The sequence below is a fragment of the Drosophila biarmipes genome, chromosome 2R (genome assembly GCF_025231255.1).
Source record: "Drosophila biarmipes strain raj3 chromosome 2R, RU_DBia_V1.1, whole genome shotgun sequence".
In the NCBI taxonomy this organism is placed as follows: Eukaryota; Metazoa; Arthropoda; class Insecta; order Diptera; family Drosophilidae; genus Drosophila; species Drosophila biarmipes.
The window spans coordinates 5,096,123-5,644,502 of NC_066615.1; the positions used below are offsets into that span (position 1 = coordinate 5,096,123).

At 45.3% G+C, this 548,380-nt stretch overlaps 72 protein-coding genes, 4 long non-coding RNA genes, 1 other non-coding gene and 3 pseudogenes across 129 annotated transcripts in view; 48 read left to right on the forward strand and 32 right to left on the reverse strand.

Annotated features, from left to right (window-relative positions):
- The first annotated feature begins 588 nt into the window (after window positions 1–588).
- LOC108029659 (protein patched) lies at window positions 589–16,569 on the forward strand. Its single transcript, XM_017102086.3, has 6 exons — window positions 589–1,455; window positions 10,947–11,500; window positions 11,987–13,916; window positions 14,091–14,298; window positions 14,363–14,634; window positions 14,878–16,569. Exons 1-6 carry the CDS (start codon window positions 1,327–1,329, stop codon window positions 15,640–15,642), a joined length of 3,858 nt encoding a protein of 1,285 aa, XP_016957575.2. The 5' UTR covers window positions 589–1,326; the 3' UTR covers window positions 15,643–16,569.
- Window positions 16,570–21,083: 4,514 nt separating this feature from the next.
- LOC108029348 (uncharacterized) lies at window positions 21,084–21,475 on the forward strand (annotated as a pseudogene).
- Window positions 21,476–23,074: 1,599 nt separating this feature from the next.
- Window positions 23,075–39,424, forward strand: LOC108029595 (fatty acid CoA ligase Acsl3). Of its 5 annotated transcripts, XM_044092519.2 has the most exons (11): window positions 23,075–23,262; window positions 23,670–23,702; window positions 31,226–31,465; window positions 33,047–33,182; window positions 35,056–35,494; window positions 35,554–35,760; window positions 36,639–37,113; window positions 37,176–37,348; window positions 37,413–37,676; window positions 37,734–38,009; window positions 38,075–39,424. In XM_044092519.2, the coding sequence occupies exons 3-11, from the start codon at window positions 31,443–31,445 to the stop codon at window positions 38,227–38,229; spliced, it is 2,148 nt and encodes a 715-aa protein (XP_043948454.1). In that variant the 5' UTR covers window positions 23,075–23,262; window positions 23,670–23,702; window positions 31,226–31,442; the 3' UTR covers window positions 38,230–39,424. The 5 variants fall into 5 exon arrangements, with proteins under 5 accessions (XP_043948454.1, XP_043948456.1, XP_016957454.1 ...); XM_044092521.2 differs by lacking the exon at window positions 31,226–31,465; XM_017101965.3 differs by lacking the exon at window positions 23,670–23,702.
- Window positions 24,082–30,916, reverse strand: LOC127011060 (uncharacterized). Its single transcript, XR_007764095.1, has 2 exons — window positions 27,925–30,916; window positions 24,082–27,867 (listed from the first exon to the last, which is right to left on the reverse strand). It is a non-coding gene; the product is annotated as an uncharacterized LOC127011060 (long non-coding RNA).
- LOC108029597 (cytochrome b-c1 complex subunit 6, mitochondrial) lies at window positions 33,812–34,258 on the forward strand. Its single transcript, XM_017101969.3, has one exon. It carries the CDS (start codon window positions 33,933–33,935, stop codon window positions 34,191–34,193), a length of 261 nt encoding a protein of 86 aa, XP_016957458.1. The 5' UTR covers window positions 33,812–33,932; the 3' UTR covers window positions 34,194–34,258.
- LOC108029596 (uncharacterized) lies at window positions 35,768–36,582 on the reverse strand. The gene is made up of 2 exons (XM_017101968.3): window positions 36,133–36,582; window positions 35,768–36,079 (listed from the first exon to the last, which is right to left on the reverse strand). Exons 1-2 carry the CDS (start codon window positions 36,465–36,467, stop codon window positions 35,842–35,844), a joined length of 573 nt encoding a protein of 190 aa, XP_016957457.1. The 5' UTR covers window positions 36,468–36,582; the 3' UTR covers window positions 35,768–35,841.
- A 418-nt stretch (window positions 39,425–39,842) lies between the features above and the next one.
- On the forward strand, window positions 39,843–39,925 carry Trnal-cag (transfer RNA leucine (anticodon CAG)). Its single transcript has one exon. It is a non-coding gene; the product is annotated as a tRNA-Leu (tRNA).
- A 13,281-nt stretch (window positions 39,926–53,206) lies between these two features.
- Window positions 53,207–54,064, forward strand: LOC108029358 (serine protease 1). Its single transcript, XM_017101580.2, has one exon. It carries the CDS (start codon window positions 53,210–53,212, stop codon window positions 54,023–54,025), a length of 816 nt encoding a protein of 271 aa, XP_016957069.1. The 5' UTR covers window positions 53,207–53,209; the 3' UTR covers window positions 54,026–54,064.
- Window positions 54,065–56,455: 2,391 nt separating this feature from the next.
- Window positions 56,456–58,766, reverse strand: LOC108029678 (phenoloxidase-activating factor 2). Of its 2 annotated transcripts, XM_044091876.2 has the most exons (4): window positions 58,644–58,756; window positions 58,451–58,584; window positions 57,595–58,055; window positions 56,456–57,391 (listed from the first exon to the last, which is right to left on the reverse strand). In XM_044091876.2, the coding sequence occupies exons 3-4, from the start codon at window positions 58,051–58,053 to the stop codon at window positions 56,516–56,518; spliced, it is 1,335 nt and encodes a 444-aa protein (XP_043947811.1). In that variant the 5' UTR covers window positions 58,054–58,055; window positions 58,451–58,584; window positions 58,644–58,756; the 3' UTR covers window positions 56,456–56,515. The 2 variants fall into 2 exon arrangements, with proteins under 2 accessions (XP_043947811.1, XP_016957617.1); XM_017102128.3 differs by lacking the exon at window positions 58,451–58,584 and having other exon boundaries at window positions 58,644–58,766.
- A 926-nt stretch (window positions 58,767–59,692) lies between these two features.
- On the forward strand, window positions 59,693–61,894 carry LOC108029680 (phenoloxidase-activating factor 2). The gene is made up of 2 exons (XM_017102130.3): window positions 59,693–60,379; window positions 60,967–61,894. The coding sequence occupies exons 1-2, from the start codon at window positions 59,879–59,881 to the stop codon at window positions 61,840–61,842; spliced, it is 1,377 nt and encodes a 458-aa protein (XP_016957619.1). The 5' UTR covers window positions 59,693–59,878; the 3' UTR covers window positions 61,843–61,894.
- A 402-nt stretch (window positions 61,895–62,296) lies between these two features.
- LOC108029679 (hydroxysteroid dehydrogenase-like protein 2) lies at window positions 62,297–63,609 on the forward strand. Its single transcript, XM_017102129.3, has 4 exons — window positions 62,297–62,459; window positions 62,514–62,677; window positions 62,740–62,953; window positions 63,025–63,609. Exons 1-4 carry the CDS (start codon window positions 62,446–62,448, stop codon window positions 63,491–63,493), a joined length of 861 nt encoding a protein of 286 aa, XP_016957618.1. The 5' UTR covers window positions 62,297–62,445; the 3' UTR covers window positions 63,494–63,609.
- Window positions 63,610–66,893: 3,284 nt separating this feature from the next.
- On the reverse strand, window positions 66,894–68,023 carry LOC108029805 (CTD nuclear envelope phosphatase 1). Its single transcript, XM_017102323.3, has one exon. It carries the CDS (start codon window positions 67,875–67,877, stop codon window positions 66,993–66,995), a length of 885 nt encoding a protein of 294 aa, XP_016957812.1. The 5' UTR covers window positions 67,878–68,023; the 3' UTR covers window positions 66,894–66,992.
- Window positions 68,024–68,068: 45 nt separating this feature from the next.
- Window positions 68,069–72,120, forward strand: LOC108029804 (mitochondrial sodium/calcium exchanger protein). Of its 3 annotated transcripts, XM_017102321.3 has the most exons (8): window positions 68,069–68,449; window positions 69,241–69,566; window positions 69,620–69,694; window positions 69,747–70,232; window positions 70,296–70,444; window positions 70,503–70,737; window positions 70,791–70,991; window positions 71,049–71,137. In XM_017102321.3, the coding sequence occupies exons 1-8, from the start codon at window positions 68,163–68,165 to the stop codon at window positions 71,084–71,086; spliced, it is 1,797 nt and encodes a 598-aa protein (XP_016957810.1). In that variant the 5' UTR covers window positions 68,069–68,162; the 3' UTR covers window positions 71,087–71,137. The 3 variants fall into 3 exon arrangements, with proteins under 3 accessions (XP_016957810.1, XP_016957811.1, XP_016957808.1); XM_017102322.3 differs by lacking the exons at window positions 70,791–70,991; window positions 71,049–71,137 and adding an exon at window positions 71,529–72,120; XM_017102319.3 differs by having other exon boundaries at window positions 70,791–71,137.
- A 1,892-nt stretch (window positions 72,121–74,012) lies between these two features.
- LOC108029444 (mitochondrial sodium/calcium exchanger protein) lies at window positions 74,013–76,417 on the reverse strand. 3 transcript variants are annotated; one of them, XM_050887490.1, is made up of 9 exons: window positions 76,271–76,417; window positions 75,993–76,213; window positions 75,607–75,932; window positions 75,476–75,550; window positions 74,915–75,421; window positions 74,716–74,855; window positions 74,414–74,648; window positions 74,251–74,360; window positions 74,013–74,183 (listed from the first exon to the last, which is right to left on the reverse strand). In XM_050887490.1, the coding sequence occupies exons 1-9, from the start codon at window positions 76,343–76,345 to the stop codon at window positions 74,055–74,057; spliced, it is 1,818 nt and encodes a 605-aa protein (XP_050743447.1). In that variant the 5' UTR covers window positions 76,346–76,417; the 3' UTR covers window positions 74,013–74,054. The 3 variants fall into 3 exon arrangements, 2 of the variants coding, with proteins under 2 accessions (XP_050743447.1, XP_016957182.1); XM_017101693.2 differs by having other exon boundaries at window positions 74,013–74,360; XR_007763979.1 differs by lacking the exon at window positions 74,013–74,183 and having other exon boundaries at window positions 74,255–74,360; window positions 74,911–75,421.
- A 271-nt stretch (window positions 76,418–76,688) lies between these two features.
- Window positions 76,689–77,334, forward strand: LOC108029781 (peptidoglycan-recognition protein SC1a). The gene has a single exon (XM_017102290.3). The coding sequence runs from the start codon at window positions 76,731–76,733 to the stop codon at window positions 77,286–77,288; it is 558 nt and encodes a 185-aa protein (XP_016957779.1). The 5' UTR covers window positions 76,689–76,730; the 3' UTR covers window positions 77,289–77,334.
- LOC108029778 (mitochondrial sodium/calcium exchanger protein) lies at window positions 77,324–81,043 on the reverse strand. Its single transcript, XM_017102288.3, has 9 exons — window positions 80,951–81,043; window positions 80,864–80,895; window positions 80,589–80,809; window positions 80,207–80,532; window positions 80,061–80,135; window positions 79,498–79,983; window positions 78,315–78,454; window positions 78,029–78,263; window positions 77,324–77,661 (listed from the first exon to the last, which is right to left on the reverse strand). Exons 1-9 carry the CDS (start codon window positions 80,973–80,975, stop codon window positions 77,375–77,377), a joined length of 1,827 nt encoding a protein of 608 aa, XP_016957777.1. The 5' UTR covers window positions 80,976–81,043; the 3' UTR covers window positions 77,324–77,374.
- A 431-nt stretch (window positions 81,044–81,474) lies between these two features.
- On the forward strand, window positions 81,475–87,495 carry LOC108029406 (uncharacterized). The gene is made up of 2 exons (XM_050887226.1): window positions 81,475–82,079; window positions 86,814–87,495. The coding sequence occupies exons 1-2, from the start codon at window positions 81,525–81,527 to the stop codon at window positions 87,408–87,410; spliced, it is 1,152 nt and encodes a 383-aa protein (XP_050743183.1). The 5' UTR covers window positions 81,475–81,524; the 3' UTR covers window positions 87,411–87,495.
- Window positions 87,496–88,251: 756 nt separating this feature from the next.
- Window positions 88,252–93,880, reverse strand: LOC108029695 (tetraspanning orphan receptor). 2 transcript variants are annotated; one of them, XM_017102158.3, is made up of 5 exons: window positions 93,736–93,880; window positions 93,314–93,509; window positions 90,035–90,212; window positions 89,827–89,965; window positions 88,252–89,725 (listed from the first exon to the last, which is right to left on the reverse strand). In XM_017102158.3, exons 2-5 carry the CDS (start codon window positions 93,485–93,487, stop codon window positions 88,930–88,932), a joined length of 1,287 nt encoding a protein of 428 aa, XP_016957647.1. In that variant the 5' UTR covers window positions 93,488–93,509; window positions 93,736–93,880; the 3' UTR covers window positions 88,252–88,929. The 2 variants fall into 2 exon arrangements, with proteins under 2 accessions (XP_016957647.1, XP_016957646.1); XM_017102157.3 differs by having other exon boundaries at window positions 90,023–90,212.
- On the reverse strand, window positions 90,377–92,562 carry LOC108029694 (uncharacterized). Its single transcript, XM_017102156.3, has one exon. It carries the CDS (start codon window positions 91,795–91,797, stop codon window positions 90,442–90,444), a length of 1,356 nt encoding a protein of 451 aa, XP_016957645.1. The 5' UTR covers window positions 91,798–92,562; the 3' UTR covers window positions 90,377–90,441.
- A 753-nt stretch (window positions 93,881–94,633) lies between the features above and the next one.
- LOC108029607 (protein germ cell-less) lies at window positions 94,634–99,560 on the forward strand. 2 transcript variants are annotated; one of them, XM_017101986.3, is made up of 4 exons: window positions 94,634–94,834; window positions 97,180–97,336; window positions 97,391–98,338; window positions 98,416–99,560. In XM_017101986.3, exons 2-4 carry the CDS (start codon window positions 97,203–97,205, stop codon window positions 99,041–99,043), a joined length of 1,710 nt encoding a protein of 569 aa, XP_016957475.1. In that variant the 5' UTR covers window positions 94,634–94,834; window positions 97,180–97,202; the 3' UTR covers window positions 99,044–99,560. The 2 variants fall into 2 exon arrangements, with proteins under 2 accessions (XP_016957475.1, XP_050743070.1); XM_050887113.1 differs by lacking the exon at window positions 94,634–94,834 and having other exon boundaries at window positions 97,095–97,336.
- On the reverse strand, window positions 99,514–100,022 carry LOC108029609 (uncharacterized). The gene has a single exon (XM_017101989.3). The coding sequence runs from the start codon at window positions 100,020–100,022 to the stop codon at window positions 99,573–99,575; it is 450 nt and encodes a 149-aa protein (XP_016957478.1). The 3' UTR covers window positions 99,514–99,572.
- Window positions 100,023–100,084: 62 nt separating this feature from the next.
- Window positions 100,085–107,375, reverse strand: LOC108029606 (protein EFR3 homolog cmp44E). Of its 4 annotated transcripts, none has more exons than XM_050887112.1 (9): window positions 106,437–106,461; window positions 105,151–105,355; window positions 104,937–105,090; window positions 104,633–104,878; window positions 104,395–104,436; window positions 104,155–104,285; window positions 103,227–104,090; window positions 102,542–103,166; window positions 100,085–100,434 (listed from the first exon to the last, which is right to left on the reverse strand). In XM_050887112.1, the coding sequence occupies exons 1-9, from the start codon at window positions 106,444–106,446 to the stop codon at window positions 100,282–100,284; spliced, it is 2,430 nt and encodes an 809-aa protein (XP_050743069.1). In that variant the 5' UTR covers window positions 106,447–106,461; the 3' UTR covers window positions 100,085–100,281. The 4 variants fall into 4 exon arrangements, with proteins under 4 accessions (XP_050743069.1, XP_016957474.1, XP_016957470.1 ...); XM_017101985.3 differs by lacking the exon at window positions 106,437–106,461 and adding an exon at window positions 105,785–105,929; XM_017101980.3 differs by lacking the exon at window positions 106,437–106,461 and adding an exon at window positions 106,874–107,375 and having other exon boundaries at window positions 100,101–100,434.
- Window positions 101,506–102,548, forward strand: LOC108029608 (ficolin-1-A-like). The gene is made up of 2 exons (XM_017101988.3): window positions 101,506–102,281; window positions 102,340–102,548. The coding sequence occupies exons 1-2, from the start codon at window positions 101,869–101,871 to the stop codon at window positions 102,479–102,481; spliced, it is 555 nt and encodes a 184-aa protein (XP_016957477.1). The 5' UTR covers window positions 101,506–101,868; the 3' UTR covers window positions 102,482–102,548.
- A 1,500-nt stretch (window positions 107,376–108,875) lies between the features above and the next one.
- Window positions 108,876–133,342, forward strand: LOC108029568 (trichohyalin). Of its 2 annotated transcripts, XM_050888304.1 has the most exons (10): window positions 108,876–109,437; window positions 114,265–114,323; window positions 118,699–118,968; window positions 125,466–127,317; window positions 127,564–128,158; window positions 130,741–130,926; window positions 130,990–131,147; window positions 131,485–131,934; window positions 132,000–132,306; window positions 132,859–133,342. In XM_050888304.1, exons 3-10 carry the CDS (start codon window positions 118,899–118,901, stop codon window positions 133,045–133,047), a joined length of 3,807 nt encoding a protein of 1,268 aa, XP_050744261.1. In that variant the 5' UTR covers window positions 108,876–109,437; window positions 114,265–114,323; window positions 118,699–118,898; the 3' UTR covers window positions 133,048–133,342. The 2 variants fall into 2 exon arrangements, with proteins under 2 accessions (XP_050744261.1, XP_016957413.1); XM_017101924.3 differs by lacking the exon at window positions 114,265–114,323.
- On the forward strand, window positions 110,351–110,981 carry LOC108029569 (uncharacterized). The gene is made up of 2 exons (XM_017101925.3): window positions 110,351–110,785; window positions 110,849–110,981. Exon 1 carries the CDS (start codon window positions 110,449–110,451, stop codon window positions 110,650–110,652), a length of 204 nt encoding a protein of 67 aa, XP_016957414.1. The 5' UTR covers window positions 110,351–110,448; the 3' UTR covers window positions 110,653–110,785; window positions 110,849–110,981.
- A 28,505-nt stretch (window positions 133,343–161,847) lies between the features above and the next one.
- LOC108029409 (uncharacterized) lies at window positions 161,848–163,485 on the forward strand. Its single transcript, XM_017101642.2, has one exon. It carries the CDS (start codon window positions 162,310–162,312, stop codon window positions 163,375–163,377), a length of 1,068 nt encoding a protein of 355 aa, XP_016957131.1. The 5' UTR covers window positions 161,848–162,309; the 3' UTR covers window positions 163,378–163,485.
- Window positions 163,486–168,959: 5,474 nt separating this feature from the next.
- On the forward strand, window positions 168,960–227,696 carry LOC108029570 (nephrin). Of its 3 annotated transcripts, XM_017101928.3 has the most exons (22): window positions 168,960–169,610; window positions 182,413–182,763; window positions 189,483–189,635; window positions 192,028–192,201; window positions 193,872–194,025; window positions 194,396–194,532; window positions 196,352–196,519; window positions 196,587–196,718; window positions 199,600–199,736; window positions 200,453–200,606; window positions 201,095–201,232; window positions 201,558–201,722; window positions 202,175–202,453; window positions 202,521–202,802; window positions 202,874–203,297; window positions 203,765–203,931; window positions 204,925–205,113; window positions 206,026–206,175; window positions 212,624–212,778; window positions 214,422–214,533; window positions 218,488–218,669; window positions 223,716–227,696. In XM_017101928.3, the coding sequence occupies exons 1-22, from the start codon at window positions 169,454–169,456 to the stop codon at window positions 224,340–224,342; spliced, it is 4,587 nt and encodes a 1,528-aa protein (XP_016957417.1). In that variant the 5' UTR covers window positions 168,960–169,453; the 3' UTR covers window positions 224,343–227,696. The 3 variants fall into 3 exon arrangements, with proteins under 3 accessions (XP_016957417.1, XP_016957415.1, XP_016957416.1); XM_017101926.3 differs by lacking the exon at window positions 206,026–206,175; XM_017101927.3 differs by lacking the exon at window positions 204,925–205,113.
- On the forward strand, window positions 196,954–198,362 carry LOC108029571 (uncharacterized). Its single transcript, XM_017101929.3, has one exon. It carries the CDS (start codon window positions 197,081–197,083, stop codon window positions 198,188–198,190), a length of 1,110 nt encoding a protein of 369 aa, XP_016957418.1. The 5' UTR covers window positions 196,954–197,080; the 3' UTR covers window positions 198,191–198,362.
- Window positions 214,020–214,598, reverse strand: LOC127011084 (uncharacterized). Its single transcript, XR_007764139.1, has 2 exons — window positions 214,367–214,598; window positions 214,020–214,280 (listed from the first exon to the last, which is right to left on the reverse strand). It is a non-coding gene; the product is annotated as an uncharacterized LOC127011084 (long non-coding RNA).
- A 6,684-nt stretch (window positions 227,697–234,380) lies between the features above and the next one.
- Window positions 234,381–261,345, forward strand: LOC108029478 (ryanodine receptor). Of its 15 annotated transcripts, none has more exons than XM_044091902.2 (27): window positions 234,381–234,548; window positions 238,053–238,256; window positions 238,547–238,558; window positions 239,165–239,242; window positions 239,305–239,693; window positions 239,750–240,274; window positions 240,329–240,453; window positions 240,513–241,935; window positions 241,992–242,595; window positions 242,736–242,835; window positions 244,417–244,621; window positions 244,689–245,445; window positions 245,499–246,658; window positions 246,890–247,084; window positions 247,152–247,267; window positions 248,428–250,700; window positions 251,589–252,068; window positions 252,536–252,673; window positions 252,828–253,114; window positions 253,174–255,271; window positions 255,995–256,104; window positions 256,311–256,656; window positions 256,913–257,213; window positions 257,489–257,599; window positions 257,655–258,074; window positions 258,134–258,335; window positions 258,393–261,345. In XM_044091902.2, the coding sequence occupies exons 1-27, from the start codon at window positions 234,495–234,497 to the stop codon at window positions 261,070–261,072; spliced, it is 15,393 nt and encodes a 5,130-aa protein (XP_043947837.1). In that variant the 5' UTR covers window positions 234,381–234,494; the 3' UTR covers window positions 261,073–261,345. The 15 variants fall into 15 exon arrangements, with proteins under 15 accessions (XP_043947837.1, XP_016957227.1, XP_016957226.1 ...); XM_017101738.3 differs by lacking the exon at window positions 255,995–256,104 and adding an exon at window positions 255,599–255,711 and having other exon boundaries at window positions 246,932–247,084; XM_017101737.3 differs by lacking the exons at window positions 242,736–242,835; window positions 255,995–256,104 and adding exons at window positions 243,104–243,203; window positions 255,599–255,711 and having other exon boundaries at window positions 246,932–247,084.
- Window positions 261,346–261,595: 250 nt separating this feature from the next.
- On the reverse strand, window positions 261,596–264,600 carry LOC108029479 (F-box/LRR-repeat protein 2). Its single transcript, XM_017101743.3, has 3 exons — window positions 264,453–264,600; window positions 263,062–264,321; window positions 261,596–263,000 (listed from the first exon to the last, which is right to left on the reverse strand). Exons 1-3 carry the CDS (start codon window positions 264,501–264,503, stop codon window positions 262,242–262,244), a joined length of 2,070 nt encoding a protein of 689 aa, XP_016957232.1. The 5' UTR covers window positions 264,504–264,600; the 3' UTR covers window positions 261,596–262,241.
- A 305-nt stretch (window positions 264,601–264,905) lies between these two features.
- On the forward strand, window positions 264,906–266,415 carry LOC108029801 (dynactin subunit 2). Its single transcript, XM_017102316.3, has 3 exons — window positions 264,906–265,085; window positions 265,162–266,083; window positions 266,146–266,415. Exons 1-3 carry the CDS (start codon window positions 265,050–265,052, stop codon window positions 266,328–266,330), a joined length of 1,143 nt encoding a protein of 380 aa, XP_016957805.1. The 5' UTR covers window positions 264,906–265,049; the 3' UTR covers window positions 266,331–266,415.
- A 3,171-nt stretch (window positions 266,416–269,586) lies between these two features.
- LOC108029393 (protein germ cell-less-like) lies at window positions 269,587–270,997 on the forward strand (annotated as a pseudogene).
- Window positions 270,998–274,046: 3,049 nt separating this feature from the next.
- Window positions 274,047–279,178, forward strand: LOC108029546 (protein transport protein Sec31A). Of its 3 annotated transcripts, XM_017101860.3 has the most exons (12): window positions 274,047–274,173; window positions 274,362–274,577; window positions 274,640–275,603; window positions 275,664–275,907; window positions 275,964–276,076; window positions 276,210–276,266; window positions 276,377–276,476; window positions 276,630–278,050; window positions 278,109–278,216; window positions 278,274–278,603; window positions 278,681–278,752; window positions 278,810–279,178. In XM_017101860.3, the coding sequence occupies exons 2-12, from the start codon at window positions 274,381–274,383 to the stop codon at window positions 278,996–278,998; spliced, it is 3,795 nt and encodes a 1,264-aa protein (XP_016957349.1). In that variant the 5' UTR covers window positions 274,047–274,173; window positions 274,362–274,380; the 3' UTR covers window positions 278,999–279,178. The 3 variants fall into 3 exon arrangements, with proteins under 3 accessions (XP_016957349.1, XP_016957350.1, XP_016957351.1); XM_017101861.3 differs by lacking the exon at window positions 276,210–276,266 and having other exon boundaries at window positions 276,374–276,476; XM_017101862.3 differs by lacking the exon at window positions 276,210–276,266.
- On the reverse strand, window positions 279,065–280,637 carry LOC108029548 (uncharacterized). Of its 2 annotated transcripts, none has more exons than XM_017101866.2 (2): window positions 279,781–280,637; window positions 279,065–279,726 (listed from the first exon to the last, which is right to left on the reverse strand). In XM_017101866.2, exons 1-2 carry the CDS (start codon window positions 280,523–280,525, stop codon window positions 279,221–279,223), a joined length of 1,251 nt encoding a protein of 416 aa, XP_016957355.1. In that variant the 5' UTR covers window positions 280,526–280,637; the 3' UTR covers window positions 279,065–279,220. The 2 variants fall into 2 exon arrangements, with proteins under 2 accessions (XP_016957355.1, XP_016957354.1); XM_017101865.2 differs by having other exon boundaries at window positions 279,065–279,729; window positions 279,781–280,635.
- A 37-nt stretch (window positions 280,638–280,674) lies between these two features.
- Window positions 280,675–281,076, forward strand: LOC108029550 (uncharacterized). The gene has a single exon (XM_017101868.3). It carries the CDS (start codon window positions 280,781–280,783, stop codon window positions 281,021–281,023), a length of 243 nt encoding a protein of 80 aa, XP_016957357.1. The 5' UTR covers window positions 280,675–280,780; the 3' UTR covers window positions 281,024–281,076.
- Window positions 281,012–281,851, reverse strand: LOC108029549 (MRG/MORF4L-binding protein). The gene is made up of 2 exons (XM_017101867.3): window positions 281,341–281,851; window positions 281,012–281,286 (listed from the first exon to the last, which is right to left on the reverse strand). The coding sequence occupies exons 1-2, from the start codon at window positions 281,753–281,755 to the stop codon at window positions 281,099–281,101; spliced, it is 603 nt and encodes a 200-aa protein (XP_016957356.1). The 5' UTR covers window positions 281,756–281,851; the 3' UTR covers window positions 281,012–281,098.
- LOC108029551 (guanine nucleotide-binding protein subunit gamma-1) lies at window positions 281,835–283,532 on the forward strand. 2 transcript variants are annotated; one of them, XM_044092439.2, is made up of 2 exons: window positions 281,835–281,963; window positions 282,563–283,532. In XM_044092439.2, the coding sequence occupies exon 2, from the start codon at window positions 282,747–282,749 to the stop codon at window positions 282,957–282,959; it is 213 nt and encodes a 70-aa protein (XP_043948374.1). In that variant the 5' UTR covers window positions 281,835–281,963; window positions 282,563–282,746; the 3' UTR covers window positions 282,960–283,532. The 2 variants fall into 2 exon arrangements, with proteins under 2 accessions (XP_043948374.1, XP_016957358.1); XM_017101869.3 differs by having other exon boundaries at window positions 281,842–281,963; window positions 282,727–283,532.
- A 1,712-nt stretch (window positions 283,533–285,244) lies between these two features.
- LOC108029547 (T-complex protein 1 subunit theta) lies at window positions 285,245–287,406 on the reverse strand. The gene is made up of 3 exons (XM_017101863.3): window positions 287,251–287,406; window positions 286,040–287,070; window positions 285,245–285,977 (listed from the first exon to the last, which is right to left on the reverse strand). The coding sequence occupies exons 1-3, from the start codon at window positions 287,308–287,310 to the stop codon at window positions 285,428–285,430; spliced, it is 1,641 nt and encodes a 546-aa protein (XP_016957352.1). The 5' UTR covers window positions 287,311–287,406; the 3' UTR covers window positions 285,245–285,427.
- Window positions 287,407–287,846: 440 nt separating this feature from the next.
- LOC108029535 (WD repeat-containing protein 43) lies at window positions 287,847–291,239 on the forward strand. The gene is made up of 7 exons (XM_050888305.1): window positions 287,847–288,141; window positions 288,204–288,733; window positions 288,787–289,272; window positions 289,329–289,457; window positions 289,531–289,680; window positions 290,755–290,852; window positions 290,910–291,239. The coding sequence occupies exons 1-7, from the start codon at window positions 287,863–287,865 to the stop codon at window positions 291,155–291,157; spliced, it is 1,920 nt and encodes a 639-aa protein (XP_050744262.1). The 5' UTR covers window positions 287,847–287,862; the 3' UTR covers window positions 291,158–291,239.
- Window positions 289,459–290,747, reverse strand: LOC108029537 (uncharacterized). The gene has a single exon (XM_050888306.1). The coding sequence runs from the start codon at window positions 290,645–290,647 to the stop codon at window positions 289,736–289,738; it is 912 nt and encodes a 303-aa protein (XP_050744263.1). The 5' UTR covers window positions 290,648–290,747; the 3' UTR covers window positions 289,459–289,735.
- On the reverse strand, window positions 291,209–294,705 carry LOC108029536 (glucose-6-phosphate isomerase). The gene is made up of 5 exons (XM_017101845.3): window positions 294,209–294,705; window positions 293,385–293,967; window positions 292,349–292,588; window positions 291,757–292,285; window positions 291,209–291,702 (listed from the first exon to the last, which is right to left on the reverse strand). The coding sequence occupies exons 1-5, from the start codon at window positions 294,340–294,342 to the stop codon at window positions 291,512–291,514; spliced, it is 1,677 nt and encodes a 558-aa protein (XP_016957334.1). The 5' UTR covers window positions 294,343–294,705; the 3' UTR covers window positions 291,209–291,511.
- Window positions 294,706–295,184: 479 nt separating this feature from the next.
- On the forward strand, window positions 295,185–301,547 carry LOC108029708 (Fanconi anemia group I protein homolog). 2 transcript variants are annotated; one of them, XM_050887594.1, is made up of 14 exons: window positions 295,185–295,356; window positions 295,420–295,874; window positions 295,933–296,168; window positions 296,227–296,336; window positions 296,393–296,843; window positions 296,897–296,985; window positions 297,049–297,161; window positions 297,219–297,484; window positions 297,553–297,896; window positions 297,950–298,290; window positions 298,356–298,687; window positions 298,746–299,517; window positions 299,583–300,312; window positions 301,527–301,547. In XM_050887594.1, exons 1-14 carry the CDS (start codon window positions 295,258–295,260, stop codon window positions 301,530–301,532), a joined length of 4,344 nt encoding a protein of 1,447 aa, XP_050743551.1. In that variant the 5' UTR covers window positions 295,185–295,257; the 3' UTR covers window positions 301,533–301,547. The 2 variants fall into 2 exon arrangements, with proteins under 2 accessions (XP_050743551.1, XP_016957671.2); XM_017102182.3 differs by lacking the exon at window positions 301,527–301,547 and having other exon boundaries at window positions 295,186–295,356; window positions 299,583–300,729.
- Window positions 301,548–301,848: 301 nt separating this feature from the next.
- On the reverse strand, window positions 301,849–306,722 carry LOC108029349 (xanthine dehydrogenase-like; annotated as a pseudogene).
- A 526-nt stretch (window positions 306,723–307,248) lies between these two features.
- LOC108029599 (protein lines) lies at window positions 307,249–310,909 on the forward strand. 2 transcript variants are annotated; one of them, XM_017101971.3, is made up of 2 exons: window positions 307,249–307,694; window positions 307,753–310,909. In XM_017101971.3, exon 2 carries the CDS (start codon window positions 307,810–307,812, stop codon window positions 310,372–310,374), a length of 2,565 nt encoding a protein of 854 aa, XP_016957460.1. In that variant the 5' UTR covers window positions 307,249–307,694; window positions 307,753–307,809; the 3' UTR covers window positions 310,375–310,909. The 2 variants fall into 2 exon arrangements, with proteins under 2 accessions (XP_016957460.1, XP_016957461.1); XM_017101972.3 differs by having other exon boundaries at window positions 307,249–307,682.
- Window positions 310,910–310,935: 26 nt separating this feature from the next.
- LOC108029602 (uncharacterized) lies at window positions 310,936–312,735 on the reverse strand. 2 transcript variants are annotated; one of them, XM_044091706.2, is made up of 4 exons: window positions 312,167–312,735; window positions 312,030–312,111; window positions 311,246–311,458; window positions 310,936–311,188 (listed from the first exon to the last, which is right to left on the reverse strand). In XM_044091706.2, the coding sequence occupies exons 1-4, from the start codon at window positions 312,593–312,595 to the stop codon at window positions 310,992–310,994; spliced, it is 921 nt and encodes a 306-aa protein (XP_043947641.1). In that variant the 5' UTR covers window positions 312,596–312,735; the 3' UTR covers window positions 310,936–310,991. The 2 variants fall into 2 exon arrangements, with proteins under 2 accessions (XP_043947641.1, XP_043947640.1); XM_044091705.2 differs by having other exon boundaries at window positions 312,030–312,114.
- A 146-nt stretch (window positions 312,736–312,881) lies between these two features.
- On the reverse strand, window positions 312,882–315,335 carry LOC108029600 (serendipity locus protein alpha). Its single transcript, XM_017101973.3, has 7 exons — window positions 315,197–315,335; window positions 314,967–315,134; window positions 314,577–314,909; window positions 314,197–314,518; window positions 313,405–314,136; window positions 313,246–313,347; window positions 312,882–313,184 (listed from the first exon to the last, which is right to left on the reverse strand). The coding sequence occupies exons 1-7, from the start codon at window positions 315,275–315,277 to the stop codon at window positions 313,135–313,137; spliced, it is 1,788 nt and encodes a 595-aa protein (XP_016957462.1). The 5' UTR covers window positions 315,278–315,335; the 3' UTR covers window positions 312,882–313,134.
- Window positions 315,336–315,430: 95 nt separating this feature from the next.
- Window positions 315,431–317,953, forward strand: LOC108029601 (stromal membrane-associated protein 2). Its single transcript, XM_017101974.3, has 2 exons — window positions 315,431–315,744; window positions 315,904–317,953. Exons 1-2 carry the CDS (start codon window positions 315,627–315,629, stop codon window positions 317,322–317,324), a joined length of 1,539 nt encoding a protein of 512 aa, XP_016957463.1. The 5' UTR covers window positions 315,431–315,626; the 3' UTR covers window positions 317,325–317,953.
- A 340-nt stretch (window positions 317,954–318,293) lies between these two features.
- Window positions 318,294–319,560, forward strand: LOC108029613 (protein FAM8A1). The gene has a single exon (XM_017101998.3). The coding sequence runs from the start codon at window positions 318,397–318,399 to the stop codon at window positions 319,390–319,392; it is 996 nt and encodes a 331-aa protein (XP_016957487.1). The 5' UTR covers window positions 318,294–318,396; the 3' UTR covers window positions 319,393–319,560.
- A 159-nt stretch (window positions 319,561–319,719) lies between these two features.
- On the reverse strand, window positions 319,720–321,040 carry LOC108029615 (aminoacyl tRNA synthase complex-interacting multifunctional protein 1). Its single transcript, XM_017102000.3, has 2 exons — window positions 320,776–321,040; window positions 319,720–320,719 (listed from the first exon to the last, which is right to left on the reverse strand). The coding sequence occupies exons 1-2, from the start codon at window positions 320,932–320,934 to the stop codon at window positions 319,916–319,918; spliced, it is 963 nt and encodes a 320-aa protein (XP_016957489.1). The 5' UTR covers window positions 320,935–321,040; the 3' UTR covers window positions 319,720–319,915.
- Window positions 321,041–321,043: 3 nt separating this feature from the next.
- On the forward strand, window positions 321,044–325,995 carry LOC108029614 (PAN2-PAN3 deadenylation complex catalytic subunit PAN2). The gene is made up of 16 exons (XM_017101999.3): window positions 321,044–321,186; window positions 321,285–321,475; window positions 321,530–321,699; window positions 321,755–322,901; window positions 322,959–323,073; window positions 323,146–323,267; window positions 323,321–323,420; window positions 323,477–323,536; window positions 323,599–323,888; window positions 323,953–324,149; window positions 324,214–324,576; window positions 324,638–324,836; window positions 324,893–325,098; window positions 325,160–325,381; window positions 325,440–325,549; window positions 325,616–325,995. Exons 1-16 carry the CDS (start codon window positions 321,132–321,134, stop codon window positions 325,780–325,782), a joined length of 3,714 nt encoding a protein of 1,237 aa, XP_016957488.1. The 5' UTR covers window positions 321,044–321,131; the 3' UTR covers window positions 325,783–325,995.
- A 203-nt stretch (window positions 325,996–326,198) lies between these two features.
- On the forward strand, window positions 326,199–327,368 carry LOC108029616 (baramicin A1). The gene is made up of 4 exons (XM_017102001.3): window positions 326,199–326,362; window positions 326,428–326,640; window positions 326,697–327,211; window positions 327,266–327,368. Exons 1-4 carry the CDS (start codon window positions 326,311–326,313, stop codon window positions 327,269–327,271), a joined length of 786 nt encoding a protein of 261 aa, XP_016957490.1. The 5' UTR covers window positions 326,199–326,310; the 3' UTR covers window positions 327,272–327,368.
- A 2,397-nt stretch (window positions 327,369–329,765) lies between these two features.
- LOC108029564 (hillarin) lies at window positions 329,766–341,538 on the forward strand. 2 transcript variants are annotated; one of them, XM_017101918.3, is made up of 9 exons: window positions 329,766–329,868; window positions 333,052–333,499; window positions 334,541–334,682; window positions 334,750–334,946; window positions 338,645–339,639; window positions 339,702–340,188; window positions 340,357–340,470; window positions 340,532–340,695; window positions 340,777–341,538. In XM_017101918.3, the coding sequence occupies exons 2-9, from the start codon at window positions 333,311–333,313 to the stop codon at window positions 340,940–340,942; spliced, it is 2,454 nt and encodes an 817-aa protein (XP_016957407.1). In that variant the 5' UTR covers window positions 329,766–329,868; window positions 333,052–333,310; the 3' UTR covers window positions 340,943–341,538. The 2 variants fall into 2 exon arrangements, with proteins under 2 accessions (XP_016957407.1, XP_016957406.1); XM_017101917.3 differs by having other exon boundaries at window positions 329,772–329,916.
- LOC108029565 (heterogeneous nuclear ribonucleoprotein K) lies at window positions 341,519–361,298 on the reverse strand. Of its 4 annotated transcripts, none has more exons than XM_017101920.3 (9): window positions 361,107–361,298; window positions 352,964–353,070; window positions 352,816–352,872; window positions 351,208–351,251; window positions 350,334–350,406; window positions 350,173–350,268; window positions 342,810–343,745; window positions 342,522–342,716; window positions 341,519–341,914 (listed from the first exon to the last, which is right to left on the reverse strand). In XM_017101920.3, the coding sequence occupies exons 2-8, from the start codon at window positions 353,057–353,059 to the stop codon at window positions 342,525–342,527; spliced, it is 1,494 nt and encodes a 497-aa protein (XP_016957409.1). In that variant the 5' UTR covers window positions 353,060–353,070; window positions 361,107–361,298; the 3' UTR covers window positions 341,519–341,914; window positions 342,522–342,524. The 4 variants fall into 4 exon arrangements, with proteins under 4 accessions (XP_016957409.1, XP_016957408.1, XP_043948381.1 ...); XM_017101919.3 differs by having other exon boundaries at window positions 342,547–342,716; window positions 361,107–361,295; XM_044092446.2 differs by lacking the exon at window positions 361,107–361,298 and adding an exon at window positions 354,845–354,981 and having other exon boundaries at window positions 342,547–342,716.
- On the forward strand, window positions 355,038–356,886 carry LOC108029567 (uncharacterized). Its single transcript, XR_001768453.3, has 3 exons — window positions 355,038–356,326; window positions 356,380–356,510; window positions 356,571–356,886. It is a non-coding gene; the product is annotated as an uncharacterized LOC108029567 (long non-coding RNA).
- Window positions 361,299–361,783: 485 nt separating the features above from the next.
- Window positions 361,784–362,688, forward strand: LOC108029566 (uncharacterized). The gene is made up of 4 exons (XM_017101923.3): window positions 361,784–361,955; window positions 362,012–362,230; window positions 362,290–362,404; window positions 362,496–362,688. The coding sequence occupies exons 1-4, from the start codon at window positions 361,849–361,851 to the stop codon at window positions 362,679–362,681; spliced, it is 627 nt and encodes a 208-aa protein (XP_016957412.1). The 5' UTR covers window positions 361,784–361,848; the 3' UTR covers window positions 362,682–362,688.
- Window positions 362,689–365,543: 2,855 nt separating this feature from the next.
- On the forward strand, window positions 365,544–366,786 carry LOC127011047 (uncharacterized). Its single transcript, XR_007764073.1, has 3 exons — window positions 365,544–365,670; window positions 365,748–365,995; window positions 366,067–366,786. It is a non-coding gene; the product is annotated as an uncharacterized LOC127011047 (long non-coding RNA).
- A 753-nt stretch (window positions 366,787–367,539) lies between these two features.
- LOC108029723 (uncharacterized) lies at window positions 367,540–388,749 on the forward strand. Of its 2 annotated transcripts, none has more exons than XM_017102200.3 (8): window positions 367,540–367,635; window positions 367,982–368,073; window positions 385,693–385,916; window positions 385,972–386,180; window positions 386,749–386,857; window positions 387,184–387,305; window positions 387,368–387,642; window positions 388,062–388,749. In XM_017102200.3, exons 2-8 carry the CDS (start codon window positions 368,001–368,003, stop codon window positions 388,295–388,297), a joined length of 1,248 nt encoding a protein of 415 aa, XP_016957689.1. In that variant the 5' UTR covers window positions 367,540–367,635; window positions 367,982–368,000; the 3' UTR covers window positions 388,298–388,749. The 2 variants fall into 2 exon arrangements, with proteins under 2 accessions (XP_016957689.1, XP_016957690.1); XM_017102201.3 differs by having other exon boundaries at window positions 367,561–367,675.
- A 1,103-nt stretch (window positions 388,750–389,852) lies between these two features.
- LOC108029700 (alpha-1,3-mannosyl-glycoprotein 2-beta-N-acetylglucosaminyltransferase) lies at window positions 389,853–393,543 on the forward strand. The gene is made up of 7 exons (XM_017102166.3): window positions 389,853–391,111; window positions 391,171–391,601; window positions 391,661–391,765; window positions 391,842–391,932; window positions 391,988–392,070; window positions 392,430–392,517; window positions 392,577–393,543. Exons 1-7 carry the CDS (start codon window positions 390,647–390,649, stop codon window positions 392,688–392,690), a joined length of 1,377 nt encoding a protein of 458 aa, XP_016957655.1. The 5' UTR covers window positions 389,853–390,646; the 3' UTR covers window positions 392,691–393,543.
- Window positions 393,544–393,557: 14 nt separating this feature from the next.
- On the reverse strand, window positions 393,558–397,229 carry LOC108029701 (ventral anterior homeobox 1). The gene is made up of 3 exons (XM_017102168.3): window positions 396,755–397,229; window positions 395,172–395,320; window positions 393,558–394,304 (listed from the first exon to the last, which is right to left on the reverse strand). The coding sequence occupies exons 1-3, from the start codon at window positions 396,990–396,992 to the stop codon at window positions 393,558–393,560; spliced, it is 1,134 nt and encodes a 377-aa protein (XP_016957657.1). The 5' UTR covers window positions 396,993–397,229.
- A 6,647-nt stretch (window positions 397,230–403,876) lies between these two features.
- On the forward strand, window positions 403,877–404,409 carry LOC108029766 (uncharacterized). The gene is made up of 3 exons (XM_017102272.3): window positions 403,877–404,063; window positions 404,126–404,169; window positions 404,230–404,409. The coding sequence occupies exons 1-3, from the start codon at window positions 403,970–403,972 to the stop codon at window positions 404,407–404,409; spliced, it is 318 nt and encodes a 105-aa protein (XP_016957761.1). The 5' UTR covers window positions 403,877–403,969.
- Window positions 404,410–404,637: 228 nt separating this feature from the next.
- Window positions 404,638–405,641, forward strand: LOC108029765 (trypsin 3A1). The gene has a single exon (XM_017102271.3). The coding sequence runs from the start codon at window positions 404,650–404,652 to the stop codon at window positions 405,454–405,456; it is 807 nt and encodes a 268-aa protein (XP_016957760.1). The 5' UTR covers window positions 404,638–404,649; the 3' UTR covers window positions 405,457–405,641.
- A 110-nt stretch (window positions 405,642–405,751) lies between these two features.
- Window positions 405,752–406,774, forward strand: LOC108029402 (cuticle protein 8). Its single transcript, XM_017101634.3, has 3 exons — window positions 405,752–405,880; window positions 405,958–406,314; window positions 406,382–406,774. Exons 1-3 carry the CDS (start codon window positions 405,860–405,862, stop codon window positions 406,562–406,564), a joined length of 561 nt encoding a protein of 186 aa, XP_016957123.1. The 5' UTR covers window positions 405,752–405,859; the 3' UTR covers window positions 406,565–406,774.
- A 123-nt stretch (window positions 406,775–406,897) lies between these two features.
- Window positions 406,898–407,476, forward strand: LOC108029350 (general odorant-binding protein 57d). The gene is made up of 2 exons (XM_017101540.3): window positions 406,898–407,006; window positions 407,067–407,476. The coding sequence occupies exons 1-2, from the start codon at window positions 406,923–406,925 to the stop codon at window positions 407,406–407,408; spliced, it is 426 nt and encodes a 141-aa protein (XP_016957029.2). The 5' UTR covers window positions 406,898–406,922; the 3' UTR covers window positions 407,409–407,476.
- Window positions 407,477–408,536: 1,060 nt separating this feature from the next.
- Window positions 408,537–409,092, forward strand: LOC122818181 (general odorant-binding protein 57d-like). The gene is made up of 2 exons (XM_044092103.2): window positions 408,537–408,652; window positions 408,704–409,092. Exons 1-2 carry the CDS (start codon window positions 408,563–408,565, stop codon window positions 409,055–409,057), a joined length of 444 nt encoding a protein of 147 aa, XP_043948038.1. The 5' UTR covers window positions 408,537–408,562; the 3' UTR covers window positions 409,058–409,092.
- A 2,257-nt stretch (window positions 409,093–411,349) lies between these two features.
- On the forward strand, window positions 411,350–411,968 carry LOC108029351 (general odorant-binding protein 57e). The gene is made up of 2 exons (XM_017101541.2): window positions 411,350–411,421; window positions 411,475–411,968. Exons 1-2 carry the CDS (start codon window positions 411,365–411,367, stop codon window positions 411,817–411,819), a joined length of 402 nt encoding a protein of 133 aa, XP_016957030.1. The 5' UTR covers window positions 411,350–411,364; the 3' UTR covers window positions 411,820–411,968.
- A 456-nt stretch (window positions 411,969–412,424) lies between these two features.
- Window positions 412,425–412,875, forward strand: LOC108029421 (gram-negative bacteria-binding protein 3). The gene has a single exon (XM_017101664.3). The coding sequence runs from the start codon at window positions 412,457–412,459 to the stop codon at window positions 412,829–412,831; it is 375 nt and encodes a 124-aa protein (XP_016957153.1). The 5' UTR covers window positions 412,425–412,456; the 3' UTR covers window positions 412,832–412,875.
- An 8,093-nt stretch (window positions 412,876–420,968) lies between these two features.
- LOC108029391 (uncharacterized) lies at window positions 420,969–422,016 on the forward strand. Of its 2 annotated transcripts, XM_017101619.3 has the most exons (5): window positions 420,969–421,153; window positions 421,216–421,245; window positions 421,413–421,487; window positions 421,702–421,770; window positions 421,842–422,016. In XM_017101619.3, exons 1-5 carry the CDS (start codon window positions 421,058–421,060, stop codon window positions 421,914–421,916), a joined length of 345 nt encoding a protein of 114 aa, XP_016957108.1. In that variant the 5' UTR covers window positions 420,969–421,057; the 3' UTR covers window positions 421,917–422,016. The 2 variants fall into 2 exon arrangements, with proteins under 2 accessions (XP_016957108.1, XP_016957109.1); XM_017101620.3 differs by lacking the exon at window positions 421,413–421,487 and having other exon boundaries at window positions 420,970–421,153.
- A 198-nt stretch (window positions 422,017–422,214) lies between these two features.
- LOC108029390 (uncharacterized) lies at window positions 422,215–422,623 on the forward strand. Its single transcript, XM_017101617.3, has one exon. It carries the CDS (start codon window positions 422,225–422,227, stop codon window positions 422,558–422,560), a length of 336 nt encoding a protein of 111 aa, XP_016957106.1. The 5' UTR covers window positions 422,215–422,224; the 3' UTR covers window positions 422,561–422,623.
- A 704-nt stretch (window positions 422,624–423,327) lies between these two features.
- LOC108029419 (bleomycin hydrolase) lies at window positions 423,328–425,259 on the reverse strand. The gene is made up of 2 exons (XM_017101660.3): window positions 424,476–425,259; window positions 423,328–424,421 (listed from the first exon to the last, which is right to left on the reverse strand). Exons 1-2 carry the CDS (start codon window positions 425,046–425,048, stop codon window positions 423,525–423,527), a joined length of 1,470 nt encoding a protein of 489 aa, XP_016957149.1. The 5' UTR covers window positions 425,049–425,259; the 3' UTR covers window positions 423,328–423,524.
- A 794-nt stretch (window positions 425,260–426,053) lies between these two features.
- On the reverse strand, window positions 426,054–427,127 carry LOC108029380 (uncharacterized). The gene is made up of 2 exons (XM_017101608.3): window positions 426,960–427,127; window positions 426,054–426,770 (listed from the first exon to the last, which is right to left on the reverse strand). Exons 1-2 carry the CDS (start codon window positions 427,024–427,026, stop codon window positions 426,103–426,105), a joined length of 735 nt encoding a protein of 244 aa, XP_016957097.1. The 5' UTR covers window positions 427,027–427,127; the 3' UTR covers window positions 426,054–426,102.
- An 867-nt stretch (window positions 427,128–427,994) lies between these two features.
- On the reverse strand, window positions 427,995–428,523 carry LOC108029434 (uncharacterized). Its single transcript, XM_017101680.3, has 2 exons — window positions 428,387–428,523; window positions 427,995–428,321 (listed from the first exon to the last, which is right to left on the reverse strand). The coding sequence occupies exons 1-2, from the start codon at window positions 428,445–428,447 to the stop codon at window positions 428,185–428,187; spliced, it is 198 nt and encodes a 65-aa protein (XP_016957169.1). The 5' UTR covers window positions 428,448–428,523; the 3' UTR covers window positions 427,995–428,184.
- A 4,466-nt stretch (window positions 428,524–432,989) lies between these two features.
- On the forward strand, window positions 432,990–434,214 carry LOC108029808 (uncharacterized transmembrane protein DDB_G0289901). Its single transcript, XM_017102326.3, has one exon. It carries the CDS (start codon window positions 433,084–433,086, stop codon window positions 434,044–434,046), a length of 963 nt encoding a protein of 320 aa, XP_016957815.1. The 5' UTR covers window positions 432,990–433,083; the 3' UTR covers window positions 434,047–434,214.
- Window positions 434,215–436,107: 1,893 nt separating this feature from the next.
- Window positions 436,108–436,975, reverse strand: LOC108029436 (gram-negative bacteria-binding protein 3). The gene is given in 3 exon segments (XM_050887227.1): window positions 436,108–436,786; window positions 436,788–436,883; window positions 436,938–436,975. Coding segments are annotated over 3 exon segments (558 nt in total). The 3' UTR covers window positions 436,108–436,362.
- Window positions 436,976–437,559: 584 nt separating this feature from the next.
- Window positions 437,560–438,132, reverse strand: LOC108029411 (gram-negative bacteria-binding protein 3). The gene has a single exon (XM_017101644.3). It carries the CDS (start codon window positions 438,082–438,084, stop codon window positions 437,590–437,592), a length of 495 nt encoding a protein of 164 aa, XP_016957133.1. The 5' UTR covers window positions 438,085–438,132; the 3' UTR covers window positions 437,560–437,589.
- Window positions 438,133–451,915: 13,783 nt separating this feature from the next.
- LOC108029441 (protein transport protein Sec61 subunit gamma) lies at window positions 451,916–452,449 on the forward strand. Its single transcript, XM_017101689.3, has 2 exons — window positions 451,916–452,078; window positions 452,135–452,449. The coding sequence occupies exons 1-2, from the start codon at window positions 452,026–452,028 to the stop codon at window positions 452,397–452,399; spliced, it is 318 nt and encodes a 105-aa protein (XP_016957178.1). The 5' UTR covers window positions 451,916–452,025; the 3' UTR covers window positions 452,400–452,449.
- Window positions 452,450–460,312: 7,863 nt separating this feature from the next.
- On the reverse strand, window positions 460,313–462,844 carry LOC108029745 (general odorant-binding protein 57a). Its single transcript, XM_017102238.3, has 2 exons — window positions 462,208–462,844; window positions 460,313–462,149 (listed from the first exon to the last, which is right to left on the reverse strand). Exons 1-2 carry the CDS (start codon window positions 462,268–462,270, stop codon window positions 461,718–461,720), a joined length of 495 nt encoding a protein of 164 aa, XP_016957727.1. The 5' UTR covers window positions 462,271–462,844; the 3' UTR covers window positions 460,313–461,717.
- A 107-nt stretch (window positions 462,845–462,951) lies between these two features.
- LOC108029747 (general odorant-binding protein 57b-like) lies at window positions 462,952–463,578 on the reverse strand. Its single transcript, XM_017102240.2, has 2 exons — window positions 463,450–463,578; window positions 462,952–463,392 (listed from the first exon to the last, which is right to left on the reverse strand). The coding sequence occupies exons 1-2, from the start codon at window positions 463,510–463,512 to the stop codon at window positions 463,027–463,029; spliced, it is 429 nt and encodes a 142-aa protein (XP_016957729.1). The 5' UTR covers window positions 463,513–463,578; the 3' UTR covers window positions 462,952–463,026.
- LOC108029746 (general odorant-binding protein 57c) lies at window positions 463,571–464,197 on the reverse strand. The gene is made up of 2 exons (XM_017102239.3): window positions 464,052–464,197; window positions 463,571–463,992 (listed from the first exon to the last, which is right to left on the reverse strand). The coding sequence occupies exons 1-2, from the start codon at window positions 464,103–464,105 to the stop codon at window positions 463,600–463,602; spliced, it is 447 nt and encodes a 148-aa protein (XP_016957728.1). The 5' UTR covers window positions 464,106–464,197; the 3' UTR covers window positions 463,571–463,599.
- A 25,830-nt stretch (window positions 464,198–490,027) lies between these two features.
- LOC108029676 (nephrin) overlaps window positions 490,028–548,380 on the reverse strand; it is a 65,786-nt gene continuing 7,433 nt past the window's right edge. For 2 of the 9 annotated variants that reach the window (XM_050887496.1, XM_044092034.2), the window contains exons 2-21: window positions 545,820–546,171; window positions 543,731–543,751; window positions 515,461–515,593; window positions 512,950–513,155; window positions 511,088–511,201; window positions 510,214–510,423; window positions 509,971–510,122; window positions 504,046–504,190; window positions 502,909–503,039; window positions 502,110–502,269; window positions 501,461–501,675; window positions 501,002–501,083; window positions 499,986–500,145; window positions 499,504–499,640; window positions 499,036–499,200; window positions 497,415–497,858; window positions 497,065–497,324; window positions 495,009–495,155; window positions 492,628–492,975; window positions 490,028–491,067 (exon numbers count right to left, since the gene is read on the reverse strand). In XM_050887496.1, the coding sequence (XP_050743453.1) occupies window positions 490,957–491,067; window positions 492,628–492,975; window positions 495,009–495,155; window positions 497,065–497,324; window positions 497,415–497,858; window positions 499,036–499,200; window positions 499,504–499,640; window positions 499,986–500,145; window positions 501,002–501,083; window positions 501,461–501,675; window positions 502,110–502,269; window positions 502,909–503,039; window positions 504,046–504,190; window positions 509,971–510,122; window positions 510,214–510,423; window positions 511,088–511,201; window positions 512,950–513,155; window positions 515,461–515,593; window positions 543,731–543,751; window positions 545,820–545,961 (3,483 nt within the window). In that variant the 5' untranslated portion in view covers window positions 545,962–546,171 and the 3' untranslated portion in view covers window positions 490,028–490,956. Of the gene's footprint in view, window positions 491,068–492,627; window positions 492,976–494,798; window positions 495,156–497,064; window positions 497,325–497,414; window positions 497,859–498,648; window positions 498,968–499,035; window positions 499,201–499,503; window positions 499,641–499,985; window positions 500,146–501,001; window positions 501,084–501,460; window positions 501,676–502,109; window positions 502,270–502,908; window positions 503,040–504,045; window positions 504,191–509,970; window positions 510,123–510,213; window positions 510,424–511,087; window positions 511,202–512,949; window positions 513,156–515,460; window positions 515,594–543,730; window positions 543,752–545,819; window positions 546,172–548,380 lie in introns of those variants that run through there. The other 7 variants (XM_044092035.2, XM_044092039.2, XM_017102121.3 and 4 more) reach the window with 7 other exon arrangements.

Genomic DNA, 548,380 nt, shown 5'->3' on the forward strand with positions numbered 1-548,380 from the left:
AAGTTGTGAGTATATCCTAATGTTAAGAGGAAGTTTAAGAGTAGTTCCTAAGATTAATTAAAATTTACAAATAAAATGTAATTATAACTTTTATTTATAACTTCAAGTTGCTCTAACTTTATCTTAACAAATTTTAGATTTATTATGCGACTTATTATTTGCACGAACAGTGGATGTAAATAATTTTGCATATACATAGTGTTAACAAATTCAGTGCACAAATAAAATCAAATGAATACATTCGTTAAACAGTTCTTAACGAAATTTGTCTATGCTCTTCAAATTAAAACTGGGATTTTTTAAACTCTTTGAACAACCCTCGGTATTTTCGGCGTGGACATACCATTTGATCAGCCCTCGCAGGGAGCGTACTCAAACCAAAATGGCCGCAGACTGTTCAAGAGCGAAAAAGACTTTGGGAGAGCAGAACACCGTCTGTGAATGGGTCGCCCACGCACACATGCACGGATTGAGAGAGAGAGCGTGGCGTGCGCTCGGCTCGCCTAATGAAGTTGTTGGCCTGGCATGGACTGGCTGGCGTGCCGCATCCACGAGATACAGATACATCTCTCAGACTGCGTGCGATCCTCGAACGAAACGGTTGTGAGTGCGGAGCGCGGCGACTTGGAATTTTTGTATTTTCGACTGCTGGCACTCTCGGTGTGTGGTATACCAACTAGATAAATAGCACAGAACTCGTGGAAAAGCCAAGATATTGTATCTCACGGATGCGAGGCGCAGTTCGTGGATTAAATGCCAGGCAGCAACAACAGCCAGCCATCCAGTGTTCAAGTGTGTGTGCGTCGCAGAGTGTAAAGTAAAGTAAAGGTAAAAGAGCGGAGGGCGAGAGAAAACCGAAAACATGAGGCGTCCGTCAGTCGCTTTTCCATGTGTAATTGATGTGTGAAAATTCTGTCAAATTCCCCCGACAAATAGTGTCCAAGATAAATCCCAAAAACCGCGTTTAAATCGTCGAAAAAAAACCCAGCAAAAGCGAAGCCATCAATCACAACAAAACCAAACAACACAAAGAGAGCTCAGATACACAGCGTGCGAGCGCCAGGGAGAGCGAGCGGAGAGAGCGTCTCTTCTTCAAAAAAAGTAAAGTAAAAATGCAGACTGCAGTGCAAAATGCAGCCAAACAAAGTACGAGCTCCCAATAACAATTGATCGAACCGAAAGTCCACGAACAATCCGCACACTGCCTCCCAAGTCTCACTTCCCGGACGCAGACGAACGGCAGGCACTGCAGAAAGAACCGATTCCCGACTCCCAGCACACTCCCCACTCGAGTCCGTCCGGAATCCGGCTATAAACATAACCATAATGGACCGCGACAGCCTCCCACGCGTTCCGGACACACACGGTGATGTGGTCGATGAGAAATTATTCTCGGATCTTTACATACGCACCAGCTGGGTGGACGCCCAAGTGGCGCTCGATCAGATAGATAAGGTGAGTGCCCAACTACAGTGGAAGCCCCATGAACGAACCCAAACTGGGTAATGGCGGATTTATGTTCCAAAACATCCTTACTTTTCTAGCCCCCTTTTAAGGATCCTTAAAAAATTCTCATGCTTTTAGTCCCCTGAAGTTGAAGAGTATTCAAGATTTGCAAGACGTCCTGCAAATAAAGTTACAGATTTTTTACGATACCTCCACTTAGGTTCGACTGTAAGACCGAAGCGCAGCGGCTTTTGTTTAATGCGGCCATTAAGTCGCCGGGACAGATTTCAATAAATTTTATTGCCAATATCTCTCGCAATAATTTTCGCATTTTTCGTCGTCGACGTCTTCTTTGGCAGTCGTTTCGATTTCATTTCGTTTCGTTTTCTTTTGCCCGCTTCTCTGGTTAATAGAGTTGTCTGATGTTGGTTCGCCAGGCACAGGCAGCCAATTAATTACAGTGATTAGCTAGAATCTACGTCCATTATGTGGCTAATTTTGCTATTTTACTCTTAAACCGAAAGAGCGTGCCCGCTAAATATGGGCATTTGTTTACAGTATACGTCTTTTATAGCTCCTTCTCTAAATGTTGCCATGGTAGATTGACCTTTCACACAGCAAACTTTCAAATGTGATACCGTGTTGCTGGCCATTTTTCTCTGTGCACTGCCTTCAATCCCCAACTATTTTCGCTGGGCCCAGATGGGTAGACACACAGCAGGACTTGGTACTCGTACTCGTACTCGATACCGCGATCGAGACCCGCCGGTCCGATTCGATGGCAGACGGACATATCCACAGACAACTTCATTACTTTGGCGCTACTGTGCGGAGTTGGCCCGACCGCAAGCAGAAACAGTAACAACTGCAACTGCAGCAAGCGCCAAAAACAGCGGAAAAGACTGGGCAGCAAGGCGGCAGCAGCAGGAGATCCAGTAGTGGAAAGCAGCCGAAAAGGCGAACGGCAAAAGCTTCGGCAGCCGCAGCAGAAAACAATAAACAACGCCAGCCACAACTTGCCTGAGTGCTGTTGGTGTTGGTTCGTATCTGTGTGCGGGTCCGTCCGACATGGGTGGGCGCCGAGGTCTCCGCGAGAGTCATTTCGTACGTGCTGCCGGGCTGGCCTGCCACCGCCTCCTCCGCCATCCCCAAGACCCCTCTTGCGAAAGCCCCAACATTTCTCAGATGCTCTGTGATACGGCTGTAGGGCGGCCTTTTCTTCGCAGATTGATTAGAAGCTTGCGTGACGTAATGCGCAATCTACATAAGCCTAAAACAATTTGTTCAAGTAGTTTTTATGACCACTTGAAGGTATATTTAAATAAATAATAATATAAAAAGGTTTTGAGACACGGTACGGCTGTTTACCATAAACTTTGAATTTAAATTTAATATTTAAAAAGATACTATTCTCTTTAAAGTATTTATTTGGCCTCGCCTTCATTTAACAGCAACAACAGTGGCATGCAAGGCCTGTATAATTCTTATAAATTCCACTAATAGGTTTACTAAACCTATGCTTGCCTGCAGAGCATCCGAATGTCGTATCTCCTTCAGGTTTCTAACTCAAAAAAAACAGTAAGCAATCATTTTACCCCTTGTCGTCGCCGATAGATTTTTGTTTGCTGTTGTTATTGCCACCGATGCAAATGAAGCAGGCAGATATCGTTTTTCGGGTTTGGTTCGGGCCATCGAATGCGGGTGGCCCAAAAAGCGGAACAAAATCGAGGCAAGGGAAAAATTTCACTGACGCACGCGTTTTGTTTTTGCTGCCTGCGCCTGGGCAGTGACTGCCAAACTGTGTGCCACTGCACTGAAAGGCAAATAAATAGTTAAGACTAATTTTAAAACTGAAGTGCTACATTTGTTTTCAAATATAAAGACACATGGGAGCGTATTTTGGAAAATCGCGGAAACTTTAACATTAATCGTTAGCAGCTTCCAAGTATTCCAAGTATCTTTGCCAAAGAAGGTATTAGAAACCTGCCCCTAAACGATTACCGGGCACAGCACGCCTTCAAAAGACTCTATTTTTCTGTGTGGACCTCAAGTTTTCTCGTCGGTTCTCTGGTGCTTTTTACAGCTTGATGTCTTCATCATTGTTGCAGCTTCAGATGCAGTTCCTTGGCGACCGCGTGGCGTGTCTTGCTCTGTTGTTGTTCCCCCTTTTGTTCCCGCTTTTCCCCTCCGAGTCGGTTTTCCCCTTGTTTTTGCCCTCCCGTGTGTGTGTGCATCTCAATTATTTCTCGTAAAGTCTCTCGGGGCTCGGTTGTAACGTGCTTTCGACTGTGCCCCATCCTGAACTCCTCTGGAAAGTTGTGGCAAACGATCGATCGTGATGGCGCCGACATCGTCAGCGTCTTTTGTGGTCGTCGTCGTCGTCATCATCATCGTCGATGGCGATTTATTTTAATGACTCAATTTAACGAAATATATTAAGACATTAAAATCATCTAACGAAGCTGGCGAGGGAGCGCAGTGAGTTAACTTCGCTTTTTTGGCGACTATGCAAATTACCCAATGCGATTATTATTATTACCTTTGTTTATTTACTTCTCTGGAAAAATTTCATTTTTTCTGTTGCTGGGAGGTCTGCGTTGTCTTCGAAAGGATGACGTTTTTATTCGTGATATGAATGCAAAATGAAGCTGAGAAATACTTACTCAGCGGAGATGATCTTCTAGGGGGTACGATGAATATTCGGCAAAGCTGAGCATTTTCTAACGTTTTTAACTGACGGCTGGACGGTCTAATAAGATAACTTAAATTCTGTACGTTTCGGATTAAATTTAAAAATATTTTACTAAAGTCTTTTATATATTTATTTTAAATATCCATTTTCTGACTTAAACATATGGAAACGCATTAGTGCCCGATAGCCTGTAATAACGTATCTTCGGGTATCTGTCGACTTTGTTTACGGAATTTGTCCATAAATCAAATGCATTTACAAAGAAAACACTTTCTTCTATTTTTACCAGCAGAAATGTGTTTGCATGTGTGCACCACAAATCATCCAATGTTTGTATCTTATAGTTTTGACTTAGAGTATCTCTCAGTTGCATCGAGCTGCCCGCTAGGCCTGTCCATCGATATTTATTTATTATTTACCCTAAGTCCGGCGACTGAAAATCACACAAGCTGAAATCTCATTTATGGCAATGCCGCACTATCGATGCAGGCCATGTACTCGCCCGACGCTCGTTGTATCTATAAGATACATATGAATTCATGAATGAAATCGCTTGTCCCTCCCCTCCCCTTCGCCCTGCCCATCCCCCACTATCTTTTCCCCGTTTGCTGTGCCAATTGTAAGGCAAACATACTGAACGCACACACTTTGCACAGGAAGTTGAGCAACATTGGCGGCATTTTGAAGAAGTCTTCGCTGGCAGTGGGCAATAAATTTGTTTAGTCATGCCGAGAGATGTCCGGCGATCCCATGTCCGTCTCGCTTTTTTCACAACTGCTCACGAAAAGCAAACACAAACACAAATATTGCTGGCATCCACACAGACAAGGGGCAAACATTTATTAAATTGAGATAGCAAAAACTCAGAGGAAAACATCTTCAAAAACAAAAACCAGTAGCACGTTGGCACAAACTTTGAAATTGACCAGAAGCGGGAGGATCTTAATTAATGGAGTAAACAAGAAAATTGAACTAAGGTATTATTGCCCTATTGGATAAACAATAAATTAATTAAATAATCAATAAATAATAAATTAATTGAAGAAAATCATTGATTGTATTTTTAACAACATTTTAAATTGTTCGGTCTCAATGGAAAATTACAAAAGTTACCTTACTAAAGATCGTTATAGAAATGGGAAAATACCTGCTCTATTATTTAAGTAAACAGTATATTTTTATTGTAGGATAGGCATTCCTTACCTTGTAGGTTATGAAGCAATCGTCTCCAAATATCATGTTTTTTGGGACACCAGCGCTCTTCTTTCCTTTACAAATCAACACAGTTCGGAGACTAAATATTTAATCAAGACCCCAACCTATGCCAGATAACACTGCCTATTGACTTTCAGACCGTAAGTCAAATATTATAATTTTCAGATCGTTATCTGCTTGATAAGATCTCGACCGCGGTAGGCGTAAGGCAAATAAATCATTGTCACACTCGCGATCAATATTGGTTATTCGATATTTTCAAGTGGCGGGGGGAGATCAGAGGTCCGTGGCCCCACGCGAAATACACTTCTGGGATATACAATTAATACTTTGAGATATTTACGAGCACGGCGTACCGAAAAATAAAAATGAGGACGGGAAGGAAGATCAAAGGCATTGGACCGCAAGGAAGGGCGGGGGTGAGTCTGGATCTCAAGTGGAGAGTGGAGGGCAATCCTTGAGCAAACTCCCCCGAGGAGTGACACAGATAGGAGCGGAGAGATACCTGCATAAATTGCCATTCCCGTTCAGAGGGTAGCATAGATCCATCGATGGGTTTTCGCTTCCCAGAAGGCCGCCGAACAATGTCGATGAAGATATCTCACGCCTACAGGCGTTTCCGGCTTAGGGTTTCGAGAGGGAATGGGACCTCGGCGGAGAAGGAGAGGAAGTGCTTAACAAGTTAGCTGTAATTTGACATGCTGGGCATGTTGAAAGCAAAACAAGATAAGGTGTGTACGCCTAGAAATTGTCCACTTCTGGGAAATGGCATCTCCTGTACAAGGATATTTCGAGTGCGCCTGGGGAAAACACTCAGGATCATATTAGAAAACAACAGTCCGCTATGCCTTCTTGTAAAAGCCAAATAACTTTTAAGCCAATTATTTCTGAGAGATATATATGACATCATAGGTCTGCTTTCGACCCTGTTCCTATACATTCTGCGACCATTTAATCGGATTCCAGGGGTCGCTCGCTCCACCCCACTCCTAAACAGCGCTGCAGTCTCGCTTTACATAATCCTCTGACCCACTATGCGGGGCTTGAACTCATTCCCCCGAACGAGCCCAATGGCCCACATAACTCCCACTCGGTGATCCCACAATTGACAGCTTCATCTGCCGGGCCGCACACACTCGACGCACCAACGTGGCCGACTTGACTCGATCTGCCATCTGCCGCTGGCGCGGGGAACTGGAACTCGCAAGTAAGGAAAACAAAAACCCACAAAAAGTGAGGGAAAAAATGAAAATAAACCGAGAAAAAACACGAAACGCTGTTGTACAGACGGCCACGGCTTGGGCTTCATTAGGGACGGGACGGCAACGACTTTGGCCGAGAGACGAGCCGCACATAAAACTGTTATTGTCTTCATCAGTCTGAGGTCTCGGCGAAGCAAGACATAACAACGGCCGACAGAGAGAGAGAAGAAAATCAGGAGAATTATGAAGACATTAACTCGACCACACAGCACGCGGCCGAACCTATACCTACATACACCCGTACCCAGGCCCAGGCCCAGGCCCGAAACCCCGAAACCCCAGAGAGGGGCTTACTTGCGATCAAGACCTAGAGCCGGACCAGAAACAAAAAGGTATTCTGCGGGGACACAGTGACAGAGAGCGAATACCGGAAAGAAACATTCGAGCAATAATCACGGAATTCACTGAAAAAGCAGTTAACGGACAGACGGACAAGACTCCGCTGAGCGGACGCGAGCTCGAGCTCGAACTCGAGCTCGGAGCGACCCGATACGATACCAGACGAAAACGATCGGGAGTGGAATGGAGTGCGTGTGTACCTGTGAGGGCCGGCGGCCAGGTAGGCTGCGTTTTCGATTTTCGGGCGAAGTAATAAAGAAATTAAAATTGTTCGGCCTCTGCGGATCGCAGCGCAGGTGAACTTTGCTTTGCTTCAGTTGAAATCGCAGTGATTACAAAACTTTCCTGACGTCCTGACAGACTGCCGGAGGAGAGAGGGTACATGATAGGGAGCTATGTCGGTGGTCCTCGGCTCTTTGCACCTGGCGCTTCTGGAGTTAACTGTAAACCGTCTGCAGGCCGCTCACCTGAGCCGCACTGTGACCTTCAAACCTTTTTTAACGATTTTTTTACGGGTATGCAAATGTATCTTTTTCGGGCTCGGTGCAAAAGTGAAGAGCATAAAATGGTAATAAATGCGGCAGGGTTTGCTAGTCACGTTTCGGGGCGCCATAAATTGGCGACAACGATTGGCGTTCAACGGTTTCACATTCGTTTGGGCCTCATTTTTAATTGCCTCGGAAACAATTTACCTTTTTGCAGCCAGCCATCTCGGCCATGCCAATGCGGCGGCCGTGTGTGGTCCTCCGAGGCGGCAAATGGTCGGGTAATTTTGTTCGGGGCGGTACAATAATGAACTCCGTGTCCTGCTAAAAATAAACATGAAGTCCCAGCGCTGACGCGGTATATCCATTTCCTTGGCTATTTTGTTTGACAGCCTCCGCAGCTGTGTGATGGCATGTGAAAATAAAATCAGAGCTCCATTTAAAGGCCGGGCGGGCGAGATGGGAAAAGTAAAAAACAAGATACCCGCGAGATCGGATGTGGCAATCCGCGAGATTTCGTATTCAAAAACGTTATCAAGTGGCGTATAACTTTAATGGTAGCTACAAGTTTTATGGCACACGCTTACGTGAGAAACATGGGAAAGCTGCGGCACTCGCACAGGCCCAGCGGATCGGAGATCCCAATTCCAATCCCATATATAGAGCAGTAATCCCTTGAGCTGGCATCGAAAGATCTCAAAAGATTCCCCGCAAGTGATTCACGCGCTCCATAAATTTGGCTGGCAACGGAATCGCCTGTCCATATACACAATTCCACAGATGCCCTATTCATATGCGATGTGTCTGGGTGGTCTGCCATATTGAATTTCATTTATGCTAAAAATGTTTTTTGTGGTTTTGCATTCGATTTTTATTGCGGCACAACTGGGTGCGCTCATACTTTATGGCCCACCGCACCATATACGAGCCGGGCCTCAAGTGGTTTTCAGATTTCCAAATGGCACGGAAAAGATTCTTTCATATTTAGAGTGCTTTCCGAAGCGGGCCGAGTAATTAAGTAGTCAAGCGCTGTGGGGGGCCCCAGGAAATTCGGTTTTTGGTGTTGCCCGCCGGTCGATGTGTCGGATCTTTTGATTGATTGATGCGTGATGCGGAGGCTCCGAGACTGTTTACAGAAGAACCAGATAGATCTAAACAAAATATTTGTTGTTTTACTTTGAAGAAAGCTCTGGCGCTGGAGAACGCATTCAGAAAGAAATGTGGGCATTTGTTTAAACATGCGAATGAAAAATAAATCATGCAAATGTGTCATATTTGTAAGATTTTTCTATGTAATTCGTCATTATTGCTTTGAGGGTCCTACTGAAAGTGCCTGCTTATGCATTTCTAACTTTAAAAATCGAAAAACCAAAAAAATGCCAAATATATCATGTTCTCGTTGACCTGATCATTTTAAATTGGTATTTTTCTCGGTGTACTCCTGATACATTTTACCGAAATCTCCGCTCTACCTGCACCTGCTGTTCCCAACTGCTGTCCTCTTTTTAGGCCACCATTCGTCAAGGGACGGGTCTTCGGAGCTTGTCTTCATCTATCCGTTTCTGGGCAGCGGATTAGCAGGCTGGAGTCCTCCAGTATGCTGTGTGTGCGCATTTCTAATGAAGCTGTCGCAACAGCAGCACAAAAGCGAAGTAACATTTTCATCTTAAAATGCAGCACGGAAACCCCGGGCAGGATCATAAATCAATGCGTGACACTTCCTCACAGCGAGCAGGGCTGCGGGGTGGGCGGACACGGAAAAAAAAACAAGAGGAGAAAATGCAGGGAAAGAGGCGCGCTAGGCAAAAACAGCCAGGATTGATGGTGTGTCACACGGATCGGGCAGCCGAGGTTTGGGAGGCTCCGAGAGGGACGGCTGCCGCTGACAGGCGCTGATGGCTCACTTTTGAGCCGAACAGTTGGCAAGCCACTGGAATGCCGGCCAAATCTAGATCAAGCTTATTTTTAGGCCCTGCCGCCCCAGGGGCCAGTGCAAAGGCACGGGCCGAGGCAGGGGCAACAATGTTTGTGGCAAGGATTCCTAGAATTTTGTGCATCTTTTGTTTGCGCACCTTGGCCGGGCACGGGGAGGGGGCACAGTGGTGGAGGAATTCCACGAACAGGTCGCCGCGGGCAGTCTCAAAGTGGATGTGCCGCCAACGACTTAATTAATGGCGACAAAGTTGGGCGCTCCGCGTTTGATGTTTCGTTTTCCCGCCCTTCCATTGCGGAAACGGAGCCAACTGGGCTGCATGGCAAGCAGCAGGAAGTGCAGGCATCGGAAGAGATCCCGTCCCACGCATACTGTGTACGCTTGTGCCCGGTCCTAGGCAAACAAAGACATTAGGCGGTGCATTATTTACGAGTGACTCCCGCTCTATCTTAACGGTAGTCGCAAAGCGCTCGAGAGACCAAACAATAAAGCCATTTCGGGGGCCCAGCTTTTGCTCCACTCTTTCGCCGGCGTTGGCCAGGGCCACAACCTGACTGGGCCCGGGAAAAATCTGGGAAAAGCGATAACAGGCGGGCGCAGCGCAGAGACGCCAGAGCGCAGAGCGCGGCTTCGAGAAGATTCGAGCTTGGGTCTGTGTGGAATGCGTTGTTTGGATGCCTGGGTTCCCGGCTTAGCTGGGTGCGCCTCACTCGCTGCACAGTGGGACCGAGGGGCTTTACCACTGCCTGAGTTCTTCATATTCAGAAAGAAACCCAGTGATGCTTCACAAGGGTACTTCCATGCTAACATGCCCTGTCGAACATTATATGAGTATTTGTCTATATTATAATGTAGTTTAGCTAAACATTATAAATTCAGTTTAAGCTCTTAAGCCTGTTTCCACTGTTTCTCTGACTGCTGGACTAAGCCTTCGATTGAGACGTTAGCGTTAGCGCGAGCCTCATTATTATTTTTTTCATGGTTCTTTTTGTTTTGGGAAAGGGGCTCAATTTCCGTGCAGCGCTGCAGCAGCTGGGGAGTGGAGAAAAGGCACGAAACTGGAGGTGGTTGGTCCGGAGGGAGCGGAGCGGAGTGGAGGGAGCCCAGTTCGAGCCAGGCCCAAAGCCGGGGCAGCGATCGATCCAATTGCCCAAGCAGGCGATTATAGGTTCGCCTTTTTTCGGCCCGCCAATGACGACAGCGGTGTCTTGTGTTGTTTTTGTGGTTCCATGTTCTGGCTCTGGGATCGGGCCTTTGGGTGGGGTCCCGAAGCATGGACGTAGCAAAGGGGGAGCCAATTCCAAAGGGAGCAACTTGTTAAAGCATTTTCGTACAGATTCAAATGAGCTGTTATATGTTTGAAATGGCAAAATCACAATAGCTGCCCCTTTTCACCACGCCCATGTGCGGATGGGTTGGCGGTCTGGCTTCGTTGGGAGCCGCACATATAAATTATATGGCCCCACGCTGTTTCGTTATAATTTTAATGCTTTATTTATGGCAGCGGAGGAGTGGGGAAATCCAAAAAAAACCCGAGTTCTAAATGTCAATTCGCTATTCCGTTGCATTTGCAGGGCAAGGCGCGCGGCAGCCGAACGGCGATCTATCTGCGATCAGTATTCCAGTCCCACCTCGAAACACTCGGCAGCTCCGTGCAGAAGCACGCGGGCAAGGTGCTGTTCGTGGCGATCCTGGTGCTGAGCACCTTCTGCGTCGGCCTGAAGAGCGCCCAGATCCACTCCAAGGTGCACCAGCTGTGGATCCAGGAGGGCGGCCGGCTGGAGGCGGAGATGGCCTACACGCAGAAGACGATCGGCGAGGACGAGGCGGCCACGCACCAGCTGCTCATCCAGACGACCCACGACCCGAACGCCTCGGTCCTGCACCCGCAGGCGCTGCTCGCCCACCTGGAGGTCCTGGTCAAGGCCACCGCCGTCAAGGTGCACCTGTACGACACCGAGTGGGGCCTGCGCGACATGTGCAACATGCCGAGCACGCCCTCCTTCGAGGGCATCTACTACATCGAGCAGATCCTGCGCCACCTCATCCCGTGCTCGATCATCACGCCGCTAGACTGCTTCTGGGAGGGCAGCCAGCTCCTGGGACCCGAGTCGGCAGTCGTCATACCGTAAGTGACCAGCTACTTCTACTACCAACAACTAGCACACTACCTTAACTACTTCATCGTTAACCTTCGTGGTTTGAACTCGCGTTTTCTCGGTTATCTTTATCCTATCTTGACTGCCTTAGTTTATGTAAATCATATCTCTTTTTCCGAATCGCTTGAAGGTAATTTTAACCCAAGGTTAATCTTATCCTCCCTAGTAGAGATTATCTACACCTAGAGTAGCTTTGTATCTACCAATCTTTACAAATCTTATTTCTGTTGAAGGCTTATCTTTTAAATTATATCTTATTTACTTGGTAAACCTTTCCTTGAGATCTACTCTTCAGAAATTAAAAGCTTATATACGCCAAATATAAGCTTTTAATCTCCGGCTTATTGTCGGAAGTTTTGTATTTTATTGACTTATTAAATCCTTAAAATCCTATCTTTATAACAAGACAACGATTATTTTATCCTAAAATTGTTTTACTCTTTTTCCCCTCGCAGAGGCCTCAACCAGCGACTGCTGTGGACCACCCTGAACCCCGCCTCGGTGATGCAGTACATGAAGCAGAAGATGTCCGAGGAGAAGATCAGCTTCGACTTCGAGACCGTGGAGCAGTACATGAAGCGGGCGGCCATCGGCAGTGGCTACATGGAGAAGCCCTGCCTGAACCCGCTGAACCCCAACTGCCCGGACACGGCGCCGAACAAGAACAGCAGCCAGCCGCCGGACGTGGGAGCCATCCTGTCCGGCGGGTGCTACGGCTACGCCGCCAAGCACATGCACTGGCCGGAGGAGTTGATCGTGGGCGGGGCGAAGAGGAACCGCAGCGGGCACCTGAGGAAGGCGCGGGCCCTGCAGTCGGTGGTGCAGCTGATGACCGAGAAGGAGATGTTCGACCAGTGGCAGGATAACTACAAGGTGCACCACCTCGGCTGGACGCAGGAAAAGGCCGCCGAGGTGCTGAACGCCTGGCAGCGCAACTTCTCCAGGGAGGTGGAGCAGCTGCTCCGCAAGCAATCGAGGATCGCCACCAACTACGATATCTACGTGTTTAGCTCGGCGGCTCTGGACGATATCCTGGCCAAGTTCTCGCATCCCAGCGCCCTGTCCATTGTGATTGGAGTGGCCGTCACCGTTCTCTACGCCTTCTGCACCCTCCTTCGCTGGCGGGATCCCGTCCGCGGGCAGAGCAGTGTGGGCGTGGCGGGAGTACTGCTCATGTGCTTCAGCACCGCCGCCGGACTGGGTTTGTCCGCCCTCCTGGGCATCGTCTTCAACGCCGCCAGCACCCAGGTGGTTCCGTTCCTGGCCCTGGGGCTGGGTGTGGACCACATCTTCATGCTGACGGCCGCCTACGCGGAGAGCAATCGGCGGGAGCAGACCAAGCTGATCCTGAAGAAGGTGGGCCCGAGCATCCTCTTCAGCGCCTGCAGCACGGCGGGGTCCTTCTTTGCGGCTGCCTTCATCCCGGTACCGGCCCTCAAGGTGTTCTGCCTGCAAGCCGCCATCGTCATGTGCTCCAATTTGGCCGCGGCTCTGCTGGTGTTTCCGGCCATGATTTCGCTGGATCTGCGCAGGCGCACCGCCGGCAGGGCGGACATCTTCTGCTGCTGCTTTCCGGTGTGGAAGGAGCAGTCCAAGGTGGCTCATCCGGTGCTACCCCTGAACAACAACAACAGCGGGCGAGGAGCCAGGCACCCAAAGGGCTGCAACAGCAACAGGGTGCCGCTGCCCGCCCAGAATCCTCTGCTGGAACAGAGGACGGTTAGTTCTAGCAGCGGCCCCTCCCTGGCGTCCTTTTCGCTGGCCAACTTTGCCTTCGAGCACTACACCCCCTTCCTCATGCGCAGCTGGGTGAAGTTCCTGACCGTAATGGGCTTCCTGGCGGCCCTCATCTGCAGCCTGTATGCCTCGACGCGCCTGCAGGACGGCCTGGACATCATCGACCTGGTGCCCAAGGACAGCAACGAGCACAAGTTCCTGGATGCCCAGACGCGGCTCTTCGGATTCTACAGCATGTTCGCGGTCACCCAGGGGAACTTCGAGTACCCCACCCAGCAGCAGTTGCTGCGGGACTACCACGACTCCTTCGTCCGGGTGCCTCACGTGATCAAGAACGACAACGGGGGCCTGCCCGACTTCTGGCTGCTGCTCTTCAGCGAGTGGCTGAGCAACCTGCAGAAGATCTTCGACGAGGAGATCCGCGACGGACGGCTGACCAAGGAGTGCTGGTTCCCCAATGCCAGCAGCGACGCCATCCTGGCCTACAAGCTGATCGTGCAGACGGGCCACGTGGACAACCCGGTGGACAAGGATCTGGTGCTGACCAACCGGCTGGTCAGCAGCGATGGCATCATCAACCAGAAGGCCTTCTACAACTACCTGTCGGCATGGGCCACCAACGACGTCTTCGCCTTCGGAGCCTCTCAGGTGGGTCCCCTTAAGGAGCTGTAATACAGATACTTACATTTTAAGTAATTTTAAAATGTTAACTTTATCACTTCATGCTTATAATTTAAACACGATAATGCATTTTAAAATTACAATTTAAATCTCTTACACGATTATTAACAAACTATTGTTCCGGACATTTCATTGCTACAGGGCAAACTGTATCCGGAACCGCGCCAGTATTTTCACCAACCCCACGAGTACGAGCTCAAGATCCCCAAGAGTCTGCCGCTGGTCTACGCTCAGATGCCCTTTTACCTGCACGGACTGACGGACACCTCGCAGATCAAGACCCTGATAGGCCACATTCGCGACCTGAGCGTCAAGTTCGAGGGCTTCGGCCTCCCCAACTACCCATCGGGTGAGTCCATAAATATGAACCACTTAAGTTTGCCCTAACTAATGATTCATTTTTATATCCCCAGGCATTCCATTCATCTTCTGGGAGCAGTACATGACCCTGCGCTCCTCCCTGGCCATGATCATGGCCTGCGTTCTGCTGGCCGCCCTGGTGTTGGTCTCCCTGCTCCTGCTCTCCGTTTGGGCAGCAGTCTTGGTGATCCTCAGCGTCCTGGCCTCGCTGGCCCAGATCTTTGGGGCCATGACCCTGCTGGGCATCAAACTGTCGGCCATTCCAGCAGTCATACTCATCCTCAGCGTGGGCATGATGCTCTGCTCCAATGTGCTGATATCACTGGTGAGCATTCCTAAACTAATTTGAACTCATAAGAATCCTAGTTTTTTGAATGTGTCTAAAAGTATGCAACAATACATTTTGAACTGGGAAATACAAAGAATACATTCAGGGTGACGATTATCCTATATTCACTGCATACTCTTAGACACCTTGAATTGTATACCTTTAGTGAGTAGAATGACTCTCCCAATCTCACATTTAACCTTCCAACATTTTACTTATCCATCATCTTTCTATTTCCAGGGCTTCATGACCTCCGTGGGCAACCGCCAGCGCCGCGTACAGCTGGCCATGCAGATGTCCATGGGACCACTGGTCCACGGGATGCTGACCTCGGGAGTGGCTGTGTTCATGCTCTCGACCTCGCCCTTCGAGTTCGTCATCCGGCACTTCTGCTGGCTCTTGCTGGTGGTGCTCTGCGTGGGCGCCTGCAACAGCCTGGTGGTCTTCCCCATCCTCTTGAGTATGCTGGGACCGGAGGCGGAGCTGGTGCCGCTGGAGCACCCGGACAGGATATCCACGCCCTCGCCGCAGCCCGTGCGCAGCAGCAAGAGATCGGGCAAATCGTATGTGGTGCAGGGCTCGCGATCCTCGCGCGGCAGCTGCCAGAAGTCGCATCACCATCACCACAAGGACGTGAACGATCCGTCACTGACCACGATCACGGAGGAGCCGCAGTCCTGGAAGTCCAGCAACTCGTCCATCCAGATGCCCAACGACTGGACCTACCAGCCGCGGGAGTCGCGCCCCGCCTCCTACGCTGCCCCGCCGCCCGCCTACCACAAGGCCGCCGCCCAGCAGCAGCACCAGGGGCCCCCCACCACGCCACCGCCCCCCTTTCCCGCGGCGTATCCACCGGAGCTGCAGAGCATCGTGGTGCAGCCGGAGGTGACGGTGGAGACGACGCACTCGGACAGCAATACCACCAAGGTGACGGCCACGGCCAACATCAAGGTGGAGCTGGTGACGCCCGGCCGGGCGGTGCGCAGCTACAACTTTTCGAGTTAGCACTAGCACTAGTTCCTGTAGCCGTAAGCCCGTATCTGTAGGATTTAGCCTAAGCCGTAACCCTACTTGTATCTGTAAAATCCATTTGTCCAGCGGGTCAGCTGGGGACTTCACTTTCTGGGAGTTCAAACCACTGACAATAGAAATCACTTTGGAAGTTTAAGATCGCATTCCCCTAGTGTTCCTGACTTGCATTTCAATCATTTATATTTAAGACTCTAAAGCCTATTTGAAAGAAGGAATTATATTCGAGTAACACTATAGATAAACACCAAGCTAAGAAATGTATTTTAATCTCGAGAACCATCTTTATTAGATCAGAAGCAATCCAAGAAAAGTGAAAAGCCCAGCCGACCTGTGTGTATGTATATGTGTATGCATGTTAGTTAATCTCCCGAAGCCCGGTATTTGTAGAGCTGCCTTCCCCGCCCCTCCCTTCAAGAACGCCCGACTCCCTCGCACCACGCCCGCCGCCCCTCTGCCTAGCAGCTTTGTATGTATGTAGCCTAGCACCTAAGGAATACTTAAACTTAGAGATATTTATTGTAACACACGCCACACTCAAACACCCTCTGTACTTACATATAGGATTCAAAGCGAGATTCACCCACACAAACACACAAACTAGTAATTTGTAGCTCGTAATTTAGTTTAAATATGTACATAAAACACAAGGACTTGAACCAAAATAGTATCGCTTAACGGAAACGAAAGGAACGAAAACAAACCTTACCTTTACTAAATCAAACACAAAAGAAATCCCCTAAAAAAGGTACTTACAACCAAAATAAAACGAGAGTATAACAATGGAAACCGAAGCGAGGAACGATTGTAAACGCGGCATTTATCCATGTACATTTGTTGCACAAAGACTGACTGTCTTTTTTAAATAAAAATATATATTATACAGTTTTTTAAAAGCGAAAATCCTAATTTTTTCTAAACTTTTGGGAATAACATTTACGTTTGGGCGAATGTTTATTTTTTTAACAACAGGTAAAAAATGTAATTGTCAAAATCCTTCAGTTTTCCACGGATTTGGTGATTAGGAAATCGTACTTAACATTGTCTGAATATTATAATATTTCTAAGTGTTTTGACAACCCGATTTTTATCACAGAGGACTCAAATATAACGCTTTTCAACTCTATATAAAAATTTCTACCCTTGTCGAAGTACATTAAGTAGGATTTTTATTAAAGGCGATAGTTCGGAAGAGAGATAGACTTTAAAATCACTGTGAACGGCAGTCCGCGTAGTGACGAAGCGCATTCGTAGGGTGTGCAAAGGCGGTTACAATATATACACGAAGAACTCAAAGTCAAGTCAATCTACCGATTGTCAAAATGATTGCATACCAAAACTTAAAAAATGAATTTGTTTTGGGGAAAGAGCGGTGAAAGTATAAAAGCAAAAATTAGAAAATTTATTTGATTTTAATCAAGATTTTGGGGGACTTCTCATTATGTAAATTGTAGTTTGTTTGTCAGATTGTCCCAAAACGTCAAACAGCTCAAAACAACAAAAGATTTAGTAGATTCTATACATTTTCTTCACAATAGTTGATATCAGAACTTTTGTTTATTGTTAAGGTGTTAAGAGGTGTTTTTGCTTGATATTTTATTCATTTAAAAAATGCTCTTAAGCTTGTTTTGATGATTTCAATGAGAATCATAATCAATATGGTTAGCTGCATAACAGTTAAAATAATTCATAACGACTAGATTATAACCCTAACTTATGGTACATCAAGGAACGCCACAACCGAAGGCCTCGACAAACCTCTAACAATCGTTACTGAGGAAGCGCTAGGAAGTAGGCAAATATTTTAGCTTTTAAGATGTGATTTAAGATGTTACCTTTAAACGCACAATAAGAAGTGGAGAAGTCCAAGCCCTTAGAACGGAAAAAAAACTACTTTGGCTTCCAGGTAGATTTCATTAATATAACAGATTTCAAGAATAGTGCTTTAGTGGATTTTTGAGTACTTATACTTACTTATAGGATTAATTGTAAGTTCAATATTTTTATACATTAGTGAGCCACCCTGACACACATCGATACTATTTACTTAGCCAAGACATACGCCATAGTTGACGACCTTTGTAAATAAGTAAAACACGCATATTTTTATCAGTGTCTTTGGAAATTAGCGAGTACACCCTCCCTAGAGCTAGTTCCGTAAACTGGCGCTAGATGTCGCCCAAATGATTTTGTTAAGAAATTTAAGTGTTGCTTACAAATAAAAGAACACTTTAGAAAAATGTTTCAAAGCATGTTGCGCTTTTAAAAAACCTTATGTGATTTTCATTTTCGAATTCATTGGACCGAATTCGGGGCGATATCGATATCGAGCAACAACCTAAACATATTTATGTTTACTTTATCGATAGCCATGCCGTCCATCGAGTATCGAATATGGTTTTTCTCGCGTCCTGGTACCGAATACAGTATCGGTATCGGCATTCGCCGCAGTCTTAGTTTTGTGAATAGACTTCCACCGTACATTTTTTAAATTTTGAATCTACTGCCGTAAGTATCGATATATGTTATTTGTTATATATAAATATAGAATTCAATAAATATTTCTTTCCCGAAAAACGTCGATACACATTTTTTGTGTTAATAATACTATTTTGTCAAAAAGAACGTAATAAATTATTGTATTTCAAACTATTCTGGAATGTCGAGAGTTTTTTGGAAGAAGTGCTACAACTGTCTTGAGATATTATTTGTTTAGGCTGCGATATTAGCATATAACAAATTATTTTTAAATGCACTTATAGTTTATTAATTTTACTGAAAAATTATGATCTACATTTTCACGCAATTTTTAAAAATTCAGTTGGGCCGAAAAGCTGTGAAAGTACCGAGGTTTTAAGAATTAAATTCTATTCTTTGTTCCGCTTTTTGGCAAGCGTGAGGATGAAATATTATAAATTAAATTAGTTTAAAAAAGAAACACAATATATTACATTGCCTCCTTTATCGGCCTCTCCAGGATAGCCAGGGAGATCTGGGTCACTAGGAACGTAACTTGGTCACCGACAGAAGCCTTGTGCTTACGCCTCTGGTCGGACGGGGGACATAAAAAAAGGGTCTGTTCTAGTGACCAGCGCGTTTAAATCCATTATTAACAACGCGCAGCCGTTTTTCCTAATTTTTGATGAATACCATTTGAAACAAGAAAGGATGCTAACTTCGGCAAGCTGAAGTTCGTATATATAATCAACTTAGTAAATAATTTGTATACCCTTACAGAGGGTATAATGATTTCAGTCAGAAATTTTCAACGCATAAAGTATATATGTATCTTGATCATTATTTTAACATTTTATTAGTTCTTTAAGCTTCTTTACTTTGTTTCTTGGGGCAGTCTATTTATTTTTTATTTATTAAATATCATAGATGAAACTTGAAATTAAAGACGGGGTTCGAGAAGTGTTCTACTTTTAAAAGCAGAACAGTCTGCAAGAGTTTTTACTGCCAGCCGTCTGTGATGGGAACTCGGCCCATGAGGAGGCCTCCCAGTGGCTCCTCGGAAAAGGGGTCCCCACCAGAGGTGCAAAAACATCGATGTATGGAGATGTATGGATGTTTTTAAAAATTTAAAAAAATATTTTTGAAATAGATAAATAGACATACGGTTTTAATAAAATTAAAAAACAAATATTTATTTCTTTTGCCTTAAATTAATAACAACAAATGAGATCATTGGTTATTCAGATATTGGTGATTTTTGTTGATAAACATTAATTTATCAACAATATCCGGGTTAAGGCGGGTCCTGCGGTCGGAAATAATTTGTCCAGCTTTGCTAAAGGCTCTTTCAGACTCGCAGGACGTGGCAGGCACACACATACATTTTTTTACTACCTCTTTGAAGGCCGCCATACTGTTCGAAGACTCCTGAAAGTATAAATAATAAATAAAAAAATAATGGCAACACAATTTTGAAACTTACATTCCAATGGCTCGCAGACTTCAGGTTCGTTCGCAGTTTCCATATGACGCCTGAGCTCACAATGGCTTCAGAACGAGCTGTACCTGTTTTGGAATGCAATTTCGCTTGCAAGTTTTGGAAAAAAGCAGAAGATTCGGCCGGATTTGGTGGTGCTATTTTGAGCCACCTTAAACTTGAGGCTGAAGAATATCCATTTCAAGGATTTCTTGCACAAGCAAATTTATAGTATGAGCAAAACATGGTAGGTGTTTTAGAGCCATATCATCGCAAGCCTTTTTCATCGTCGCATCATTATCAGTAACGATACTTACAACTTTTTGCTGCAGCCCCCACTCAGATAAAACTTGCGAAAGTGTTGCAGCTACGTTCGCCGCCGAGTGATTTGTGGGTGTTGTAAGTGTTGCCGTTGACAAAACTGCTGTAACTAGCCCAAAGTTCGTGGTAACGAAATGGCACGTTACTGTTCATACGCTTCATTCGCCCGGGAAGTCCATCCGTCTGTTGTGATTGCCACATAATTGACCACTTTGAGTTCGCTTTCAAGATATAGTTTTATTTGATCGTACAACTTGGGGAGCATTGTGTCGCGGAAGTATATGCGGCTCGGCAGATTGTACTTTGGGTCCATTTGTTTCATAAGGTCACGGGGACTCCCACACTGTACGACCACAGACACTTGTGCGGGCGCCTTGCTCGGCTGGGGGTTGCAGACGGCCTGCTGAGGCGCTCATATAGGCATATAAAATTCCGCGAAGGTACCTACGTTTTTGTATATTTAATTTTAGTTTTTATTTCAATTTTATAATTTTAATTAGATATATAAGCATTAACAGTAAAAAAGAAAAAGTTAAACTTTTTGGTGTAATTAACAGGAGGGAGCGGGGTGGCATGATTTCGGGTGACAGGAAGAATGAGCAGAATAACACAATTCATTAAAACTTTAAAAAATGTACAAGAACACACCACCTCAGAGTAGGTGAGAAACCTTTTTATTTATTTCTTTGTAGATATTAACTTTAAGCCCCCCAATGTTTACCGTGAATTTATCTATCCCATTCCCACTCCCTTACCCAACCCATTCCCAAGCCCCCTGTTCCCAACCAACTCATTCCTTTCCCCATACTCCCACTGATCAGCCTCAGCCCGCGCAGGCTGCTGATGGATCTCCAGCTGCCCTGCACTTACCGCTGAGCTGCTCGCAGCGGTGCAGCCAGGGCTGAGGAGCAGCCGTCAGCGCCTGCTCCACCGCCGCCAGCAGCTGCTGCTGCTGCACCACCACCACCAAGAGCAGCAGCAGCAGAAGGAGCCGATGCACCACCACCGCCAGTGCTGCCGCGGCCATCAGCAGGGCTAAGGAGTCCTGCCGCACCTAGACCACGCGTCCACGTCGTCCATCCCAGTGTCCACAGGTGGCTAGCTGGGTGGGACAGTTTCCTACTGTCCCACCAGTTAGTCACTTGGACGGCACTGGCAGACAATGGACGATGGCGCCGCATCCGTGCTGGATGTGCTGCACAAGTGCGCAACACAAAAAAAGTCCATAGCCCACAACTGCTTGGCCACGTCCGTCACCTACTTCTGCCCTTTTAGCCCATTCGCTGCGGTAAGGAAAAACCCCAGTCGGCACAGAAAGCACTGTCCAGAGGAGGAGGCTACGGCCTACGCTCACGACTCGGCCAAGTCGAACCTCTTCCGGCCGTACTCCGGGCGTCAGCGGAGGGACACGGATCCCCAGAAGCTGGACCGTCTTCGCACGGCCATCTCCCTCCCGCCCTTGTTCGTCTACAAGCAGCAGGAGATCCGCCGGCAGGAGAACAAGGACAGGCAGGCCGAGGGCGTCACGATCTCAACCGCCTGCAGCGGTTGTAGTCCTCTCCCCCAAGGACTTGGCCCCAGCCCACTCCAATCCAGTGTCCATCCAGCCAACCCGCGATGCTGGCCTTCTACAGTACTAGCACTTAGCCACTTCCACTGTGTCCTAGCCTTAAGAAAAGCACTGCTGCGCACGAGAGAGCACTCATCTTTAGATATATTATACTGTTCCATTCGCACCGCCACCCACAACCCACATCTTCGTAGGCTAAGCCCAGATGTTTGTTACGCCCCTGTTATCGCGATATTATAATTATATTATTATTTAATAAAGCTGACAAAACTGATTTTGAATGAGATGAGGCTAAAGTTCTTTGCGAGCGGGATTTGCCCAAGCTGTTATCAGAATTATCCGATAAACAAAGTATGTAAGTATCTCATGGGACCGGCTTGGGATCTAGTCTTACCGTGATCGCATTCCAGAGGCTATTAACCGGATCTTTGATGGCTCTTTTATCACTTAACCATACAAGTTTGTATTTTTGACTTGATTTGCAAACGGATTTTGGGTGTTTTTTATTTTAATAGAGTAAAATACTTTAGAAGCGCTAGATAAATTAGGTTTTAATGTTTATACCAACACTTCGGTGTAAAATTAACTTATATAGTAGGTAAATGGTCCCAACCCACCGACTTGTAAATTTTAACAACGAAATAGTTTCTCCACAAAAAACAAATTACACACATTTATAGTAGTTTATAGTAATTTTACCATTAAATAGTAACCAAGCAACTTAAATATTTTTATAAGATATTAGCTTGATATTAACCTTTTAATTTTCAGGTAAAATTGGGCAATATAATAGCTAAATGGTTCCAAACCATCAACTTGTAAATTCTACCAACAAAATACTAATAATAATAATAATAATACAAATAATAATAACAAAGAAACACTTACATTTAATAAGTAATAGATATTAACCCTTTTTAATTTATTTATTTGTATTAATTTATTTTAAACAGTTAGGTAAACATACAATTCATTTGTGTACATGTCGATACCAGATGATACCTTTAAAATATTTAGAAAATGTATGCTGCTAATAATATAAGTATATAAGAAACAACTGATAAATATCAGAATAATTCAGCTTAGGGAAAAACTTAATTGAAAAACTCCTTAATAATATTTCTTTGAAATTTGCTATTATTAACTGACTTTTAAATCACCTGCTTACTAGTTCTTTGGTTCCGATAATATCGGTTCTTAGAAGTGTCGGCGATGACTGAACTCTCGATGTATCGATATCACAGAGTCGATATCGTTGTAGTTCCACCTCTGCTAAAATGCAAATAGATTTCGAAAAGTAAGTCTGCAAAACCGCTAAGGAGAGCGAATTAGCCCGAAAAAGGTGCAGCCAAGTGCGAGTGGGGTGATGTGAGTCAATATGCAGCCGGCGCAATGAGAATAAAAATGAACTGCAACTAAGATTGATTGAAATCGCCAGAACAACACGCACAGAACGGAGTCATCATCGGCATTTGACGGCTGCGAGTGTGTGCGGGAGCGTGAGAGAGGGGCCGAGAGAAAGAGAGCGGGAGAGCGCTGCGGCGAAGGAGAAAGAAATTAATCTCGTGGCAAAAGCGAACGGCGAAAAGTTCAGAAACAAATTCCAATTGGGACTCAGCGAGTGAGTTTCGTTCGCGGATGAAAAGTGAGCAGCGGCGCCACATTTATTGTTCTTTGTGCGTCCTTCCGTCACTTGCGCGGGCGCCAAACTAACTAAGGCAGAAAGTCACAAGAGACACTAAAACGCAATTTAAAATACAACTCGCTGTGTGTAAGTAGAAAAGTGATTGCGAGTGGCGTGATAAACACACCGACACACGCACACGTGCGCCGCTGCCCTGGCGTGTGCCTGTGTGAGTGCCAGCGAGCATTTGTGCAGTTTTGTGAAAGTTTTGCGAAAGTTTTATCAATTAAGGCGCAGACTATCTGAAGGAAAAGTCCGAAGGTGCCGAGAACGAGTATCTGTAGGGTCGAATGGGAAAACGTGTCGACGCCAACGCATGTCTTGTGCTGGTGTTACGTGTGCGTCCGCCTGCGTGTGTGCGTGCGTTCTGCTGGCAAAACGTCATTTTATATAATCTGTGATTTATTTCGATCCGTGATCCGCAGCCTTATTCTGTATTTTGTTCTGAAAATCGTTGCATGTGCGCCCTCGAAAATCCCGCCTCCGCCGTCTAGAACTGAGAACAAAGCTCTCTGAAGCACTCGTAGGTAAGTCTGGATGTGCTCCTCTCGCGCCGGCTTCCTTTCCTCCTCCTACTTTTCGGATGTCACGCCACCTTATCTGTTTACCCAACAAATTCGGCTGGCCAGCCAATCTCCCTTGACCCAATTCGGAAGTCAAAGTGCTGGTGCAGCGCTACTGCACTTTCCTTATGCAATGGTTGCCATTGGCAGCCCAGACTTATTTTGTTTGCCGCTTGTTTATTGATTTGTTTGGCTTTCGCCACCCGGCTACAGTCGGGCCTCCCAAAGTGGCCCCAATCAAGTCTTCCGTTTCCCGAAAAATAATAATAAACTGGTAGAGAGTGTCCAGATTATATAGGCATTGACTTTTTCGGTTCAAAAGGATTATTCGATGGGCAAATAATTGTATTAGTACAGTTTAGTTTATTTCTCTTTTTGTTTCATGCTTTGACCTTATTAATAAACATTATAGTTTTTATCGTGTGCGTTTGTACTTAATGTAATCAAAATCCCTTTAGAACTGTATAGACTGAAATGTATCTTCCTCACTCTGAATTTTCAGTTGGAGTAGTTCTACTTCTCGAAGTCCAACTGCATTCGACGACTGCCTTACCGTTATTCTTAACCTGTTAATTGCATTCTTTCCCAAGGCAGTTTAAATTGTAATTAGATGCGAGCGAAGGGTCCCGTTCCACTTCAGGCCTACGCACATAAACAAAACCGCTCTCCTGCGCTCTCTCTCTCGCGCTCTTGGCGGATTCCCCTACTTGGCTCGCACGTGTAATCTTCTTGTAACGCGTTCTGCGCAAGCTCGCTCTTGGCCCTCGCACTGGATGTGTCCCTCTCTTTGTCTCGGCTTGTTATACCAACTGAAAATCAGGCGAGTTTTATCTCCGTGGGCGCCGTGTGTCATCTGTTTTCCATACCTCGCGACCAGCTGAGCGGTGGGCGGTGGGTGGTGGGGCTGGTGGGTGGCCGGTGGGTGGGTAGGTTGCACTTTTCCTGCCACGCCGTTGTTTCTGGGGCGCGGCTTCCACTGTGGCCGGAAACGCGCCTCAGACAGCCGAGGTGGAAGCACTTAATAATCGGAATATCGCTCACATCGTCGCTGCCGGTAGTAGTTTTCTGCTAGGCGGGGGCACGTTGGGCCGCCCATCAAGCTGCGAGCGATCCAAAAGTTCAGATAGTCCTGCGGTTAGCAAGCTGAAGGTCCACGTCCGAAAGTAGGTCTAGTCCGGGCCAAAAAGGTAGTATTTAAATAATTATTTAGCAGTGAAGAGGGAGCCAATGAAGGCATCTGATTTTAAGAAGTGCAATGTGGCAGCTTTAGCGAGGTAATAATAAAATACTTAGCTAGCAAAGACTACAATATAAAAGCGGGTAAAACATAGTTGTCTAAGTTTATGTAGGCACCTACAACTTTCGATGCTTTTGGATGGAACTAATGTTTGGATGCAGACAATGTTTACACTAAGAAGCTCTTTACTGTTCTTATTCTATTACATTTTTCGAGTCAATTCAAAATTTAAAAATATGTTTGGTAGATATCATTTATAATTAAGCCTTTTTGTGAAACTGAAAATATAGGTTGAGCAGAAGGAACACCGTCCGGAAGAAAGTTGGCTGGTGAAGCGCCCATTGTTCCACCACCTGCGACGACGCCCTCCCACACGGAAGGCGTTCGCCCCGTGGGCGGGCCACGTTTGCCGGTCTCAGCTTTCATTCATGGCCAGACCGCCCAGTTTTCCATCGCCTCTCGTCGCGGTTGCCTCATGTAAACAGTTTGCTCTTTGACCTTTCACCCTTTGCCCCTGGGTCCCTGCCCCGGCTTTCTCTCTCGCTCAAGCGCTCTTCGCCCTGAGACACAGTACAGTACTCTCGCACTCACATGCCTCATTTCCCTCTCTTCGCCGCATTATTTTTGTACTTTGTTTTAGGCTCGCGGCGGCAACGTTTCCCCTGAAACTCATACGATTTTCAGCTGGTATATCGAGGAAAAACGTGCCACAGTGCTGCCGCTTGCCACCCAACCACCCAAAGTGCCACCCTCCTTTCGCCCAGTGCCTCGTGACTTTTCCCGTAGCCGCACTGAACTGAAACTGTATTGCACTTGTACACTGAAAAACTTCAGTAGATTGAACTGGTATATGATCTCTCAGCCAAAAAAATTTAAAAGGACCTCTACTGATCTAAAAAAATTAGGAACTTTTAAAAATTGTGTCGCAAAGTAGTCAAAATACCGCAAAATAGTATGTTTTGTGTATAGTATGTGTTGGGCCCATTTTACTATTATATTGGGCAACTTGACCCACAAGATTTTGTGTGCAGTAACGTTCTGGTTTGTTTCTAATCCCACCGCAGTATATAATATACAGTGTAAAATAAAATTCAATGTTTCTGCCTTTTGTAATTTTAATCGATACCCTAGAAAAGTTTACAGTGCAGCTGCAGTTTCGGATTCTCGTTTTCCATTCCACAATACTCCTTGTCTCACCGGGCGCAGAGTCAAAAATAGTCACGCGATGTCTGGGCACGTCGTCTGAACCACACCCCACATCCCATGTCCCGCCCGCCTCGGTCGTGGGCCACCCCTGGAATTCGGGTTGTAACGACAATCTGTAATCGGCCTGTTGCCCAACCCCTGGATTTGGCAGTTCACCCGATGCAACAGCTGCGGTTGCGCTACATCTCTCCTCCTTAATTCTCGCTCTGTTGGTTTTAATAATTCGATTTGGTGCATAAGGACTGACTTCAAATAATGGAGGATGCAATTTGATAGCATTGACCGAGAACTATTGCTATCCAATGGTGTTCTTTTATGGAAATAAAGTGGGAGTATTCATTTCTGGTTTCTTTGAGTACTTTGATTTCTCTCAATTCGACCAAAAAATAGTTAGCCAATAACAAAACTCATTCAATTTACAAACTTGTAGGTTTACTGTTAAATAGTGTCCAAAGAAACAATAATTTTTTAATAACATAAACTGCCTAATTTACCTTTAATCTTTCGCAAGCTTTAATTCTGGAATCGTTGCTTTGTTTCCGTTTCTATTTCTGGTTGGCATGCCAACCAATTTTCGTATCTCGTTTGCGATTTAAAAATGTTCTATGTTTGGCAAGTGGCAGGTTAGAAAACAAGTCAGTGGCTTGGAGAGCAGGGGATCGAGAAGAGGTAAGGCCCACAGCGATTGTCAGCACGAGCGCTAGTAGAAACCCCTGCGATCTACGCCCCTGGATCGCTTGAGCATTATTTGTGTTTGTTTTAGTCATGACTTTGGTAGATTTTCTAACCGGTTTCGCGCAGTACCGCTTCGATTAAACCGGGCTTTGACTTTGCCAGCGGCCCCCGCCCCTCACGATCATTGCCAAAGTTTGTTTTCCTCTGGAAAATTTCACTCGAGCACGTGCTCCGCGCTCGATGGTCACTCTAGAGATAAGTACGCGCTTGTCTAGGTCATTTATTTTAGCGCTACGCGGCTGCCTTACTTTCACACACACACCGTCGCGTTCGTATCTCGAGCATTCATGCGAAGTGAGCGAGTGCAAAAGAGAGTCCGCCGATCTCCTTTCCCCCCGCGGGTGAGTGGGTGTAGTTCACCCTCCTTTCTCTCTTTCTCCCAGGCGTAATCAAATTTATTTTCAGTTCGCCCCAACACACCCACCCACACGGCCACTCGCTTGTTTGTTTGCCATGTTTGCTACTCTTTCTCTGAGGCTCGTTTTCATTCAATGAAGCATCCAACGCCCCGTGCAAGTGTGCTTCTCACTGGCCGATGCTGCGGAGGCCACACAGGAAACTATTCTAGATTGTACGGGGAAAATATACAGAATAGCAAGTAAACTGATCTACGAAACATTGGATTTGGAGTTATTATCTGTGGGATGAGGACCCGATGTTTCAACATAATTCGACTTTGGCTATGCAGGTTTTCATACTCTGTGTCTCATAGATCTTAAAATGTGATTCCTAATGATCCAAGTCAGATGCTCTTTTAGTAGAATGAGCATTCAAAGCCCTTTTCGGAATCCCTATCTGCCGAATCATATTTGCCATTATAAAGTCATTGATCCTATTGTGGATCCTTCAAATAAGATGCCCAATGAGCAATGCTTTCGCTCTGTGTAGTATTGTTGTCTTTATTGCAATCTCGTTTGAGCACTTTTTCCCGTTTTTATGTGTGTACTGCGACTGCAAAAAAGTATTTTTATTTTGGACTTTGACACAGTCATACGATGATTTTGTTACCCCATTATTCGTTGGAGAACGACCGCTCGGTGGAGCGGGCTGTCGGAGATATAGCAGACACTCACGTAATGCCGCCCGTATGAAAATAAATGAATCAAATGTTGCAGTTTAATTTAAATTTTGCATTATGCGCACTCGCGGCGGGCAGAGTAATGTCGCGTTCTCACATTTTACTTCACACCACCGCCTGTCCCGGTCAATGTCAAGGCAATCAGTGCCCCCTGCTATTTCCCATAAGCCGGCACCTTGGCCAAAGTTCAAGTAATATTTACGGGAGCGTTGTAGCAGCGTCGACTGTCAACGATGAAGCGCTGATCGAGGGAGAATTGATCAATACAGGTGGCGACCACTGGGGCTGAGAAAGTATTTCACAAACAAAAACAGCTGAAAGTTGAGTCACTCGTATTTTCTGCTGCGCAACTCCGCACAGCAGAGGGAAGTGCACCAAATATTTGTGCGATAAACGCAACTGAGGTCCACGTAAGTGGACACGTCTATGTCAGGGGCATTTCTGGTGACGTGTTCTTTGCGGGCTTAGTTTTCTTTGATGCCATTCTATACAATTAATGTCGAGCGCTTTATTTTGGCATTGCTTGGCGGTTTCGTAATGTCTGAGTTGGAGCTCGAAGCGATCTTGGACTTTGGCAGCTCGTTTTTTGGCTTTCCGTCTTGTAAAGTTGCAGTGCCATCGAAAACAGTCTGCAGGCACCACCAAAAGAGGTTTTCAAGTTCGAGGCTTGCTCCACTTGTTTCTCTTTATTTCCGTGGCGTTTCCAGGTGTGTTTTGTGATTTAATCAAGCACAACGTGCTGTTCGTTTGCACAATGCCTTTCAGCCGGTTGCAGTCTGACGTGCAGTTCGCCAGCAATAATAGCAATCAATACGAAAACCAAACAAGCCTGTGTATTCTAGCACCCCAGCAGTTGAGAAAAACAGTTACAAGTACCCACCTTTGTCAGTCGTAATTAATACAAGGTTTGTGCCTTTGTTTTAATAGAAGCAATTAGGCGAGTTTCCCCCTCAAATTAGAAACAGTTTTGCGTTGTACAATCGCTTAAGTGTGACTGGAGAAATATTGAACAGAAATCTAAAATAACACTTCGTATTTTTGTGTGGATTATCAGATAATCTACCTGATTTTATTTCAAACTGCACTTAGCCGAACCGTAACGCGTGCTAATATATGAACCCATTGAACCGAAACACCCACAATTACCCCGAGCCTGTTCTGGATTCTACTGTTTACTTAAAATATTTATATATAAACGTTATTATAAAGCGATTATAAGCAGCAAACCTTTTCGGACATGGCATTTCAGTCTACCCATTTATCTCTACTGGATCGGCAATTAGTTAAAGTATTTCTGAATGTGTGTAATGTAAATTACGATTTGTTTTAATTTTTCGGCCGATGCTGTCAACCTTCTCCACCGCTTAAAGCAATCATCGTGAGACATACGCATACGCCGGGTGTGTGCCACTAGCCCCAAGGTTTACGAATCTGATTCAATCAGTTTTTAGAGAAGTGCTTGTTTAGGCGCAACCACCAATTTTCCCCCATGTGCGACATCGCGTCCAAAGTACGGACTACAGTAATCACAGGCTTAATGCGCACAATTTCCTTATTGTTTTCAGCCGGACAGTGATTGCTTAGTTAGAGAGAACACTCGACATAACCTTTGCTTCCAGCACGCCACTCGCGCGTTCTCATTCATAAGTACGTCTCTTTTTGTGTACTTAGGGTTGAAACTTTGGAGTTCGAATTCCGGGTAGCACAGTAGTGAACTGTGTTGAATTGTTGTCCCGACCTATAGTGTTACTCCAAGCGATCTGATATTATTTTTCATGTCATTTCCATTCATTAACCTGCAACGGCAGCTAATCAACTTTCGCCTATGTTTTGCGCCACTTGAACACTTGAGCTGTGCACAGTGGTAGTCGAAATAAAATGTTGAACGCCAATAGCTTTCCATATACTTAGCTAAACCTCTTCTGTTTCATTTTCTTAGTAAAATCAATTGAAGGACAATTTATGCATTCAAAATTGCATCCCTTATTCAGAGGCTAATTAAGTCTGAAACTCAAAGTTCGACTAATAGAAGCTTTCTACTGTACATTGGAGGTTTTACCAAAAAAATATTCTAAAAATAAAAGATGTCTGCCAGTATAAGCCACCTTAAACCCACTGTGCCGGTTGTTTCGCAAACTTTTTCCATTTTGCATATATTTAAATACCGAATCGAGTTGTTTGCGCAGTCTTCGTTATGTTTTCATGTTATCTTTCTTCGCAAACAAAACACGTATTCACAGTTTACGCTTACGACTCTTCTGCTCCGAGGGATGACCGACCAGAAGATCTGTATTTTGGGGCCAGTTCAATGCACTCCGCCGAAGCGGACTGAAACAAAGCTTCACATCTGTATGCCCTTAATATCACCCGCATATCACATGAGCTGTGAGTTTGGGCGATTGCATAACTAGTGAACTTTGGGCTCTTGGACTGGTGCTCTTCGTTGTTTATCAGGGACGGCAGATTCTAAGGAACCCATTTGATATGGGCTTTCGAAACGGATAAACCTTGGCGGAGTGGACTTCGGCCTTGCCTTCAGCTTTTGTTCATGAATAAAGTAAAAACGAGAATGTGTTCTTTCGTTGTTGCGTAAATTAATGCCAACGGATTCGAATAGTTTCTACTGATGTCCCCGACCTATTCCAATGTTTATCTACCTTCACTAATGGGTGGTATAAGAGAGAGAGAAAGTGAATGTGTGAACTAGAGAGTCCGGTTACGCAACCGCTCTCTGGCTTTTCATTTCGGACTGCCCGTCTAATTTTAATTTGGTCTATATATACACTTCTATTTGTTGATATTATCTTTAATCAGTTTTCATGTTCTTATTATCAGCATTTTGGTTTTTGGCAAATACTCAGAAAAACGAATGCACAGCAGAAACATGTTTGGGCTTCAACTTCTGATTTGATTATAATATCAATGAAGGTCAGAATGTTGTCTAACTGAAGGAATATATTTCTTGATTTGATAAATATTATCTGTTTAAAGAGTGGAAATGGAAATTGCTTTGTGCACCGATATTTTGTTCAACGATAGTATGTCATATCCCGACTTTTGGTTCCTATTGGTTGGGTTAAGTTATTTTTGTTATTGTGTCACTAAAAATTTTGGTAACGGTCTATGCAATCAAGAAAATTCCATGCTTTCCTCGTACTTGTATTTTCACCACTTGATGTCTTCTCATTTTCACTACATAAATGCATTTGTTCGTTCTCTTTCCGGTTGCAGGTGAAAACAACAAACAGAAGATCATCTGGCGAGGGGCACCTGACATCATTGTTTTATTGTAGCATCCACTGTTTGTTCGTTCTTGCCATCAACCAGAGCCAAGCTCCCTTGGAGGATATCCCCAAATAACAGAGAGCATCACTCCTCTCACTTGTTCCCACCACCCATCAAGAAAACCCATTGAACTCAAAGATCGGACAAACAAAAAACAAGCAAGATGTTCATCGAAGATGATGCGCAGTAAGTATATATTCGATAAATATGCTTCTCATTTTATGCTTGCTTCTATTGCATTCCCTGTGCTATTACTAGCTTTTGGTTGTGGATTTTTTTCGGCTACGGAGAAAAGTATTATTATATGCTATGTATTTCATTAAGAAACACTGTCTTCCATTCAAATTTGTGCTTCAAAAATAAAAACTAAAAGTGACGAGCTAAATTTCCAGCTAGATCTGAGTTTATGTAACCGAGCTATGAATAAATAGAAATGATAGGAAGTGCCCTATAATATTTCCTGTGAAATACTGCAACCTTATAAGCTCGTTGGTCCAGGAAACTGACGTCATGCGCAATCGAAGTTCAAGGCTGTCGTTTGATTTGCTTATCAGGCCAACACTCACTCACAATGTCTTTATCAAGTGTGCAGTCTTCAACTACATTTTGCACGATGGATTATAAAAAGTCACATATGCCAGTACATAATATTGTATTATATATATGATTAAATGCGAGTCTCAGCATGACTCGTTTAAAAGATAGCTAGCTTCGGCTTGACTTATGTTACTAACTGGTTTTCAATTAACCCAACCACGGGCGATAATCAGTTTTGGATAAGCGGAATTCCTAGTAAAGAGCCTTTCAGTGTTCTAAAACGAAAGCTGTACTATTTTAATTAATTTGGAGGCCACAATAAGTTTATCTAGTGTTCTGGTGACAAGCGGTCAAATTTTTAATGAGAAAACAAAATTTCAAAATATTTGGCATGAGTTTTTTGTCTAAATGCAACTAAAAGAATCGATAAGAAACCGACATAATGGCGGCAGTCCTAATGGAATTGCAAAGAAAGTGAGATTTGCTGACAAAATGTTGGGATATTTTCGGGTGTTGATAAGTACAAAAATAAACTCTAGATAGCCGTGTAGAAGAAATAGCTCAGTGAGCTACTTTGATTCCCAACAAAAAGTCAATGTTTTTAACGTAAAAGTGTAAAGCAGTACGACCCCATAAATTAGGTCAACATTTTGTGAAGTATTTCACATCGTAAAGATAACTCGATGATTAATGAAATATTGCGAATATCCTTGGTTTTAGAAACGTTTTATGGGGTACTTGTTAACCAAACTAGTTGTTCGTGGATTGCTTTTAGATGGTCGATAAGAAGTCAGACTATAGAAGGGTCCAGACGAGTGCCAGACATATGTACACTTCAGATGTGGTTCATTACAATAGCGTACTCGGGTGGGGCATTACTTGCGATTCGGGCCTCGACAATCTCTAGCTGATAAAAAGCCGAACCCCAGAGCCCTCCACTGGTTATCGCCGTTTGAAAAGCGTTTTCTGAGCACCTAGAATCGAAGTGAGCGTGAGAGTGTCTACCCCTTTCCGCCTTCGGACTTTCAAGACCTGCTAACTAACAGTGGCAGCAGCGGCAGGTGGTGATATCAGTTGGTTTTCGGCTTGCGACGGCGCTACAACGAGTGGGTGGGTGCAGTGGAATAAACCGGGGCCTATACGTGACGGGCCGTGGAAACCAATAGTTCTAACCTACTCAAATTTGCATACGAATTGGTCACTAATTTGCATTCTTTATTGCCATTCCAGAATGGACAGCTTCTGGGTGCAGAGCGCCATCGGCGCGATCAAGGCGATTGCCTTCATGTACGACATCATCACGCTGCCGGTTTACCTGGTACTGCAGAAACCCTGGAAACGCCGACAGGACTCGCGCCGGGTGAAGGTGAGTACTGTGGCAGCCACCCGGATTCCGGACTCACTTTTCTAGTCGAATAAAAGCTTAATAAATAGTGGAAAATCCACTCACTTGCACGGCCAATCAGTGCGTCGGCTGTAACTATCTCTAGAATCGTGTAGTTGAAATGCGTTCGACTTTGCCCTGGCCGTTCCAAAGTACAGATACTAGGCTACCTGGCTACAATCGCAACCTTTAGTTTCGTAAATGTTTTTTCTAAACTGCACCCTTATCAGTTTGATTTAGTTGTTTTCCCACTTAATTTCCTTTACCTCGAAGCTTGCTCTAGGCAGGTGCCTCTATTATTTCATTTATTTTTCCTATCCAAATATGTGCATGTCGGCTTTTGATTTATTGACCAGGTCCACTTATTCCACTATCTAATGTCTCTATCAGTGATTCGCTTTTTATACGAAAGTTAGCGCCAGCGATTTTCTTGCCTTCGTTTCGCTTTCTTAATTCGCGAATGTTGGGACACCCAATAATGGCTGTGAATGATAACTGCCCAGGTCGCCATATAGACAACGCAGGTGGTTCTGATAAGGGAACCGTGTAGAGTAAGACAATAAATGTTCTTCTAAGTTGCAAAAAAGCTAGGAAGTTCGTTTATATAGTAAGCCATGATAGTGTGGACTCCCTCAGCCGTCAGTCTCGGAACAATAGAAATATTTCTGAACAAGAGTCAACAGGAAACGTTCCCCGGCCAATATATTATCCACATTTTTCAAAACTTTAAACATGGCATTTAAAAGCTGGACCTCGCTGCCTACCGTCAAAGCCGAGAATGACGAGGAGGAGTTAGTCGATCCGCAAGCAGCCCTTAGGGAGAAATGCCAAGCTAAAGGTCACATTGATTCCCTTTACAAAAAGTATCAAGAGTGCAATGATCGCGTAAACGGCAAATCCAAAACAACTGAGACGTGCATGGAGGAGTTATTCGACTTCGTTGCCGAATTGGACCATTGCGTGGCCCACAGTCTTTTCAAAAAGCTAAAGTAACTAAATGCACTGCGCGAAAATTAAATTAGCAATTAAATAAACAAGCATATATAATAGAACAAAAATGCAATTATTTCCAGCTGTAACTCGTTTAGGAAAAGCCCCAGCTGCGGGACTTTTTATCTGATTTTTCACTATCTAAATGGAGCGCTTTTTGGCTGGCCTTTCAGTCGGCTGATAAGGTTTATGGGTTTCGGTTATGTTAACGGCCAAACTGGTACCACTTGCATCATAATTTAGTGTGCAACTGCTATAAACCTTTTAACAACTAATAGCTAGACATTGCTTTTGGTCAAATCCGATTTATGGATCATAAATTAGAAGGGTAAGAGGTATAAGGTGCACCAGGCACTAGGAAATCTTTATCAATACTATGGCTAAACCAGCTTCTCATCGCATATCTCAACTCCTCCTTCCTCTACAGGCAAAGCCCATTAACCAGAAAATGTTGGTCGATGAGTCCAAGTACGCGCCGGATGACATTGAGGTTTAACTTTTGCAAATGTGTTTTAATAATCTAATAATACTATCTGTTATGGAACGTACACACATTACACAAACATACACACTTGGGGCACCCCCATACAACACACACATACACACTACACACGCACACTAAATGTTCCAAGGGCTGGTGATCGTACCCAGAGTTGATTCCCCTGTCTGGAGACTCTTTTGGTGTTGGTCAACGAAACATGATCTCCTGAGTTATGGCCCTCACCTCAACAAACCCCCGAAATCCCACATGTCTGTTATCTCTCTGTCGATTTTACTCTGTGGTCCCTCCCCTAATCTGGCGTTTTTTCAAATCGCAACCTCTGGCACGACCTGAAAGTAATCGGCTATTTTGCACACTTTTCAGGCGAAGATCGTGCGGAACGATGACAATGAGCTGACCTACCGGACTACGGATCCGCCGCGTGATGTGCACGTAAAGATGCTGCAGGAGAACATCGACACGCTGGAAAAGGTATTCAACTATGTGGCCAAGACGTACACGTCTAAGCGCTGCCTGGGCACCCGCCAGATCCTCAGCGAGGAGGACGAAGTGCAGCCGAACGGCCGTGTCTTCAAGAAGTACAACTTGGGCGACTACAAGTGGAAAACGTTCACCGAGGCGGAGCGCACGGCGGCTAATTTCGGACGCGGTCTGCGGGAACTGGGACAGAAGCCCCGCGAGAACATTGTCATCTTCGCCGAAACGCGGGCCGAGTGGATGATCGCTGCCCACGGATGCTTCAAGCAGGCTATGCCCATAGTCACCGTTTACGCCACACTGGGCGATGATGGAGTAGCCCATTGTGAGTACACTACCTTATCGAGTTTGCGCTCCCGCAATAACATTCGAATCTGTTGCCAGGCATCACCGAAACGGAGGTCACCACGGTTATCACTTCCCACGACCTGCTGCCCAAGTTCAAGACTCTGCTGGACAAGTGCCCGCTGGTGAAGACCATCATATACATCGAGGATCAGCTGCAAAAGACAGAGACCACTGGCTTCAAGGATGGCGTCAAGATCTTGCCTTTCAGCCAGGTGGTTAAGACCGGGCAGGAAAGCAAATTCGGTACGTGTAAAGAGGGTGTTAGGATGATTTATTTCGTTCTTGATCGAATGATAAATTAGTTAGCCAATGAGCATTAGGCCATCACACCGAAAAGGTTTTAGCCTCGGCATGTTCCCCATCGACAATGTCCTCGTGCGTGCGCGACATTGCCCTCGATGTGGATGTGGCCACTGCTACATCGGACGCCTCGAGTTCATCGTTATCCCCCACATCACTTATTTGATCGAATTCATCTTGGCCATTTTTCTCGGGTACTTCTTCATCACTATTCGGCCCTTGTTTAAGATCTGCTTGAGGCAAGTGGTTGCAGTAGCGCCATCTGTTTGAAGGCCGGGTGTGTCAACTGATCTTAAGGCACCTAACTCGTCTTACCTCATGTCCGTGCTGGAGAACTCGATAGGCTGCAACAGGATCGGCTTCGCATGATCCACAAATTCTTTCACTGGGCTCGGACCTGGTTCTACGTTTAGGTCATCCACTTTTGCCGAAAGTGTAACTCCCTCTGGTATCTTCTCACCATCGCCTCCTTGTTTCGAAGAATATGTTCGATATGCACGAAAGACGAGGACGCCGCAGTAGACTCCAAAAAGAGTGAAAAATAAAAAGCAGCTTCTCGGTTTTCCTGATGTGGCGCCTAGCAAAGCATTGCACTGTTGCACACAAGTCAAGGGCGTCAGGGTGATGAACTCTTCCAAGACTTCGGCCATTCTAATTCGTGTCTTTAATTTAAAATATTACCCTAAACAATTTTGAAAAAATTTTTCTTCTATAGCGAAATGGTTCGGTACTTAATAAAAACTTAGGTAGAGGTGACAGGATCGGTAAAGCATGCTCGGCTTTATAATTTTGCCTGTTTTTAATGAGTTGATTTCCCACAGAGAACGTGCCACCCAAGGGCGACGACATTGCCATCATCATGTACACTTCCGGCTCCACGGGCACACCCAAGGGTGTCCTGCTGTCCCACAAGAACTGCATTGCTACGATGAAGGGCTTCGTTGACATGGTTCCTATCTATCCGGATGATGTTCTGATCGGATTCCTGCCCCTGGCCCACGTTTTTGAACTGGTTGCGGAGAGCGTGTGTCTGATGACCGGTGTTCCCATTGGCTACTCGACCCCACTGACCCTGATCGACACCAGCAGCAAGATCAGACGCGGCTGCAAGGGCGACGCCACCGTGCTGAAGCCCACCTGCATGACCTCGGTGCCGCTGATTCTGGATCGTATCTCCAAGGGCATTAACGACAAGGTCAACTCTGGCTCGGCGTTCAGGAAATCGCTCTTCAAATTCCTTTACCAGTACAAAGTGAAGTGGGTGCAGAGGGGCTACAAGACGCCGCTTATTGACAAGTAAGAAGAGTGCACTTGTCACGGTCGTAAGTTGGTTACTAAGTCTACTAACTCACTTGCAGGTTGGTGTTCAAGAAGGTGGCAAAGTTGATGGGCGGCAAAGTGCGCATTATCATGTCCGGTGGAGCGCCTCTGTCAGCAGACACCCATGAGCAAATCAAGACCTGCCTGTGCTTGGAGCTGATTCAGGGCTATGGTCTCACGGAAACCACGTCCGGAGCCACAGTAATGGATTGTGAGTGATTGCAGATAACGCTTATCTTTAATAGCTTTACTAATTGTCTCCAACCCAACTTAAGACCGCGATATGACCTATGGACGCACTGGAGGACCGTTGACTGTTTGCGACATCCGCCTGGTCAACTGGGAGGAAGGCAACTACCGCGTCACAAATAAGCCGTATCCTCAGGGCGAGGTTCTCATTGGCGGTGAATGCGTGTCCCAGGGCTATTACAAGCTGCCGGGCAAGACCAACGAGGATTTCTTCGAGGAGGACGGGCAAAGGTGGTTCAAAACCGGCGACATTGGCGAAATACAAGCTGACGGCGTACTTAAGATAATAGGTAAGCTTACTTGTCCAAAGGTATTCGGATCTGTTTCTGAAGTTCCGCTTCGTGCAGATCGTAAGAAGGACCTGGTTAAGCTGCAAGCGGGCGAATATGTCTCCCTTGGCAAGGTTGAATCTGAATTGAAAACGTGCGGAATTATCGAAAATATTTGCGTATACGGAGATCCCACAAAGCAGTTCACAGTGGCGCTGGTCGTCCCCAACCAAAATCATCTGGAGGAACTGGCACAGAAACATGGACTGGGTGACAAGTCATTCGAGGAGCTGTGCTCATCGCCCATCATAGAAAAGGCTATACTCAAGGAAATTGCCGAACATGCGCGGAAATGTAAGCTATTATGGAGAATTGAACATCATTCGGAAGTACTTATATCGAATATCTTTATCCTGCAGGCAAACTACAAAAGTACGAGGTCCCCGCCGCCATCACGTTATGCAAGGAGGTTTGGTCTCCTGACATGGGACTGGTAACGGCCGCATTCAAACTGAAGCGCAAGGATATCCAGGACAGATATCAGCATGATATTAACCGCATGTACGCCTCATGAAAGTCAATGTACTAAATGAGAGCTATCAGATGCAGCAACGACAACAACACGGAGACAACTACATTAGTGGAGCAGCGGCAATGAAGCTAGTGTGAACTAATGGCGAATTAGTAGCACCCCCACGGCATAGGCATGCAAACCAAATCTAAAACCAACCTAGCTTAAGTCCTAAAAGATCTAAAACCCGAGCAAAACGTACGAGAAAACGATAAGTCATATTGTGCATGTTATGACAAAAGTTCTCAGTTTCCTATTGGTTTTGTTTCCTTTCATTTGCTAGAATTTTGAAAATTACTCGTTTCGCATCCTAATAAAGTACAGTTCGTTGAAGTTTTGATGGTACATAGCTGCAGCTGGGTTTGGTTTGAAAATGCGCTGTGCATGTGCTTAGAATGCTGTTGAACAGATTGACAATGATAAAGATTATGATAACTGATTGCCGATGATGAGAATGAATATTGTAAACTGTACAGTTTTCGGTTTTTAGTACATTTTGTGGCAAATGAATATTGCATAAAAAATACTTATTTTTATATTAAGCTTAAGTGGTTGCCTATTAATTATGTACATACGATATATACACACATCTATATAAATGCATATATGTGTATAATAAATCTAATATTTAGTGTACTTCTTAATGCTAAGTTTATTGTACGGAAATTTTGAAGTAATGAAATGTTAAAGAAGAAAAGGAGGCGACTTGATAATGAATTAAAAGCAACAACTGTAAAGTGAAGAACTTAAGAATTTCCCTTTCGAATGCTTCTTTTTGGCGCAGAAGAAGCATCTAAACACAAATGGAACCATCCAAAAATTATTTTTAATTACACAAAAACAAAAAGGTTACAAAGGCAAATGTAAAATATATTTTAGCTCAATTTAGTTAAAGAAAAACCATCAAATGAATTTTATTAAATACACAATGTCGAACACGTAACGAGAAAAGTCAAAATTAATATGCAACAAATAAAAGACTTAGTACCAAAATATTAAAGCGATGGTAAAGGCTAGTAGGCCAACAAAAATGCCTAAATTAAAGATCTAAAAAATAAAAACAATTGTTTTAGATGTGCAAGGACTTTTTGAATAAATTGTAGTCATATTTTTAGTTAAACTATGTATATTTAGAAAACGTTTAGCAATTTTTTGTGGAAATGCGTTTCTTTAAAATAAAATTCAACTGGTAAAAACACGTTTTCGATTTCAGAACAATGTACGAGGGAAGAAGTTGGTGCTCGTATCTCAGATTTCGAAATTGAACACTTATCACGCTGATCAAATACATAATTTTAGTAAAAACGAAATGAGTTATAAATAAATAAAGATGTAAGACAATTATTACAAATAAGTATCAATGCATTATTATATTTTTGATCGTATGAAATACTGGATAAATCAATAAATGAAACTATTTTCTAGTTTTACTTGAGCGGTAAGCGATGAAATTTATTTGGAAAGGGACTTTCGATTTTTAATTTCCGATAAAAATGTATCGATAAGTCTATCGATCAGTGGCCAGTTGATCTGTCCTTCATTCTGAAAGTTCTCGACAGATGGCGTTAGAATATTGTGTTAGAAACGTCATGATATTTGGGACGATGTGTGATCAAGTCAGGATGGCCGAGTGGTCTAAGGCGCTGCGTTCAGGTCGCAGTCTACTCTGTAGGCGTGGGTTCGAATCCCACTTCTGACAAGACTTTTTTCCTCCCTATTTGTTTTTACTTGTGACCGCTGTTCTCTTAAATTAATTATTTGCATGTCTTGCCGGCTCCTCGGTCGCCGTTAATTGCACTGTGCAAAGAGCGCTGCTGATGCGCTCAGCCGCATTAATTTGTTTGAGCCTTTGACTTGTTCGCTCGCACTTGTTTGCCGATGTAAATGACACAATTAGCACGCCTGGCTGGTTTCACTTGCTGCAGTGTTTACTGTAGTGCCATTGCCCCACTGTGGCATGTTTGTTTGCGCCCGTGTCTCTGTTTGTTTACTCCACTGACTTTGAGCATTTTTAAAGCGGTAAAACAACAGGGAGTTGATAATGTCCTGCTGACCAAATGTTAAGCTCTTCGGGTCTTTAAGTCTAAAATGGCTTAAAACAGAATTTTTGCAACTTTGTCCTTTATTTTCTCAGAACCCTTCTGCTAGGGAACTTTTTTAAGGTTATTCATAAGGGTCCCATTAAATTGTTAAAAGTTCGAAAGAATAAAAGATATTTTAATTACAAAGAAGTACAAAAATATATAACTTAGGTATTACACCGTGTCTCCAAAGGTCGAAAACACTTTGGGTTTTATGATTTTGATTAAAACAGGCAAGAGTTGACACAGACACTCTGAAGTTAGCACTTGTAGCTGGTGACAGTGACATTCATGATTGCAACATAAAATCATAAATAAATCATGCCGCTTGGTGGAAAAGAATTTTTGTGTCAAAGCTGCAACCTAAACGAATAAAATTCTTTCTGAGAAGTTTTCTTAGTTTATAAATATCATGGCTTGAACATTTTTTGTGGCCTTATGAATTTACTGCACTTCTTTGCACATGCCACTCAAGAATAGCAGGAAACTAAATGAGAGTACCACCCAAAAAAAAAAGCGCTTTCTCAAAGCTTCAGCAAAGCTGATTCAGAATACGAGACTGAATATGCGATGGCACTAGTAAAATTAATAGACCATATCTGCCTGCAGTGAGGAAGGGAATATGGAACAAAACATTCCACACAAACCCTAAGCATTCCATACTCATACTTCACGCTCAATGGATTTTGGATGACACACTATTTCTAAGGAGGGCTAAATGATGCATATGAAAAACGTCAACATCGAAGTCTTAATAGGTCAACGAATACATTACACAGCCAATGGAAGCAACAAATAACGGTAAGGTTTTATAAATGCAAACACATATAAAATATTTATTTTTAAATTGATTGTTGTTTAAAGGAGAATACAGTAAATAATTAAAAAAGGAAAATATCTGTAAGCTTATCAAAGGCATAGAGAGATCGAAAACATTTCTTAAAACAGATCCTATGCTAAATCAAAACGAAGTTCAAATGTATCTACAAGTGGAAGTGCAACTGCCTCTTTTGAGTATGCCGCGTGATTCTGTGTTTTCCTTCGTTTGATGCATCTGACAAAACGAAACTTGGTCAACTGGGAATTTGCATCTGGGAGGGGCTCTGACCTCTCATGCCATCTGAGTTGGGTTACATCTCTGTTTGGAGCGACGGCCAAACAATGGGCAGTGCATTGACTGCGTTTTATTGGCTTGCAGCAATGCTGAGTATATTTGTTTGGAAATTTATCTAGTCAATTTTGTAATCTCAATACTTTTGCCCAGCGTTCGATTTCCGCACGGGCTTCTCGAACATGTCCGCCCGATATGACGTCTGATTTCCGCCTTGCGCATCAGCGAACAGTCGATGATGGACTGGGACTGGCAACCCGTCTATGTCAGTGGGTTGTTCCTGTGTCCTTCGAAGTGAATGTGGGTTCCGCACTCTAGACTTTCACCGTTCAGCAATTGCAATTCCTTTTGATAGTATTGAAAGCATACCTTTGTGGCGGGTTTTCCTGATGCTTTAAATAATAAATTTTTCGTATCATTCATTGCGTACCATTTCGTTCAAAATATGTACAGCTGAAGATAGATATGTTTCTAATTTGTCTACGCAACCAATTTTAGGTGCCTTTTGTAACCGGAAAATTTAATTTGTAACACTTATTTACACGTGTCTTTAAATATTAAAATATTAAAAATGATCACATTTGCGATTTCAGATAAACATTTTGTTTGCGACGATACATTTCTCGGTTTTTGACAAAACGAAAGATTTGCTACTTAGGGATATATTTTGGGGCACACTTTTGGAAGGGTCAGAAAATATTTAACTTTAAAAAATATATACAAGCAATAGCTTCTGTGATGGTGGCAAATTAATGTTATTGAACCAATGAGCAATCCGTATTTTTAGTTATGCAACTAAGAACGATTTAGGGCGACGTAGCACGCAATACATTACTGTACATTACTTTAAAATTAGTTATATTCGAATGCATCTGCATAGTAAAGTTTATTTGGATGGGACTGATGCCTCGTCGAAAGCTAACTGATGCGCCTAAGAATTATTAATTTTTCAAACGGCTGTGAAAATGCACATGCTTTTCTCTGGAGGAGAGGTTCATGGGGAGTATTTCTAGCACAACACCAATTTGATAAGCATCACTGGCAGTAGTCATCCGATCGACGACAAAATGTCGCACGTGTTGCAAGTAAGAAAACTTAAAAAACTCAAAAACTTTCTTTGTTGTCTGGGGTATTAATAATGTATGGAATGACGATATAGGGTATGGCGGTGGACTCTGGGTGGATGGTATGTTACGTCTTGAGTTCCTAAGAGGCGATTCGTTAAAAGGGAAATATGATTTTTATAGTCGTGGCACTCGAATATATGGTCTTAAAATAAGCGTACTTTATTATGAATATATAGATAAAGAAATATAACCTTCATAGGGAGAATTCTGACGTTCTTAACTGAATTGAAAATGTACTTAAAAATAGAACGTCACTTGTTGAGTGCAAAATGTTGAGCTGAATCGGTTCCAAAATGTGCTCAATATAAGAACATAATCAACTTATTTGATGTTGCTTTTTGGTTCAAACTTTTTGTTTTTGAGTTTTTGTCTAGTGAGTCCAAATCTTCTGCTTAACGATCATGAGTTTAGAAAAAAGTTATACCAAATTTTTAAGAAAAAACGGAAAGGTAAAGAAAACAACTAGGTGTTTTACTTCTCCGATGATACTTTGCTTTCGCACACATTTTTTACAGGAACATGACCGGTGCTGCTCGTCTATACTGCGGGCAGGATCCTTGATCAGGCAACTTACATTTGTGAGATCGAACATTGATTTAAATCGATTGGGCGCTTGATCAGCTTGAGTATGCAGGTGCCCGACAGACGTAACAGAAAACCTGTTACCATTCACTATTCACTTTTGTGGCATAATAACGTAAAAACAAAGCAATATTTAAAAATATCGTTTTTGAATTAGAATATAAAATTTAAAAAAAAATAAAAAAATAAACATAAACGTGATCCCGCAATTTTATTTTTACTACCATAATAATTCTTAAAAAGATACTAAAATCCTTTATATCTACGTTAAGTAAGTGATATGATGTTGTAAAATATTGTTAAAAGAATTAATATTTAATTAAAAAGAAAGTTGCGCACTGTTATGTTTAAGCTAACATTGGAAGTGAAACTTACCAGACAAAAATGCGGGAAATATACAGTTAAGGTCTTAAAAGCCAAGTTTTAGAGAATTAAATGCTCTACAAGATAAAAAGATTTTAGCTCTTTTTAAAAATAAAAATTAACTTTAAGATTTTGTTTTTTTTAGGTTAGAACTTACACACGAATTTACGAGCACCACAATCGATAAATACAATATCAAGGTCAAATACACAAGTTACGAGCCCCTCTGATTAAATAGCATTAGCAACGGCAGTCTTTTGCTTAGTTTAACACATTGGAGATTGATGTTACCTTAATCCATTCTGATAGACAAAATCAATTTCAAACCACTTTTGAAAAATGGGTTTGGGCGAAACAAAAGTGGTAAAATTTCCCATATATATCTACTATCTCTACCTGAGGGATACCTTCAAATAGTTATCTGGCGTCAAGTGGAAAAATTTTATAAAGTAAACTAATACTTGTTGCAAATCATCACGATGTTGGGGAAGTGGAACCTCTGGCGCTACAGGAGCTTCCTAATCATCTTCAGCTGGTAATCTCTTCGCATACCAGGGTCAACTTGCTGAGTGACTCCCTGTGAAAGGAATCGTATTTCCAAGGAACCTTAGCGTGGTCCTAATCATAATATCTATTGCTTAATGCCAAGCCTTTATTTCAATCCGATCCCCAGATTACCGTAGAAGTTGCGATAAACTAAGTTAGTTATAAATAAAAGCCCATCATTTAACGAAAAACGTCAAAATTAAATGCCACAAATAAAAGACTTGGTACCAAGTGATGTTAAGGTATATTATTTCAACAAAAATCACTAAATTAAAAATCTAAATAATAAAAACATTTATTTTTGATGTGTAAGAAATTTTTAAATAAATTGTAGCTTATTTATACCCTTGCAAAGGGTATAATAATTTCAGTCAGAAGTTTGCAACGCAGTGAAGCAGACGTTTCCGACCCCATAAAGTATTTATTTATTTATTCTTGATCAGCGTCACTAAACGAGTCGATATAGCCATGTCTGTCTGTCCGTCTGCCTGTCCGTTTCTACGCAAACTAGTCTCACAGTTTTGAAGCTATCGGGCTCCAAAAAGTCTTCTTTCTATTGCATGTAGTATATGAGTATAACTATACCTTATAGTAGACGACTATATCATATAGCTGCCATATGAACGATCGGAAAATTAGTAGTAAAATAATATGAAAAAATCATATCTTCGGTGTTTTTTAACATATAACCTTCTAAGCTTAGAAATAAATTTTTTTAATTATATACTATATCTACTATATATATCATATAGCTGCCAAAGAAAAGATCGGAAAATTGGTGGGAAAATAATATATAGCAAGTTATAGCTTTGGTGCTTTTTAACATATAACATTCCCAGCTTGGAAATATCATTTTTTAATTAGTTCTGAATTTCGAATTAAATTTTATAAAAATCGGACGACTATATCATATAGCTGTCATAGGAACAATCGGGAAATTAGTGGGAAAATAGTATGAAATAAAAATTACTTACTAAAGTTGTTTATTTCTTTAACTGCAAGGGTGTAAAAACTACGGCTTGCCGTAGTTAACTTTCTTGTTTTAATTGAAATATGTATATTTAGAAATCGGGTAGCAATGATTTTTTAAACTGTTGCTTTCTCAGATTCCTTTTCTCTAGGAAATCCACCGAGGACTTTTAATAAATAATTAAAAGTTTGGAAGAATTAAGGATATTTTAATTAAAAGAGAAAATAAGCAGTAGCTCCAAATTTTGGGTTATTTAATAAAGTACACACTGAAACGGCCGCCAGTATTTGGTGCGAGATTCAACAAATTGGTGCAACAAATAAATCATAAAACACTGTTTTGAGTCAACGCTGCAACCTGAACGAAACAGTTCCTAACAGAGAGGTCTTCTGTTCTTTTTTTTTGAGCCCTTCTGAAATTTACTGCACTTTTTCTCGCAAGCCACTCAAGAATAGCAGGAAATGGGAGCTCCCCCCAAAAAACAGCGATTCCTTAGCAAAGTTGATGAGGAATCCGGTAATTGCGGTATGCACGACACCAATAAAATTAAAACCATCTCTGACTGACAGTGAGGATAGGGTATGTGGAACAACATTTTCATACTCACACATCACGCTCAATGGATTTTGAAGGACGACGAGAAAAGGCAGATGAAACCGACATCTAGTAGGTTTAGAAGCACATTACCAAGCCTATGGGAGCAAAAGATATTACCCTATTTAAAAATTTAACCAGAATCGGTGCACAAATACCAAATTAGCTTTTTTCTTAGCCGAGACAAGGTTTATATACCCTTGCAGTTAAAAGAAATCGTCAACACTAGTAACACCATCTTAAATTGTTAAGGATTGTTGCTAACTTCAGTGATATATACAAAAAAATGCATTATTCTCGGACCGTTTCTTTGACATCTATATGTTAGAGTCGTCCGGTTTTTGTTTAATTTAATTCGAAATTCTTTAAAATATAAAAATGATAGTCCCAATATTGTAAGACAATATGTCAAAAAATACCGAAGCTATAGTTTGATTCATATTATTTTCCCACCAATATGATACAATTAAATTCAAAATTCAGAACAAATTAAAAAATGTTATTTCCAAGCGTAGAAGGTTATAAGTTAGAACACGGACAGTCGGACGGACAGGGACGGACGACCGACGGACAGACGGACATGGCTAAATCGACTCGTCTAGCGATGATGATCAAGAATATATACACTTTATGGATAAGAAACGTCTCCTGCACTGCGTTGCAAACTTCTGACTGAAATCATTATACTCTAGAGGGTATAATCAAAACGAAATCGTTCCAGTTACACCTCTTAGTACATACGTTTCTGGACTGCAACCGAAAACGAAACTGCAAAAGTATCTAGAGCTTCGTCATTTGCGTATGCTGCGTGATTCTGTGTTTTGCTCCGTTTGATGCATCCGACAAAACGAAACTTAGGCAACTGGGAATTTGCATCTGGGAGGGGCTCTGACCTCTCATGCCACTTCTCCATATCCGAAGTTTGCATTTTTACTGCAAATTCGAAATCGATTGTGATGTTCCCTCATCTGACTTGGCTTACATCTCTGTTTGGAACGACAGTGCATTGACTGCGTTTTATTGGCCTGCAGTAATGCTGAGTATATATGTTTGGCAATTTATCTAGTCGATTTTGTAATCTCAATACTTTTGCCCAGCGTTCGATTTCCGCACGGGCTTGTCGAACATGTCCGCCCGATATGGCGTCTGATTTCCGCTTTGCGCATCAGCGAACAGTCGATGATGGACTGGGACTGGCAACCCGTCTATGTCAGTGGGTTGTTCCTGTGTCCTTCGAAGTGAAAGTGGGTTCCGTACTCTAGACTTTCACCGTTCAGCAATTGCAGTTGCTTTCGATGGCATTGAAAGCCTTTGTTGCTCTTTTTCCTGATTCTTTAAATAATAGATACAAGTTGCAGGCACCATTCGTAACACTCCATAACACCAGTTTAAATCGTTAAAAATCTCCAACTTATAAAGTTAGGGCAACCAATATAACCAGCTAAATTTAAATAAATTTGATCCAGATCTGTCCATTAGAACTTATGTTTGCATATGTGACGAAACATATAACGGCTTTTGACCAAACGAATCAATCATTGCTTTGAAATATATTCGACCTAGAATTGAGGTAGGGTCAGAAAATGTACGTACGAAAATGTATTAATAATAAGGAACAAAGGATTAATGCGTATATTTTGCTTGAGCAACTTAAAACCATTTTAGTTTAAACAAATTTCCTTGGGCTTTTTATGACGCAGAGATAAATTTATCGTTTACAAAATGGAAAAGAATGTATTTTGCGTACACGAAAAAACCAATTTTTGGGCTTTGTGAAAGCGAAAACCGGAGCCCGGCTAGTTGTTTATGCTTTAAGGTAATTGGGTAATTAGATCTGATGTAAAAAAGAAAGTAAGATTTTTTTTTTAACTTTTTAGAAGCTATTAGTTGTTAATGTTAATGTTTACTCTTTAAAGTGGAAGTGCAAAATGTAATTCACAAAAGTTAAAAAAGTGCCGACACATCACACATAAAATCCATTTAAGCTTTTGTATTAAGCATTACTTTAAATCTAAAATTAAGTTTAATAAAGTTGCTTAGGCGGTGTGCTAGTTTTTAAGAGAGTACGCTATTTATTTCGAATGCATTTCCGCAGATGCAAAGTAAAGTTTTTCGGCCGGGACTGAAGCTTCCTCGAAAGCTAACTGCTGCGCTTAACACGAATTCGTTACGCCATGTTGCACATTTTGCGAATGTTGGCAAGTTCAAACGGCTGTGAAAATGCACACGCATTTCTCTGGAGGAGAGGTTCATGGGGTACTCCCCTTTTTAGCACAACAGCCATTTGATAAGCATCACTGGCAGTATATAGCCATCTGAACGACAACAAAATGCCGCACGTGTTGCAAGTTAGAAAACTTAAAAAATACTGAACAACTTTTTTTGAAAGCTGGAGCATTAATAAGCCGTTATGTACCTTTGGTCATTTGGATACAGCAGAGAATAGCCATGGCTTGCTACGTCTCAGTGAGATTGTGCTTTTGATAGTCATGTCACTATGGATATGGATAAAAGTACGGTTGCTTATGGGCATTTATTGAAGTATATTTTCAGTAGCATAGATTTTGGGGCAGATAATAAAAAGTAAAAGTTAGTAGCATTACTTTGTTAAAATCTATTGCTATATATAATCAGAATCATTCTTTTTATAGAAGCAAAAATATGAAAATATTTTTTTAACAGGCACTATTTTTTTTGGTGCCAATTTAAAGTGTTTTTACTGGAAAGTAGTTAACAAGTCACAAATTTAAAGTAAGTTTCGTTCATTTGTACCTCTTTAAGATTTTATATTCCTATCAGATCGGAAAACATCGCACACCTTTCTCCTCCGTTTATCTTTCACTGCTTTCACTCCCCTCCTCCCAGAGAGATACCGGTAAAGTTGGGACGCCATGTACTGCGCAGACTCACTGAGAGGAGGGAAAGCTCCCCTCAAAATGCAACTAATTTTAATCAAAACATTCTGCCCGCTTTCACCCTCCGAGGCCAGCCTCTTCTCACCTACACGAGTACTGCTGCTTGTTCCCATTCGAAGATTTCCATAGACGAGCAGGGCGCACATTTGATTGAATTGTTATTGTTACGAGGGCTTGGGCGTAGCCGTTTGTTGTTTGTACAGATTTGTACCTGTCCTCTGGCCGCACTTTTCCTCTTTGCCCAGCATTGTCTTCTTTTCGGGCTTTTCCAATGCCGTTTGGAAAAGTGCACAATTCGGGCTGCTTGTTTGTTTTGTTCAATAACTAGTGCAACGATTGTACGTGAGTTGATTTTTGTAGCCAGGAGTCTCGCCGGTGTACTGGTGTGCATCTGGAATGTTTGGTCGAGCGAATCGGTCTACATAATGCTCGAGTAGCCATGGTTATTCCACACAGAACCAATGTGACCCTGACCTGTTTTATGCATCGGATAGCCTGTTTCTTTTGCCTCCTTCCATTGTGAAACGGTCGGCTGAATTGAACCGTCTGTTGTCTAAAACCTATTTCCATATTAAGTCCTTCACACGCACTTACACACCCACACGTGCACAAGTCACTGCCATGCCCCATTTTGTGTCATCATTGGAAAAGGAATGCACAGCAAAAATAATAAGCCATTTCATAAATATCATGAGTAACATTTCAATATTGGCTTGTGTGCTACTTTAGTGCTACATTATACAGAATCGATTTGGCGTCTATAAATTATTAATTTCAAAAGTAATAAATTGAAATTGGTTTAAAAATAACGCTACAAATCATGGACCTTTTATTATAGAACTAAAACTGTACAGAATGTATTGAATCCACACTTTAGGTCGTATGTCGTATGCTTTAATGCAACCGTTGTTAAACGTACTCATATTAAAGTAGTTCCTAAATTGTTAAAAATCACCGTTGCCGTGATGATTTTTGAGATTGTCAAGTACTGAATATTCTATTTCTAACATATTAGTTTACCTAACTGAAATATTATTTTGATTTTTATGCCTACAAACCATTTTGATAGGTGTATTGGTTTTCCAGTTGTTGCATCCTTTTGACATGCAGAAAACCAAGCCGTCATAGTGAGTTGGTTGGGTGTCACGACCGGAAAACGTCGGGCACAAACGTTTAATTGACATAATTAGCTGGCTGTCTTCTGGCACACAAACGCACGTCTGTCACAAACTGAACCTGTCTGTTTTGATTACCCAAGCGGGGAAGTGCTTTGTCTGGCTTACTTGGGTATTTCGCAAATATAAAAGTACGTACAACTTTTGTAAAAGTGATTCCATTAAAATTTGTAATTACGTCACAAAATTTAAACAATACTAAGGGTCTTAGTTTACATTTAACACTTTAATATATTCGTTCACAAACATTTGAACTTTAATGTTCTTGAATTGCCCTAATCTGATAAAAAGTGGAGAATTTTCATTTTATTTTACATAATTTTGAGTAATGAGCTTTTTTGGTAGTCGGCTGTTAGGCCTTTAAGCTTTAAGTTTTGCCTTTCAAGAGCACCTGCAGCGAAATTGGTCGAATGAAACATTTTCCAGGCATGTTGTCGACATTTTTATGGCTGCCACGTTTGCTAACTGTCCCGCTCTGCATCCTCCCTGCTCGCCCGCCAGCCACTTGGCTGCCCAATTAAAAGTTTTAGCACATTTTCACTTGAAATTAATTGTCGGTAAACGTAATTCATGTCCGAGACACGATTGCGCTGAAGGAGAGCAGCGGAGGACCCGGGACACACAATAGCAACAATGCATTGCAGTGCAAGGGAACAGGTCCTGCAAATGTGGCCAAAGGCACCGCTACCAATGAGGAGAAGGGAGGGCGGGAGATAGCCAAAAGTATTTAGGGCTTGTGCTACTTTGTAGTTGCTAGCTGTTGCATACTTATGTGCGCTAATGCCAGGACATTTCAACTAACTGCCCCATATTGCAGCTTCCAGGCAGGAAACTACAAGTCGCGTTGCTGCGGATAGTCATCTACGAAATAAAACCGGAAAGTGGAGGAAAGGCGGGTGTTCGAAAGGGAAAACCCCACCGGTTTTGATTATTTTTCCTTAATTTAACTAACCTTTTGCATACCTGTTGAAAGCGTTCATTAAAAAGCAACTATGTTATGTAAATTAAAAGAAACCCCGTTTTGACCTTTAAAAGGGTAATTAAATTTGGCGAGAACAATGGGAAACATCATTAAAGTGAAACTGCACAAATCATGCCCAGCCAGCGAGGTTGGGCTGGAGGGTCGATGGTTATTGGGCCAGTTTCCCGGCGAAAGCCATAAATAACAGCTCACCGCCATTTAGCAGGAGCAAAATGAAATTTTTCAATTAAGTTAAAGGCCAGTGTCGATAGCGAGCCAATGTCATTAGCAGGTAAAGGAGCCGAAGTTTCAGCAGCAGCAGGAGCAGATGCAGGAGGAGGAACTGCAGCAGCACTGGAAGCAGGACATAAATAAAATCGAAGCCGGGCAATTTTATGTCCATTTAATGGCAGTCGGTGGCCATAAAATGACATAAAACTGGACGGGTAAATGTTTAAATAATGCCTGAAATTGCATTTAGAAGCTCTCCGGCAGGTGGGAATCGGCTTGGTTGTGGCTCGGGTTTTTGGCCGCCGCACTAATTGACAATTCAAAATGTTTGGGGCGGCCGAGTGGAGCTGGCGTGCCGGTCATAAAGTTAATAAGCAATTTGCATAACAAATTGTCTAAACGCTGACAACATGACGCATAGAACTGCCGAGTGAGAGTCGAATGGGACCGAGAGTGCAGCACTGCTAGCAGTGCATGGTGCTTGCTGCCTGGCTAATTTCCATTCGCTCATGTTGCGTATACGCAGTGTGGACCTCCCAGTGGGCCGCGCGGGCATGCATTTAATTGTTTCAAACCGGACATCATCCCATTTTCGGCCCTCCCAGTCCCTCCGGTCATGACACTCGTGCGCTTCGGATTTTTGCAAATGCATGCTCGTAATTTATTCTCGGCGTGTTAATTAGCGCGACTACATTCGAGGGGAAAAAGTTAGAAGGCCAATCGACTTGGGGATTACCTTTTAGGGACAGGATTCAACTGATCTTCGGACCATTTAATGTGCCGCTTTACTTATTATATGTCTTATATACTAATAATGAGAATAATTGAATAAATATGCATGATTTCTGAAAGGAAAATCAAAAAGTATAGGTACTGTTCAGAAAACCTTCCTTGACTATGCTGAGTTTAGTTAGAGTATAAGTGCCATTGAAAATATCAGAAAACTTAAATTTATGACCAATAGTGATCGTATTGAATTGTGTGGGCGGCCAATGCTGATAGCTCCGGGAATCATTATTCCCATCCTAATTTCTGGCCCACCTTCCGGTCTCTCAACATTAGTTTGAGTTTCCTGGCTCCACATACGGCCCTTCCTGGACGGGGTATCTGAATAACATGCTTATGGGGCTTTGGCGGACCTTCCACGGCAATTAGCCAGTGTCAATTGTTCATGCTGCCGAGTGTGAGCGCGTGCGTGGGACATTAGTGGAATGCTTTTTTGTTCCACGTCGGAACAACCTATATGCATAACGAGCATACATGCATTTGTGTATGTGGCAGGGACTGAGCTAACTGCCATTTGCAGCTGTTTCTATTTCCGTTTACTGGCCGCAGAGTGCAGCCCTCCCCAGTCCAGCCCGTCCATTCCATTTTCCCCTGGGCACTACATCATTTGTAATTTGATGGCATGCTCGGCGGAAGAGGAGGAGCAGCAGGAGGGCGGGAGGGCAGGTAGGGCAGGGAGAGCAGGGGAGGATGGAAGGACAGATGGCAAGGAACTGTGCCTCAAAGTATGCAACACAATTGCGGCCAGGGCCATTATAATTGCAAACACACATTGCAACACAATCCCTATCCCTCAAACATGCACACGGCCAGCCCATCTGCCATCCGAGATACATTTGATGTTAGCAGTTGCATTTTGCATTATGCTTTGTTATAATTAAATGATTATCAATTTGGCAAATATTTGATTGGGCTGGCTTGCGAAAGGAGAGCTAATCAAGCGTAAATTGATCTCAGTTTGCACAGATGAATGACCAGGACGAACAGTCGAAGGTCCCAAGGCTTACTCCATGGCAAAGGAAAATTGTTCTTACTGCCATAAAGTTTATAATTTATACGTATAAAGGGAAGCACATAATGGGTAGTCGTTGGATTCGCTTTGTAATCGATAAATTCATCTCCTAAATCCGTAATCAGTTTAAAATCACACTCGAATATTATAAAAAAAATATAATCTGTCCTAAGTTTTTAGATTCGAATATTGATAGAATTCTCTATATTTGTCGAAGGGACGGTAAAAATCATATCAAGATAAACCTTATTTTGAGGCTGACTCTTTTCTGTTCATTCCTATGTGAAAAAACTCAGTAATTCTTTACTAAATTTAAATTAAAGAGATGGTGCCCCTGAAAGGTAAACTCTTTGACCTATTGGCGCATGTAAGATAGCAGCCGATAGCTTATCTAATCCTTTTAAAAAATCACAATAAATAAAATTTATGAGTGCGAATAAAAGCGAGGCAGACTTTCGCCGAGCACCGATAAGGCAGCCTTATAAAGGGGGTGTTGGGATGATTGCTTGCCAGTTGTTGATTGACCAACATGAAGCTGTTTGTATTCCTAGCCTGCCTGGCAGTGGCCACGGCCAGTGTCATCCCCGCCGAGCCCGCCAAGGCGGTGGCCGTGAAGGACCTGCCCCGCTCCGGAAAGGTCGAGGGTCGCATCACCAACGGCTACCCAGCTTACGCGGGCAAGGTGCCCTACATCGTGGGCCTGAGCTTCAACGACGGAGGATACTGGTGCAGCGGCTCCATCATCGGCAACACCTGGGTTCTGACCGCTGCCCACTGCACCAACAGCGCCAGCCATGTGCTCATCTACTTCGGAGCCAGCTTCCGCCACGAGGCCCAGTACACCCACTGGGTTAGCCGCAGCGACATGATCCAGCACCCCGACTGGAACGACTATCTGAACAACGACATCGCCCTGATCCGCATTCCCCACGTGGACTTCTGGAGCCTGGTCAACAAGGTGGAGCTGCCCAGCTACAACGACCGCTACAACAGCTTCTCCGGCTGGTGGGCTGTGGCCTCCGGATGGGGTCGCACCGACAACGACAGTGGCTTGTCCAACTACCTGAACTGCGTGGACGTCCAGATCCTGGACAACAACGACTGCCGCAACTACTACGGTGGCAACTACGTCATCGACAACACCATCTGCATCAACACCGACGGCGGCAAGTCCTCCTGTAGCGGCGACTCCGGCGGTCCTCTGGTTCTGCACGAGGGCAACCGCATCGTGGGCATCGTGTCCTTCGGCAGCGGGGAAGGGTGCACTGCCGGCAGGCCCGCCGGCTTCACCCGCGTCACCGGATACCTGGACTGGATCCGCGACCACACCGGCATTTCCTACTAAGAACTCCAATTAAATAAAGCAATGGTATGAAATCGAAAAGCGCAGTTTAATTTATTGCACAAAATCTGAAAAAAAGTATGAAGGTATTCCAGATATAATTTTTTTTCTATTATTTTAAATTATGCATGTATTGTAAGAGAAAACAAGTAAGAACGTTAGAATCCAGTCCCTCGACTATCAGATACCTTTCACTCAGCTTGAGGGAGCAATAGGAAAGTGGAGATATATAAGCAGCAAAGCAATATTGTAAAGCGCCACCTAACGGCTGTTACGGTATATGTCATGTGGGCGGCAGACAGTTTGGGATCGGCGCACTTTTATAACCTTGCAGAGGGTATACCGATTTCAGTCAGAAGTTTGCAACGTATATATTCTTGATCAGCGTCAGTAGACGAGTCGATCTAGCCATGTCCGTCTGTCTGTCTGTCCGTCCGTCTGTCCGTCCGTTTCTACGCAAACTAGTCTCTCAGTTTTAAAGCTATCGTGCTGAAACTTTCCCAAAAGTCTTCTTTCTATTGCAGGTAGTATACAAGTCGGAACCAGCCGGATCGGACAACTAAATCTTATAGCACCCTTAACTATCGGGGGAAAAATTAAAAATGAAATTATATCTTCGGTGTTTTTAAACATATCACATTCTTAGCTTGGAAATAACATTTTTTAATTAGTTCTGAATTTCGAATTAAATTTGATCAAAATCTGAGACTATATCATATAGCTGCCATAGAAACGATCGAAAAATTAGTCGGAAAATGTGAAAACATTTCATTCTTTGGTGTTTTTCAACGTATAACCTTCTAAGTTTGGAAATAACATTTTTTAATTAGTTCTGTATTTCGTATTAAAATCCGAAGACTATATCATATAGCTGTCATAGGAACGATCGGAAAATTGGTGAGAAACTGATATATAACAATTTATAGCTTTGGTGCTTTTTGACATATAACCTTCTTAGCTTGGAAATGCTGATTATTTCTTATAACTGCAAGGGTATACAAACTTCGGCTTGCCGAAGCTAACTTGCTTTCTTGTTTTTTTTTCTACAGACTGCGGGCGTTAAAATGGGCGTGTCACCCCACTGTTTCCGAGATCTTAGCGTTCATACGGACGGACGGGCAGACGGACATGGCTAGATCGACTCGGCTAGTGATCTTGACCAAGAATATATATACTAGTTTACCATGTTACTCTACAAGTAACGGAAGTTAAGATTGCAGATAAGAAAACAACAATATAAAATCAGTTCTTTGGTGATTCTACCCGATAAGCGCGCCCCTAAGTTATAAGCGATAAGTTCAATTTGAGTACTGAAAGTAAAACTAAATATATGATCGTGCTTACAACGAATTGTTTACGAGCAGTGATCGTACACTTTCCTAAACACGCCACCTTTGAATTCTTTGTTTTGTGATCGTACTTTTTCACTATCTTATCCAAAAAAAATGTATAGAAAAAATATTACCAGCTTTTCGTTTTTAAATTTGAATTTCCAATTGAGATAGTGAAGATAGTTCGAGTTTATATTTTTTACGAAAGAGTGTGATTACCTTGTTTAATCGCCAAGTTTGAGGTATTCATTTTGCAATCATCTTTAGTTCAGGGTAAAAACCATCTCTTAAGAGATATTTAGTTAATATAACCCATTAAAAGTGCACTATATCTATCGCAAACTACACTTTCTAGTTGCTAAATTGAACCAACAAAATCAATACCAATCGCGGGGGCCGGAAAAATGGCCAATAAATTACAAGAACGTAAGACAAAACAAAAACTGTTTAAACAATTTACTTGAGAAATGAGTTTGCAGGCCGGCTCCTTGCCAGGGAGCCGAGGAGCCTGTTGTGGAGGAGGAACAGCAGGCAGCCTGAAAACCAATTCGCTCAGCCATTTGCCCGGCCCAGCGTGTAGTTTCTCAATTTTTGGCCAAGCGGTGTGCTGTTTCTGTTGTCCTCCCATCCCGATGGCCTCCTGGTTAATTTGGTTCCCCAGCCGCGATGCAAAAGTGGGGCACTGATGGGGGTGTAAAGTGGCGGATAGTCCACATAGCCATCTGCCAAGTCCCGACAATTTATAAGCTTCTGCCATGAAGACGCTGTGCTCCTTGCTCCGCTTTTCCCAGCACCGCGCTCCTTTTGTTCGGGGATTGCAATAAATCGAGTGACTTGGAGGTACGTTCGAGTTAAGTGCCTGGATGGAAAACTATCCCGGCGTTTCAGCTCGAGGTGGCACGGATAAATAGCGGATATAGAAGATGTACGATAGCGGATAATGTTGGTAGATGATAAGAGTTCGAAGGAATATTAAAAGGGGTGGGTGCTGCTCTAAGGAGGCACAATCTATTGTTTTTACTGAGGAATGGCATTGCCACAAAAGACCAAACTCATAGTGCGATGGCTACTTTGTTGTACAAAGAGTAAATTGTGTTAGGGATAGAAATTATAAAACGTTTTTTATTCACTTATTTTTCAGATTGCACAGAGGTGTTTCAGCTCATTGCGCCTGCAGCGTGATGCCGAGTCCCCTGATCTTCTCATCGATCCAGTTGCGCAGGTGGGGCACATTGGCGTACACGGCGGGAATGTCCTCGACGCCACACTCGACGCCCCAGGACACGATGCCCACTAGCTGGTAGCGATCCATCTCGCCGGGCATGGTGCAGAACAGGGGTGAGCCGCCGTCGCCCTTGCAGGTGTCCTTGCCATCTCCGCCAGCACAGATGAAGCTGGGCCGCAGCCGGAATCGAGCCTCCAGGCGCGTGTTCCTCAGCTTCGCCTGGCATTCCTCGTGCTCCACCAGCGGCAAGTTGAGCCGCTTGAGCACGTTCTCCAGCTTGTCGCTGCCCGCCTCCTTGGCGCCCCAGCCGGTGGAGAAACAGGTGGCCGAGAGCAGCTGGTTGATCACCTCCGGCGACTCCGGAGGTGGCAGGCACAGGGGCTGGATATGCGGGGCCAGCTTGATGGGCTCGTCCAGGAGCAGCAGGGCAATGTCGTTGAACAGGGAGTCCGGGTCGAATTCCGAGTGCATGATGATCTCCTTGATGCGGCTCCCCTGGTGCGGATACGGTTCGTTGAGGCTGTTCAGATCCCAGTCGCCAGCCCTGGCCACCAAGGTGTCCACCGTTTCGTTGATCAGGTTGTGCGACGAGGTCACGACCAGCCGCGGATGAATCAGGGTGCCGCCGCAAAGGAACGACTGCCGCCCGGTGAAGATGCCTACCATCCAGGGGAACTCGCCGAAGATGGAGACGTCCTCGGTGTAGTTAAATTTGTCGTTGTCGGGGATCAAGCCCTGGGGATTGCTATATCCGCAGTTCCTGTACTTGAAGTTGGCCTGCTTCTCCACATAGGGGCTGTTAGTTTCATCTACCTGGAATGTTGCAAGAGGTTATTGGGGATGTCTCACATAGAATTTGTATTAAGTATGTATGAAATAAGATGTGTTAAATTGCATGATTTACTTTTAAAATATTTAGGAATAGTAAAGTTCACCCTAAAATTTAATTTAAGATTTTTTGTTAAGTTTGATATTGAACAATATTTAATATCTTGAATATGAAATATTGGGCTCACCTGCTGGTCCACAGCGCAACAGCGGTAGAGGGACTTGCTGCACTGAATCGTGCTGATCCTGGGGTTGATCAGGCTCACGCCGGAGTCGTTGATGACATTGTCGCGACACAGCTTCCTTGGCACGCACTCCATATTGAGGCCGCAGCTCTCGTTCGGCGGCGGCTCCAAGATGTGGGAGGCCTTATCTCGGATCGAGGAGGAGACGGCGCGGGTCTTTGAGCTCTGCAGTCTGTCCCAGCTCTCCAGCTGGGCCTTTTCGCAGCAGACCCTTCGGGTGCCGCAGAAGCGGGAGCTGCGCGGACCAATGCCCATGCGGCCGGAGTCGTCCGAGTCCTCGCAACGCTTCACCGCGGTGCACAGCTCGTCCGTGTGGCACATTGCCGAAATCGTGTCCTGGGCCTCCGATCCCGGGCTGAGGGCCAGCAGGAGGAGCACCGCCCAGATCAGCCAGCTCGCCATCGCTTTTGGGGAACAAAGATCAGAAGAATAAGACCGATAAGTGGAACCCTAATCTCAACGCACAATGGAGGTTATCATGCCTCACAGAATTGCATTCATGTGCAAAGCAAAACATAAAAGCAACGGGCCCTTAAAAACCTTTTAAAAAATTATTCTTTTTAATTATTATTAGTTTATTATTCGTGTTGAATGGCTTTACAAACACGTTTTGAAAACCAGCTCTACACTGCGGTACATCCGTTTACCAATTATGCACATTATTAAACTAAATCGACTAATCAAACAAAATCTCATCGCAAAGTCAATAAAACCATCAGGCTTTTACTGGGTAAATTGTAAAACCTGTAGGCAAACACTTATTTTATAACAATAATGACAAATTTAACTGTCACTCAACTTTTAGTTTTCACAAACACTTTTACAAAATCGTCTTGAAACGGAACTGCGAAGACAATTTATTTATGTGCACTTTCAAATCTGGTTCCATCGTTTTTCATTGAAACTGTTTTATTATCGGCTACTGGCTTCGCGCTATATTTATAGATTACAATAAATGCACTTATGTCGGCGTATATATTCGCATTATATACCTATAGTGAGATTAAATGTAGATGTCACCGATCTAAGCAATCTTACAGCTCGAGATTCTCAAAGTCGACTGAACGGCTACAGTTGAATCCGAAGCATTTATAGAACCTGCTTGGGAGATTCTGAGCAGCGCTTATTAAAAGAGAATTAAGCGAAGACAAAGAGAGCGGCCTGTAATGAAAGTGAAAAAGTATGGCTTTTCCCAACCCTACCTATCGTTTGATTTATTCGGCGAACCGGTGTTCATGGGATATTTTATGACATGACCCTGGAGCAAAATAAAACACGTTTTTCTGAATGCAATTCAATATTATACAAACACTTTACATTTTCCGTATTATAACTCGCTTTCCATATACTTAAGACTTGACTTGCTCTGATATGGACTCATCCTGCAAGGATTCAAGCAGTTTGTGAAGGCTTTGAAAATATATGTCGGATTACACACCTGCTCCACAGAACAGCAGCGTTGCAGGGGCAAGCACTCGCCGTCCGTGTTGCCGATCCGAGGCGCGAGCAACTCGAATCCCGGATCCTTTATTAACCCTTCGTTGCACAGCCTCCTAGGCACGCACTCCTTGCCAGGACCGCAGCTCCTGTATCCGTTTCCTGGCTCTGAGGCCTCCGACTCGGGAGCAAGACTCAGCAGTAGTAACAGTGCTGTGATCATCCAGCTCCTTCTGACCAGTGAACTCATCATCGCTTTTCTGGAAAGTTGGAATACGCATGTAAACCTCTAATTTAAAGTACATTTTACCATAATTTTGATTAGAGATAAATAATGAGAGCCGCAGTGAGTTTATGCGTACTAAGGATATATATCACCGATCCGAAAGCAATGCTATAGTTGGGGCTTACAAAGCCTACTGAGCGTCTAGAGTTGAGTTTCATCATTTATAGAACCGGCTTCCGAGTTTCTGAGAACTGCAGGTCGGCAGAGAGTCCAAAAATCTAATTTGTTGAGAGCTATATGATTGGGAGCAATTAGATGATTTTGCTAGTCTCCGGAGAGCAGATTTTCTCTATCCGATAATACGGGCGACCGTTTCGAGGGCACCGTCAGTCGAAAACGCGTCGCGGCTCTCGAACGTAACTCGAAAAGTATATTGCGCATTGATCCGCTTGAAGTCGTAGGCTGTGACTCGGATTTGTTCTGATTTCCCAGCGATTGTGTTTGGTTTTGTTTGCCGCAGCTGAACTGTGTGAACAAGTGCAGTACCCCATTCCAGCCATCGCTATGAATGCGGAGTTTGTGGTGCTGGTCAGTCTGGCTCTGGTTTGCCTCATTCCGGTGGGTCTTTCGGTCACCTGCGAGAGCCACGAGATCTGCATTAGCAAAAAGCGGTGCGATGAGACGGACGACTCCGGCAAGGGAATACTGGTCAAGCGTGTACTCGAAAAAAGCTGCGGGCGCGGACTAGTTTGTTGCGATAAGGTGCAGGTGGAGACCTTTGACGCCCATGAGGCCGAAATCGAGTACCGGAACCAGCGCCGGGGAAATCCCTGGGGCTCTTCGGAAAGTCCGGTGGAAGCCGCTGCAAAAGAGAGGCCAACTGTGCCCGAGAAGCATGATGAGGGTTACAAAAGTTGTGGCGCGAGGCGGGAGTGTGTGCCCCGCCACCTGTGCACCACCGGAGTGGTCAACGAGGATGGACGGTACATCATCAAGCCGCGAATAAATGACGACAGCAACTTCGGCTGCCGCTCCGTGGAGCAGTGCTGTCCGCTAGACGATCGGGTGAGAGGTCATTTTGGATGCCGAGACCCTAACTTGAGCATTACCTAATCAAGTAAACATACATATTCCTAGTGCAAGATAATATTAAAGCATAAGCACAGAAAACGATATTGAAATGATATGATGATCGTTCTGATACAATTTAGTATCAATTCTATCTTGAAATCTTCCTTAAGTAATTTAGATATGTGTTCTTAGCTAGGTCGCTTCGAGTATCAAGCGTTGATAATTATAGTTTTTGATTGGGCTTGAAGAAATGTGGAATTTGCAGTTTGTCTTCGTACTGTGAACTTTATATTTTCCAGTGATAACTTATAAAACAACCAAGACGGATATTCCAGAACATCTAAAAAAAATAGCAAGCAGTATAAACAAAATAAATAAGTATTTTTATTTGCTTAAAAAGACAATAAGAAATGTTTTAAACTTCCATGTACTACATATTTCATTATGCTTTAAATTATTTTGTTAGGTTCAATTTTTGGGCCCACACATATTTTGTTGCAAAAAATGTTATGTTAAATATAAAGAATTTATTTATAATAATTTATAATTTTTTTTTTCTCTATTTAATTTACCTGTTCCAGATCGAGGAGGGTCATAATGCCATCCAACGCAACGTGAGGGATTTCCAGTCTAAGGGCTGCGGCTACAGCAACGTCAACGGGCTGTTTTACAAGCTGGAGGGATATAACGGCGGGGAGTCTGTCTTCGCCGAGTTCCCCTGGATGGTGGTGCTGATGGACCTGGAGGGCAAGTACATCTGCGGCGGCACGCTGATCCACCCGCAGCTGGTGCTGACCAGCGCCCACAACGTGGCCAACCACAGTGAAGACACGATGGTGGTTCGGGCTGGCGAGTGGGACCTCAACAGCCAGACAGAGCTGCTCCCCTACCAGATGCGTCCTATCAGCGAGTTGCACCGCCACGAGGGCTTCTACAACCTGACCTTTTACAACGACATAGCGCTGGTGGTGCTGGACCGTCCTTTCCACCTGGCGCCGCACATCCAGCCCATCTGCCTGCCGCCGACGGAGACGCCCCAGCTGGAGCAGGACCTGCAGAATGCCCACTGCCTGGCCACTGGGTGGGGGCACAAGACCTTTACGTCCCTCAAAATGGAACATCTGCTAAAGCGAATCGAGCTGCCGGTGGTGGACCACAAGTCCTGCCAGCGTCTGTTGCGCAGAACGATCCTCGGGCGCCACTTTAATCTCGATGCGAGCTTCATTTGTGCCGGCGGTGAGGAGGGCAAGGACACCTGCAACTACGACGGAGGATCGCCATTGTTTTGCACAATGCCCGGACAAAGGGATCGCTACCAGCTGGTGGGCATCGTGTCGTGGGGCATCGAATGTGGCGAAAAGGACGTGCCCGCGGCCTACACCAATGTGGCCCACCTGAGGAGCTGGATAGATCGGCAGGTGGTGAAGAGCGGGTTCCCTTTGATTGAGATCCCCTAGGTTAGATAATAACTATGCTCAAATAAAACTAATGTAAATTATGCCCGAACTACGCACAATGTTCCTTTACAGTTCTGCAATGGGTTCCTTGGAACTGAATTGTGTGGTGATTTCTTAAGATTTGCAAAATGTATTAACGAAACGCCAAAGCCAAATAATTTTTTGGTAACTAATCAAACAAACTAGTCTGATTGTAAGAAAAGCACAAAATTACATTACTTTCCCGCTTATTTTCAAAATAAAAGTCATCGTTGGAACTCCCCATTCCATTGATTATTTATCGGTCAGACACTATCGATAGCACGTTTATAAATATCGATGAGGCCCATTGAAATAGAGAAGCAATAGAATACTTTAAATGTACAATAAGATAATACATTAAAATTGCCAAACGAAATATTGTAAAGAACAATCGCTCTCGCTCTAATGGAACCCGGCTAAAACTACGGCAAAACGACTTCAAAAACTAAGATTCAAAATTGAAATGTTCCATCACTATTATCTAGCATTTGTGATTAGTATGCGCAGGTAGTTGTCAAATAGCCTAATCAAAGCTAGCATTCAGCTCAGCACCAGCAGTTGAGATCGCCAGCAGCAGTCATCATGAAGAACACCGGGTGAGTCCTGGCCAGTAAGAGAGAAAGACCCATAACAGAATCCGTCGTCCTCAGGAAACTGAAGGGAAAGACTCTGTTTATCACCGGCGCATCCAGAGGAATCGGAAAGGCGATTGCCCTGAAGGCGGCCCGCGATGGAGCCAACGTAGTCATAGCAGCCAAGACCGCCGAGCCCCATCCCAAGCTGCCCGGGACCATATACACGGCCGCGGAAGAGAGTAAGTGACCGTCGAACCTTCGATCGCTTTTGTTCCCTCCTTGACCTTTGCTCCCCGACCAGTCGAGCGGGCCGGTGGGCGAGCCCTTCCTTGCATCGTGGACGTGCGCGACGAGCGGCAGGTGCAGCAGGCCGTGCAGGCGGCGGTGGCCAAGTTTGGGGGCATCGACATCGTGGTGAACAACGCCAGCGCCATCTCCATTACGGGCACCCTGGAGACGGAAATGAAGCGCTACGATCTTATGCAGAACATCAACACCCGGGGAACCTTCCTAGTGTAAGGCGGCCAGAGTGGCGTCTTATCTTTTCGAACCTATATGTGTAACCGCGTCCGATCAAACTCCACAGATCAAAGACATGCCTGCCTTATCTGCTGAAAAGCGAGAACCCTCACATTCTGAACCTTGCGCCCCCGCTGAACATGAGTGCTAAATGGTTCGCCAACCACACCGCCTACACCATCGCCAAGTACGGCATGTCCATGTGCGTGCTGGGCATGGCGGAGGAGTTCCGCGCCCAGGGCGTGGCCGTGAATGCCCTCTGGCCCCGCACCACCATCCACACGGCGGCTGTCGAGATGCTCCACGGATCGGAGGGAGCTCTGTTCTCCCGGACGCCCGAGATCATGGCCGATGCGGCCTACGTTATTTTCTGCCGCGACTCCCGGGAGTACACTGGCAATTTCTTTGTGGACGACGAGGTGTTAATGGACGTGGGCGTGAGGGATCTCGCCAAGTACGCCTGCTACCCGGAGAATATTCACCTTTTGGCCACAGATATATTCCTAGATGAAGCTGGCCCCTTGGCCAAACTTTAAGATAAGTCCCATGGGTAGTTATGCTTACTTTAAGCGTGACCAGAAGGGCATTGGGTTGTATATATGTTGAAATGTATTTAGTAAATAAAGGTACTTACCCTACGTTTAAACCAAAATGTCCGAATGTGCCTCATTGACAAAAGCCCGTAACGTCAGGGTGAGCTTAGCGAGCATGTTTTTAATGCTAAAAGGATAAAAATGTAATATTCAGATATTACTAGTGCCTATAAATTCCAAGTTTTCTTTATCCACTCTTTATCCACTCGTAGAGTGAAAGGGTATACTAGATTCGTCGGAAAGTATGTAACAGGTAGAAGGATGCGTTTCCGACCCCATAAAGTAAACTTCTGACCTCTGCAACGGTAAAAAAATTATATCTTAGGTGTTTTTTTAAACATAACCTTCTAACTTTTTTTTTTATCAAAATCGCACTACTATATCATATAGCTGTCGCAGGAACGATCGGAAAATTGGTGGAAAAATAATATGAAACAATTTATAGCTTTGGGGATTTTAGACATTATCTTATAATATTGGGAATATAATTGTTTATATTTTGAAGAATTTCGAATTCAATTTAATAAAAATCGGACTACATGTTAAAGTAGTAGAGTATAGATGTAAAAAAAATGGTCTGAAAAAAAAAATTAAAATTTTTTTTTAGTATCACTGAAGTCAGCAACAATCCTTAAAAATTGCATATGGTGTTACTAAAATTGTTTATTTCTTATAACTGCAAGGGTATACACTTTCCTTTCTTCTTCTTTTTTTGGGACGAGAAAATAAGTTAAAATAAGTTAAGTTAGAGTGCCTCGACTATCAGATACCCGTTACTCAGCTTAAGGGAGCAAAAGGGGAATAGAGATATATAAGCAGCAAAGCTATATTTTAGGGCGTCGCCTATCGGCTATTTCGGTACATGTTATGTGGGCGGCAGTCAGATTTAAGCGTTTTGGCTGTTTGTGGGCGTTAGAGTGGGCGTGGCACAATTTTTTAGGTCAGTCGATAAGTATTGTTGAGTCAAACACATTTCAGCTAGAGTGGGCGTGGCACACCACAACTATTGCTAAATGGGTTAAGTCTCATGTTATTGTAACGAAATGAAATGACTTTTTCGTTGGTGCAGCATGTACATGAAGTAACTTCAAATTATGTATACAATTAACTTTTGTATATTAAAATACTTGTTCCCTCTTGTGTATATTATTGAACTACATAATTGTGCATATTACTATTAAAATCAAGGGCCATTACTCTTTTACGTCATTTAAGTTTCTTATGTTATTTTACTAATAGTAGTACTACTATAGGGTCTTTAGTTACAGAGTAGTAGATATGCACACAAAGATGTCCTGAAAATTGTAGTTTAGAAATCGTCATTGAAATTTAGGTTGCTATCCCCATTTAAAAGTTGTGTGCGTTACCAAATTGATAGCCTTATTTTGATCGACGTGCTGAGACAATGAGACCCAAAGCCAACGAAATGGGAACTACTCTATTCGTTTTCACTAAATCGATGTCGCTGAATAGTCGGACGTTTAAGCCATACTGAGTGGTGGAATTGGAAATGAAAATTTATGGCGGAGCAGGTGAAAGTTCTCCTGCCATTCAGTGCAAGATTTATGCGCAGCTTAAGCCCCCGATTCTGATTGCATGGGGTCTTCCGAGCGACTTGGGTTTCGGCTTAAGGGATAAATGAATTCAAGGGGGGGTACTCCGTGCCTCGTCGTATCAATTTGCATTGTTAATTGTTCTTGGGCCAAACCGAAAAACCTCAACGAACAATCAACTATTTCCAGTGACTCAGTCAATTAGAGTGAGCTACATATAGTTCACGACCGGGTTCCCTGGCCTGTTTATTTTGACAGGAGCTTAGTTTCATTTGCAATGCAAAAAGCTAATTAGTGAGCCACTTTTTCTCGATTTGCAAGTTACCACATTTTCCGGCTAATAAGCAAACAAGAAGACCTAAGGGACGGCAAGAATAATTACAACCGCAGGATATCAGACACCGGAGGCTAGGCAAACCGTAGCCTCTGTGTAAAATATACATAATTATTAGTCGCAACTGAAAGATAGCTGTGGCCTTGCTTTAAATCCATACCCGTTGGACCACTTAAAGACCTGCCTGGAAAGCGTTTAAAGTTTGTGTTGGACCTGCGGCAAATTCACACTAGGCGAAGCATAAAAAATGCAGATATCGGTAGCTAACTGACTCACTGACTGGCTGACTGATTGCTCATACGCACCGTTGGCTGCCCGAAACTGGGCAGGGCCTGCTCCTGCGCCAAGTTATCTGCTGGATTCAATAACCAACTCTGCCGTAGCTACTGTTCCCTGGAATTCGGCTCGTTTTGCTCGTCTGCCTGCTGAAACATTTTATGGAGCTACAAATCAAAATTTGCCGGGCACACGTTCACATAAATCAGCCGGGGCCAGCATGAATCTCTTTGATCCCCAAAAAAGGCGAAAAACAAAGTTATCATGTGACTCGCTGTGCGCATTTGACAATTTGCAGGAAAACTGAATTATTATCTAAACATTTTGGTCAGCCCCGCTCCCCGAAATGTGTGCATTAAAAGTGCAGCCTCGTGTGGCGCAATAATTAAGAATTCAATTTCAACTTTGGGAACTTTCCGCCACGACAGGCGGCAGGATGGCACAGAGGCATCAGGTGGCTCAGAGTTCCGGCTTCCACTGTGGCCGTGTAAAGTCAAAAAGCCGCAACATCATTACGCTCCTGCATTTGCATGCAGCTGGTGTGCCCGAACTTCTGCTAGCACACACGGAAATCACAAAAAACACAGCCGGGCCACCTGGCGTATGAGCAATAAAGTGCATCTGTGCTGAGGTGGGTCCATATATGGCTGCCTTTGGCCGGGTCTCAAACGGCCGGCTAGATTAAAGGATAAACAGCTGCAATTAGCCTGCACCGCAATGAACTGGGGTCTTTAATATTAATGTACAACGGAGCTCGGAACAATAATGCTGGTTGGTTGCTTTTAAAATGCGAACGAAGGCAAGGGATACGGATATGAATGTGAAATTATTTTTAATAACTAGGAGTTATTATGGGGCTTTGTCCGAATGTTCTAGTAGTCCTAATTACTAATAGCAGTATTTCCTAAAATTCATTTGGCAGTTAAAATGTACATTCTACCTATTACATATTTATTTATAATAATACATTTCCATTTTATAATACTCTCTTTGTACCTTTTAGCTAAACACCTATAGCTTTTCCACCATAAAGAAGTCGAGCCAGTAGTTAAAAAAAGTAACATCAAAAATATTAAATATATTTGTTTTATAACTCAATAAGAACTTTTAAGAAATAAATACATGTATTATCGTTAGAAACAGTAGTAAACAAAAAACAATAATTGCAACTCCAAACATATACAAATACAACGGGTCGGCTTTATTTAGTAATGCTTAATTTTTGTAGACAAACTTGCCACTTTAAGAAATTTTTTAAAAAGGAAGAAGCCGTTCGGTTTCATCGATATGTTGATGAAGTCGTGGAGCGGACAATCGTAGAGCGGGTAACTCGCCGACCGAGAATCGATCGCACGTCCTTGGTAAAGCGCAGGGCATCGAGGAAGGGCAGCAGCTTGAGCAGCTCCGTGTCCTCGGGATCGTAGATGAACGTCTTGATGGGCAGGGCATTGTCCGGGAAATCGCGGTACGCATACGGCGAGTTGTCGATGATCAAGGTGCCGCTCATGTCCGGATTGACCAGGGTGAGATCCTTGGCGATTAACGGCGTGGAGTTGCGGCAGTGCTGCCGGTAGAAGCGGCGCGGGATAATGCCCCGACCCGCGTCCAGAAGGTCCACCACCTGGGCGGCATAGACCTCCAGGCTGGCCGTGTAGATCACCACGTCGTACCACTTGGACACAAAGTCCAGGAACTCATCCACATGCGGTCGCTTGAAGACCCGGAAGGAGATCGGCTCGACACCCTCAATCGACACGCTTAGCACATAATCAGGCTTCGCGCCCTCGGGCAACATGTTGCATCCCACGTTGTCGTGGGTATCCGGATCGCTGTAGCAGGAGTGCACCAGAGTCTCGTCTAGGTCGAGGATCAGCGTCTTCCGGCCTACCGCGGCCAGTCTCTGGGCCATTACCGGAGACACGGCCACATCCTTGTAGGTGAGCCCGAGGTCCGGGCGAAAGAGCGCACAGAACTTCCTCGCCACGTGGGCCAACAGGCGTCTAACGTAGGTGCCCAGGTCGCTGGCGAACAAGGCCGAGATTAGCCTCCGGCGGGCGGAGCTCGAACTGGATCTCTGGAGGTTAGTGACCACGGCAACGGCCACCTGGTCGGCGGGAGCGAGCTTGACTAGATGAGCGGACTGCGCGGGCAGCTGGCTGACCATTTTGCACAGGAGTCCTTTCCAATTCGATGCCACGGAGTGAACGGTGGATGGGACAGGCTCTCTCTTTTACATTATATATTTGGCGTCACGTTGAGTAAATTTTCAAGATTTGCTGGCTTATTGGGCCGAATGGGAAGTGTCAGTGATGGCAAGGGTTGTTTACTTGAATATTTCTCAAAACTCCTTACTTGGTCAAATACGTAGTAGTCTTTTGAAGCCCTGAGGTCGCCGAGAATCAGTTAGTTGTTTTCCACATTTCGATTTGTCGACACACACAACACAACAATGGCCACAAAAGAGGAATATGTGCGCAATGACCTGGATGCGGAGTTCGAAAACTTTTGGGACACGGTCAGTTGCTTTGCAGCCAACTCCTTTCCCTTCGAGGAGCGCTGTGCCTTTGTGCGGAAGGCCAAGGACTGCAACCGGAGCACCAATGTGCTGCCCTACATGAGGATCCTGGCCTGCGATCTGAATTGCGTCAACGAATTCGAGCAGTTGATCTTCCTCACAATGTTTTTGGGGCTCTGTTTTGTGATTCTGCTCCTGCTGATCCACGTCTGCACCAAGTAGTGAGTACTTGGGCAGAAATATATCTAAGCAGGATTGTATTTCATGATCTGACATTAGGATCATCATCAGTGGTGTAGCCGTTGTTCAACACTGATAAGGCTGATCATAATTTTAATGCCATTCTGTTGCCCATCGAGTAAAAGAGTATACTAGAATCGAGGAAAAGTATGTAATAGGTAGAATTTTGTGTTTTAAACCCCAAAGGGACTAGATCAGGATCACTAGCCGACGACTAGCAATGTCCGCCTGTCCGTTTGTCTACCCGTCCGTATGAACGCTGAGATCTCGAAAACTATAAAAGCTTGAAATAAGGGGTTTTGGCCTGCAGGTTCTTAAACTTCTTTCGCTGCGCAAGTTTTGCTTTAGCTGGGTGCCATACCCTCTCTAACGCCCACAAACGACCATTATACTAGAACCTATCTAGGGTCCATATTTTTTAATATTTTGTACAAATTTAAGCAGGTATGTGTTGTTATAGTCAATACCCATCTTTATTAAAAAGTTAAAACCAAATATTAACAATTACTTTTCAAATTTAATTGAGATGACAATCAGCTACTCTTTATTTTTAGGATTTTAAAAATTTCTGGCTGCTTTCACTTCATCTTTCACTTTCAGACATTTTTAAAAGAGTGAAAATGTTAATTGGTAAATGTACCATCCGAGCATCAAAATTATCCTAATGCTTTTTTGTTTGTGTAAGAGAATATGGTATGAATCTTCTCTAAAAGAATATAATAATAACATAAAATGTATTTGATTTTTGTTCGGTGTATTTTGCTTCTTTCAGCTACAGTCCGGCCCTGAAGGCCGTGTCGAAATTCATGCGTATGAACGAGCACTTGGCGGGCGTGACCTTGTTGGCCTTTGGGAACAGCTCCGCCGACCTCTTCTCCAACCTGGCCAGCGTAAATGCGGATGTGCCCGTGTTTGCCAATAGCTTGTCCGCTGCCCTGTTTGTGTCCATGGTTTCAGGTGGGTTGATCTGCTACATGTATCCCTTCAAGATGAATGCCTACGAGAGTGTCCGGGACATTTTGTTCCTTATCCTGGGAACGACGTTGCTGCAATACTTTCTGGAGACCGATAACCAGGTTTCCGAATCGGAATTCATATGCAAGTTTTTAAATACACTAAAAGAGTACATTATAATTTACCCATACATTTAGGTATGTTTTTCGTATACATATTTTACATAGTGGTGAATGTGGTAGATGTGTACCTAATTCGGCGGGCTCTAATAAGTTAGTAGTTCACTTATAAGTTTATAAAGCTATCCTTTCAGCCTAATTTCAGCAACAAATGCTCAAATCGATGCCATTTTGGAGGGCGAACTGACCCCGTCAAAAAGAAAGCGGCTGAGCGAACTGGAGAAGCAACAGCAGGGTTACACCCGTGACATGGAAGTTGAGATTTTCGAGAAGAAGAACTCGGATCCCAACATAAACAAAGTGCGGTACACAACCCTGCGAATGACCCGAAACACTCGCATTAGCGTGGACAAAAAGCATACTCGAAATGTGAGGCACAACAGGACGCTGGGAAAGAACTGGGGACTATGTAAGGACTTCTTCTTGGCCTTGAGACCCTTTACTTGCGAGAAGTGGCGGAAAGCCTTCATGGTCGAGCGGGCCATCATGTTATTGCAGATTCCGGGTGTGATGCTGTGCAGCATCTACATCCCCCTGGTGGACTACGAAATGGAAAAACATGGCTGGAACAAGCTCTTGAACTGCATTCAAGTGATGCTCAATCCGGCGATGTCCATTATAGTCATCAAAGGTGAGAGAGCTAGGCTGTACTTTCCCAAAACTGTGCCTCTAACCACTTGCCCGAACTTTACAGCCCTGATAAGCTCCAGGGGCAACTCGTTGTGGTACGTCGCCATAAGCGAGGAATACATTTACGGAGTATACTCGCTTCCCATAACCTTGCCCATAGCCATTTTTATGTTCTTCCAATCCCGAACCGATGTGCCACCATTTTACCATTCGGTGAGATAGAGGCGTGGGATGTTGCGGAGTAATCGAAAGTCGTAATTCACATACACAGGTTTTTACTGTAATGAATCTGACCGGCTCCATGCTCATGATCTTTATTTGCGCCACTGAAATAGACAAGGTCCTGGAGGTGATGGGTCATATTTTGGAGGTCGAGGAGGACTTCATGGGCGCCACGGTGAAGGCCTGCACAGGGAGCCTCGGTCCTCTGATCGCCAACATCGCAATGGCCCTGCACGGCTATCCAAAGATGGCCTACGCCTCTGCCATCGGAGGACCCTTCTTCAGTGAGTATCCGCCAGATACCAATGAGGGCTTCCTTTTGATTCGAAACTCTCAGCCGTCGTCTTGTCCGCCACCACCGTGCTCCACGTGAGAAACCTAGTTGGCTTCAAGGTCACGAACGTGAGCCAGCAAGGCAACTACGGCGGAAATGCTTTTATTTTTCTTAATTTGGGACTATTTCTAACGCTCCTCTGGTCCACAACGTTGGGTTTTTTCGCCCGACGGTCCGTCGGCATCTTTTGTATCGTCTTCTACGGTGTCTATCTGGCCTTTGCTATACTGATTCATAAGAAAGTCATACATTCCTTTTCAGCGGACATGCCAGTTCACGCCGCTTTCGGAGATATTTAGCCGGCAAAAGCCTGACAGTGTGAATAAAAATAGAAATTATGGGTATTGACATTCACGTGTGTTCTTTTTAAAATAGAAAACTTTATTTTCTATTCCTTTTTGGGCTTAAGTGCCAAAAGGAACTTCCCAGCTGTGCTGTGTACTGATTTTCTTGACCAGCTTTCTGAAGTTTCTTGTGATCACGACGCTATAAATGCCAACCGACTTTATTGTTTGGAGGATGGCATCCGTGCCATTGCCGTGGAAGTTAGCAAAAATCTGTGCTGATAGTTCTTTGGTAACTCCCCTTGGCATTAAACTTCTCAAATAGCAAAAAGGTCGCTCTAACTAATCAAACATTTGTTTTTCTGTCTTCTCATTTTGAATAATAAAAAAAAATTTGTATTGAAGGCCGGAAAGGCAAAAAATGTAAACAAAATAATTATAAAAGTGCACTTTGCAGGAATAAAAAACGGATCAACGGATTTCGTTATACTCGTACATGCTCGACTTGTAAGCAATGAATCCACCGGATTGCGCATCCGCCGTGTTGCTTTCAAGCTGCGGCTCTTCACACCTCTGCGATGACAAGGCGGCTAAGTCAAATGTGAGTCGGCGCTAATTGCAGGAAAGCCGCAGACACGAGGGCAAGACTCCTGGCAGCCGATTCATTAGCCCCCACAAGAGCACACAGCCACGCCCCACGGCTTTGCAGACATGGGCGGGAAGTGACCTACAATGGCTGCAGCAACTGCAACACACAGAAACTGGGCTCTCCTGGCACTTGACATTAATTAGGGCTTGCATAATTCACTGGTACACCTGTAAATGTTACTGTTTCGGCTGGACAACTTGGCGTATACGCACTCGCAGCCCGTCCACTGGCTAATTGAGTTATAATGCTAAGCGGCAATTTATGGCCAGCTGTATTAGCAGGGTCCAGAACTGCAGACCGTCTCCAGGCATAAATCTTCCTCCTCGAGCTATTTAATATGGTGTGCACTCGGTCCATAAATAAATGTTGCCCTCGCCGGTCTGAAATATTTTCCATTTAACCAACTGACAACTGCAGCGCAAAGTTTTACTGCGGAAATAACTGGTTGCGAGCTGCAACGTGAAATATGTTTGCAATCTTCTTGGTATTTTTTGTTGTTTATTAAGAAATGATGAGGTTTTCCCGTTTCTTTAAGATTTTATAAATAGTTTGCAAGAAACTTTTGGTCTTCTTGGTTGAGAGAGCGAATAATTCGATCTATAACAGAGTAACGCAATAAGTTTGTTTCTGAAAACAAGCTGTTTTTGAAGTTTTATTTTGTATCCACCAAGGAAGAATGATTTTCCTAAATGTAAATCATGTTTTACTGGCACGACCCTATAAACACCAAATTATATGACAACAGTAAAAAAGTCATGGTCGATAAGGCGCGGCACTATAAATAAATTCATTCATGAGCGATAGTAAATGAACACGCAAGCGGAGGCCTGTCGGTCGAAATTAATCTGTAAAAATAATAACGAGAACTGCTGATACCGAAGAGCTTTTTGACAATCAAATGCCTCGAAATTAAATACCTTTTAGGTATGAAAACTATTCCAATGACACATCATCCGAAATCAATTTCCCCTCTTGCATAAACCATCGCTGGCAGTCTGGATGCGATTCCGCCCTTGTGCTTTAAATATTTGATGACTTTCGCACCGAATCATGGCAAGACCAAGCCAATTGCATAGAAAAGGAATCTCTTCTCGTTTTTGCATTCAACCCGGCACTGCAAGGCTGTGTAAAAACGTGAAGGAAAATGCAAAACAATTTGGTAACAAGCAAAATGCATCAAATCTCATGGCCATGGAGCTTCCCTCCGGCCCGGGAATCGGATTCTCGAGTGGCGAAAGGAGAAACCAAAGCGGTTGCAAAAACATGTCACATTAAGTGCACAGATAGAGGGTCTGGCGGATGCACAGATGGACAGATAGACGGGAAGTCTAAGGGAAGTTGAGTGCTTTTATTGCTGCCGGAATTCTGCGTGCCATTTGCCTTAGAAGTTGGAGCTGCCAGTTGGCTTTCGCTCACTCCTTCTTCCCTACACTTGAGCCAGCACTTCTTGTTTATGCAATTGTACTTAAACCTAATGGTTATGTCTCAGCTGCAGTCACCATAATAGCCGGAATCAAGTGAAATTTACATCTGCAGTCAATATTGAAGTCGTGTTGGGCTATTGCTCGGCTCACGATGATTTTAAAAATGTTAGGAGCTGTTGAATTGGATTTAAGATCTGAATAGTTGGCACATTAATAAAGATATTTGTTTTACATTTAGTAAGTGTAGGCATTCTGAAAGATTTGAAGCCCCGTCAAGTCAATATAATAAAGATTCTGGTGTATCCATTTAGCTTACACCCTTAATAATGCTTGGTCAACAAGCGAGGACTTCTTTCAGATGAATTGCATCAGTTAATCAGAGTCTTGCACTCGCGGATCGATTACAGTGCTCCATCCACAAAGTCACTCGTCTGAGCTGAATCCCCCGTATCATTGTCGCACAAATCACTGGCCCCTTGAACGCTGACAGGACACCAACCTCCAGCCACTTGAACCCTAATTAACGAGAAGCTTTTCCCATCGCTGCCACCAGTTTTCCTTCATTATGCAATACGCTTTTCATGCAGTGGAACTGGAGCGTCGGGACAGGGCAGTTCGCTGGGAGGGTTCTTCGCTGCATTTCAATGGACCGCCGTCAGTTATTTGGCCCCGCCGCCGACGCCTTCCGAAAGCATTTCCCTCGCGAATGTTTTAATCACGATACTTCATTAACTTAATTAGTCACGGCGACGGCTGACGCAAAACGCTAAAGAACAGTTATGTGGGTGAGTTCGCAACGAGATTATATTTGATTAAAGGTCCTTGAAAAGGATTAATTTAAGAAGCTGCAGCTTTATGAAGATGTGAGGTGTGGTATTTAAAAATACATTTCAATACAAAACCAAATTATTTAAGAAAAACCAATTATAAAATCATATTGGGTCAATGTATTCATCCCTAGAAAACGGGTGAACGAGTTCCCACTCCACGCAAACCGCATATATAAGGAACAGCAAGTAGATGAGCCACAGGAAAACTCCTGCGGATCGTCGGGCGTAAAAGTTGTAGGTTACGCACCACCACAACGTGGTCACGATGGTTATTACCAGAAAAATGTGGCAGTTATCACCCAGGTCGCCATACACCCACAAATTAGCGCCAACCTCGCGGACTCTGAGATTGAAGATGAAGGTCAAACTCATGGTGACTAAGATCGCTGGAATGGACATGTATGGGTATCGATGATGTGGGAACTAAGGTCTGCATTACCAAAAACTGGTCCTCCAATAATGGCCGCGAAGGCCATTCGGCCGTAGCCCTGCATGGCCAGCTGGGAATTGGCTATAATGTCGGGGGTGGCATTCGAAATGGCCTCAAAGGTGACCGCCATGAAGGTCTCGGACAGATCGAACACAGTGCCCACGATCTCGGAGAGGACTTCCAGTTCGGTGACAGCAATCCAGAGGGTCACCATGGAACTGAGAAAGGTAAGGATAATAAACAGCTAGGAAGGCAGGGTAGGACCAATCCGAGTTTTATCGAACAGAAGGGGTGACGGGAGTCCCGCTTACTTGGTGATAGAACGGCGGCACATCCGTCCGAGAGTGCAGGAAGATCACTATGGCCAGTGGGATGGTTAGACACGGCGACCACATCGAGATGCTGATGTCGAGGGTTAAGTACCAGGTATGGTACACACTGGCCACGGCAGCTGAAGGTCACCAGGTCTATGAGATCAAATGCAGCGGCAAGGAGCTCTCGCATACCTACAATGCACCAGGGTGATGATCACAAACGGGTTCGTCACAATCTGCGTGCAATTGAGTAGCTTGCTCCAACCGTGCTTGTCCTTCTCGTAGTCCACCACGGGAATGAAGAGCAGCATAACGAAGACCAGGGGGCACCTGGCAACCAGGTATACTCGATTGCACTTACCGCCCAGCTGCCAGGCCTCCCCATCAATGGGGTTGAGGGCCTGGAAGAACTCCCTAAAGAGCATGAGATTCTTGGGGTTTTCCGAATTGTGCATGTTGGTGCGATTGGCTTCATGGTCAATTTTTTCGGGTCGTTCCTTCGGTCTGGGGGTGACAAAGTAGCCGGTCCTCGTCGAATCGGAGAAGTGGGTACCCGAAGCTCTGGACCGACGATACTTGGTTGTATCGTTGATCTGTATGTCGTTCTCCATTTCCAATGAAGTCAGAGTCCGCAGCTTAGCCTGCAGTTCTTTCGTCGGTGGCGGACTCAAGTTCTCCAAGTCGTCCACTTCCTTCCGAAGCTCTGAATGGTAAGCGAGATCAGATACTCTTCCAAAAACATAAGAGGTTTACTTACTTTTGATGTAGAAGCGCATTATAACCAAATCGGCGATGTTAATGGCCACGTAGAGGACGTAAATTAGGAACAGCCCTAAGGAAGCGTTTTTGGATCAGTAAAGTTTGGAGCAACTTGAGCTAGATCCTTACCCATTCCCTCCCACATGGTCACTGCTCCCTCCTTGATCATAACAAACCGGAGGACCTCAACACCCAGCAGCAGGAACAAAAGATCTCGCAGTGTGCAGTGTCCGTTCATTTTGAACGGCCTGAGAAAACAAACTGTGCCGCCACTCAGCAGGATGATGGCCAGGGTGTTACCCACAGCTATGGTGAAGATCGGGGCATCCGCTCTCACGGGCATCAGATTAGCAATAATTTCGGGACTGCAGTTGCCGAATGCTAGGAGGGTAACTCCCGCCAGGTACTCGTTCATGCCCAGCTTCAGGGAGATAATCTTGAGAACCGGAGAAAAGCTGCGGGTTCTCAAAGGGGTGAATAAGGGTTTTGGACAATGCAGGCATCCACGAACTTACTAGGCTCCAATGTTGAAGGACATCAGCCACAGGAAGGCCACACAAATGAACGAAAACAGAAACATGAACAGCACCTCTGTTACTTTGTTATCAATGTGGATGGTGCAGTACATCATCCTGAAGTAGTTAAATAAGTTTATTATGCGTTCGCAATCGCCGACTTGTTTGGCCATCTCACAACGGTAGGAATAGGGAAGTCTCATCACGGCTCTGCAGCTCATCTGTTATTCCCGAAAAGAAAGTAGTTGCAATTTAAACCAAATTATCTGCGAACTTACATTCCTAATAAAGTAATGAAATTCGTAGTCTAGTTCTGTTAGGTTCAATTCACGACGTCTTTTGTGCGCACCCATAGTAGTTATTTCCTTTATCCAAGTCAGAATATTTTTTTTTGGAAAATATGGTTACTACTGACGGAAATCGAACAACACACCTGTCGATTACACTTTTTCTTGAAAATCAGGCTCGCCAGCCAATGTGTCGGCTGAATCCCATTGATAAAGAACAGAACCAACCTTATAGCATGTTGAATAAATCAACATCAGGAGATTGCGACGGGGTTCACGCCTAGGGTATTCCCCTAATACGAATCAAAGCATGTGCCACTGAGCAGCGCTGTAAATCAGCCATCGCCAACCGATAAGATGCCAAGCCATTTGGACCGCGGATTGCTATAAAAGCGCCCCCACCAGACCACGTTCTTCATCAAGCGATCGTCAACTATTACAGCTGGTAATCATGGTTTCCAAAGTGGCTCTCCTCCTCGCTGTCCTGGTCTGCAGCCAGTACCTGGCCCAGGGCGTGTACGTCGTCTCCAAGGCGGAGTGGGGTGGTCGCGGCGCCAAGTGGACCGTGGGCCTGGGCAACTACCTCAGCTACGCCATCATCCACCACACCGCCGGCTCCTACTGCGAGACCCGCGCCCAGTGCAACGCCGTGCTGCAGGGCGTCCAGAACTACCACATGGACTCCCTGGGCTGGCCCGACATCGGCTACAACTTCCTGATCGGCGGCGACGGCAACGTCTACGAGGGCCGTGGCTGGAACAACATGGGCGCCCACGCCGCCGAGTGGAACCCCTACAGCATTGGCATCAGCTTCCTGGGCAACTACAACTGGGACACCCTGGAGCCGAACATGATCTCCGCCGCCCAGCAGCTGCTCAACGACGCCGTCAACCGGGGCCAGCTCAGCTCCGGCTACATCCTGTACGGCCATCGCCAGGTCAGCGCCACCGAGTGCCCCGGCACCCACATCTGGAACGAGATCCGCGGCTGGTCCCACTGGTCTGGCTAGGTCCTTGACAAAAACCCCACCAAATAAATTCCATTCGCAAAGAAAACATGTGCTTTTTCTACGCAGTATACGCTGCATCTTGTGTTTTAATAAGACTTCACTTCAATGAACTGCTTGTCTTGGAAACCATGGATCCACCGAAACTCAATGGCAGTCGAGTAAATGATGAACAGTATGAATAGGCACCACAGGAACACGCCAGCGGATCGGCGGGCAACGAAGTTAAAGGTCAAGCACCACCACATTGTGAATATGATGGTCATCAGCAGGAACAGAAAGATGGTTTCACCATCTTCTCCGAACAACTGCACTTGGCCCTGCGAGTTGAGCTTTGTCTGCACCACCAATTCGATGCCCACGTTGACAACCATGTCTACGGGAGATAATATCATTTATTCACATCTGTTTTGTTGAATCGAAAAAGCCAAGGAAAGGGACTATTTGGAATGGTCCGAGGATTGGAAAACTCGTTGGTATAAGTGTATTTTATCTGGAGGGGATTACTTTGAAGGGAGTGAAATTGATTTTGAAAAATAAATATCTTTGATACTTTTTGCCCAAAGTTGTACTGGTCAGTATTTAGTAAATGTAAAGAAAGAAACGCCATCTACACGAATGTTCAAGAATGTAGGACAATTCAGGAAGTTTTGAAAGTTGTATGTTATTTAAAATTAAATATTCTCGACACAGATTAGACTTTCAGGCATTAAATGATTGATCAATATTTGTTGGCAACTTACTGAAAACTGTACCCCCAATGATGGCTCCAAAGGCCATCTTTCCATAGCCGTGTTCGGCCAGATGAGCATAGGAAATAAAGTCAGCCGTTGCAGCGGACACCGAGTTGAAGGTGATGGCCATAAAATACGGCGATAGTTGAAACACAATGCCGATTATCGAAATCAGCACGTCCATTTCCCAGGCACAAATCCAAGTGAATATAATCACAGTGCAAATTGTAAGCACGCAATATAACTAAGGAAATAATGGGAGTTCCAAATGGTTTAAGCAAGGTAGTGGTCTTACGGGATGATAGAAAGGCGGAATGTCAGTGCGCGAGTGCAAGAAAACCACTACGGCCAAGGGCGTCGTTGCCAATATAGACCACAGTGCTATTGTGAACTTAGGAATGTTGTACCAATTATAGTAGTTGTCGGCTATGCTAGCTGAAAGTAGAAAAAATTAGGTTTTTATATTTGATAAACAAATGAAAAATATTTCTGGATCAAAAGGTACTTATACACAATTCACTCGTAATGAAAGAATAAGTTAACCATCACTCTGTTAACGGGTTAACCTTCAAAGAGCGCCAGATAGCTATGCTAACCGTTTAATTATTGATGCTAACTTTTATTTCTTAAAATAATTAAAAACAAGAAAGGAAGTTAATTTCGGCAAGCCGGAGTTTGTAAACCCTTGCTGGTAACATCATATTAAATTTGTACGAGTATGCCATTGTTGTGTAAAATTAAATTCGATATTCTTAAAAGTTAAAATATTCTGTATCCCAAAATAAAATAAAAATACAATAAAAATAAAAGAAGCCAAATTTTTTTAAAAATAATTATTTGAATATTTCTCTGACCGCTTCTTTGACAGATACACGTTATATTCATCGGGTTTTTATTGAATTTAATTTAAATCTTAAGAATACGAAAAAAACATATTGCCAATAGGGTAAGACAATATGTCAAAAAACACCAAATATATAATTATTTATTTTATTTTTCCACCAATTTTGGATCGGTTATATGGCATCTAAATTATATAATCGTTCGATTTCGATAAAATTAAATTCAAAATTCACAAATAACTAAAACATTTTATTTCCAAAAGTAGGAGGATATATGTTAAAAATCACCAAGGATATAATTTAAAAATGTTTCCTACGATTATTCCTATGGGAGCTATAAGATACAGTTAACTGATCTAGTTCCGACTTATATAACAAGACTTTTAGAAAGTTTCAGCACGGTAGCTTTAAATCTGAGTTACTAGTTTGCGTAGAAACGGACGGGCAGGCGGACATGGATAGATCGACTCGTCTAGTGATGCTGATCAACAATATATATCTCATGGGGTTGGGAACGCTTCCTCTTCAAGCGTATAACGATGTCAAAGGAACCAATTCTTGTTTGTTTCATTTAAAGTAAGACATTTTTAAGTTTCTGAAAATTGCTACGTTTCTTATTTTTCTGCGTATACGTACTTTCAACCAGTGTAATGATCACGAAAGGGGTGATCACTACTTGTAAGCTATTTAGCAACTTGCTCCACCCATGCTTGGCCTTCTGGGTGTCCACAAACGGAATTACCAGCTTCAGCAAAAATCGAACTGGGGCCATTAGGACCATTGTAATGCGTACACATGTACCACTCAATAGCCAAGCGTCCGCGTCAATGGGATTGACTGATTGAAAAAACTCGCTGAATAGGAACAGATTTTTTGGATTGGATTTGTTATGGAGAATCGTTCGGTTGCTTTCCACGTCGACTTCCTTATGTCGAATAAGTGGCTTGGGGGTAACAAAGAATCCTGCGTCGTACGATCTTTTGCTGTATACTTTTGATTCAAAGATTTGAACCTCATCGTCTTCTTCGAGACTAGTCAAAAGAATAATTTTCTCAGCCAATTTACGATCGTGATCTTGAGATGATGGTGAGTGCCTCATATGCTCAATATCTTTCTGAAGCTCTTTAAAAATAAAACAAAAATATAAATTTTAATAAAACAAGCCGACTTATGAAAACAATATTACGTTTCGCACTCACTTTTTATAGTGTATCGTTGAAGAACAACATCGACTATATTAACAAGCAAGTATATGGGATAAATACTCAGTACAACTAGAACGGGTAAACCAGATATTACTTAAATAAGGGTTCATTTTGGCTTAAATTCAATAAGTTTAACTTACCGGTACCCTTTACCCATGGCTTTTGATGAGTATCATCAGCTAAAAATCGCACCAGCTCTACGATGAGCAAGAGAAAGAGAAGATCCCGGAAAACACTGTGACCATTCATCCTGAAAGGACGGATGAAGCACACCGCACCACCGCTCAAACATATGATGGTTAGGGCGTTGGCCATGGCTATGTTGAAGGTAAGGGACTCCCGCCTGACTGGGGATAGGTTGACCAGGAGATCGGGAGTTGAATTGGCCACGCCCACGAGCATTACGCCAGCCATGTACTCGTTTATTCGCATCTTATGAGCAGCGATCTTCAGCGTTGGTGAAAAGCTGCACGGGTCGGGATAAGAAAGGCTTCAGCTGGTGTCATATCTTTGTCAACTCACTAGTGGTTGATGCTCAGGTAGAGGATGCACAGGAAGAGGCAGTAGATTATTCCAAACAGCAGCATCACCGTTATTTCAGTCATTTTATTATCGATCTCGAAGGTACAATACATCATCACGTAATAGTTAAAAAAGTTGGTGATATATCTGCAGTCGGCTAAGTGTCTGGCCATAAGGCAGCGATGGCTGAAATGCAAGTTCATCACGGCCAAGCAACTCACCTGAAACGCCGTATAGTAAGGGATACATTCGTATACATCGCTGACAATACTCACGTTCGCCATAAAACTACTCGAATTATGAAAGGCTGACGGAAGTGCGTTAGTTCAATACGAAAGGTTATTGCAGGACCTCCTACTTACCAAAGACATCCGGTATCGGTTCCATTCTCAGAGAAATCGTGGGTGAAAACCAGTCTGTCCTTTGGACTATTTTTTCAGACTGAAAAGATAGCCTGACATAGTTTGAACAACTAACTCGTAATATTTTATTCATTCGGTCTACATCCAATCAGGACAAAAGAATTAGCCATCTTAAAATCCATCAAAATGTGTCTCAGGTAAGCTACAATACAACTCATATCCTTAACATTTACATCTATCTGTAAAATATATGAAGTGAGGTTGCAGTTTTTAACTGGCTGATGTTGTTAGACGCTTCACAGCTGTAAACGTAAACTATGCGCTAGCCAACGATCGGACTTGATAAGGACCCACCGGAATGGCCGATCGAATAAATCAAAATCAGCAGATTGTGACGAGGCTCTTGGTAAGGTGCTTCCCCCAACACGAATCTGGGCAAATGCCATCGATTAGCGTTGTAAATCAGTTATATGCGACCCGATAAGGTGCGATTTTCGACGGCAGTTTGCTATATAAGCGCCCCACCAGATCACATTCTCCATCAAGCGATCGTCGACTATTACAGCTGGTAATCATGGTTTCCAAAGTGGCTCTCCTCCTCGCCGTCCTGGTCTGCAGCCAGTACCTGGCCCAGGGCGTGTACGTCGTCTCCAAGGCGGAGTGGGGTGGTCGCGGCGCCAAGTGGACCGTGGGCCTGGGCAACTACCTCAGCTACGCCATCATCCACCACACCGCCGGCTCCTACTGCGAGACCCGCGCCCAGTGCAACGCCGTGCTGCAGGGCGTCCAGAACTACCACATGGACTCCCTGGGCTGGCCCGACATCGGCTACAACTTCCTGATCGGCGGCGACGGCAACGTCTACGAGGGCCGTGGCTGGAACAACATGGGCGCCCACGCCGCCGAGTGGAACCCCTACAGCATTGGCATCAGCTTCTTGGGCAACTACAACTGGGACACCCTGGAGCCGAACATGATCTCCGCCGCCCAGCAGCTGCTCAACGACGCCGTCAACCGGGGCCAGCTCAGCTCCGGCTACATCTTGTACGGCCATCGCCAGGTCAGCGCCACCGAGTGCCCCGGCACCCACATCTGGAACGAGATCCGCGGCTGGTCCCACTGGTCTGGCTAGATTTCTTCTCCGCAAAATAAATAAAACTGTTTAAAAAAATTAAACACAGTTCATCTTTTTGTGTGATCCTCGGAGATTGATTCCAGTGCAGTCTTCTAAGTGGCAGGCAACGGGAAATCCAATTGAAAACTCCGTTCTATTATCTGTCTTCATTTTCAGTCGAACTCTCACGCTTCAGCTGTCAAAGAATTTGCTCCCCCCGTTTTACGAAAACTTTTCAAATTTATAGAAATAGGAGGATGTGTGCATGGCAAACTTGCAGAATATCATTCGGTCGGGGCGTTCTTTGAGGAATAGACGAGTGCAACTAAATGCTGAACAAAAATGTAGAATTAACTTTGAAGCCTTAACTGCGACATTAACTGCAGCCAGGACAGCGGGAAACTGCGCAATCACAATCGGTCACTGACCAAAGCAAAGTACGAGTATCCGCCACTTGAACCGCAGACTCATTAACGACATCCTCGTTAACAAAGTAGTTCTGAGTGAGTTTCAGTTGTTTTTGTGCTTAATAACTAGCTTAAGCTTTCAGTTTCGCGATTCACCTCCTTCCTGCCAAAAGGAAAAGCACTTGGTGGCACTCGGAGGGCTGGACAAGGCGGGTCCATCCCACCTTCCTGCCAGGATCTGCTCCTGCGATTTCCCGATTATTACAGTATTTTTATGTCCGTGATTACTTTACTTATCAAGATTTACGAGTGCATCTGTCTGCGGCGACTATTGAATAGGGAAATGTAAGCTACAGCCTTGAATTTAGAAGCACCTTACATTAATTCTTTAATGACCAATCACTAATAAATTTTAAAGATACAAGTTACTATCCTCGTAAGAGAGTGTTTTTAATGCAGGCCTATAAGCATTTCACTTTTGTACACTTGTTATACCCTTGCAGAGGGTATAATGATTTCAGTCTGAAGTTTGCAACGCAGTGAAGAAGACGTTTCCGATCCCATAAAGTATATATATTCTTGATCAGCGTCATTACACGAGTCGATCTAGCCATGTCCGTCTGTCTGTCTGTCTGTCCGTCTGTCCGACCGTCTGTCCGTCCGTCTGTCCGTCCGTTTCTACTCAAAATAGTCTCTCAGTTTTAAAGCTATCGAGCTGAAACTTTCCCAAAAGTCTTCTTTCTATTGCAGGAAGTATATAAGTCGGAACCAGCCGAATCGGACAACTATATCTTATAGCTCTTATAGGAACTATCGGGCAAAAAATTTTAAAAAATTATATCTTCGGAGTTTTTTAACATATAACCTTCTAAGCTTCTAAGCATTTTTAAATTAGTTCTGAATTTCGAATTAAATTTTATCAAAATCGGACGACTATATCATATAGCTCCCATAGGAACAATCGGAAAATTAGTGGTAAAATAATATTGAAAAATTTTATCTTCGGTGTTTTTCTACATATAACCTCCTACGCTTGGAAACAACAAATTTTTTTTGGTTTAGAATTTCGAATTAAATTTTATCAGAATCGGACGACTTTATCATATAGCTGCCATAGAAACGATCGAAAAATTAGTCGGATAATATGAAATAAAAATTATGTCTTCGGAGTTTTTTAACATATGAACTTATAAGCTTGAAAATAACATTTTTAAATAGTTCTTAATTTCGAATTAAATTTTATTAAAATCTGTCTAAAAGCTGTCATAGGAACGATTGGATAATTGTTGGGAAATAATATGAAACGAACTATAGCTTTGGGGCTTTTTGACATATTATCTTATAATATTGGGAATATAAATTTTTATATTTTTAAGAATTTCGAATTCCATTTAATAAAATTATTGATTATTTTTTATAGCTGCAAGGGTATACAAACTTCGGCTTGCCGAAGTTAACTTCCTTTCTGTTTTTTTTTTTAACATTTAATGTTAGCTACATCTTCGAGAAAATTTCCTTGGTTTCGTTATATTAATTACCATTCAATTTTTAATCATATTTTATGTAATGTAAGTTATTTCTTTTCTCAATTCCTTTGAAAGGCATACAGGTATGGATCGTATTTTAATAGGGGAGTACACAAGTGTACATATCATTCCATTTTCCTTAATATGTAAGTAATGTAATTTATATATTTATTTATTCCTTTCCTGTAAAAGCCATGACACTTTTTTCTACGCACACACGAATTCTAAATTCCATATCTTGTGGATCGCATTTGAAGCATACATTTACGACAAGTCATTCCACTGAAGAGTAATCTAATCAACAAGTTCAGTAACCATTTTTATGCGCCTCTCATTGGCAAAATTATAATAATATTTTGGTTCACGTCTTTCATCGATCCATATCAGCCACTTAAAGTACTTATAATTTTTAAAACAATTATAAATAAAATTGGAAAACCATACCACTTGCGATAAGAGAACTACAAAGTAAGTGGTTGCTATTTATAAAAACTTCTGCTTTAATCTAAAATTTAAAAAAAAAAATGGAACTTTGTTTTGTATTTTATTAAGTTTTAATAATGTGGATCCGTTTCTAAAATAGAAAAGGAAGAACGCTATAGTTTAGCAAATGGAGATATATATATAAAGCGTCATGGGCGACTGTCGGCCTTAAAGTGGGGGTGGCAAACCTTTTTAGGGTCAATCTATAGGCATTGACGACACCGATACATGCCAGTTAAATTTTGAATTCTACCATGAAAACTGTTGGCGCCGCAGTTTTGCTCGGTATGTGAGCATAGGAAAAAGCAAAAATCGTCCATAAACTGGTATTGAGTAATATACCAGTTGTAGGAGCCACAGTTTTGGGTGGTTTTTCCGCGTCAGAGTGGGCGTGGCATTTTGCTCGGTATGTGAGCATAAGAAAAAGCGTCCCTAAATTGGTATTGAATAAACCACTAATATATTAGTTGTAGGAGCCACAGTCTTGAGTGGTTTTTTCGTATCAGAGTGGCGTGGCATATTGGGATTTTTTTTTAGATCAAAGCGTTCAAACGAACAGACGGTCATGGCTTGATCGACCCGGCCAGAGAAAATATTTTTTTAATTTGGGGGGTAAGGTCTAACCATACAAAAATTCAATGCTTTTGCCATTTCTTTTCCTGACGACTCAGTTTAAATGTAATTATTCAACAAATGATACATTTAATTATGACTTTCGAAGAATGTCTTTTCCAATTTTTACAAAGAAATATTCAAAAATATGCTATTGTTCGGACTTGTCTCGAAAGAAAGTTGAATTTCGGCGTCGCCCATAACTCGGCGCTGGATTATCAGAAATCCAAAAATTGAAGTTCATTCGTTAGGTAATAGTTAGCCACAGGTAACGCTGTGGAGTTTTTTTTTAAATTCCAAATTTTGAATTTATTTAAAAAAATTTATTTCGAAAAAAAATCGATGCTTTGTCATTGAAAATTAAAATTATGAACAAAACGAAAAATAAGTCGACAGCGGTATTTTGTAAAATATTTACAAAAATAGTGTTAAATTTTAAAAGGGTTGGAGCAGTATTTTAGATGTTATGATGGGCACCGACTTTGAAAACGTGAGTTGTGGGGAAAACGCTTTAAAGCATTTTACACAAAAAAATTCAGTGTAAAACGAAAATCCGGCAGATTTATAACTTCGACAATTTGCTTAAACTGACATTTTGACACAATATTCTTTAAAAATTATGTATTCAATTTAAGAACAACAACATATCCATTTTTCTTTTTTCCACACTCAATGTTCCTCTCCAGCACCAAATAAATTTTTGGTGTGCAAACATCGAAGTTTTTGCTTTTTGATTGGTGTATCACTCGTTACGGTCGGACCATCATAGCAAATGTTTAGCCCTGGCAGAGGGTATATTGATTCCAGTCAGAAGTTTGCTACGCAGTGAAGGAGACGTTTCCGACTACTACAGCCCCACTATAAGGTTCTTTCTTGTTTCTTATAACTGCAAGGGTATACAAACTTCGTCTTGCCGAAGTTAAATTCAATTCTTGTTAATTCTGCGGTCACCTTCGCATTCTCATCTGGTGCGCGTTCGTCGTGTACTGTACTCGCCAAATTATCATTATAGCAGCGAGCTTTATCGTTTGGCATTTACGTTTCCAAATTATCGAAAAAATATCCCAGGTCATTTTATCCGTTTTCAAAAAAGCTTGAAAGCTTCATAATTTTTATAGAAGCCAACTCTTCTTTATAGAAATTTTCGTTTCGAATTTATTGAAAGTTTATCTAAGAACGTGTTACTGTCTCCACAAATGTTTTATTTTCTAAAATGACCTGCCCAGATTCCATAATTTTTCCTTTCACCACACAAGCTCTGTTACAAAATCTTTAAGCTTAAAGTTGTTTAGCTTAAAGTTTTTTGAGCTTTTATGGAGATTACCACAGAAGGGAAGAGTATATTGTATTCGTTGAGAAGTTTGCACTTTGAGTCTAATATCTAGATAAATTTGTTATAGTTAGAAATGTAATGTGGGTCGTAACATAAGTCTAAAACATCTTTTAGATGAGGGCAAAGTAAAACGATAATAGAATAAACTCGAGTCTGGAAATCCCAGTCCTGACAGATATTCGCAATGTTGTGATAGGGGTTAGGCTGCACAATATACAGCCACCTCTTAGACAAATTAATTAATGCCACTTGGCCTGATTAGAAGCCCGATAGCTCCATCGTCATCGCAGTATCAGGATCTTCCAGCAGATAGCACCCTATCAGATGGAAGCACACGACCCGGCCCGCAACCCCCTCGCAGGCGATAAGCTAAGGCGGGGTATAAAAGATCCGATCGAACGACAGGCCGCACAATCAATCCGCAACCATGGCAAACAAAGCTCTCGTCCTTCTGGCCGTGCTCCTCTGCGCCCAGGCCGTCTTCGGAGTGACCATCATCTCCAAGTCGGAGTGGGGCGGCCGTTCCGCCACGAGCAAGACCACGCTGGCGAGCTCGCTGGGCTACGCCGTGATCCACCACACCGCTGGAAACTACTGCTCCACCAAGGCCGCCTGCATCACCCAGCTGAAGAACATCCAGGCCTACCACATGGACTCACTGGGTTGGGCCGATATCGGCTATAATTTCCTGATCGGCGGCGACGGAAACGTGTACGAGGGTCGTGGTTGGAACGTGATGGGCGCTCACGCCACCAACTGGAACTCCAAGTCCATCGGCATTTCCTTCCTGGGCAACTACAACACCAACATCCTCACCTCTGCCCAGATCACCGCTGCCAAGGGTCTGCTCTCCGACGCCGTCTCCCGCGGCCAAATCACTTCCGGCTACATCCTCTACGGACATCGCCAGGTGGGCTCCACCGAGTGCCCCGGCACCAACATCTGGAACGAGATCCGGACCTGGTCCAACTGGAAGAGCGTTTAGCCTTTTAAAATCCCATTTATAAAAAAAATAAAAAAAAAATTATTTAAATAAATCAATAAAAGTACAATCGCATACAATAATATAATCTCGGGTACTTTTTCCGCGGGGGATTATTTCTCAGATTGACTTTGATTCATATTAACGACTTAGTCATCGCCTAATGATCGAAAGTTTTCAGTCAGTGACAACTGTATAAAAAAGGAAAAGAGGTGTCTTGATGATGTTGAAATCGTTCTTTGTTTAATCCCAATAAATAAAAAACTAAACTAAACGAAATAAAAAAGATAGTCGTTGCTCTGTTGACGATCTTTCCATCAGCAGTTCCAACAATGCCTTTGAACTTAAGGGGACTCCCGTCCAGCGCAATGAAAAATACCGGAATTTTTTATAATTTTTTTTTTTTATGAAATTCATTTTAATATCTAAAGAAGTTCTGAAAATAAAGGAAAATATCCCAACTAGTTTTGCGCAGAAAATTAACTTTAATAACGCTTTTGCCAAAAGGATTCCTTTTTAAAGCTTTCAAAATTAAATTGATTACAAAGCTTAAGCCAAATTGGGGAAAATACAGCTTTAAGGGTAGTGAACGGAAATGATAATATTTTAAACGATGGAAACGTTGGAAAGTAAAAACAACTTCAAAACACACCTAAAAACTCCGGTAGTATGCAGGCTGATCCTGCGCTTTCGTCTACAAGTAACGTAAAAGTCATGTTAAATGTTGAACACCAAAGTATGCAATGTTAATGCATTGCATTTTAGACAACAATATTCAAAATCTGTTAACAATATTGTTTAAAAGGCACCGATAGTTTGCAAAAATCAAAACCCAACAACAAACTTAATATAAACTAATTTTATTCGAATATCTGCATATTTAGTACACAGTATACATTTAGATATTGTACACACATAAAACTTTACTGTTGCTGATAATATCATCATAATTAATAGATTATGTCTGCCGGCGATGTTATTTCAGTACTCGGTATTCAATATGCATAGTCTTACAAGATAGCTTAAAACAAAGAACATCGTAAAGGTGTCTACAATGCCAGCGACACTCTGTGGTAACAACTACTTGGGCCTACACTATCCGAAATGCTCAGGCTAACTCGGGCCAAATAAAAACGTTCTAACAAATTGTTGCAGCTACGTTCGGGTCAGATGCGGCCGAAAAGGAATTGAAGCTTTCCTTGCCAGCATCGCAAAATGTTTTTGGTTTTAATGCTTGTTCAGGTTGCTAAATGAGCAGCAACTAGAGCATCTTAATTGTACGTTAAACAACAATAATGAGCGACGCCTAAAAGCGAATACTTGTTTGCGTTTCGTTTCTCTAAAAACACTGATCAATACATTGAAGCAACCATTAAGACCGTGTATGTGTGCCTGGGAATGATAGCTGTGGGATGAGAGACCAGAAACCAGATCATCTGGGCAAGAGGAGGATGTGGGGAGGGGTGGTAACCGATGATCACAACCCACTCGCCATGAGAAGCAAACTAATCCAAACTAAAACTTAGGCCTGGCTCTCGTCGCGCCCACCGCATACTTGTCCCGGGATGTTGGGTTGGTGGTGCAGCGGCGACTGCGATGGCACCTGCACCTGTGCATCGGCCACGTCGTTGTAGGGCGGCGGAGGTGGAATGCCCCCGATAACATCAACGCCAGCGTCGATCACCTCCAGGTCGTCATCATCCTCGTCGACATTGACACTCACAGCGGCATCACTACGTCGCATTGGTGGGGTATTGGCGTTGACATGCATTGTGTTGTTGTTGTTCGGCTGATCGTTGTTGTTATCCATATTGTCATCCGTGTTAGAGGCTGCGTTCGCGGTGGTGGCTGCTCCAAGGGCAACAAAAAGGGGAGCAACCGACGGATTGACCTCTGCCCCCTCAGCCGTTGCATCCTCGGCCTCCTCGTAATTAGACATGGCCACCTGGTACGACGGCGGTGGTGCCTGCTTCAAGTACTGGGCAATCGCTTCATCATAGTTCGGCAACAAGGTAGAGTAAGAGCGCTCCTCGGCACCAAAGGTGCCACCCACACTGTGAACACCAGTTGGCGGCTCCAAGAACGGGAAAAGGGTGCGAACGTGTTGCTGACGGAGTGTCAAGTACTTATAGCAGCGCCAAACGATACCAATGCAATAGGCTTTGAGAAAAACGATGCAAATGAAGACGACCAGGACCACCACAACCAACTCCTCAGGCGGCAGTTCCAGCAGCTTCTCGCGCCACGGCAAGCGATGCGACTCGGCAATGATGCTGTGGATGGCCTGCAGGTAGCACAGATATCCAGCGGCGGTCAGACTGTCATAAACAACAAAATTCAACCATAAGTACATTAATCTTAAAGAATAATCCCTATTCAGGGATTAATAGAAACCGCCATTTATAAATGATATACTCACGTGGTAATGGCGAAGTCAAACAACTGCAGGCAAAAGAATGGCAGCAGGTGCGAGGGCTTTCCCTTGATGGTGCCGTAGATCATCATCAGCGTGATGGCTATCATGCAGGTGCATACCAAGCCGCCCATGTCAAAGTTCTCTGCGGGAGGACACATCAATCAAATGCATTGCAAAAACTGCTCTCTCCACTGCTTACGGTAACGCTTACGATAGTTGAAGGAGTGGTCACGGTAGGCGTATGGCGGTTCGACCTTGCTCAGAGGCGTGGGTAGGGCAGGTGCACTCAGGTCGACAGTGTAGTCGTGGGTGCCACCTTCCAGTTCGTCCATCATCTCGGGATTGCGCCATATGACTGCCAGAACACTCAATGCCAAGATGTTCAAAAACTGAAAGTAGAGTTTTAGATAGCTGATCATTGGATGTTAGGATAGCAATCAAGATAAAGACATCGAAGTGTATTTGTAGACCAGCAAAACCTTGCGAAACACCAAGCTAGCAAACCCTCCCTATTATTTGCCTATGCCTATATTTCGAGAAATAAACTGTTCAGTTTCAGAGTAAGGCATAGATAAGTATCAAGATATATTTCACAATTTCTTCAACCAACATCTAAACTCAACTAATGGGCTTAGTTCGATCCAGATTTTTGGCCTGGCAACTGAAACAGACGTTGCTGGTCTCTGCCTGCTCCATAGACTGCCAGTAGTCCCGGTGCTGCATCTGCAGATAGTTCAGGTATTCCACGAAAGTCTCGTATGTTAGGTCCAGCGTAATCTTGCATTGCATGCGATGATGATGGCGGCACTTCCGGTCGTATATCCAGTAGCGTTGCATGGGCGGCTTGACATTAGTCTTGTGCAAATGTTGCATAAAAGCCTCGCGGTCTGCTCCATAAAAGAGCCGCGTGGTGGTATATGCGATGCCATCGTGAATGGCTTGACGAACCTCTGGTTCGGATACGATTCTCCTCACTTCCACAGCGGTTACATCCGGCTTTTGCAACTGGATGAGCAACCACGGCGGAATGAGTCCAAAACGAATGCTGGATGTAACAGCAGTTATGTTTGTCTGTCTTTGGGGCCAGTGGTGGTTTAACCAGCGAGCCGCCGCCATGAACACCTCCAGCTCCATATTGACGCCAATGCTGTTAGAAGCAATTAGCATGAGCAATGGTTTAAGCGGGAGGCGCAGGAACTCTTGAGAGGCTACCAGAGTGAGAAAAAACTTAGAGACGCGCATTAGACATTCCCGGTGAGTCTCCTCCAACTTGAGAATCTTAGCCTCAAAGTACAGTATCGCCGCGGAGTCCTCCTTGAATCCATTCTCCAGACAATACTGGCACTGACTAACAAGTTGCGGCATGTCCAAGAAACTGGCGGCCTGGAGAACCTCCAGAAGACCGAGGCGCGGTAGGATCGGCGTGTCCTCAATCATCCAGTCGTATATAAGGCAAAAGGAGCGAGGCGTGATCTTCTCCTCAGGCAGGTCCACGCTCAAGTCGTTGCTCATATCGCGAAACATTCGGGAAAAGCTCTGCAAGGCCATCAAGTGCACGGGATGCCGACTCTTTCCGATGGTGACCTCGGAATTGGTCTGAGCGCGCCGCTTTACACGGCTAACAATCTCCTGGTAAAGATTAGTCTTTTGGTCAAATGATTTACTGGTTTCCCGTTTCTTTAAGGAATCGGCTACCGAGTACCCCAATGAGGACAAAGAACGCTCGCTCAGAGTGTTGAAGACCCCAGCCTGAATGCTTAGCACAGTGGAGGAAGAGCAATGGATGGCAGCTGAATTGTCGTACAGGGGCTTCAGGTCATTGTCCTCCTCTGTGTCCTCTGCTTCCTCCTCTGCCGTTTCGCTATCGTCCGCCACCTTAACTGCATGGGGGCGTAGGATGGATGTTGGATGGGAACTAGTACTAAGCCCGCAACCCGAATGGTGTTCAGGATTTGTGACGTCCGCTTTGGGCATTGCATTCGAATCTTGCAGACGCCTTCACCACTCGGACAGCTGCCTCGGGAAGCGCTTTCATTGGAAATAAGCAATGGGAAAATGTGTGCTGCCTGTAATATTAATAAACAATTTCTGAATAAGTTTCCAAGGATCACGAGTGGGAAATTCAGAGATATATCAACATCTAAAAGTATTTCAAGTGCGTTTAGCAGGTGTGTGAGTCCGCTCATCAAGATAAGGCGGCCAGAATAGATAAGGGAGCTTCGCTTCATTTGATTTGCAACCTGTGTGCTGATAGGTGGCAGCTGAATTAACAATTCTCGGATTTATGGCAGTCCACTTCAGAAGGCTGCTTCAGAAGAAAGATATACACCGAAAAGCAAGAGTAAACGCCCTGAAGAGTAAATATTTTCGCATCATCTGTCCAGTACGTGTAGTTCTTAAAAATAACCGAATCGCTCATGGAAGTCTTTGGTTGCTGTTTGCTCAGATGGCCGCGGTTAAATATCCGATTCGGTATCTAAGTATCTCTGGTTGAAGCCTGTACTGTGATGACGTCTCGACCTTAGATGCGGCAGTTTGCCATCATTTGGCTTATTCATCATCGGTATGAAATTTAATCTGCGGTGAGCCATTGCTTATCTGAATTCATTGGTGCATCATGATGATGATGATGAGTCATATTCATAGATTTGTTGAATTGCTTTGTTTTTTCAGGCCTCTAATGCTATGCTTATCTGTAAAATGTAAACAAAGGAACCCTTGAGATTGGCCAGATTAGGGCAGATAGCTTCAGTGCTGCCCAAACCGTGGTTACTAAGGCAACGCATGTGACGGAGTTTGCAGCTGCAAAACGTGACCTGAGCGGTAATAAACACCAGGTATCATAGGGAAATGCATGATGAAAGTAGTTGCGGGCGGATTGTCGATACACACGTACATTGGGTGCACTGGGAGAAGCCCCTAAGTTGGTAGCTTCTGTTCACAGCCTTTATCGGGTTCGGAATTGGTCTTAATCTGTTGCAACCACCGGAGTATTTTGAAATTTTCGAAAAGAAAACCGCAGTTCAAGAGTATGTCAAAGAAATATCGATTTAGCTAAAATTTTAAATATTTGAAATATCATTACATCAATTTGTATTATACAAATGTTTTTTCCCAGTGTGGCAATTGCTTATGCGAAGTCAGGGGCTTGTGAAAGGTTAGTTTCGGACAATGGACGGGGGATTTGGAAACTTCCGCAGTGACGATAGCCAAAATATCCAATGGCCAAAACCCCCTACGCCACAGTCGTATCAATTTGATCAGCTGACACCGCGGCGGCCAATCAGCCCCATTGACGTCACAGGCGGGGAAAGTGCAGAGTTGGCTCGTCTCGAATCGCAAAGTTTTGCAGCCATTGGCTGATTGATTTTTCCCCTGAGTGACACTGAGCGGGGTCAAAAGTTTTTCGCACAATCCGCCGGATTGCACGCGTGGGTGTCGCTGGGTACACATACCCCCAGAAAGGTCAAAGGGTCTTCGATGCACTTACCAAATGCCACAGTCCGATCATCAAGGTGGCCGTGTGGACGTGCAGGCCGAAGCAGCAGGTAAACTCCTTCAGGTGCCGATTTCCGGCGCTGCTGCTCCCGGTGGCCCCATTGTTGTTGTTGTTGCTGTGCAGCTGGTTGCGTTGCGGACCCATCTTGAGGTGGATCCTGAACATTGCACGCCCCACGAAACAGCGACTGCGGAAAATAGGTGCGAAAGAAAAGCGATAACGATAACGAGTGCAGAGCATCAGTAATTGTGGCTGTTTTTATGCCTCCCACGGGTGGGTGGGTGTGTGTGAGTGTGTGTGTCAGTGTGCATCCGAGTGTGTATTTGTTTTTGTGTGCCACTTTTCACGGCTGCCACTTTGACCTTTTGCACTACCGATTCGGCAGTTGTTTTCGCCCCAGTCAGTGGACGTACCTTCGGTTTGCGGGCCTATGCAACCTTTCAACTCTGATTTGTATCCGCAGCTTGGTTTTCGGCCTCGATGTATTCAATTTAATTCAACTGCTGCGCAGCACAGAAAATCAAAAACACTAATATGTCGCTAGTCGCAAAATACCGCGGGACGAGGTCACACTAAGTGTGGTCGTTTTGCAACACTGATTGCGTTCATACGAGCAATATTCAAGAATATGGGTTAGCACCTGTTTGTTAATTATCTCTTATTATTATTAAGCCTTAATATTATACGTTTATAAATTTAATTTACAAAATTATACTGTTGGCGATACATTGATTTTGTTGGATGATTCAATATGTTGATCTTTTTTTAAGCAAAAAGTTGATAGTGGCAAAACCTTATAATAACTTGTTGAAAAAATTAAATTTTTTCGAAAGAAAAGGAAAACGTATCTCAATTTTTTTTAATTATTGCAAATATGTATAAAATACAACTTTTTTCTTTCAAAGAAAATAATTCGTGTTTCATTTAAAAAGTTGAAAGATCATTTATGTTGATGAATTCCTGAAACTACCGAAAACAGAGATTGTATAGAACATGACCAAATTCAATAATTCAGAAACTCGCCATCTTATAGCTGTAAATACACGCATTGTAACTTCATTTTTTAGAATTATTATAATTTGTTTAAGCAGAGCAGAATTTATTATATAAATTAATGAAATTATTATAAGTCGCTTTCATATTTATAAAACTAATCCTAAAAAAATAAATAGTTCCTTACTTAAAAATTTAAACTAAGAAACTAACCGACCGACTATGTTATCACGCGCGCGTTTAAAAGTTCCGCACTCCTTTTTAGCGTGACCGTTCTCTCGATGTTTGGTGTATTTGAGTCAGGAACTCGCTGTCACACTGTCGGAGAGGCCTGAGCTGAACTGCAGCAAAACAGAAAACATTTGCCAGCGAAAGACTTGAAATGGTTAAAATCGCACGCACATTCACACTCGCGTAGAATCCTAGACGGTGTTTATTTTTTTTACTTGTAGTCACGCTAGTGTCGTGGAGTGCAAGTGCAGTTATATAAAATTGCGGAACTGTAACTGCATATTTACAGTAAGTTTCGTTTATCAGTTCCCCTTTGTGTACCTCGTTTCCCCCTGATTTGCGTCGTTCATCAGCGCTCTCTCTCGGTTCCTTCTCCACCTCTCTTCCTCGCTTCCACCCCTCGCTTTTCCCAACTACGTCACCCACCGAATTCACTTTTGTTTGCTATTTATAGCTGCAGATTAACTGCACTCCGCAGCCAGGAAAATGGGGAGAGGAAAGTGTAAAAAGTTGGTGGTCTGGTGGTCCGTTTTCCGTATCTGTAGGCGCGCTGTTATCAGGGCCAACAACAGCCAATCGTAAATAGTGCGAATAAACATGCTTTTTGCGCTGCCAATCAGCTGATCTGCCACCATAAATCAGTGAGCGGGCGGTTTGGCCCTTTCCGAGTGTTTGCCAAACGTCTTAACCAGCACCACACAGCTATACTCGAACTCTGCCGCTCCCAACTTTCCAGCTGCGGTGGCTCTGTCGTCTAAGGCGACCGGAATTCCCTACGAACTGCGTGCGCGAGCTCGGGTTCGAGTCTCCGCCCATGCTTGTTGGCTTCTTTCGACGATCACCCACGTTATTTAGCCGTTAACTCCTTGGGCAACATTAACTTTTTTTCAATCTTACGGTTAAAACAAAGGTTACAAAGGGCCCACTTTAAAAATAAAAACTATAACGCAGAGTGATATCATTCCTTGCTATATACACATGTTTACAGTGGATCTTCCAGTCGAACGAATAGTGTTTCTGAGACCAATCAAGTGGGTTTTCCAAAGGAAATACCATCTAACAACAAGAAAACTTTCTGTATACCTATGAAAAGAGAAAAGAAGCCGAATAAGGTGTTCGTTTAACATAAACGTTTGATTTTGGAGGGCACAGAGTAGTACAACATGGAAAATAGAATACCTACATTTTTAGTTAACTCCAAAATGGTGTTCTCCGGCAGTTATCTTTTTATTGCTGTGTAGCCACCAGTGGAAAATGGAGTTGCACTTTGAAGTCCGCCTGTAGTTGGTGGTCTTTTGTCCCACCCCCTTCTGCGTGTTCCTCTCTCTGCCTCCAATTCTCTTCGCTCTCTGGCTTCAACCGGTGACGTAATTTAAAGCGCTGCAATCGTCTTGTTTTGGTCTTATAAGAAGCACTCGCTGGGGAACCGGTTTTGATAGTTTACTTTTGTTTTCGAAACTGCGCCACACCAAAACAAACCCGTCATCTGCTGGTGGACCCAACAAACCTTTCCCAACTGGACTCAACAGTCTACCTTTAAGATGGGTCTGAGTATGCATAGACAGATAGTCATCGGACGAGTATTATCGAGCCCGGCTGTCTGGTCGTCCATATCAATGAGGTGACGAAAGCGCTCATTCGTCGTTAATGGGCAGCAGCAACAATATATGAGCACATTGTAGCTTCCGCCGCGGCCTTGACATGGTTACAACAGCCCGTCCAGCTCCAGCAATTGGCGGCGGAGCATAAACAAAGCATAAAAACGCACATGGAATCGATCTCGTTTGATCTCATTCTAATTATAGAGACCCGCCCCTTAGATATTATCAAAAAATGTTCGTGACTACACTGCGGATCAGGTATTTAAGGCCACATCGAAACCGACTAGTGTTTATGGGCAGCACCTTTTTGTATTAATAATTTTCCAATCGAATTAGCAGTATTACTATGCGTAAATTAGTTAAAACAGAGGGGATTATTTAGAGTAAAGGTAAATCGTTTAACTAAAATTTTGTCTCTTAAGGCTTTACCCCGCAGATGTATGTGTATTACAACACATAAATTTTTATGTTTCTGATTCACACAAATTAAAACTAATGGGTCGTTAAGTTAACGATTATATGGCTACTTTGAATTCTAAAAAATAATAAACTATCTAGTCATGAAATCTATCTAATATGACAATGGCAAAATTCATACAACATAGAATTTCTTCAAGTGATTAAGTCGCTTAATTTCCTAGCTAAACATAAAGTACCTATCTTTTGCAATCTGGCAATGCTTTTAAAGTTCTCCGACCCTTCTCGAGGGGGGTTTGCTTACAGCTGACTTATCACGCTTTAGATGTCTGATGTCATTACAATCATTGATTGAGGCGCGCTTTCCGTTGTTTTTAGGGTCTTAAAAGCCACCCACACGAATGTTCGCCCACCCGGGAAGGGTTTCCCCACCGTTACAGCGGCTGGCGTTGCAGTTTGGCGGAACGAAAGTGGGTCAACCGGTTTCATTTGGGGGCACTATCAACACGCAACATGTCAGATCGATAAAGGGCCCCCATCTTTCCTGTTGACCTGAATCTGTTATGAAAAACTGAATATAAACAAAATTTTGTGTACAAATTGCTGTCCTTTCAGACTGAGGTATCCTGCGCTGAGCCATGGGTCAGATCGTGGGCTCCATGCAAATGAACGTGGCGGAGGTGTTCAGCAACCGACGGAAACGGAAGCGAAGCACGGATTCCACGCTGGGCAAAGATGAACAGACCCAGCTAGACACCACGCAACCCAAGAAGTAGGTGGTTACCTTCTTAGAACCAACCATTACATAATATCTCCTTCCCCGCAGAAAAAAGCTTCTTACCACCACCCAGTACATATACAAGGCGCTCTTTAAGGAGGAAAAGAACTCTGATGTAGCTGTCATGGCTCTGGATAAAGTGTGGCACCTGCACAAGGTCTATCTGAGCCAGAGTCCTTACTTCTACACCATGTTTAACGGGAGTTGGAGGGAGGCGCAACAGAACTTTATTCAGATCGCGATCCTCGACGAACGGATAACCGTGGCTAGCCTGGACGCCGTCTTCGGATCCATGTACTCCGATGAAATCGAGATCGAGTCAGCCGATGTGATCTCGGTCCTGGCCACGGCCACCCTTTTCCATCTGGACGGGATCATCGATAAGTGTGCCGAGGTTATGGTGGACAACATCAGTCCGGAGACCGCCATCCAGTACTACGAGGCCGCCTGCCAATACGGTGTGGTGGCTGTAAAGAAGTCTACCTTCCAGTGGTTCCAGATTAACCTGCTAAGCATCTACAGTAAGCAGCCAAATCTGCTGAGGCAGATCTCTATCGAGCTGATGAGTGCTCTGACTGCCAGCCCCGATTTGTATGTGATGCAGACGGAGTTCTCGCTATACACATTACTGCGGACTTGGATGTTCCTCTGCCTGCATCCCGACTACGATCCAGAGGACCCTGTGCAGCGGGCGGAAGCTGTGAAGGCGCAGGAGCGGTTGGTCAATGCCGGCGTCGAGACTCACACCCCCAGCGGAGATGTTGTCCAGTGGACGTACTTCACCAGCCGCATGGAGGAGCGCTCGTTCCTGGCCACACCCGAGGGGCAGCCGTATATCAAGGTCTTCCAAAAGCTCCGAACGCAGTACCTGACCAACCACTACATGGATCTGAAAATCATCTACAATGACAACATCATACCGAAGGAGTGGCTCTATCGGCACATCCACAACCACTGGGACGCCCTACTGCGGATCGACCACGGGCAGGAGGATTGGTGAGTATTTTTAGAAGTTTGCTAGTAAAAGGAAAGATTTTAATAATTAAAATCTGTGTTGTGTTCCGCACCCACAGCAGTCCCCAGCAGCTGGACGACGACCAATTCTTTGAGAGTTGCATGCGATGTGGACGTATGTTGCTGGAGCCTGGCTACCAGAAGTGGCGCTGGACGGGCTTCAACTACGGCATGGATCTCATACTGATAATGGACTCCCGCAGACTGAACATTCGTCGCCATCATAGGCACGAGCACGAGCGCGTGCTTAGCCTGCAGACGAAGCGCAAGTTCATGGTCCGCACTACAGTGACCTCGATAAACGCCCAGCGACAGCCAATCTTTACTCAGACGTCCGAGATCTGTTCCCTTAGCCTCGAAAAGAACGAGGAGGTACCGCTGATGGTCCTCGACCCGAAGCTGGTACACCCACTGCTAATCTCTATAAATATGCTGGTGGTGATGCCGCCGAACCAGAGCTTCAAGGAGATTGTGCCGCTCAGCGAGGAGGCGACCACGTCGCTGTCCATACCCATTTCAGAGATCGGAGCGAACAGCGAGCGACCGCTAACCCCGTCCAGCTCCGATGATTCGGCGGTCTTTATTGGCGACTCTGAGCCCTCAACGCCATCCTCTCCGGCTCCGCGGCCGAGGATCGTTTGGCCGGTCAACGAGACGGAGGGCATCTGCGGCCAACTGGCGTGCTGAGCACGATCATCGAAGCAGTCCGCCATTACCAGTACCACCACAACCACCATTTTTTGTTCATTTACCCGCTAAGGCCGGTACTCGTTGTAGTTCTAATTGTAAATTCGTTTTTCGCCATCGCGATTTGCTACGGCTGATCAATCTTATCAGTGCATTGAGCATGAGCATATCCGCGATCGTGTTGGTATGCGCAAATCTATATTTTTGTATATCGTTTACATCATTAGTATCTTGTAATAACGCTTTACGTCATCTACTTGTTTAGGGTAGACGCATGCTCTAGTGCCCTCGCACAAGGTAGATGTTGCATGTAGTTTTTAAATTCGAAGTTTTAAGAATAATTGTTATGTTTAAATAACAAGAAACGCGGCAAAGAAACTATGATTTAAGCGTCTTCGAATCCTGCAAGTTCAATTCATATACTTACTGTCCCTAACACAGTTTAACTCGCTACATGTACGCACAGTAACTTATCGTAAGAGATCATTTATTAAAATTACAGTCAATTTAAACCGCACTCAAGTGTTCTTCAGTTGTTATGCACGTCTAGAAAACCGTTCAGCACGCATTGCTCCCAGGACTTGATGCCACGCATCAAAATCCACAGTGCCTTGGTCTGGCACTCTGCACCAGCAGCGGATTCCCGAAGTTTCCCCAGAACCCAGTTGACTTGTTTGCTACGCGATCGGAACGTGTAGTTAAATCTTCGGGCAGCAGCGATGAAGGGTTTCTTCTCCTCAGGACTCATGCAATTCCATACACGGCTGGCCATTAGAGTTACCTGACCCAAGGGCAAATGGTAGAGCCAGGCCCTGAAACATTTTCTGAAGTGGGCCAAAAACCGGAAGAATGGATTGCGCCCATTACCATTGTCATTGTGCTTCACTATCGAATGTCCACTGATTGACGTCGCCTTGGAGACATGTCCGCAAGATGCCGGCCTTACCACCCTCTTTCTTTCAGAACGTCCCATGTACATAGGTCAACAATTTTAAAGGAATGTGAATACAATAATCTGAAAAATGCTTGTATACATATATATTTTTATAACAATTAATTCAAAGTATGTATACAAGGTGGTTTAACAATTGAATTGCTTGCATTTAACAACAGAAAATTTAATTAAATTTACCTAGTTCCATACAGACGCCAAACAAATTCGCAATTAGGGCTATATATATAAGTGAATTGAGTACGGAATATTCGCCGGATGAGGGTTCCGGATCGAGGAATACGGTTTAGTAGTAAAAGAGTTCGGGGAAGTTCGTTTCGTAGATGGGCTTCTCGTTGCTAGCTTGCAACTGAGCGGCCTTGGTGTCGCTCTGCGTGATCTGACGTTCAACGGCCAGCGAGTTGAAAAGCTCGTTTAGGCGGTTCTGGATGAGATCGTGCTGGAAATGCAAGAAAGCAGCGAAATCAAGGTTTTTATACGTATAAAATTAGTTTAAGTGTCCTTAAATCAAAATAATTGTTACTGCTTGTTTTTTTATGTATACACTTTTTATGCTTATTTAAGCATAATGTGCACCAAAACCGAAAGTTGTACTTGTTGTACCCTTGCAGAGGGTATTATGATTTAATTCCAAAGTAAGTAAGCCTTAATTCTTTAAATATTTACTGCCTGAAAAACGTCGTATAAAGATTTCAGTCAGAAGTTCGCAACGCAATGAAGGGGACGTTTCCGACGTCATAAGGTTTAAGTATATATTCTTGATCAGTATCTCTAGACGAGTCGATCTATCCATGTCTGTCTGTCCGTCCGTCCGTTTCTACGCCAAATAAAAAGTCTTCTATCTTTTGCAGGTATAAGTCCGAACCGGATCGGACAAATAAGTCTTATAACTCCCATAGGAATAATCGGAAAAAATTTTTTTTAATTATATCTTTGGTGGTTTTTTAACTATAATTCAATTTTATCAAAATCGGATGACTAAATCATATAGCTTCCATAGGAACGATCGGAAAATTGAAAAGAATATGAAACACATTACAGCTTCGGTGTTTTTTGACGTATTATCTTATACTATTGGCAATATCACTTTTTGTAAAGAATTAAAGAATTTTGAATTAAATTTAATAAAAATCGGACGACTCTATCACTGAAGCATGCAACAATCTCTAAAAATTTAGCATGGCGTTACTCACATTGACTATTTCTAAGAACTGTAAGGGTATACAAACTCCGACTTGCCGAAGCTAGCTTCCTTTCTTGTTTATGATTGTTCTATGACAGCATTATATTCATTATGTGCAGGAATCAAGCGACTTTGAATCTTCAACAGCAAAGTCTCATCGACCAGTAATCAGTACAGCTTCAAAGTGATAGCGTTAAAGTCATGTTTAATTTTTGTTCGTTCGGGTTCAAGGCAATATTTTGCTTCACGCAGACCCATCGAGCAGCGACAAAACACCGACTCTTAATGATCAGTCCAATGGCTTTTGTTATGCAGTTTTTAAGCCCCTTCTCGATCCCTTAGTCAAAAGCATAAATGATGCTGAATTAAGTTAAACGCGTAATGAAAGGGTGATTCTTTTGGAAGCCACTGTTAAGGATTTGCACAGACAACTAAAGAATACGAAAACACAACTCATTGACAAAGAAATTCAACTAAAAGATAAGGATACACACATCAAAGACCTGAGGGATGCAACCAATTGAATCATTGACATAAATAAACACCTCCAAACTCAAAAAGACAATATTTAAATACAATAGACTAACAATGAAATTTGTATGGAAGATAAGGATAGACAAGTTAAAAACCTTAGAAATACGACAAAATCTATCCAAGAAATAAGTGAACAGCTTAAAACTCAGCTAAACAATGTTAAATCAGAACTTGCCGACAACAAAAATTCTTTTGAAAGATAAGGATAGACAAATCGCAGATTTGAGGGATGCGACAAGTTTGTTCAAAGATATAAATGAACAGCTCAAAGCCCAACGGGATGAGAACCTCCCGGACTTTTGCCCTAGTGGAAGACCAAATGGCATTTACCAGATAAAAGTTAAGTTAAGCGATGTTAATGGGAATACTAGGTACGATCTCTACGATGATTTTAGTGTTGGCAGTGAGGACGAATCCTACAAGCTAAACACGGTTGGAAAATTTTCCGGAACCGCAGGGGACTCGCTAACACAGCTCAAATGGAATAATTTCACTACATCCGATCGAGGCAACCTGTGTGAAGCTGCTCATTTTGGTGGATGGTGGCGAGATACGAGCTGTGTGTTAAGGTACATAAATGACATACTAAGAAAGAAACATATAACAAGTTGTCACTTAAAATTACAGCCTGCTCAATGGCAAATACTACAAATCTGGCCAAATGCAGGAGGACAGGAATACGGCATTTATTGGGGATATTTCTGGGTCGTCCGGGATCGCTGAGTTTCGTTCAGATGATGGTGAAGCCAAAATAATAAGGATTATGTGATTAAACTGAACTTAAAACTGCCAAGCATTGGATCAAACTACGTAACAGGGCACTACTCACCTTGGGTTCTGTACGTCTCATCAGATCGTCAAACTCGCCCTCGCGGAATGTGCGAACGATTTGCATCTGGCGCTCACGCTGCTCCCGCTTGGCAGCCTCAGTTGGCTCAGCCAGTGCCCTCTTCATGGCATCGAAGTTAAACTCCGGCGCCAGGAGCTTCTTGCATACGCCCGGCGAGCTGCTAACGCTGTCCACATCGCCGTTGTAGACGGTCAGATCCGCCGAGCTGTTGCGCTGAGTCAGCTGGTTGCTTACAGACTCCACCCAGGAGTGGCGGTGGCCCGGATGATCCGTCTGGTTAAGCGAGTACGGAGCTCCGGAGTTGAGCCTCTGGGCATCCATGCCCGCATTCTGCAGGCACTCTCCCAGCGCCAACTTGTCGATGGCAAGATGCGGCAGCGACAGATTAAAGGTCCTCCCGGACATCTTCTTGGGCTCAAGCAGAGGTGGTAGGTAGTGGGTGGCCTCCTCGCGCCGTGCGTCCACGATCTTTTGAGCATACTCCAGTAGGTTGTTGATGCAACTAACCCGTGAGATGAGCACGAGCAGGCCGATGGCGATGGCGTGCAAACTGCACTTGTGCACGGTACCCAGGGTGTCCACGGTGCTGGCCACCTGTTGGATTCTACAAGAGGAACCAAATCATTTATAATAATTTCTTAGTTTGTAGCCCAAGACACCTTACCCCAGAATAAACAGAAGGAATTCCTGCACGGTCTCGTTGCACGACATCTCGACGATGAGCAGGGCGGCGGTGTTGAAACTGAAGGACAGGGCGTCTACGCGATCCGACAGCGCCATAGAGTCTATCAGCGCCTGCATGATGTTGGCGCCGTACTTGTGCGTAAAAATAATGTCAGAACGCGATGGCGGCTCCTGGGAGAGCGCCGCGTATGGCTTCACACTGACGTTGCTGAGCACCTGCTGATTCTGGTGCCTATCGAGTAGGGCCTGCAAAATCTGCATCACAACCATGCGAGTGGGATCGTGTGGCGCTCGGGCCATCTTAAGCAGCGGCTGCAGGAAGGAAGCGGGGAAGGCCTTCTCGAAGGAGACGGTGCTGTACTGGGTGCCCACCTTGAGGAGCGACTTGAGCAGAATGTTTTGCAGCATCTGGTCGCCCTTGCTCTTCTTGGATAGGTCCGGCACCGTGTTCATGATGAACAGCATGATCTCGATTTTTTGGTAGTCAGGGTGATGATTTGCGAACTCGCCCAGCGCGTTAATCAGCGCTTCCTGGTACTGCGATTCCTCGGGTGTGATCTCGGTGGTAGTGCTCACACTAGTCCGCAGGTGGGTCAGCAGGTTGTTGATAATGTCCAGGGCAGAGGGCCCGACACTCTCACCCGCTGCTATGGCGATAATCTTTGACAGAACGACTGCCAACGAGGTCCGTGTTTTGGGAGACGACTTGAAGTTGCTGTCCAGATGCTGCATCAGGGTCTCCACCACGGTATACGAGTACTGCGGCTGAATGGAAATCATCACGATGCGGAATGTATGAATCGCAAACGTGTTGGGCACCCACAGCTCATGTCGGTCCAGGTGGCTGTAGATTAGAAAGAAACCTCTGGTTAGAAAGGGGTGGCCATGCTTCCGGGGGTGCTACTTACGTCAGCAGCGGCTTCAGAACGCTGCGAATGTGTCCAAAGGAGGCGCGACCCACCAGCTCACGGAGTACTTCCTCGGCCAAGGCCGGAGGCGTCACATTAGTGGCATCCTCAACAGGCGTTAGATCCCCGGACTGCAGTAATAAAAAATATGTTAATATCAAGATCTAATAAGTGGTCTTGGTGACTAATCAGCGTTCACTAATATGCTTATGTAAAGGAACGATTCGATTTAATCATTACCGCCAGTAAATTTTTCTTCACGAACATAACGTTTACACAAAACTGTTTGGTTATTGTTGTGTGTTGGTTGTGTTGTGGTTGGTTTGGGTTTGGTTTGCATTAACAAAATACACGAAAACGAAATGCAAAATACATCGAAATTAGTAAAATAATTCGCCAATGGGACAGACAACTGGGATGGATGGCTGCATCCATCTCCGAACGGCTGGGCAGGGCGCGAAACCCTGCGAATACCCACCTGCATGTTAAAAAGGAGCGAGGGCACAATCTTCTCCATGTGCTCCGCCGCCCAGATGTTCTCCACCAGATCGTCGGAAACTGTTTTCCGGATGACGCCCTGCAAGCCCTTGATTCCCGCCAGTCGCAGACTGTCCCGCATGCTGGCCGCATCGCTGTGGCACATCGAAGAGAACTTCGAAATGAAGAAGTCGTAGCGTCGATGGTAGGACGGAGTGTCCTCGTTAATGTTGGCGAACTTCACAAACTGCAAGCATAGCAATGTAAGTGAAGACTGATACGCTATTTTTAGAGAATGGTTTTACCGAATTGGTGGCCATTATCTTCAGGTTGGGGTTTGAGTCCTCCAGCAGCTTCTGCACCATGTGCAGGAAGGATTCCACGAAGAGATTGAGCGTAGTTTGGGCGTGACAAGCCTGGAGCAGCAGGTCCATGGCTTCCATGGCAATTTCGGCCAGCCTGGGGTTATCAACAAAATAAGTTGGCCAATAGGAACTCTTTACTTTCTGACCCACTTACTTGTAGCGTTTTCTGTTGATATCCTTGGTGGCCTTCTGGTAGAGGTACTCGCCAATCCGGTCCAGCTTGTCAGGCGAGCTCAGTGAGTAGAAGGTCAGCTTCTCCATGTTGGATTTGACCAGCCCGTCCTCCGGATTCACAGGGAATATGTTGTCCACCAGGCGCTTGTAGCGCGGCCTGAGTGCCGAGCAGCATCCGCAGCAGCCTAGAAGAGCGCAGGGAAAGGCACAGCGGTTAGAGGGATTAGGCAAGCAGAGGTGTATGCAGCGGTAGGTGAACATGGCGCCTCCGCTCCACTGCTGAGAGTGATGGAGGTGGTGGTAGTGAAAACCGACTCGGGTCGACTGGGTGCGACCACCATTTTCCGCTTAATCTTATCGCGATAATTGCCCTTGTGGACTATAGTTTTGCTGTTTGAGTGATTGGACGGCTCATCGCTCGCTGGTTGATGGCTTCCGCCACCCGCATCGCACCGCGTCGCCCGTCCTGCCCCTTTAAACACCGCCCAACTCCGCGCCAGTCCATCGATTTGTCGGTGTCGTCATTCCTGGCCAATTGCCTGGTGACGAGGTCATCTAGCTCAATGGCCCGTAGCGCGCCAAGCGAATGACACCTGTGCCCGCCTTCCGCTTACCAGGCATTTTGGCGTCGCGATTCGCTTCTTGGGGCCTTTATCGCGGCATTAGATAATAAAACTGCGATAAAAGAGCGCAGCTCAACTTTTCTTTTGTTTTCTTTAGTGTGAGACACTATTGGCCGACTTATCGATAGGCCCGCGGTGTGACCGTGCGAGGCATGCATGCAAATACCGTGTAGAGGGTTGTAAGAACACTGTCATACTGTAAAATAATAATTCTAACTGGGAACTTGCCATTTATGCCCACTGTGCAGAATCCACTTGAAATCTTATTGTCAAGATGCAGTAATCTCGCAATTTCCTAATTCTAAGCAAACCCCAAGCAGTAGAGTGTAGCGACCCTATTTTATATAATTTTGACTCCGTATCCTTTTCTTTATTTTCTTATAAAAATAAAATGTTTAATATTCGTTTTAATTCAGAAAAAGGACATTGTTTTATGAATTATATGTTAATATTGAATCAGAAAAAGGACATTGTTAAATGTCTTATATGTTTATATTGATAAAAATAAAAAGAATTTTTTTTTTTATTTCAGAAGTGTTTGTAACTTGCATTATTACTTGGTATATGGAGGTTCCTGTTATGAAATGATTGTGTTTTAAGGTGTACGTCCTTGCAAGGACATGTAGTAAGAATAAAAACTTACATAAACGCATGGTCCTAACTGTAAAATTTTAAAGTCATCTAGGACCTTCGTTTTTGCATTTCAATACGTTAAAGGTTATTCTCAAAGAAATTCCATTAATCTATAACAATAAAACCGGTACTTTAATTCTACAATTCTGCCCGATGGCGGATAAATCTGCAGCCTACCTGGGTTTTTATTTGAAAAAATATGGGCTAGAATATATTATATGCCAGACTCTTTATTATTTTTTTATTTCGAGCTATGTATATAGTATATATGTTTGTACTACAACTTCAGTTTTGAAATTATTTCTAAATATAAAGCATCGACTTTAAAGTCGTATTACCTTCTCTATGTAAGTATCTTTCTTTCATATGCAGAGAAGGCTTACTTGTTTTGGTGACTACTTCTATATGATGCATTTGCGAGCTTATGTAAAGTTTGGGGATACTTACAACTCGGATCCGTGCACTTCTGCACGAAACTGTCGAAGAACTCGGGGAGCTCTGGCGGCTCAAAGCAGCAGCGAATGAGGGCCATGTTGGGATGCGAATATCACGGACTGAGTCTCCCACTCCGCTCCAGGACGTTGACCATGAACTTTGGTTATTTTTAGCGCGAAACTTTCTCCTCCGCACAGGTTGTTGTTGCTCCGGGTCAGCTGATGGCGCGACTAACGGGACGAAAGCTCGCATTCACTGGTCAGGGAGCTTTTCTGCGGCCATTGCGACCAGCTTATATCACAGGGGCTTTACTTTTGGCCTGGCCAAATGATGCCATTCGCACATTTTTGGGATGACACTCGGACTTGAATATTAATTCAGCAACTTATGCGTACTATCCTATGCCCGCTACTGTTACTTTCGAAAGGCAAGCTTCTTTACAAAAAATAATTGATTTTAAAGCCTACAAACTCGTGACAAATAAAACACAAACCGCACGCAGCGAGAACAACAAACAGAATGGAAAATGTGCTTGATGAAAATGTGTTTTTCGCACCAAAGCTCCGCGCATTTTTGGGGTTTCCTCCACAAAGCTCCCCGGAGGCCATAGGCAAAGCTCAGGGGATAAGTCGAGCTTTCACATCCCGCTTTTCATTCATAAAGTGCGTACTTCCATGGGCCCAAGGGGGATGTCCGAATCTCTGGCCTTCGCTCGGTTTACCGTTAGGGGGCGCACAATTAAACACTCGAAGGCGAAATGCTCTCGACAACCCAGGAGAAGTACACTGAAAAAATGGAGCATTGACTTCTTTTAAAATAGATTTAAAAACTTAAAATTAAAAAGTGTTGAATAGGCACTGCCCATGCACATTCCAGTTTTAGTAAAGTGAAAGAACGATATAATTAATTTGAAGTGACCATTTTTCTCGCTGTGTGTAGAGCGCTTCACACGCCAGTATCGAGGGTTGACAACTTTATTAAAGCGAAATGGGTTCCTTCGACTCGGAATGAGGGGTTCGGGGGTTGGGAGGGCGGAGTGGACGTGCTTTATAGTTTCTTGACCGACGATGACGATCGATGATTTATTTGTATGTGCTGCTTATTTCTCTGACTTTTTGATTAATTACTGTGATATTCAAATTTTCAAGTGTGTGGCTATAAACGCGCAAAGGTATGAACGTGTGAATACAGAGGGAATTCAAAAAGCAGAACCCGCAGTCAAAAAATCGGAGGCTTCTTACAAGCTTTATAATTATTTAAATTAATTTTTAGGAATATTATAAAGCAAGACCTGAAGGAAACTGTCAGTATCTATTTAAGCCAACTAACAATACACATATGTAGATGGTTTAAGCTTATTAGTTCTGGGAGACATTTCAGTTATAATGCTTAAATTACCTTCCGTATTCATGAACACATCCACAACTGGGAAAAGTATACTCAAAGATATTCAAGTAAAAGTTAAGCTTTTTACTTTGAGAAACGGAAGAGGCACTAGTGCTATGTTTTGGTCACATTTTACGCTTTGTTTACCTTGTGGCCCGGGATTAGCGCCTGCTCGGTCGTATCTAGAAGATGAATTAATTAGTGCCCGGCTTTAATGACCAGTGATTGATGAGTGGGAGTGGCCTGGGGCAGGGGCGGGGGGAACTGCGCAGATGAGCAGCTGGCAGAGGGTCAGCGAACAGAAGCCAGTGGAAACTGGTTGACAGTCGGAACAGGCAGGAACATCATTTTCATATTGGCCAGCGCGTAGGAAAACATCCCAAGAATGTTTGGGCGATCTGGTTTCACTTGTTTTCGAGTGAGTACTCGAACCTTGATTTGATTCATATTCGCCAAACGAAAGACTCCAGAACACGAACTTGCTGCCGAGCGCTCTCCGCAAACACCGGCTACTTGTTGCTGCGCCACTTGCTAGCCCGCTTTAAGCTCCCTCGCTCTCTTCGGGTTCTCGGCTCCGAGCTTTGGCAGCGATCTTGGCCAAAACGCTGGACCCGGACTTCAGTCGGCTCTCAGACGTACTCGCGATCACTTCGGCCGGAGGAAGGCCCGCGATTCAGCTGTGAAACAACCGAAACTGCGTCGCGTTCGCTCACCAGCAATTAATTACAAATATAAAAAACAAACGAACTGGCCAGCGCCCATCTGCCACCGAGGATACATCGCTCGATCCTCCCTGCCAATACCATAAAAAGTTAAGCAACCAACGACCATCGGCACGTACATTCAACCGCTCAGCGAAGCCCACGCAAAACGACAAAAAATCTCAAACACAAATCGTGATAAATTTTCGCTAAATTGTGCAAACATTTTTCGACTAATTAAAATTTGACGTGCATACCAAACTCCAACTTCGACAGCCCGAAAAGCGAAATATATAAATTGCAAATAAGCAACTGTTTCGCGACGACACTTGGCAAGTGAAAAAATAAAAAATAAATAAAAGGGGAACAAAGCCGCAAAAACGAACCCACATCAAATACAAAATAAACGTAATTAGAACTGCGCAAATTACTTAGAACTGCAAAGCATTTGTTCTCCCCACACCAACGCACGAGGAATGCTGTTTTGAGGTGAGTCGACGATCGCTTGTACAGTAGAGCCACCCTAAAACCGCCAGCTAACGCCGTAGATGCTTTGCCCTGATAACCAACTGAAACCGAATCGGATCTCCGGACCTTCCATACTAAACCCAAGCTCTGGGAGATTCTGGCAGCTATCGCTGCTCTACTCTTGAATAATTCAGCCTCGGATCCTAATCGCAACAGCGATCTGTAGTGGGCTTTTCGACCCCCGAATAGTGTCCCAGTTACACACTTATGTGGGTGGGTGTGTGACTGTTCCATATCCGAATATAGAATAGAGTCGGCCAACGCATTAGCGCCGACTGTGAGTCAGACTGTAGGTGAAGTTTCTGATTGATCCGCTCAACCTTTCGCCGATCTGGTTAATTGGAAGTCATTCTCGGGTTCAGCAAGAAGATCTCCTCGCCGTCTACTTTCTTCGTCGCTTCGTTTCGCCTCTTTTCCCGAAAAACATTAACATTTACTTCACAAATACACTTAACGACGTTCGGCGGGTCTTTGAATGGGGATGCAAATTAATAACCAATGGCCAATTCTAATGTTAATAGAAACTCGACCGAGTCCGCAAATGCGAGCGTCTTTATTGTTTTGGGCGGAAATAGAATTCTGAAGGCCTCGCTCAACAGAAAGCAAACATTTTTCAGCGATGACTGCCCCGAGTTGAGTGAAAGTTTTGGCGTTTTCGAAACGAGAATCGTGGAAATCTGCTTGCTCTCAGCAATCTATATATTGGTTCTTAAAAATTAGCCTTTCAAATGCGGAGTCTACATTAGCTTTGCTTTTAATACGATTAGGAATTTTATATATATGGGTGTTGTGCGGATTTCGGCAAAATATACATAAGTAATTGGCCAGAGTCGGCGCGTTTTTAGTCAGGCTCAAGCTATTCGTTATTCATTAGCTAATCAGAATCGAATAACCTGTCGCCAGGGAGATAGTGCTCATTTCGAAGTAGTTTTCAGGCTGATATATTCTAAGGTCTGGAGATAACCCGAAAAAATGGATTCGAAGAAAACGTTAGCCTGGTTCTTTGGGCTGCCATCGGTGCGCTACGCCCAGATCTTTATGGCCATGGCGGGCGATCTGCTGGCCCTGACCAACCTGTACCCCAAGCACTCGAGGTACATTTCGAGTCCTTTTCTGCTGTGGCAGGATCTGCAGGAGGAGAAAACCCCCCGGACTAGGCCGTCTCTCCACATCTAACACATTTATATTTACTTATGCACGTGGGAGACGACTTTTTTGACCCGTCCAACCTTGAGATTCAATGCCAATGCCAGGCCCATGACTTCACTTGTATCTGGATGCTCGGTGCTGGTTAAATATACTTCATGTTGTATGTATACGTCGCTGTGTCTCTGTAGGTGCCTTGGTAAACACCTCGTTCTCGTTTTGTTAGCTGCAGCTCAGGACCCGAGCGCCTCGTGAGCCTCTTCAAATGCCCGGCCACATTAACTCGACTCCTCATTAAAGTCCAAAAATTCGAAAGTTTCGACCGCCGTCGTCTGGAAATAAACGTCAATTTAAGCGAAGCCCCCGACCGGGGACGCATTCAGGCTGGGGGATGGCGGCTGAAAAAATTGAAAATTCTCAAAAAGCCGCTTTTGTTGATGTGGCCAAAAAAGGTCTACAGCCTTGCCTTGTATGCAGTCCTACGGCCTGTTTCAGTTTCGTTTTTGGGAGTTGCGTTGCCTCCGTATTATCTTGTTTTCAGTTTCCAGCTCCGATATTTTCGCTCGGCTTTGTTTTCTGTTTTTCGACTGCCGTTTTTGGTGTGCATGCGTCAAGGATGATTTGTACTTGTGCATAAGGCGATGCCAGCATTTCGATTTTCGTACTTAGTTTGTATTCGATTTCGTTTGTGACCCGGCCGGGGAGCTTCCTGCTTTGAGTCAGGGTCCGTGTCCGGCTTTTAACACGTACTCCTACATAGTAATTAGTCACCGAGATCAAAGACCGCGCCGACAGAGCTCATTCTCGAAACTAATGCAACTGTTTGCTTAGCACCAACAAGCGAGCTTGGTTCTTAGATACGTCGGAAAACGTTTGTTTCAACACGCGACCTAGTCATCGTTTGCTTAGTCCCCTTCGAGATAAAAAGCAAATAAAATTGGTGTTTTTATTACACTATAGTACATTTGATGGCTTGTTTTTATTTTTTAGGTCAGCCTTGGTACTATTATCTTGAACTTTTAGCGATTTATTTTTTAGGGAATTTATATTATGTTACCCCTCGCATAGGTCAACATTTGTATCTCCTGTGGTGAAGAACTCGCGTTTGATTTTTATGAAGAGAGGTGGACAAGGACCACGGAAATAACGTCATCGTGTGAATATCACAATTTATTACTAATCAAAAGCCACAAATATGAATTAAATTGCGAACTGACTTAATACGTTCAAAGAGCGCATATCACAGTCCAATAGCGCTTTTGTAAGGCCTAACTTAAGGATTGTATTAGATCACACACTTGATTCCCGATTCGCTGGAGTCGGCCGGGTTTCCGTAACCCACTCCCAGGTGACCTTACGCGATCGATTGGAAGTGCGAAGCGCTCCTCGCAGCTCGCCGCACATTCACTTTGGCATCGTGCAGCTTTAATTGCCCATGGGGGTTCAACAGCCAAACAAAAGCCGGGCAAAAACACAAAATGGCTTTAAAAATCAATGTCTGTCAATGTCTGTGGCGCAATCGGCCTGAAAGCGCCGTCGATCGCTGATTGTTTAACTGTTGACTTAAGCGGCAGTGTTAACAAATTATTTGATTTGGTCGCATTCGATTTAAAAGCCCAAACATCGCCGGCTGGCATTGAGGCTCTTCGCCGGAAGTTGGATCGCGGGAATTGAATCAAATCAAGTCGGATCGGGTCGGTCGAAACGGTATTTGGCATACGACACTCCACAGAGCGCTGCGGAAGTACTTGGGGCTCAATTGGGTTTATTTCTGCCTCTTTCCCCGCCAATCAGCGGCATTTGACACGCTCGTTTGGCTTAATTCGGTTTTCTCGGGCCCAGAGTTCGAAGCCTGACCTTTCTGGGGGATATCAAGTGTCGCCGGGCCAAAAGCAGGTGCAACTCGACGCCCTGGGAAACAGGTAAACGGCTACGTCAGCGGCAACGGCAACTCTGGGAAGCTGGAGGAGCCCCGGTCCGAAATGTGTTTGGGGCTCTTCTTTTTTGGGGTTCGAGAGGGCTTTCAATGAAGTCATTAAATTGATGTATTGGCCGATAGTTTCGCCTGTTTCGCTCTGTTTGGGGCGCTTTCATCTCCGAGCCAATTACGAATTTCTAAGAATCGGATCGCCCCCAAGACGTGGGCCGTTCATCATGATATCATTTGGCCGAGCCACACTGCTGCAAGCACATAAATTAGATGTAAAGCAAGCCAGCTCAGCCTTAGCTGAATCGATTATGGCCCAAATGTTAATGAGACGCGATTTGGTCTATGACGGGTCGTCATCACCATCATTGCCTTATCACGTACGGAGCGGCCCCATCTGAAGTGGCCTGTAGTGGACTGTGGTGGAGTGTCGTACTCAAAGCCAAGATTTGTAACGCTTTCATAACGCCAAAAGAGCCGTGCCCCCATCCACCCCCGAATTACCCAATGAGGGGCACAAAACATTGCCCACGAACGTTCGAAAAGGCCGTGTTGAAAGCGTACTTTGTATGCCAGTCCGACGAGTAAGCGACTTTGATTCGCGGTCAACAGCACTGGGATCCAGGCAATGGAACCGAATCGAACCGCATATCAATGAACCCGCTGGCCAGCCGCCAGTCGAAGCCCCTGCGAAATCGAATCTAACGCGGATCAATTAAACGATCTGCGAGTGGAATTAGCATAAATTACGATTTCAGCTACCGCTAGCCGGACGATCGGCTTAATTACCCGGGAAAGTGAAACCATCCGGGGCTCTTATGCAAGGCGGAAGATGGCGCATGCACCGTTGGTTATGACATGCACTACAGACCCAAAGAAGGCAGCGTTGGATTCGGCTAAAAACAGCCTTCCCGTCCAGCTCCCATCCCACCCGGCATCGCGTGCATGTTCGCCCTTTTCCCACTCAGCGAGACACTCGATTTCCTTGGCTCCAGGCCGTCTTTTTGCTTTCTGCCTCTGAGATGAGCTGGCTGACCTTTGCCACCGCGCTTGAGTCGTTGCCGGAAACTTTTGACGCTGCCTCCTTTATTGATTTCCCAGGGAAAGCTTCGTGTTTCGTGGTCTGCCAGGCCAATAATTGCGCACAATTGTTGGCGAATTCAGCGATAACGAGCGGAGAATTCGACAGTCGGCTGGAGGAATTCGGAGTGACGAGGATCAAGGAGTGGCGCCAGGGGTTGCCCGAAAAATGAGAACGTTCCAAACAGGCGTGAGAGCTAAGCAGTACTTTAAAATCATCGAAGCCTTATTTGATCTGCTAACAAACGTTCATCATAACAAGAATCTGAGTCAGGTTTCTCCCTTGGATGACACCAATATGTTAAAAAATCAAAAGTAAAACCCCTCTGACATTTACGTCGGTCCAAATCTTTCTGAATACATCTACATATTTTGCTGGCTGCTTACCACATCCCATCCGATCGCGTTTTAAGCGATTGTTGACTTATGATCGATCGATCGCTCTGAACTCTCTACTGTCCACTCGCCGCGGTGCCTAATTGATTTCCGTGCAGGTTAGGAGTCGCACCGCCACCAGCTATGACATGGATAGAATCCATCGCACCGTCGCTCCGTAGGTCCATCACCTCCGATATACTTACCCTCCCAGGGCTAATTATGAGTTCGAAAAGTGAAATCTCTTGTCTTCTTTCCAGCCCTGCGGCGATCCCAGGCCTCCCGGCCATTATTAATCATGCAAAAAACAGCCAGACATGTAAGCGAAGAAATTGATTTACATTTTCGCTGGCTGGGAACAGCTTGCAATTATGCTATCGACACTTGCCGCACGGCACGAAAAGTTGCCACGTAATGCCGCACAGATTAACCTTCTAACACACATAGTGGCCCCAGTCCGACGGTCCGAGTGTGAGATACTAGCACAAAGGGAAGCTTCCTCGGATTCGGATACAGATACAGTTTAGCTGGCTAACAAAGCGTGAAAACGACAGCGGAGCGGCAACAAAACGCTGACAGACAATGTGACCAAGTTTGGCATTGGTGGGCAGGGCGAGAGGCGTGGGCCAAAGGGGGTTAAAGAACGTTCACCCAAAGTATTTAATCCATTGGAATTCAGGAAAAGCTACACTATCTGAGGTCAAACTTCAATGAATTATATGCTGGTGTGAATTGGTAGTTCAATCCTTAACAGTACTCCGAAATTTTGAAATCGTATTAGAGTTGTTTATTATCTCAATGAATTTCTGATTTTTTTGATTGAGTTGGATATTATCTTGTGGTGGATATTCTCTAACACTTATATTTTATCTTTAAGCACCTATAATTATGAACCCAAAGTTCTATTGCAATTCCGACCCCCCGCTTTGCCGCCCATGTGCGCGATTGTGAGTGGGCGCTGGACAATCGCCAGACAATCTCCGAGCGGGGAACTTGTCATCGTCATCATCTGGCGAATGCCACACGTACATAGAAGCCCGCATAGATGTCTCTAAATGGGAGTAGCAATTACTAATTTCCTTAGTAAAGCGCTCGGCTCAAGGGGAATTTAGTTGTAAGACCTGACAATACCCACAACGCCCGTCGCCAGGGTCTCAGGCCAGCTAGTCCAGATCCAGACCGAACCGAACGCACTGGCATTGGCCTGGCCCAAACCCTCGATACGCGATTCCCCCCTCGATTTGCGACTCCTGGCCCAAACAAAGACAGCGCCGGCGCGTTCCTTGGCTGTCCGCCCGTCCCCGACGTCTGGAGCACTGGGTATTGGGCATTGAGCTCTGGGTATTGGGTATTGGGTATTGGCCAGTCGGCCCGCTGAGGCAGCAGCGGCATTCACTCACAGATGCCTCGGCATAGATATCGAAATGCAATTAAGTATTTGCCAAAGTCGAAGACGCGAACGAGCGCCACCAACAAAGCGGCGGAGCGGCGAGGCACGCATGGAAAAATGTTTCCATCGCTAGACAACGTCCATTGGGCCGGCTCCTCCGCTCCAGAGGGAGTAGTAGGATCCAGAATTCAGCATTCCGGGCGCGGTGGGCAGGGGGCGAGGGGCTGCTCTGATCTTTGCATAACATGGACTTTGAATGGCCACAGGGCTTGGCCATACTTACAAATTGGACTACACCTTCATTTTCACTTCTATGCGAAAGGCCGCTCCGGCTGGCACACTGGGGAAAAAGGGTAGTCGGCTTATAGTTGAAAACGCAAAGGTGGTATGGACCTTAAGAGTTGGTTGTAAGCATGGGCGTATCTTGGAACGTTTGAAATATAATACTTTTAACATTATCTTTTCTTGAATTAAACGTGTAGACTCAACATGCCTTTAAGTACATATAGTCTTTTTTATTTAAATTGGGAATCATTGAGGTTCAATATAAATTTAGAAAAAAGTTGAAATTTTTAGGTCGCAAGAGCTTAAGAAAACTTTTTTATGAAATTGCATTCCTGCCACATACCATTTGTTTCCTTTTAGTTAAAGAAACCTTTTTTAATAGTCTGAAAATTACAAAATAAATTATGTATGAAAAAACACACATGGGGACAAGAAAATTTAATTTATATTTAAAAAAAAACAAGTGAATTACACTGTGGTTCCAGACACAAAACAAATCAAATTTCAAATTAAGCAAAGTTACAAACTAAACCTGCTCCCGCGTTGTTGGTCAGTGGACGGGCCACAGCGTGCAGCTTGTTTGGCCGGCTCTGTTCTCCCAGTGGACCTGGCCGATCTCCCTTGGCTGGCTGAACCCCAGAGGTCAGATCGACTCCGCGGCGCTGAGAACACACGCAAAGTGGGCAAAAGTCGAGGCGTTTTGTTTGCTTTGCCGCGCACTTTTGGTTTCACTTGCCGGGGCGGCGGAGCGAGGGACTCGCCAGACTTGGGTGGAGTTCTGATTCGCACTCGGATGCGGAGTCTGGCTCCGGGGTTCCATGGTTTCCTATCATTACCGCCGTGTTAGAGTTCAAGTTCAGAACGATTGCTGCTCGGGGGATGGAGAGCAGCGCGGGGGAAGCTTAAGTTGTTTACTCTGCGCGCTAATCTAATCCCATTCCCACATGTACGGGCGTAATTCGTATAATTTCGCATAATTCCGCCTGAAATTAGCTACTCCCCAGACGCATGCAAATGCGAGCTGTGAATGGAGTGGCTGGACACCCCGGCTTTTTAGTTTAATTGAAAGATGTGCGGCCAGGACGGCGGGGCGAGGTGCCCAATTGCGATTGCCGGCTGCAGCGCCGCGCCGACTCCAAGGTCCGCCAAGCGATACAAATTTTATGTTTATTACACCTTAATAATGCGTGTTTACAAACAAATCACGTTCATGGCGCAATCAACGCTCGGCAATCGGCATCGGGAATCAGACATTGGCATCTGGCGTAGCATTGCGCATAAGCGCCTGCGTTCCAGCCATTCCCATTCCATCCCGTGCGATCCCAGCTCGCTCGGCAATGGCCTGGCCTGGACTCGCACTCGAGCGCGGCTCCCATCAACGTCAGGGCGCACGCATGCGCACTCAAATTATATGGTAAAGGATTTTTATTGGCAGCTCGCAGCGTTTTCCCCTGCGAACGGACTGCATCGGTGCCCGCGATCAGACAGACGACGTGGCCATTGATGTCTAGCCGGGCGATTGTGCTCGTTAGAGCGTGAAGCCAGCTCCAGAGCCTGGTCGGCGGTCGGGGAGTGGGAGCGCGACTAGGACTGCGACTGTATCTGGGTCTGGGCTGAGCCTGAAGGACCGCGGACTGTAAGTAAGCCAGTAAGTGAATGAGCAGCGGCCTCGTCCTTGTCCAGGTGCCGCAATGGACAGGCATTTTCCACACATTACAGAGCTCCTTGTTATACTCTATGAGAGTAATGCGGAAATATTTCCGCGGTCTATCCCATCCCTATTTTGATGTCTATCAAAGGTACTTATTTTATGGATGTACTTATTCTAAAACGAATTAAACACATTTTACAGTTCCTTAAACTAGCAATTAATTTGGTAAATTCCAGTCATAATAGAAAAATATAAGAAATCAACACTTCACATATTGAAAAAACAACGATCTACTCGTAAAATAAGTTCTATATTAAAATACTGAAAGATCACAAAACAAGCCAGCCACCTAAGGAGGGTATCCAACATTTCCAAAGTCCAAAGATCCCTCAAAAGTCTCTCCTTTCGCAGTCTTTGCATGTGTTGGCTTGGGTGGGTGCGTGTCCATGTGTCCATGGAGCGGTCGTCAAAACTGGAGGTTCTTTCTGGGGCCCTGGGAGACCACTCGGGTCGGGGGACGGCCCAGACAGGAGCGGCGCGGTCCGAGTGTCCTCGGGCATTATGCATTGTTTAAATAGAGTTTGCACTCTCGTATTCAAATATGAATATTATCGCGTTTGCTTAATCACAATCAATATTTCTACAGTTTTCTCCTCCCAGGCACTGTCGACTCGCCTCCACCGCGTTCCCTCAGAATTTGAATCTCGTATGCAGCCCAAGCACCCTCGTCGTGTGTCTATTTTCGTAATTGTCCGAGAAAACGAAAATACAGAAAAAATCACATCGATTGTGCCCACTCCCGAAACTGGGGAATCAGTCAGACTGAGCGTGGAAGTTGGACTCAGAATCGAAATAAGAATAAGAATTAATTGGCAATTATTCTTTTGGCTGCTGTCATGTTCATACTCTTTAGAGAGGTATGACCCATGCGACACGTTAAAAGCGCTTTTATTTAAACAAATCAGATGGATTTAAAAACATAGTATACTTTTGGTTTGGTGACTACAATAGTTAAACCTTAAATTCCCTGAGCAAGACTACGATAGGGTAAATCAAAAGTACTCAACGCTTACACAAAATATCTTTCCATTACAATTAATATTTCTTCCTTGAAATCTGTTAACTCTAGAGTAAACTAATTTATTTTTAATAATACTTTCTCTCACCAAACCTACACTCGCATGAGTACAGTACATAAAGATTAATAACGAGCTAAAAAACCTAAAATAAGGCAAACACACGGCTGAAATCAGGGCTAACTGGAGAGCTGCAAACTAAACTCGTGCTGGCTAATCGCAAAAAAAAAAACAAATAACACAAATAATCCAAGAAAACGAGGTTAACTCAGAGAATTATTTCTTCTTGCAGCTGAAGTCCATTTAAAGTGTCTAGCTTTAATGGAAAATGCGCAGAGTTCAAACAGTTCGATGAGACTGTCACACAAAGAATTTACTTAGGGTTGCGATTCTTCCGAGAGAAGACCCGACAGGAGAGAGAAAAACAAAGACAGGACCCACGAAGCAGCCCCAAGACCATCCCAAGGATACATTCCCAATCCCTGAGATAAGATGCAAGCGGCAGCCGCGAACGGAGGACCACGGGTCAGCTTCAATCGGGATGTGCACGTGAAGCGGATAGGTCAGTGCGTTGTTAAGGAACCACCTCCCCCGACAGCCGTAACCCCAATTCACCACAAAACCAAAACCAGAAATTAAAAACAAATAACCAACACGCGGAGCCGCCAAATGAGAGCGGCGAGCACGAACTCACAAGATCTCTAATGACAAACTAAGAAAAACCAGCCATAGAAACCTCATCAATAACCAGCTAACAAAAAACACTAACCAAGTGGCATCTGAAACGTACCCGCATACTTTTGTGAGTAGGCCAATTTTGGTCAATCAATGACGGACGCTAACAACCCACGCGAATGCAACTCATTAACCTGGCCAGCCAGTTCTGGCCAAAGGCTTTCCACCGTCGATTGCATAACTGCCGTGCGGAGACGCTCTTCAGTTTTCTAGCTTTTCAGATTCGGCCAAGAATATGGAAGACAAACAAGTAGCTGTTCACATGTGGCAAAGGAAGGAAAAACAAAGAGAAACCTCGCGCTGGTGGGCGAATAAGCCAGAACGAATGCCAAAAGCAATAAAAATAATAATAACAAAGCCGCCCCAACAATAAAATGTAGTTTACCTTGAGAATAATCGCACACAGACTCGGGCGTAAAGTGGAGAGCTCCCATATAACTATTTAAAATAAGTTGATATTTTATAAGGCTTGCAAGTCGCAGCGAGAGATGCTCGCTCTCGCCGCCCGGGTATGGGTATCACTTTGCACATCATCTCTGCAAGGAGGGGCTGGGGCAGGGGACCCACTGCATCTGGACGCTTTGTCCTCGCAGCTTCGAGTATATTATTATTGTTATGATTATGTCTGGCAGCCGCGACAGCAACGACTTGGGATTTATTTCATAGCCGGATTGAATTTATGGCCACTGTCGCGAATGAAGAAATTCAAAATTGATTATGACTAAACCGGCGCAAACGTTAATTTTTTAGACGGTCCCCCCAATTTAGAACTGCCAGTCTCTGGCGTTTCCTTATGGTGCGGCCATCGGCCACTGGCCATCCGTGGCTAATTAACGGCAAGTCCTTTTGGCCAGCTGCCGAGTGCGTGGATCTAAAATGGTTATGAACCAGATTTGCCGTCGCGTAATTGCATCAAATGGCTGCCATTTCGGTTAACTCGTTTAGTGGACGTAAGCGAACTTAATTGCAATTTCTGAATTGGCTTAGGCAAATGCAACAAGTCGAGGTCGCCGAAATGTAACGTGATTAGGTAATCTGCCGGCCGGGCACGATTCATTACCTTTGTGATTTCTGTGTGGTTGCGAGGTCGCCGAAAACATAAGGGGATTGTGACTTGAGGACTGATTAAAATTGTACAAGTCAATTTGAGCCAAGTTCCAAGCTATATTTTGTTAGAAGGGTCAGATTCAGTGTTCCAAATTTAAATCTTACTATTCTGTTAGAAAGACCTTATTGAATTTCTTCGAAGAACATAGTTTGTCGCTACAATTAGGAGGGTAGTCCCCCAAGTAACTTATTATCTCCGCAGACACAAGCGCTTAGAGTAATTTAACCCGGAGTCGAAAATGAATTTCAGCCTCTACCTCGCTGTCTTCGCATGCAAATTAAAGCAATTATGTGTAAAGCACGGATTTAATAATGATTTAATTTTTGACGCAACAAAGTAGGGAGAGATGAAGCGCCGAAGACCGCAATCTGGCGGCTTGTGGAAAATGATTCGCCCGCTGGGCACAAGGCAACATTTTTCATCCGCAGTTAACATGTGAATTTTCTGCTAAATTACAGTGCAGTCAAAAGTCAAAGTTGTTGACTGTAAAAAATCAACTAAAAGACGACTAATTTCAGCCAATTTGAGGCAGCGCGCGGCTACAGGTGAGCCTCGCTGGCGCGACTGCGGCGTGATCAACCTTGCGGAGCGACAAATTTGGCCAAGACGAGTCGGGTCGGCAGCTGTTCTGCCTTGGGCCTGGTGGATGCACTTAGGCAGCTTCTCGAAGGCGGACAGGTGACGAAAGGCAAGGGAGCGCTGCCAAATCGGGGCTCCTTTGTTCGAAATCTGGCGATCGGGCCAAGTCGACGTCCTTCTGATCTGTGCGTCCGTCCGTTCGGTTCCCCCTGTGTAGCACGTTCGTGTGCTGATGACATAATTTTAGATGGCCGATTAAAAAGGCGTTACGAGAACAAGTCCACCTTAACTGCCCGAAAGCGTAGGCCCCTCCCGATTGCGCAACGCTGCCCTCGCCCCGCCCTACCAGCCATTTCCCCACTATCCGTGCTCTCTAATGAGCCCGTACACCTCTAATTAATTAATTTAATTAGGCAAAGGCAAGTCATTATTATGGGATTTGCTACGTTTCCTACTCTCCATAATTTGAGTGCGCAGCCGAGCCAGCTCCACATTTGATTCGCTCTCGAGTGCGAACTTTGTCAAAGCCCGACTGGTTTCTGTTTGCTCTCGTGCCATCTTTGGGTCTTCTGGGCTGGGGCTGGGTCTGGGGCTGAGGCTTGGAAGACCACTATTAAAATGCCATTTATGCTTTTTATTAATTCATCATTTGCATATGTTTTGTCTTACTTCATTTGCCTTTTTGCGTTGCGGAGGAAACCTAATTAATAAGTCTCGTTTTTGGCTTGCCTGCCCACAAATTTCGCACTATTTCTCGCTGCTATTTCTGCTTTTGTTGTGTTTTTACTATTTTAGCCAAGTGACATTGGCGTAGGCAGTCGCAGTTGTCGACTGGTTGCCCGTTCGCCGGAGATTGCTTTCAGTCGCTTTTCATATTGGACTCAGTCAGGTTCTTGGTCGCCTGTCATTATCGTTCTAAAACCGAAGTGTTTGTGCTCTGTGACAAGTTATTCGGAGGAAGAGAGGGACGCCTCGGGGAGTCCACATCGAGAACCCGGGTAAATTCGGCTAAAAGGAGTTGTCGATCATCCACTTGCCCTCGCCTACAAGTCCTCGTGTGCCCAACTTCAATTGTCGCAACAGAAATCACCTGGAATTGCAGACGATTGCGTCATTTGTTTATCGAAATGTGTATTGAAATGAGTCGCAGATTATTTTTAGAGCTCTTTAACTCTTTTCGCCGAATGGTTCGGTCTGCCTTTACTTTGTTTTATTTTCGGTGATTTGTTATTTGTTTATCCGCTCTCGCCCGACCATAGCTTGGGCTGTAGCTGTTGCTGTTGACAGCCGCTTAGGGGGAGAAACAAGTTTGTCGCCTCAGTCTTTTGAATCGCCCCATTCTTTAGCGAAAGCTCCCATTGGTATTTGTTTTGAAAGCCATGCTGGAATGGCCAGCGCGCAATTTTAATTGGCCACGGCCGCAGTTGCACTGGCTGAGACCGCGCAACACGCTGATTTGCATACCTGGGCTGCCCAAGGACGCGGCGCCGCTTTTGAAGTGATTAGGTCCTGGGCCCTGGACACCGGCTCCGCGGCCCCGATTAGCCGGGCAGCATTAAATTATTTTCATACGCAAAATAAATGCGCCCTGTCCGTGGACCTGCCCAGATAAAGCCGAACGTCAGCTCGGCGATCTAGGCCCTTAAATGAAATCGAAAGTGCGCCCGGTTAATTGAAATACCCCATGGCAACCTACGCAGACCCTTAGCATGCCAGGCCTAGACATGCACTGGAAAAAGTATGGTAAATCGGTCTTTAAGGAATATTTCTACCAGTTAAAATTACTGGTTTTTTCTTTGTACATTGGTCATGGTTTTTGTAAGGTCGGATCTTTTTTAAAAACAAATAGGAAGTTATACAGAACCCCAAGGTATTAAAAGATACTTGGGATTTAAGAAATAGGTATATTCAGAAGAATTATAATTAAATCGATGTTCAATCAAGGACTATAATGCTAGTGTGGAAAGTTTTATCAGTGAATAGACAATAGAGTCTTGAATTAAATGAGGCGATATATTATAAAAAGGTGACAGTAATCTTTTTATGGTTTTACTCAGCTTAGAAAATTTCGTTATATTTTTATGATTGAGTTTAAAGTTAACATTGACTCAAAGTAGTAGTAAAAGTATTTTACAAATACCTAAATTTATAAGTTTCCATCTGTTCGAGCTTCATAAGCGATTAATGGATTTTTTTGAGTGCAGACCTAGACCAGTAGCGAGAGGAGGCAGGAATGCGGGTGAGCTCCCATTTAGCCAACTTGGCTCGACCTTATCTTGTCACTGACATGGCCAGCGGGGGATAAAGCATTTTTGCCAACTAAAACGTTTTGCTGTCGACGGGAAAGGAGAAGGGGCGAAAGGAGGAGGTGGCTCTCCGACTCTGTGGTTGTGGTTGCCTTAATGAAGCGGACTGGAGGTCGCGACTGGAGCATCACCATCTTCGCCAGACAATTACCGACTGGTATCATTAAACTAAAGCAAAACCATAACTACAACCATCGACCTGCTCCTGGAAGCATTTGCGGCAAGTGAAAGTCTTGCCACAAAACGTCGAGACTTCATTATTTATATGAGCTGATTCCGACGGCTTTCTGTGGTGCGTGGCTCCGAAGTTGGTCAGTGTGTTCGAGGCAAAGTCGCCAAGCTATCACGAGAGTCAAATTATGTGCAGCTACCCAAAACTGAACAAAAACCGGAACCGAATCCGAAACTTGCAACTGGAAGGCGCCCAGGGGCAGACCAGTCGGAAAAGTGGATCAGATGCTTTATCGCCAGCTTTTCCATGAGCAGAAAAGGTTATTAAAATTCGCAGCTCCTTCTGGCCCCTCGCATCAGATCGCCTTTCATGGAACTGCCCTGGATGGTCTTGCAAATCACAGAGCCCGCTGGAGCTGGCGTGGCCACATTAAGTGGATCAATGATTAGATTAATGAATGGCTCTCAGCGTCTGGTAATCAATCAAATGCTGCCCTCGCCCCGAGATCATTGTCTTAGGGTCTTGGCAACCTGGTACTGTTTACGGTTAGCCGACATTGATGCTGTCGCCTAGTGCGAATTTATGTTTTCCTGTTGCCTCCAAAAAAGCAACGAGAAAGATACAAAACGCCGCCGGCTGGCAAACGAAACCTCGTAAGTTGGCCAAGACTAGTGAGCCATCATGATGGTGCAGCGGCCAACTTTTCACCTTGACACATATCGCATGACAGCTGATTGCAGCTGGAGATGGAGATGCGACGGTGACGGCGATGAAGTCAGAGAAACACAGTCTCGTAGAGGCCCCAAGAATGCTCCCTTATCCCAATCCCCAGTCCCCAGTCCCCAGTACCTCTCTCAATCCCATTTCCAATCCCATTCCGCTAAACCAATTTGGCACACGACACGCCCAGCTCTGTCATTATTCATTGTTGTTTGAATTTCGATTAGACATCGGTGTCACTTTGCCATTTTGCAGCACGAATCAAGCGAATGTGGGAGCGGTTCTTGCCTCGTGGTCCGCGAATGTGACAGGTTGTGCAGGTGAATGGACAACGCTCCACCGGAGGAGGGCCGGGGGGTGGGGCCAGGTGGGGCAACAGAAGTCCAGTTGATCTCGGGGCAAGGTCAGCGCAGAAGAGAGATGCCTCCGATGATCTGAGATCTCCACACTGGGCGTTAGGTTTAGGAATGTGTGAGCTACACGCACACAAATTTGTTGTTAACTATTTTATTATGTTTTTTTGTTTCATATAAAATTTTTTTACTCGCCAATGGGTTTTACAAATTAAGAGGGTTTTACTGAAAATAACCTTTCGAGATAATTGCGTAGAAATGTTTAGGATCTTGCCAGGTATGTTTCTTAGAAAATAAATAAAAGATGGAATTTCTATTTCTCATTTAGTGATTAAGCTATATAGTTTTCTTCTGTATAGCTTAATTCCTGATAAATGCTCGTGAAAAATGAAAGTACAGATTACTCCCATTTCTTCCTGTGTATATTGGATAGAGCTGGCCGGAAAGGGGCTGACTGCTGACTGGAGAGATCACGCATCTCGGCTAGCACATCTTGTTCTGGCCACGATGATGATGCTCGTTTCGGCACGTTTTCCTTGACGTTTCTGTTTTGTTCTCGTGCCCCCTTTGCTGTTGTTTTCGGCGCATTAAATAATAATGATTATGAAAAAGTGAGGAAGTGGAGGAATCTTTATGAGAGATAGATCAACTGGGACCGCAGCAGCCCCGGCCTCTTCAATGGCCATTAGCGCTTACAGCGTCCGATTACAGAGCAGGCGTTCCACGAGATATCTCGGGCACTCGGGGTAGTGGGGCAGCGGAGTAGCGGAGTATCGGGGTCCAGGTCCAGCGAGGCAAGAGCATCTCGGATCGAGCGACAGACGTGGGCCAGATCCATTGTCAGACGGCCAGTCTCGCAACTCTTGAGTCGAATTGGTCTGGACGGGACGGGCTGCCTTATTTAGCGAGCAGCAGCTAGCAGCCAGCAGCTGTCAAGTGTGAATTGGCCACAGCTGGCTGCCAGATATTACATCATCGGCGGGCTAATGTGCTAATTTGTCTTTACATGAATGCCAACTAGTTCGCGGAACAGCCTGTGCAGTTGTATGTTAATCCCGGGTCTTTACTCTTCCATGTAATCCACAGGCAAGCATCCCAGAGAGTACGAGTCGGCGGGAAACCAGCCGAGTTACCACCAGCTGCCCAAGGACATCGATCCCTCGGACATCCGCAAGGAGGCTGCCCTGGTGATCGCCCAGGCGGGCAGGCACCACAGCAAGGCCGAGAACGGCGACCACATCCCCAACTTCCGGGCCAGGCAGAGGCGCCAAAGCCAGCCCAGTGACTTCAACTCCCTGCCCACGCGGCGCAAGAAGAGCAAGCCCGTGACCCGAAGCGCGAGCGACGCCTCCACCAAGAAGCCGACCAGCAAGCGGCCCTCGATCTTCGGACTCTTCAGCCGCAGGAGCGACTCGAATGTCAGCCAGTTGGACAGGGATCCGCGATTCGAGGACGGCGGCGCCAGGCGTCTAGTGCGCAGCAAGAGTGATGTGGGCAGCAGCAAGCTAGCCAGGAGAGTCAACCAGGAAGACAGGGACAAGGACAAGAGCAGTCAGTCCAAGCAGCAGCTGAGTCCCATCATCGAGCAGGCGCAGCGGGAGGACTTCTTCGAGAGGGATTACTTCCGGGAGCGGGAGCGCCGCAAATCAGACGCCGTCACGCCGCGCGAAAAGGATGAAAGTGGTCGCGGTCTGAGCGAACTGTTGGCCCGCAGTCGCTCCCAGGCGGAACTAGACGGATCGCTCCTCCAGTCGCCGGGAGGGGGAGGAGGTCCTTCCATTTCGGCGGGCATCCGCGACAGGATCGAGACGTTGCAGGCCAAGTCAGGCGAGAATATGCACAGCTCCCAGCAGCCGGCTGAGCGTCTGCCGCTGACCAAGGGTCGAACCGTGGACGGCCTGGTCAAGCGGCTGTCCATGGAGCGCTTCTCCCCGCAGCCGGTGATCAGCCAGCCGGCGTTCTCTTACATAAGGCCCAACGAGGGCATCACTTATGCCCAGCTGGACCTGGGCGAGGATCAGGTGCGTCGATCGTCGCCCCTCGATCGGGATGTACGCACTCCCCAGAGGGAGTTCGCTCCGGCCAGGCCGCCGAGGGCCAGCGATGTGCGGCCCAGTTACTCACCCACCTCCAATGGGGTTCCCCTGGTCAACAGGCCCAGTCATTCGCCCTCGCCCTGGCAGCAGCTGAGTCCACGCAACCTCAGCGATGAGGATGAGGGCCTGGGCTATGAGCCCAGGAAGGTCTACTACGAGGAGGAGTTCCCCCGCAGGGCAGAACCCCCGATAGTGCCAGTCATCCGAAGCGTCAGTCCATCGCCCTACCTGGACGAGTTGGGCTACAGAAGAGCTCAGCTGGAGACGCGCATTCTCACGCGGCGTTTTGGGGAGGGAGCCACTCTGGAGCGTCAGCCGGACAGGAATCGGGAGGTGGGCAGACCCACTCCCGAACGGGAGCCAGAGCGCTTCCACCGTCCTGTGCGCCAGGAGCTGTCCAACGAGTATCCGGTGGAGCGAACCCACGTAGACAGTGGCTCCACGCTGCCCAAAATGGAGAAGACCTCCCGCTACCGGCACACCAAGTACTACGACGACGGGCACGGAGGCGTGAAGGAGACCTATGTGCGGGAGACCCAGCGGGATGGTCAGGTGCGGGAGTCGCGGCATCGCGAGCGCATCGGGGAACGCGAGCGGGACTACAACTCGGCGGATCGGTTGGAGCATGAGCCCAAGAGCCTGGACTCGCAGCTGACGGACCAGTACCGATCCTCGCCAGAGCTTCGAGCCCAGCAGACGCAGCAGCAGCGAGATCACCGGGAGGACTACTGGCAGAGCAGCCTGAAGCGGGACAAGCTGCAGCAGCGCAGCTTCGACAAGGGCGACTCCGGAATCGAGAACGATTTCCGCAAGGAGTCGTTCAACGGAGACTTGACCACAAGGTAGGGAGCCCTTTATAATAAGCTTTCTAATAGTTTTCCCTAAGGACAATCGGACTTTACGTACAAGTCATTCAGAACATTTGGTCTATGCGAGCTTTGTTACAAATGTAATGTATTCTAGAACGAATTTAAAGTATTTTACGTCTTCGTAAAAGAGTTAATATCTTTTAAAATGTGCAATATCAGTGAAAATCTGATGTTAAACAACTTTATTTTGCTTTAAAAATCCAAATTTTTCCTATTTAGATGGCGCAAACGCACAATCTTGGACGACATAAGGGCCTGCGAGTCCTTCCTCCGCAGGGAGCGAAGGGATAGCGCCCAGCAGCGCCAGTTGCAACGGCAGGCGGTACCGTCGCGCCTGCGCCGCGAGCACAGCTACGTTTACAGGGAAAGATCCATCGACGATGGCTCGCACTTCGATCCACATCTGGACAAGTATCCGGTGGCCACCAGCACTCTGCGCCGTCGGGAGCAGCACTCCCAGTCACAGAGCCAATCCCAGGGCCAGAAGAGCGAGGACTCCAGCACCCTGAAGCGGAACAAGAAGCTGGGTGGCTTCGAGAAGGTCAAGCAGCTGTTCACGGGCGCCGGAGGAAGCGCCAGCAACGGGGGCAGTGGGCGCAGCAGTGGCAGCAACGTGTCTAGTGGCAAGAAGGAGCGGATGAGCAACGGGAACAGTAGCACCCTAAGCCGTCGCGACAAGGACAAGGAGCGGGAGAGGGAGAAGGAACGGGAATGGGAACGGGAGAGGGAGCGCTACATGGTCAGAGAGGAGGAGATGCGGTCGCGCTACCGCGAGCATCACACCTCAGCCCAGGAGACCTCACGCGAACCAAAGGTAAGAGCTCCGCATCCAATTAAAAGGATCAAAATGTATATCTATTTCAATATATCAAATTATCATCGAGTCATGGTAGAAAAGCCATTTTTAGTTTTTTTTTTTCACACAGTCAAAGATAGGAAATGTATAAGGATTCAGAGATTCACTATCAAGATCGAATACCTTAACCTATTGTCTACCAAATTAGAGTGTTTAAAAATTCAACAAACTTGTATATTGGTTTTAAGAGTGACGCAAGCGAAACAAAGTGTTTTTCACCTAAATTTTTTTCCCCTTAGTGGAATATCCAATAAATTACAAATGTTTGGTTAGCAGCAGAATGATATGTAAAAATTATGCCATGCTATAAAAACATGTGAGTTTTTGCTGTGCAACTGCGAGCCCCTTTGGCCTAATGCCCAATTGATGGCGCCAGCCGGCGGTCATTAACCCGGGTCATAGATGGCCAAGATCACGGAGCACTTCGGAATCCAGACCCTCGGCGGCTCATTTGGTCATGGTCGGCTATTATTAATTTCGAATTAATCAAGACTTGCGTCGATGGGTCTTACATTTTGGGGGAGTAGCAGTAGGAGTGAGGGTCCGAGTACCAGCCGATGTTCGGCCAATTGTTCAGCCCCGATGCGATCCCCAGAGATCCACTTCCTGCTCCGGTCAGCAGTCTCTTAGCGAGCCGGGTGGGCGTCGGAGGCCAGCCGAAAATGGTGCCAGACCTAGAAGACAAGACGTCACGTCCACTTTGGGGCACATCTCTTCTGGGGATGCTGGGGCCTCTTGGGGTCTTGGGGGATCAAGCTGCCAAGACCATAAAGAACCACTCGCGACTACGCTTAAGTAATAAACGACAACTGGCCAAATAGAGTTGCAAACGGAACGAAAAGCGCTAACGAAAAAAGCTAAACAATTCAGCGACGAGGCGTCGTATAAATTTCGAGCAAGAACAAAAGCGTCGAGGGTCGCGCATCGGGGAGATACACATAGATATACAAATATGTGTGCAGATATAGAAGTGGAAGACCCACGCAGCTGCTGTCACTCTGCCATTCAGGCAGTCAGTCAGTTTGTCAGTTTGTCACTCTGTCAGTCCGTTTGTCAGTGCGCTCGCAAATTAAGAAAGCTGACAGCGAAACGACAAACGCCGGGGCGGGGAAATTGAATAAACTGGGCTTAGATTCGGATTCGAATTCGGTTGGGCCCAGATTCCGATGCAAAACGGTTTGCAGCTACTGTTGCCGAGGTGTTGCTGCCTATTGCGCAACGTGCAACTGCAACAGTTGCTGCTGCCGCTGCTGCTGCTGCTGCGTGCCGCAAGCCAATTTGCAATGCTTCGGCGGATTTCTTGGCCAAGTCTAAGGGGGCTAGAGGATGTTGCCACTTTTCGTTCTGCCGGATGTTCCAAGTGGGCGGCCGAAAACGCTATAGTCAGCCGGCTTCAGGGGAGCGTTATGAGGGGAGGCAGGGCGGGAACGGGCCCATCCTGCAGGAGGTTCGGCCCGAGGTGTGGCCGCCGCCTCGGACCGTTGTCAAAAATTATGCTTGCGTGATAGAGGTATTTATAAGGCCCGATCTCCGGGACTCGGCCTCTTCCCGGGACAATGTGCTGCCATTATTCATGAGGCATGGGCATCCAATAAAACATGCCGCCCGAAGTGTTCCGCAGAAATCTTTAAGTGCTTGCCATTCATTCCAGAGGTTCTACATGCCCAAAAACACACACGCGAAAGAGAAACCGCAGAGATTTGTGTAAATAATTCTGTTAGCTTATTTATTGGCCCCCAACTTGGTCATAAACTATATTGGGAGTCGCAGTCGCGTTCTGGGCACACATTTGAATTCGTAATTATTTAGTGGGTGCGTAATTCCTGGCTATTGTCAGGTGCCACAAAATAGATCTGGTTCGGGGGTTGGGCACCTGCAGCCTCACCGCTATTTGAAATCCAATACTCGGCCTGTGGGGCCGAAAACCCAATGCTATTACAGTTTCAACCGCAAGTGGGCCAAAGTTGCATTGGGCCGGCCAAATCGAGCCGACTCGCAGTCGCATTCACAAAAGGCAAAACAAGTTTACTGGCCGGCCCCACTCCCCCACTCGGCTACGCGCATAAAGGCCACCTGCCCCACATTCGCAACCTGTTGCGCGGCTGTGGGAGAAGCCGACCTTTGACCCGAAAGCGAAAGCAAGCCGCCCACCGAGGCAACTTGTGCTGCATGGGGAAAAATATCAATCAAAGTGGTCGTGCAAATCAGAGTCTGTGGGAATTCTTGTAATAGATCCCGAAAAAATTATAAGAAAATGTTTAGGTGTTACATTTGGTCATGTGTTACCAAGGAAGATATAGGATTGTCCGTTTTTTCGATGTTTTTAGCCAAGCTAATCACAGCTGTTTACAAATTTAAATGAAACCATTTAATGCCCATTCCTATTTTACCGAACTGTTCTGATTATTTTTTGACAGCTCGGCAATTTAAAAGTTTAGGAAATATCCAAAAGGGTATTTAATTTCTAAATAATTAGGCTTAGTTAAATTATTTGTGTTTTCAATTGAACTTCACCAAAATAAATATTTTCTTCTGTCTAGACTATCGATATCTCGATGCGACGCCGACTGTCCACTCCCAAAGCTAGTCCCCTGTTGGTGAAGCGCAGTCCAGCGGACAAGCCGCCCAAAAAGCAGCCAAAGGCTAAGGAGTCGCCGCTCGCGAAGGTCGAGAAGACGAGCTGGTTCAGATCGCTGGACCGCCGGGCCAAGAGTAGTCCCAAGGAGGTGAGAGTCGAAAGATACCTATCTAACGAGGTTCTTGTAATCCGTTCCAATACTTCTCTTCAGCTCAATGTATCCGTCAACGGACACAGTGAGACCACTTCGAGCCTGAAGCGGGCCAAACGCAACCCGGCAGCTGCTCCAGCCAAGAATCTGCGCTTCTTCGGCGACACCGACCTGGACTCGAATCCGCCGACCATTTCCAAGGCCACCAGCATGCCCAGGTGGGGACCATTTGGATAAGCGTTTAATAACTTAAATTTAAGTTATTGGGTTTTTTAAAGTATTAACTATGAAAATGTTCAGTTTAAGTTAAAATTAAAATTAACAATTAGGGCAAGTTAGTTATTGATTAAATGTGAAATTATTTTTAATTACGCTAAGAGTGCTTTAAGTTGTTTTTAAGTTTATTTTGGTACAAGCATTTTCAAGGTTAATCAATTTTGTAATTAGTATTCCAAAACGAAATACTACATTTGGAATTCTACCTCCCCTACCTTTTATCATTTTACATTTTGAAGCCATCAACTGATAAATTTATATTTTGCTAACGCTCTGCAGGAGTCGTCCGTCACTGGGCCAGTCGAAGCACTCGCAGAGTGCCTACCACCTGGACCGCAGTCCTCCTCCGCCAGCCCGCGACTACCGGCATACGCTGGCTGGGCAGACTCAGGTCCAAAACCAGAGCGGCGGCAGTCGTCAGCGGGCCAGCTCCATGCAGCACCTGGACAACGGCAGCGACGAGGTGGACTTCCGGAAGAGGCGCCACTACTCGCGCTCCCGCGAACTGCACGACATCTCGGAGAGCGGCTCGGAGCCGGAGCCAGCGGAGCGGCACAAGCGGAGCAGCACGGCGGGACAGCGGGCCATGTCGCTGGAGAGGACGGTGGATGGACCGCGCAGCCAGCGGATCGAGGATCGTCCGCTGCTGGGACCACCAAAGCCGGCCAGGAGTGCCGAACGGCGCGGGCTGCTCAACAGTTTGGGCCAGGAGAATGTGGGCTACGGCAGGTGGGTTGCACATGCAAATTAGCCTCTAGTAACTCTGAGTAACTGAATCCCCCATTTCCTAACAGGGATCGCTATCCGGCGGAGAGTTCCGGCACCGAGGGCGAGTCCAGCCTGCACAGCCAGCGCAGCGTGGTCTATCTGCACGCCACCACGGTGGGCGACATTCCACAGCCATACAACCTGCGCCGGCGGTCCATGTCACGCGACGACCTTCGCAAGGGCAAGCAGCAGGCCCCGGGCCCCCAGCAACCGCCACCCCTCCAGCCCATGACCCGCACCGTCTCCAGGTCCGTCTCCATGCTGGCCCCCTGGAAGCCCAAGCACATCAGCGAGGGCTACGAGATCAACTACTCGCAGGAGCAGAACAAGCGGGTGCGTTGAGAAAACCATAATTTAGTTGCCTCCAATCGTAATATTTCCCTAAGCTTTAAAAGCTCTAAAATGGTATTATATTTTCCCTTGGGATATTATTATTCACTATCAGAACGTTTGAGGAAATTAAGATTCAAAATCGCGAAAGATCTGTGAAAGCGAAAATCAAGTTAGATTATTCATTAAATGATAATTTTAGTTTTCTGCTCGCTAATACCCCACGATTTCAAACTGGTTTTGCCTGGAGAATCACTGAGCAAAGGTGATCAACACGAATTAAATCCGAACAAATTTGTTGAAATATTTAATGGGTTTTTGACATACCATTGAATATATATGGCTTTTAGGCAAAGCCACGACTCTTTGTATTGTTTCTTTCATATAATTATGGAAACAAAAAACTACTTTTAAAGTAAGAACTTTGTATAAAATCCGGCGGTATAAAAAATGTAAGGCAAGAATTTTCCTGACTTATGGATGGGGTAGTTGAGAACCTTATTTGGAGGGTGCAAAATTTTATTGAGCTCCTTCTCTGTTTTTGATAACCTATAGATGTCCACACTGCCGCGAAAGCCTCCACCACATAATGGAGCCACCAGTGCCAGCACCTTGAGCCGGCTGGGCCGCAAGAACGAGTCTTCCACGTCGACGCGACGCTACCACATGGACAATCTGGAGCGCCCGCCACCCCCGCGGTCGGTGCTCTCAGCATCGAATTTACGCAGCACCAGGACGAAGTGAGAAGATGACCCACGACGCCTCCACCCGGTGCTCCCCTGTGGAGGTCCCGAACCCAACCACACCTAGTTGCTAGTTGTAATCATTAATGCGAACTCGAACGTAATTCTAATCAATTCAAACGATGGAGGAGGAGGATTGGCATCCGGATGCGATGCGATGTCCTCGCTTAGTTGCGTAGGATTCTTTAACCTTTGTTGCAATTCTCGTCATATCTTAAATGTGAAATGTATTCGTACTCCAGTAATAATTATAAATTAATAAAATATCAGACTTAACTTAAAAACTCGATAAGCTATTTTGCGACTTTTGATGTACCAATGACGATGATGGTTTATAAGGAATACTTTTGTTTTATAAAAAAGGCTGGTTAAAAATAAAACCAAGAAAAAACGGTTCAACCCGAATTACGGTTTTGAAGCGCACTGTATTCTACATTCTACATTCACTCTACATATTTTATACACAAACTCACAGTCCAGAGCATGCAAAACTGCACCTAGTCGAGTTAGCCACCCCACCAGTGGCTCTGTAACTTCGAGCAGTGCTGCCAGAACTGGCAGTCAGATTGTTCAATTTAGAAGAACTGCATCTGTTGACCGATTGCCCATCCAAAGCTGAACCCCAGCCGCCGTTCCCGCCCACCGACTGCATGCTGTGTGCAGCAGGAAAATAAATAAAAAACATAAAAGCAGAGGGGAAAACTCAACATAAATTATTTTTCACGCAGCTAATAAATTATTCGCAGTCACTCAACACCCAGCAAAAACACATTTCCGCCGGCACGCTCCTGCCACTGCAACTTTCGGGCTGCAGTCCCTCAGCTGACTCGCCTCGTCTCGATGCTGCGTTTTCAAGGATAATTGCGAAAAATACAGGCTCCCAGTCAACTTTTCGCCGGCGGCGAAGTGTTAAGGGGCAAGTGGCTGCGGCTTGGTATTTTAAAGTTCAGCAATAAATTTATAGCTTCGCCGAGGGCGTCTGTTTTTATATGGAAATCCGCCGGCGTGCCCCCACCTAAAACTATGCAAAATATAAGCAGCAGTCGGTAATGAAAAAATTGCTTGAGAATATTTTCTTCTCGGCGTAAACAAGATTTATTTGAAAAATTTCGCTTCACTTTTCGCTCAGCGAGTAATAGCGTAAGCCCTGGCCGTTGTTATTAATCTCCGTGGCAGCCATTTAATCAGCACCTGTTCCACCTGTCGCATATATATGCACATCCCTTCCCTGCAGTGCTTATGCGCTGACACAAAGTGGACACAATGCGAGTGGATGTTTATTGTCCCCGTGAAGACAATCATCATCTGTCATCCAATGGGTGCAGTTTTGCCATAATTAATTTCCCGCCCACTCACGTGTTCGTTCGTTAAATGGGGAAAATTGTAGCGTTTTTAATTTTACTAAGTAATCGCAGTGCGTAGCCCAGTTGACAGTGCGAAGTGGAGCAGCAAATGGTGCAAGAAAAGTGATAAGGGGATCACACTTCAGTAAATTACACACTGCAATCACCAACAGCAGGGGATAAAAATCGAGGAAAATGGGCAAGTCCAAGGGACTCGGTAAATTGATTAATTAAACGTTCAGTCCAACTATAGGGCAAAGGGAATGCATCAAATCGATGGCTTGTCGAGTGGATTTCAATTAGCCGATTCTTCTAACTCACGGCACTTAATTAAAGCCCTCGAAATTTCCAATTAATTAAATCGTTTTGAGGCAAGCAGTAACTGTCATTTAATGGGGCACACAAATATCACATTTTAATTGGCTTCGTATCGCCAGCAAATGAGATGCCTAATTTATTTGCTGTCTACCATGCGGCAGATTTAGTGCAAAACTTAAATTAATTGATTTTGCCGGTGATGGGTGCAGCGTAGAATTCATCAATGTAATTCTGAAATATTGAAGAGAAATAAATAGCAAATTAACTCTTAGCTGGGTGTTTTTACATCGGCATCCATCAGATAAATATGCAAATTATGGATTATTGAACATTAAGTATTTGACTTTCCCGCCATGATTAAATACAAACCTAACAAAAAACGCGAATTGTGGCAGCAATTATTATTTCGCATTTTTTCGAAAGAGAGAGTGAAATTACATTTAAAAATATTTATTATATTTATTATGGCCACAAACAGAAGCAGAGGCGGCGTAGTGGTTTTATACCCTTTATATTTCAATTTATGGCTTTAAATTAATCCAGGCAAATAATGCTGACAGTTATGGATTAAATGTGTCAATAATGCAAGTGTTAACAAATTGCTTTCGGCCCGGGAGTGTCCGGTGCCAGGCGTCTCCCAGGGACTCGACTGCGGAAGCTAGAGCTGAATCTGGAAACTGGAGCCGGGATGCAGGACTCAGGACCTTCACCTGCAGCCGCCTGAGCGACCCTTAATTAATGCCCAAACATTTTTAGAATTAATGCCCACTTGTCAGCGTGCCATCCGAGATAAATGGTCGCCCAGAGGTCAGTGGCGGAGCAGACCGCACCGAAGCCACTGACTTGGGTTTGGCATGGGATTTGGTTTGGGATTCGGTTTGGGAGCCGGCATCCGACGGATGCGGGTGCGTGTGTGCATACCGTGCGGTTGAGCTGCAACTGCAGTTGCAAGTCGCCTGCCTATAACAATAATTGCAATTCGGTTGTGTTCGCATTTCAATGCAAATATTTACGTATGCATGAGCGTAAATTGGTTTTGCACAAATCGCAGACGCAAAATGCTGTATTGTGTGAATAATTAATTTTTGAAAATGTAATTACTCCAATCGATACCGAGTAGGGAAGCAGGAAGGTAAGAAAGTGGGGAGCTTAAGCCGCACAGCCAAGGGAGTATATTTACGATGCCTTATCTGCCGATCCGCACAAACAACGGGCTGCGGAAAAACCTTTGAGAAATTTGCATATGTCGGGAGCAGGCAATCGCCCCCTTAGAAAACAACCATTTATCAATTAACCGGCAGCGGGAATCGTCTGCATCGGGGCGCCAATTAATTTTCGCTTTTGGGAATCAACAAACACAGCAGCGGGGAAAAAACCAAAAAGTTGATTAAGGACACGCCGAGGGGACGCAGGGGCAGCATTCAAATGCGGAAGCGATAAAAGTGGTAGCAAGCGCTTATGTAATGCCCCTCCTACGCAGGAGGGGACGCAGTAGTTGCTCCAAGTTCGCCGCCTCCACGGCTAATTAATCATTGACGTTTATCCGACTTGATGCAGAACTAAACAAATCGTTTCAAATTATTAAAATCATTTATAATGCGAACGATGACGATGAGCCACGCAATCCGGCGGACTCGGCGGCGGAGGGCGAAGCATGAAGGATGTGCCGCGTGCGTCTGGCGCCGGCTACTGAGATGGCCACGTCCGTGGCGTGTAGCAACTGCTCCTGCCCCGGTCCCGGGGTCTGTTTCTGTTTCTGTTTCTGCTGTTGCCGAACATAAATCAGCTGCCCATATTAACCTCCTCGCCGGCAGCGTGAGATAGTGGCGAAGGAGGAGGAAGCCAGGACACTCCACTCCGTCGGGGATGTGCTCGTGCTCACCAGTCATTTTCCATAATTGGTGGTGATAGACGGGAAGGGCCTCGGAAAAGAAAAAGTTACTAGGTTACATCAACGTGTTTGTCCCACTTTAAAGCTACAATTGTGATGAAAGGAAGTGGTTTAAAAATTCGATTAAGTTGATGAGATGAACCAAAAATGCTATTGTAAGTACAAAATTACACAAACTGCACATATTTGTTCCTTATGGAATGCCTTTACATTTGAGGTCACCTTTCACCTGATATACTAAGGCCCTTAAGGATTATTAATGTTAATTGTAAAATCCTCATTAATTCTTTATGTACTTCTGTATTCTATATTTAACCCACTCATTATGTGGGATAGTTTATGTGGCACAAGTTCCAAAGTTTTCATTGCACTACACATTCCTGCATTAATTCCTTCGTTTTCCTCTTGCTACTTGAAGACCTTTAGAGTCACTTAGGATCAGATATAAGCTTTCGCCGCTTAGGTACCATCTCTATCTGGACCCACTATCTATTCGCAGTTTGAGTCGCGCTCTCGTTTGCTTTCCCATTCGCATTCTCTTATGGACCGGCGTGACCAATTAAAGTCGATGTTGTGCGTTTTATTTATGTCCTCTTGTGGCGAGCGAGACGGGGCGCGAGGGGAGGGCAGGGGGCGGGGCGGGGAGGTCCTGCAGGGGCGCCGCACTCGGTACGCCTTCCATTTCCTCATTATTCGCACATTCGTTAGGGAGCGGGCACATATTTCTCGCAGTCAGCTTATCTCGCAGGCGCTGACAGGCAGGAATGCGGGGCAGAAGGACCCCAGCCCCTCCCCAGAAGGACCTCCAGCCCCTCCGCCGCACACACGCAGACAAAGCACGGAGGACATCGCAGCCGAAATAAATTATGGGTCCGTCGCGCCCAGCTGAAAACGTAAACAAAGTTCCAGGGAGGTGGAGCAGCCGGGCAGAAGTTTGCGAGCCGGGAAGGAGCTCTGTTGACCGTGGTCAGGATTTCGGGCAGGTTAACCTTGAGCCGCTGGCCAGCGCGTGGTACTCTCGATTTGATTATCCCGATTTGTGTTTGCCCCGGGCAGCTGCAATTGCCGCCATTAAATCCAAAAACCAAACACTCGAACAGAAGGCTAAGCAAATACGTGCCGAACATATAAATTTCAATAAATCCATTTATGCCCGCCCCGCAAACTGTGGCTGCAAAGTGTCCAGACACTCGAAACTAATTTGCGGTCGACTGGGCGAGACTGTAGCCGAGCACACATAAATCCACTATATATGTGCATAGATATCGTGTCAATGGGTCACTGAGCTCACCGGGTCTGACACTCGGCGGAGGAGGAGGGCCAGAGCAACTCCAGTCAACTGCTGCAAGAGCAGCTCAAGTTTTTGGCATAATCAGGGGTGGTGGTAGTGGGGTGGCTCGGGGCGCACGTCTGCCGCACATGCATGCCCCAATCCGTGCCCCAATCCGAGAGCTCCAATCCGAATGCGAACCTGTTACGCCTGCGATGTGTTTCTGCTCCGCTGAGTTTTTCAATCAAATTGCTGCCCAGCCAGAGATCACAGACCCTGGGATGCCATGCGGAAGCGGGAAGGTCGCTATTCGCTTAGATGATGGCTTGGCCAGGCACTTTAAAAATATCTCTGGATGTTTCCTTAAGGTTTTAGTAATGGTTTCAAAAATGTTTCAATCACATAACCTACGTGTAAAAACATAATAAAAGTTTTAGTTGGCTAGCTTTTCAAATAAGTAGTTATATATTTGCAACTGCTGTGCCCTTTTTCGCAGTGCACACACTCCTCGAGCTTTTGGCCAGGCAGTGCCAATGGCAGCATATTTGAAAAGTTTCTAAATCACGCCTGAAAAGCCAGATTCTGAAAGGCAGAAGGCGACTGCAAATATTTCTCCAATGAAAATGTGTGGCAGCCAGAGACAAGCACAAACATGGCTTAATAACTCATCCGTGAGCCAGTGTGTGCGTGTCCCCAATTCCCCAATAAAGCAGTCAATGGCAGCGGCAGCCCCGGCCAACTATTTACCATCGTTGACCCTCCCCAGCTGCTCCGCCCCGTTCCCCCGCATATCTCGAGTCCCCCGGATCCCCGCACCGCCCGGCCCGATGGATCCCAGAGATTGCGGTGCAAAGTGTCAGTTTGAAGTTGAGCTGTTGACTCGTACTCATTAAATAAAAGATTGCATGTTTCCAGCCCTTTGTTCGGCAGCTCAGCAGCTCAGCAGCTCAGCAGCTCAACAGTTCGGCAGAAGGACACCAGCTAATCCCGGCCCCATCCGCAACCCTTCTCCGTCCGTGATTTTAGGCAAATATATCACATGTCACTGGGCCAGGCCCTCCGTCCGCCTGCCTCTGCAGTAGGGAGTTTGACTCGAGTTAAGTGCTGGGCCAATGTCGTTTTCAAATAACTTTTGGTATCGAATATTCAGCCAAAACTTTCTGACATCGTCTGCGGTGCAGGCGGAGGGCGGGATCCTGTCTCTCCCCGTTTTTTCGGCCTTCCCTTCTGCTTCAATTAACACCGACTGGCAGTCGGAAGTGGAACTCAGCAGTGGCTTCAAAATTAACTGAAAATAATTCATTGTTTGTTCCATTTTGTATTTTACCTTTCTCCAAACCGTAATGGCCGTAAACCAGTATGTGAGCAATTTTACGAGCCCTGGTTGTTGCGGTGGCTTTTGGCTTCCTTGCCACAAAAACTATTCAATAGATGAGCAGCATAATCGGTTGTTAGGAGTAACAAAACAGCTCACATTCAGTCATCTTAACGTTGTTTTTATTATATTTTGGGATTAGGTTTATTTTTAAAAACTACATTGTGCTGTGTGTAATTTTCTTCAACTATTTTGTTACTCATCTTGCATTTTATATAGCCGGTTGTCTGTCGCCCTGTCCAGTGGACAGAACACCCCTTCTGACAAAGGAATCTCGGCAGATGCGGCTGCTCTTATTGACTGCGGTTGTCTAGTTAAGTATGTTGGCCGAGTGTGGGCAACATACTTGCTGCAGCTTGCCGGCCGTTGTTTAGGAGCCGCAAAAACTTTATAATGTGCCACAAGATGCAAGCAGGCAGTTAGGAAAACACACCTTGATATTCATTCCATTCGCCAGCACATTAGCTTCGGCTCCGTTCTTGGGCTCCGTCCTGTTAATTATGCATGCCAGCTGCTGCAGATGCAAATGCCGTTGCCTACTTTCGGGGCATCGTTAATTTGGAGTGCTTAAATTTGAACAACGCCGGAGAAAGCCCCCGGCTGGTGTCAGTGGCTGGGCCCCGACACGAGTTGTGTATATTTTCACTGGGTATATTTTCACTGGCCCAACACCTCTGCCGGATGCCAGGATGCCGGATGACGGCTGTCGGAGTGGGCCGCCTCGCAGGTGGGGATTTTGATTTTTGGTAATCACATTGAGATACATATGTACTCCGGTTAACCCCGGCCGGCGATTGTTTGACTAGGCAGCCGCACACTCTCCCTAATTTCCATGTGTTGTCTCATTAATATTCATGGAAATCGCTCACGCCAGACTGGGCCGAGAAAAAGCAGCCCCAGAAATTTGCATAAATTCGGTTCAGTTGAGTTGCCAGCCAGCCTGCTGCTTTACGGGCGCAGACGGCGGGAGTTGGCTCTTGAAAAACTCTCTTAAATAGTCGCACTCAAATAAATTTGCAAAAGTGTTCGCCTGCGAATTGACAACCGCAGGGATGCGGCCCACGTAACGCGGAGCAGGCCAGGCGGACGGCCGGCGGAAGCAATAATCAATTATTGGTCGAAATCAACTCAACGGGATTATTGAGTTATAAATGATTCATAAAATGTTCTGCGGCACCTGTCCCAGCCAGGCCCTTTCAGTACGCTGGCCACTTTGGCTTTTGCGGTTTCAACTGACAAATGCCGTGAATAAAACAAGTCCATCTGCGTGCGTACTGCACCCCGACGCCCGCCCACAAAGGCATTCAAGGCGAGCTGTTGGCGCTGGGCTCGCACTAATTAAATTTTGTCACTTCGCCACAAAACTGACCATAAATAGCCGGAAATACGGTCGGGTTTTGTTGCAAAACAAGGGCTGGCCTTTGCTGTGCACCTAAAATAGAAGGGGTCCCTAGATCTACAAGTGTTTTGAACATTCAAACATATTTTTGGGGGCTGTAACTTTAGTCTTCAATAAATAAAATAAGTTGAATTAAAAATGGTAATACATTTTAGAATAGTCCTTGTAACATTCAACTGAACTCGCAGTTCTCTCCCTTTAACCTGAATTTGCAATCGTAACGGCTTTAATGTGTTACGTACGTTTCTGAAATGTAATATTGCTTGTTCAAGTGCCGAGAGCGGAATAAATGAAGGCCCCGCCACGGCAAAGATCAAATCGGAGGCAGCAATTAAAACGTCATGAGGCCGCTACTTTAAAATTTCAGATATCACTCATTACGCATACGCCCTGTGTGCGGCCGTCAGGCGAGCGGTGGGAAATAATTGTCAGCTGTCGTTCGTTCGCAGTTCGCAGTGCGCCGTTGCCGCCGCCGTCCGTCGACTCTTTCCCATTCGGGTTTCGGGTCACTGAACAGCCGGAAAATAAATAAAAGACGCAATTAAAAAGAAAGTAGGAACAGCCACCGCCGCTGCCGCCGCCGTCGCCGCCGCCCGGACTCAACTCAATTTGTTCATTTAACTGCTTTTATTTTTATTATATTTACATTTGCTTCACGCTCGCTACACGCTCAAGAGATAATTACGACAATAATAAGGACACATTGTCCCTGTTGCCTGTCAGCGCTGTTGCCCGGCATCTCCCTCCGCACACGAGCGTACAGAAGGACGTCCAGCGACACACAGACGGGCACGAAGAGTCAGGGACGGCGGACAGCAGACAGGACACAGAACCCGGGACACATGCTGCTGCATCCTTGTCTCTCTCCTGACCCCTTCTCCTCCCTGCCCTCGTGCGATGCCAAATTCGCAGCAAATTGCACAACAAATTGCTGCTGGTCAATGCTGGCGAAAGCCGCCAATTGGTGGGTGGGCCTGGGAGGTCCTGGGAGGTGGCCAGGAGCCGAGGTCACGCCTTGAAGCCGGCGGCAAAGGGCAGGCGGGCGGGGAATAAAGTTATTCAAAAGGTTGCTGCTGCCTTGTGAGTAAAAAACGCGCCAAAGTTGCCAACTATGTGGGGGTGGTGTGGAAAAAGCGAGTTAAGAAGGGCTGGGTGGGCTGAGTCTCCTGCTAGCACATTACACACTTTGTTCGTGCCACCCGGGAATCGGTGCTCGACCTTGACATTACCCAGCTAGGGGCTGACAGATAGCTGATTCGGTAAACTCAATCCCCACCTCGGGGCCACCCACCCAGAGCCCATTTGCCAACTTCAAACCCGCTCGCCGAGACTCTCGAGTTGCCGGCATTCCCAAATTTGACTGAAACGCATACGCCCCGTGTGCTCGAGAGACGAGGGCAGGGAGTAGTGTGAGCAAAAACTTTACAACTTTTTCGCATGTGAAATAAAGCAAATTTGTAGCATATTCTTCTTATTATTATTCCTCGCCTGCAACTGTTGCAAGCGCTCTGCATTCCGTTCCATAAATTTCATTGTCTGCCGACGAAAGTTCTTTCTGCATTGTGCATAAGTAATGGGCTCCAATATACGATATGGTATAAGGTAATATACAAATTGAAATTTGCGCAAACAAGACGTGCGACTCCGTCGGGGACGTACATATGAGTAGATATATCACAGACTTCCCTTTTATGACTTTGCGCGGGGAAAGCGTGTGCGGGGGAAAGTTAAAGCGATTTATTGATCATCAGATTGCTAGCGCAGGATGTACGAATACAAGTTAGGGTTATTAGCTGCTTGAATTGATTTATAGTGATTTCCAGCTACTGTGGATATTTTACTTGAGTAAGCATTGATTTAAATATTTCAAATAATCTATTTTAGCAAAAAGGGTTTACATATCATGTCTGGTAAATTCACAATTCTTAAACCTATAATTACGACAACATTTTGGCACAGTAAACAATTTTGGCTATCGATAATGGCCACCATCGATATTATCGATACATGTTTAGCTTACTAAAAAATATATGTCAAACTGGTCGAAAAACAAAAATACTGTTTTGATAAAAACTTAATGACTAATAATAATGTTCATAAGAACAGATCATAGCATAATTACAAATAAAATGAAACAAAGTTCAATGTTTAATTGCTGGTGGTGGTGGTAAGCAATCGATGTGTGGGGAATGATGTATATTATCGATATGCAATCGATATTATCCGTAGAGACATCGTATGTTTTACCACGACTATTACGGATTTCTTATAATAGGCCACCCAGCCACTTGAACTTACCTGTTTGTCTCCCGCATTCCCTTTGTAGTTCTCGTATCTTTTTCATCTTTGCACGCCCCACATGACACAATTAATATGTTCAACCCCGAGTTTGGATACCTAGTGACCTCGACTCCTCTTCCCGACGCCCCTCCGCGCCCGCACCCACACCCATGCCGGTGTCATTACACCGTTTGCTATTTGTCGTCGCCGAGCGCTTTGTTGTTTTGTCAAAACGCGCTGTCAAAACAAATGCTCAACAATTTTTCAGCGCCCGGCGGACACAATTGTTTGCCTTCCGTCTCATAGTTGTTCTCCCGGGCTGTCCCTGTCCCCCAGTTGTTGGTGCCGCTGACAGTTGACAGTTGTCAGGTTTGTATCTTTAAGGCTGAAGCTTCTTTGCCAGGGAGACGGTGTTCATCTGGGCGCGGGCTTTTCATCACCATCGATGCAGTCGGGAGTCGCGGCGGCAGAAGGGTTCAAACCTCCTTGATAAATGGATAACGACAGGCGAATTGCTTTGTTCAAACAAATTACTTGATTGCCCCGCGTTATGAGTTATAAATGTGACTGATTTATGACAGCCTTTCAGATGCTTTTCAGGCTGCTGAGTTTATCTGGAAGTTCACTTCGTTTGCGCGTGTTTGGGCCCTGGCCAAAGTGAAGTGTGCAGCGCATAATGGCTGAAGCATGCACTAACTACTGCACAGCGAATAAATCTTTGTATTTTTTGTACTTTACTTTTGAAAAATTACAAGTATAAATTAAACATTTTGAAAAAATCATATAATATTACTGATTCTATTAGAAAAAACTGAATCGTTGTGTTTCCTTTGAGTTTATTTGTATACAAGAAGTAAATGCACTCTTCCATCACAAAAATGATTTTGTTGAGATTAGAAATATAATAATTTAAATTATCTTGTAAAAACTCAAAATTAAAAAGAATTGTAAATGTTTTTAACACCTGAAATATCGTTTCGGTAGAGCACATGGGTGCAAGCTTATGCATTTTTTTTCTGTGTGCCCCCTCTCTGCCACCCCCTGGGGCATTCCTTTTAACAAATGCCGAGGCATGCGCGGCTTATCCCCCACCGAAACCCACGAGGCAATTAGCAGAATCATGAAGCTGTCTTGGATATCAACACAAGGCTCACACACTCATCCGCCCGCTGGAAGCGCTTTTCAGCAACTGCCACCCTTGAACCCGAGTACCCCGTCCACTTTCCACTTTCTCCTTTCTCCAGACCATTCACACGCACAGCTTAATCGTCTGGCAGCTGGTTAGCCCATCTCGTCTTCGCCTCGTCGCCACCCCGCATATTTATGAACTTATTTGCTTTAAAATAAATATTGTCGCTGGCCTCGTTGGCCGGCTTCCCGCTTTCGCCCGCTCGCACTCTCTCCAGCGAAGGGTCGAGGTCGGACTTAAGGGATTTGGTCTTAAAAAGGGGTTTTCCGCTCATAAATTGATATGGAGGCGAAAAGATGCCACCGCTTTCGCAGCTATCTTGTTTTTGCGCCAGTGCATTTCCTAAGCAGCTTACTGTTTATGAGCCGATTTGCCAACACCACCGACATCCAGGCCCAGGAGCACCACTCCACGGCCATGTCGATTGGGGCACTGCTCTCGGAAACGAAGGCGGCGGCAGGTGGAACTGGAATGAGGCGCTGGTAAATGCTTGAAATGTGTCGTCACTTGTTGTTTGGCTCCCAGACAACTTGCGCCATGTGCAACCTGCAGCGCAAGAGCACAGAAAAGTTTCTCGCACAATGTGTGGCAGGCGGCACCAAGGAAATAGGAGCCCTGCCACCCGGAGGCCCGCCCACAATTGCAGATACAAAATGCTCTTTTGTGGCAGCTCCAGTAGCACTAGCAGTAGCAACAACAGCAGCTGCAAAATGGAAAAGTAAGCAAGTTAGCAACGAAAGTAAGTTGGAGCAAGAAACAAACTCCTCGGCGCACGTTTCATGCATTTTCACTTTGTAAAACATTTTTGATGCGTACGTGCTGCACCCGAAATTCTATTTAAAGTTTGATTAGCCGCACAAACACTACACCGCCCACATGTATACACAAATAATTAAGCAGACACACAAGTTTGTGCTGCTCATGTCGGAAGATAATTTTCCCAAGCGGCACACCTGGCGTATGAGCAATGGGCGGGTGGCGGTGGCACGGGCAGGGGGAGTGGCAGGTGCCCGGGGCGGAGCGGGTGTAATTAATTTTAGGTTGTTTGCAATTAATTGCCACAATGCAATTATGAGCAATGCTCTCGCCACGAACGCCGGGCTCCGCTGACCTTGTTAGCCAAATTATTCTCAGTGCACTTTCACTCACCCGAAAATGGGACAGAGCAATTTTCCAGCACATGCAAAAAGGGGTTACAGATATTCCTTTTGAAACGTATCCAAAAGAGAAAACTTTCAATTGCAGTTGAACGGCCGAATAATTAAATTTATGCAAGGATTCACTTAATATAAAGCACTTTTCGTTTCCCAGAAACTGAATTGTAATAAACCCTATTTGGTTACTATTCATCAGGGACTTTGACAGCGATCCCTTCTTAAGTAATCACAATCTTCAAGAGTTGTTTTTTTAATTTTGTCTAATTTTGAAGGGGAGGATTATAAATAAATCCCAGTTCAAACTGCGATAAAATCATTTGCACTTAGAGGTCTTCATCAGGAGTTACATTGTTGCCACTATAATTCCCAAAATTAAAAATCACTGATTTTTCTAATTCCGTCATCCTTTTTTTGAGACTTTCATTACAGTAGAACAGCCAAAAAGAGAGCCCGTAATAACTTTAAGTTAAGTTTACAAAATTCTCTGTTTCGTCTGTTAGGAAGTTCTATCTACTTTCTTTTATATTTAACTTTAAACTTAATTTATATAAATTGCAGGGATCCAAAACCTCTTATTACTATATAATTATATATTCTGCAATTTACAGAAATTAACATTAAATTTAAGAAGACAAATAATACAACCAACCTAAGTTCATTCATATTTTGAGATAGAAATCCCTAGATGGGATTAAACTAAGGCGACCCGCCAAACCCCCAATTAACCACTGTCCTCAGTAATGCCCGCTCAAAGGACCCCAGTTTCTTTTACTGCACTGTTTACATCTCCGTAGCCAAACATGTGTGTCAGTGCCCAACTGTGCCAAGAAACGTCGGCAAAATGTCAGGCTGCCCGTGGCGAGGCGACATGGAGGCAAACCGAAGATGTAAGCCACAAAAATACTTGACAATTTGTTTGCAATACATTTTCCGCTTCAAACCCTCTCGGGGCCCGCCCTCCTCTCTCTGCGTCCTGCAGCATCAGCATTTGCTCAGCTCGATAATTTTTTATTCTGTCGAGTGAAACTATTATGGCTGCAAGACCCCATCGACAATCTGGCCAAGATAAAAGCAAGAGCGGCGAAGAGAGCAATAAGTTCATAAAACAATTGGCTCCATTGGCTCCGATTTTCATTGCCTGCCGTTTTGTGTGACCTGCGATGACCGGCCAGAGGTCGGGGACGAGGACGAGGCGGGGTCGAGGCCCCAAGTGACACATGGGATCCGGCTGGCAGTGCCGTTGCCGGTCTGTGATTGAAACTCGCCTGCTGGTCGGCACTTGAGCCCTAATTGGTTTGTTTATATTGGCGCCCCCGGATAGATGCAATCAATTGCACACAATGACGCCAATTACACCCACTGCCTGTGGGGCATGCCACGCCCATCACCCCCAAAACACTCACATATAATTAATAATTTTTGCCTTTTATGCTGGGTAATTGCTCTGGCATTCGTAGGCAATTTACTATTTACCAAATGATAACGAGACACAGCAACAACATCAAGAACTACACTCTGGAGTGCACTCAAACAATCACCACACCACTCCGCTCGGCCCCCAGCCCACCGCCGGCAGGACCCACAACCACCCACAGCCACCCACCCCGCGTCCACACCGCATCTGAACGTACCAACATTTTCTGGCTTCAGCCTCATTGCATATTCAGTTGGCTGTGTATGTGCACTGGAAAACCCAAGTACCCATTTGTTAACTAGAGGGAATTATGCTCTTAAAAAACATATTCAATGTATTTCATTTTAATGTGTTTTATTCTTTTATAATAAACGTCTTCCCTGCGATTGTCTTCATTTTCATACTTACTGAATGAGAATTGATAGGTATGAAGAACATATGAAGAAAACATTTATTCAGCAAACACCTCAAATATTTATATTACTCCATGTAATTTAAAGGTTCCTCTTAGAAGAATTGTGAGAAAATCTATCTTTCTGAAAATTTTTTGTTTTTTTTTTTTTGTTAATTTATTTTTAATTTAACGGAAGAGTCCACTAGAGTCTGAAGATGTTTGTACCTAAGAAATGGAAAATAAAATGCCAGGAAATATATAGTTTAGTAGTGTAAGCAGAGTAAAACAAAGACGAGGACCCATATTTTCCCTCAGTGCAGACCGAAGCTGGCTATTAAATCTAAGAAATGGAAAATAAAATGCCAGGAAATATGTAATTTAGTAGTGTAAGCAGAGTAAAACAAAGACGAGGACCCATATTTTCTCTCAATGCAGACCGAAGCTAAGCGAGATGCTGCAGCTACTTGATTTCTCAATACCTGCGTGTGTGCGAATGTGTCTGGCTGCGGATGTGTGGATGTGCCGATTGCAATCCGGCATTACAACTGCAGATGCTGCAGAGACAGGTGGTAATGACTGCAGGCGGGGGCGGGGCTATCGGCGGGGGACGGCTTAGATGCTCGCCGTAATTAGCAGGGAATTCTGCTGGCAAAGCCAAGCTCCAATCCGGCTGAAAGCGATGCATTAAGCTCAAGTGGCGAGGCAATCACGGCAATGGGGAAAGCGAGAGCACTAAATGCGAGTAATTAATAATTGCCAGCTGAACGGTGGCGAAAGCTTGATGTTTGAGCGCTCCCCAAGACGATTGCCGGCGGAGATTTGTCCGTGCGCTTAAATCAGCCAAATGAGCTGTTTATGCAAATGTGTATATCAAATTAAAAGCCATAAAGCCGGGCACCGGACACCGGACACCGCAGGACCGTCCGTCCGTTTTATGGCATGACTTCATTGCCCCGAACCGACTGGCGACATAAAAAGTCGGAACTGAATTTGATGGTCCTGCATAAATCTCTTCTAATTGCGAGGACACGGAGCTCCTCGGCAGCCACTTCATATTTCGAGAGTTTGTCGAAGCCACTAATTGAGCCAGGCACCGAGTTGGATGAGCACACACAGCCAGGACCGCTGCCAATGAATCAATGCCCGAATGAATCACTGATTCCCGAGATTTCCCGGCTGGACGTGGACTGGACTTGGACTGGATCGGACTGGACTGCCGCGGGCGGCTGAAACGTAACAGGTTTTTATGCACTACGTGACCATACAAAGTTGGCGAAACTGTTTCTGGGTCGGGGAGTCGCGCATAAAATAACAATCCACCCTTCCAGCGAGCCGGCTGTCGGCCTATATCAAATAATTACCGGAACTCGAACGTATAACCAACAGTTTCCGTCGCCGCGGCAGGAGCAGGTGAGCCGGGCCTGCAAAGTGGGCCAGCCCACACACGCGGAAAAGCCTGGACATGCACATGTCCGTTTATAATAATTCACATGCAATGAAAATGTCAATAATTGTTGCTCCCGCCGTCGCACGGTGAAATTTATTGAATTACATTTAAAGCCTCGTTTCCGAGCCATTGCGAAAGTTTCGGTTTTTTGCCACATATGAAATATATATCTGCCTGGGAATACTCGGGGCGAATTATGCAAATGTCTTGGCCATTAGCATAAAGTGATTTTGATGAGGCACCAAAAGTGGACTTTATGCTCGGCCAGCTCTGGACACTGATTAGGGTTATGGTCTACGATGGATGCGCATTCCCAGGCCCCGGCAGCCAGTTTGTTTTCCAGTTTTGGCCAAACCACTTTCACGGTCAGCCAACTTTCTCTTCGGCCTCCGCTCTTTCCGGCCAACAACTACGGCATTCAGCGTACGGCGTATAAGAGAGGCTTCTGCAGGATAACGCCTCTCTTCGGGGACCCAGTCTTTCAGTGGCGTTGTGGTCTGGTCGGCGAGTGCCACCGGGTAAGCCTTCTGGAGTGCTCCTGACGTCACCGTTCCTTGGTCGAAGGGGGATAACATGACAAACTAGTTACGTGCATAAATTATAGGAGGGCTCTCCACCTGCCCGTGGTCGGGCGACGTGTGTGCGTGACCCACTCCTCGTGATGGATGAACATTTTCTGGTGGAAGTGGCAGTCATCGGATGATGATGATGTTATGCATAAATATTACCGGCGGGTGGGCGGCGGACTGAAAATGCAATAAGTTAATGATATCAACACGGACCACGACCAGGACCAGGAACAGGAGCAGGACCAGGACCCCTCTTGGCCACCATAGCGCCGGAAAACCTAATCCCGGCTAAGTGTTCGGGGCGGGGACGCAGACTAATGAACGTTGTGAAGAAATTATGCAGTACTAAAAGCTCGCAGGACACGATGGCTACACTCAAGGACCCCAACTCGACACGAGTGTCCTGCACATCCTTGTAACAACTCGGTCTGTTTTTGACAATAATTGTTTGCACTTGTTCAATGCTTTTTTATACACCACACACATTTCTCCGGACAGTTTTTGCCGTTGCCGCTCGGGCCAAACAGGATTTTTATGCATCACAAGCAGCCCGCACAAAAACAATTTCAATTTCCAATATGCTGCAAAAAAGTGCCTCGGTTTTGTTGGAATTAAATGAAATGACCTCTCGGCCCGGCGATAAAAAAGGGAATCGATCATTCCCCTGCACAATTAGGCCCTGACTAATTTGCGCTTTGCTGATGTCGTGTAAATCTTACTACTACCGCCGAATGCAGCACGTGACGTCCATACATCACGGGTGTGACATGGAAGTCCGTATTCGGACTACGGCAATAGGCGCACGACACACGCTAATTGCATTTCGATGGACTCGCCGTCTGCCAGCGGTTCGATCCCAAGTCCAGATAATGGACTAAAATGGGCGAATAATTAACTACGGCGAATGCGGAAACGAGCGCGGCCGGGATGCGAATGGATCTGGGACAGGGTCTGCGACAGGGCAAATGGCAGGCCCAAATGTCACATCTGTTTTCGGAGCGGGCACGGGGCACAGGTGGAACCTGTCAAGGCCGCACGCAAAATTCTATTCCCCTACACTACGCACAAATGAAGAGGCTTTGAATACCTATAAATCGTTAAACTACGGGAAAAAAGAAGAATATCATAGAGCTAGTCAACACTTTTAGGCTTTAAAATTATGGTAATATATATGTAAGCCAGTGACTCTTCTAAATTACTGTTAGTGATTTTTCCCTTTATTAAAGGAATAGTAATTCCATTTTGGTTGTTTTGTCGTCTCTGTACACTCAAGTTCCGTGCTCCTGTACCTCGGTGTACGCGTCGTGTACAAGTTAGGAAAACGCAACTTGACAGGTGACATATGACGCAGATAGGAAGTGCGGCGCACCACCCAATCACCCATCTGGCCGCAAGGTGCGACAGGATCCAGGATCCAGGACACGGCACCCAGGAGCCAGGAGCCAGGAGCCGGGGACATCAATTTGTATGCATCTCAACTCCGTCAATACGGCGAAAGCAACAAAGAAGAGGCTAAGACAAGCCGAAGGCGAACGATAAATGCGCAAGACACGCTAAAAAATAAGAAAGGGCGCAGAACTTGAATGCAAATTGCCGGCGTTTCGCCTGCAATTTGTAGCACTTTTGCCGAACGCCGAACGGGGGACTTTTGGGCCACTTTGGGCCTTGTTGACAACTGCAAGGGTTGGGCTGAAGGCAGCTCCCGCTCTAAGCCAACCTGCAAAGGCAACCTCTGATATAAACAAAGGCGTATTTTATCATTGCCAGAGCTGCTCTTTGAGGGGCGGCAGCGCTTTGAGCTGGACCCAGATAAAGCCAAGAGCAGAGGCAGAAAGCCCGGACAATGCGGCGTATGTGCAATATTTATGGCTGAGCAACGTCGGGCCAAGTGGCAGGTGGCAACGAGCTACCTGTGTGGGTTCTTCTAATTACCACACAGAATTTGAGCGAGCGTGTTGCTGGGCTGCAGAAAATAAATTACAGTTTATGGCAGCTGGGAGACCACAAAGAAAAGCAGCAAGAGTCAACAAATTAAATCCGCAGAACCGAATCGCATCGGAGTCGCAATTGTCTGGGATACGCTCCACCATATAGGATGGAAATAAATTTCACCGCAGAATAAACAAATAAATATTTGCAGGACTGGCAGGAGGGCAAATAAGCTGGAAAATCCCTGCAGAAACTTGAATTTAATAATAAACCGACTGATTGGTTTTCCCTCACTAACGTACCGAATGTCCTTCACCGAAAATAGTGTGCGGCATGTGCGAGTGTGTGCTTTGGAAAATGCTCGCAAATTATTCGTGTAGAAAAGTGGCAACATATTTGGAAAGTTTTCCAATCAATGCCAGGGCTATTAATAATTTATTGGCTTCTTTAAACTCTCGCACACTTGCTTGGCGAGGTGTGGGTGTGTGCCTGTTTTAGTGTTTGGCCATAACGTCGATCAGAACTTTGGTAATTTCAATATAAATTAGGTTTATGTATTTGGCTAAAGAGGGCGGAGCGCCGAGCAGTCCAAATAAAAGGTTAACGAGTAACATCAATGAATTTCAGATACTCCTCAGCATCCCGAGCCAGGGAGATAAATGGTTATCTTGAAAGTGTTTCCCTTAAGGGACCATCGAGTACGCCAAATCGAAGTGAGTTGTGCAGACACAGGGTTTTACAGCACCAATCTTATTATTGTGCTTGAAATAATCCAGGAAAACTAAACAACTCTTAAGCTGAGCAATCGAATCATTTTTAACAGTTTTAAACACAGCTCTCCCGCTTTGACGCCAGTGACGAATTAACCAAAGCCAATAAATGCTGGCGGATGGAACAGCGCCGGGAATATTCGATATAACATGTATGCCTGCCGTAGAGCTGAAAATATCAGTAAAGCCAGTAGGACTGCCGCAGGCAGCTGTATTGCAGTTATTCAATTAAAAAAACCCGCCAACAACTTCGACGGGCAAAAGAGACGTAAACAAAAAATGCAAATTCTATTAGGACACAAGCCCCAAGGCCGAAGGGGGTTTTTCTGGCCGGCTTTACGTTGAGTGAAGCAGCCGGACGTTGTGTGTTTTAGATCAACGGACATGCCAGCATAGTTTGTGCGCTTCCTCCCCTTTTTTGTCAAATTTGTAGGCTTAACTTTGTTGGTAAATTAAAGTTTGGTTCATAAAAACTAGTCCGATGGCAGGGAGGCAGAGAATTGCACCCATTCGCCTTAAAGAGCACGAATACTCCTAGATTTTCTAAACACAATACTTAGATTCGCAAAAAACATTACATTAAATTCACTTCATCAATTTAATATTGCACATTACGGCACATTCATATAACTCTTTTGAGATTAGGGTTTTCTTTTATGTAACGAAAGTTATTTTTTTATGTATAGATTTCCGATATATATATATTTAAATTTTAAACTTAAACAGCCATAGTTGCTAGGACTTTCGGACATACTAAATTGATTAAGATTAATAATTTAAGTATGTTAAGGAGGGTTAGTTGATTTGAGGAAGTTAAGGATTTGCCGCATGTTTTCAAATGAAGGGGTATTTCAATTACTAGGACTATGTGTTTGAAAAGCGTGCAGTCCTTGAGAATGATATAATATTTTTGGTGCAGAATTGGCACTGGCTGTTTATTGGCTGGGAGAATCGGTACTCGTGGGTCAGTTTTGTGCCTCCTAGGCGAAGCCCAATGATCTGGCAAGGTTCAAACTGGTGCGTTTTTGGCGTGACTCCGGGTTAATGGCTTGGTCCCAAAAGGATGTTTTTTGTTGAAGGTTAGTATTATTTGGCAGTATGTGGGTTTTTAAAAGTTCGTTAATATCGGAGCGGTTTAGATTTGGAATGGAGATAGGAACCATAGCAACATGGTTATTGGGGCGTGTTTTATGATTAAGTCCGGATCGGTGTTACGTAAAAGTCGCGCCCATGTATATTATTATACTGATTCAAATGAGTAAACAAATTAAATTAAATTCACTTCGTCGTCTTAAATATTCCGACTGCACAAAACGGCATAATTTAATAACGTTACTGTAGTGAAAAAACTTACATTTCACAGCACGAAAGCAGAATTCCTAAATTATCACCTAATATAATCTTGAGAAATATGAAATGAATGAATTTAGTGGTGTTCGTACGTGTTATACTATGCAGATTCTTACTAGATCTAATTAAATGAAGTTCCAATCATCCATTCCAATAGTTATTTCATACCTTAGCTTTGGTTCTGTGGTGTATAAATTTGCCTTTCACACGATGGTACAGATTTCATAAATTTGTTGGTTTCTCTTGATTTATTCTTGCGAGATATGAAATGAATCTACAATTTAGTTATATTCGTACCAACTATTCTATACTGATTATCAAAACTAATTACATCAAATCCACATTTTCGCTTTCAGTGTTACTTCACAATTTCATATCTTACCTTAGCTTCGTAAGAGTAGCAGGGAATTATATAAGGTTGCCTTTCACAGCACGACAGTAGAGTTCCTAGGCACAGCACATGATATATTTTTGCGAAATAAAGTATTAAATGCTTCCAAAACGTAGTGATATTCGTATCTCAGAGCTAATTACATTAAATTCGCATCATCGCCTTCGATATTGCGCTTGCACATTACGGCATAATTTCAAAACCTATCTGTGAATCGGCGCTGGTTATATGATTGACCTCCTGTAATGAATGCATTTGCTGGGTGCAGTTTATTATTCTGCCATCTGTTCTGCAATATGCTCGATCTTGCGTAATAACTCCAAATTATTGCACCCTGTGTCTGGGACTTCATGTTCGCTCCAGTTCGTTTGGAGTGGCGATTGCAACAAGCAGATATTTCCGAGTGCATAGTGCGCAAGGGACTGTCTTAAATTGGGAAAGGGCACGGAAGTCGGTTGTCAACGAGGGGCGGCGCTGTCTCTGGACCCTGGACTCCCCGTCTCTGCTGGCTGCCGGTTCTAGTCCAGCGATTATGCTGCTTAAGATTTTAATGCAGCTTCTTTGCTGGGAGGAGAGACCGTCCTGCATATGTGCATCCACTTGGAGTCGGAGTTGTCCGTCGCCCGATAGCATGGCTCCTTCCCCATCAGCCCGCTGCGCTGTTGCCAATTGTTGCCATTTCCCGTATCCAATACATTGAAGCGTCCGCTTCCAACGTTTGCCGGAAGTTTCCTCCGCTTGGCTGGGATTACATTTTCCTGCTACTTGCGCCGTCTTCTGCCTTCTGTTTTGTCCAGATACACAGATACAAAGATACATGCTCACAGAAAAAGGGGCTCCGGCCCTCCCCGGCCGGTGTTATGTAAATGCATTTTCATGTTCTTGCCCTGGCTTATCCTTAAAGTCTATAAATACATCGCATTGAGCGGCAAAATGAGGAATATCTCTTATTTCACTCCGCTGCGAGAAAACAATTCCGAAATGCTCTAGCCCCATTGCTGGCTGGCAGTGTGGGTTTGCATACCGAGCAAGTGCTAATAAAAATATACAAATTGTACATAAAATTTGTTCGATTTTATGGCCGAAACACAAGACAGGCAGTTTCGCAGACAACATGGGGACGAATTGCTTTTCAATGCCTGCAAATCGGCCATTAAAGCTGGTTCATTAAAATGCTGCCCGCCCTTCGGCAGCAGATGAAATTATTTTTAATGCGTTTGCAAATGCACTCAAACGCAGCCCAGCCAACCAGCCAACCAGCCAGCCCACCGCCCCACACATCGCCCACCCACGGACAGAATCATAAATTGTTAATTAATGCGTGAACAGTTTTCCCAGCTAAGCGGCCGCGCCCGCCCGCCACCGGCATCCATATTCATGCCCAGCCGCCCCGCTTCAGCCATAAGCCGCTGCAAAGTAAGCGTCAACTGCGGATTGAGCCGCTCGTTGGGGAGTGGGAAAGTAGCAGAGGAGTGCAGATGGAGGAGGAAGCGGAAATGGACATGGACATGGAAGGTCAAATTGACGTCACTCAGGCTCCGGGGCGAACGCCGTTTGCGGGCGGCATTAGGGGATTGAGTGCCTGAGACGCAAATGGAAGGCAAACACTTAAAGCCGCAAAAGGACAGGCTGGGTTTTTGGATGGGGGTTGGGTGGTTGGATGGCTGGGTGGCTGGGTTGGGCGGGAAGGGGTGCCCGTGCTCGTGCTCTGATGTATGCCGGAGTTTTCTACGTTGAAAATCCTCATTTAGCAGTGGTGCAGCAGCCGCAGCAGGAAGGAAAGCAGAGGGAAAAGAACTTCGTTTTGCAAACACATTTTAACCTAATTTACAGTTAAACATTAAATATGTAAAGCACGTCAGTTTCTGTGTGAACGCGTTTTCCTTAACCATCCCCAGGTTTCCCTTCCCCTCTGTGTGTCTCCGTCGTCCTGGTGAAAGGGTTTGCCGCTGGCTCCTGGCCATGTCCCTCCCTTCTCCTTTTCCCCTTCTCTGCTCTCCTCTCTCCTTTCTGTGTGTGAAAAAGTTACCTTATTAAATTGCCAATCGAACCATGTAACTGTAAATTTGCATTGTGATGGTAACAGAGAGCACATATAAGCCGCCTGGCAGAGGAGTGGGGCGAATGTTGCTTAGGCAGCACAGCCACACATCCCGAAAGCCATTACCCATACGCACTGTTGCACATTGGCAAGGGCGTGGCAGGCAGCGGGAGCGGGCCTAATCGAAATTACATATGCAAAAAGTTAACAATCACGTTCGAGCCTAATCAATTATTTCCCTCGCAACTCGGCTGAAGTTTTCCACCCCACAGGCTGGCTGGGCCACGCCCTGCTGCATATGTGCCTGGCCTACTCCCTACGTATATACAATATTTATGATCTGTTTTGTCTCTCAGCTGGTCGTACGGGCCCACTTAGGCCCCACTCTGCCGGCAATTAGCAGGAATCATCTGCCAGGGCCCGAAATCGTGCAGAATTGAATTAACCCAAAGTCCGGTCAAAGGAGTCCACGAGGGGAGGCATGTAATTGAAGGTGGTTTCACTCTGCTGCCCTCTTGTGGCCCAGTTGAGCTTGAAGGAAAAGTGAGTACATAAAGGCACTGCCTTAGTCCCATAGTCCCTAGTCTAAATCAACATCGCATTTCCAAGCGATTATGTAACATTTTAGTTTTAATATTTATTTCTTGTATGGCTATCTTTGGTATGCATAGGTGCACATACGTGTCTATAATAAGACTTCCTACTCTAATACATTTATTGGTAAATAATTTTTTGAAACTTAGTTGCTTTTTTAGGCCCTTGTTCCACATATGCTGGTCACTCGCCTGGGTAAGTTTGCCGGCTTGGGCCTTAAATAAAAAACGTGCCAGTGTGGAAGGCCAATGATGTGAAGTAAGTGAGGCAGGTTTATTGAATTTCATGGCTTGCCTGCCCCAAAGATGCACATAAATATGAAACACGACCGGGGTGCGGGCATCGAGGTGGTCACCTCTGCGTCCTGAACAAGATTTACGCGCATTTGCGTAGTGGGAGTTCGATTTACGCCCGAATGATGAAGTGGCGCCGGGGCTGCCCCGTTCCCACCCACTTGGCCACGTGGCCGAACCCACCCCACCATCCACCACCACCCACCCACGACCCACCTGCCAACTGTCGTAAGTACCCTTAACTTGCAGCCGACTACCCCCTTCCGCCGTCAACTTAGGCACTCAAGTGCAACTTTAAAAGTTTCCAAAAAATAACACAAAGGAAATGTATCGCTTCTCAGTTGGGCGTGCCTCCTAACCGCCCCTTCCAGCCCCTCCTCCCCCACCTGGTGGGCGGGTGGGCGCGTTCGGGGCTGAGGCGTCACCGTCGTGCGTAGCACATTTTCCGCATCAATGCGCGTTTATTTTACTGCTAAAGCCTTTACGAATGAATGAATGAGTGCTTCGAAAAAAGGCAGTAACTGCCAGCATCTCGCCCGTTTTTTCCCCTGAACACTCTAAACTTTCAAGTAGCTTACGCCTCCAGCTGCCTTTTTCCTTTTCGTTTTTTCGTTATTTTGTGATGTTTTTGTTTTAGTTGAAAAGGAAATAGGGGACAGAAAAATAAAAAGGCAAGATGCACATTTCCTCAGTGGGGAAATCCCTTTCGAAAAAAGACGGGCACAGCGAAGATAATATTAAGGAGCTAGTGTTTCGGCCGAGACTGTCTGAACATATTTATTGATTTCCGGCTCCAGTTCCCGCTTTTGTCATTTTCCGTCCGGCGAGTTGAGCGGGTAGTTAAAAATAGGACTCAAGGCTGGAGCCGCTTCCTCTGCAAGTTAAAGTGCGAGGCTGTCAGTCTAGATTGTGGCAATTAAATTATTTAGTCGGCACTTCAGCCGTTTTCCGCGAAGAACTTCGAGCCAGAGGTACCAGAGGGTACCTGCTCCAGTGGCGAGTTTAACGAAGGACTTCGGTCCTATAGAGCTAACCTCGCCGATGTCTAACACCCATAGACTATTCTTAGGAGATTTCTAAGTTTGTATGGTTAATCATGGTCATATTAGTTTGTAAAATGTTGGAATCCTAGAAGGTTTAGTGTTTATTTTCTCAACAAAGTAGGCAGCCCTATTTACGGCTTTATTATCGAAATCTTTTATAAATGGCTTCAGAAATTCAAGGACCTTAACCCCGTCACTGAGCCAGGAAGCCTCGCTCACTCATTACAAGCTCTTGGCTACATCTTGAACATTTCCAGATAATATTTCAGGAATTAGCTTACAAATCGAATTAAATAAGCGACTGAGCAGCGGCAAAAACACAAACAACAAACAACCGACAACACGACCTACTTGTGCGTTTTTCAACTTGACTGCACCGCAGCAACAAAAACACGAGCAGCATTCTCAGCACTCGCAGCAACAACAACAATTGCTCTCGCAAGAACAATAAATTTATGGCTTTTAAAAATGTTTAACTCAAACTTCCCGCCCGACGACCGAAATGCTAGCCATGTTTGCGGTGGTTGCTTTTGCTTCTGTGTCACAGATTTATGGCCGCCAAAAGTGGGGAGGGGGGAAGTGGCCAAGGAAAACTTCACAGTGGCAGCGGCAAATAAACTTTACGATTTCTAGGCAGTCAAATTGAATAAATGTTAAGACAATTGCCGACTGTACCTGGGGCAGAGCTGCCTGCGGTCCATTCGGAGATCCGCATCCAAAGGATTGCCTTTTCACCTGACGCCCACGCCCTCCCGGGTTGCGGGACCAACAATCAAACATGAGACCCAACTCCAAACTTCCGGCTGAAACAATCCCCCCCTGGCTTTTGTGCGCCATCAAATGTCGGTGCGAATTTCATTAAAATAAACTTTTTCTACAAAACTCTCGCGCACTCAGCGAGTACATTTTCATTTTATTTGCCCGGGCAAACGACACCGAGAAAAAAATCGAAATCACGGCCCGGCACTTTTGGCCCTACCCAAGCCCCTCCTCCCCTCCAATTGGCTTGGTTTTTATGGTCGTCGGCGCTTTTTACGGCCACCAGGACCAGTGGCATTTGGCTCATTTCACTCCTGAGCGAGATCTCTCTAATTTGAATACCTGGCTGAGGAGGAGAATCTGCTCGGTAATTTCTGCCGGAGCTACGCCGCCAGTTTGCCGATAACATTTGCATCGCTCTTTATTGCTTTTAAATGTCTGCCGGCCGCCCCGCCCCCGCCCGCGAAAGCCTTTCGCCATAAAAACTAGACACGGGGCAGCGAGGGGCATTGAAATTTTGATATACGAATTGTTTTTACTGCCGCAGGCATCGGCAAACTTTTGGCCCAGATTCCGCCCACTCAAGGCCCGCGGCAAAAGCCCCCAATTACTTATCAGCGAGTGTAGTCATCCTCCGGAGGGAGTGGAGTGCACCTGACCCGCCAGCGGATGATGAACTGGAGGTGGGCAGGAGGACGGTACGGCAGGGGGTACAGAGTGCGAGTGCCAAGAGCTAAGTGCCGCTTCCGGTGGTCGCTGGCCCACAAAAAAGCTGCAGGTCCGAGCCATAAATTTGCAGGCAAAAAGCTGAAAGACTTACGGTGCCCCCATTACCGGACCTCCGGCTGAAGTTCACTCCGGGTGCAGTGAGAGAAACGCGGTGCTTAGGGAACAGGAGCTCCCGAAAGTAAATCTGCATTTCGAAGGAGATAAATAACAATGCTGTCGAAGCCTTATTGCTTTGTTTCCATTCAGGAGCATGCTCAATAAGCAATAAATGTAATAAAGAAATGAGCGTAGGGGATTTCTAAAAAATGGTTGTCGGTAAGGAGTCTGTACATTTTTTATTATTGAACAAATAATATTGCACTCATTTGGGCTCCCAAAAAGGTAGATTTTAATGAGAATTACCTTAATATAGCCTTGTACTCTCATTTATGTCGGAAGTTTGCAACGCGGTAAAGGAGACATTTTCGACCCCATTCCCGATCAGCTTCAGGGCACTTCTACGAAAACTAGACTTTGAGTTTTACAGCAAACGCAAAAAGGTTTTTCAAAAGTGTTTGAAGGTAGTAAATAATTTGGAATGCATTCACAATTGTTGTTTAATTGGACGACTCATCATTAGCTGTCACAGAAAGAACCATAATGTTCATTAAAAAGTATATTGTTTTTATCATTTATGGTTGGTAGCAGTGTAAGTTCGCAAAATTCCTATTTTTTAATGCATGTATAATAGCTATTGAAGGAACTATCGGTTCCTTGAGTAAATTTATTATGTTAGTTGCACGATGAGTCTGTTTTCCTAGTTTTATTTTAATTTAAAGATCTCTTAGTTTGGATGACTCTTTGGGGTTTTCTCTGAGTGCAGACTAGACCCCGCCTCCCACAAAGCGCCATAACATCGTCGCCTGGGCCCCAGTTATTGTTGCAATTAATAAGGACGTCGCCAGCGGCAAAAAGCGACCGGCGTCTGCCGTGCGTTGCCTCTTGGATGGCGAATGGCGAGTGGCGGACGGCGAGGGGTGGAGGGGTGGACGGGTGGTGGCCACTCATCAGCGGATGCAGGAGGCTGACCCCTGGACACCCAAGGCCCCTTCCTGCAGCCCGGCGCAGAGCGAATATTTACTGCCGAAGGAGAGGCGCGTGGAGCAGGATGAGCAACTGCAGCAGCCGAGTAAAATGTCCCTTGCACATTACATTTGCATTGCAGTTACAAGCATTTCGCATTTATCGCAGCAGCGGCGGCAGCAACAACCAGCCGGAGAGATGGCGGCGGAGACGAAGATGCAGGATCCTTCGGATCCTGAGCCGGGGAGGTGCAGATGGGGCGGAGTCCAACAATGGACGGGCAGAAATCTCGTCGCCAGCGTCGCTAACAACTCGTAGCATTGCAGCTGCCAGATGTGGTAAGAATAGAGATGTGACGTAGAGTGGGAGGTCGGGGTTGGGTGGTTCTTTGTTGGGTGGTGGGGTGGTGCGGGGACAGGGATGGGGCAGGTCGAGAGCAACATTTATTGTTTGCAAAGCCTTGTTTATTATTTTACGTGCATTTCTCTTGCCAGCTTCAGATCCAGCTTCAGCGCGGCAAGGACTCTTTATGATTCACTCGGTCGCTCCTTTTGGTCGAGGACATTTCGTAAATAGCAATGCAGAGCCTGGCCGCCTGACTTGGCCCGCCATCCGCCCCTCCTCGAGTCGCGGCTGCGATTTTATTCACTCGCCGCTGTTTATGTGACCCGGATCATCCAGGCTCCCGGGCTGGTGCACCTCGTCTTGGTCTTGGTCTTGGTCTTGGGTTGGTTTCGGTCCTGCTCCCCGATGCGGTTGCTTTATGTTTTTAATGCCGTGCGCCAAAAGTCCTTTTGTTTGTACACTTGTACTTTATGTACCGAGCGAAATTTATGCGCCGCTAAGTGGATTCGTGGATTCTTGGATTCGCGGATCCGTGGACCACTTCGCCCCGCGCCCTGGCATCTTGGCTCTCCCGTTTCCTGTTCCTGCATTGCTGCCTGCCAAACAGGAAATGCAATCCGCGCCATCCATAAAACTTGTCCAAAATCTGGCGAGCTCCCCCGGGCCCCCTCCCCCGGGCCCCCTCCCCCGGCTGCACCCAAGACGAGAGGGCATTACAATTATCCTGCGCGTGTCCGAGTCCTTGACTGCCTCCTTATCCGTCCATTTATTGCGCCATCGAAGTAGAAAAGAAATTTGCGTTTGCACGATGGAAACTTGGCCCTCGCCAACGAACATAAAGTCGTGGCAAGTGCAAATCCTCAATTAACACAGGAACAAAACGGAACAACACGAGTCGCCCGGCCAAAGGACGGAAAGGTGATTTCTGCTGCTAATTGGAGAGGGAGGGGAGCGGACAACCGGATGAGACAGACACTGACCCGCCCAGGACGACCCAAGAAACGTCACAAATGTTTGTTCTTTTGCAGGAAATTAAGGCGAAATGTAACAATCGAATTAGGCCCAGTCGGGGGCGAAGGATAGGCCAGGACCACGACCCGATACAAACCGATTCGCCACGTTTCGTTGGCTCTGCTATGCTGGCATTTTGGCATTAAAGGCCCGAAACAAGCGTTTGACCTTCAGTGTCGGGGCCCGAACATCAAATTGATTTTTCATATTCATTGGCATACGGCTCAGGGCGGCGGGGCATGTGGGGATGTGGGGTTGGGCCCAGGAAGGGGACCGGCAATACTCATAAATTAAACATGCTCCACATAAACTAAAGTGAAAAATGCGAGGGCAGCGCAAAAAAGAAGGGGAAGCCGAGCATTTAACTGTATATTTGAAATATTTTAAATATAAATTTCAATATTTAACTGCGCCCGCCGACAGGAAACGGTTGCCGGACAGCACGGCAGCGACTGCGGATACGGAACATGGGAGCGGAAAAGGGACCCGGACTCCGAGCAGGGACACGAGCCAGGAGAGCGGAAATGATCCATCGACCCTCGTGCTGTCGTCCCAAAACGGCTCTGGCCCAAAAAAGGTTTCCTTTGCCGCAGCGCGGGCCCGACCACAAAAACGTTGAAAATATTTGTGTTTCCACTTATTTGCATTAATGCCACGAACCGATTTACTGTCTGTCCATCTGTGGGAGGCCGGTTTGTGGGTTCAGGCCCTCGCCCAAAAAAACACACAGAACGCAGCCACCGAGTGCCGAACATGGGGTCAGGCCAATAAATAAGTGTGACTTTCGCTGGCATCGCGTCTCCTTTCATTTAAACTTCTATCTACCATTTGGATCGTGTTTTTAGATTTTATAAAAAAGTAGAGCCACACCCTTTTCGAAAATCAAAACGTTGGCTATGCATGCGGCCCCATCGAACTGAACCAAAATTAAGTGTGAACAAACGCAGTATGGCGAACTCGAGACCGTTGAAGACCAGCAACTGGCCCGGCATCCTGGACTCCAAGCACGCGCTCAGGAAGTATTGTGCTCCGCATCCCAAAATGACCCCGTTGAGGGCCGCTCTCCAGGACAGGCAGACCACCCTTGCCCCTCCAGGCTTCCTAGGAGCCGAGGCCATGCAGCGACCTTGGATGAATGCAGCCTGGCAGCTGGCCAGAGATCCCTCCAATCTCTCGGACGTCCATTACCCCAAGAAGATCAAGGGATTAAGGGACCGGGAACGAAAGAGGTTGGAGCGCAAGGTTTGGGCCAGGCCGGCGAGGATCGACCTGGCTCAGCGGGCCGCGAGATTAAGTTCGAGAAACCTGGAGAAGCCTGAGCGGCAGGAGAAGGTTGTGCCACCCCCAAAGGCCGTGAGCCGCGCTACTAACCAGCGGAAGAAGGTGAAGTCGCCGGCGCAGCACTCGCGGAAGCGACCAGCCCAAGCGATCACCCACCTTCACGCACCGCGGCGCAAGGACATCCTGATCGTGGACGCCAAGAGGTCGCCTGGAGTGGAGCGGCATGCCCACCTGGCTGGCGGAGCGGAGCAGCCCCAGATGAACTCTGCACCTGGCAGGGAAATGGACGGACAGCGTCCTCGGCTCAAGATGAGCGGTAGGTCGAAGAAGTCCTACCATGTGCCCTTGTGCAGTCGCCCCACCGAGCTCATGGGCGTGGGCCTTCCCTACTCCCGCCAGGTGTGGATGCGCCAGCAGAAGCTTTGCCAGCAGCCGGAGTACCACGACCAGTACATGCGCATGTTGTGCCAGCAGCAGCGCCACCAGCAGATGTGCCAGCAGGAGCAGCTGCAGCAGGACTTCGCCCGGCAGCAGTCGGAGATGGCCCAGCATCCCTACTCCTCCCTCCTCCAGGACGCCATGTCCGAGGAGCAGCGGCAGGCTCACGTGTACTCCGTGCCCTCCAAGTCGCCGCTCAAGCGCCTGAGGGACGGGAAGCGGCTGTGCGGCAACTTTTACTACAATTAGAGCAGCAAAATGATCAATAAACAAGTTCCAGAAGCCAAACTGTAATAGGGCATTTTAAGGGGCATCGAACTTGGAATTAATAAAATGCAGACTACCCTGCCCACGAAATATTTATACTTTAACTTACATTTTAGAGCATAAAATCTTGAACTCCAAACCGACTTATCAATCGCGCGTCACATATTCTAGGCCATCGTTTAGGTCCCCAAAATAGGCAATGCCATTATGTACAACAGCTCTACGCATATTTATAGAACATAATATATTAAGGACTTGATTCACCAGGATTCTTCTAATTTAAGACTTAATACCGAATAATTTTGTTGCGTTTAATGACAAGCAACTGGTTATAACTTTCCTGAATTTAGCCAGACTTGATAAGATAAGTATTTGTAGAAAGGTCGAAATTGGTTTTAATCTCAAAACATTTCAGTTATACATGCCGATCCAGTTTGGGATTGGATTTCTCATTAAACTGGCTTGTAGTGAAAATGATAAGTCTTGGGCTCATTTATTTATTGATTTAATTTAATCACTTGTGCGTCTGTGTTTTCTTCTCATAACTGACTCGAGTTCAAGTTGCATATCCTCAGGCGAAACGCTTGATTTTGTAACCGGTACACACTTTCCGAACTCACCTGCTTAGCCAACACCCCTGCCGTTTTCCATGACCGCTTGCCCTTCATTGACCTGAGAACTTTCCGGTATTTAATATACTCGCAGGTACTTGGGGTGGGGCGGCGGAGGCTATAAGGTGGGTGGCTGGGCGGCTGGAGGTGGTGGTGGCCTCTGCACGCAGATACAATTAAAATCGAAACGAGCCAACAATGCAAACTGGCGAACAAACAGGCAAACACAAGCCAAACAGCGAAACAACGCAATGGAAACGAGCAAATAATGAAGTGGATAAAGTTTGCTGAAACACTGAGTTTTCGAACCGAGTCCCAAATACGAAATTGAACCAGACCGAACAGGAGCCGTGTGAACAGGAGGGGCAAGGAGCAGGAGCAGCTACGTGGATGTGGATGTGGCTGTGGATGCGGAGAGAAACCTATTTTGTGTATAATTCAAGGTATCAGGGCATCGAAAGAGGGTCGCAGGGGTGAAAGCGTGGCAAAACAACAGGGGAAAACTTTTGTAATTACAATAAAATTTTCACAAATAACTTGCAATTGTTTGCGTTGGGCCAAGTTGGGTGGAGTTAGGAGTGGGTCCTTGAGTCGCAACGAATGTGTTAATTTTGTTGTGTATACCGGTTAGACGGTTAGACGCCCGCCCCACATTCTGCGAGATGCAAAAGTGCCAAAGAAAATGAAAAGAAAACACCGCAAAATGTCTCCTCAAGGAGGTTGTGCCCGCGCCGAAATAAATTAAAATATAATTAAAAAGAGAGCAAACAAAAAATGAACTGAAACGTGGACCGGAATCGAAATCCGTCCGCCTGAGAGCTCCCCAGAACCGGAGATTGCGTGCCTGGCCAATCCAGAATTGTATATGGAACATTGTTTGCAAATTAATCTTCGAAAATGTCTGAGCTATGCGGACGGGAATGGGACTCAGGAGTTGGCTAAGTATTCGGTTCGGCTCTTCCTTGTTCTGTAGTATCTTATTTATGGCCAACGAGTGGATAGCTCATTTTTCAAACAAATATTTATGCTTCACTTGTACGGTATGCGTGCGGAAATATTTGCTTTTCATTTTTATAAAAGTGCCGAGTGAGAGGCGAGAGCGTTTAGACGGTATGTGCAGGGCATTAAATTAAGGAATAAATACGGAATGCATTCTGCAGTTAATCCAGTTACTGACAGGGAAATTGAGTTGTGGAAGTGCAAAGCCAACGAGCAAGCAGCCAGGTACGGCAAAGGGAATCCACAGCAGTGGGCAAATATTGGCAGCAACAATGAGGAAAATCTAGTTAAACCGACCGGTCTCACAAGGAAAACCCCGCCCCAAACCGATGGCAAACAACGTAGGCTGAGGGCCCTCAAAGAAAATGGAGGGCCGTCGAGGCGGGAGGCAAATGAAACTGAAGATTACGAATGTCTGTGTTCGGGGCCCCATCTCCGAAAATAAGAATAACGCAATACACAAGCAGGAAAAACAAGCGAAGTGCGGGGGAGGGGCACACACGGAGAAACTCGACCCATATCCATGTTTGCATTTCCTAGTTCATTGAATTTTCATGCTGTTTCTGTTATATATTCATTTTTTTACTTTAAACACTTTAAAAGTACATGTGTTTAAGCTTACAACTAAATTAGAAACTAACTTTGAGAATGAACTGTCCCTAAAATAGGCGTACTGCCCCAGTTTACAAATTTTTCTCAGTGTGGAGAAAGGGAAGTGCTTTCGGGACAGGGGAGAGTGAGGTGTATATGCAGACCTCGATTCACGATTGATGTGGCGGATCCTGCCAGCGAACGGGAATGCGAGGAGCCGAGGGTCTTCGAGCCTTGATGGATGGATGGAGGCTTAGCTTAGAAGCGATGTAGCTTAAGCCCGACGCTCCCAATTGGAGCTTTAGGGGGAGGGGAAGGAGCAGGACTGGGGGCAGGAGCTGGGGCGTATTCACTGCCTTGGGTACATAACTCTCGTTGTCGTTTATTGATTTGTTGGGGCAACCCAGCCAGCAGCCCAAGGCGGGTGATACATAGCCCAAAAGGAGAACCGCCGAAGGTGCCGACTGGCAAGGACACCCCTCATCCGTTGCATCTGGCGAAAGCGGAAGAACTAGAAGATTCGAGGACACAGAATGACGTGCAGAAAGATGAGGAGGATGAACTCATCGGCGTTTTCCTAGGGTCACTGCTTTTTCTCTGTCTCTATTTTCTGGTTTTTTGTTTCAAGGACATCTACCAAACACTTTCTTTGCTTTCGGTTTTGCTCGAATAAAGCTCTGTTGCTTTTCGAATCTTACTATTTTTACTATTTTGTAAATCGACAATTGATCATAATTTTCAGGAGTGAGGTATCTCACTCCGACCTATTTATTTTGCTTTTGAAGGAAAGCATTTGAGATCCTCGAATTTGGATTTACGCTTCAACTAGCTCTGAGTGAACACTCAGCATAAGGATTAAAGATCCTGGGTTAAATATATGCACTGGAGACACACCAAAAAAGTTATTTTTGAATGATTCGCTTGGTTTCTTGTCCGGTGTATATAACTTTTTTTGACTGAAAGCTTCTCCTGTGTGCGGTTCCTTTGATGGTAAATACTGCTACTGTAATGGAAAAAACATTTTCAATACGGAGTACAAGTGTACTGGTCTGATTGACTTTAAGAAAGAAACAAACCAATTAAAATGCATTAAGAGTTGCGTTTGTTACGAGAAGCATGTAAGTCATTATTAAAATGTTCCTACCTCAAATTGGCATCCGATTTAAGTACAATTTTTGCTTATTGCTTATTTAATGAATAACTAAGTTTTAGACGCATTTGGTCGAAGGGAATACTGTGCTTAAAGTTCTAAGGCACTCCTAGACGGTTATTAGACCTTCCATCACATTTGAACACATCCTAAGTTTGGCTTGGCCGTCGATATTTAACAGGTACTTATGTAGCCATACATATAAGTAAGAATTTATTTAAATACCTTAAAATTATTGAACAAGCGAAAAACTGTAATGCAATTAAATTCAAAGGAATTAAGTCTCTAAGGCGCAGGGATTCTTCCTTCCTTCCATTTTCAATAAGAAGATTTTGAAGTCAACACCCACATTCAGTATTCACATTATTACGAATGAATATTCCCCTTTATTTATTTTTTGAAGATGTTTTGAACACGTTTTTGCGTTTTAGATTGTCCTGTTGTGTTCCCAGGAACTCGATTGAGTTTCCTTAACAGTAAAAGTATTTTTATCAAGATTGTTTTCCTTCTGACATCTATCTCGAGCGCTAAGGAGATTAGCGCGCACTTACGAATTGAAGAAGCAGGAATAATTGGGCAGGATTATTGAATTGCTTAATAGGCTCCGCGAGTTCCCACGAATATTCCACCATAGATTTAATTTGGGTTTTATTGGGGACCCTCGTTTACTCCTACTCGTGCATAATGAACTGCCACCCCACTTTTCAGACCTAGGACGGTCGTACACATAATTCTGTAATTTTGAACAAGAAATTCCCTGAAATTCGCATCTTATGTTTCGCGAAATAGCATTAACCGGGAAAATTGCCAGGGAAGCGATCCCAGGGGACTCTCAGCATTGCGTGTAACAAGTGTTTGGAGGCCGCGTTCCACTCATATGGGTAAATGCTAGTATATAAGGTGATTCCCGTGCAAATGATATGAAAATTGCTGTTGTAAAGGGCGGGGGCGTGGCAGGGGCTGGTGCACGCGAAGGAAACGCAGATTAAAACTGCGAGTGGGTATGACGAAACACAATTGCCCAGACATATTTAGCAATTAGGGAATAACCCCGAAGCCCAAACTCGGAAGCCACTCAAATGGCACACAAAACAAAAACAAACAGCCGGGAAATCACTCGAACCTTCCAACTCCTACGGAACACTGGCTTATACGGCCTGTGTATAACAGTTTCATAGCCTTTCTTATACGACGCCTGGTTCCATGACTTATACAAATTGGCGTTGTACCAGCCTTATACGATTTTAGCTGAAAGCATACTTTATCTTATACTTATACAGAAACGGGTAGCTTCTGCAGACGAAGTTCTTATACTCCTTGGGATTTGGTCTTAACTTATATTTATACCAAAACAACAGCTTATACTGGCTTATAAGCTGTCGCATACGGTTTAGGCAAGTGAACAATATTTAATTATTTAAAAAGGACTTTGAAGTATGGAAAAGAAGTTGGGTTTTATATTTCTTTTCTAAAAAATATCTCTTGAAATATGAATTAAAAAATGGTGTTTCATTTGTTTTAATGCTACGAGAGCAACTTCTAGTATAAGTTATCACTTCTACTAGCTTTGTAGATTCTTATATGGTAAAAAACAGCTCTTCCTTCAAAATAATTTGTATCCCCAAAAAGATTAAAGCACCTTAACGTAGTTACCTTAATTATTGTGACTGTTACCCCTTTAAAAAAATTGTTTTGAAATTGTTAGGTATTCAATGGTTTTTGCTTATACGCATACGCCTACTTCTACTCTTTGCTGGCAATAGGGGAGGTCTCGCACGATTAGAAGACCGAATGTATCTCACGGGTATGCGAACCAGTTGAACGGTAAGCCCTCCTCGGCAGTCTTCTACGTTGTAAATCCGTCTTCTCTTCGGCACACTGGTGCTCAAGCGACATCCACCCCCGGAACAGATGGAGTGCCCCAGTATAAGCGAACGGGCATAACCGGCTTGGTTTCGCACGGCAGCAACAACACCACGCACCGTTCGGGGCAACAACAAACAACGTGCTCGAGCGGAGTGTTTACAGACCGCTCTGGTGGATGTAGATACTCTCTTATATGAGCAAATACATCTGGACACATGTATCTCTCTGCACGACTCTCACTCGCCTCCTGCTGCACGCAGCCGATGTGGAGATGTACTTCACAGATACTCGTTCTGTGGCGCTCGGCGCGGCGCGAGCTTCGAGGTTTTAGTTCGGTTTTAGCTCTGATTCCGTGAGGACGCTCGCCAGGCGCACCGCTCCGCGTTCCGTTCCGTTATTCGACCGCCTCGCACGGAGCCTACCGCTCACCCACACCCCTGCAAAGCCAAGGGAAACACACACACAGAGCACTCGTCGTGCCGCGATAACAACGCCAAATTATCGAGTCTGCGCCAACATCCAGCGGATGGCAAGTGCGAATCTTAAAGTGGCCAAGCGGCAGTCCTAGAAGTAGAGCCCCCGCCCCCGGTTCTATTGCCCCTGCTCCAGCGGTCATGTGAACAGCCGCCACAATGCGGCGCTAACCCAATCCCGTTTCCGATTTCGATCCCGGTTCAGAAACAAAAAGTGTTCCGAGTGGTGACCCCAAGCAAATGTGTCGCAGTGACAGCTGGTGTGGCAGCAACGGCAACTGCTGCACTTCATAGTGCAACGTCGGGTTTTCCCCAGCTCCCAGAACAGTCCGCTTATAGCCAACAACGCGAGCATAACGGCCAGAGAAATGGCTTTGCAGCAAAATCATCACAATCATCGAAACCATCGGAACCATCAGAATCATCAGCAGCACCAGCAGCAACACGTCAAGTGGCAGCAACATGCAACGAAGCGACGACGCTGCCGTCAACTTTGGATTAAACATCTTCAGCTCCTGGGCCTGGGTGAGTTGACATCTTGACCGGGACGCAATAACGGACAATGGGTATAGGCAGTGCAACAGCTGTGGTTCATTAGTAGGCTTTGCATGTTGCAGACCGTGTTTGTATCCTTTTAATGGATCTTGCGGTCTGCTCGAGCAGGAAACCGGGGGATCCGCTCCAGGGCGAAGCCACCTTGGGGCGTGGCAGAGCGCCTGTGATTGCTGATGACTCGGGTGGGGGTCCAGAATAGTAAACTAATTAATAATTACACATTATGCAAGCCAAGAAGCACCGGACACACGTACCACAACAGCGCTCCACTTCCGCTGCAATCAAACGCATTATCGTCGAACAGGTTGAGGAGCTGGGAATCAATGGGTGTGGAGCTGGAGACTGGGAGCTCGGAGCTCTGCGCTGGCAACCGGTACCTGTGTGTCATGCACTTGCGGTCTTATCGGGCTTCCGCCCCTCAATCCCAGAGCAGCTTTGGACCCCCGCCCCCTATACCGAGAAAAAACAGACAACCAAACAATCGAATATAATTTACAAAATATTGTGGCGACGCCCACAGTTTGGCTTTGGCTTTGGCTCGCTGGGGGAGCAGGTTTGCTGCCTTTTCTCATGACATTTGTGGGCGTGTGTGGGGCTTGAAGTCGGAATGGAAGCGGGTTTACGGAGAACGCCCATCATTAAAAGCCTAATAAACCAGGGATGGCAGTGGAAGAGCCAGACCAATTAGTTGGGGAGCACCTGGCCCAAGCCAGGCCACGCCCCCTGGGAAACGAGGCAGAATCAGGCACGAATCGGAATCGGAATCGAAATCAAAATCAGAATCAGAGTCGGAAGTCTATCTAGATGTAGGCTTCTGTGCAGATACACATCGCTGTGTGGCAAAAGGAAAAGCATGTATTTGTCAGCACAAAATAATCAAGGATCATAATATGTCAACAAACAGACAGGCCAGGCTAAGGCGACCAAAAAACAAGCACAAGGACACACGAACGCAGGGAAGTTGCGTCTGTCTGTCAGCTGGGCATGTGTGAGTGCTGGGCTGGGGTGTGGGTGGGTCCGCATCCGTGTGGGGACACAGAAATGTATGCCACCAGAGCAGAGCAACTGAAGCAGAAGCAGCAGGAGCTGAAAGTGTAGGACAAACACGCCGTAATAGATATACAGCGGGCATGTGTTGGTGCAGTTAGAAAGGCGGGAAAACCAGGGAAAGAAGGGAAAAACGTGGTCGGAAGGGGTCCGGGAGTGCGGAAAGTCGTCGCGACTTGTCGTTTTTGTCTCTGACAGTTGGCAAATGTAGTGAAGTGCATTGACAATACCACGACCCAAGTACAGCTTGACCAGAGCGCCATCAATGGGGCTGCTGCAGGCGGAGGAGGTGGTGGCCGCCACTTGAGGGGCTGCGCTTCCTTCTGCTTCTGCTTTAGCTCCTGCTGAAAGGCCGGAGTGTTAAGCACACTGGGCACGGGTTCGAGCACATAGATTATATCGGGCTGCTATCTCCAGGAAGCATCGCACTGCAGCTGACTTGTGTGCGGCTGTCATCTTCGAGCTGGTTCAAAGTTAATTGCGCTGCCCCCTCCAAAAAAAGGCGAATCTCTGCCCAGATTGCGGACGCAAGTGTGGGCAGCTGAGCGAAAAGAAACTGGAAAACGCCCATGTTTGGCCCAGACTCGGCTACTTGGCTTAACGAGCCACGGGCCACCACAGTCCGCACCCCGCCGACCAATGGACAGCTCAGATTTTCGCCCCAGCAGCACCTTGAGTCCGCTAACCAGTTCAATATTGACTCAGGTCGCCCACACGCCCCGAAAAACCACCGACTGAAGCCAGGGTCCGAGCGTGGGCTAAGCGAACTTACGCAATTGTTGATCAAAAGTGGTCTCCCCTCCCTCGCACCCAGCACAGCCAAGAAATATCGTCGGAATTGGTCTGCAATCTTAAACGAAATTGAAAGTGTTGGGGGACAAAAACTATCAGAGCTTATACCTCGTCATTAATTCAATGCTGGAAGTAGAATTCGGGTTTGCAGACATGTCAACAGTGACTGAGATTGCATTTACTCTGGTTCCTCTGTTACCCATTTACCAGGAATTATTTATTTCACATTTGTGTTTTTCACCGAGCTATAGCTCGACATATGTTAGTGGCCTTGATATTTGAAGCCGTTTTGTTTTCTTTAAAGTACAAAGAAGTGTGTTTTCGTTCTTGAAATTTAATTTATTTTGAACATTTAAATTAAATTTGAAAAACCAAGAAAATACTATTGTGTATAGTGTCAATTCTTAAGTATTACAATAACTTCAAAAAGTGTCACTGCTATTCAGTGAGCATATACCTTATATACTTCAGGATATTTGACTAGTAAAAGGATTTAAATTCGGAAAATCAGCCTCTCTATGGAATTTTCTTTGTCAGGCTTGTATTATGGAAACGGTAAAACAGTAGTTTTAAAGAGCGAGAAACCCATAGCCATTCGATACTATTTTCCTTCTGCTCAGTGTGTGTTTGTCCTCGGCAGGGTAAATTTATCCCGGACCGAAATAGACATTGCATTGGCCATATTTCGACTGCTTGTTGACAGAAAGATGAGACTAAATTAAACTCGCACATAGCGAGGGAGTGCATAAATAAATCGGCAGCATGTGGCAAGGTGGAAGGCCGGAGTGCGGGAGTAGGAAATGTCAAAGGAAAACAATCGCAGAGGCCTGCCTCTTGAAGTCGCCACCGAGAGCGAACTCCCGCTGCGCCGCCGGATCGTGGCATGTGGTAATTGCCCCGGGTCCCGGGTACATGTGTGGGGATATCTATCAGATATAGTTCTACCTAGCCGCGATTTATGGCCTTCCACGCATGTGAAGATGCGAGATGCGACCCCTTGCCATGGTTCACCGAGTTCGATGGAGTTTCGGCTAAGCGAAAATTGGATTTTGTACAAGTTTAAAGAACAGGGATGGGCGCCAGCTCGCTTTTCTGGTTTTGGCAGATTGAGAATGAATTTCAATTAGTAGGATACCCATATGTGTGCGCTCAAGGGGAGGGGAAGCTGCGGCAGGATATTAGCAATGTGCAGCCTGGCGTGCTTCCTACGCAGAAAATTCCCACCGAAGGATGCGGCGGATGGATGGCATAGATGATTGCTGCTCCTCCACCCCTGCGACCCACTCCGCTCCCTCCACTCCCACGTCGATGACTGACTTTGATGGGTTTGCTCGATATTGATGCGAATTGATTTGGTTAGTCAGCTGTCGGACAGCCGGATGGCCACCGCCTCCTCCTCCGCCCCGCAAACAGACAGTTGAATGAATAAATAAAAACGGCAAATCAAGCAAGATGCCAAATGAGGCTCGTCATAGACAGGAAAATGAGGTTGCAGGCTGCGTTCTCGAAATGGAATACATTTAATGGTCCTCAGATAGCTCGGCACTCGGCGCTCGGCCTGGGCTCTCGGCTCGGTGGAGTAATTGAAAAACCATTTCAAGGTGGGCCGGTGCCAGGGGGCCAGGCACTAGATGGCTTCATCATCCAGCCGAACCGCTCACTGCTAATTTAAATTTATGAATTTTTGGAAACATCTCAATGCGGGCGCTTTTCAGGCGGCGCAGGCAGCTTCCTTCCACGCACTTTCACTTTTCTTGAGTATTTAATCAAGTGTGAATAATTGCATCATTCTGCTCAAAGGGAGTCGATATCCTTTGTGTTTGTGCGTCGGCAGATACGAGCCCCCAGCCGGGCTGCGAGTGTGTGAGTGTGGGGCGAAGGACCTGTTATCGATATGTGGGCCAGGAAACCACACGCACCCCGCACACCAGGAACCACTATTCTTCAGACGGCAGGGAAATCAAATTCAAAGGAGGCCGGCCGAGCTTTCGCTTATTGTGGCGGCAACTTGCATATTTCAACTTGCTGGTGAAGTTGCGATATTGAAAATGAATAATTTTATCGGATCCGGCGAGTATTTCTTGATGTCTTTCTGCGGCCTTCAATCTTTCGCCTAATTGAGGTGGCAGCTGTTGCGCAACTGGAAGTGCAACATCCTCGGCCTCCAACCTCAGCATCTGCCTAATTTCGCTCACTTTCGAGGCGCATGTCTAACCGGTTGCCCATTAGCTCGTGGCGGCTTTAAATCCAGACCGAGCATTTCGAATCGACAGCTGCAAGTGCCACAAGTTGCAGTGCCCTCAGAAGTTGTGGCTCTCGGACACCAGTCCCATCGCCGCAGGCTGCAAACCTCCGAGTGCACCGCATTTAAGTTTCAGGTCAATATCCGATCTGTAAATAAAGGTATAATATGCTTTTAAAATCCTTAATGATAGAACTAGATATTATAATTTTAGTAATGTTTTGTTACAAGGAGGTGGATATTATAATAAGGTGAATCGATACCAAATTCAAAAAATTTATCAAGTGACATATTTACTTGCGTTTTATTTATTTCCCTGAAAATAGTACACCGAAACAACTTCCCTCTTCAATTTAAATCACACTTGGTTCTTATTTATAAGTGTTATGATATCTCACGAATCAAATGATTAAGGCCATGTGCTCCCCGGCTCCATCTGCAGCGTGTGAACTTCTGGTGGTCGTCCATGTCCACTGCACGCTTCAGTAATCCTCCCAGCGGAGAGTCACCTTCGCACACACCTCTGGCTCGGTTTGGCTCGGTCTGGATGCGAGATGGGCGTCCAGTTGGCCGGTTGACGTGTGGTTCCGCTCCGGCGATTTTTCCTTCTCTGTCTCTCTTCGGCGCGCCGGGAAATCTGTGACGCGGCATTTGGCCGCTGCTGGGAAAACTTTAACTTTAAACTTTGCTGTAACTTTAACGACTTCACTTGGTTTAATTGCGACAGGGAAAGATTCGTTTTCCCTTGCAACAATTTCGCTGGGAATCGCAGGGTTCTTCGGCTGCTGCTCCTCCGCCTCCTTGGAAATATCGCGTTTCATGCGCAGACATGCCTCATTGGACCCCGAAGCCCCTGATCACCGGGGCTTTGTCATTCGATTGCGCAAACATTATTCCACGAGCAAGAAAGCATTTGCATTCCTCATCCCTCGACTGGTAATTCGAGTGTTTTGCTTAACCCAGCATACCAGCAGCCCCCGAAAGACCAGGCCGGGCATTGTTGTGCCAACAGGGCGGCGTTGCTGTCTTGGCCAAACAATGCCCAACGCCAGTGCGAGTGCGAATGCAAATGGAGGTGCATGTGCCAATGCGACTGCGATTTGCACCAAGAGTGGGCCTGGGGTAGGAGTGCGAGTGCCAGTGCCAGTGCGACACACGCGTCCGCAGTTCAAACGGCAATTAAGCCAAACAATAAGCCGGCAAACACTCGGCTGCCAGAGTGGATGAAGATCCCGATCCAGGCAGTCCCTGTCTCAGCTTCTAATTCGCCCGCTCATGTCTGCCCGCCGAAGTCCTGCGCCGCACCACCCTGCACCACTTAGCCACTCATCGCATCCACGCCCATTGAATACCATTCCTTCCAGTGCCACCCCATCCCCTGCACCGCACAACAATGGAGGGGTATTCATCCCGAATTCGGGAAGTGCACACCCTTCGACTCCCCATAGATGCTCAGATGCTCCACCTGTAAGGGTGGGGTTGCATGGCCAGATATTTCGCCACTCTTTATAAAACCCTTCCTGTATGTTTGTGTAAATAGATAGAAAAGAGATATTGATTACTTTGTCGACGTTTTCTAATTAATAAATAAGAACTGGGAAAATAATTGGCATTTAATTCAGCTTGATGTACAAATTGTACCATAAAATGCTTACTCTAATTTAAAGCAAGGCATTTTGCTGGTAAATCAAATCCTTTTCCCAGCAAAAGCAATCCTTACATGCCGTGCTTGAAGCAAAAATCGAAATATCCGAGTCGAGCTGCATTTTAAAGTTGAATTGTGCCTACCTTGCAGTTATTTCTGCCCATAACTTCTGGGCCTCGTCTGCAGAGGGCTCCTTGGCTGGCCAGGAGTAGTTTGGCCCTCGGTAATGAAGCAACTGTCGCATACTCGATTCCCAGGCTCCGACTTCAAAAATATCAAAAGGAAAAATGTGCAGAGTTGTGGGGGAAGCGCTACCATGGCTGAAGAAAATATATGAATATTCGAGAATGAAATTTGCTTCCTAGAATGCTGCCGAGCTCGGAGCAGGGTCGGGGGAGGGGACATTCTTCTTGAGTAGCCATTGGCTCCCGGAGATAGCGTTCGAGTGGCGGGGGTGGCACCACTGTCGCACCACGCACCACTTTCACTCGGTCCGGAAATTTGCTGCATCAGCGTATAGGAATTTCTGGTTTATGTCCGCACAGGCACACAGGGTACTTCGAAGGTTTGACCCACCTCAAGGCTGAAAAGAGCCACACCACTCCACTCCACACACACTGACTTGTATTAGCCATGTGAGTTTATTTGGGCAACGGATATTTCGGTCTGGCCGAAATGTGTTGGTGTGTCGTTCGAGGCTTTCGAATATAAAATTTATTCAAGTCACTCTGGTTTAATGTTTGGAAATGGACAGCAAATAACTTTGCAAGCGTTTACAATGGCAACTGGGGAATTGTCTCGGCCAGGTCCCTAATTCGCCTCAGTTTCATAACGATCCTGGCCATGATGATGATGGTCATTTCACTGGCAAAATGCCGTCCAAACGCCACCCCCACAAACACGCACGCATCATCGGAAAAGGAATCCTTTTCGGCTCGCCTTCTATTTTCACTTCAATTTCGATTCTTACCGAAATGATTTTTTAAAGATAATATTACGAAAAACCCATCAAAGCAAAGGAAAATCCCGAAAGCCTCCGCCCCCAGCCAGCACTTCCAATTATCCGTTTTCCAATATCTAACCCACTTGGGTCCGCCGCCCAGGAGACATTGGCGCATAAATTGATTGGATGATGTCGCTTTTTATGTCGTTTGTGCCCCCGCTACCCCAAAGAAAAAACCCACCCACCGAAAGCGATGTTGCCATTGGCTTCTCGTGATTTGGCGAATTCCATAAGTTGATGCGATGCGTAGCATGTGTTATAAATAAATCAAGCGTACTGGGTGGCAATCTCTTAGAGTCCGCCACTTCCCTCTTCTGTTTATTTTTTAGGCTGCTCTCGAGTTGTCGTTTAATTCAAATGGTGCTTGGGTTCGATTGGGAAACTCTACCTTCCCTGGATACCAGCCACTCAGGGGAAGGATGTGCTGCGCACCCAGTGAATGCAGCGGCGTGTACTTTGCATCCATGTCGCAATCGGTGGGAGGTCAACCCGAAAACAATGGTCTAAAGGTTCCCACCGGCGGCGAACCGCAAGTCATGGGGCGAAAGACTTGGAGCCGAAGCCCCCCGCGCCATCGCCTAATTGGGGCTACTCACCTACGCAACAGCAATTGCGTGTGCTTGGGCCTGGGAATCGGCCAACAATTAGGGCCCAGAGCAACGACCAACAACTGAGCCGGCAACAGGTTACCCCAACCCTCCGCCCTATCCAAATGCTGACCAACCACTTGACGCTGCAACAGAACCACCACCAACATTCACCACACTTCACTCGTCAACAACTTTTGCAGCCTCGCAGTTCTCACAGCATTTCAATTGCAGCAGTGACCAAAATCCAAGCAAAAGTTCGCACTTGTCATGGCGCAGTTCCCCCACCAACAACCACCCACCGACTCCGCACCATCGCACCACCGCACCACCCATCGCCCACCATCCGCCACCAAAAAAGTAATCAACCAATTCGCTGGGAAAGCCCCAGTGCTGGGTACTTTCAGGCTGTCGGTCGAATGTCAGGAGTGGCGGGGAATAGAATGAATGGGTTACAAATATGGGTTAGTTGCTATATATTTCATCATTTGTCCTGTTTGAGTTTACTATTTTTGGTTTTTTAGCGTTTGACACTGTTGGTTTTACAGCTCTGGGAATATATTTATTGCATCTGCTTAATGCACAGAACATTAGATTGGTGCTTACACAATTTATTCAAAGTTTTTATCAACAAACGTGTATTTTTCGTACGGAATTTCATAACGTTCGTATGGTTTAGTTTGAGGTATTTACACTTTTAGTTGGAAATGTAATGCATTTTACCGAATTTGAATTTTCTGTCAATCATTTTCATTTCGCCCTCAAATTCTCTACAGACTAATTTGATCTCCTTTACATCCAACTTGTCGTTCCTTTTTTATTTGAAATCTTTTGTTAAAAAGTTTCTCCCTTTCTAATTAAAGTAATACTGATACCCAGATCTGGTTACCGAGTTTCGGAAGATGGTTTCAATGCTTCACCAATCCCAGTTGCCACAAAATCCATGCCGCAGAGACCGGTTAGGTTATTTTCCGACTTAATTACAGTTTTACAGTCACTCTGCAATTTAATGCGCTCTATAAATGCGAATTTGTTGCACTATTAACAAGAATTTACTCTCTACGCGAGTTGCAACACATCTAGGGCTTGCGTTTTCTGCGTTTGGTCCACGAACTTGGTCCTGCGGCAGGCCTGGGGTCCTGGAGGACTTGGGTGTCCTTGGGTCGGCAGGTGGCACGAGTGGAGTGGAGTTGCCATGCCGACCAGCAGGTGGCGCCAGGGCCTTTTACTCGATTTTAATAACGCTCGCCTTGATGATGTTAATAATGTTGCTGGGTGATTACCATTTACTGCGCTTGTTGTTGCCCTCCGCCGTTGCCGTGGCTGCCACTCCTCCAGGTCCTGCCGCATTGTTAATGGAGATGTAGATGAAGCTGCAGCTGCAGCCGGAGTTAAAGTTGGAGTTCGGGAACGGCTGCCCGCGGTGCGCAGCAAAGTGGGACAAGTAATTGCAATTTGTTGCCCCTGCCGCAGCAATCTAAGTTGGATTCTCATTAGAGCCAACGGACAAGTCTGCGCTCCGTTGCTCAAAGCTTCAGCCCGGACCCTCGGCATGTCCCTAATCGAAGTCCTGTCAATCGAAGACAGGAACACACAACCGCAATAAAGCGAAGCGCTTGCGACTCGCAAATTCAATTAGTTAATCCCCAATGGTGGATTCCCCCGATAAGGAGGAGCCCAAGGAGGAGCACGTAGCCACTGCAGGATGACTTGGCATGTGGCATGCGTCATGCTCTGTGCACCATGCACCATCCGACTATTGTTATATCGTATTTGAGCAAACGCTGCCAACTGCAGCGCCCCGAAAATCGTTATAAAACATTCGCCTTCGACTTTGACAGCTTGTATTCCCTGCCATGCAAATGCCAGGCACGTTGCTGACAAGGGGGCGTGGCAGCCAGCCAGGCCCGGAGCCCAAGCCAAAAAGGATGCGCCGGCGAAAGGTGCCACGGATGTTCGATTGATGGTGGCACCTCCCAGCTCCGAGTTTCCAGTTTCCAGTGTTCAGCTCCGAGCTGAGTCGCCGGAGCGGATGTGCTACGACAATATGCTGAAGCAGCGCTAATTTTTTCTTATATTTCTGGCAGCTTACGTGCCACAGGCCACGCCCACCAAAAAAGTAGGAGGCTCCTGAGTACACCAAGAAAAAGCCATGACGCAATAAATGTTTATTTTTGTTACTGTACCACATCAAATCAAAAGCCAAAAGCCATCTTAAAAATGTTGGGTAATCAGGAGACGTTAAAAAATGCCCTAATATGATATGTTTGATTTGATAGAAAATATAATCTGTATTTGTGACTGTTAACGTTTGTGCTAATGCAGATATGAACCTTGGGGTGTCTAACGTTAACTGTTTTTTTGTTTGTTTTTTGTTCCTTCAGTTCTTTTGGATTTATTGGTAACATTCAAAATGTTGTATCCCTTTAGACATTTAAAAAATTGGTAAGAAACTATTCTTTACAGGCTTATTCTAAATACAGGCATTTCTGTAGAAGCGAGGAATTTATTACCATTTTACGCTATGAGTGCGAATGAAGAACTAAATCAAGAAACTTTTTATTTGATTTCAAAAATATATGATATTACCATCTAATATCACGCCACCAAGGCGTTCGGATCTGCGGGATGGCTGTTGTATATAGTAAAAACTGACTTAAAAGAAACATAAGTGGTTTCCAGATTTTCCTCGGTGCACCATAACCATAAAGCACAGCTAAGCTGCGAGCGTGTGAGCGGAAATCATAATCGTCAAATTAATACGCGTCGGGAATTTCGCAAGGCTCCAAAACGCCGCTTGGCAACCCTGGAGGCTTCGTCCGACCCGACAAATCCCGAGTACGTGCGAGCATTTAAAGCAAAAACAAATAAAACTTAAGTGCTGCATGTGTGAAAATGTTCTCTGGGTGGCTGGGCTCGGGGCTCCGGGTTCTGGGAATCGAAACCGGCCCACTCAGGTGTCCCGCCAGCCTATGGTTAATCCGATCCCCGGCTGCTTAATCAGCTCCGGCTGCTTGGCCAAGATAACGGGGTGAAACGAATCTTGGAATCTGGGGCAGCAGGGGGACGGGGTCCTTGGGACACGGACACACATACATCACTTCGCCCGAAAAGCGGTCGGGGCCATCAAATTTCAGTCATAACAATAACACTGATAGTCCCCCGCTCGTAAAATAAGACCCGGCCAACCCTTTTTGGGGATCTGACCGGGATTTGTTGCTGTCCTCATGTGTCTCGCTGGCCGGGCATGCGGATGGGGATGGCGATGTGGATGCGCTGTTGTTTCAGCCCGAGCTTGGAAAACAATCAAGAGAACGCGACACTAAAAACCACGCACGTTTTGGCCCTCATCCCCGGGCGGAGACACAGAAATTCGACAATGGCACTTGACGTTCCTCGGAGTAGAAGGGGTGGATGCCGAGGAGGGGTCATATGCGGCGGAGGGCAGGTCAAAAGGCGACGCCTAAAGCACTTAAATCCTTTTCGCACTTTCGGCTGTCAGGCGCTGCCTCTGCTCGTGCTCCTGATCCTGCCCTTTCCTCCCAGCTCCGCCAGCTTGTTGCGTGTGAATTTCCATTTCGACTATTTCCGGGGACCACACTGCGTATGACGTATGGAATGAAGAGGATTTCGGCGAGCATGGCCCTGGAGTTGGGGCGTCACGCTTAATTTTTGGCCTCGTCGTTTTTAGTGGGGCATAAGGCCGTAAAATAGGAATTTGCTTTATTAAAATTTTTCGCTTGAAAAATATGAGACAGCGCAGAGCGATGAAAACAGCGAAAATTCGTACGCACCCAAGGACTTTGGCAGGGGCTCCTTCGACCCCGGAACGAGGTAAAAATGTACTCAACTATGAACTTCCCGAGCCCCACATGTGTGTGTATGTGGTGTGCGGTGTGTGGTGTGTGCGTGCGGGAAAATAGGCAGAAATTTGCGACAGGCCGAAGGTTATGTTGATCCTTGTCTGCCGGGGCTGCTCCTGGCACCCTGGCATCCGGCATCCTGGCAAGGGTTTGGTTTTGGGAGCTAGCTCTCGTCTGGGGCTGACAGATGCCAGCCCCGTGCAGCCGAGGCCCCTCGTGTAACAACGAAATTTATATAAATTGCCCGTAATGCTGCTGGCTGTTCGACAACAACAGCAACATCGATCTGGAGGCGGGGGATGGGTAAATTGTTGTTGATTCCCGGCTTGTTCCTTCCACATTCCTTGCCAAACAAATTATGTACGAAAAGGAAAATAATGAAATCGTAAAGAGTTTGGCAACGAATGAGTTCCTAACCCGGCTGCTCTGTGATATTTTTCTTATTTAAAATTCATTTCTGTCCTGAAGCTCCCGCCGCCCTGTCCCAACCCATCCCTTAGCCACCCGCAGCAGCCCACCCCATCGTATCCTATTTTAGCCACCCCCTTCCCCAGTTCAGACATGATGCGTATGCAAATTGCTGGCCATATTAATCATTGCCAGTTGGTAGCGCCAGAGCTAAGTTTTATTTCATTCCCATTTTTCCCTCAGCGAGAAAGTGCCAGCGGGAAGGGGCAGGGCGAGTGGCGTGCCCAGATTTAAAACTGCATTTCGTTGCTTATAAATAAACAGAGCTGGGCGGGCGCAAGAAATAGTCTCTGCTGGAAAATTTATGAAAGCGCGAATAAAATGCTCGTTTCACGGGACGCCAGTGGGCGGGTGGACAAGCTTTTTTGGGGGGTTTTGGACACTAAAAACAAGTGCAGCTGCAGTTGCCTCGACTGACGACCGTCGCGTTAAATGCTTTTGTTGATTTTAGATGCGCGACTGCCTCGGGAAAGCCAGTGCCACCGCCCCCTCCTTTTTTCACCCTCCAACTCGCAGAATTTAATAGTTTCGGCGGCAAGAAATGAACTCCACAACTGCAGCAGTCTGCAATGTGTCTTGGCAAACAGACACGGACAGCGGACCACGGACCAAGGACAACGGACAACGGACAACGGACGGAGGACTACGGTCTGCGGACTGCGGATACGGACCACACCCACAATTGGCTTTTGTGGCACGGCAAACGCGCTTTTTCGTTTTGGGTCGGGGAAATGTGTTTGTTTTTCATTAAAAAAGAACCGAACGGAGGGGCTCTGGCCAAGTTTTTGTCAGTTCTTTTTTAAGGCAGCTGGAAACGGTCAAAGTTCGGCCGGGCAGCCCGGGGCTCCGGCGGGAAGAGCTTTGCGGAATGTCCTGTTTTATTGCGGTCGGGATTCGCTTTGACTGGGCTTTGGGCTTCGGACCCGGGCTCCGAGCCATGAGCACTGGGATCGCGGACTTTGAGTAAACACATATTTCATAATTCATCATTCGGCGCTGCGATAGAAAGTCACGTTTTTAATAGGGGACCCGACGGACGCACAGACCGGAGACAACAAATGGCCGCGAGGACAATTAATTAAGTGCATTGCTAATGAATCACCCTGCCTTTTCTCCTCCTTTCAGCTGTCATCGTCATCCTGGCCAGCGCGCCCGCCCCCGGCCACGCCCAGCAGCAGAAGTTCCGCACCACGCCGCACGACCTGCAGGTCCTGGAGGGGGCCGAGGCCATGATGCGCTGCGAGGTGGCCAACGTGGCCGGCGCCGTCCAGTGGACCAAGGACGGCTTCGCGCTGGGCTTCTCGGCGGTTATCCCCGGCTACCCGCGCTACTCCGTGCTGGGCGACCGCAAGCAGGGCATCTACAATCTGCGCATCTCGAACGCCTCGATCAACGACGACGCCGACTACCAGTGCCAGGTGGGTCCGGCGCGGCTCAACAGCGCGATCCGAGCGAACGCCAAGCTGACCGTCATATGTGAGTATCTTGGTCTAAGCTAATATCCCACTTCCATGGGTTGAAGCATCAGCTGGCACCAAACAGTACGAGTTCTGGCGACTTCTATTTTCGTGCACATTTGATGAACTATCTCCGTCTTTTCTTATATATTATTTTCTTATATATATTACATTGCAAAGCATTACAATAGCCGTGACGTCACAACTAAATGCACAGAAACTCGGATGGATCTTCATCGTCCTACCAATTTTAATTTGACTTGCTTTTACTTTGACTTGCATTTACTTTGACTTCCATTAACAACTCAGCCTGAACAATATCAGACTGTTTTCCTATTCAGAGACCCGAGAGCTCTAGAGTATGAGGCACCACACCAAATCCTACAATTGGAAACCCCTTCGAAACCCTCCATATGCCTCATCTTTGAGCCACCCACTCAATTGAATTCCCCCTTGCCGGGCTCGCCTTTTCTGGGGGCTGCAATTAATTTAAGTAATAAATACAAATGAATTTGTCACCGGGGGCGCCACACAAATACGTACATACATCCGTGGCACACATTCCTGCTGTTTCCTGCTCATTGCACCTATGGAATTCTACTAGTGAAATTTAAATGCGGGTCCCCCATCTATCTGTATCTGTACCTGGGCCCGACCCACCCCACTTCTGGCGTCCCTCTCGCTGCCAACATTTATTGTCAGCAATTTGCAAAACAACAGCAGCAACAGCATCGCCGGGCTGAGCTGAATTTAGCGCAGTTTATTGCTCCAAGGAGCCGGAGTGGGCGGAAAAGGAAGGCCAGGCGGTGGGCGGTGGGTGGTGGGCGGAGTTGTTGGTGAACGGGGCTGTAGCTCCACTGCAGGCGAAGCGATGTGAAATGAATTCCTCTTTGTTTCAGCCTCTCGTTTCGCCTCGTTTTCGGCTGTTGCATTGTCGTCTAGCAATCACTTTGAATGCTCTGCTGCTGCTTCTGCTGTAATTGTAATCACTCAAGGAATTGCGCTACATTTGATGACAGCGATTTTCATTTGGCCCGCTTCGCTGGGCCTTCCCGGGAATTTTTCCTAGACATCAAGAGGCTCCATGGCTACCACTCACTATGTGTACATGGTACAAATGTGTAGCACACATTCCGGGGCCCAAGGCCCACGCACACACGCGCGCACGCCTAATGACGTTTGTTTAGTTAATTACGCGCCATGAGCTGTGACAACGGCGATGTGTGCGTTCGAGGCCATGGGGGCTGAAAAGAAGAAGGGAAGCAGAGCGGCCAGACTTGGGGATACCCAGAAGGTATCTCAAGTCTTTGGCTCGGGAGCCGTCAGAAATACGCCGTGTCTTAACTTTCCCGGAATAGTCCCTAGGATCCTAGGATATTTGTTATTATTTTTCAAACTAAGGAGGGCAAAGCTTTCTATAATTTTTTTGCTCGATGCTTATTGCAGCTTGTCCCTTTCAGTTATTTTTATTTAATACAATATTATTTAGCGATTTTGTATCTAAATATTTTGGTTTGATACCCAAAGCCTTCTAAAGTCCCCTTACACCCTTTATTTCTGCGAATACCCTGTATAAAAAATAAAATAAAATAAGGAAAAAACCCAGCCATTCTGGGGCTGCTGGGGAGGAGTGGGAGTTGGGCTCTCGACCGAGCTTGTTAGTGCCTGCGAGTTGTTGTTGGAGTGGCGAAAGGTCGGTCGTCACATGACATGTTTGTCATAATTGTGGATGCTTGTGTGGGTGCCGCCCGAAACTCCCCTTCAGCCACTCCACCCTAGCCCACCCACGGTCTTGCAATGGCATCTTCGTCTTGGCTTTTACAAATGACAAGTGTCTGTGCCCCCAGTCCAAGGTATTCGGGCCACCAGGCGTAGGTGTGTGTGGGTGGGAGGCACGTGCGACATTATTGCTGCAATTAGCCAAAGGGAGATGTGGACAAAGGCCCAATAATTCAATTAAGTTCGAGTTACATCTATTTGATTTGTGCCAAAAAGTGACTGTCGCTATTTATCTGCCTAGTAATTTATGCAGGACATACGCTTGGGAAAAGCAGTTGAGCAGGAGTAACGTCCAAGAATAGAAGGTCTCAAAATGTTTTACAACTTTTTCAGTTACTAATTCGTGTAATTATTATGTTTTGATCTTACATTTTTGCGGGGTCAGAGCGTACCAAAAACACTTCTAAAATTAATTCTGTAGTCCAACCAAAATTTTAAATTCAGGACAACAAAAATTTTGCCACAATTTACCAACAGACATCATATATTGTTTGGGGCCTTAACATTTTACCTACGAAAACTCTTCTTCTTGCCACACCTTCCGCTAAATACCCTAAATATAGCAATTATTATTAAAGAAGAAGATTTCCAATAAATATTTTATAACTTGCCTAAACTTTATCGAGAATGCCAGATATTAGGGCAAGCTATTAAGTTCTTACCAGGGCTTCTCTGTATGCAATCTCTACTTGGAAGATATGATTTAATTAAAACTTTCTGCAGATAGTCCATTAAAAATTAATAGCCCCACCTTTTGTACTGCTGAAATTAAATTTGCAGTCTCCGTTACAAAGTTTTGAAGCAATTTGGCTGTAACACTGGCCGTGCTTATGTTAAAGTTCCAAAAATTATTCCGCACTCCCACCGGCACACACATCTACCTCAGTATATACGTGGCATACATAGTACGGGTAAAAATAAACGTGAGGGCGCAATTAGATTATAAGTTGGGCAAAGCAAAGAACTTTTGCACACAAAAGTCCACGTGCAAATTTATGGAAATTCCCAGAAAATTTTCGCATGCCATTAATTTGGAATACAAAAAAATAGGACCAAAAGCGAAATAATGGAGCCAAAAACACATATGCCGCAAGGCAACTGCAAGGTCCGTGTCCATGTCGGGGTCCGAGTCCAAGAGCCAAAACTTTTTGCCGGGCGGCGGACAATGGCAAACGGCAATGGGAATAGCCAGAAAATGGAGAGCACTTGCAGCAGCCACCTCGAGCGTTTATAAATTTTTGACTACAATGCAGCCCGAATTTAAGTTGGACTTCCTTCCCGGCCAATAGACGCACTTCATTGATTTTCAAATGTCCGCACATTTTTCACTGGCGCACAGGCACCCCCACTCCGCCCCACCGCCTTTGTAATTGAAGTGCAAATGAGGAAAGTTTTCATCTGCCGGCATTCCCGGGAAATATCGCCCGACATTTGTTATGTGAGGCTGACCTTAAAGTCGGCCCCGAGCGCCTTGGGTCGCACTCCGGGTGTGACTGGGCCTGATGGCTCAACTTACATCACAGCCAGTCAGCCAGCTCCCTGGCCCAAAGCGAAAAAAACGGCCAATCTTGCCTTCGCCTTGGATTGGGATTGGGCTGCAGTGGGTGGCTCCAGCCTCGGCTCTGGCTGGTGGAAAAGGGCAGGCAAAGTATTCCGGCGCATAAAACTTTTATGAGGCGTACTATTAGTGGGTTAGCCGGGTGTCGCTGCCCGAGGGGCGGCTGCAGGGGCGGAGTGGTCCAGTGTTCATGGCAAATTGCACTTTGTGTACTCGCTCGCCAGGAATCCAGCAACTGGAGCTGGCTGGAGCTCAAGCTCTGCCGCCGCCAGAGCCGTTATTGCAGCCATTGTTGCATAAATTATTTGATGCCAGCCAGCAGTGCACTCAAAGAAGCACCCACCCACCGGGAACCACCCACATCCCACCACTGTCATGTGGGGGCGCGGCTTATGCATAAAATTTAATCAACATTTAACCTTAGCCAGGCGAGCTCAGTTGGCCGAATTCGCACCTGATGGGGCAGCAATATAAACTGGGACACCCCAGCTAAGCTGGAACTTATCATGGGTTTTCCATACGAAACACTTTTAACATTGCTGCAATTACTATTATAAATTAATTTTAATTTCGTTTACAAGTTATGTTTTTCATAAGCCTTCTAATATCACGTTATGCAGAGTGCCTATTTGACATTTGAGCACAAAATAGTTGTATTCAATACATCATAACCTTTATTATTTAACTTATTGACAAGTTAAGCGCACATTCTAAATTTCTTATCAAAAGGAACATGTTTTGCTTTCACATTTGCACAGTTGCATTAGAAACACCTAAGATCCAACAGGGTTGTCCATATTAATTTTGAAATGAGCTATAGATAATATTGAATTTAAATAATATTTTTAATAAAAAGATGTCCCTGCATTGTGTGAATAAAATTTGATGACAAGTTTTCGCACGACCTTAATTTCTTTTAAATAAGACTGGGAAGAAAGACTAAGAAAGGATTCAATTCCCAATCATACGCTCTCTGCCGTACTGCATTTACAGCGACAGTTCGGTTGCCTAGCAGCTTTTGTTAGACTGCCTTTCGACCACTGAGCCCTCTTATTGTTCCCCTTGAAACGGCTCCACCTGCGCGTTCGTCAATAATCAAATACAATATGCATTCCAATCAACAATGCACATAGCCCACGTTCCATCCACACGCACACCCATACCAGACGTACCTAAGCACAGATATAGATGTAGAGTATCTGCAGGATGGCAGGCCACGCTTCGGCATAAATCGAGTTGCATGCACCAGGACTGGGCGCTAAAAAATCATAAAATGTGCATATATTTCGCATTTTAACCATGCAACACGCGCAGGGCCGCGCCCCTCCCAGTGCGCCCCCCAAAGCCCTGCCACGGCGTGCCGAATATTATGAATTTTCAATGCACGTACCGCCCCTCGAAGCCCCGAAAGCCCACGGACAATCTGTACAGCCGGCGGTGGCACGGCGACACCAATTTCGGCTCACAAAGCCTTTAGTCAAGGTTGACGCTGGGTGCCGGCTGCTGGCTGCGGATGATCTAGGGCCGCCACTGGCGTTTCCTCGGGCAAAGGGTTGCGCCCGGCATAACAAGCAAGGCAGCGGCGGCCTTGGACAACTAAAAAGGAACATCTAGTCTGGTTGGGAATGTTATATTTAGGCAAAAGGATGGCAAGTTAATTTGAGAAGAAGGTGGAAAGCCTTCCCTCAGTTCCATTCAACAACATTTAATTATGTGATGAATTGGTAAGGTCCTCCCGTATTTCGAGTTGCAGTGGCGACACCTCAGGGTATCGTTATTTTAGTGTTTCTTCATACGTAAATTAACGAAAGAGGATCAATATTTATAGAACAGTTCTGCCTAGCCTGAAGGCGCATTCCGTAATTTAATCAATAGCCAATTGTTCACTTTTTTCTTTGGTGACCTAAATAACTGCCAGAAGTATATATTATGCCGTCGCACCTCTGGGTGTGCTTGTTAATAAACCGGAAAATCATCGGCTTTACCGCACAGTGACGCCATTGAAAAGAGCAGTATTACGGGAGTGAAAGGGAACACCTGAGCTCCTGATTTGGAAATTACATTCGTGGGTTTGATTTGTTGCATAATGTGCGCTGCTGGCGGCGATGCCAAACTAAATCTAATCAAGGGAAAGGGACACCGTCCTTGCGGTGTTGATTTCATTTGTGCCGCAACAAAAGCAATTACCTCTGCGCAGAATGACGTCGCAGACATCCCGCACCCTCCACACTCCAGCCAAACCCAAACCCCAACCCCAGCCCCTGCTCCTGGGAGCCGGGGGAGTCCTTGTGCGACATTAAGCATTCATTTTGCATGCAACAACTTCTGGAGCAGTTCGCGGAGCAGACGGCAACATATGTTGCATGTCAAATGCAGGACTCCCTAAGCCAACTCCTTTGCGCGGATGGTCGGGAGTGTAGGCTCCCGCTCCTGCGCCCGCTTAGTGCAATGGCAATGGCAGCCAAACTCCTTCAGGTGGCATTAAAATAATGCACACGTGCACTTAACTTTATCCACGTTCCTCGCTGTTTGTTTCGCTGCACGCTCGTCTTTCGTTGGTTCGCCTGTTTGTTTCTGCATCTCCGACTGCTGCACTCATGCACCGCCCAGCGTGCACCGCCCACCCACTCGGCACCACCCGGCGTCACTCAGCCATTGTTTCGCCGGTGGCTCGTGTATATTTCAACAGTTTGCCAAGGCATGCCGGCTCAGTTATGCCATGTTCCATCCCCATGCCCGCCCCATTGCCGTCGCATCGTCGTCCTCTCGAGCGCAAATATTGAAACTCATATTTGAGCACATTAACGAGGGAACTGCCTACACGGGGAAAAACAAAGGGAAATGTGGAATTCAAAAAATTCAATCACATTGGTTTTATATAGTTTTATTTGAAACACTTACTTACAGGATTTTATATAGTGATTCAAAAGATAGTCATATCAAAAGTAAAGCAATAGCATTGGAAAGTATAGAGAATGACATATTTGTAGATTGTTGAACAAATGCCAGCCAGGCACTTGACTTTCTTAGAGTGCTTCAGGGGACGGAGCTGGCGAAGTGGGTGGTTAACAAGGACGGAATGCTGCGTTCTTGGCGCATTCTTCCTGGCCTCCGCTCCCCAGATCCAGCTGCTGTTTCTGTTTCTGTGGCTGTTTCTGCATCGGCGGCCATTCAACCTGGGCCTTCAGCAACAATGTCGTCTGTCGTCGCATACACACAATGCATTAGGCCGTGCCACGCCCTCGCCGCCGACCGACGCCCAGGAATGCCATTGTGGCCCATAATGAGCAGAGCTTCCCTGGCAGCCATTAGCTTTTGTTTCGACCCGCGCCCACCGCCCACCGCCCGCGAACTTCCTTTGTGGCCCGCCCCTAATCGCTCCAACTGCCTCTCTCTTCCAGCTCCGCCGGCCTCGATCGAGATCAAAGGTTACAGCCACAACTCCAAGGTGGAGGTGCGCGAGAACCAGGACCTGCAGCTCAAGTGCATCGTGGCCAATGCTAAGCCGGCGGCTCAAATCGTCTGGTATCGCGGCAACGTGGAATTCAAACCAGGTTAGTAGCTTCTTGGTCATTACATTTAACGTCCATCCAGCACCATCAAGCCGCGGGATGGGTTTTATCACGCACCTGTCACTATGGCTTAGGAACATGTAGCTAATATCACTGAGGAAAAAGACATGTCTTGAAAACATTAGTCATGGGACCAAAAGTAGGAATTAATTTTAATGTGCATTGATGTTTAAGTTAAAGTAAGCTGAAAAATACCAAATAAACAAACGAGAGACATAAAATATACTCACACTGCCAAATAAAGTAACAAGAAAGGCTAATAATATTTTATAACAAAACCTTTTTCAAATTGCAGGAGAAAAACTGTCCGAGATATCCCAGCGATATTAAACCGCCTAAAACAACATAGGTTGTACGAACATAACAATATACATTTTCTCTTCGAAGGCATTATGCAGAACACAAAAAGTGTAAATGGGTTTTGGCCAGGCCCTTTTTAGCCGGGATAAGTGCGGATGCGGATGAGGATGAGCCGGGGCCGTGAAGGTGGCAAATGGGAAGTGTATGGGGGTGGGGGTGTGGGTGAGGACGACGGCAGTGCAGATGGAGATGGGCAAAGTGACGCCTGTCAACCGTTTGGCCATCGCACATGTGATATGATGGAACGGGGGCGGCAGGACCGGGATGCGAGGGTCTGACAGGCTGCGGGCGACCGGGAAATGGACGTCGACTTTCGGCCTGATGACGGCGCTTAAATAATAATTTTATACTCCAACGAAGCGCCGACTGTCGATGTTTGGCCCTTATCTGCCCTGTGTTTCGCTGTCCTGTTCTGCGCTCTTCCGTCCAAGGTCCCGAGTCCTGGATCCTGGTCGCTGGTCCCTGGTCCCTGGTCGCTGTGTTTGTGCCTTGTCATTTGGCCGCTGCTGGGCAGTCAGCAAATTGGAAAACAGAGCTGCTGGAAAATATGGAAAAATGCAAATGTCAATGGGTAACGGGCTAAGCGGATAGGGGCCGATCCCATCACACGGCGCTTAGCCGCCTTCACGACTTTTAATTTTCATAATGATTATGGCCCCCATACAGCCGCACGTGTGGGTGGCCCAGGCGTTCGTCCGTCGGCCGTCGGGCGTCGCCCTGTGCCCTTTGCCCCTTTCCGGGTGGAGGATTTTCCGCTCTTTTCCCGCCATTTGGCCAGTAACGAACGAAATCATTTTAGCACAACTGGCGCGTTAAAAATGCTTAAAATGTGAAACGCACGGCGACAGCGACGATGATGATGGAAATTTTTCGGGTAAACATATAAAAAACCAAAAACAAAGAGGCGAAAACAACACAACGAGCCAGGAGGGGGAAGAAAATTCGCAAAGCGGCGTTAAAATGTAGGAAAATCCGCAAGGAAATGTGGACAGCGGAAGGAAGCTGCATGATGAATTATGTTTATGACGCAATATGTTGCGGCAGGACTCGGCCGGACCCCACACCCACCCATAAGTAACCCGGAGAGCCCGGTCCAGGGTTTACGAGAATGGCCAGTTTCGGTCTGGGTTTTGTATCATTTGCAAGCTGTCAGGGGCGTGTGTGTGTCAGGGGCTGGGTGGCGGGGACGCGTAAATGGCGGTTAATGTGGGCAGGCGGCCATCTTGGTGATTACCCTCGAGTAAAACGGCGGTTGGGTGATGCTGGTGCCCCTCCACGATAGTTGGGGGCCGGGGCACATTTTTTAGGCCACACTTTTCGGCGCAGATGAGGCTCGTTCAAAATTTATAAATGAAAATGATGTCACAAAATGCTCTGCTGGTGGGGGATTGATGGCAGTTGAGAAATACTTGTTTCCCAAGGCAGTAAACTTTGGCACTTTCTTGCCAAATGCAGTAAACTCAGATCGATTGGGGTAGTATTCCGAATGGAAATGTTTATTATTAGGTCAACGACATCACTGTAGATGAGCGCTCCTTAGATGTACTTTTTAAAACGATAATAAGTTTACCTTAAAGGGCAGGGTAAAGTTCTATAAAATCATTCTAAGATTATAATATGATCTTTCAATTCCATACTTGTAGGCAGAACTTAAGCAAATTGTTAAAACGATCATTAAGGCCATACCTGTTAGTCTCTTAACCAGGTTCAAGACAAATTTTCGTTGGTGAGAGAAGAAGAAAGATCCGCATTTACATTTGCTTCTAAAGTTTTAATACTTTTTGTGGGTAGTTTCCTATTTTAAACATAGCTTATTAACTAAGGTTGAGATACCGAATGAGTATATAACATGAGAAATACTCTGAAATAGAAACGCGCTGCGTAGAATCTGCAACTTTGTAGCTTAGATAATTTGCGAGATATCAGCCCCTTTACCCCACGAGTAACGTCTACACGCATTGTTCTGGCAAAGCACACACCTGTTAAATAATGTATATCCTCGGTTTCCTTGCAGAAAAACGCGAGGACAACGTGGAGGAGTCGACGGCCAAGCGGTTCACGACCACCTCGAGCCTCAAGCTGAAGCCGGGCCCCGACGACGACTACACGGAGTACACGTGCCAGGCGAAGCACAAGGCCCTCTCGCCGGACATGCCCATGCGGGCCACCGTTCAACTGTCCGTGTTGTGTGAGTAGCTTCTCAGCCTTTCCAGCCGCCATCTGTCGGAGGCGAAGTGGTCCGACAACGACCCCGGCAATCGAAGAACCGGGAGGTCGAGTGGGTGACCTCATTAGCCGGCTCAATTTGCTATACAATTGAACGTGCGTGCCGGGGAGGATGTATGTGAGTGTGGGGGAGTCCCCAAAGAGGGACAGGCTGCTACATTTGATGCATTGAGAAAAATATCATGAAGCCTTTTGTCCGATTTCCAATTTTAATGGCTTATGACTCAATGCAATCCAGGTGGTAATAGTTTTCAGTAAGCTTTAAATTCAATACAATTTATTTGGATATATTTTTAGTAAGCCGGTAGCAACTGAATTCAAAGCAACGCAGTACATTCAACTTTTTTCCCCGTGCAGCCAATGAATTTTTTGCAGCACTCTCCATCGGCCTGGCCCGATGCGGATGCCATTTGCCATCACGGCCGCTAATTGCGCGATTCGGGCGCGTATTAATTAGTTTTTAAATTCTAATGTGCCGCGCAGCTGCCACTGCCAATGCGAATGTGAATCGGAACGCGATGGCGAATTGCGCTGCTGCACGGAGCGCGGCCATTGCGAATGCCAAAAGTCCCCTTATTGATTGTTGCCATCGGCAGTGGAGGCACTGGGGGCTCTGGTGGTGCCAGTGGTTGCCTCCGGGCACCTGCCCTGGGCCCCTGGCTGGGGGTGGCCGAAGCAGCTCCACCTGCACACGCACATTCAAATTAATTATGTTTGTTATTTATGCATAGGCAGCTGGCAAATGGCGGCCCAACTGCCGCAGTTCGTTGGCCATTTCCAGTGCCCGTCGCGATGTAATTGGCAAAAAGCGAAAAAAAGCTGAGAGTCGAGCGGCGCTATCTGCGAGCTCAGCCGGGAAAGGGTGTATATCCCCCTTCACTCGGCCTTCCTGTGGGGGCTTAATTATGGCGCTATTATTGCTTCCTCACCGCCTCAACTCGGAGCGGGTCGTACCATATTTCAAGTGATTTTAATTTAATTTTCCGTTGCACGCCTGCAGGGAATGCATGTGTGCGCCACGTGTGTATGGCTGCATTTATATGTAAAGTGCGTGTGCTTGGCAGCTTTTATGCCTCACCTGATCGCTGCTGTTGATTCAATACGGTTGACCGCTTGTCAAAGTGTGATAAAGGAAATATATTACAGACCCAGAGCAGGCCGATAAAAGTTAATGTTTGTGCAAAGTTTTCCCCGTGGAACACGGAGCAGCGATGGGCGTCGGCCGGGTTCGCCTCTTTTCTAGTTGATACCAATTATTTTCCATCCGCTGATAATTTCCAAATGTATTTAACGCGCTCTGTCACAGCCTGCGGTATTTTACACTATTATTAATCGCCCAGTGCGACGCCCACAACAAGGGACATTACCGACGCCCCCGGGTCGGGGGTCAGAAAAGGAGAAATCGGAAAATAATGCATATGACCGCATAAACGATTTGCATGCAAACACTTCAATTAAAAACTGTACGAATTTCAGCTGCATGTGCGCTCCCCGCACTTTACCTTAGTGTAAATTGAATTTATTTGCGGATGGCAGTGCAATTAAATATGCGAACTGTAAACACTGCAAACTACCGCCATTCAGTGGAGTTTTTCAAGCCGGGCTCTCCCGCCCTCTGTTCTAATCCCGCAGATCCCCCAGGACCGCCGTACATAGAGGGCTACTCGCCGGGCGAGACCCTACGCCGAGGCCAGACGGTGGAGCTCATGTGCCGCAGTCGCGGCGGCAACCCGCCTGCCCAGCTCATCTGGTACAAGAACGGATCGCAGATACGCATGGCCTACAGGTAAAGATACTGTGCAACTATTAAATAGTCGTAAGCTACTATTCTTGTTGAGAAGCATAAGTGTGTTTTGCTAAGTCATCAACTGAAGCTCTCGATCCACTAATAAATAACTCTAAAACCATTTGTAGCAATACAAACAGTTTTATTTATATTTAAATACTTAATCTAGTACTTAAAATGATCCTAAGATTGTTTCAAAGATCTTAAAAGTTAAAAAATACTTAGTATGTCAAAAACCATTCTACGTTCTTAATCAATATAATAATCTTGAATACGTTCATATTCATTAAAGTTTTTTCAAAAGATTTCAACAAAGCTTTTTTGAATTTCGAAATTCGAAAACATTTATGCTGATGTAATATCCTTCCAGGACCTCTGGCCGACTGTCCGAGAACATCTACACCTTCACCGCCGAGGCGGGCGACAACAAAGCGCGATTCCGCTGCGAGGCGAGCAACGTGATGTCTCAGAACCCGCTGAAGGCGGAAGTGGAGCTGGCTGTGCTGTGTAAGTGGAGATCCAATGGATTCCTGGTGGCTCCGCCTCCGATTCGCGCCTCTAATTGCGCGTTTTTCATATTTATGCATGCATCCCGGGCCGAGTAGCATATCAGATTTAATGGGTGTCTAGATTACACGCGGGAAGCGGGATGGGAGTCGCAGTACAGGCACTCTGCGATGCGAGACTGGATTGTGTCGACAGCCTGGCTTGGCTGCGACATCTTCCAAATTCCACAGAGCCAGCAGCTCTTGGCAGGCGGCTCACACACAGACTGGAGTCGAGTCCCCTGAAATAAGCCTGGCAACTCGCTCCCTGGCTGGCTGTTGCTTTCTTTTGCAATTAAGCTTAAGTTTGCACTTTGAAAGCCTCTCCAGTCTCCGTCCCACTTGGCTTTGTCAAATCAAGCAATGCAAATTCTTTTCAAGTGCCAAATAGCGCAGAGCCCCGTCCCCCAGTGCCCCGACCTCTGAACCCAGCCGTTGCAGCTTGTTAGAGTTACAACAATTGCAATCAGGCACACAAAGCCGACGGGCGGAACGACGCGGTGCCAAAGTCGTTAGCGACACTTGGACGGACGGAGGAGACCAGCAAACATTTGCATGCCACATCCCACCAGCCCGAGACCCCACTTCCTCTTCCCACCTTCCACTACTTACTTGCTCATGTGTCTCACATGCAAATGGATGAGGCGGCCGCTCAGCGAGGCGTATGCGCGATATTTAAATTCAAGTGCTCGGCAGTCCGCTGAAATTGGCATCTTTTACCTGAAGCGGGCTTTAAGTGCGCGGAGGGTGCGCCACTCCCGCCCTCCATGGGGCAAAACTCGTTTAGCTGGCAGCATCCAGTTTATGCGCATACCAATCAAAGCGCCATACAGGTCAGGCCTGCCCACACGGCCCATCTTGCCCCAATAAGTATGCCACATTGAGTGGCCAGCACAAACGAATGTGCGAGCAGTCGCACACTAACACTGCACTGGGAGAAATGGTGCTGGGTTAGTAAATCGCAGGCACTTCATTTCTTTATGCCAGCTCTAGTTTCCGAGGAAATATTCAGGGAAATGCCACAGAAATGCCTGGAGTTTTAACCAGTTTCGCCCCGTGTACCGGATAGATAGCAGATGTGGCCTCAGCTGGCGGCCGGGCTCTTAGCACACGCATTATTTATGTATAACGAATGTGGAACAACAAAAGTGAAGACGTAGCAGGAATACATTCGGCATCAGCATTCTTTTGCCCCTACGAGTGTGCCATGGTGTGTGCCCGGAATGAAGATGTATGGCTAAGACGGACCGACGAAAGAAGCTAGAAGTTAAGAATTCATAATGTTTATTTATATGCGAAACATATCGAGTCGAAAGTTTCGTATTCCCCGCGCGCCATTCCCAGTCCCAGTCCCAGTCCCTTGCCCACGCCCCTGCCCTTGCCCCGCCCAAAGTGGAGGCCAAGACAACGCTGCGTATGCGTAATGTATGCACTTATCCATCAAGCCAGCGGCAGCTGCAGCTGCTCCTGCTCCTGCTACTCCGCTTCGATGGCATTAGGTAATAGCTCCGCAGACGGACGGACTGTCAGTCACTCAGTCATCATTTGCATGGAGGCGGCATCAGGAGCCGACATTCCTCCCCGAGGCTATTAGGGAATCGGGAAACGGGAAGCCAGGGGCGTTGGGTTGCAAGCCGGCGGATAGGAGAGACTCGTGTGTGCCTGCCTCGAGTGAGCTCGCCGCAAACCTATTACATATTAATGCCTCCTTCATTATGCGTCCCCCGGTAACTGGAATCAACCGAAAACCCTCTCATCCCCGTCTCCTCTGCTCTCCCCAGTCGCACCCACCCACGTCACCGTAATGGGACCCACAGAGGCGCGCGTCGGCGATATTGTGCCGCTGACATGCACCACGGCGCCATCGAATCCGCCCGCCGAGATCAAGTGGATGGTGGGCGGGCGGCAGGTGCGCAACGCCACCTCAAAGACGATTGTCAGTCCCGAGGGTAAGTGCCGAGCCGGTGTGACATAATCCCCCGACTAATCCATTTCCATCTCTGTCCGTCATCGCAGGCGGTTGGACGACCACCTCGAACATCACCGCCACCGTGGAGCCCAACAAGCGCTCGCTGGTCGTCATCTGTCACGGACTCAACATGCAGCTGACCGAAAACGTCGTCTCCACCCACACGATCAATGTCCTGTGTAAGTAGTCCCGAAGTCAGTCACTTCCTTTTAGTGGAAACAGTATGACAAATGCGCCAAGCCGGGAGATATTTACGAATTTATGAATGAAATACACAAGGTTTTACGGTGGAGAAATTTGATTAGACGAGTCCCTAAGGCAGACATGGGTTATCAAAATGATTAAAGATTTGCGAATTTATTGGTAGTTATTACATTAATATTTTTAACTTTATTTTCCGGAGAAGTAACATTCAAAAGTTAAGTCTGTCTTCGGCCTAAGTTCAGTTTTACGTTTCTATTATTTCGGTTGATAGATTCAAGTGAAAAATTCTCGATTCAACTAGTTTTATTTCTTGATACTCGCTTTTCCGCATTTGGCAATGGCGGAGTTTCCGATCTGCACATCCGCGTCGCAGCGTGAGCTGGCCCGACTGACGGAGGAGGAGCGCCTGACCGCCCAGCTGCAGGTGAAGGAGCGCAAGAAGGCGGCGAAGGCCAAGCCGAAGAAGATCCTTGGCGGTCCCCTAATGGTGAACCGCATGAAGATGTGGCGCCAGCACCGAGAACGGGTCAAGGAGGCGATCAGCTCGGTGGACGCGGAGGCGCCCAACTTCCAGGCGGCCCGCATCACCGGAGTGAACAACCTGCGCGACGAGGCGCAGGTGTTTATGAAGCGGACCAAGGCCAACATCCAGCTGCTGGTGGAGATCTCCCGCACCATGCGCACCCACGGGGCCATCAATCCCTTTCGCTACGAGGTGGTGCGCGCCGTGTCCAGCATTCCGCTGGCCCTGCTCAGCCTGGAGCAACTGGAGCGGGACAACCGCGACTTCGGGCGACGCATCATGGAGGTGAACAGCGAGGTGGACTCCGGTCTGTCGGACAAGCGGATGCTAGAGGGCAGGAACGCGGCCCCGGTGGCTCCGCTGGAGCTGCCTCCCCAGGCGATGGCCAAGTACGAGGCTTTTAACATCCCGCTGCCCGAGTCGGATGCCGAGTTGCGTCGCCTCTTCCGACCGCGCATCTACTTTGACATTTACCTGAAGGACGCCCGACCGTTGGGCAGGATTGTGATCCAGCTGTATACGGAGGCAGCTCCCCTCGTGGTGTTGCAGCTGGTCAAGTCCTGTATGTGCAATCAGCACGCCAAGTTCCTGGTCAAACGGCTGTTCCCGAACCTATGGCTGGAAACGGACCTGCTGTTGTCGGCGGACTCACTGCTGCACCAGCCTTTGGAATACGACGCCAAGGTTATTGACCACGGAGTCTCCAGCTACGTGTTATCCTTCAGCAAGGCTTATGTCAAAGGATTCACCCAGCACCTCTCGTTCGCCATCTCGTTCAAGCCGCTTACCGTGGTCAATGGATCCCGAGTGGGATTCGGCCGGATTGTGAAGGGCAGTAAGATATGCGAGTGCATCCAGAGTTACGGCACCAAGAACGGAAAGCTCAGCCGTGGCCTGCTGTTCACCAGCTGCGGATTACTTTAAATTCTTTTCATGTGCAAGGAATCTTTTCTGTGTCTGTAAATCGTAGCAGGTTTTCAAAAAGGCATGGGATCATATTTTTCGTAGAAAGAGCCGTATACTTTAAATCTTTAAATAGTTTTGGGAAGAAAGATAAAAACCTTGAATAATATACTTCTAATTTCATGTAAATGACCACGTAAAGTCTTATTTTCAGGTAAAACTTTTCGGTTTATAAAACAAAACCGAATGAATTGCGTAAGGGTTTTGGCTCGTAAATTAATTTCACACTGAAAACTAGTTTGTGCTGCCGAGCAATTTGACTTTATGCTTACATCCTCCGGCAGATAGCAAACTATAACCTTTGTGGCATATAGAAGTAGGCCCTATAAATAACCTTGAAAGAACGTTTTGGTAGATTAATCCACTTGAAATTGATTTTATTTTTGAGGACTGGCGTGAAAAGCTAGCGATGTTCCATCTCTCCTACGCCCACGCTATTTTAGTGACCCCCGTAAAGGTCCAATTGGATGTACGCATCCGAGGTCTTGACACCACCCCCTTTTGCCGCCGCAGAGTGACACTTCTCCGCCAGCGACAACTGCAAGTGCCGTAAACTCCATTATCCGATGTTCGGTGTCAGTCTTCATTTGACTCAATTATAAGCGAAGGCAGTGACAAAAAACACGCAGGAAAAAATGTCTGTTGGGGGGTGCGCTATGCATCCTACTAGGATTGGGGCTTTCTGGAAGGATGAAAGGACTGACAGGCAAAGTCACTCGATAACAGGTGGATCGGGGTTGGTTCGGGTTGGCTTATTAATAATTGCGATTTCTAGTTTCGGCTCATCCGGCCAGAGCTCGTGCTCCACTCGTGGAGGAGCTCCACCCCACCCGCCGGCCCTCTGCTGGGTTGGATGTCCTTTGTGAGCGCTCTCCTGCAGCGCTAATTAATTTTTCTGACCAACATCACAGGAAAAGCGGCGGGAGGAGGCGGCGGGGGATTTACATTTATTACCCATACCATGAGCACTGAAAATGACTAACGGACCCCCAAGGTAATGAGCCACCCCCGGAATCCACCCACCAATCAAGGACGAGGCGCTGGTATGTGCATGGTCATGCCTTGAGGATGCGGACGCCCTGCGGATATTTTTACTTTATGCGCGCAAATTAAATAATTTTAATTTTTATTGTTCGGCCGCTCTTGGCAGCTCTCGCGGAGGACACAGCGGTTGGTCCTGGTCCTGGTTCTCGTCGTGGTCCTTGTCGAGGTCCTAGTCCTTTGCTGTTATTGTTGTAGGCCATAATTTGCTGGCTCGTGGCTAAGTTTTTGGGGCCACAATTCGCTGGCCCATTTCCCCGGCTTGGCGCTCCTTTGTTTGTCTTTTTTCGGAACGTTTTTCTTATCCTCCGAACGTCTCTGCCCCACAGATCCGCCCGCGCCGCCATTAGTTTCTGGCTATATGGAGGGACAAATTATCCCAGCTGGCTCGGTGCAAAAACTGCTTTGCGTTTCATCAGGCGGCAATCCGTTGGCGACGCTAACATGGTACAAAAACGACAAAAGGGTGAGTGCGAAATTTCCCTCTTTTTGCCTCCTTTGTTTGCATTTTCCGCAGAAACCCAACTCACACACAGATACACACACACGCACACACACACAGTGAACAATGAGCGAGCGAGAGGCAGCACACTATCAACGGCAGGCAGCAAACATCCGCAAAACAATAATGGCGCTTTTGTTGACCATTTCCGCTTCCGCTTTATGGGCTTAAAGTGCTAATGAGCCACTGCAGCCGTGCGCCTGTGATGCCAGAACGATTTCGGGTTTCACACCTTCCACCTACCAATAATCGAGAGCAAAACTATCGTTAGAACTTTGAACAAAAGGTGGTAAATACGGTGGAAAAATAGAACAAGTCACCCCCAACCGCAGCTCATCAGCCCACACACTTATACGTCGGTCTGGTGCTGATGGTTGCGATGGGTTGTGGGTGGTGGGTGGTGGGTGGTGGGTGGTTGGTGGTTGGTGGCTGCACGGCGCGGGGCAGGTGCACCTGCAGTTTCAGGTGCGGCTTCCTGTTTTACCGTTTCCCATTTGTTGCGGTGTCAGAGTTTTCCTCTCCGCCCCTCGGGGGACTCATCTGTGCCCCGTGTTTGCTCGCCAGTTCGCTCGCTCGCCCAGATTAGACGACGTTTTATCAGCGAAATTAAAATGCATCCGCCAGCTGTGCTCTGAGGAGACGTTTTCCGACCGAAAAATAAGCACTCTCTCCCCCCGCAGATAAACTCGGTCATACGGGCGGCGGACAAATCGGTGTCGGCCGAGATCACCATTCTGGCCAACGTGTCCGACAACCAGGCCCAGTACCGGTGCGAGGCCTCCAACAGCGCCACTGAAATCCCGCTCTTCCAGTCCACCACCCTCAGCGTCCACTGTAAGTACACTCAAGATACATATTAGGCCTTGCCTAATTTAATTAATTTGCTTATTTATGCTTACTTATTTGATGAATTATATTTCAAGTATAATTTTATCGCCACCTAATACTCAAAATATGAATTTAAGTTACCCTTACCAACTATAAATAAATCCAGAAAAACGTCCTTAAAAATGATTTATAAGAGGCAACTAACATTATTAAAAATCTAATATTTCAATTTTTTTAAATGTAACGTTTATTTGTGGTTTAAAAATTCAAAGAAAAATCATTTATTTTGGTAAATTTGAAGATTACAAAGTTTTCTTTAACTTTATCAATGGGGTAAAGTATTAATAAAAGTCCCAAATAACATATATCTCATAAAAGATTTTAAATTATTAATATTATACTGCCAGTGCAGTACAGTGCTTAAAATACTTGGTTCGGGGGACTTACCGGCTCCTGGGTCCTTTCTTAATATTCATTGGTGTGTGCTCTTTCAGTTGCCCCGGAGACGGTCAAAATACGCATTGAACCGGAAGAACTGCGACCTGGCATGGAGGCAGCCATCATCTGCGACTCCAGCTCCAGCAATCCGCCGGCGAAGCTGTCCTGGTGGAAGGACGGCATCCCCATCGAAGGTACGTACGAAATGGCTTGGCCTGCTTGGCTCTTTGGGCCTGGCCAAGCGATTTGGCAATTGGAAGTTTGCCCATCGCAATTCGCCATTCGCCATGGACTTTCCGGCGCCGCCATTGCACTTTGTTGGTGCGAGGCGTTTCCACGACAACATCCGGTTCGCTTGCCAGTCACTAAAATTACGCCCATTTCTTCTCTGCCCCCACTCCCATTCACATTCCCATTCCCTCTGCCACTGCCCCGCCCGTTCCTGATCCTGATCCGAATCCCGTATCCCTGTCCGCTCACCGGAACCGCCGGCATTCCATTCCCTTGCCCGACCCACAGGCATTAATAACACGTCCAAGCCGGGTCTCTGGGGCGGCACGGTCTCCACCCTGGAGTTCAGAGTGAACGTCACACAGGAAATGAACGGCCAGGTCTACACCTGCCAGAGCGCCAACCAAGCTCTCCAGCGGAGCGTCCACGAAGCGGTCAGCCTGGATGTCCTGTGTAAGTACCTCCCGCCTAATTGCTCAATTAGACGGATCTGCAATCGCCAGTCGAATCTATAAGTTACGTTGTCCTCCTAGCTTAATTCTTTTTCTTTGCACGAGCACTTTGTTAGGTTTGAAAACCAAAAACTTTAACTGAGATTTCAATACAAATGTTAATTTATCAAATTTAAATAACTGCAAAATATTTAAGAATATTTTAGAATTATCAGTTATACTATGTTAGTTAGTCAGTTATACTATGTGTTCAAAGTATTCTTAAAAAGAGTTTTTGAATTTTATGAACTAACTTTAATCAAAAGTTAATAACAACTTTTCTAAAAAATTTAATGCCGTTGTAAACCCTAAAACGTTAACATATTTTGACAAAATAGATTGAAGAGTGTCAGAGATATCGATCTTTCAGCTAGAAAGAGATTTGTTTGACCCGCCAATAATTTTAACCCCCAGATCGACCCAAGTTCGTGCCGCCGCCCTCGTCGACGGCGGTGGGCGTGGAGGGCGAATCGCTGCAGGTGTCTCTCCAAACTCAGGCCAATCCCACGCCGGTGACCTACAAGTGGACCAAGGATGGCGCCACCATTCCGCAGGACGGCGAGCATCGCATCTTTGCGGACGGCGGAAGTTTGAACTTCACGCGCCTGCACCGGGATGACGCGGGCATCTACTCCTGCAGCGCCTCCAACTCGCAGGGAAAGGCCACTCTCAACATCACGGTGGTGGTGGAATGTAAGTACCCACTCCTGCCGCTGTGTGCGATTTCGCTAAACGGACTAGTTTGGGTTTCGCCCCACAGACGGAACCACCATCAAGTCGGTGTCGGAGAACATCATTGTCAATCCCGGCGAGGACGCCATGCTGTCCTGCAGCGTGGAGGGCAAACCGCTGAGCGACGAGCATGTTAAGTGGGAGCGAGTGGGCTACGACATGACCGTGAAGACATCGACGACCTTTGCGAACGGCACCTCCTACCTGCACATCAAGGATGCGCAGCGCGAGGATGTGGGCAACTTCCGGTGCGTGGCCGACAATCGTGTGGCCAATCCGACTAACCGCGACATCCTGCTGATTGTCAAGTGTAAGTGGTCTTCCTTATAATATATACCTATAATTCCTACCTCCCCGTAACCCAACCCGCTCCTCCTGTAGTTGCTCCTGAGATTGCCAAGGCTCCTACGCTCCTGCGGGCTGCCAGCGGGACGGGAGAGCGGGGTCGGCTGCCCTGCCGGGCCCAGGGGTCGCCCAAGCCGCAGTTCATCTGGCGCCAGGAGAAGAAGGACCTCCCCATCAACCGCACGTACAAGTACGAGGTGGAGGAGCGCAAGATTGACTCGCTGACCTACGAGTCCACGCTCATCGTGGACAAAGTGGCGCCGGCGGACTACGGGGCCTACGAGTGCGTGGCCAGGAACGACTTGGGTGAGGCGGTGGAGACGGTGCGCCTGGAAATCACCTCGCAGCCCGACCCACCCATCAGCCTCACTATCCTGAACGTCACCCACGACACGGTCACCGTCACCTGGACGCCGGGCTTCGATGGTGGCCTCAAGGCCTCATATCGCGTGCGCTATAGGTGAGTGATATTGGATGTTTTGACATGTGGCAATCATGCACGGAGAACAATTTAAGAGGAGTATTGAATATTTTTTGAGAGGATTGAATATTTTTTTAAAAAGATAGTATTGAATATTTTTTGAAAGATATTAATATAAATACGGGAGTAACACTTGGATATGTCCGCCATCTTGCTTTTTGTTCACTTGTCCTATTTCTGAGAGTTACAAATATTGCTTACCCAGAGTAATTTCTCCCTTCTTCGATTATCGATAATTTTGAAAGAGAGTACGAAATATTAATACATGATGGTAAAAATTACACTTCATTTTTAATGTTGTATTATTCTTAAAATAAATCAAACTTTGTTATATACACCAGAAAAGTTCCCTTATGGCTGAGGTAGGGAGCTGAGCGAGGTTTTGCTGTGTGCAACTGTCACGGTCCTGGCACTAATGGAATTGCACTCTGGCTTCTCATTTGCAGGATGGTCGACCGCGAGCAGTACAAATACATCGATGGGCTGCCCAACAGCCACAAGCTGACCATCGGCGGGCTGCGCATGAATACGCTCTATCTGTTCTCGGTGATGTCCTACAACGAGCTGGGCCAGAGCTCCTACCTGCCGGATTTGGCACGGGCCGAGACCAAAGGTAAGTCCTCAGCCGGCATTCAAATTGGCCGCGAGTGGAGCACTCGGCCAGCGATGCTGACAGTGATTTATGCGAGACCGCCATTTGGCTTTTATGGCCACTGGAGCACGGGTTCGATTCGGCGGAATCGGAAGAATCGAACCGCCGCATCGGTAACTACCAGGGCGGACGAGCGGGGGGGGAGGTGGTGGTGCCAGGCAGTTGTCGGGCAACGAGTAGGCAGATTTGTGGAATTAATTAGCTATCCAGTATGATAAGCAGCTATCAGGCTAATTAGAAGCACGCATGGAGTGAGTGAACCGAAATAATTGATGAAGTCAAATTAGTCCATGCAGGGGAGTTCGTTTTTGCCGCTGGGACGTTAGAATTGCACGAAAAAATCAAAATAAATCAGAAAATCTAAAACAGCTTCGGGGCACTCGTTCGACAATCGACATTAGTATTCGACTAACCGACTTACCTTTTTTCTGTAAAATTAAACCACCTAATTCACAAGAGCAACACAAATCGTGAAGGTGAACTACAAGTATTTCCACTTCTATGTGAAAAAAATGGATAACTAACACCATTTTAAGTTTAAATTAATTAGGAAATTAGACGTTTCCTTACACTTTTTCCAAAATTTTAGGGCAAAACGTTTCTTTAAATTCAAATAAATAAGTAACTGAGACCAGGGATATAACCTTTTAAAATTTTAGAACACCTTCCTGTAGCCATTAGTACCCTTTTCAACTGCCACCTGCACCACCACCGACTAAGCAATTCAAACGAGCACGACTGTAGACTATGAAGCGTAAGAAATGGCCGTGGTGGCATGTGAAACGGCCAGAATCCGATTTGTTGTCTCACCCAATGATCTCGTCCCGACCCTTGCCGCTCTTAATTGGAATTGCATTACGACCATCAACAACGTCAACGACACCGACGATGCGACCACCGCAACTGGCCACAATCCTGCGCCATGTCCATCTACCCATCCATTCCGACCGGCAGAGGCCCCGCCCCCCTCGCATCCGGCCTCGTCGCTGGGAGGCGGACCGCCGACCACCAGCCAGACGCCGCTGGGCGGCACATCGGGCATGCTTCTGGTGGGCGTGGGCGCCGGCATCGTCGTCGTCCTGCTCAACGTGTTTGTCATCGGCTGCTGTCTGCACAAACGGAACGAGAAGCGCCTCAAGCGAGGTGAGGGGATCCGTTTCCACCGCGGATCCTGCGGCTGCTACTGCTGCTGCCACACGGGGAGAACTGATATAGGGTCAATCTCAAACATAATTTCTACCAACGATTTTTGTTAGATATCCAAGCTGAATAGGTTCTTATTTTAGAAAAACACCTTAGGATGATCAGCAGGTTTCATATTTTCAGTTAATTATATCACTTTGTAATTTAGAGCTGTACGATTTCGTACGGTCATGATCTCAGTGTGCTGGCATTGTTGCAATCGGCCAAGATGGAGCCTTGTGGGAAGGTATAGCGGAGCGGAAAGGCACGAGAGCTGGAGTCCATGGGCATTTGAATTTCTAATTCCCTCGGCTTGGCCCGCAGTCGCCTCCGTTATTTTCTTTTAATTTGTGGACGTTGTCAGCGCACGTGCCCGGTGGTCAGCAATTGTGGATAGGAAAGGAAATGTCTATGGGGATGGGAATGGGAATGGACATCGCGATGGGAATCGCTGTGGAATGGCGATGGCGTCGCTAATTTCATTTGCCATCACATGTTCCGGCTCCGCTTCGCAGCCTCTACGTGATTTGCGTCACTCGCTGGTCGCTAGTCGGTCTCTTTATTTGATTTCGCTGCGTGTGCTCGCCATGCCAACCGAATTCGACCCTCGACCCCGTCTCTGGGTCGAAATCCGTGGCCGAATCCAGGAGACCGAGGCTGGGAACTCGGAGCTCGGAGCTGTGAGCTGGGAGCTGGGAAATTGGGAACTGGGGCACGGGGCAGCGCGTTCATTGCTATGCTCTGCGCCATTTTATATTTTTATTCCTCACGATATTATTCTTTTTTATTACAATTTCTCATTTCATTTCGCATTTATTTATTGTTTTATTTTTGCAACTATATTTTTTACTTTCCATGGCTCGTTTTGTCAAGGACTTGAACTGATGCCAGCCGAGTTAACCGAGGACTCCAGCAACACACCGAATCTGGTCATAATTGGCATCTCCCTGGCGGCATTTGGCTTCCTCCTGGTCAACGCGTCTCTGGTGGCCTGGTTCTTTGTGCATCAGCGCCGCAAGAAAGGTTATTATTATTATTTATTATTATTGTGACTATTATGTGGGCGGTGCACTGGTTTATTTGCTCTGCCTGTTAACTTGAGACTCGCCTTTGATTGGGGTTATTCCTGTGCGGGGCTGGCACTCCCAGCTCCGAGTACCGAATTCGGAATCCCGAATGCCACCAGACAATTGCACCGCCATGTTGCAGCGGCAGCTGGCACCACTTCCGTGACACCGCCGGATGCGGAAGCGAGCGCGTTGTGCAGCTTCCGGTGCCCACTAAGGACGTAAGGAGGCAGCAGGCCCCTTTATGAAGCTCACTAAACAATTTCCTGCATACGCAGGCTCCCAGGATGGGGATCCACTCCACCCGGATCGCTTTCCCGCCTTGGCTTCTTGTAATTTCCGCCAGCAACCAATGCCAAGCGTGGCCGGGTTGCTGCGGGCAGGGCAAGAAGTCTCCGGCTCGGAGCGTAATGATGACAGAAAATAATGATGCATCCTGGGCACCCGGCAGCCAAGTGCTGCTGTTTATCGAACAAGAGACCCGGACAGTCAGCAAGACAAATGTGCATCGTTTTCTTAGCTGAATGCACAATCTTCCGGAAATCAGATTGCTTTCTGGGCTCCGTGGGCGACGGGGCTCAGGTTCAGAGGTCGGGGAGCACGTGTCGACAAGTGTCGGACATGTTTGCCGAGGATTGTTTATTAAAACGAAATTATTTTTCACCACTAGAGCGGAGCCAACTTTAAGCTGGAAGCCTGATGGCGCCATCAGCCACCGGCAATTGTTTCCACTTGCCGGGCAGCCTTTCCTTGTCATTCCATCCGACGCACAGGCAAATTTGAGACGTGGCGTATACGCAATGCGCCAGCACTGAATCTATTTTACGTGCCAGTCGAAATGCAACTGGCAGCCTCGTTGCAATTTCCATTGAGCAGGGCGATGCAGCTTATTTGAGCCCTAACGAAAGACAGGAAATTTATGCAAAGAAGTCCGCTTTTGGTAACTACATGTTCCGAAATCCGTAGAGCCTAACAGTTTTGAAAACACATCTAACTCAGTTTTTTTGTTATTTATTCAGACCTAGCTGGATAATTTTCCTATTATTTAAGTTCCGAAAATGCAAAATTTATGTGTGCTCATAGCTCCACATTTTATATCGTTCTGAAACCAGACCTTCAGACTCTTGTTTAAGCTGGGTGTTGGCACCATATAAGAACAACATCGTGTCTTATTTGCAGCTCTCTCATGTGTGCTCTGTCATACAGTTTGCGTAAACATTTGACTTATGAGTTGATTAACATCTCGGGCTCTTTCAGTGAAAACTTTTGATTCATTAGGCGAGCGAAGGGGGGCGACACGCCCCGAAACTAAACTAAACTGACTTAATCGGGGAACAAAATGTGGGCCAGTTATTTTTTGACATTTTCAAACGGGAAGCACGAGTAGCATGAACTACAGCCGCAGGACATAAATAAGAAATTTCCCTAAGAATCCCGGGCCGGGCCAGACTCCATTATTTCTGTCTTTCGTTGCCAGTGCGGCGCAGTTGAACAAATGGCGAGTGCCGGGATATGAATGCAATCCCGCTCCACACAAAAGAAAATTCATATTTCAGTCTTGCTGCAAACAAACACAGCAACGAAAACGAAGAGCGGAGGGAACCCTCCTGGAAGGAACAACATTTTTATGACAATGTAGGGAGGTAGGAAGAGAGGGGAGTCCCGTTTCGTTCCTGATCCCGATTCCGTACCGCCATCCCCTTATCCCTGTCAAAAGCCGATAACTGACAATGCCCAAAAGGATTTTTACTTTTCCCGTTTTCAGTGCTCACAATTTTCCATCCATTTCGCTTTTTTCCATTTTTTTGTGAAGTTGTCAGGGAAACTGTGCGTTGGCCAGCCGGCGGAGGTGGGGGCATGGGAGTGGGAGTTGGAGAACCCTGTCGGGGGATATCTCTCTGCATATTTCAATGTTTTCGCAGGCGAAACTTGACTTGTGTTTTTGTTGCAGCCCTCGGATATGCATTTTTAATGTGCATTTGTGCCTTTGTGTCAAAATGCCGCATGGCGCACAGAAGGGAAATCCATCCCGCCGCCCAGCCATCTCATCCTATATCTTCCTGAACCCAGGCCCAAACACAATCCCAAGCCCAGACCCTTTTCCGAACGAGCAGCCGACTCTTCGGCAAGCCAGAAGCCCAACCGCACTAGAGGCCGCCTAAGAAGCCTTTCGCTGTAGTTGTCGCTGTCCGATAAACTATGCCAAAAGTCTGCGGTTGGCAGCTGGTTCAGTGGTTCAGCTCCGTCGCCGACTGCTGGTCGTCCCTGGGCCGGCGTCCTCCATCCGGAGTCCGGGTCCTCCGTCCACTCCATTGCCGGTCATCGACCACAGCCGCCATGAACAAGGAGCGGCAGTGACCATCGCATCTCCGCAGCCACAGTCAATGCCCAGTGCCACATATTTCATTCTCGTATGAGCTGGGCCTGAGCCGGAACATCCCGAATAGCGCCGTCTCTAATGTTTATTGCCCTTCGCGCGGCCCCTTACACTGAGGGCAAAAGTTTGGCCCAGAATGTGGGATCTGATTTTATAATGAGTAAAAGTAACTAAATCAGCACTGCTTGCCATCTGGATTTAAATATTTCAAATCAAAATCAGTTCATAATAATTTTTCTTATCCTTTAGGATCTAACAAGCACTCCCTCTACCTCTTCTTGATTTTTTTCTTTCCTAGTTGCTGTAAGGAACTGAAAGGTCTTTCCAAGTGCACTTTCCACGGCCCACTTAAAAGTCCAAAGGGGAGTTGCATCAAACAATTGGTGCGGGACATTCGTGAGTGGTTAACAAAGTTAGGGGGCAGGGGCGCAGGCCCATATGGCGATGGATTTGGGGCACAAAAAAGTGCCAACTTCTGCTGCAACCCAAATAGGAACTAGAGAGCACCCATCAACACCGAGGGTGTATTATCTCTTGGCCTGGGGCAAAACTTTAGAGCGAGTGCAGGGCGCAAAGTGAAATGGCCCGCAACCCGTTCTTGGGGATATAGTTGAGTGCGACACTTTTACGACTTGGCGGGGCGAAACTTTTATGCCAACGTTGCCACCAGCGATAAGACCACCCAGCCGGGCACTCCATAGGCCCCTCCAGCACCGCCGGCCCGGCCGTCCCCCAATCCCGATGGCCGCCCCACTGGCGAGCACTTGACTTTGACACTCTTTAAACAATTGACGGGGACCAGGGGATTGGGACTGGGTCGGGGTGGGGATTGGAACTGGGGCTTTGGCGTGCGTGAGAGAGCTGCGACATCGAATCCGGGGAGATAAGCGCACAGGCTGTCGTGGTCAGGGAAATCGGGAAATCTGGCCAAATCGAGGGGTCCGGGCGCCAGAGGCTGGCTCAGCAATGTCGAAAAGTTTGCTGCTTAGGCAACTGGCCATGACAGGCCGAGGGCGGGGGCGGAGAAAGCGGATCCATTTGCGGCGGGGAACGGGAGTTCATAAATTCGCCGGACCCAGAAACAGTGCGGGGCCGTGGAATGGCTCAGCAGCCGGCATTCAAATGGCACAAAGCGGGAAATCCACAGCGGCATACCGCAAGTCCGGCCGGCGAATAATTGAGAGCTGTTGCCAGGACAGAGGGCTTACCAGAAAAGACCTTCAAAGCAGACGTCGCCGTCATTAACGTGCCCAGATGACCACAGAATCCGTCTAAGCCGCGCCCTCACTCTCACATATATATGTAGATACGCATATAGAAAGAGATCCGGTCGGGCTTTCGCGGCATAAGTGCAAAATTTGTAATCTCCGTGCGGCGTGGCGGAGCCGCAAAGTGCACTGGCAACAAGGAAAACAGCGGGCGGAACGTGGGAGCGGATTATTTCCCATCTGTTTGGGTCACCAGAACGTCGGGGGCGATAAGCCCGCCCGCGCGCCGTTAATACCCTGCCAAGAGGTCACACGCTCTGCCATCCGTCTGTCTGGACCACGAGTTTGCCGGTAAATCGCGCTTAGGCTGGGCTGTGTAGTGTTTGGCAGCTCGGAGGCATAAACCGAAGAGCAGTACATCAAAAACTAAGGCTTTTAAATATCATGAAATATTCATGCTGAGCACAATCAAATCTATGCATTTTCAAGAAACATATTCATATGCATACACTGCGGTTAAAAAATGTGGTTCCGCACTCAGCAGTTTTTGGCTATGTTTTTAAGGCGTTCAAAGAGAACTCTATATGTTCATTAGCCTTTTAAAAACTTTATAGACTGTTTATAGTTGTACAAGACTAGGCTGAGGGGTGGAACTTAACAATAAACCAAGCATATAATATGTTCCCTAAATGTGAAGATTAGAATTACAAATCAAATTGCAACGCTTGGTTGAAAAAATGTTTAACCCCGGAATACAATAGATCTAAATAGGTTGTCTCGAAATATTCCTTCCTTAAAATATATAATATTAGTGGAAAACTCAACTAAGATTTCCATGAAATTTAAAAACATCAAAGTCCAGGGACCTCCATCCTCGTATACTCTCCTTCAATCCCATCTAAACTTTTGTTTACATCTATAATGACCCCGTCTCTCTATCCAAATAAACACACTCGTGTTGGCAGCGGTCGTGTTTTTAATTGCCCTAATTGATTAAAGCCAGGTCTATTATTTTAAATGTTCCTGCACCAAAACGCCCTTCCGCCTGCAGCCCGTTTTGCGTCATAAATAAAGCAACTGACAAATGCCGAAAAATGTTTTTAACTCGCTAAGCCATAAAATCAGTGAGCTTTCGCAGGACACACACATTCCTGCTACACACAACCAGAGAGATGTATAGGGCCCTGTCATCGGCAGGCCGGGAACAGATATCTGAGCCGTTCAGGAGTGCGGCCCAGCTTTTAAATGCATTTTCAATTTTTAATTTTTTCCCTATGAGTGCCCACACAAAAGTGCATAGATCCAGAGTTGTGTGTGCATATGTTTAATGAATTAAAACACAACGAATGTTGGTCAATCATAAAAAATGCAAATTGAAGCATCGGCAGCGAAAACAAACAGCAGAAACGCACTCGAAATGGAGACAGAACAAAGCAATTTGCTCTCGAATATTCGGCTGCAATTTGTTAAATATTCATTATACACCGACATCGACAGCAGGGCATTGGCAACAGCACATAAACGTGTATAAAGTAATTTTGATAACTCCCCAACATTCAATGTTCCTTGTGCAAATTAACAGAAAACGGCCATTTTATCGACTAATAGTCCCCGCATGTCACGTAACCGGAGGACGTGCCGCACAGGCCCCCATATATCCTCCTCTTTAGCCCGGGAAATGTATTATTAAGAAAGCGTAGGACCATTATATCTTTGCATAGCTTGAGGACGATGATGATGCCAATGACGGCGATAGCGGCTGAGTGGCAGGGCAATGTCCATTTGCCATTGCCCATTTACCTATCGCCATCGCATCGGCAGGAACCTGGGTGAATGGGGTCACATGGAGCCACACGTGTCTATGGCTTTTGCCTTTCTGCTGACTCCGCTCAGCCCGTAATCGTTATAAATTCTGTGGCAGCCAGGAAAAACGCCGGGGAACAACAAAAGCTTAAAGTATTCAAGAAAAGCTCTCGGTGGGATGAAACATAACTATTATTTTCTTGCGTATGATTTTGTTGCTTTGTTTCAAAGGGAAGAGTACCACCCCACAGTTTCAGTTCAGTTTCAGTTTCAGTTCACACAGGGTTAGATCCAGAAAAGCTAAAGGCCAAGTTAAACCGTGCAGCAGCAGCAACAGCCAGGACCGACCTTTAAAATATATCCTATAATGTTCACCATTCTTATATACTTTCCATATACCCCCGGCTGACGACTGGAATGTGCTACAATAATGGACTCCACTTTGCGGCAAACACGTGTTAACTTCTGCGGAAAATGTGTCATAAATCATTTAATTGCATTTTACCTTTGCCCGGCTGTCAACTCATTTGTATTTCCCGGTGTGCCTTACTCTCCCGCCCGGCATCGAAATGCACATCAACGAATGCTGCGACAAATGTGAATAATTAACGCGGTGCCTGCGTACCGTGCAAACACCCGCCGACCTCCTGGAAACGCCCACTATCCACCCACACCCCCCAATATCCACTCCTGTTTCTGGCACTTTGACAATCTTGGCTATTTGCATTTGATTTGCACTGCCTGAACCGGCAACTACAACACAATTGGCCACCTCATACCCACCTTCTGGCGCACTGCATCAACGCCCGCAAAAACCCCAAAACCCCCTATCCCGTGTCCTGTGCCCCAATCCCCACCTGGCACCGCTGCGAATCATCAATTTTCGGGATGTCACTGCCAATTACACCTTTTCAATATTTGTGCGCATACCTGGCCGTTCCTCGTGGCGTCGGAACTCCTCTTTTTCCGTCCCGTCCCGTTCCCGATCGCGTTCCGGCACCGGCGTTGGACTACAGTGGCGGAAACTACAAATCAACCGGCAAAAACGGCCACCATCGAGATGTACGCGCCCAGTTCGTATAATGACACCGTCACCGGCGAGACGCTGTCCAGCGTTTCGGAGAAGAGCGAGTCCTACTCCAATGAGGGCAGCAGCCAGCCGGAATACATTGTGAGTACTCACGGGTCTACCTACGAACCGACTGCTTGTTGGTTTTATTCTTTCTCCAACTTTTGCCATTTTTGTCCATTTTTTTGCATGAGCATGAATATGCAATTTGCGAATGGGCACAAAAACCAACAGAAGGAAAGGGGGTGTATCAGGGGAAGGAAAGAGCCAGCGGTGGAAAATCGTCTGGCATTTTAGGCATTTTCCATTGCTAAATAGTTGTCCTGCAGCGCAGGGGCGTCACTTGGCGTTTCCACCGACGGAGAACGGTGCGATTTCCCCGAAGTCATTCAATTTAAATATTGCTTTCTACTCGGCGGGTCTTTTATCAATCACACCTATTTTGAACGCACTTCAGAAACTCCGATGGTTAGTGTACTCAGATATGGGGCTTCTATCTTTCCCCACCCATACAAATTAGTCGAATTTGAAAAAAGAGCTTTTAGAAATTCCAATGCAAATATTGGAAATTGGTCAATAAAAATATAGCAATATGCCCGTATTTGCATTAAAACGAAAGAATCTGTAATTTTTCAATCTAGTATGAAACTGTTTTTCAAAACCGATAATACTCAAAATTTTAAACAGTTTTTAACAGAAAAACCAAGTTTTTTTATTAAGCCTAAAAACCAAGAAGATTTTTATGGGTATCCCAAAGTCCTAGTTCCCCTTTAATAAAAACCCGTTCAATGTCTTGGTTCAAACATTATAAGCATTGGCAAAGAAAGCTAGAAAACGACGAGGCAGCGAATAGCTTCAGGTGAATTTCTAAGATGAAACAAATACTCCAAAGATGGCTCTAACACAGCCACAATGAAGTTTATAAGCAAGAAAACAAATTTAAGGCATGATAGGGCTTGAGTCGGTTCAGGGAAGTCTGACTAACTCTTAATATTGAGGGGGTCGTCCGAGGCATCCCCTGGCCTGCGGCCCTGGGTTTTCAATTAAGGCCAATGCTCGAACCGAGAGCTTCCGAGCGAAGGGCAGGAAGTGCCAGACCAGGCCCAGACCAGACCCGGCCAGACCAGACCCGACCAAGATTAAGCCCAAGAACAGGTCCAGACCAGCGGAGCGGAAACGGAAGCGGCATGCCGACGTCGTCGCTAAGACGTCGTGATTAATTACGCGACGCTGATGATGATAATGATGAGCCGGCGAGTGGGCCAAAGCGGAGAATAAAGCGGCTCCGAGTCTGGCTCTTGAATCCGCGGGTCTGGGACCGGGAAGCTGCTTCAAACAAATCGTTTCAAATTATTAAAATCATTTATTATCGGCGTAATCTTGCAGCGGCAGGAAAACCGCAGCAACTGCCTAACCCGCAGAAGCCGGAGTAAAAGTATGTAAAGTGCGTAAACTGCGACCGCGCGTGTTATAAATCAGCCCCGATCCGATCCCGGGTGTCCTTGGGCCTCGTCCTTGTCGTCCCGTCTGTCCTGGTTGTCCTCGCGTCCGTGTGTCGCCGCTGTCATTGTGGCTGTCAATTACGCGCCAACGACTTTCAACGCCTTTGCCAAAGTATGCCAAAAAGCAAAGTGAGGAGTAATTACGGGGCATTACTCAAATGGGAATGGGAATATAAATTGATATATACCCGCCATGTCGCATCTGCCGCTCTTAACTCAGCTCCTATCCCTCCTTATCCGCAGGACGAGGCGCGCAAAAAGGCGGCGTCCACGTATCTCGTCGAGGGCTCGGATATGCCGCCGCCCAGATATCAAAAGGATGGCACCCTGCCAGTTATATATCCGAATAATATTGGTAAGTTGATAATACAAAAAACCCTTGACACTTGGATAGGGGAAATTTGGTGAAATAAAATGATGTTAAAGGACAGGACCCTATGTTCTGTGGTTACTTCAATGGCTTTCCAATTGACTCCTTTATATTTCCCTGAATTTTTGTCTTGAAATATTCCCAGCCATCTTATTAAAGATACATTGAATTTCAAATATATACCTTATCCTATATTTTCCCTATAACGATTTATTTTTCCCGGTACCAAACAAATCGCCAGAAATACGTTTTAGATAATTAACTTTTGGGCAAAACAAAGTTGGGACTTTGCACGCGCTGTCAGGACGTCAGCAAACCGACCAGAGACCCCTGAACCCTCTAACGCCCGGCTGCCCTGCGTTGCACTCGTTTTGGTTTGATTTTTATGCCATGATTGCAGTGCAATCAAAGCAAATGTTGGAAAGGGAAAAAGAAAAGCGGGAAATAAATACACAGAGAGCGAAATCGAAGCTTTTGGGGCAAGGAGGGAGGTGTGCGGTCCGAAAATTCAATTCGAGCACAACATCTCCATCTTAATTGTAATTGAGGAGCAAAGTTTTTGTCAGTCTAGATTTTCAATTGACGGACGTAGGGATGTGTGAGGGCAGACCGTAGACTTTGTGTGTACATCGCTTGAGGCGGAATCGAAATCACGTGCGGCCTGCGCTAATTTAGGAAAAAACCCAAGCCTCGAATTCTAGAACTTAAGGAAAGCAAAATGGAAATGGAAGAATAATAGCCGAGGAAAAGACCCAGTCTGGTCCTGAGACCCAGACAAAGGACACCGTGGCGGTCTATCAAAGCACCGAAGCTGTAAGAACAACAGGAGTTCTGCAATAACAATCCGTCCAGTCGGAACAAAAGCAGAAAATGCATTTTAAATGCAAAAGCGTTGGAATAATACAAATACATTAGCTGCATAACTCATCCCCAGAAGGGAAAGTGCCCGAGACTCTGGCGTAAAAATACAATTACCTTGTGTCAACGGCATGAAATTTGGAAAGCTCTATTCCCCTGGTCATGCCACAAATAAGTGTGGCGGGGAACTTTCCTGATGAAATAGGTGAGTTAGAGGTGGGTTCGTGATTCATTTTCACATCTGTTTCAAGATTCGATTTTATATCAGATGAACATTCGCTAAATGTATTCCTTCATCTGTAAAAATATTTTACAAAGCGATCGTCCATAATCAATCGTCAAGCGCATTAATCTGTATATTCAAACCTTACAATCGCCAAACTCGAGGATCCCTTGGTACCAGGCACATTCCGACCTATTCGCCTCACGGGCTCATCCCTAAGATGATCTGAAGACAAGGTCCCGCCGCCCTCTTTGCCACCCAGAAGTCCTCCCGCCACCCCTTTTCCACCTCGAGGTTTCTGCGGCGACACGCATAATTACGTATGTATGTACATCTGGGGTGTCCGTGAGTACCGCCATTTTCTTTATGCCCGAAACAACAACAAGAGCCAGGCAGAACGAGCTGAAAAGAAAACACGCCCAGGGAGAAGAACAACAAAGACAAAGGCAGCGAAGAAAGGCAGAAAGAACGCAAAAGGGAAGAAAGACGGGCGCGAGAAGAGAGAGCCGCAGAGGGAAGTGCAAAAGAATCCCCACGTGGCACGAAAAATTAAAATGCTTGCCGGAAGCTGAATCTCAAACAAGCGAGCCCAAGGCTGTTGTTCCATGCGGGCGGAAAGGCGGGCGGTGCACCCATCACCCATCGCCCACCCCCAACGGGAAAAGCTTGGGGGCGGCATGCACATGAGCTTAACGGGCGGGGCAAGCGGAAATTGTTTTTGTTAGTTGGCGTCACATTTTTTATCAGAGTTTTTTGTTGAATTTAAATTGGAAGCGAGTGATGGGTGGAAGGCAGAGAAATGACTAAAAAACGAAAAAATAAGCGGATGACAACCTAAGGGGTTCCACTTTGCCACCCCACCAGCAGTTGCAATTTCATTTACCATTTATGCATTTTCACGGGGAAGCGCGAAAGCCGCACTTTTAATGAGAGTCTTTGCCACGTTGCCATGTTAATGAGCAGGCCAAAAAGCAACAAGTCCGGCCCTCTGACCCAGTTTCTGACCTTGAACGAGTGCAGCCCCTTTAGCACCCTGAAACCTCTTTAAACCCCTTTCGTTGAAGCCTTTTCCCTGACTATAGCTCACGACCGGCCCACTATTTTTCAGATTCACGTGAGGCATTTCTTATCCCGACTCCGGCTGGGCACAACGTTATTAATATCAAATGAACTGGGAACTGGGGAACTAGGCAGCTAGAGCTCCTGACCCGGGCAACAATTATCAAGCTGGTGCAGACCAAAATGGGAACAAACATACAGTTCATTGTTCGACTCTTCTTTCCGGCACAACAATACGGCGCTGATCGAAAAATCTATAATTCATGAGTGACTGTCTTTTTGGAAAACACGGCCACATATGCGGAAGTAAACAAGCCACAAGATGAACAAGGCCCAAACTCAGGTCTACCACAGGGCCTCCTTCGATTTGTCGTTGTCAGGCAGCCGCAGGTTCCCAACTTTTCCTGGAAAATTATCCTTGCGAGGGCTGAGGGCACACCCACCCCACGGCATATCAGCGATGTCACAGTCTATTTTACAAAATTACAAATTTGTTACGTTTGCGGCTTTCACGCCTCTGCAGTTGACAGTCGCTCGCTTTTCACGGAACGTGGCAGTATGTCGGGCCAATTTGTCACGCCCCAAGCAGGTGGCCTTATGGCCAACTGAAGACTCCATTGACATTTGCATATTTATTGGATTGGCTTATCAGCAATGTCGCAAGCATTGCAATTAATGGCCATCGTTTTCCTTCTTTCCAAACGTTTGCACACGAAATGGGCCAGAACCAATCGCAAATTGTTGCATGTGCTGGCCACATACCTTTATACAGGTGGGTTCCAGTTACCACTCAAAGAAGGAAATACCATTCAAAGAAGGAAGTCCGTACGAGTTTTCTGTAAAATGTAATGGTTTTTAAAGATAATGTTTCTGTAAGTTACTTTTGTAACATATTCAGAGCCCCTTGAAAATCCTCTCGGTGGTGTCAAAAATGTGTTTTTTTTTTCTTTTGATAAGCGCTTGAAGAATACTTTATAAGGAAATCAATAAGAATACTTTTTGTATAAAGAATTTGTTTTAAAAGACGGTTAATTTTACAACATTCAGATCCTATCCTAATGTCCGGCCACCCAGGGGCGCCAAAAATAATTGTACTCAATATATGCAAGGAAAATTTCGTTTTTAGGCAATCAATAACAATTTGTTTTTTAAAATGAATTGCTTTCAATTCATTATTTAGTTTAAGTTACTTTCATAATTAATGAGTCGTAAGACAATCAGATTCCATTCAACGTCCATCCACCCGGAGGCGCCAAAATTCTCTGTACTGCAGTTTATATGCTAAATTTTTAGAAATAGTAATAATTAAATCATTTTTAAATTTCTGCGGGCTTGCTAGTGTTCTTTAGAACTTTTAACATGGCAAACTAGAACATTTTAGAAAAACTACAAAGTCCAATACCAAAATAAGATCAGAGCTGAAAGCATGCATGTATACAAAGTAGCATGTTTTTCGAATATTTAGCCCGTCGTTTGCAGTTAAAAATGAAAATTGAATGCGTCTTGCATACTCCGGCTGGCCGACCAAACGGCGTGCCCCGCTTATGGTCGCAATCAAAGCTTAAGCCATAGCAACAACCATATATGTGAATGTGGGAAAAAATATAGGAAAATAATCAGTAGAGCGCAGCACGTACCCCACAAAAAAGAAGAGCAATCGGGGGCATTGGTAAGCCATTAAAATCAACCCAGAGCAGGCTAAAGTGGGCTTATTGGCCACAAAAAAACAGCATCAATGCATATAAACCGAGCTCACTTTGACTTAAGCACATATTAACTTGATACTGTATTTTTTGCAGTGAACGCCTGTACACTGCCGCACCCGAGGCACAATAACGGCAGCGCCGCCATCCACATGACCCGGGATGATCAGATGCTAATCAGCAAGGGCGTCTATATTCCGTCCCCGTCGCCAGCGCCGCCTCCAGATGGCTCATACTACAACATGAACAGCGACAGATACTTGTCCTATCCGCCAATGGTAAGTGAGATCGATGAACCCCGCGATTCGCAGGCGGGATTTGGCTAAGACCCAAGCTTAACGAACGGCAGATGCAGGCTTAATTGCCCGCATCTGCAGTTACCTTCTTTGATCCGCTGCCATCTGGCACTGCCGCCTCCCCCACCGACTCCCCTCCTCCGCCGCCTGGATTATTGCGCTCAATTAACCAAAGTTTTACGAAGGACCCTTGGCACTTTGCATCCGCCATGCGAGGGGTCCATAAATCCATGTATCGATCTGGGCGAGGAGCATAGAGTGCATCTTCTCCCTGCTGGCATTTAACGCGCTTCGACTTTTATAATCCGCAACACTGTAGAGACAAATGACAAACTTAAAAGCATTATAAGTAAGCCCCTCGAAGCAGACTGCACTGCGTTGTTGCACTGCGCGCAGAGTAAACATTATTTTCGCCGGGCAACAATTTAATATCACGCATACGCCGCGTACGGCAGCTGGCAGCGTGGCTTTTACGACGGAGGAACGCCCACAGATGCGACAAAGTTTTGGCCCGCGTCACTCATAAAGCGGTGGGAATGCCAGTGCCGGGCAAAGTTGTCCCTCCGTCACCCTATCACCCTGTCCCCCAGTTGGAGCCCGGATTCCACCTCCGAAAAGCACCGCAGCCAGTCAAGGACAAGCGATGTCCGTTCCATTCCAAGGCGGATGCCACACATTCGGCGCTTGTCGCATTGCCTGCCAATATAAATTCCGCAAATTTCACAATAAGCATGGGGAAATCAATTTTCGGAATTTATGTTTCCGACGCTCCTTTTAGGGAATCAGCGTCCCCTCGGACTTGATGACTCCTGGCACTAAAGGGGTGCCAGGGCGACAGCATAAGACGACATCCGACGTGGGATGACAGTCAGCCCGTTTATGTGTCGTCTCAACTTGGCTGACGCCCGATAATTGTATAAATTAGGTGGGGGAGCGTATAGAAAAGTGCAGCAGCAGCAGGATGGCAGTAATATCCAGGGGATATTACGCAGCACCATCTGGCTGCACAGCTAATATAATAATATTTATGCCTAGCAGTTGACCATGTTTATGGGCTTTATACGATTTGTTAAGTTATTCAATTGTGCCCCACTCCCAGGGAGTACACAGTTAAATGATGTGGTGGGCGTGGGCTGTGGACTGTGGAGCAGAGTGGCCGTATCAAGTGCCCAGTATCCAGAATCCAGTGTCCACTGCCGGCAGCCCAGTATCCCAGTAGCCAGTGCTCCGTCATCGTTCTTTGCCATCGCCCAACATGGGACTAAACCTTTTGTTTGCGGTTTTTAGTCAACCAGGGAGAAAAATTCAATTTCGGTTTAGTTGGTCAACAATGACATCCCATATGTATGTCCATGTATATGTGCGGAAACCACTTCACTTCGCCCCATGGCCCGTGGAGCAGCCACTCCTTCCGCTTTGTGTGCGGGGGCCTTTTGCCATTTCACATAAGAAATGTTTTGTGTGGAAGCCAAATTGAATTATTTGATAAACATCATTAGAAAAATTACAAAATATACAGAGCAGGCAGTCCCTCCGCTGCGCTGTGCGGCTTCCCGAAAACATTTGGCCAGCTCTAAATTACTTTTCGAAGAGCATCTGTCTCCGTTTCAGCTTCAGCCAGCTGCGGTGCCACGTATCCGAGCAGACAGTAAATGAATAAGGACAATTTATAACAGTAAATCAAATTAAATTTCAATTGCAAAACTTGACAAAAAGAGAGCTCGCCGAGCGAAATAAAACAAAACAAAATGGCCATCTAACAAAGTTAGGGCATCGCATCGTTTTGCACATTAGTCCCCGAGGAAGGGCGCGCGTAAGGCCCAGCTGCCCATCGGAACTCCTCCGTCCGGGCCACCATAATTGCCCATCACAACTGAACCGGGACGGGTCTGCACTATATGTGGATTCCATTCGGCCTGACCAGTTTATCACAAAGCGCTGAAAAGTGATTGAGCAGCTCCTTAATCAAGTTATGTATTGCTGTGCAGTCGCCATTTATGGGGTTTGATTTAGTTCAGCAGCTGCAGTACATTTCGTTCATCAAGCTTTATTTATTTAAGTCAAGACTGAAGTGTTTCAGTATAATACTGTTGGCCAGAAGACTATTTCAATCACCAACATAGAGTTTCTTTTTATTTTAATATAATGTACACATATATTTTTCTATTCTTTCAATATATTTAGTACCTTGGAGTTAAAATGTTTTTTAGTAAGCACTTCACAAAGTTTCCTTTGATTTTGGGTTAACAAAGCCCTGAATAATGTGCAAATTGAGTTGACAAGCTTATTCAGTTTGAAGTAGGCACCCTTTTCCACTTTTGTTTATTTTCCAAGCAAAGAGTTGACCTGCGATACTTTCATCTAGATTTTTATAATAGCATATGAGACGATGTGTCTGTTTGGCTAGACACCATTTTCTTTGTTGAAAGGAGACAACAGCCAGCTGATTGATTTTCCTTTCGGAGCAACAGGATGTCCCTGGGCCAGCGCCTCAAGGACCTCAGCTCCCGCTCCCCAGCCGTGCCCACGCCCGTTCATTGGCACGCAAAGTGGCCCGAAGTAAATGCAATTTAAAACAAGTTGTGGCCACACCCAGGCAAAGCCGGATCGAGAATGGCAGCCCACCCACTCATCTATCCGTTGCGGTGTTTTTGTCCAACCAGCTTGTAACTATTTAAGCGGCAATTTGTATTTTATTGCCAACTTTGGTTGGCTTCCAAGGCCAGAGAACAGCAGGTCCACACACCCCAGCCCACCACGTTAGCCCGAAAATGCTCGAGTTTCATTTGGCTGGCGTTGATAAGTTAAATGCTGACTGCCGGACGCAGTTGGAATCCCTATGTGGACTACGTGCATATGTGGCTCCGGAGCAGCCGGAGGGCAGGGACTTGACTTCAGCCGGACAACTTAACTACGGTTCACTTTGTTAACTTGAGTTCTGCACAGTTTTAAATTCAATTAGTTTTCGTGCGGGCGAGCTCGGGATCTGGATGTGGATCTGGATCTGGCCCATTGTCTGACTGCCACTGAGCTGTCAGCTGCAAAAGGAGCGGGAAGCGGGAAAAGCGGGAAAGCCGGGAAGCCGGGGAAAGGAGGAGTATCCGTCAGATACTTTACGCACTGTGGCTGTCATCAAAGCGGGATACGCGAGTGTTTTGTTTTAAAATTCATGGGGCGGGCCCAAAGTGCGCAGCTGAAGCCGATTAAATAAATAAGGGGATCCACTCCTAGCGGGCCATAATTTAATTTTCGCTCCCTGTCCCACTCCAGGGGCTCCTTGGATTCATAGACTTGGCCCGCCGGCGCCGCTCCGTTGGCCTTAATGTGGAAAGTTTATTTTTATGGCCAGTGTGGAGATGCCAATTGGTTATTCTATTTACCCGGAATGAAGTTCCAACTCCGGCAGTAACAACAATAATGAGCTGCGGCCGAGAATTAGCGAGCTGGCACACAAAAGCCTTTAAGTGGCCAAAAGTTTTCGTACAGGGCAAGCTAAAACCCTTTACGTCCCGGCCCATCCTGAGCCCCCAAATCGCCTTGGCTTAGCTCTGCAGCTCTACGGTCCCCAAGTTTTCGTTAAAGACAATTTAACTTTGTAAACTGATACAAAATGTCCGCCCTGGTCTACTTAAGACCTCCTCCCGATCCCGTTCCCGATCCCGATCCATGTCCCCGCCGCCGCCTTGTTAATCAGTGTTGAGTGTTGTGTTCCTAATGTGTAGCTGGATGTCCTAGCGCCATGTTAATCCCCGAGAGTTTTCAATTCCGCAATCGTAGGTACTCGATGCCCCTTAATATTCCAATTAGGTGCACGGGCCAAGTTTGCAGCACGTACAACTTTCAAGTCGCAAACTTGGCCCGCACAGCTGGACCTCTGGCATGCGGAACAGGCGCGGCTTCCTCAACTGGCACAAAGTGTCATGTCAATTGAACTGGAGGAATCCGAATCCACTCGCAGACAGTTGGCTGTTTCACTTTTTCCGAGTTGCCCAGTCGAGAAGTTGTCAGGAAGTTGTATTGTACACGGGCGCTGGCAGAAAGAGCTGTCATAATTACGGCATCGTTAGTGCCAATCTTCGCTTTAATGCCGTCTTTTCAGGGAAAAGTAGCCAAAGGATTCGCGGCGCGAGTCCAGGACTCCAGGTCCAGGGTATTTGAGCCTCGGCTTAGAGCGGACTTTTGTTTGCGCCCCTCATTGTTTCATATCTCGGGCGACAGTTTAATGGGAAAACTTTTGCCGCTGCGCCAACAGAGCAATTCTACTCCGCCGAAGAGCTGCGATGAAGCCGCTTAGCTAAGCCTACGCAAACTTAATCCACACTGGCAAAAAAGTCCTTGTGAAAAGCAGAAAGTGTGGTCGAAACCATGTTGACGGTGACAACCTATCAATTGCAATTCCCAAGAAGTCTGAGATTCACTCGGCAGCGGAGCGGCTTAATAACGCAACCATCGAGGTCAAGCCGGAAGTTAAACTTCGATTTATGATTTGATTTATTTAAATATAATATACAGAATATCACAAGCTAAAAGAAAAAATATTTCAAATTCGATGACAAATTAAAGTTAATTAGAAAAGCGTAAGGCTACAAATTAATCAAAGGTTTTTATTTAACAGTTTTTAATAAATTTTATTTCGGTGTGCTCCTGAAATCTCTAAGAACCGAATTGTGTTTTGGTAAAAGTTATGTTGTTTCTACAACAAACAGCAACCAGAAATCGAATCTCATATAAGACTTCAGGAAAGAACCCCAAGCTACTTATATTTCTCTGCTCATTTTAATGTTCTTTAATTCCGTAACAGAACGAATACGAAATACACCGTACACTTACTCGTAAGGTGTCAATTTCAAATCTGTTTGGTTGTATTCAAAACATAATTCTTTATTATTGTAGGTTGAACATGACTTCCCCTAGTATCTCCTTTTATTTTTTGGGGACAGTAAAATCTACCTAAACTTATGATTTATTGGGAGCCCTTCCAAGTATCTATTATATTCTTATAAAAATGTACCCTTCATTAAATTTCAGGAGTACCCAGCAGCCCTGGACTTCACCGCCCAGCCGATGCCCATGGCGCACCTCCAGCCCATGACGGTAACCTCGCTGGCCACCAACGGAGGCGCCACGCTCATGGGCAACGGATCGGTGGCAGCGGTGGCCGGTGGATCGGGCACCTTGCGGCGGGGTATTCTGCGCGGGGTGGTGGGCGTGCCGCAGCCCGACGTCACCCACCACACGTCGACGGTGGGCGGTAGCCCCATGCAGATGCTGCACGACCTGCACCCGGTAAACCTGAGCGCCTCGACGCTCACCACCAGCACCACCCTGAACGGCAGTCTGCCGGCGGCCACCGCCACGCTGCCCCGCCAGCCGCACGGAATCTTAAAGGATCCCAACCGGAACAAGCAGCAGCAGCAGCAGCAGCAGCTGCTCAACGCGAGCCTAGTGGGCGTGGGTGTCCCAGTGTCGTCCGCCATGGGCAGCCTGCAGATCCTCAACATGCCGCCGGCGGGCGGTGGACTGGGCAACAACCTGCTGATGACCACCAGCGGCGCCTTTGACCCCACGGCGATGGGCATGAGCAGCTTCGGCGGAGTTGGCCAGGCCGGCGGCATCCCGGTGGCCTACACCGATGCGGACGGGCACCTCGTATAGCTGTAGGCGGGAACTGGGGCCATCAGCAGCAGCAGCAACAGCACCACCAGCTGCAGCACCACCGTGCGGATCCTCTCCGGCAGTGAGCCCCGGTTCTGAGCAACCACGTCGCCTACACCTATCCCTATTCCTATCCGGCGTACTCGTACTCGTATCTGTAGCCAACCTACTCGCAAGATGTAGCTAGTTTAGGAGCTTTCTCTTCGGCATCTGGGTTCCTCCGGTGTCCCCTGTCCGGCAGCCACATCCACTCGCCATTACCTTATTCAAATCAGCCAGCGAATTAGTTTATGTAAATTTCCACCCAGTTCTTACGGCTTCCCGTCAATGTGGGTGTTTATTTAGATAAGGATTCTTGGGGTCCCAGTCACTGGGGGAGTGAGCATAATTTCGTAGAGAGTTTTACTAATTAGCCGGCAGAAGGAGGAGCAGAGGGAGCAGAAGAAGCAGGAAGCGGGCGAAAATAATTTGAAAATCTCCTTGGGTGGAGGACGCGAAACGGTCCAGAGCCGTTTGACAGCTCCCAGGGGCGTGCTTCGACTCAAGTCGACTGGGCACGTGATTGCCCTGGCCGGCGCCGGCGGCCATGGTCGTCGAAAGTTGAAGGTTGACAGCCGCTAGCTGCTCGGCGACCCCCTTCCCAGATCCGAGTGCTAGATTCGCCACCTCCCCTTTAATGGGCCAGCTGGAAAATCTGGGAATGGGACTACATCCGGCCGAAGCCACAGTGGAGCCTACTTAACTCCAACCACTCGGCACACAAACATTTAAGACACGTAAAAGTTTAAAGGGGAAAAGTCTGTTTTCAAAAACTATTTATTTTTGAAAATCTGGGAAACGTTAACATTTTCATAATTAATTTCCCTTTTTCACAGTTAAGAAAAAGAAGTTTCAGTTAGGAAGGTTCCTTTAAGGAGGATTAAAAGCACACATCTCTCTGATCTCCAGCTAAAGACTTCAAAGGCAAAGCAGATGGAGTGCTTTTATAAAACCTTTCATGTGATTTTAAAAGAATGTGAACTGAAAATCAAGGCTTCGCCAATGTTACGCCGTGGAATTTAAGTTTACCAGCGTCTTAAGTAGCCCAAGTCAATCCCTCCATGGAAATGCGCATATCGCAGATATGGGAGGCGGACACGCCCTCGTAGCCATTATATGCAGACGCAGCCTGTATCTCTATCTATCTATCCAACTGGCGTTCGAGTGGCGCTGCCGCCCATAAACAGTTTTCATTTGCCACTCGTCGCAGCTCAGCGAGCGTGACATGCCAATCCTGGCCTGCGTTGCCATTAGCTCTGCCAGTTCGAGACCAGAAGAATCCCGGAATCCCAAGGACCTCTCAGCTCTGCACACGCCCTCCTCCAGCCACCCACCCCTCCGTATCCATATCCTCATCCGTATCTTTGACTTTGTAGCCAAGTTCTTAAGATCCTCGAGCGTCGTGCATAATTGCCAGCAGCATTGTGTGGATTTTAATATTCATTTGGCTGTAATTGCCGGATCCGGGTCTGGACCGGGGGAGTGCACTATTGCAGCTGCTAGTCCTCAGTGGATTATCGCAAATGAATAAATGCCCTGATTTCGGGCATAGATGGCGGAGGATTCGGGGGCCCAAGGACTCCAGGACTCCGGGAGGTGGGGCGCTGAGCAAACACAGAGTGTGTAATTAAAAGTGAAATTATCTTTGAAATTAACGCACGCGTAGACAAAGACAAAGGCGATGGCAAGGAGGATGGCTGGGGAAATGAAGAAAAATGCGCGGAAAACTGAGGATGAGATTAAGAATGAAAGCGGTTGGGGCAGCTCTGTGAGCCAGCACACATGGGTGTACTTTTCCGCTGTGGGATTTTCCGCTATTGAATAATGGCGATGGCAGTGGCCAGATAAAAGTTAAATGAGCGGGAAAATACGGAGAATTATAGTGGGCAGCCGGGCGAAACCTGTTGTGTTTTCCCGGAAAAGTGGCCGAGGACAGGGCTGCAGCGGGGGACCCTCCACACCAGATATGTGAATGTATAGCTTGTACTCAACTCTGCGAGTAGTGCTGCCAAATTGCATTAATAACTAGCATTTAACTGGATCGTAGCCCTAAGTAGCTAAGCCAAACCATTTCGAACCACTACTCAATCAGCAAGCCAAATCCTATCAAATTGTACAATACCACAGAGCGGAAGACGAAAGCAAGAACTAACAATTACCGACTAGCGATAAATAATTAACGATAAAAGGACAAATGCAGGTATATCGATACACACGGAGAGTCATTGCAATTCATAGATGTAAAACGTAGCGTACAACTTCGCATCTCGTAACTCTTAGGTCCTGTCCCCACATACCCAAGAGTTCTAAAAGTTCGGAGCTTGGCAGGGAGTTCCCCACGTAAACATAGGAATAACCAACTCGCTGTTTTCTAGGGATAACTATTTGATTGCACACGAACCCAACACTCCACGAAGGAAAGGTGTCCTCAACTGCGTCTGCAAGTTCGCAGATACTTCACAAATCTTGTATGTCTTCCCCAGCTTGTCCTGTCGATTGCCCTTGGTTTGATCCACCATACGTATTTATAATTACACGTACGCATTAGTTTAAACTTTAAAGCTTAAGCCCAGCTCACTTGTCGGGGGAATTCAATAAGACTTATTGTAGATAATTATGTTTAAACAATTAACAAACACGAAATCAAGTTGTTCGATTTGTACTTTTGCCAAAGAGATATTTGTTAAACAAAGATAACTTGCAGCTAGATTATGTGTGCGCTTGTTTCGCTCTTGCTGTGTTTAATTGTTGTTCGATTGAATTAGAGTCTCTATGTATGATTTTGCAAGTCCCCGCACTCGACTTTAACGTAGCATAATTGAAGCAGCAGCTGAAGGCGACGACACACAAGACTTGAATACCGAACCTAGGCTAATGTTAAATGTTAATGAAAGTTAAATCGAAATCGAAACTTAATGCAGCTAAGTGTGCGTGTGTATAAAGCGAATTATTTACCATGGATGTGAATGTTTTGTGGAAATCATTGAGTTATGTATTTTATGTAGTCTGTATGCGTAAATCGATAACTATAATTAACTGAAGGCATTGTACAGTAGTCGAGAGGAAAACAATAATTAACAAGGCGTAAGTTCACTCGAAAAAAAAGAAAATAAATTAAACGCATAGTTCATAAACTCAAAGCATAAGCCGCCACTCAGAAAACTGTATAAATCGAAAACGAGAAGAAGCAAGTTCTTTGAAAAACAAAAAAACAAATTTATTGACAACCTATGAAAATTAATGCATATGGAACCTACTGCATTTTTAAAAAGATCTGTTAACAAATGAATAATAAAACCATAAAAGGATGAATACCAAAACGAATGCATTTCCATTGCGGAACAAAGGGCCAACCGATTACGGCACAAAGGACATTTTAATGGCAAAACTTTCGAATCAATTTTCAGCGGCAGGACCCAAACAAAGGACGACGGCTTTCCAGCCCCAGAGAAGAGACACTTTCCCGGCGAGCCAAAGTTTTCCGAGGGCAGGACGACTATCCGTCTTGCCGGGTGTGGTGCAAAAAATTGAATTCCTTGTAAAACTTACGAGCTGGCATTAATTTTAACAGCATCTCAGTGGGCGGCGGGCGTGGGCGGGTCCTGGATGCCTCAAATTACGTATACGGCCCATTGAACGCTCTGCCGGGCACGGACATGTGTGCGTACACTCCGTCCGGGCCATTATTCTCCCCTGACTGACTTTATGACGCTCATTCGATGGGCACAAATCGCAGCTCGTTTTTCATTTAAATGGAAGTTAATTAGTTCCGCCAAAAAACAATGCGAAGAAATGTATGTATGTATGTTCGCTCGTCGAGGAACAACAATGGCAGCGGCGCAAATAGAGGGCAAATAAAATTCGCCCCGCACTGGGCGTGGCCAAGAGCATTCCTTGCTGCAATTGATTGATTTATTCCCGTTCCCATTTCCGCTCTTACTCCCACTCGCGGCCCACGTCCACCTTTCATCCTCCGCCACTTCTTGCTTTGGCTTCGACATCCACTTCGGCTTCATCAGTTGTTGCCGCAAATTGATTCAACAAACGGCAAACAAGTGAAGCCTGGCCATGATGGGCCTTCAATTAATGGCCGGATGGGGCAAGTAAGTACGGGCGGAGCTGCCAGGACACGAAACTTTCTCGCACCGTGGCCCGTAGCTCGGCAACTGTCAGCCGGCGGAGTACTCGATTTTCCCTAACGAGCTAGAGCTAAAGGATGGATCTAAAATAATAAGGGAAGCCACGAATACAGCTGGCCAAGATACATATATCTCCGCAGCGGAGAACTGAAGGTTAAACTTTAATTTGGTTTCGAACTGAAATCTGGGAACACCTCACCAAAAAAATATATATATTCCCACTGTTCTCTATGGGCGGCTAACCCAATCGTCGATAAAGCGATTCTTTCATATTTCGAGCACTTCTTAAAAAACCAAAAGTAATTCAAAATGTGAGCAGAGCTAAATGTAAAGCAGAAAAGGTGAATAGAAATAATAAAATAAATCATAAAATCTGAAATAAGAAAAAATTATTAATGTTAAAAAGTTTTCAGTCTTGAGAGATTAAATATTTCTTTGGATGCTATACAGGACCACATAAATTCATTTTTTGTAAACTTTTTATAAGACAGCATTACCGAGAAGGACCTATGATCAGGCCCTTGAAAAGGAGTGTGAACCTTATACATGGACACTCCTGGAAGAAGGGCATCACAGCTTCGACTTTGTAACTCTCCCGCTGGCAGCTTTCATTGTAATGCAGGTGACAACGCCTCCCCTGTCCACATCCCGGCCTTTTTTGTCTACCGCTTTTTTGGCCGGCGACCGGAGCCGTCAAAAGGAACAAACCTCAGTGGCGACAGCGTGGAAATGCACGTCACAAGTACTCGCACAGTTCATCTGGCCGAGTAAATGGAAAAGTTTTGTTTGGTAAACTTTTGGGCAGAAAGAAAGCGCTAAGGCGGGATGAGTGGTGCAAGTGCGGAGCTGGTTCCGAGGCACAAAGACACTGAGGAAACAATGACGACCGAAAAGTTTCTCGTCGGCATAATCATTGTCATGGCCATTGACGCAAGGATTTGCAAATTATCAGGACGAAACTTGACCGGGCCGGTGTGCAACATGAGCCTCTCGAGCAATTCCATCATTAAATTTAGCAGCTTGGCATTCTCCAGGAGGCGACATGGGATGGCAGCCAACGGGGCCAGCTGCTGGGACCGCAATAATGGGCATAGATAGCAATTATGCCTTTGGCGAAATTGCCGGCTGACAATCAAAGAGGCCGCACGCATAGGCACACCGTCCTCTGAGCCACCGCAATGCCTCCTCGCCGGAACCGCAGACCCTCCTCGGTAATGAATTGTGGCCAACTGACCCAAAACACAAGCAGATAGAGAAAGAGCCGATTATAAGTTGGGGTTCTCCTTCTTCTTTTCCGCCTGCCTGCGCAATAATGTGGATCCTTAGCTCTCGGCTCTCGGCAGGAGGAGGAGGCGGAGGTGGAGGTTCCGGCACGCATATGCAGCCCGGAATCAACTACGAGTACATCCCCTCGGCTGCAACGACAGGCAGTTCAGGCGACCAGAAGACCCGATTTCTTTGCCGGGGCTCATTGTTTTGCGCAGAATTAATTTCGAAGCAATGAAGTTTATCGGTGCCCTGCAGCCCCACAGTGCAGCCTCACACTTGGCTAATTTGTGTGGGAAAATAACGCCCATATGAACAGCCCGTCACATGCACGGTAAGATATAATCTACAGTCATGGTCCACTTTTTGATTTCTAATTGTTCTACCAAAAACAGTTTACGAAATAGCTTACAGTTTTACAAACCATTTTAATTTTCAAATAAATATGTATTTAAACGCATAGTTGGCTTATCTAAAAATTTAGTGTTGGCACTTAATGTTAAAATTTTATTTTATCAGGTTTTTTTTCTGAAACCCTTTTTTTTGTGTACACGAAAATTCATGTTTATTAAATAGAATATTTTTCATAACTTTCATAAATTATTTCCCATTCAATTTGCACAAATGATGTATGACCTAAGGCCCGAAAATTCCATTTGAAACTATACTGTGTGTAGATATAGTGTGTTGCTTTTTCAAACTTAATTTAAACTTAATGGGCTTTAATTCACGAAAAAACAGAAACACGCCTGTACATGAGAGGATAAATTATCTAATAGGTCTTCTTCGCTGGCAAATTCTGACAAATTGTATTTCCGATTAATATGCTCCGCAGCTTTTCAATGTGGTTGTCAATGTGTCACTGGCGGCCGTGGAAAGCTTGGGATTTTATTTTCCCGTGTAGTGCATGTTGGTCTTGCTGGCAAAACGCTGGTAGGGAATCTCAATGAAAAGCGCAATAATTCAAATTACGCATACGCCGCATTGTTCGTATGGGAAAACCCTCAACCTGCCCCTGCCCCTGCCCCTGCCCCGCTGCAATTCACCCTTTGGCCCATTCACCCCATTCAGCATTCCGTCTGCATAGAAAATATCCCAAGTTGTTCCGCCTGAACGCACCGCACCCAAGCCAATGGCGCTGACTCAGTCAGCTAAGAGAAGCCAATGAGAAGCGCCAGCGAATGCGACTGCAAAATATGATTTCATTCATTACCAGCCCGACAAGTTCAAGTTGAATGAAGAGATATTTTTGGCCGCCTGTCGGTGGCCACATATGATTTATTTTTACCACGTCTATTACAGCATCATAATGAGCGAACGTCCCGGCGTCTTGGCAGGCACTCAAAAAGTAAAAAAGCATTCCTAGGCGTTGGCAATTACACAAGAAATATCGGAAACCTTTAAGATTCGCGGACGAAATGTTTTTATTTGTATTCCCCGTGCGCCCCAGACTCATGTTCTCGGCAGTTCCCGAGCCAAATTGCCAAACAGCTGGTTTAAATAGCCAGGCCCAAAGAGAAGCAATCAGAGCGCGAAGGGAGGATGTCGGCCAAACAAGCAACAAGCGGCGAGGCGAGGCGAAATATGCAGGCGAGCACGGCCAGCCGGCGAGAATAGCCTCGGGCTAGAATCGCCGCACAGTGTCCTCGGGAACGTAATCACCAAACACCAAACAAGTCAACCCTTTTGGTGTACAGGTGCAGTCTTAAACTACGCCTACAAGATGGAAAAGGAAAGGTGATTATGTCTATTAGAACAGCAATGTAAGGTATTATTTGAAAAATTAAAATAAGTACATAAAATAAATAAATTACAAATAAAAAAAAAAAAAGAAAATAAACTAATTAATAAATTAACAAATTAAGAATTTCAAAACAGCTTATGCCTCAATAATTAGGGCGTAATTTCGGAACCAAAGTGAAAAAAATTTCTATTCAATCAATACTTCTTTAAAGGGTAAACAGCTATACAAGAGTTTACCAAGATTTGTGCCTTAAATGAGTAAAAAATAATGCGGAAATCAGGGTTCATGTTAAAGTGGATCTAGGCTTTTGACTAAATGTAAGTGAAAGATTTGACATTAATGTGTTCGAAAGAAGCTTGTAATTAGTTGCTGGCACTATATAAGTAAGTAAATCAATTATGATGGTATTTTTATTCTTACATTTTGCTTGATATCCAAGACGCTATGGGTTTCCTGCCACATACACTAGATCCGCACTCGAGTCCCAAGAAAGTATGCCCGTTTCCGCGTGCTCGACCACTGTGCCGGCTGCTGCGTATTGCGTGCCGCAGTGCTTTTGTGCTCGCCGAGCGCCGGGCGATTCTCGCTGCTCGCCGCCCATCGCTCATCATTCTGCACTCGTAGTCGCCGCCGACGGGGCTCGTCGTCAGTCTAGAGAGTAATATCGACACGAAAAGTAAGTTCGCCGTGCTTCTGCTGGCCCGCCAGCATCGAGTATAGAATCTATATGTGCGGCGCAGCCGAGGATGGGTGGAAAACGTGGAAAATCCATGGCGGAGCCCGCCCTCTCCACGCGCCTTCGCGGAGCACGTGGCGGAGCTGGGCTCCAGGGCGAAAGTCGCGGTGGTGTGCGCGTTGCATAAGATTTGCAGTTATAATTCCGACGATTCGAATAAGTAAAATATGACAATTTGATGAAAATTCGGAAAGTGCTCTAGTTTTGTGCGCTGCCCAGGCCTTTGCGTGTGATATTTTTGGACATGTGTGCGCCTTCGGCAACGGCTCCGCGTCTTCGGGTCCTCTTCGGCTGGCGGAGGAGACCAAAAATAAACACACGACACCGCTGAAGCCATCGAATCGCTAGAGGCTTTCAAAGTCTAAGATCTTCCGTTCGGTTCGGTTCGGTTCAGTTCGAAAAAAGAAAATCACCTCCTAATGAACAATCCCCTGTGTGTGCCGGGTGTGCTACATATACCCACGGCGGTACCAAAGATATGGGCGCTTTGTGCGGGAGCTGCCGGTCCAGCAAAACGGCGCGGCGGATGCGAGGCGGAGGTCGGCATGGCGTGCCACCGGACCCCTGGATTACCGATGGCCGCCCTATCCATGTGCCCGTTTCCCCCGCCTCGCAGACAGAGCGCCGCCAGTGAAATCAGTGGAAGACGGGGAAGTCCTCGCCCAAGGATAAGCGCATCCCACGCACCAGCGAGCAATTAATTAGGAGTCGTCGTCGGGACTCTCGGGAAATCGCTGTATACGAATGGCAACATGTTGCACACAAGTCCACAAGCACACCGACCAAATATAAGTGCGACCACTAAATATATAGCGTGTTTGCCAGTTTGTCGAGCACGCCATGTCGACAAAGTAACGCTGGCACTTGCCCAGAAACGTACTAGACACCCAACGAGTTCCCACGCTAGGAGGCGGAAATCAGGGATAGATTTGATTAGCCGAATCCGAACCACTTAATTATCTTGATTGCCGGTGAAAGCGATGAATATACATATACATATGTGTCACGCAGCGCAGTTTTTGATTCACATGTTGGCTATCTTCATGTTTATAATAGATATAGAATAATAATAGAACAGTAAGGTTTCCTTCATTGAAAGCATTGGGATCGCAGTATTCGGCAATTTAGACTACTGCAAACTCTGGCTATTTATTAAACTGTCCTCATTAAATTTTGTTATTTTTGTTTTTGTCGTTGGTTTTATAAAGGTGAAATACTAATATTTCAAGGTAATAATTCCAAATTTTTTAGGAGATTCGAAATTTAGAACAACTTTTCCAAAAAAAACATTTATTTTTAACGATTTAGTTGAAATTATTTTTGAGCACTTAGGCATATTAGACCAGTTTAAAAACATTGCGCTAAAAGAACTCTTAAAATGTTGTATTCAAGTATATGTATTTTCTTTGAAATATTTATGTATTATGTTAAATTGTCAGTCTTTTTAAAAACTTTCCAGTTGATCGCCTATAGCCGATTTTATATAGCGGATAGGTAATAAATTTACCTTTGAAGCTTTCACAGAATATGAAATCTGTAAAATATAATAAAAAAGGTGTTCTTACCCATGATAGACTAGAACGATGAGTTTCCTATAATAACATAGTAGGGTATGCCCTCAAATGCCCATGTAACATTATTGAACCCTTTAACGAGAACTCTTATAGTTCGAAAATTTGTTTGATTTTCTTGGCCCTTTGCCCGGTAGTAACAAATCTATACACATGCCACATATCTACGTAAATTCATGAATAATTACAAGGGTAAAAGCAGCGAAAAGTCGCGGCGAATTTGGCAAGTGGCACACAAAACGCGGAGAGCAAAGCAAGGCGAAAACAGCCGCAGAGCCGAGTGAATCAGCTGTTCGCACAGCGAGAGCAAAACAGAGGGCCGAGCGAGAGGCGCCTCTCCTACTCTCCGTTGGTCCGCGTGTGGGTGCCTGTGCTTGTGTTGGTTAGGGCGAGCGGAAGGGGGATTCCCAAAATATAAACAACAAGTCCGTGCCACTCGACTTCTGTCCGCCCATTAGGAAACCCTCGCCGAGCGTCATTCCCACCCGCGACCAGTGTAAACAAGCCAGTGCTAACCGAAAACACTTTCCCAATCTTTCGAAGGAAATAAACCGATTCGCGTGACCGAGGGAAATCCCAGAACAATTGAAATCCAAGCGCGGCTGCGACATAAATTCCGACTTGGAGGCGCTGCGGTCGTTGCGCTAACCAAACGAAATGGCTGAGGCGGAGGGAGGCTCCGAGCAGGATGATGTTTCATTCCTGAGAACGGTGAGTACAACCGATATCGTAAGTCTCACCCTTGGAATAATACCCTGATGGTCATGGTCAGAAACGTTGAAAAGGCTTTGGATAAAAAGTCTGAAACCATACCTTATTTTATTCTTTTCGTATAACTGTATCTGTAATATCTGGAGTAAGAACTGTAAGAACTCTCTTTTAAATATTGAACTACTATTAGGGACATTTTTGAAGACAATGGCATACATTCCTTGTGGGAATATACATAGGATCTTATCACAAGCCAACAGAATATTTTGTAGTGATGACAACATTTTTGTCACAGTTGTTATTTCATGTTATTTTATAATACTTTAACTTTGTACGATACCTTTTGAGATTGAACTATAGAAGCAAAATATGAGTGTGCCCTGCGTCCACTGACAACGCCAGATCATCTAAATTCAATTACGTCCACTCAATAAAATCCATGGGGGATTTTTCACAATTGGTGTCATAAAATATCCGACAATCCATAAAAGATGTCCTGCCCCGTTTCCCCTGTACATGTAATGCATATTTATAGGCGCCCCTAACTTTTGTTTATGGCATACAATAAATACGAAGCTCGAGTCACAAATTCAATCACGGCCACCAGGGGCTTGGCTTTTCGTCTGATTCCACTTTACATAGCCGGCTGGCTTGGATGGGGTTGGAAGGCGGGATTCCACGATGAACACATCGTCAGCTGACAAATGCCGCCATATATCAATGCCCACAGCTGGTGCGCCAAATGACAGCCATTATGGGGTATAAGTAAATAGTGTTGCTTCCTTTTCCTCACGCCCTGTGCCACACCTCCAGGCCCAAGGGCCCCGCCCACACTGGGGGTCAGCGAGGTCAGCAGCAACGACACCTTGCCGCAATAAATAAATACGCTCGAGGGCAAAAGTTGAGTTTACCCATCGCACCCACACGGGCATCCGTGACTCCCTGTATCACTTTGCGAGCCCGCAGGCCCTTTTCCCACTCACCGCAGCAGAAATTCAATAAATATGGAAGACCCGGCAGAGACACAGGAACCCAGGTCCCCGGGGAAGTCCCTTTGCCGCCCTTGAAGTGATGTCAAATTACGCTTATTTGCCCCCACTCCTGAAAAACCAGTGGAAACTTTACAGTTGACAAGCGGGCGAACCGAAAAGTGCAAGTTTGCAAAAGCATTTATCGAAATGAAGTCAAATGCAAATCGAGTCATTGAGCAGTTTTCGAATGCCAAAAACCGGCATGCGGTCGGGCTTAAATTTTAAATAGATGGGTCCAGAGACAATGATGCTGCTGCGTCAGGACTCGGCACTTCATTCGCATTTAAATTATGCAAATTGCTCGATTCGAAATCCATTACCGTTCATTTAACTTGGACTACACACAACATCACCGGCCCAAAATCACATCGTGCTGGCCGTGGGGTGGGGGAAAGACGCAGGGGAAGTGGTGTGGACAGCCAGCCACCACACGCCACGCCCTACCCACCACCCACCGGCCATTCATTTGCACATTTAGTGCCTTGTAACAATTCCCTCAATTTGCGTGTGCATCGCCCTGCTTGATGCTGCCGGGCCACAAGGATGCAGATGGGACTGGGGAGTCGAATGTGTCGGCAAATGCCAATTGGTATTGCGGTGGCTTGCCGGTCGGAATTGTTGCCAAGTCTCATTAAAATTGCAGCACAACTTTGGGCCTCTTAACGACTTAATTGTTGCCCAAACTCTTCTCCGATTCCTTAACTCACTGCTAGTACTCGTTGCACAAGAAGAAATCAGGTAAACGATCAGTGGGCTGTTTCGTATTCTCTGAATGTAGATCGTTTTTCCCATACGATCTATTAACTAACAGCTCTAACTTCAACTTGTATTACAAAACTAGCGATACCAAGAACTTAAAGCCACTAATAGATTTATTGGCTGTTATTTATTTTCCAGATCTCGATCTCTAGGAATTTTCAAATAATCTTCTCACTTTAAAGGCCATACATTTAATTTATTAAAACTAGGGCATCCTTGCCCCATCTATCGCCACCAAGCCTATAGCATCAACCATCGGTGCCTCTAGCGGCTTAGTGACAACCACTGATTTGCTGCATGTGGTGTGCAATCTTAATTGACTCTGCAAAATATGGATCACATTTGGTTTGGTTTAAAAGAATCGTCCGTTTTAGTGTCAGAATATTTAAAAATTTGACCGCTGGACTAGTTTTAGTGTTATGGTTTTTAGAGTTGGCGTGGCATCCTGCGAAAAAAAAACTAGCTGCTCAGGAAACTCATGAATCTTCATGCCAAATCCCCATTTTTCCAATTTCTAGCTTTTATAGTTTTCGAGACGCACATGGCTAGATCGTCTGGCCTAGTAGTATTAGTCAAGTTTTAACATTATGGGGTCGGACCCGAGTCGTTCTACCTGTTACATACCTTCCGACGAATTTTACCTTACCTTTTTACCTTTTTACTCTTCGAGTACGGGTCTAAACAAGAGAAAACTCTATAGTCGTTGCCCTTGATTATTAGGCACTCGTTACTCAGCTAAAGGAAGTGAGAAAGGGTGGTAAGCTTTCTGCAAATCTGGTTTTCACTAACACACCTAGCCGACAGCACCATCTGGCCTATAGCGCAAACTTACCTATAGCGCCCCAAGCGGCTTCGTGGCGATTAAGTGAAAACAGCTGATTTGCTACATATGATGTTTGTCCTGTTGTCCGATTTAAATTTTTGGTAGCTTAGTTAGTTTTGTAAACTTTACTTATATTATTTAAATAACTAAACGTTTTTGGTATGTAGTTTGGGAAACAACATCTTTTTTACATCCTGTTACATCCTTTCCGACAAATCTAATATATTTGGTCAACGATTGAAATAATTATTAGTCTAATAGTTCTTAAAAACCCTTTTATCTGTTATTCCGTTTACTTGTAGAGTGAAAAGGTGTATTGATTAGAATATTGTTTATAAGGATCACTAGCCGAGTCGATCCTGACATCGTGAAATGCTGAAAACAGTCGCTTTTCTCTCTCGCACTCCCCTAAGCTGAGTAACGGATAGTCACGGCCGTTGACTAAAGCGTTCGCTCTTCTTAAAAACAAAGCCAAAAATGTATTAAAATCCATTTGAAATGCTTGCAAGGTATAATAGAAAGATAATAAATCTTCTATTGAAACGGCATATTTAAGAGCACGCCTGCTTTAGAAGCTTAAAAAATAGATTTTTCGAACATATTTTTAGTAAAATTGTAAAAATTGAAAACCGATAAATCGCACGTCAAAGTTTTGCGGCCGCTTGTATACATCCCCGACGCTTACTCACTGTTTCTTTCGTAGCTTTAACAATACTTGGATCTTACTTCCAAAAGTTTGGGGACACGTTTTTTTTTTTGTATATCCACAATAACAAGGTTCAGGATTAATTTTACAAATTTCAAAAGAACTAGTAATATATCTAAAAGATTAGTTAATAAAAACAGCCTTCTCGAGCCAACTAATCAATACTATCCCTGGTGCCATTGTAGGAGGACATGGTCACGCTCTCCTGCACGGCGACAGGGGAGCGTGTCTGCTTGGCCGCCGAAGGATTTGGTAACCGGCACTGTTTCCTCGAGAACATCGCCGACAAGAACGTACCGCCGGACCTGTCGCAGTGTGTGTTCGTCATTGAGCAGGCGCTGTCGGTGCGGGCGCTGCAGGAGTTGGTGACTGCGGCCGGATCCGAGACTGTAAGTATAGCCATTCGAGTCCGGCCAGCACGGATATATGTCTCTCTCATTTCGAATCAAGGGAATCCCGAGCATTCATACCGTTTAGTAATCTGTCCCGCCCCTTTTTTTTGTGATCCATGTCGCTTCGGTGTCCCATGAGCATTCCGATGGTTATTTCATATCCTCGGTTACTTACGTCTCTGCATGCTCTCTATTCTCTGCTCTTCCCGTTTCTCTTCTTTTCTACACATTTGTAACCTATAAATTTTTCGTTATTTTTCAAAATTATTCTAAATACCCACAAACAGGACAGTCGACTTGTAAGTATAACGTTCAATTCTTCTTCTTTACTCGTATCGCGCTTCTCTTCTCTTTCTTTACTCTCTGTCTGTCTCACTCTGTCTGTGTAAAGTAGCGCTCGTTCTTTCTCGCTCTGCTATTGCTTTCTTTATCACATGACCGCAGGGTAACTCCCTAAAACAGAGCTTTTAGCCCAGTAATGTGCCCAAACAGGGATTCGAATGGTACCAAACCAGGCCCAATGCGGGTTTGATAAAGCTCCTAACTCGGCAGTGAATAAAATCGAGTACACGGGGACAAGGCTTACGTAACTCTTGCCTGTACAGAGAAGAAATGAAAACCGCATAAAGTGTTTCATTTCCACATACATTGTTACTTTGTTTTCCGAAGAATAATGAAATTTAGAAATTTTACCATTTCCCTTTAAATTTCCCAAGATTCTTCTCTGTTTGGCTGTGCTCTTGATCTAACCATCAGCAACCACAAACATTTTCCATCCTAACTCCGTAAATACGTAACTTTTCCCTCTGTTATGCAGTAGTTAGTAGATTGTAGTCTCACCAACCCCTAGCTAGCTGTCTGCAGACAAAGCTAACAGTTTCTAATAGCTTCCCGACAATTCCTAGGGCAAAGGCACCGGATCGGGACATAGGACATTGCTATATGGCAATGCCATTTTGCTCCGACATCACAACAGTGATATGGTGAGTGTTTGGTCTCTAAGTTGATTAACCAGATCTAATCCTACAAACCTTGTTTATTTCAGTACTTGGCCTGTCTGTCGACCTCCTCATCGAACGACAAGCTGTCCTTCGATGTGGGTCTGCAGGAGCACAGCCAGGGGGAGGCTTGTTGGTGGACAGTTCATCCGGCGAGTAAGCAGCGTTCCGAGGGCGAGAAGGTGCGCGTCGGAGACGACCTGATCCTGGTGTCGGTGGCCACCGAGAGGTATTTGCACACAACCAAGGAGAACGAGCAGTCGATTGTGAACGCCAGCTTCCATGTGACCCACTGGTCCGTGCAGCCCTACGGCACGGGCATTTCTAGGATGAAGTACGTGGGCTACGTATTTGGCGGCGACGTACTGCGCTTCTTCCACGGGGGCGACGAGTGCTTGACCATACCCAGCACCTGGGGTCGTGAGGCGGGACAAAAGTGAGTGAGAAGTCTAACCTTTCCATGACTAATTACCAATCTCAACCCCCTTGCAGTATTGTTATTTACGAGGGCGGCGTGGTCATGGCCCAGGCAAGATCCCTGTGGCGCCTGGAACTCGCACGCACCAAGTGGACTGGAGGCTTCATCAACTGGTACCATCCCATGCGCATCCGGCACATTACCACCGGACGCTACTTGGGCGTCAACGACAGCAACGAACTGATTCTGGTGAAGAAGGAGGAAGCTTCGATTGCCACGACGACTTTCTGCCTGCGGCAGGAAAAGGACGACGAGAAGAAGGTGCTGGAGGACAAGGACTTGGAAGTGATCGGCTCTCCGATCATCAAGTACGGCGACACTACCGTCATCGTCCAGCACTGCGAGACGAGCTTGTGGCTCAGCTACAAGAGCTACGAGACGAAGAAGAAGGGCGTGGGCAAGGTGGAGGAGAAGCAGGCCATCCTGCACGAGGAGGGCAAGATGGACGATTGCCTCGACTTTTCGCGCTCCCAGGAGGAGGAGTCCAAGACGGCGCGTGTCATCCGCAAGTGCAGCAGCCTCTTCACCCAATTTATCACGTAGGTGTCCCAGCATGTATTCCGCGATACTCTCTAATCCGATTTGTGTCCTAGGGCCTTGGAAACCCTACAGTCCAATCGCCGACACTCCATTTTTTTCCAAAAGGTCAACCTCAACGAGATGGTCATGTGCCTGGAGGACTTGATCAACTACTTCTCGCAACCGGAAGATGATATGGGTGAGGCTGCATAGAACATATGCTCATCAGAACCAGTAACATCCTTTTCTATTCCCCAGAACACGAGGAGAAACAGAACCGCTTCCGTGCCTTGCGCAACCGACAGGATCTATTCCAGGAGGAGGGCGTGCTCAACCTGATACTGGAGGCCATTGACAAGATCAACATAATCACCTCGCAGGGCTTCCTCGCCAGCTTCTTGGCCGGCGACGAGACAGGCCAGAGCTGGGACCTCATCTCCACCTATCTGTACCAACTGCTGGCTGCCATCATTAAGGGCAACCACACGAACTGCGCCCAGTTCGCGAACAGTAACCGCCTCAACTGGCTGTTCTCACGTCTGGGATCCCAGGCCTCCAGCGAGGGTTCCGGAATGTTGGACGTACTCCACTGCGTGCTCATCGACTCGCCCGAGGCCCTGAACATGATGCGGGATGAGCACATCAAAGTGATCATTTCGCTGCTGGAGAAACACGGCCGGGACCCGAAAGTCCTAGACGTTCTCTGTTCCCTGTGCGTGGGTAACGGGGTGGCGGTGCGCTCCTCGCAGAACAACATCTGCGACTTCCTGCTGCCAGGCAAGAATCTGCTGCTGCAGACGCTCCTGGTGGACCATGTGGCCAGCATCCGACCTAACATCTTCGTGGGCCGCGTAGACGGGTCCTCCATGTACCAAAAGTGGTACTTCGAGGTGACCATGGACCACATCGAACAGACGACGCACATGATGCCCCACCTCCGCATCGGCTGGGCCAACACCTCGGGCTACGTACCGTATCCGGGTGGCGGCAAGAAGTGGGGTGGCAATGGAGTGGGCGATGACCTGTACTCCTTCGGATTCGACGGAGCCTACTTATGGACCGGAGGTCGCAAGACCGCAGTCATGGATGCGCTGCCCGAGGAGCCCTTCATCCGAAAGGGCGATGTCATCGGAGTGGCCATCGATCTCTCAGTGCCCATCATAACGTTCACCTTTAACGGAGTAAAGGTGCGGGGTAGCTTCCGGGACTTTAACCTGGACGGAATGTTTTTCCCCGTGATGAGCTGCTCCTCGAAACTGAGCTGTCGCTTCCTTTTCGGGGGAGATCATGGTCGTCTGAAGTTTGCTCCGCCCATGGGCTTCTCTGCCCTGGTGCAGTGCCTTATGCCACAGCAGATCCTCAGCTTGGATCCCTGCTTTTACTTCGGTAATCTCAGCAAGAACGTTTTGGCCGGACCATGGCTTATCGAGGACGACAATGCCTTTGTTCCAAAGCCCGTTGACACAACGGGAGTCTCACTGCCGAGTTCTGTGGACCAAATCAAGGAGAAGCTGGCGGAGAATATCCACGAGATGTGGGCTCTAAACAAGATCGAGGCGGGCTGGTCATGGGGCGAGCACCGCGATGACTACCACCGCATCCATCCCTGCCTTACCCATTTCGAGAAGTTGCCTGCGGCGGAGAAGCGATACGACAATCAACTGGCTGTACAAACGCTGAAGTAAGTTGGACAATTATTAAGTAAAGAATATTTTACTCACCATCTTCATTCCGTAGGACAATCATTTCGCTGGGCTACTACATTACCATGGACAAACCACCAGCCCGCATCCGCCCAGTGCGGCTGCCCAACGAGATCTTTATGCAGGGCAATGGGTACAAGCCGGCGCCTCTCGACCTGAGCGCCGTGACACTCAGCCCCAAGTTGGAGGAGCTGGTGGACCAGTTGGCCGAGAACACGCACAACCTGTGGGCACGGGAGCGTATCCAGCAGGGTTGGACCTATGGCCTAAACGAGGACAGCGAAAACCACCGCAGCCCACACTTGGTGCCCTACGCCAAAGTGGACGAGGCCATCAAGAAAGCGAATAGGGACACGGCCTCGGAGACGGTGCGAACCCTTCTGGTTTATGGATACGTGTTGGATCCACCGACGGGCGAAGGAACCGAGGCACTTCTGGCCGAGGCACAACGCCTGAAGTTCGCCGGATTCCGGACCTACAGGGTGGAGCGGAATTACGCCGTGACCTCGGGCAAGTGGTACTTCGAGTTTGAGGTCCTCACTGCCGGACCCATGCGAGTGGGTTGGGCACGGGCCGATTGCTATCCGGGAGCGATGCTGGGCAGCGAGGACACAAGCTGGGCCTTCGACGGACACAATGTGAGTATACGCAGGGCAAGGGGTCCACGCCGAGGGCCATCCATTCGAGGTAGGGGCTAGGGAGGGACGAGGGAAGAGGGACTTTGGTGACGCCCTAATGCAAGACCGACTCAAACAAACCCACAACCCCGTGATTATAGGTGACCAAAATGCACGCCGGATCCATTGAGCACTTCGGAGTGCGGTATGAGGCTGGCGATGTCATTGGTTGTTTCATCGATGTCAAGGAGCTAACGATCAGTAAGGACCTAGACGCCCTAGCCGCGTGCATCAACGTTGATTTTATTTATTTTGATCGAACGCATTTTGTTTAACTCAACTTTTAAACTTAATCAAAGATTTCGTTCTCTTTTGATTTGTTAATTTAGCGACACTCTTTCATATACGATCATTAACAAGCAACCAACAGAGTAAAGAGTCACAGAACATTCGTATAGGGCGATACTGATTCTGATACTGATCGATCGAAACGCGACTAAATCTTGTCACTTGCAATTCAACTTTTTAGGAAGAGAAAGTCTACGGTGGCGTCAGTGAATCCTTCGGTAAACAGTGCGGACCCGGGGACATAGTCGGCGTCTTTCTAGACCTGGCCGACCACACAATTAGTAAGAATTGCTCGCCTTCTTGTTGTAATGTGAATTCCCAAAAGCACCCCCCTCAAAGAATGTCAACAACTCCGTGCTTTTGATATATACTAAATGTGAACCAGAGCCACCGGAGAACCGAGTGCCGCAGGTCCGGCGATGCGAAGGCCATGTGGTACCCACGCATTTACCTATTTAAAGATACCCTGCAAAAGCAAACCCCCAGTAATAAATGCAGACCCGCTCACAGTTCACTTTCTAATGGTTTTGGATTTGATAAATCGTTTCTTTGTTAATATAAAAGCAATTTACAATTTGGAAACTATACAGGCTAAATCCATTTTATTATTCATCAGCAAGGCCACTCCATACACTCTATCCTCGATACTGAGCTATCTTTTAAATATTATAGAAGCCATTCAAAATATAAGAAAATTTTTAGTGTAGCCTGAGAAATATCAAAGCGTATTTTCGTCGATTCCATGCTGGAACTTGAACTGTGAAATCCGGCCTGATAACTCCGCAATCGAAAGAAGTTCAGCCATTCTAGACCCGACGGACGTCGAACCGAGCCCACACATAGAATCGTCCGACCAAAGCATAAGTCCATCAATGCCAGCTTCTAGTAGACTCTCACTTTCGACCGACATTATCCAACTCCCAAGCTCTAATTTCCAACTCTTGTTACTTTGAACACGAACACCCTGAACGCCTAACAAGGAGCGTGGCGCCTGATTAGCGACCCGGGTGCCTGAGGAGCAGGTGACACATCAGCTCATCCCCAAGCTTTTTACTCTCTCGTAACTGCCTGTAATTACTAACGACACGTACTTATCCAATATCAATTAAACCCAATTGTACAATACTTAGCATGAGAGCTAACACAAAGTACTTAATAGCTTGCTTGACTTTATAATCCTAGCTTTGCCAACTAAAACGAAACCCAATCAGTTAAACACTACTATAGTCCAGACATAATAACAATATAATGCAAGTAAGCTGCAAGGCGAACTCAAATGCCAATTAATACGCACGCATTTCCTAGAGGAATTTCAATTGCCTAATGGATTCCGGACGAACGAAACAAATCGGATACGGATACGGTCGTAAGGCCCAGGCTCGTTCGGAATTCATTGAGAGCTGCTTGGTTCTTGGTTTCAATATACTCATTATTAGCAACCGTCAAGTCAGCCCCGAGCCCCGACCCCATTAACTGTAATCAATCGTTCTGCAGGCTTCTCGCTGAACGGAGAACTCCTGATGGACGCCCTGGGCGGGGAGACGACCTTTGCCGACGTCACCGCCGAGGGGGTGGGCTTCGTGCCCGCCTGCACCCTGGGAGTGGGACAGAAGGCGCGCCTTATCTACGGCCAGGACGTGGACTCGCTCAAGTTCTTTACCACCTGTGGCCTGCAAGAGGGCTACGAGCCATTCTGCGTGTGAGTACAATATATAGTGAGATAATTTTATTAAATTCCTCCACTTAATTACCTTGCTGCCCTGCAGGAACATGCGACGTCCGGTGACCCACTGGTACACCAAGGACCAGCCCATATTCGAGAACACCGAGGAGATGCCCGACTGCCGCATCGACGTCACTCGAATCCCCGGCGGCGCCGACACCCCGCCGCACCTGAAGATCTCGCACAACACCTTTGAGACGATGGAGAAGGCCAACTGGGAGTTCCTGCGGCTGTCCCTGCCCGTCACCTGCATGGGTGAGTTCATCAGCGAGCAGGAGAAGGCACGACGCTGGGACGAGATCAAGAACCGTCAGTACCGGCTGATGCGCGAGGCGGAGGCCGCTGCCCAGATGCAAGTGCAAACCCAGGCCGCCCACATGGACCACATGCTCAAGGGCGGCTTCAACATGAACGACATCAAGGGTCTGACCCGGAACTTCGATGAGCACGCTGATGCCGAGGCGGATCACATGATGCGGGGGCCACATCGCCCGCCGCGGAAGGGGTCCCTCACTCGCAACATCACCTTCGAGACGGACATGTCCGCCGCCCTGGACGAAATGCAGCGATCCAGTTCCGTGCTGGACATGAACGGACTAGGCGAGGAGCTGGACGACAAGAAAAAGCGCGGCCGCAGTCCCTTTAAGTTCTTCTCGAAGAAGTCGCGTGACCAGAGTCGCGAGAAGATGGGTGCCCGCACCCTGGACACTTCCCTGGAACGCCGCAACACGGTGGCCCATGGGAGAAACGTGGTAAACCAGCAGATGACCACGCGAGCTCCCACACTGCGGCTGAATAATGTAGGTCTTCTTCTTAGTCATGAAAATCTTTATCCTACCCTCATTCTATCCAGGCCGAAATCCCGCCCAGCCCCGTGGCCCAGGGACCCAAGCAGTTGAGTTCCTCCAATCTGGGTCAACAACCGGTGGAAACTTCCGGCGACGAGATGTTCGACGCCGAGTGCCTCAAGCTGATCAACGAGTACTTCTACGGAGTGAGAATCTTCCCCGGACAGGATCCCACCCACGTCTATGTCGGTTGGGTTACCACACAGTATCACCTGCACAGCCGCGAGTTCAACAAGAACAAGGTGCGCCGTGGATCAGTATACATTGAGGACGACTACGAGATGGCCATCGAGCGGATCGACCGCCAGAGTTGCTACGTGGTGCGGGCTGACGAGCTCTTCAACGAGGTGACCCAAGATGCCTCCGGCAAGGGAGCCTCCCAGGGCATGTTCGTTGGCTGCTTCGTGGACACGGCCACCGGCATCATCCGCTTCACTTGCGAGGGCAAGGACACCTCGCACCGCTGGATGATGGAGCCGGACACCAAGCTATTCCCGGCCATTTTCGTGGAGGCCACCAGCAAGGAGATCCTGCAGATCGAGCTGGGCCGCACTCCCACCACTCTGCCCCTCTCTGCGGCGGTTCTGCCCACCAGTGACAAGCACATTAATCCTCAATCACCGCCGCGCTTGAAGGTCCAGTGCTTGCGTCCGCATCAGTGGGCCAGGGTTCCGAACACCTCGCTCCAGGTGCATGCCCTGAAACTGTCCGATGTGAGGGGTTGGTCCATGCTGTGCGAGGATCCAGTGTCCATGCTGGCCCTGCACATCCCTGAGGAGGATCGCTGCATCGATATCCTGGAGCTCATCGAGATGGACAAGCTGTTGTCCTTCCATGCCCACAGTCTGACGCTTTACGCAGCTCTCTGTTACCAGTCCAATTATAGGGCTGCCCATGCCCTCTGTCAGCATGTGGACCAGAAGCAGCTGCTCTACGCCATCCGGTCGGAGTACATGAGTGGACCCCTGCGCCAGGGCTTCTACGACCTGCTTATCGCCCTGCATCTGGAATCGCACGCCACCACAATGGAGGTGTGCAAGAACGAGTACATTACACCGCTGGGCGCCGAGCTGAAGGAGCTGTACTCCGACGAGGAGATGCAGCACTCTCTGCGCTCCCTGGTCACCGAGTCGGTGCGCCCGCAGCTGCGGATGACGGAGATCACGTGAGTTGACCCCATTGGCTGGCTTTTCGCTCTACCCACAATCCACAGGTTTTCCCAATCACTGCGCGGGCTGGGGACATTCGCATTCTGATTATCCGTTCGATTATTCGTTTGTTCACACCTCATTCTGTTTCGAATCTCCCGGTCCTGCATCTGATCCAACACAACACCTGATCCATCGATCCACGAACCTCCTGCACCGACACAACAACTACAACTACACCCGTCCAGACCCCCTGTGATTGCAACATCTAGTATGCCAAGTGTTTCCAGCGAACCGATCCCCGACATCGACCAATTGTACTCCCCGAAGTTCCCCCTAGAAGTAGTCAGGCAGTTTGTAATGGAGGCGCTGAAGGATGCCGTCGAAATCAATCAGGTCCACAACCGCGATCCCATCGGCTGGACCAACGAGAACCTCTTCCTGTGAGTATCCATCGCCCGCTGCCAGGTCCATAGATAGTCTTATAGTGATAGCCCCACACCCTTGTAGCCCTTTGATAAAGCTCACAGACCGCCTGCTCTTGGTCGGCGTCCTGACCGACGAGGATGTGCAGCGGCTGTTGGTCATGATCGACCCGGAGACCTGGGATCCGGCTTTCGAGAGGGGTGAGTAATAGATGAACTTAGGTTCAAGTCGGTCGATAGAGTATAGTCAACTTAATTACTTATTTGAACTTAAGTGAAAAACAACTTGTTCTCTGATGTGTTTTGGAATTGTTTTACCTTGAATGAATTATTATTTGTAACGGCGATTATGTATTTGCGAAAAAAATATACGAAAAAGTAATGCCTTACAAACTCAAAATATAATGTAATTTGAATCCAAGACCGAAAATATTTGAGATAGTACTAAGAATAAAAGTAAAAACATGGAAGAACGCTATAGTCGAGTGCCTCGACTATCAGATACCCGTTACTCAGCTTGAGGGAGCAAAACAGAAATGGAGATATATAAGCAGCAAAGAAATATTGTAAAGCGCCACCTACCGCCTATTTTGCTATATGTTATGGGCGGCAGACAGTTTTAAGCGTTTTAGCCGTTTGGGAGCGTTAGATTGGGCGTGGCAGACATATTTTTAGGCCAATCGAAAGGATTTAATGAGACAAATTCAGTTTACAAAAAAATGTCTAGGATATTTGTGGGCGTTAAAGTGGGCGTGGCAACTTTTTTTGAGACAAATACGTTTTACCAAAAAAATATTTTCCAGCGTGATAATTGTGGCCACCGCAGTTTTGGGCGGTTGGTTTTTTCGGTTTTTTTCTATCATAAAAACTGTAGGCGCTATAGATTTTCGCGGATTGTGGCGCTGAAACAACTTTCACTGCGTAGGAAGCCCAGGAATCGACTGTTATCTCTTATAGTTTCCGAGATTACAGCGTTCATACGGACGGACGGACAAACGGACATGGCTAGATCGACTCGGCTTCTGTTCCTGATCAAGAATATATATACTTTATGGGGGAAACGCTTTATTCTTCCTGTTAAATACTTTCCGACGAATATAGTATACCCTTTTACTCTACGAGTAACGGGTATAAAAACTTTGATAGCTGTAAATTAAATATCGATTTAGGAAAGTAAAAAATGCTATCACTTTACATTGGTTTAGTCTGCTTACTTTTTTCAATAAAAACTTAATTTAAATTTCATTTTACATTAACGTACCTGTTTTAAGAATTATATTAATGTAGATCATTTGGTTGACTGTACTCTACGCCTATTCTATAAAAACGAAACCCATATAATCCAAAAACCTTTGCAACAGAGGGCAAGGATGAGCACCGCAAGGGCTTGCTGACCATGAAGATGGCCGAGGGCGCCAAGCTGCAGATGTGCTACCTGCTGCATCACCTGTACGACACCCAGCTGCGCCATCGAGTGGAGAGCATCATCGCCTTTTCGCACGATTTCGTGGGCGATTTGCAGACCGATCAGTTGCGACGTTATATCGAGATCAAGCAGTCCGATTTGCCCAGTGCTGTTGCGGCCAAAAAGACTAAAGAGTTCCGCTGTCCGCCGCGGGAGCAGATGAACCAGATTCTCTGCTTCAAGAACCTCGAGGCCGATGACCAGGACAACTGCACCTGTGGCCTTGAGTTGCGCGGACGCCTAGGCGACTTCCACGACTCCCTCATGCAGAAGGTATCGCTCAACGCTCTCCAGGAGCCGGATGGCGTCGAGGGCGCAGCGATCGAGGAGATCAAGACGGGACCCATCACGAAGATCTACAACTTCATCAACACCGTCAAGGAGCTAGAGGAGGGGCCCAAGGAGGTGGAGGAGCCGGAGAAAAAGACGCCCGAGGAGGTGTTCCGCAAGGTCCTGATCAAGACGATCGTAAGCTGGGCCGAGGAGTCACAGATCGAGAATCCCAAGTTAGTGCGCGAGATGTTCAGCCTGTTGCTTCGCCAATACGACACGGTGGGCGAACTGGTCCGCGCCCTGGAAAAGACCTATGTGATCAACACCCGGGCCCGCGAGGACGTGGCAGAGATGTGGGTGGGCCTCAGTCAGATACGCGCCCTGCTGCCCGTCCAGATGAGTCAGGAGGAGGAAGAGCTGATGCGCAAGCGCCTGTGGAAGCTGGTGAACAACGCCACCTTCTTTCAGCATCCGGACCTCATACGCATACTGCGCGTCCACGAGAACGTGATGGCAGTGATGATGAATACCCTGGGACGGCGGGCGCAGGCCCAGAGCGATGCGCCCACCCAAACGGAGGGCGCCGAAGGAGCTCCATCCAAGGAAAAGGATACCTCTCACGAGATGGTGGTGGCCTGCTGCCGATTCCTGTGCTACTTCTGCCGCACTGGCCGGCAAAACCAGAAAGCCATGTTCGACCACTTCGACTTCCTGCTGGACAACGCCAACATCCTTCTGGCACGGCCCAGCCTGCGAGGATCCACGCCCCTCGATGTGGCATACTCGAGTCTGATGGAGAACACAGAATTGGCTCTGGCCCTGAGGGAACACTATTTGGAGAAGATCGCCGTCTACCTGTCGCGGTGCGGCCTACAGAGCAACTCGGAGCTTGTGGAGAAGGGATACCCGGATCTGGGTTGGGATCCCGTGGAGGGGGAGCGCTACCTGGACTTCCTGCGCTATTGCGTTTGGGTCAACGGCGAGAGCGTAGAGGAGAATGCGAACCTTGTCATTCGACTTCTTATCCGTCGTCCGGAATGCTTGGGACCGGCTCTAAGAGGAGAAGGAGAAGGTCTGTTCCGCGCCATCGTCGAGGCCAATCGCATGTCGGAGCGCATCTCGGACCGCTGCAAGATGCAGGACGAGGCCGAGGGCACCATTGCCGGGCTGAACTTTACGCACCCGTTGCCGGAGGGTGAGGAGGACGAGGACTACATCGACACCGGTGCCGCCATCCTGAACTTTTACTGCACCCTGGTGGACCTGCTGGGCCGCTGTGCCCCGGACGCCTCGGTCATCGAGCAGGGCAAGAACGAGTCCCTGAGGGCTAGAGCTATTCTGAGATCTCTGGTGCCACTGGAGGATTTGCAGGGGGTGCTCAGCCTGAAGTTCACCCTCTCGCAGACGGCGCCCGGCGAGGAGAAGCCCAAGTCGGACATGCCGTCGGGCCTGCTGCCCAACAACAAGCAGAGCATCGTGCTCTTCCTGGAGCGCGTCTACGGCATCGAGGCCCAGGACCTTTTCTACCGCCTGCTGGAGGACGCCTTCCTGCCCGATCTGCGCACCGCCACCATTCTGGACAAGAGCGACGGATCCGAGAGCGACATGGCGCTGGCCATGAACCGCTACATCGGCAACTCCATCCTACCCCTGCTCATCAAGCACTCCAAGTTCTACAACGAGGCCGAGAACTACGCGAGCCTCTTGGACGCCACTCTGCACACGGTCTACCGGCTGTCCAAGAACCGTATGCTGACCAAGGGGCAGCGCGAGGCCGTCTCCGACTTCCTGGTGGCCCTCACATCCCAAATGCAACCTGCCATGCTGCTCAAGCTGCTGCGCAAGTTGACTGTGGATGTGTCCAAGCTGTCCGAGTACACCACCGTGGCCCTCCGGGTGAGCATTAATAATGAGTTCCATTCTATTTCTTTTTGTATACACAATGCAAGGGTGTATTGTATTCGTACTTATACAATCTTTAAGCCGATCACAAAACATGTCGATCTAGCCATGTACATCTGACCGTATGACACATAGGGAGTTAAGACTTACCATTACGATCTTCAAAGCTTGAGATCTTAAGAACTTAATACAAACTAATTAAACGTAATGCACCGTTATTTTTTAAAGGCCTTTTTGTTTTTGTTTGTATATGTCACTTTATAAGTCACTAATGATGTACAAAGAATACGAAAAAAAGTAATTTTAACAAAGTTTTTCTTGTTTTAATTGTTTTTTTTTTATTAAATGTATTGTTTGACATTCATAAAACAATAACCAATTGTTTATTATAATAATTATTAATTTTAGTTTACATCTGAGTATTTACATTAATTTGAGTTTTAATTATAACTATTGATGAAATTTACTGATCGCCTTGGTGTAAGAGTTTGGCTCTTTTAGTCATTTAATTTCATTTACATAATGCAAGTATTTATCAAATCGGGTAATTTTTAATTAATTAAGTGCTTTATTAAATGGAATAATGCACTAATGTATTGCACAGTAATTTATTTATATTTTAAATTGGATTTAAACCTGACCTAATAGTTCTTAACATAATTTTTATAGTGAAAATAAGTTGTTAATTTAACAAGTTGTTAATTTGTGCATTAAATGACATACTTAACAAAGCTTTGTTTCATAGAAAAATATTTACAAATTAACACATAATTAAGATGTCGATAACAATTAGTATATGAATCTTCATTTTGAAAAGCACACATCCACAAGCAAATACAACCCTTCTAGCCAAACTAACAACGTGATTCTTAACCCCCATAGCTTCTCACCCTGCACTTCGATCGCTGCGCCAAATATTATGGCTCAACTCAAGGCCAGGGCTCCTATGGAGCCTCATCGGATGAGGAGAAGCGCCTGACGATGCTGCTGTTCTCGAACATTTTTGACTCGCTCAGCAATATGGACTATGACCCGGAACTGTTCGGTAAAGCACTGCCCTGCCTGATCGCCATCGGGTGCGCCCTGCCCCCGGACTACAGTCTGTCGAAGAACACGGACGAGGATTACTACGGCCGCCAGATGGGCGCCCCCGACCAGCCGCAGTACATGCCCAATCCCATCGACACCAACAACGTGCAACTGGATAATGACCTGAACTCTCTGGTGCAGAAGTTCAGCGAGCACTACCACGATGCGTGGGCCAGTCGTCGTTTGGAAGGCAGCTGGACCTACGGGGAAATCAGATCCGACAACGATCGCAAGCACCCGCGATTGAAGCCCTACAACATGCTCAGTGAATATGTACGTATTCATCCGGTCATCCGAAAAAGTATGCTAAACAAATCCATTTGTCATTAACGGTTTTTTCTTTTTTTAATTTATAGCTTTAACTAATAATATTTTTATTGAATTTATTTTATCATAGTTATCTTACAGTTTTGTTTGGATAACAGCTTTTCAGGCCGATTTAGTGTCACAGAGGTCTAACTTTTGATTTCGGTTTATGAAATCTGCTCTATAAAATAATTTTAACATACAATTTATTGTATATTTATTATACTCGACGGTTTTGCTAGTTTTAATGTTTTTATCAATTTCTGTGGCACTACATTTATTTCTTTGCATTATCATTTTGTGTGCTAATTTTTTAACTAATATTTAAAAATTCATTGATCAACTAACACGAAGTCGTTCGATCGACACGTAACACTGAACAACTGAAACTGTTCTGATGGCAAACCAATTTATCAACTAAATCTCATTGCCAGGAACGCGAGCGCTACCGGGATCCAGTGCGGGAGTGCCTGAAGGGCCTGCTGGCCATCGGATGGACCGTGGAGCACTCTGAGGTGGAGGTGCCACTAAACCATCGTGGATCAACCCGTCGTCAATCGAAACCCCAGATTGTATGTATCACCCAAGAGCCTCTGACTAATCCTCGATATGAGAGCCCTCTAACCCACTTTCCAAATTGTATATCCGTTTTCGAATTGGCCTTTCTGTCTTTATGCCACGCCCTCGTACACGCCCACGACCCCTGCCGCCCCTTAATACCGATAGCACGAATTCCAGAACGAAGGCAGCCCGTTCAACTACAATCCGCACCCGGTGGACATGAGCAACCTGACCCTGAGCAGGGAGATGCAGAACATGGCCGAGCGCCTGGCGGAGAACTCCCACGACATCTGGGCCAAGAAGAAGAACGAGGAGCTAAACAGCTGCGGTGGGGTCATCCACCCACAACTGGTGCCCTACGACCTGCTGACCGACAAGGAGAAGAAGAAGGATCGCGAGCGGTCGCAGGAGTTCCTCAAGTACATGCAGTACCAGGGTTACAAGCTGCACAAGTGAGTACTAAAGTAAGACTAATGAGGTCCTGATTGCACAATGTACCTCCTTATTATAGGCCATCCAAGGGAGGAGCTGTGGAGGAAGGAGGCGCCACCCAGGCGGCCGTTGAGCTTCGCTTCTCGTACTCCCTGTTGGAGAAGCTCATTCAGTACCTGGACCGAGCCACCATCAACATGAAGCTGCTAAAGCCGTCGACCACGTTCAGTCGCCGCTCGTCCTTCAAGACCGCCACGCGGGACATTAAGTTCTTTTCCAAGGTGGTGCTGCCATTGATGGAGAAGTACTTCTCAACGCATCGCAACTACTTCATTGCCATTGCCACGGCCACAAACAACATTGGAGCGGCCTCACTGAAGGAAAAGGAAATGGTGGCTTCGATCTTCTGCAAGCTGGCCGCCCTGCTGCGCAACCGACTGAGTGCCTTCGGACCGGATGTCCGCATTACGGTGCGTTGCCTACAGGTGCTGGTGAAGGGCATTGATGCCCGCACCCTGACCAAGAACTGTCCCGAGTTCATTCGCACATCCATGCTGACCTTCTTTAACCAGACATGTGATGATTTGGGCAACACGATCCTCAACCTGCAGGATGGCAAGTACAGCCACCTCAGAGGAACTCACCTGAAGACCTCAACGTCGTTGGGCTATGTCAATCAGGTGGTTCTGCCCGTCCTAACGGCCATGTTTGATCACCTGGCGGCCTGCGACTATGGCAGTGATTTGCTGCTCGACGAAATCCAGGTCGCCTCTTACAAGATCTTGGCCGCCTTGTATCACCTTGGTACCGATGCCACCCTGACGCACGATAGAAAGTATCTCAAGACGGAGATTGAGAGGCACAGACCTGCGTTGGGATCCTGCCTGGGCGCCTACAGTTCCTGTTTCCCGGTGGCCTTTTTGGAGCCCCACCTCAACAAACACAACCAGTACTCGCTGCTCAACCGCATTGCGGATCACTCACTGGAGGCGCAGGACATCATGGTCAAAATGGAGAGCTGTATGCCGAACCTGGAGACCATTCTTGCTGAAGTGGACCAGTTTGTGGAGTCGGACAAGACCTACAACGATGCGCCGCACATCATCGATGTGATTCTGCCGCTGCTGTGCGCCTATCTGCCATTTTGGTGGTCCCAGGGTCCGGATAACGTGAGTCCTACCAGCGGCAACCACGTTACCATGGTTACCGCCGATCACATGAATCCGCTGCTGCGCAATGTGCTCAAAATGATCAAAAAGAATATCGGCAACGACAATGCTCCGTGGATGACCCGCATTGCTGCGTACACTCAGCAGATCATTATCAACACGTCGGAGGAGCTGCTCAAGGATCCATTCCTACCGCTGGCCGAGCGTGTGAAGAAGCGCACGGAGAACATGCTGCACAAGGAGGATAGCATGCGGGGATTCATCAAGTCGGCTACGGACGACACCTCGCAGGTGGAAACGCAGCTGCAGGAGGACTGGAACCTTTTGGTGCGGGACATATACTCGTTCTATCCGCTGCTCATCAAGTATGTGGATCTGCAGCGCAACCACTGGCTGAAGGACAACATCCCGGAAGCTGAGGAGCTGTACAACCATGTGGCGGAGATCTTCAACATCTGGTCAAAGAGCCAGTACTTCCTTAAGGAGGAGCAGAACTTCATCTCCGCCAATGAGATAGATAACATGGCCCTGATTATGCCAACGGCCACTAGGAGGTCGGCAATCTCGGAAGGTGCTCCCGCCGTGGGTGGCAAGGTTAAGAAGAAGAAGAAGAACAGGGACAAAAAACGCGACAAGGACAAGGAGGTTCAGGCCAGTTTGATGGTGGCCTGCCTCAAGCGTCTCCTGCCCGTGGGATTGAACCTGTTCGCGGGCAGGGAGCAGGAGCTGGTCCAGCACTGCAAGGATCGGTATCTGAAGAAGATGCCCGAGTACGACGTGATCGAGTTTGCCCGCAACCAGTTGACCCTGCCCGACAAACTGGACCCCTCCGACGAGATGTCCTGGCAGCACTACCTCTACTCGAAGCTAGGCAAGACCGAGGAGCCAGTGGACGAGCAGGCGCTGGAGAAGGCTAATGTGAATGCCAACGAGAAGGGCAAGGACAAGACCCAGGAGACAGTGGACCGCATCGTGGCCATGGCCAAGGTTCTGTTTGGCCTGCACATGGTAAGTGCCGGCTCGAATTCGTATAGGCGAGTGTATCCCAATCTCTATATAGATCTGTCAAATTTTAAAATTTTCTAAATGCACAACTCCGATGCCATCAGTTCGCGTAACTCATCTCTACTGAAACTGTTCTAGCCTCTCTGTGCTACCAGTGCAACTCTAATCTTTCAACTTTAATCTGTTAATCACTCGATCTTTCTTTTCCTCTCGAACCATCAACAACATGATCAACACCAACATCGACCTGCACTCACATCGCCAACTCTCCATCCACCCCGACAATTGTTGACTGAAATGCTGACTGTCCCGTGAACGAAACATTTACAGATCGACCATCCACAACAGCAGAGCAAGAATGTCTACAGGAGCGTTGTGTCGATCCAAAGGAAGCGTGCCGTAATCGCATGCTTCCGGCAGACATCGCTACATTCTCTACCCAGGTTATTACCGATTGCATATGGCCGATTGCCGATTGATTAGCTCTGTGGGATCTAACTAACCGCACTAGCGTTCTATGAGTTCTTTATCTGTCCTAATACCCATCTTCTCATCTCCAATGGCATCAGTCTAATCCGATCCTGAATCCCCACTAACAGCTAATGCACTAATGTGAGCGCCGTGTTCTAAACGCCATTTGTATTATTGTATATTTTTATGGACTTGCCGCACGCTTGCTTGCAACTTGCCACTTGCCACTTGCAAATCCGATTCCGAATCCCCTAGGCAGCCAGCTCCAAGAACAGATCCAAACGCTGGAGTTCAAAGATATCGGTGGCGCGTCGCCAGGCAGTCATTTCGAGCCTACGCGCCAAGCATCTTTATCGCATGAGCAGGTGGTACTCGTACTCGTAGTCGCATCGATTGGTTCATCGCCTCCTAAGTTTCTTTAATTACCCCACCGAGCATCAGCATCAGATCTTATTTCTCTCTTGAGTTGCTCTCTAATTTGATTAACCAAAGGCATGCTTATCTGTTTGTTTTAAATGTCAAGGAAGGTCTTTGTTTTGCTTTACTAATTGGTAAACCCCATCCTATCCAGACATCGGGCCTGCAATATCTTTGCCCGCTCCTACTACGAGCAATGGCTGCAGGAAGAGAACGTGGGACAGGAGGTGATGGTTGAGGACCTGACCCAGACGTTCGAGGATTCCGAGAAGTCTAAGAAGGAGGGTGAGGAGACTGACAACAAGCCGGACCCTCTCACCCAACTGGTGACCACTTTCTGCCGTGGCGCCATGACGGAGCGCAGCGGTGCCCTTCAGGAGGATCTGCTCTACATGTCCTATGCCCAGATCGCGGCCAAGTCCACGGGCAAGGAGGAAGAGGAGGGCGGCGACGAGGAGGGCGGGGAGGGAGGCGAAGAGGGCGAAGGCACCAGCATCCATGTAAGTTGATCCCAACTAGCTTAGACCCACTAACCACAGCTAATACCCCAAAACCACGACATGTCTGACTCAGTGTCGGATGAGGCAGTTAATGGTAACTATTCACTCAGCTGAGACTAATAATAAATCACTTTGTTTCGAACCCTTGCAGGGATCTCTATAAAGAAATTCCTGAACCCAGCTTTTAACCCCTTTATATTTATAACCTCTCATACATCAATATCCTGGCTAAAACCATTTCCTAACACATCTACAGGAACAAGAGATGGAGAAGCAGAAGCTACTCTTCCATCAGGCACGTCTCTCCAATCGTGGCGTTGCCGAAATGGTGCTGTTGCACATTTCCGCCTCCAAAGGTATACCTTCGGAGATGGTAATGACGACACTCAATCTCGGCATCGCCATTCTGCGCGGAGGCAACATCGACATCCAAATGGGCATGCTGAACCACTTGAAGGAAAAGAAGGACGTCGGGTTCTTCACCTCGATTGCCGGACTGATGAACTCCTGTAGTGTACTGGACCTAGACGCCTTCGAGCGCAACACAAAAGCAGAGGGTAAGTCCATTCGCCCCTTGATCCCGCCAGCCGATCTCCTGCAGCTTCCAGTTAACTTTGGTTCGCACTCTTCTAAGTTCGATTACTCTATTGATTTGTGTCTACTTCCTTCCGACTGATTTCCCAATCACCCATCACCACCATGCCTCGCATGCCTATACCGCCAACCACCAACCACAACCCACCAATCCCGTGTACGTGATTCCCGCTATCGTTGTACCAATCCACCCAAATTTGCCACACGAACAAAGAGTATATTCCGAGTGCGGGTGCAGGTCTTGGTGTAGGTTCCGAGGGCGCCGCGGGCGAGAAGAACATGCACGATGCGGAGTTCACATGTGCTCTGTTCCGGTTCATCCAGCTGACTTGTGAGGGCCACAATTTGGGTGAGTCCACCGTACAATGTTGCGTCAACCTAATCCTTAATCGAGTCCCTTACAGAATGGCAAAACTATTTGAGGACCCAGGCCGGCAACACCACCACCGTTAACGTGGTCATCTGCACAGTGGACTACTTGCTGCGTCTTCAAGAGTCCATCATGGACTTTTACTGGCACTATTCCAGCAAGGAGATCATCGATCCCGCCGGCAAGGCCAACTTCTTCAAGGCCATCGAAGTGGCCAGCCAAGTGTTCAACACCCTCACCGAGGTCATCCAGGGCCCCTGCACCCTTAATCAGCAGGCCTTGGCCCACTCTAGACTGTGGGATGCAGTTGGTGGCTTCCTCTTCCTGTTCTCGCACATGCAGGACAAGCTATCCAAACACTCCAGCCAGGTGGACCTGCTCAAGGAGCTGCTGAATCTGCAGAAGGACATGATCACGATGATGCTGTCCATGTTGGAAGGAAACGTTGTTAACGGTAGGAGGAGCTGCCTTGTAACTTTAGATATATAACGCTTTTCGACGAACATTTACCAGGCACTATTGGCAAGCAGATGGTGGACACGCTGGTGGAGTCCGCCAGCAATGTGGAGCTGATCCTCAAGTACTTCGACATGTTCCTGAAACTGGCCGATCTCATCGAGTCGCCCAGTTTCCACGAGGTGGACATGAAGAACGAGGGCTGGGTGACGCCCAAAGACTTTAGGGAGAAGATGGAGCAGTCCAAAAACTACACACCGTAAGTGGCGCCAGGTGGTAACCTCTCACAGGAAGTTTTTAACGCAGAATTTTACAGGGAAGAAATGGATTTCCTTTTGGCCTGCTGCGAGCGCAACCACGAGGGCAAGATCGACTACCGGGCCTTCGTGGAGCACTTCCACGAACCATCAAAGGAGATCGGTTTCAACCTGGCTGTGCTGCTGACCAACCTCAGCGAACACATGCCAAACGAACCGCGACTGGCGCGCTTCCTGGAGACCGCCGGATCGGTGCTTAACTACTTCGAGCCCTTCCTGGGCCGCATCGAGATCCTGGGCAGCTCCAAGCGCATCGAGCGGGTGTACTTCGAAATCAAGGACTCGAATATCGAGCAGTGGGAGAAGCCACAGATCCGCGAGTCCAAACGTGCCTTCTTCTATTCCATCGTAACCGAGGGTGGTGACAAAGAGAAACTGGAGGCCTTTGTCAACTTTTGCGAGGATGCCATCTTTGAGATGACCCATGCCTCGGGGCTGATGGCCACCGATGACGGTGGTGGCAACGTGAAGCGGGATACCGCCTACAGTTCCTACATGAGCGAGGAGGAAGAGGAGCGAGCTGCTCGAGACCCCATCCGACGCACCATCACCGCTGTCAAGGAAGGACTCAAGTTTGGAGTGCACATGCTGAGCCCGGCAAACATCAAGCACCAGATCGGCGTGATGCAGACCAAATCCATCCCGGAACTGATTGTCGGCTTCTTCAAGATCATCTTTTACATTTTCTATTACACTGGATACGCGCACTTCTGCGTGGTGCGTTACATATTCGGCATCCTGCTGAACCTGATGCGAGGACCTGCCCCGGAGCAGGAGGAGGAACCGGTGGTGGAAGAGGAGACGTTTGGAAGAGCACTACCACCACTGCCACTCGAAGAGCCTCCAGGCACGGTGCAAGCCTTTGGCCTGGACATCAACAAGGAGGAGAACGGCACGTACAAAGTGGTGGTGCACGAGTCCCCGGCCAATTCTTCGATGGAGGAAGGTGGAGAATCTAGTCCCGAGGATGGAGCTGCCGCCAGCGGAGAACTGGTGGAGGGTGAACCCCACCAGGAGCCTATCTCCATTGTGGATCTTCTAGGCGGAGAGGCGGCAAAGAAGGCGGCTCAGGAGCGGCAGGAGGCGCAAAAAGCACAGGAGGCTGCCATGGCCTCCATCGAGGCGGAGGCCAAAAAGTCATCGTCCGCGCCCCAGGAGACGCCCGCCGTCCACCAGATTGACTTCTCGCAGTACACCCATCGCGCCGTCAGCTTCCTGGCCAGGAACTTCTATAACCTTAAGTACGTGGCCCTGGTGCTGGCCTTCAGCATCAACTTTATGCTGCTCTTCTACAAAGTCACTTCGTTCACCGAAGAATCGGACAGCTCTGGCGAGGAAGAACTCATCCTGGGCTCCGGCTCGGGAGCAGGTGCGGACATTACGGGCTCTGGCTTTGGCGGATCAGGGGACGGGGGATCGGGCGATGGCGAAATGGAGGACGAAATACCGGAACTGGTGCACGTGGATGAAGACTTCTTCTACATGGAGCACGTGCTGCGCATTGCTGCATGTCTGCACTCACTCGTCTCCCTTGCCATGCTGATTGCCTACTACCATCTCAAGGTGCCACTGGCCATCTTCAAGCGGGAGAAGGAGATCGCCCGCCGGCTGGAGTTCGAGGGATTGTTCATTGCGGAGCAGCCAGAGGATGACGACTTCAAGTCGCACTGGGACAAGCTGGTGATCTCGGCCAAGAGTTTCCCCGTCAACTACTGGGACAAGTTCGTAAAGAAGAAGGTACGTCAAAAGTACAGCGAGACCTACGACTTTGACTCCATCTCCAACCTGCTGGGAATGGAGAAGAGCACCTTCGCGGCGCAGGAGAGCGAGGAAACGGGCATCTTCAAGTACATCATGAACATCGACTGGCGCTATCAAGTGTGGAAGGCGGGCGTCACTTTCACGGACAACGCCTTCCTCTACTCCTTGTGGTACTTTAGCTTCTCGGTGATGGGCAATTTTAATAACTTCTTCTTTGCCGCGCATTTGCTTGATGTCGCCGTGGGATTCAAGACCCTCCGCACCATCCTGCAGTCCGTCACCCACAACGGAAAGCAACTGGTGCTGACTGTGATGTTGCTGACCATCATCGTGTATATTTATACGGTGATCGCGTTCAACTTTTTCAGGAAGTTCTACATCCAGGAGGAGGACGAGGAGGTGGACAAGAAGTGCCACGACATGCTCACCTGCTTCGTGTTCCACCTGTACAAGGGTGTAAGAGCGGGCGGTGGCATTGGCGACGAGATCGGGGATCCGGACGGAGATGACTACGAGGTCTACCGCATTATCTTCGACATAACTTTCTTCTTCTTCGTGATCATTATCCTGCTGGCCATCATCCAGGGTTTGATCATCGACGCCTTTGGTGAGCTTCGTGACCAGCTGGAGTCGGTGAAGGACAACATGGAGTCCAACTGCTTCATCTGCGGGATGGGAAAGGACTTCTTCGACATAGTCCCGCACGGCTTCGACACGCACGTTCAGAAGGAGCACAATCTGGCCAACTACATGTTCTTCCTGATGCATTTGATTAACAAGCCGGACACCGAGTACACCGGCCAGGAGACGTACGTGTGGAACATGTACCAGCAGCGCAGTTGGGACTTCTTCCCCGTGGGAGACTGTTTCCGCAAGCAGTACGAGGATGAGCTATCCGGCGGAGGTGGCGGCGGCTAAGAACCGATCCTCACCCGTATGCTTTCTGGGCACAATCACACTGGCACTGGAAGGTCCAATACCCTCGGGATCCACTTTTGTATCGGTACTTTGAAAACATCTGCAATTTTTACCTAGTCAACTTTAGCAATGTATTTTAAGCAATATCCTACAATATCGTTTTTATGTACGTAGGAGGACGACCTTTTTCCAAAATATTGATGACGATTCTAGCACGTATAACAAGAAATGTTCTTAACTCATTTAAAAATAAATCTATTCATTTTAAACGAACATTGTTTGTGGCGTTGACATTTTATTAATTCCCGTTTGGATACGCTATCTGATTAAGATCGAATGAGTTTAGTAAGTTGTAAATTATTTGATATTGCAACCAGTCAAAAGGACCATAGCAGGTATAATTATTTACAAAAAGAGAGAGAGACAGTTCTATCTGAAGATGGAAAAACAGTCAATTACTTAGTTTGTAAAAGTAAATTGACTTATGTAAATTTAACTAATTTCCGTTTTTACCAGACATTCGTTCATTTAATTATTTAATTGCTTTAGTGTATTGTTGCTATAACATTACTTATTTGTGTTTTTATTTACAAAATTTTCAATGCAAATCCGTTTATTTTAACAACGATTTTATCGTTTAAGTCTACCAAGGAGTATGAATCATTTGAAATGTGTTAACTTACAATGACAATAATAAATTTCTTCTTACTTAGCTTAAACCGAATCAACAAATTTTTCAACTATTATGGAACTAACGCAGATTTAACATTCAACAACAACAAAAACAATTCAGATTAAGACAACTGATCACATAATTTGCAATCGTGTTTTCTTTTCATACAAGTCGTACCTTACTAAAAATCACAGTTGAATGTGGACAAACATTACGTATGAAATTTAATATAATTACAGTCGAGTCTTGTAATTTTCCTAACCTAAATGTATGCAGTTAGTGTAATTTTGGGTGAATACGCAAAAACATCTACATTTGCTTTATATATGTATGTATGTATATGACTGAAGCTTTCACAACTATAGCCCAGCTGCGGGGGGTCTTTTGATAAAAATAAATATTTGTGCGCGTCTCTGGCGGCTGGTGCGATTGACTAGCGGAAGTTGTACAGCTGAAAGTAGTACAACATCAGGACAATAAAAATTGCGGCGAAATATCAGTAATCGAGTCGCTTCTTAAGTCGGAAAAACTCGGCGTTGTCGATACTTGTGAGATTGTCCATGTTAAGGTTTCGCAACGTCTTTACGCCGGACAGCCGTTCCTCCAAGTCCGTGTACATGCTCCGACAGCGGTATATCGACAGCGTCTGCAAACAGTTGCAATTGGTGATGATGGCGTCCAGCGTGTGCTCCGTCAACTGGCTGCAACCACTTATGTGCAAAGCCTTCAGGCGCGGCAACTTGGCAGTAACCACCTGGATTGTCTTGTCCGTTATATTGTAGCAGTCGGATAGATCGAGTTCCTCAATGGATGGACAACTGCTGGCCATTGCTTCCATGCCAAGCAACGAGATTTGCTGACAGTTGGAGAGCATCAACCTCCTTAGCTCAACATGCTTGAGGCCGTACTTTAGGGATACATCGCTGATCTTGTTGCAACCTCGCAGGTTTAATGACCGCAGTCCTCGCAACTGCTGAATGTTGTGACCCTCGAAGTCATCCTCGCGTATCAGGTTCATTTCATAGGCGGCCAACATAGCCTGCTTCCGCCTGGCGTCCCGCACAATTTCATCCTCAGCTTTGCTCCTAAGCGATATTTTAATGGACTGCAGGGATCCCGCTAGGCTATCACGTTCCGCCAGTGTGTTGCTATACGGCGGGTAGAAGTTGTCCATTGAGGACACCTGAGAGCCCGACTGCTTGCGACTGAGCTCCAGCTTGGATATGTTTATGCCAGTAAGGGCTGCATCTGTTAGCTACATTTAAAATTAAGTTTTACTAAAGAGGATACAAATTTATCGAAACTGTTCGTCTTACCCCACTACAATGCTCCAGGGAGAGTTCGCGCAGCCAACGCAGCTGGCCGATTACCGACTGTATAGCATCATCGGTGGCTCCGTTAACACAGTGATTCAGGTGCAGGGATCGCAGGCAGCGCAAATTACTGGCAATGGCCTTGATGCACTCCTCGCAGATTTGCAAATAGGACACGTTTAGCTCCTGCATCACTTGGTTCTCCTCGCTAGCCACGCCCTCGATTATGCCGCTGCTTGTAAGGCTGTCGCAGTTTGATATGTCTAGGATTTTCAGACGTTTAAGTTTGGCCAAGTGAACGGCGCCAGCGTTTGTGATGCTAAGGCACCCGTTTACTTTTAAATGTTCCAGTTGCGGGTTACTTTGCACCAGAGCTGCCAGATTCTCGTCGTTTACACACATCGTCGCCGACAAATCTAAAACTGTCAAATGGGGCTGGGTGGCCAAGAAGTTCCGGATTGTAGTGCAGTTTAGCTGCCTGCATCCGGCCAAATAGAGACGCTGAAGCTGGAGATTAAGGTCGCAGAGTGCCAACAAAGCCTGGCCAATTAGCGTGTGGCTAAAGTTTAAAACACGCAAGGTGCGACGCTGAAGGTTCAGGATGGTCAGGATGAACTTGAAGGTCAGTACCGATTCGCTGGGAAGAACGTGATCCGAGGAGCTGTTGGCCGGATAAAATCTGCGATGGATGGCGTTGTGAAAGGCTATGTGGCAGCCGGACATGTTGATCGTCTCCAGGCTGGGCATGAACGATGTCAGACGCATGAGGATGGCGTCGGTGAGGTACTGGTTCTCACACAAAGTCAGCTCTTTGATCCCGGCCAAGTTTCTGGCAAGGTCGTTCAGGTCGGGGCAGGAGTTGTTGTACGAGTCCAGGAAGGAGCCGGACATGAATAGCGGCAGACAGCGCTTCAGCGACAGCGAGTGGAGATGGGGGAGCACACCCAGCATTCCGTAGAACTGCTTGTCGTTCAGGTCCACATTGTCCAGAGCCAAGGAGTGGGCGGTCCTTCCCATGAAGCGCATCAGCTCCTTAACTTGTCCCAGCGTCACGTCCTCCAACATGAAGTGCTGGAAACGGCGCTCGCAGCGCATGAGATCAGCACCGGGACTGAATAGATCCGACAGCACAACCTTGGAGAAGCAAACGCGCGTGCGCGTGTTGAACTCTGCTTGATCGAGGGCGGCGTGCCATCTCAGGCAGGTGGATCCTGCCGCTTGCAGATCCGAGTAGCCCAGATAGCTAAAAATCTTCAAAACAATCTGGGGGCGGAACAGGAAAAAAGAAAATCAGCTGACTGGCCTAACAGGTATATGGATGTGTAGATATAGATACGCTCGCAATGATGGATTGGTCACGGGACCGCCACGGTCCGTTGACATCATATACTCACCTCCAGCGGCAGGTCGTCGTATCTGTGCGGTCCATACTCCGAGCAAGACATTCTGTTGTTCTCGATGCGAAATTAGCAATTTTAGTCCAACCAACTAACAGCTCCCACCGCCCACTTCCCCAAAACTATAGTGTTGACTAACTTAGTACCTGCGTAAGGTACAGTATGACCGAGCGCACTTGTTGTCCTCGCTGGTCTACAAAATACTACATGAAATGGTACACACATTTAAAATAGAGAAAAATACAAATTATATACAAAAAATGCAACTCATTGTAAAACCTATAGGCAGCTTGTGGGGACTGTTTATGCTGTAAATAACAACAAAATAATTATATTCAAGATTTGGTCTGAGTGTATATATTATTGAATATTTTTAGCCGTTACAATTTGTAACCGACTATTTAGTATTAAATCCGCATTTTGAAATACCCCCTCCAAAAAATGTCAACTGTGGTATTTGTCTTTAGTCAGCATACGGTCCTATTTTTAATGACATCAGATTGCTTGTTGCAAAAAAGGATTTTTGCAAACTAAAAACAATAGATATTCCGTCGCCTAAGTATCCGGAAAAACTGCGTCGACGTGCCCACAATAATGGCCGATCCCAAGTTTCAGAACCTGCCGGGAATAGTGAGTCAAAACTCCAAGCCATTGGAGTGACGTCCGAGCTTTCGTGTCGCCAACTTGCTTACTTTCATTCTTTTAGGCTTATGACCAGCCGGATGTGTTCGAAACTCCCGACGACCCGGAACTTGATACATCCGACTATTACGAGGAGGAGCCGGAGAACGAGGCCATCGAGCGGCTGCACATCTCGCCTAGCATCGCCCATAAACGCTTTAGCGGAGCAACTCTTGAGGGGAGTGTGGATTTCACGGATCGCATCGGACGCCGAGTTTGCCGAGGTTACGATGCGCGAGGATCCGGCGACTATGAGCTGGTGGGCCACGGCGAGAAGGAGACGCCCGTGCAGAAGTGCCAGCGCCTGCAAATTGAGATGAACGAACTGCTGAACGAGGTGGCCGCCCTACAGGTGGACCGCAAGGTTGCCGACGAGGAGAAACAGTCGTACGACGCGGTGGCCACAGTCATCAGCACGGCCCGAAAAGTACTGGAGTCCCTGAAACTGGAACAAGTTCTGGGCAAGGAACAGGCGCCAGGCAGCAAGCAAGTGAAGGCTCTCATCAGCCAGGTGGAGGAGTTTAAGCAGTCGGGCGTTCTCACGGCCATCCCAACGCCCGGCACTGACCTGGCGGCCACAGCTCGCGTGGCCAGCTTAGAGCAGCGCCTTTCACAGCTAGAAAAGGTGGTGGGCGCCCAGCCGGATAAACTAAGTCGCCTTACTGCCGCAACCAACACCACCAACGTGCTGGAGGCCGTGCGTCATCTTAGCACCAAGGCGGCGCTATTGCAGCCGGATAAACTGGACACCATAGAGCAGCGCTTAACCTCGCTGGCCGGCAAGATGGACGCTATTGCCGAAAAGTCTAGTGGTAGTACCCAGGACGCGAAGCGAGATCAGAAGATAACAGAATTGTACGACATCGCCAAGCGCACCGAGCCCGTCGTGGAAATTCTGCCCCACGTCATTGAACGCATGCAAGCACTCGAAGCACTCCATAAATATGGTAAACATTTTGTAATTTCCCTATTTTCTTTTACTTAACCTTTAACCCACCATCCTTTTCAGCGAACAATTTCGCCAAAATCATCGCTGAGATCGAGCAAAAGCAGGGAACCATCACCACCAGCCTGGTGAACAATAAGGAACTGCTGCATTCTGTGCAGGAGACGTTCGCCCAGAATCTGGAGACCATCAACACCAAGGTGGCTAAGGTCGAGCAGCGCGTCGCGGCTATTTCATCTGCTAAATAAATAGTCATAATAAAGCGTATTATAAATACTAAATATTTATGAAAACTATAATAAAGCGATCCACATCTTCTTAGTTTTTGCGATACCTTTTGATTGTTCTATCACTTGTTACGTACTATCACAGAAGAATTTCAATTCTGCGGTTATTTACTATATAATGAAACAAAAACACCTCTTAACGAGGTAAGGTGGCGTGGCGATCACGCTCAATCAACATACAAAACATCTGATATCGACTTTTGTGTATGTTACGCTTCTGCCCGCTTCAGGAAAATATTCCAGCTTCTTGCATCAAAGGTATATTTTATTGAAGCGTGTCGAATGAGAACATTTATGAAACTATCGAAAGTTTAAGCCTTTCAAATCTTGCTTTTGTAAAAGCGGGATTAGAACAAACAAATGGACAAGCAGAGGGTATAATAGTTCAAAATTCACAGTCTTCATAGCAAACATTGTTTTTAAAACATTTCGAGTCGAACAAGTTTTTATGCTTTTGTTATTGCTGACAAATAGAGGCAATCTTAAGCCATGAACTAAATTAACAAAAAACTACGCTAAAGCCGAATGAATGTCATTTATACATATGTGTTGGTGGGCCTTATCACAAGCATGCCAATAGTTTTGGGAACATTGCTAGGAATGCCATTTAAATCCGGAATCAGTTCAACTCAGGCTGTCGCCCTCGCCGATTATACTCTCGCAGAATGTTCAGGATGTGTACTTACACTCTGTGTGCGCTAATCGCACTACACCTTTGTGGGTCCCCGGCGTTCTCTCAGAAAGTAGAGCACTCTACTGTGTTTGAACCTTCCAAAAACCGCAGCTTACTCGAAACCCAACAGAAATTGGATCATCTGTATGCGGATGTTTATGGTTTAAACCCTTTGGAAGAAGAAGTAGATGCTCTGGCAGACGGTATTAGGACCTATGTGCAAAGCGAACTGGCAGTTATAAAAGAAGCTCTAAGCACCATTAAAACATTATTGGAGTCAAAGTATGGACCTTTGGAGAAACCTTGAACATTTGAATTTGGACGACAGCGAACAGCAAGATGGGTACTGCCTCACACTGTGGGACGACGACATGGGTTACAAAAATTGTAATGAATTTCTTCACTTTATTTGCCAAGCTGATAGTGTTTAGTAAAAGAGAAGTTAATATTATTAAAGCTGAAGTTTACATTTTAGTTCAGTATGCAAACACAGCTTATTAAGCTCTTTACCCTGTACGCCTTTGCATCGCTGTTTAAAATAAATGCACTAATAAAATATGTAAGGTATCTAAGGTAAAAACACAACTAAAATTGTGAAATCGTTTTAGTCTATACTGTAAAATATAAATATAGTATAAATAAATTGGTTGAATATCTCAAATTTATTTTTGATATACTTATTTTTACTGTGGCCGCATTGGAAATCATAATTCGGGCTAAACACGGATATAAAAGGTCAACTCTGATTTTCTGAATAAACCGGTATCCTTTTATTCCAATTTTCTTCAAACAAAAAAAGCTATGCAAAATCAACAAATACCAGAAAGTACGCTATGGTTGAGTGACTAGACTCTTAGATACCTGTTATTGAGCTTTTAAAGAAAAAATGTATTATTAAAACCGGAGCTCGCCATACGAGTTAGTCATAGATTAATGGTAAAACTGAATGATATACAAATGGGCGTGCCTAAATTTTTTAGGTCAATCGATAGGTTAGAGATCCTGATCAAGATGCAAACGCTTCATTCTACCTGCCGACGAATCTAGTGTGCCCCTTTACTCTACAAGCAACGGGTATAATAAGGTAAATACTATTTTCAAAAACTTCCTTGTAAGTTGTTGTATTTTATCTTGGACAAATTTATAGTAGCATTAAACATAAAATCGTAGACAAATAAATTTCTTGTTTTTGGGCGTGTCAAAATCGTAACACAACTATTATATTTTTTATGTTTTTTAGCACGGAAAATAATAACACCACAATTACCAAACTATGTTATTTTTTTCATGTACTTTGGTGTTTCTATTTTAAGTCTGTTGAATTTATTTATCGAAATTCATTCTTCGGCAGCCTATTGGTTAGAGTGCGCGACTCCGATAATTGCGGTCCGGTTAGATGCCATATGATGATTATTATTTTGTACGTAAATCGTGTCAAGACAGTTCTGTTTATATTTACATAGTATATTCGCCAAGGTGTAGGTGGTGTACTAGTGTAAGCTAAATCACAAATCACCTAAATTGGTTAGGCACACCTCAAGATATCACTGTGGACGGCAGTCCACATAGTGACGAAGCGCGCCAGGAGGGTGTGCGAGTTTGTTTCAGCGTTTCACTCTAACGCCCACAACTGGTTAAAACGCTTAAATCTGTCTGCCGCCCACATAACATCTTCTGGAAAAGCCGGTAGGTGCTTTGCTGCCTATTTACTCCCTTAAGCTCAGTAACGGGTATCTGATAGTCGAGGCACTCGACTATAGCGTTCTTCCTTGTTTTTTCATAGTATTTTCCCACCAATTTTCGAAATTCATAACTGATTATAAAATGTAATATGTGTATGTGTATAATTTTCTAATATTATTCTCCAACCAATTTCCGGTCGTTCCTATGGCTGCTATATGATATAGTCGTCCGATTTTGATAAAATATAATTCAAAATTCAGAACTAATTAAAAAATCTTATTTCCAAGCGTTGAAGGTTAAGAAGAACGGAAGATATAATTTTTAAACACTTATTTTTCCCTGGGAGCTATAAAATATAGTTGTCCGATCCGGCTGGTTCCGACTTATATACTACCAGAAAAAGAAATAAGAATTCTGGGAAAGCTTCAGCCCGATAGCTTTAAAACTGAGAGACTAGTTTGCGTAGAAACGGACGGACAGACGGACTGGCTGATGAATAAATAAACTTTATGTGTTCGAAAACGTCTCCTTCAGTGCGTTGCAAACTTCTGACTGGAATCATTATACCCTCTGCAAGGGTATAAAAACATCGAAATATAAAACAATCAGCAAAAAATTTTTTTGTGATCTAGGTGCTTTAATATTTCAGGAACTACCATCGAATTATTTTGCCGCGGAATTCTCATTTAAACTAAAAAGGGTCCTATATTTGTTGGTATATGATTTGTTTTATTTAAGCAACGCCTCAAATAAAAAGTTGACCCATATTTGAACGTCAAACCTTAAAACGAAAAAGGAGTTCGCAATTCTAGTCTGTGTTCAAATAGTTGCCCTTCAGACTGAGCAATCCTGCGCTGAGCCATGGGTCAGATCGTGGGCTCCATGCACATGAACGTCTAGATGGTTTGTCCAGGCTGCGGAAACGCAAGCGAAACATAGACTCTTCGAGGGGTAAGGTTGAGAGCGAGCTGGACACCACGCAACCCAAGAAGTGAGCTGTTACCTTTAAGGATCAACCATTACATAACGTCCCTCCCCTGCAGGAAAAAGCTTCTTACCACCACCCTGTACATATTTACGCTCTTTAAGGAGGAAAAGAACTCTGATGCGGCTGTCATGGCTCTGGGTAAAGTGTGGCACCTGCACAAGCTCTACCTGAGCCAGAGTCCCTACTTCTACACCATGTTCAACGGCAGTTGGGTGGAGGCGCAACAGAACTTCATTCAGATCGCGATACACGATGAAAGGATAACCGTGGCCAGCCTGGACGCCGTCTTTGGGTCTATGTACTCCGATGCTAGCCACGGCCACGCTCTTTCTTTTGGGCAGGATCATCGACAAGTGTGCCGAGGTGATGGTGGACAACATCAGTACCATCCAGTACCACGAGGCCGCTTGCCGATACGGCGTGGTTTCTGTAAAGAAATCGGCCTTCCAGTGGTTCCAAATTAACCTGCCAGGCATCTACAGTAAGCAGCCCAATCTGCTGAGGCTCATCTCCATCGAGCTGATGACTGCGCTGACCGCCAGCCCCGATCTGTATTTGATGACGACGGAGTTCGTGCTGTACAAATTACGGCGCTCATGGTTATTCCTGTGCCTGCACCCCGACTACAAGCCAGAGGACCCTGTGCAGCGGGCGGACGAGGAGAGGTCGCAGGAGCGGTTGGTCATTGGCGGTGTGCAAGCGGAGATCCCTAGCGGAGATGTCCGAAAGCTACGAACCCAGTACCTAGTCACCCACCACCTTAACCTACAAACCGTCTTCGATGACAACATCATACCCAAGGAGTGGCTTTATTGGCACATGCACAACCACTGGGACGCCCTGTTGCGTATCGATCACGGCGAGGAAGACTGGTGAGATTTTAATAAGATTCAAAATCTCTACTGTGATCGGCACCCATAGCAGTCCGGAGCCGCTGGACGAATAGCAATTCTTCGAGGGATGCATGCGATGTGGACGTATGTTGCTCGAGCCTGGCTTCCATGTTTGGCGATGGTCGGGCTACAACTACGGCGTGGAGCTCGTATTGAAAATGAAATCATCATCGGCCGTCTCCAGTGGCGACTAGGAGCCGTCAACGCCATCCCCGGCGGCCCCGCGTGAGGCCCGGTGACTGGGCACCATCATTGAAGCTGTCCAGTGGCTCTAATTGTAAATTTGTTTTTGCCCATCACGATTTGCTAGCCAGTCTTATCAAGTGATTCTTCATTGAACTTGATAAACCCCCGATCGGATTGGTATGCGCAAATATATATTTTCATATACCTTTTACAACATTGGTTCCTCATTCCAGTCCGATCCCCTATTCACAATCTTCATGGCAACCATAATCTTTAAACCATTTCGAGTCCAAAATATTTTTAATGTTTTTGTTATTCGGAATGTTCGGAATAGTGGCATTAGCCTTGTAAAAGATTTTAAAAAAGTCCGCTCAAGCCATGTTATATGTGTTGGTGGGCCTTATCACAAGCATGACAATAGTTTTGGGAACATTGCAGGAATGCCATTTAAATCCGGAATCAGTTCACCTCAGGCTGTCGCGCTCGCCGATTATAGTCTCGCAGAATGCTCAGAATGTGTACTTATATTCTGTGTGCGCTAATCGCACTTTCTGGATCCACGGCGTACTCTCAGGACAAAGAGAGCTTTTCGGTGTACCACCCTTCCGCGAACCGCAGCTTATTCGAAACCCAACAGAAGTTGGACAGTCTGTTCTCTGAATTTGACGGAATACGCTATAAATTGTATTACAAACTTAGAGGTAAAATAGACGCAGTTAGGACCTATGTCGACAGTGAACTGGCAGTTATAGAAGAAACTCTGAGCTCCATTAAGAATTTAGTGGAGCCAACGTCTGGACCCTTGGACAAACCCATCCCCCCAAAATTCGAGCTGGTAGGCTCAAGGTATTTTTACTTTGAGCAGGAACTCAAGCAGGATTGGCTTACGGCTGCCAAATCCTGTCGCCAGATGGGAGGACATCTTGCGGCCTTCAAGGACGAGGAAGAATTTGTTACCCTTAAGGAAAAGCTGAATACTGATGCCTTCTACTGGACGGGAGTTAGCCGCCTGGCAACCCCGAATTGGACTCGATCCTTGGCCTCGGGCGCGTTCGTTGAGACCCGGCACCGTTTTACAAACGAACCCGAAATGTACGACAAATTCTGTCTTTCGGTGTCAACTGACCGTATAGATTATAAAAATTGTAATGATCACTTCCATTTTATTTGCCAAGCAGATGATGTTTAGTCAAAGCAAAAAAAATGTTTTGAAAAAAAAAAACTATTTTTGTACAGTTTTAAAAAAATAATTATATTTGCTTAGCTTTTTCTATTTTTCTTAATTGGACGAAAAAAATAAAATAAAAATGTTTCGTGACTTTAACGTTGTAAAAACAAATAACAAAATAAACAAGTGTGGGCAAAAAGTTTGGTTTTTTCTTGAGTACGTTTATTAGCAGAAATATATAAGTTAACCTATCGACCAAGAAAGTCTTTAAGAATTTTGCAATTTCTCGTCGTCGTTCTTCATGACCATTTCGCCAATAATTCGACGCATATCGTTCCACAACCACTGTATTTGCACTTAAAGAACGCCGTTCGTGTGGATTAAGATACAACAAACAAGAAAGGAAGTTACCTTCGGCAAGCCGAAGTTTGTATACCCTTGCAGTTATGTATAAGAAATAATCAACTTTAGTAACACCATGTGAAATTTTTAAGGATTGTTGCTGACTTCAGTGATATTAAAAAACAAATTGTTTCACTCTTTTTTTCAGACAATTTTTTTTTGACATCTAAATGTTAGAGTAGTCCGATTTTTTTTAAATTGAATTCTTAAAAATATAAAAAATTATATTCCCAATACTATAAGATAATATGTCAAAGAGGCCCAAAGCTTAAATTTGTTTCATATTATTTTCCCACCAATTTTCCGATCGTTCTTTTGACAGCTATATTGAACAGTCGTCCGATTTTTATATAATTTATTTAGAAATTCAGAACTAATTACTTACTTCCAAAGGTAGGAGGGTTTATGTTAAAAAACACCGAAGATATAATTTGTATACCCTTGCAGAGGGTATAATGATTTCAGTCAGAAGTTTGCAACGCAGTGAAGGAGACGTTTCCGACCTCATAAAGTATATATATTCTTGATCAGACGAGTCGATCTAGCCATGTCCGTCTGTCCGTCTGTTTCTACGCAAACTAGTCTCTCAGTTTTAAAGCTATCGGGCTGAAACTTTCCCAAAAGTCTTCTTTCTATTGCAAGTAGTATATAAGTCGGAACCAGCCGGATCGGACAACTATATCTATAGGAACTATAGGGGAAAAAATTAAAAAAAAATTATATCTTTCGTGTTTTTTAACATATACATTGGATATAACATTTTTAAATTAGTTCTGAATTTCGAATTAAATTTTATCGAAATCGGACGACCATATCATATAGCTCCCATAGGAACAATAAGAAAATTAGTGGTAAAATAATATTGAAAAATTATATCTTCGGTGTTTTTTAACTTATAACCTCCTACGCTTGGAAATAACATTTTTTATTTGGTTTTGAATTTCGAATTAAATTTTATCAAATTCGGACGACTATACCATAAAGCTGCCATAGGAACGATCGGAAAATTAGTCTGAAAACATGAAATAAAAATGATATCTTTAGTGTTTTTTAACATATAACCTTATAAGCTTGAAAATAACATTTTTTATTTAGTTCTGAATTTCGAATAAAATTTAATTAAAATCGGACGACTATATTATATAGCTGTCATAGGAACGATCAGATAATTGGTGGGAAATAATGTGAAACAAATTATAGCTTTGGGGCTTCTTGACATATTATCTTATAATATTGGAAATATACATTTGTATATTTTTTAGAATTTCGAATTCAATTTAACAAAATTATTTATTATTTTTATAACTGCAAGGGTATACAAACTTCGGCTTGCCGAAGTTTACTTCCGTTCTTGTTGTACATCGTTTAGGCTGGTACTAACAGTAGAAATATTTTTATACTCATCATTTTGTTCATAAAAACAAAAAGTAACTGGTTTTAATAACCTTCAATGATAAAAATTAGAAGTTGCATTTTACATTGTGAATTTTAATAATGTAAAATTATCAACATTGTATTCACACGGATAATTAAATGCACTTTACTGGTAAATCCTGGTCCATGAAGCTGCTCGGAATGGTAAAACTGATTAAGTAGTTAGTAAATACCATCGGAACTCGAATTTTTCCGTTACATTGATGGTATGTTGGGACCACCCAGATTACAGTATTTTTTCATGCCATATGGTTTATTGCGTGGCCCAGAGTGCGGTCACACCACGGTTCTTAAAAATATTAAAGTTTCCAGTTAAATTTAAGCACCTAAAGTCTCGTTGCAGCGCAAACGAGTATAAATTCCACTCACAATTGTGTGTAAGTTGCGAAAAGGCATAATTAATAGCGATTCAAGGCCGACGGGGTGAACTGGGCCGCATCTGTAGCGGGGAAGCTAATGAGAAAAAGTGATGACGGGGCTTACTCCAATTGGACGTGACACAATTTCGTTCTGATGTTGCAGCACCGAATATATTTACGTTAATTTGTTTTAATTACATCTGCAGCACGAAGGGACTGAGCAAGATGAAGATCAAGGAACTGCAGAAGACGGTGAACATCGCCTGGTCGCCGGCGCAGCAGCAGCAGATTCTCTTGGCTGCCGGCACCGCTGCCCAGCAGTTCGACTCCACTGCGAATTCCACCTTGGAGTTATATTCCCCAAATTTCAGCGACGCCACCTACGATCTGGAGCTAAAGGCCAGCGTAGCCAGCCAGTACAAGTGGGTTTTGCAGGGACTCCGCTCCCAAGAGCTCTTTAATTAAACGACTTCTCTTTCGGCAGGTTCCAAAAACTCATATGGAGCCCCGTGGGTGTTGGATCCAGTGGCTTGATTGTGGGCGGCTGCGAGGCAGGGCAGATTAACATATACTCAGCCGACAAGCTGCTGGCCGGCAAGGAGGAGCCACTCCTCAAGCGCCAGGATAAGCACACGGGTGCTGTCAGCGGACTGGACTTTAATCCCTTTCAGAACAACCTGCTGGCCTCGTGTGCGTCTGAGTCTGAAATCCTAATATGGGACCTCAACAACCCGGAAACGAGCATGAGCCCTGGCGCCAAGACACAGCCGCTGGAGGACGTGAAGAACGTGGCGTGGAACCGGCAGGTGCAGCACATCTTGGCCTCCGTGTTCAGCACCCGTTGCGTGATCTGGGATCTGCGCAAGAGCCAGCAGATAATCAAGCTGTCCGACTCACAGTCGCGTGTGCGGTGGCACGCCATCGAGTGGCATCCGGAGGCGGCGACGCAGGTCTGGCTGGCCTCCGAGGACGACCAGGCGCCAGTAGTGCAGCTGTGGGATCTTCGATATGCCACGGCTCCTGCCAAAACATACCAGATTCACGAGCGTGGTGTGCTGGGGATGTCGTGGTGCCTGCAAGATAACGATCTGATGGTTTCGTGTGGCAAGGACAACAGAATCTATTGCTGGAACCCCAATACAAAGATTCCAGAGGGCGAAATCCTGTCTGAGGTTGCGACCACGGCCTCTTGGTACTCGGATGTGCAGTTCTGTCCACGGAATCCAGCTCTGATTGCCAGCGCCAGCTTGGAGGGTGCTGTTTCCATTTACTCCCTGCATGGAGGCACTCACCACCTGGTGCAGACCGCCAACAAGATTGCCGACTCCTTCCCGGGTATGGATCAGTTCGCCCAGGAGCCAATTCCGCAACAAGCCACGCAAGTAGTCTACCATGACCTGACACACGCACCCAAGTGGATGAAGAGACCCTGTGGCGTGGCCTTTGGCGTGAGTTCAGATTATATTTGCTTTGAAATCTACCTAACAAACCCTCTTTGCACTCCTTAGTTTGGTGGTAAGCTGGTCAGCTTTGATAGCACTTCGAAGACGGTAAAGGTGCAGCAGCTGACCACCGAATCCGCTTTGGTGGAGCGGGCCAATGCTTTGGAGCGCTCTCTTGTCGATGCCAACTATTCGGAATACTGCCGGCAGAGGGCCGACGAGACCGCCGATCAGCATGGACGTTACGTCTGGTACTTCATCAAGGCGAACTTTGAGCTTAATCCCAAGGAGGAAATGCTCAATCTTTTAGGTACTTTAACTCAAAACCATGTCAGTACAACACTAAGAATTAATCCTTCCTTAAAGGCTACAACAAAGACGACACCGATAGCAAGTTCAACAAGTTTATCAAGGAAACCGAGGGAAACTCACAATCGGATGTGGATACGCTCACGACCCGCATCTCGACGCTCACCCATGTAAGTGCTACTACGAGCATGTCTTATCAGTTCCTAAAAGCAGCATTGCGTACACTATCAATCTCCACGTATGTTCATCTTGCCCTGTATATTTCTATCCGATAACACACTTTATGCTATGCCGTTGCTGCAGAGCGACTCTTCGGAGGTTGAGTGCGATCAGAGTACAAATTATAGCACCGATAATTCGGTAAGAGCGAAGCCTTAAGAATCGCGATCGGAGCAAAAGACTAAAACATTTTTGTAAAGTTACTAAATGAGTATACTCTTATGCATTTATTTATTTTCCATACGCAGCAGACGCAAGACAACAAGTTTGATGGAAACGCAATCGACCCACAAAATCACAACGACTTTGCCACACCGCCGAGGCCGCAATTTAAGGTTCCCAGCGGAGATCGTGAGTTAAACTAGTTTGCTAATATCAGTAGTTATACATTTTCACTTATGTTGATTAATTGTTATCTTCAACATAGATATTAATGTTTTCCTGCCTGATAATATCAATGCTATCTTTTTCAATAACAATTTATCGAATTCGTGTACTTCGCAGACTCGGATAGCTTAATTGCGGAAGCCATATTGACAGGCAATGTCGAGGCTGCCGTGGAACTCTGCTTGGAGGCACAACGTATTCCGGAAGCTTTGATCATCGCCTCAACGGCTGGCATTGAAACCCTGACCCGCACTCAATCCCGCTACCTGCTGCAGCAGAAGAACGAGCTGTCGCACGTCATTTCCGCCTTGGTATCTCGTGACTGGATGGACTTCGTCAACCGATGCACTGTGGACTCGTGGAGGGAGGCCCTGGTGGCCGCCCTAAAACACAGCGAGCGCAAGGTGGTGGACATCTGCGAGCGGCTTGGTGATCGCCTGTTGAGTGAATGCGCTTCTAGCGTCGAGTTTACGCGCAATGCCATGCTCTGCTACATTTGCGCCGGCAGCATCGACAAACTGGTGACCGCCTGGTACCAGTTAAAACGACTGGAGCAGCAGAACCCCGGTTACAAGCCGAACACCACGGAGCTACAGGACCTGGCCGAGGTGGTGATGCTGATGTGCAAGTCACTGGAACAGCAAGGCATATCCGTGGATCTAGCAGGCCGCTTTGCCGGTTTCCTGACTGAGTACGGCGGTCTTCTGGCCTCCCAGGGGGCTCTGACAGCGGCCTTGCAGTACATTACAACCTTAGGTGGTGGAGAAGCCAACAAGAACGACGTTCTGCAGAACTTGCGAGAACGCATCAACAACGCTGTAAACCTGGATTACTCCCAGCCACAGGCGCCCGTTGCTGCTGCTCCACTTGGCTACCAGCAGCAGCGAGGTCGGGGATCGTTCTCACAGCCTCAGCCTGCTGTCCCGCAACCCTACGGCCAGCCAGCAAGTCAGTTTGCACAGCCAAGCTGGAATGCGCCTGTGCCTCCATTGCAGACCACATATCCAGGAGCCCAGCAGACGCAGCCGCCGCCGCAGATATTCAATCCGCAGCCAATCAAGCCAGAACCCTTGTCCCAACCTCCGCGCCCTCTCAGCAACGCCAGTTCCTCGGGTGGTCCTCCCCCTGCTGGAGGTGCCACTACCTCTGGCGGATCGGGACTTTCTGGGCGTTCTAAATACGTTCTGGATCCATCTGTGGCAGCTCCTACCAGTTCCTACGGCATGCCTTACAACCCAGTGCCCGCCCCCGTTCCGTCGTCCGTTCCCTTCAGCGGAGGAGTGCCTGGGCCTGCACCCCAACCCGCGAGTGTGCCAACCTATAATAGCAACACATTCAACACGAATCCAATTGCGTCTGCCCAACCGTACAATGCGTCGCCTTTCATGGGAGCTCAACAGAATCAATTCCTGCCCGGTGTTAATCCAATTGAGACCTTGCCACCACAAGCTGCGCCACCGGTCGTCCAGAATGTGCAACGCAATCCCACGCCTCCGCCGGGCTGGAACGATCCTCCTGCACTAAAGTCATCGCGTGCGGTAAGTGATTGCTATGACAAACACAAAAGGTAATATCTTAATTGCGTCAACTATTCAGCCCAAACCGAAGCCAGTGGTTGAACCAAGTGCTGCCATCTTTCATCCCCTATTCCCAGTTGATCCAAATCAAAATCAGAACGGCTATGTGGACCCCGCTCAATATCAGGTAAAATATAAGCTACCTTTCTTTCAAATGTTTTTACTGAATGGTTATTTTTCTTAGAATGCTCCACCTCCAGGAGGAGTGCCCAATACATACTACAACCCGGCTGCCTTTAACAACAATCCCCAGCAGCAGCAAACGTATCTCCAGCCTCAGCAACAGCAACTCAACTTACAGCCTTCGGGTATTCCGAACCAAGGAGGCCCGCAGCAGCAGAACTGGCAGGGACAGCAGCAGACACTTGGCTACAGCGAGCAGCCAGCTCCCATCCAGCAGCAACGTCAACCAGAACCTCTCAAGGAGAAGCCGCCACTTCCCGAGGAGTACATTTACTTGCAGACGGTGCTGGAAGAGCTGAAGAACCGATGCCTGGGCGCAACGAATGATCCGGTGAGTAGGATTAAAGTGATTTCTATTGAAAGTTGACTAGATAAGCCATACTCACGTAAATTTATGTCACATTATAGCGCACAAAACGCAAGTTTGTTGATGTTGTAAAACGACTGGAAAATCTATACGACTGCCTAAGAGATGGCAAGGTAAGTATAATCCTTAGACCGCGTATTCCACTCGATAATGGTTCCTCTTTTTTCCAGCTTACTCCTACAACGGTGCAATATCTGAATCAAATAATACAGTACATTCAAATATCAGACTATTCCAACGCTCTGGAAATCCACACCCGCATTGCCTTCGGAACAGACTTTGCACAGTGTGCGGGCTTTATGCAGGGACTCAAGGTCCTTCTGCAATCCGCGTCCGAGCTGCAGTTGGTTTTGCGCTAGAGCGTGATCAGCTCCAGGACAAGCTCACTAACGTATATACTTATTGTATCTTCAAATATGGATGTCTTTTGTGTTTTGTAAACAAAGTGATGGTTCCTTTGTTAGTATAGGCTGGCATTTTTGAAGATGAGTGTCAGCGTTATTCCGTGTATTGAAATATATTTCCACTTAAATCGCAAATAGACAGACAAATAATTAACGAAACGAAAATGGAATTTGCCTTCACAGCAGCTTTGGCTGGTTCCTGATGTTCTCCAGGTCCAGTTGCATGCGCGGCGAGGAGGCAGATGCCGCCATCGGAGATTTGGGGCACACGTGTTCCATTTGCTCCTCAGGCAGCAGGCGGTATTTCTTGAGATACTTATACGAAGCATTTGAAATGTCGTTGGGGCTCTGTGCGTGGGTAAGATTGTCGATCTGGCGCAGTGGTTCGGGATTAGGCGACTTGGGCGATGCGCCCAGGCGCATGTCCTTCATCAGTTCGTCGACGGGTTGGCGTAAATACTTCAAGGCCAGCTCGTTCATCACCAAGCTCTTCTCGGTGTTTGGCTTGGCCAGTTGGGGAATCCTCTTGGTCTGGGGCGTGTTGGCCCGGTAACCCGTAGACTGAGCCATGGGCGAATTGGGTCGAGGAGATTGGAATTGGGGGATCATGCCAGCTTGGGGTGAAGGCATCGGTTCCTCCTCCTCAGCAATGTAATCCTGTATGACCGGAGATATTCGTCTGCCTGCTAAAGAGGATGATTTTATTGCGGTTTAAGATACATTTTAGATTTACCCACCATTGTTGGTGGTCAAAATGTCACACTGGCTGGCGGTGGTCCTGCTGGCTTTGGTTTCGGATTTTGCCCGCTGCTGTTGCTTCAAGAGCAGCTCGCAAAGATTCCTCAGCTGCCGTTGTTCCTGTCGCATGGACTCCAGAAGCGACACCAGTGCGGCCAGATCACTCTTGTTGGCTAGGTTGCTGACGTCGATGTCGGAGTAGACCACCGGGGGCAATGAATTTCGCGGGGGCGACAGATTAAGCGGTTCGGTCTGTGTGCCAGCACAAATCGTCAGGACATCAGCGTTGGATGAGCTTGACAAGCGGGATTGAAAGACCTGCTGCTTGGGCTCCGCACTATACGGCCCCAGATTACTGGAAATGTGATTGGCAGCCAGTGGTGCATCGTTTGTGTAGTTGCGATCTCTGGGCATTATGATGTACTCCTTGGGGGAACAGGGGCTATTGTTGTTGCTCGGCGCAGTTCTGGGTCCCAGTTCCGTGGCCAGGATGGGCGAGAAGTTAACCCGAGGCAGCATCTGCTTCTTCCAGGACGCGAATGTGGGTGGAGCTCGAGGAGGTGGCTCCTGTTGCAGCTGCTGCTGCGGCATTTGCAATTGTTGATCTTGTGGCGGCTGGCCAAACAATATGGACACCTCTGGCACAGTGGGCCGGATGATTTCGTTGGTGTGGCCCATTGGCACCGCTGCACTCGGTCTGGGTGCCGATCTGGGCAGCATATCCTCCGTTTCGGGCTCAAACATTCGAAAAAGGCTCACTTGTCTAGTCGCTGACTAAATTAAATTCGAGCGGGAGAATCTGTCCAATTGGATCTGGGTCGGCCTAGCGGTGGAACTATTGCTGACGTAAAACGCAAAACATCGGTAACTTGGCAAGAACGCCCTGTGAGAGCCAGCATTAATCACCCTGTGTGGATAACAGTCGCTTAACAGCTCCCTGCTGTGTGTCATAGAGAAAACTGAATTTTCGGAAACCTCTGCGGGAATCGGTCGGATTAAATGCAGAACATGCCTGTTTTGGAGCACATTAGAGCCATGGCCGAGACACCGACTCCAGTTGGGAACACCACGGCGCAGGCGGACGCAGATGCTCCGCCCCAGGCTGTCCGGGAACTGACGCAGACCGACCATTTGAACAGACGCCTCCTGAAGTCGCTCCTGGACAACATGCAGGCCACCGAAGCCGCGGCGCAGGAGAGCGAGAACGGCTCCATCGAGGAGGAAAACGAATTTGAAGAATAAATCCTTTATTAGAGTACAGTAAAGCTAGTAAACTAAAACGAGTAAAATAACAATCGTCCATTTCGAGGGGGGCACCTAGATGCGACGGCGCTTGTTGCTCTGCACCGGCGGCGGAGTGGTGGAGGGGCTGATGGACTCATTGGACATGGATCCACGGGTTCGCTTGGCCGGACGCTTGGGCAGCTCCTGGGGTTTCGAGACGGCCTTCTTGTCGGAATCCTTGGCAGGGTTCGCCGGCACCGGCGCTTTGGTAGCAGGTGGAGCTGAAACGCTTAAACTTTTAAGCAAAGGAACTGTGATGCCGGATTGAGATCTACCTTTGCCATTGCTCTCTGAGACTGGGCCACTGTTGGACGCCAACGGGCCCTCTCCAGCCTCCTCGCCGGCATTCACCTCCACGGCCTTTTTGGTCTGTAGCGTTCCGTAATCCTGCTCCGGCAGACTGAACTCGCGCTCCTCGTTGGGGAAGGGCAGCGACTCGAGGTCGTCCAGTTCCTTCAGCTTGTACATGGTGCCCAGGTGGCGCCAGATCAGCTCGCTGGGCATCTCGCGATTCAGGGACTTGGACAGGCGCTGGGCTATGCAGGACATGTAGAAGTGTTTGTTGATCCCGACTGGTCGCAGGCCCTCCATGGCGTGGAACAGCTGCAGCTCCTCCTCGGCGGACCACTCGTGGTCTATGAGGGTGGCGGTGGGCAGAGGGGCCACCGATCCTATGTCCTTGGCCATCATTTTGCAGAGAGCATGGGGTTACAAGTCGGCCAAACACCGCACCGAATGCTTTTCCGCAGTTAGCGATGACACTCGGGCGCACGCACGCGGGCCAACTATCGCAGCGAGGTCCATCGCTAGTTTGGGTGTGTATCCACTTTTTATTAGTCAACTTTTGCTCGATTTTGGCCCGTAGCGTTCGAGAATAAAACTACACTAACCGGAGCTGGTAAATAACTAATATGTGCAAATCTAGTTGTGTGTTGTGTGTGCATCCGTCGAAGTCTTCACTTTCCACTCTAATCCCTCTGTTTACCACACTGCGCAATATGTCTCCGTGTGTCTCCTCCTCCTCTATTCCCCGAAAGAAAACTATAATTATGGGTGTTTCCAAACAGTTTCCGGGTGTTCTCTGTATGTAACGTGGCTTCCTCGCCAGCACTGACAAGTGGCTATGAGCGCCCTCCGCCCCGCCCACTTTTCGCAGTGAATAACCTTGCACTTGTCCGTGTCAAGGCTTCCAGTTAGCCTGGAAATTAATCAGCAATGCGATCGATTGAACTGATGCCCTGGCGCACACGTGCCCGGGAGATACATATGTGCGGGGAGTGACTCACCACCACCAGCTATCCCTACTATCCGCCTAGTACTAAACACTAATCTAAACCCCTATAAACTATGTAAATCTATCCTAGACTCTGGAATTTACACCGTATACATATAGAAATTAGCCTGTGTCGCTGTCGCCTGTTCAATGTTGTACTCGTGTGGGAAAGCGTTTGAAGAAACAGATATCTTAACTACATATACCAAACTTGTTATTTGCAGCCAGCCATTAAGATCCATCCATCCAACCCAGAATACCCAGAACATACGATAAGATAGGCCTAAGCCCAGCCATAAGGCGAAGCCACACAAGCACAAGCACACACCCACCATCCTGTAATTGCTTTTCCCAGTATCCGTAACACTGAGAACCTTTTCAACCATAGGCCTATCCGAGACAGCCATCATGGACGTAATGTCATCATCCCTGCAGCAGCAGCGCGTCGTGGTGGAGCAGCTGCGCCGCGAGGCGGCCATCGACCGCCAGACGATCTCGGAGTCGTGCGCCAAGATGATGAAGTACATCACGGAGCACGAGCAGGAGGACTACCTGCTGACCGGGTTCACCAGCCAGAAGGTGAATCCGTTCCGCGAGAAGTCGTCGTGCACCGTCCTCTAAGGAGGACGCGTCGCAGGTCCGCAGGTCCGCCGGTGCCAAGGAGTCGAGCAGTCAAGCAGTCACGGATTGCCGGCGGACGTTTAGTTTATTTTTAGTTTAGCAAGATGGATTAAGACGCGGATGTGTGTGGAGTACTTTACCAGTACCAGTCAACGCCACCTGGATCAATATATCTTTGTGTAAAAGCCACAACAACTACGATTGTCTAAGCAATATAGTTACAAGAAGTTTGAATTCCAATTGCAAGGAATCTATATATATTATATAAATCGATATATCAATGTGTACCACTCACGTTAACAAGAATTGTCCGAAACCAGAAACAGAAACAGAAACCCAAATTCGCATTCAAGTCTAAATCGAAGCATTTGTTCCAAAGATATCAGAGTTTTTCCTACCCCATTAGTAACGTTGTTAATGTACACGAATATCCCAACTATAACGACAATTAATGCGCTGACTATAGCATCTACTACTCTACCTAAACCGAAACACTTATATATACAGAACTATCAGCGTAATCCGACATACAAATTTATCAATAAACGTAAACTCAACCGAAACGGAAATACATATATTTTGCCTTCTTATTTCGAGAAAATCTGTTATATTTACTGAAAATTGCGAAGATAACAGGACGCGATCGAGATAAAGAAGAAGGAGAACAAGTTAAGTGAAAATGTATGTATTTTGAAGCTTATTAACCACCGGCGGGTGGGTCAAAACCACTAACAGCAAAAATACGCAAATATCTTATTGAATACTTTAAGCTTTAACACGAAGCAGAAATGCTACCCACAACAACAACAAGCTAGTTGAACTTATCGCAATATTTAGTGCGTTTATTATCCAATTTTTCTTAGTCAAAATATATTACGAACCGTTGCAGTAACGCAGCAAGAGCATATAATACCAAAGAAATCGAAAGATATATTCAATGTTTATCTCTAGCGTAGTTTCTCCATTTTATTCACTACGGCGTATCCAGCCAATATCCACTCAAAACAAACAGTTGCATAGAACCGATAATTTATTTCAGTCCATTTTTCTCGCTATGTGAACCCCTCCACCACCCAGATATCCGAGGAATCCGAAAATTGTCACTTTCTCCAGTTTAGCGAAAATGACGATAAGAATGTGTGATTTTTCCCCTCTTAAAGAAAGACACCCACACTGTCCCACACTCACCCAAGCCACTCGAACCCCACACGAAACTATTCACATCATGAGTTGGGCGCAATTATTAAAATGTTATTGGCATGAGAGAAACGTAACAACCCAAGCAAGTTATTTTTGTACAAACCACATGGTTTAGGGCACACTTGAACGGTATTGGAATGAAAAGTAATGATTATCCTGTACGGAAAGCACGATGAAATCATCCACACAGTCGTTCTTACATGTTGCATTCAAAAATAAAGAATTCCGTCGAGCCGGGCTGTCGAGTTCACAAACCGGAAACGACATTTTGGTGATGACGGAAGTATAATTTCATGATCGGTTCTTCCAATGTTGCATTTATCTAGAGTTTACAATTGGCGGTGATTTTAGTTCGTATCGTTGCAAAATTTAGACAGAGTGCAAAGAGAATCACACATTTTTGCAGAGCATTTTCTATTCCAAACATGTTTACAAGGTTTCGGACTACAGTTTGCTGTCGTGAGCAAACAGCAAAACGTTTTCCGAAGTCGCCTGCGAAAGTTACTTTAAGGGCACCACAAATCGAAACTGCAGTTGGTTTGGGGCCCATGTTCCCGCTTAAACATTCCGCAAGAACAGTTTTCGATTTGACGGACACTTCACATGGAGGCTTTTGAGTTACGATTATCAGACATTTTCCTGGGCACAGCCGGACCATCCATTGGAGCACGGATGGGTCGGTCCTGTCCCCAGGGGTGCAATTCTTATATCTTAATATATAGGGGGTACTCCGAGAGGAAACGAAGAACATGTTAAGCACACGTACTCTTAATCATGGTCATCGAACACACTTTAACACGTTTTATTCACTTCAATTGAAGAGCGACGAGATCGCATTTTATTCGAAAATTAATACAAATCTTTTGCGACGCAAACGGGGACGAGTCCTCACAAATATTATTGAAATGTATCTGCGAATAAGCATTTGAAATATGTATTGTACTCAACAAAATGAATAATCGTTTGCTTAAATTCCAAAAATAAAAGGCGATAACTAACTTAGAATTGTTATCTAGCGGTGGCACCGGGTTCGGTGCGAAAAAATGTTTGTTTTATTTCAAAACCGCCCAGAAAATGCGCATGGGTTCAGTTTTCGTAAGTTAAGTTTATTAATACAAGAAACTGTGTACATGGCTGTGTATGTGGGTGAGTGTGAGACTGGTTAATGAAATTTATAATTTCCATGGGACTCGTTTATGAAAATACAATGCACTCTTTGTGGGAGCAGGAGAAACTAGTTATAGGCAGTTGGATCACAGAGGAGCCGCTTAACTCTCGTCATCGCTGCCGGCAGCCTGTCGCGGCTTGGGACCTCCGGCGCGCTTGGCCATGATGATCTGGTCCACCTTCAAGATGGTTGTGGCCGCGCCCACTGCGTACTTCAGACCCCAGAACTTGGCCTGGTACAGATCGAAGAGCTTCGCCTTAGTTGTGTCGATGGTGCTGGCCTTTTCCGCCTCAATGTCGAAGCCGATTGTCTTGCCGGACTCTGAGTTGTGCGCCAAGTACAGCTGGTTGACAATGTCCGTGCCGTTGATGCCAGAGTTCTCGGCCAGAGCCTTGGGGAACACTTCCAGGGCGTTGGCGAACTTGCGCACGGCGTACTGGTCCAGTCCTGGAAGAGTGTCTGCGTAGGCCGACAGCTGGGTGGCCAACTCGATCTCGGTGGCACCAGCTCCGGGCAGATAGCGGCCATCCCGGGTCAGACACTTGAAGTTGTTAACAGCGTCGTCCAAGGCGCGCTCAATGTCATCCATGAAGTTATCGGTGGCTCCACGAATAACCACGGTGGCAATGCGAGAGTCCTTGCCTTCGTTTCTGAAACGGATTAAAAACAAATTTTAGTGGATTCAACCTACACATTCCATTTATCAACCCACCTGAAGGCCACAATTGTGGTGTCTCCGAGCTCCTCGATGCAGACCTTGTCGCAGTAGCCCAACTCCTCTTGACTGGGGGTGGTGATGCGCGGCAGGACGGTGGCATTCACGGAACGGCTCAGGCGACGCAAGTCGAACTTGGAGTTCAGGCGCACGGCCATCAGGCCGTATTTGTTAAGGAAGTGCAGGGCCATGTCGCCGACCTTGCCGCCGGACACAACAACCTTGACACCGGTGTCGGCAATGGCCTTAATCTGGCTCTCCAGCAGGCTTTCTTCACCGGAAGAGAAGCTCATAAGCTCGTCGGCCGACTTGATCAGCACGGTGCCCTTGGTCTCCGTCTGGATGATGTCGACGGGGCAGGAGAAAATCACGATCTTCGCCTTCTCGGCAAAGGTTACATCGCCCTCAACGAACCGCTTGAAGACCATGCCGCGGACCACCTCCGATTTGGTCAGTCCGCTGCCCAGGATCTTGCAGATGCGAATGTTGTCCACGTTGAAGGTGCCCTCATCCGGCAGGATGGAGACGCAGGCCTTGCTCACCAGATCGTTGAGGAAGTCCTCCTGGCCGTACTGCTTCGACATGATTGAAGTGCGAAGTACATCCTTGACCTTCTCCACGTTGCGGTAGTCCTCGATCTTGTGGCTCACCAACTTGGGCAGAATCTCTAGGGCCTTCTCCAAAGCCTTCTCATAGCCGTCGGAGATCTCGGCGGTGGTGATGCCCAGTCGCAGCAGTTCTTCCGCGGACTCTAGCAGTGCTCCGGCAAGCACCACTACGAAGTTGGTGCCGTCACCCACCTCGGCGTCCTGCATCTGACTGGCCATGACGATCAGCTTGGCGGCCGGATGCTCCACATCCAGCTCCCGCATGATGGTGCCGGCGTCGCTGGTGACGAACTGCTTTTCGATGTGGTTGATGATCATCTTGTTCATGCCATTTGGCCCGTAGGCGGAGCGCATGGTCTGTGCGAACTCCTTGCAGGCGCTGATGTTGCGGAACACCGCCTCCTCCAGCCCGCTGTACATCTAAGGAGATCCGGAAAGCCATCAAATTAGTAATTTGTCGTTCATATGTGCGGCTCCGTTTCATGAGAATGACTAATCACGCGCCTCACCGAGACGGCATGTTTTCTTTTTCAGACAAAACTCAATGAAATCGACGCCCAGCGGACCTTTCGCCGAGCGATTCCCCCGTGTTGCACTCACCCGGGCGCCATCCTTGAGCATCTGCGACACTCCGGGAGCCTTGGGAACGGATAAAGCCATTTTTGTACACAGATTTCTTTTCACACGGAGTCAGTCGGTAAATTCCAGCTAGAGTTATAACCTCAAAGTGGCCGCGAACGTTCTGGATGGGATAGGGATGGGACTGGCCTATCGATTATTAAAAACCGTGACTATTTATTAGTGCAAATTGTTATGTTTTAAATTCACATTTATTTAAATTTTTAAATTTAAAGAACGGGATTGCGTCACTAAAGATAATATTTTTGCCTCTATACTTAGCATTAAGATTGCGGGACAGAGATAAGGAAAAACTGGGTGATTAAAAAAATATATTTCTATGCTAATATGCACTTTCAAAAAATATGTATAATTCTTAGGCTTACAACGAAAAACATTTTGAAGAAATTTTAAATCCGTTTACGGATAAAAAATATGATAACCTAAATATTATTTTATCCATAGTATCTATACAGGGTATAAATGTGTCGAAAGATGTCTACTTCGTGACTTGTGCGTGACTCACGAAAATCCGTGCTTGCGCAGGTGATGGCACTTGGCCACGCGCGCATCTCTAATTCAAAACAAAAAACCATGTCGGTGGGCAAGAAGCACGTGTTGGGGTTTTCGCCCAATGGTGGCCAACTATTTGCCTCGGTGGACCAGCAGGGCATCCTACGGATATGGGACACGGAGACGAACACGCTGAGGCAGGAGTTTACGCCCAATCTGCAGTTTTCCGGGACGTGCACAGCTCTCACGTGGGTTTCGGAGTCTAGCGCTCGGCCCAAGAAGCGAAAGGATGTTCGGCTCTTGATTGCTATGGGAACGCTAAAGGGATCAGTGGTCGTCTACTCCATGGCCGAGGGGAGTGTGAGTAAAAGATACTTTCTCAGAAACAAGGATTCCAAATAAACCCCCATCCATGCTTGTAGATTGCTCGCACGCTTAGTGGCGATAGCCATGATGGACCAATCACCTCTATCGTCTATGATAACGCTGGCCAGCTGTACACCGTGGGCGCGGATTGCAGGGTGATCGTGTGGTGCTTGTCGGAGGAGCGATCCATTGCCGAATGGCAGGTGGGACCCGAAAAGCCGCAGAACATAGCCTATCTGAAGAATAGTAGCGCCCTGGCCGTCGGCTCACGCCAGCTGAAGGTGTACGACGTCAAAACGAAGGAGCTGGTCGAGACCTTCACCGGCCACTCAGGCGAAATAAACGCCATTAGCAGCATTGCCTGCGCAGATGGCACTGATTTCGTTCTGACCACCGCCAAGATGGAGCGAGTTATCTGCTTCTGGAAGGTCGACGGGAAGGGAAAGAACAAGGCATCTGCGTGCACGCTACTAATGGAGGATTTGGCCTACTGTCTGACCAGCGAAGTGCGCGACGACGGCCAGCTGCGAGTGGCCAGTGTTACCCGCAATGGCAATATTCACATTTACCTGCTGAACGTTAACAGGTAAGACTAGTGACTACACGGCCTTAGCAGTATTTATAAACTCTTACTTTCAGTCTATCTGCAGAGAAGTTTGTAAAACCCAAGGTGTCCCTGCAAATTGTGTCTGATGGCGCCGAAACGGTGGAACCCATTTTTGCAATGGCGGCACACTTTGTGACCGATTTAAATCGCTCACATGAAATCCTCTTTTGCTACGGCAGTCGCCAGCAGCTGCAGTTTGAACGTTTCACACCCAACTATGGCGAGAAACTGAACGTTATTTTACGCGCCGATCCAAAAAAGCTGTATGCGAAAAAGAAGGGGAAGGAGCAGCTCGGTTATCAGGCTGCCACTAAGGTCCAGAAGCCCATAGTTAGCCAAAAAACAGTGGAGTACAACACCGCACTGCCCATCTCCCAGAAAAAGGTTCAGAACGAAGTGCCCATGGAGGCTCGCCTACAACACCTGAAGATTCATGGAACCAAACTGAGCGGAGGAAAGTTGCTCACACAGAGCAAGACGCAACTGCTTATGCAGGCATTACACAGCAAGGACCAGGCGTAAGGGCGTTTTCCAATAATAACAAATTATGTTTACTAAGAAGACTATGTTTCAGAATGATACGAGCCGTTCTGAGCACGCAGGATACAGAGACGATACAGCTGACTTTAGACAGGCTGCCACTCGAATACGTGAGTCCCCTGGTGAACGAATTATCAACCCTGCTGCAAGGAAAGCACTCCAAGTAATTGTCTTAAGCGAAAACATTTAATGGATGGCTCCAAAACTTTTGTTAACACAATTTCTTATTATTGCAGTGTCAGATCTGCTCTGCGCTGGCTGCACGTACTGGCTTCCACCCACACGAGTGTCCTGATGTCCGAAGATAAGGAGGCGCTGCGCGAAAAACTGAGCATTTGCCTCGGTGTGGCGGAGCAGCGGATGAATTGCCTGTCTGAAGCATTACAGTGAGTATTTTTCGTGGAACTCCAAGGACAACAAAAGAAGGACTTGAATGGGAAATCAACCATCGGACTTCTTAGCATTTTTAGACTTGATATTATGCTTAGGCTTCTCAATGGTGCCGTGACGGCACTCGGAGATGGCAGCAAAGAAAGTGAGCTTTGTGTGTAGGATGGTGTCTATGAAGAAGCGTTGGAAGGAGAAAGAGTTAAGGCAGCGTTCGCCCAAACCGTAGTATAGAGTGTTGTAACCCTCAAATCGGTAAGTAATCATCACCGGATAATGCCGCAGTAGAACCTTGGACACGGTTACGATGAATCGGACCTTGGCAACGGCGAGGGGATTGGGACAACGAGGCGTTGGCCTGGAGAAGTGGGCATCCACAAACAGAATGGTTCCTTTAATAGGAACCTCATGGCGAATCGGATTGCTGATTACCACACACTTCGTGTCAGGCGATAGCTCCCAGCGGCTGACGAAGTCCCTAATGTCCGCAATGGCGTTGGTGTACTCGAAATCCCCGATGGTCAGCATCTTGCGCGTCAAGCCGCTGGACCCAGAGTCCATCGAAACGCCAAGGAAACCTGTGTTATGATTTGTTATTGACACATCGTCCTCTCCGTTGGCCACGGCGGCGTCGTTGTAAGCAGAGGAGGCCATGCTGACGGATGACAATTTCAGCCTTTTCGGGAATTTGTAACAAAAGAGACCGCGGGGATCCGACTTGATTATGGCCAGTGCTTCGCATATAGTTCCTTCGACCAGGTCGACGATGCACTGCATATCCGCGTCATCGCAGATCGGCTTGTTGCACAGGTTGATAAAACTGGAGATGCTGGGTATGTTGGCAATGGGCAGGGAGTTTCCTGGTCCGATGGCTGCTGCGCTGAGGTTTTGATTTGATGTTTTTATGTAGTGGGAGCTAGTAGAGTGGTCAATATAGCTGACGCCATCGGTGCACAATAGGTCCATTTTGAGATGCTGTATACAACACAATTTTGCAATGAGATTGATGTACTTTGTATATTTATATTTTATTCTAACTTTATTAAGTCAAAGTTTAAATGCCTTCTTTTCAGAATAACGGGGAGAGTAAATCTGATTATCAGCCAGATGAAGCGCAATTCGGACAATCATTTGAATAATAGAAAAGCCTTAGTACTGAACGATGATTCAGGTGAGTCATCAGCAGATTCTTTAGAGTCACTCGAATAACAAATTCTATTGTTCGCAGATGAGCCAACCGACGCTCCCGACGATACGCTGTTAGCTGAAAACAACTGGAGCGACTTGGAGGACCAGCAAGGCAGCTCAAAGAGTGATTCGGACGATGAGATGGTGGCAGACGATGAGCCGGTAGCAGACGATGAGCTGGTAGCAGACGATGAGCTGGTAGCAGACGACGATCTGGCGACCGACGATCTTAACGCAGACACAGACTCCGACTCCGACGAACCAATGGATAAGTCAGCATCCCCATAGATTAAGTTTACCCGCAATTCCTTGGTCGTCGTACAGCAAAACATTAAACAATTGTTTTCCCAACACAGTTTTCTACACCGAATTTATCAATTTTTATTTGTGGTTTTGAACTACGTGCGACAACGAATAGGGTGAGCCATCTATTGGTCTAAATCCGACACGAGATTTTATCGATACGCAAGCAAAGAAACATTTCCGATTCATAAATACATTTGAATATTGTGCCAATAACAGGGGGTTTGTAGCTCGAGTATACGTAAGCATCGGCTACTCAATAAGGGCTCAGAAACTACTAACAATTAGAGCATTTATGTCAACATTTCATTTTAATTTGCAACAAATAGCCAGACATGATTACTTCCAATTGGCTTTGATGAAGTTAATTAAACCGTTCGTGGAACTGTCGTGCGTAGAGACCTCGTTGCAGTGATCCAGCTCCGGCTCGATGGCCTTGGCTAGCTGCTTGCCCAGCTCAACACCCCACTGATCGAACGAGTTGATGTCCCAGATGATGCCCTGCACGAAGATCTTGTGCTCGTAGAGCGCTGGAAATCAATTGATATCAATAAGTGCTCGTGGAATAAACTAGTTAGACGTACCAATCAACGCGCCCAGAGTGAAAGGTGAGACCTTCTTCACTACAATCGAGTTTGTCGGCCGGTTGCCAACGAATACCTTGTGGGGCAACAAGTTCTCTAGCTCGTTGCCGCACAGTCCAGCCTTGGTGAGCTCAGCCCGAGCCTCGTCAACCGTCTTTCCGGCCATGAGAGCCTCTGTCTGGGCAAGGAAATTCGACAGCAGAATCTTGTGGTGCTTACCACCCGCAATGGGATTGTGCGTCTGGGCGGGGGCAATAAAGTCGCAGGGAATCAGGCGGGTGCCCTGGTGGATGAGTTGGTAGAAGGCGTGCTGGCCGTTGGTGCCTGGCTCGCCCCACACTATCGGACCTGTGCTGTACTTGACGGCCTTGCCCCCCTTGCTAACGAACTTTCCGTTGCTCTCCATATCACCCTGCTGGAAGTAGGCGGCGAAGCGGTGCAAGTACTGATCGTAGGGCAGAAGGGCGTGTGTTTCCGCCTTGAAGAAGTTGGAGTACCAAACTCCGAGTAGGGCCAGGACCACAGGAGCCTAGTAAGCAAACGGAATGGTTAACAACAAAATCATTTAAAAACACACTTCACTGGGTCTTACATTCTTCTCGAACGGCGTCGACCTGAAGTGGTTATCCATGTAATGTGCTCCATCCAGGAGCTGCTCGAAGTTCTCGAAGCCAATGGACAGGCAGATGGAGAGTCCAATGGCCGACCACAGGGAGTAACGTCCTCCCACCCAATCCCAGAAACCGAACATGTTGGCGCTGTCAATGCCGAACTCGGTGACCTTTTCCTTGTTAGTCGAAAGGGCAACAAAATGCTTGGCTACGGACTCAGGCTGGAAAGAAAAACATGAATATGTATATAGGTCAATATAGGTCAGACAATAGTTGATTTTGGATAGGATTTTAGTATGTACGGTACGATTTTATCACAAGCTAAATCAGTAGGTATACAAATCCCTGTTACTTACTTTGTTTCAAAATATTTGAAAGTTATTCAAATCATTGTGACTATTCCCAATAACTAAAGATCTCAAGTATTTTGTATATTAAAATCCCTGTTCCTAATTTGTTTCAAAACATTTTAAAGTTATTCAAATCATTTTAACTATTCCCAATAATTTAATATAATATTAAGTATTTATATATTAAACTTGGTTGTTGATAAATAACACAGGCTTATATACGTTTTACATAAATAAGAAACTAATTTCAACTCCTTTCTGATGTAAAAAAAGGAACAATCCATTATGGCTTATCACAAGTCACTTATGATTCACACAGTGTCAAATGATTTTAATTTTATACAGTGAAAATATTCAGGAACAAAAAGTCTCCCACATTCTTCTCTTTATCAAATTTATAGTAATATTGTAATAAATAAATAAAATTATTAAAATTTTGGATCTATTCTTAATTTAAATAATATTGGCATGTTTAATACTTGGTAAATACCATATTTAAAGAAAACCTGTGGCTTACAATGTTTACTTTATCAAACTAATAGAAAATCCTTGAAACATTAAGTCACAGCCTATCGATTTAGTATAATGATCTTTAACTATCAACTGCGGACAATCCCTAAGAAGTGAGTGAGTATTAGATTAATGCTTGTCCATATGAATGGCTTACCTCCTTGGAATGTTCGAGGAGCCAGGTCTTGGCAGAGGTGGCGTTCGTGATGGTCTCCTGGGTGGTGAAGGTCTTTGAGGCCACGATGAAGAGGGTAGTCTCGTAGTTGACCTTCTTGAGCACCTCGGCCAGGTGGGTGCCGTCGATATTGGACACGAAGTGGGAGTGGAGGCCCTTGCCGTACGGCTTCAATGCCTCTGTGACCATTAGTGGTCCCAGGTCGGAGCCACCGATTCCGATGTTTACCACGTCAGTGATTTGTTTGCCGGTGCAGCCGCGCCAGACGCCCGAGATGACACTGTTGGTGAACTCCTTCATGTGGGTGAGCTCCGCACGGACGTCGGGCATCACGTCCTTATCGTCCACTAGTACGGGGTCCGTGCCGCGGTTGCGAAGGGCCGTGTGCAGGACGGCGCGGTTCTCGGTGATGTTGATGTGCTGGCCGGAGAACATGGCGTCCCGGGCGGCGTCCACGCGGCGCACCTTGGCCAGGGCCAGGAGCAGGTCCCAGACCTCGTCGTTGATACGGTTCTTTGAGTAGTCCAGCAGTATCTCCCCATCGTTCTGGGTGTGCAGGCGAAGGCTGATAAACAAACGAAAATCATTTGACCTCAGAGCAAGAACGAGGCGGAGGTCGTTGCTGTGACCTTATGCAAGGACAAATCGAGTGGCGACGACACTCGAGAGCCGATGGTGAAAGTGAGAGTGGGCGAAACTCGATGAATAAACGATGGGGGATACACAGGCGAGTGTGCATACATATGTATACATACGTAACTCTACGTAACTCGACGGCGAAATTCACAGATTTCTTAAAAACCCACCTGTATTTGGAGAACCTCTTCGGGTCCTTCACGAACAGGTCCTTGATGTTGAGGTCCTTGCCCTGCTTATCGTAGAACTCCTGCAGCTTCTGGAAGGCTGGCTCCTGGTTAAGTGGAGGAAGTGCGCCGGCCATCTTACTTTAGTTTTCCCAACGGGAGGAACGGAAATGAAGGAACAGTAGGTGGATGCGGAGTAGAAGGAGGTAGGAGGTGGTCTCGTTAGATGGCGAGTGGAATTCGAAGTGTATGGAAAAGAGCGAACGGGTGAACTGCGTTGGCCACTCGCGACACTTCACTTATAAGCGCGGACTTTGCTGCCTAGTCGTCCGGTAGTTGGTTTTATCTGGCTCCGGCAAATCTCCAGAGCACCGCGCCACAACTTCGCCGTGTTTGCTATAGATAGGTACTGAGCGGCTGCCGATTTTCCAACGTCCTTTCTGGAATCCGCGAGCACCTTTCAATGTCAAATGAAAAACAAGCGAGTGTTGCCACGTCGGCCGCGTTCTTGTTTTGCGGTGCCGATCGAATAGGAGCTGTTGCAAATTTACTGTGTGGACCGAGTTGATTTGACCTAAGGGCTCCCTGCTCCTAGATGATCTCCCCACATCAAGCAAAAGGACATAATATAGAATTTTCAAAACAAAATAACCGCCGCTATCGCCATACTTTTCCGCTGATGTGGCAACGTCCTGGGATAAGGGTTGTCAGGTGCCAACAACTATCGCACACTGTGGGTAATTCAAACAGCTGTTTGCAGCCTGCCCCAACTGTTTTGTACCTAGCAATTATGTATATCAGAATCAGACTATGTTAAGAATGTAATAATATAAAAAACATTGAAAAAGATTGTCAAATTAAAAAAAAGGAAAAATGAGATTATATTGCTACTAACATATTTTGAAATGTATTTTCCGATAAAAACATCGATAGTCGCCATACAGCGTCGATGTATCGATGTTTTAACCGAGATATCCGCGCTTCTAGTGGTTAGTAAAATCTGGCGCCACTTTGTTTAAATTGTTAATTATTATCCTAAAAAAGAGTAAAGAATGGCACGCGACTCGATTCTGACGTGGATGCGGAGCCTCGGCGAGAAGGGCCGTCAAAGTGAACTGGAACTGCTGATTCAAAACACGCCGGTCGAGGAGGTAAAAGTACCTGAAGTACTAGGCAAGACACCGTTTCCGCTGACTTTTGTTTATTGTTATTAGTTAAAGAACACTCTAAAGAGCACTATGGTCCGCAGCGAAGGGATAACCTATTGGAATTACTTGCTCCTGGGCTTCAATCCGGATAGCAAGGATTCCGTGGCAAAGCGATTCGAGTGCGTTCGCAGCTTCATGGACGGACTGAGCAGCATGGAACTGAGCTACAAACAGACCTTCGATCTGATCACACGCCTGTCCCAGGACCTGGTAACCTTTCCCTCCGACCAGCTGGCCTGGATAGTGGAGCACTGCATGGACGGCATGCGGCAAGGAGACGCGAAGTGCGTCGGCTGGAAGGATTTGCTGCCAGATGCACTGTCTCTGCTTTTGGTCAGGCCTCCGTTCCTTCTGCACGGCGTTTCCATGGACGGAACTGAGTTTAGGAACACCACCGTAAGGAGTATAGTGACCATGCAATGGCCAGCCACGATCCTTACACCTATTGCAGACATGTTCAAGTGCGTGGCAGCCTGGAATTTTTTCACCTCCTCCACCTAACCAGCGATTTCCCCTTAGGTCCATAAATCTCAGCAGTGGGGAAATATTAACGGTCCTTAACAAATTCTCTGGCGCCCTGCAGGAGCTTTCGCCTATGGAGCTGCCAGCACTGTGCTTCCAGCTCTTCTCCATGTGTAGCACTGCATCACTGCTGATTATTCCATTGCTTGCCCTGGAGAAGTACTTTCATCGTAACTACTACAAACGTCTGTTCTCCGACATGTGCAGCAACTCAACCAACTTGGATAGCATTGGTAAGCCTTTTTTTCTTATATAAAACCATGTGTATTCTGTGCATTTCTTCCTGTTCAGACCCGTTTTCGGACAAGGAACTAAGGGAGGCGGAGGAGACTATCCTGCACCACTTGAACTACTGTACCATGTACAAGCTTACTGAAAAACACTTGGCCATAATGCTAAGGGTCAGCTGGTTAAACTCCATAGTCCATTTAAGATCGCTCAATAACTCATATTTCAGAACTTCCTGCATATGCCAGATGTGATCCTAACTCCGTTTATGCTCAGCGCCATCATATCGATGACCAGCATTAACCGTGACCCAGAGTCGGCAAGGATCTCCCATTCCATTTTGCTACCCTTTCTGCGTAATGTGATAAAAAACAATGAAGAAGAGCGTACATTAGCCGACTACTCCGTGTGGTACCGTGATACATTGCAACGGAAACAAGTCGATTTGCAGCAGGTTTTCGTGGTGCTTATAGATCAGAACAAGGACGGAAAGGATGTGATAACACCTGGGCTAGTCCACCTCGTTTTTTACCTACTGAAATCCAATTCGCCCAAGATGCACACAATGGCAATAACGTTCCTTACAAAGTTTATACGAAAACGTTTTATATTCGGTCAAGGCATTATAAAACTTATTTCCGAGTGGATGATAGTATATCAGGACCAGAATCAGTTTTCGGGTAACCTACTAATTAGCCTTGATAACTTCATACTAAAAGAGTATTTTCTTTAGAATGCCTTACCCTTTTGAGTGTAGCTGACACGTACACAGTCTCCGAATGCATTAAGACTATTCAAACTGTTATGGAGCACATGCAGTGGGCAAGTTTTTCATGTGGCTTCTCACACCTTTTTTTTTATATGTACTCTATTTATCCATACTAGCTGTCCGGCGAGCAATCAATGCGCATGATGAACTTTATTCTTCCTTTGCTGAAGATTTCCAATCGCGTTCGCGATGCTCTGATTGACGTGCTTTGCAAGGCAATGAGCTCGAGGTGAGTCTCACAAAATTTATTTTTACCATAAGCACTAATATTATTTTGAAATTTTAGTGGTATTCAAAAACGACGAATGGCTATTTATGGTTTTTGTATGATCCTCAAACAGCTTAACAACAGCAATGCCATGCGCCAGACCTCAAGTGCCACTAGTTTCTGCACCCAACACAGCATTTCAGGATATTCAATGATGACCCAAAACACACTGGGAAGTCGCAGTAATCCCCAACGAAATTTCGACATGCTTACATTGGAAATAATTGGAATGTTGCGAAATTGTTTGCAGCAGCAATTTGATATACGATGTACCCTTTATGAGAGTAAGTGGAGCGAAATCATATTTCCTCTCTGAATCCAGAAATAATTCTATAAAATGAATCATCCTAAGATCTCCAGAGAGCCGTGGAACTTAATGCAAAACTGGTACCCCATGTGCTGCAAGTTATTGATTGGCACTTTCGCAGTTTCTTCGAAACCCCCTCCGCAGAAGATGCTGGTGATGATTTAGACACCGTTTTTCGCATTCGCTACGATCAATTGGTTAGATCCAGCGATGATCAACATATGGAAATTCAGCTTAAAGATAACTTGGGCAAGTTGATTCAGTTTGTTGCCAACTGTTTGGCTGTTTTTGAACGAGCTCCTTCGGGCTACGACACTCGTGAGATGAATCGGCTTCTGAATTTTTGTGTAGACCGTATGGTAGCAAACAGATTGCCATTGGAAGACATAGTAAGTGAAGTAAACCCGAGTAAAAAAATAACATATCAAAACATTGTTCTTAGGCTCCCCCAGTCACACATCTGAAATGTACCCTCGTTTTGCAACAACTTAACATTATCGAAGGCATAATTTGTCACTTATTGCTGAGATCAAAGCCACAAAACGATGCTGTTTCTCAAATTTTACCACTGTTTAAACAGCATTGTAAGCTGATGGATAGTCTTGGAGCTTTGAGTGACGCATCTAAGAAAGCCCATAAACAATTAAAGCAATCGGCCAAAAATAATAGTACATCTGCCTGTAATCTAACATTGAATGGTCTGCCAGTGAAGTCCATGTGCACACAACCTGAAAATATTTGGGATCTTGCCATTCTAGATAAACTTCTGCATCTACTGCTTGAGTGAGTTGACCTTAATATTAGTTCTTATAAAGTATTTTTTTTAATATTTTTCTTATCATTTTTAGTGATATAGTTTCATTTGCTGCCCCTGAAAAAACTGTCCTCCTGAGGTCCAGTGAGCCCCTCGTTCGTTATGTTTTATCGGTAACGGCCACCCGAGTGGAATCTATTCGACTAGAGCCGGATTACAAACAACTAGCCTACAGCAAACGCACCTTTAAGCAGTTGACGGACATTACCAAGGTTATTTATGAGCGCTGCATTCAGCGATTGCCCGAGTTATGGAGAGGCTTTGACATGCAGAGCTCGGCCCTAGCCACTCAGTGTTTTGTGGAATGCCTGCGAACAGCACATGAAACTTATTCGAAAAAGATCCACGATTTTGTTAAGGCATTTGGTAAGGCAAGAAATCTAATGATAGTTTAAGTAAAGTACCATTATCGTAAAACTTTCAGATATGGCATCTATAAAGGGAAGCCGAAACAAGGAAGTGGTTTACATTGTTCAGGATGTTTTGGACGAGTTTATGACGGAATACGGCGGGGATGATTCAATTTGTAAAGATGAATTTATTGCCAAAATACCTGTTTGGCTTTTGGAGTCACTTGAAATTCTGTTGGATCATATAGATTACGGGGATCGCGCGGCCACTGATTCGTACACTTGGCTTTTAAGCTTTTGCAGCAAAAACGAGATTTCTAACAGCGAAATGGGCTTGGTGCACAGAATGCTATTTGTTCAGCGGCAAAAGACCCATTTGGGTCCCTTTTTCGACAACATTGCCAGGCAATTGGGTTTGGTACTTGGCGTCCAAAATGAAGTCGCGCCATCAGATTCTGTGGAGCTAACTCTAAAGTCGATAAGTACGGTGACTGCCGAGAGTTGTTTGCAGCATCTTTACACCGCTGTCCACAAGCAGCTCACGGATGTGGACTATTTTGTGACTAAGGCCAACAATCTAAGCTACAAATGCCAAGTGGTTCCCGAAATCGATCAAATATATTGGCGGGGTAATTTGGACGCTATGGATCGTAGCATTTGTACACAAATAATCCATATCTCCCGCACTTTGTTGGTACTCACCAACGTTTGCATACCACTGGGATCTTCTATGGACGGACTTATGAAATTGCTAATTCAGCACTACACTGTTATGAAAAACCTGACCAAGCACTATATATCAAGCTATACATCAGATGCGAGCATTGAAAACATTCGTAGCACTAAGTAAGTCGATAATCCGATTATTAATTAATTATCCAAGAATTAAACTTAATTGTCTTCCCTAACAGATTTGAGCTGCTACTACGAGATGTGGGCAAGCAACTTCCGGCGAATGTTTACGAGCTTATCACGTACATAGAAGCTAATACACTTGATGAGGAAGCGCAGCAGCATATTAAAAAGCGAAAGGTTCTGGCAGAACGCGCCAAAGTTCTGAGAGAGACCCGCCTTATTCCCAAAGTGATAATGGTTATTGAGGACTTCAACAAACACATTATTCTTCTGTCAAAGAAGCTTAAAAGCACGAATAGGCTTACAGACTACCTCCACTTGGGGACCATGCGTGACTTTGATATTAAGTCAACAGATCTGAGAGCGGCTATAGAACGCAGTATATCGGATGGTCGCAATATTACCACAGAAGACAGTAATACCGAGGATCATGATCAAGATGAAGATGAAGATAGGGATGGAGATAGTGACGTTCAATCCACGACGTATCCTGAGGAATCAGGAGAGGAGAATGTAGAGCTCGTTGTAGTGGAGAAAAAAGACAAGCGCCGTAGACGTGCTCCTAGCAGCGAAACCGAGACTTGTCAACCGAAAAGGAAAAGAGGACGCAAAGCTGCTGAAAAGCCAGAGGGAAATATCTATTGCGCAGACCAAGATGTGGGACATCCTGAAACCAGTTTAAAATTGAGGAGTAAGAAAGATTCGAAAGACGAGCAACAGAAGCCTGCTCGCGTATTAGAGACGACTAGACCCACTAGAAAATCCGAGGCTCGGACAGAGGAAGAAGTAAGTACCAGTAAAAAAACAAATGCTTTGAAAAAAAAAGGCGTGGAACCAGCAGAAGAACTTCCCAAACCGGAAGAAACCGCTGAAAAGAAACAATTAAATCCTAGTCGTCGACTAGGTATCCCTCGATCCATGAAGAAATAATGTGGCTTGAAGTGAAGAAGAGTATCGTTTTAACACACATTGTTGTTCAAAATATCTCATTTATAATGTTTTTAAGTATTTTGAGTGGATCATCACAATATTTTAAACGTCATGAATATTTGGTATTCACTTTCTCGAAGTCGTTAAACGCCTTACCTCAAACCACGTTACTTACTTTCTGCCCATCTACCTGTCACTATAAAAATTTAAAAATTTAAATTTACTTTCAACTTTATATCGTGTAAAAAATATATAATGGCAATATTATAAAAAACAAAACATTCTTACGATTCATATTATAAAAAAAATCCAAAGGTGCAGGCTTGCTTTAAAAAACAATGTTAGTTTGAAATCTGGAAAATGTAAAATCCAATTGTATTGGGGGTAGTTGATATTAGCTTGGTGGTTTTGGAGTTAGCTTCCTGTGGTGTTATAATTATATTTATATATTTACATTAGAAATGGTTTTATTATTTGTACAATTTTTACAACTGCAGAATGGTTTTTGAATGCTGAAAATCAAAAAGTCGTTAGACTGACTGATTGTACGTTGCTCACAATCTGGCACAACGGCTCTTGTTTGAGAATGTTAATGATATCTCTCTTGTGATAATCGATATTACAAGTGCTCAAATATATTTGAAAACGTTTTATATGGTTAAAGTCCAAATTTTTTTTTTTGAGAGAAAGGCAGTTGAACTAGGTCAAAAATTAAATCGGAAATTAAAAAGCTGTCAATTTTTATATCCTAGCCCCAGAAAAAAGTTACATAAAAAAATTTCGCGAGAGATCTATGTAAAACAAAGTGTCTCCAACAAAATATAAAATTTATCAAATCGAAAATTGACAGAAATTAGTTTATGACTTTTTCATCTGACGGCGTTTTAAGCTCAAATTATGTATGTTCCCATCAGTGTTCTAAGATACCTAGCCTCTAGGACCTAAAGTATCCTTGTCCATTCTGTAAGAGAACATTCGATAAAATGGCGTATGAAGATCTATTTCTTTTGCATGTCACCCACGGGCTTTCTTGCAGAAGACCATACGCTGACCCCAATTTTGGTTTTTAGGCATAAATTGACCGGAACTACTAAGTTTCACGTTCGAAATTCGTACGAAGTTACGGAATAGCCGCCGTTCAGTTCTTGGTTTCTCGCAAAATTCGCCACAACGCTTGGAGACGACGGATGTGACCACTGTATCACAACTTGGGTTTACAATAACTTCGACTCCTTCGTGGATCTTTCTATGGTGAAATGAAAAAGCTTACTACAGAGAAAGTTTAAATGAGCGTTTGATGACCCCGTAGGTCTGCTTTCATGAATAAAAATCTCTTTACAAACACCAATTTAAAAATAAAAAGTCACTAACAATATTTTAATAGAAGCGTTTCTAAGGCACAATGTTCCATGGAGTGAATGTCCTTTCCTTGGGTATATCAGCCTTTAAAAGTGAAACAAATTTTTAATTGATTTCTTTGTACTTATAACTTTTTTCGGGGGACACCTACCAAGTCGGTAAACTTATTCTGGCAGGCGATTCGAATGCGAGCCGAGGTGGCAGGCGCTTCCAATGGGAAGTCTCCACTCAGACCTTGATCCTCGCGAGCAAGGATTGATTGCAAGGATTGATTTCAAAGAAAACTAATGAGCTTGTGAACAGCGGGGGCTCCCCAACCGCCTTTTGAAAAGAATAGAAAATTAATATGAGAGTGATTATGTATTTTCATGTGGTTCTACCTCGGAGGTGTAGACAGCCCGTGGGTTGGAGGCACCTGTCAGCAGGCTGACATTGAACTCTCCAGGAATGGACTTCTGAAATACAGCATTTCCTGTGGTGATTACCCAAGCTCCTCCAGAGAAAGTATTCTATATCCCTGTATGAAAGCTCCATCGATCTGTCCAATGTCCACACTGGCTGCCGTAGCAGAGGTATTCGGTACCTTATCCGGTGCCGATTCCTATATGTGAATCACTTCGTGGGGTATACCCACAGCCCTGGCTGCGCACTGAATCATCTCGGTAATCAGACCTCGGCCCATCTCAACGCCTCCATGGGACAAAAGGATAGATCCATCTGCGTAGATGTTGATCAAGTAACACCCTTGATATAAGTGCACCACGCCAAATGCAATCCCATATTTCGTGTGCACCACAGTCATTCCGTGCTTCCTCCAGCGATTATCCCGATTAAATCGAGCGATCTGCAAACGCTTATCGGAGAACCTCGACTGCTTCAGACAATCCTTCAGTCACCGCTCGATAGGAAAGTGCTCGAGCTGCTGATGGAAGTGGGTATATCGCTACTATCACTTTATAACTATAAGTATCACTACTCTAAGTATATTGCGTTCACTATCCTGGCGACATCCCGGATAATGTCCCTGAGGACCTCCAATTCGTCTTGCACAATCGTCCATTCACCCTCGTATTCGGAATCCTTTAGCTGTTCTCAAAGTGGTACATTTCACAATCCAGGACCTATGGAGTTAAAAAGCAACACAAAATAAATTCATAAAAGGCTGATCAATTTTTTTACCAGTAAGGAACTAAGTAGGTAACTAAGGTTATATCATCTCTATATAAACACATAAAATGTTTATTCTAGTTATTTTAGAGAGGGAAAAGATTATCAAGAACACACAACCCAAGCACGACGACCTTATGTCGGAAAAAGTGTCAGTCTGTAACCAGAAGCTATACGTATTATAGTATAGTATAGGATATATTTAAATCTGTGTGCACATTTTTTTAAGACTTATCGCAACGGAGACATCCAAGGACTATCCAGCGTTTCCATAGCACTAGATGTCGCAAGCAGTGAGCAGACCCACCTTATATTTGAAGAGGAAGGGATGGCGCGTGCCTGTGATGAGCATGTCCTCGTCCCGATCCAACATGCAGACACAGGACGATCCAACCGGTGGGCAGCCAGGGCCACGAGAAGAGCTACGGAACTGGTTAGCGATTCATTGCCGCTAAAACCCCCACCGAATCGCTTGGTTCAACAAAAGTCCCGATGGTAAGTAAACCTCCGAGGGCGTCTGGGTGGACCGGAAGATCTCCAGCTCGTCGCTATCCTGAGGAACAGCTGGTGCCGCATGGGTCTCCAGATAAATGTGTTCCTGTCCTCCCATTCGGCAGGTGCCCTCAAAGGTGTGATCTGCCTGGGCCAGGGACTCCCCCACATTGGATGAGGAATCAAGGATATTGTGGAAAAAAGGATTGATGTTCGATGGCCTGCTCAATGGATACAATAACCGGGCTTAGCTCCCGGTACTCCACCTTCACCAGACGAGAGGCTCTTTGGGACAACGCCTTGTTGTCTCCAATGATCTTGCCACAGCAACGAACTTCTCTGGCGGCAGTCCCTCTAAAGCCAGAGCTTCACTGGTATCCAGTAATCTTGGTATGTGGCTTTGTGCTTAAAATAAACAAATATACTTCCCTTTCCATGCGAGGTATGTCATCTGTGTAGATTGCTTCTCCGGTGACTTGTTTGAAGGCAGCAACATGGAATTGGAGTCTTCCTAAGGGATCTCAGAAACGTTGCTCAGCGCAGACGCGTTTTGGAGTGTGGAAGATCTCCGCTCCACTTCGCTCCTCCGGTGGCAGGGCATCAAAAGATATAATCCCAGAGTTACACAACTTGGCAACTAGGTCTTGAGGAACAGACTCACCACCAGAGCTCTACGATAGGCAATCATGCCGCCAGGAGCAGCGTCATCAAAAGGCAACTCCTTGCACAAACTCTCCACTCCTGACCAGCCATCAATTGGAAGGTTCGAGGAGCCATCGAGGAGCTCCAACTGCGAAGAGCAAAGGATTTATATCGCAATGAGACTCTCAGTCATGATGTTTCCACCCAAGCAGGCAACATTACGGATGTGATTTTCAGCAAAATTATGGAGCATGGCCACGGCCACTTGACCTCAACGCCTACTTCCGTGTTGCCCACGATTTTGGCAGAAGGATGTTGAGCCTTTAGTTGGAGGAGTTCTTGGACGTTCTTTGTGGGACGATACCAGGTCACTCTTTCGGATCGAAAGATTGAGCCCTGCATATCGTGTTCGGCACTTAAATGAAGTTTAGGCGGGAAGATTGGCTCCTGGCTTGGATCGTGGTGCAAAAAGTTGTTGGACTCGTACATCCTACATCCTTTTCCATTCACCTTGCAAGAATTCTCACCCAAAACCGCGGGCAAACTTCTTCGGAAAGGTCTTGAAGCCCTTTACCAAGGGGCGAGAACCAGTGCAGCGGCAAGGGTTCCTCTGGAGAGCCTGCTCCAAATCACGCATCGACGGTTTCTCTGCGGTTCGGAGGAGAGTTTACATGGTAATCACGATGCCCGGCGTACAAAAGCTGGACTGAGATCCGTGTGCCCTGACCAGACGCTCCTGGACTGGGTGCAAACGGGTCCTGGGGCTCCCCATTCCCTCCACCGTGGTCACAGCACATCCGTGCATGGAACAAACCGGAGTGAGACAGGCGTTGACCGCCAGGTGACGGATTATGTTGGATCACCGGTATAGGAGGGAGAATATAACGGTGCAGGCGCCACACTCGTCCGTCGCACATCTCAACTTGATGCCGCATAGCCTCAACTTCTCCCATAAACTTGTGCGAAGCGTACTTTCCGGATCAGGACTGCCTTCAGTCACCTGGAATATATAAAAAATTTTTATTGAATTATTATCCCAACCGCCGTTTTTGTTTTTATTTTATAAATTGAAAAACTTGTACGGAATATATCCTGAAGTACCTTTTCCCCATTCACAAAAACACCAAAACCGATCTCGTTTGATTTCCCAACATCGTGCTTTTGTATTTTTTACTTCCAGTGTATATATATGTAAGTGGTAAGTTCGTTCTTTAGGTGTACTCGTAAAACGAATGCAAATTTGTAATAAATTAGAGAACAGAGAATTCCCATACGCCAAAAGCCACTCTCCGTTTTTGAAAACGTAATGAATGTGCCTGGAGGTAGTAGGTTGATCATCTCACATGATATTATTAGCCATTTTAATATCTATAAATATCTAAAGATAATAATAAATAAGATTATAAATAATATGGAAGACAATATAGCAAGCTCGGACCTCGAACGGCTAAGAGTTTACAATGCTAAGGTTTATTTTGTCAATTTTTTTGTATTCCCCCTGCAGCGGAGCCTCGACTATCAGATACCCGTTACTCAGCTTAAAGAAGAAAAAGGGGAATGGAGATATATAAGCAGCAAAGCTATATTTTAGGGCGCCACCTACCGGCTAATTCAGTAGATGTTATGTGGGCGGCAGTCAGATATAGCCGTTTTAGCCATTTGAGGGCGTGGCACCTTTTTTTTGGTGAGTCGATAGGTATTGATGATAACTATATTTCAGTAAAAATTTTGTTAGAGTGGGCGTGGCACCCCGCTGAAACAAACTTCCTGCAGGAATCTGCATGCCAAGTAATTAATCTCTTTTATAATTTTCGAGATCCCAGCCTTGGACATGGCTAGTTCGACTCGGCTAGTGATCCTGATCAAGAATATATATATTTTATAGGGTCGAAAACTCTTTCTTTTACATGTTACACACTTTCTGACGAATCTAGTATACCCTTTTACTCTACGAGTAAGGGTATAAGTACCAAAAAAATTACTTCATTCTTTTTTTAGACTCTTTTTTTTGACACCTACATGTTAGAATAGTCAGATTTTTTTAAAATTAAATTCGAAACTCTTTAAAATATAACAAATTATATTCCTAATTCTAATCGTCCGATTTTGATCAAATTTATTTCACCGACCGACGAACAGACGATCAGACGGACGGACAGACGGACATGGCTAGATCGACTCGTCTAGTGACGCTGCAAAATTTGGAATTTGCAAGAGTATAAAAAGTAATTACTATTTTTAAAAATTTTCTTGTAAATTTTTGTTTTATGTATTGGGCATATTAATAGTGACATCACAAATAAAATCGTAGAAAATTCAGAACCTATCGACTCGCCAAAAATAAGGAATAATAAGAAAAATATGCCACGCCCACCCTAACGCCAACAAAACCCCCTGTGATTACCACAGTTTTCATGGCATAAAAATGTTTTTGCTAGAAATTATCTGTCTCATCAATACCAAAAGACTGACGAAAATCGTCACGATATCTCCATTTTGCTTTCTTGGCTATGACTATGGTGTTCTTCCTTGTTTTAATTATAAATCTTAAGTTTAATTAGATCAACAAAGTGACTCATCACTTCCGGAACAGTTTTTGATGTCATTTCGTAATAAAGAACGATTGCTAGAATGTTGTGATTTACGACTGGGATAGCTCATCCATACCGAGTTCGGAGAGCTCCCTAACGTTACAGAGCAGGATTAGCAGGTCATTGAACAATGAACATTGAACAGTGAATCAGTAAACAACAATGTCTTTTAGAGTTAAGAATCTTCATCTCCCTTTTTGCTCCCCTTAATTGATAGAGTTACTCGACTTTATCGATCTTCCTTGTTAGGAAAATTTTGTAATTTTGTATTTGTATATCTTTCTGTCACTGGAGTAGTCCTCTTTAAGGCGCTGCAATATCCAAACGTGAGCTAAGCCAGTGAACTACAAAAGGGGCGTGACTCGTTTGGATGACTACTTCTATATTTTCAAATCCAAACTGGGGTTAATTTCTTCACGATAGTGGAAATGGACAACGTTTCAAAGATTCAAACCTGGTTGCGAACTTTGGATGTATTTACCACTAACGCCAAGGACAAGAACAGTTGGGCAACCCTCCGCGACTAGGGCTACCAGGTCGTTGAAATTCGCTAAAAGATGGCGACGCGCACTTAATTTTTGTTTTTTCCCACATAATAAAGTGTAATGAAACCAAAATAAAAGCAGCGCCAGTAAAACAATCAGAGGCTGTTAAAAAAGAAGGAAAGGAGTACCGCCCTAAACGCTTTCCTAGGACCCAAAGCGAAGCGCGAGTGCAGTGAAACTAATACAAACATTGACATGTCGCTGGACCAAAGAGAGCAACAAGTGTGTGAAAATCGAATTGTGGCCGTTTAAAATGTTCGGAGGAGCAGTTGGTGCGTCTGGTGGCTGCTAGAAGGCCATCATCAGCTCCAGGAAGAAAGACTCTGACATAGGAACGCCCGAAATTCTACCCAAGAAGCTAGGCAGTAGCGTCTGCACACGTAACCTTGTGTGCGCGTAGCACGGAAGCTGTTTGTCGGAATCGGTATAGGTACATATATAGGTATGTGGCTGAGAGCCGCCGCTTAGATTCGCTGCTCAACCGGACATTTCGCTTGCAGTTGAGTTGGTTCCGGCCGCGGGCTATTCCCAGTACGTCGGGCACGTCACCGAGGAGGATGGACACCACATCAGCCGCCGGATCTGGAGTCGGATCGGGCGACGTCTGTCCCTGCTCCACGGTCGCTGCCTCCAACGCCTCCAATGAGCAACCGCAGACCAAGCGCCAGAAGATCGAGCAGCAGATCAAGGTGGGTTCCAAAGCGATGCCGCCTCAGCCGCCCGACATTCTCGATCTGGACGCCAATAGCAACAGCCACCTGTGCTCCTCGCTCTCTTCGTCCTCCACCCACTCGCTGTCCACGCCAAGCAGCACCAACAACTCTCCCACCACTACGCCAAGCAGCTCCAGAGCCGCGTCCTACGCCCAGTTGCTGAACAACATCTTGCCACAAAACGGGGACACAGAGCCACACAGCCAACCGAAATCAGCCCAGGATGAGGTGGATCGGGCGGCAAAATTGCCCGACTTGCTGTCCCTCAGCACGGCCAACAGCAATAGCAGCCACCTGGGCAGCAGGAGTAACTGCATCCCAGCGACAGCCATTGACGACATGCTGGAGTTCGAGCAGTCCCTCACCCGTCAGTGCCTGTGCGGGGTTTCTGAGCGAACGTTGCGTAAGCCATTCCAGTCCCATTACTCACAGGACACCAACGGCCAAAAGCGGATAGCCTACCTGCGCGAGTGGCCCACCAATAAGCTGCTGCAGTTCTTGTCCAACCTGCAGCTTCTGTTCGACATTTATCTGAAGCAGAACGCCAAGGGCTTTATCTGCACGCGGATAATGGACGTCTGCGACGCGCTTATTCGCAATGACCACAAGCTCATCGACGAGATCATCGTGCTGGCTGGCTACGACAACTCCTACGTGCAATTCCTGGCCGGACGTGTGCTAGCCGCATTCCTGGTGATTGCCAAGCAGGAGCTCAACGATGAGTGGCTGCAGAAGATCGTCGACCAGCTGTTTAACTTTGAGCAGCTCGACCAGGCGGCCGTGCAGAAGATCCACTTCAGCCTAGACATTATAAAGCGTATCGTCGAGTGGAAGGACGTTGAGATCCATCCGCTGGACGACGACTGGATGGCGGCGGCGAATAGTGCCAGCGCTGCCTCATCAGTTGTGCCCCTTTCAACGGAAGCTTCCGTAAGCTACATGCATTTTCCCGTGCAAGAGCAGCCGCTGGCCACCAACTACTTTGCGCTGCAGTTTCGAGAGGATACGGAGGGGGAGCGGGAGCCGGAGCGTGAATCAACCGACAATCGCGATCGGCACCGGCGGCACTTTGGTGAGGAGTTGAACGTCGCCTTCGAGCCGCATCACGCGCCCCAGTCTACATCCATGCCCAGCGGCTGCCATGTGGTCACGCTCACAGACTCGGAGAGCTTCGACACGACGCACCTAAAGTGCATAACCATCCAAAAACTGGAGCACAAGTGGCCGACGCTAGTAAAGAACATGTCAGAGCTGATGGCACCGACGCACCAGGATGCGGCCGAGCACTGTGTGCTCAACTTTCTCCAGCTGTGGGAGAACATCATCTCGGTAAAGGCCAATCTTTCTATCGACGAGACTCGGCCTTACTACGCCCAACTGGATAAGTTTGAGCTGCTGCTCAGTCACAGCCTGTCCTGCACCGTGTACAAGCAGATGCTATGCCTCTTTAATGAGGCGTTGTGCTATGGCTCCACGCTGGCGCTGCAGGACATGCTGCCCGAGGAGACGTGCAAACTGGCGCACCAGATTGTCTGCCACGTACGTGGCTTCCGAATCCTGGAATCGTTGCCGCGTCGCCAGCCAGACAACATGGTTAGCCTAATCGGCTACAATGGCAGGCCGTTAGTCTATGCCAACGGAACTATTACCCTGGCAAACGCGGCTCAATCTGGCGATGGAGAGCAGGACGGCGGAGAAGGCGAAGCTCCTCTGGACCTTATAGAGATGGACAAAACGCTGTTACAAAAGATGGTTCTGTTGGTGCTGAAGTCGATAGCGGTAACGGTTAAGGAGATTCGCAGCGACTCCTCCGACTCCTCCATCGACTCCAGCGACTATGATGCCTTCCAGGACATGATGCTTATAGAACGCTCGATCCGCGATGTGCTGAGCAAGCTGGAGACGTTCATCAAGCAGACGCTAGAGTTTCATCCGGAGTGTCACTTCAGCAAAATCCTGATCCACCTCTTCGACGACCAGGACGACCATCTGATCGAGGCCATGGTCTGCACGCTGGACGTCACGTCGGGCATCTCGTTCCGCAACAATGCATTTCCCGAGCTGGTGGCCATGCTGAATCCGGTGTACACATTCCTGGAGTTCCTCAAGATGACGTCGAACAGCTCGGACCTACTGCTGGACCTGCTGGTGAGCAACGAAACCTGCTTTCTGCTCTACCTGCTGCGCCTGCTGAAGTACATCCGCATGAACTGGACGATGTTTGTGCACAGTTGTCACACCTTTGGCATGGGAAGCGCCATGCTGGACGAGGCGATGGGCGTGCTTATCCGTCTGCGCTTGCAAATATCCCGCCTGGTGTCGCGCCAGCTATATCCCTACGACATTTCACCGGTGCTGCGCCTGCTTGAGAGCTGCGAGAGCCTCTACGAGGGCAACGAACTGAGCTGAGTGCGGCGCAGGCCCGTACTTCCAACCACATGCAATTAAAATACGTAATTTATTTTAATATTTAATGGAATAGGAGAAACTAGCGCAAAATTAAATGAAGACGGAAGCCGTGTAGAATACGTGTATTAGCCGTAGGGACAGCTCGACCATATCTCCACACCCCGATCCAGTAGCGCGTTAGCAGTAGTTAAGTTCTTGCACCCTTTCATCCGCTTCGCAGGTCTTTCAGCCTAGATACATAACTGTATGTAATTGTCATTGTAATGAGCATCACAAGTTCGTAGTTAGAGAGTAGTTAATGGTAACATCGTAGGTACTGAATTCCAAACTAAACACTACGCTAGACTAAGATTTTTTTAATCTTGCCCTAAGTAGAATAATGTACAATAGGATGGCAAACGTTGGCTCACTCTCCGCAAAAAGTGGGCGTAAATTCGGTGTCTTCGAGAAGAAAATTCTTTGTACGTTTTCTAAAACACTTGAATAATATAACTTAATTAATTGATTAAAAGAAACGCATTAAGAAGAACTACAAGCGTGCTATGTAAAATTATTGTGTTAAAATTCTGTAGTCTCTTTGCAGTTTCGATGGGTTTTGCCCTGATAGCTATTCGACCTTAATGACGATTGATCATTCGGACGCGGCGTTTTTGGTCAACAGCTCCGCCGGGCATGCCACTAAGGTCTGGAATCTGACCAGTGAGGCTTATCACCGAGCCGCGTCTTGCCAGTTCGGGTGGATATGCCCCTGACACGTGAACCGTTTGATAGTTAATGCTGATCGGGACCGAAGAGCGTCGGTTAAGGTGTGGCTCTAAGGAAGAAAATATTTGGTCTTATGGGACGCGTGGCACATTTAGTTTGATTTTACCAAATCGAGTGTCTCCTGAACCCGGCCTAAATGGATGCGGGTGACTTGGCCTGCTGGCCAAGGGTGAAATGACCCGGTGATGGTATTCCTGAACCTTCGGAGCCGCCTTTGTGAACCCTCCCTCCTCGTTTTGCGTGTACTTGTAGCGATCCACCGACACGGAACGCTCTTCACCGAGGACATGCCTGCGCCGGAAGACAGGGGACTCCTCAACTTTGACATGCATATGGGGAAATGGAGATCAGTCAGTTTCAGGTGGGAGATCGCAAAGGTTTGCAGGAAACCCCATTCGAACAGAGGAAATGAAACGCATTCTAACATGGCTACGTAAGTTGATCACAGGAAAGCACATAGTAATTGATTTATTTTACGTTTACGTTTACACACATATAGGACAGCAATATATATTCGAGTATGTACAACCTTACATTCAGTACAGTTTCACCGAGAAGTGAAGGGAGGTAAACAGTGGAGGTCGTTCAAAAACATAGATATTAAACGCATTATCGAACCCGAAAAAGTGCGGTAGTAGGATAGAGACGTATAGAGATAAAAGGACAGACTATAGGTACACAATATACAATACGTTTTCCGAAAAAGTCAGAAAATTACATAGCTCCCAAGAGTGGACAGTGCTTTGCAGTACGGAAAATTGGCTAACTCAGTACATAGTAGTAGATACATTTAGATTTAAAGATAACAATTCACTTGATCCCTCGTTAACACGGTGTAAAAGCACCTGGCCCAGCGAGTTAAAATTTTGGCAAAGTTTTTGGTGAAATACCTTTTGAAGCCCGCCGATCTTGCTTGTGGATTTGAGCATAGGATTGCAGAGAGCAGCGGCGCAGTCGTTTGTCCCCTTTGTTCTGCTGCCGAAGAAGGGTTATTCACGGGCTACATGTACGAATAGCTTAGTCTTACCGATTTGTAGTGCTGATTGATGTCAGAGGCTGCCTTGAGCAGCAGATAGATGAACACCAGGGCGAATAGGTAGATAATGGGCTCCGCCGTGTTGCTTTTCTTGGTCGCGTCCTTTTTCTTGCTGCCCTCCAGGGAAGTGGCCAAACGAGGTTGCTTGCTAACCCCGTTTCCAGTGGCATTTTTGTTTCGCTTGGCAGGCTTGCCCTGGGATTTTCTGGAAACTGGATGAGCTGATGGACTCCGACCCGATTTCCTGCCGAAAATATCCATCTGCTGGCAAGCTGTGTCCGGAACCTTGGCTTCCTGCTCCTCTTCCATGGCCTCTGGCAGGGAGTCACTGGCTGTGCGATGGTTCAGATCGAGGGCAGCCACGCCCGGCTTGAAGTAGTAGTTGTAGTTGTGCTGCAACCCGGCCACCATGAGATACATAGTGCAGAGAACCACGAGGATGCCCAGTGGCGGTTGTTGGTGTCCTTTTCCCGGCTCACACCACTCTTGACGTTTCGCGGAGCCTTGATCTCTTCAGGCGGAGTAGATATATCCCCGATTGGCGATTTCATTGCCCAGTGTTTACTTCCTACCAAGCAATGACTGTGTGTATCTGTTGACTGCGAGTCCTGTTTGTTTTTGTGGAGGAAAATCGATAGGGATTACTATCACAGCCTCACATATTGGCTTTTCTTGTATCCCATAAAGGTCAAACTAACACAGTCGATGCGCTGACGACCTGCTTAGGCTTCTATGTATTTTATTGAACTTATTGGTCTACTTTTACAACAGTCGAAACTGTTTCGGATGCAACACTCTCGGCCACCACGAAACCATACGAGCTTGTGTGTATGTATGTGTCTGACCTATGACATTCAAGAGCCAATGGACGTTACGTTTGAATTCTTAACTTGCGAATCTTAAATACGAACTTAAGCATCAAACAATTTATCAAGTTATGTACAAATAGTAAAAATGCTTCAGCACTCGAAGTACCCATTGGACATTCCTGTGAGCTGCTCTAGTATATCTAAAATAAATGGCCCTTTATGAAAAACTTGATAATTAAATCATGTACAATCAGTTGATACCTGTGATTTCCAGATCTGTAGACTGATTGCTAATCGTGGTGTAGAGTTTTCTGCTTTCAGCTATGTTTTGGCGCTTGAACATAACAGTTCGTAAACTTTCTCCTAAAAATATCATTACAAAAATAAATTACTTTTATAAATTGATTTGAATCCACTTACTTCTCAAAACATTTCCACTAGATTTGGCTTTTTCCGATTTAATGTCCAAGTTATTTATGGTAAGCTTAGGGTCCTTAATTCTGTTTACTCTAATCCTACGCCCTGTGTCGTAGAGAATACTGCCTCCTCGGCGTGTTGTCAGGCCAGTGAACTGTGTTAAATCCCCATTATCGATCTTTTTGTCGCTAGTCTCATCCACTAAAAGGTTTACGAGAGTATTAGGAAGCTTTTCTTCTTGCTGTCCAATGCTTAGGCAGCCGTGCAGCTTGCGCAAGATCGTGCGCAGGATTTTGAAGCGCTTGAGTACTCGCTGCGGCTCCACCTGGGATGCGCACATCAAAATGGCCATGCACTCGCGCAGTATTCGGATGAACTGCTGGTAGTACTCCTCTCCCACTTTCTCCGTCGTGTCGGCCAGCACCTTTCGGTTGACCTCCAGTTGAAAGTGCTCGACTAACATCAAGGAAATTTGGGCCAAGTCCTCCAAGCGCTGCTTTTCAAACAGCTTCTCGGTGGCACTAATTCCTGCGGTCAGTATCTCCAAGCAGCAACCAAGGAGGGCGCGGCTGTCTATAATCTCCTGGAGCGCCGCCTTGAACTTGGCCACCTCCTCGTTAAAGTGCTGCTCCAGGATGTCCGAGAGCAGTTCTGAACCATGGGCCTGCAGGGAAGGTATCAAACTGGTGTCCAGAGACTCAAAGGAGGCCAAGCAACTGCGCATCATGGTTTTCACTGAGAAAGGCATAAAATATCCAATAAAGTGAGACCAAGTATGTTATAAGGGGGCTATACTTCTCAAGTTCGGGGCAAAGGAAATGGCAAATATGCCTATCTGAGTGGCCCGATCGATGTTCACATCAAAGTCGGCTATAAATTCATCGGACATGGCATCATCTTCCGAGCTGTTCCTCAGCATGGCTCTTATTTTGTCCACTGAAAACTTGTCAAAGTCCAGAAAACAGGTGAATACCAGACGGAGCAATGCATCGTTGATAAAGTCCTCCAATTGGCAAAGCGCCTGCTCCAAAGTCATGGCTCTTAGCTTGAGTATGGACTGGTAGGACGGATTGGGCACCTTGCACTCCTCTTGAAAGGCATTGCACTCGCGGATTACCTGGAGAACCAGGACCAGAACATTAAAGGAAGTCTACTTAAGTATTTGTTTCAGCTACCTTCTGGCACAAGGCACTAAGAGCTGGTTTGTCCTGCGACAAAGCCACGTTAGCGAATCCCAGGGATTGACTCAAGATCAAATCTATGTTGGCGCGCAACTTTTGACTGACGGGAAGGACTTCCTGAGTTGATTTCGGGCAATCCGAGCGGACAGAGTTTTCCTCATTGTGGGAGGTGAACAGAGCCAAAGTGTCCAGGGAAGAATCTACCAGATCTATGAATGAGCGTTCCGGAGCAACTGCATCCCCGTTCGAGCCCTCGCTGTGGATATGCAACAGGCGTTTGAGACACCACCGGATGCGGTCCAAGAAGTACGAATACTGATGGCTGACCTGGTTTATATACATAGATGGATATTATGTTATATGTGCGGTAGGCAAGTTACCCACCGAAAGGGAGGTGCCGCATGTCAGTTTCATGGTGTTTTCCACCTGGCGAATGCAGGTAAGAATCTGGCTCAGGCAGAGGCAGACCAGCTCCGAGGATTCGTTCCGCTTTTGGGAGCACAATGAGCTGTGGACCAAGGTGGCGTATTCCAATAGCTCGGCGCACAGATCCTGCAAGGAAAAGCAACAAGTGAGAATTCGCTTCGGCGATAAACTACCCTCTTTCCACGCACATTCAACCAATTTGCATCTCCTGCACTGCTCCTGTTTAATATAAGCAGACAGGCCTCCAATTTCTTCCTTAAAACTTCCATAATCAGAGGATAATACGAGTTACAACAGTTCTCTTGAAAAAGTAAACAACTTTTTTAAAAAGGTGGCTTGAGTTCCGTGTGATTGGCAAGTCGCAGACTTGCTCACGATGGCTTGGCGTTAGCCCCTTTGCCGTTGGTATTTTTCCATCATCGCACTACGGTCCGGTGCGAATGCATTACTTTTTCGGTAGCAAAAACTTATAGAAAATTGTCAATTCGCTGGTAGTTGTATATCCATGTGAAGCAGAGATAAGCTCCAAACTCTTCCCGTCGCCCACGCCACGTCGCACACTCGCGCACCGCCACAAATATCAAAAGCAGGCCCTAGAGACCGAACCAACTGCGGAAAATGAGCTCCTCGAATGCGGGACAGCGCACCAAGCTGATACAGGAGAAATGCCAAACCCTCCTCACGCAGATGCTCCGCGACGAAGATAACAAATACTGCGTGGACTGCGATGCCAAGGGTAGGTAGACCGGGGCCGCGGATCTCCACTCCCGGGTGTGAGATACGCCTCTTGGTGACGCACGATTGTGCATATACACACACCACACATGCAGATGCACTGCGAGAATTGATGTTGTCTGGTAAAAATCTGATAATTACCCCTTCCAAAACATTATAGGTCCGCGTTGGGCCTCCTGGAATCTGGGCATGTTCCTCTGCATCCGCTGCGCCGGCATCCATCGCAATCTCGGCGTGCACATATCGCGCGTCAAGTCCGTCAACCTGGACACCTGGACGCCGGAGCAGGTGATCTCCCTGCAGCAGATGGGCAATTCGCGAGCACGCGCCGTCTACGAGGCGCAGCTGCCGGACGGTTTCCGTCGCCCACAGACGGACACAGCGCTGGAGAACTTCATTCGGGCCAAGTACGAGCACAAGAAGTACTTGGCCCGCGAGTGGGTACCGCCCTCACCGCCCAAAGTAGACTGGGCCAAGGAGATCGACGAGGAGCTGGAGCGCCAGAAGCGGAAGAAAAAAACCACCCAGGCCCAGGCCACCTTGGGTCTCGGTGGAGTGTCCAGCGGCGCAGACAAACGTTTGTCGGGAGCCACTGGCTCGACCATGAAAAACGCCCCCCTGCCCGCACCGCTGCCCAAGCCGAAGCCCAATCAGGTCGGCGGCTGCAGCCCCAAAACGACGCAGCGCGTCCAGTTGAACAGCAGCGGCGCCAGCAGTGCCGGCGAAAGCGACCTCTTGGGTCTGTCCTCGCCCACCAAGCCCATTGCCGCGACCAGTGCCAGCCAAGACCTGCATAACGAAAGTTTCACCAGCTTTCTCAGCGCCGAATCGATTACCGGACAGCCGGAAAAGCCGAACGGCAGCAACGGTGACGTCGCCAACTTGATGGGCTCTAAGCCCAATTCGCTGGCTCAAGAGGAGCAGGACTTCTTCAATCAGGGCTCACTAGGCGCCTCCGGCAGCGAGAAGGACCAGTCCGGCAAGATGTCCAAGGACAGCATCCTGGCTTTGTATGGCAACGCGCCGGCTGCCCACAATCCCCAGATGAACTTCGGCGGTTTCACGGGCATGGCCCCAGGCGGCTACATGCATCAGCAGCAGCAGCAGCAGATACCCCACCAGTTCATGACGCCTCCGAACTCGGTGAGCATGTACAATTCGCCAGTTATGGCTGCGCCGAATGCGTTCAGCAACGCACCAATTAGCAGTGCCACCGCCATGAGCATGGGTGGCTCCCACGCCTTCGGTGGGGGCCAATTTCCCAGCACCGGCGGCAGTCCCTATGCTGCCGGAGGCCAGGGAGTTACGACGAATCTTATGCAGACGAACCAGAGCATTCTCAGTGGGATGCCGCTGTTTGGAGCGGTGCAGCAACAGCAGCAGCAGCAGCAACATCAGCAACATCACCCACAGCTTGGCGGCCTATCCATGAACCTGATGCAGCCCCTGCCCAGTGGTCTGAACATGGGCCAGCCGCAGGGATCGGGCGGATTTAACTCCGCCGGCCCCACCACTTCCTCAGTCCCATCAAATCTGAACCAACAATTTGGAAACCTTAATATCGGTAATGTCTGGCAATAAATACAACGTGTATTTATGTAGTTGTATTCCTTTAATTAATTTTAAGACACGAGTGTTCGTCTCAGTGCTGCAACATGTGTGTGAGGCGGTGATGCTTGTTTATATGCATTCGATTTGTACAACAACTTGCCAATATAGTTAGTTGTCCTAAAAGGATTCGGAGCAAACAATACGTATTTATAGAAGAATTCACTGTCAAGCAAGACACTGTATTAAACGTTGTTCATGTCCACCAAGACTCGCGTCTGCTCGTTCAAATCTATTCCAATTATACCATAATACATACTACACGTGTAACACCCAAATAATTAAAACTAAACTACGAAACATAATGCACTTCCCAATCAAATGTACATGTTATTTTGAAACATTAGCTAGGTATTTGATACGCATGCATAAACGAATCGTCCACGCCAGGGTGTGAATGTAAACTATAGAGATCTGGCAATGTACTTTTTAAATGCTTGATATCCCTAAGAACATATTCGCGCCAGTTTGTCAATGTGAGTCTTAAATATCACGGCTGGGTAGTCGACGGATTTACTGTATTCGACTTTTAAGTTGCTATGTCTAAGGAATAAATCAAACCACTTCGAACTGTGTAATAATAAAATATTCAGACAATTGTACGTGATTCAAGTATTTATTCATTTACAGGGGTGTAATTGGTTTTGTACACTTTAAAGTGGAGGGCCTTAATTTATATGAATTCTTAAAATTTTTTTTTGTTTATTTTCGTATGTTAAATGAGCTAAGTGCTTTTCTTACTCGCATTTTTAATTTAGAAAATACTTTTTCCTTTGAATTGTATTTTTAAATGGAAAAACATAACAACTAACTTCTAGTTTCTCATAATTTATTTTGTGGCCATTTACATATCAAAAATTTGGCATACTGGAATAAATTTAAATTTCCTGGATTTCCCGCCTCGTCAGCCGTTCACAGAAAACGGCTAGTTTTGCCATTCACCACGCAACGTTGGCACTCTCTACCGCCTGCAATACACGTCAACTTGGAGAATAAATAAAGCAAATCCAAATAAAAATATTCACCTATTGAGACGGAAAAAACAATGGGTGACAAAGTGGACGAGAGGGGCGAGAAGCTGCTGGGGAAGTCCACCAAGGAGGCGTACTTTGCCAGCCTTGCAGAATGGGCGAAACAGGCCACCATTGCCCAAAACGCGATGATAATGTTTCCGTACTACCTGATGGCCAACTATCCAATGTTCCAGGGACCGGTCGCCTCCGCTGGCCTCCAACCAGCCGCCTTGGCACATCCCCATCCGGCGGGTCCTTCTCCACCACCGGTTCAGGGCGCAGGAGCGGCTGCTGCACCACCGGGAGCTCCCGCAGCTGCTCCTCCGCCGGCACAAAACTTCAGTCGTCTGCGAGTCCTGGACGAGGCGGCGCAGCAGGAAACCATACAGCGACTGGGGGGCTACGAGTACGTGGTGGCCCCCTTCTGGAAGCGCGCCGTGGCGGAGACCATCGACGTGTTTATCCTGTTCGTCCTGAAAATCATCATTACATTCGGGGTAGTCAACCTGTTCGACATGGACTTTGACAAGGACGTCATTCGGCGCACGCTGGACGACGAAGACCTCTTCGTGAACTTCTTCGATATCTCGCTGGACTTTATAACAATGTCCACCGACCTGCTTATTATCGAACTGCTGACGAAGCTCACAGTCTGCTGCTACGAGGCGCTTTGGACGTTCCTGTACAATGGCGCCACGCCAGGCAAGTCCCTGATGAAGATCCGCATCCACTATGTGGAGGCGGTGATGCCGCTGCAGGCACCCGCTCTTCCGCAGTTCGTGCTGCAGCCCCAGAGGGAGCCGATGAGGGCACTGCTCTATCCGGCCCAGACCCCCACGCTCATGCGCTCCTTCGCCCGCTCGCTGGCCAAGAACCTGGTGATGACCCTGCTGTTCCCGATCTGCGTCGTGATGATCTTTTTCAAGAACAACCGCACCGCCTATGACATAATGACCAAGACGATAGTGGTGGAGACCGACTCCAATGCCGTATTCCGCACCCAAGTGCCACCGCAGCGTAACCGCTGAGCTCGGGTTTCAACCAGCCAAAGTGTCTAGGAACTGTGCAATCTTTCCTACGCATTCTTATATAAATAGACGTTATTGTTAAACCTAAATTTAATGTACAGCGGTACATCTGCTGTCCTGTGAAATAAAACATAATCTCATACACGGTTGCCGTGGTGCTAGTGGGAATCCTTTTGCTCCACAAAAAAGGGATTGTCAAAGGGTTCTTTTTGGTTGGTTTATTCCAAGTTGAATATATTTCAGTAACGGCAAGACTGGTCTTTTAAATGGTCAATATTGTAGAAATGTGCAACTCATTTTTAAGTTTAAAATTAAAGAGATTTAGGATATGGTTGCACGTTATATTTAAGATCCGAATCGTTTCAACATCAATTTGGTATGATTTAAAGATGAAATAGGGAGAATACTGTAGTCAAATAATAATATTGATTGAAGCAGAACCCTATTTTGCAGCCGGCTTTTGGAGGCGGTGATGTTTTGTTTATTTGCTCACTTTCGAAAGTTTTTGTTTTCGGTTATTGGCTTACTTAACATTGACGTTCTTCAGGGTTTGGGCCACCACGTTGCCCTTGCCGGGAACATGCAGAGCGGCGCCCTTGTAGCAGGCCACCAGGTCGGCGTTGGTCTTCAGATCCGGGGCGCACGCCTCGAAGATCTTCTTCTTGGGGTTGAGTTGGGCGTCCGGCTGGCGTGGATAGCCCTCACAGTGGACCAGATCTCCGGGAACGGCTCCGGCGGGCGGACTAAGCACTTCCACTTTGTCCGGCGTTGAGGCGCACATGACCATCGCCTCCGAGGTGACGCCACGCATCTTGGCCGGCTTCAGGTTGCACATGACCACCACCAGACGGTTCTGCATCTCTTCCAGCGGCACGAACTTTACCAGGCCGGAAACCACAGTGCGTGGAGCCGCCTCGCCACAGTCGATCTTCTCCAGATACAGGCTGTCGGCGTCGGGATGGCGACCCACCTCTACGATTTTGCCCACGCGCAGATCCAGGCGGCCCACGTCAACGGGAGCCTCTGGAGCAGCGGCGGGCTTCTCAACGGCCGGTTTCTTCTCCTTGATCTTCTTTTCCTTGGGCTCCTTGGTCGGCTTGGGAGCCTGCGGAGTGGGAGCAGATGTAACCTCTGCCGGCGGGGACACGGGCGCCGCACTTGTGCAGAATCCTCGGGACCCAGGCACCGGAATCTGTTTCTTGCCGTTTCGCAGTTCCAGCTGCACCAGTTGGGCCAGGGCGGCCTCTACTTCCTTGGCCAGTGCGGCGTTCTCCCTAATCAGCTCCTGCTTCTGGCGCTCCACAAGTTGTTGCTGGATGCCGGAAATCTGGTGGGCAGGAGGTTATCGAAAACATCACAGGGCCTGCTGCACTGGTTACTTGCCTCGGCTTCAATGGAGTTGATCAGCGCTTCGGCGCGCTCGTTGTTGCTCGCAATCTGCTGCAGGTCGGTCATGGCTCTCCGGTTTTTCGCGAATTTTGTGCAATTCAGGCCGTAGTTCTTACATGCGGATCCCACAGTCGTGGCAGTCTTACGCAGCATTGCAGTGCTTCCTCTTACTGCCAACAGTCGTGCCGCGAAACACTGGACGGGTGTGTACAGCTCGAGAAGCGGGGGTATTTTCGCCGCACACCTGACAGGGTCACACTAATCGGTGCAACGCAAAAACGGCTGGGAGTTTTGAGCGAAATTTGTCCAAAAATAAACAACACACTCGGGAGGCCATCACCGTGGCGCATATGGATTACGTTTATTGCGGCACCGAGCCGATCGGCGCCTCCGAGGACATACTAAGTGGGTCGGGGGTTCGCATTTGGGTCAGCGCACCCGCACGCACACACACGCAAGCCAGCTAAGCTTTCTCCTTTGTTTTGTGTTTACTTTTTGCAAAGGTGTTTACGACCCGGGAACTGCGCGAGGTAACGGCCACTTCTCGCCCAGCTTCAATGGCTTCAACATCGGCAGCACGGACGCGGACTACGTGGAGCTGGTTCCCGTGCTCGCCGACGGGGGGGAGCACTTCGGGGTCTCCAGCGTGGCGTTCGATGACTACGAGGAGCTGCTCTGGATGGGCAACCAGGGAGTAGGTCTTCATTTCCGCCTTCAAGGCCATTGCTAACCAATCCCCTTCCCGCAGGGCCATGTCACCTCGTACTACACCAGCTCCATGCAGAAGTACACCTCCTTTCAGGTGCACGCGACCGATATTGTGCGTCAGATCACCACCCTGGACTCGGGAGTGTTGGTGCTCACCCAGACCTCGCTGCGCCACCAGATCCGCAGGGGTCTGCCCAAGTTCACTTATAAGTACGTGAAACTCTGCACCAATGTTGCCCGAGTTCATAGCTTCACGTCCTTCCAGGTCCAACAACATGACGGAAATGGTGAGCATGCTGCAGCTGTCGCCTCACCGCCTGGTCATGGCGGGACTGCAGGATGAGCTCATTGACTTTGACCTGCGCACACTTAAGGAAACCCGGCTGGAGCATGTGGGGGCCGCTGGCTGCACTGTCCTCCGCAAGAATTCGCGATTCCTCTTCGCTGGCGACCAGCTGGGAACGGTCACTTTGCGCGATCTGAACAGCCTGAGTGTTCAGCACACGATCAAGACGCACACCAATGTGCTCTCGGACTTCAGTGTCCAAGGCAACCTTCTGATCTCCTGCGGCTACAGCGGTCGGCAGAACAACATAGCCATCGACCGCTTCCTCATGGTATACGATCTGCGCATGCTGCGCCTTATCTCGCCCATTCAAGTGGCGATTGATCCGCAGATGTTGAAGTTCCTACCTTCGCTTACATCGCGACTGGCAGTTGTGTCCAGTTACGGGCAAATCCAACTGGTTGACACTGTGGAGCTCAGTGAGCCGCGCGTCTCCATGTACCAGATCAACACCAACGGCAGCCAGTGCCTCAGCTTCGACATCAGCTCCTCCTCGCAGGCCATGGCATTTGGCGATCAGTCGGGCCACATAAATATGATTGCTGCTGTGCAGACGCCGCACCCACAGTTCAATCCCTTTTCGCGAAACACAGAGTTTGCGGACGTGGTGCCCCAGCTGCCGATGGTCTCCATTACGGACACCAACTTTCCGCTGTCGTCGGTCATGCTTCCCCACTTGACGACGGGCACGCAATGGTTCTCGGACTGGCCGGAGGAACTGCTGCGATACCGCTACCACAGACCCAAGACCATCGAACCCGAGGTGCTAAGCAACATGAAAATGCAAGGACCCATTGGATACTCGCCAAACCCGCGCACCGCTCGTCGGAATCAAATTCCGTACGTGATTGAGCAGGGAAGCGTCTCCAGTTCGAATGGAAACGGAACTGCATCGGTCACCAAGTCGGAAAGCGGGGTCAAAATCATTCCTAGACGGTATCGTAAGGTCGAGCTGAAGTACACAAAGCTGGGCACCCAGGACTTTGACTTTGAGCAGCATAATCAGACGTGTTTCGCTGGTCTGGAGGCCACATTGCCCAATTCCTACTGCAACGCTATGCTGCAGGTTCGAAATCACTGCTTAAAGGTTAAAAATTTTTCTTAACCATTGTTTTCCTCCTAGATACTGTATTTCACAGAAGCGCTGCGTGTCAAACTTATTGAACATTCCTGCAGCAAGGAGTTTTGTTTGTCCTGCGAACTGGGTTTCCTTTTCAACATGTTGGATAAGAGTACAGGTTAGTTTGATTTGAACTTTGACTCTACCTGACCTAAAGCATAATATTTTCTTAATTTTTATTAATTTTCAGCCTCGTCACCTTGCCAAGCCAGTAATTTTCTGCGCTCTTTTCGCACTGTGCCGGAGGCTTCGGCACTGGGCCTTATTCTTACGGACCGCTCTTCAAACGTCAATCTAATAACTCTCATACAGGCAAGTAGTTACATCGCATTTAAACAACAAATTTAATAAATGCACACCCTCAGAACTGGAACCGATTCATTCTGCATCAAATGCATTACGAAATCTTCGACTCCAGCAAGAACACATCCAGCTCAAGCGGATCTGTGCAAACATCAACTAATGGTAAAAACAACCCGTCTTATGTTAGAAGTGACTACAAAACCGTGTACATTTTTTAGTTGAAAACACAACCCCCTCCGAAACAAGTGGTTCTACGGAATTGTATGAGTCCATGGGTGGTAAGAAGTTCACCGAATCCCAAGTTGATACCCATGTCTTATTTAATGTAATATATTAACAGACGAGAACTCTAAAGAGGAAGAACGCAGTAAGATCAACGCAGAAACGGAAATAAGTAAAATCTTCGGGACCAAGCAAATTTGTGTAAATCGCTGCATCAAATGCCAAGTCGAGAAATCGAAGGAAAACATATTACTCGCCTGCAACATGTCGTACCCCACCCACGTTAAAGATAGTGAACAGTATTTCAGCTTTGGCACAATTTTGAAGCGTTCTCTCAGCTCGGAGAAGAGTATTCAGGCTTTCTGTGAAAACTGTAAGAAGTTCTCGCCAACAAACCAGAGCGTGAAGGTCGGAACCAGAGTCTACGTTGAAACAAAACTGAAGCTAAATTGTAAACTATTTATATTTGCAGGTCACTACCCTTCCGCAGATGCTGGCCATCAACTGTGGCCTTAACAACGACAAAGACATAACCTTCCTAAAGCGCCAACTCAATCGCTGCAACGAAAAGCCAACTGCCGATTCAGCCGCTTCTCTGAGCACTAGTAAACCCTGCCGCTATGGCGCCCACTGTTCTCGAAGCGACTGTCATTTCATGCATCCGGATCGGTTAGTTGTCTTTTATGAAAGCTAGGGCAGCCATTCCATGTACATAATCTTATTAACGTTGCAGAAAATCTCCCTCGCACACTAACCAAGCCAACAACGTCAATAGTTCTCCCAATGGTCGCCAAAAGTCCTGGTTTCCACTGACTTTTACCATGGGTATCAACGAGCAAGGCGAGCTGCAGGTGCAAACTCAATCGGATGGAGGCGCTGGAAAATCGGATCAGGAGGAGGAGGGTGAGAAGCCACCAACAAAGGGCGAGGACAACAATCGTACTTACGCCCTACATGCTGTGGTCTGTCAAGTCGATGACGGCACCCAAAAGAACTTGGTGTCGCTGATAAATGTGCAGCGCCAATATCACACCATGAAACTGTCGGAATCCCCTGAGGACCCCCAAAGCCAATGGTATATCTTCAACGATTTCAGGTGAGTTCGCCTTTAAAGTAATTTACCTAGGCTGGATAATATGGTTTAAATTGTTAAATAGCATTTCTCCCGTGTCGCCACAAGAGTCTGTGTGGTTCACATTGGATTGGAAAGTGCCCTGTGTACTGTTTTACAGGAACGTGGAGGATGACTCTGAGTCGGCTAGTTCTACGAGCTCTACCGTGACCGAAAGTGACGAAACCGTTCCATCGGAGAGCAGCAGTGACTCGCCTACAAACCTGTCCAATCCGTTTTTAGAGGTACTCCCTAAGTCCTGTTTACTTCCCCACCAAATGCTAATCTTGTATATCACCAGGAGAGTCCCATACCGGGCAACGTGAATACAGACGCCACACTCAAGCCGCTGCACACGGATGAAATGCCGCAGGCAGGTGACCTGGTCGCTATGGACGCTGAATTTGTCACCCTTAATCCGGAAGAGAATGAGATACGTCCAGATGGAAAGACGGCGACCATCAAGCCGTGCCACATGAGCGTGGCCCGTATTTCGTGTATTCGAGGGTAATTTCGTTGTGCACTCGCATTGACATCTCTTAAAACATGGACATAAATAATATTCCAGACAAGGGGCGGATGAGGGAGTTCCATTCATGGATGATTACATCTCAACTCAGGAGAAGGTAGTGGACTACCTAACCCAATTCTCTGGGATCAAGCCAGGCGACTTGGACGCCAACTTCAGCAAAAAGCGATTGACCGCCCTTAAGTACTCATATCAGAAATTGAAATACCTCGTCGATGTGGGTGTTATCTTTGTTGGACATGGTCTGAAGAATGACTTTAGGTGGGGACAAATGAATTTTAGGTGACAAGCACAGCTCTATAGACTCTTCACGTTCCAGGGTCATTAACATCTATGTGCCGTCAGAGCAAATAATAGACACGGTGCACCTGTTCCATCTGCCCCACCATCGAATGGTGTCCCTGAGATTTCTGGCTTGGCACTTCTTGGGTTTGTACTCGCATTTTTTCTGTAGCTCGATTTTCTGATTTCATCTGCGACGACATGGTATTATAGGCACAAAGATACAGTCCGAGACGCACGACTCCATCGAGGATGCACGGACCACTCTGCAGCTCTACAAGCACTATTTGAAACTGCAGGCAGAAAAGAAGTTCGCCAACGCCCTCAAGAACCTGTACGAGCGCGGGAAACTGCTGCAGTGGAAGGTGCCGGAGGAGTAAATCGTTGCCGACCCGCTGCCAATTCGACCAACTGCGAAGTCAATGTAATCGTCAGTACAAACGCTACCCCGATCTGAGAAGCCCGGCATTTCCCAATTTTATTATGTTCAATGCGTTTCTTTTTGCTGGGGAGCTTCCCGGTATTTCATTTTGTAATTGTCTATATTCATAACAAATTCAATAAAAAGCAAAAATTGTAAATCTTATCAGTAATATATCACAGGCTGTTATTGTGCTAGCCCATAAGTAAGAGGATCGTCAATTTGTTTACAAAATGCACAATCAGGTTGGAGCACCAAAGCGGGAATGCGTTCACTGATCGGCCAATCGCGGGGTCACTCTGTTCGATTCGTTCTGAAATTCCCATTCGGGCTCCCTTATCAACACAGACGTTTGGGAATTTTTTAGAGGCTGTCGCTAATTTGACGGGTACCCGATCTTGGACTACTGCGCAGCTACTTATAAATACCACGGGCAAGTCAAGCCAGTTAGTTAGAGCTCAGCACTCCGTCAGGGAACACAGTCGTAATGCATTTTTTTGGACTACTCGTGCCGATCGTTTGCGGTGTTTTGTTCGTCGGTGAGCAACCCCAGCACCATGGCCGCACCCAACGGCGATTAATGGGCGTTTTATTACTCCCCTAGGTGCCGATCCCCAGCACACATACGACGGGCGTAATGGGCCCCACGTTTTCGGAACTCCCGGCAATCAGGTCTACATTCGAGGCCAAAACGACGGCGTCTACAAGGTGCCGGGAGTAGGTGGACAGTTCCAGCACTCGTCGTCGCCAGCACAACATGTCTACACGGATGAGCAGGGAAACACCTATGTGCACCAGAGGAAGGCGGGAGGACCAGGTAGAAAGGATCTTCGTCGACGGCTCCAGATCAATATTGACTATTTTCTTTAAAAGCCACTCATACTATAAGGGGACCAGGTCTCGTTGTCGCCCAGCCCAATTATCCCGGTGCCCAGGACTCACGGTATGGATCAGCGGCTCCAGTGCCCCGTGTAGCTCGTAGCCCTCAGTTCCATGTGGAGCGCCCTGGGCGCACTGTGGATGTGGGCCCTGGAGGGTTTGTGGTTCAAAGAAGTGCGCGTAGCCCTCAGTTCCACGTGGAGCGTCCTGGACGCACCGTGGATGTGGGCTCTGGAGGATTCGTGGTGCAAAGAAGCCGCCGTAGTCCCCAGTTTCACGTGGAGCGACCTGGTCGAACTGTAGACTTTGGTCCTGGAGGATTTGTGGTTCAGAGGAGCAGCCGCAGCATCAACGACGGTCGCGTGCAGGGTGAGAACTTTGTAGCTCGTGACGATCAGGCAGGCATTTGGGATGACAATGTATCGGTGTGGAAGCGTCCGGACGGACGAACAGTCTCCGTCGGCAGCGATGGCAGCGTTAGCATTTCTGGTCATGGAGCGACCCAGAATGTGAGTATAAGATGGCTAAATTTAATTTTCTTTACAAGTATGCGTTTATTGCAGTACTAAGAAAGATGCCTCAATATTTTTCCAAGGACTACAGATCTAAAGTACTTATGATTATTATTATATAAAGTTCAATTAAATAAAAATATACTATTGCAAATATAGTTTTTTATATTTATGATCCAACCAGAAATGTATATTTGATTTATACATTTAAATTCTGCTCCGAGGACGGGTACGCACAAGAGTTTAATCGAAATCTCTTCTTCGGTGTCAACATCTAGTAGGCGATTAAGCCCGACTCATAGCAGGCTTTAAAGAAAATGTTTGTGGGATCAGGGAAAATTGACTCCGAAACACATACCACACTTAATAGATTGACACCGACGGCATTTTTTGATTAGTACTTAATCCAACCATTGTGGGTCTCATCAATAATTTGAAATTTTTAAAGATTTCGGATTAACATACATAGCTTGAGCATAATACAAATATTTTGGACTCTCTTTGAAGCTTGAGTCAAAAAACAATCGTAAACAAAAAACCACAATATTCAGGAGATTGAATCTTTATGTAGTATAATAGAAGCGTATTTCCCCTATATTTATGAATCTTAAAACTATTGTTTATTATAGTAACAAATTATATTTATACCCTTGCAGAGGGTATATTGATTTCAGTCAGAAGTTTGCAACGCATATATTTTATTGATCAGCGTCACAAGACGAGTCGATCTAGCCATGTCCGTCTGTCCGTCCGTTTCTACGCAAACTAGTCTCTCAGTTTTAAAGCTATCGGGCTGAAACTTTCCCAAAAGTCTCCTTTCCATTGCAGGTAGTATATAAGTCGGAACCAGCCGGATCGGACAACTATATCTTATAGCTCCCATAGGAACAATCGGGCAAAAAATTAAAAAAAATTATATCTTGAGTGTTTTTCTAAGCTTGGATATATAATTATAATTATATATAAATTTTATCAAAATCGAACGACTATATCATATAGCTCCCATAGGAACAATAATATTGAAAAAGTATATCTTCCTACGCTTGGAAATAACATTTTTTATTGGGTTTTGAATTTCGAATAAAATTTTATCAAAATCGGATGACTATATCATATAGCTGTCATAGGAACGATCAAATAATTGGTGGGAAATGATAGGAAACAAATTATAGCTTTGGGGCTTTTTGACTTATTATCTTATAATATTGGGAATCAAAATTTTTATATTTTTAAGAATTTAGAATTCAATTTAATAAAATTATTGATTATTTTTTATAACTGCAAGGGTTTACGAATTTCGGCTTGCCGAAGTTAACTTTCTTGTTTTTAAATGATATTTCCTTTAAAATACAAACCGTAATATCCACAGGGAGAAAATTAGTAAGGCTTATATAGACGAATAATAGGCCCAAAAAATGAACACGACATGTTAATGGCTATGAATATATTATAATCCACCCAAACTATATAAACAAGTTGTAAATTAGATGTTTTGAACAATAAAATGTGCTAAACGATATTCCGTTTCGCTTCAAAAAGCATTATATCTTCTTGGCCGACGACTAAGATATGATTTTTTTATTTCAACGGGTTCTTCTGGGAAGTTCTTCTGTTGGTTTCGCTGCTTTTCACCAAAGCATTCGATTTTTGTTGATACTTACTTCATCTGAAGGCCGAGCATCGGATTTCCTAGGGGCTCTACTCGTATCTAATGCCAGAACAGGCCTCTGTTGCTCGACTTTTGAATTTTCCCTACTACGCTTCAATTTTAAACTGGTTTCAGGATGCCGATCTGAGTTCTAGGCTAATTTGAAAACTATTATTTTTTATGGATTGGTCATAGTAATATATGTGCAAAGTACGTATGCCATGCGTATGGGCGGAGGCGACTAATATATATTTACGAAGAAAAGAAAATCTACAGTAATAGTCCATTTGTTACGCGTGATACATCACCAACAAGCTTTTGGATTTCTCAAAATTAAAATAAAATAAATACACCAGTAACTTGTGAACTACTAAGGCTAGGGCCTTGAGCAATTCAATATGCCTTTGCTTTGTTGCTTAATTTAAAGAGTGTCGAATATAGAAAATTCAAAAATTAGTAGATCGTATAATACATTTTCGTGACAAAAGTTGATATCAGAACTTTTGTTTGTTGCGATCGTCACTATATTTTAACCTCGTCAAGAGGTGTTTTTGTTTGATAATCGAAACAGCAGCAAGAGCCATATAAAAACATTTTCTTTATGAACAAGATTGGCAAGTACATTGTGAGTCAAAAAACACCATGATGTAGCTCAAGACGAAACCAAAACACAGATAAAAAGAAGTTATTGGTGTCTTACTCTACTATAACGTGGGAGTTGTTTTTTAAATTTAAATCATTAACATTATTTGAAAGCGTAGAGTGCGGTCACACCAATGACGATCAACAATCGACTATCGATAGCTGGGCATGCGCCGCTGCCCTTGCGCAACGAGCTTTTTCGAGCTGTGCAGCAGCTTTCCGCCGTCAAAGCTCGGCTCAGAGCGGACTCCGTTCCGCGAATTCGGCCAGCGACTAGTCTCAAATCGATCGTGGAACGGCTCGAACCGAACGGAACGGAAAAGAAAAGAGAAGAGAAGAAAAGCGGCCCGAGTCTTGTGCATGTGTGAGTGAACGCGCCCGTGTGCTGTGCCCGTGCGAGTGTCTGTGTTTGGTAATGAAATTTTGTTACATTCCCAATACTTGATACCTGCTGTTCGGCGACGGGATTTTGGAGCCACAACAAGAAATGCCGAAAATGTGACAAATCCGAGCCTTGCAGAATTGGAGTTCCGAACTCCGAATTCCGAACCTTGCGAACTGAACAGTCCGCTCTCCCCCTTGCGTGTGTGTGTGTGCTTGGATCTCGTTGGGGCTGTTGGCTGTCGGTGTGCGCCTGCGTGTGTGTGAAATTTATGATAAATACTTTTGCACAAAGCGCGCCCCTGCAACCAGGAGAAGAAAGTTGTTTAGCATACGCGCGTAAGAGCAATAGAGGAATGCCCGAGTGGAGGAGAAGTGTGTCAGAAAAGGGCCAGAACACTCCAAGCAGACTGCTCCGCACATCGCGTGTGTATAATCAGGGCGAGAACAACAAATAACAGCGATGCTGGGGAATAATTTACGAAAACTGGAACGACGCCGCGGCAGACTCGAAAAAAGTGAAAGATTGCAAGCTGACGTTTGAATTCGAAGCTGCGACTGCGTCACGGCATAGACACACACACACCAGCACGAACACACAGAGCCGGGGTGGGTGGCTCTCGGGGGTGGGGGCCAGAAGACACCACCTGTCATGGGCGCTGGTTGCAACACCCGCCCCCCCACCACCGGGTTCCATGTGTGGCTTCCAATTATTGTGACTGGCCCATAAATTATTTTCGGTGTTTGTGCTTCTCATTTTTTGCCAGCGAAATGGGCGATTTCTAAAAGCAATTCGTTGTTCCATCCAATTAGCAACCCAGCGATTGGCCCAGGGACCAAGTACTATCTTTGGTTTGCCAAGCAATTCTCACGTTGCTTACAGTCGAAGTTCTCTGGCAAGAATCATTGACAAACAAAAGGGCCAAACAAAATGTAAAACACGTGGTGCGGCCAAAATCAAACTAGCTTATAAAGATACACGCTTTAATTTACCAATGACAAAGTCGCTTCTTTATCTTTGTCAAACTGCTTTAAATCGAATTAAGTCTTTCGTAATAAGTGATTAAACTTCAATTGTCAGCTTTTTGTTTTACTTAAAACGCTGCTTTGACTAGACCTAAACATCTATTGTGTTTTTGCCCTTTTCAAATAAGTTCATTTCAAAACCCGTCAGCTTAGCTGGTTAGTTTTAGTTAGTTAGTTGCTATTTGTGTTTTTCCTCATATCGCTGCTCTGCACTCAGCCAAAGTGACGCAATCATTTGCATTTTATTTTAAAACTATGATTGTTTCACTGCCTGGCTGAATAACCAGTTGCTTGTGTTGTTTCTGCTCGGCTGTTGTTTTCTTGCCTTTATCAAATCTGAGTATCTGGCTTTGATGTGATCAGCCGGGGCAATTATGCCAATTCAAGTTCATTATGTTGTTGCTGCAGCAGCTTACTGCTATTATTGGTATTTACCTAATTGTCATTGTTGGCGTTTCGTTGAGCAATAGCAGCGATAGAAGAAAAGACAACAGCAACGACCACAGATACTCGGCCCCCGACGAAAGACTTAGGCAACGAACTCGTTCAGCCAAATTGAATCGCCGGTGCAAATGCTTCCGACTGCTTATCAATTTATTTAAATGTTCCGATTGCAAACAATTGCCGTGCAGAGCAACTTTCGTTTTTGTGACTGCTCCTTTGTCATTTTTATTTTCCGTTTTTATAATTCATTCGCATGGCATTTCGTCCGCATTGAGGTGGAAAAGAAACCCAAAGCTGGCACGGAACGGCGGCATGTGTGCGAAATTCTATGCGGCTTCTCGGGTTACCAGCCACCCTGCTTCTTAGTCACACCCAAGTGGCCATGGTGGCATGATGGGATGATGGGACGACGGGATGACGGGGTGACGGGATGATGTAAGTCGCACGAGGCGTTTTGTCAAGCCGCCCCGGGAGGGTCTTCCCGGCTATGCATACCCACGTCCATTACAATTATCATTACACGCTAATTATGTCAAAGCTAAGCGTAATTGGACCATTCAATCACACCGATTGTGATCGCATCAACAGATCAAACCATGCCATTTTCGTCGCCTTTGTGGGCGTGTGGTGTTGATTGATATTCCGATTTGTGCGTGGGCTGCCCAAGAGCTGGAGCGGATTATCGACACGTTACTCATCGCCGAGTCCAGGGCTTTACGGTCTTTTAGGGCACGATATTCCCCTGCCGAATCACACACGTCGATTTGGGGCCCCACATTCGCTTTGGTCGATCAAGAGCCGACCTCAAAAGCGGAACCAAATTTAATTCGCAGCCAATCAAATAATTTGCTGTTACAAAATCTCTTGGCGGCCTTCGCTCCATTTGCATTTTCCCATTTCCATTTCAGTTTTTACCATTTTCCAAGCAGTCCGCAGATCAGCAACCTTCGGTGCCGCAACTGGCGCTAATCATAAGGCCTTGCCGTCCCCCAAGCCACCCAGCCACCCACCGAACTTGGCGTTCATTAAACTTGAAAAGAAAGCAAAACGATGACTTTGAGTTCGACTGAGGCTTTTGGCTCTGGCTGCGCAACCGAGCCGCATTTGTTTTAATTTTGGTCAAAGCAACAGCAACAGAAACCACAATGCATTCAATTAATGTAACATGCACTTGCTCACACACACAATCTGCCTTTTCCACTTCAATTTAATTGTTGAAGCCGAACAAAAAACCGAAAGGAAACCTGCCAGCAACAATCGCGTCAATTAATCAAATGGAAAATGCAACTTTTGTGCCGGTGCGGCAGTCGCAGTTGCACGAGCGAGTTGGGCTGAGCCGAGTTGAGTGGCAACAAAAGCAGCCACTCAAGTTCAATTGTGGCACGTTTGGGGCCATCTCAGCTCAGATTCCCAAGCGAGGTCAATGGCAAGGCGAAATGGCTTAACCCTTTTTCGCCAAAAGCCGCCAAAACTCTTGTCCGCCGTGTCCAGCTAATTAAAATTCATTAATAATCTGCTCGCAGCCAAAATAAATGAAAGTTTTGGCTCGCATGACAAACACGCCTGCGCAGAAACTACATTTTTCTTATTTTTGGGCCTGGTTTGGTCTTGGTCGAAAAATCGAAAATCAGCCGAAATAGGAAATTTCTATCTCCCACTCAGCCAGTAATCGTTTTCGGTCATTTTCATTGGACAGCTTCTGCCAGCAGCGGACGGATGACGAGGATGAGCGGATAAGCGGATGATGAACGGATGATGTCTCCGTCGCCACCAGAAGAACCCACTGCGAACTCGAAAAACTAGCAGAATATACTCGTAAATTCCACGCCAAGTGAAATTGAAAGACGACGGGCAAGAAAAGAAAAGTGACAAACTCAACGGGTACAGGTCCACCGAAAACCAGTCGGAAGCTGCCACGAAATACAGGAGGAATACATAGACGCAGCCGCCACATTATGTACCGGCCAAATTTCTACGAGTCGACTTGCCTGCGCTGCAGCGAGACCGTCTATCAGGTGGATCGTGTGGGGCCGCTCAAGGATTTCACATTCTTCCATTCCGGTTGCTTCAAGTGCGTGCACTGCGGCACCAAGCTGACGCTCAAAACGTATTTCAATAATCAGCACAAGCAGGACGACAAAGAGGTAAGTGCCACCACCACATCCGCTGCCGCTGCGAGCAGCAACGAAAACGAAAGACTTAGGCGACAAACGCGTCAGACCAAATATTTGCACAGCTGCAGATGCAAAAATGCAACTCGAACGACACTTTTTGTGTGCCAATGCATAATAATAAATAACTTCGTTTTTGCACTTTGCCGAGGCGCAAATGTGTGTCAGTGCGGTCTGTCACTCATATGCAATATATATGTTTGGGGCTTGCATGCATGTACAGTGCGTTTCGCGGCTGTACGGCTGCGGTAAGCTGGCCGGTCGTGGGAATCGTAGTGTTCAGTGGACTCGATTAGAAGAGCGTTGATGGTTGACGTTGATGAAACGAAAACAGTAACGTGTTCATGCAAAAGTAGAATTTTGTTTTACTATAAGTTCAAGGGAAACTTAAAAAATATAAAAAACCTAAACCAAAACGCACTGTACTTAGGTCCGTGTTTGTAATTGCACTTGTATATTGCCACCTGCTGTGTGTAGGTGAAGCGGTTGAAGTTGCATTTGCAAGCGACTCACTTTTTGAGTCTACTCACGCACCTAAACCGAAGCCCAAAAGGCTAATGGGGCATATTGGGTTGATCGCTAGATAAATACTTCAAATGAAACAGCAGAAATTCCTTTCAGAAAGTATTAATTGCAGATAATCATCTCTTACTGAAAAAAAGAGCCGAAAAAGGCCAGTAACTTTACTTATGAAGAGCAAATCGAACAATATGGAGTAGTTTCTTATCTGAAACCATTAATCTGTACTCAAATGAACCATTATGGGAAAGGTAGGGTCGTAAGAATGTTGGGAGTTTACTGCAACTAAACGTTAAAACATTGAGCCTTTGAAAATGTAAAAATAGTTTTAAAATGATTTATTATTTGACTATTTCTCATCGCCTAATTCTTAAATTAAAACCAAAGAAAGTTGTATACAAAGTAAGTGTATAACGTGTGCTTGTTTGGCTTTAACAAAGCTAATACCAAGTGAAATGTCCAACGTAGAAAATAATATGGAACACCCTCTTCCAGGTCTATTGCAGTTCACATGTACCAAAGAGCGGACCCGGCCATCTCGACCAGACCTCTGTGGGCATCCGACAAGCCCTGAACGCGCCGCGCACCAACAAATTCGTTAACGAGCAGATCCGGGGCACACGCAGCGAGATCGATGGTTAGTATGGCTGGCTGACACGGACTCCCAACTTGGCTAACTGCTCCGCTTTGCGGGATCCCCACAGGTGGCCCACTGGCTAGCTCCCGGCAGTCCACGCCGAACGGCTACGGCCGGGAGGTCAGTTCGCCGTCGCAGAACGACTCCGACTACAAGTACGGACGCTTCGACGCCAGTGCCCTCCACATCGCCCACGCCCTCAAGCAAACGGAGATCCAGAAGGCCTACAACAAGGCGCGGGAGAAGCCGATTGATTTCTACCTGGTAAGAGGACGCCCCTCCGATGGCAAATCGTAAACATACTAAGATGGGGTCCAACCGCTGAGATGCGGAGCCAAGTGGCCGCAAATTAAGAGAATATTTAGTGCAGAACATCTAATGAAATTTTAAGTGGCTAGCGGGGCCAGCTGGTCAAGTGTGTATCTCCCGTTCTCTCCAAGCTTCACCGATTGTGCAATGTTCCTGGGCTTAATTAATGCACCGCCAGTTGTGGCTATGTGGGCTACTGTGCTATTTACACTTGGCTGTGTGTAATTGTTTCTTGGGGGTTGCTCAAGTGTCCGAGTCGCGAGACTGCGGACTCAGCGTTACCCACAGTAGCTCAGTAGGAGCAGATAAACCAGAGCTTGTTCATAAATGGTGTTTCCTTGTCTTGGGACCGATTTTCAATGTCATGTTAAGGTTCTAGTGTGTAGTCTGACAGAGAAAGTAAGAGGAAAATAGTTGTTCGGAAAGACAGATTCGTTTTCCCAATGTGAAGATAAACCTGAAAAAGAAACTTCTCTATGACATTTTTGCTTTGTCGACCGTTAAATTTAAACTAGAACATTAACTTCAGTTAGGAGTTTTTAGGTAATACGTAACATGATATTGAAAAACTTAGCTTTTTAACCTAAGGACAAAAAGCATCGTGAATCCTTGAACCATATAAGTCTCCAGGGAATATTCGGATTATATGTAGATAAGTTAACGAAGTCTAGCCTTTTGGCATACTTTAAAGAAACCAAAACTGGCTGGCAAATTTATAAATGAAAGACTTCGGTTTAAGGCGCATAAGTGTGATACCAAATTGATCTAGTTAGTGGAAGTGCGGTTCGCTCAGTTGATGGGATGATCTCTCGTCTAGATTACACTTTATTAGCCCGACTGGTTGGCCAAAAGCTGCCTGCGTTTATCGGTGCTCGCATCTTTATCCATGACTTGGCACTTGCCTCGACTGGAATGGTAATCTCCCATCCGCCTGATGCTCGGGTGAAAGCATTATAATCGCATTTTACGTAAAAACGAAATTCAAATCGCACACGTTTTGCTTTTCTTTGGCTCACACTCGCTGCGCTGCCTGCCATTGCAAATGCCGAAAACGGACTTTTCTTTCACTTTCGAGAATGCCACACGCGACTGACCAGCACACCACCATCGCCACCACTGACATCAGCGCCGCAGCACCACCTCAGGCAGAGACAACAGCAAATATTTTTATTTTTATTGCAACGCTCAATTTAACAAATTTCGAACAGGTGTCTGATGGGCCACGCCGCACTAACAGACGCCACAAGACAGCGCACAAGAAAATATGTGAAAAACTGCCTGCATGCGATCATTAAAAACTGAACGTGTTTTACACTCGCTCGCACACATGCTACACACCCACCGCCACTGCTTTATTTTGACTATCAATTTCCATAAACAGCTGCGATCGAAATAAGCAGCTCTTAAACTACATTAAAAGTAGCTCAAAATCTCAAACATACTGGAAGTAAATTCCATTATTGATGCATAAAATTAATGCCCAAGTGGTAAATAGATGTATTCAATTTTTATATGAGGCAGGGCATATTTTTCATCAGCTTTTACCACACGTTTTATATAAAGCCTCCGCTTGCGTAAGGAATCAATGGCTTCTTATAAGATCAAGATTTATGAAAAAACATTGCATTTTGTGTTCTTAAAAGCAGATACCAATTTTTATATCGATCGGAGAAATGTTTGTCGCCCCGATTTATAATATTTTTTTTATATTTCTTATTCGACAAAACATAACTATTTGCGATACCATCCCACAACCCAAAGTTCCCAGTGATTGGAAAACTACTGATATATATGGTGCCCTGAAAGTTGTTTTATCAGTGTGTTTACTTATTGTAGTATCAATCGTTTGCCGACAAGGTCAGCACCAAACCTACCACTCAGGTGCTGTTGCATTGAACGCGACTGTGCCTCGGCCTGCTGCGCAGGGGCACAGACACGGGCAAGACAATGGAGCCACCGCCGTCGCATTTGCCGGCAGCGTCACCTGTTTTTCCGGCTGCGCATGCGCCGCTGCCGTTTGCTAAATCTAAATTATGCGCGGCACAGTGAAAGTAGCGGCAGCAGCTTTTTGTTTGATTAGTGGCGAGTGGAGTGCGGAGCGGAGCCAGGCATCAATCCTAGCTCCATCTCTCCCGATCTGCGGTGCTGGTGGTGCCGCTCCTCTGTGGCCGCCCTTATGCAATGCACGCGTTTTAAACGCCATGTAATCGCCGTGTAATTTGGCGCCGCGATTCCATAAAAACTCTCACGCAGCCGCAAACGCAAGCACTTCCTCATAGCTAAACAAAAATAAGAAAAAGCTTTTGCCAATTTACAATTATGCCACTGTTTTGGTTTCTGTTTTGGTTACTTTGTATTTCTTGTATATATTTTTGGTCGGCGGCCGCGCTTGCGCAATAACTAATTTCAACATTTTTGGACTTTCGTTTTCGTTTGGCTCTGACTTGATTTCTGGTGTGTTTATATTTCGCTCTTTTTTCGCCTTTGTCACTGTGGGCGTCGCATAACTGTTCGCTTTTCTGGCCCGTCTGTGTATTATGGTCATATTTAAAATCCGCTCAAGCCGCTCACGCAATTCCGGCGTCATCGCTTCTGACCATTGTCACCGGGCCTTTGAACCGTTTGGTCTCAGGTGTTTCAATTTTTTGCCTTACTTTATTATTACTTTATTTTCGGCCTTTGTTTTATAGTTATTGTTTGAACTTGACATTGAATTTTCGGATTTAATTACACATTTTTGTTGCGGTGCATGGCGCCAAATGCTTTCGACTGATACATACTCCTATGCGGAAGTCGCAGCACTGAAAAAGCCACTCACAATGGTAACAGTTGCTCAGAAAATAAAGGGTATCAAGTGCAGCCTGCAGACATTACTCAGATCGGCACAGCCAGATTACCGGTATCCAAAATAATATAGTTACGCCTATTAGCATACACCGTTGGGCTTAAAATAATCACACAAGGAATAAAAAAACAACTGCAATCAACTTAACTAGTTATAAATGATCTTTAGTTAAGGCAATAAAACTTAACGTTTTTTAAAGTGTGTTCCGTTTAAGTTTATAAAAAACTGTTGGAATAGACTTCGGGAATGCAATTAAAAGCGTAAATAGACTGGCGTTAAACCCGTTATAAAATATTTTGTATAATGTACTTGGAAATGATTAGATCCCAAGAGAGTTCATTGTAATTATAATCGTCATCATTGGTAAATCAAATTGAAAATTTAATATTAGCCCTCGCCAATCGCAACCGTAAAATGGTTACATATTATATTTAGGGACGAAGAACCCTGCTTCGGCGTTCTTCGCTTCAGCTTGGGTAAACTGGCGGCAGCCGGACCTCCTGCAATTATCGATACAGATAGCTGCAATTATCAGTAGATACACGCAATGCGTAGTGCACCTAATGTGTGGGAGGGAAAATGGGAGGTGGCTGAGCCCGAGAAGATGCAACTGCATTCGAAGCCGGGGCCTAAAGTCAGACATTGAGCCGGGCCTGTGGCAGCTCAGGCGTGGCATTATAATTAGCCAAGTTAACAAGCCAAGCATTGCAAAAACAACAAATCGCTCGCAGTGCAATCAACGAAACTGGCTGCAGCTTTCTCTCAAAGAAACATAAACTCACGCTTTACATTTCGAACGATCTTACAGGCTCGCGAGGAGCAGGCCCATCTGGAGATGAAGCACCGCAAGGAGGAGGACGACCTGTACCGCAAGTTCGCCAGCAAGCGCGCCGAGGAGGACCGCAAGATCCAGGACGAGTTCCAAGACGAGTGGGAGCGCGAGCTGCAGCGGCTGACCCACAAGTTCGAGAAGGAGCTGGCCACCTCGCGCCGCAGCCGGGACGAGGCCAACATCCTGACGATGCGCCACGAGCAGCAGAAGGAGGACCTCGAGAAGAACATGACCCTGCGGCGTAGCAAGAAGAAGGAGAGCATCACCCGCAAGATGCTGGAGCACGAGCGTTACGAGACCGCCGCCTTGGTGGATCGCCAGTCCAGCGAGATGTTGGAGCTTATCAGCGCCCGGCGATCGGAGTACATGCAGAGCGAGAGCATCTTCCTGGACGATGAGTTCAGCGAGGGCGCCGTGCCCGTCGAGTACCCGCTGAATGCCCCAATCCCTGCTCCGCCGGCGGTAAGCAAGTTCCAGATCTACACCGATCCCGTGGAGTTCGAGGACGTCGACCGCATCGCCATCTCGGTGGCCCAGGAAGACCAAAAGACTTTCACCGACCTGGTGCGCCAGTTGGTAGGCCGCTGCACCACGGACATTGAGAAGGCCCGCACAATCTTCCGCTGGATCACGGTCAAGAACCTGAACGCCATGCACTTCGACGACGATCTAAGGGGTGACACGCCCATGGGCCTGCTGCGAGGCATCAAGTACGGCACCGAGAGCTATCACGTGCTCTTCAAGCGGCTCTGCAGCTACGCCGGCCTCCACTGCGTCGTCATCAAGGGGTATTCAAAGAGCGCTGGCTACCAACCGGGTGTCAAGTTTCAGGACTCCCGCTTCCGCAACTCCTGGAACGCGGTCTACGTCGCCGGCGCCTGGCGCTTTGTCCAGTGTAACTGGGGGGCCCGCCACCTGGTCAACGCCAAGGAGGCGCCCAAGCAGGGACGCGGCAAGAACGACAGTCTGCGGTTAGTATTATCGAACCAAAATACCTTTTTAAACCGACGCATTTATTAATTTGAATCTGCAGTTACGAATACGACGATCACTATTTCCTTACGGATCCGCGCGAGTTCATCTACGAGTTCTATCCGCTGCAGGAGGAATGGCAGCTACTGAAGCGTCCCATAACCTTGCGGGAATTCGAGAATCTGCCCTTTGTCCGTTCGCTTTTCTTTCGGTACGGACTTCACTTCGCGGACGAGGGCTATGGAGCCGTGGTGTTCACCGACGACACTGGAGCCGCCACCGTGCGCATCGCTATGCCAACGGATATGCAGAGCTGCCTGATCTTCCATTACAACCTCAAGTTCTACGATAGTGACGAGGAGCTCTCCTACGATGGCGTCTCCTTGAAGCGATTCGTGATGCAGTCGGTGATTGGGAACATCGTTGCCTTCCGAGTGCATGCCCCCTGTTCCGGCGCCTTCCTGTTGGACATCTTTGCCAATGCGGTCACGCCGCAGGAGTACCTAACCGGCGAACCGATGAAGTTCAAGTCGGTGTGCAAGTTCAAGGTTGGTTTTGTTAGGAGGTATCTGTAAACTCTTTAAAACTAAATCTAAATCTTAAATCATGGAAATCTTCACTTCGTAAGTTTTCTTGGTTGATGGATTTATTTTATTGTGCCTTAAGGAACTCTTCCAATAAGTCACTTTTTATAAACCTGCTACATTTCTTTCCAGATTTGCTGTGAGGAGCTCCAGACGGTAATGGTGCCACTGCCGGATTGCGCCAGCGGCGAGTGGGGACCCACGAAGGCCACCCGCCTGTTCGGACTCATACCCATCACGCATCAGGTGGGTTTGATTGGTTATTGCGCCGGGCTTGATTTGATTCGAGTGGCCTGTTTGCTTCCAGGATCCGCTTATCTTCGCCGGTCGCAGCCTGGACCTGCAATTTCGCATGTCGCGTCCGCTGACAGATTTTATGGCCACGCTGCACAAGAATGGCATCGAGGAGAAGAAGCTGGCCAAGTATGTGACTCACAGCACGCTGGACGACATTGTCACGTTCATCATTAAGTGAGTGCACAGGGAAATGGAAAATTTAATGGGCTCTCATTCCAATCAACTCCAACCCTCCCTCTCCCCCTCTCTCCACAGCTTCCCCGAGGAGGGTCAGTACGGTCTGGACATATACACGCGCGAATTGGGCGCCCCTCAGCACCACCATCACCACAACAATAACAACTCCTCGTCCTCCTCCGGCGAGAAACATTTGTTGACGCACTGTTGTAAATATTTAATCAACTCGTCCAAGCGGAATTAAGTCGGTTGAGCGGACCGACCGACCGGACGCTGGGATGGCTTCCTCAGCGTGTGCAAGAAGAGGCACCTCTCTACGCAAACACAAACAAAATGCAATATTAATTATAGTCTTCACTTAAGTGGAAACCTAACACACGTTTACCACATCACAAAATCCATTATGCAGGTGCTAAAAGAAAACCAGGCAATCCGGCAATCTGGCCGCCCAATCACTGCTTAATCTGATCACGACCAACAATGATAATGAACGATAATTTTGCTCAACCATTTGGCAATGCGGCGCATTCGGAACTTGTAAATACTCTAGACTCTAATCATTAGACCTAAAAGATGCCTAGTAATACCGACCCTAAAACCAGCTCTTAATTAAATTGTACATCTACTGAATAATGCTTAATAATTTATTACATAGACACAACGTTGCCCCTTACACACGAGCTACATAAATACACATTATACATATACGCATACGACTTTGATTTAAAATGTTTAATGTTTTTGTTTAAGCGTTCATAATGTGAATAAAACCCTTTATACAAATATCCCCCAAACCCACATAACGCAAACTGCGGGTGGATCAAGTTTGTGTATACTTTATTTGTTCATTCTTCTTATCATACAGAGTTTTAAGGTTGACTTTCCCCCAAATAGCAAACTGGCGGCGGGGGAGAATGGGTGGTGGCATGGGCATGGATGGGATGGGCGATTCTGCCCCAGTTTCTTATTCTTTTGGGGCCTCTTTCACTTAAAGTTAGAGAAGAAATACATAAATTTCTTTCGTATTTGGAGGATGCTCTCTCGCTCTGGGCTTTCGCGCCAGTTCTTTCTTCTTTTAGTAAATTTAATTTTAAACGTGAAACGCAGCACTTGTCGATGGTTATTGTAGTTGCTGTTGCCGATGGTGTTGCTATTGCTGTTGTAGCTCTTCAAGTTGTTGCCCACTTAAATGTTTCGCCTGCCATTTTCGTGTACGCTGCAATGAGAGGAGTCGGCGGAAGGATGGCAGCGCGCCAAAGGAAAACATAATTAATGAACTTTTTAATGAACAGCAGATACAGCTGAATGAATGTGGGGGGCTGTGTTGTGTCGGCGGGTCTGGGATGGAATGGAGTGGCGGTGAGAATTTCGTTTCGGGGGAGTAGCTATTCGCGATGGATGTTTTCATTGAATGTGACATGGATGGTAATCGATCTGGGGCGAGGATGAACCGTGACACATTTAGTTGGGGAGTTTCCAATGCCGAGTTTAGTTTTATGGTTAACCATCGATAGAATGAAGATCACAAATGCACGCCGTAAGAAGACAAGGGATTTATTGTTATTACCAAAGACCAAACAACAAAATCACTAGTCTTCCATACGGAATGCACTCCCAGGAGGGCCAATCGGTTAGTTATTGTTGAGTTTGGATGGAGAGTTACGATCAAGCACTTAACTTAACACTTTGAGATGCAAACGACACCGTATTCCAAATTAATCTCGCGCTGCTTTGGGTCGGGGCTGGGTTTCTGGGGACTTGGATTGTTGGTGTTAGTGGAGTGTAATGTGGGGGTGGTTAGTCAAATGAGAAGGCGTGCATACTTCTTAGTCTGATTGCGACACCAACCTCTGTTGCAGCAGATACTGGGCCATCTGTATTTGCTTGGGCGTGCCCGAGATCGTGATGATGCGATCGTTCGAGTTGGGCAGGGGCTCGTCGATGGTGATGTATGCACTGGACTCGTTGCGGATGCGACGGATGCGGCCACCTCCCTTGCCAATAATGGCACCAGCCAACTGAAATGCGAAGGAAAACATAAGATTAGTGCACATTCTTTAGGCCAATTACCAGTTAAGCAAACCAACCAGGCAGCCAAGGGCATGACTCACCTCCTTTGGAATGGTGACCTGTGTGCTGTTGTTGGGATCGTGGCCCTGTGGCACATTCGCAGAAGCATTTGGGCTGCCATTTGGCCCACCATTGGCCCCGCCGCCAGCATTGAAGCCACCAGCTCCATTGGCACCACCCAGAGCTCCAACGCCACCGTTATTAGCACTGCCGCCACTCAGTCCGTTGCCCAAGCCGCCGGCTCCTCCAGGATTCTGACCAAAACTGCTCAAGCTAGGCAAGTTGCTGGTGCCGCCTTGGTTCTGGCTGAAGCTGCCCAAACTTGGCAGGCTGTTGCTACCCTGGGCTTGGCCAAAGTTGCCAGAATTGCCGCCAAAGTCGCTGGGTCCGCCTCCAAAGCCGTTGTTGCCAAAGCTGCCGCCACCGAATGGACCGCCAGCTCCACCGCCGAAACTGTTGCCGGCAAATCCACCAGCACCGCCCCCGGTGTTGCCGAAACCATCGACATCACCGCCTCCACCGTTGGCCCACGGGTTGATGAACGGATTGTCGCGCTGTCCCATTCCAGCACCGGCGGCTACTCCACCAGCAGCACCGCCAAAGCGATCGGCTCCGCCCCGTCCGCCGGCATTTCCGCGTGCTCCGCCAGTACTGAATCCTCCCCCGTTGCCTCCGGCTGCTCCGCCGGCACCAGCACCACCAGCGCCGACTCCGCCGTTACGATTGTTTCCCCGCTGACTGGGTCGGGTACTTCCGCTTCCAGTTCCATAGCCGCCATACTCGTCCGCGTAGACGCGGTCAAAGTTCATGGGATCATAGTTGTGTATGGCTCCCTTAATGGGAGTGTCCCGGGTAAGAGTGATAACCTCCCGCACCGCATCGATGACCTGGCTCTGCTTGCCCACGGTCTGCACCACACGATCCGTGCTCTGGGGTGCCACATTCGAGAAGACCTTCAGAAAGCGGCAGCCAATGCGCTGTAAAATTCAAAAGAAAGATAAGTTAGTTCTCTGTTGATAAATGGAAGTTAAAAGATAACCTTAGCACCCTATACTTGAAGGGGATAATACTTTTTATTACAAATATTAAAGGCCTTTTTGATTACACTTAATACGGAATTAAAATATTTCAGAACTGAGAAGATAAGTTTTGGCTACTTTTCACTGGTTCGATTTCCGTAAAAAAGATCTTCAATGATAGCCATCGATTCCCAGAAATTATGCTAGATGCCTTGGGAATAGAGCCGAAAGTAATTTCTCATGGTTGCCACATTGAAATCCCACAGTGTAGCCCTTTGGCGAAGTGCCTGTATTTCCCCAGAATTTAGAACAAAAGGACACACACGGTGCATGGCAAATCCTGGTCAAGGTCTATTGAGAGCCGAGTCTAAATTAATTTGGCCATGACACTGCCCCTGGGCTGTGACCCGTGTGTGTGTTCTGCATCCTGGCTCAGCGGGCAATGGCTCCTAATCAGCATGAAGCCACGGCAGCAGATGTTGGACATCATTTCTACCTGCGCTGCTACAGCGATTCGGGGCAGATGTCTGCTTTGCATGTAAAGTGGCAGGAAGTGCTGCCCCCCTATCTGATATCCTCTCACCGATATCTCCGGCTCCCCCTCGACCGGCCTCTTCCTTTTCCCTGTCTGCGGCGGAAGTGTAAATGGGAAATTCGATAGCCACTTAAAAGGGGACGATGAACAAGAGGCTCGCACTGATTTCCAAGGGTGTGTGTGTGTGTCTGTTTGGAGGCCCGCTTCCGCTCGGATCCCCCTCAACTCCCTTGGACCTCCTGCGACTCCACATCATTACTGTGCCCTGCCCTCTGCCTGCGTGCGCTTCCCATTTTTATTTGTGCCCGCCCGCCTGACGATTGCATCATTCCTAAGCCCATTGCGTGCTGTGTGAGTGTGGTGCGGCAATGACCAAAGGCTGCGTCATGTTGCTCCCTGCTCCTTCTCCTTCTCTCCCTGGCGACAAAACTCGTTGCGTGTGCTCCAGACAACAATGGCGACATCAAAATTCTGAGGTATACCCCCCCGGCAGCCTTTTGCCCCACAAATGGGGCCTGTTCAATGGCCAGGGGAAAAGCGTTGAGTCACACAGTTGTGCATAAACACACAGGACGACCGAGTTCCATGGCAGTGGTGGGCCGGTGGTTCGGTCAGTCAGTGAATCAAAAATTATTAAATTTAAACATGACAACACAGGCAGACAGACTGTATGCGTGTGGATCTCGAAGTGTAGCATACTTTTGGTCTCCTCACGAAATGCGAATATTATGTAAAAAGCCAAAGTAATGGCTTGGCTATAAATGAAAGCCACCAGCCAACCAAATAGCCAGCTCTCACTCCGAAACATAAACATTCATTATTTCAATATTTTTTGGCGCCCACCGGGGGTCAGTTTACTTTCCCGAACAGACGCTTGATGGCGCCAGTGAGGTATGTAGAAGATATATAACTTTACTAAAAGCCCCTTTGAGAGCTCGTGCTAGATAGTTTTATTTCACCAGCAATTGTTTGTATTTCGTGGTTCTTGAAATAACACATTGTTGTATACCTTTTTCGGAACTGTCCACTTTAATCGCGCACATTTTCGCACTGAACTTTTCGAAGTTACTCTGGTTCGGTTGAGATATATTTATCATTAATTTATGTAGTTTTTGGTCTGCGAGATTAAGGACTCAGGATGCGAGAGCAGGACCAGGAGCAGGAGCCCGTAGACCGTTCCCGACCAGCGCCAATGTCGAACTAATTGGGTTCAACGATTGCCAGTTGCCATGTAAGGAGAAGAAGACGCAGGCAGAGAGAAAAAAACGAAAACACTCGCCACACACACAGGCACGGAGTCATGAAAGCCAGAAAGGAAAGTACATGTACACAGGGATACACGCACACGCAGAGGGAAGCAGCGGCTGCGGCAGCGGCAGAGGCCTCTCCTCTCTGCTCCTTTCCTTCGTCCTTCGTCCTGCGGCGTGGCATTTGTTGTTGTGTGTGGCAGGCCAAAGGAAACGCAGGCTGCTGGGACAGCTGCTGCTCAGCTCCCGCTGGCAGCGAAACGGAACCGGTGTATTTTTCAGCTCTCTTCAATAAAAAAAAACCTCAAAGGAAGCTATCTGAAGTTGACATACCCTATCTAGTATTATTTCTTAGGTACGAACCAGATCTTTCGAATTAAATCCTTAAACTCGTTTTCAGTTCAAACACTAAATGAAAATTAAAATCCATAACATATCAAAATAACTTTTTTGTTTGTATCCCAAACGTTATTATATATATAAAACTACACTTCACCAGAAACAAGCAGTCCTGGAAAACTTAGCTTAAGAATCGATTCCAAATTTATGATAATTTATGCACATAACAATTTGAAAAGGAGTTCTATAATATCAAAACTATTTGTTCATTTGTATCCAAAACTTTCCTTAAACTATAATATCAAAACTACTGTTTAATTTGTAACCAACACTTTCTTCACATAAAATAAGAACTATTTGATAATATTTTTTCTAAAACTGCTTCTGAAAGACATTCAAGTCCAGGACCAAACTAAGTTTTAAAATCGATTAGATATTTATAATAACTCATACTTTCGGCTTTACAAACACCTCATAAAAACTATAGTACCCCTGCCACGGTAAAAGGTTAAAATTTAGCAAAACGCATGCGCAGATGGGAAAAAATAAATAAAACATATCTCTGTACATATGTGTGTTGGGAAGTTCTGAGAGAAAATAAGGGCAACCATTAAACAACAAATCGCCTACGATTGATATGCAAAGGAAGAAATGGGATCAAATCACACATGCAGAATCTAGTACATCCGGGAAACTCTTCCATTAAAGGATTCCAGCGAGCTTACTAATGCGCTTAAGATCTGACAAAGGAGTAGAATGCAGATGGAGAGCGCTTCTCGAGAGGACGGATGGCTGCAAATGGCAATCAAAATTCACTTACGACAACCGCAATTAAAAAACTTTTACATTCTTATGCACACAAGGAAACGCTGGCAAACCAAGAGAGGGTACGAATTTAATTGGAGTACAGCTCTTAGCCGTAAGGATAAACTACCTCGTGTCATTTACATAGGTTTAAGATTCAACTTCAAGCGAATTTCTCGACCAGAAAAACGTACCTTCCTTACATTTTAGTGCGAACATTTTTATGTAAACACTACTGTGAATTTCTAGTGGTACCATGAAAACTATTGGGAGCTTGCCCAACACGCAAGGAGCTGTAAAGGATGCGGCAAACAGGGCGGATTGCTTCCTTCCAACTACTAATTTGATGCTGAGCACATCAGCGCAAAATGAACCGGATATTGAGGAAATTCCACTGCCTCATCTACTCCTTCTTCCGCCCCGCAAAAGTTCCCTCTATAAACTTATTAATCAAATGATCAAAGGAAGCCAGCCCAAGCCCAAGCGACAACACGCGCTGGCTGCCAAAAAAAATAAAAAAAATTATCAGGAAACCAGATGTCGCTGCCAGGACTCGTCGTTCGCTTCAGCTGCCGCAATCCAAGGAATGTCTACAAAAAGGGTGCCCTTCTAAAATTTTCGAAGAGCTATTCAAGGTTGTGGTAGGTACGTTTGAGTTTCAGAAAAAGAAGTGGTACTGTATGCCCCACTTTTAAAGCCTTTTCAGGGTCAAAAACTATATGCAAAGTCAAATTGTCTTAAATACTATAAAAAAAGCTCCTAAAAAAGGAAAGTAGCTAATGTCTGACGGCTTGTACAAAATCCTTAATTCGATTGCATAGTACAGTTCTTTAAAATGTACCAGTATTTCTCAAAATAGTTTTAAGAATTATTTGACAAGGGCCATGATGTTGAATCCTTATGAGGTTCCTCAAGGGCACGGAAGAGCACCCTGTATTGCTGTACCCTGCTGCAGAGTGGTATGTTTTACGTGTGTAGGTAGCACCTGTTTGGCATTCATTAAGACGAACGGCGAGCAACAATTGTAAGCCGCAGGCTGCAAGACGGCGAGGCAGGCAAGCGGGCTGGGACAAAAGCCAATGGCACGCTCAATCCTCAAATGCATTTTAGGGCATTTTGGATTTACGCACACACGCACTCACACAATGGAGAGCGGCTGCAGGATCGGATCAGCCTGTTGGAGTCGAGGTAGAAGCAGCTGTCGCTCATTATTATAAGACCCCGGCAGATGCCTCTCCTGCCTCCTTTTCTTGGCACAGGACAACATTTTAATGGCCAGCTACATGAGACACGAAGCAGTTGTCTATGAACCGTGGTCCCATAAATATAGACCCCCTGTGTATTGGAAACACATGCCCGGGGAATGCGACGGTTTTGGCGCTTGGTTGGGGAAATGCTTTAAAAATAATCCAGACCTAGCGATAGATACCAAGGAAGGTACTTCCTTTGAGAAACGAAACAAACATAAAGATAGATCTTTGAGGACCGGGGGAAGTACGTAATTATGATAACCCCCAGCGAAGAGCCGAGGAAAACCGGCTTTGGCAGAAAGTCAGAGCGGGAAGCGGCAGAAGGATGGAGGCAAATGGCCTGGCGAAAAGGAAGGGAAACAGCTGCTGGCAGGGCCAGTTGTTGCCACTGCCCATGTCGTTCTTGCGGCAACAAAGAAGACAGTAGAGTAACGAGGACGACTTCCTTTTCTCAGCCAAGACCCACGGAAAAGGGAGCAACATGAAAAATAAAGAAAAAGGTAAAACTGCAAAGACGACAGGACAAACAAACACATGCTGGGGATCCTGATTCTGTTCCATTCCTAATCATCTGCTGTGACCATCAAAGCGGCAGACGGCAGTCGGCAGCTGCAAGGATGCTGCAGAGCGGCGAGTCGCGCCTTAGAAATTCATAATAACAAAACAGCAACTCGAGCAACGGAAAGGAGGACAAGATGCTGTAGGAACACACAGACGTAAGCTTTTTGTTTGCGCCGCGGACTTGTTGACCTCCATAAAAACAGCGCAGCAGCCGAAGAAACAAAAATATGAATATGCAAGAGCTGGCTGCCACTGCCACTACCACCACATTATGTGAATCAGGCAGGGGGCCATCATTGCAATTAAAATGCCGCCCCACTCATCGCTAATTAATGAGCCACAGCGAATTGCATCTGGAAGGACACGGAGATACGGAGATACACAGATGCAGGTGCGAGGGACCCGTGTTTGCCAATTGATTCACCCGAGCGCATCCATCACTTTTAATACGACCCCAATCCAGCAGTCGCACATTGCAAATTGCGCAATTGAAAAGCGTTTGGCGTGTCCGGGACCCATTTTCAACCCCCGATCCCCTCGTGCCTCGCGCTCCTGCTCCTGGCTCCTGGCTCCTGCCATTCGGAATGCCTGTGAAGAGGCTGGGCAAAGTGACAAGTGCGTTATGAAAGCCTTGGCACAGACGTCAGCAACAGATTCCCCAACCGAACGTCATTCCGAACCGTCCTCTCATCGATGGCAATGCATTCTACTGGCGCTGCCAGGGAGCAAAGAACCGTGCGCAGCCCCAAGGAGTTGGAGGATGCCAGGATGCCAGGATGCCAGTATACCAGTATACCAGGATGCAGCGAACGTCGCTCGCACAAAGTTTTCGATTTAACCAAGCGCAAAGTTATGTTGACGGGTTTCAGCTTCACGTGACTGCCACGACCGCTCGGGATCGTCAAAAACATGTCACCAATTCTCACTAACTATGCGGGCTTCCTCACGCCCGAACCTGCCCATATGTACATGTGTACTCCACTCCCTCCCCTGTTCAAACTATCCAGTCATAATAAGCCCAATTAAGTTAGCCTTCATTCGTCATGGCTGGCTGGCGATGTCAGTTGACCGCAGGACTTCGGCATAATATGGGATGTGGGATGGAGGAATAGTCGTGTGAACGCCGCACATGCAAAGGCGCAACTGGGAATTACATCAGAAATAGCGGAAATACTTCAGCTAAATATGTAATCAGCCAGAGCCTTGGGAGCGGGCCCATCAATATGTGACAGGTGGAGTGATACCCGCTCCTTGTGTGTCTATCGCTGTCGTTCTTTCCCACAGCGAACTAGTCCTTCTGACCCCAATTTAATAATGGCTCACATGAAAATGACAGCATTGATAGACAATTACTACCTAATTACTAGGGATATATTGTGGGCTCTTAAAGTATTACATATCGTATTTCCATACGAAGCACTGCAACATATTTTAAAAAGACTTAAGTAGACCAAGATATTAATTTTTAAAATTATTTTTCCAAAAGCAAAACTTTTTTGACTAATTCTCTCGAACTCATAGGCATAGGAGATAAGGACCTCTCTATTTGAAAACCTAGTTTCAAAACAACGAATAAGCCATTCCCCTTTATGTTCTTATCTTACTGCAGCAAAATACTTAATGGAAGTGGAATTGAGTTAGTTACTCACATCACGTATCTCCTTGATCTTTTGTCCACCTTTGCCTATAACACAGCCGGCCAAGCTCTGATGGATAAGTAGGCGCACATCAAAGTCCTCGTCGCGCTGGCCGGAGAAATAAAAGAGGGTTATCGGTCGGATCAGAACTCACAGGCCCATAGTGCACTTACCTCCTCAAAGTATTTCAGCATTTCGGTGATTATCTCCAAAGTGGACTCTATATCGGCTGATATTTGGATGGTCCTGTTCGAGCGGTAAAACGTGCATAGAAATGGATTTGTTTATAGAGTGTGTTGGCGAAAAAAGAGAAAGAAGTGAGGGGAAAGGCATATTAGAATAGAACAATAACTGGAAAGTATTTTAGGTCTAGACATAGTGTTCTTTTACTTATTCTTGTTTATTTCGGGGGACCATAGAACAAACTTGGTAGAGTTTCGGTGAGATAGAGAGAACAAGAGGGCGAGCAAGTGAGATTCTGTCCCTGTTGCCATGTAGCAAACAACAACACCACACAAGGACACACAAGACGCTTGCTGGGACTTCGATGTGGACAAATGGATGATCTCAGGCCAGCGGATCGGCTGCTGGCTCGTGGCTCATGGCTGGTTTCAGAGTTCGGTGGAAAGTTCCTTAGGCCGTGCATTTTGGGGTGGGTTAATCGGGGTACTTGCGGTGCGTTGCGGATTAGTATGCGATTAGGATAAGGATTAGCCATAGAGCGAGATCGAGACCGAGCTAGTTAGATAGTGGCAAGCTTGGTTGCAAAACTACTACAAAATGCAGATCGGGAGACCTAGTGCCTGGTTTTCGGGGTAGGGAGACAGCACAATGTTCATGTAATATATTTATAGATGGGTACAACTAGCGCATACAGGACATACAGAGAGTTCTAGATGGGCTAAGGCTGTAAGTACACCAGACGCGAGTCCCACTCGGTTCGGTGCCTTTGATTACTCCACACAAGGTTCGAGTTTAGGTATGCATTGGAGAGATGCGGTTATAATCTAGTAATTGGTAAAAGGTTAAAGATTTGTTGTGGTTTACCGTTCGGGGCCTTGGGAATCGTCGACAGACACAGTGGCTTTATACTGTGCCGCACATTATTCACACATTATTGGAGACACGGGCGGGCGGGCAGGCAGGCGGGCGGTTGATGGGCGGGCGGGCGTTCGGTTTCGGTTCGGTCGATGGGCGGGCGGGCAATCAGACAGGCGGGCGGGCGTTTGGTTGGTCGACAGACGGGCGATTTAGTATAAGTTTTTTATCGGTTGATTAATTCGCCGTTTTCGTTTTCATATAAAGAGAGTAGGTATTTCACTCAGGGAGGGGGAGGGCACCCACACAGATACAAACCCACATGGCACATGGAAATGGGGATTCGCACGCGTATATATACAGATATTAGAATATATATATGGGCGGTTTAGCCAAATTTTGTAGCATAGTGCACGGCAACAGGGGATGCAATTGATTCAATTCGGGTTCGAGTTCGAGTTCGGGTTTTGACATCGGGCCAGGCCAGTTTCAGTTTCAGATTCGGATACGGATAGAGATTTTGATCCGAGATTACCCAGTACCCGGGTGGGACATATAGACCAGAGACCATGGACCAGCGGTGCAGAGTGATGGTGCGGGCGGGCGGGCGATTATTGGTTGGTTGGAGGTTCGATTCGATTCGATTCGTTTCGTTTCGATCGATAAAGTTCGGTTCGGTTCAGATGAGCGGTTGAAGATTTTTGTTGGGCGTGCGAACCGACGACAGTTCGATTTTTGGTTTGTTCAAATCGAAATCGATTTGTTGGTTACATATGGGGTGTACGCAAGAATAGAGAGAGAGAGAAGAGAGAGAGAGAAATTGTTCATTTAGTTAAAAGGTTAATTAGCGGTGTAAATTTATCGTTTTATTTCAATTTGTTCTTATCGAGTTATACAAAAACTGAATTTTTGTCATGGTTTTTATTAAATAAAGCGCCTGTAGTATATATTACATATTGCATCCAAGCTCGATGGATTAAATTCCCCTGTACTTATTTTTTCTTTTTTGGAAATGTACCTTTTTGAGTAACGAAACGATAAATAAAGAGAAACAGATTCGAAAACGGTAGCCAAACAGAGAAAGTGAGAGATAGTATGAGAGAAAGAGCGATATTAGCTAAGTGCAAGGACCCGAGTTAGTGAGAAGCGTGTTGGTCATCGAGTTGATTTCAAATTTCTCTAGAACATCCGCCTACTTAGAGGGCACAGAGATCGAGAAAGAGATATAGTGGGGAAGAGAGAAAGAGAGAAGGGGAGATTGGGGACCGAGAGACAAGACAGGGTGCTCCTCGGACTCGGCGTTGCTATCGGTTTTTGGGGACTCCAACGCTCAGACTCGAGCTGGAGAGTTGGGCAGCTGCCAGAGACGAGATAATTGAGATAGAGATGGAGAGAGAGGGAGACAGAGTTCGCTAGAGAGACACAATGACAGAGGCAGACGTTTTCGGGATTCACTGAGGACATGGATTCGATTTGGTTATTTTTGCTTGTAACTTTCTAGTTTGTGGTGCAACAAATAAAACATAATTGTAAATAATACTAGACGCTTCAATAGTGAATTATGCAGTTTGACTTTTTTGTTTTGTGGTGACTATGGGGTTTGTGTGATTATAGTACCTGAGTCCTCATCTTCTGGATGTGCTGTCCTCCTTTGCCAATCACTGCGCCAGCAATCTGTGAGAGAAATGCAAGAACATATTTGGTGTTCGTTAGTTATACATAATTATATATATACGCTTTAATTATTGATTGTTGAAGCACTTACACTGCTGGGAATCAGAATGCGAACGGTCTCCTCGTTGCGGCGATTGCGCTTCTGGTCCTGTGGTCCCTCCCCTGCATCGTTCATTTCACGCTTCATTCTCAGTCTCTCTGCAATTGAAAAGGCGGAATTCGGATTACTATTAATCTCGCAATTGCTTAGCAAACTATGTTGATCTTTGGCCAGTTTCGGTTCAACTGACACATTAAATCGAACTGCCACTGCCTCGAGTCAACTCTCGGCAGCCGTAAATCGTTGTGGGTCGAATAGAGCTGTCACTTAAGCTAGGGATCAAATCTGGCTTTAATTTAGACTCAGAAGCTGGAACTCTATCGTTAAATTCAATGCTATCTTTTCCAACAATAAATTAAATAACATTTAGAAGCAAACTTCATAGCTATACAAATTGGAAATACCTAGGAATATTTTTGTATTTATTGTATTAAATGTTTTTAAGGTACCGTAAAGCAACGCTAGCTAGACGAATGATATTTTCAGCAACGTCAATTTCAATAAACCTAGGCAAACGTAAAATGCGACAAAATTCGGAGACTGCAGCCTATCTGATAATCTCCTTCTGAGAAAATGCCACCACTGATGACCAGATTCAGAGAAGGCATGAGGTGAGGCGCAGGTTTGTTGCCGTTGTTTGCCCACCGCAATTGAATAACAATTTAATTCAGTTTCCATTTCAGAGCTAAGCTCTGAGCCGATCCGATCTGGTTCGTGCCGCAGCTGCACCTGACGACGATTCATCTAAGAGCCGCGCGTTGCACTCCCAATCTGGGTGGCATCAATCATCAAGTATACGCCCCGTGCCGCACAATGCTCCCCAGAAGCCCAGAAAGCGGAAATACCAGACAACCAACGCTCAAACGAAAGCCATATTTATTATTTCTATAAAAAATATTCTTGCCTGGCACTGCACATACGATTTATATATTTATGTTGGCAAAATTGAGCAATCCACCATGTGCAATAACAATACAAAATGTAACGAAAAATTATAAATTTATAGAAAGGGAGCCCGGGGCAGTGGGTGAGAGCGTCTGTGTGGAACGATCTGCCCACAACAATAAGATGAAATCCCTCATTTTTTCCTGGCAATTCAGGTTTATTGTTATACCCTTAAACTGAGTAGCTCAACTGGAACAACAAGTTGTATGGGTTATCTAATTGAAAAAATTAATATTTTGGTTTTCATATCATCGCATATCGTAGGTGCCAAAAACAAATAATTTTAGACAAGTATGAAATCTGAATTTCAAGTAAGCAGGTCTGTAGACAATTATTATAAAATGAATCTTTATAACCAGTATTCTGAGAGAGTATTTGTAATTCGATGAGTCAAGCGCAGATTTGCTTTTGTTTTATTGTCAGTGGTTTCACATGTCAAAATGGCAATTGTCCAAGCTGCTGTGGCTGCTGTTAAGTTGTCAAATATCTGTTCGATATAACACACAGCAGCGACGGAAGATTAAACGAATTTTTTGAGGGCTCAAGAGGAGGCTCTAAAAGCTGGTTCGGCTTGAAATTGAAATTGTTGAGCGATGAAGTACAGGTGGAGTGTTACTTTATGTGGTGAGCGCGTGGGAAGAGCTTAAGGAAAGGTAGCCACCATCGATTCCGAGGTCTTTGGATGGTGATGCAATTGAAAATGGCTAGAATTTTTTGTAAGCTGTTTCCCACATAAATGGGAATTTGAGCATAAGTATTTTTGCAACAGAAAACTCATTTCTCAAGGTGTCCCAAAAGTTTCTAAAACGTGCTAAATAAACATAAAAATCTTGTCTACCATGTTACTTTCAGTTACAAGCCACTATTAAAAAAGAAAAACCATACGCTGCTTAAAATACGGAAGTGTTTTCATCATCACCAATTTACCTTATTTTGTTCTAAATATATCACAATGTTCCACTAATTTTATTATTGTTGGTAAATATTTTAAAGATCTTCTTTTCACATTCACAGAGTTCTTTCAGTTACATAACACTAGGGATCTGAGGATCCCACCAAATGGCAAGAGCAAGTGCAGAAAGCACCGCCCGAGAGTCCTGTACAAAAACTAATGAATACGATTTACCAGAACTGGGGCTATTTATACCGGAAAACCCATATATTAAAGCCCAAGGGCTGACCAATCGGAAGCTATAGGATCGGTATATGGACAGCGGAAGTCGTCGGCCAATAGAAATCGTACAAATCAAGTGACAATACCAAAAACAGGGGAAGTAACTGCTTATGGACACCGGATGCTAGGCAACCAGGATAATTGTACTGGATTGACCAAAACAGAAGCACTATACGGACTATAGAATAGATAAGTTCCTATATACGAAATGGGGACGAATACCCTATATATTGGTATCTCATGGGTAGAAAGTGCAGTTTTTTTTTTGGAATTTTACATATGTGAAATATGGATTCATTATATAAAATTGGCTCCTCTATACCCCCACCCAAAAGGTATGGGATATCTATGTACTACATATGTACACCCACAAATTGTATAGTCATTTCCCATACGCGCGGTGGGGCTGGGAAATAAATTTTAAGTTCGACATTAGACTAATAACCAGGCGTTCCAAACGGGCACAAGAACTGCAGTTTTCTTGCAGCTATATGCATTTTCGATGGAACTTCAGCTGATGTTTTCACATTATGCATATTTCAAAGGGATCATCAAAGGAGTAAGGTAGCGAAGTTGAGGCGAAAAGAGGCGGAACCCGTTTGTCTAAGATAGCAAATCGTTTAACTATTGATAGAGCAATCGCCATATACACCCCCTCGGCTAAATGCCTGTGAAATGCAACAAATTGCGCTGACCTGGACAAATATCATTAGGGGCGACCCACCATATCGCGAACGACGATGACGTGGCATTATACCAAAGGTTCCTCTGACGGACATGCATTATTCAGGCAAATTGCAATAATTTTAAAACTCCGCAGTCCTTCCAAGATGAACTCCCCAAGACATACAAGTGCCACACTAAGAACGGGGCCACCCCATCTAAAAACTTATGGAACTCTGGGAGTATTAACAGCCGTTCCCAACGGGTTGGTAAACTAATTATAGGGTAATGTCTGTGACAGAGCTCCCAGTCAAATAAAAATTGGAAACCCTTATAATCGAGCAGCAATTTAAGAGTGGAAATGGACTCGAGATTGCTTCCGTCCTTATCAGCACCTTTTGATTGCAGTTTGTTTGTGGTCGGACGATGGGAGAACTTTTCCAGCCGCAATTTTTACAGCTTCCTAGGAGAAAGGACTGCAAGTGGGGCACAGGGAACAAGAGAGAAAAATAAGGGGAAGGAGGAGAAAGTTAGCAGGCTGCTTGCATTCCTGAAAGTGACATAAATGACAGGTAAGCAATTATGTGAAAATCATTTGATTGCTGTCCACATCCTGTTCAAATAGCTTTTGACAGCGCACACGCGTCTGACCAACCACTTCCCTCGCCAGCCTAAGGCCCACCCACTGCCGTACCGGGCCACCCGCCCAGGAACCCCAACAACAACAAAGGACAATAATTTAAGTTGCTCGGCCAGGTGAGCGGTTGAAATTTTTTTCGTGCATGTATCCCCTCAGGCCAATACACTAATACGCAGGTGGGCTGGCTGACCACAAAAACGCAAACACAACACAACACAACCACTGTGGCAGGAAAAAATAAATTGAAGGCAAAAGGGGAACAGTTGGAGAGTTTATGTCCAGCGAGACGCGGCAAGCCACATGAAAACGCGGTTTGTGGCTACCCACCAAAAGCGAAAAAAAACAGGAAGGAAAGCTCACTTTGGCCTGCCGAAGTTTGAATACGCTCGCTGATACAACAAACTTTGTAATAGCCATTGCAGATACAGTATTTTCCTAAGTTACATTGATTGAAACCCCTATCAAATGCCTACCTAAAGTTGGCTAATTTTCATTTGAGCTTTAAAAATGAGAATGTAGGGTAGATTTGCCAGCAAAAGTTTCATAAGCTTATGGCCATTGTATAAATGCGGGGCATTTGGTAGCATAACTTAATAGACTTTTTTAAGAGGTTAAATTGCAAAGTTTGTCATTGACATATGGAGAACGAATATTTAAGAGTATTATTTACATTTAGTTTGGACGAAAAATAGCCTACTACTCGCAAAGTGATGCTGACCGGGTACAATGTATAAAAAAATTAAGGAAGAATTTGAGCGCTATTTTTTTTTAGAGCCATTTTTGTTCATTTTAAGTGATCAAGTAAGTGCACAATAGAAACGGTTTTATAAAACAATGAACTTAACTTAACTTTTTAGAATAAACCTTTTGAGGCATCCATTTGAATAACACTTTTTCTTTTAATTTTTCACCTGAGTGGGTTTTCTCCCCCGAGTCCCACGAGGATCAGAGTGTTTTAATAAATGTATGTCATTAAAATGTTTTAGGTGGTTGCTTTAGTAATGGAAGTGCCCATATAAAATTATAGATTTGAAAATGTTTTATACTTAAAATAATTATAAACATTGTAAAAAGTTCTTAACATTTTAAAGGTGTTATCCCCGTTTATGTATTATGCAAGTTTATATTTATTGGTTTCTTAATGTCCCAAAGTGTGCCTCTTAAACTGTGGAGCAAAGTCAATAACCAATCGGATTTTACGATTGGTATTTAAACTGTTGATGATTAATTTAAAGAATTGTCATAGGTTTAATTTATGGAAATGTCACGTGTGTGTGTTCACGCCTAAAGCCGTCCTGTCTGCTCGCCTATCCTGGCCACGCTTTTGGCTGGCGTAATTGGGTGGTGGGTGTATGCGTTTCAACTCTATAATTTAGCGGAAAAACAGCTAATGGACGTCATGTCCAACCAAAGAAGGGAAAAAAGAGTCGGCAACCAGAGGAAGGAATCAGGTTGAGGATATGACCACAGAAGTTGGGGGCCACAGGCGGAAATGCATACAATTGACAATTCTCATCGCCGTCGCGCAGCGTGTGTATTTGTATGTCCTGTTTGTGCTTGGTGGCCTGTCCACTTCAAGGCTTTTATGGACATGTCAGCGTGCTTAGCGGGCAGACAGGACCCACCAACTTCTCCCATCGCGTGTGGCTGTATAAATCGGGCGGCGGGGGCAATGGGGAGTTCAGCTGGTCCCTGCGCTAATAACTAATGTGCTTATGGCGTGTGCCATGTAGTGGTTGCTGCTCCGCTGCTCTATCCCATAGTATTCTATTCCAGTCCATTCTGCCCTGGGCTCTGTGCTGCCCCGGCCAACTTCTACAGTCTGATTACTATAGTTCGACTTGTCTTTGGCTGGTACACGAAAAGAAATTGATCAGGGTTATTACTCATTTAGAAATATTTCCATATTTATTTGAAACCAAAAAGATAACATAAATAAAAACTGTCTCGGATTCCTATATAGATAAATGTAGCTTTTTCAAAACCTCATATAAATGAATTTCCCATAGTCCAACTATTATTTCGGTTTTAATTGGCAAAAGTCATATCAACACCAAAAGCAATTACGAATAGTCGTAGATTCGTTTTAGTGTATTCCACCCCATCACAATCGGGCAACCCCTAAAGTTGTTGCATTATTAAAAGGCTTCGATTGAAAAGTACTTTTCTTTCTTCCCAACCATCCCGTTCTCCATAGAACTCCGTTCTTCATGCTTTCCTTTATTGCTTCGGTTTATCTATTTCTGCGTTTGTCAACTGCATCTCTCGGCAATCCATCGTTAGCTAATTAATTGGAAATGCAAGAATTGAATTGCTGAATAGAAATACCAGTCAAGGTTTGAAAATCAGTAAAACTTGCTTGAATACGAAACGTGTTTCAAGAGATTTTTTTTATTTTTTGCGATTTGCATAAAAATATTGGCGCTTCTGCTTTACAGCATATTTCGTCTGTCATTCGAGACAAAAGCTATCGAAAACCATTGAGCGGAACATGTTTTGCGAACGCGATTGAGAAGGGAGAAAAAGATTGCCATCATTGGTACTTGTGGGGTCAGATACAAACATTCCAGTGGTACGATAGGCCAACCAGCATAGCTATCCCACATAAACTGAGCATAAAATCCATAAAGTCACCTACATAAATGCGGGTCATGTTAACTTCTTAGTATGCTCTGAATTTCGAACAGAATATGGATTCATGTGGGAAATCAACTACATCAGAGCGACCTACATCCGATAACCGTTTGCTGCACAATTGCAGCTTCACAGTATGTTTGGAATTTGTTACTTATTTTATTTGACAATTCTAGGATGATTGCGTTGGAAATGCGACAAGCGTACATTTCCAAAACAAACCAAGAAAGGTTGGAAAATACAATAGGCAAAATGAATATATTAAAATCAAAATCTGGCCAATGCATAATCGAACTGAAATAAAGTATTTAAGTTTGTCGTTATTTAAAAAATTCGTTTTGAGCAAAGCGGCAAACAAACAAATACTTGCTTGTCATGCTTTTTATTTAACGATGACAAAATGCAATGCTCTCTAAATAAGCTGCAAAGAATATACCATGGAAAATAGAGTAGAGATTTAAAGATATTTTAGAGAAAGGAATATTTTTAAATAGTGAAGCAATGCAAAACAAAAATGTTGACTAAAAATAAAAGATTAAAACATTTAGGCTGCAGTTTTCTAGCTTCTAGACACTTTGTAGTCTCAAAATAACTAAAGTTTAAAGCATGAAACGTTTTAAAAACATAAATGCCGGACAGAGACATTTGCGCACAAAAACAGCGAACCTTCCAACTCGTTGGGTTACCAGGTATTAAATAAATAAACAAAACATCGTATTGAGGTGCGTCACAGAAATCTCGTTTCACCGAAAACCATAAATTGGTGTCATAGAAATTTTTGACAAGTATAATATTTGAAAAACAAACAGCGAACTGAGGCACACCTTTCAAGCTACTTTTTAACCAACTTTAAACTCCAAGACAGTTGTGTGATGGTAGTGTCAGGTTTATATACATTTTTAAAAGTTAATTCACCCTTTATACCCACCAAGTGGTCACTTTGGTTAACCAACTCATACTGCACACCTTTTACGCGAGAATTCAGTTCAATGTCAACGAACGCGCGCAAATAGCCGCGAAATATCTTTGGTATTGCTTCACTCGAAGTAAATGCTAGGAACACGAAAATAACTCAGCCCAACAAGGCAAATAAAAGCGAATTTTTGCACAAAACTGGAAATCTAAACAAAGGCAAAGGAGAATCGTTTGCCAGTATGAATTGCCAGTTAAAGAACGAAAAGCAAAAGTCGCAGAATTGCTGGGAAGATTTCGGCTGTGAGATGTTGCTAAAAAGCTTCGAAGCAGTGGGTTCAGCGGGGGAAGATGTGAAGAAGGGGGAGCGAGAAGAAAGTAAGATAGGAAGAGAGGGAGGTGGGAGGAGGGAGGGTGGTAATGAGCTGCAACCAGTCAACACAACGTGATTTGCGTTGTCTCCCTCTCCCTAGCTCTCCTTGCCATTTCCCCCTCTTCCAACCCATCGATTGATGCTAAAGCAACAACGGGCTTTACTATGAATAAAATATAGGTTAGGCCTTTTCCTTATTTGTAAAATGCTGCCGAGCATTGAACTCTCGGCGCAGCGTGGGAGTTTTGTTTTTGGAGCAGCGAAACTATTTTGTTTTGATTTTATCTGTGTAAATTATAATGAAATTATATGCGCCGGTAACCGCGTGGAGATAGAAGAAAAGAGGGGGAAAGGAGAGAAAGAAGGGCGAAACGAGAAAAACAAAACAAGCCACCAAAGAGGATGGGCCAAAGATAAAAACAACAACTGCGACTCTGTTCTTGGAGTAAAAGCCGGCATGCGTGCGAGCGAGCGAGAGGAACGAGGCGGGAGAGCGAGAGAGAGCTAGGAGTATTTCTGTGTGCCCTGGTGGTTGTAAGAAAAAACTGTAAAAGTGAAGCGCCGAAGCCAAAAGAACGATTTTGGGGGGTGGAGTGGGGGGTTGGATCACACTAAACGCAAGGAAAATCGGCATGTATTGGCGAAACTTTTTCGCAGAAAATGTATTCCGAAAAACACAACACCGCACACACACACACCCTCGCACTGCCTTTAGCCTGGTTTATTTGCCTCGCAAATTCGTTTTTCATTCGCGTCCCCCAGGCTGAAAGGCAAAAAAAAAAGGAAAACTCACCTATCGGGATGCCTTTGTTTTTTTCAGCTGCTAGTACGCTGCTGCCGCCAAACTCAGTCACTCAATACTCCAATTGTTATTCAACACGCTCTTGTTCGCCACTAACGCTGGCTGGTAAAATATTATTTAAAATATGTATAGCACAAACACACGAGAGTTAAAATGCACAAAAAAGTTAGAGAGGAATACCAAAATGGCGTTTCATTCTGTCATCGATACGGGGCCATCGATAGATATCGGCATAGAACGCGCGTTTCACACTGGCCCAGTACAGTCCTGAAATTAATAAATAATAAAAATAGTTTACAATTTTATATTACACAAATGTGTACTTGAGGATTAAAGTATATTTTAGTTTATTTCTCTATTTTTAATCAATTGTAATATAAGATTTGTATAATTTTGTTATAATATGTATTGTTTAATATAACATAATATTGTCTGGTATAACATATATAGCTTAAAAATATGTATTATTATATTCCAAAATTTAAATTAAATATTTGCCAATATTTGTACACAAGTATAAAACATATAAATATACCGTAAATATTATTTAACCAATATTTTGTATTCAGCACTCTAGTGTGAATTCACCGACTCTCAAATGTTGCGTCCTGTGACAGGGTTGCCATGAAGCCCATTAGTTGTAATCGATTTGGTATTCTACAGTAGAGTGTAACTGGTCACACATAATGTAAGGTAAAAACAAATGTTCTTAATTTGAAATTGCTTTAAAAATATGTCAACGGAGGAAATAGAAGCTGCATTTAAAGGACACCAGGGGACTGGTTCGCAGGTGAAGAAGGCCTACGAGGAGGCCATTGAAAAGACCTTTGTCGACTTGAGGTGAGTAAAAGATTTATGAATCCAGAGATCCGAAATAAAATATTGTTTATATTCAGCGCTTCACATCTGGAAGAGTGCGAAGCCATTTATGAGCAGCACGAAGAATCAGCTTTGGACACAGAATATATCATAAACCGCATTCGCAGTCTTATGACAAAGGCAGTTTTTGATCTTAACTCATGTTTTTTCGCCAGCAACAATCTGGAAAAGAAGATTGCAACTTTGGAGATGCTCAAGGAACAGTTTGCTCACTACGAAGGCAAGAATTGGTGCTGGTCAGTTATTAGCTAAGATAACACAATAGACATTTAAAAAATGGTAATCTCATACACAGGAATTTCAACACCGCCGTGCCCGACAAACTCACTCGCCCGTTGCGCATGCGATGTTTAGATTTCAGCCTGAATTTTGTGGAACAACAATTGAAGTCTCAGGAAAAGGAACTTGAGGTGCGCCCAGTTCGTATAAAGATTCACTATAAAGATACGCACTTTTAACTTGTAATTTATCAAATAATAAATGTAATCATATTAATTACAGATTGCAACGGCCAAATACAACGATAATCGTGACCGAGTACAAAATCTGCTTGACGAGCGGCTGAAACTGAATGCCAAAATGAAGCAGCAATTATCTGAGTACAACTTACTAAAACCAGAACTAATCAAGATAGGGCAGTTAATAAATAATTCCTATTTGAAAACCGAAAATGAAATAAATTATTAAAAGGCTATGTTATGTTTGCTATTATGTTTACTTTTGTTTTAGCACTGAGTAAACTATTAAATAAAAAGTTTCAATGAGGTCTTTTTATTTATAAATGTTCATAGTTGTTAAATTATGTACACTTTCCGACACTCCTTAAATCTTAGGGTACAATCCAATCTGATGACCTGACATGGCAACGAGTGAAGGAAACGGAAAGCATTTTTTTAACTGACAATAAAAAGCCTGGTGTTTTTCTGCACCTATATAAGAACGTGTTACATATGTATGTATGTACACTTGTACGTCTTTGCATGGAAAAGTGAGGTTACTTGGAATGTAATGCTTTGTGTGGTTTCTCAGAATGTAATATATAATATTTAAACTCCCGTATAGGACTTTACTGACATTAAGAAGTCGCACTTAAAATATTCCGGTTATTGTTAAGGCATTTATATAATTATTCATTTTCATTGTACATACAGTGCTTTTTGGTCGCTCGCACACAAACGCAAATTCCCCTCCAGGAATGGGTGAGAAAAAGTGAAACATGAAATTTCTGGATATTATGTTTTTCAGGAACGAGTTTACGATCCTTTAAATGGAGCATTAACGCTTTTCATTAGAACGCATTACTGGATTATCTTAACACAAGTAACTAATTTAATTGACATTCAAAAGTTAGGTTATGACTTTGAGGGGTATTTCCTGATTGCTTTTACACACATGTACAGCTTCCTATTCGTGAATACGGCGTTGGTATTTGTGTCAAAGGTCGATTTGCAACACTGTCAGAAAGATTTCGTATTCGTTGAAAGTCAACTCCTTCTTTCTTTTTGGTTTTGACCGCCGGACGAGGAGGAGCTAATTGCTCCTATAAGTAATTTGAAAAGTAAGGTGAAGTTTGGTTAAAATACCATCCCCGAGTGCTTAGCACCAGACGTGTGTATTTTAATTTTTTGAGTAAAGTATACATTACTGGTGTTACGCATTTTGAGAAATATATCAACGGGGGACAAAAAAATCAGCACGGCAATCTCAGACTTTTCTCGCTCCTGGCCTTAGTACTCGATTTGACTTATTAAAGCCGAAAGTGAGAAAATTTTGATTCTGCATCTTACATCTAAAGTAAAATATGTGATGATATGTGATCTATACCATAAAACATTAACTGAAATAATTGATGTAATAGAGCCGTTTTCCAAAATTTTATCAATATTTAGGACGGTTTGCCATAGGATTGTAGAGTTTACAAAATCTGTCAGACCGGTCTTAAATGTATTAAAGAGAATTTACGTAACCTAACAATGTTTAAAAATATAAAAAAAATGAATAAATTGCATTAATATTTATTTTCCCAAACAGTGAAATTTTTAAGAGATAAGCAGTTCAGCACATAAAAGTTCTGAAAATAAGTGCAGCCGCAAAAGTTTTATCAATATTTAGGCAGGTTAGGCAAAGGTTTTTCAAAATTTGTCAAATCTGCCTAATAAATTAATAAGTGGCCGTCCTGTGAAATGAACATAACCCTAAAACCTAATAGTAAAAAATATGGTGCCTTGTGTGTTCATAAAATACAAAACTAGTACAGTTAAAAAGAATAAGCCCAACCTCAAAGAGTTGTAACCTAAAGTTACATATATATTCCGCTTATTAATAACTTAATTGCATTTAAAAAAAAAACTTCGATTTATCTTTCTAGATTACTTAAAGTACTTTCACAGCTTAGACTGAGTTTTCTAGAATTGCGTGCTAAGTGAAACCTCATCACCGAGCTCGTGGAAGCATTTTTCTTTACGAAATTCCCGTATAATGGTAGGTTAACCTTGCTTTGCCCCCAAACAATATGTGAACGCGTGCATCTATGAATTCGTGAAAATAAATTTAAACAACTCCGCATAAACGCCATTATAAACATCCTCTCTTCTCCCAAGAAGAGTGGCGAATAAAGCAGCCGTTGAACTTTGGTTTGTGGAATTTAAAATTCGACTGCTGCCTTACCCCATTACCTATTGCCATCTCGCTCCGAGCCTCTGCACTCCGTTTTGTCCCGTTTTGACAATTGTTTTTTTCGAGGCCCCCTAAGTTCTCGCTTTTGCTGCATTCCGGTATGAAAAGTGGTCGCGAGTGGTTGTTGAAAGGGATACGTTTAGGCAAATCATTCCGGGCTGTGGATTGGGCAAAACTAAGTTACTAGGAGTATTGCACATTCCCCAGCCTGAAATTGTGGGCCCTTCGGCTGCAGCGGAGGTGATATAGGCATATTTTTGGCGTTTCGGTCCGTCCCAGGAGCAATCCTGTATTTCCGACTAGAATTGCACTTGAGACGGCCGGAGTGCTTGAAAACAAGGAAAGTGCATAGAAACTAACTTAAAACTAGCAGTCGACCAGCTTTATTTTGCAGGCCGAGGTGGGTGGCAATGCGATGCTTTCTTCCCGTATTGCACTTGCCCCGGCCTATAAACTCGAGCAAGAAGCGTAAAAATCGGTTTAAATGGTTCCGAGATAGTTTTTCGGACGGTGTTTGTGACAATATTTTAGGTTTAAAAATATTGCACATTCACCGGCCTCTAAACATCAAGGGCATTCCTCAAAAAGCGCCTGCAAATACACAAGCATTTGCAGGCCGGGTCGCGTGCCAATGTATTGACTTCAGGCTATATTGCACACCTCCCGGCCCATAAATGCAAGGTGTTTCAACAAAAACATCTGAGGTTGTGAAGTTAACTCCATATTTGTTATATTATATATTGTACATTTTATTCTTCCTGGAAGTGTGCATTCCGTTATGTGCGAGCGAGATGACTGCTGCAGCAGTCTTTCCATATTCCTCTTTCGGCTTCGGGAGTTGCCAGATCGGTGGTCAGTGCAAGGGGGAATGGTAATTTTTGTGCAAGTGGTAAATGCTTAATAAGTGCAACTTGTGTAAATTATTATTGCGGTCGGGAATAGTTTAATATTATTCCGCTCTAAGCGGTGCAACTATGTAAGAAATAATAGAGCACTCGAGGTGAAATAAGCAAATTTAATTAGTGGGACCGGTTGGTTGCACTTATTTTGCACGTCATTTACCGTTTTATTTTTTAGGAGCCCATGGGCAGTGTGCATTTTTCGTTGCCGTTTAAAGAGGGGCTGACCATTGGTTTGGAAAACTAACAAGTAGGAGCATAATGAACAATGCCCGAGCACGCGCGAAACCAAGAGGTGTGAAATTGGGCTCACGGGCGGTACTTGGGCTCTTCGGTTCTTTGGGTTCCTCCGGAACTGGGTTCTGGAAAATGCACCAGATGACCAGTGAGAAACGGTTTTGCTTTTGGCGGAAGTGCCCTGGTACCGTAAGCACATACGCATGCGATTATCTATAACATCTGTTGCACTTAGCTGATTTTAAACTAATACTTCCCAGTTTCTATGGATGAGAACCTGCAGTTCGTGCTGACAGCGAGCGCTATTACATAAATGTTTGTTTTGACAACAATAGCGGCAGCAAAAACCACAACAAAAACAACAATGGGCCGGAGACAAGATTGCATAATTGCTTGTAAGATTTGCTCCCACAATTTCTCATTTTTTGTCATGAGACAAACGTACCGGCTGATTGTTATCTCCGCTGGAAGAGAGGAAAGAGAGCCAGAGATGTGATTTGGGAGACTGATCCTTTTACAGCAACTTACAGCCCAGACTCTCAATATCGAGCTTTTTCCGCGCAAAAGCTGCTCTCTGCGAGCGATAGAGATGCTCAATAGGGCAGAGAGAGTGGGCACAGTGGGCACTCTGTTTATTTTCGAGCTGCTTATCCAAATGCATTCAAATATGGCCATAAATTCTAATGTAGCACTTTCGTAATTGTCGGCTTTATTTATGCACTGTGAACAGCCAGCGGGCTAGCTAGCGCCGCTGCCTCTCCCGCTGTCCACGCTCTAATGGCCAACCAGTGTTGGCAGTTGAAATTACTTATGCCTATATTGGGCCAGCTCTGTGATCCTTCTTGCTGTTAGGTTATTTGAGTTCTGAAAGTGCCTTATTTCATTTGGAATAAAAAGGGCTTGGTTTCGCAAAGCTTTATTTTGTTGTATTATTTATGACTTAAACATGGTAGGTGTAGTTTTTTTATTGTAACTAATAAAATAAAAACAAAAAAACAAAAACTAATATCAGAAAGGAGAATTTGTTAATCTATGAATAAAAAAGCAACTAAAGCGAAATTAAACAAAAAGAAAGGGGAACTCGTTTACATCTCTATTTAATGTCGATTGCTTTAAAGTTTTCAAAAGTATGTTTTTCTGTTATTTAAATTCTTTATCTGTACAAATAAAACATCTGTACAATTGAATTCACTTTGTATTAAGAATAAGGGTGGTTGAAATACATTTCAATTGAACTTTATTAACTTTATTTTAAAGGTAAAATATCAACTAGCTTTTCCTATAGTATAAAGAACTATGTTGTTCAAATCTGAACATTTTAAAGGTATTTTTATAAACATTAAAGATTAAGGTTGATGTTTGTTTTATATTTATGATTGTTATTCCTGCTCTTGACTGTTTGAGTTTAACTTTATTAATAGTTTATTTTAAAAGAAAAATATAAACCAGCTTTCCTTATACTATAAATAGGTTGTTTAGATCTGAACATTAAAACAAAGTTTCCCGGTATTTTTAAGGTTGAAGTTCGATTTGTATTTACGATTACTATTCTTGCCCATGGCTGTTAAGTTTATTTAGTTACAGTGCTTCCCCAAAATCTAAGATCGGTTCTATATGCCTTGTATGTCCGACCTCTCCCGCCCACCTGGACTGAGTCAGCATCTCTGTCCACGACTGGCTCTCCGCGTTCGCCGTTGCCGCCGATGGAGTTCCAGCCGAGCTGTGCCTCAGTTGCCTGGCGACTAGCGAACAGCTTGGACGTGTGCTCTGCGGTGTCGTTGCGAGGTTCTACTATCCGAGTTTCCGAGTTCCCCTGTTGCAGCCGTCAAGTAAGACCCGCTCCGAGTTCTGTGTGATTTTGTGTGACATGTGAGAGCTTCGCGGCTTGTTTCGTTTTTATTTGCCGTTGTCATTTGGTTTTTGATTTGTTGAGCGGTCGCCGCGAGCCACTTGACGGCCATTCTCTCCTGGCTTTGTTTCGTAATAACTCGCTGTGTGTGTTTGCGGCAAATGCCCGTGTACGAATTGTGCCTGTGAAAACGACCAAAGGCCAAGCCGAGAATACAAATAACAAAAAATGCTGGCCCGCTTGTGGAGCATGTGCCGTTCGTTCAGTTCGGCCGAAATGCCTATAATAATATGCCGTTTGTCTTTCCGTTTTCCCCGACCAATTAGATCCGACATATTTTGGGAAATGCTGCTTTCAATGCAAATGTGGCGCGCTCTGTGGCTGGCGGCCCTCTTCTGCGGATTAGCCCAGGCCAAAGGTAAGACCTATTTACATTTTAAGCCCCATAAACAGGGCTACAAATAGAGTTAAGAGCTGGAAGTGCAAGGCTGGGGAGCATGATGTCATTTGCGCAATGAAATACGAAAAGTATTTATTTCTTCCACTTTGCTAAAAACCCGCTAAAGTGACCTCGTTTTCGATCGTGGGGTACATACACACACAATCTGTGGCCATTTGGAGTGATGGCCGAATATAACGATCTTCGGTTTGTCGGGGGCGGGCGATGAAGCTTTTTTTGGACAAACACGAAAGACTGAGGCAACGAACTTGCGCGGACTAATGAAGTTTGGCAGCGCGGCATCGCGGCAGCGGCCCTGTCATGACTCACTCGCCCGTTCCGACTCTTCCTGCCTTATATGCACGCCTTATACTATATGCCATATTCACCGAAAGCCCTAGCACATTAGTCATTAACTTGGCTGCCCCTGCAAGTTGCCTTACACAGGCAAGACAACAAACAACTAAACAAACTAACCACGAGCGCGGCGAAAAAACAAAAGACCAAACAAGACACCTACACAAACACAACTGCTGGGCAAGGAACATGACACGCCAAGAACAAAAAAACAAAAACGAAACAGCCCAGCCAGCAAGATAATATCGACAAGAAAAATACCTATACAAAAATACTTAAACTCATAAGGCCCACAATCAACTGGTCAAGAGTCGTCTGGGGTTGGCTTATTAAAAGGCCATCAGAATGGAGCATTTCTGCTTTGCCAAGTGCGAAAACATTACGCGAGAGAAATGAAGAAATAAAAGCGGAATACATCCCCAACAGGCGACATTCGGCGACTCGTGTAGGCGAACTGGTCTCTGGAATTAAGATGCAGCCTAAAAATACACAAAGCCGATACGAATACATCTCTCTCCGAGATACAAACAAACAAATAAATACGTATAGAAAAGCTGCAGACGAGGCTATAATTTACGGGCGAGCCAAGCGAGACCGAGAGTCCGATTCCGAGTTCCCGAGCTTCAGCTCCTCAGCGTTCTTCGGCAGCCAAAGCTGAAAGCTAAATTATAACTTGCCAACTGGCTTGGCAGTCGCAAAGGGGGGTTTCGGGGGCTGGCGCTGCTGTGGGGGCGTGGCTGGCTTAACTAAAGCGAAACTTTTGTTTGTCTGCATTAGGGAAAGTAAAAGTCTGACTCACACCGAAGAAATTCCAAATTGTTCAATAGGCATTTAAAGATAATTGTGTGCATTTCTTTGCTCGAGCTTGGGTTAAATTAATGATCAAATATAGTTACCAAAGTTGTTAATAAATATCTTATCTAAATTATTCATATTTAAATTACTAAGCTTAAAAGTATAAAAATTGGTGATATTTAAAATGAATTATACAGATACAAAATTAAATAAATATGTATTGAGATTGTTTTGGTTCTTCAATTAAATTTTTGATTAAAATAGGTGAAAACTGTTTATTTATTTTGTTTTTATTTTATTTAGAGAGAAAGTGTTTACAAAATATAAAAATATTATAATGAAGTCAGATTCAACCTGTTCTAAAAGATACTTATCTTTTGGTTGTTACGGTACAGATTTTTAAAATATAAATTTCATAATTTATATGGTTTGTCCTTAATTTCTCGATAAGCCCTGAGTTAGCCAGTTAAACAAAACATTAATAAATAGTAATGCATTTTGATCTTTTAGTTATATTATTTAAAAGACATTTTTTACAAACTATGTTTATGGATTATCACCCGAGTAGTAAAATGCTTTATGAAATGGCCTATGAACAAACCTTATCTTTGTTGTCTTCTTTGGCTTGCCTTTCAAAAAATAATTGAATGTGCAAATCGCTTATGAAAACCAACATGATTACAGATATTTTCTTGCCGTTGATTGTCTTGGCCTCAGAATTCCGAGAATCTGCCACCGGATGATGTCATCGCCGGAGTGGAGAACTTCGCACTCGAGTGCACACGCTGGTGGAGCCGAGGGAGTGACCTCCCCGGCGATTAGCCAAGCGGGCAGTCGTCCTCCAATCCTCCACCCTCTGTGGGCAACCCGACAAATCATCGAACTGCGATTAACTCGCTTAATTGCTGGCTGACTGCATAGGGAGTAAAAAATACCCACACGCGACCTTGTGCAGCCGCCATATTAAGTCCGAAATCATTTAATTTATGGCCAGAACGAGAGTATGACCGGGCCATATAAATATAATAAATTGTCTACCCGGGAGGCTGTAAATCCTCACTCGTCCCCTCCAAGATTTAAATAACATGCCAGACAGGCAGCCAGCGATCGAGCATTGTCGCATTAAGACAAAACATTGACATTGCTTTGTGAGCGGGCGGAGGAGTCTAAGGGGTCCATGTATAATGGAGGAACAATAATGATCAGCGGATCTGTGACAGCCGGCCTAAAAGGACAACCAACGAAACGCTCGTAATAATAAAGAAATTGCCAAAGTCCGAGGCTGGGACTCCACGGATGACCATGTCCAGGCTGCGCCACATTATGCCAGCGGGCTCTTGGAGTCCGAGTCGGACTCTCGGATGACCAGCCACTATGAAGATGATGATGATGAAGCTGATGCCACACAAGGCAAATAAACCGCTTCGACTTGGACCGGACTTCGGGTTCGGTTTCGGACGATGTGGCTTTGGCCGGTCTGCTGTCTTCGGTCTCTTGGCTTGACTTCGCTTTACATTTTTGCCTTATGTGTGCGAAAAATGCCAATTTTAGAGCAAGTCCAGCCGATCTGCCAGCTCCCCAATGTCTGTGCCTTGTGCTGTCTCGGCCCGGCCTGGCCAAGAGCTGTGTGTGTGAAAAATTGCCCGTCTAGACAAGCGCAACAGGCCATAACAGCAACATTGGGCAGAGCAAGAACAATCAAAGCCTTTTGCTAAGCTAATAAAATCCCGATGCCTCGGATGCCTCAGATGCAGACTCGCGTCTGCTACATTGATGCTCCTGAACCTGAACCTGAACAAGAGCCCCAGTCCAAGTCGAACTCTTAACCCATTAATGGCACTCAGTGTTGCTGTTGACCCAGAGAAGTTTGGCCCACAAGTTGCGGCCTCTTGGAGTTATCCACTCAAGGTTCGGGAGAGATTGTGGAATTAAAAACTGTTGGATCTTAACATTAACAAAAACATAGACCTTTTGCGAGGGCTCCTCTCATATACGAGTATATCAGCATTCCCTAAATTACCCAGGCAATCCCTTTTCGCAATCACAAATTCCTGCAAGGTTACCTGGGGTTAAGGTCGTCGGCTCTAACAATGCCTCCTGCACTTGCCCCCTCACTTACAGAAGAGTGGAGTAAGCCCTGCCTAAACTGTGGGGCAAACCTGGCCAGGAGGAGGAAGGTTCTGGGTAAGACCTTCGCGGCAATGGGCAGATTAAATGCTGGCGATAGCAAAACGAGCAAATCGAGTAGAGGCGGCTTGCTTTAAGGGATCCTGAGCCAAGAGCTCGGGATCAAACTGGGAGCAGCCTTTTGAAGTTGGTTAGTTGGGCTGGCCAACAAGTACTTGGAGCGCCCTCTTCCCTTCATATATATAGAAATTTTTTTTGCAGGCCCAGGCCGCCCAGGCATTTGTCATCAAGTGCTGGCCATCTCTTTGTTCGCCGGCGCATTTTATTGAATAATAATCCGATTGTCGGGCGATCGGACAAAGACAACTTCACTTGCCCTGGCTGGGGGTTGGGGCTCCGGCACTGGAGGTACTCGGTTCGGAGGGGTTTCTTTTGCATTTTGGCATTAATTAGTTCAGGGGCCTTTGACAGCGATTGGCGTGCTCCGTTATGCATTGACCATTTTGGCAACAAGTTGCTAGTTGGAAATCCAAGTTGCAGTTACACAAAATCGGACAAAATCGCAGTGCAGCAAAACGGGGAAAAAAGACTTTCAACTGGCTGCTACTTCGACCACCGTTTTGGCCACAATCGATTCGCGCACCGCTCCCCAAAGGCAGTTTCAATCGGTGGCGACTCCGAAACAAAAAACGAAAAAAACATGTGCGGCGTGTGGCGCGAATTGCGTAAAGTGGAGAAAGGGAGGCGGTATTGGCAGCACATATTGGTAGTACGGCGCAGTGCGGTGCAGCCGATAACTGTATATGTACTCGACCACTAACGGGTTCGGCACTCCTCCGGCAAGCCGCTCGCAGCACAAGGCATGCGTATTACACAAGACTAATTGTATTAGGCCAAGATGCGGCAGCGGCAGCAAAAACAGCTAAGGCCACGTAAGCCGGGCACAGCACTGCAACTGCTGCAAATTTGCATGTTTTGCATGTTTTGCATGTGGACATGACTGTTAAGAAGGCGAAACTGAATAATTTTATGGGAACTCCAGACAAAGGCCATTGGCATGTGACTGAAATAAAGACTACAAAGTGGGCTCAATATAGTAGAAAACTGCATCAATGAATCGCAGTCTTCAACGCCCTTAGGCAATGAACTCTTTTACTGAAATACATAAAATGAAGCCTGCCAATGGGGCTATATATTACACTAAATCGATTTATTATTAAAATAATTTGCATAAAACTTTATGTTGATACATTTGAATGTTAATCTTTTTATTTTATGTTTATTTCTTATTTGTTTCCTATTTATATTTTTGATTATATATAACAGTTGTATATTTAAATCTTTTGCCACGCATGTAATTAAAGAATACAAGTAGGACTTTTACCTAATATTCTTAATTACTCTTTGCAATTACCGTAATCGTCTAGCCCGGAGATTACAGGGGGCTATCCCAATTCGCAGGCTCAAAAGAAGACATTTTGGGCTGCTCCTAAGAGACTAATATGAATATATTATTTACTTAAAACTAGTCGTAATTTGATCTACTCCTATATACCAAGTTGAAAACTAATTATAATTTATAATTAAGAGATTATTTACTTAAGAAAACATTTAGGTTAAAGGCTTTAATTAGATCTGTTCCTGGATTATATTAAATAAAGATGTTAATTAAAAAAAAAAAAAAAAAAAAAAACTCTTTGCAACACTGATTAGCCTCTAATATTTATTTTAAGTATAGTTATTAAATGTTGTCAAAAAAAGTAATTAATTGTGGTAGCAATACTTTGACATAAAAGTTTATATTTATCTGAGATCTTTAAAACTATTTTAAGGCAAATAACAGACTGCACTAAGGCGATATTTGCCAAGCGAGTAAACTGGCCTTAAGAATTTTATTTACGCACTTAGTTAGAATAATTTGTTTAGCTTTAGCTGACACCCGTCGTGGTGAGTCAGCTCCCATGGAAAATTCTATAAAAAGCACTTTCGAGAGATCTTAGATGGAACTATTATCTTTCTGATGACTCTTCAATCTGCCAACCACTTTCGCAGAGAGCTCCAAGCCGAATTCACCTGATGCCGGCTGCATACCAGAGATTCCTCCACTCCGGTCATTAATTTCCGCTCCTATTTCTCACCAAAAAACAAAAAATACAAAAAGCGGAGACAGCGGGGCCTAAAGAAATTGTCAAGCGTCGCAGAGCCCAAGGCATGGCCGAACATATTTATGAGGCCTGATAAGCCGCCAGCAGATGGGGCAGATGGAGCAGATGCCTCCGATCCCGGCCTGACTGGTGGTTTATGCGTGTGAAAGCCGCCCGAGGGGACAGCACGGAATCTAGAGCAAATATTATGTAAATTTTCAGCTGTCCCCGGGGCAGAAGGCGGAGTGGTGGGCAGTAGCCGTGGTAGTAGGCGATTCGAAGAGCGGGAATGAAAACCTGTAGCTAATCCTGGTGGGCAGCCCGCTTACCGTTAGAGCCAAGTTGGAGTCACCAGGCGGCTCGTTGGGTTTTTAATTACCGAATGCGAAATGCAAACTGCGTAGAGAGCGTTTCAAACGTAGCCGACAGGCCAAGCTAACGGAGCACCAGCCTCAGAAGCGCCAGAACAGGATCAGCTCCACATGGAAATTAATAAGGAAAAAAAGCGCAAAATAGAAAAAGAAAACACCGCGACCAAGTGCGTAAGTTGGCTCCCCTCGGGCGGGCAACAAGAATTATGGCTTGCCACAATTGCATAACTTATGCGAAATTTATTTAATCTATTAGACGCTCTGACCCGCAACAACGGGGAGCGTTCTCCCCTCGCCCCTGCTCCTTCGCGCAGCATGATAAATTGCATGTCTAACTGCATGTGGCAAATTTATCATATTTATTTGTTCTGCAACTCTGCGTTGCAGAGTCTTTGTTACCCCGCCATGTGCACGGAGTGATCTTGCCGTCCTGCGTATTCAAGATTGATCACCCAAAGTTCTGGTGCTATATTGGCCTTATAGCACAGTCCATTCCGTTGCGCAATCATATTGTTGGCCAAAAGAAACCGTGTGTCTCTTTGTTGCGGATTTTCAATCGAATTCCCTTCGTGGTGATTCGGCTCTGCTTCTTTTGTGAGGGAGTCACTGACCGACTCGTTCTTTTAAATGCAAAGCAGTTTGGCTTTATTAGAGGCGCCGCTCCAAGTGCGAAAAGTCTGAACAGTACAGTGAATATTTGCTAGAGCTGTTATTGGGAAAATTCCGAGAAATTTCGGTATACTAGAGGATGGTATATAAAAACGATTTAATGTTTTTTTGGTCAAAAACAAATTATAGCATAAGTTTATTTGTTTTTTAATACAAATGCGGTCTAGTTGAATATATCTTTCTAAATATACAGGATCTAAACATGTAAGCAATGATTTTTGAACAGTCTTTTAGTAAGTGCCAAAAGTAAGAACATGTTTCGCTATACCTTGAAAATCTCTTCCAGCCGTTACCCACTGTACCTGTCCCCTTTTCATCGCATGCGGCTCCGCCAGAATTCACAACACAATTTGCACACGCACGCACCAAAGTCAATGACATTGCAAACAAAAAAGGAAAAACTTAGAGAGAGTTTACGCTGTATTTCTTGTTATGGTTGTCTTTTAATGACAACAATAACAAGAGCATTAAAAACCAAGTCTAGAAGAGGGAGACTTTTTAATGCTTTATTGTCATGATGTGGTTTCTATTTTCTTATCTCGCCCGCCTTTGAGATTCTTTTCGGTTAACCCGATTAAAAGTTGCCATTTAATTATCCGCGTTTCTCCTTTTAATGGCAGAACTCACCAGTGCATGGAAAACAGCCTCCGTCTCGGTGCGATAAAATCAGCAAAAAATGTTGTTAATTAATTTATTGAATTCCATTCTGTCGAATCCGAGGCAAAACACAATTTACGAATGCGGCGGGCAACTGTAAAACTCCGCACCGCCAAATGAACTGGATCAGACCCGTGGAAAAGTGCCAGCGCTGAGGAAAAGCGCTGCCCGGCTCGCCGTCCACCCGGCTAACGAGAAGCCAGTTCGTGTTCTGAGTCTTTTGATATGCGCCTGCAGCTGCTCACAAAAAAGAGGAAAGATCAACAGCAGCATCAACTGCAACACGTGAATGCGTTTGAAGTCCAAATTACATGGCAAACGGGGAGTTAACCGCAACCACAAAGGGGGAGGGGCGGTTACCGCATGGGCTGGTGGGCTGGTAATTGAAAAGAAATGCCCAAGATGCATATCCCAAAAATGAGCAAGTTAGGCCGTCAGGAGCGGCGTTTCCGACTACTCGATACCCGGTACTTACACACTTAAATGTCTTATTTAACTGATGGATTTGGGAACTATTTGGGTTTGAGGTGCAAGGTGCATTTTTCATAAAAATGTAGCTTATTTGTTCCAAATATTTTAGTGGATCCTGATTAATTAGACACTCTTTAAAGTACAAGGGCAAAAAAACTTAGTTGCACAGTAAGTTAATGATCTTTGATCTCCTAATCTAATCAGGGTAATTATACATCCAATGCATGGGGTATAAATTAATAAGTGCTTAATTTGCAGTTGCTCTTCTCTTATGTAAATGCAGAACTGCTAGAAAGGCGGCATGAAAATGTGCTGATGTGGGAAAGTTGTACGTGATGCCCTGCAAAGCCATTAGATATGCAATATTCCGTCTTTATTGGCTGTGCACTGCCCTGCACGAATGCAGTATACCCTTGAGGTCTTGGAGTACCCTGGCATACTAGAAAAGAAACCACCAGGAAGCGGCAGCGGGCGAAGACAGTTAGCCAGCGGTCAAATCAAGCAATTTGCCTCGCCCAACTGCCAAATGCTCGAGCATCCAGGAAGCAGGCGATTTTGCATTCCAATCTCGAAATGGTTTCGCTTTTTTCAAGGGCAAATTGGATTTAGATTGACGCACATTGGCCTCTGCGGCTTGTGAATCAGAGAAGCAAGGAGCTTGGATTGTTCCCGATAGAAACCCTTCACTTGTTGGTGGAGTACGACTGCTGCAGCAGCACTCATTCATGCTATTTCCGCAGAATTTCAATTAAAATGTCGCCCAGGCCGCTCCTCCCTTTCGTTCCCGCAATTAAAACACTGCACACTCAAACAAAATAGCCGAGAAGAGGCGAACAGACCGAGAGATATAAATAAAAGGAGAAGAAAATGCTGTTAATAATGCCGCTTGGCATGTCAAAAACGGTTATTAACGTGGCCAGATGGCCAGGCATGCGATCTCCGCCGGCAAGGAGTACTCCAAACTCCACGCTCTATGGTCCACGGTCCGTGGACTATGGCCAAGTGCCTTTCAACAAGTTTGTACCAACGGACAAGCGATGACCGTGGCCAGATGCAAGTTAACCCGCAGAACGGCCATAAACTACGCACTTATCAAGATGCGTAGAATGGAATGCCTACCCAAAAACCCAGTTGGACAATTATAAATCAAGCAGGCCCACTCCGCTCTCTTGAGCTCTACCCTTTTCGGCGTTTTTCTCGGGCTCTTTCACAGTTGTCGTCGGCACACGCAACCAAATAATAATGTCAATTGCAGGTGTGGGCCAGAACACGACACCGGGCTCTTCCGTTCACCACCGGCTTCTCCGGTCCCAGGCCTCCAGACTCTGGTAAATGCCCAATGCCCAAATGTGGCCGAGACAACGCCCACGGGTAGGAACGATTTTGGGCATTAAGGCTCCGACACGCTAAGTAAAATATTACCGCTTTCAAATAACCCATCCTGCATCCACCATATGCACAACCTTCCTAGCCGCCGACTTTGGAGTCTGCAACAGCAATAAATTTCCAGGTTGTTGTTATTTTGGCTGGCGGTCACTTGGTCAGTCGGCTGTCCCATATCCAAATGTGCGCGAGTGTCTGTGAGTGTGCCGGGACACTTGGAAAAATTCTAACATCAGTTTAAAGTATACTATGAAACACTAAAAAATTTGGGTGTTTAAAGGTCCGATTTCCCGTCTGAAGAATAGGTTTTACATCTACTTTCAAAACTTAACAAGCGAATGTTAATATTTGACTTCTATGTTTAGTAAGTTTTTCGTTTGGTTGGAACATATATCTTTAAGCTCTTTCAATTAAAAAACACATCAATTTTACATTGATTGAAATAATATATAATTGAACAAAGTATTCTTTAACCGTGGATACAGGGCACTAAGGTCCAATTTATATGGGAATTCCGCATTTTTCAGGCCTAAGTAAAATTTAGAAACTTCTCCAGGTGTAACTACAAAATATTTCTATTTCGTTTCTGCCATGGACACCTTTGGCGCTCGGGTTGATTAGCCTAACCCCCGAGGAGATTTATGTGCTGACCCCATCGATAATTGTGAGAGCTGTTGGCCGACTCCACAATTAGCAATTGGGTTGAGGGTTCAATAGGTGCGTCCGTTCGATCGATCCTCGATTCGGTCTAGTCCGTCTGGCCCATAATCGCTTGATTAATGGACGGATCGGCGAGAAGAAAACCAACAAATTTTTGTGTGTCATCGCCCACAGAAATGTGTCAGATTGGAATCGCATGGAATTTCATTTGATAAATGAGATTTTTGCAGCCTTAGCTGTTCCGGCAATGAAACTCTCGTTTGCGGCAGTGGCAGCGGCAGCGGCAACAACTTTTATGGCCAATTAAGCGTAAAAAGACATCGGCCATCGGGCGATTACATAAAGAGAAAAGGCAATTATATGCCGCATCGGGCAGGGAAAGAACCGAGAAGTAGAAGAGGGCTTCTCTCGGCTCGTTGCTCTGAGCCATCTCATGCGATTAATATGGTGAAAACAACGGCAACAAGAACAACACTTTCTCGTGCTGGCAATTGAATTAATTCGTATGATTAGAGCTTCTTCTAAGTATTTTCTTATTAATTTGTCTTCGCTGTACAGTTAGTCAGGGACGGTTGCACGTAGAGCTCCATTAACCAGTGGTTATCCCGGAATTCTCCCAGTCTCCCCGCCTTTCTAGAGCTTAAACGCATTCCGCCTCCCTAAGCAAATGACTCAATACGGTAAGAACAATGCCACTCGCTTTCATTCAAGACTTCTTAGCGGTACATACAGCTTGTTCTTCCCCCATTTCTAGCTGATTTTGATCTTGTTGTTGGCCAGAGCAATTTGGCTTAAACAACAGCTGGGGGGCCTGCTAGAGCAGCAGTGCCGGCCAAAGCGGAAACCAACAATTTAGCAAGTGCTGAAGCGCCGCCAACTGAAAAATGTGTAAATAAGCGAAAGAATGAGTGGGCCAGGGGATTAGTACAGTCAGACCTGGCTAAATTGCACCTTGAGATTTAAGTTCGCACAATTTCAAAGTAAAGCTTTAATAATACCAAACCCCAAAGTTAACCGTCATAGGCAAATGCAAATTATTCAGTTGTTAGGACCGTTTTTCTAAAAATTAACCGTTGAGCTAAAAAAAAGCTCGAATGAAATTCACGTCTTATAATATAAACATTTTTAATGGTATTCTAGAAATCTTATTTTTTTAGGATTCTGTTTAGTAATATATTTGAAAATGTTATAGTTCAGTGTTAATTAAGACGTCCAGATAGGGAACAGATCGAACCTTTTAACAATTCTTTAAGTCATTTTAGACAATGTTATTTTTTAATGAAGCAAACATTATTAAAAAAGAATCAAACAAGATGTAATTCATAGTTAGACACAATAGATTTCTATAAAAATAAGAGTGATTTGACCTATGCAATATAGTGAGTAACTTTTTAAATATCTTTCGAACTCGGCACTTTCAGAACCTAAAAGCGAGCTCACTGTGGAAGGTTGGTTGCACCCAACGCCGAACGTGACGTGGAAATAGCGACAAATTGTCAAGGGAGCTCACATGGTATAAGAAAGGGAGCCGAAGCCGAAGCCGAAGCCAGGGCCCAACCGTGTTTACAGTTACGTCACGCATTTGTCATCAAGCCCGGCTAACAAGGCCAAATTAATTCGAGCCAAGGCAGGAACCAACATCGCGTAACAAGATGATGCAGATGCAGCCAAGTTGATTGGCTGACTGCCTCTCACCTTGGCAATTAATAAATTTAGCGGAGGCTCCTCCAAAAAAGTAAAAACTAAAAAAAGAGGAGGATGGCCAAGCGAGATCCATCCAACCAGCCAAGTCATGCCTCATGTTCCGTGTGTGTGCACAATGCCACATGAGGCGGCAGCTTGGGGCAGCTTTTTGCATGCAACATTTACATTTACATCTGTTGACGCCGCCTGAGCATTAAGCTTATCCGCCTTGGCCGCAGACTCAAACTCAAAGTCATGGCGGTGCATCCGTTCCTTTTGGCCACGTTTACTGTTCATCCGCTCGCTTCGGCACTCATGTCCAAACTGTTGTGTAATTTAATTAGCCAGCTGCGCATAATGTTCACGCCAAGTGCAAGGCCAAAAGTTGGTAGTCGTACATTTACCGTTCCCGTGCAGATCGGCTAGAACCGGACAAGGTGGGGGGATCGCTTTGCATCTTATGCTTTAAGTATGGCCAAATGTGCGACCAGTTGTCAGCCAAGTTTGTTCAGCTTAACTGCGCCCGCCCAATCGATCAGGCCTTTAATTTAAGCGGTCAAATGAGACAGGAGCCGGAGAAGCACACTCATTGGCCTTAATGCCTGGCGGAGCTCACGGTTTCCGCAGTGCTGACTTGGCTCGAAGACTCCCGAAGCGGGGGAGTGGGGCAGGGATTTGGCCACGATGGGCGGACGCTGCCGGACGACGACGACTGACGCAATCAGCTGACGGAATCGCAGTTCTATAAATGGCAGCCAGCAATTGCGTCATTGGAAACAATTAACAAACAAAAAGTTGTTGGCCGATAATGACGAAGACGACACCACTGACAGAGCGTTTGAGAGATGGAACGAATGGCAATTTGCGCCGGTCGCATACAACTGACAGCCACTGTATATTCACTTCACTCTCCACACAGGAGCGACACGAGGAGGCCACGACAAGATGGGAAGGGTACTGGGAAAAACGCGTGTCCAGTTTGAACTTACCTTCCTGCTTATAACTCCTAAACCTCTGGTAATTTTATTTTATTAACAGGGTGAAATTTTTGAATTATAATCAAACGATGACCTCCAAAAATTAAATATCTAAATGCTTTGTTTTGAGGCCTCATTTTGTATTAAAAAATTGCAAAATTTAATTTTTTAAACTTATTATTTAAAGAATAAACCAATTTTAAAATCTCCATTAACTTTAATGCAGAATAATAAGCTGAAGGCAATATGTTGATATACGTAATTGGTAACAATAGTGATTACAACAAATCTCACTTAAAATAACAATTATTAAAATGATGTAGGTTCCCTGTTAAAAGATATTCCATATTTTTGCAAGTGCAGGAATGGTCTTGAGGTGGACTTCCAGGAAGAGAGGGCGAACGAATAGACCTCTGGGAGGCAAGTGGACAGAGGATCTCTAATACTGCAACTAAATGCTTTTCAATTATCACATTTGTGGCCCGTTGTCGGCTGGCCCCCAGCCGCCTGCTGTTCATGACCAGCGGCTAAACAAGTTGGTTTATTGAGTTCCCGTCGCATTTTGATGGATTTACGCGGCAACATTGACACATTGACACTGCTTAGCATATTGGGGGAGTGGGATCCATTAGGAGCGGACAACTCCCACTTGACGGCACTGGCGCTGACCTGGAGACCGCCTCCGTACGTCTGCAGCCCCTTGCCCCCATCCTCACCCATCCCATTACCCAGCTGCAGTTGAGGTTTTCTAATTTATTTTGTATGCATGGCCGTTAAGTGTAATTGGTCACTGAAAAGGATGATGAGGCTAACTGCTAGCCAAGTTGAAGGCGGGGGCTCTTCCCCGTGGAGCTGGGGTTCGAGAAAATTACCAGTATTTCCTGTGGCTCCGACTGAAGATTGATGATAATCGTGCGTCGTGTGTGTCAAGTTAGTGGCCCAGGCCAAGTAATTTCTTCAGATAGCAGGCGGGTGTATGTGGGGCCAGAATGCGCTATCAGAGCTGAAGTCTTGTCATAAATGTGAAAGTCACAAATGGCACCTCCTCCTCCTCCTGATCCTCCTTGAAGCCCTGCCCCTTCCAGCCCACCTGACAAATCGCTTGTTTAATTCCTCCCCCTGAATGGGTCTCCGAATGCGGATACGAATCTATTCCCTGCGCCTGCGTTTACCGCTGAGTGGCCAGAGACGCCTCCAGGCCTAACACTTCTCCGCGAGGAGGATCCCCGAAAACAGTTTTCAGTTTTTAGTATTCAGTCTTCAGTTTTCCGATCCAGCCCAGATCCTCATCCGCGGATCCGATCCGCCACCAGCAGCCAGAAACGTGACTGGAATCCCACACAGGGGCTGCGATAGTGACACAGGCGGAGGACGGCGTTGCAGATGGAGATTGCACGGAGCGGAGTGAGGAGACCCGAGTCAGACAATTGCATAATCTAGCCGTGGCCATGGCCATGGCAATTGCGATTGCAATTGCAGTTGCACTTGCAATCCCAGACAAAACGCCGAGCTCCACACACACAGGTTCATGAGACAATTGTTGCAACATTGCCCATGCCCCAAGGCTACACTAGGCGAAAAGCAACCCAGAAATATCGCTTAAATTAGTTACTAGATAATGGTAATTGCGCCGAAATTATGACAATATCAATACGAAATTTAGGGTGCAACGTTTTAGCTAGGTTAATGGGAAGTAGGTACTTTTGGACGGTTAACTTGCTTGCAGATTTTATTAATTCAAATAATTTTATTTGTATAACTTATCCGCTAAGATGCTCTATGTCAAAAAAAAAATTAATTTTCATCCTTTATATTTAACTAGGTTAGATATTTTGATGCTTCTGTAAACACAGCATATGACAGAAATGACATGCATCATGGAAATTGCTCAATGTAAAACAATCAGACAACTTTTTGAAAATATTTGAATAATTTTAAAAGCACAATTTCATATAAAAAATGTAAACATTAATTATTTTGGGTGCTTATTCATTGCATCTGCTTTGTTTATTTTTTGTCTCAACTTACATTGAGATATTGAGAATATTTCTAAAAAAAAAACCGATAAACATATTAAGATTTGTAATTTTATAAATTGTAGTATGAGAGTAAAGCACAACATGATACAACTTTTATCCACTTTTAACAAATTTAATTTACAAATCTCAACTGGGCTATAATTCAGTTGGATGCTTCTCTCAGTGTAGACCAGCTGAGTGGGGACAAACTGAACTCCAGCCAGGTGGTAGGAGGAGATGTCTTTCCCACCTTTCACGACTACTTTTTCGCGGCGGAAAAGGAAAAGGTGGGAAAGACTGTGGGGCTGGCGATGACTTGGGCCACAAAACGATGCCATTTGCATGGCGATGATTTGGTTATTTTGGCCCCAGCATTGGGTTCTTCCCCGGAATCCCCGGGATTCGGAATCACCGGCTTGAGTTGACTTGGCGTGGCTTGTAAACGATTTTGCACGTTGCAATTGTCGGCAGTGGTTGCTTTTGCTTTTGCATTTGCCCCGCTGCAGTTGTTGTCTTATTGATTTGTGCATTCATTTGATTGTGCGCGCGCATTTGTTGCCAAATTGTTTGAAGGAGGGCCAGAGAGCCGGGGCCAAAACATTGTCGTGGCTGCTGATTGCGATAGGAATATATATTTTCAATGGCAGAACGGCAGAGCGAACCACTTGGCAGAGTGGCTGTCCGTCCGTCCTCATCCGCCTTGGAGGCATGTTGGCCTGTTGATGACTCCCCGAATTGCTGCCTCCGCCGCGATATTTCATGCTCCCCATCCACAACCACATTTTCCAGGGAACTTCGCTACGGGTCATTTTCGGCTGTAATGTTATTTCTTTTAAATTTATTGTTAATGGAAATTTATGCTCCGCGCAACGGTTGCGGCCACAACAAGCTGCTTACATGGTTTTCGGCGGCGAGCCATGTGCCCGGGCTCATGTGGCACGTTTTGCTGATTTGTCATGTTCGCAGGTTAAATGCTAATGCCTCAGTCTCAGCCTAAGCCAGGCTTCGACTTAGACTCCTATCCGGCCTCCCACTCGGTTGGCACTCAATCTGATTCCAAGTACTTTTGCCCCGAAAACGAACTGCTCCGATGAGACTCGTCTCGAATGTGGGTTAAGTCCATGTCTAAGTTTTTGACTGCGTCCCGAAGCGGTTTAGGGTTCTCACGAGTTGGCTCGCTTGGGCCATAAAAGTGGTGTCAAATAAATTGTAATCAGCGGCCGGCAATAAAAATTCAATAAAAGAAGTTGCAGAAAAGCCAGGCAAGGGCCGAGAGACTTTGAAATTCAATTATTCCAAGCCCATTTCGCCCACTAGCCGACATTTAGAGGCAAAAACTTTAATGGACAAGACTGGCTCTGGGTCTACCTACCCTAACAGATTGGTCAACCTCTTGAAGGAGTTCCCCCGCTTTTCATACCTCCAGAAAGCAGTGGAAAATGGATTGGCGATTTATAAAAAATTCAAAGTTTTTTAATTCAAAGTTATTTTATATTTAATTAAAATATCTATATCTATCTGACAATAATTTATCTGAAATGGTCCCGAGTTATGCTTTTTATATATGAAACCATTCTTAAATTATAATTGTAACCTTTTTTGTTATTTTTAAGTCACTTAACTTAACCTAACACAAACCTCTTTAACTTAGTTTTGCACTGAGTCTCAGTTTTTTACTATTTAGGATACATTTCCTTATTTTTCTTTGATGATTTCAAAAGATTGCTCGGCATTTAATCAGCACAACCCTGTTCATCCTCAATTAGGCCCTCCGTCCTCATCCCTACTCCCAGTCACATTCCCATCCTATCCCATCCGCTCCGAGGAATTGAATGGCCGGCTGCCATGTCTGTCTGTAATTTGGAGTCCATCGGGCCTTTTCAACGCCTCATCTCCGGCGTCCTTAATGCTCTATTAATGCCCTTGCCGAGGTATTTGTTTTATTGGCGGCCTTCCTTCTGTCTTCAGGCTCATTCACTCTCTATCTTTCAGAGCAGACCGCGTTTCTTGGCGGAAGTCGAGCTGCCATTTGTGGGCAGGCCGACTCTTATTTTAATTTCTTCGGGCGCCGCTTGCATTACGCCCACCTTGAGGCAGTGGCTCAGATTACACACTCTCGCAAACTGGGGAAAATGTGGGGGCTTTCCTACGGAGGAGAAGGAGGACAAGTAGAACAAGAGTCATTCAGTGGCATGGCCATTTTTAATTGCCTCGGCTACAGAATTTCCGCATTTAGTGCCGCGATCTCATTGTTTCCAGAGGATTTCACTCTCGCAATGCATTGCAATGGCTAATTAAACCGAATTATCGCATGTCCACGGCTCGAATTACGTAGGAAAGCACCCAGATTCCGCGCAGAAATTGTGAATTTGCCCTGGCCATTAGTACGAGATTAAGTAGTTAGAGTCAATTATTTAAATTAGTTTTTCCGTCTGCAAATGGCAATGGTAGACTCGTTTCAGTCGCAGGCTGCTCCAAATCCTGGACAACAAATGGCCTCGTCGGCCAGGCATTTAAGCCGATAATTTCGAGGCATCCTACACATGTTCGACGGTAATAAGAATTTGATTGCCCGGCCCGGGCTGAAATTATGCCAAAGCCAGGGCAAAAGCGAACCAAACTAAACCAAAGCAGTGTGTGAGTGTGTCTTGGGCTAATGCCAGGTTTTTGCTTTCCACCGGCCCCAGAAAGCAGCCCTGCGGGTTTATTAAGCCACCTCGATAGAAGAAAATACAAAGCGTGCACTCGTAAAAATATTTCACAGAAATGCCAACATATTCCAACGAATTGCTTAAAAATTTGGAAGGCAAAAGTGGATCATATCGTGTTACAGTTTTTCAATTAAGAATAATATACACATTGTATGTGTAAATAAATTGAATATAGAATATTGGATCAAAATACACTGCGTCTGTCATCGATCTTGTTTTGTGTAGTTACACACATCTATAAAGTTTTTTACTCAGCTTGGATTGATTTGTTCAAGTGTAATAATTGTTGAAAAACAAAAGACTTAAGCCACAAGCCCGCTTCTCAACACATGGCAATTATGTTTGGCAATTGTTTAGTGTTTGCCAGCCGGGTCCATCTCGTCAACGTCCGACGATGACGATGATGGTGATGATGATGATAGGGGGCGTGGCCGGCTAGCCAGTCCAGAATCCAGTCCAGCTCCGATTACTGGACGACATGCTAGCCCACTTTTTAGCGTATACTCGCCTAAAGAATGTGGAAACGGCGGCACAGATACAGATGTAGTAACCATTTTTATTTCTCCTCCTTTCAGGCTCCCACAAGGTGCACTGTTCGGAGGACCAGATGAGGGTGGACATCGGACTGCCGGATGCGGACTCGAAGGATCAGAGCGCACCCCAGATCTACTTGGAGGGATTGAAGGGCTATCCGGATGTGCGCTGCCAGCCGCAGATCGATGGATCGCTGGCCGTTTTTAGGCTTTCGCTGAGTGACTTTTACGAGTGCGGAGTCACGAGGATGGTCAACCAGCTAACGGTGAGGAGAGTCTGGCCATGCTAAGATCCAATCCCCTAGCTCTCGTTCCTTTCAGGGCAAGAAGGTGTATTACCATAAAATCATCATCGAGTCGGCCAGCAGCAAGGAGATCGTCAGCGTTAAATGCATCACCACCGCCAGTCCCGCCTATAATGTGATGATGAATGCCACCACCGGGTCCAGTTCCAGTTCCACGTCTAGCGGCGGCGGCATCCACGGACTGGTGAAGCGGGACGTGCTGCCGGCGGGATTCCAGGAACCCGAGTGAGTCCCTCTCGAGGCAGGCACGCTCCGGATTCGAGAGCTGTCTCCCAGCGCTTTTAATTGCCCATAAATGCAAAATGCATCTATGCACAATTTTATGGGCAATCTATGCAAGAGTTTATAGCATATTAAATGCCCAGTCCGGCCCTGCTCCGATCCCATCCGATCCGAGCCGATCCGAGCCAGGCTAAGACCCAACCGAGGGCCATAAATCAAACCTATCCCAGCTCATTGCCTCCCACTCTTTCTCTCCCGGTTGGCTCTTCCGAGAGTTGCCATTACCAGGAGGTAATTAGCCGCCAAATCGACGCCGGCGGCTTCACATGCGTTAATACCTCCGCAGTCAATTTAATTGCGGGGCGTGTCGCGGTCCCTCCGAGAGCCTTGGGTTTGGGTTTTTGCCAGCCCCATCAGTACCACTACCTATGCTACCCTCCCCTGATCGAATACAATGTTTGTTTTTCATTGCCGTGGCATTGATTTACTACCTTTTGGCGGGGTCCTCCCCTGCCGATCATTAAGACCTCGGATCGGGAGTACTGAACACAGTGAATCGATTTGCTTGCAGGGATCTGGAGATCACCACGTCGCTGACCAAGAGGGCACCCGAGCCCAGGCTGTCCATCGGCGTCAGCCAGGATGGCCAGAAGTTCACCAGGGACTTGACAGTCAAGTCGGTAAGTGACGATTTCCTTGCCAAAATTCCGGGATTACGGCTTAATGTTAGACAATTTTTTTTAGAAAAAAAAAGTTTTCTTTCATGCTAACCTAATACTAACAATCTTAGTATTTCTTGAACGTTTATTACACACAGAAGGATTAACATTTTTAAAAATACATAAGGAATTTTTTAAGATATAAAAAAGTATTTTCCTCAAAACGGCCTCCGAATTTGAGAAGATGAAAATTTCAACGGAAAGAACTTAAAGAACCTTTATTAATTTGTTTACCCAACTAAATCGTTAAGCTAGTTTTCTTGTTTAATTGTTTTTTTCTGCTATAGGGTACACCCTTGACCATGGAAATCAATCTGGATGAGGACTCTGCACCTGTGTACGGTCTGGGTGTGAACTATCTGGATGTGACGGACACGCATACCTCTTCGGAAACGCTCATCTTCAAGGGGTAAGACATTTATTCGCGAAAAAAGAAAGTGTACACATGAAACGATTTACAAAACAACCCAGCTGCACTGTGGATCCCTATTTGTTTGAGAACTTCAACACCATCGACGGCGACATTTTGAGCGCGAAGTTCAAGGCCTTCAAGTTCCCCGACTCGTCGTATGTGCAGTTCCGGGCCACGGTCAACGTGTGTCTGGACAAGTGTCTGGGCACCCAGTGCTCCAACAACCAGGTGGGATTCGGGCGACGCAAGCGGGAGATCAGCTCTGCGAACAAGGTCTACGAGATATCGCTGGCCATGTTCCTGCAGGTGCAGGACATCGAAGGAGTCAACAAAAGTGAGTGTTGTGTGTGCTCACAAATATTGATATCTGAAGTTTGAAACAATATAATTTAAATATTTCCCTTTTTCTTTTCTTTCCCTTTTCCTTGTCATTTGTTCATATTTCCTTAAATAGATATTATATAATAAATAAAATAAAACTCTTATTAGGAAACAATTTGATTTAAACGTATATTTTGAATTATATATGTCACTCTTAAATTTTGTTATACTGTCTTTATTGAGACAAATACAATAAAAAGTAAAGTCAATTTTGGAATTAAAAAGTGTGTATTTTAAGTATACAAAAAACTTAATTAGAAATTTGTAGTTTAGCTTTAATAGAGACTATATAGATTGAAGATAAATCTTAGACCTCTTTTTACCGATACTCCTGTGGAAACTAACAACTTTTTTTACGCTCTCCTTTGACAGATGAAGTACTGCAGCTGGAGGAGAAGCTGCGGGAGCTGAAGCTGGCCAACCAACGCCTGGCCAGGAATAGTCGTGGCAACTTCGCCGTGGAGCAGACGTCGGCCAGCGCCCAGCCCGCCTTCGTGGTGGATGAGCGGGAGCTGGGACACCTCAGTTCCGGATCGGGATCCGCATCGAACGGCCTGTCGCTGCTCCTCTGGACGCTCTTTGGAGCCCTGAGTAGGCGGCTGGTGTAGAAGTTGTAAATCTCTCAAGGCGTGAACGACGTGCGAGTGCGAGGAATGCTAATCAGGGCGGAATTGCGTGCAGTGGCAATGAACGAAGGAGGGAATATTAATGTACTACCTAACTACTAAAATATACCTATACTTGATGTAACTGCCATTTACAGAACGTAATTAACTTTAAATGTATGCGTAGCTTAGGTTTTCTACAACTTATGGCAGGCGACATTGCGACAAAAACAAAAAAAAAAACAGAAAAACAGACAGACAACAGTGATTCTTATAAAAATACACACTAAACACTTACATATAAATATATAAATATGCATATATATTGGAGAACTTGAAGAACTCGGTCTAACTCATAAGCACCTACTAGTCTTCTAAGTGTAACTGTTAAGCTAATTTAATTAACGACTAAACTGGACGAATTAATTGATTAAACAACACTCTGATCGAACTGACTTCTCTGTTTTATTAATAACGACGATAATAAAAACGTCGTAACAACCGGCAAAATTTAATAAAGTTATGAGAATGAAAATGCCTTGCCTAAAATTAATTTGTACAGCTGGGTAAACAGGTAATTTTAAACAGCTGGAACCAGTTTGACTACATTAAAAAAAATATGTTATTCAGATATCCCAAACAACTCAAACTCATATCAAATCAACTTGCTCCTGAAATGTTAAAATTATGTCCTTGCTTCTTTTGACAACGATAATAAAATTAATGTTAGTTAAGACAACTATTTTGGAATTTATGTTAGTTTATGGTCGCTGATTTTACCAACTTTCTGTTTCCTATCATAGAAAAGTTAGCGGAGCCTGATTAGAGGCTTCATGAGGATTTAAAGTTTAAAGTTTTAAAGTTAAGAAAGAAATAGTGAGCGAGGGTCGGGGTATCTTACACGCGACCGGAAAACTTTGACGTCCGATTTCTCGTCCTTTCGTTGTAACGAATTTTCCAAATTGGCGGTGAAGAAGAAGGAACGAGACAATATAATAATATTATAATATTATTATAATAAAATTATCTTTAAGTGGAACCTAAAGAAAACTTTAGAAAGATATGATTAATCTAATTTTTACACATCTATAGTACATTTAAGAAAAAATGTTGCTTTGTTTGCTTCGGATGGAAAAGTGCGACCTGCACCTTTCCCGCTGCAGGACATCTGCACGCTTGAGGCGCCTCGGCAAAATGCTTGCACCAGGCATAATATGTAATATATTTATTTTTAAAAAAATTTAGAAGACTCTTTAAATATGTAACAAAACCTAAACATTTCATTTCAATCAAGGATTTCGTTCCTTCCTAAAAAGTAGCCACAAAAATAGATTTTTTGATGCTTATAAAGCAGGTTCCCGCTTTAAATCGGGGTCTAATACTTTTGAAGTGATTTGTGGATAACCGGAAAATGTTTAACCGAACTCGATATAAATGTTAGAACACATAAAATTTCAGGTGAGGTTTTCTTAATCAGGTAGTCTTACAATAGCGGAAAAGCAAACTGTTATGTGTTAGCAGTGTAAACAAATAAATTTTGAAAACTGGTACTATGTTTTTGTTAATTCAAAGGCTTTCGTTTGCTTTTATTATCACACTTCTTCTAAAAAATGTTTCACAAACTATTTATGAGTCTATAATTCGCATCATAGGTATTAATGTACATTTTTCAGTTTAAGTTTCAGAAATTCAAATGAGCCGCCTTGATGGAAATCATTTCGGTGAGTCCCCCTGCTAAACACGTTTCTGGAGACGCGTTAGTACTTCCGCTGAACGTCTGGCCACACCGATAGTATCGAACGCACGAGCTGCTGCTGTGCCATCTCCATCACAGAATGGTTTACTTTTTAAGCAATGCAAACAAATTACAGGCAAACACGTAACCAGTGGCTGTCATCTGAAGCGAGAACCGGCAGCTAGGCAAACAAACACGGCATCCGAACCGGCGAACAAATCAACCGGACTTCCAGTGGATCAGTGTGACGTGTGACACATCCGCGATTCGATTGGCCACCGCACAGATTAGATTCCGAGTTCCCGAGAATCTGCGAAATCTGCCAGGCTGGCGGTCGCTGGAGTGTGACGTGCGACCCACGACCCGCAACTAAAAATACACACGACATATACACATCGTAGATGCTGACGATTCCAGCTGGGCCCGTGCCCGATGCTGGACACGCTTGTTGGACACGGCTGCTCGACACGGGTGTTTTGCTGTAGGAGAGCCAGCCCAGAGCTTCCAATCCCACCGAATCCGATCAGCCAGCTTCTCGCCAATGCCGCTGCAGCGGTAGAGACGCAGTGCAGCAGACACCCTCCAACTCCGCCCACCAATTCCTCCCCCACAAGAAGATGCGATCGCGCAAGGTGCTGCTGGTAGTCGGCTTTCTGGTTACGTGGACCTATGCCACCTACTATCTGCTGCTGCGCCACACGGGCGTCACCTCTAGCCGGGATCAAGCGCATCAGGCATACAAACTCAACTCACAGGCACGCGAGGCCAACCATGAGAGTCACCATCTCGCACAGAGCGTCTTCGAATTTGTAAAACTGAAGTACCTAGCAAACCAATCCCCCTCGCCGGCCTCCACACCCCAGATTAGCATCGTTGCCGCCGAAATATCAGCGGAGCTGCCCGAGCAGCTGGTGGCCAAGGCGGCCCCTGCGCGCATTCCAACGAAAACATATCTGGCCAACGGCGAGCCCGTCTTCCCAGTTCTGGTCTTCGCCTGCAATCGGGTGTCGGTGAAGAAGTGCATCGACAATCTTGTCCAGTACCGGCCCAGCGTTGAGCAATTCCCCATTATAGTGTCACAGGTAGGCACACATTATCCTTGCTCAGCTCAAATAAATCTTATTTAATGGCTATGTTACAGGACTGCGGCGACGAGCCCACCAAGGAGGTAATCCTCTCCTACGGCAATCAGGTCACCCTCATCGAGCAGCCCGATCTCAGCGACATCACCGTGCTGCCCAAGGAGAAAAAGTTCAAGGGCTACTATAAGATAGCCCGACATTACGGTTGGGCCTTGAACACCACCTTCGGCGTGGGCTTCGAGTTCGTCATCATTGTCGAGGACGATCTGAACGTGGCGCCCGACTTCTTTGAGTACTTCCTGGGCACGCACAAGTTGCTCATACAGGATCCCAGCCTGTGGTGCGTTTCCGCCTGGAACGACAATGGTAAGGCTGCCGTGGTAGACGCGTCGCAGCCGGAGCTGCTCTACCGCACCGACTTCTTTCCCGGTCTCGGCTGGATGATGACCAAAGAGCTGTGGGGCGAGTTGTCGGTCAAATGGCCCAAATCGTGAGTAGGACAATTATGCCATTTGCCAGCAGATCGCTAATTGCTGTTAACTGTTCTAGCTTCTGGGATGATTGGATACGTCATCCGGCCCAGCGCAAAGATCGCGTGTGCATTAGGCCCGAAATATCGCGGACTCGCACGTTTGGAAAAATAGGCGTATCCAAGTAAGAGATAGGAAGCCCAAATTGGGACAAAATGACATCAATTATCTAATGGGTTTGTTTTTTCATGTTTTTACAGCGGTTTGTTCTTTGATAAGTATCTAAAGCACATTAAACTCAGCGAGAATTTTGTGCAGTTCACAAAAATCAATATGAGCTACTTGCTAAAGGTTAGTAGACAAGTGATGTATTGCTTGACCGCATTAATTACCATTATCTCCCTAGGACAATTATGATAACACGTTTTTGCGACGCGTATACACGTACCCTATTGTTACATACGATGAACTGCGTCGAAACCTAATTAGGTGAGTTTTTCTTTTATTGTTTACATAACATCTCCGTATAGCAATTTCTTGGAAATGGCTACATTATTTCGAAACGTTTCAGCTATATGAGAAGCTATGATTCAGCAGAATTCCGTGATTCAGAACATTTTAAGATAACCCATATGTAGAAACAAATTGTTGTTTCGCCAGTTTAAAGCAGCATTTAAAATTTTGTCTTTTTTTGTGTGTGTAATTTGCAAGGCAGCTTATTGGTGTGCTTGTGCTGGCTGAGGCTGAGCTAAGCTATTCGCTATGCTTAATGGGGAGCTGACGACTGCGGACCTAAACTACATTGATAAAAACAAAGAAAACATTAAAATCCGCTGATTCCTTTACAGAATCGAAGGACCAGTTCGCATCCAATATACTACAAGGGAGCAATACAAGCGGACAACCAAGATGTTGGGGTTGATGGATGATTTTAAGGTAAGGTAACTCCTTGGTCGCAATCATTTCTAATATGAAACCATTCCTTATCCTTGCAGAGCGGTGTTCCTCGAACCGCCTACCATGGCATCGTCTCCTTCTACTACAACAAAAGGCGCGTGCACTTGGCACCGAATGCCAACTGGAAGGGCTACGAGCTCTCCTGGAGCTAACGACGCTAAAGTCTGAACATCGCCAACTCCACCTCCACCACACAGCTAGCTCGTGTGCTTGTAATACCAAAAAATAGCCCTATGAATTTTTTATTTTTGTTTGACCAATTAGCTAAGATGTAACTACGGAATCTCCTCGAACAGCATTTGCTGTTTATTGCCATCGCAAGGGTTGGGGAGTTTGGAGATCGATTCCTTGAGGAGTCAGTACGTTCTTCACACTCCCTGACCTGCGGCCCTACTGTTGGCGTAACGAAATCAAATCAAATGAGTCTCCACTATGTATAGTAGTTAACCGAACTGTGTGTGGCAAGAGCCCAAAGTGTTCCATTCTAGCAGGCCACACAAGCAACGCAATGAATTGTAAATAAGTCAGTGTCGTTCGCTTTTGTTACAGCTCTCTAAATCTTTTAATTTACCATGCTGAATTGCAAATAGTTATAGCATTGGTTAAGTTATGGTACTCAGCATGTAACAATTCTTAGCATTTAAGTTGATCCATCTCGAGTTCTAACGGCAAGGGACGTGTAATATTTGTGATTTGTGATTTTTAATTAATTAATTTACATTTATTAATTGTTGAGAGCCAGTTAGTAATCAATACCCGACCCACAATGTAACATAGAATAGCAATAACTAGCGCTAGAACTAGAACTAGGTCAAGAACTAGACCAGTGCTGGGCCACGAGGGGTGAGCCAATAATCCCGGGCAGGTCTGAAAGTGTGCCACTCTCAGCTAGTTGTAATGGAATCTACACGGACGAGACATGTACTCTACCCCCTATGACTACCCTTTGTATGAGCATATTTTTGTGTGTGACAGACGTACGAAACATAAATTCTAAAGATTAAACGACATTTGTAGTTTTACTCCGCAGCTGGTGGCTCCTCATCCTCGTCCAGCAGCTCGCAGTCAATGTCGCTGCACTCGGACTCTGAATGCGTGGGTCTTCGGCTCCTTTGGGCTTGATTTAATCCGTCGTGGCCATAGGATGCAGCCACTCCACTGGCTGATGTGCTCCGTTGCTGTAGGAAGTTGGCGTTCGCATCCCCGAAGACGCGCTCCAGTTCGGCCAACCCATTGGAGGAGCCGCCTTCCGTTTCCGGCGGCAGTGAGGCGTACTTCATCTGCAGATAGGCCTCGTTTGGTGGCAGGGAAGCCGCATAATCCACGTAGCTGCTCGCATACGACTTGCAGCGAGGGATGTAGCTGGCTGAGGGCACACCGCCCACCGGTGGCTTGGCCACTCCAAAGGGCAGAGCGAAGTTCAGCGGCTGTCCGCGTGCCAGGATTGCATTGCGGGCACTCTCCATCACACTCGGACCCGGCAGCGGAGGCATTCCTCCACTCGTCGGATACGGACGCATGGGTGAGCCGGGGGCTGCCGCCGATGCCATGGGTGCAGCCGATCCGCTACCATTCAGCATAATGGACTGAATAGGCGTGGGGCCCGTTGGCGTCTGGCTGAAGAGCCACAGCCGATCTCCTACCACCATTGGTCTGGCCAATCCACCGATTCCCAGCTGGGCGTAATAGTGCGAAGCCAGCGTCTCCACGTCCGAGGTGTACTTGCGCTTCCACTTGGTACGGCGGTTCTGGAACCAGATCTTTATCTGTGTTGGGGTACAGTATGTAAATATAGTTATAATTACCAGGCGACGGATGAATTTTTGAATAATTTAAAAAAATTATTGAATTACAATATAAACGATTTTTTTTGGGTAGAAAAGAAATCGAATATAAAAATATAAAAATAACGAAACTTTTAGGTTTTATTGTTATATATTTCGACAGTCTTCTAAAATTCTTTTAATTAAATATGTGTCATATTATGTCTGTCGTGCGGCGGGACAGCAAAAGACCGAAAGAAAAAAGTCCAGCAAATTTTATATTTTCAATTCCAGTTTAACAAAGAAAATAAAAAAGAGAGAAAATCAACATTTTTTTTTTGAAGTTAAAAAAATTAACTTTAGATTGTTTAAAGAGTAGGTTATTCATAACTTTCAAAAGTTTTAATAGGTTCAACTAGAAGAGAAGTTTATCCCGAATACAATAAATTTAGTCTCGTTCCGATAGAACGTTTCTTTTTTTATCATTCCCGCCAACTAGCTAAACCGTAAAAATGAAAAATCGAGAAATCGCACGTCAATTTTCCGTCCGCTTGTATTCCTTTCCGACGCTTTCTTACTATTTCTTCCGTAACTTTAAAACTACTTGGAATTTGCTTCTGAAATTGGGGACACCTTTTTAAGTAGACATTTATGAAAAAAATTCGATTTTTTAAAGCCTCTAAAACAGGCTCCCCCTAATTCGAATTTTGGATTCATATCATTCTAGTGATCAAATGATCAACAAGTCTTCATTTATAATTGATTTGAAATTTATGATCAATACCAACTCGATTGTTCAAAATTTGCTACGTAGAACACAATATCAATTGATCTTTTGACTACATTATTTTTAGGGATCCCATTGCTCACCTGCGTTTCTGTGAGCTGGAGCTGCTTGGCTAGTGCTGTTCGCTTGGCCACCGAAAGGTACTTTCCCCTCTCGAACTCGGTTTCCAGGGCTTTGATTTGGGCTGCCGAAAAGGCGGTCCTCGGACGCTTCTTGCGGTCATCCCCAAGGCCTGCAACGGAATAAGATGGGAATCGCAATCATTAGGAGTGGGGATCGGAATAAGACATTTATTGCTACCGACAGCGGCCATTCCCGAGAGCGGTGCCAACTATTTTCGCCTAATTGTAATTTGTCGATCCGTTGGCAAGGCTGCATCCGCGGTCCCCCACCCCAAAAACCCCTTGATCAGCATGTGAAAATCAAAACGTTGCATTTCACTTAGCCAAGGCGGCTAATTGGCCATTTTGCCGTACAATCTCTTGCCAGACCGAAAACAAATTGTCGTATAAATTCCTTCTTTACGGGTGGAGGCTTTCCTTTGATACTGGGATCCCTCTTTGTTTGCTTTTGACATTTGCATCATTAGTCGACTGCGCTGGGGTGCGAAAAAAGAAGGTAAATGGCTATTCCCTGTCACCCGAAAAGCTAATTTCTGATCATTTGTTTCTTGATCGCACAGATGACAGACGAGATCATTCAGCCGTGAGCACTAGATCATCCAGGTGGGCGGCTCTCGGTACTGTTACCCATAATTACGAATTGCGCTTCGCTACTTATGGGTCATTCTACTCAAAAAAAAACTTAAAAAGAGGTGCTTACAAATCTGAACTAAAAACTCGAATCTGCAAAATGATTCCGTTTGTATAGCCGTCTATATTTCTTGTGTGATTATTATTATAACCATTAAAACATTTTCTTTTTGTCTATAAGTTAGCTTATTTAAATCAAAAAACTCAAGTCAACACGGTGTAATGTTGTGTTTTTCAGAACCTCTCCTTTGCATTTTCTTGGAGCATTAACCAACTTAGAGGCTCAGAAAAAATTAAAATAAGAAAGAAATCTATAGGCTAGTGCCCCGACTATCAGATACTTGTTACACAGGTAAAGAGGAGATGGAGATAGACAAGCAGCAAAGCGAGATTGTGAGATTTCAACGTTCAAACTTACGATTTTTTTAGGCTTTGGGTGTTAGAGTGGGCGTTGTGGAATTTTGTTAGATTATTCCACGGGTATTGACGAAAAGAATACTTTTGGGTTAAACCTTTTTTCTAACACCTTACATGTGGGAGCCACAGTTACAGGCGGAGTGTGGGCGTCAGAGTGCGGAAACAAACTGGCGCTTTGCAGGAAGCTCAAGAAGACAAGTCCCAAAATGCTAGTTGTTATACTTCCGAGATCTCAGATCTCGGACAGACGGACATGGCTACATCGACTCGGTAAGTCGTCCTGATCAAGAATATACATATATACTATATAGGGTTGGAAAGGATTTCTTCTACCTGGGACATTCTTTCCGACGAATCTGGCATACCCTTTTACTTCGCATAGGGGTATGAAAAAATTATTCGGGATTCGTGGTGCTTAATTCTAATTTATGTCCGGGCAAAAAGCCATTATTCAGCCATTTCCTTATGACATATGCTAGCATATCAATCATACGCACCGTTTCCATCATCCGAGGCCAAGTCGATATCACTTTTGCCATCATCCAAGTTATCCTCCAAGCAGCTGGATGTGGCCGGACTCGAAACACGTGAAACACCGCCACATATGCCACCGCGACCAGCTTCATCCTGCGCCGATCCCTCGAAGGAATCGGAGCTTCGCATTTCCGGCTTGGCCAGAATTTGTTCGATGGAAAAACTGTGTGGATAACGACGCGCCGCCGATTGCGAATTCATTTTGTTTCTGATTTAAAGCGGTTTTAGAATCGGTATATAGTTTCCAAATACTCTTGAAACCGTACGGAATTTCGTCCCGCAGACAACAGCGCGCGTCAAGACCTTACGGAAAACTAATTTGAATATTCGGAGCATCCTGCTCACTGGCCGATTTTTCAAGATGATCGCCTGGCGGGGCGGAGCCTAAGTCGGATCTTCATACGGCCGGTCCTCAAGACGGAAAGAAACGGAAACACATTCCCCTCACAAATTTGTTATTTTTAAAACATGTGTGAAATCGTGGCGGGGAGGGCGTGGCTCTTGCTCGTCTCCGTCCACAAGATTTTCGTTTCGTTTGGTCGCGCTGCTCGTGATTAAAAGTCATAATTTTTGGCTAATTGTCTACAAGTAGCGCTATTTAATATTTCGATGGGTTGCTAAATATTTTTAATACGTTCGCCAACATATTTCATTCGTTTGATTAATTTCATTCGTTTGATTAATTAGCAACCGACCAGTATCGGCGGCTGGATTTGGTTTCACTGCATTGGTGTGCGGGCACGTGTCCCCGTTTTGAGATAATTTATATTTCGACAAATTAAGCAGTTATAAAAAACTATGAAAAATAATTTATTATTAGCAACATGAAACTAAAAATGATTTATTTATTCAGTTGGGCAAAAATAAGTTTTCAATGGAAGGATCTATTTTCTTGCACTACTTTTATTGACTAGCGTGGTGCTCCTCAGTTTTGGTTCTGCAAATGGAAGAGGAACATTTTTGAAAGTGTTTTCCTTGACTGTACCATCCCAATTTCGCGGGCCCTGTAAAACTTTCATTAACTCGAAATTATGAACACATAATTCAGGCAGAATGTGCTGCGAAATGGGAACGGGGGAATCGAGATGCGAGTAGAGGGGAGGATCTGAGAAATTAGCCGGCGGAATGGGCGACACTGGTTTCCAATTGGCCAGCAGCCAACTCCACGTCTCTTACTGTGCTACAGGGTGCCGTGCAGGCCTGGATGGCCGTGTGATAACGTCTTCATTATTCATGCGCGATTTGAACAAAATATGTGAAAACACGTTAATTAGTCGCCGGGACGCGAGAGCGAAAGGGCGAAAGGCGAGGACGAATCGCGGCATCGCATCCATTTAGCCGGCCGAGCTGTCACTTTGATTTAATTTAATGAGAGTTCTGGCGGGGATGGGCTTCGAGGGGATTCGGATCTGCCTTATGGGGCCGCATGCCCGAGTGTCGCGGGCACTCAAATCAAAATGACAACTTAATTTTCATAATTGCGCTTAATGAATATTCGACTATTGCTTGCCATTTTTCAAATTCCACTGCCAGACAGAGGGAGACTTTGCTTCGGCTCTGGCATTCCGAATCAGTTACCAATCTGTTGGCCATTTTTTATACCACTTGGACCTTTGAAGTTCAATTGAAGACCAGTGCACTATACATTGATTTTTATATCGTTGCTTGTTGATTCTAATAAATAAATCAATAAAGAGCATACACAATTTATACATTCATTATAAAATGTTCTGTTTAAAAAATGATGGGCTTTTTAAAAAAACAAGAAAGGAAACTAACTTCGACCAATCCTTGTAGGTCCGAGAGCTTTTCGATTTTTAGAAAGCTAAAAACTTACAAAAATATTACCTATACAATAAATAACGGTCTTTTTTATTGTTTTCACATTAATTACCCAATTCAGAAACTATTCCGTTTTTTTTCATTTTATTTGAAATAAATAGGATGATATTCCCAAAAGTAAAACTTAATACGACAAAAAACAACGAAATAGTATTTTTTAACCTTTTCTTGAATATTTGTTGATCACATCTATGGGAGCTTTTTGCTTTAGTGGCCGATCCGGCTCGTACCAACTAACCTGTATACTACCTGCATTTCTATTGCAGGCTTTTGGGAAGGTTTCATGCCGATAGCTTTAAGACTAGGAGACTAGATTGCGTAGAAACAGATGGTCGGACATTTGGACGGAGAGACGAACATGGATATATCGAGTCGAGTTGTGATGCTGATCAATAATATATAATTATGGCTGAAACCATTAAGCCCTTGCAAATGTATAAAAAATATGCATATTTTTTGTATATTATTTTCCTACCGATCCGACTTTTGGGAAAGTTTCAGTTCGATAGCTTTAAACCTGAGAGATTAGTTTGCGTAGAAACGGACGACAGACGGACATGGCTAGATCGACTCGTCTAGTGATGCTGATCAAGAATATATATATTTTATGGGGTCGGAAACGTCTCCTTATGATTAATATTATTATTATACCCTCGGCAAGGGTATAGAAATGGAAACAACCTAGTCGTTAGCGCTACCGATCTACCAAACTTTCTGAAGAAATGTTAAACTATTTTACAATTTACTATTATAAATAAATAATAGAGCTATATTTTTTAAGTGATATTCTAAAATAAAATAAGCATGTAGTTTAATAGATTTATCTGTCTTCGCAGCGTTAAAAATATAAATTTAGGATGGTAATCCATATTCAAATTCCATATAAGCCGTTCTTTTGACTCTGGCATTCCGAATCAATTAGGGACCTGCTGGCCCTTCGCCCGGTTATTGCATAAGACCCCCGAAAACCCTAAACCCAACCAGATGAGCTCGTCTGATGATCGCATTTAACGTTAAATGGAGCGCTGCCGCGTCAGAATTTAATTAATAACCGAGCATGCATCTTCATTATAAATCATCACTTCTCGAGTGTTTGTCAGGCGCACGCAGCATAAATCACGGTGGAAGAGCGGTCCGGGCGGAGTTGCACTGGCGGTCGCGTGGAACAGTCCGTCCTCCGGCCATAATGTCGATGTTTTTTGTCCCCTCTTTTTGTCATCGCATCCAGCTAATGATGCATCAAGTCCTGCGGGGTGTTGGCTACATCTAACTCGGGTCTCGCTGGCACATCGATCATTGGGCTGCTCCGGCCAAACATCTGTGTCTGTATCTGTATCTGCGACACTCCCACGCCATTGTCTCTCGGATATGCCTGGGGTTTCCGATTACGTCAAAGGTGACGTTGGACGCACCACCAGGGATTCCTTTGCGGGCGTGCATTGAACTCTTTGGGAAATTGTACCCTGATTAATTCCATGGGCTGTCTATTTGTTTGCCTCGAAGCTAATTAGTGTTAAAAACTAATAGAGCAGGCTAAGATATGGATATGGATGACACTACAATTTTTCAAGATCGAGAAGAGTGCCTTTTCGGTTTTTGTTTAAAATGAAACGAACTGTATTTTTCTTTTATATTATGAAATATTATTTTCTGACCTATAAGTTGATTTCCAAGACTCCTGATCTCGTCAAGGTATTTAAGTATGTCTATGTAAATAAATAAAGGATCCATTAGGAATGAGCTTTTTTAAAAATGAACTTTGACCCTTTTTTTATTCACTTACGAAGTTTTGAAAATCTTTTTAATGATTTACTTCAGCATTTAAGTAAAGAGGGACTTAATCGTGTACAGATTGCATTATCCTTTCAGAAGTCTGCAATAAATATCAGTCATGAATCTTATCCTCTCCTCCTAAAGTATGCTGTTAATTTCATTCATAAATACTTCCTCAGGCAAAGGAAAACATCCAAAGCACACCAGCCTACGCCTTATAAGCTGACAGATATAAATAATAAAGAAAAAATGAGAGGGAATAAACTGCATATTATTAATTTAATGTGCGCCCGTTTCGAATTCGGAGTTCGGGAACGGATGAGATGGGATGTGAGTTCCCTGTTCTCGGCGGAGAGCTCGCTTCCGAGAAACATGCTTGGGGAGGAGCTCGAGGAGCAAAAGGCGTCATTCCGTGCTGTGTTTATGTCCCAGGCGAGCAGACAAGACTCATAAATTACAACCAATTATCAAATTAGATTTTTACAAAACATGCAGTTTAAATCATATAGGAGTGTTTCGCTTTTTACGACACAATCTTCTCGGATTTCCGTGCTTTTACTAGTGTTTTTTACGGGTTCAATGGGAATTTAATCTGATTTATTTTGCTTGGATCAAATGCAGAATCAATTTGGATTCATGGGCCGCTGATGGCGACAATTAAAGAAAAGCTGTGCAATCGACGAAAATTAGCAGACAATGTTAGCCCTGACAACCGCGGGCAATTAATTTGGTGTAATTACTCAGGGCTGAGTGACAGCTCTGGAGACTGCATCTTCTGGCTGAGCTTGCATCCTGAGTGTGCGGAGTGCTCCGTGTTGCCACCTCAACGCATCGATGGGATTCTCCTCGATCTCCAACAATTGCGCCGGCATTTTAATGAGCCAAGTGGAGCCGGGAACGGAGGCAGCTCCCCTCGAGTGGCGGATAATTGCCCCTTCCCAGGAAGGGGTGCCGGTCCTCTAGTGATTCTACTAATTGACATCGGCAGTCTGGCCTGCGATATCAAACAGTTTCACGCACAAATTGAAACTGATATTTGTGCCGGCAGATTTATGGGGCCAAGTGATGAGCACATGTTTTAATTAATTTCCCAGAAATTGTTTTAATGCAGGTATGCTTAAATCTCTGATCGACTAAGTAAGCCTGGTACTCCAATGTTTGACGCGCTTCCCTGCGGCAATTATGACAAATGCCTAACCCGAACATGAGCCCTCCTAATACCCATAATGCCACAAACATTCTATGTGGTGGACGGGGAGTCACCGATCCCCCTCCTTCCACCTTTGTGGCCACATCTGCATGACATTTTTTGCTGTTGTCTTGTTTTGGGGCTCGCGACATTTTCTCGAGACGCCGCCATCAGAGGGAGATTAATGCGGTGAGGAAAATCATAAATTAATTAGAAGCGCTCTCGTCCAGCCTGGAGGGAATCGGTCTTTTGGATGTGGAGAAGGGGATAGAGATGGAGATGCAGATGCCTATTGGTGACACTTAGCGGCAATTTATTGTCATTAGGGGAGACGGAGGGTCGAAATGAACTACAGGTGTTGGCACAGAATCGCTTAATTAGCCTTTATTATTAGCTACGATGTGGCAACTAAGAGGGCAATTGTGGGAGACACTTCGGCCTGGAAGCCCAAAAGAAAGTGGTTCCCCAGCTACTCCGACTCCTCTGACTTCCTGTTTGAAAGTTGGCGCCTAATGCCGACGTTTAGGGACAATTAGCGACACGCCTTTTGGCGCCAGCCAGCATGGAATTCCGGATAGTTTTTGGGGGCATGCATGTGGGTTCCTGAAATCGGGATGTGAGCCAGGGGCAGGTTCAGTAGATTCCACACTGTCGACAGTGTGTCGCGACTTGAACATCCTGCCCATTTATGTCTAGGGTACAGATATGCAAGTGATCATGTTAGTCTATCACAAGAGTTTCTGTTAACTAAAAATCAAGATTCTTATCAGCAAATGTAACTAGATTTAAATTTTCAACTATTACGGCTTCTTCTGATAATTTTAAATTAAAGAGATCTAAGAAACAAATCAGCATGTACTTATTCCTCGTTAAATGTGTTGATTTTGTGCTGAAGTCCAATAGCCGTGGAAACCCTTCACCGAACAAAAGGGTAGAACTTTTTAATAACGAAGAAACGGATAGAGGACACTATATTGTTTATTCATTTGTAATTATCACTGTATACGGCAGTCCACGTAGTGACGAAGCGCACCAGGAGGGTGTGGGAACGCGTTTGTTTGTCTTACAAAAGTCTTAGACGATGTTAAGAAGCTCAATATATTTGTACATATTTGGTAGATCGTATAATACGTATATTTGCTGTAGGTGCATTCATCCCTAGATTTTTACCTCGTTAGCTTGGTGGGTAGTGTCTATGACCGTTCTTGGTAACTGCCAATTTCGCCTCGTCCAAATTTAATTTTATTTCTTTTTTTTATTTTTAAGCTAAAAAGGGATGAACTAGATAAAAAACTTATTTGTTTTTCAATTATTTAGCATATTTCACGATTTAAAATTGCCTTTGCCTTGGCTCGTTCTTGGAGGACCTTCTCTACATTATTTTCTCCTATTTCTTCAGTTATTCCTTCTAGCGTCTCCGTTCTGTCACATTTACATACATGCATCAGTGAAAACTGAATTGAATTTTTCCAATCAACCAAAGAGAATAATAATTTTTCTTATATTTTTTATGATTCGGGAAAAATTTGTATGAAAAATAGAAAAATATTAATTATTTTTGAAAATATTTTGTATGCAGTTACTTTTATTTTTCTTAAGAAACTTTTTGCTTAAAAAAACTTGAGTTTTCAAGACAAGGATAAACATTTAAAAGGTGGATTTTTTACACAAATTCGGAAGTTTCAATAAGTACTGAATGGGTTAATAAAAGTAGTGCATTATTCAAACAGCCATTCCATTGATGCTAAAAGTTAAACGAAGCAAGTTCAATTTACATTACAAGTATATTTCACTTTTATTTTGTGTAAATACTTTTGACCACCCCTGTAGATGGTTTATGGTGAAAGTCGAATGTTTATTCTGCAAAATTACAATAACTTTACTCTATAAAGCTAAAAAATGCTATATTTTTGCTGTATCTTTTGTTCTTTCTCTTTCGTAGCATTAATATAAATTGTTTTCAATCTGATGACACTAGATTACTTTTGTTTTTTTTTTTATACGTATACTACTAAATTCTACAAAAAACCAAAATTATTCTAGCCCATTAGGTTGACACAGAAATTCGTCGGTCTGGCAGCACAGAGTCTTTTATTTCGATAGTGACAACGCTGAGTCTTTACAAAACTAATTCAAATAGTGCCCTTCTTTAAGGTTTGAGTCACTGCTCATTCGCTTTGCATCTTTTCAATTCGCCGACTATAAAATGACCGCGTTCGCCAGCGCCCTCTAGGCGGCTGTCGAGCGAACCACCATCGAACTATCTTACAACACTGGAATGGCCATTAAATATTTTATCTCAGCTGTTTCTCCCTGACTTTGTTTACAATTAGCGAGTTTATTAACATTTAAACAGCGTTAAACCATAAATAAAATGGCCTCTGCGACCAGTTCAAGTGCTCGACATTTATTCGACGAGTCCAAGAAGAGATTGTGTGCCCGCGTGGGTGTAAACGTGAATAATTTGGGTGAGTTATTACGGGGTGCTCCCAATAAATCGATACTAAAGATGGATGTTGGATATTTCCAGGATCTGTGGCCCGACAGGTTGTCAGGGGCTCCAAGAGCAACGAGGTGAGCTATACCTTCAAATGCCTTTTATTCCCCAAACTGAGATATGAACTTCCCGCACAGATCATGCATCAAACCCTGAAGAACTTCACCCAAGTGGACGTGGTCTCGGAATACAGCCACCAGAATCTGCAGAAGATGACGCTGATCCTGCAGCACGTGGGCTACCAGTACGATGTGATGCAGGATAGTGTCAACCACTTGGATTACCTCAAGGAGCAGGTGACGGCCATGGAAAGATGATTGGAAGAGCAAAAGCCTAGACACTAGCAGCCATCCCGACCTCCACCACCCGTTTAGTTTGTCGAAAGAGCCATGTCCATGCATAAATATCCATAAATCCCAAAAGAGATAGCCGGAGAAGGTCAAGGGCCACCAGAAGAGTTGGGCACGCTGATAAGATAAGCCACTGCCCTGGAGTTCCCTTATAAAAGAGACGAGCTGCCTAAGAATCCATCGCAGTTGGCAATTAAAGAAGTAACGATGAGTTTGGAACTTAGACTGGTAATAGCTCTTTGGCTTATCTGGACCACAGCCGCCGAGAACTCCACGGATGGTGGTCAGGATGGTCGGATTGTCGGCGGCTGGGAGACGCACATCACCTTCTTTCCGCACCAAGTGTCCCTGCAGTTGGGCACTCGCCACGCCTGTGGTGGAACCATCTTTTCGCCCACCATCATCTTGACTGCGGCCCACTGTGTGCTGGAGCACAGCAAACCGCAATATTATGTGATCCGAGCCGGGTCTACTGATTGGTCCAAGGGAGGCAGCTATATTCAGGTCCACCGCATTATACCGCATCCCAAGTTCCACGAGCCAACGAGGATGAACAACGATATTGCTATTGTTCAACTGCAGCAGCCGCTCGTCTATAGCCGGGAAATTCAACCCATTGGCCTGGCCACCAGTGAGGACAGGATTCAGCCGGCGGCCCAGCTTTTTGTCAGCGGATGGGGTAGTAAGGCGATCTCACAGATGCAGTCGGAGAAGCGTCTGCGTTACACAGTTGTCCAGCTAAGGGATCAGGATCAGTGTGCCAGGAACTATTTTGGAGCTGGCTCTGTGACCAACACCATGTTCTGCGCGGGAACTCAGGTGGGCGGGAGGGACAGCTGCCAGGGAGATTCAGGAGGACCACTAGTCACCTCCATCAATGGCCAGATGAAGCTGTACGGCATTGTATCCTGGGGCTTTGGCTGCGCCAATGCCATGTTTCCTGGAGTTTACACAAAGGTTCCCGCATTTGGTGACTGGATAGCGCAGACAACGGGGGAGCTGGGTCTAGCTTAATTTCTCTTAAAACTAATTCTTTACTACCTATAAAATAGTAGATAAAATCACGGATATATCTAAGTTATCACGTAGTAATAAGATTTACCTCCTCTGTAAATTACACCTTTCTAACGCTACAACTTGCTAATTCTCAAGTTCAGATGACTAACCGAAAACATAAAATATTACTTATCGAACAACAATTTGTTAATTTTTCTTTAATGCCAAATTACCTTGTTTATGAATGCAAAATGTAAAAACAAGTTTGGGATCGTGGCTGGCTAAGCCGATCGTAGTCGCACTTAAAATGCGCATCTCGGCGGGCCAAATACCAGTTTTTGGCTCTCTCGAACCGAAGTATTATCCAAGTCGCCGCCAGTTACCAATCGCAGCTTGAGTAGAGAGGCAACATTACCCAGCCATGAAGCAGATTATAGTTTTGGTAAGTTAGCGACCGGCTCTGCCTCAGCACTACATCAGGCGTTGCTCAATTGTGACTCTTCCTGCTTCCATGTCAAGGTCGTTTGTTTGTTGGGAGCCAGCAGAGCGGATGTATCCCACCTGGTCACCCCGGAACCGAAGGTTCCAGCTAGTCCGTATGTGTTCAGCTACCAGGCTGGCCGAGCTCCCGGTCATGTGGATCGCCAGCACACTGAGGTTTCTGACGGATCGGGTGTCATTCGCGGGGCTTTCTCCTATGTGGATCCCAAGAACCAGGTTCGCACCGTGCAGTACGTGGCGGATGAGCATGGCTTCCATCCGCAGCTGAGCCACAAACTGGAGGACAGTGCCGCCGTCCAGGCTGCCAAGAAGAGGCACTTCGAGACCTACAATCGAATTGCGCAAGAGCACGCCAGTCACACACCCGGCCAAGCAGTGAGTATTCCGCGGGCAGGTGTGGCTCCAAGTAGTGTGCAATGACGGCATTGTTTTCCGTTCCTAGGCTCTCGCCAACGCTCCGCATGCCAGCGCCGCCGTTGCCCATGCCACCCAGAAGCACTTGAGCGCCTTCGAGCGGATCGCAGCCGAGCACGCGGCCATTGGACGCCAGCAGGAGGCACAGCGTATGGCACTGGCCGCCCAATCCGAGCATGGAGAAATCGAAGATGGTCAGTACCACCCGTAAGAGGTGCTTTGGCCGCACAGCCATTGGTCTGACATGAAAACAAAAAGGAACTTTCCAGAAACACATATTTTGTGAATTGGTTTCATGATTTCTGAAATCGGAAATGGGGTAGAATATCTGAAAGATCAATTAGGCAAACAATCATTTTTTAATATTGAGCAATATGTTTTTTTGTTACAAAATACAAATAAAATACAGTTCAGAACTTGATTTGGTGATATTTTCTAAAACAAATAGCTTATATCAGATTTTTTATAATTGAGCCCCTTTTGTAAAGAATGAATGCTATTTAGATGGCTTGATGTTCACTAATTATAAATACTTAATTCAGTTGAATGCCTTCGGTGTGTAGTTACCTATGGCACCTTCAACTAGTCAGGTGTTTGGAAAAATGACAGTAGTCTTTCGAGCTATTGGGATTCTCTTGTTGGGATTCCAGTTTGTAAGTGACAGGGCGATCATTGGTTCTAAAACTCTAAGCACCAAGCTTCTTTATCACTAGAGTCGCTCTGAGTTTTTTGACCCGTGTCCGCATCATAATGGATTTACGGAGGAGCAGGCAGATGCACTGTTTAAGGACTGGCCCGCCAATCTGAACTTGGCCAGCGTTAACAGGAGCCACAAGTGCTATGTGACCTGCATTTTGGTATACTACGATCTAGTGGGTTTCTCTGGAGAGCTTAGTCTGGACAAGTACTTCGACTCCGGAGTTATTGACGAGTTCGCGTTCGCACCTACCATGAGACGATGCCGCGATGAGTATAAAAAAGAAACGGACATTTGTGAGCACACTTTCGGTATCTTCAACTGCTTTAGGCAGGAGAAATTACTAAACACAAAGTAACTAATCTACATTAGTTAGATATAACATTTATATTTATAAGGCCAATAGAAACGCCAAAAATCTACCTTGCCTATTAAAAGAAAATGTTGGTGAAAATCCGTGGATTTTGAAATTATTAAAAAAGAACTCGTCGCGAAATAAAAAATTTTCGGTCCATACTATAATGAGTCTGAGCTCTTTCTTTTCTGTAAAATTGGTAATATAAATATAGTATTACATTTTCAGTATAGAATTAGAGGGTTTGCTTTTAGTCTAAAGTTTCCTGTGGCCTTGAACAAGTTTAATGTCAATAAAACGTATCCATGTCTATTTAAATTTGACCAGCGGTAACAGAACCCGCAATTGTTATGTATCGTCCATATTTTTCCTTTACAATCTGGTTGCTTTGGGTAAATATTTCGATTCTGGCATCTTTGATGATGTTGCTTTTGCACCATTAATGAGTCAGTGCCGCGATGAGTATGGAAAAGAGACCGATATTTGAGGGCGTACTTTCGGAATGTTCACAGCATTAGTCTGGGAAATTTATTGAACACAAAGAATTAATAAACATCACACAAATGATTAGGTACCGAGAACCGTAAGTCTCACTATTTTAATTAGTCATGACAACAATATCATTATAGTTTGTAACCATGTTAATAAACATCACACAAATGATTAGGTACCGAGAACCGTAAGTCTCACTATTTTAATTAGTCATGACAACAATATCATTATAGTTTGTAACCAGTTGGTTGAGTTCTCGGAAAATAAAAATTTTTAAATTTAATTCTATCAATATCTAATCATATAGCTGTCATATTAACAATCGGAAAATTGGTGGGAATATAATATAAAACAAATTATAGCTTCGGTGTTTTTGGACATATTGAGAATATAATTTGATTAAAATCGGATAATAGCTGTTAAAGCGGTTCTTAAAACTGCAAGAGTATACAAACTTCAGCTTCCCGAAGTTAACTTTCTTTCTTGTTATATACATATAATTAGATAATATAATTACAAGTTTGGATCAGATAACTAAAATTGAGGTCGTTCTTTTGAACTAAGTGAATATTATTTAAATGCTTTGCCTTGGAGTAATTATAAAAATATAAGTACGTTTTTATAACAAAAGTGGAGTGCGATTTGCTTTTAATGTACAGTTTCCCATGTTAACTTCAACTAGTGCCATGATTGGGTATAACGCAAACAATCACCTTATTCTCGTATGGCTGCTCCTTGTGTTTGGACATCAGTTTGTATGTTTACAATTTGTTAAAACACTTAGCTTAAACTTACTTTTTCTGCAGGGTAATTCTGAGTTTATCCACCCGTGTAACCACCATAATGGGATTACAGAAGAGGTGGCGCATGAAGTCCTGAAGGACTGGCCCGGCAATCTTAACTTGGCCAGTGTTAATAGGACCCACAAGTGCTATGTGACCTGTATTTTCTTATATTATAGTATTGTTTCCTCCTCCGGAGATATTACGTTGGACAAATACTATAACTCTGGAGTTATTAATGAATACGCGTTTACACCAACATTACGACGATGCATCTATGAAAATAGACTTGAGACCGACTATTGTGAGCACACTTTCGGTATGTTCAACTGTTTTAGGCAGGAGAAACTAAAGGCAAAAGCTACATTCAATAAATGAAAAATTCAATTGCTTATAAAGAGCAATCACTCTGAGGGCATCCTTGTAATTTATCAAACTAAAACACATCTTACCGAGGAAAGGGTTCGTGGCGATCGCGCACCATCGACGTGCAAAAGTTATTTTATAGACTTTTTTGACGAATAATGCTTGTTTATTTGCCAAAATAAATACTCTTTCTAAAATGTTCTCATTCTGCCCGTTTCAACCATTTAGAACGTGTAATTATTTAGTCAAATAAACAAGCACTTTTAGCACCAAAACAAATTTATATTTGTAAAGTGTTGGTATGCAATCGATTAGTGTATTACTCGTTACGATCGGACCACCATTGCAGATTATCAATTCTGCGGCTATATATGTGTAGTAGTTGTTTTCGCACGCTCTCTGCCGTCCACTGAGATATTTTAAGATATAGATGTGTCAATATACTATAATATCAATTAAGGTTTAAAATCTCTTGTCGACTTAGGGTAATATTCGCATAGACAATATGTTTTTAGTTAGTTATATCTCCGACTTCCAATTCCACAGACATGGGCAATGGGTCAACCACATCGGTTTTGTTTTCTTAACTATACCGAGTAGGTAATGAAAGCTGTAGGTGATGAAATAGCGTGCCGAACGTAAAAAAATAAGGAAATATTTTTATTTAGTAGATCGTATAATACATTTTTGTCACAAAAGTTGATATCACAATTTTTTTGCTGTAGGTGCGATCGTTACTAGATTTTTACCTGGTTCAGAGTTTACTATTTACTATTAAGAATATCATTTATTGTATTATTAAGAATTTTGAATTTAATTTTATGAAAATTTAAAAGCCCTTTAAGAAACGGTCGGTAAAATTATGAAAAAAATGTTTGTTAATATTACTGAACCTAGCAACAGTCCTTGAAAATTAACATGGTGTAACCAACATTGAATTTTTTTACAACTGCAAGGGTATACAAACTTAGGCTTGCCGAAGCTAACATTCTTTCTTGTTATATACATATAACTAGATAATATAATTACAAGTTTAGATCAGATAACTAAAATTGAGGTCGTTCCTTTGAACTAAGTGAATATTATTAAAATGCTTTGCGTTGGAGTAATTATAAAAATATAAGTACGTTTTTATAACAAAAGTGGAGTGCGATTTGCTTTTAATGTACAGTTTCCCATGTTAACTTCAACTAGTGCCATGATTGGGTATAACGCAAACAATCACCTTATTCTCGTATGGCTGCTCCTTGTGTTTGGACATCAGTTTGTATGTATACAATTTTTAAACACTTAGCTTAAACTTACTTTTTCTGCAGGGTAATTCTGAGTTTATCCACCCGTGTAACCACCATAATGGGATTACAGAAGAGGTGGCGAATGAAGTGCTGAAGGACTGGCCCGGCAATCTTAACTTGGCCAGTGTTAATAGGACCCACAAGTGCTATGTGACCTGTATTTTCTTATATTATAGTATTGTTTCCACCTCCGGAGATATTACGCTGTACAATTACTATAACTCTGGGGTTATTGATCGATATGCGTTTACACCAACATTACGACGATGCATCTATAAAAATAGACTAGAGACCGACTATTGTGAGCACACTTTCGGTATGTTCAACTGTTTTAGGCAGGAAACACTAAAGGCAAAAGCTACATTCAAAAAATGAAAAGATTCAATTGCCTATATACGGCAATCACTATATCAGCATACCAAAATATCATTTAAGTTTTAAACTCTCTTGTCGACTTACGGTAGTATTCGCATGGCCAATATGTTTGTAGTCAGTTATATCTCCAAAAAATCTGTTATAATAAAGTTTTAGCTTTGCCGTGAAAGGCACGGACAATGGTTTTTTGTTTTCTGAACTATACCGAGGAACCTGTAGGTGATGAAACAAAGTTTGATTAACTTTTACTCAGGAGGATCCAATAATCACGGAAAACTAGAAATGGTTCGTGGGAAATTTTTGCTATGTACCTGTATAATTAATTAATTAATTTCCATTAGAAATCGTGATTTTGTTTAAAATGTGTGCAAAGTTAAAAAAAATTAATTTGTCAACCAATAATTTAATATCAGAAGTTTCAGATTTCAAATTAAGATTCTCAAGGGTTCCTATTTTGTTGGCACATTTTTGTGTTTATAAATCAAATCGGGGAATTAATTAGGTAACATGATACCTAATTAATTTGAAATGGAGTTTGCTCAATGTGCAGCAATTACAAATGTGAATACCCATTGTACACACATTTAATTACCTTAATTTGGATTGTTATAAGAACCTGCATTGGACTTTCTCTTTTAGTAATTGAAGTATGATGGACCGGCAAGCACTGTACATAATCTTACTGTTTCTGTGTGGAACTGTTGATGTAGGATTGATTTCCTATCCCTAAAAGAAAAATTTTAATTATTTCATTTCTAGGGTAACTCTGCAGTTTTTAATCCGTGTATACAACAAATCGAGTTATCACAAGATGAAGCACACCAGGTATTGGAGAACTGGCCAGAGACCATAATTGATCGGGGGTACAAGTGCTTTCTTACATGTGTCCTCCTGGACTTGGGGCTGATTACTAAGTCAGGGGACCTCCAGATCGATAAGTATATGAAATCTGGCGTTGTGGACTGGAGATGGGTGGCAACCGACTTGGTCGTTTGTCGCATAGAATTCTCAGACGAAAAAGATCTTTGTGAACTTTCATTTGGACTTTTCAACTGTTTTCGGAGGGTAAAAAAAGAAGCTGAGGAAAAGCTTAAAAAACATTGAAAACATTGAAAATATGAGCACAGGCAGAATTCTGACGTCCTCCCTGAAAATTTTTTCAATCGTTTATTTCAACCACTTAACTATTATTCCAGGCGGTAGTGAATGTTCATTAACAAGTTGTTAAATATACTCAATTTAACTTTTCTCTTCTTGCCATGTTGTTCTGATATTGAGAGCATTAATTCCGAAATGAACTTGCACGAAAGTTCTCTATTCAAGAACAATGTCCTTGAAAATTGAGTAGTTGATGGTGTTTTTAAAACTGAGTTCAAATTAAGAGAACCAAACATTTTTCAATAGTCGACATGTCCTCTGGAAAGTATATTTAAGTAATTCTGTCAGACAGTCAAAAAAATAAAGTTATATCTAGAAACCAAGAATATAAAATGAACAAGCTTAGTTGCATTTCAATGAGTAAAAGTTCTTGGTCTGTAGAGCGTTGTTGAATTTTGTTATTAAAGATTAAAATTAAGTATAAATACTTTGGTTGAGTATACAAATTGTTGCTTCTGATTCCGGTTGGAGCAACAAAAGTTCCGATTTTAAAGAGCTTTTGCCGCTCATGTCTTTGTTTCGGAAAACCAATCGAGAACCGGGTCCGCTCACCAGCTTTAGTTCTGTTCCGAGACCCACGGTGATGGGTCGACTTCCGCTGTGCCTTCTGCTCCTGGCAGTGGCGAATTGTTTTGCCCATGGCTACGAGGCCCCTGAGGCCCAGGTGCGCGTGTTCTATCCCAAGGGATTCGAGGTCTCCATTCCGGACGCGGAGGGCATTTCACTGTTCGCCTTCCACGGAAAACTGAACGAGGAGTTCGACGGACTGGAGGCAGGGCGATGGGCACGCGACATCCCAAATGCGAAGCGAGGGCGCTGGACTTTTCGGGATCGGGAGACTAAGCTCAACCTGGGCGATACCCTGTACTTCTGGACTTACGTGCTGTACAATGGACTGGGCTATCGCCAGGATGAAGGAGCGCATGTGGTTACCAGCTATGACAACCAAAGGAGCTGATCCCATTCTTCGAAAATATGATGCAATAAAACTTCTAAACCGAGCTTAAAGCTCATGCAGCTTGTTTATTTACAGACCTCACTTTCGGTTCTTGTTCGCTCTCCTGGTTCCGAGCTGATAGCTAATCTTTCTCTTGTTACACTTGGACAAACTTTTTATAATCGGTATACAAATTACAGCATTCAAAATTAAAGATTTTCAAAAATATTACACTATTTAAGACGCATTTCAGCGAAAGTAATAAGAGGTATAGGACACCCTTTTTGATTTAAGCAGGGACTTTTCTTTTCCTTATAGTAAGAACATTTACAAATGAACGTTTTCATTCTGTTCTGTAACAGAAGCTTTAAGAAGCGTATGAATAAATTTTGTAATGATTAAACATAATGCAATCAAGTCAATTGATATTTAAATCAAAGGAAAGATACGACTTTAATGTAAATTCATATTTTATGCACTCGCTTCTCGTCGCCCTCGCCCTCCGCCGCTTTTCGTTGTGGCTGTGACGTATTTAATTATTTTCGTTAGTAAAAACACTTTTATCCAATGCAAATTTATGCACTTTTAAACGCTGTAATTAATCATAAATAAAACGCGAAGCATTAATGGCGAAATGGAGCGCAGGGCACTGCAATGCGATGGTCTGAAAATTGCGTAAAATGAAGCTCGCTCTCAAACCAACCGATATAATTTGCTTTATGCACTGGTCGGAATGCACGTCCTTCCGTACAGTGGCGCTCAGAAAAGTAATATCGGAACCAAATCAAACCCAGATTGAAGTGATTTTTTCCAGAGAAGAAAGGACGGTGCAGAGGCAGAATTCTGACGTTGGTGTGGTTAATTTGTGCGTTTCGTAACCCTGGAACTGGCAAATACTGTTCTCTTTTTTAAGTACTTAAATATAAACCACTTAAAAGTTATTCAAACCCTTCGATTGAAACTAGATTTGTTGTTTTTGTGCCCGTATACGTTCTTTTGTTTTAATTTCGAAGATATGCCCGTGTGTTATTGCCGATTAAATGCCCGATAGCAGTATATTACAACTCTGATGCCCTTTTTCAGAGTCTACGTATGGGGTATTCTTTCTGCGCATACTTTCGAGAATTCTCCGCATAACTATTGTACAGTAATTGTTGCTAAATATTTTGCTATTGCTTCAGCCGCAACTGTGTTTGTGCTCATACAATTACATAGGTAGGTGCATATGAACTTATGGCAGCCCAAACTCATACTTGCACTCACGCACGGCAGACATCGGGCAAAAAGTTTCCGAGGACTCACAAGGCAAATTGATGAAGTTTTAGTTGCGGCAACTTCGCTACGTGATGTGTGCGCTACCAGACAGAGACGCACTGTCCACGGACCACGCCCCAATTTCGGTCCTACGCCCTTACTCCTGTGTCCCATGGTGTCGCGACGATGTCGTATGGTTGGGAGCGGTGAGGGTCCTTTGTGCCCGTTCGTTAGCTTTTTCTCGCTCCCGCTCGCCTCGTTGCGGTGGCTTTTTTGTAGGCAACAACAAAGCAATAGCAAATGCAATTACAACGCAACGAGCACACATTTTTTGCACTCACTGTGCGCCGAGTTGAGAGTTTGGAGCCACGCTAAATTGGTCTGGCAAATGCTTTTGGAACTGCCCGGGCCACGCCCCTCGTCCCTTTTCTCGCAACCCGGTAGCTTTATAATTTTCTGTCCTCCTAAGCACTGCGTAGCAGACGTTAAACGCTCCATTGGCGCCTTTCGTCTCGGTCGCATGCCTTCCTTTTTGCTTTACACCCCCAAGAATTGCCTGATAACTTGAAAAATCAAATACAACCATGCGAGCTTTTTTACGACAATTTATGGTTTTTAATCTCTCAAAAGGCCGCCACCTATGATTACGCAACCATATATGTTAATACATTTCGATAGATAGTGACATTTTATTATTACTGCACACTTTAAGGCATCTTAAAAGTGACATCCCAGTCGGACCGTCAGGCATTCCACAATAATTTCCATTGGGAAATTTCATGGGGCTGCAAAGCAATTTGTTTTTAAGACAAACTTATATTTATATAAAACCTAATTAGTTAACGTTGTAAGTGAAACAAAATATAAAAAATATAAAAGCATAAGCAGATTGTAGCTCTTAAATTGCCCAAGTAATAATGATTAAAATAAATAATAATGTGAACGTACAATGACTTTTAAAATTATATAAAAAAATATATATTTTAGTTTAAGAAATAAGTAAAAAAAATATTGGTACAAATTTTGATATCCAATTGGTCTAAACTGGTTTTTTTCAGTTTCCGAAAAGGGAAATGCTAAATTGCAACTCAGGGATGCAACAGTGCTATCGAGTGCACTTGCCATCCTTGTCCACCCCTTGAATTTGAAAAAAAGGACGTTTTAAACTGTTTTTAATGTTTGTTATAGCAAAACTATTGTTTAATGAAGTTTGTATATATGAAAATAAAACTAGATTTTAACGTATAATTGTGTTAACGGCGGAGCCTGCCACAACAGCAAGTGTGGCCGTTGTTTTCGTGTTTGTAAAAAGGCGACGGAAATTCAGGTGGTCAGGCCGAAAAAATTAGACCCCCTGAATTTCCCTCGCCTTTTTCCATAGGAATTTCTTAGAAAAGCGGTCGAGAAGGTTTCAGCACAGCTGACTTTTTCGGGCCTTTTGGAGGTTCGTAAAATTTAGGACAGCCTTAATAAAAGCGAATGGACTTTGTGCATAATGGCGGCCCATTTCCATAAAAAAATGTACATGTACAGGTCCGACTGGGCCGACAGCCTATCAATCTCTGCTTATGGGAAGGAGGTCTTTAGTTTGGTATATCCCTTTGTATATCTCATAATACTTAAACTTAAAAGCCGTATTTAATATTGGCTATTTACAGTGCTATATTTATATAATGAAATAGTCGAAACTAACTTTAAGTATTTATTTTTTGTATTTTATTTATAAATTGGGTAACAAATTAATGTGTAGCATCTGACCAGAGCGTTCCTTCTTGTTCTTTCTTGTCTTTTTTATTTTTTAAAAGGAATCTTCTTATGGGTATTAATGTTCATTAATGGTCATTGCTAATGTTCATTTTTCTTTACCTCGAAATTTTAGCTTTCCTTTTTCCTGAACATTTAACAGAAAAGTTTATATAATTGCTGAGAAAAATCTTTCTTCGCCGTTCGGGGTGTAAAAATCGCAACGAGCTTATCAGCTTTTGACTTTAAAATGAACATTGTCAGTGAAGTGATCGTCTTAATTTGTTTTTTATAAGGTTCTCAATAAAGACTGTGGTAATGGGTATCAAGCAGCAGCACCTGGCTGGCAGCCATCGTCATCTTGGATCCGAAATGGGAAACTTATTTCAGTGCTGTGGAGGAGGAATACATATATTACTTCGTGAGTTCAATGAATGGATCAGTTAATTATACCATATTACAATATTAAATTGCTCAAATTTTCTAAAAAGACCCCTGGAACAGAATCAAATATGTTGTGGGATCGACTCCAGTGAGCAATGCTTCAGGAACAGCGGAGACCCCTTGAAAAGAGTCATAAGCAAATGGGATAAAAATTAATCCATATTACTTAGAATTCAGAGCTATGGAACCGGTTCACGTGGGGACCCCGAATAGTTTACGGGCATGTTGAGTCGTCAGAATTGATTTCAGGAATCGTTAGTTTTTTGAAGGTTGATCCTGACATTATATAAAACCTATCAGTGAAACTGAAGCCCTTATTGATTAGTTTCTGGTTTCGCATTTAATGCCCTTGACTCTTACTTGCCTATCTGATTGAATTTATTTGAAAGTGTTAAGGCTTTTATGGAAGTTGGATTGTATAAGTGACGCACTGGTAAAATAGCAATCACTTTTTCTTCGGCCATCCGTTGCCCATCGAGTGATTGTGTCACTTGCTGGAGAGATGGAGATCCATTATCATAGCAAGGTGCTCCTGAGGAAGCCTGTTACACACGTTCCGACGCTTAATGCCCGACACGTTTCGAGCTTTGGGGCGTGCCGAGCTGTCTGTCCGCTCCGCTGGCTGCCAATACTGGTCTGCATACATATGCATGTATTTTTTACAGTGTTTGCTGGGGCATGGCAATGTCATAAATATTCTTTGCCGCTGCTTTATATTTTGCCCCGACAACGACAACGATGACGACTACGAGAAAGCAGTTTATCAATAATGCAAAATATTCTAGTGGGTGTGATGCTGGCCACCTCCTGGGTCTCCGCTTGGTTACCGTTCACTGGAAGAAAGGTCCTAAGCCTAAAGTGACGGAAATGATTTCTTATTTAGAATGATGTAAATATTTAAGCCTTTATATATGTGTTTAAAGAGGATCATGGCCATTAAGTTTCGAAGTGTAATTATTTTATAATTCTAATAACTATATAATTCTTATTCTTACAAGTGCAATTCCTTATATAGATAAAAATTTACCAAAAATTAATAATTACCGTAATTTTATAATGATGGTGGTTTAATAGTCCAAGAATACACTCGAATAATCCGATGAAAGGACCATCTACAGAAAAAGGTTTTTAATCTTAAACGACTTGTACTCCATCGGCACTCTATCAAGAAGGGAACATATTGTGTGATCTTCTTTAAATTCTTCTTTCTCGTTATGACTTATAGCTTTGTTAAGGCTAATAAATATTGAAATTATGTTGTCGATTCGAGCGATTTCTCATCCAGTGTAGTTGTTGGCACTGCCGTTGCCCAGCGAAGCGACATAAGCTGCTTGGGCAACATCCCTAAAGCTCCCCGGCCTCGATGCCATTCCGATGCAGAGTAGTCCCCAGAGACAGCGACTAGGAGCAATAGGAAGCCGGAGGAGCCGGGAGGAGGAGCCACGAGGAGCAGCCTGGAGCGGCAAGGAGCACCAAGCAGCAGAAAGGAGCTGTCGAGCCAGCCGCTGCACTCCGTGTGGATGTTTGTCGATTTGACTACGATTGCGGAAACGTATACAGTTCGTTGATCATTATCCGGTCCGTGATGCCCTCGTTTGCCGGCGACGTGATGCAGCTTTCCGCAGTTGAACGCTCCCTATTGAACTTATTACCCAGACAGTTGGCTGCGAGAGGGTATCTGGATCTGGTCCTGGATCTGGCTCTGCTCCCTGGGCGCTCTGCCGAATATGCATCGACGAGTAAAACACATTTCACCGGGCAGCCGGCTGCCTGGTTTATGCTTTGCATTAGCGCAATGGCTCGGCCTGGGCCGGGCACTTTGTCAATTGGGGCAGCCGGGCATTAATTTCACTGGCTACTTATGGCGCAGTAAATGGCAGCATCAGATCTATGGGCTACTAATGGCCCGGGTGGTAATTGAATTTTTCATTCCCATTAATGCCGTTAAAGTGGTAATAGTAAATTGCCATGAATATTGAGCTGGCTGTGCTTATTCTGTCCGAATTCATATATTTTGCCGTTTGAAATGAAAACTTTTTACTCCCGGGCTTTTGTTTGAGGAAAATAAAAGGCATTAAATTATTGTTAAAATTGTAACAAATAAGGGGAAGATTTTATTGTTAAATTTTAAGTGTGGATTTAATTTAAGTTTTAATTGTCATCCAAAAGTTACTTACATTTCATTCAATATAAATATAGTTAAAATCAAATATTACAACTACAGGGAGTTCTTCAGATTTGTTAACTAGTTAAGACCTATTTGGGTAGCCAGTCAAGGATATTAGATCTGTTGCTATATCGCGGACCTCTTAGGGAAATTCAAAAAACTAATAAAAACACAAATACAAATAAAGACTGCAATCATTAGAACCACCCTTGGCGGCAAATGGCTTTATGCCATTTATAGCTCCCCGATAAGTTGACAAATCCGACAAATTGAGGAACGGTGCTGCAGTGAAATTCGGCAACAGAGGCACTTCCTGTACAGCAGTTAGCCTCGGCTCGAAATCAATATCTGCAACTCAAAACGGGCGAGCATTTCAAATTCGCGACGACAGTTGACAGCCTGCCTGGCAGCGGCAATCGCACAAGAAGCTGCCGCTCAAAATCAAATTAGAGCAAATGCGAAGTACTTGAAGGAAATGCGCTGCAAGCACAGGAAACCGGAAGAAGGAAGAACAAGAAAGGCGGATGCTGGGCGGAGGGGGCGTGGGGGCGAGGGGTCACCCGCAGGCGGAGGCAGAGGTAAAATCAAATAACAAAATCTGATTGAATTGAAACTGAGGTAAGCTGAGCAAACTGATTTATTGATTTTCAAGCAGCGTTTTAGCCTGGCTTCGCAAATTGAATAAAGTGAAATTTCAGGCGCCTCTATGGCTGTTCTGTTGCTGATGTTGTTATATAGCTTTCTATGGCTTTCAGCAGTAAGTAGGGTGCTCAGAATCACTTCTTCTGGCTATTAATTCCTCGTAAGACACATATTTCTTTACAATTTATGAGAAATAGTGCAGTGGGTTAATAGTGTTCTAGTTGCAGGGCTGATCTCTAAAAGTCGAAAGGTTTCGATCACTTTTGGCAGCACTTTGCGAACCAACACTGTACTTAAACTTGCCGAAGCACATTTTTAGAGCTTTAGGCGCATCAAGCATTTTATTTACAACACATTTACGCATTTCGGTCTTTCGAACATGGCACTTTTTTATGCTTTTCGTATTTTTGTCGTTTGTTGTTTGCGTTTGGCGTTGAGTAGCGGAAATAGTAAAAGTTTTCTAATGAGAAAAGTTTCCTCGCAGACAAAGAGAGGAAGCGCCGACGACAGAGACAGCTGTATCTGGAGGGAGTGTGATGGCCGGCGGGCGGGCGAGAGAGACAGAGCGAAAGGATGTTCTGAAGGAGTTAGAGTGAGAGTACTGTCCATGAAGCCGGCGAATTTAATCATTCGCCTCGCCTCTCCCTCCTCTATCTATCACACACTCATAAAAAAATAGGATATTGATTATAGAGTTATAGTCTTTGACTTGGGATACCCATCTTTAAAAACCATTACTTCTTTGTGGAACTGAATTATATCTTAAGCGATCGTATTTTCGGATAGCCAATATCGACAATCGTTTTTAGATTCAACGCAAAAATAGTGTGTTATGAATATATTCTACAAAAAAATATAAAAAATAGAAACTAATAAAAGGACCTAAAAATAAAATATATATTATTAAAATGTCGAAAGATGTTGTATTTTTGCCAGTGCACTCTCGTTCCTTTCTCCCAAGGAAGTGCGAGTGTGCACATCAAAAACTAAACACGTCAAAGTAAGCAACGGAAATGAGAAAAAAGTGCGCTTATTTATTTTTGTACTTTCTTTTCACGCCCTCCCCCTTTCCCTGCCCCCTCTCCGCCACCAGTTGACGGTTTTTTGCGTTGTCGCCTGCACTTCTATTTGACTTGACGTGGGAGCGAGCGAGAGGCAGGGGGCAGTGGGACAAGGACGGGCAGATCCTCGCGGCGACATCAAAGCGCGTTATAATTCGGAATTATGCAAAGCTTAGCAAACGTGGACGCATTGTGGCGTTTACAACCGGAAATAATGAAAAATAGCGCGAGACGCTGAATCATTTGTCTCCTTAGCAGGGCCGGTGGGCGGGAGGGGCGAGCGATGCGGGAGCGGTAGCAGATTGTTGCATAACGTTGTAACCGTAATAATGCCGGAACACGGAGATTGCAACTGTAAAGCGAATTCGGTGTAACACCTTGGCTAGATGCAATCTAATTGCGGCACTGAGAAAAGTTTGTTTCTTTCGGCCACGAAAAATAACTGCACAAGGTTTGGCAATATTTCGCCACGTTTTATATTTTCCGTTATTATTAAAGATGTGACTGACAAATCGGAAGATCTATACGGGAATAATCGCAATGAATTCATTCCTTTGCTGAAACATAGAAATGTTACATTCTAACAAATTTTCTCTCTGCATTCACTCTGATAGAACAATTTGATCATGCTATAATTTTTAAGTTTTCACTCGAGCGGTAACCTTTTGTGTTTCGATGTATCTGCAAGATGCATCTTACAAATTAATAATTAAATACGCCATCAACGTGTTCTTCCATATCGCGCGACATGTATCGGCCGCAAGTTTACAAGATTTCGGATAGCGTTCCTAACAAGGCAATTAAATGCAATACCTGTGGAATTATCCGGGTATAAAAGGAAGCCGAAGTTGCAGCAAACGGAACAGCGAACCCCAAGCGAATCGACCGGGTCACTTTGGACACTTTTTTGAGCCGTAGGAACGTGGCAGCTCGGAAATGAAGCTATTTTGCGTTGTTTTGGTTATTTACGTTGTGGCTCTGGCCCTCTTTGGAGTCGAAGGACGCGGCGGGGGAACCCGAAACGGAGCAGAGGTAAGATTCGGTGGCTAACCGTGACCTATGAACGGGTCTAATCGTCTCTCTCGTCCCTGCAGGAACCCAAGTTTGTCGGTCTATTCAAACGGGTAGGTAAAGGTCAAGCTGAAGGCCAACGATTTCTAAGACCATTGCCCCAAAAAAATAAAGGACCCAGAGCAGATGAGTCAACTTGATTCCGCCGAGACGTTGCACTGGCGTCGCATTCACAATTTAGCCCTCTTAATTCAAACTTATGTTAAATGCCTGCTTCTAGGCAAGGCGCCATGTCCCCGCAATGAAATCCGGTCGTCTTCATGGCAACGAACCCCCACATCCCCACAAAATCCGAGTAAGAACGTAGTCTTGGGTTATACATTTGTGCATTGGATGTCCTTTTCCTTAGGAACTTTAGTTTTCTGAACAGGTTTTTATTTTTTGTTATGGTTATATGTTAAACTTATATTCTCGTCTCATCCTGTCCAGCTTAGTTTATTATGTTTATTTAAATAAAATAAGATAATTTTGACAATAATTGTTTATTAACCTAATCCTTTTTTCTTCAGTCTCGCCGTGATGCCTTGGAGGAGAGTTTGGTGGCCAATGAGGATCCGCCACCACCTCCACAGTTCAGGGTAAGTGTGCATGGCGGTTTCAATTCATGAAGAATGATCTCGAACTAATAGGTTTTTCGTCTTCCATCTAGCAACGCCGTCAGGCTCCCCCCGGAATGCCTCCTCCACCAGACGGTCTTCCACCACCACCACAGTTCCTCTTTTAAAGATACCTGAATATAGTAAGTTGTTGGGCGTTTGTGCATGTAAATGGGAACCATATCGAAGCTAATAAACCTAGTAAGAAGCATTCCAAAAACTACAAAATCCGAGTTTCTTTGGGCCATAAACCAATATGATTCGGAGAAACCTGAAAGGCTAATCGCCTAGTGCAGCTGCTGCAGTAATGAGGTTCTATAATCCTGGGTCAGGTAGAAAGGGCTGCCTGACCTACCTGTTCCAGCTATTTAAGGGATGGGCACGACCCCTTGGCAATCAGTTCACCTTTGAGTTCGGTTCGTACAACACACCTGAGATGAAGTTCGTTGCCATTCTCCTGCTAAGCAGCCTCACCATTGCGATGGTCCTGGCATTTCCTAGTAACGACGATAAAAATGCTGCTCTGCCAGCTGATAACCAGTATGCTGCTGCACTGGCCAGTCCATCAGCTGCAGGATCTGCAGATACATCGGCATCGGCGGACCAGATCTCTAACAGCATACGCCGGCCACGTTATCTGCTGAGCAAACTCTTTCAGCCGAAGACCGTCGTGGTGCAGCCAGTGATCGTGGAGCAGGTGGTTCCCGCTCAATATCCCGGATATGCACAGCCATATCCCGGATACTACAACCAGGGCAGACGCATCTGGTAGACCTATTTTAAGCACTTGTAGCAAATTAAATAAAGACGCCTGACCTTAAAGTCAAAGATTAAATTTGTTGTTTTTGTTTTATGCAAAGGCGAATTCCTTAGAGCAAATCCCCTAAGTCGAAAGAAACACTTGCCGTCTGGCCAACTCTCACTGGTAACTCCCTAATGCCTAATTAGGCATGCCGGGCACGTAGGAGCAATTCCCGAAAACTTAGTGAAGGTCGCGCCTCGGTGCCGAAGACAACAAATGACACAACGTTGCGGGGTTTTTAAATAATTTTATACAAGCGATTGGCGGCTTACACAGGAGTTCACAGGGAAGTGCAAAACGAGGCACTTTATGTGCTTGTTTTCAATTGTTTAGAGCTTAAGGATCTACGGACTAATTCTATTCCAGAAAATGTCATGAATTATGTCTAAAAACTATAAGGAACGATGCCATACGTATTCAAAGTGTCGTGTTTGGGGTGAAAAGAGGTTTGTTTTGGTAAAGTAATCTTTGGGGAAATTACACAGAAATTATCTACAGAGATAAAGGTATCGGTTAAATCGAGGAAATCGACTTTAGCCTTAAATTGATCGTATTATTGAGATTTAAATACTCAAAACAGATTTCAGGTATAACGTAATTCTTTTTTTAACAAGATCAAATTCAATTTTTTATCAACACTCTTGTTCATTTCATAGACCTTATTACCTGTCTGCCTTTTTATAAATCAGTTGGGAATCTTCGGAAATATATAGAATATAAAAGTAAAAGACAATTCCTTCGCTGATCAGTCCCATATAATCCGGCTTTTTTATACACAGTAGTAAATGAAATATCTTTCGTTGTCAAATTGTAAGTCGAAGTCATAAGTATGTACAAATTTGATAACATTTTTAGCTGAGTCCTTGTACTTGAACTAGAGCTAGTGTTGACTTTGCTTCTTCAGTCCTAAGGTTCCAGGCTTAATCCATATATTTTACTTAAGTAAGGCTCCCATGGGATCCCAAGCAGGCAACTGCGTGGTTTTTGGCATTCGGCTGGCATGTAGAACTCCAGGAGGCACAAATCTCTCGTGGACCACAATTTCGAAGCCGTACTCCCTCAGCCAGTCAGCATCCATAGCAATGCCCGTGCTTTTTGCCGACTTCTTGAGTTTCCCCTCCTCATTTTCTGTGTTTTCCTCAGTTTCGTCGGCTTTATTAAGGGTTCCGGTGGATTCGCTTTGGCCATTGGCAGAAGCGCTAATTGTTCGGAATTCTACGGGCCGTGCCTTAGAGTCCAAACCAACAGAGGTGAGCAGCACGGCAGAATCCCGCCGGGATTCTTTGTAGAGCAGCCTCTCTGCTTTGCTAAGAGAGTCACCTACCTCAAAACCAAACATCAAAGCAAACCTATGCGATTGCAGACTTAAAGGTCCAGTCTTGGAACAAAACACGCTGCGCAGGTCGCAGCCTAGCCAAACGGGCTTATTGCCGACCAGGGAGTCCACTATGACCTGCACTATGGTCTCCATGGATTGGCTGTTGTACTTATGCGACTCGCCGCCCATCATATTGGAGCTGTGGGTGACCTGGTAGTTTCTCTGGGGAGTAGAGGATAGTCGAGGATCGTGGCCGAGGCAAACGAAGGCGTCCAGATCGACGGTGCATGCCACCATCACCTCGTAGAAATGCATTGATGTCAAGTTATTCAGGCTCTGGTAGCGCTTCTTGTGGTCGTAGAAAGTCCAGGTGAAAACCTCGGGAGGTTCTCCCAGGCATATGCTCACCACGTTGAAGAGGTTCGGAATCATTTCTTGGATGAGCCTCGGCAGGCTGTGACCATCGCCATCAAAAGTGAACTGGGCGTGCAGCATACTGGCATACTCACGGAGCTGGAAATGGATCATTGTTATAAGATATTTCTGCTAATGGATCAAGTTAATGACCTTGCTCCTCAGCATAATGTTCATCCGTCGAGTTCGCTGGTTGGACAGGTAGCACTTTTTGGGCATCACGCCGTACTTCTTCACCAAGTTAACGAACATCTGCCAATTGCCGCCATCTGGAACCGCACTCTTCATGAAGTGCCGGAAGCAGCGCCCATCCAGCGGTTCGCATTGCATCAGCAGATCAGCAGTTGTCCACAAGAAGTAGTTGCATCGCTCCAGCTTGTGCCAGAAAAACAAGTGCGCTGCGGAGAGTTCAAAGTCCGCCGGAAGCGGCAACTTTCTGTCCATTCCCTGGCGCAGCACGTCCAGACCCGTGCAAATCCATCCTGGACCGCCAGTGGTGCCCTTTCCCTGCGTATCCACCTCGTGCCATGTTTTGTCGCCGGACACTGTGGAGCACAAGTCCGCTTCGGGTCGCAGGCACACGTTGATGGGATCTCGGGCGGTGCAAACATTCTGGGCCAGACGATTCTGCGGAGACTCGTAGAATGCGGAGCACCAGGCGGACCACTGCGGTTCGCTCAGCGGAAAGATCATTTTCGCATTCAGAACATCGGCTGCGGCTGGCATTAGGGAAATCCAAGAATAGGCACTGCAAATTTAGACCTGTTGTCTAAGGGTGCAAGTGCTACCGGTCTACTGATTGTGTCAAGCCCACGAATAAGTCAATTGCCAAATGCTTCTGTAGATACAACGATTTTTGACAATTGGAACTGCGAATGTGGCATGTTTTTCAAAGCTCCTACACAGAGAATTTTTTAACGTTCTGCTTTAAACATTTTAATCATCAAAACATCATACCGGGTGTTAAATGAAAGCCCTCGTTTTTTCGGTATAATCGAATTTCTACTGTAGCACAATTTGTCAATTTGTGGCCTATTAAAGATCAAGGCCGTTAATTAAGCAGTCACTTTGTTGGCTGGGGAAACCCAATAAAGGCAAGGCAAGGTCACATGGGCCACAGCTTGCTAGAAAACCCCCTCTTCTGAGCACCAAGAACTGGGCATATATGCAGGGTTCTCTTCTTAGAAAAGATAACGCTGACTTAAATAGTATGATATGCTTTATTCACATTCGACTTGTCAACTTAGGTTTTACAAAATATATAGAACTGTCCTTTGCGAGATTCTGGCAGCGAGCGAGTAGGGCGGTGCGTTGCCACTTTTCACTCACGTTGCAACTGGGTATCGAATACAACTTAGGAATATCGAGTACAGAAAGGGAAAGATATTAGATCAGTAGGTGAGACCGCTTCTAGTGGTCCTTGTCCCTCCCGCCACGAGCTCGGTAATTGTATTCCCATAGCCAAACGCCCCAACTGTCTGGTCTGCCTAACTAAGCGTTAGAATTAAGGGCCCTAAGTCGCCGGTACGTTGAATTTCCCGCTAATCAATCACATAACCTAAGCTGGGAGGCATTTCCCGGTAATTGACCCACACTCCTTTGACCCCAGGTAGTGCGAATCAAGGGATTTTGGTTAAGAGCCACCCACTGCTGAATTTGCATTTGCCAGATACAATAGCTCCCGAAGCCGTTTAGGTTATAAATATTTCTCAGAATCAAAGGCGAGGCAAATGCTGATAATGCGCTTTATTTCGTGCGGCTCTTGTACAGTAACTTGATCTTAGACAAATAGGTTGCCCAGGGATTCCTGCAGATTTGCTCGGATATCCTCCATGGTCTTCTTGAGACTGGCCTGCACCTCTTGGTGGATGCGCTGGGCATAGTTCTTGGCCTCTGCCTCGAGTTTGTCGCGATTGTCGAAGGAGTAGCGGTCACCCAGGAATGTGCGTCCAGCCACCTTGGCCACCACCGTGTGATCGGCCAGCTCGATGACTATGTCTCCATTGGAGTACTCCACCTGAGCCGGCTGTCCGTTGATGTCCACTGTTTCCCTCTGGTTCACACCTGCTGCTTTCGGCTGGAAGGTGTAAACCTTTCCGTTTTCATTCAGCTCAATGGCTCCGTTTATGATCCGAACAGTGCGTCCGTTGCTGTTGATGTAACTGCCTTGGCTCTCGTCTCCGTAGATGAAGCTGTGCCCGTTGCTTTGAATTATGCTCGAGCCCGACTGGCCGTTGATGATAACGTTGTTGTTTCCACCGTGTCCATAGTCCTGGGAGATGTCCTCTTCGCTGGAGTCGGCGTCCGCAATGATCCTGCGGCCATCGGATCCTATCAAGACCGTCCTGCCATCCGGTCCGCGGATGATCTGCCCAGCTCCGTTCGACAGGAAAGTGTTCCCATTGTTCTGGAGAATCGTCTGGTCCTCGGCTCGGGGAATATTGGCAGCTGTAGATCAATGCAATTAATCAACAATGCAATTTAGCAACACAGATCAACTTTTTGAATTCAAGTCCTTCCACTTAAATCTGTGTTCGGTTCTGACTTGTATTTTGCAGTTCTAACTTGAGTTCGTGTTTTTTGTCATCTAAATTATACCAGATTGGGGTTTTTAAGACATTTTTAAGAAAGACATACCGCTAGACATAGAGGCGATGCCGGCCATCAGGCCCAGTAGAATCCAAGTTGCAGTGCCCGAGCCCATTTTACATTGACTATACCAAGCCAAGTCAAGTGTCAGCTATTTATACGAGCGCACCGAATATTAGTTCATCACGTCGCCGTCGTTCTATACGTTATATATGGTCGGTTCTGAGTAGCAGTACTCTCGCCCAAAGGCAGATAAGGCCGGGAGGAGGTCAGCGGTGCAATCCCGGGGAATTGCCAGCGACGGGTTTGTTTTGTTTACTGGTTGAGCGGTTGAGCGGCGACCGCACTTAGTCACCGGCTTGCCAATCGACGCCCGATTCTAGCGGATTGAGAGAGAGGAGCGTGTGAAACCGGGAAAGCTTTTTAGCCAGTTCAGCAGTACGCACGTTTGGTATATACACAAGCCGGACAGATGGGCGGGGTGCAATTTGCATTTGCCGTCGCAAACTAATACCTTTAGCACGAGTATACAATGTTTTGACGGTAAAGCCAGGGAATTCGAAATATTCCCATTAAACTGGTTTTCAGCCTTATCAATAAAACCATGAGGCTTATCAGTTTATAAATGCACCTTTGACATACCTATATATACGGCTTACATTTTAATTTGATTTCATAATTTATTTGAAGAAGATGCTGGAATTTTAGATGCATTTCGGACTCGGGTTCAGCGCACCTTTGTTATCTCATTGAGGCCTGTTTACGCATTACTTAAGATTGCACAACCAAAACATTCTTCAATGCGAAAAACGTTCTAAACATAAAAAAATGTAGGATCTCAATTCCCATTCTTTAACAGATATCAAGCCTTATTAAAGACAAAAGCTATATAGATATTTTTTTTGATTGTTGTTTCATTCAAGTCGATTTTTTCTTTCGAATAATTTTGTGAATATGTTACCTGCAACTTTAGAAAACAGATATAGTTTTTGACAGTTTTTTTGTTAATAGAGAATTATTTTTAACTCAGAGTTGTCGATAAAATATGATCTAGTAGAACCTGTCCTTCATCAAACTAAAGTGTAAAATAATAAACATGTTTTTTATTTAAAAAACATATATTTCAATGAGTATTGCCATTAAGGGAGTGTATTGTATCCGCCGAGTTAAGTTCTGGGAAGAACGGTTGAAATGCAGAATAAATTAAAAATGATTTAAACATTCACTGGAAAATGCATCTCGAATTGGTTGCGGTCACGCCTTTCTCATTTGGTTAGTAGTGCCAGTTGCCCTTGTCTTTCTGGTGTATTATTATATTATCGGTGGATTGATCTCCGCCATTCCAGGCGGGTCCACCAGAGGGATGATCCCTATTTGAGCCAGGTCCCCAGCGCCACGGATTGCCATGAACTTCGGGAAAGATACAGAGATATAGATATAAATGTATTGCAAAAAGGTATATTTATAGTGCTCACCGCTGAGAATGGCGAAGCAAAGGCAAACCAAAAACACCGCGATTTGCCGACTGGGGAACATGTTCGAGGCGAGGAGTTCCAATGATGTAGCATTATATGGACACACTTATTTTATACGGCACCTACCGGCAAGTCGCGCTCCACCGCTCATTCGATTCGTATCTCTTGGATTGTCCAGTCTCTCTTTCTCTTTCGCTGCCCATGTTTGGCTACGTGGAGGGGTTCGATAATGGTCAAAGCTCTAGCGGCTTATGCATAATGCAATTTTCTGTTCTTTGCACTCTTTCAATTCTCAGGAAAACCCTCGTTCCACCACAGTAGAATGCACTCACACGTGAATCTATCATAATGTTCGCAAACCTATTCTATATTTTAATAGTTTTATTTATTTTCACATCTTTTATTGCAAAATATCGAATGATAAAAATCCTAAAGTATACCTCCTATTGGAACCACTTTTTATTTTGACCTATGCGATAAAATCCATTTCAGTAATTGAAGTACTGTGTATTTCATGCTTTTATAACATAAAATACTTTTATAAATTTACGCTTATTTTTATATATGTTATATTATATATATATTCTGCAGGGTACATGTTTGCCAATAGGTACAGTTTCGTAAAGTAAGTTTCGTTAAGTGTAAACGCACAATAGTCTGGCAATTAAGAAGTTTCGCCATGTGGCTACGTCTAATTATTTTCAATTGAATTGCTTTGCTATACGTAAACTTTTTTCATTGCAACTGCCATTAAACATATCGTCGAACTGCTCGCTCCCGGCTCGGATCCCGGCCATTGACATTATCCATGGTCCCCGGTCGTTGAGTGGGTCTATCGTGGGTCTATTGTGGGCGGTCTTCTGAAACCAAGCTGCACTGCATCGGGAAAAGTTAAGCTCTCGCCGAGGCAAGTTTCACAATAAAAATTAAACAGGTATTGCGTTGTTTGTTAATGACAAGCGTTTTGTTGTCGTTTGAGTGCCTGTGGATTAGGTGGACAGTGGGACGGGGGACTCTGGTGAAATAAAGCAATTGTAAAGTGGGAAATAAAATGCATTGCTAAAAGTTGGACCATCACCAGGGGGACTAAAAAACTGAGGAGTAAAAATGAGTGCAGTTCCTCTCTAATTACCTCACTTACTTGATGGTGGGACATGCGAGGGGGCTACAATTGTTATTTGAGAACGACATAATTTTAAATAGTTCATATGTAGAAATACAAAATTTAACAAAAAACTTGATTTTAAAATTAAATTATAATTTTACCATAATTGTTAAAAAAAAAGTTTGGCAACGGAAAAGAATCATAGCCGAAAATATTTCAGTTTTGTATGAAATCTTAAGACTTACTACGTTTTTGACCAATCCAGAATAAGTTCGAGTAACTTTTTTCGGAAAATTCTTTTTTACTGGTTTATCTTCTGAGTAAAATTATAATCAGGTGTATATATGGCAGCACTGCATATCGGATTTTAATGACTTTCGCACTGCTCAAAGGAAAAATGTCCCTTAACTTGTCTTAATTGTTTAGTTACATGTATATAGCATTGTTCTAACTGATACTGTAATTCAATTTTGGATGTCAAGTACAGGCTAAGAAGCTTAATTTAACCGCAATGTGTCGCTTTGGCTTTTATTGCCTCCCCGGAGTTTCTTTATTGTATTTATGTGCGACTCACATTAGCCCAACTGAAAAACCAAGATCAGAAATGTTTCCAATCGGCGGCAAGATAAACGACTTTGAGTCTGAAATACGGCTTGTATGTCGGCCACGGGCGTCGGATTCCATTTTGGGGATTTGCAGGGGAATTCCCCCACAATCTGCGCCTGGTCAAAGGCAAATGTGTGTCCATTGTTGCTGTTGGTGCTGCTGCTGCAGTGCGAATCGAATCGATTTGATTTTCCAATCAATTAAACTTTATATAAATTGCGTCTGCGATGCTAAATATACCAACAGTTTCAGGGGGTAAGCAGCGCCAGCAACAATAAGCATTTCCACAAAGCGCAACTAGAAAATAGCACCAGAGGTATTTGCTCTCTCCCTCTGTTTGATTCTCCCTTTCTCTCTCGCTTTCTCTCCCCCTTTCTCTTTCTCACCCCCAAGTCTCTTTCGGTCTCTCTTCAATGTCTCTATCAACGGCTGACTGAACAATCACAAAAAGTGTGTTCGAGGGTGATCTCTCTACACCGAAATCAAGGGTTTAAAGTGTTCTACTCAGAATCTTACAATATTAAAAAAAATTTTGTGACATAGCGTATAATTATTTAATTTATCTCATTAAATCAGCTGCATCAAAGAACAAATTAAGAACTTTAATATTTAAAAAACATTTCTGTGAAAGAAATTTCTGAAAAGCTTATCAAACCCATATGCTGTTTGTCTGAAATATCTTAGATGATATAATAAATATTTCTATACAATTTTATAGAATATATTTATAGTGGAAAGAGTTTGCTCTTGTCAGATCAGCATGAATCCTACACGACTTATGAAAAGGTCTTAGACGTTTTTCGCTGTGTAACCTTGTTAGCTGGGGAGTGTGATGAGGATGGGGCTAGAAGATGTTGGTGGATGAGTCAGGTTAGGGGACACTGCATATTGCACGACTTTGACTGCATTTTCGCATTTGGCAAATGCTTTGTGTGTGATTTTGAAATGCAGACGACGATGTTGGGCTGCTGCAGATGACTTGCGACGTGAGCCACTGTTAGGGCAGTGTCGGGTGAAGAGAGAGGGGGGCTGGAGACACGGAAAGTGCATTTGATCAATCGAAAATGGCAACAATCTCGAGTTTTAAAGTACTCGCACAAAGGCAGGTGGTCTTAATGAACACAATTAGCTTAATAAGTAAACAACAACTTGGGGCGAAGTGAGCGTCAGCGAAGCGACATTAATTCAATTATTAGGGCGAGCTTTATAGGCATCACCTTCAAGAGGATGAGGATTCATTAATGCTAATTGAGTACACAGCCCGGGAATATGTACAGGGTACATATGTATGTATTTGTTATGATCCAGGAAAGCAACACGAGTGTTTTCAAATGTACACGCTTCAAATTACATTCTCCAGATGCAAATTTATTTACACGGAGCCTAATTTGGTTGTTTAGTGATGGAGAGGAGGCTGTAAGGCAATCTGCTCGCTCACTTTGAACCAATAAACTAATAAATTAGTTTCTAATTTGATGGAAGCCGATAATAATAGTTTGCTGCCTATCAGAGATTCGGTCGCTTTTCGTAAAGTACTTAAGGCGTCACAGGAAATAGCAGAGGTAATGGGCTTTCGTTAAAGGCACGAGAACGTAGGATGTCTGTTGCCAACTTTTGAGGGCCAATTAAAATATTAAATTATTAACAAATTAACTACCAGCTAGTATTGCACTTCAAATACGACACATAAATAATAAAGCTCAAAGATTGATAAAAAATGAAAATATTTTAAGGAATGAAACTAAAAATGCCGGTCATTTCCCGGTAACATCCGAGTTAAATATGTTTTACGCTCCTTGGAAAACATCATCGACATCAGCCTGACAAAGTTATGCAATTCTTCTCCATTTTCGCTCCATTTTTTTCCTTTCAGGACATTTTGCACTTGGACTAATTTCAAAGAGCCATATATCAGCCCCTCCCAACCTCACCGCCTCTTGGCGCACACACAAGAAACACCTAACGCAAAATTCCACTCGCTCCGGTTGGGAAAAGACACCTGTAGACTGGCAGCTCTCATCCAACCCACTTCACCGCCCACTAACCCCTTTTCACGGGAAAACCTGACAAATGTGCGTCAAGTTACTGGCAACTTATTTTCCACGGCCACGCCCCGTGTTCGCCCACAGCCTGAACCAAAGTTGAGCAAAAATATTTAACTTGGTGGCAGCGGAATCTTTTATAATTAATTTGCCACTCTGCCTGCTTTTTACTCGCGACGGGTTTTCTCCTAACCAATTTCCCTTCTCCGGAGTTGGGTGGCGGCTTCATATTTTACCCTTTTTCCTAAAATAGTTTCAGAACGGTCACGTACCTATATTCATGGGAGAATTCTGCCTTTCCTTTGAGTGCTTGCTATCGTTAGGTCTTTTTGAGGTCGACGGTTAGAATAATTACATACAGGGGAATCAACAAAAGATTTGAAATATTTCTTTGGGACATATGTTTTCACGAGTCACGGTCATATTAAAACTTGTCTGAAGTTTCAAGTAATAAATAAGAGTGATTTTACCTTTAAATACCTGCTGGACGAAAACTACAAACCGTACAAAAAATGTATCTCCGATAAAATGTTATTAAGTAGTAAAATTTAAAAAATTACAATAACTGTGAGACGTAATTTAATTTAAAAATTATGATTTTCTTTCTTACAATATTAAAATAAAAATTTTACTTAATAAAAACCGAAAGAGCAAGAAACTAATATCTCTGGAATTTATTAAGAGCATTTATTAAAATCTTAAGTTACAAATCTTGTGGGGCAGTGCAAAAAATTAACATTTAAAGTAGATGAGCAAAAGCTCAAAAGCTTTCAAAGATATTGATAAGCTCGAGTCAGCTAAAGATTGATGGGTTATCTGATTCATTGAGTTATTTGCTAACTTTTGTTTGCATAGTACTGTTTATTCCCAGTAGTTTTGCTGACTGATCTTTAAGAAAAACACAAAACTTTTGGAAGATCAGTCATCTGTTTGCTGGCTTCACAATGAGGTCGTTTTTGCTAGTGGTTCTGCTGGTACTTGGAGAGACTTTCGTACAACTTGTAATAGGCGATGGCTCTCCTACCGTTGGATTTGGAAAAGGCCATCAAGGAAATAACCATCCTGGAGGCTTAGATACCGGGGAAACTCCCCTTAAAACTAATGGAGCTGGAGATCCATTATCTAACCCAGGACTCGTTACTGGTGCTAATAGTGAAATTCCAAGTACCCCAAACAGAATGAAAAGAGGCCATCAAGGCGGTATAGTTTCTGAAGGAAATATTGGAAGAACTGCCACTGGAGATCCAGAATCCGTTCCAGAACTTATTTCTGAAGCTAATAGTGGAGGTCCGTTTGCCAAAAAGCATCCTCAAGAATTTAAATGGATCAGGGAAGAAGGAGGTAGACTGATCCAAGTCAGAAAAGATCCTCTAGGAGGTTTAATTTCAGGAGGAAAAAGTGGAGGTCCTTTTGGAACTGAAGATCCGGAATCCATCCCAGTAACCAGTAACCATGAGCAAGGAGGGCTAATTTCCGGAGGGCATAGTGGAGGTCCTTTGGGAATTACTGAAACTGGAGATCCAGAATCCGTTCCAGGACTTATTTCTGGAGCTAATAGTGGAGGGCCTTTTGCCAAAAAGCCTCCCCAAAAATTTGTATGGGTCAGGGAAAAAGGAGGTAGACTGGTCCAAATAAGAAAAGATCTTCTAGAAGGGCAAAGTGGAGGTACTTTTGGAACTGAAGATCCGGAATCCAACCCAGTAACCAGTAACAAACACCAAGAAGGGCTTGTTTCCGGAGGGCATAGTGGAGGACCTTTTGGAGTTAGCCATCATCAAGGAAGTTCATGGAGCAGAAAGAAAGAAGGTCGGCCCATCAGAGAAAGCCCCTTTGGGGAAGATTCGGAACTCGTAACTGGAAGTCGAATTCGGAAACAGCAAGTAATGGAACTGAAGTTTGAGCAGTAATTCTGATCATACTGAAACTGAATTTATAAAGACCAAGTTTCAACGGTCAACTGAATTAATCAACCATTTTATACTTTCATTTTTAAGACTAATCAGTTCAATTAAAGTAATGGTTAAAAGCCACAAGCATCAGAAGCTTAAGTAGCACACAAAGTGCTCTCCACCTGAGGCAAATAAAAAAGTGTGTTCAGTTTGCATGGAAGGTAAAGGGAACTATATATTTTTTCCCCACTCGGCGCATTAAGTTGTCGTCAGAAGTCATTTTAGCGCCTGCCATGCGAAAAGCGTTGGCCAATGTGTGAGTATATGGGCGTTAAATGAAGCATGTGCCGCTGTCCGTGTGAGGGGGCTTTGCGGGTGGGAGGTGCACGTGGGTGGTGGTGGGGCAAGTGCAACTGCAACTGCCACAATCTTGCCGCTAGCTGGCAGTTTGCGCCAAGCGAAATGAGAAAATGAGCGCAGAACTGTTCGCAAATGTTGCTGACAGCGTCACTTAGTCCGCTACCTTCACGTCACAGATATATGCACACAAGCCCACCTGGGTATATAGAATTCACATAGGTACAGACACGTATGTATATATAGATGCACATACACATGTATGGTTGCGAAAAACTGCAAAAGTGCTTTACGAGCGCCTCACCGCATAAATGCTTAATGCACTGCAAATGAGTTGTGACAAATGGCCTGACCAGGCATATAATAATATATTTACTGTTCATATACCAGGAATTTGCGACTGCCCCGGGCCACACTCAAGCACGTTATATAATTTTCTAATTCCTCGGGTTCTGTTCACACTCAACTTTCTCGGTTTTCGATTTTCGGCTGAAAGCGGTCAGCGAGCCAGGTCAAGCGCAAGGCAGAGCAAACTAACACAAAGCAGTCCGCGTCAGGAGCGGATCGAGGGTGAAACAGCTCTCGAGCTTAACTTATTTAAAATAAAAGAAGTATACTTAGCGCTCAGCATCGGCAAGCTGAAGCTCCTCTGCATGTCGTTTGGGATCAAGGTATATGCAGAGCTGTCCATTTCTACAAAATTAATAAAAATAATCGTATAAATAATAATATATTAGTTCATTGCAATTTATTATTATATGCGTTTTATTTAAAATTCAATATAGTGATTTGTGAATTATTTAGACATTCTTTTTACGATTTTTCATAATACAGAAAAGGTAAAAAATCTATTCGAGAAAATGAGCACTTTTCCTGTGTTTATGCTATGTCTACTTCATGAAAGATCAAAATCCAGTAATGCTGATATCATTTTAATTTTTTATAATGTTATGAATATGAAATATGAGGTATGAATAAATCTCTCCAAGAAATAATGTTTTTAAAATCAGCAAAACTCGAATAAAGGAATTTTTTAAACCTAATTTTTTTTTAAATTTACTTTATAAATTTTAACAAATAAAAATGTAAAAAAATGTTATATTTTCGTTTAGCTTTTTCCTGAAAGTATTGGTCTAATCAGGGGAAAGATCCTTCCCCAAATGTATTATTTCAGGCCAATTCCAAGACGATTAAATCACGCCCGTCCTCTGTTCCGAAGTGAAGACCTTTCAACACACGCAGCAACAGAAACTTCTAAATAACCCTAAGCGCACCAAGGGCAAATTGAACTGGAACTGAGATGGCAAAAAGTTGTATCTCCTTTCTGTTAGCCTCGAGGGAAAGTTAAATGGTCCAAGAGCAACCTTTTATGCAGTTGTTTATGGACGTACACACATGGAGGGCAGGGTGGTTTCATACCTGGTCAAGTTCTTTGGTGCAATTTTTTGCTGTCCTTGGGTTGCTCCAATATATGGCCGCAGTTTTTGGGTGCCGCCCTTTAAACGCGCCTGATGAGCGGGCAGAGGAACTTTTCAGTATGATTTATATGATCCGGATACTTACTTGCGTATCTGTGACAAAGTGTTTCTTTGATTTATAGCCCATTGTAAAAACTAACCATTAAATGGTATTGAAATACATGGTTGCTGTGTGGAAATTGTTTTTTCAAAACGCTGTTAATTTGCCTTGTTTTTGTCTGTTATTCGATGCGGCAATACGCTATTTTGTTATCAATAAAATAATAATGGTGTTTTTTCTAATCATCGGAACTGGGAGAATCCGTTGCGAATTCATTCAGAACACATTATCTCAAACACATATGTATGTATAAAATAATCAAAATACCAGTGCCAACAAAAATGTATGAAGCAATAATTTGGGTTCCATAACAGAACAAACCAAGTATGCTTACAAAATGATGTCGTGCTAATTAAATCTTATTGTTATGTTTTAAACAAACCTGCCTGAAGATGACTTTTAATTCTTGACCGATAAAGCTGGCTTTATAAAACTATAACTTCGAACAAATATATTGATGGTGCTGTGGCCGTTGGCTTCAATAGGTTGATGACCACCGTTGGAACCGTTCACATCGATTCTCTGGGAATCCCCCTGGCCGACCACATGAGCCTGGTTGTAGTTGTTGTAGTCGACCCCATGGTACCGCGCAGTCGTCCAGTGGTACAGAACATCTCCCGGCTGCAGTCGCTGGTTCCGGTTGCGATATGTCCAACGTCCGTTTCGGGAACTCACTATGTCTTCCGCCCACGTCTGATCGCTCAGATCATCCATCTCCTCGTTGACTTTGCCGTGAAAGGCGAACAGCGAAATGCCGGGCTCGTCGGGAATGGAGACCTCGAAGCCCTTGGGTGAGTTGACCTTGACGGTGGCCTTGGGCACAGGACAGACTGCTGCCAAAGAAAATAGCTACCAGGAGTAGAAAGACTGGGAACTTTGAGGTTTGCGACGTCATGATGGTAACTGGGTTGTGTCCGGAACTGGGACGCGGGTTTTGTAGCCCGCCATCCAAAGCTTATCTCGTCTAGTTGTACATTATCCCCGGTAAGCTGTAAATTTCCCGCCGGTGCATCCCCTCGCAGCCAGGAAACTTCGAGTAGAGCCCGAAAGTAAGCAATAAAAATATTTTACCAGCAAATAATATGAAAGCGGATGAATAAAGAGGAGTTTTCAGCCCCGCCCCATAAATGTGGTATTTTTTTGGCCGAGAACTTTTGTAGCAGAATTTCTACGTTTTACTAAAGTGATAATTTATGTTTTGTAAAACAAAACATTTCGATATTACAATACTACAAAGTATTAAAACTTTTTTGTATGGATAAAATTAAAAAAATTTGTTTAGTTAGCTTAGAAACTCCCACAAAATATAGAGAGACCTGGTTTGGGCTAACATTTTTTTGTAATTATAAATGTGTTACCTAGGTATATTGAACTCTATAATTTGTTTTAAAACTTGAAGGAGATTTAAGTTAAATTTTTAAAGTTTTATATTTTACTCAATTTTATGTGTATTGTTTTTAAAAATTATAAAAATTGGGTAGATATGATTAACGTTTCTTCTTGTAAGTGCAGAAATATCTCATAGTTTCAAGGAGAGAGATCTAAATGTAAATGTAAGAGATTAAAAAGTAACTTGTTTAAATAACATATCAGATCTTTTACGGAAAGAACACAGTGATTTATTAATCAATAACTGATGTTGACTATAGAGGTCTTTTTAATTTGGATATGTTTAATAAATTGGAGAAATATATTGCTCTGGTTGTTTCCGAGAGACGGCTGGTAGCCCCCGTTCGAGTCGTTTTCCTCGAGTATCTGGGAATTCCTTTTTCCGACCACATAAACCTGGTTGTAGTTGTGGTAGTCGATTCCATGATATCTTGCCGTTGTCCAATAGTAGAGAACGTCGCCTGGTCGAAGTTTCTGGTTCCGGTTGCGATAAGTCCAACGTCCATTTCGGGAGTTCACTATATCGGCCGCCCACGTTTGATCACTCAGATCATATATCTCCTCGTTGACCTTGCCATGAAAGGCGAACAGTGAAATGCCGGGCTCGTCGGGGATGGAGACCTCGAAGCCAATCGGAAAATTGACCTTGACGGTGGCCTTGGGCACATCGTAGGACAGACCGCCGCCCACGAAATTAGCGATCAGGAGCAGATAGACTGGGAAATGCGACATCACGAACGAAACTGGGAGGTGTCGGATACTGGCACACGGTTTTTGTATGTCGCCTTCTAAAACTAATCTAGTTTGGTTTGGACTTGTTTTTATTTCCACCGGAGGCTGTAAATTTTTTGCTGGTCCATTCCCCCGCAGCACAAAAATGTATACCTCTTCCTAAACGCAAGCAGTAAAGATGTTTGCATAACAATATTTATAAAAAGAAGTGCAAAGCATTTAATAAAGATAAGCATTTAGTTACCTACACTTAAAAAATTCGTGCACTGTTTTAATGCAGCTTAAATCGTTTAGACCCGCTGGAAAATGTAATAAAAGGAGTATTGGTCTTTCCAAAAGTGCGCTCCGCCCATGTGCCGAGCATTTCCCGCAAACTAGAAATTCGGCCGCGTGCCCGAAACTATGCAATACAAATATTTGCATAGCCATATTTCTTAAGAATGGGAGCGGGTTGATAAAGAAGTGCTTTAAGCTACAACCTCACCACACGAGTGCGGTTCTCTTTGGGACGGCGACTCCTTTGTGCCACGGAACTGTATATGTACATGAATATATGCAGATGATCCGCCCGCCTTGTTGGCCACAAGCAATCTTGCGGCATTGTTGCCAGTCCTGTTTTACTTTTGGCTGCAAGTATGTAAGTACTTGCCATTCACGTAAACACAGGCTTGGCATCCTTCCTTGCTACTCGCGCCGCAGACAAAGGGAAAGGAGGTCCTTCTGCTGGGAGATACTTAGACAGTCAATTGCTGTCAGTGGCCCAAAGTCAGGGTGCAATGTTAACCGTGTTGTCACTGAACAGGCGGTTTGGGCCAGGAGCTCAACGCACAGGTACTAACTCTGTTTACTTTATTAGACGAAGTTTGTAAACTAATTTCGGGTCGTTATTGCAACAGTTATTACTTTGGCGTAAAACAGTAGTTGTCTCTGATGCTCTCAAATGACTCGATCATGTCGGCAACTTTCTTGAGTTGCTATAATGATTAAGGGTAATGAGTTCTGGTAGGGACTCGGTGGTTCCTCGAAGCTCTTGAAGAAGTTGTATCAAAAATGGCCAAGATCTTATATATCAACAGTCCTTTGTTCATCAACATTTGGTTTAACATTTATAAAAAGGAGAGCGAAAAACATTCAAAGTATATGTAACCTTATATGATTTTTTAAGTGCCTCCCAAAATGATAGGAAAAATCACTTAAATACTACTTTTAAGTTATTGTTTGTACGGCTGATCCTAAAAATATCATCTTGATCTCACATTATGTAGTAAATTTAATTGTGAAACAAATGCCTATGAATTTAAATTTAAGATATTGGCGTAATAATTTGTAGTAAAATGTCCTTAAAATTTGTAATTTGGCACTAATTGCACTATTATTTTATTTTACAAAATAGTTATTTTATTTCCAACCATAGTTTTGCTAAAACAATTTTCAAATAGGACAGACCGAAAATCAAAACTTTGGTGGTTTTGCAAGGGCAACAGTACGTATGAGTAATAAACTATGAAACCCTTGCGCAGAGCCTAAGATGGATTTTTAAAAGAATGTTGTGTTGGTATATAATAAAAATGTTGACCACCTTCTGTGGAAAGCAGATCCCCAACAATTTAATATAGTTGATCAGCCCTCAGAAGCTCTTCTTCACAAATACCGAGAGCGCACTTAAAGCGGCTTATGTCCCAGGCCCCAGCCTAACCAGATGGTAGTTAATTCCTAATTGCCCCGCTATTTGTCAAACAAAATGATTCAACCAACTCGGACGACCCTCTCTCGCCGGACTGACAATTGTCCCAGAAACAACATTAAAACACAAAAGCGCAATATCAACCTCTGCCCACCCCCGAAAACAACGCAAAAAATGATGATGGCGATGCGATGGGGTGGGGTGGGGAACACAAGCAAAGTCAAACCACAGCAAACCGAAACTAAATAGCCGAACATTTATACAAGCAATCTATCCGTAGCTGGCCGCTCAATCTATTCATTCAGTCATTCGGAGCGTCCACTCACTCGGTCATTCGCTCATTCATTCAGCTGTCCATCGCAATGCGGGTCGCGATGCCGGGGTCATCTATCCTCCAAATGTTTGCTGATGCTGCGCCCGAGCGGCCGGCGCTGATTTATAAGCTGCATGCCGCTGACCACTTGATTGCGTATCTGTATCTGTGTCCCGCCTCACTCCTTTCCCGCCCTTCCCATATACGTGTGTAATTTATTTACGTTAACACGCGCTGGCTGGCCCAAACCAAAGCAAGGCAGGCAAACACCCGAAAAGCGGGCCGGCAGAGGATGAAGAGCAATTTTCATTTATTTTAAATGGCATAGAAAATTGCAAACTGACATTTTTCTGGCCCAAGTGCTCAGCTTCGGGTTTGGCCCCTTTCCATCTTTTCCATCGGTTTCCCAATGGCTTTGTGCACACAGCCGGAAATTTGTGTAGTTGTGCAGTTTGGTAGTTAGATGCCGGGCCAGGTCCCAGACTGATTACCATGAAATTACATTGTTTCGCACTTAAAACATGCCGGCCAGTGTAAATGCGGAAATGTGGGCCAAAGCACTCTCACACCCGTTTCGGGCTTAATTAAGTGGCCTGTTTTTATCTGTGGCAAACATTTCCTTGCCCCACCGCAGCCGAACCATGCGACCGGACCCCGAAACAGCATTGAATTTAATTGCTTGCATTTATTGTTAATTGATTTTATTTTTAGCAGTTTAGCATGGAGGTGATTTTTCGGGCTGTCAGGTGCTTGGCTATTTATTCGGGCGTGATTTAATTTATTTGGTATTTGCCTAAATTGAATGAAAATTGATTTTAAACTTAATCAAATTTTTTAAACTGTCAATGATGCGTGTCAGAAGCCAACGGCAACAGGGTAAAAGGGTTTTCGCTGCTGGAATCCCATTCAGAAATTGAGCATAATTCAATCAGCCGGTTGTTACAATATTTTTCTGAATAATTTGGTGTACATGTAATGCTTTTTGCGATGGATCAACTTGTCGCAAATGCAAAATGTAAAATTCGTAAAAAGCCACCAATAAGCCTTTCACGTTTACGCTACGCGCGGGTATTCTTTCAAATTAATATTTCATTTTTAAAATTGGTCAATTTTTTCGAAGTTTATTTGCTGTTGACAAGATTCATTTTTAATCAAATCATTCATGTAAATTTATCATCAAAACTCCCTATTAGCATGTTTTATTCTTGCTTTTTATTGGGACCTCTGGCCGTTTCAATATTTTTCTCCTCCTCCATCATTAATAATGCCTCTTAGTGTACTGCCTTGGCTCAGAAGATGCTTTCGACACAGTCTTTGCTTATCCATCTCAATTTCCCATAATCAATTTTACCGTGCTCCTGCAAAAGCAAACACCTTGGCACTCCTCCGACCATGCTCGTGTATATCTGGAGAGTAAGCAATAAGCTAAGCCAAGATCTATCCAAGCATACACCTGTCATAGCTCACACTCGGTCCGCATCCGATTCCCCATCTGTGTGCTCCCATTTTACGAACCGCAACCACTTCGCATGTAGCTCCTGCTTCGCACATAAGTTCAGTTGCTCAAACATGGGGACAGTGTTCTTCAGATCCCACTCCCAGTCCCGCTCCTCGATACCCAGCTCCACCCAGGGTTCCTTCCGCCACGGCGCACATATTTAAAGAGCAAACGTTTATCTAAGTTGTACCGTTGCGGTTTCCGTTGACATTCAAATGCGGAAGCACCTGTCGCCCGGCCGAGGGAACCCGGCGACTGCGATCTGAAGATGTTCCACTCAGGACAGCGGGAATGGGATGGGGCGCTACGATGGGCGTAGGGCTGGTATCCACTTCCGATTTCACACGCATACGAACAGGGGCATGAGCCATAGATATTGCGAGGTTGGGTCGTGCAGTACGCCCTCTAAAAGAAACATCATACAACATATAATGTATACATTTTCTAATATTCTATACTTGATTGAAATAAAGAACGTTCTTCAGATTTTTTCCTTTTAATCCATGTCCATTTAATCGTCAACTACATATTCCAACAAACATTCACTTTGTTGAAAAGCAAAGTGGTCTTTGCCCTGGGCAAATTAAAATTTGAGGTCTGGTCAGAAAGTATTAAATAATTGCTCCTGGGATGGTGACAAATTAATGTTAATCAATACGCTTTAAATCGCTGAAGAAAGACCTTTAAAATTAAAAACCAAAAACCAAAAGTAAAACGAAGAAAACTTTGAGAAAGTGGAAGCCCGAGTCGGCCAGAGTGACTTTTTGGGTATATAAGATCCAAAGGCAAGACTAATTTCCTTACAACTACCCTCAGAACGAACTCCCCTTGCAAACCTCGGGCGGTACGTTGCCGGATACACACTCCGCTGGGCATACACGACAAGTTTCTCCAGATCCCGCCGGCTACCTGGCTGCGAATACCTCGAGGACTTTGCCACTTTGTAGTTGCTTTTGAATTCTCAAGTGTCTGCGTCGTCAACGTCGTCAACTTTAAATGGTTTCGCTTACACCTCCAGCATGCCATTGAACAAATTAATTACTCGACAACTTTACAAGCGTTCCAGTGGCTCCCCGTCCCGCAGAATCGTGGTTTCCTTCTGCTCAAGCGGCTGCTCATTAGAGTGCTGCATATTGTTGGGGAGCTGCCATCATCATCATCATCGCCGTCGTCATCGCACATCCTGGACCTGCGAAAGGGTGCACACGCATTTTCGATTGCTGAGCTCATTAATAATGGGCTCTGGTGCAATCCTGGCCATGTATTTGTGCGCAATGTGAGTTATGCTCCTCGCCGGCCATGGCCAACAAAGCACCCAAAATGGGCATTATTATAGCGATGGCATGGCGAAAAGTCACGAAGTGGCATTGTACGTTGTGAAGTACCTGGAAAGCTCTGTCTAAAAAGATTTCTCTAAATTTTAACACGCATTTACTTTTAAGTGCTTGTATTTGTAAGCAATATAATATAATTACAAAAAAATACAGGTCTTGCTTAATAAGCATAAATATGATATGATGATATGATACGATGACTATTGAAAAGCCAGATCTATTCTTGCGTTGTAGGTACTACAGACCACAGCTTATAAGCATTAAAAATTATATGACTACTGTTCAACACAGATTTCTTATACTTAGTTCTTTTCAATTAGTAATTTTTATTGTGTTGATAAGAGCTCTTAAGTCGTAACCTTTATAAGATAAAGAAAAATAAGGACTTTTTAGATACGGAATGATAGAGGAGAGAACAAGAACTTTGAAGGTCTGAGGAATTTGCGAAAACTTGAGACCCTGGCGATCTTAAAGTTCCGCGTAAGATATTTGTTTTATAAATCTAATTCTCAAAGTGCATTGTGAACAAGATAACCTTATTTCAAAGCGGAAGACTTTCATTTTCCATTTGCTACCTACGTACTTCTATATTTTTTCTAGATCATAAATACAAACCTTATCCGGCATGGATCACGCTGCCATCTCCGTCCCTGAGCATTTTACAATGCATCTGGCTAAATGGCCATACATTCTGTTTCTTGGCCGCTGCCATGGCAGTCGCCTCCTCCGATTTTGGCTGCGCTCCCGTTTCGCATAGCCGGAAATTGGAAAAGTGTTGCTTTATGCGCAGCTGGAACGGGGATTCCGGAATGGGGAATCTGCGGCTGTGACTTGGTAGGGAGTCACTTTAGTCCTTTTATGCACGCGCATCCCAGCAGAGGGTGTGCTCCCGAGTCCTGGTCATTGTTCTGGTCAAAAAAGAAGAGCTTGGCCAGGATATGAATGCTGTGGACTGCTTAGCGCAGTGTGTTTGGAGTGCAGAGCCGTGTAGTGTGCATCCTTTTTTGAGACGTAGCCATCCTGGAGAGCTGCTAATGGGCGCTGTTGAGCATGCATGCCCAATGTGGAGATCTTTGGCGGATGGGCCCTGCACTTTTCGGCGGAATTGATTCATCCGGAAAGACGTATTTAACATTTATGTAAACTCCGTTTATCCAATCCGGTCGGCCGTGCTGCGGTTCGCAAAATTGTTGCGCAAATTGCCGCATATTTGCCAAAAATTATTGTATCAATATCGAGAACACTAGCTGTTGACCATCAAAAGCGTTTGAAATTATGGAGTTTTGCAGCCACTTTTGTTGTCCATCCGCTAAATTCAATTTTATATACTTTTTTGGCTGGGCTCGATGATGAAAATCAGTCAAATTTATATCTCTGTGGTAAAGCGGAATTTACACAAAAGCCAGTGCGGCTCCGACTCTTCATTTTGTTATTTTACAAATACGTAATTTTGTTTAGCGTAATTGCGGCTGCAATTGAAACCGGACTCTTGATTGGAGAGCACTATGTACACATGGAATCCGCGTGTAGACGCAGACATGATGGCTGCAAATTTGATATTTGCGTTTTAATGAAGGCACTGTTTTTTGTGTGGCCAATTGCTGATAAGCCGGCGAATTCGAGCAAGCGAATTCCACCACTAGATTGCATTCAAAATGAGATTTTTGGTTTTCAATTGTATCCAGCATGCAGCGGACCCCAGTTAATGAGCAGTCAGTAGACACGCCCGTCTGTGTCCGTTTTCCAATAAAGCTGGAGAGTAAACAAGCTCGACAGGGCAGTACCAAAGGGCCAAGTTAATAAAAGTTCGCGACATGGAGAGCGGCGCAGCTGCGTTCCCAGCAAGTGAGGGTATGCATAGTGTGTGACTCTGAAGAAAAAACTCTGAAAATTTATGGGAAAATGAGAGAATGAGCTAATAGGTTTCCTTTGCCATGTTTCTTTTGAGCCTTTCTCCAAGTCTTAAATTAAAGAGTTTTGGTTTACAAATGTTATTACCAAATACTATGATCACCGCCAAATGGGGCACTCTCCTAGCTCTATATTTATATTTTAAGAATGCAAATTATCAATAAACATTTTAGTGAAGAACTGCCCATTTCCATTGAGAGGTAGTGCATACTATTCTTGGGTGGCAGTCACTTGACAGGTCAGTTAATTAATTTTCCTTGGACAGGATGGGATATATAACGTTTGCCGCACTTGGTCTTAGCCGTTGCGATGTTTCTTAACTCTTTGAGGTTTTTCACTCGGCCGTCGTGACCCCACCGCTTGGCTTTTCTTCCCATCCGTGGTCTTTGCTCTCGTTTGTCTCATTCCACTGCGGCTTTCCCGATCATTGGTAATTTACGCTTCACATGACCGGAGTCGGAAAAATTTCTCCCTTTTTTCCACTTGCGGCTTTTCCGTCGGTGCTTTTCCCCGTTGTTGTTGACTTTAAACTTGTGCCAAAGGTGCTGCTGGTGCGTGTTCGGGGCTAAGCTGCTTATCCTGCCTAGGGGAAGTGCGGTTAGGATTCTTGGTCTTGGTCCTGGTTTCTGACAGTGATTGGTGCCAGTGTCAGGGATTTATTTATCTTTTAAAAGCGTATTTATTGTCCCGCATTAAAGGTGGGTTTGCGAGAGACTGAAAACTTAAAGGAAAGGAACCGGAGACGGCGAGCTCTCGACTAGGCCGACGGGAAAAACTGGGGTCAACTGCGGATTGATCACTATTTTTGGCCCCATCATACATCTTCACTTTTCATTTGCTCAACTCGATGTGTGTGCGAGTAATCCCGGTCATTTGACACTTTCACTTTGCGAGCCATACAATTTATTTCACTTTTATCAGACATCAAGACATATTGATTTTTGTCTTCGTTGGGCGCCAAAAAAATATTGCTAGCCAAGAGACGATTATCTGCTGGAGCCTACTGGCCGCTACCAACAAAAAAAGGTTGGATTGGGTTCTTATGAGGGTCATATGCCTATGTCTCTTGAACGTAATCAAAGTTGATTGATTACGTGAGCTCGTCGGTCGGTTGAGCTGATGACTAGAACTTTTCCGCCACTCCACCTCCCCTGAAACTCAATCTCGTTAATTTTTAATCATATTTTTTTTTCAGGCGCAAATTAGTTTTGACATTTTGTTTTGATGTGGGTGCTAAAATATATTAATTAATTCACTCTGCCCAGGTAAATCCGCTTAGTAACTAACCGATTTCCAAGAAGGCCTTTGTCCCAAGTGTGCTTTGCCTGTTCATTTATAAGCCGCTTAGTGTGTCTAAATTTTGGATACTAGAAAAGAATCCCTAAATAAAGAAAAATACAATAACATGTATTTTGTTATTCAATCAGGAAAGTGGGTCTCCTGCCTCATTTCAAATCTCATTCGATTTGATTAAGTTAATTAATATTTAAGGTCAATATTTTTTTAATAATGCAATTTAAATACTATACATATGAAACCCTTGTAATTTAATAATGGCCGAGATGCAGATGTACAAAATGCTGCTGTGTAAAAAGGCTCACTGCATTTCGCAATTATATTTATTAAAATATAAAGCTCTATAAAACTGAATTTCACCAAGCTGAAGAGAATAACATTTCAGTTCGGCAATTGTGTAATAAATGCACTTGACCTCAAAGGAAAAGCAATCATAAGGAAAGCGCTCAGCTGCTGATGAAGACACTTTCCCGCCTTCAGGACAACTCATAAACTCCACGATGGGAGCAAGGACACAGGGATTGGCAGCGAGATTCCCTCGCAATCGTGGACGAGTGACAAACTAATTTCATTACGAGCAGCTGGCACCGACATGGACATCGTCTCTATATCCCTATCCCAATGAAATCCGGTCATAATGCCTGTAATAATAATCAACAGCCCCGGAGGCAGGGTGAAAACCGAGCTTGGAACCCGACAGAAGATGATAAGTAGACACGGACCTGGACACGGACACTTGCAGCTTTGCGGATCTCTGGCTGGCCGAAGCAATTGCCAGGGCAAAAATAGAACAATTTCACTAAAAATAAAAACAAAAGCCAGATAAGTGGGCCAGCGGCGGACGGGGGGCGTGGCAAGCTGTGTGTAATATGTGCACAAATTGAAAATAAAGTTTTGTAACAAAATGTCGCACCGGAAATGAAACTCGCAGCATGAGACTTGGCTTGCCATTTCCCCGTCCCTGTCTCTATCTCTGCCCGCTCTAGCTGTCTCTGTCTGCGGGAAAATGTGTAGCGAAGCGTGTAAACTGGATATAAAGGCAGAGGCATTTGGGGCGTGGTTGGAGGACGGGGAAAGAAGAAAGGAGCAAGGAGGAGCATTGTTTGCCACTATTTCTGTGCAAGGAAGAGGGGGGGACCTCTCTGATTCCGCCTTAGTCTAGGCGCAGTCTGCTCCAGTTGAGCCTTTGCCATAATAAAAGATGACATTTTATAGCAGTCACAGCCGTGTTAGCAGAGCACGGGGCGGGCAGGAATGCTCGTAGGATTCTCGGTGGTTTTCGGTTTGGGCCTTTGGCCTAGCCAGATGCCGGAGGCAAGTCAAAGACACAGCTGCAAAAGTACATAAACCCAGAAATGTCATGTTTATTTTCATTTCATAAGGAAATTGTCTGTCTATATAGTTTGGGCTGAGAGCGGGCGGCGGAGCAGCGCCAGCACCTGGAAAAACTTTGCCAATAAGAGGAGCCGGGCTCGGAACCAGGGGTCGCTCTAGTGTTTTTTATGACCCCCACCATCCACATAAAGTCGCGGCAAGCTGAACGATTTACGGCCAGGAAGCAAATTTATAGACCATAATTAGCATATGAAACGGTTAAGTGCACCACAAATTGCACTTCAGTGTAGTGCACATGCGGCTGAACCGGAAATAAGGCTGGCTGAAAGCCATATTAAATTGAATTCGCGGCTGCTTTGGGGCCGATTTAATGGCCCTCGACGTGGGTTTATCTCCGATAGAAACTTCTTGATGCGCACGCACTTTTCTTCGCTCTGCCGCTACTCCTAACATTTTCCCACTCGCTAATGGCTTAAAAATCGGGCACAAATTATCCCCATCAAATATAATAATAATATAATAATTCAAATTTCTGAAAACTTCGCCGTGGCACTTTGCCTCTTTGAGCGAGTGCCACAGGTTGAATCTTCGCACACACACGCACGCTTCGGCTGGAAAATATCCACTCATCTAATCGCATCGTTAACATCATCAGCAATTCCGCAATGTCATGGCCCGCACAATGGCCAAAAGGACGGGGAGGCCTGAAGTCCCCGTTCTGGCCAACCGCTTAATCATTTTGTCACGCGTTGGCTAAACAAAAACGGAGGTCTGCTGGCGGGGAATTAAGTTTTAGCATATGTCATAAGGGCTTAGCCGTGATTTATACGGCGAAAGGCGGCCATCAAACGTCGGGATGGAGCTTGTAACAAAGGGAATTAGGCGATCCCCTAGAGAAAAGGGGCCGGTGCGAGACTAAGCGATTTCGGGTGGCTCAGACAGCCGATGCAGCCAGATATACAAACTATATGCACAGTATCGGCGGGACATGACCATTACTCTTCCGTGGGGCCGCGAAAGGAGAGTCGCTACAGCTTCATATATCTTCATTTTAGAGGCACTTGCACTGTTAAAAATGGACCACCATTGCCCGGGGAATTCGGCGCTTTATCAGCCGGGAAAATCTCGCAGTGTAGTGTCAGCTCAGTTGTGCACAAATTCGCTTGTGTATAAATATTTATATATTGAAATGCAATGCCAGGCGAATCGATGGGGATGGAGTCGAAATCGGAATCGGAGTTGAATTTCGGGCAATGTGCCGCAATGCAATCGAGCTAGACGAAATTGAATTTGCAGCAAGTTGCTCAGGATTCGGCATCCGCATTCGCATCCGGGTCTCCAGCACAGTTTGTCCTATTTGAGCATGCGAAAATGCGATTTGACTCGGTCCCCTTCTCCTTTTCCTGGGCAGGACAAGTTTGCCATCGGTTGTTGTCCTTGTTGTTGCGATGCTGCCTGCCATTTTTCCCGGGTGGAAAACTAGAAGCCTGAGCTGTGACAAATCTTTATGCAATGTTGCATGTCCTCTGATTTGCCATGATGACATGCTGATGGAATAAGTAGAGGGACGGCAAACGGGACTAAAACTATGACGGTTCCTCTGGCACTGCTTCGGTATCTGCTCCCATATATCCGATTCTGTATCTGTATCTGTAACTGTATCTGGTATCTGGTGCTGCAACTGTATCCGTATCTGTATGCCATGTCTATCTGTCTGTGCCAGTGATTTGCTCGCCGAAGCGTTAAGCACAAAAATTGGTAATGGCTGTGGGTGTGCCGTTTTTGGCAATCATGGCGCAGGTTTTATATCTTTATGTCGGTTGCCTTCTCTGATAGGTTTTCAGTCGGCCGGGGCCACAAAATACCATCGATTTGATATGTCGTCTGGGGCAGGATTGTTCCCACAGAACTACCTTTAAATTCGCTTCCGTTCGTAGGAATCGTAGCCACATTACCATCGCTCTTTCCCAGCTCTGTTTGATTAAGAGTTGTTGAAATTTAATTAATTTCTTTGCTCTTGCCATTTGGCCACAGATTTCAACAAGGCCCCCAGGCAAAGCAGCTTATACATCAAAAGACACTGAAAATTAATCAGAGACTAGACCCTTTCCCCAAGACCTGCCCTGCATGCGAAAGCCACTGCCAGCGAAAATTCCCTGGCTTTTCTAATTGCATTAATATCCTTATGGAACCAGGTCTATAAAATTCGAACTAAGCAAATAATGAAAATATCGAAATAGGGGGCTCACCTCACGCATTCAACATTGTGCGAAAGAAACTTTTCATTATAAATTGCGTGCCAGCTGTCAACATGGTGGTGTTGCCCCGGGGCGAGTTGAAATGGATTTTGAGGTGGGGGTGGAAAATGCCTGCTCGAAGGCGGGATGGCGGCGATGATAAGGGGGCGTGGCACTTGCCAGTTGAAAGGCTAATTTTGCACATTTGGACTGACATCCATGAGGGGCAAATGCGTTGTGGGTTATCATTTGGTTAGTCCTTTCGGGGAACGGGGCAGTCGGTCGTCTGTCGGTTTGTCGGTGGCAGTGGGCGTGGCAGGGCAGGCAATTTCATGGTTAAATGATTCAGAAAGAGAATTACAAAATTAGGCCTTGGCCCAGCCCCCCGGTTAACACAATGTAATTAACTTTTGCGCGACTGCCTCGCCCTCTCAATAGATTTGATATTTATTTTGGCCCTCTGGGTGCACTTTGGTCACTCGCCCGCTGACAACTTTGGCTCTATGGAGAGAGAATCCGCCGGATGTGCCGGCCATCTTCCGTGTCCCCACTTCCCTCGATGTCCCCTTTCGAGCGGCTTTCGAAAGCAATTTGAAACAAATTTTATTGCCAAAGTTTTGGGAGCACATGGAAAATTGTTCGAGTGCCACCGCAAACAGAAGAACGAAAAGTTACCGACCAAGATGCCGCTCAGATCCACAATTAGTCCTGCACGAAAGTGTGTTAACTGCTTTTGGATTGCAAATAAAGTGAGACGGATTTGTGGGGGAATCCATATAGTCGGGTTGTTCGAATGGTTCGATATCGCCGCACTTCTGTCTCTTAAAGTGCGCCCTTAAAATCCCCCACAGCTGGCCCCAGAACGGGGAGAAGGGCCGGCCATGTGAGTCCGCAAGCCTCGTTGCGCTTCATGACCAACTTCAATGGCTGGCGCACAGTGCGTATGCGTAATAAACAAAACAACTGCAGTAACAATCGCCCAGTGCGCTGTGTGCGCGTGTAAGAGGGCTTTATTTAAATTTACAACCAAGCAGTCGGCACTGTTGAGCTTTCCTACGCACACTGGTCACGCCCCGACCCTCACCCCTGCACTCCGTGGAACGGGTCCACCGTATACACGCCCACTCCCTGGGCGCACATTGTGCTCAGTGTTTGGCGTTTGCCTCTGTTGAATAATAAATTGTATTTTGCGGCATTTAAAAGCAATTTTTTAACATTTTTCAATCTCAATGGCAATGCCTGAAACGGCAGGCACGCACACCATCATAAATATCCACAAACACAGGCACACAAGCGACGGCGATGCCACATTCATATCCGGATACTTACACAGAGGAAAACCCCTGGCATCTTCACAAATTGCATAATATTTAACATGAAAGGGGGCTAAATTACCATGAAATATTATTTATTTTATTAATTAGTATTATAGATGCTTTAAAACTTAATAGATATTTGTTTTAGAAGGAAGTTCACGACGACAAATTACAAAGATAGCCAATGAAATACTGTTAAAAATATCTTTCAAGTCAAAAAGTAATTATACATATAGTGCCCTTCGTATTGGCTTTTGTGGAACATACAAAACTAACTTAATTACTTACTTAGTAACCCTTTCTATACTTAATTAACATATGCCTGCCATCACAGATTTATAACTTTTATTTGACATTTTCAACAGTGTAATTTTATACTGGGTGGAGCAGCAGAGGAGCCCGGCTGGAGCCCGTTGTGGAACAGTGTTGTCTACCAATTTTGCAGAGAATTGTCCTGGGGATCTCCGAAGCCAAGGCTGTCAAATCGTAGCAACAACAGCCACCTCTCCACGCACCGAGATGGATAGAGACAGATGCAAATGGGAGTGGGAATGAAAGTGGAACTGGTTGAATGAAGGGGGGCAACTCTTGGCTTAGACCTGGAGCTGGAGAATTTTCGGACTGGCTCCCTGTGCATTTAGTTAAGCTTCAAGTGAAGACAGCAACGATTCGGCAGTGAAACAAATTGCAGCATTTAAGTCCCCATCCTCCCCCACAAATTCTGCTCAGCAAAAGTAGCAAACTGGTCGAAATTGTTCTGGCTTGTGTGTGCCGGGGCTGGCAAACAGTTTGCATAAAGTTTGATTATGTGTGTAAGCCGGCCAGCATTTTCCATTTTAAGTTTCTACACTTTGCTAGTGCCAATGCTGGCGGCCATGTTCGGCACAACAGCTGGCAATTATTAGGACCGAATTCCATGTCGATCTCAACAGGCCTGTGATATTAGTTCAACGCCCTGACACAAATACAGAAGGTTTCACCCAGGAAAGTTACGGGTATAAACTGTTAAATCTCAGTATGGAGCAGCTACTTTCTCGTCGTCGCAGATTGAGGCACAAAATAGCCAAGAGGTAGATATATCAAAGAGTGGTGTTCCAACTTTAACTCAATGTAACATAATCACCAGGGGACTAACCAAGTTCTTGCCCGATATCAAGTGCAAGTCCCTAGAAGTCGTGGGACGGCAGGTCAAGGATCAACTGGGGCTCATCTTGCCCTCCTCGGAGTTCTACAAGAACTCCTTGCGCTTCTACAAGCGATGCACAAAACCTGATCGCCAGGAGTTCCTGCGTATTAGCGGGGCCATTGGCGTGGGGTTCCTCCTCATGGGCCTGATTGGGTTCGCGGTCAAGCTGATGCACATTCCCATCGTCAACATTATCATGGACTGAAACCAAACCAGAAAGCCTGAACGGTAATAAAGTCTCAATTCAACTGCTTAGAGTCAAGAGTTTTCTGGCCTGCGGCCAAGCCGTCGGAACAGGGAAAAGCTGGTTGGGCTGACCTGAGGGTGTTGACAAGATCATTCCTCTTCCTTGCCAAGTTTTTTCGGTGATACCCACTGGTCGTTTTGTAAAGAGTCACTTGGCACTCACGATTAGTTTCAGAATTAGGATTTAAGCACGATTGTAGGCATTAACAATCAATTGGTTTAGTATTATAATCTTTTTATTCGCTTAATTTTAAAGCAGCAAAAACTAAAAGTAGTACATAAAACAAGTGTCCCCGCTAAACACAGGTTTAACTTAGTTTTAATTCTGGATTTTACCTTAATTTAATTGGCTTTGCTGCATTTTTGGAAATAAGCCACCAAAATACAACTAATACCGAATGTATCCTTTGGCTTATGCTCGCGCTCTTGTGCTTTTGTGCTAGCTTATTTGGGTCTAAACTTATGATAGTAAATGTATTAATTCATTGGGTGGTTGGAGAAAGTACCAAGTACAATTTGGTCGGCTTACTGCATTTACCTTCGCTACGAAAAACATTCAACCTTGCCAAAAGCCCATAATGTGAAAGAAAACTGCTTGGTCTTGTGGGTGGAGGTACATAGTTGAATCGATGAATTCGGGGGTGAACATGAGGTCAGATGTGGCAGATAGTTACAAAGGTGAAAGATGGTTTCTAGGCAGCCAAAGGCAGAAGTGATTCCCATTAAGTATTTACCTCCTTGATGGCAATGCTATTTAAGCATTTAACCATTCAATTTTATTCGCAAAATATTTTTAGCTGGCAGTGAATACTTGGTGACCGAATCAATGGACGTCGCTTTTACATGAGCCTCTGCACCAGCAGCTGCAGAGGGAATCAAGAGCCGGGTCCTTGGCGCATCAGTATCCATATCCCATGTCCCCCTGGACCCCTGCATGTGCACTGCCGCATGTGTCTCCATTTGCTGCTGTTATGTTTTATTGATGAGTATCGCAAACCAAAATTGATGATGCCTCGATGTCCTCGGTGCTCGCATCCTTGCGGCGTTGCGAAGAGCACAGTTGAGCTGCCTTGTTGTTCCCGCTGTTGCCGCCGGCAAATGGCGAAAATTTATTCAAAACTTCGACGCAGTTGCATCCTTTAACGGCCCGTCCGTGCAACAGGCGTCAAAGGAGCTGACGCAGGGAAATTGACGGGGTCGGGATTAACAGACGGGCCCTCTCACGGGAGACTTGGAAAAGTTGAAAGCACCAAAGTTCTTAGCCGGAGAAGGAAGAGGTTTTATGTTACTCTTATGTCAGGCATTTCGGACGTAAGCTATCAAAATTGACTAAAAGCCACGTAAAAGAAATGAAATCAGGAAATTAAAAGTCGGCAAAGAACACAGATATTTGTAAGGCAACCAGGAAGGTAATTTGTTAGTAAAACTTTATCAGTTGCTTTAAACATTTATGCCAGAAAAGGTGTCAGTAAATGTGTGTTATGTGAAAGTGCACACAAGTACAAGAATTAAGTTACGAATATTTCTTATATGTCTTCGCTGATAATCTTCACTACAAATTAACATTTGTTTTCTACACTTTGCATATCCAATTAAGTATAACAATAAAAACACCTCTTAGCGAGGCAAGGGGACGTGTTAAATGTGATTTCAAATTACAAATGCATTTGAATCCTCAATACATAGAAGTCATAGCTGGCAGCTTTTATATTTGACTCGAAATGGTACAGTCCTTAGTCTTGCAATCATATACACACATTCGTTTTGATGCCTTCCCCGGTTGCCTCGTTCTAGTTCTCTTCTTGATGCATTTTAATTAAAAGTGAAGTGCGGCCATTAATTTGCAACTACAAATTACACTCAATAAAACATGTCTGCCACACTGATTTTTCGGCACGAACCGAGTGAAAAGGCCAGAGAGAAGGAAATATATGTGCCAGTGTGTGTCGGAGGGAGACTGGCAATCAATTTGCACTTTGACTACAATTACTGATTTTCGACACTTCAAAGGATTTTATAAATTGCCATTTGCTCTCAGCCCTCAAAAAAAGTTCTACGTTCTTCTCTGACTTTGGCAATTTGTTTTGGCCTTTTCCCTTGCCCACACCGCACACACTCTCGCACACTCGCACACTCACTTTCACACCAGCACCAGCACCATCGCAATCGCACATTCACACGGACAGGGGCACATGTGTTTTTTGTTCTCGTCCTGATTGCGCCTACCATGTACAACTTTAATTAACTCAATGTGCGACTCCTGCGGCCAAGCGGGAGGCAGTCGAAAAAGCCGGACTTGAAAGTAGTTTCTGCGAGGCAAAGGAGCCCGAGACTAAAGTGATTTTTTGTTTGGCCTGCTGCAAATTAGGTTTCGGATGAATGGAACGGCTAATGAGGGGCACCGAGTCGGCCTTAAGCCAGAGACACCGTGGCCAACCAAGGTTGAAACTTTACCCTACCTCAATCTAAGCCTCAATCGGCGTCTCCGACTCCGCCTCTGGGTTTTGGCCATATTTTGGTTTTGCAATTTCCATGCATAGCGGAGATACACGCATAAAGCGGAAAACATTTTTACACATATGACTGACGCTGATTGCGTTTGTCACGTCGACGAAATAAAATTGCTGAGCGACCTCAAAAAGCGACGGCTAAGCGAACCCGAGAGACGCAGAAAAAGATGGAGGAAAAGTCTACTGACAACTAGTTACTCAGTGCCGAGTGAAAAACATCCTCAGAACTATTGAGTAAATTTAATAAAATATATGTGTGTGCGATGAAGAGTGTTTATATTAGCTAAAAAGATACATTCCAAAATATAAGTTTTACGTTTTCACAGCATACTTTTATTCACTTTCAAAGTAGATTCCAAAAAGACTAAATATTTCAAAAGGTTTTCTGCCAGGTTTTTGAAATCACTTTAAAGTTACAACTTAAGTGTATAAAAGTATGCAACATTTTTTTCATATCACAGTAATACAATGAATTGAATTTCACGATTATATACTGTGTACTTTTGGACATCTAAACTAATATTTAAAAGTTAGTTTGAAAACAAACAATATACCTTACTGGTAACGGGTACCAAAATCGTCAAAAGAAAACCCGGCCAGAGACCCAAAATCCCGTGATTTTTTCTGTGGCCCCTGCGTTGGACTCTTCTGGCATTCTACTCCCATATATATGCACACCTCACCCCAACGGTCTGGTGTGCTTTCCTTGCATCTGCGCCAAAAATCGGGTAACGGGAGCGGAATTGCAGTAAAATCGTCATCGATGAACCCGGCGACCTCTTTTACGCATGCAAACAACCGCACACACGCGCTTCGAGGCCTCGTCCGTCCAGCACTGCGTATACGTAACGTGCGCCAGCCGATTGTCGCAGTTGCGGAATATTTGCATAATTTAGCGATTGAATTTTATGCTCAAAAGCAAAGCGCAGCATCTGCTCCTCCTCTTCCTGCAGAAACGTACATCAGGCGAAACGAGGGCGGCATTGGGGCGCTTTATCCATTTTGCTTTTCATATATTAATTATATAATTTTTGCTGCATTTGGCCGTGGCCAGGAGCTTCCGAACGGCAGCATCGGCATCATTATTAAGCCGATGATGAAGATCATTCTTGCCGGGACATGGACAATAATTGCATGCAACATAATTAAAGCCATTAAAGCACTTAAGCTGCCGGAAAACCCGGGACATGGCATATGGCCGTGGCTATGGCCAATCGAATGGGCGAGGGGACGTTCAACGATAGAGTGGCAGTGGCCAGTGGCCGAGTCATGTTTGCATATGCATAATTATGACGAAAACACATTTAAATGCATTTAATCGGGCGCATAGCCAGCCTCGAAGGGGCACAGGAACATCAGGGCAGGGAGGAGGACCATCGTGGCCGAGGATAGTGGTCAGCTGGCTTTGGTCGACCCGGTTTGGCAGGTGGCTTATGGCCACGGCCCATTGAAAAAAGCTTTTAACGTTTATTGGTTTTTATTAAATATTCCGTGCCCATGTCGAGGCCGCAGGCATATTAAATTCATAGAAACGGATTGCTCGACTTATTGAGCTCCAAAAGGCATATTTAAGTTAGGTGACGAATGGAGTCAACGGTTAGCTTTAGTTTACTCGTTGACTTCAACTTCTTTTGCTTAATAAAGTAACCCCTAATGTTACTGTAACTACGAATTGAATTTAATAAATCGAAGCACACATTCTATTTTACATTTCCAAAATATTTATTTTATATTTTGCCGAATACTTGCTTGCTGACTTTCACTATTATTCGGCCAGAGATCCGAGAATTTAATACTCCAGAAATCAAGTTGAACAAATAAACGAAATCATTTTGCATCATCCTTCAGTGATAGAAAATGCAAACTTCGATTGGCAAAAGAAATTCGTTTGTTGCTGGCCAACATTGAATCATTCAGAAATATCTACGCAAAACTTGTTTGTTGATTGGCACAGGCAGTGTGCTGGGAAAATCCCATTCATAGCTGGTGATATTGAAATATTTACTGATTCTCCTCCTGCAAATTATGTATGCAATTTAAGCGAAATTATTTATGTGCGAAGATTTTTGAAATATTTATACCAGGATAACAAAAGTGCATATACACACATATATATTTTTACTGGTGAGTATGTGTTGGGGGTTTGTGGGCTTTTTTGGCCACTCGTTTGTCTCGACTGACAAGCAATTTAATTAAATCTCTGCGAGGCATTTCAATTTCATTTTCTATTTACACTTTGTGACAATTTTTACGCGTCAACTTTTCCTCTGGCATATCTTTTTGTTTCGGAGCGCCGGCGACCTATTGTTAGTTTTTGTCCTTTTTTGGGAGCCTGGAGTGTCGGACCCTCCATAAATGTTGCATGAGGCGCACTTCCCGTTTCCTGTAAGCGCATTTCGCTTTCATGACAAAACAGAAAAACGCCAACTGAGGAAGGGAAGATTTTTGGGTGGCTAAGCAGGAAGCTCAAACTTTGAAGTTTCCGGATGCTGGCCGTTGTTGTCTCCTTGACCCACAATAAATTGCGGAGCAGCTGCCCGGCCAAAAGGAGCCCGGCCAAAATACATAGTTGATCCTGCGGTGGTCTCCTCAGGATTGCGCCTCTCGATTGACCCATTATCAGATGCCCGAGCTCCGGAAAACACCTGCCCAACATCTGCGGCGGTTTCAATTACCCGCACTTCCCCTCACAGTCACCTCTCGCCCAACTTAAATATTTATAAAGTTTATTAATGTGTGTGCGTGTGTGTGGCACCTTCGAGGGAAAAGCCAAAAGACAAAGAGCCGTGCAAAACCATCCGGGAAGAAGGAAAGAAAAATACAATTATAATTATTTATTATGCGACAGTTTCCACTCTGGCTATCTGCGTCTCTGCGGCTCCTTTGTTGCACTCTCTGCAAACGAAAGCGAAACGAAACTGTCGCGAGCGTTGGCCATAAATCATTTATGCAGCAGACCCGCGCACACACGCCAACAAACCGACAGACAGCCAATACACTGCTGAAAATGTAGAAGACTTACTAGTTGATTTTTAGGAAAATAAAATAAAAATGTGTCGAGTAGTTTTAAAATCACTTATAAGGACGCTTGAAGGTATGCCGCAAGTCGTCATCTTTCCTGTAAAACATCTGACAACCGAATAAGAAAATTTCGTTGCATGCTTTTAGACAGCGAACGGGTTTTTGAGACCCTACTGAATTCGGTGACGCTATTTTGATGTATTTTCGAAATTTGGCCTATTTCGACAAACAAATTAATTCAATATCGACTCCTTTTTGGTTCCCAATTTCCCCAACAATTTCTCTTCTTTCAGTGCATGGGTACCCATACGCATGCTGAGTATACAAAGTGGCATAAATCAACTTACACTCGCACACCTACACCCATCACTTGCATGGGGCTAGGGGAAGTAAAGGGGCCGTCAAGACGTGCCTGCAGTCATATGCAGAACTTGCAAGGACTCCTTCCCCGCTTCCTCCCGAAGTAAAGACGCTGCAGAAAAAGCTGGAAAACTTACGCGCTCCGCTTCGTCGCCTTTCCATCTCTCTGCTTTTCCATTCCATTCCCTTACCATTCCATTCCCAAACCCCCCTCAATTTTTCTTTTTTTGGATGCATGTCAGTGCCTTGTGTGTCTTTTGATAAGCGCACTCGAAGCAACAGAAAGTGTAGCGCGGCATAAGCTGAAGGCAGGGGGAGAAGTATAAGTTTTTCTCCCTTTTTCCCGATTTTTTTGTTTTGGCTGCTTCACGCCAAGCATTTTATTGGCAGTTGCTGAAGTATGCAGCGCAGTGTAAGTTTGCTCGTCGAATTTAATTTTTGGCATGTGTGCTAGGGATCGAGGGGTGTGATTAGATTGCTTTTTGCACAGGGAGGTGGGGCCCTATCTTTAAGTAGCAACTGCTCTTGATAGAACTAGAAAATATGAAAAGGAAATTTATCTTGTTGGTTGCTTAGCAAAAGTGTTGGACATAATAAAGAAATTTTCTTGGCATTATAATTTAGAAAGCTAAAGGGAAATTTTTGAAATTTCTGTTGAATATCGGACGCTCTCCTTAACAGCCACGTTTTTTAAATAGTTTTGTAAGGCAATTTTTTTTGATTATAAGTATCAATCTGTATGACAACAAGAAAGGAAGTTAACTTCAGCAAGCCGAAGTTTGTATACCCTTGCAGTTATAGGAAATAATCAACTTTAGTAACACCATGTGAAATTTTTAAGGATTATAGCTGGCTTCAGTGATATTAAAAAAAAAAATTATTTCATTCTTTTTAGACCATTTTTTTGACATCTATATGGTAGAGAAATCCGATTTTTATTAAATTGATTTCGAAATTCTTAAAAACGTAAAAAATTATATTCCCAATATTATATGTCAAAAAGCCTAAAAGTTATAATCTGTTTCATAATGCAGCTATATGATATAAACGTCCGATTTTTATCAAATTTAATTCGAAATTCAAAACCAATATAAAAATGTTATTTCCAAGCGTAGGAGGCTAGATGTTAAAAAACGCCAAAGATATAATTTTTTCATATTTGCCGACTAGTTTTGAGATCGTTTCTATGGCAACGAAAATAAAAAACCAATTAAAAAATGTTATTTCCAAACGTAGAAGGGTATATGCTGAAAAGCACCGAAGATATAATTTTTTTTATATTATTTTACGACTAATTTTTCGATTCTTTCTAAGGCAGCTATATAATAAAGTATTCCGATTTCGATAATATTTAATTCAAAATTCAGAACTAACTAAAAAATATAATTTCCAAGCTTAGAAGGTTATATGATAAAAAACACCAAAGAAATAATTTTTAATAAATTTTTTTCCGATAGTTCCTATGGGAGCTATAAGATATAGTTGTCTGATCCGGCTGGTTCCGTCTTATAGACTACCTGCAATAGAAAGAAGACTTTTGGGAATGTTTCAGCCCGATAGCTTTAAAACTGAGAGACTAGTTTGCCTAACGACGGACGGACACACGGACAGACGTCCAGACGGACGGACAGACGGACATGGCTAGATTGACTCTTCTAGTGGCGCTGATCAAAAATATATATACTTCATGGGGTCGGAAACGTCTCCTTCACTGCGTTGCAAACTTTTGACTGAAATCATTGTACCCACTGCAAGGGTATAAAAACAGTCCAAATCTCACCATCAAAAAAGAAGTTTTAAGAAAATACAGGAATTAGCGCTAGATGGCGCTGTTGTGTGGTGTGCAAAATTGTGAACAGCCGCTTTGCTGCTGGCATATCTCAGTCTCTCTTACCTTCCCTTAGCTGAGCAACGCCTCTCTCGGGTTGAGGTTGATTTAGTATAGTTGTAATATGATTGAAAAATTTATAATTTTTATGAATGTGGTTTAATAAATCATTTATTTTTTGATAGGATACCCTTAGACATTAAACAGTTTATCAAATAAAATTTAAAAACATTAGATTTGTAATCGCTTTGTTTGTTTTTTCTTAAACAACAAAATAAATTATTATATTAAACAGCATATGCTTTGCCTGCAGGCTTACAAATTACTTTCAATCTGTTTTTAACTTCAATGCCCCTGTTGTGAGCCATGAGTGTCCCTATTTTTGCTTGTTTCGCCATCAAACCAGAAACGCATTACCCTGAGGGGCTCACCATGTTCATCTTTTTTCACCATTTTCGGGCCAACGTTTTGCGTATGTTTATCCGAACTTCCGTCGATTTACAAAATTATAATTGCACTCACCCGTAGTGAGGTGGGCACTTCTGGCGGCATGTGGGCTCAGTTTTGGGGTGCAGCGCACGGTACGTTTACAATGCACTTCCGCCCCATTGTTGTTTTGCATGTTGACATGGCGCAGGCACCGCCAGCGATGCAGCCAGACATATTACTCATACGCCGTGTTGTCGCTGCCCCGCTCGGTGGGAGTGTGCGTGTTGACAATCGTGTATTCGCTGGTTTTTCTGTTCCCTGTTTTCCTTTTTTATGGCCGGGCTGTTGCCACTAATGTGCCACGCCCCTCGGCGGCGTGAAGCTGAGCTGACAATCGAAAGCCGAGAGGTGGCAGAGCAGGCCAGTCAAGTGTGTGGGCGTTGCACGCTCGTCTTTTCTTTCAGCCGATTCTCGATCCCCGATCCCCTGCCCCCGATCCGCTCCTCCGTGCAGAATAACAATGGCAGCGGCATCAACAGCAGCTGCAACAATGCAACATGACAACTTCCGTTGCATTCGCCTGCTGGCACAAAGGAAAGCGACAGAAAGTCGCACACAAACAAACACTCGTGAGCCCGTGGAAAACTGTAACGGAATCGCATTGTGCTGGGGAAAATGTTTTTTCCTGCTCCAGGACGACAAAAGAACACACACACAGCTGGCAAATCGAGGAAGTCGCCGAGAAATATGGCCAAACCCTACTTACGGCCCCAGCCAGCACTTATCTATCTGATGTGCGACAAATCAATTATTTGTGTTATGTGCTATGTGCTAACCTGCTGCGTGATCCCGGGCCAACGCAATTAATTGGATTGCATTCGAATCGGTTTGATTTGATTCAAACGCCCTGTGGCACGCCTCGTGCCGTTTCATTTAATTATGCTAATCAGCCCGCAAAAGCACCGCGTTCGTTAATTAATTTTTTTCTAATTAAAATTTATTGCCCTGACCGCTTATGGCGATACTGTTGGTTTTGTGCATCTGTTTACGGGAAACCATACCAAGTGGACAAACCTTCATACGCAGGCGAAAGCAAATATGTGCTTTTAAACATATGCCAGGGGTCTCTTCAAGCGGACTTCCTTGACGTGGTCTGTTCTTCCGCTGATAGTTCATTGGCTGCCTCGAGTTCATCATCATAGTACTCGTAGTCGGGGATGGAGTGGCCGGACTTAAAGGCACATATAACCAGTGTGAAGGCGTAGGCACAGGGTTCGTCTGAGGCCTTCTCCATGCACTCGGTAATGTATTCCGCATTCTTACTGGTGGCGTTCATCGAAACCAGATCCATTTTACCCAGGTCATCGAGCCATTTCGTTGGCTGCCTTTCTAGCTGACACTTTATATTGCACTTATACTTCAATTCGACAGTTTCGCCAAGAAGGTTATCCACATTTTCCCACTCCTCAAACTTCTCGTACTCCTCGATCGTAACGTTGTTGAGTTGGAGACACTCCTTAAAATCGTCAAAGCTTTCGTCAAAAAAGTTAAAGGGATGTCCCTGAAAGGTATTGGTTATTATGCCAAACATTAGGGAACATTAAGTTCGATAATCCCACCTCAGCAAGGCTGATCGAAGCCGAGATGAGAAGCGTAACAATTACAAGACTGTTTATGAACATTGTTAAAATCAAACTGAGCAGTTGGTGGAGAATTTCCCAGTTATTTAAAACAATCGCTTTTAATTTGATAAACCAGTTTTCACGATTGTGCCTTAGGTATATTTTCTAGTTAATCCCATTCCAGTTGGCACATCATTTGCATCTGCATTTTTTCTTGGTTTTATCTTCACATAACTAAGAAATTATTTATATTCTGACAAATCGTATTCTTCAGAAAGTTAATAAGCTTTCAGTAAACCTTATTTTGGCGCTTAAAAGCTTACATCAGAAAGCGTTATAATTATACCCGTTAATCGTAGGGAAGAGGGGGTGTACTAGACTTGTCTGAAATTACTGGTAGTAGGGAGCGTTTACGATCCTATGATTATTGTAGGTCATTCCGGGTTGAGCTACACATGTTCGTATAAACATCACTCTAACGTCACAAATGCCAATGCAAAACCGGTCTAGCGCCGAGGTTATTGAACATTTTATAAAAGTGTAAATGCAATCTTGTTTTGATTATCAATATCTTCTTAAATCGGACCATCCGAATAAGCAAATAAAGAAATCGATCTTATCTCTTTCCGGCACTCCCTTTAGCTGAGTACCGGGCTTTTGATATTCGATAGCGCCGACTATAGCTTTTTTGCTTGAATTAAATTAAATAGCTTATGCTAATTTTGACATTTAGCTAACAAATTTGTTTTAGGAAGATTTTATTTGCTCTCTTCGAGCTCGTAACTTTTCTCTGTCATTCATCTTAAATAATAAAGACTACTTGGAATCAGACATTGCCGGATGACCGGCTTTGAAGGCACAAATCACCAGTTTGAAGCTGTAGGCACAAGGTTCTTCGGATGCCTGACGCATGCACTTGGTAATCAAATCCGCTGCCTCGTTGGTGGCTTTAATTAATTGCAGATCCATTTTACCTTCGTCATTCAACCATTTTGTCGAATCCCTTTCCAGCTGACATTTGATATTGCACTTGTACCTGAGGTCCACATTCTCGTTTAGAAGATAATCCAGAGTCTCGAAGCGCGCGTATTTTTCGTATTCTGAGATAGTTATATTATTAACATGTAGGCACTCCTCAAAGTCTTTAGAGTTCCAATGGAAAATGTCGAAGGGATGGCGGGCCTATAAAAAAATTGTAAAGTACCCGAAGAGGTGTGCAGGTAAATGATTCAGTCCCACCTTAACTGTGCCGATCAAAACCAATATCAGAGGCGCAATAAAGACAAGTCTGTAGATGAACATTGTAGAAATGAAACTAAGCAGTCGATTGTGAATTTCCCACTGCCGTAAAACAATTGCGTTTAAGTTGCTTAACCAGTTTGCGCTCGATTATTCATTTAATTTGTTTGTATTTTTCTCCGCTTCGGTGACCTCGTCGCTCTGCTCCAAGCTCTCCGTCAGACAAGTCACCATCTTAAAAGCATATTCACACAAATCTTCCTCACTGTCGTGGATTTTCTTGCACTCGTACAGAACCTCTCGAAGCTCATCCGTCACGGGTTCGAGTTGGTCAATCATTTCCACATCCAAGTAGCCATTTGAGTCCAGAAGATTTCCCTTTTTGGCCAAACAGTGGACGAAGCACTTGTACCTCCGCTCGGTGTTCTCGAGATCCTCCTCCCCAGAGCTGCGCTCTATGAGCTCCTGGAACTCGGCCTGGCTGATATTATTGGCGGCCAGGCATTCCGCCAACGTATTGCTTTCCTCGAGAAAGGGAATGCCCTGATAGGGATAGGTTTGTGTTACATCCGTCATATAAACTAGTTTTCAAGACTAATTACCTCTGCGAAGACCACGACGGCAGCCAAGACAACTAAGATCCCCAGCTTGAACATTATCTAATAACTCGCAGAATCTGCTTCAAGATGAAAATGGACATGTGCTACCCCTCCACAGTGAGCACCTCGCAATAAACTGTTGGCCGGAGAAAGGCCGTTCTGATTTTATAGCGACTGGCTTGCGGATAATTTACAGGGGCAACCGCTGATCTGTATCTAGCCAGCTAAATAATTGCGGGCAACTGGTTACTGGATACAATATGAACCTGATGGATATACGATCTGTCGTGCATTTAATTGGGTCTCAGAACTCGGAACTGTAACAACATCCGATGGATCTCGAGTCCGGTGATTGATTTGAATTTTTAATGCCTTTAGTGGAGCTTTACCTTTTATTTTGTTCGCCCATTTTAAAGGCCAAGCTGTAAAGTTCTTCCGAAAAAACTAAGCGCAAAGAGTAAGCCCCACGTAAATTTCATTTTATACGCAGTGAAATTCGCATAACATTTCCTGTCAACATATTTTGCAACACTTTTGCTGCAAAAATGAAGCGACAACTGCAGCGGCAGGAGCAACACAAAGCGACAAATTGCGTTGACAGGAGGGGAGCTGGATGGTTTGGTTTGGTTTGGTTTGGTTTGGTTTGGCTCGCTTCGGTGGGGGAACAGGCATTCCTAACTATGCAACCCCATGCAACTCTAGACAACAAATGAAAATTCCAAGAATATTCACATTCGCAGTGAGTTTTGGCTTTTGCGGCCGGGACTTTGTCTGCTCTTTTGCAGGAGCCCCTTTCCCGCCAAACGGCTTGTCGCGTTGTTTACTTTGGTTATTTACGGCATGAACAATTTTTTTCGGCCCTCTTTCTTTTCGCGCTGCATACTTTGGCCGGTTGCCAGAAAGGAAATATGTGTTGGGAAAATTACAAATTTTTATGGTCATCGCTAGGTGCTAAACTGTGTCCTCGGCTGACCCGGCCTGTCGCTTCCATTCCCGTCAAGCACCGCTGCATAATTGCGGTGCTATTTTTCAGCCCATCAATTTTTGACGTTTAATGGAAATTTCGCATTTTCATGGAACCTGTTTCTGCCGTAATTAGGGAGAAATTTGATCATGTTGATTTCAGGTGGGGTGCCGCCAGCGCTATTTAGGCATTGGCCATGTTCATTATTGAATGTTTTTGGCTCATTTGGTAGATGCATAACTCACAGATAGCATTGGAAAATCCCTTTGAAAAAATGCGAAAAAAATCAAGAAGCAAGAGAGAACGCGTGAAAGTGTCTCGACTATCACATACCCTTCACCTAACCAATTTAGCTTATTAATTAACAATTATAACAAAGATTTCAGTAATTTTCAGTTGCCTTTAAGATGATAACAAAAAATAAAATAAACAAAGGAAATATCTAAAGATAACATTGGGGAAATACTAAAAATACTAATAACATTGGACTAATACTAATATTTTGACAGCACAAACTTTTAGAGTTAAATTAGGCGTGGAACAACAGAAAAACAAACCTCAACTCTATAATCTTGATCTAATCTGTGCAGCTCATAACGCTTCTTAGAGCAAGTTCTACACATACCTTTTGGAGTCGGGAACGCTTTCTTCTACCTGTTACATACTTTCAAACGAATGCAATATACCCCTTAACTGAGCCTGTACTGGGCAGTCCGAATTCGATTCTGAACTGAATGTAAGTAATTGATCGGCCTGCAAAACTGCCTTTCAAGAAAAATAAAGTTTTAAAGTTATGGGAAACAGTACGACAGTATTGTTTTAAGCCAATGGTCTGTGTTGTACACTTTGTAAGATTTAAGCACCTGTAAGAGAAAATACGGTATTTCATCCTGAATAAATTCAAGTTTCAATGAAGGTTAAGGTGAAATACGAAAAAAATTCTTTCTCTCCTCTGACAGTTTATGCCATTTATTTAACATGTCAGGATGAGCTGGTGAACTTACTGCGCCCCTTTATCCAGCTGTTGCCTCTGCTACCTTTCCGGGAAAGTTGCCACAACAAAAGAAAGACTAAAGGAAAAATATGTGTAAAAGTTTTTGCTGCTTTGCGTAATAAAAATAAATAGTAAGTGACTTCAATATGCATGTCACGTATTTTGCATGCACTTTGATGCCACGCCCCCGCCCACACACACATTTTGGCACGTGCAGGAACACAGTGGAATTTCACGAAAAATGCGTAGTACAGCAGGGATCTTAGCACGACCGGAGGATTTTCTGCAACTTGGCCCGAGAGACTTCGACCTCCCAAGACAATGCAACAAATGAATGGCCGAAATCTTGGAGCTTGCTAATGACAATGACCAGGTTGAGGGTTCGTTTCGGGACGAAGGACCACTAAGGAGTTTACATTTATCAATTAGGTTGAAACGGAGAGCACCAGAGGCAGCTGCCAAGTTCATAGCAATAACAGTAAGGAGCCGTCCTGCAAACCACTGGGGTGTGAACCGCTCCTCCAAGACAAACAAGCCGGGAGGAACGGCAAGGAGGAAGTGGGTTCACATCCTTGGAGATGCAAGTGTGCCGGGAACAAGGCGCAGGGAGACAGCTGCATCCTTGGCTGGCGGCGAAGCTAAATGGAAAGCGGAGCAGAGCAAGACAAACCCGCTTCCCGGCGGTAATTACAAAATTTTTAATTAAATGTTAAGCGTGGGATGGACGACTTTAAGCGCTCATAACCAAGAATGGGCACGCCGCAGAGCTTTAAGTCCCTGTTCTGGAGACAATGAATACGCCTTGACTTCCAGATGAGTTCTGTTTATGCCGGACTTTTGCTATTTTTTCACATCTTTCCGTGAGATTTGCACACCCCACTGCCCTCGGGGTCCACTTCTCCGCCCTCGCAAATAAGCTCACACATGGAGTGCTGGTAGTAACGATTTTCTAGGATTTTTCAGAAGACCTTTCGATACAAACAATTATTTCTTATAAGGGAGGGCCTTCCAATATATACTAGACATTGTAGCACGTTTTTAAGGCTAGCAATTAATAATTAATTTTTTTTAATTAATTAACATATATTATTTTCAAAAATTGAAACCCTAAATATTTCCCGAAAACTTATCATAAGTAATATATTTAATTTTAAATGTTTATGCACACGCCACTTGGTAGGTGCAATATACGTATATTTTATCTGGCTAAAACAGTTGGTATATTTATTTTGTGTACAGTTTTAAAACTATGTTTTTAATTCTATTACCGTGTTTTATTCCATACCCCTACAAAAGGGTGCCAAATCTTCGGTGGACCTCTTTTTGGCAACAATTGGAGGGATTAAAGTTTAAGCTCAGAGCCAGCTCGTGTGCGAATAGTTTCGCCGTGTCCGCAAAGGGCGAGAAGGACGAATGGAGAGAAAGCGTTTCGCTAACTAAAAATAAACCGAGTGTTAAACGTGGCTTACACACTGGCCATTTTTATTGCCAGCCTGGTCCGTCAGCCGTGAATAATCGCATTAGTTGTGAAATTAAAAATTACAAAATAGAATAGATAAATCCTTCCACGGCTGGCTGGCTAGCTGGCTGGCTGGCTAACTGGCTTGAGGTAAGCCTTTTGTTGGCCCGAAGGCAGAACTATTAACTGTCCCCGGTCCAGAGTGTCCCACATAAATTCGATTAAAACGTCCTTTTTTGGGTGGGTTGCTGGGCGTCGGCGTGTGTCCGTGGACTTATTGCTAATTGAATTGCCGAGTCGAAAGGGAATTAGTTAAGCCCGTTCGGGGGTTAATGTGCTGGAAGTGCTGGCCCAAAAGCATCCGAAGAGGTCAAAGGTGGGTCAGCTGTATTTTTAAGGCAGGGCGTGGGCGGGCTCATTATTCCTCGGCAGGTTAGCCTGCTCCTTTGAACTGACAACCGGGACACTTGGGCGGACTTCTTATTGCCTACTTTTCGGGGCGGATTCCTCAGCGCTTCAGCCAATATCCTTGGGGAATGTTCAATTTTATATACATATCGCCGACATAGACGCCTCGCCTCGCCATGCATATCTTATGCAGAGCAGTTGACCAAGATGTCACAATGATGATGACGTCAATGCCTTCCGTTCTGCCAAGTGTCCTGGTGTAAATTTAAATCCAATCGCCTGGCAACCGAGAGGCAGTGGCAGCAGCAAAAAGATGAGAAGAAGACGAAGGAGAGAAATCAATTTCTTTTGTGTGACATTTGAAAGGTTTCAAATGATTTTCAATTGTTGTTGCATTGACAATTCACCAAATCGAAGTGGCGACCCTCTTCCTCCCCTTGATGATATATATGAAATACACAGGGATATTGACTTGCTCCGTATGAGCTTCATAATCCGATTTTCGTGTTAAATGATTCTTCTCCTCGGCTTTTGTGCGCTGCCCTCGACTTCAACTTTGACTCTACGGCGTCGCTGACGAGTTCAATAGTCACTCGCACAGGTGACTGCCTGCATTGTGTATTAAATTCCGACACTTAACCCCCTCGACTGCCAGTGTCTGCCCGGTTCGGCGGCATGGGTTAAACAGCACTAGACGGCGACTCATTACTTGAGTGCTGCTGCTTTTGCTGCTGCCTTTTTGTGGCAATTTTCGAGTGCGCTTTCTGCAGTTTTTAGCTTGAAACAACAACAGCGAGTCAAGTCCTTCTCATGGTCCTCGTCATTTTTCTCCTCCTTGCTCTAGCTCCAGCGCTCTGACTCCTGAATCCTGCTCCTGCAGCAGGTGCATGTTGCTGCCCCGTTTTGTTTGCGGCAAAGTGCGCACCGAGCGTCATTGATGCTGACGTTGATGTTGCCATAGCTGCTCTTGTTGTTGTTGTCGTCAAGCTGCCACTTGTCACATGGCAACAGTTTAGTTTTCCTCACATACAACATACACACCCCCCAACCCACCCCGTCCCCTGCTCACCCACACACTGTCAAGTGAGTGCAAGTGCCGGCTCAAGTTGCACTCTTACATGCAGCAAACGGAAATCAACGCAGAGCGCCCAGTCGCCGGGCCAAATGAATAGAGAAGGCCCACCCACTTAACCCACAACCCACCTTACCCACCCCAACGTCCATGGCAGTCAAAGGTCGCCGTTTATGTCGTCGAGCTGCTTGGCAGGCCAAAGATGTGGGTCTTCTGGAACTGTGATTAGCATGGAAATGCCCACATTGAACGGAAAATATTAAAAAATATTTGCTTGTACTAGCTGCTTAAAAGTCCTTTGAGCTTCGGTTACTCTTTACCTACAACCTACAAGAAAGCCGATTGAAATAAATAATGGTGATACCTTAAGAATCTTACCGATTTTTTTTAATGGTCTCAACGCGATTTTTCACTTTAATAAGGTTAGCTCATTATCTAAATAGCTTATAATAATAATAAATCATTATTATGTATGAATTGAATTATGAATCTTCTGCTTTATTTATGTTTACATATACTGATAAGTTGATTATTAAATTCAAAATAAATGTAAGTGAAATATGCTTAAAATTCTTATTTAACATAAAATTATATGAAACGCAGTTCCGAACGCGTTATAATTGTTTATTTAATACTACACCAACTTTTTTGCACTTGAAACATAATAAAAGTCTTTTACACGGTATAAGGAAATCTGGACTCGTTCCACATCGTCGGCATTGTTTTTTGTACTGTGCCACTTTTCGTTGCTTTCTGGCTGGCTGCCTCCATCCGCTTGACTTGCCCATGTCGAAAGGTCATTGGAACAGTAAACGGACTGCTAGCCCACTTCCTGCCGGCTACATACATAATATAGTACAGCATGCTTGCAAATAAAATTGGTCACTTTTGCAATCCACACTCGAGCCAATTTTGGAGCAGACAGGCCGCAAGCAATTTCGCCCCCTCTCCGTCCGGAAGTTGTGTGCATTCTTAATAATTTTGTTAGTTCGGCAACATCTGGATCTTAAGTCCGAGAAATTGTGTAAGTAATTTGTGGAAATATTAGAAAAATCCCAGGAAGGAGATACAAATTGCCAAAAACAATTTGTCTTCACTTAGAGCTCGTTTGGCTTGTAAACATTCATTCATTTATTTTATATGTTATATATATTTTTGTTTCGGGTTTTTTTGTATCTTCTGGCCGGAGAAGAGTGCTGCTAGGCATTTGCTCTTTAATTCTTTAAGAGGAGACTTCCCAAGAGGAAGAGTACCAGGGCGATGCATCCGAAAATGGAATTGCATCAAAAGATTTTCGTTTACCCCACAGCTGCAGGACTTCCCGCCTGCTGCTCCTTCTTAGCTGCTTCCATTTTCTTGGGGGCTGGCAAAATATTTGTGTACATGTGTGCATTGTTGCATAAGTTGTAAAAATAACCTGCTCCACACTTGCCAGCAAGCGCACATGGAAAATATTTAGTTTCGATACGTTGCCTTTGGGCCAAACTCATTTAAATGCAAATTTTTAGCCAAGACATCCGGGGCGTGGTGAGTTGGGCCGTTTGTTCCGACCCCAAATTACTTGCTGGAGATGTATAAAATTTAATAACTGCCAGCAAGTATTTAGCCCTTGGTTTTGGGATGGGAAGGCAGCAGGGGCAGCACAGCAATGCACAATAAGCCAGCAGCGCAAACAGAAAGAACTCGGCGATGCACTTTGTGAAATTATGCATAAATACTGGATAAAGGTGGGCGAGTGTTGACCCCGGGCCTGGGAACACTCTTGAACCCAACCTCTAGGCCCGAGGGCAACGAGTTCCTTGCCTTTGGCATCAAAAGTGTGAAAAGAATTTTAAATGTGTGCAATTACTCAAAACGTTCCCACTCCGGCAAACATATTCACCTCTCTGAGCTGACCAGATTTATGTGGCCGGTTGCGTTTTTTTCCTTTTGCCCGCCCAGGAAACTTCTGGCCAGCATCCGCAGTTGACACTACTGGCATCTCGGGATCTCCGGAGCTCTGGCCTCTCCTCCGGCTGCTGTGTATTCCAGCTAATGTCCTCAATCCGTTGGCACTTGAAGCCCTTGTCTGTGCTCCTCATATCCCATCCTTGTCTGCCGCTTCATGACAAATGTTTTTGTTTACCCCAACATAATTCTTTTGTGATTGATGTGCTTCCTTTCCCCGACTCGACCGCCTCCTGCTCAGGATTCCCACAATTTTTCCCCTTTTTGTTTGCATAGGCAGGCTGTTGTACACATTCTATATGCCACACGTGTGTATATAATTTTGTCGCCTCGCTCTGTGGCACTTGTAATAATTCGCAGCCATAGTCTGGGTCATCCAGCCATCAGCTACCGAGTGTTTGAAGCCCGTCGGCGCACTTAGTGCGGCTTTATCTTTATCCCAGGTGCTCGTGTAGCTGATGTGTTTATGTGAAGCTGCGCAGGAGGTCCTTAGAATGCCCTACAACTAACAAGGAAAGTGTTCTCGGTCTCGAAGCCATTCATGTTTATTTTCACCACTTTATATTGCGCCCATCGATGTACACCCCTCTCTGCGCTTCTCAAAACGTCGACGTCATGTCTCCCTGTGTACGAACTGCCGAAATTGAAATTGCAGCCGGAACTGTCAAAGAATTCTCACAATACACTCATCAAATGGGAATGACTTAAGCAAAACTTGTGCCCCAACAGGCCAAAAGTTAATTTAAAACTTGTTGGCGACTGAAAAGAGAGTGGAGAAAACAAGAAATATGATATCAGATAAGTTTTCGACAGTTGCTGACGAGTATTTTTCAATTTTCTCCAGTCAATCCGGAACTGGAGTCTTAAGCGAATTGCGGGCAAATGAACATACCTGCAGAATCTCTAGGCAACTAGAAATCTTGACTTGCAGCTCACCTTTTGGCAATTATAAAATGTTCGCGGTAAACTTAAAGTGCAAATCAAAGGGGTTGCGATGGATGGAAAGGTGGGAGGTCGGGGCGAAACCTTGGCGTAAATTGACGGCACATTTCCGTGGCAATCTACGGATCCCCCTGCCGAACCCTCCTAAGCTGTTAAAACAACTGACAACCGCAGAAGTAGTGCGACTTTTACTGCGCTGCTGGCTTCCGCTTTTCCTCCTTTTCGCCCGCCGCCCCGCATTCCGCGGCACTTTTCCCCGCTCTCAACTTTTTCGCTTCCGGCGACAGCCGCCAGTCGACAGTTGTTGAAAAGTCGGCAACGTCATTCCCATCGCCAGGATTCCCAGAATCTGATTCCCTGGCTGGGCTCTGTTGTTGATGTGCATTTGGCACTTGTCGTAATTGCTACGCTTTCCAAAAACCTCTAAGACAAAAGGGTGGAAACGAGCGAAGCCCAGGAGCCGAGTCATTGAATAGTCTTTCGACTTGGACGACCAAACTAAAAAGTCCGCTTTGGCCAGCTTTGGCCAACTCGTTGCGAAATTTATTACGGAATTCCATTAACTCGGGCTGCGGGCATTGTTCGCCGCCGCAAAACTATGCAAATAAGCTGGGAATTTATTATGTAATGCCGGCGATGAGCACCGCCGGCTGCACTCGGGCGCAGTTCCTCGGATGGTGGGTGCTGGGGGGTGTATTTGGACTGGGCGATCCTGGTCAAGTGGCGGTAACCGCACATCAGCGGACTGGTTAGCTCTTAGCCTGGCCTAATTACAACCGACAGGGTGCTGAAAGCTTTCACCGCCACACCCCATTGCGATTTTCAATCCCCGAAAGCAGATCAACGCTTTAATCTTCGGTAACTTTTCCTTTAAGTCACTTGAGCTACAACTTCCATTTGAATATTTTCCTATGCCTGCCGCATTTAATGGCGCTTCCGCTGGTTTTTGCTGCTTTCTTTCCAAATGAAGTGCAATTTATGCGGGGCAACAAAATGCAAATAATTTCAACGAAATTTTCATTTCGCCCATAAAGAGCGTTAACCCATTGAGCGGCGGGTTAAACGGCTGTAAGCAGCAAGTGTCAGCCGGGCAATTCCCCGATTACTGGATGGGCGGACGGCGTTTTCCGGGGGCTGGGGTCCGAGAAGATGTTTCTCAATTTATGCATCCGCAGCAGAAACAGCAGCAAAAAAGTGCATGCAAACATATATTTATATGGTATGTGAGCCCTCCAGCTGAGCGCCTCTGCCCGTCTGCCTGTCTCTTTCTCTGTCCAGCCACCCCTCTCTTTCTACCCGCCTACAGCCGTCTCTCTCTCTCTGCCCTGCTGTGGATGCATGGCATGCATAAATTCGTAACTTGACCGCTTTTAAGTTGCATAAATTCTCGAATCCAAAGTGTCAACAGCACAAAATGCTGTTGTTGATTGTTGTTCCTGCTGTTACTGCTGCTCCTGCTGCCGTTGTTGTTGCTCCTGTTCTCCAGTTTTCCAGTTTTCCACTTTTCCAGTCGGCCATTGCGTTGGTGATAAGCTTTACGCGTGGCCCGCTCCATTGTTGTGTGTTTGGTCATGGTATGTGAGTGTGCGGCAGAAGAAAGATGGCCGCTTTGATCCGTGTTGATATCAGAGGCCACACCACTGCAGGGCCACCGGAAATGCCCCCCTTCCACACACACACACACACACACACCTCCCTGTAAAAAGGGCGGATGGGAATTGTGTGGATTATGCGACAACTGCAGCGGGCAGCGTTCAAGTGTCAACAGTCCGCGACCAAGTGGGTGGGTGTGGGTGCTGATTGGGATTCGGAGGCCGTTTTTTTAGCCAGTCCGAGTTTAGTTGTTGACTCGTTGACGGCTGGTGCTTCACCTTTTTTGCACCATCACTCGTCCTGCCGGGCGGTCTGTCACACAATGAGTTTCCCCTGTTTTCCCAGATCGTTAGCCTTGAATATGGCCACATATGGCGACACCCCGAAAACAGAGACCAGAGGCAATTGCTGGACTCCGTGTGCCTGGACACAGCCTCACAGGTAATGCTAAATTTACTAGCTAGACTCCCTGTTTGTCGTCAAATAAAATAATTGCCAAGCAAACCACGAAAGCGAAAAAGGCGGAACGAGAAAGATATAGTATACTTTCAGTCATAGAACTATTTATTGTTATTTTATTGAGAAAAAAACAAAGAAATTTCTCCTAATGTAGGCGGATCAGCTATATTAGATGATCTCAATAAAAATCATCATAAAGTTATAGCAGGTATAAAATTCAATAAACCCTTATTAATTAATAAATCGCAAAATATATATAAGCTGAATGACTTTGCAAAGATGCATTTGTGTTGGTGTTCCTGAAAACAAAAGCACGCTTTTCTGAATAGTTTTCGGTAGTTAACGATGTTGCAAATAAGGAAGGTGCCAGTCGAGAGGTGTCTTTTAATTTTCATAAAATTCTAACTAAAATAAGTAATCCCAAAGACGGTTAAGTAGCAGTGCAGCAGTGCTGTGCATCTGCCTCTGTACATAATATAAGCTATCCGAACACTCTTAGCCCCGTCGGCAGCTAAATTTTGTGCCTTTGCATTTGAGTTTCTCTTGGACAAAAGAGGAGCTTAACTGAAAAAAGTTTGTGCTGCTTGCTCGAGCGCAACAGTCGCCAATACACACTCAAACAACGGGGAAGCCTAGACATGAACTGCTGTCTCGAGTTGGAGTTCTTTTTTCCTGTTATCCTGCTCATCGGCCGGAGCGCATTTTAATTTGATACCTTCATTTAGATCCTCTGCGCGGCGCAACTCAAACAAAGGAGCGCGAGGTACTCGCACCTGCTGCAGGTAACTCCGATTCAGAGCCGCGGCCCGAAAAAGCTGGGAAAACTTCGCTTTTAAGTTGCTCAAAAGTTGTCACAGTGCTTAAGCCGTCCCCGTTGGGGGCCACCCAGCCCATCTGAAAGCACCACCAACCAGCTGCAGTTGAGTGCAAATGAGTCCGGACAGCGAGCTTCAAAACGTTCTGTCGCTGACTTGCAGCTGCTTTTTATTGCAGTTTTTGTCCCTCAGTTCTTTTGTCTTTGCATCTTTCGCTCGCTTTGCCAGCATTTATTTATTTTACTTCTGCTCCGTTCTGTTGCCGCTTCAACTTTTGGTTTACTTTCTGTTATTGCGTAATTGTTGATAACTTGCAAAAGTTTCAAATGCCCTGCAACGGAAGTTCTAAAGTCCAGTCAAAAGATTCCAGAAATCAGAAGGTCCGAAAGTTAAATCGATCAGAAAAAAGAGTATTTTATTTGCGACCATCTAGCTCTCAGTTCAGCAGTAGCTTCGGGTTTTGTTTTCGACTTTAAGTTTTATTCCTCAACTTTTGTAATATTATTAAAGTACACTTCCCCGCAAATGCTTTCGGTCTCCAACTGGCAGTCAAAGATTAGCAGATGTCATTATCGGTCAAGTACTCAGAATGGAAAGAAATAGCAGCAATAAAGCAAATAAAATAACACCAGCTCAACATTCTCGGTATCCCCTGGAAAGAGGCTGCACAGCTACAGATAGTTGTTAGCAACTTCAGTTTGAAAGAAGTTTAAGACGTTGAATCGAAAAGTATGAATCGGAACAGGTTGTCGTTATCAGCATCTTCACTTTACTCCATTAGGACAATTATTATTTTCTTATTGAAAAGATACCAAGACATTCTTTCTATAAGAACAAAAGTTTATTTTACTGTCACATTTAAAAATGTTTTTGCTAAGTGCGTTTTAATAATCAAAATGTCCTTTAATAAAAAAAGCGGAAAGCCTCTTTATTCGACTAAAAGATACCCGTAACTGGGCTTTGAATTTTAAAAGCCAACGCACCTAGCGGGCGGTAGCTGTAGTATGCACCACGCCAAAGCTACGGCAACTAGCGGATGGTAGTGGTACTAAGCCCAGTCCTGCTTAACTTAGTTAGTCATAACTTTTAAAATAACAATGTGATTGTTGTGATTCACAGCATACAACATACTTTTATCAATAGAATCAATTTAAATTTATACTTTTACACAATCTTCAAATATATGGGTGCGAGACAGTTTAGAGTGAACGTGGACCCTGGAAAAATAAACATGCCCTCCTCTTGAAGATGCATTCTTAATCCTAGCCTTTAGAGTTTCGCGAGTACCAATAGAAATGAAATCGGAGAGGTGTCGCAAAAACAAGGTTATTAAAAGGAGGTCTTTCTAATATACCCTTTCTGGCACAAATAACTCGTAACACGAACTTGTAGTTTATAGCTTAGTTAGTTGAAAGCCTTACGATCGCTTTAAACTAGGTATGGCAGGTGTACATCAGGTTCTCCATTAATGCAAAGCCAACTGAATTGGCCTTTGCCCGCACTTTGAGCCTGCTTTCCCTTTTCTCCTGGACCGCCTTCGACTTCCGACTTTCGAATCGAGAAGCGCACTCACTCAAAGTGCTCCTTTGGCGCAATTTCATCACAATTTGGGTCAATTACACGCACTTGTTCAATTGAATATGGATGTGCGTGTGTGCGAGGGCGGGTGTGTGTGCCCCGGGGAGAGTGTTTCCTCTGAGCTTTCCTTTCGGCCTGGCACTTTCACCCTGGGTTTGTTTGATGGCCTGCCCTCCGACCTCGCTGGCACTTTTTTTGCAGCTGTTGTTTGTTTGTTGTTTTCACTGCTCGAGCGTCAGCTTGAAATTAGCATATAAGTACGACCCACATTGGTGCGTTCAATCAACTTAATGAGCCGCTCCATTGAGCACTTTCCCCATTCGTGAGTGTGCGAGTGTGTGTGGATTATGACAGAGTGGCCGCGCTAAGAGAGTCATAAATCCTGTCAGCTACTGGCAAAGAGAGCACTCAATAAATCACGCATACATATGCATGAGTTTCTGGGCGGCAAATTATGTGTGTTTGAATATTTAACCCGCGTTTTTGGCTAGTTTACCGAGAAAATCAACCGCCCGAAACCCACATTAAATGCAGTTGCGTAAAAAATCAAGTCCGAAGCTGGCGCAAAAGCGTAAAACAAGGCAAAACTGCGGCGAGGCGAGTGCGAATAATTACTATGGCCATATAACTGCATTGGCAGGCTAGGCGGCAAAAAAATCCGCTGCCACAGACCGACGAAAAAGCCCGAATAAAAAACAATATCGAATGCTCTTCCATAGGGCGGCTGCGGTAAATGCTGACAGTGTGTCCTGTGTGTCCTGCATGTCCTGCAATTGCAGTGGTGGCCGTTCCTGCGTGCTGTGAAGCCCCAATGATCGATGTCGTATTGTCAGTTTCATAAAAATTCAAACAGCCCCGGCCAGCTCGGCTCAACTGCATCAGGAGCAGGACATCCAGGACATGCAGGACACCCTGGACAGCCTCTGGCCCCCAACTGGGCGGAAAATGCTTTTGTCAAAAGGCTTAAACTGCCAGCCGCGAAGCGGCCAGCCCTTTGACCTCGCCCTGGGTCCCATCTCCACTCCATCTCCATTTCCAGCCGCACTTCCTTGCTTTATTGTCTGCCATTGATGCCAGCTCCCCAGCAAAACAACGACGGGCAGAAAAAGCAAAAGCAAAAGGAGCGAGTGCTGTAAAATGCAATAAATTAAACAATATCTGCGCCAAATTGCTGCCGCATTCGATAGGTGCGAGAGTTGTGGGGATGGAGGGATTTCCACTGATGCTTTTGGCATTTAACAATTTTTATGCGGCCGAGACTGCTTCTTTCTTTTTCATTTTAAGCTGCTCTTTTTGGTTGATTTTTTTGCGGTTTAAGCCCTGCCACGCCCACACTTCGCCAACATCCCTTGTCCAGTGTCGCTATCTGGGCCAATAAGTTGTGGCCAGCGATTCCTCATACGCAGCGGGGTGCCAGTGGCCAAGAATGCGGCACTTGGACACTCGAACGGGCCGTGGCTACCGGAAACAACAGCCGCAGGTCCTCTGCCAACCACAAGTCGAAGCCGGTTAATTCAATCAAAGACAACAACGCAACGATGATCCCTTACAAACCCCGTCTCAACCACAACCTGTCGAACCATTATAAAAAAGGTTAAGTGTTTTTATTTAACAATATTCCCATTTTTGCAACAAATGTATTTCCATTACCTAATGAATTTTAGATTACTAAGGTTTGTGTTCCTATCTGTCTCAATTAATATTTGTAAGTTAGGATCGCACGTACACTTTTCTATATTCTGAATAAGTACAACTGCATATTTAAATATTGTAGTTATTTATAAAATAACGGAAACCCTTAAACCATTTATGAGTTACCTACTTGTAAACATCCTTTACTTTAATAGATTTTAAACTGTTCACATTTTGTCTTCTAATTATAGGCAATGTATGTGATGTTAAAATACTTTTCGCTTTGGTATGTTTACGCCACCCTAAAGTAAAAATTAAAAAAGCGAGTGGCTATCATTCGATATCAGGCCTTGGGCTAAACAACATTCCAACAGCTCCCATAATTGCTTGAGTGGAACTCTGCGGCTTTTTGCCAGCTTAATTGCAATATTGCCACAGAAACACGTGACAGCGGGAACCTGCGATGCGCGATGGGGATAACATCGGCGACAGCCTTTCGCAGTACGCTATATGAGGCCGTTCCCGCCTGTGACTCTGGGGCTTGTGACCTCCCGTGGGCCTTTGGGCATTTATTGGAGCTGTCAGCTTGCATCGAGAGCAAAGGTTTCATAATGCTGTCAATGCAATTAATTGCTGCATAATGTGGCGCTTCACGCACGCACCTTTGCTGACCTTAATTCTCCGAGATAAATCTTAAATCCATTTCGCTTTAATTGATGCAAATACTATGCAAATACTCGTCGACGGCTCACTAAGGGTTGCTGAACTCACATAAAAATAGTTATTTGATTTTCATGCAATCCATCATGACACTTTTTTAAGTCATTTAATTATCCCTTTTTATGATCATTATGTTTTATTTAAATGAGTTATTCATTACATAATAACTTCATTGGTTAAGCAAAATAAGTAAATTAAATCACTTTCTTTAATGCAATTTTATAAACAAGCTTAAGCATCGGAAGTGAAAATTGGCAAGTTTAAATAGTGAAATATTTTTAAATGCAAAGTGTTAATGTGTTAAAGGTGCTCTACCTAATTGGGCAACGACAGCAATTTCAGATATTTGCAAGGGAATTCGCTAATTTCCCCTGGTAGTTTCCCCTGTGGACCTCTCACTTGAGATGATATAATCCTCTCGATTAATCCTTTCGCCACGCTTTGACACGCTAACAATTCACTCGAAAGTCACAGGCTAATCCCACGCCAGCGCAGTGGAGATTCCCAAGCGCCCTTTGACCTATTCCAGTTTCCCTTCACTTCCTGGTCTATCCATCTATGTGTCCCCGCTATTTCTCACGCCCTTTTCGCCACACTCTTTGACCCGCATCCTCCGGCAGCTCAAGTTTTCATTTCCTTCGGCTTTCCCCTTTCATTTTTTGCCATTTTAATACCCGCAAACAATTTAATTAAGCGGTTCGCTTTTTAAATTCGCGCTGGCTTTGTTTGACACGCTTGTGTCTCTGCCCCTCGTCCTACGTATAGATTTTCCCGGGCCGTTCCTCACTGTTGCTTCGAGTTTTCACTTCGTCAAAGATGTTGACATTTCGTTTATGTGCCGCTGCATGCGTATCCTTTGGACCACGTTTGTTAATGATTTCATCCCATTTCACTTCGTTTTAAGTTTGTGCCCGCGCCCTTTCTTCTTTTCCCTGCCCCATAAAGACATTTAAAGTTTTTTCAACTTTTCGACTGCCATAAAAGCGAGAGGCAATAACAACTACGGCACACACACACCGCTGCGTGCTCGGCATGTATTTTTGGCTTACTTTGTGATTTGTATAAATACAGGAAGCGGAAATGACAGTCACGACACGGAAATGGCACGCCATTTAATTTCCATGCACTGCGGCCGTGACTCTCCGTCTTCCCTTTCGCCCACCAACCATTTCCCCTGACTGTGTGCCCTCCGTATCTTTTTATGTCGCAGACAAACAACGAATTTTGGGTTTCCCACGCACACCGATACAGCGGTGGTGCGTGGGCATTTTCATTTTCGTTATTTGCTCGACATTTCGAGGACAATCTTGCGTGATGAGCAGCCTGGCGTATGGGTAATTAGCTAATAAGCGAAATGACTCTGGGACCTGGCAGATTTAGATGTTATCAATGCCAGATAGCTTCGATTAAGTTGCTGAAATATCCACCCACCTTATTTGATAATCACAAAACATTGCCATAATTTAGTTTGGTACTAGCCACATAGAAGACGTAATTGCTTTTGCCCTGTCGCAATTGTTTATTAAACGCATTTAATTATTAATCTATTCAAATTATGTATCCGCCATTGTTCTCCGTTTATGCGGCTCGCCGCTTAACTTATTAGCACTCCAGGCCATATTAATATCACTTATTAGTCTTAATTGGATGCATTATTCTATATTTAATATTTTGTAATTTGCAGCACTTGATGGGCTTCCATTCCAAGGGGCTCTTTGTATGGTTTTTGCCCAATTTTTATTCGTTAATCAATTAATAAATGCATTTATTTGCCCAGCTTAATTGCTTGGCTACTCCACATAACACAAAACAAAGAATCATTTAATGGTTCTGTTATTATAATTACAACGCATGAAATATTTATTAAACCAAAGTTTACCCCGACGCATTGTCATGATAATTCGCTTTAATTGTATCTCTTATTGAACCTCCTTTGTTTTTGGAAAAGCTAATGCAGAATTTATGGAAAACACCCCTCAGCCGCACTTGTTTTAAATTTGGCTCGAGTGGAAGTCTAAGCTGATATCATGATATGCAAATTGCTCGGAAAAGTCGAAGAAGAGCTGGAGATGAGAGCCAACATCAAAGACAAAAGCTTAGAAGTGACAATGACCGAGGCCAGGACACTATAGCCCGCCCCTACTTTGGGTGGCGTTTTTGCATTTTTCTTGTTTTTTTTTTGTTTTTGGTGGCCTCATTTAATTTAGACAGCTTTTGTTACAGCAGTCAACATTTTATTTGCACGTTTCGTTTTACGGTTTTTGTCACTTGCCGTCATTTGATATTTCTGCACCCCAACCCCATTCCACCCCAACTCCATTCCTCCGCTTGTCACCGCCTTGGCTTTGTTTGCTTTAATTAAAAGTTAAGTAGGTGCGAGCAACAATGCCGGAACGATCTTGGGATGCGGGCCGGGTGGGGCTGGGGCGGCAAAGGCGACCCAAACGTTGTAAATGAAGTTGTCAACTTTTTCCACCTCCGGCTGGAGCCCACTTACCCCGTTCCTCCCCATCCTCACCCCGCTGTCTCAATTTCAACTATTTTACACAACTCGAGGGAATTTTTGCAATTAATAAAGTTTTTTAGCCTCAATTTTGTGTATAATTGTTGCTGGTTTGTTGTGTATTCTTCTGTTTGTGTAGTTGCAATTAGTTTTCCGTAGTTTTCAGCGCTGCTTTGATGCCTTTTAGGCACTCAAAATTCCAAAATGAATGGACAAAGCAATGATGCTGGGTGGTTTCAGTGGGCGACCGGGTGCTTTGGGTTGGACAGGTGCGCCCGGCTGATTGTTGTTGGCTGACTTAAGTGCCAACTTGAAGGAACATTTTTGTGTTATTTTTCTCAGCAGCAACTCGGCTGCCTTGACTCTGTGTAATTAACGTGAAAATTGAATTGAGAGTGCTCAAAGGAGGGAATTCAAAGCAGCAAACTTCTCCCTTGGGGCATGAGGAAACGGCGGAGAATGATTTCCAGATAATTATGCCATTGGATATTTTAAAATATTCGGTAAATATTTGATTATCGCTATATTGACTGCACACCAGGAGGAAATCGACCTTTGAAAGTGCCCCGAGTCTTGTTAAAAATGACTAGTAGAATGACTAGTAGAAGACAACTTTGAAAAACCTAGCTCTTACTTAAGATTTAAGGTGGACTTACAATCGAAATCTATCCATTTAAACCTGTTTGTCGGAATAATCTTCACCGTTTAAGAGTCGCAGTTCGCCCTTTGCGATACAAATAGCAGATGTTGCCATCATGGCCACATTTTCCCTGCGAGATTAACCGTCGACGATGTCAGCCGCAAACTGACTGTCGTTAAAAACTGCAAAAAGCCGAATACAAAACGGGCCAGAGCAAACCGCCAACAGAAGCAGTGGCACCTCCAAGCCGCCAACAAAAAGAACAACAAATGCATTCCTGCCAGTGGCGCCAGAGGAAGGGGCAAACAGGGGCTGTAGTGTGTCCGCAGCCTGTCTGAGGTCTGAATTTCCAACGGTGTTTGGTGGCCAATTTTCTGTGGCCTTTCGGGATTGATGAGGGTGGGTCGGGAGGAGGCGGCAGAGTTATTTAAACAAATGCCAGCGTGTCTATAATTTTCAACACTTTTCCCCATTTTCCGGGAGTTTCCTTGCTCCTCTCTGCGTGCTTTGGATGGCTTTCTGCTGCTGCTGTGTGCAAATAAAATGAAATGGCAGCGACTGCACCCCAGTTGGACGAAAAAATAACCACACACACTCACACAACTTAGCAATGACCGCAAATTGAGTGTTAATAAAGTCATGTTAATAACTTAGCCGAAAGGGAGCTGAAAAAATGCCTCTTCGGCGCTGTTTCCCGCCCTTACTTGGAAAATTAGCAAAGAACTGTGCCGAAAATTCATTACGTCTGCCGCCCTGCGATGCATATGGCAGGCATTTCGAAAAACAGATGCGGGCGGTGCGGAAAGAGCGGATGGGACGGATGGGGCGGATGGGGCGGCAAAGGGGAGTGTCTGGAGTCGTCTGCAGCTCGATTTCTAACACCAAACTTCCGTTTTGGCTTGGCGCCAGGCCGCAACAAAAGTTCCCGTTCTGACTGACGACTGCCTGGCAGGCTGGTAGGCAGCCAAAACAACTGGCGGTACACTGGGAAAAAAGGCGTACTCGAAAGTATTTAAAAATTGGAAGTTAAAGAGTGGCTTTTGAGCAGAAGATGGAAAATACAAATTTAAGAGTAATTTGTTCTTGATTTACAGAAAGACAAAAACTTGGGGCAGAGCGATTCTAGCTTCTATCTGAGTACTGTTTAAATATTTAAATCAGTTTAAGTTCAAAAATAGTTTTGGAGCAAGCCTTCGGAGTCTAAAAAAATCAAGAGTCAATTCTTCTTGATTTAAAGAAGTACAACAACTTAAATCAATAATATTCGATCTGTTCTGTGTTGGCCAAGATTTCTCTGGGTGAAAACCCCTTTCACCACTTTGCACCCCTTCCTCTGCGCAAATTCAATTCGTTGCCATGGCGGCCGGAGTGAGCCTCAAAATTTCATTGCAATTCATTCGAGTCGGGTCGCAGCTCCTCTTCCGCTTTTTGCCTGTGACAAAAATATAACACAAATAGAAGAGGCCAAGAAAACGGGGAGGGGCTGGGAGAAGAGCCACAAAAAATTGCAGCTTTCTTTTTCGTCCTTCGGCACTCAAACAATGCCAGGCTGGCAACAAAACAGCAAACAATTTGAGGCATTCAAATGTGCAACCAGCCAAAAGGGCAGAAGACGAGCGCCAGCAAACGAAAATGTGTGAAAGTTGCAGTTGCTGCCTCTGCTCCTGCGTTGCTGCTGCAATTTGAGTGCGAAAAAGTTTGCATACCGAAACAGTAAAAGGCATTTATTCCAGCGTGAATCCGTTTGCCCAGCCAGGCAGCTCCTGCTCCAGCCACTGCCTCCGCCACTGGCACTGCGGCCTCCTGCGCCTTTCCTTGGCTTTCTGGGGGAACGCCGGCTACTGTAAGTGCAGTCAATTGCCTATGTGGGTCAGCATTGCATTTGCGCTTAATGAGCATAAATTATGCACAGCACAGAAAGCGGCAGCGGGCGCATTTAAGGCAACTTTGCTGCAACTTTCGCTTGTCGCATCAACTCATGAAATTTATGGCGTCTGCATGTATTTTAAATTCTAATAAAATGTAGCCAAGGCGGGAGCTGGGTGGGTGCTTAGGTGCGGGTGGGGATGGGGATGGGCTGGTGGTGCGGTTGGTAGTCTGGCTGCCGAAAAATAAAGGCAAGCCCAGAGCCAGGAAAGGCAACTTTTGCCTGCCTTTTAAAAGTTACTTTTACCGCACACACGCACGCACACACCTTTTGGCAGTTGCAAGAACTGCCGAGTAAATGTGTTTGCAATATGAAGAAGTTATTCCACATCCACTTCCATTTCCCCTTGCCCCTCCGTGCCGCTTTCTCCGAAAAAGTTTGCAAATTTCGCCCACTCCCTCCCCCGAGAACAACATTTAGTCGTAAATTATAATCAAAAAGGTGCCAGAAGTGTGCTCGTGTGTGTGCCGTCTGTATGTGGGTGTGAAAAAGCATGTAAAATAAATAAACAAACCGCTGCTTGCATTTTAAAGGCCAGAAAAGTGATTTAGCCAGGCTCTGGGCCTTCAGCTGCACTTGATTGGCCGAAAACTATTGCACACCTAAGGGAGCTCTCTGCAAAATTCATTCCTGGCATGTCTGTGTGTCTGTGCCTGTGAATTTAGACAGAATTTCCTCACCACTTAATGAAATTGCTCGGAGAAGGAAAATTAATACATTTTAAATAGGGTAGAATCGAGTAGAATTCAAAATTTGTTTGGTTCGGAGAAGTTGAAAGTATTTGATTCCGAATTAATTTAATTATTTCGATTAATTGCCTTAGATCATAAGTAACATTTATATTGCTGTTAGTGCTGCGGAAGGTACAACTTTTTTTACTTAGCCGGTGTACAAGGAATAGCTAAAAATGAAAAGTTAAATAAATGAAAAACCGTTATTTGCTGACATATGTGTGATAACATGTACCTATAGGGTGAGGTAAAAGATAACATTTTATTATTATTTATAAAAGGGGCAAAAGGTATGAAACAGTTGAATCTATCTAGGTAAGTAGCTAGGTGTCCGCAACACTGATTATGTGTAGATGAATCCATAAAGGTCTCCGTTTTTATCTTAAAGTGAAGTAACCGGAGGATTGTCAGCAATTTCAGAACAAATTGGGCTTAAAATGTTTTGGCCAGCTTGCACAACAAACGTAATTTCTGGGAAACGGATATTGAACACATTTCAAAAACACATTTGTGAGAATAATACTGTGAAATTCCTGATTAAAGCAAAAGTCTGAGGTGGTAAATTTTATATTATACTATTGTAAGGCAGAGGTTCAAATTATAATTTTGTAACATATATGGTTGAACTATAAACGGAGAAATAATAGAGTGAAAATAAACTTGAAATGTAATTTTGTGACAAGGAAATTTGGTCTTTAATATCCAGTTGTGCCTTTGCCACATAATTTTGACACATTTTATTCCATTGAGGAGCACACCTTACGCGCTCTCCTTATCCTCGCTTCACCATTTTTTAAATTTTATTTCAGTCCGTGTGCTCGCGTCTCGTCTGGATTCAATTCAATTTATTTGTTGTCTTTGAGCTGATGCTTTTAGAGACGCCACCTCCTACCAGTGGGTGTGGAAGTGGCTGTGGATGCAGACTTTTCGGGTAAGCGACAATTTGTGTTACTGCAAATTTAATGCCGAATCATGTGAGCTCGTGTGCCTCGGGGGGACAGTGCATTGGGGCAACAACCGCAGCTTGTCTGTGCGCCTGTCGCCATATCCTGCATCCCAGAAAGGATGCTGGTTTCACACACACTTATCCGTGCAGATGGCTAAAACTCGGATGAGCAACCAAGGACCAAGGTGCAAAGGTAGTGGGAAGTTGGCTTTGGCCACGACAAAGTGACATATTAGCGTAGTCAACTTCACAAAGCACACTTACCCTGGAAGGGAGCGAGTTAACACTCCACTGCCTGCCTGCCTCGCATGCACGTTGGGGTTAATTTTGTTATTTGCCAAGAACTTTGCCTCAAACTGTAGGCATGTGCAAGACTCCTGAAGCAATTTAGTTTTCGGGGCTGCGAATGTCGCAAACATTTTTCGGTTCCACTCGGTTCGGCGTTCACCCAAAGACGAAATCAAAAACCAATTAGAGGTCCGCCCCGCCCGGCGGAGAAACTTTTGGGTCATATTATCTTGCAGGCTCTGTAATTTGCCCAGAAACCCGAATTTCACGTTCAAACCAAAAAGTGGAAATTCAGTTTTCTTGCAGTTATCTTTTCATAATTGCAAAAACATTTTCACATCGAGTAATTATAGACGTGACACGAAGGCAACAACTCGCTGTAATTTGCAGACTGGCCAACGAATGCTTTGCATAAGTCTGGCTAATTTGACACTGGGCTGGCGGCCCCGGCCACCTTTAAAGCGCCAACGCTACATAATTAAATATAAATTAAAACTAAAATTTAAATGCAATCATATAAATGTCAATGAAATCATTCGATTTACCAACTCGACCGCTGCGGTCTGGAAACTGGTCAGCAATATAAAATGTCTTTTCTATCTGGTCATGCATGATCCCGTCGGCTGCAATTTGCAAATGATGCGCAATTTATTAATTATCTATGAAGCCCTTTTTAATAAACCGAAATTCAACGTGCTCAAACGGCGAATTCAATAAAATTCATAAATGTTATGTTTATTAGTTTGCATACTGGCGCAAAAAAAGTAATTTGCATTTCATTAGGACCGGCTGATAGTCAAGTGGTCGGCGGGCAAAACATTCAATCAACGTAACCGAAATACAAAAATGCATTTCCCAGTTCTGCCAATTAGCCACTTGATTTTCTGGCCAGCGACCCACACGTAAATACCACTTCTCTGCGGTCAAAACTTTGTCACTCTATTACTCGGCCCATCAGCTGGCGAAGAGTTTTTGGCCCAGGCATTCAATATTTTAATTAGTTGACAATGTATTTGAAGGCACTAAACAAACAATAATGAATACTGATTGCCAATCTATTTGGCAGATCTAATTATGTCACGGAATGCAGTGTTTGCTGGGAATAAAAAGCTATGAATAAATTGAAGCGTTTTTAACTGAAATGGCATGCCAGCTATTTACAAGTCAACAGCAGACCCCTCATTGCCATCAAAGAGTAACCCTTTTGAACTCGGCCACTCCATTTGCCTAAGATTCTCAACACGTCCCGCCTGACAAATCGCATGCCAACTCCATTCCCTGGCATTGCAGACACTCGAAGCTGTTAAAAAACCCAACATAAATTAAGTGTGCCCACATTAGTTGGTAGTTCGGCCGGAATCCAGAAAATCTGGATATCCAGCCGAAACTCACGCACCTTTTCGCTCATTTTACGACCAAAATTTGAATGAGAAAACTGCGAGCCGCCTAATGCGCATTGAATAAAGTACTAAAAAAATAATTTGAACCTCTGGGGGGCCCATCGCATAAAGAAAGGTGGACGTCCAGAGGGGAAATCAGAGAGCGGGACTTCCCCTCGCTTTTCAAAAATTTTTATGTTTATTGCGTATACGCACCGTGTTCGAGGGTGCGGGCGGGTTATTTTATACACACACTTCCGGTGGCTGGTTCCCGGTTACCCGGGCCGTGTTTAATGTTGTTTTGACGCCGCCATATTAACCGGAGGCGGGAATCCGGCTGGATCCGGTGAAAGGCAGGAAATGTGCGACGCCAGGTACTTTCTATGTAAATGGATACGCGCATTTGTTACTCCAAACCCCTTTCTGTGTGCCCGCTTCCGAGGCCGATATATTTATGGTTGGGATCCAGCCATTTATTTAACCTTCGAGTGTGTGCGTAGGCTTCGGTGGCAAAGGTGTCGCCTTATATTGGCCCAAATTTTTGCCAGATTTGTTACGCATTATGGGCCAAGGCTTAGTGGCTGCTTTTCATTGAGGGTGTCGGATGCTTGGGAAATTTGTTTGGCCGACCAATCAATACGACAATTGGGTTGAGTTTTTGCCATCAATTCGTTAACGCCATCCCTTATTATAATGAACTCACTGCCTCAACAAATGGTGTCCCCTTCAAACTTTACTTTCCTGCGGCTTATTTGCCTATTTACATCTGCCTCGCATAATCGGCTTCAATTTTCCTTATTTTCTTCGTCACTGTTATTTACGATATAAATTGCACAAAATGGTCACGCGACTGACCAAACAATAAAAGCGCCGGCATTAATCTTCTCTTGGGCCTCGCGAATGGTAAATGGGAGCAGGCTCGCATGTGGCGAGGGGACTGGCAGGAGGAGGAGGGCCCGAGGGGGTGGGACACTGCACCCCTCTTTTTGTTGCCAATTTCCGGATGCAATGCTGCGAATTTCCGTCTGGAAACTTCACAACGATGGCGACGAAATTGCTTAAATGTAAATAAATCAGTGGTAAGAAAATGTTTCTGTGGTCAGGACCCATCCACGTTCATGTCCGCATCCGCGTCCTCGTCTGCCCCTCCGCACTCCCTTCCTCACACAGATCCCTCTCCCCATCCGGATCTGGATCCTTGTCCGCGTGCTGTAAGAGTTGGCTTATAAATCAGGCCACTGCAGTGACAGACAACACAGTGCAACTCTGCATTAATGGCGGCTTAAGTGCGTCGTAAGCTTCGGCTGCAGCGAAAAAGAACTCGCTTAATTGCAGGGCATTTTCGTTTAATTTCGCACAACTCGCTGTAAAGTTTTATTAGCTCGTCGGGGCATAAATCAAGCGAGCCGCATACCGAAAGTCGTTTGTCATTTCGAACAATCAATTAAAAGCAAATGTCGCATAAATACATGAGTTCTTTGCGACGAAACGAGTCATCATTCATCTCGCGGAGCCGCGAAAGAGCAGTAAAAAATGTTTTGTGTCAAAACTTTTAATTTAGGTTTTCCAAACAACAGGGGCTGGAAACTAGTGAAAACTGGTTTGACTATAAGCGAACTCGTTGGATGGATGCTAAGAATAACTGATTGATTCGAGCAAAGCGTTCCCTTTTATTTTAACGAAATCACAAAAAGTTGTATGTGATAGTTTAATAGGGGTGTAATAAATGGCATTCCTTAACGTTCGTACATTTTTAAATGTGGGCCGTACCAGCGCTCGTGATGTCAATGCCCTGTGCATTGTTGTTCGCTTTTTATTTATTCTTTTGCCCCGACAATAATTCTTCGCTTTGTGCTGCGGAGGTAGGACAACTGCATTCAAATTGATTTTTAATATTTATTTATGATTTGAATACAATTGAACGCCATTTCTCTGTTGACGGCAATATGAATTTCAGTGCGATTTGACTTCGGTGCCGCTTTATTGCCGCCGCCTGATTGATGGCCTTCGCTGGGGGAGGGCCCAGAAATGACTTGGTGGCAGTCACAGCTCCGAAATGAGCATAGGCCGGCGTTTAATTTATAATTTATGTGGTGTATATTGATTAATTGATTTCAATCTGGTGGGTTAATGTCAACGTTTGCGGCGGACAGCAGCACCTCTGTGGTTTTGCGGCCTGACATGTGGTCCACTCCAGCTTGGAGCCTGTTCCTGCGTCTTGAGGTTCAAATATTTGATCAGTACATATGGCTGCGTTGCGTGTTTGTGTGCCTTTGCTTAGCCTGTGGTATTGCATATCTTGAAATCTAAACAGGTACCCCAGAGCAGCCGGGAATGGGAACCTGAAAGCACGAAAATTTACAAGACATCGACGGCGCCGGCGATGCGGTCAAATTTGCATAATTTGCTTTCCATGTAGGCCTGGCTCATAAATGCCGGTGACTATCATCTAACTCAGTTCCCTGGGCTCCACTACTTCCCCGATGTTTGCATTGCTTAAGCGAAAACGGTGTTAAGTGCTTTCGCATACAAAATTTACATGGCCCGACAATTTTTGAGCGCTGTATCGGCCATGTCGCTGCTTAACTTAGTTGACGATGCTCTGATGTCGCTCTGCTGAATGCAGATTGTCGGCTGTTTTTGTTATTGTTCCTCTGCGGTTGTGTCGCTCGGCTTGACTTCCGCTTTTCTCATTGTTTGCTCACGCGGCCCGTCAATATTTACCAGTTGCTACAAGGCAGCACCCAGCACACAGGACACACCGTCCCAGCTGCCACGCCCCTATGTTTGTCCACATCAGTTTGCTGCAACATTTGACTTGTCGGTGGTCCTGCTGATGTGTGCTCTACCTAGTACCCAAAAAGGTGAAATCGAGTCGTGACGCGGTCATCGAACCCTCGGGGCAACCTGCTAATATGTACCGGGATACGCATTTACCTACTACCCACCACCCACTGAATACAATACACTTTGGTTTCCTGGTTTCATACATTTTATTAAATTTAATTTATTAACTTTAGCCTAATACTCAGTTAAATATTTTACATGCATTTGCTTAGCCTTTTGTTTTTATTAATGTTATGCATTTTACCTTACTTACTTTCTCAGGGGATTTTCACGCTCGCTCGTCAAACATTTTTGAATTCTCTTTTTCGTAGTTCCTTACGTATAAAATGCAAACTGGATTTGCTAATTTGAGTCGTTTATTAATCGTTATCATCATTACGTAGTTACCTTAGGACTATGGTTTCTTTAAATTCTTTACGATCTTTTTTATTACAATTTGAACTATGCTAAGTTGGAGCTTACAGCTAGATGAATTTGATTTAGATGTTGTAAATGCCTTAATTAAGCCTAAGTTACAAGCTAAATGGTAATGAGAGCTAGGTTACTCAAACTAAAGTCAACAACAATTATGAATTCGTTTACTTAGCTAAAAGTTTATGTTTCTCTTTTGGCGCTTAAAGCTGTTGTTTAAAAATATATTAACAATTCAGTTTTTTAGATTTAATGTTAGTTATAATTAGTAGCTATAAGTGTTAATTGTATTCCGTATTTTACATGTATTCTTAGGCTTTATGGAATTCAATGCTCAGCTTCACGTTTGCTTCGAACAATGTACATGCGCAGTTTATTGTTATCTTTTTACAGGGTTGACCATTCATTTCGTATCCACTCATAATGTTCTTTGCCTTCTTAAAAGAGTGAAAACTAAGGGAGCGCTTCCGCTGCTTTAAAATCAACTCCATTACTGTTTTGTTTATCTGGCTCATCACATACAACTTATAGTCAATTTGTTTACCAATTTTTCCCCGATTTCTCTTTAGTTTTCCATACTTTTCTCTTTTGATTTGCAGTTCCCGTGCGCTCTGACTTCAGATTAGTTGCTCCTCGTGGCCTAGAGCTTAGCGTCAGAAGCGAGTTCCGGATCCGAGATTGCGATCCTGGGCAATCAGGACATCCTCGCCGTTTAACTGGTGGTGCACCTCTTCTGGCACGGTCTTTAGCAGCTGTGGCTTGCCCTGGAAGGAATTGAAAAAATGGGGACGAGCTGAGACAATTTACCAAATAAAAACCTTATTTAGCTTTGGGAATAACCACGGACAGCTCACTAAATAGCGCTGCTTTAAAATTAATGAGCCGCACATTATTTAAGTACTCGCAGCTATTACAAATTCAAGTTTGCCGCCACACTGACAAGAAAATTTCCACCAGCAAAAACGTTGCGTATGCGTAATATTTGGTTTTGGCAGTGTGGCACCAGAGGCAAGACAAAAACAATGGGACGAAACCAACAAGTCTTCCAGCCATTTGCTGTGTTTTGGCCAACTCCCTCGGGCCAACACGGCCAACAGTGTCAGTTTGGGCCGCTTTTGGGAGCCGAGCGGGAAAAACAAGGAGCACATCAGAGACAAACGAAAGGAGCAGCTCAAGAAAAGGCAACAAATAAAATGGCAAAGAAGGCAAAAGTGGAATAAAACATTGTGAATTCAGTCTCCGCTGCTGCGGCTGATGATGTTGTTTCCTCTGTTTTTTGTCTGGTTTTCTGCCCGTGCTGCTCTTCTTCTTATTTGGGTCATAATAATTGCAATCATTAGAGTCAAAAGTTGCCACACCGCAGTGTCCTTTTGGCATGAAATTGTTGTAAAAACGTAATTCTTTTTGTGGAACGAACATCAGCGGGACAATGCAATGGCCGAGAAGCCTGTTGGCCTGGTCCACGAGGAGGATGGCAGCAGGAGAACGCACTGCGCTGCGTCGGGAGTATACATAATGGCGTATTTATAAAGCAACTGACAGAGACAATGAATGGCAGGCACAGGCGGAGGGAGCAGGACAGCCAGCAGCGAGCTTTTTTTTATTATCCTGCAGCACATTCAGGGGTCATTTACCGCTTTGAACCCATTGAAATGCCCGCGAAATTCCCTTTCCTCTTTCCAGCTGAGTTTAAAGTTGTCTGTAGAGGGATCAAATGTTATGGATTACCAGAAAATTGCACTGTCACTGGGATGGGTTCGACTTTGAGGCATCTGTTGATCGATGACGCACTGGAGGGCTAATCGATGGAAAGGAGCGCAATGTAGGGAAACCGTGATAAAAAACCAAAAAAGGGAGATTTTCCAACCCAAAACGGAGTTGTTTAGGCAGATTCCCTTTCGGCGTTAAGTATCTGAGCTCGAGCACTGTCCGCTCTTAATTTTCTACATCTGAATACCCTTTCGGTGGCTGCAATCACTTGAGCAGTTATCAGTCCAACCGCAAAAACCCATTTTCCGCCCCAGCGGCCACCATTTATAAGGGAAAAACGAAAACAAAATTGGGCACAAAAGATGCCCTCGAAATTCGGGTGGTGGGGGTCAAGATAAATGTTTCCTGCCACCGTTCCCCCTCTCCTTCCCCTTTATCACCCCCGTGCCCTGTGCCAGAAGCGCTGCCAAAAATCCTTGCCCGAAAATCCACTTTGCATATTGATGCTTTCAACGTTTTGGACATTAGACGAGTTGCCTTGACGACCAGTTCGCTATCAACAAGGAGCAGCAGGCGGTCCAGGAATTGGGGAAGTACATCAAACTGACACTTACCACATCGCTGCCATAAAGGCTCATGCCCATGCCGACGATGCTTCCGTTTCCGCCATTGGCCGCTGTCAGCTGCTGCTGCTGCTGATGCTGCTGTTGCTGCGGGGGCAGTGGAACCGAGCCGGGTACCGGTGCTGCCGAAGATGTTGCCACCAGGCCCATGCACGTCACCGGCTGCAGGAGGCCATCGCCGGTGGTCACCATGCTGTGGGTGAAGATGGGCGGCGGCGGCGTCGGCGAGAAGGTGGCCAATTGTGATGGATGCGACATGGTGACTCCGGTGATGGTGCTGTTCGTGCCAAACATTGGGCTCGTCGAGTACATGGGCATGGGATGATGTGCCAGATCGATCTGCGGTGGTTCGGTAGAGGAGTAGGTAATGAGGTTTTAGTCGTGTGATGATTTATATGCTGCGAGTTAGTCACGAGTTTCGGGTGGCGAGTGGGAGGGTTGAAACAAAAGTAATTGATCGATAGGGAGGGTAAATGATAATGTTGCTTCTAAACACAGAAACTTTTTACATCGCGAAACGCCATAGTAATGCATTTGGAGTCAAATGATAAACAAAAGTCCCGCGTTGGCCGCCAATTAAATTGTTTTTCACTACTGATACTTTAGCTATCGAAATAAAATCTCATCCAGAAAGTAACAAATTCAAACTGCCTTAAAGTTATTTTTTTAAATTACACATCACATGTTTTAGACAAAAATGTGCTTAGCTTTGATAATATTGTTTATTTTCCGCTGTGCAACTGCGCAACACCCGGGCAAGTGTGCCAGTGGCCTGTATGTTAATATGTAAGTGTGGTTTCCCACGCATATTGCAGCCATCGCGGACTCTGCGGTTCCACCGCCTCCTTGTGCCCCACGCGGCGGTGTTACTGATAGTTAACAACGCGGCAGGCGTTTATTTAGCCAACATGGTTGCCACGGCATACAAGAGGCTGGCTATGTGGTGAGCTACTACAATAATTGGCCCATCGGTGGGTCGTGAGTCTAGTTGCTGGCTTGCTGGCTTTGTGGGGAATGTGTATGCGCACCATGTTTGTATGCTTATTTCCGTAATTAACGTGTGCCTGGGCGAGGCATATTGACGTTGTTTTCTTAATGGGCACAACGAGATTTTAATGAAATTAATTTTCAGCTCCATGTAAATTAAAATTGATGAGCTGGCAACTTGAGACCATGCTTAAAGTGGTTATTTTAATGGCGATGTTATTAAAGTTTTTTGTATCTTTACAAAACAGCTCAGATCTGCGAATACTACCACGTTTTTTCAAACAAATGCAGTACATCGATTGCGGAGAAAGGGATGTGCTGTGCCAACTAAATGTCGTGTAAAACTTATCAGCATATGACAACAAAACCGAACATCGTCATTAGGTGATATGGTTGCCAGAACTGTGCTCGTGTGGCTGCATTAATTGCTGTTGGTTTTTGCCTTGTATTCCCAAGAACAGAGTTCTCTAACACGAGTGCTGTTTAAGTGCACAGGCTACCTGTCGAGCCTGAATCCATATCGATTCAACTACTCTAGGCCGTAGCTCAAGTCTATTCAATTATTAAGAGGAATGAAAGCCAGTTGGATAAACAAAGAGAAGGGGTCTCGACAAAAACAAAGCCCGATGGGAATGTTCCGCAAAATCGGAGCATAACTTGTCTGCCATGGCCAGACAAATGCGAAAAACGTTCCTCTCCACTCCCATATCTATCAAGTTTATACTTTCACTGGTCGGACTCTTGGCAAATCTGCGCTCAGCTCTTTCAGGTAATCAATTTCCTGGCCAAATTCCATCAAATACTTCATGTGCTTTCAGCGAGGGTATTCCTCGGCCATTATTTCATATCTGTCGGACTCTCTGCGTCTCCTTAAGCCCGATTTGCGTGAACTGAGTTCTCAGCACTCTGTTAGCATTCAGCACGATTTGTTTGTGCTACGGTGCGTATGTGTAACACCCTGCATTGCTTTTCAATGGAAGATAAATATTTCCCATGCAAGCAATGCATTTTTTCCTATTGGCTGCCATTTTCGAAGTCTGCTTTATTGATTTGGCCAGCTATATAGACGCAATTTTCGGAAGTAATCAACAGAGGTTTGCATATCTATGTTTCTTTCTTTCTGGTAGTTTTAGATCGGGGCTCAAACATACAGAGGATTAATGACATAATTAATGTTTATTTTCAACAACCAATAAATAAATAAAATATAACAAAATCATAACAAACTTTCGGATGCAACTCTAGACCCGCGTCGCGTAGCCTTGAACATAGAGATTGGCGGCTCCGCCCACATTGTCGACCACGGCCCCTGCCACATAGCTCCTACCGGAGGCTGTGGCCGCATGCAAGTCGGCCAGAATCTCGTCGTCCATCATCACATTTACCTGCGAGTAGATGTTCGGCTCCGCCCGCTTAAGTTCCGCCTGCCTTCCCGGCCGTCCCAAGGTCGCGCTGCAGTAGGGGGCCATCCGCTGTACGCTCACCGGGCCACCCACCAGAGGAGCGGTCAGATCGCTGTAGCTGAGCTCAGTCTGCGGAGAAAAATGCACGCATTTGTAATATTTCGAGTTGCTTGTTTGTTTTCTCGATAAACAAAATATTTGGGAACCAATACGTTTCACTTTCGAATTAAATAAAAGGTTGATGTGGTAAAAAACAAAGCGAGTGATTTCTCTACAATTCAAGTTTGAACAAAGCTCTTGGGATACTTCTTACAAAATAACATATCAATTCTGCAAAAGGCTAGGTTTGTCATTTTAATAATAAATATTTTCTCCATTCCACTCCTGTGTATTTCTTGTTGATAGATCGATATTAATTGAGCTTTGAGTGGGGCAAATGTGTACTTTGTCAACTAGTTGAAAACCAAAATGTATTTATAAAGAAAATTACATCGCAAACGAACCGCTCGGTGGTTTGTTGTCTATCAAATAAATGGAGTGGGACCCTGCCAGCAAAAGGGTGATAATTCTATCGCCTATCGTCCAGAAGTCACTTAGTAGCTTTTGGAACGTAGTAGACGCAAGAAGCCATGCCAAGGACCGTGTCTACAAACGGTCAAAGCCCTTTTAAGAAAAATAATTGCAAAATTTTGCTGGCTCTTCTGGTATCTTCTACAAGCGTCTGTTAGGTCACTTCTAACTGACTTCCAGAAGTGACTTCGGCGATATCGCATTCGGATCGCCGAAGTGACTTCTTCGAGAAGAATTGTGCCACTTTTGAGGCACTTCTCTGATAGCTTGTATTTCCTAAAAGTCACTTAGAAGTGCCTTCTGCGATAGAAAATGCTTGGAGGGGATTAATGTACACAAATGTTAGCTCTTTGAAAAACTTTTCCAGAGCTAAAACGCAGTAAATAAAAAGTGACTAGAGCATCACCACTAACGTTTTGATTGCCCGAGCAGGTTAAAGCTGAGATCCACTGCAGCTCGCGAGTCGTTCCGACTGCTTTATGTCTGCTTTTGGTCTGTTTGTTTAGGCCAGACACCGCCCACATGCGGCGCCTGTTTGTAATGTGTCTGCCGCTGCTGGCCCTGCCCTTAACGGCCATTTTCCACCGGAACCCCCTGATTTTCCACCATCGCGGCACACACTTGGCCGTTTATTGCATTTTGAGGCTGCAGGCAGCGGGAACGGGAGCAGGAGCGGGAGCTGTGGGTATAGAAACAGGATGCGAACATCCTTCGCCTCCTGAGTGGTTCCCGCTCTGCAATCTCGAATCGCGCTGGGTCCGCCTGCAACTTATTTTTATTAAATTCGCAAATGGAAAATTTATATTGCTGCAGCTGCTGCGGCTGCCCTCGGTTCTCGCTTGCTGGCTCCTACTCCTCGGAAAAGGGGCGTGGCTGGCTCAGAGAAATTTCTCCTTAAATGATTTTCAAATTATGTTGGTTTCTTCGCTTCTCCTACAACTGCAGATGATGCTGTTCTCCATTCCCATCAGAGCTATTGTTGTTTTCGTTTATTTCGCTCGCGACCTTCAGGACTTTTTCAAAGGAAGTTATATTTCGCCATTCTTCAATGACAGAGTTTGATAGTTGAGAAGCGAGATTTAAATAGTTTTGTCTTCTACTTTATGAGCAGACAAATTTAGCTAAGGCATTCATAAATTTTATCAATTAACATTACTTTTAAAAGCTTCATATTTCGACACCTATCTATTTAGTAATTTCTAAGGTATGATACAGTTTTCTTTAAGGGTCTTCCGACTGATTTACACCAACTATTTTATCATTTTCCCAGGGGACAAGGCAAGGACAACAAAATGCTGGCTATGAAAAGCACTTAACCAAAAATATATGGATGGCTGTTGCCAAGTGAAATAAAGTGGGGTCACCACCGCCAGGGGTCGTAAATTAACGCTCTGGCGAAGGCATCTCCGGCACATTGCAAAAGGTTCAGTGTCCGGCAGGGGAGTGGATTAGGGTGTCCATAACTCACCTTCTGTTGCGGCTGCTGCTGGAGCTGCTGCTGTTGATTGGCATAAGCGCCCATTTTGCTGACGGGAATGAGCGTATTATACTGGATGTAAGGGCCGTGGCCCGGGGGCGGGCCCGTCTTCTTGTCGACCACGGCGTACGTGGGCATCAGGTGATCATAGGTGCCGGAGGTAATCACGGCGTTCTGCTCGGCCAGCGCCGCAGTGGCGTAAGCCCGACCGTGACCCTTTGTCGTCCACTCGTCGTCCAGGTCGTGTCCGTCTGGAAAGGGAAAAAGGGGATTCCCCCGCAGAGGCGCGTTAAGGATTAGCTCGGCGACCGGTGCAATCGAAGCCACCTGTGGAAACTCACCCAACCCACCTTGCGGTATGATGTCCGGATTCTTGTCGATGCTGTCCAGGCTGCTCGTCACATGGCACGTCTCCCGGCCGATGCGGTGCATATCCTGCACTGATTGCCCGCCATTGTGGCCCAGTGTGCCGATGACCAGGCTGCCATTGTTGTTGCTCGCCAGCAGGCCCAGACTCCCGTTCCCGTTGGCCGTCGTTCCGCCCAATCCGCCTCCGCCAGCGCCACCACCCAGCCCACTGCCGTTGCCGGTGGTGGTGCCGCCCACGCCGACGACGCCGCTGCCCGGATGCGAGTAATTATTGCGATCGCGCCCCGAAGAGCCGCGCACACGCACCACAATCACAATGATGAGGGCCACCAGGAAAACGCTGCCCACGATGCCGGCCAGAATGCCGAGGAACGGCCGGATGTCCTCGATGACGGGCGCATAGGCCAACGAGAGGTCTACGAGAGAGTGGGGGAAAGTAAGAAAGGGGAAACCGGAAAGAGACCAAGATTGGAGGATAAGCATGTGCCTGTCCATTTACGTAGTCCTGCGCTTACACAGAGGAAAATGCTAGTCATAAAGGTGGCAATTCGCTATTTTGTACATCATTAGGACCGAGTTATTTTAAATAAAAGCCAAGCGGTGAGTGAGATTTATAAGTTTTACAGACATATAATATCAAAATATTAATGAAAATCGTTTTAAAACATCTCTATCGATCTTAAATGTTGGCCAAGTTGTATTTAATTCCTAAATCCCCATCTTAAAATTAATATTGAGAACACATTTCACTCAATTTTAAAATTGATTTATGGCGAAAAACAAACTCTCTTTCATCTTTATTTCAAGGGTGAATGCGGACTTTTTTCTGTGTTCACTTTTTATGCGTCTATACATTAAAATTAAGAATCGAACATTTTTCTCTGTGTGGGGACTGCCCCTTTCTTTCTTCCTGTGGGTCTGCATTGTTTTATGAGCTGCTAACTACGTCCCGTTCTTGGTCCAGTCTCGTCCTCCGGCTGTTATTGTTGTTGTCGGTGGCAGTTCCTGTCGCACGTGCCTTGAATTTAGTGCCGCTTTAATGAGCTGCATGTGTGTGGGTGCAAGTGTCCGTGTATTTGTGTACTTGTGCATATCTGCGAGTTGTAAGCCGCCCCTAGCCCCGCCCGGCTTTGCTAATTTTGGTCTCGGTCCTTGTTGGCATGTCGAGAATTTTTAGTGACCCCACATAAAAAAGGAACAGGAAAATAAAACCATTCGGCATCCGGATTTATTTGTGCAGCTTTGTGCGGACTTAGTGGGGCGAAGTTGTTAAAGTGGATTAATGGTGCTATAAACCCGACCATTTTCGGATGAAAATTAGTCGCAACAAATTTAAAACTAAACTATTGCTACAACAAAGGTTAGGAACAACACATAGGTGAAATAAATATTTAAAACTAAACATTTAGGTAATAACTAAGCTACGTACACAAACAATACACAAATAAAAAAGTGATTGAAATAATAAACGCCGTGAAAACAATAACATTGAGTAACAAATCAGATAAAAATAATCGATACATGGCTAGTTACAGGTTAGAAAAACAAAGGCAGATTAATAGAAAATTATAGAAAAGGATAGGCCACCGCTACCTTCTTGCTGGTCAACGTCTTTGCCCACGTCGAGGCCAATCCCCTTGCCCAGATTGAGAAACTCGTCCTCATCGCAGACGCAGTCGCTGGTGGTGGTTGCTGTCGCTTTTGACTTAGGATAGGCAGGCCTAAGTCCTTGAAAGGACTTAGTGAAGGTTATTTTAACTAAAAGAAAGCGTGCATTTCGAAATTAGGCGACAAGAATAAAAGAAAGAAAGAACACAGAGGGGAATCAAACCAAGTTAGAAGAATTTAAGCAAATCAAAAGACAAATGAAGCAGCTGCAAATGGATGCCCTCGCCAATTAATTTACAGGCAAAGAGCAAGGACTCAAGGGCCAGGACATGCATGAAATTGCAAACGCACAGGACAGAGAGTGGGAAACAGGACAGCCCGCATCGGTTGAGTTATACGTGGGTCTCATTTCTGGAGACCGGGCACTCGGAGTCCCCCTGTGATTAAACTCACCCGTCTGCTTCTCCGGATCCTTCAGCGTGTAGACCTGCAAAATGGTGGCGTTGCTACGGCCCTTGCTGTTGTGGGCGATGAGGAAGACATTGTACCCCATTCCGGGCATCAGACCGCTCACCTCAAAGTACGGTCGCCTGTAACGAAGTTGAATCGATATTTGAATGTCCAAATCAAGAACGGGAAAACCGCAAAAAAGGGCAGAGCAAAGAGCAGGCAAATGGGTTTCGCCGAAGGAGCAGCAGCTGCATGCTGGATATTCACAAGGACATGGACACGAGCATGGGCATGGGCATGGGCATCGGCATGGACATGGACCTAAACGTTACCATGGCCATGCGTTCTGTTCTATGCCACGGCTCGTTGGGCTTGTTGTAATGCAGAAGTCACACGGCGTGTGATTCTGATTGCTCCGCGTCCATTCCTCCGCCCTTTTCTTTCCGTGCTCCTGGTCCTGCTGCGGCATCCAACTCCTTACTCACTTTGATTTCGAAATTTTGGGATGGCGTGTCGTTCCATTCATGTAAACCTCCATTATAAAGTCCTGCTGCAGGCCGCCGTCAAAGCCTTCGATGCATTCGATTTGGAATCCCGTCGATGTCTGGTTGAGCACCGTGCAGTTCAGCAGCGGATCCGGCTCGCCTGTTTGGGAGCAGAGCGAAAAAGACAGTCCGATATTTATTATTCCGGCTCGGAGGCGGATCAAGCCACAAATTGCACTGAGCCCCAGCATTTGTCTACAGCTTTTGGGTGCGCATATTTGTCGCCGGATAGCTTCAAAATCAATAAGCTAACTCGCAGCACTAGTTTGCCTAATCCAGCAGCCGGTAAAGCAAAGCGCCAAAGTGCCAAAGTCATCGGCAAATCAGCACAGCGGGACTTTGCAAAACCCAAAACAAAACATAAACAAAAACCGTTGCCAGCCAGACGCTTTCCCACGGGTAGGAAACCAGCTGATGGAGCTGACGATACCGTGTAGCTCGAAATTTAAAAGTACATAAAAAGAGAGCCTAAATGTATGCAGTGAGGTAATGGAATGGGCCTCTGGAGGTATACTATATTGTTGCACAGTTTTAGGCACCTTTATCAGAACTGTAGGGAAATCATTTAATGGTTGTACATTTTGTAAATGCTTTTAATTGTAAAAAAAATAAGGTGCGTAGGCAAAAATTGTTAATAATTCAAATAATTTATAAACTGAAACTAAATTTGTTTTCTAAAAGACTTAATTATTACTTTAGAGTAAAGCTAAAACTTTGTGTCTCGTTAACATTAATATGAAAAGAAAACAAATACTTTATAAAGCAAAATCAAATATGAATATGTGCGGAGCTCATCTAAAGTGCCGAGTTAGCCCCGCATGCTCTGCAAGGCCTGAAATGAATCCGCAGCTGCTGGCACGCGAGTTCCAAGGCAACGTCCCCACATAGCCCCACTGACAGGTGAATCACCCACGTTCCGCCCGCGAACCAACCCTCCCTGCCCCGATGCTACTCACCTGCCGGGACTATTGTGTATACGCAGGGTTCACTTTGATCGCCAATTTCGTTGGTCGCCCAGCAGAGCAGCGTCCCGTAGTCCTGGCATTGCAAAGAGGAAATCGCAAACACGGGCATCAGAATGAGTGTGGGTTCGGGCTTGGGTTGCCCCAAAGGATGGTGCAGGAGTGCGGGATTGGAGGATTGGGGGTACAAGGGCCGGGTTGAGTGACAATGCATTTCGTTGGCTTAATTTATGCATGCACTGCGGCGATGGCGACGCCGTTGGCGACACACCTTTTCAACCTTAATTGAAAATTCAAAACCGCAACTCGTTTGGAAAATTATGTGCTGGCCCTCAAGGGCGTGCCGGGGACTGATTTATATGACCTCCAGGAGGACAGGCAGGACTAGCGGAATCGAAATCGGGAAGGCAAATGGGAGCGGCAATGGGTTCGAGTTCGGCTCGGAGCACTTACATTCTCCGTCATGGGCGTGTAATGGGCAATACTGCGGCCCCGGTCCACGGCCACTTGCGAGGCCGGTATGTCAACTGTTTCGCCCTGGGTTGCATTGAATTTCCAAACGTAGGTTGCCTCCGCGGGATTGGCGTCGATTTCGCAGGCCACCTTGACGGTCTCATGCCGGCCCGAGCTGTAGGAGACCCGCTGTCGGGGTCGGCAAACAGGTGCGACTGCAAAAGAGAAGCACAGAGGTTCAAGGCATCCGCATAATTAAAGAGAAACACCGGCCCATCTCGAGCCGGATTCCTGGTCCTCGGAAGCACTGCAGGTCAAAAAGGAGCTCTAACTTTTGCCCATTAAATATTTAAAGAAAGCTCCGGCATTGTCGGCTTGTTTGCGGTTGCATTGTTGCTGCTTAATTGATTTATTTGTCTGATTTACGGGAAAAATTCAATTTGTCTGTGGCAGGATAAGTCGCACACAGAGACGAGTGGACGCTCGTCCTGCTGAGTCCTGCTGTAATTGCATTGTGTAACGTGATAGTTACAAATTGCAATCGAAGGATCCCATTCGTTTTAATTAAGCTGTTATGTAAATTAACACACTGCAGCTTAGGCCAAGGACCGACTTGGGAAATTCGCCACCCCGGAGCACGTATACTCACATCGTATGTCCAGCTGGACGGGATTGCTCTCGCCGTCGCCCTCCCGATTGCTGCCCACACAGGTGTAGATGCCACTCCTCGCCCGGCTGGCGTTCTGGAGCACCAGACTCTGGTTGGACACGGCTATGCCTTCGGCGGGGTTGTTGGCCAGAATCTCACCCTGAAATCGAAAGCAGAAAGTGAAACGTAAATTGAAAATGGAAAATGTAAAATGTACCGGCCACCCCGTGTGTGGCGCAATAATTTATTGAATCGAATTCAATTTACCGATTGCTGGAGGTGGGTAAATTGAAATAAATTTAATTTCTCAAAGCTAATCACACTTTTATGTTGCGTTACATTGCGCATACGCCCCGCAGGCCGACGGGCGGAACTGCTGATTGAAGAGCCGGTGGCTGCTGCATAAATTAGGACCGGGCTGCATAAATTGTTAAGTGCTCTCCCCAGCTCGGTAATTCGATAATAAATTGTGTTCGCCCCCATGTATGGCGGCTGCCTAGAGAATTCCATTTTTTGCCCTTTGGCAGCCCTAAAATATGCAACAATTATGCGCACCATCTCGTCGGCAGTTAGGGCTCTCGAATCGAATCCGCAGCCCGGGGCTAATGTATGGGCGCATAATGAAAATAATAATAATACATAGTGAAACGGCTGCTTTATATGCGCGTTCCTCCTAAGCGGTTACTTTCGAGAGGGCCCCGAGTCAAAATAAATTAGCCGCGAGTTGGCAAAGGCAGTGAGCTGTTAAATTTGTTTTTCGAAATTTGTGCGTGTAAAATTGCATCTGTCTGTCACTTACGTTGTGCCGCCAGCTAACTTTGTAGATCCAGGGATTCGACTTGATGTTGCACTCGAAGAACACATCGATGCCCTCGCGCAGCGTGGAGTTCAGCGAGTTGGTTCCCAGCTCCAGGCTCACCACCGGAATGTCTGCGGATGAAAAGGCCGTCAAATTGGATAGAAGTCATTATGGGCTGTCTACGGGGATTGGGAGGAGGCAAGGACAGACTGTGCTGCCATGGCATCGGGCGGGCTAATTACTTTAAATCGCCTGGCCAGACAAATAATAAAGCTGGCAGGCAAATAAAATGCCAAAGGTGTAATTACTGTGTAAGCCGCACAAATTAGCCAATTTAAGTTGTCGAAATGCTCAGCTCCCCGTCCACTCAACTCGCTCTCCCCTGGCCTTTTAGCCCGTTTCGTTTGTTTGTTTATTATTAACAGAACTCTTTTTCTGCCGGCCAGCTCAGCCTGGCAATTAGGCCTTCGAAATGGCGTTTCGCTGGCGGAGAAAGGGAAGCCATTGGGTAACTGGGCAACATTTTAACTTGATTAATTCGAAATTGGTCCGCGAATGCGAATCAATTAAGCTTATTAAGCAATCTATCAAATTGGGTAAACAGTGCCCCGCGCTCCGGAGGCTGCGTTTCGCGGCGAATGAGCCAGATATTTCAATCGAATCGCGTGGGGCGGGACAAAAAAGAGGAAAAGTTAAAAGGTAAGCAGCAAACCGCACTCCCAAGGCAAACAGGAAGCGGTTCCCCTGCTCGACCCCCTTTTTACGGGGACGGGGCTCGGAGCTGTGGTGGTTTTGCCATTTAAATTTTGTGCAAACAGGTCGAAAACTGTAAAAGCGTAAAGATGACTTTGCAGGCGGCGTTGCGGTGCTTGTGGCGGGTTAAAAAGTTTCGCAAGTTTTGTGCAAAACTTTCACCGGCGGCCGCTGGAAATTAATTTGCCAAAACTTGCCCCGCTGAGCAGAATCGAAGAAAAATATGGAGGAAAAGATATTGAGGAGCAGTGCGGGAGGCAGCTGTTTCATACACACAGTCTTTAAAGCCGCTCGCCGACTTTGTGCTTTCGGTTTCATTAAAAACTTTGGCAGGGTCGAATTAAATATTAAGCAGGCCTGTTTCGTTAGGCGAACCAAACTTACGATAGATGTCCAACTTCCAGCCGTCCTCCAGTCCGGACTCGGGTATCATGCTCTGCTCCGCGCGGCAGGACAGGAACTTGCCGCGATCGTCGATGGTGGGCGTGAATGTCAGCACCGAGGTGGTCATATTGCCATCCGGATTGCCCTAAGTGGGTGGAGAGAGGGGCAAACGGTTAACGGCTGAGCGGTGGCCAAGACAAAGAAAACGGAAAAGGGTTGGCACGTCCGTACACGCAGATTGGGGGTGGCTTTTAATTGAGGCCCTCGCTACGTGACTGCCGTTCGAGCAACTTCAATTACCACAAAGCATGTGTACGACTCCCTCGGCGGGGAGCGGAAATTGTTCTCTAGGGCAGCCATTAACGAGGATGACAGGCATTTGAAATTTGCATGTTTATAAACATTTTGGCCAGGGTAGCAGTCGGGTGGTTCCGACGACAGTTTGTTTTCAAAATTCATATAACCGAAATGTTTATAAAAAGATTTTTCTCGTCCGACTGACAACCCACACGGTTTAAAGATATGAGTAATTACTTCATTATTAACTTATTAACATATACCTTTCTTAAGTTAGTTTTTGTTTTCTTTTATAATGTTTTCATATATTTATATAAGTATCCGCGAAATTTTAATGACTTCTAAGTCCCAGTTTTCTTAAAAGTGTTAAATTTTACATGTTAAGACTGGAATTTATGTAATTTAAGTTAAAATTCTAAATACAAAAGTTTTTTTTTTATTTAATTAACATCTTTATTTAATATAATCCAGGAACAGATCTAATTAAAGCCTTTAACCTAAATGTTTTCTTAAGTAAATAATCTCTTAATTATAAATTATAATTAGTTTTCAACTTGGTATATAGGAGTAGCTCAAATTACGACTAGTTTCAAGTAAATAATATATTCATATTAGTCTCTTAGGAGCAGCCCAAAATGTCTTCTTTTGAGCCTGCGAATTGGGATAGCCCCCTGTAATCTCCGGGCTAGACGATTACGGTGGGCAGTTAGACGGTCGTTGTACCTGCTTGAGAAGAACGATATTTGGTCTTCAACAAGACTCAGGTTTAGGTCATTGTGAAGCGTTTGGCCGCTAACGAACCACTCACAGCCAGTGATTTGTCTTAATGTTTTGTTCTGGACGGTTTGGAAACGTTTTCGGTGGGACGCAGCCGCCACTCCCCAAATTTGGATTCCATATCTCCAAGTTGGTGCGATGATTTGTTGATAAATGTGCCGCTTGCATCTTAGAGATAATTTGCTTTTCTTGTTTAGCATCCAGAATAATTGGTTCCGCTTTAGGTTGCACATTTTGACGACTCTGGCAATATGTTCTCGGAAGGTTAGGCGTTTGTCCAGTGTGAGGCCTAGGTATTTCGCCTTAGTCGCTTGCTCTATGTCCACATTATTAATGTGGACCACCGGAGTTGTTTTTCGGCGTAACGTAAAGCAAACGTTTACGCATTTGCTTTCGTTGATTTTGATATTGTTCGCCGTGGCCCATTTCTCGAATTCGTTGAGGTAGGTTTGCAGCGTTTGTGAAGACTCGGTCTCACTGTTCGAGGAGCTGAGAAAGCAGACGTCGTCAGCGAAGCTGGCCAGCAGCATTTTGCTGTTGTCGTAGGTCATTTCTTCATAGCTTGGCTTGGGGATGTCTGCTGTAAAGATGGAGTACAGTAGCGGTCCTAAGACGCTTCCTTGGGGAACGCCAGCTGTAATGGCAACATTTGCAGAGATTGCGTCTCTGGACTGGACGCAAAAATCTCTGTTTGTGAGAAACGATCTGATGAGCTCAAACAGGTTGGCTGGCAGCGCTGTTTTGACTTTGGCTAGTAGTCCCGGGATCCAAACTCTATCAAATGCCTGTTGTATGTCAAGAAAGATGCCGTTGCAGTATTCTTTATTGTCGTAGGCCTTCAGGATGTGATTGACTACACGGTGCAATTGCTCAATCGTACTGTGGCCGGCTCTGAATCCGAATTGGTGCATTGGGATAGTATCATTGTCTTCTAGGTGTATTATAAGTCGGGAAGCTATCAGCCTTTCCATTACCTTCGATAAAGAGGGCAGGAGGCTGATAGGCCGGTAGGAGCATGGATCCTGTTCCGGTTTCCCTGGCTTTAGAATCATACTGATTCTAGCACTCTTCCATTTTTTGGGAAAGTATTGCACTCTAAGTATCGCATTGAATATCAATGTGATAAGTAATAGTGCTCTCTTGGGAAGGATTTTAAGTACTGCGTTGCTTATTAGGTCATGACCTGGCGCCTTTCGACTTTTGAGGGTACGTATCATGTTTGAGACTTCTTCCAGACGGATATGTCTTATTGGAGGTGACATCTGGAAAGGGCGCTGTAGTATTTCGTTTATTCTGTTGATATCCTCCTCGGATGCGAAATTAAACGCAGTGAATCTGTCGCCAAGGTGTTCCGCAAATGTTTGTACTTGCTCTTCTAAGGAGCGACACCAGTTACCATTGCTGTTCTTCAGAGGCGTAACTTTCTGTGGCATTCTTTTTACTTTTTTGGTAAAGGACCACATATTAAAAATGGAATCATTAGAATAGTCCATATTGGTCAGCATATGTTCGAATTGCGCATTTTTCAATTCAGCCATGGCAACGTGAAGCTCTCTGGCGCATCTATGCCATTGAGCTTTATCCTCAGGACTGTGCGTTCGAATATAACGTCTTCTCAGTGCTCTCTTACGGACTAGAATCTCTGCAATGTTTGGGTCAATTCTATTCGAGTGGCGTATGAGGGCTCTGCCATGATTGTTTGCAGTGTACACGTTTGCACTCCTCGCCGCATTTGTCACGTTGGTAGTGAAGAGGTCTACAGCGTCGTCAATCTCAGCAGCAGAGTTGAGCTCAATGTTAAGGCGTATCGATCTACATAGTTCTTCCTTGAAAACAGCTACATTTGTGTGTTTGCTAAGAAGTTGTCTACGTTGAGTGCATTGTATGGCTTCTGTTTTTAATGTAGTGATGAGAGATAGGTGGTCCGATTCAAGGTCCCAGCTGTCTCTGATGCTTAGCTTGTCGTGTGGAATGTTGCGATAAATTGCAAAGTCTAAACAGGATGGTCTTCGATTTACTGCGCTTGGATAGTATGTTGGTGCTCCAGTCGCCAGGATGTTGGCGTTAATTGAGATGGCGCTTGCGGCAAGTAAGTTACCTCGGTGACAGGTGATCGCAGAACCCCACCATGGATGTTTGGCGTTCCAGTCTCCGCTGATAAATGATCTTGGGAAGTTGAAGTTAGCGAATATGTCATCAAATTCTGATTGAGTCCAGCTGAAGTTCGGAGGGCAATAGATTGATCCGATGAATATTTGTCCTATACATGTTTGGATTCTGGCACCCACGATTTGGACTTTAGCATGGACGATTGGCTCGATGGGAAAGTGATTGATCTTTTTGTTAACCAGGATTGCAGCTCCACCCCTGTGGCTGCCGTCAGGTAGATTTGAAGTGTAGACTTCATATCCAAATAGTTGAAGGTTGGATGTCTTCGTTTCAGTGAGAAGGAGAATGTCAATATTCTCTCTCTCCGCAAGGTGGCCGATTTCCGTCATTTTGCCGGCAGCACCTCGCGTGTTCCAGGTGAGAATTTTTATTTGGGACATTGTGTAAGTTGCGCGTTAATTGCAACCAGCATCTTCAGCATCTGGGCTTGCATGGCGTATAGACCCTCGATAGCTTTTGAGAGCGATGCAACTGCCATTTCTAGTTTAGATTCTTGTGCATTTTGCTGTTGTGACACATCTGGGAAAAAGTGCGCATGATTTTTTGCACCGTAGTGATGTTGCTGTTGAATGGCGTCCTGTAGCCTATTTGTTAGGTTTCCTGGTCGTTTGTTTTGTTTTTCCGTGATTGGATTTGCATTTCTGGCTATTTGAGCATAAGAAACTCCATTTTCATAATGTTTGGGTGTAGAGTTATTGTTTATGCTCACTTTTGGGGTTTTCTGTACATTTTCGTTCATTTTGAGCAATTTTTGATAGGATTTGCAGCCACGGAAGTTAGCTGGGTGATTTTCACCACAGTGAGTGCAAGTTGCTGGTGCTTCTTTGCTTCTGGGACAATCTGATGATTTATGGTAGTCACCGCAAGAGACACAGATAAAAGGTCTGTAGCAATATCTTGCAGTATGACCAAACGATTGGCATCTCCGACATTGCACTATGTCTTGTGCTTTTCTGGCTACTTCAAAACGGACGCGTTGGCGACATAGAGATCGTAGTTGGAGTATATCTTTGTTATTTAGATTCTTTTCTACATTAATGAAGAAGAGGTTCATCTGTTCACCGCTCTTGTTGCTTTTTGGGTTATATATTGATAGAACTTTATGCCCCTGTCTGAGTAATTCCTCTTTGATTTTATGATGGAGCTGTGAATGGTGTAATCCTCGCACAACAACTCTGAATGGTTTCTCGTCTTTCAATTGATAGCAATGGAATTCAATTTTCAGGGAACTTAGTTGTCGTACTACAGCCCTGTAGGTGTTTGCGTCTTTGGTGTAGATTCTGTGAGTGGAGCCCACAGAGGATTTGATTTCAACATTTTCAAGATTTGTAACTTCCTCGATAGCGATAAGAAGTTCGTTCACGTTTGTCACGTCCATAAGAACGATTGGTGGTGGTTTTGGACTACCAGTAGAAGCAGATTTTACCGTAGATGAATCAGTTTTACTTTGTACGTTTGCGTTCTTGTTATGTGCATTGCTGTCTTTAGCCTTAGAAGCGGTGTGAGAACGGTAAGCCGCTGCTGCAGCGCTAGTCGATGGTTCGTCCACACTATTGCAGTCCATCTCATCGTCATCAACTGATAGTGTTTCGAACCTGTTTGCTGACACAGGGTCACTGGGTTCTAAATTTCTAATATCGGCACGTTTTCGTTGACTTATTGGTGAGTTCGATGACCCCTTCCTCTTCTGGCTCTGGATTTTTTGCCATCTGGGTGAATCCGGTAGAGGGGGGAAGTCTATAGAAGTGCTTAATGCTTTAGGAGGCATAGGCGTTGAGCACATGCCACTGCATATGCTGGGTGATGATGTAGTGTTGGTATATATTGGACTGTGAGTTGTTGTCAGAGTACTGGTGATACAGGCTGCATTACTGCTTGATACTGCTATACCATATGAGTTAAGCTTGCCGCTAGTGGCCAGATTTTTTGCCAGGGTTAACTCTCCTGGAATCACCTCGTCCATGACGGCTTTTCTCAGAGCTTCGCCCAGAAGCATTGTTTCTCTGGTATTTGCCATTTCTCTCGATTTTATGCAAAGTCGAATGTAAGTCAATCACTGCTTTTATTGCCCCTCTTGTACGGCTGCGCGCAGTGTGAGGGGAACAGCGGTGCCCTAGCGGGCACAAATGCAGTCTTGTCGCACTACACTTATGTTGTTGTTGTTGTCCCACTGCCGACACTGCGCTAGACAGCGTCCGAATTTTTATGATCTGTGCTATTATTAGCACACGAAGAATAGATAACAAAATAATAACGCGTAAGCACGCACTTTGTTTTTTTTTTTTTTTTTTTTTTTTTTTTTTTTTTTTTTTTTTTTTTTTTTTTTTTTTTTTTTTTTTTTTTTTTTTTTTTTTTTTTTTCCCCACGACACAACTTGTCAAAGAGTTGATGGCCTACTTTGTAATAAATACAAAAGTATTGATAATAACAAACTACCAACGGAGGTGTCTAAAAGTATGCTGTGAACACGAGTGAATTCCATGAACTCCCGGACTCAAAAATATAGTTGTATACTTTTAGGCATCGTTATAAAGGAAGTTAAAGGTAAAGAATCTTCCCTACCGTCCAACAAAGAATTCCAATCAGGAATGCCTAATAAATCGTAAACTAGTTATCCCCGTAGCAAACATTTACAGGACCTTCGCCATTCGAGCTTGGCTCAATGGTCTTCCTCCCACTTACAATCTCATGAGTATTCTTCATGGGGGTACTGCCCTTCCACCAGGTAATCGTCGGCGCTGGACGTGCTCCGATGACAACGCAGCTCAGCTGATAAGAATTCCCCGCCGACAGTGGTCGATTCTCCCCCTGCAGCTTCACAATCAAAGGACGCACTGTACGGAGCGATAGAATTTAATTAGTTAGGCCCGGACTGGTGTCGAGGATGTGGACGGGGACGAGGTTGGGGATGGGTCTGGAACTCACGGTTCATGTCGAGGACGACGCTGCTGATAATTGGCGTTGTCAAATTATTGTTCTCCGCCCGGCACGTTAGCTGCATGTGGAGATTCCTCCGCTCCAGGCGCTGCAGGGACAGCACGTTGCCCACCCGTCGCTCGGACAGGGATTGGCCCACACTGGCGTCCTTGTAGACGGTGTTGCCGTGCAGCCAGGTGACCCTCGGCTGGGGGCGACCTGCGGGTGGAAGGGGGTCGGAGGCTTACAGAATACCCGGTAAGAAAAAGAATTATCGGGATTGCGGCGAGATGGGGGAGGTGTGTGTGCAACTGATATGTTTGCCGTGCGGCTTAGACTTGGAGTTGTCTCTGCGTTTAGATGGCAGCGCTTTGGCCCGGTCCTCTGTTTGTTTATGTGCTCACAAGTGCAAGGAGTGGATGAGTGTCTTTCTTTGGGTATATGTGGTGCACAGATGTATATAGATACATATGGGCATGGGCTTGGGTGTTTGTGGGGCTGCTGCGTGTGTGTACAAGTGCCTTTCGCTGTTTCATTTGTTGTCTTGTTTGGCTTTTAGCAATTTTCAAGTGCTCTCAATGCAATTTGTGGGGGCATTGTGTGTGCCCGAGCTCTTCAATTGTCTGCACGTTGGTTTTGCAGCTCCGGTTCCCGCGCTGCTTTCATCTCCATCTCCAGATCGAGTTCCCATTCGAGTTGCCGTTCGAGTTGCTGTTCGTGCAGCCGACAGCCGGGTGGAAATTAAATAAAATGTGAAAATCTTTCGCCTGCATTTTCACGCTCATCACTTTTAATTGTCAGACACAAGCGGCAGCGTCAACACTTTTGCCCACACACGCGCGCATGAGGTAGGGGGCGAGGCAGGGGCAGGGCAGGGACTTACCGCCGATGGCCACGCACGTGATGTTTATCCCAGAGCCCTCGTTGTAGGGACCCAGAGTGTGATCCTTGATGGTGGCCCCCTTGCTGTCCAATATAATCACTGATTCGGGCGGAACTGTGAAGAGGAAAGGCTTCTTAAATATTGCAGCTTGATAATGGAAATCATAGACGTTTGCGCATTGTTAAGATGCAGTTTCCGCACTGCCAAGTGCCAGACAACTAACAACTGTTCGATACGCATTACGGTCTCGAAAGCCTCTTCGGGCTGTCACCGCTCTACTCGGCCAGCAAGCTCCTTAAGAGCTTGACTGTCATGCCTTAAAGAGCTGCTTATGCTGTTGCCACTTGGGAAAGTGAAAAAATGAATGGAGAGAATCGCTCGAACAGATGCAGTCAAAGTTCAGCGGAGGAACCCATTTCTTTTAAACCTATTTTCTCAGATTTTACGTACTCTGTTTCTCCCCTTCCATTGTTTTGACTGCTCTGCACTTCTGGGAGTTTTCTTATTATATCGGCTCTCAGGGTGGGACAGCTCGCCCACCCCAACCCTATTATCATCGCTTTGCTGGCAAATTTGCTTGGCCCGATCAAGTCCTGGGAGTTCCCTACCCCTTCTGCGCCCTAGCAGCAGCGGCAAGTTGTCCAAACTGTCCACCCCGGACTGGGGCAACTTTTAATCTAATATCTTCTTTAAAGTTTCAGCCCCGTTCTTTTTCCCTTTGCAATTTCCCAGCCAACGTACAAAGTTCTAAATCCTGCCTTGGTTTTACGCTTCACATGTCACAGACAAACACACGCACACACCCGCCCAGCAGCATGTTGAACATGCTCAAGAAGTTTGTAAAACACGGCCACGCCCCTTTCGGCCCGGCGCCCTTTCCGCTTCATCTAGCAGCAGCGACGCCGGCAGCAACTATTTACCAACATATTCGGCCGGGCCAACTCTGCCGGCCATATATTTCAGCTAAACGCCTTTGGAAACGCATATAAATTTTAATGGTAAATTGCAAGCTGTGGTCGCCTCAGTGCACAGGTATCCCCGCCCCCTCCCTGTGGCGGGGCCCAAAAAAACAAGTCCGAAAATGCACTGGCAACGGGAAAACGCGGAAAACGTAATACGCTTCTGGTGCTGGAAAGTCCTGCTGTTGGTAAAAGAATAGGGGTTCTCATTAAAAACTGCAATCCCTTTTTCTGTAATTAAACTAATCAAAGTCTATCACGGCTCTAGGGCCTCGAACTAAAATAATTTTCTAAATGAATAAAAATGTTGAGATCCCTTCAAAATGTTAGCCACTCAACTTAATGTTATATCGGTTCCCACTTTCGTTACCCTCTTTATTTTAAAATCCTAACTAATCCTAACTTCCACTTGTTTGTAGAGAGACATTCTAAAAATAGAAGTGCAACCTTGCATCGCATACCCTTGCCGAATACCAATCTGGCATCCATTTAAAGGGCGAGGAATTCAATTCCGAAGTTGGGCCCGGCTCTCGCCACCCGCAGTTTCCCGTTTCTCCTCGAGCAGCTTTAACCAGCCACGTTTAAACTTCTCGCCAAGTTGGCACTTTAAAATCTGTTTGCCGAGCTCAGCTTCAGTGGCTGAAAGTAAGGGAAAAGTTGGCAACCCGAACATATAGTTGGCGTCTTATTCTGTAACTAATGTGTTTGTCCAAGAGCTGAGTGCCGTGGCTGGCCTCGCCAGAGCCGAGGGAAACTGGGGCGGACGGAATCAGGACCAAGATTCAGCCAGGATATGTCGCTGCACAAATTAGCTGCTCAATTATGCTACCCCGCAGAGCGTGGGCAAACAGAGAAGGCGAAATGAGGAAGCAGAAGGAGAAAGGAGACTGGCTCAATACTTACTTATGACAGTTAAATTCACTTTGGAGTTACGGGTCGGACTCTTCTGGAAGTCGACGCGGCAGCGATACTCGCCCGTGTCGTCCGCGGTGGTTGACTTGATGGTCAGCGTGCCGGCACGTCCTTCCACGTGGAAGGAGAGGCGCTCCCGATAGGTCTCGTCCGACCAGTGCGTTCCCTGGGCAAAGTTTGAGTCGCGTGTGTCCACACTGAAATGGGAAAAACAAGCGAAAATTAAGACGTGCACTGGGGAAAAAGCTGCGAAATTTTTCATAAGTTCGCTATAAGACTGGGGGTATCCCAGCAATATTAAGCCCCCTTGAGAGTTAAGAATGATTCCAACGGCGTCTAAAAGTATGCTTCTTTTCACGTTTATAGATTGCAAATCCTAGCACACTTTTAGATTTTAAAAATTATCTTGGACCCTAATCTTTTTCTCAGTGCAGGCCTGCGAAAATTAAGGGAATTTCTGTGTATCCAAGCCGAGCCAAAGGAAAACAAAAGTCGCCGTACTCCCATTACTTTCTCACGCCATGTTGGAAGTTTTTTTTATTATCGCCAACAGCGTAATTGGGTTCTGCAATGAATTAATAATACACACCCGCCCACTTCGTTGTAATTTATTGTTTTCGCTTGAAAGTCCCGATTATTGATTATTCCATTCCGGCGATACTCGGCGTAACGAGCTCATTTTGGTGGTCAATCACTGGTCTTAAAGTGTCTGTTCTGCCCCTCCAACTGCGTTGCCCGAGTTGGGTTAAAAAGTTTCAAGCCAGTTTCCGTGGAGCGAGGGTGGCTGCCTGATTTAGGTCAACATTTAGCCGAGTGGCGAAGTTAATTGGGTTTAAAGCTTTCCTCTCGGCACTTTTGTCCGTGAGCTGGCTACCACATAGTTAATTATGCACGTTTCGGCGTAATATTCTATTTTGGCGCCCCTTTAAGTGGGCGAAAGCGATTTTAATTGAGCTCCGAAGTAATTCTCGCCCGAGGGAGCCAAGATTGGAGCCTGATTTGAGTGCTTAGGCCCACGGATATGCTACAACTTATGAATTTATCATTGGCATTCCGGCCCAAAGGCTCTCGAGTTGCATTCTCAATGGGCATTTAAGTTGAAGTCGGCAAATGGCGCCTAAACTGGATCGACAGCCATCGTTTGTTTTCGGCTGAAAAGCAGATATTTTTCTCCAATACGAAAATAAATCCCATAAATTCGCTTTGCGCATGAGTCGATCTTAACTGCATCTCCATATGTCTTCTGCTGCCCGTCATCCGCTGACAGCTTCTCCGATTGCTAGCCTGTGTTTTATTGCATTTCGATTTTGATTTGCTCGCAACATATGGCGCCCTCGAACGGGGCGTTCCGGATAATGAGGTTGAAAATGCTGGAAAACCTGACGCTGAAGCATCACATGTCAGCTGGGCAATAAAAACTCAATGGATTTCGGAATTGAGCTGTCGGTGTGCTGGGCGAGAATTTAATTTTCCACGAGAGGCGAGCGGCGAGCGGCGAGCGGTCGAGCGGTTTCTTTTTATGATTAATTTACTTGGTGAGTGCTTTTTAATTACAAACAAGAGTCGAGCTCAACGCGACGGAGCCCTTTCTTCTGGCGGTCGTTATGCAACGCTAATTACTACTTTCGCCCGAGTCATTTGCAAGCCCTTGAAGTGCCCGAAGTTCAATTAGTTTTGGCCGCATGTCAATGGCCTGGCTAGCTGGCTGTCGGCTGTTCGGCTGGCTGGCAATCAGCTAATCACCAGAGAGCCCTGGCACATACGGCCAAGTCAGATAAATCCAATTAAAGTTTCACGCCTTTGATGTAGTCGGGTACATCTGCGAGATACAAGATACTAGCGGCGACGACGAGCAACCACTGCGACATAATGTTAGACATGAATAATTGAAAAAGTTTTCCAGCCGAATGTAACCTAGGAGCAAACTGGGATCGTCGAGAAAGTTTGCTCGATTTTCGGATGCCCGGGTGCTACTCCCACGGAGCCTAGTTATGCTAATTTCAGGTCTGTAGAGTGATGGACGGACAGTAAAGTCCACCACACAACAACAGTGAAAAAATTGCCTAATTAGCCGCCATTAAATCAGAATGAAAACTCCCCGCAAATACGGAAACTGACATGAGCAGGTCTCCGTTTTCGCTCTTCCTGCACGCCGTGCCCCAGCTGCCGCCCCCTTTCCGATCCAATTTCCCGCCTCATCTGTTTGCCTTCATGTTGTCGTTGTCGTTGTTGGCTGAGTGGCGAGCGGGTTGAGTGCGTCAAAAGTTGTCTGCGGTAATCAATTTTGTTTATTTATGGACCCCTGCGTGCCATCGTGTCTGTCTGAGTGTGTGTGGTTGAAATGTTTGCGGTCAGGTGGGCTGCGGCCTGCGGTTCTGCATTTGACACACGGGGCTTAAGGATTTAAGAGCGCCTCTAAAAATGTGTCACTCAAGCCAGTCGGCAGGACTCCCACCAGCTGCACCCGGGTCTTGAGTTGATTGAAAAGCGGTCAGCACTCACCTGTAAATGGGCGTCTTCAGGCCGACTTTGTACCAGATGACCAGCGCCACCCGGTCCTCGTAGATGGGCGGGGTGACGTTGCAGGGCAGTCGGCCGACCGTCCCCATTATGGACTCGGCCAGCACGGGCGGACCTGCAAAAAATGCGAGCGATTAGTCGAGTGTCACAGGAAAGTGTACTGAAAGAAATTCAGTCATAATGGTAGCTTAAAATAAGATATAAACTGGATTTTATATTCGAAAACATTTATTTTAAGTTCTGCCCCGAAATCTCTTAAAAAGGTGTCCAAAATATGCAGTACAACTTTTTTTTGCATTGGAACTCTGCACACCTTACGACACCTTTAACCGTGGTTTAAGATTTTTTTGATAGCTTTAATAAATACACATTAAAATCTTTTCAAATGAATATTATTATTTTTACAAAATGTCTGAAAGAATTTAACGAATTCAAATACAAGAATAGATTTTTTCGCACCCAAGACGGAAGTAAAAAGAACCAGCAGGGGCTGCAGGGAAGTGGCTGCAAAAAACGGGCTAACAAATGATGTATAATTAGCCGAGGGCATTAGCACTTTGTTATTGAGCCAGACCCCCCAAAAAGCCAAGTTGCGGGGAGCATGCTGCGATCTTTCGCCTGGCCCAACTAATAATGCTATAAATAAAAGCGGAGAGACTGGCCCATGGGTGAGGGGCCCTACGAGATAAAAGTGACGTAATGGGCGCGACGTCTTCATCGCTGTCCTGCGCCTTTTCTTCCTCGTCCTCTCACATTAAAGTGAAATTAGCGAGCAAATCCTTTTTTTATGCTAATTTCGCCCGGCTTTCAAGCCGGGATTGTTCTTCCTCATTTCGCCGCCTTCCTTTCTTTTTCTGCCTTTTTTCCTTTCCGCATGTTACTTTGGCAGCCATTTTTTGAGTTATGTCCTTTGGCTTGGCTTATTTTCCGAGTCCTTGCTCTTAACAATTTCCCTCTTGCTCGGCATTTATTTGTGTTATTTTTGGCCTGCACTTAAGATTCGTTTGCCTTTTCATTATTCGCAGTTGCTTTGTACTCCCATATTTCGCCGCCTTTGTTTAAAGCCCAGAGTGGAGAGCGAGCGAGGATTACTGTTTGAAGTTGACATTAATTTCGGGGCCTCCTCGCCAGCTCAAGCCTATGCCAGATCCGGCCTCCGACACAACCGGATTCCGCTCTCCCGGCGCATTTTGGCCTGATTTTAATTTAAATTTTATAAGATTTGGCCAGAGCCTGTCTAATTTCTGTTCCAAAAATTTCCGCAGAATTTTCTTGCCGAAAAGTTTGCTAGCCCTTTTTGACTGCCCACGAGTTTCCAATTTTTTGCCTAGGCTCGCTTTGTCCCTCGTCACGGAATTCCGCCGTTGTTTGTATCTCATTTAAATTCACTTGTAAACTCATTTGCATTTCGTAGGCTCAGCATTTTGGCCCGGCCCAAACAAAGTTATTACAGTTGTGCCCGAAAAGTCCCCCGTCCCAAGTCCGCCGACCGCAAGAGATGATTTAATTGCAAACCCAGCTCACAGCTCAGTCAACTGCAGGCGGCGCATATCGCTCATACGCAGCGTGGCCGCTGCGGAATTAGTTGCTAATCAGCTGGGGAAAAGGCGAAGCTGAGCGAGTCATGGCGGGTTGGCAGCGATAATGCAATGCATAATTTATAATGATTATAAATGGTTTTTCGCAGCCTGACTTTCGATTCTGCACGGTGGCTGGGGATGAGGTCACCCACACACAGTCGTTTAAAATGCGATGTTGTCTAAGCCGGAAATCGCCGGGCTCCCCAGTTCTTTCCGCCTGGAATCGACATGGCCGGGCCAGGCTGCCGCCATGTTTCGATTTTTCGCTCATTTCATATGCAAATATGTTCGATTTGCCAGTACCGGGGGGGGGCGGCGAACAAGCCAGCGCCGAAGAACGAGGGCAACCGCAATAATAACAATGCCAATGATGGTAACGATGATGGTGACGTCGCAGTCACTGAACGCTCTGCGAGGGAAGCTCTCAGAATTTACATTATCCTCGTGCTGAGTTAAACGAAATGCCAGCACTGGCAAAACATTTAATTATAGCAATTAGCTAATTAGAGATTTTCGATGGAACCAAGCGCCCGCAACCTCCTCCAATTTCCCCCCGGCCACAGCGAAAATCAATCGTAAAATGGCCCAAAATGCTGTGCGTGGCCTCTGCGTCGGAATTGGCCATTTTGGCCACGTTTGTCCACTTGTTTTCGATTTGTTTTCGGGCCACAGGCCTGAATAATGCAAAGTGTCCGAATGAATTGCAACCTAGTTGCAGGAAAGTTGGTCTACTTTGATTTCGTATGGTGCCGCTTTTTTCTCGCTTTGCCAGGAACTATAAAAATGCCATCAACATTAAGTGCCGCAACACGGCGGCCATTAAAATGGTTTTGGCTAAACAATTTTTAGTGCCCCCCAATATGCAGCAGGCGGACGAAACAAAAAACGGTAGCATGAGTGGGCTCATTAGCTGGTCCACGTTCACGTCGGAAAACGCATTAAACCAACGAGGCTGTGCGTACGGTGTGCTGTGGCAAATTAATTGCACATAAAATTATAACTCAACGCACTTGAATCTGACAAGCGGCACGGCGACTTTCCCCGCCTTTCCCCCGATTTCCGCGCGCTTTCATGGCTTTTCCAGATGCCAAGCGGAAGGTCGTAAAAAGCCAGCGGTAACTGCCGCGTGTGTGGGTGCTCCGCGCCTCGCTTCCATTAATTAAAAGCAATGTGTTGATTTCTTATTCCTTTCCGGTTTCCTCTGCTGGCGACACTGGTTACTTCTTGCTCCCGACAACTGGCATTTTGTTTTGACTCCTAGCGCATTTATTGCCAATTATTTTTATGGTCCTGAGCAAACAGGCGTAAGGTGTGTAAATAAATGAACTTTAACATCGGCGATGTGGTTGTGGCTCGTATTTTACGCCTTGAGTTGAGCTCGTTCTCCCTCACAACAATATTGACACTTTTGTGTCACCCGCGAAACCTTTCGTTTTCAACCAATTATTTAATGATTTAAACTAAAAGGATTTTTTCAAATGCCCAGGTATGTACTATGTACTAAATTGAAAAAGCATAACTTTGTTTCATGGTCCACAAACTTTCAAATAACAACAGTAGAAAATGTTTTTTTCCGTCAGTTGGCATTTAAAAAATGCTCCTTGTCAAGGAAAAAAATCCATTTAATGTGTCGTAATATATAAAGCAGTTTAATTAATTTTCCTATTAAAACCATTAAATTCAATTAATTTAATAAGCAGGTGGCAAAGTAGTTTAACCGCAGCATAAATAAACAAACGTTGCCCACATTAAAGCGCGACTTTGGCAGAGAGCAGAAGGATAGAAAAACAAAATGTTCAAATGCCAAACCATGGGAATTCCAACTTAAATATGACGGCAGCTAGCTGGCGAAAGAATCTGGCAAAAATTATTATGCAAATTTGCTTTCATATTAGTGGCATTTGCTCCGCTCGGCTCCACCGACGACGGAAGAGAAGTCGGCAGACAAAAAATGGAATCTGCGAATCGAGACATGGCAGGGGCAAACTCAGTTGACAACGGCAACATTTGCTGATTTGGCAAAAATATGCGCAGAGGGTGGCAGCTGGCGGCCGGGGGCGTGTGGGCGGAGTGGCAGGGGCAGCGCAGTGACATTGCCGGAAACTCCTGCCAAGAAATTGGCAGCCAAATTTAAATAAAACTCTTGTCAATATTTGCAGGGACCGAGGCGAACGAGTGCGACTCAATATGAGTAACAAAAATGTTGTTTCAAATAAGTGCAAACATTTGCATAATTTGCTAAAATCATGGGGCTATCAAATAAAATAAGCGTGACAGCTAACCCCGTTTTATTGGATTGCGTGCTGGTTGTCTTGGGTGGCAAGGGTTTCGCCTGCTCGTAACTTTGGCTAACTGCAAGTCATTTGGAGCCCATTCGAAGGGGTCGTTAATTGCACCGTTTGGGGCAGTGCTTAAAAATTAAATAAAAATCAAATACAAATTTGAAACACAATTGAAGCGAATCGGTGGAGAGAGAGAGCTCAAGGCGGGGCAAATTTCAGTCACAATTAAATTAAATTCCACAACTGGCAGGAGGTCCGGCAACTATTCATGTGTAAATTTCAACAAAAGGCGCCGAGGGTGACAATTACGAGTCGGTCAATTCTGAGTCCTCCGCCGCTCCTCAAGCTGTTCTTTTTCCTTTCGGCCATGTTCCCTGTTCCCTGTTCCGTTTTATGGCCATTTGCTTTATGTAATGCCAAGTGTTTGGCCCGGAGAAAGTGGCAAAGGCAAAGGGCGACAGAGGCGGCGGCGCTCTTTTAATGTGCAATAAACTGTAACGATAATGATTATGCGTTCTAGGTGGAAGAGGGGCAGGAGGAGTGAAAGAGAGAGACGGGGCATAGGCCTCGGCTGTTGCAGCAGTCAATTCTCGGCATAAGTTGACTTTAATGTGCGCCAAAGTGGCAATTATTGAAAGTGCTCGGACTGTCCGAGAACTGTAACAAGCAATCGTTTTGTTTCGGTATCCTTGATTTCGGCGAATGAATTTTATATTAAATTTAATTTTTATCCCATTAACACGAGTGGCAAGCAATGAGACTTCGGACAAAAGAACGAAAAACGGTTCAAAGATCGTTGGGTTCCTATTACCACACGATATATACATACATTTTAAGGGTACCGGCTCTTTAAATGTAGTGCTTCAAATAGAAAGACATGTGTTTTTATATTTAAGCTATAACTCTTAATACATGAATAAAAAGCGAATATATTTTAAGTCTCCATAACATTTTACCACACCGAACATGAACCCATAAGCTGAATGGTTTGCACTTCATATTTCTGTTTAAGGCACCGCCCCAACTTTAAAAGAGTTCTTCCCATTTACATCCCTCCTATGAGTATGTCGAACGGAACTTGGCCGCACAACAGGCTCTTACATAACCCATCAATGGACCGGCCAATCTACATACGCCTGCCCCTTTCCGCCCGGTCACATAAAAATGCAGTAAATGGCTGCGTAGCAGACTGACTGACTACGGAAAACTTTCACTTCCTGTCCCGATGCCCCTTAAAAGATGCTTAGCGGCCGAATTTTAGTGGCCATTGTGAGTGTGTGTGCTGGGTGCTGGTCTACCCTTTTCGCACTCGCATTATGCCTGCCACAGACCATAAGTATCTGCGAGATACAAGCACGTGGCACCCGGCTCAGCGATATCTCTTGCATTTTATGGCCGAGGAAATACTCCGTGTCAGGTGGTGGAACCTATACTCATATCTTTAATGCACAAATCAAGTCACTTGAGCACTTTTTCTATAAACATTTTCATTTTATAGATACTTAAAGGGCCGCCTGCATTTGGAGAGGCTTTTATGCGGGTTCGTACCTTCCCTGAGCCCGATTTATCCGCCGGGAGGCCATGGCCATTATGCCGGCTCTTTGTGCCCGTCTGAAAGTCTGAGAGTCTCGAAGTCTGTGATTTCAGCTAACGCTCGAGAGTTGTTGCACAAGAAAGGGGTGCCAACACGTTGCGTGTATTAGAGTGATTGTGTGCGAATCTGTGTGGGTTTTCCGGGTGCCTTTCCCATGTGTGTGAGTGTAGTATGTACGTGTGTAGAGCCATGACCGTTTACGTGTCGCTGCTTTTACTTTTATCTGAAAGTGGGATCGGGTAATGCGTTGCTGACTCGACAAATGCTTAGCCAAGGTTTAGTTTTAGTTTTCTTTCTCTGCTTTCAAAAAGGTGAATCTGATAAAAAAAAGTTATTCGATGAGCAGACGTGAGCATGTGGAAATAATTATATAATGAAAACGTTGCAGAGAACAAATGGAAATTGCCTTCAAGGATTTTTAGGGTCCCTATGAAAAAGTACGCAACCAGAACTAAATTAATTTTCTTATATAAGAAGCAAAATGGCAGAGGCAACGAATATTATGGAAACCCCAAACGAGTTTTTCCTTAATTGTTGCACACGCAATTCACAAATGAAATGCTCAACAAGAGTATCTTATTTTATTAACTTATCCCGTTTTACTTTGTACTTTTCGGTATATTCTTACGGAAAGAAACTTATTAAGGTCCAAAGGAATTTCAATTTTTTACTATAGTTTTTGTAACAAATACTTCCTGAAGCTTTAAGTCCCTTGAGTAAGTTATTCAAAATATTCGTAGTTCTTCTGGGAAAATTCCTTCCATTAATCATTAAAGGCATTAATTTTTTGCTGTTTGCAAAAGAGTTTTCTATTTTTTTTTGCGTTTGATTTGTACATAATTGTTGAATAAAGCTTTCGCTCTTTAGCAAAAAATGTACATTGCCTTTCTTTTGTATTTTATTCCTTCCATGGATGTACTGCTGGCTCCCTTCCTCTCCCGTTGTGCAAACGACCCGCGGCTGTGCTTCTTGTGTATTTTCAGATAGCATTAGAAATTAATGAAATCAATTTTTGGGAAAACAAAAAAGGAAAAAGCAAAATGAGCACACGCAGGGGAATCTGCCAGATGCGTAGGGTCTCAAATGGGAAATGCCTGAAGGCGTTTATTTTATACTCGACTGTTGATTGGATTCCCATCGACTGCACTTGATCGTAGGTGGACTCAATGCATACAAAGCTGGGGAGCTTCGGGTGGCTGTAGCTTCCGAACACGTTGTTCGGGATTTGAGCTATCCTTTCAGTGAAATGCCTGCAGAAAAGGGTCGCCGACCGCATAAAATATAAAATGTCCGGCCATTGAAAGGGGCAACACACATATTTTTTGTAAAAAACAATTTTCTTTGATTTATGCGCTCGTAAAAAACAAATAAAATTTACATGCCCATTTGAAGGCAGTCGCTGCGCATACATCTTCCCCTCTATATAACGAAATATGATATTTTCCTAGCTAATATATTAAAAAATATGAAACCGTAGAGAGCAGTAGCCTCTGGCCTCAAAGTGCGCAGCAGAGTCTGCTGTACGTTTTTTCCCAGCATCTTTTGTTTCTTTTGGCGCCCAACGAGGGACACAAAAAATTCATATCCCCGCCGCTGAGTAAAATAAACACAAATACACAGGACCGTAATGTGTGCGTAATGTATGGCAAATATGTGCTCCCTGCACACACACTCGCACACGCACGGCAGGCACATAAATATTTCATTAAGTATGTGTTGTGCCCCATTTATGATGTGTTTGTTACATTGCCCAGCTATAAATACGGCAGGAAAAACATTTTGATGATGCGTCTGTTGGCGAGCGGCAAATATTTGGCCAATGAACCGATTCGATTGCACACTTCCATCTGCAGCCGGGTGTTTTTAATTTCGAAATTTAATTCACATAAGGCAGCGGGCTCACAACTCGGCCCATTGTCAGTCGTGTTCGACATGGGCCGCAGCTTAATGCTGATTAGCCGCCGCCACAGCCAATTGGCATGCACATTGGCATTAGCGGCTCGCTGCACCACCGGCGACCACTAACCATTTATGCAGGCAGTCGGCAAATTAGCCAGCCACCCACCTCAATCCCTCCCTGCGATGATGAATGTGTGTCCGTGGATACGGTATCCGAACGTGAGCGGATAGCCAATTACATTGGTGGCCGGCAAATGGAGTCCAGTACTCATAAGTGAAGCGTTAACCGCGTTTAAGCTGCTCGCGTGTCTTGGCCCAAGCGCCCGGTGGGCGGGTTAATAAGTAGCTAAATGACTGGGCCAACAGCCCACTTCCCTCTCAATTAACTATGGAATAGGTGGGGCTGACACTTCATAACTGCCCCGGAGCCCTTCGGTTTCTGCCGTGCCATGCTGACCCCGCTTTCCCGTAATCCCGGCCAGGCGTCGGAGCCGACTTCCTCCGTGTCATGGTCCACTGTTCGCTTATCCAACGCCAGTGTGCCGCACAACAAATGAAACGCTCTGTCATGTGTCAGTGCAAATGCAAACAAAACACTGAAAAAGTAGCAAAACTCAGGGGGAGGCAGGCCAACCCCCCGAACAATCAGTGGGTACATGGATGCCGACATCCCCTTCCATTCCAGCGGCCCAGCTCCCAGCGCCCAGAGTCATTGTCATTAATTTGGCCCGGCTCGGGCTCAAAGCAATAGCTTAGGAGTCGGTCTGTGCCAGGGCCTGTTCCTGTAGTCCTCTTCCTGGTCCTGTTTGGGGTCCTCCTCCTCGGAGTCCTTGTCTGCAGCAGCGGCATCATGAGAGTGCAAAAACAACTTGCCAGTTAAATGGGAGCTCCCAGTTCTGGGAGTCCTTGTACAATGGTTGTAACAGAAGTACCTACAACTTGGCATTTCGATTGGATGTCGGAGAGCAGGAGTGAAGTAAACACTTTTAAAACTCACTGACTGGGTAGCTTTGCAAATTAGCACTGGAGTGTTTACCCTTTAAGAATGGGCTATTTCACAATTTAGTTTCCCGCTTTAATCTGGAGAAACTCTAATTTTACTGGGCATTTACCCGACTCATCCCACTGTGCCGTTCCACCTCCTATTTCCAAGAGCGTTGCAGAAGGTCTGGGCGCAGTGTCTAAATTAAATAATTCCCACAACTGTTACACTGTGTCATGTCTGCTGGTGGGGTGGATGGGGGCCAAGTCCCCACCTCCTCCCCCAGAAGTGCTTCATTTTGTTTTTTGCTCGACCCAACAGCAATAACAACAGCAGTGCCACGACAGCAGACCTGATAAATGAGTCCCTAATATGAGCGCTGTTAATAAAAGTGGCAAATTAAACGTCAACCTCTACAGTTTTGTGCCATTTGTCGGGGGTTTCGGTTCAGTTCGGTTCAGAAATAGTGATAATACCTAGAGAAAAGGGAAAATGCCATGCTGCCAGACCCCCAACTGATTATTGCTGTTGGTTTTGCCGTTTTTAATGTCTATTTGTTTGCCTTTCGAATGCCTTGCGGCTCAGAGAGAGACGAGGACAGAGGAACTCCCACATTGTGGGCCTCATTAGTTGTCGGACACGCCCCCTCGATGGAGTCGAGGGTGGAGGAGGGCCTGCGGCTTGTTGGTTTATAGTTTGTCGCATGATTTTGCACTTAAATTGCTTACAAAATGTTTGACAGGGCAGCAACACGACTTTTGAGTGAGGATTTTTAATGAGTTGGCATGCGTGTGTGGGAGTTGGGCTTAATAAAGAGCTTGAAAGGGCACCGAACCGCCTCCTGGGGCTCTTGAATATTTAATTATCCCTTTACTTAAGTAGAGTTTCTGGTCTGGCTGCCTGGAACATAGTCCCATAACCAGTATAAACAAAAGCCAGGCGCAATAAAGCGGAAATTAATGCCAGCATTATTTCGATAAACAATTATTTTACCGCACGGCCAGACAAACAAAATGTGAGTGGGAAACACAATAAAAGGCCAAATTCATTGATTATCGATAATTTAGACCGTGTATATCCTGGGGGGAAGTTCCGTTTTAGCCACAGCTGGCCGCCTGCGTGTGCGCTAGCCAGAATAAACAATGGAAATGGGCCGGAAAAACAGAGGAAAAATCTATTAACGCCCGGATTATTAACGTCACACTATAAGTAATTTATACGTTAATTATGCGTGGATGAATGGCGGGCGAGGCGTGGGCATGTCGTTAATTATAATGGTTTTGCGGAGGAAAGAAGATGCCGCCTGGAGGCGAAGAACTACATGCAGTGCGCCCCAAGATATGCAGTGAAATGTGGGCAGGGGCAAGCACATGAGACTTTTCCACTTTCTCCGCCTTTCACTGCTGCTGCTGCTCTCCTCGGAGATAGCCGACTTAAAACTAGGCGGGTAAAAGTAACAGCTTGACATATTACGACTAATGTCGCCTCAGCTAGAATCCGGGCTCTAGTCGCTGGAGAAAACTGAGCAAGCAACTCGAGAAACGAGAAACGACAGCGATGCCCCGGCCATGTGTAGGCTTGTGTGTGGAGCACTATGCATAACTAAGGCTGCAAATGATAAACTTGCAGGGGGAAAATAGAAGTGGGGCTGCCTAGTGGAAAGTATGTCAAGCTCAGTGACACAATAAGAACATGCCGAGGGGAAGTGGGGCGGGGCGATGGGGAAACTGCCACGTGCAAATTATAAGCCTGCATGTGTCGTCTATATCACCATCATCATCTGGTTCTTGTTCTTGTACTTTTTCTCGGTCCCGTTCTCCTTCCTCCGAGCGCCTGCGATTATCTAAGCCCACTCCCCCGCCCCTGGCCTGGCCCACGACTGTGTTGCCTTTTCTTTGGCATTGCGCATACGACGCGTACGCCAGCCAGCGCCCACTAAATGCGTTTATTAATGCTTCTCCTTGGCCTAATTCGCAACACTTGTGCGTCGCAGTATCGTCGCCGTCGTCGTCGGCATCGTCATTTACATGCATACATCATTTTGCATACATGATGTATTGTTGGCCCTCCATTCCACTGGGCTTACCGGGCTTATGCTCCTGCCCGTATTCCCCGTGCCACTGTGCCGCCCGAACGTCAGCGCGGAAAAACAAAGGCAACAGCGGCAGCGGCATCAGGGCATAACAATGATAATAAAGGCGACAGGCTCGGGCTGGCAAGGAGCTGCGACAGATGTCCTTGCTGCCAGGTGGGTGCTCCGAGGCCCAGGCTTTCGCCAGGTTCAGCGCAGCCCATAATAAAGACAAATGCTCGGCGAAACTTGCACAGGACACATAATTAACACGGGAAAAGAGCTCGCAAAGGATCGGGTTTTTGTTCCAGCGATGAAATTGCTTTGAACTGCACCCGCCCCCGCACGCCCGCCACAAGGATGTTGCATAATGACGTCCTACAAAGAAAAGGTTGCCTGGAGAAGGATTAATTTAAGGTACGCAAGGCGATGAGAGGTGAAATAGTACAAGCCGGTCCCGGGCGTAGTGACAGTAAGATACACATTCTGCGACCTTATAAGCCAGAAGCGCTTCACCTTAGTAGCGTCAAATAATAAGGTTTTTGTATTTACTAAATATACTTGCAATCATTATAAAGGATTTCTTGGACACTCCCGACACTTCCCGCCGTGTAATCCTGAAGCTGCGCCGCAAACACTCATCATCGGCTTTTAAGTGACCCCGATGGCTTGTTGCTCCTCTCGCAATTTAATAGGATCCCCAAAGATAAATCTCAGCCGGCAAATCGTGACCTGCTGCACACACTTCCCGAGCGCCCAGCCCCATGACCTTTGGCGCCTGTCGCTGGATATCCCTTCCTTGTTAATAGCCGTCAGTCAGGGGAGCAAGACATTAATCAAATTTTCAACCGAAAAATTCTCAAGTTGAGCTCGGCAGACAATCGAAAAAGTTTGCTCGGTCCGAGGAGCGGCCTCCTTCCAACCCGCTGGCTCCTCAGATAAGCCCATTTAGCAACGTTGTCATTTCTCTTGTTTCGTAACGTTGATTTCATTTTATTGTTGCCTGTCTGCCAGGGACTCCTCCGCAGGGCCACCCCTCTGCCCTCCATCTCCAGCTAGCGCACGCCTGTCATAAATCTTGTTTTGAATGTCCTGCCAGCGTTGATATCGCCATGGCGGTTGGGCAGGGGCTCGAGGACTTTGGGAGCGGTCCTCAGTCAAGGCGGTCGACTCATCGGTTCGCGCACATTTGGGTACACAACACACATAGCCATGGCAACACATTAAATTAGTACACTTGATCGAGCAAAAAATATTTATGGCAGAGCGAGACCAGCGGCCCAGTTGATGATTCGATGGGCCCCAGGGCCGCTTCAAGGACACGCCGCCCCGAAACATGGGCGGCTGTTCGAAGGGGGGCTGACGGGTGCCGAGTCAACTGTTTCCATAGAACGGCGCATTGTTACTGTGATAAATCTCGAACGCAAATTGACTGTGCAACGTTGCGACGCCTTTGAAGTGGGGCTGTTCTGGCCCCACTGTCCATGCCGAGAAGGGGTCCTGCCGCGCTTTGGGGCCTGCAAGCATCTCGGGGCTACGTTTATTCCGGACTGCCCGACTGTCTGGTTCCGTTCCGCAGATAGGCCTTTGATTGGCATTTTATGTCTGCCCGTCGCTGCTCTTGACTTATGTTTCATTAATTTGTATCATTTTTATTGGGGCTAACAAGGGCCCCGATATGGATAATTGACCAGACGGGTTCTTTGATGGTAAAAGGTTATAAAAGTCATGGTGCTTACATTTCAATGCTCTCGAACCTTTACGTTTTACATGTTTTCTGAGGAGTCATGACGAATTTATTGCCGGTCCTCAGAGGCATTGTAGAAGAGGGCCCAACAAAATAACAACCATCAAAATGAAGGCTTTTAAATTTATAGGTATGAGCTATTTTGTAAGCTAGTTCTCTTAGAGAAAATCAATCGTTTGCACCTAAGTAAGAAAATTCAAAACACATCTTCAAACATATTTAAGCCCCTTACTGAAATTCCTGTCCATTAATAAATGAAAAGTGTCGAGTTTCCCATTGATTATATTAGTCCACTTTCTCTTTCGTTTCTCCCCGTAATCGAGTGTTCGCACTCACTTATTATTGCTTCATATTTAATTAGTAAGTATGTTGAAATCGAGTTGAATCAAAGGGCAAGAGAACTGCTCTGACGCAACACCTTTCGATTGTCCGAGCGGGAAGCTCGGAAAGGCGTACTTTCTGCAGCTGGCATCGCAAACGATCTCCATCACCGGCAGACGTTAAATGTTTGCTGTGGAAATGCTGGCTGGGGCAACATCTCGAGCGCTTACACAAAATCCGCAAGCCTTAATGTATGCACTCGAATTTGTTTTTGGCATCTCTCGAATTTCGCCCGCCAGACAGACACACGGAGTCGAAGCGAATCGAGAGCGCTCTTCATAAATGCATTTTATGAATTCGATGAATTTTGTATGCAGCCAGCGGGGGCAGTGGGCGGGCGTGGGCGTGGGCGTGGTGGGGCTCAGAAACGAAAGCCTGGTTTCCTGCATATTTAAGCAGCGTCAGGCAAATGAATGAAAGTCTCTTGCTGCATTCCACGGGCTTTGGATGCGATGGCATGGGCAACGTGAGCACTACCTGTCATATGCAAACGAAATTAAAATGCACTACAACGTCAGAGGCGGCAGGGAAAAAGTGCGCACGAATGCATAAATAAGTGAAGTGCTTCGGCATACTCCATTGAATGGCACTCGAAACTATGCAACACATCCGCATCTGCATCCCCATCCGCATCCGCATCCGTCGGAGACAAACGAAAGTATTTATGCCCGGTGGCGAGAGTGAAAGTGCTCTAGCTGGAAACTCGGCGAAGAACAAGGAACTCTTCAGCATGTCAATGGGCGCAAATGAAAAGCCAGCTGCCGGGGCCGAGGGGAAATGGAAACACATTTAAATTGCAAACATAAATACCTGGCGAGCCCCTTGCAGAGCATATAAAATGCAGAATACTTGTATTATTTGTGTGAAGCGACTCCGCCTAAAGTGCATTTAGAATGCCATGCCCCTAAATGGGTCAAACAACTTTTAAAGCGAGGCACGTAGATCGAAAGTGGGTGACTCGGGCGAGGCAAAGTGCATGTGCCACACCCACTCAAGTCGCGACAATGCGTATACGCCGTGTTGTCCGCAAGGGAAGGGAAGAAGGGTTGGCCAGATGGAAAGCCTAATGCAATCGGGTTACGCAAACAGTCCAGTTGAGTGGTGGGAAAAGCCCGGTGTATGGGCTTGGTGGAACTGCCCAGCACTCGCCGGCTGGCAGTAATTCGTTCCCGGGAATCCTCTGCAGCGATTCGTGCCCCTTGGGATATCATGTTAATTTGCCGCGCCCCGAATTAGCATTGTGCCGGACTCAACCGCTGACTCGGCGCAAAAGGCGTCCAGCAGGACCCATGTTAGTGTCCTGGTGCGGTTTTAAATGTGTTTTTATTGATTTTGCTGAACACACGCCTTTGGCTGGCACTCGGCGAATACTTTGGGACGGGGCAGCTGCCAAATTGAAAACTGCACGCCCACAAAATAAATTTAGCAAAGGCATGGAGATGGCATCGGAAAAACCTGGCAGTGTCCAGGATACCCACTCGCTTCCGGCTCCTTTCCACAGCCCTCGTTCTCCCCCACTTATCCTTGCCGCCCCAGGGTTATTTGTTGAGTTTTGTAAAATTTATGCTTGGCAGCAAGTCAAAACGGGGAGGAGCTGCGGTCGAGGCAAAGTCTAAGGTCTGTGGGCCCTCGTTTTCCCTTTTTCCACATTTTTCCGGTGTCCCATATGGCAGGCAGAGCAATTCCCATATAAATTTAATGCGCCAACAGGCAAAAGAAATGTGTCCTCCAAGGGCTCCTGACTATGACTTAATGCACAGGCAACATAAAAATTGCATTAAGCGCACCGAGAATTATGCAACACAGGCGGATCGTGGAGCAATCTATTCCTGGCCCAGCTGCTGGGACCAAAGTGAGTCGCCTTGACGAGTGGCTGGCGGAGGAGCCGAGGCTATATACATGGTTATCCAACGGAATAAGCTAATTTTACACATGATATGCCCGCCGGTTTGTTCAGCTGGAAACGGGGTTACGCCTGCATTTCCCGACCCAAAGCCCTTCAGCTGCACAAATGACTTGGTACAAAAGGACCCGGGCCCATCAAATCATAATACTTGGCTAATGCCGGCCCAACCACTTCAAGGGCCCGAGTGCGCCCCCCTGGGCCCCGTTTGACATTTATACGGAATGATTTCTTAAAGCGCTTCCCGTTGAGTGGACCTTTGGGTCAAGTTAATGGACTAGAAATCGCCGGCGCAACGGGAGCAACAGTCCTGTTCCAAAAGGCAGAAAAAAGGATAAAACATTGTAGCAGTGAATAATGCGCATAATAAAGTGTCCAAAACATTTGTTTTCTTTTTGCCAGTCCTGCCGGTCCCCGCTTTTTCGGATTTCTCCACTCCAAGCCGGCCTTTTTATTTGGCACAACTTTCCAAACCCGATGATGCAGCGGAGGAGCGGGGGCGTGTGCGGCTGGCCTAAGTTCCAAATTGCTTTAAATTTGTTGTAATGGCGCTTTAAGTAGTTTTCCCTTTTGGCCCGATGATTTATGGGCGTGGAGCGGAGGGAAAGTCACCAGTTTTTTGATGCAGCATATTTCAGTAATGGCAATAAATGTGGCCATAAATCGGGCGAAAAGAGCGGGAATCGATAGTGAGAGTGTTTTAGGGGCGGCAAAAGCTTAAATTGCAAATCCAATACGAGTTCGGTGGCAATTAGCTGAGCTCACCGCTTGTCTTTCCCAGCGACCCCCAAAGCCCTTCGGCAAATATTGGCAGACTGAACAACGGAATCGAGGCCAAAGCACAGCTCAGCGATGGAAAAATGGCACAAAAAGCAGCTTACACAAATACCGTGCCACACAGCTGTGGCAGACACAGGAGGCAGTCAACTGTCTAGTCAACTTCCGGCCATAGAAATTAAATGCGCGCCACGCACATGTGACCCATGTTGGTACTGCTCGCCCTGCTGCTTCTGTGTTTGCCCAAACATAAACACTGCGGCGCTGTGTGGGTGATGTGCGTCTGTGTGCGCCGCAAATAAATACTGCACAAAGTCAAATAGGATGGGCACAGCTAGCCGAAACAGCCGCAGAGCCGGCAACATCAACATAAAACATAAACAGACGCATTAGCGGAGAATCATTTAAGCATTCGCCACCGGAGAGGGGGAAATTAACATCCATCGAGCGACTAACTGGCTAACTAACCTTCAACAGGCAGCGGGGATGCGAACTGACTAAAGAGCTACTAACTACGAGGGCGGTCCATAGAGTTGTTACGGGCTAGGTACAGAGGTCAACCCCCTCAACTTCATTTTAAATGAAGCTTGTATATATAATTTGGACTTACATTTTTTGAAGCATCTGCTGTAAAGCATACTTCAACAATATGACATTATTCAATAAGTTATATCGTTATATGAAAGGCCATAATATAATTTGTCACATATTGTTATTGTGTTTTCTTAAAGTTATTTAAGAGGATTTGTGTGATTAAATGGTGCTGTAAACGCAATGCAAATTTTACAAAATCTACAACTTTTTCTTTAATATTAGTTGTAAAAAATTTACAAGCAGGGCTATTCTTTTATATATTTTGTAAGCTACGATCGTCAGGGTTTTTGGATTATATCTGGTAATTAAATTCGAAGTTCTTTATCTGGTCTGTAAGACCCGAAAGACATTTCCAAGCGCCCCTATGTAACCGCTCTTATATCATCGCTTTTACTTGTGTAGGTGCCTGCCCCAATCTAATATTGTGAATTAGATACACGTCTCAGAGACAGCAACCTCTGGCCGAAATTCACCCAGTCGACCGCAGTCTGGAGGCACTTCGTTGGCGTATGCCTTTGACTTTTGCGAGGCGCCTCCAGCTCCAGCGCGGCTAATTATGCCGGCAATAAAAACTCGTCTCAAAACGCTGTGAGCAAGTGTGTGGGCATCCCCTTTGTGGGAAGATGGATGCCGGGACACGCACACACAGATAGCTATTTTGGGGCTGCTTTCACACACTGGGCTTCCTCTTCATCCGCCGCCACCGCCACAGGAAACAGGCAGCTGTGCGAAATTCTTCAACTAAAATTGCAAAACTTTTCCCCCGAAACTGTTTTGTGAGTGCCTGTGCTTGTGTGTGTGAAAAATGGCCAAATAGCAACTAATATGGCGCACATTAATTACGACAAAATGGCGCTAATGTCGTCAGTGCTCAGCCACCCACACACACGCGCACACCCACACTCTGTAGGCACGCACTTCCGGTTGGGGTCGTTCATTAGTATGCGTGTCGCAGCGCGTTTTCAAGCGCCACATTTTCGCTTTCACTGGAAGGCAAGAAGGACTTTCGGCGCTTTAATGGCAGCTAGCTAGAAGGCGCTTCGCGCTGTGACCTATGATTGAGCATGATTGAACGAATGGCCTGCGATTTATAATTGCCTCACCGTTGAATTCCTTTGCCTTTCAAATCGGCTGCATGCGCGTAGATCAACACGTTCACTCGATGAAAATTGTTTCATTGTTTGTCCTATCCATCGCCAGCATCCAATATCTCACACGGATTGTTGTTGTTTTTGCAGCTGTTGTTGTGGCCTGTTTATATGGGCTCGTTTAGGTGTGAAAAGGCGTTTTGTGCCGATGCCATCGCACCCACCCCATGGATTGGCGGACCCATATCAATGGCGATATCCCAATGTTGGCTTAAAAACATTCCCAAAATACACCCGCTTTGTGCCATAGTTTCGCCTCCCCCGGCCGGGTTCTCACTTTTTTGCTTTATTAGCCAAACAATGCACGTAGGCGGTGGGCGGCATAAATAACGCCGATGGCTGGCCAAAATATGACCCTATATTTCATACATAAACGAGTATACTTTGCATTGTCTGCGTGTCCGCCTTTTTGAAAGAGAGCGGCGCGCCGACACGCCCCCGGGATGCGGCGTAAGCGTGGTTATCGGAAAAGGTAGCTGCCGTGACATAATATTTTCGTCTTATTTTTCGCCAAAAATAAAACCACAAGGCAGGCAAATAAACCCGCAAACATTCGCTCAGACAACCCGACAATCAGACACAAAGTAGCCCACATTTGTTGGGGTTTTCTTTATCCCCGAACAGAAGAGGATAGAGGGAAGAGGGAAAGAAAACATTTGCATCTGGCAGCCAGGGCAACGGGCGCAACAGATGGAAAAGGGAAAACCCGGCAGATTATTGGAGGGAGCGGGCCGGAACGGTTCCATTTTTCTGCGGCTGGTTGGTTGACTAGGCGACTGCTTTGATGTGCCGCCGCCTGTAACATCTTCTGCTATCGGATCGGATTTATTTTGCCAGCATTCGAAATAAATCTGCTTTGACGGCCAGCATTTTGTGTTATTACAGCGAATTTCTCAGTAACTCGAATCGATCATTAGGCAGGAGCGCATCAATTAGGCCTGACTGAGTCTGCAGGTATTATTCCAGGGCATCGGGAGAGCACGCCTAAAAACCGGCAAATCCGGAACATTGATTTTACCGAATCTCCGGCAGGGTTGTCCAGGGGGAACAAGAAAAAAATCGGGCAAGGAAGGCAAACAGCAACGAGTCGCTGGGCCAAACAAACGTTAAAGGTACGAAATGGGGCCAACTGAGACTTTCTTTTGGGCCCGGAACGGCATGTGGGAAAAGGGCCCAGACAAAGGCGCCTGGCGAAAACAATTGTGTGAGCAAAGTGCGTGCGGTGCAAGGGAAGGTCGGAAAGGAAGCCTGCCACTGAGTCGCCGTGAGCTCTTCTGAGACCCTTTTCCTCCGCCCGTCACGTGCTGGCGCTCATAAACATCCATGTGGGCGGGTGCTTTTTTCGCCCAGGGAAGGACCTCGCATGGCACGTCCTGAGCCCCACTGTTGCTTCACTCCCGCCTTTTGCTTTTAATGTCAGCCACAAAGCTCCAGGAGCCTTGCCACTCCCATTCCCGTTGTTATGCGCGAGCTCACACGCACTCCTTCCACCCACCACGCCTCAGAAGCCCCTTCCCCGCCTGTCTTAAGTATTTTGTACAATTTTAAAATGCTACTTTCACGCCAAATTTAATCTGAATGACATTTGGGGCGAAACTAGTGCCAAACAATGAAACAGAGCCAGATTGTGTTTAAAGACGTCTGGTTGGGAGCGTTCTGTTGCCAGAAGAACTTACAGGATACACTGGAGCGACCTTTGGTACAATGGTTTACCAAAATTTAAAATATGGGTTAACCTCTACTGTTATAGTACTCCATGATTTATGATATGAATTATGATAATAGGTTAGATAACATAGAAACATTTGGCAAAAATAATTTGCACTTAATATCTAAGCGTGTAAGTGCCGGTTTAAGCCTTCGGTTAACGTAAAAGATCTGTTGCGTCAACCACAATGAAAAATTAAACCTATACAAGATTATATATATAATTTAATATAATACATTGGAACGACTTGTTGTTTAAATAAAAGTTGTATTTCGTATTAGAGGGAAGGTTCAAGTTCCGGTTAAAACCCATGGTTATCGACAAAGTTGTGCAAGCCAGATCTCGAGTCTGAGCAGACCGAAAACAAACCATACAAAGCAAGCCACTTTCATTAAAATCCTTTTGATGGCTTAAGAGACATTTGACGCATTCTTAGACAAGTCAACGAGCCAAGGGATTAATGGAATTGGCATTGAAAACTCCAGACAGCCGAGCATACTTATGTGGGGGCAAACGGAATGTTCACAAAGAGGAGACGAAGCCCAAATTGATAAATATCAAATTAAAATTGCCGCAAAAAAGAGAGATTATAAAGCCAGAGCGGCGGACGAGAGACCGTAAATAAAGTCACATAAACGGCCATAAACGACGGCAGTGTTTTCGTTATTATTGCCAAGCCGAAAAGATAAATAATTTGCTAGAAACAATGGCCATAAATGCGAGGGGCGGCAGCATATGAAAACCGATTTGGCCACAGACAATTTTGCAATTTAAAATAAATAATTCGAGTGTGTGGTGTGTGTGCATTTTCGCTTGTGTTGGTGCTGTGTGCGGTTACACCCACACTTGTGTGTGCGTAGATTGCATTCGCCAGATTAGCTCCTTACAACTCCATGGCCAGGGCTTTCTGTTTAGCCACTGATAATGGACGCGGGTCGGGCGGCGAAGATTAATGGCCTTCGTGCGTCTAATTTCGATTTAACGAAATTTATTTTTGATTGCCAGACAATAAGTCAGGCAAATTAAGTGGATAAGGCCAGAGTGCTGGGGTTTGGGCCACTTGACATGGGTTTGCCAAAGGTTAAAGCTGAATTATTGTGGCCCGAGAGGGGCGCATACTCGTAATTCCCAGGAGCTTTTAATTGCCTGTCTCATCTGTTTCCGCCAAAGAATAATTTAAATTACGATCGGAAGACATTCAATCGTTCTTCACGTTTGTCAAACCCATTTTGGTGGCTCACATTTCAAAGGTAAATATGGTTATTGCAATGGTAGACAAACAGTTCCCAAAAAACGCCAGCTTGAGCTGAGGCACATATATGAAAATACGGGGAAGCATTTCACAGGGCCTGTGCTTTTGAAGGCCGGACACCAAATGCAATTTGAGTCCACTCTTGTCGGGATTCGCTTGCCTGAACAACAATGTGGGTGGGTGGTCGGAAGTGGATGGGCGGGAGGCACAACATTTTGCATGGGGCTCAGACCGCAGGACGATGAGGACGACAATTTGTTGTTGCTGCCGCCCGGCCTGTTGTGGAGAAAAGCCAAAAATGGGTTATATATTCTAGGCAGAGACACAAAAGCTGCGTTGACAAGGGCCACCTACGAAACAGCAGTTGAACTTTTGACCCCCGCCACGACAATGGGCCAGCAGAGGGGCGCAGGGGCAACGGTTGGGGGATGTGCTCTTCAGGACATGCTGGACATGGGCAACGAGACGGAACCTAAACCAAACGGATCCCAGGTCCGGCAGCCAGAATTTACGAAAAATAACTGAAAAATTTACATAATTTCCAGACGAGTTTTCTCAAAGCGCGCAGTGAGCGAGTGTGTGTGGGCACTGGCTGGGTAAAATGCTCATAAATAAGTGAACATGGCGATGGCCCACAGCCTAGTTGCAGTCCATCTACCAGCCAGGGCCATCCAGCCGGACCCTGCTTTTGGCCAAGTCAGTGGCCTCAGTCGGACTGGTCGTTTATGGCGCGTTGAAACAGCACAGAAATAACATGAAATAAATAATAACTTTTTCTGCACGACTTTGCCGTGGCGGCAGCGGGCCTTCGGCTTTGTTTCGGCCGCTCTCGCCCTCTGAGTTAATTAAAATTTAAAAGCAGCCGCACTCGTGCGGGAATTGCAATTGCAATCGCCATGTCCCGGCTACAATCTACAATGTACGAGGTACAAGTTGTGCCCTATAACTGTTACTATTATGACTGCAACTGCAGCCGTTGTTACGGCCATTGTTACTGTTACTGTTATGGGCTAGTGGCGGTGTCGAGGTTTCACAACACGCTTTTTACCATCGCCATTTAAGGGAAACGGGCAAAAAGTTGGTAACAAATGTGCAAAAATTCCTGTTCCCCGAAACAGCGAATTTTCATTTAAATAATTCTCTAAATATCTGCCGGTCAGTGCAAGAGGTCAAATTACCGTTACAAGCCACCAGGTCATTGAACTCCCTCCCACACAGAGAGAGTTCTGACGTTCGCAATTGAAAATGCAGTTGAAAATGTTCTTAAAAATCCAGTCAGTAGTGTATTCTCATTAAACGGGTTGTTTCAATCTTAATTTTCTCTTTGGTTCCGATATTGAGAGCGTGGATTCCAAAATGTACTTGCCTGCTTTTTAAGAGCGCAAGTTCTCAATTCAAAAATTAGGCTATGTAGAAAATACAAAATACCTTAGCTTAATAAATGAATTGCAAAAACCAATATTTGCTGCAAGTAAACATTTTATGTTGGCCAGCACATCTTCCGGAAAGCACTAACCTGCACTCCCTAGCTTAAATAATTCGCATGGTATTTTGAACCCAACTTAAATCAGGGACAGTAAGTACTTAAACAAACAGCGCAGTTGTTGTTCCTAGTAAGACAAATATTTTACATTAATGCTGTGCAGCTGTCAATGTTTCCAGGGCCAAAAGGACCAACTTGGCATTGGCATTGGCACTGGCAAGACAAAGCGCTAAACTGACAGGTTAATAATCTCGACCCGATAATCGACAGCCCGCCAGGACCCATGCCACAATTGACAGCCTGAAAGGGCCAGCACAATGTCGGCGCAGATAGCACGAGGTCCTTACGTACGGCCCCCTCCTCCGCCCACACTCACACACACGTGGAATCGAAGGACTCAAATCCTGGGAGGGGCGGGCATGGCAGTTTGTGTGCGTGTCAACAAAGAGCTTATTAACGTGCCGCAGACAGCAATTGGGAATTCCTGGAAAATGCTCGTCGCCTTATCTGCGCTCCGATGTTCGCTCTGCTGATTGGCAAATATTTCAATTATTTTTTCATTTCGTTCAATGAAATGTGGCCGGCAACGCGATGAAATTTCTACGCGATTTGGCGAAACAACGACGGCAAACAAAAACGCATTTATAAATCTCATCCAGCAAATACAAAGTAAAATGCTTCGTTATTTATGGACCTTTCTCCATTTTTCCCCCTTCTGGTCGCCTCCCTCCGTTTGGCCCTCTTTTTTTCGGTTAAGGGAAATTGTCAGGCGAATGACACATATTTGGAGGGCTGGGCAGCGGGAAAAAATTCAAAATAAAATCATAAATTTATTAAAATGCAGCAGACAGCAGCCGCTCCCAGCTCGCTTCTCTTCTGGGGCATAAAGAAAAATAAATGTTCATGTGTATGCAATGAAATTTACATGCAAAATTTAAAAAACCCGACCAGACCGCCCTGGCCCCCGTGCCATATATCCATGCATATGCATGCGGGAGGGGGGATATTTGACATATAACCGCGTCGGTTTTACAGCGTCATTTCTGGTTTTGTTGAAATATTAAAATGGATGACGCACGGAAAATGCATATGGCTGGACCACGCCAACCTCCGGCACCGGCCCACTCAGAGGGACAAAAACGACATCCAACAGCTACATTTGTAAAAATACACACTTTTAGTGCCGGCAAATATTTGCTTAATCGATTTATTGTTTGTTGCACAATTTCGTAATGAAGCCGCATTAATAATGCCACTGTAGCCTTAATACCCCCGTGAAAAATTCATGCGGCGAATGTCATGCCGTGTGTGACACACATTTCGAGCCGGGCGCAAGGGCTCAATGCAATGAAATTTTAACAATTTTTTGTGAGCAGAGGGAAGAAATATGTTCTGAAGTAAACATTCCAGCCATCCGGAAGCATCAATGCCCTGCGAGCCTCAGTATTTTCGTCATCTATTTATTGGATAGGATATCCCAAAGCCAGCTGGATCCGTAAGTCGCACTCAACTTATCAAAAGTGCCGGCGAAACTTTCTCCTCGCCCCTCTGGGAGGCCCACCTGAGCTTTAGCCACCTGTCTAAACTCCTTTTCAACGGCACCGTGTTGCTGGCCCGTTACGCCTCTTTTGTTTGGCTTTGATTTAACATTTTGTCCGTTTACTTTGCAGTTTAACTGGTGGCAGACGCACGACAGTGGCGGTCCGTTGCTGGCCCGGTCCTTGGCCAAGTCCCGCCAGGACCTCCGCCAATCCTCAATCCCATTTCCCGCTGCCTGCATTTTTCTACACTTTCACGTTGGCAATTTCATTTGGCCCGGGTCTCAGTGGGAGTTCAAGCTGAAATGTGCTTTTTGTGTTCTCCACTCTTTGCTCTCCGGTTCGGAGTACTATATCCCTATTTTTTCACCCCCTTTTGTACATCCCCGCCACGTCCTGGGCGCCGAGCTACTTGGCCACCGGGTCCTGTGGCCCGGAGAGTTCCACGCGTAACTTGACTTTACTTCGACTGCAACCGGAGCTGTGCGCCACGCCCACCCGCGTCCTCCGCCTCCAGCTCCTTGAACTGGAGAGAGTTGACAACTTTTTTGCTGTCGCCGCGCTGTTTTAGTTTCAGTTTTTTAAGTATAGTTGGTTTTAGTTGCCTCGCCACGCCATGTTTTCATTTTGCAGCACGCTCTGGCCGGGCTCTTTTTGCCATCGCCGTGCTGCACAAAGTTAAATGTTTCTGCGCAGCCGGGCGGCACAAATGCGAAATGGCAACAAACAATTTGAAGCAATAAAATAAAGAGAGCATATGAAGTGGGTGGACTCGCGGCAGCTCCAGGGCATAATATCCGGGAAATAAAAGCGAAATTGAATTGTAAAATTTTTATTGTGCTGTCGAGGAGCCGGGCTAGTCGCAGCCATTAGCCCAAGTCTCTGTTTTAATTCACGTTACGATGCCGAACCGCAACACAACGGCCATTCAAAACTCAGCACTCGGCGGCGGCAGTCGCTGCAACTTAATCAAATTTCCACTTGGCCGGCGGGCAAAGACCTCAGACCTAATCATGCCAAGCTGGTCGATACCCTGTAGCGAGGCAGCGGAACGGTATTCGGTGTGCACATTCGATCCCAACGACGCCAATCCCACTCGTGGGCAAATCTTTGCCTGCTGCTCTGGCCAACAATTACATGTTTAATTAACTTTTGTTATGTCAGGCGCGGCCCTCTCCCCCTGCTGGCTCGTCTAATTAGAAAAGTGCAACCACTGCCGGTCAGATTGCTGCATTAAATAGCCCAGGGTGGGCCGGGGGAGCAAGGACTCCGGGATGGCCAGGATTCGCCTGCTGCTGATGCCACATCAAAGGATGTGCAGCTCGACTCCATTCGGCTCGGCCAAATTTTAATTTAGGTTTTGTATGCAAATGACCCTAAATGTTGTATAACAATTGGGAGAGCGTACGAGATTTTTGGCTGCATTCTCGGCCGACAAATTGTTATGAATGTCCTGGTGCGTCGTATCCCTGCGATGGTGTGTGCCCGGAGCCTGGTCTTTGGGCATGACATGTGCAACTGCAAGTTACAGTTGCCATTGCGGAACTTTGTCATGGCATCACGTGGCTTTGGAGTCTTAAGCCCTCAAGGATCAGCCCAGCAGCAGGCCTACGCCTCCACCTCGTCCTTCTGCATCCAATGCCTACATCCCTGCACACATATGTGTGCCAGCCAGAGCCCGGGACTAAGGCTTTATGATTAGTGCAGCCAGGAGTGGGATTTTCAAGCACTAATTGTCTGGAATTTCTTTAGATCCCTGGTGCAAGTGCATGGGCTTACGTTGAAAATCAATATGAAGTTATGTGCCCCTGCAGAAGCCCTTTCTCTTTAAATGTGTGAAGTAGTTTCGTTTGAGTTTAAAATGCATAGAATTTTGGGTGGAAGGAATCTTCCCAGGTTTAATGGGAGAGATTTATCGGCAAAGTTTGTTTGCTAGTTTTGTTATTTTACTGGCTTTGCCATGTGCTTCTCAGCCATAAAGTGGCTTATATTTATGGGTATTTACTAATATGTATATGTTCGTAATATTAAAATATTTTTGTGTTGCTCAGGTCAGCTCCCTCAACTGTTGCTCCTTCCAAGAATATAAAGCGCTTTTAAATTCGCCTGCCTATGAAGTCACGACAACTTAAGTATGCAAATCCTCGACAGCGACAACAACTACCAAAGATTAATGAAAAACTTTGGAATTTTTCGGAAAATTTTCAAGAGCCGCATCTGATTTGGGTTTGGGGAAAACGCCTTAAAGAGGGAGCCGCCCGGCTTCTTAGCATACGAAACGAGACAGGACATGCACGAAGGAGCTGACAGGAGCCGTGGGCGGAAGAAGGACCACTTGAGGGCGGGCGGAAAGAGGTCTGAGTCAACTGTTTATTTATTTATTATGCGGCCAACACTAAACTGTAACTAAAAACAAGATTCCAGCCTGACTGCCAACACATGATGTCTACACATGTCGGGCTGGGGATCCAAAAGCGGGACTGGTCCGGGCCGAACATCTCCAGTTGACGTTGACGCCACTTTGATATATTATGCACGCTTGAGGCCAGCAACAAATAATCAAGTATCAAATTCCACACGGAATGCTAACGAAAGCACACCCCAAACACAGCCGAAACCGCACAGGCAAAGCGATTTTTTCGTGCCACCAGGGAGAGGGCCACAATTTGGGGTTCCATCTGCGATGGCAGCCGTCTTAGGCTGTCATCCAAATGAGGGCAGGCCGCAATTTCGGAGGGCGAAAATCCACACAGCCAAGGGTCGCAGGTATTCGCCTGAGTTTCATCTTTGCTTCGGTTTCCACGGTAAGAAATAAGATTTGTTTTTGGGCTAAGTAAACCAGAGAAGTAGCTAGCTCCGACAGGCCGAAGTTGTTATACCCTTGCGGCTGTGACCATAATACATAATTAGTACCCATATTCGGAAGATTTCAATATAAATATAACTATAGTTTCTACGGTAGCTGTTTAATACTTTAAAAATCTTAAAGTCATGCTGCACCCCAGAGTATAGAAGAATGAGAACCACGAAGATAATATATATTTTTTCTTCGGCAGCTATTTGTTATCGCCATCGGACTCAAAATAACTACTTTTTCGAAGTCCTAAAGTCGTAAAGAATCTCTATAATTCTCAGGGTTCATGAATTTTCTTTTAATATTTCTAAAATCGTTGTCATGAGCGCGATAGGTATAATATATTTATATTCTACTCGTACTGGAAAGAAGAATCTTGGGAAAGCTTCAAACCGACAGCTTTAAATCTGAGGGAATTTCCTAGAACCGGACAGAACGATCATGCAGAAAGGATATTTTCCGAAGTGTGTGACATTATCAATGCCGGATGTAAATATTTCTCCGTCTGTTCACGGCGCGTGTGGCAAATGAACAATCAGGGGCAGGCCACATGGCAACGTCCTTCGGCGGCCTCCGAGCTCGTTTGCCTGAGCCCTTGGCTTCCTCACGGACCTGGTCCGAAGTCGGTCTAAGCCGATTAGCATGGCATAATAGTTGCCAGTTGCCGACAATAAACTTGCCAACTGGACTGGGAGTTGTCTGATTTTTCTTGTTGATTTTACGGGGGAGTGTAGACATAACTCGGCCGTGTCGACGACTCGGAGCACATGGGAAACTCATCTGGTGCGGCAGACATAAATGCCATTCCATTTCCCGTCTCTGCATCCTGCGGAATTTGCGTGGAAATCTCTTAAGTCAGACATGGAGACTGGCAGGGAAAACTGTTTTGTCATTTCTGGAGTTCCAGAGACCTGCCTTCATCTGTCGCAAGGCATTTGCATTATTTCTGTTCTGTTCTCGCTTTCTCGGTGTGATTTATTAATGCGGTTGGGTTTTATTCCCTGGCCCGCTAAGCTTTATTTGTTCATTAGTGAGTCTGTCGGTCTGGGCCGGAGTCTGTCGGATTGCCGGATCCGGGGCCTCGTGCTATTGAAATAGCATTGGAGGCTCACCGTCTGAGCCCAACTCGATCCCGTTCAATGGGCTTAGCCCCTAAGCCGAACAAGGACTGCAAACTCTTTAATGGCTCGCCGCCAGGACCCGCAACGAATTTATCTCGGTCTTTTCACACCGCCTTGATATCTGCGAACTGTCAGGCGTAATGAGTGCAAATAAATTTCAAGTAGGCTTAAAATTTTCCACTTTTTGCCCCGCCAATTGCTCGGGCTCCCGGCTCACGGCTCCTGGCTCCTTGGCATTGAAAGTAACCGCAGAATTCATATACAAAAATAACACGAGCGATAAGAGGGCAAAAAGTGCCATGAATAACAGCCAGGGGAAATGCGGTCGGGGGCCGGGTTCGAGGAGTGAGCAAAATGAATTCTATTTAATATTTTGGGTGAAATTTGCGCAATTTTTTGTGCTGCCTTTCTTGCTGGTGTTTGCTTTCCCCGCACCCACCACGACAAATATAGAAACATCAACAAGGAGGGGGCGGCGCGGCCCACTGCCTTTTTGTGACGCACTCGAGGGGCAGATGATAAATGTCCTTGCCAAGCCATGAAATGAATGAAGTATGGCCACGCATTTATGTGTGGCCGAAGGCGAACAGGCAGAGTTTTCCGGGCAAACAAAGAGCAAAGAAAACCTGACAACACAGACACCGAAAATCACAACAGCGTGGAGTGGGCAGGAGGCCTGGCGACAGTCGCCTTTCCTTTGAAGCCGCCGCCGAAACACTTCCACGGCCTAGTGGGCCACTCTCCCGGCGGCCAGGACTTTCTGGCCAGGACTTCAGAGCCAATCGCCATCGCCATCGCCATCTCCATCGCCATTGCCAAGAAAAGGGAAAAGTCGAGAAAGTAAAAGAAGCTCTTGACAAACCGAACTGAACTGGCGCTGCTTGTCATTCATCGCGCTGTCAGCCGGCTTCCTGCTGCATTGGAATTTCAGGCTCTTCGGGCTAAGTTCGAGGGAAAGTTTTTTCGGTCAACTACACGCACACGTTGCGAAGGACTTTTCGACCAGCTGAAAGTTGTTTTGGTATTTTTCGTACTCTGGTGTTTTTGGTTTTGCTGGCTTAATGCTATCCATTCGGCATCTTGACTTCTCCCTTGCCAGCTCGCCTTACAAAGCTGATTTTTTAGCTGCTTTGATGCCTTTACCGCTGTGGGTTCGTGTTTGTATTCATGTTGTGGGCGTGGCCGCAGCTGTTGCCACCGCCCCTTGCGTTTGAGCCCGGTCAATCTGATGGGCAAATTGTTTGGGTTGTCCTGGCTTAAAGACCGATAATATTTGTGTAGCTTAAAGGCCGCATAAAGTAGGTCTTTCGAAAATAAATTAGGTGGTAATCAACTTACCGGCCAAAAGCAAAAGAAGGGCTGCAAGAAAACAAAAGAAAATAAACGTAAATTAAAAAGAAATCAAAGGTAAATAACAGGTATTTCATGCAACCAAAAAGCTTCAATAATAAATACAAAATCAGGTATTAAACTTATACAACTTTTTATAAAATAGTCATGTTTAAATGATAAAATGTAACAAGTACGGGATTAGAGAAATGAAATTGAAGTTGCCAATCGCAGCTGGAAATATTTGCCAGGCATAATTAGAAAGTTCTCAGAGACCTAATCCTGGCAAAAGCCGAGGAAAACAAATTCATCTTCTCCGTAGTTGTTGAACCGAAACCCAGTTATCAGCCTCGCATGCATGCGACCTCGACTTGCTCCGCTGCAGATCTTGTAAATCTGGCGTTAAAGCCCTTGGGAAAGTTGGCCAACACCAGCCTGATGTAGACATCTGAATCGAAGTTTACAGAGCTCGGGCCGAAACTTAACTCATCAGATATGCCTCTAAATAAGCATTTATAAAGCTGCGCTGGCAAACTTTGGCCCAGAGCACACAGACAGAACAACAGCGGCAAATCGGAGCGGCAAGCCAAACATAATTTCCAAGTTTTGGCCAAAATGTTGAGTAGGTTGTTTTCATAGCAATGCGATAAATACTTTTGCTTTTGCCAGCCAGCTTAGCCGGCGAGCGGCCGGAACTATGTGCTCCAGAGGAAGTGGTGGCGTGCGGCGAAGTTAACTTGGAAAACATTAAAATGCCAAAGTGAAAAGTTTCGGCCAGTTGGATGGCTTGATGGTCGGACGGTCGGATGGTTGGCTGGCTGGCGCAACAACGAAATTCAATTGAAAACATATAAAATCTGAATTTATGAAGACCCGACTTGGCCCACATGCGCACCACACCAGCAATTTGCGTCAGTCGGAAACTTTGGCATCAAAAGGCCGAGCAGGCAAGTGGAACAATATGCACCCGGTCCCCGGGCGTTAAACCGCTGCAGTGCCAGGACGTTTGTTTGACTTGGACTTGGACTTTGGCTTTGACTTTGGCTTCGGGCTGGGACAGGAGGTTCCTTGGCCTGGCCAAGAGGGCTGGCGAAATTACACGTGCCCCCATGGCGTATGCTTGATCCCAGGCCCCGCTGCCTCCCGTTTCTTGGCTTAATTGAGATGGAAGCTGAGCCGACCAATAGATAACTGTTTCCAGAACCTGGACACTCCTTCTTGCCGATGACAGGCCTGGGAACTTGGCCCGATGCTAATATACAGCCACTCGGAAAACTTTTCGATGGCCGAAAGTTGGCCAAGTTTGTTTCGCATTTCTGTGGCTTTCGTCGCCGCTCGTTTGCCACTCGAGGAGGAGCCCCTGCCTCGGGCTTATTTATTAGCCACATTTTATTATTTGCCGGCGAAAGTGATGGCCCGAAAGAAAGTTCTCGCCGTCGCCGAACAACAGCTGTCAGCTGCTTCGATTAAAAGGATTTTTCATCCGCGATTCGCGTCGATTCGAAATCAATTTCAAATCCATAACAATTTGGCCTAATTTGCACGCATAAAACCGAAAATTTCATTTGGCCAATAATGCAGCGACAAAGACCCGCTTTGTCAGCCCACAAAGGCAACGCAAACGCAATTTTCTTTACACACAATAAACTTTATGTTGATTGAATAAAAGTTGCGCCAGCCCACTCACACATGCACACGCACTCGCACACCGACGCACGCATGTTCGAACGACGCACACATAGACAGACTAATGGAAAGCAAACTTTTCACTTTAAATTAACTTTCGAGCACAAAGGAATAGGACGCATTATCAGTTCGATATGGCCATTGCAAATTGTTCGTTCGTTTGTTCCATCAAACTAGTTTATTACTGCCGTTTCACAGAGTCTGCATATTTTAAAAGTAAACGATCAAACGATTTGGGGATAACCTTCCGCCAGCTATCACTAGCTGCTACGGTCTTAACCAAATGATTTATTTAAAATATCTATACTAAAATATATTTTTCTTTGTGATAAAATTGAATTTTATGAAACCATCTATTTTAAGGCAATGCATCGAATTTCAGGTTGGTCAGATGGTAAAATAGGTCACTCACCGTTCTCCTCCTCTATGTTCCGCGTCATCGTGGTCGAGGAGCTGACGCGGACGCGGGTCGCCGCCGCCGCTTGGCCATTCAGGGCGGACAGGACGAGCAGGCAGAGCGGCAGGGAGAGCGAGCGGCTGCAGGACCTGCCCATGGTGGTGGCCCAGCCCTCGATCCTCCTGGCGGTGCTGGTTGGCGGACGAGGGAGATGCGGGGCAGGTGGCTGCCGGGTGTCCTGGTGCTCCTGCACCGGTGTGGCCTGCGTGCTCAGAAACCTGCCACACTTTGCACTGCGAGCATTTTTCGAGGGGGTTCTTTCGCGAATTGTTTATGCTTCAATTCAATTAAAGTTACTTCGCAAATGCTGCAAAGAGGGAGACAGAGAGAGTGTGGGGGGTTGAAGAGAGAGAGAGAGACAGAGGTGCAAAATTGGTTGACATGTCAATAAATAAGCAAAACAATGGCAGGCCGAATAAAACAAAAAATAGTGTAATTTTATGCCGTTTTTGGGTAGTTACAGTCCGCCGTTTCTGCTGCCCTGGTAAAATTCATTTAATTGCCTTTATTTTGGTTTGGCAAATTTGTAGGCAAATTCATTGCACTTTCACCGACATGCAAACATGCAAACGTAATTTATGTGATTTTTACAAATTTTATTGGGTTAATTTGTTTGTGTTTTAAATTTATGGCATTGTAAACGAGCGTTATTTATGCGCCGGCAATTGGTAATTCGCGCTGCAAAATCAAATCGAATTAAACACAATCAAATGCAGCGCAGCTGTAGATATGAGAAGTGTAACTTTAAGAACAATTAAACCAGCAAGGCCCGTCAGAAAATGTATCTGTACAGTGCGATGTCTTGGGCAGACAGCTACAAATCACAGCGCATTTAGCCATTTTGTCAACCGCTCGACAGCACGTACACCTCAATATTTTAAAACATATTTCTGTCTTCCGCCACGGGGCTCTTTTAATTAAAGATTATTTATAACTCGCAGGCCCGAGTGCGCAGTGAGAAATCATTTGGAATGCCGCCTGCGTACATATTTGTTATAATTTATGTGCCCCATATAAATGACTAACAACACACGACGACCAACTGCCAAAGGACGCTCCAGGAGCTCCCGGGAGCTCTGGCTGGGAAATGGCCGTGAATGGATGGCAGTACACCGAAACATGTGCCAGAGTATCCGCGCGTGTAGATCTTTAAGAGGGCGAAAAAGCCAGGGGACTCCGGCAAAAAGCCGGAGGAACGTGCCAGCATCAGAGTTCAATACGACGATGATGGCACTGCCAGAAGTCGGTTTCCTCTGAAGAGCTAACGAGTGCAAATTTCTCTTCGGGTTCCCCGATTTTCCCGCACGACGGCGCCTCGGTCTGGCAGTGCTTTTACTTTTACGTTGCGAAAAACCCAATAAACGATAAACAGGAAAGCGGAAATCGGAAACTGTACACGCTCATCTTTCTAGACTACACGCAGACTGGCTCAAATAATACTGAACGAGGCACTGAAAAAAACTGGTCAAATAATATTGGGCATAAAGATATTATATTCTAAAGATATCTCATGAAATTACTTTACTTGAAAAACAACTAAAAACCAAATATTTTTGGAATTCGATAGATGTTTTAATATTTAGAACATATTCTATGAGTGCAACATAAACAATACCCCAAAAAAGGGTTGCTTTATGTATTTAGGCAACTTTTAATTTCAAAAAACTAAAAATATAAAACAGGAAATTTCTTTTTCTGTAAAAACCCCACACAAGCAGCCGCAAAACCGAGGCCTCGGTGCGACGTGCTTTTATGATATATTGACTCGCTCTAGCTGGATTTTATCGACGGCCTTACAGGGCCCAATGCTTTTAGCTGGCTGCACTAATTTTATTTCAGCTCCCAGTCGGCGGCCTACGCCCTAAAGTTTCTACATGCCCATCGACCTGAATGTAAAGTGAATAAAACTTCACCGACAACTGAGACCCCGCAACCGCAAACTGACAAGAGGTGGGAGCCCACTTCATCATGTTTTAAAGCGGCGCTAATAAATTTCTCTAAATTTATTTACAATGCAAGCAGTGCCTGCAAATGGATTTCCATTCCGATAAAGTGAAAATATTTGTAAATCGTTAGTCAACACAGCACGAACGCAAGGGGAGCAAAGCGGTTGGGAGTGCTAAATAAAATTTCGACGCCTGGGAATGAAATCTAATCTAAAAATATCCAAACAGTCGAGATGCAGTTTTGATTTGCGCTCAACATTTAATTGAATCGAGGAGTGAAAGCTTTAATTAAAACCTCGGTACGTGGACCAAATGCCCGAGTGTAGCTGATTGAATTTACATGCCAAATCGAGAGTAGCTTTAATGTTTGGCACACATTCGGTCGTGGAAATTGGCCCCAAATTAAATATGAGCCACTCAAAATCCATTTACCAGGGGCCTTGCCAAACTTTGGCAAATCAGTTTGGTGAATGGGTTATGCAAGGATAAAAACTTGTGTGTGCAGCCAATAAAAAGCGCTCCCAATAAAATGCGAGTCGCATTAGCTAATGCAAACCGAGGGAGCCGAGG

Bases quoted from the DNA above. Each gene is read 5' to 3' on its own strand.
- LOC108029419 (XM_017101660.3), bottom strand. From the start codon at position 425,048: ATGCCAGCCGCAGCCGATGTTCTGAATGCGAAAATGATCTTTCCGCTG. The intron at 424,422-424,475 runs GTCATTAACTTG...ATCCATTTCCAG, and splicing joins ACATTATGCTGAGGAGCAAG to CTCCGTGAGTATGCCAGTAT.
- LOC108029548 (XM_017101865.2), bottom strand. From the start codon at position 280,525: ATGTTTGAGCCCGAAACGGAGGATATGCTGCCCAGATCGGCACCCAGA. The intron at 279,730-279,780 runs GTGGGTAAATCT...CATCCTCTTTAG, and splicing joins CATTTTGACCACCAACAATG to CAGGCAGACGAATATCTCCG.
- LOC108029546 (XM_017101860.3), top strand. From the start codon at position 274,381: ATGAAGATCAAGGAACTGCAGAAGACGGTGAACATCGCCTGGTCGCCG. The intron at 274,578-274,639 runs GTGGGTTTTGCA...CTCTTTCGGCAG, and splicing joins AGCGTAGCCAGCCAGTACAA to GTTCCAAAAACTCATATGGA. The intron at 276,477-276,629 runs GTGAGTTAAACT...TGTACTTCGCAG, and splicing joins TAAGGTTCCCAGCGGAGATC to ACTCGGATAGCTTAATTGCG.
- LOC108029804 (XM_017102319.3), top strand. From the start codon at position 68,163: ATGGCCACAAAAGAGGAATATGTGCGCAATGACCTGGATGCGGAGTTC. The intron at 69,695-69,746 runs GTTAGTAGTTCA...GCCTAATTTCAG, and splicing joins AATTCGGCGGGCTCTAATAA to CAACAAATGCTCAAATCGAT. The intron at 70,445-70,502 runs GTGAGATAGAGG...TCACATACACAG, and splicing joins TGCCACCATTTTACCATTCG to GTTTTTACTGTAATGAATCT.
- LOC108029701 (XM_017102168.3), bottom strand. From the start codon at position 396,992: ATGAATTCGCAATCGGCGGCGCGTCGTTATCCACACAGTTTTTCCATC. The intron at 395,321-396,754 runs GTGCGTATGATT...ATTCCGTTGCAG, and splicing joins GGCCTCGGATGATGGAAACG to GCCTTGGGGATGACCGCAAG. The intron at 394,305-395,171 runs GTGAGCAATGGG...ACCCCAACACAG, and splicing joins TCCAGCTCACAGAAACGCAG to ATAAAGATCTGGTTCCAGAA.
- LOC108029766 (XM_017102272.3), top strand. From the start codon at position 403,970: ATGGCCTCTGCGACCAGTTCAAGTGCTCGACATTTATTCGACGAGTCC. The intron at 404,064-404,125 runs GTGAGTTATTAC...GGATATTTCCAG, and splicing joins TGTAAACGTGAATAATTTGG to GATCTGTGGCCCGACAGGTT. The intron at 404,170-404,229 runs GTGAGCTATACC...CTTCCCGCACAG, and splicing joins GGGGCTCCAAGAGCAACGAG to ATCATGCATCAAACCCTGAA.
- LOC108029564 (XM_017101918.3), top strand. From the start codon at position 333,311: ATGTACCGGCCAAATTTCTACGAGTCGACTTGCCTGCGCTGCAGCGAG. The intron at 339,640-339,701 runs GTTAGTATTATC...TTGAATCTGCAG, and splicing joins GGCAAGAACGACAGTCTGCG to TTACGAATACGACGATCACT. The intron at 340,189-340,356 runs GTTGGTTTTGTT...ATTTCTTTCCAG, and splicing joins AGTCGGTGTGCAAGTTCAAG to ATTTGCTGTGAGGAGCTCCA.
- LOC108029566 (XM_017101923.3), top strand. From the start codon at position 361,849: ATGTCAACGGAGGAAATAGAAGCTGCATTTAAAGGACACCAGGGGACT. The intron at 361,956-362,011 runs GTGAGTAAAAGA...GTTTATATTCAG, and splicing joins AAGACCTTTGTCGACTTGAG to CGCTTCACATCTGGAAGAGT. The intron at 362,405-362,495 runs GTGCGCCCAGTT...TATTAATTACAG, and splicing joins CTCAGGAAAAGGAACTTGAG to ATTGCAACGGCCAAATACAA.
- LOC108029614 (XM_017101999.3), top strand. From the start codon at position 321,132: ATGGATTACGTTTATTGCGGCACCGAGCCGATCGGCGCCTCCGAGGAC. The intron at 323,537-323,598 runs GTAAGAAGTTCA...ATATATTAACAG, and splicing joins ATTGTATGAGTCCATGGGTG to ACGAGAACTCTAAAGAGGAA. The intron at 324,577-324,637 runs GTGAGTTCGCCT...ATTGTTAAATAG, and splicing joins TATATCTTCAACGATTTCAG to CATTTCTCCCGTGTCGCCAC.
- LOC108029746 (XM_017102239.3), bottom strand. From the start codon at position 464,105: ATGTTCAAGCTGGGGATCTTAGTTGTCTTGGCTGCCGTCGTGGTCTTC. The intron at 463,993-464,051 runs GTAATTAGTCTT...TATCCCTATCAG, and splicing joins CCGTCGTGGTCTTCGCAGAG to GGCATTCCCTTTCTCGAGGA.
- LOC108029421 (XM_017101664.3), top strand. From the start codon at position 412,457: ATGGGTCGACTTCCGCTGTGCCTTCTGCTCCTGGCAGTGGCGAATTGT.
- LOC108029570 (XM_017101928.3), top strand. From the start codon at position 169,454: ATGGCTTTGCAGCAAAATCATCACAATCATCGAAACCATCGGAACCAT. The intron at 196,719-199,599 runs GTAAGTAGTCCC...TCTGCCCCACAG, and splicing joins CCACACGATCAATGTCCTGT to ATCCGCCCGCGCCGCCATTA. The intron at 212,779-214,421 runs GTGAGTACTCAC...CCTTATCCGCAG, and splicing joins GCAGCCAGCCGGAATACATT to GACGAGGCGCGCAAAAAGGC.
- LOC108029571 (XM_017101929.3), top strand. From the start codon at position 197,081: ATGGCGGAGTTTCCGATCTGCACATCCGCGTCGCAGCGTGAGCTGGCC.
- LOC108029708 (XM_017102182.3), top strand. From the start codon at position 295,258: ATGGCACGCGACTCGATTCTGACGTGGATGCGGAGCCTCGGCGAGAAG. The intron at 296,337-296,392 runs GTCAGCTGGTTA...CTCATATTTCAG, and splicing joins ACTTGGCCATAATGCTAAGG to AACTTCCTGCATATGCCAGA. The intron at 297,162-297,218 runs GTGAGTCTCACA...TTGAAATTTTAG, and splicing joins TGCAAGGCAATGAGCTCGAG to TGGTATTCAAAAACGACGAA.
- LOC108029723 (XM_017102200.3), top strand. From the start codon at position 368,001: ATGCTGCTTTCAATGCAAATGTGGCGCGCTCTGTGGCTGGCGGCCCTC. The intron at 368,074-385,692 runs GTAAGACCTATT...TCCTCCTTTCAG, and splicing joins CGGATTAGCCCAGGCCAAAG to GCTCCCACAAGGTGCACTGT. The intron at 386,858-387,183 runs GTAAGTGACGAT...TTTCTGCTATAG, and splicing joins GGGACTTGACAGTCAAGTCG to GGTACACCCTTGACCATGGA.
- LOC108029608 (XM_017101988.3), top strand. From the start codon at position 101,869: ATGTTAAATCAGAACTTGCCGACAACAAAAATTCTTTTGAAAGATAAG. The intron at 102,282-102,339 runs GTACATAAATGA...TTAAAATTACAG, and splicing joins GATACGAGCTGTGTGTTAAG to CCTGCTCAATGGCAAATACT.
- LOC108029680 (XM_017102130.3), top strand. From the start codon at position 59,879: ATGAATGCGGAGTTTGTGGTGCTGGTCAGTCTGGCTCTGGTTTGCCTC. The intron at 60,380-60,966 runs GTGAGAGGTCAT...TACCTGTTCCAG, and splicing joins GCTGTCCGCTAGACGATCGG to ATCGAGGAGGGTCATAATGC.
- LOC108029350 (XM_017101540.3), top strand. From the start codon at position 406,923: ATGGCACCTTCAACTAGTCAGGTGTTTGGAAAAATGACAGTAGTCTTT. The intron at 407,007-407,066 runs GTAAGTGACAGG...CTTTATCACTAG, and splicing joins TCTTGTTGGGATTCCAGTTT to AGTCGCTCTGAGTTTTTTGA.
- LOC108029380 (XM_017101608.3), bottom strand. From the start codon at position 427,026: ATGGGCTCGGGCACTGCAACTTGGATTCTACTGGGCCTGATGGCCGGC. The intron at 426,771-426,959 runs GTATGTCTTTCT...ATTGATCTACAG, and splicing joins CATCGCCTCTATGTCTAGCG to CTGCCAATATTCCCCGAGCC.
- LOC108029695 (XM_017102157.3), bottom strand. From the start codon at position 93,487: ATGTTCAGGATCCACCTCAAGATGGGTCCGCAACGCAACCAGCTGCAC. The intron at 90,213-93,313 runs GTAAGTGCATCG...CTCTACTTTCAG, and splicing joins TGATCGGACTGTGGCATTTG to TTTTTGAACATCTTGGCATT. The intron at 89,726-89,826 runs GTGAGTATATCA...TGTTTATGACAG, and splicing joins TTTGACTTCGCCATTACCAC to TCTGACCGCCGCTGGATATC.
- LOC108029808 (XM_017102326.3), top strand. From the start codon at position 433,084: ATGAGGTCGTTTTTGCTAGTGGTTCTGCTGGTACTTGGAGAGACTTTC.
- LOC108029700 (XM_017102166.3), top strand. From the start codon at position 390,647: ATGCGATCGCGCAAGGTGCTGCTGGTAGTCGGCTTTCTGGTTACGTGG. The intron at 391,602-391,660 runs GTGAGTAGGACA...TAACTGTTCTAG, and splicing joins TCGGTCAAATGGCCCAAATC to CTTCTGGGATGATTGGATAC. The intron at 391,933-391,987 runs GTTAGTAGACAA...TTATCTCCCTAG, and splicing joins ATATGAGCTACTTGCTAAAG to GACAATTATGATAACACGTT.
- LOC108029568 (XM_050888304.1), top strand. From the start codon at position 118,899: ATGCAAGCGGCAGCCGCGAACGGAGGACCACGGGTCAGCTTCAATCGG. The intron at 128,159-130,740 runs GTAAGAGCTCCG...TCTTCTGTCTAG, and splicing joins AGACCTCACGCGAACCAAAG to ACTATCGATATCTCGATGCG. The intron at 132,307-132,858 runs GTGCGTTGAGAA...GATAACCTATAG, and splicing joins CGCAGGAGCAGAACAAGCGG to ATGTCCACACTGCCGCGAAA.
- LOC108029765 (XM_017102271.3), top strand. From the start codon at position 404,650: ATGAGTTTGGAACTTAGACTGGTAATAGCTCTTTGGCTTATCTGGACC.
- LOC108029616 (XM_017102001.3), top strand. From the start codon at position 326,311: ATGCATTTTTTTGGACTACTCGTGCCGATCGTTTGCGGTGTTTTGTTC. The intron at 326,363-326,427 runs GTGAGCAACCCC...TTACTCCCCTAG, and splicing joins TTGCGGTGTTTTGTTCGTCG to GTGCCGATCCCCAGCACACA. The intron at 326,641-326,696 runs GTAGAAAGGATC...TTTCTTTAAAAG, and splicing joins GAGGAAGGCGGGAGGACCAG to CCACTCATACTATAAGGGGA.
- LOC108029535 (XM_050888305.1), top strand. From the start codon at position 287,863: ATGTCGGTGGGCAAGAAGCACGTGTTGGGGTTTTCGCCCAATGGTGGC. The intron at 289,458-289,530 runs GTAATTGTCTTA...TTATTATTGCAG, and splicing joins CTGCAAGGAAAGCACTCCAA to TGTCAGATCTGCTCTGCGCT. The intron at 289,681-290,754 runs GTGAGTATTTTT...CCTTCTTTTCAG, and splicing joins TGCCTGTCTGAAGCATTACA to AATAACGGGGAGAGTAAATC.
- LOC108029747 (XM_017102240.2), bottom strand. From the start codon at position 463,512: ATGTTCATCTACAGACTTGTCTTTATTGCGCCTCTGATATTGGTTTTG. The intron at 463,393-463,449 runs GTGGGACTGAAT...ATTTTTTTATAG, and splicing joins TTTTGATCGGCACAGTTAAG to GCCCGCCATCCCTTCGACAT.
- LOC108029679 (XM_017102129.3), top strand. The intron at 62,678-62,739 runs GTAAGTGACCGT...CTCCCCGACCAG, and splicing joins ATACACGGCCGCGGAAGAGA to TCGAGCGGGCCGGTGGGCGA. The intron at 62,954-63,024 runs GTAAGGCGGCCA...CAAACTCCACAG, and splicing joins ACCCGGGGAACCTTCCTAGT to ATCAAAGACATGCCTGCCTT.
- LOC108029606 (XM_017101980.3), bottom strand. From the start codon at position 106,958: ATGGCCCTCATTCGCTGCTGCTTTGAGCCGCCAGAGCTCCCCGAGTTC. The intron at 105,356-106,873 runs GTAAGTATCCCC...GCGCTCTTCTAG, and splicing joins GAAGTGCACGGATCCGAGTT to GCTGCTGCGGATGCTGCTCG. The intron at 100,435-102,541 runs GTGAGTAGTGCC...TTGCATTTCCAG, and splicing joins TGAGACGTACAGAACCCAAG to CACGATCTCATCCAGAACCG.
- LOC108029781 (XM_017102290.3), top strand. From the start codon at position 76,731: ATGGTTTCCAAAGTGGCTCTCCTCCTCGCTGTCCTGGTCTGCAGCCAG.
- LOC108029547 (XM_017101863.3), bottom strand. From the start codon at position 287,310: ATGGCTTTATCCGTTCCCAAGGCTCCCGGAGTGTCGCAGATGCTCAAG. The intron at 287,071-287,250 runs GTGAGTGCAACA...GGATCTCCTTAG, and splicing joins TGCTCAAGGATGGCGCCCGG to ATGTACAGCGGGCTGGAGGA. The intron at 285,978-286,039 runs GTGGGTTGATAA...AATCCGTTTCAG, and splicing joins ACCACAATTGTGGCCTTCAG to AAACGAAGGCAAGGACTCTC.
- LOC108029600 (XM_017101973.3), bottom strand. From the start codon at position 315,277: ATGGAAGTTTTAAGGAAGAAATTGGAGGCCTGTCTGCTTATATTAAAC. The intron at 314,519-314,576 runs GTAGCTGAAACA...CTGGTTCTCCAG, and splicing joins TTAGTGCCTTGTGCCAGAAG to GTAATCCGCGAGTGCAATGC. The intron at 313,348-313,404 runs GTAAGTGGATTC...TGATATTTTTAG, and splicing joins TAGTGGAAATGTTTTGAGAA to GAGAAAGTTTACGAACTGTT.
- LOC108029358 (XM_017101580.2), top strand. From the start codon at position 53,210: ATGAAGCTGTTTGTATTCCTAGCCTGCCTGGCAGTGGCCACGGCCAGT.
- LOC108029602 (XM_044091705.2), bottom strand. From the start codon at position 312,595: ATGTATCTCATGGTGGCCGGGTTGCAGCACAACTACAACTACTACTTC. The intron at 312,115-312,166 runs GTAAGACTAAGC...CTTCTTCGGCAG, and splicing joins TCAATCAGCACTACAAATCG to CAGAACAAAGGGGACAAACG. The intron at 311,459-312,029 runs GTATTTCACCAA...TGCATGTCAAAG, and splicing joins AGATCGGCGGGCTTCAAAAG to TTGAGGAGTCCCCTGTCTTC.
- LOC108029549 (XM_017101867.3), bottom strand. From the start codon at position 281,755: ATGATGGCCAAGGACATAGGATCGGTGGCCCCTCTGCCCACCGCCACC. The intron at 281,287-281,340 runs GTAGATCTCAAT...TAAGCGTTTCAG, and splicing joins CTCAGAGAGCAATGGCAAAG to CTCCACCTGCTACCAAAGCG.
- LOC108029434 (XM_017101680.3), bottom strand. From the start codon at position 428,447: ATGTTCCCCAGTCGGCAAATCGCGGTGTTTTTGGTTTGCCTTTGCTTC. The intron at 428,322-428,386 runs GTGAGCACTATA...TCTTTCCCGAAG, and splicing joins TTGCTTCGCCATTCTCAGCG to TTCATGGCAATCCGTGGCGC.
- LOC108029565 (XM_017101919.3), bottom strand. From the start codon at position 353,059: ATGAAGCGTGAAATGAACGATGCAGGGGAGGGACCACAGGACCAGAAG. The intron at 351,252-352,815 runs GTACTATAATCA...TGTGCGGCACAG, and splicing joins TCCAGAAGATGAGGACTCAG to TATAAAGCCACTGTGTCTGT. The intron at 350,269-350,333 runs GTAAGTGCACTA...TTCTCCGGCCAG, and splicing joins TGCTGAAATACTTTGAGGAG to CGCGACGAGGACTTTGATGT.
- LOC108029351 (XM_017101541.2), top strand. From the start codon at position 411,365: ATGATGGACCGGCAAGCACTGTACATAATCTTACTGTTTCTGTGTGGA. The intron at 411,422-411,474 runs GTAGGATTGATT...TTTCATTTCTAG, and splicing joins TTCTGTGTGGAACTGTTGAT to GGTAACTCTGCAGTTTTTAA.
- LOC108029597 (XM_017101969.3), top strand. From the start codon at position 33,933: ATGGCATTTAAAAGCTGGACCTCGCTGCCTACCGTCAAAGCCGAGAAT.
- LOC108029778 (XM_017102288.3), bottom strand. From the start codon at position 80,975: ATGGAACCGATACCGGATGTCTTTG. The intron at 80,533-80,588 runs GTGAGTTGACAA...CGACCCGTGCAG, and splicing joins TACCTGAGCATCAACCACTA to CTTTTCACCAACGCTGAAGA. The intron at 79,984-80,060 runs GTGAGTGCGAAA...TTATTTTTAAAG, and splicing joins TCAACGATACACTATAAAAA to AGCTTCAGAAAGATATTGAG.
- LOC108029479 (XM_017101743.3), bottom strand. From the start codon at position 264,503: ATGTCTTGCTCGGAGTATGGACCGCACAGATACGACGACCTGCCGCTG. The intron at 264,322-264,452 runs GTGAGTATATGA...TTCCGCCCCCAG, and splicing joins ACGACGACCTGCCGCTGGAG to ATTGTTTTGAAGATTTTTAG. The intron at 263,001-263,061 runs GTAAGACGAACA...TTTTAAATGTAG, and splicing joins CCCTGGAGCATTGTAGTGGG to CTAACAGATGCAGCCCTTAC.
- LOC108029537 (XM_050888306.1), bottom strand. From the start codon at position 290,647: ATGGACCTATTGTGCACCGATGGCGTCAGCTATATTGACCACTCTACT.
- LOC108029478 (XM_017101732.3), top strand. From the start codon at position 234,495: ATGGCTGAGGCGGAGGGAGGCTCCGAGCAGGATGATGTTTCATTCCTG. The intron at 245,446-245,498 runs GTAGGTCTTCTT...CATTCTATCCAG, and splicing joins CCACACTGCGGCTGAATAAT to GCCGAAATCCCGCCCAGCCC. The intron at 247,085-247,151 runs GTGAGTATCCAT...ACACCCTTGTAG, and splicing joins ACCAACGAGAACCTCTTCCT to CCCTTTGATAAAGCTCACAG.
- LOC122818181 (XM_044092103.2), top strand. From the start codon at position 408,563: ATGTTAACTTCAACTAGTGCCATGATTGGGTATAACGCAAACAATCAC. The intron at 408,653-408,703 runs GTATGTTTACAA...CTTTTTCTGCAG, and splicing joins TTGTGTTTGGACATCAGTTT to GGTAATTCTGAGTTTATCCA.
- LOC108029805 (XM_017102323.3), bottom strand. From the start codon at position 67,877: ATGGTCAGCCAGCTGCCCGCGCAGTCCGCTCATCTAGTCAAGCTCGCT.
- LOC108029406 (XM_050887226.1), top strand. From the start codon at position 81,525: ATGGTTTCCAAAGTGGCTCTCCTCCTCGCCGTCCTGGTCTGCAGCCAG. The intron at 82,080-86,813 runs TAGATTTCTTCT...GGGGTATAAAAG, and splicing joins GCTGGTCCCACTGGTCTGGC to ATCCGATCGAACGACAGGCC.
- LOC108029609 (XM_017101989.3), bottom strand. From the start codon at position 100,022: ATGTACATGGGACGTTCTGAAAGAAAGAGGGTGGTAAGGCCGGCATCT.
- LOC108029391 (XM_017101619.3), top strand. From the start codon at position 421,058: ATGAAGCTATTTTGCGTTGTTTTGGTTATTTACGTTGTGGCTCTGGCC. The intron at 421,488-421,701 runs GTAAGAACGTAG...TTTTTTCTTCAG, and splicing joins CACATCCCCACAAAATCCGA to TCTCGCCGTGATGCCTTGGA. The intron at 421,771-421,841 runs GTAAGTGTGCAT...TCTTCCATCTAG, and splicing joins CACCACCTCCACAGTTCAGG to CAACGCCGTCAGGCTCCCCC.
- LOC108029536 (XM_017101845.3), bottom strand. From the start codon at position 294,342: ATGGCCGGCGCACTTCCTCCACTTAACCAGGAGCCAGCCTTCCAGAAG. The intron at 293,968-294,208 runs GTGGGTTTTTAA...TTTGTTTATCAG, and splicing joins AAGAGGTTCTCCAAATACAG to CCTTCGCCTGCACACCCAGA. The intron at 292,286-292,348 runs GTAAGACCCAGT...TTTGCTTACTAG, and splicing joins CGACGCCGTTCGAGAAGAAT to GCTCCTGTGGTCCTGGCCCT.
- LOC108029402 (XM_017101634.3), top strand. From the start codon at position 405,860: ATGAAGCAGATTATAGTTTTG. The intron at 405,881-405,957 runs GTAAGTTAGCGA...TTCCATGTCAAG, and splicing joins TGAAGCAGATTATAGTTTTG to GTCGTTTGTTTGTTGGGAGC. The intron at 406,315-406,381 runs GTGAGTATTCCG...TTCCGTTCCTAG, and splicing joins GTCACACACCCGGCCAAGCA to GCTCTCGCCAACGCTCCGCA.
- LOC108029551 (XM_044092439.2), top strand. From the start codon at position 282,747: ATGGACGTAATGTCATCATCCCTGCAGCAGCAGCGCGTCGTGGTGGAG.
- LOC108029390 (XM_017101617.3), top strand. From the start codon at position 422,225: ATGAAGTTCGTTGCCATTCTCCTGCTAAGCAGCCTCACCATTGCGATG.
- LOC108029411 (XM_017101644.3), bottom strand. From the start codon at position 438,084: ATGTCGCATTTCCCAGTCTATCTGCTCCTGATCGCTAATTTCGTGGGC.
- LOC108029409 (XM_017101642.2), top strand. From the start codon at position 162,310: ATGCGGCCCCATCGAACTGAACCAAAATTAAGTGTGAACAAACGCAGT.
- LOC108029678 (XM_017102128.3), bottom strand. From the start codon at position 58,053: ATGGCGAGCTGGCTGATCTGGGCGGTGCTCCTCCTGCTGGCCCTCAGC. The intron at 57,392-57,594 runs GTGAGCCCAATA...GCAACATTCCAG, and splicing joins GTTGCGCTGTGGACCAGCAG to GTAGATGAAACTAACAGCCC.
- LOC108029441 (XM_017101689.3), top strand. From the start codon at position 452,026: ATGGAGCAGCTACTTTCTCGTCGTCGCAGATTGAGGCACAAAATAGCC. The intron at 452,079-452,134 runs GTAGATATATCA...CATAATCACCAG, and splicing joins AGGCACAAAATAGCCAAGAG to GGGACTAACCAAGTTCTTGC.
- LOC108029613 (XM_017101998.3), top strand. From the start codon at position 318,397: ATGGGTGACAAAGTGGACGAGAGGGGCGAGAAGCTGCTGGGGAAGTCC.
- LOC108029569 (XM_017101925.3), top strand. From the start codon at position 110,449: ATGGATTCGAAGAAAACGTTAGCCTGGTTCTTTGGGCTGCCATCGGTG.
- LOC108029615 (XM_017102000.3), bottom strand. From the start codon at position 320,934: ATGCTGCGTAAGACTGCCACGACTGTGGGATCCGCATGTAAGAACTAC. The intron at 320,720-320,775 runs GCAAGTAACCAG...CCTGCCCACCAG, and splicing joins TCAACTCCATTGAAGCCGAG to ATTTCCGGCATCCAGCAACA.
- LOC108029607 (XM_017101986.3), top strand. From the start codon at position 97,203: ATGGGTCAGATCGTGGGCTCCATGCAAATGAACGTGGCGGAGGTGTTC. The intron at 97,337-97,390 runs GTAGGTGGTTAC...CCTTCCCCGCAG, and splicing joins GACACCACGCAACCCAAGAA to AAAAAAGCTTCTTACCACCA. The intron at 98,339-98,415 runs GTGAGTATTTTT...CCGCACCCACAG, and splicing joins GACCACGGGCAGGAGGATTG to CAGTCCCCAGCAGCTGGACG.
- LOC108029694 (XM_017102156.3), bottom strand. From the start codon at position 91,797: ATGCCCAAAGCGGACGTCACAAATCCTGAACACCATTCGGGTTGCGGG.
- LOC108029444 (XM_017101693.2), bottom strand. From the start codon at position 76,345: ATGGGTGCGCACAAAAGACGTCGTGAATTGAACCTAACAGAACTAGAC. The intron at 74,856-74,914 runs GTAGGTATGCGA...GGTGACCTTCAG, and splicing joins GATCATCACCCTGGTGCATT to CTGCCGTGGCCAGTGTGTAC. The intron at 74,649-74,715 runs GTAAGCGGGACT...CTGCCTTCCTAG, and splicing joins TGCCGCCGTTCTATCACCAA to CTGTTTATTATCCTTACCTT.
- LOC108029550 (XM_017101868.3), top strand. From the start codon at position 280,781: ATGCAGAACATGCCTGTTTTGGAGCACATTAGAGCCATGGCCGAGACA.
- LOC108029599 (XM_017101971.3), top strand. From the start codon at position 307,810: ATGGACACCACATCAGCCGCCGGATCTGGAGTCGGATCGGGCGACGTC.
- LOC108029659 (XM_017102086.3), top strand. From the start codon at position 1,327: ATGGACCGCGACAGCCTCCCACGCGTTCCGGACACACACGGTGATGTG. The intron at 14,299-14,362 runs GTGAGTCCATAA...TTATATCCCCAG, and splicing joins CCTCCCCAACTACCCATCGG to GCATTCCATTCATCTTCTGG. The intron at 14,635-14,877 runs GTGAGCATTCCT...TTCTATTTCCAG, and splicing joins CCAATGTGCTGATATCACTG to GGCTTCATGACCTCCGTGGG.
- LOC108029745 (XM_017102238.3), bottom strand. From the start codon at position 462,270: ATGTTCATAAACAGTCTTGTAATTGTTACGCTTCTCATCTCGGCTTCG. The intron at 462,150-462,207 runs GTGGGATTATCG...AATACCTTTCAG, and splicing joins CTTCGATCAGCCTTGCTGAG to GGACATCCCTTTAACTTTTT.
- LOC108029595 (XM_044092519.2), top strand. From the start codon at position 31,443: ATGTTCATCGAAGATGATGCGCA. The intron at 31,466-33,046 runs GTAAGTATATAT...TTGCCATTCCAG, and splicing joins TTCATCGAAGATGATGCGCA to AATGGACAGCTTCTGGGTGC. The intron at 35,495-35,553 runs GTGAGTACACTA...ATCTGTTGCCAG, and splicing joins CGATGATGGAGTAGCCCATT to GCATCACCGAAACGGAGGTC.
- LOC108029601 (XM_017101974.3), top strand. From the start codon at position 315,627: ATGAGCTCCTCGAATGCGGGACAGCGCACCAAGCTGATACAGGAGAAA. The intron at 315,745-315,903 runs GTAGGTAGACCG...AAAACATTATAG, and splicing joins CGTGGACTGCGATGCCAAGG to GTCCGCGTTGGGCCTCCTGG.
- LOC108029596 (XM_017101968.3), bottom strand. From the start codon at position 36,467: ATGGCCGAAGTCTTGGAAGAGTTCATCACCCTGACGCCCTTGACTTGT. The intron at 36,080-36,132 runs GTAAGACGAGTT...GCCTTCAAACAG, and splicing joins TTCTCCAGCACGGACATGAG to ATGGCGCTACTGCAACCACT.
- LOC108029801 (XM_017102316.3), top strand. From the start codon at position 265,050: ATGGCCGATCCCAAGTTTCAGAACCTGCCGGGAATA. The intron at 265,086-265,161 runs GTGAGTCAAAAC...TCATTCTTTTAG, and splicing joins TTCAGAACCTGCCGGGAATA to GCTTATGACCAGCCGGATGT. The intron at 266,084-266,145 runs GTAAACATTTTG...CATCCTTTTCAG, and splicing joins CGAAGCACTCCATAAATATG to CGAACAATTTCGCCAAAATC.